Consider the following 472,500-nt stretch of genomic DNA (forward strand, 5'->3'; position numbering starts at 1 on the left):
AAACTTCAACTTGAAACTTAGTTGTCGCAAAATCGAAAACTGTGGAACAATCTGTTGAACAAGAGATACGACAAGAATCTGAATTCCGAAAATGTTTCAAAACGTGAGAACATCTGTCCGTGGACGGGCGAAGAAAAAATAAGGGCTCGTTTCACCAACGTAGCAATCATTACAACTTGCACTTCTTGGTTTTCTTTTCACTGTCGATGTTTACCTGTTTTAACTCCCATTTCTCTGGCGAGGTTATTCTCTGGACTTTGCGCCTCGTGTTTGGTTCATCTTCTTCATATACTGGTACCACAGGGATTCCTGCAGGCCTACGAACACAGTGTACTGATAAGAAAAAACTGTGACAGTTTTGCATTCAAATAATACAATGTGTGCAGTAATAATCGTATACCTTTAGCTAAATGCATTCTAAACAAATGTTCTGAAAGATAATCACATGACAAGATATTCAAATTGACGGGTTCAGTCAGTATACTGACTGGGCGTGAAGCCACAGGGAGCACGTTAGTTGTGAGTTGTATCTTGTATTTTATATCATGCCATAGAAAATACAGCCAATCAGAATGTAGTAAAGCCGTTGCCTATCGACGGTAATACACCCAACCTTCCCATCGTACGCTGAGATCTTACTCTGGCAAGCGGCGAGCGAGCGGCGCCATTTCCAGTCTCTTTCAAGCATTGTTTGAGCCATGTCATTGCCAAATTTCTCCTTCCGCTTTAATTTTGAGATCGAAAGCGCAGCAGAAAATAAAGATTTCAACCAAAAAAAAAACACTGCTAACTGAGCATGGAGATCATCAACAATAGGAAGCCAGTTCAAAGCCACTCAAAATGAAGTTTGCGAATGTATCACATTAATTGTGTTAGCCAATGTATTTTCTATGGTATGGCATAAGCGTGGCATAACTAATATGTATTTGTAACTCGTAAGTTGCGTAAGCAAGACAAGGTTTGTACTGGGATATCAGATTGTGCAAATTAGAAGTTGATCGATCATCTCTTAAATTGTTTCGCAATTCCGCTGCTTTGCGGGCGCATACATTGTTTGACATCTCCAGTACAACTTGTTACGTAACTGGGAGTGTTGCGCTAAAAATGGAACTGTTAGTTCAGGTAACTCATATTAAATGGTTGTTTAAACTTCTGGTAATTTGTTGATCAGGGAAAGCGTTAATGGCAGCTTGTAACAAATAACTCAGATTAATTGCCTGTTATAATTTTCGGCCGGTTCCTTTGTTGGTCGGGGAAAGTTGTAATCTCAATCGTTCAGGCGTAGGTCACACAATGGTGACGTAGAAGCTGCGAAAGGTTCAAGTCAATTCATGACAAGGTTGGCTTAAATCTGTCAGCACTGTGTGAAATAAACTTTCTGCTGCAGGCATGAAGTCTGTAGAAAATATCTTTGTGAGAGTTTACTGTCAGATTCATTATGCTCAGTTAAAGGAGCTTTGGTCGTTGTTTATTGTAATTTATCCTCTTTAAAACATAAGTATTTTTTTATTTTAAGAGTAATTCCATATTACGCAAAGGTTAGCTCACATCAATCATCATCATTCACTACGAAATTCACGAATCTGCTCATAGTGCACTTTGATGTATTATGATTATCTGTGAAATAATCATTTTATAATCTATAATAATCGTTTTAAGAAATTGAAAATGGTGAACAAACACAACAGAAAGTGTGAGAGAATTGGAACAACTGCGTAAATCTAAGGTTTAAACAAATACTTTGATTTCTCCTAAACATTCGTCCTAACCTGGAGAGACTTATTTTTCACTATTTTGTTAGTAGTATGCCGCAGTACCTGTCTGGATTCCTCGCCATCTCGCTGATCTCACCTTCAGGATGCTGTCTAGATCTGGTAGGATTCAAATCTTCTCCAGTCTCCTGATCTACATCCTATGAAAGTTTGGTTCGATCAATACCTAAGCACTCTGTTAAACTGTATCAAGTACGTTCAGAATTAGAACTCGTACCTTCATACTCAAACTGATCTTGTTGCCAGCCATGGAGAGAACTTTGACCATAACCTTTTGACCTCTGTGAGCCACATCGCTTACGTTAGCCACTCGACCTTCACGTCGCAGCTTTACAAATAAAGAAAAAAATTAACCTCCAAGTATACATAGAGCATAACAAGTCAAACTTGCAATTTAAACCACACTCTATCCTAACTTTCCCCATGTTTTTCATTCATTGCATAAATTCATGTTACAGGTAATGACAATCTAAAACTTTACCTGTGAAACATGCACCAAGCCTTCATGTCGTCCTCGTAGGCCCTCCAATTGCACAAAACAGCCAAACTGCATGATAGTGGTGACCTTTCCATTGTAAATCTAAACACAATGTGAAAGAACTGCCAACATTGAACAACTGAAATTTTGTTCACAACTGCACAAAAAAAAAAAACATAGGCACGCAAGGTGTGCAAGAGTTTCTTTTTTTTTGTGAAGCGCCGGAGATAGAAGCATTCATGGAGCTGTTTACAGCAATGATTTGGTAAATTTGACAAGTTTTTTTGGTTGCGATGTACAGCAAGAATGAAACTGGGAATTTATGATGTACATACGATGTTACATCGGTAATGGTGAGATAGCTAAATAGTAAGCCATAAAATGTTTGAACAAACTACAGTAACTCGACACATCTCCAGATTAATGTAGATACCATCTTTTTTTTTCTTTGATTCGTTCTTTGATAAAACCCACACTGTGATTGGTGTGACACGTGCACATGCATAACTCCCTCACTCACCCATCACATAGCCCTTCCAACCCCCAAGAGGAATTTTTGCTCCAAAATACTCAAGTTAAGAGACCTTTTCGCATTTTATACGAGTCGTAAGTTTACCCTTTTTACACAACATAACACAACACAACACTACTTCATCGAAAATAGAAAGAAAGAGAAAAAAAAACCTCTGACATGTTGAAAGTCTGATTTAATTACATTGCACTTTAACTTGGTGCCATGCAGTCTTCAAAGAACATTTGAACAGTTTTCATACCTTTTACCTTTAAAAAGATCGGACTGAAATGAATGTCAACAAATAAAACTATTAAACTGCTACTGCAGAGACGTAAAAACCGTCCAGAAATGAAAGCTTTTTTTTGTTTAATATCCTGGGAACAATAGCCGATAACTTGTCAGCTCTAATTGAATTTACTCCCATACAAAAAACAAAAGTGTTGTTACCATTTGTTACTAAAGATAGCAAACATCTCGTGGGAAAGAGCGGTGACGATTCGTCAGCTCTAATTGAATTTACTCTCTAGTGAAAAACAAGAGTGTCAAATTACACTTTGTAACTAAAAAATAAAAATATCTCGTTATATTTGCATGCAACAAGAACAAAACAATCGTCACCTGTACTTACTATTTTAAACGTTAGAGCTGTTTCAAATCTAAATAGTCTCGTCTCCTCTAAAATATGTCCTAAGAACTAAAAGCGACGATTCGTGACCTCTAATTGAATTTACTCCTTGTGAAAAACAAAAGTATCAAGTTACCTTTGTAACTAAAAACAAAAATATCTCGTTGCATTTGCATACTACTAACTCACGAACTGTTTCAAACCTCAAGGCTCATCTCGTTCGTACCTAAAATCCTCAGCCTAACCCACAGAAAATGTCGAAGTAAGCCCAATATATGAATACTTCCTCCTCTTTTATAGAAGAATAAATATGGCCGTTCTAAACTGTATCGGGATCAACTCTTCTCACATAGCGTTTACCTTTACAACAAGAAATTTGATTGGCTGTTTATAATAGATCCAATCTGATTGGTGTGACATACATACATACATACATATATACATACATCACTCACTCACTCACTCACTCACTCACTCACTCACTCACTCACTCACTCAATCACTCACGCACGCACACACGCACGCACGCACTCACTCACTCACCCACCCACCCAAACTCAAAAACAAACAAATCGAGAGCTTGAAAAGCCCAACACGATTACCTGGTTAACAACTGGAGTGGCAGGTGGAGCTTTTTCCACTCGGCTAGTACCATGTCTGTCTCTTGGACGACCTCTTTCTCTGCTTCTAGACCTGCTTCTGCTTTTCCTATTGCACAAATAATATATACCTGTATGTAGCTTCAGCTAATTTAATTGCTGCCGCAGTGAGCTAGCCTGAAGCGAGCGAAGCAGCGGCAGCAGTCCTAATTTGAGCAATATAAGTAAATGTATTTAAATATATATCATAAACATATAGAATTAGAAAAAAATCTCGATTTGCTGTTTTAATCAGAATCCTTTGCGTATCTCTCAAGGCTTTTAATTTAATTTATCTCTCTAACCACTCCTTTCTGTACGGGTCTTTAATAAGTTAGTTTTGTAATTATGTTCCTATTAAAGTCATGGACTGACACATGAGGTACATGAATGAGTCATATATATAACACGCGATGAAGTTCATCTTTGAAGCCGGCTACTCTTGCAGGTACCAAGATTGTGAATTGAACATAGAATTGGGTGAATAGGTTAAAGTATTGGTAAGCAAAAGCCTTCTTCGGTGCTACATTTTAACAGTAAAGATTGACATTGTTACAAAAGGTAGAAAGAAACTTTTCTAGAGACACTGAACTCAGCCATGCAGTTCCTTGATTTTACCACAGCAGCGAGATTATTAACAGAGAACTATGAAAGACTAAGTTAATAACTGCAACATTTATAACCCTACACAGTACAGTGTTCTAGTGAGTCAATAGTAATTGTTGTCTCAAATTCAAAACTGTAAGCTTCTACGCGTACCTTCTTCTTTCTTGTCTCCTATAACTATCGCTTTCTCTATTTTTATCCATGCTTCGTTGCCTTCTGACTCGGTCTCCTTTTGGGCTTTGTGATCGTGATCTTGGTCGTCTTCTGTAACAAGTGCATGCACTACAGTTTAAGCTTGCTATCATGCTCAAATTCGACAAGTGCAAGTTCCTGGCAGCCTTAAAAAGTTGTGCCCGATATTTTGGCATTTGGGTTACAGCAACGGAAAATAATGCTGGGCAACTGCCTCTTCACAAAAGGCCCTAACACATGTTACAAGCTTGAACGGTGTTTGAAATTGTGTGAGTCACTGCTGCAACAAGCAACAAATATAGTATGTCACAACTGACTAATCACTGCAAGACAGCTTGCACTGCTGTCGTTACTTCTGCACTAGTCCACAAGCATGTCATATAATTGACCAAATACTGCAAGAGATGTAATGCTTTGAAACACAGTTGCACCAGGTAACAAACGTATCAAGTAACTGTAATCAAGCAGTGAGAAAAGTTGCAGCAGTAATGGAAAGTTCTACAAGCTGTTACCGCTGCAGTAATTTCCCTTACATGATGTAAAGGGAGTTTGTTCTTTCCACGGTATGCTACATTTGTACACTTTGCAATGCTTTGTCCAACATCTCGCCAGTTTAAAAGCTATTCTTTAGTTGCTTAAGTCAAATGCGGCATATTTACAATTAAATATGTGTAAGTTGGATAAAGAAAAAGAGTTTACTTCTCCTACCTTCCTCTTTCTTTGCTTCTGCTTCTACTTCGCTGCCGTGTTTGTCTGTGTTCTTTTTTGCTACAAATTTAGATATCTTAATGAGTAATTTCTTAAAAATAAAATCATGCAAAAACTAAGGACAAAAAGTCACAACGTTTCAACCTCTCCGTGGTCATTTTCAAGTGTGAGTGAAAAATACAAAATTAGCATAAGTATGTTTTGACAGTTTCTAACAGTAAAAATGGTTTAAAATGTCACGAATGGTAGAATGCGATGAAATATGTGAGATAACGGATGAGAATATTTGTACAGACCATGACGTCTGAAATCCACCTAAACCTGATTGTGGATCAACTTCTCATAAACTTATATGTACAATGTTTGCTCTGAAGTATCACTTCAACTTTACATGTAATCCTCAGCCTGTTGATCAAAAATTCCTGTTATTGTGCCAATTGGGAAATGGGAAACCATTTCTGCATTTCTTTTGAGCTATAAGATCACAGGTGGAATTTCACGGGAACAGAAATTGCTTTGGGGACTTGGACCTCAGGTGTGTATTTCACCTGACACGTTCACCCTGATTAGAAACGCAGGAAGATTTTTACTATTTCCTTTAAAAGAATGAGGATAAAAATGGAAAAAAAAATTGTTTACCATAAATATCAAATTGTTGCTCTAGTTGTGTGTTTCAAGCATACCTTCTCTCACAGGGCTTGGTAGCATAAGTCTTTGCACCATTATTTGGTTCATCAAGTAACGTTAGTCTCTAGTAAGAGTTCCGAAAGACGGCAGAAGCGTTACATGATGACCCACAAATGGCTGAGAAGGACCAGTTACGATAGCATGTGTAACCATGTTTGTTATATAACTTAGAAAGTTACTTCATTGTGATTGGCTGAGAGCAGGCCACTTTTCTCAGTCATAAAATTAATGAGTAGTCATATGAAACATCCAGCAATTAAGAATTCACACTACTTGTGACATTCGAAAATTCCTTCATATTGCACTCGCTTAAAGGCTCATGTAATTTTGAGAGAATTTTCAAATATCACTCGCAGTGTAAATCCTTCATTGCACTCACATTCATAGGATTGCCTATACTAATTGATGCTTAAGTACTTTACCTATCAGCATCTGATGACGAATGTTTTGCTTTGGACATCAGAGCTTCCAACTGAAAGCCAAAATAACAATCATACAAATGAAGGCACTCTAATGTTTATACTCAAGTACTTCATGAACTGTGAACTAGACAAAGTAGAAAATGGTGCGATAACAACAAGTTGCCAATCAATATGAGTAAAACAAACTTCATGATAATCAAATCCGCGGGAAAATAAGATAAACCAATGAAACTTAACATAAGAAATAGTGACCGTGCCTCCCACTTGATGGAAAAAAAAGAATGTATAAAACACCTAGGAGTCGTAATTGACAAATCTGTAACTTGGAAATATCACAGCTCATATGTCTGTTCTCGTATACAGTCGAACCTGTATATAAGGGCCACCCATTCTTAATACAGAATCACTAAAAATACTCACTGGGCATGGTTCGTGATGTGATACTGTACTTCAGTACCTTGCGGACATCTGGAAAGCGTTAATGATACTAAACAGCCAGTCAGCTTACATACAGCTTTGTACATGTCATTTCTTTACAGTGATGACGGAGCGCATTTTAAACACAATAAAATACCACATACAATGACCTGTGGCTTAGTTTCTGGTTAAGGGTGCCCGCTTAATGCTGGTAAAAATAAACAAAGGAAGACAAACATGGGACTGCTACAGAGTGGCTGCGGCTGCTTAATAGAGGTGGCCGCTTAATACAGGTAACAAATACAGTGTTTGTATGAGCGAAAAATTGGGACTTTGAAAACTGACCGCTTAACAGAAGGTGGCCGCTTAATACAGGGCCATTATATACAGGTTCGACTCTCGAATTACTAAAAACTGGATCATTGGATAATGTAGTTCAAGAGTTTTCACTGGCTTAGCCATCATGGTATATGAGCCATTATACCATGCTCTACAAATATGCTGAGCGTACGTGTAATTTTTTTGGGTGTTTTTATTTTTATTTCATTATTTTTTTTTCTATATCTTGGGAGAATTTTTAATATTAACAATTATTGCACTGACGCTAGTTGGATATGAGATGATTATAGGCAATTCTATGCACCCCATTGGCAAACTGTTATCTCATATCCAACATGCGCTTGTGGAATAATCGTTAAATAGCTGGAAAATATTGGAATTAATGCATTATCTATCTATTCTGCAACTAAAACAAATTTGTTCTCATATTTCTTATCGTATATTAGCCAGACGCAACGTGGACAAGACATATAAAAAAACATTCAAATGAAGAAAGGGTAACGTAAATATATCGTTTTAGATGTTTTGGTGTGTAGTATCGCTGTATATTTTTATGAGTTGTGCCGTATTTTGACTCGCCCTATGGGCTCATCAAAATACAAACAACGAGTAAAAATGTAAAGCGATACTACACACCAAAACATCTAATAAGAGATTTATTATCCAACTGCTGTAGTCAAAAAATATGTCCGTGAAAGAGGGAGGGTGTGACAGTTTTGCATTGTACAAATAACTGTACAATATCGCTGTATATTTGTATTGATATTTGGACGGTATTTGCTACAGTTGGATAATAATGTCTGGATACGAGCCAAGTGGCCCATCGGGCCGTCGCTTATTTCCAGTTTCTGTAGCATGAAGCAACTAAGAGTGACTCAACCGAGTGTCCATCCCAGTGTTACCCGGAAGTCTCCGTTCCTTTCCATGAAGCTCAAGTTTGCATACTGTGAATGCTAGGGGTTCTGTTATTTCATTGGCCCGCGGCTTTTCAAGTTGACACATTCCTCTGTGAAGGCGTGTTATGTTTATAAATCTTTAGAAGGCGAAAACTCGCACTTGTTTTTCGAGAGAATCCCTTCTCTTTAAATGAATTAATAGGGTATGTAGATTTGACGGTTTTCCATGAAATTTGGTCAGAACATCCACTGGTAGATATGGAACAAAAGCGTGTCGGCAATTCCTTTATTTTAAATACTTTCCTCGTGGCAGCCTTTAACGCAACAGGTTACACAAATTTTTCGATAGTCAAACTTGACAGATCTATAAAAAGATAACCAACAGAAATAAAAGAAAATGCTGACACCTGTTTGGAGATTGAGGCTTTGTGATAAACACTGCACAGTTATTTTGCATGAACGATCGCATTTGATACCCGATTAATTCGCTGGAACGTCAGTCGATCATTTTGGAGTTGACGGCCTCTGCCACCTTTGGAAAGCAAAATCCAAAACAAAACATATTTTTATTGAATTTTACATTTTATAACCTTTCTGTTGATATATAGTTTGAGGGGGTTTCCTTAAAAACAGCGCGCGTACGAATTTTTGAGTTATTTTTTTGTGAAAAAAATAACTCTTAGTCGGCGTGTCAGGTATGTTGTGAATGGGTCAATGGGTAAGTGAGTGAGTGAGTGAGTATAGTATAGTATAGTATATCTTTATTGTGCCTTACTCTCCAAAGGAAGGTATTGGTCTGTTTACAATAAAGGTTTAACATTAACTAGTACAATAAGAAATAACATTCACTTGATTCTTTTATAATTAAAATAAAATTAAATAAAAATTATAATGCTCATTTCGTTTGTAAGTTGAGAATCTCTTTTCTTTTTTTAAACATTAAGTTGATATATTTACCTATTATTTTTGATGTAACTCTATTGTCAGCTCTAAGTAAGTACTTAGTTCTCTCGTTATCGCTCAGATTTGCGTAAAGTGCATCTTTGTTTGAAATGTGAGAATGGAGCTCAACTCTTATGGTAGCGTACCCCTGGCAATACATCAAGAAATGCTGTTCGTGTTCTACGCAATTTTCTTTGCATACTAAGCATGTTCTTTCCTCTACTGGGATTGATGCTCCTTTATTTTCATATTTTCCAGTTTGTATTCGTAATGCGTGACATCCTAACCTAAGCCTTGTCAGTGAGTGAGTGAGTGAGTGAGTGAGAGAGAGTGAGTGAGTGAGTGAGTGTGTGCGTGCGTGCGTGAGTGCGTGCGTGAGTGAGTGAGTGAGTGTGAGAGTGAGAGTGAGTGAGGGAGAGAGGGAGCGAGGGAGTGAGTGAGTGAGAGATGTATGTCACACCAGTCAGATTGGATCTACTATAAACAGCCAATCAAATTTCTTGTTGTAAAGGTAAATGGTACGTGAGAAGAAAAGCAAACAATAAAAGTTTCAGTTTTGTGCCAAGTTTGAAAAACACGGCTTTAATATTTCTAGAGATATTCTTGACTGAGTGTTGTACTGTTTTAGTGGCACCACCTATGACGTCATCACTTTCCTCATTTGCATAATTCAAAAATGTAAATATCTCTAAAATGAAAAAAGACATTCCAAAAAGGAAAACGCCATTCTTCTTTACTTTGAAAAGCCTTTCAAATAAGCAGCAATTATTTTTTACTTCATAGGCACTTTAATTATCAAATAGTCACGGAACGTCACGTTCTTAGTCAGTTGCCACCTCAGTGATATCAACTATTATATACAACTGAGAAGCGTTAGCATTTCAACAAGAAATATTGAAGGACTTGAAGGTCACCGCTACTCAGTTGACCGAGATTATATCCTACATCGGTGAACGAGTCCCTTCAAAGACTGATTAAATTAATTTGCGCTTTCATTAGGTGCCACGGAGTCTGCAGCAATATGAACATTTTCCTGGTTTCTTTTGTCACAGATTTACAATTGGAGAAGTTTTGATGCCACTAAATCAGGAAAGTTTAGGTAGATATGAACTTTTTGGTCTCTTTCATAGAGACAACTGAAAGAGAAATAAATAAGGAGTTACGCAAAACGTTTTCATTCTTAGTTTGAACCCTGGCAAACACACTAGTGTAGCAGATTATATTTGTTGAACTGAGCTAGGGGTAATTCTAAAAGATACTCAGTCCACAGTAGCGTTTTTTGCACCAAAACGGGAAAAGTGATGTTACCCGAAAAATAACTGCTGTCCTCAGTCATATCACACGACATATAAACTAGTGAGACAATCTCAGATAGTGCAGAGTAAAATTTACGGTTCTGATACAGTAGTCACATAGGTCCTCACCCATGCCGTTCTCTCCCTTGGTTGTCAACTAGGCCTTCTCCCCTTGCAGAATATGAGCAGACAAAAACTTTATAAGCCGTAACTTAGCAATATGTGTGTTTCATGTTTGTGTTTTCTTTCAAGGTCCAAAAATAACTTACAATAACCATTTGTCAAGACGGCTTTGAATTTTATTGTAGTGTTTTACGCCGAGTTTCAGTCACTTTAGCAGAAGTGGCAAATGTGGCAATTTTACTTTTTACGCCAACGTTTGTAACTTGATACTTTTGTTTTCTTCGCCAAGGTATGCAACATGCTACCCTTGTTTCCTCGAAAATATAAGAAAGATGTGTATTTTTTTACCCACCGCTGGAGATAAATGGAATAAAGCTAAATATCTGATGAAAAATCGAAGAGGAACGATTTTGTTGTATTCCAAACGCAAATTTTCATTTCACTGATAGACAAGAACTAAATAAATCTAATTATCAAACAGTCATGTCCAGTCATGGAATAGCTCATTCTTATTCACGTCAAACTAATATACAATGCTATCGATTAATACAACTAAAGAGCATTTCAACGAGTTGTATCGAAGGTAATAATAGTAACAGAGATCGGTAATAGGTAGAGATCATTACTTGGTCAGAATTATATCCTTCATCAGTGAGAGAGTCACCTCAAAGACTGATGAAATTAACTGGAGGTTTCAGTAAGTGCCACGGAGTCTGCAGAATTTCTTTTGTCACAAATTTACTAGTTGAGTTATTTTTTTGTAAAAAAAATACCTCTTAGTCGGCGCGTCGGGTATGTGACAGGTCAATGGGTGAGTGAGTGAGAGATGTATGTATGTCACACCAGTCAGATTGGATCTACTATAAACAGCCAATCAAATTTCTTGTTGTAAAGGTAAATGGTATGTGAGAAGATCTGATCCCGATAAAGTTCAGAACGGCCATATTCGTTCTTCTATAAAAGAGGAGGAAGTATTCATATATTGGGTTTACTTCGACATTTTCTGTGGATTAGGCTGAGGATTTTAGTTAAATGAACAAGATGAGCCTTGAGCTTTGAACAGTTCGTGAGTTTGTAGTACGCAAATGCAACGAGATATTTTTATTTTCAGTGAAAGGTAACTTGATACTTTTGTTTTTCACAAGGAGTAAATTCAATTAGAGGTCACGAATCGTCGCGTCTAGTTCTTAGGACATGTTTTAGAGGGGACAAGACTTTAGATTTGAAACAGTTCTAACGTTTACAATAGTAAGTGCGGGTAACGATTGTTTTGTTCTTGTTGCATGCAAATATAACGAGATATTTTTATTTTTTAGTTACAAAGTGTAATTTGACACTCTTGTTTATCACAAGGGAGTAAATTCAATTAGAGCGGACGAATCGTCACAACTCTTTCCACAAGATGTTTGCTATCTTTAGTAACAAATGGCAACTTAACACTTTTGTTTTTTATATGGGAGTAAATTCAATTAGAGTTGACAAGTTATCGGCTATTGTTTCCAGGATATTAAACAAAAAAGAAGCTTTCATTTCTGGACGGTTTTTTCGTCTCTGCAGTAGCAGTTTAATAGTTTTATTTGATGACATTCATTTCGGTCCGATATTTTTAAAGGTAAAAAGTATGAAAACTGTTCAAATGTTCTTTGAAGACTGCGCGGCACCAAGTTAAAGTGCAATTTAATTAAATCAGACTTTCAACGTGTCAGAGGTTTTTTCTCTTTCTTTCTATTTTTGGTGAAGTTGTGTTGTGTTGTGTTGTGTGAAAAGGTAAATTTACGTCTCATATAAAATGCAAAAAAGTCCCTAAATTAACTTGAGTATTTTTGAGCAAAAATTCCTCTTGGGGGTTGGAAGGGTTATGTGATCGGTGAGTGAGGGAGTTATGCATGTGCGCGTGTCACATCAATCACAGTGCGGGTTGTATCAAAGAACAAATCAAATTGCCTGTTAGAAAATAAGATGGTATCTACATTAATCTGGAGACATGTCAGATTACTGTAGTTTGTTCAGTCAAACATTTTATGGCTTACTATTTAGCTATCTTACCATGACCGATGTAACATCGCAATCAAAAAAATGTCAAATTAACCAAATCATTACTGTACCATGAATGCTCCTATCTACAACACTTCACACAAAAAAATAACTCTTGCACGCCTTGCGTGCCTATGCTTTTACAATTAACTCATGCGGGAAAGTTTTGGCTGAATATGAACTTTTTGCTCCCTTCATAGAAGAGGAAATAAACAAGCTGCTATGGAGAAGCAATATGTTTCCATTCTTTATTTGAACCCTGGTAAACACACAATAGTTATAAAACAGCAGACGAAATTTCTTGAATCGAGCTAAGGTTGATTCCAGAAGATACACATTCACAGTAGCATTATTTGCATTAAAAAAAGGGAGAACTGATGTTACCTGAAATACAGCTGCTTTCCCCGGTCAAAACAAGTGTTGTGTCACTTGAAAAAACGTGCAGATCTGAACTCCAAAACCGAGTTTTTCACACTAGCAATGCTAGAACGCATGCGTCTTACATGTTGTGTTCTACCACAAGGAAAAAGCACTCTACGTTTGTGAGTGACCCCGAATGAAATGTATCTTTCACCTAACATGTAGTAGACACTGAAGGCTAACCTATCTGCGCTTGCATTTCGAGCAAATTGCTTTTTTTTTTTAAGAGAACAGCACCACAAGGATAGCAAGAGATTTGCGAAAACATATATAAAGTTGTCATGTTTTCAAAAAAACCAACGTAAGTATATCACGTTTTGTGTAGTGTACACCAATACCTATCCCACCTAGCCCCCCTTCCTGCAAGGCTAATTGATTAATTGAAATTAATAAATTAAACAGACATTAAAGTTTACACCTTTTTGTGTTAGTAATTTAGCGAACAGCAGCCCCCTAAACCATCCCTATAGTGCACTCTGCACTAATAAAACAATTTTCTTTAGAAAATGGCCATCCACAGGACACCTGGACACCGATCTGGCTAAAAGCCTGGGCTCAATAAAAGGGGCACCTTTTCTATCAAAATGGTATACAAAGGGGTAAGGAGTTGGACCTCGAGGCAGAGCCTCTTCATACAAAATTTTGAAGAGTACCCCCCTCCCGGATTACATGTAACACTAAAAACAAAAGTGTGCAGCTCACCTCACCAAGAGCTGTTGATGCCACTTTTTCATCGTCTTCAGTGCTCTGAAGTGAAAGTTAAAGTTAATTTACTTAATACTTGAAAAAAACTTACAGGAAAACTAGTGGCTTATGTTTGTTTGTTTGTTGCACAGTCATCTGTTTGCTTGTGAATACAATACAGCTGATGTATACAGTAAAACAACTCTTATCTCTTTTGAACTTTTCCCCTTACTTTACTTGTGTCCTCTGTCAGCTGATCTGGGATGCAAAGCCCAGGAAATGCTGTTCTTTTTTTCTCAACGACTGCGGTAACTTTGTTTTCTTTGTTGTCATCTACAGATGTTCCTGCAAACAAATTGACTCTGTAGTGTTTATTCTACATTATTTGCCTAAAGGTGTATCACTTTTTAACTGTGTGTCCGAACACAATAATATTTTTATTCCCACAGTTTCTAAGTTTTGTCTCCAGTAGTCATTTTACCAAATTAACTGGCAGTAATGAGCTGGTAATGTTTAAATCCTTGCTACACATCTTTGCTTTATGGAATTATCTACAAGATAACTATCATGATATGGAAATCGAAAAATAAAATTGGATATCGCTTCAGCCATCTGAAAACGTGAAATTTCCCTTCCAGTTGGGTCAGAAACCACGAGGGGTTAGGACCTAAGACTAACAAGCCTGTGACGTCAAAACATGAATGCAGGTTTACTCAATTTTTCAACCAAACACATAGAAATGAAAAAACAAATAAATAAATATATGAAATATACTACAAATTAGGTGCTCAAGCAAAATTCTAAACATTCACAAAAGATAAGTAGGCCTACATTCTTGACTAGTCCCAGATCCTAACCCCCCACAGTTTCTGACCCAACCAGAAGTGAAATTTCATGTTTTTGGATGCCTAAAACACACTGAAAAAACACAACTATATCCAATTTTAATTTTCAATTTCCATATCACTGACAATATTGTGTAGATTCCATAAAGCAATAAAACAAAAATCTGCAATGTAAACTTTAATAGTGGTGGGGTCAATTTTTGATAAAAAAGCAAAATAACAGACCAAACTAGTTCAAATTCTGAAATATCAAATGAAAGATTTCCCTCTACGGATTTCATGTTATTTCATCAAGCCATAAAAGACAGCTTTTCTTTTGTTGCATTTGCATTTTATGTCAGGTAGTTTAAGACTCAGAGATCATTTTCCCACATTATCCTGTCATGAAAAGCACATGCCATTTTCATCATATGACGGATGACATCATTACCATGCTATGGTAACTCAGATTTCAATAACGGCATCACCTGAAACTTTCATGTTTCTCTAGTACACCTGTAATGACTGATCTTCTGTTAGATTAATGAACATAATGGTTCTCTAGTTGCTCAAAGGTACAAGTATTGTCAGTCAAAAAGTGATCAAAACACCTATTGCAATTACGATCAATTTCTTATCTCTGAGCCTCTCCAAATTTTCTTTTGGCCCTTTGTTATATCCTGGGACACCATACTGTGCTTGTTAACCCCTACATTATTACTAAGTAGCAAATTGACTTCAGACCTGGTTGATCATCTGATGTGTCTAGCTTAGGTTTCATCTTCTGAATCAGTCGTAACAAGTTGGAGGTAAATGACTCCTAAAGAGAGAAATTTCATCATCAGGTAATTACTGGACTGCAGGTGTATCAGGAGACAGTGTGGCTGAGCGGTTTGATCACTGGACTTGAAATCCAAGCTTGCAGTTTCAGTTCTCATTCTGAAAACTACAATGAGCAACAAAAGTGCAGAGACCCTACATTGTATTTTTGAGCATCTTGGAAACATTATCCCCCCCCCCCCTCCTTCACTACAAACAATGTTGATTTTTCTATTTCTAAGACTGCGCAGACCAAAGCACCTACACGACATTGAATTTGGGGGCCCAGGGGTATCAGAGAATCATTACTAGATACATTTGAAATAGAATAAGCAGTTAAATATGGCCAAGTATCTCAACTACACTTTTGTCACCCCTTCTACATGTAGCTGGGGTTGCAACAGGGTGTCCCCTTGGTCAATTCCACAGCCATTTTTGAAAGATAGACCCACTGGTTGTGACCAGTTGATCACATGTGAACAGTTGTTATATTTAATTTGTAATTTTAAAAAAGGAACATCATTTTTCAATTTACAACACAAGTTTCAACATTCCCACATATTGTCTTCAGTGACAAGTACTTGATGGTTATACATCTGAATTTTCACTGTATAGTAACATGATTATATATTGTAAAATTAAGTCATAAGTACGGATACACCATATTGAATATTTGAAATATACTCGAAACAAAGAACAGCAATTAGCTAAGACAGGATCAAAACCACCAACAGCAAGAAACCAAAATGAAAAAAAACAACAACAACAACAGCAAAAAAATATAACATTAAAAAGAAAGAGGTAAATCTAAGTGCCTAAGCTGGAGTTGGATTTTCCCATTTAATATACTACATGTATGCCTCTAAAAACTTGAGGTAGCAGAATCATACAAACTTGAGGAAGCAGAATCTTAAATCAGGAAAGATGCTGCAGAGCAAGAGTTGTGACAAGTCCTAGATGACTGCAATTACCTGTAAACATGCAAAGCCTTGTCCAACACAAGGTCTCACAGAAACGTGTGCAAATGTAGTGAGTGGTCTCACCAATGTAGCAAGCATTACAGCTGTCAAGTGTGAATTTATAAATAGCACACAAATGGAGACTGCATAGCATTTTAATTGAAGGGGTGAGTGCAAAACCATGCTAAGTGACGATTTGGGTGAAAAAAAAATTTTTGCAAAAGGGCTTGAATTTTTGCATGTGGTCTTCAATGTACATGTAATAGAAAAATGTGGTCCTGTATTTTTGCCACTGGTTTTTACTTCGCTTTATAAAGACGCCGCTAGGAAAACTGAGTGGTTTTTGCATATGCAATATCTCAAAAACAAAGCAAAGTTTAGCAGAAAAACTACGGGACATTGCTAAACATACCTAAACAAAACTGCATGCGAAATTTGGAGCGTTTTTGACAAAGTTCACTTTTGAGAAAAATACCTAACGCGTTTTTTCAGCCAAGCCCTTCAGATAAACGAAGCCAGGGCCTTTGTTATGATAAACCGAGCCAATCCTTTGTTATTATAACCTGAAGCGAGCCTTTGTTATAAGTCAAAGTCTCACGTCAGTTTATTATCACAAGGGATTCATAACAAAGGATTGGCTCGGTTTATTATAACAAAGCCCGGTTTCATTTATGTGAAGGGCTCGGTGGAAAATGGGCATTAGGTATTTTGCTCAAAAGTGAACTTTGTCAAAAAAGCTCCAAATTTTGCGTGCATTATTTTTTTAGGTGTGTTAAACAATGTTCTGTATGTGTTTTTGCTGAAGTTTGCATCGTTTCTGAGAAATTAGGTATGCAAAAAAACTTATATTTGTTGTCACATCAGCATGCGACCACAAAGGTGTTTATTTCACTTCAAATACAGCAAAATGTTGATTTTTCTCGCAACGTGTAACATTAACAAAATATGAATTTCAGGTCAAAAACAGTTAAAAGGTTGATTTCACGTTAACACGTGACGGTAAGGATGTTGATTTCACTTAGAAAACAGCACAATGGTAATTTCACGCAGCGCATAAGCTCAATAATGTTGATTTCAGGTCTAAATAGGTTAAAATGTTGATTTCACTTTAACACGTGATGGCAAGGATATTGATTTCACTTAGAAAACAGCAAAATGTCCATTTCACGCAGTGCATAAGCTCAATAATGTTGATTTCAGGTCTAAATAGGTTTAAAATGTTGATTTCACATAACGCGTGACCGCAAGGATGTTAATTTCACTTAGAAAACAGCAAAATGATAATTTCACGCAACGTATAAGCTCAATGATGTTCATTTCAGGTCTAGGATGTTGGTTTCACTTAGAAAACAGCAAAATGGCAGAAGCCCATGATGGGCTCCTGAAAATGATAGTTTCACGCAACGTATAAGCTCAAAAATGTTGATTTCAGGTCAAAAAGGTGTAAATAAAAACAAAATAAAACAAATAAACATTTCAATAAGCACTTTTCCAAATACAGCAATGTCTTAAATGGCTAAAAATCATGAGATAAATACATGGTTTTCGACAAACGCGATCGAAGCTTTATGTCACGCACCGCCATAACTTCAAAGTTCAAAATGCGCTGGTACCTCTTATGCCTGATGAGGATAACAACTTTGGTGGCTGTTTAGTTTTGGATTTAAGAATTTGATGACTTCACATGAAAACGCTCTATAAATAGACTAACAGCTTAACCCTTCTGCGCAACGTATTGGTCTCCATACATCTACATGTCCGCTGATCCCAGAAGCTCAAAACACTACAAATCATGCCGATTTGAAATAAAATCAACGCAACCTGGATCACAGATCTATGTTACAATTGATCGCTTCTTGTTGGCCATTATTATGTTTAAATGAAAATGCAACAACAACCTAGTTACCAGTTGGAGAAACGTCCGCAGAACGCGATGGCAATGCATGCCAGGAAGGGTCTTTACACCTTGTGTGCGGGAAAACAAGGCGGTCGATCCAAGACAAATTTTATAAGTCTAAAACCAGTTCTCGCTTTCCAAACTTTGACGCTAGCAACGCTTGGCAAATGGGCCACAACTCACCAGAGGGTATTTTTCTTGGGCAAGAACTGCTCTTGGACTTTGCTGCCTGGCTCGATCTGACTTCGAATGCCGATAACAAGATTACGGTATATCAGCTGCCTTCAAAGTTTCAGAACACATTTTGATTCTTTAAAACGTGCTGATGACTTATGGGTTACGGGTTTATCGAGGCTTTATGATGGCTCTCAATCACCAAGCAGGCATACATGTACAAGGTACTTTAAAACATGCTTAAGATATTAGTTGACAGAGCTCTAATGCGGCACATCTCTTTTTTGTTCAATGGTATTTTGTTTGATGCTCGATCGATTCATGTGTTGTGTTCACATCACAATAACCAATGTAAACAATCTGTTCCCAGATTTCCACTCTATATGCTGTGGGATTCGATTTTGACTTCATGCACTATAAACAGTCTGCCTGTTTACTGTTCAACAAATAAACTCCTAAAGACATGGCTAGGAGAAAACCAAGTTTTTTTGCATACGTTTTAACTCAAAAACAAAGCAAAAACCAGTGACAAAAATACAGGACCACGTTTTTCTATTACATTGAAGACCACATGCAAAAATTCAAGCCCTTTCGCAAAATTTTTTTTTTTTTCACCCAAATCGTCACTTAGCATGGTTCTGCACTCACCCCTTCAATTACTTTACTGACAATGTATTTTACTCAAGACAAAAATGTCACTAAGCATATGGTTTTACATACTGGAAATTCAGCACCATTTTCTTCTAAAGCTGCCTGAAACTTGTCAAAGGTGGGGTTTCTTTCTCCAAGCATGATTATAAACTCAGCTACATGGACAAAAACAACAATGTCAACAAGTTATTGAACACCATAGGTGCTATTTAGTTTAATATGACTAATCCATAAGACCCAGAAAAATACTCAAATACCCTGTTACAGTTATTGCTGAGCTACATGTATAATATCTAAAATGTAACTTATGCTGTATTATGATATCACTGTCAGGTTACTTACATGTATTAATCAGAGCTCTACTTATTAATGCAATAACACTGTGAATAGTCAGGACTCGATTGCAACAGTACAAATCAGCTTGAGAGCCCTGCAAGCATGTTCACTAACAACAAGCTAAAAGTCATGATAGTCTGGCAGAAAATCCAAGCAAGCAGATGCTTAACGAAATTAACAAGCAGATGTTCAGTAGTGTAATTAAACTGATTACTGAAAAAGAAATCTGACTGCATTTCACCATTTCTCTAGCTACCGTAGTATTAATTTGCCGCATCCAGATCCACTATGTTTTCTCAATTTTCTATCATTTTGATATCTGTTAAATGCAGATTGCTATCAACACCATAGTTACGGTAAGCCAATCCTTGGAATCACCTGTAAGTAAATCATTAACTCCAACACTTTGTGTGTCATCAATCACTTAGAACAAACCAAATTGGAAAAGCTTTTTTCATCTGTATCTCTAAAACAAAAATGCCATACAGGAATGTGCATGTACATTTTAAGTTCATTTACAGCCACCTTTCAACAGATTTAGCTGAAATTTGGCTGAAATGTTCCCATATAGATGCTTTACAAAAGACAAACTTTTAAAGGGCATGGTGTAACAAATCAAGTCCCATATAAATTACATTGCTGTGATAATCAAGGTGTGTAAACAAACTTGATGAAGACCAAAAGATAAAAATATTACTGCTTTGTTATGCAAAATTTCTAGACCTTTTATAGAGGGTCCCCTATACCTCTTCTGAAAACAGTTTCATGCATAAGCAATTGGCCTTTTCATGTATCACAAAAAATTCAAAGAAACAGCTTCATGTTCAAAGAAAAAAGCAAGCAATCGCGCTTCACATAAAAATGCAAAGGCTAAGTCATCACAGAAAAATACAAATTTAATTCACGTTTCACAAAACATACAAATACAAATACATCTATTTCCACATCTACATGTAGTTTGGTGTAGTTTACGAGCTTTAATGACACTAAAATCTCCCAAAAGTGAAAATTTTTACTGCAAAAGTCGTTGATTCACAAATCACGCGTAAATAAAAGCATATTTCATGGATCACGAAAAAATCGAACACCAGTTTCCCGAGGATGGAAAAATGTAGATTCACTAATCACAGAAAAAATAAATCCTCATAATTTCACGCTTCACGTAAGGCAAAAATGCCCATTCGCACATCACAAAAAAAGTATAGGAGACCCTCTTTATATTTTCAAAAGAAATAAAAAGCATTTTTGAATTTGTCATTTATTAAGCTTTCAGGAAATGTACATGTATACTTTATGGAGGGTTATTTTCAAAGCCTCTGTACAAAAACACACTAATGTAAGATGGTGAATTGAGGTATTCTGATACCTTAAGCCGCTGGAGTTCACAATGTACATCTGTTCACAGAAGTCAAGGCCTTCTGCCCATGTGGAAAGATGAGTCCTTTGCCTATAGGCTTATGACCTTAAGGTTTTTTAAAGACCAGGCAAGACCAACATTGCAGATGTCTTGTCCAGTCTGAATAATTATTGTAGGGTTCAGCATTATGACGGAGTTCATATTGAAACAGCTGCAGAACTTCTAACAGTGTCATTGGTAGAAAGTAGAAAAGTTACACTGTTTTTTTTTAAATTTTTTTTTAAGTGACAAGGGTTTAAAGACAGTTTCCTAACAGATTCTTCAGGCAAAGTGTCAAGATTTTCGATTTTTCTAGCCTGGCCAAGGCAACGATCCTTAATATTCCCAGTCTGGCTCTCTTAAGAAAAAGCTACGCCGCAACCCTTCGAAGGAAGGAAAAAACAACGAAAGAATAAGCTCAAACATCAAATGTAGATGTAAGCTTAACTCACCTAGATCTTTATCATTGATTCCCAAGTGATTGTCCAATTCAGTACAGATCTTAGATACCAGAGAAAGTTGCTCGAGCTGCTGAAGTTCTTCCATGTTTTTAGAAGACTTTAACTACTGATCGTCAGATCGTCAGATGCCGTTTCATAAATACAAACATCAAAAGAACGTAACGTTTGCGTAGCGGTTTTTCACTTAGTTTTGCACTATACGCGCTCCAGAGCACAGGTCTGACATGACAAATGTGGACGAGTGCAGTCCGACAGACTGGTGCTGACCGTGCTAGTCACTTGTTCGTCGTGTAAACCCACACAAAACGTCCCGGATAAATACGACTGTCAAGGGTTGTCATGTGAAATCTGCGAGTGATATTTTTTGACACTTTTGCACTTATTGTCGGTGGTCAGGTTAGTAAGGTCTCAGCTGGTTTTAATCATGCCTTTTTTCATTGTTGCTGGCTTGGTCAAGCTATTTAGCCTAGGCTAGTAAGTCTAAATAAATGAGATGAACATGTTATGTTAATCCACGTGATGTGCTCGACTGCCGTATAAATTTGTTTGAAACTTTTGAAAGCGTTTACTCCACCTTTCATCTGGCCTCCCCTCTGACCACTATTCCAACTTGAAACATTACAGTTCTGTTCTTGAAACAGACAGGAACTAGAATTTCTTGCTATTCAAAGATAAGTTTATACATGGGCCAGGCGTAGTCAATCGATAAAAATCGATATCGGAAATCAATCGATATCAATCGCGATTGTCATCGATTGATATTAACAATCGAAAGCAATCAAACTCACAGAAAAATTCCTTTATTGAGTGCTCTCGATTGGCAAAAATTGTTAACAATTGATAATTCCTTTCTTCAGGAATATTGCTTGCTATCGATTGAAAAAAATATATATATACAATAACCACCCAGACTATTCAAAGATGGTTCAGCATGCTACTAGATTATGTTTTCCTTTTGGCCTACTCTGAGATCTATTCTTACGTTTTTTTCCTAATGCAAATAATTGAAATTACTAGAATACTGACTCTGTTGTTTATTTTGCTTCATCCAAATGCCAATGCTACAATTGGAGGAGGGTTTTACACTGCTACCCTGGCCTGAGCTTCTTCTGGTGTCTTAAACTAGCAAAGAAAGATGTAAAGCCCTAAATGTTTCTGTTAGTTGTTTCTGTTCTTGTTATTTTGTCAATGATTGTAGAAGATACGCAGGCTATGATAAAATGACTCTGTCAATAGAACCATTACAGACACATTTTGTCAAACATTTTATCAGTGTAACTTTTAAAAGGACAAAAATAATTTCCGATAACAATCGATAATAGTCAATACTATTCAATGAGTCAATCATTATCTGTCACTATCAGCTATCAATAACAATCGAACTCGCAACTTTTTTTCATCATTGGTTTTCTTTGATTACTACTGGCAATCGATATCATATCAATTGTTATCGATTAATATCGATAATTTATTGGTTTGTCAATTAACTACGCCTGGTATATACGCACTGAGGAAAGATAGCCAGTTATGAACACCGGGTTGAAAGCTAGCTGTGAATAACTCTTATCAAAAGGGGAGTTTCATGATTTCATGCTGGGCAAGCTTAACAAAATGGATTCCATGTTGCTGTACAGCTGTTCTGTAATATTGATGACAGATGACATCGAAATGTGGTAAGAACAAAAAAGTGGCACATTAGCAGTCAGGTGAGTGTGTCACTGATGTTTTTACAGCTGTCCAGTAGTTTCAATAAAAAAAGTTGTACGATACAAGTCATTTGATTCAAATCGAAGTTGATTTGATACAAATCTAAAGTTGATTTGGTACAAACTGAAGTTGATTTGATACAACAGCCATTTACTTGAAGTTAAGTTTTGCTAGAAAACTCCTTAAGGCATACTCTTACCTTAACGTCCCAGCAGCTTCCTAGATCAAAATTGTACGGCTCCACCACATCTATAAAATAGTCATGACCAAATATGAATGTCTGTATTAAGTAGTTCAAAAAAATTTGTTGCTATTTGTCCATGGGAAGAGTGGGTAATACAATTGTTTTGATGGTTGTCATATATGGAACTACATGCATGAAACATTTCTCATCTGTGCTAAGTGAACAAAGACAAAAACACTTTAATTGGAATTATATTTCCTTGAGTTTACTTTTGCCAACAAAACAACTTCAGTTTGTATCAAATCAACTTTGGATGTGTATCAAATCAACTTTGATTGGTGTCGAAACCACTTGAAGTGAAACAAATTAACTTTGTATCAAAACGACCTACAACCTTCTTATGACATTCTGAAATCTTCTGTGATCTATTATAAGCAATTAGATTATGAGCTCAAGATTTCTATCGTGTGATACATGTAGTTAACTCGGGCTGCCCTCATCAACTAATCACGCATAGAAATCGAGAGTGAATAATTGAATTGTTTTAGTATAAATCTACTAGTCGTTCAAAACTTTATCTAAATCCTATTGACAGACACTTCAAAAATGCAGAGAACAGCATTGGTGATAGAATGCTAGTAGATTGATACTAATACTGAACAGTCACATGCCAACATGAAATCTATCTACCTTATATGATGAAGAAACCAAAAAATTTAATGTTGTATCTGGCATTTTGGTTGTCTTGCAGACCAGATTGACCACTGCTAATTTCAAGTGCTGTTAATCATGCTAACATTACGACAATAATATATTAGTTGCGGAGCTCCAGTGGCCCAAAGGGCTTCCCAGTGAAGCCTCATACTCATATAGGAAAGAAAAGAAAATCCAGAAATTGATTTTTTCATGGTTATCATGGCTAGTGGCATTGCCCATGGGTGTATATGCATGACCGAGGCAGAGTTGCCCAAGATGGCAGCCACACTCCAGGTAATAGGATGCAGGTAATAGACATGCAGCCTTGGTTTATAACGTCCCTCTTTGATATGGGACATCCAACTTATCTCAATTGACACCTGTCAAAACAAGGTATCTGCTGACCAGCAGCACATGTCCATATTGTGGATTCAAGTTTAGAGCTCATCAAGGCCATGTGGTTTTTTTGAAGTTGACCGCTGACCAAGTGCTGGTTTTTTTATTGGATTGCGGGTTCATGTCTGGTTACCTTGTTGTGAACAGGGCTGGGTTGTTCGGAAGCCAGTTAAAGCTAACTCAGGATTAAAAGTTAACAAAAGTATAAATTTTTCTTGTAGACAAATGTTTTTCAGTGCTTTTGTTTTGTGTATTTTGAGATGGTTCAAACTCAAAACAGAAGGCCAAACAATATACAGAAAACCTCACTGCATCAACCCAGCCCAGGAGCTCTGCTTTTAGGCTTGGCTAAATCTATAGATATTAATTCTTTTTTGTTGTGTTCTCCTCAGGTTCAATGTCAGAAACTTTATCATCATTTAGCTTTGATCAAGCAAGTCAGCCAGCTGTTCAATGTTTTCTGGAGCAGGCTTGTCAGTTACTCGCACACCACCATCAAGCCCCTGTTCAAAAAAATGTATGCAGTATCCTCCACCACTTCCTTGTCCACCAGCACAGCCTTCCTTAATTCCTCTGTCAGTTTCACCTGAATGCAAAATTCCTGCTTCCCCAGTACCTCTCCCAGTTGAAGCAAATGACCTTCATTTGTCTATTCTCCCAGTTTCACTCACTGTGCAAGATGCTGCTGTACCTTCTTCCAACAGTTCAGCTTTTTTACCTCCACCACCCCCACCACCTCCCCTGCCTCCACAACTTGGAATGTCACCTTGTCATGGCCCACCTCCTCCACCTCCCCCTCTCCCTGGAATTTTTACCCCTCCACTGTCAGGCCTTGCTGCCCTAAGAAAACCTTCTGCTTCAAGAAAGAAAGCCATCACGCCAGGTATTTTGTGGCATTTTTTAGCTTGTTATGCATATATGTCAACTAAAATATGTAACTGAATGATTATATATGTCAACTGATTAAGTCTGGTTTAGAAATAATTGATATCTATGGGTATATGAAGCTGAAAATGTCTAACAGTGATTTCACTGGTCATTGAATATTTATTCCACTAGTAGCAGAGGTTAACATACCTCTTTGTGCATGTATATGTCAAACAACTTTTTTGTGCTGCAATGATGGGCACGTGTATTTAACATGCTGCAGTAATACAGGCATTATGTTGTTTAGAGTTCAACAATTAACACATTCAGTTATTGCTTGGCTTTCATTATTTCAACAAGGTGTACACAAAATATGTCATGTCAACTATTTCAGAATCATTGTCAGTAATTCTTAGTTTTTCAACGTTATTTTGCATTGCACTGACAATAAACATTTGTCACTGGCCACTACCACAGACTGCTTACTAGCTCAAAAGCTGTTGTTTTGTCAATTTACTGAGAAAAAAATTAAACAAAGCAAACAAAAACTGATGTTGGCTGACAAGAGTTTCCAGCATTTTTCAGCCCTTAATTCTTCTTTGATGAATTAAACCTACCATTCTATTTCAGTTGATGCAACAATGCTGTAATATTAGTGTCATGAAAATGGCCAAACATTGGTGACTAAGTTATGATCATTTTCTTGACATTGCAAGTTCTTATGCCAGTGGTATGACCTATTAAAAACACCCTTAATTTTAGCTTTAAATCCTTAAATCAGTGTTCAATGACAAGAAACTACAGCAACTACATGTATGTAAATTGTGTGCAATATGACAGCTTAATTTACACATGATATGTATTTATTAAGTAAAATTTCACATACACTGACGGTTTTACACACAGGCCACTCATACACAGGAATGTGTTGTTGAAACTGCTCACTGTTGACAATTTTTGAACTCCCAACTATACAGATCAGTGAAACTTTAATGTTATTGCCTGTGTCTAGATACCCAGTTGACAGCAAGTGTTTTAAAACATAGGCACGCAAGGCGTCCAAGAGTTATTTTTTTGTGAATTAAAAGCCCCTGGAGGTACTCAGTGGGGGTAACCTGAAAACACTGACCTCCGGTCTGCAGACCCCCACTACGGACCGGGTCCGTGGACTACCTATGGACTGGTCCACGGTCTACCCCTACGGACCCCCTCTACGGACAACCCCCCAAATTAGAATGAAAAAAAAGAAAGAAATATTTCAGTTATGGGTTGTCTAGTAGATCGTGTCGGTGAAATTTCAAACTTTACATTTTGGAAATGTAACATTCTTGGGGTTCAAGCTCGGGCACAAGTTGTATCATTACACATTGCCATTTCCTTTGCTGTGGCCATACTGTATATGAAAGACAGTGAAAGTCTCCAGGAAGCCTCTGGGAAGCCTTGGAATTTGTGCTTTTTCCTCTCCACCATTTTGTTCAACCCATTTTCACGTGGATTCGTGAAATCGTTCCAGGCTTCATAATTTGCTCAGCGCAATTACAGATACAAACAAGCTTGAACAACCTAAAAACACATCTTCCATAGCCAGATTGAGCCACGAATGCAATGTAACAATAATTATTATTTTCCTGCTTTTTCAGTGCCATCAGCATCTCCTTACGCTGAAAAAAGCTTATAGACTTTTTTGGGGGGGGAGGGTGTTAATTACATTTGCACAGTGTAATACTCAAAAATTCGCCAACTCGAGTAATCTATTAGACAACCCATAAGTGAAGTATTTATTTCTAATTTTTATTATATTTTTGGGGGTGGTCTGTAGAGGGGGTCCATAGGGGAAGTCCGTGGACCGGTCCATAGGTAGTCAGCGGACCGGGGATCAGTGTTTTCGGGTTACCCACTCAGTGGACTCTTAACAGTTATGATAAGGTTAATCCAACAAGTTTGTTTGGTTACAATGTAAAGCCAAAAAAAATTAGAATTTGTTTCACCTTAGGAAATGTACTATCAAGCCTACTTTTATCAAGGTTTGATTTAAACAGTCGATCAGGGGTTTTGTTCATTAGAACTACATGGAACTGTTCCCAGCAAGACAGCTAAACATTATGCAGTCTGTAATAGTCGCTAACAGTAAACAGCAGATTGGTGTTGATTCTGGATAATTTTTCTGACTCATTTTACAACAAGAACCAATTTACTGTACATGTAATTATGACATCGTCACACAATAGTTTTGATATTCCATGCAACCACTTCAAATTAATATTGATTTCAAATCCCATTTAAACAAGAAGAGATCATTGAAGGTAAACAGCGTTACCTAATAAACTTGAGACTTGAAACAACCAGACACAAGAAAAACTCTATAAATTTTATACTACGATTATCAGTTGAGTAAGGCGGGACGAAAGTTTGGTCACCAAGTTTTAACGTAAAAATCGTGTTGTTGTCACGGGCAACTTACCTCGTTTCCGTTGGTAACAATATCAACAGCCGTTGGTCGCCTGTCGCGTCGCCTACAATTTCGCGCGCTTTTCTGCCAATTGACGTCAAAGGCGGACAAGTTGCCAACGGATACGGAGCCAGTTGCTCGTGACAACAAAACGATTTTTACCTTAAAACTTGGTGACCAAACTTTCGTCCCGCCTTACTCAACTGATAATTGTAGTAAGATGCCATGAAATCTGCAGAGTTTGGGAAGTGTCCTTGTCACATTACCCTTCCCAGAGCCTGAGGCCCTTTTTGGTGACAAAACGTCAGTTACAGATTGAAAGAGTTTTGTCACTTAATGGGAGTTGTAAGTTTACCCCTTTGAACCACGCAAGGAATCTCTTTCAAAACAAAAGAACCGCTGTGTCACCCTAAAGTGTAATCTAGTTAATTTGGGGCTTAACTTGCCACCATGAAGTCATCATACCTCTTCATACCTCTTCCTCTCCTATGTTAAGTTAACTTTTTTACCCTAATTATTATTGTCAATTAAACAAGGGCATCTAATTAGCTTGCTATATTTTTGCCCTTTTCCATTTCTCCTCTTACTTGTTTACTTTATATTTATCTTTGTAATTTTAGAATGGAATAAATAAATAAATAAATAAATGATAAATAATAATAATGAAGTCATCAGGAATATTTGAGTTTCCATACCACAAACCTTTAATAAAACCTCTGCTAAAAATTCCAGTTTTTAAGAATTCCCATTAACGCAAGATATTAAAATGCCAAACATTTATATCAAGTCAAAGTTTCTGGACATGCCGCCAGATTGGCTTCTTGTTTGTTTGTTCTGATCGTGTGAACAAGAGTCACTGATTCATCTGTTTTTATTGCAACCGCTTGTGCATGAAAAACAAAAATGTCAAGTTACCATTTGAAACTAACAAATAACAAGATGTTCTAAGAGTGTTTACTCGGGCTTCAAACCACAATATAAAATTGTACTTAACAAGTAAGCTGACTGAATGCAATAGAAACAAAAGAAAGAATCAGGATATTTAAACACAAGAGTTATGCTTAGATATTAATTTACTATTCAAGTTGCCTTGTCAAGTATCCTCTTTATCCAATTGCATGTTGTTTGCCTCATCTTCAAAGTTCTGTTTACGGCAATTCTTGATTCAGAGGTGTTTGTCTGAATATCATAGTTTGTTTTTAAGTCAGTAGTCATAGTTTTTGCCACTGTTTTCATAGTTTGAACTAGTGCATGGCTCAGTTGTTATCTCGCGAGAATGAATATGAACTTTGCTTATTTGACAGGCTATCAAGCAATATAATTTGTGGACCAACAAGTTCCAAAGACAATTGTCATCAGTTGTATGTGAGATGAACATGTAAGGCGTGATTCTTTTCAAAACGTTCTGCACAAAACACAGCATATTTCTGCAAATTATGTTTTTCATGAAGAGCGAGCATATGATAACACAAGCTGTTGCACTCTCATCCCCAGTTTCCACGGTCTACACTAGGAATGCCCAGGACCATGACCCCACTTTTGGTGACCAAGAAGGGCTTGCATTTTACTTGGGCTTTCCTACAGAAGCCCGAGGAAAATATCTTGCTACATTTGCCTACAACAAAAACAAATTTCAAAACTCAGTGGTATTCTCATTCTACAATCTTGGACAAAATAAATGGAACACCTGGACCACCCCTCCGCCCCATTTCAATGATGCCAAAATGGCGCGTTTTTGCTCCTTTGTGCCTTCATCATTGCTTTGGGGGGGAAGGGCGTTAATTGTTCCTTTTTACTCTGTCCAAGATTGTCCGAGATTCATACTGGCGTGACTAGGTGTGTTATTTATAGTAATGGAGGGACTATTGTAGCAGTTGCATGCTTAAAAGATTCACTGTATATCAGAACACAAACCTTGTGGTGAAGGCATACCCAGTCGAGATCGAAAAAGTTTAAGCGTTTTACATACTTTAAACAAAAAATGCATAAATGTGTGCGACATTCAGAGTGAAATTGTCAAGTTCATGCCTTAACTTAGTCGGCTTTCTATTCTGTTTGAAGAATGCTTTTGGAATTATTGCGCAGGAAATTAAAAGTAGCGTAACGGTTCCATATTTCTGCTTATACTTGTCAAAGAAGTTCGTCGGAACATAACGATGGAGTTACTCTCTCATTATGTATGTAGTAGTTCACAGTCCGAAAGTTCCGCTAACGAACTGCAGCCAGCCAAAGTGAGAAGTGTGTACTTAATAACCTACAGCCAAGACGATCTCAGCATTTTCCGGGACCGACAGTCATTCACAGATGGCGTTTGTGAGGCGGTTTTGAATTGCGAGGGACTGAAATCAAAAGTAATTCAATGGACTTGTAGCCAGGTGTTGTAAGATAGCTTTAGATAAGGCTCAAATACTCAACGCAACGTTAAACACTGTCAACACAATGTCCGACATAAGCCAACACACATGTTTGCGAGATGTGGGGCGACCCACGAAAACATAAGGGACTCCACAGAGGGGTACCCACAAGTTAATATTACAACATCTCCCCTCTAACAGGATTCAATGAGTCTCTGGGGCTTTTTAACTTGTCGCCCGGATCTGGTTGTAATAGGTGATCGTTCTGCATTTCTTGGTCCTTCTGCTGATTCCATTGGTTCTGGTGCTGAGTCCTTTATAGAAGGTGATGATGGACATATTGGAGAGTCAGCACACTGGGGACTTGAAGGAGGATCATGCAGCCGTGGTCTCATTGGATGATCATTTGGGACTGAGATTATCTGCCTTCGATTTCTTCTATAGACACACCCTCATTCATCCTGTACTAAGTATGATCGTGGCAACACTTCTGCTTCACGCCATTCTCTATCTCTATTTGGCCAAATTCGCCCCTTGTCCCCAGCTTCAAGTGGAGGCAGATCTCTACTCTGTTTGTCGTAATTCTTCTTAGAGACAAATTGACATAGCCGCAGCGCTTTCACTGCTCTATCAGGATCCACTGCCTGCAGTAATAAGAGACGTCGATGGGTTGGTATCATTGTGCGTGTGCGCCGACTCATCAGCAGCTGTGCAGGTGACACGCCGATATCTTCAAATGGAGTGTTGCGGTACTTCAACAACCCTTCAAAAGGGTCTTTTTGGTCAGCTGCAGCCTTCTTCAAAATGCGCTTTGCTGTCTGCACTGCTCTCTCCGCTGCACCATTTGATTGGGGGTACTCTGGAGAGCTCGTTGTGTGGCAAAAACCCCAATCTTCAGCAAATTGCTTGAACTCATGACTGCTGTCAAATAGATTCCTGGTATTGCTGTATTGGGAACCATTATTGCTCACAACCTTATCTGGGACTCCAAACCTTGCAAATATTTTCTTCAGGTTGTTAATGACACAGGTGGCAGTGTTCTGACGCAGTAATTCAATTTCAAAGTATTTTGAATAGAAGTCAGTGACCAACAAGTATGTTTGGCCTCCATATTCAAACAAGTCAGTCCCGACTACCTGCCAAGGTAATCCAGGGATGTCATGTGGATGCAATGACTCTCTTTGTTGTCGGTTGCGGAAGGCATTACAAATTGAACAGGAGCTGTCTTTGTCTTTGATCTGGGCTGTCATTGAGGGCCAGAAGACGTAATCTCTGGCAAAGCTAAGGCTCTTACTTTCTCCCATATGAGCTTCATGGATTTCATCCAGCACCTCAGCCCTCAGTGGTCTTGGGACGACTATTCGGTCTGATTTAAACAGCAATCCATCCTCCACACTCAGCTCTTCCTTAAAACTCCAGTACTCTCTAGCAAGCTCATCAACCTGTTCTTTCTCAGACGGCCACCCTTTCAAGACATACTCCATCACTACTCTCGAGGTTTCGTCAATGCTGGAGGTCTCCTTAAATCTCTTCAGTGTGCTGCTTTCAAATCCGAGCTCCTCAATAAGATTGATTCCAATTACATCTTCTGGTTCACTGACTGGCTCCGTATCACTGAGAGGTGCTCTGCTAAGACAGTCTGAGATGACTTGCTGTTTTCCAGGGACATATCGCACATCAGGATCATACTTGGTAAGTTTCAGTAGCATCCTTTGTAGCCTGGGGGGAGCATCATTCAGAGACTTGCGGAAGATAGACTCTAAGGGTTTGTGATCTGTCTCTACAATTACTCTGCACCCATATACATAGGTGTGAAATTTCTGTGCGCCCCAGACGATTGCAAGCAGCTCTCTCTCAATGTTTGCATACCTTTTCTCACAGTTAGTTAGTGTTTTGGATCCAAAAACAACCGGCTTGCCGTCCTGTAGGATCACTGCACCAAGGCCTTTACTACTTGCATCTACATTTAGCACGGTTTCCTTGCTGTTGTCAAAATAAGCTAGTGCAGGTGCACTCGTGATGACTGATTTCAGATTGTCGAAGGCCTCTTGTGGCTTTTCCCAAACAAATGCTGCATCTTTTTGGGTAAGTTGCGATATGGGTTCTTGTATGTCAGCCTTGTGCTTGATGAATTTGTCCAGGTAATTCACAGTTCCTAGTATGCGAAGTACACCTTCTTTGTCTTCTGGGGGTGGCATCTCATTAATGGCTCTGATCTTCTCTGGATCTGGTTTCAAACCTTCAGATGAGAAGAGGTGTCCAACATAACTTACTTCTGGTACTCTAAGCTTCACCTTTTTAGGGTTGAACTTCAATCCTACCTCCCTGCTCTTGTCGAGTACTCTTCTCAATTTGTCATCAACTTCAAGCTGATCTTTACCATGTATCAGGAAATCATCCACTATGATTTCAACAGGAACCCCTTCAAACAGTCTGTCCATCTCCCTTTGGTAGATTTCAGGGGCTGGTGAGATACCAAAAGGGAGTCTTGTAAATCGGTATCGCCCCCACGGTGTGTTAAAAGTCAAGAGCTTGGAACTCTCATCTACAGGGAGTTGCCAGTATCCACTGCATGCATCAATTGATGTGAAACTCTTTGCACCTGAAAGTCGGTTTGCAACTTCTTCTACGGTAACCATTGGATAATGGGGTCTTTTCAGGGCCTTGTTAAGATCTCTTGGGTCAATACAAATTCTGACATCATCCTTTGACAGTGGAGTGTCCTTTTATCCTTCACCTTTCTTTTGTCAATAACTAGCATTGATGAAACCCACGACGTAGGCTCATCCTCTTTCACAATAATACCATCTTCTTCCATCTCTTTGAGTTTCTCTCGTGCTGGCTCCAGCATAGCAACTGGAATTTTCCTTGGAGGGTGAACAACTGGGGGTACTGAAGCATCAACTTCCAGATGTACTTTGTTTGGAAGTGTGCCGGGTTTGTCACTGAAACAATCTGGGTACTCCCTCAATATTGGGTCCTTCTGGAAGATGGTCTGGTCTCCACATGCTCTTGGCGTATCCGGCATGGCTGGATTAGGTACTGGTGTATCTATCAGTTGGAGATTCATAAACTGAAGGACTTCTAAATCCAAGCAGGCATCACATCCCAATAAGGGTGTAAAGTTCCTGTCAACAACAAGGTACAACAGGTTCATTTGACGATTCTTGTATTGAGTTTGAAGGCGTACACAGCCTCTTGGATGAATGGGCTTAGTTGCAAGCCAGCCTTTCAAGGGTTGCTGAATCTTTTGGAGAGGTTTTTTGGAGATTTTCTTATACAGATGAAAGGGTATGACGGTAGCCTCTGCATCTGTGTCTGCTTTTACTTCAACATTCTGCCCTTCAATCTTAAGAGTGATAAGGCTCTTTGTTGATTTCCTGGAATCGGAAACACTGTCCAGTTCAATAGATCCAAAATAGGTATGTACCTCCTTATTCATATTCTGAGTGTCTAGGTCTGGTGGACTTTCTTGTAGCACTAAATCAACTTTCGAACCTTCTTTTACATTCCCTGGGCACACTTGGGCAAAATGACCTTCTTTCTTACACTTTAAGCACTGTTTTCCAAATGCAGGACAACGAGATGGTCAAGTAAATGGGTGCTTGTAACCACAAAACTTACAAGAACGAGCAGCTGTCTTGTCAGCTTCTTTTGACTTTCTAACAGGCTGAATTCCTAATGAATGCTCAGTTCCAGCACTCGCTTGAATGTTGAACTTGAACTTTTGTAATTCTGAGGCTTCAAAGGTACGACAATAATCGTGAGCCTTCTGTAGGGTTAGATCAGGTTTCTTTAGCAGTTCCCCTCTCAGCTCATCAGATAATACACCTCCCACAATTCGATCTCTTATTAGCGAATCTCGCAGTTCACCAAATTCACATGTTAGCAACAACCGTTTCAGTTCGCTGACAAAGTTATCGACTCGCTCTCCCTCTTTCTGGTTACACTTATTAAACACTAACCTCTCATAAATGACATTCCTTGCTCCCTCACAGAGTGCCTTAAATTTGCTGCAAACATCCGCATAACATTCTTTGTCTTCTCCAGCATTGTAAACAAAATGACTATATTCTTCAATCGCTTCGGGTCCAGCACAGTGAAGTAACATGTTTACCTTCAATTTGTCCGGTTTGTCATCTTTGCTTTTCGCCACAAGATAAATTTCAAACTGCATTAAAAACTTTCTCCAGTTGTCCGCTGCGTTTGCATCGAGCACCAAAGGACCAGGAGTTCTCGTATCTCGTTCAGCCATCGCGGTTTGTAACTCAGCCAAACCCTGATAAACTCCTTGCAATCTCTAAAAGGTTTTTACTTCTGACACCATGTTGTAAGATAGCTTTAGATAAGGCTCAAATACTCAACGCAACGTTAAACGCTGTCAACACAATGTCCAACATAAGCCAACTCACATGTTCATGAGATGTGGGGTGGCCCACGAAAACGTAAGGGACTCCACAGAGGGGTACCCACAAGTTAATATTACAACACCAGGAAAACCTTAAAAAGCAAGGGAAGCATTATCACATGGTCATTGAACTAAACAAGATTAAGAGGTGGCTGCCGATATGGCAATATTTAAAGAACAAGTGGAATGTTTATGTTCACTTTTTTAACTGGCACACCAACTACTATTCGGCATGGTTGTACACCACCAAAGAAGATGAAGATTTCATCCAGTCTGCTGGCCATCCAGATTTAGGCAACTCAGGTCCACCTAGAACAATGGCCGCAAGTCAAGTGCGGGCAAAGCGACAACAACCAACCGCAGATTTTTACAATTCAGCATCAGATACCACAAGTGGCAGAGAAAGCGAAGGAAGTAATTATAAAGAAAGAAATCAAGAAGATGACCGCTTTCGGACGATGGGGAGAAACGTCAGTAACACATCGGTAAAGCAAAAGCGATCAAGATGCTTAAGTTGCTATGAAGTGTCAAACATAATACTTCAAAAGAAAATCCAAAACCGAACTGAACTACTTGCACTCGCGAGCGCCCAAAAGGCTGAGGGAAAGACCGATCTAGCAGAGTTCGTGATGAACAGAGGAAACAGAGTTGTAGAGGAATGCATTTCAATGGCATGGGGGATGGAGAAGGCAAGTGAGGTGCTACAAAGAAGTAAGCTAACAAGACTTCTGATCTTGGAAAAATGTCTGCAAGACCCTTGCACTGCTGTGTGTTGTGGCCGGTGGACGGAATGCGCTCAACAGCTATGTGGAACCACATGCCAATTGAAGTTTTAACCAAGGCTTTGAAAAGTCTCCTAGAACAGGGGTGGGGAAAATTTTGCAACATTTTAATCAAGGGCCTTCCCAATACAGGCAAGACATTTTTACCTAATCCGTTAAACATTGTTTACAAAAAATGCTTGAGCAATTTGGTCTAGCATAAGATATGTTCTACTTTTAAGGGCTCTAATTGTAGCTTTTGTTTCCTCGGGTATTCTTTTTCTCCCTGACATGTTCTAAGATATTTCTCGGTGATGACAATGCTCTTTCTCACCTCCTCTGCTATTTCCAAAAGTCGCATAACAATTTACCATTATATGTTCTCCTTGTTGCCGAAAATATCCCTCATATAATGCCTTAACTTAGAGTACACACCGTAAACAGATGACGCGCGTGACTGCGTCAGAGAGCTGTGTTCACTCACAATAAACGAGTTGACTGATGGCTTTCTAATTACCCACTGTCACTGTTTCGTGATGTTCACAGCCTGAATACAATCTTGGACAAAATAAATGGAACACCTGAACCATCCCTCCCCCCCCCCCCCCCCCCATTTCAATGATGCCAAAATGGCGCATTTTTGCTCCTTCGTGCCTTCATCATTGCTTTGGGGGGGAAGGGGGTTAACTGTTCCTTTTTATTCTGTCCAAGATTGTAGGCTCGATTTTCAGCCGCTGTTTGGGAAACAAGCCCTTCTCCCCCCCCCCCCCCCCTCCCCCTGTTTCTGTTTGTACAAAAACAAAGATGACAGCTCTAAAATCTTCACACACATGATTCACCTTCATAAGCAGTAATTTGATTGGTTGTTTATAGTAGCCCCAATCTGATTGGCGTCACATAATACATCTCTCACTAACCCACCCATTCGCTCATCCGCTCATAACATAACCCAGACCCATTGTCTAAACTAGTGAGACAATCTCAGATAGTGCAGAGTGTAATTTTGTACATTTTGAACAACTGCTTAACATTGGTCATGGAAATCTCAGAAAGGTCATGGAAAAGGTCATTGAAAGCTGTGGAATTTTAAAAGCTTCAAAGAGTACAAACCCTGTTATTACATCTCTCCTGTGTGTCTTATGGGTTCACGAACAATTTCTATTCACACGGAATGGCTTCAAAACAAAAGGAGTCCTTAGCACGTGTTAATACACAATTTAATGTAAAAGAAAGTTTTAAACTTTTACTTACTATAAAAGTTAAGAACACTTGGTGATAAATCACGAAACATTTTGGCAACAAAAAATTTTAGAAACTTTTTAAAACTTTAAATTTTAGCGGGCCATACATTAGAGTACGGCCTGCTAAATTAGGAAATCAAAGTGCACGTAGTAACTGAGAAATGTAATAAGTGTTGTGATCTATGTTATTTGATACTGACATGTTACAGCATGGTATCACGTATTAGACACGTATTAGACTCATTATATTCTCAGTCTGTGTTTTGTACCTAGTCTGCAGTCTGCATTTTGTACCTAGTCTGCATTTTGTTCCTGGTCTGCAGTCTGCAGACTGCATTTTGTACTGATTGGAGAGAGAACGTACTGCTGGTGTCATACAAGTTGTCAGGAAACACTATCCCAGCTACATATACTTCTTTTGTTTTCTCCCTCCTTCACAAATTTGTGACATCCCTGAACTAGCTATTGCAAGGGGCTATGAGTATTTCAAACAGTGGATTGTTATCAGTTGATTTGTCTGTTGATCATTTTAAACATTGTTTTTGGCACAGCATCCCCAATGAAACCACTGTTTTGGAAGCGTATACAGCTAAATCAAGTGTCAGACTGTAACCCAGAATTAAAAGCAAGTGAAACAGTGTGGGCAACACTTGAAGAACCAGTTATCAATGTTGATCACTTTGCTGAAATGTTTGCGAAAGTGGGGAGAAAGACAGAAGGAAAGCTTCTCTCTTCCAGATGCATGCACAGAACAAAACAGGAGGTTGTTCATTTGCTGGATAACAAGAGATCACAGACTGTGGGAATCTTCCTCAGCAGTCTTCATGTCAACATGGATGAAATAGAAGATTCACTGTATAATGTGAACACCTCTATTTTGGATCAAGAAAACTTGCAATCTCTCTACGAAATTGTGAGTATGTTAATGAAGATTATGATTGTATAACCTACTAATAATAATTGTAAACCTAGACCAATTATTGTAAAACAGTCATGTAACTTGACAAAAATGGGAAAATTAAAACATTTTTGGTGAGGGCTTGCTTCTCGAAATGTTGCAGATAAGGATTTCAAAGCTGTTTTAAAAGATGGGTTTTTTAAGTTTTGCTGCAAACAGCCTACAGGTATATCACTGCTAAATGTGAAAGCAGCACTAGTACTACATGTACATGTATATAATTATTGTCAACTTCTCAGCTGCCAGACAAGCACAATTAATAAACAAGAACACCTAGGACTTAAAAACCTCAATTATCTTGAGGAAAAACACTTTCTTGACCTCTTGAAAAAAAGACCATCTGAAAGAAATGAATTTAATATCCAATGGTATTAAGATCAGTTGAACAATGACTTCACAATGGAATATGTTCTCTTGTAATTAAGTTTCATGCAAAGCAGCATTAACTACATGTACTTTGAGAAAAACAGACACTGAGAGTTTTTTACTGCAAAACTTGTCGACATGTTGGACGTGGTTGTTGTTGCCATGTAAGTTTTTCAAGGGATAACGAAGTAACAACAGCTGGCATGCCTGTTCCAATGTCTGATTACTGAGGTTGTATGGAAGAACTGTATAATTATGGTGTATTGCATACAATGTAGTTGAACACTGTCTCAAGGCTTTTTCAAGCCTCTCTGTCTCAAACCACACCTCGATTCCCTTAGATATACACACCTTTTGGCTTAAAGTGACTATGGGATACCTTATAACTTATTACTCTGCTGGCCACCCAACTATTATAGATTTTTTTCCAACAAGAAGTTCATCTATTTTCTCTAACATGAGCCCACTTCATATGCCAGGGCACGAGTTAATAAGTTATATTTTCCGTGACCTGAGTGACATGCTTGCAAAGTTAACCTTCCTTACACTGTTGCTTAATTTGAACTTGACAAGAGAACTTTAATTTTAGTGTGAGACAATTTAGAGTATAATTTTTGAATGAGTGTAAGGTTTCCTCAGTTTGAACTCAAGGCACTAAACATCATTCAGTTACATTTTAATTGTATGCTTTAGTCTTTACATCTATAAAGAGTGTGTCTATTTTGTTTATATGTCTGTGAGCCTGCTAATTTTAGGCACCTGGATAATACACAGTTTACACAATGTACGCATGTCCCATTGGTGTCTGTAATAACCTGAATACACTCTTTCCCAAACCCACTGTCTTATACAGGGGGTGTCTTAAACATCTTGTACAGCAATATACTTTATTATTTAAGGTGTAAACTACAGATAAAGCCAATAAGAATGATAATTTTGTTGTTGTTGTTGTCAGTTTTGAGTTTTGTAACAGATTAAAAAAATTAATGCAATTCAAGCTAATTGAATATTTCAAATTCCCATGGCTGTGTTGAACAAGATTTCATTTTCCTCAAGAGTCATTTCCTCAAGTCATTATTTTCTTTTTATGTAGAGGCCCACAGAAGAAGAACTTCAAAAGATTGTTTCTTTCAGTCAGAAAAATTCTGATGCAGTACTTGACAGACCAGAGCAATTCCTGATGGATTTATCAAGAATCAGCTGCTATGAGGAACGGCTGTGCTGTATGATGTTAAAAACAACAGTTACTGACAGCCTGTCAGAGATTGGACAGAAGCTCACCAACTTTAGATTGGTTTGTGAGGTATCTACATGTGTACAGTACATGTATTATTTTGTTTAAGAGTAATGCTCACTCATCAACGAATTATTCACAAACTGAACACTACCAAGGGGGATTTGCAACAATGATAGCTTACTTATATTAGCATGGAGTGTGGGGAGTTTCTTTCTACAGTTTCTTTTTCCTTTAATTTCTCCCCCCCCCCCCCCCCCCCACCACCAGTTCCCCCTTTTCCACTAGTGTTTAGCCCACCTTAGGTGTAGCATTTCCACTCTAACGTTCTGGATACGAGCTTGAGTTGTGTGTGGTGATTCAGAGAAGAGTGCTGATCGATCCAGTTACATGTATCTATAAATACTGTCTGAGGGAGCTTTGCCAGCATCATCATCAAGTGTAATTAAGGTGGCAATTCAATGATTTTCAAGCTTGGGTCATCTTATATCCTACATCAAACTTTGGTTGGTCATCACTGAGACTCGTATACATAAAGCAGTCTGTAGGCAGCAGAGAGCTTTGGCCACAGTAATTAAGGCTTAGGGACATTGCTACATAGTGGAGTGATATTTGGCTTGCACTTTACTGTTAAGCTTAAGACTAAACTTAATTGTGAGGGAGAACATTTCCAGCTCTCCCAAATTCTGCTCCATCTAGGGTTTTCGGGCTGGGGAATACTGCAACAAGACAAACTTAGCCATGTGCATTTACATTTATTGCAAACTTTTATGATGTGAGTAGACCGTGTTCTTTTGATGAGTTGGTTGCAAGTAGCGATCAGAGCTCGGCATTTGTTTCTGTGATTTGTCAGCACAGAGTAATTTGATCGCATGGGCTTCCTGATGTTAATTGAGGTAAAAGCATAATGCAATCTTGTAGTTTTTACTAAGCCAGAATTCCATGAAAGTAAAGGGGTCGTTGATGTGAAACATTCTGTTTTAGTTCATCAGTCAAAGTGTATCAAACCTATCGGTGACATGTGAAATTTTTCTGGGCATGTCTTTATTGATCCAGTCAGACAGACTATCTGACTAGATGTGCTTGACAAGATATCAAGTAAAGGCAAATGTAAACCAAAATATAGAGCTGATTTATGGCTTCTGGTTTCCCTCCTCATGTTGCAAGAGTGCCCATTCTAGTGTAAAGTAAAGTTATATATATTGAGATATATTGAGATATATTCATGGTTGTTTATTGTTGGATCATAATGGTAAAGTTATTGTAGGACCTTCTTAATATCTCAGTGACTCTATCTATAATTATTTTATAGATGCTCAAGTCAAGTAAGGAAGTCACCAATGTTCTGGGTCTGGTACTTGCCTTTGGAAATTATATGAATGGTGGCAATATTGCTCGAGGACAAGCAGATGGTTTTGAGTTGGATATCCTTCCTAAACTTAAGGATGTGAAATGCAAAGACAATTCCACTAACCTGCTACATTATCTTGTAAACATTTATATTAGAAAGTTTGATAAGGTAAGACCATATCAATCTGAAGTGTTAGTGAACTGTTTGTCATGGTTAGAAAAGTCCATCTCTTTATTAGGCAATCCTAACACAGCACTGCATTTGGAAATAATAAAAAATTGAATCCAAAAATGGAATATGGAACATTAGGGATCACGCATAGAGCCTGGGCCCCTGGGTATTGCGACTATTTTGTATTAGGCATCGTGCATCATCATCATTTCACCTCTTAAATCATTGATGATAGCTATTGAACCGCTGGGTTATTCAAATTACAAAGAAGGCTCAAGCGAGTTCTGAATACTGAAGTCGTAATGAAGTCAGTGTTGAATTGCATTTACTCGCTAAGTGATTTGTTTTGGTGGCATCATTTCTGGATTTGTTCAAACATTGGGCAGTGATGTTATTTAATTTACAGATGCAATGGACTAGTGCACTTGACCAAACAAAATGTTCATGCCATTTTGGACTCTAGTACTAAGAAATACTCACACTGATCTCTGTGCCACCCACACACTATTATTGAATAATAATCTTGTCAAATTACAACTTTACAAACTTTGTACAACACGTGTTGTGTGTAAATGAATAAAGGACACATGGCTCGAATCCCCCGGGAATAGACCACATGACCAGTGGATTGGAATGAACTCAGTTCAGTGGCCTCTGCACCCTTCCGTGATTCATTTTCTGAGCCACTTGTTCTTGACTAATTTAACAATCTTCCCGAATTAATTTTAAATTATCAATAGAATTGTAGCATTACATTGTTTCTTCTAACATGCTGCTGGACTGATGAAAGTATAACTGACTAAATACAAATTGACTGCTTTGCATATTTTAAGATCACGGTTGCTCAGTTGCAAGACTTGTTACGGTACTTATAAGTTGATGTAGTCAGCTGGGTATAAGGTGAGGGGGATTGTCATTTTATCCCTTTTTCTAGAATGCTGGAACTGTAAATTCCAAGTTTCCGCTGCCAGAACCATCTGACCTCAAAGCAGCATCCCAAGTGACCTTTGAAGACACAGAGGCAGAGATCAACACCCTGAGAAAGCAACTAGATACATGTGATAGAAAGCTCTCAAACGTATTAAAAGAAAGCGAGGAAAAGCTGCACCAGCCATTCAGTGATGTGATGAGTTCCTTTCTGGCGAAGAGTCAAGATGAGATAACAGCACTGGATCAAGCACTAACAGAATGTAAGAAAAGGTGAGATGTTTTACTGTGGGAACTGTAACTTACCATTTAAATTGTTATTATTGAATTATATTTGAAATTTAAGTCCAGGAGGAGATAGGTTTCAAATATACGTTATTTTGAGAGTTAGATTTTTTGCCTACCATCATTTTGGAACATATATGTCACATGGTTGTCACTTCTATCAGAAACAATAGCACGGTTGTTGTACAACTGCTTAAAGGTTGATCACATGACGTCACAAAATCTCGTTAGAGGACGTGTAGGAATCAATTTAGTTCCTGGTTTTGTGTTTAAGGGTACAGTTTTTGCGTCATTAGCTTCTTTTGTTTAGTAGAATGTTTTGTGATATATTTATTTGCATATTCCGTTTAGATCGTTTTCACGTGACATCATAGAGTTCTAAAATCGAAAACCAAAGTTTTTATCCTCATCAGGCATTAGAGGTGCTAGATTTATCTCCTACAACATCACATTTTCTTGACTTCGTCAACTGAATGGTTTTCCGATTTACTTTTTTATCGCGACAGTGAAAATGGTCTATATTCGGATTTACTTCGTCAATACGATTTTTGACCTGCTTTTGTAACGCAAGTTTCTTGACCTGCTCTTTTTCACTTTGTTCCACTAAGCTAGTTTGGTGGAACAATAACAAACCAGCTAATCAGACCGGCGCTATATTACCGTCTATTTTTTTCTAGTTTTGGACTGGGTACTCCACCAAATGATCTTACAGTGTTATTCCTTACTTTTCTCAAAGTTAATAGAATTAACTCACATGTAAAAGATTAGTTTTCTTTTTTTTTTGAAAATGTCATTTGTGCCTGCTAAATCGACTCTTAACAAGGTTTGCGCTTTTGATGTTTATGGTGTCTTTCCAGTCCGTGTTTGTCAGATATTTTCTGAACATTTTCACACGAATCAGATCAGCCCTTGGTCTTTTTATGTACGAGCATCGCTGAATTCGGACCCTCCCGTCAAGACCGCAGGCTTTACCTTACCGTAAAAACTTTGCTGAGTCAGTCAATATTGAAACCTACTGTTGTGAAGTTGTCAGTTATACTTACTGTGGCCTGTGGTGTTCATCGTCAATTCACTTCACAGGTACTCAAGTCTATGGAGATACTTCAGTGTTAAACCCTCAGCTACATGCAGTCCACCACAAGAATTCTTTGAGCATTGGACCCACTTTAGTTCTGACTTCTTGCTATTCTGGAGGAAGGAACAACAAGTTATTGCCAAAGACATTTACGAAGAGACAAAGAGAAAAGTTTATAAAGAAAAAGTGGAGGGATTGGCCGTGAAACCTGCAACTGCGACCGGTTTAAAGCTAAAGTTAGCCTCTTCTAAAAAGTCAAATGCTAACTGATCCCACTAAAATGGGGTTTCTATTCATCTGATTGAGAATTATAGGAAGAGTTTCACGGTTCGGCGTATGTCCAAGCTTTCGCGCACTCAATTTCAACTTTTGGCACTGTTTAAGATTAAGCCTAACTCTAGTATTGCACCATTTGATGATGTCTGCTAAATTGCAGATCAACAGCTCTATAAATACTCAAGCTGCACAAATTATTTGTTTAATTACAGAGCATGTATGGGAACGCTATTACAGAGAATGTATGGGCACATTGCACATATTTGCGAATTTCTCGGCTATTATTTAACCTAACCAAACCAAACCAAAAATGGCAGTTTCTATACCAGGTGTATAAGAATTCATTTCCACCAAATATCAGAAGAAAAGGTCTAATATTCGAGCTATACGAATTATTTAATTTTATATATTTTATGTCTTGTTTGTGTATTCATTTATTTATTTTTTATTCATTCATTTATTTATTTATCTATTTATTTATTTGTTTATTTGTTTATTTATTTATTTATTTATTTATAGGATTCCTCTACTTCAAGTTGAATTACAACAGTTTGTAACAATTACAGTAGGAGGAAATGGAGAATAATAGCAAGATATGGTTACACTAATTATTATAAGCTCTTGAATTAAATTACATTTATTTTAGGATGAAATTTGACGGATCTATAATGTAATCATACAATAGTTGGCAAGTATGTAATTTAACAATGTCAGGAAGCTGAATGGGGCCAAGGTTTATTATGGGTAGTAATATTATCGCGAAGCGGCACGTTGTTGACGATTCAAACAACGTAGTTTTGTAATCTCACCAATTGTAGCTCTAATTGTAATAATGGAGCTTCTTATTACCCCACAGTACGCAAGAATAGCAAATGATATACACCTGCTTGCATAATAAATACTTGTCAGAGATCTCATGTACACTCCTGCTAATCTCACTTTTAATGTAATCATCATGATCATGTCTATTATATATGAGACCTAATTAACACTGAAAGACTGTTCTCAGTAGATAGTGACCTGCTAATTTAAAGATGGGGATATAGATTGTAATTAATTATTTGTCGTGATTGAAAGCCAACAATTTATTTATTTTATTTATTTTTTCTATGACTAGGTTGAAAATAATACTTGACTTTTACGGTTATATAGATTACCTTGCATTAAAAGCGAAAAAACGAAAGAAAAACAACAAGTAGAACAAGGCGTGGGGAGCGAATCAAACCACACAATTTATTTGTCAGGGGTAAATATCCATTTCTTTCAAATAATCCTTATTTATTTTCCTTTCAGTTTCATATTAAATAGCCATTTTGTTCTAATAACCTTGACTTTTAGGGTGCTGATTTGCTTCTGCAACCCCACAAAAACCGCTTTCCAACAATAAAAACGTAATAAATTTAGAAAATTAATTGAAGGGCGTTGCTTAGACATTATACCAAATAAGACGTTTTGCGAGGAAAAAAAACTTAACTGTTGATTTGGTAAAAAGCACCAGTAAGATTCAAAATCGTTCCAAAATACTGATGGTTAACCAGTCTTAAATGTCTTACTGCGCCTTTCAATAACATGCGGACTCTAAAATTCAAAGCTCAACCGACAAATGCATTTTTCGCTACTGTGAATCAAATGTTCGGTGGCTCCACCCAGCTTCCGAGTACTGTTGAGCGCGCGGTAATCAAATCAAATCGTTGAGCACAGCACAGACAACATAGTCAGAAGCTGCGGGGAGCCGCCGAACATTTGATTGACAGTAGCGAAAAACGAGTCTGGGTTTTTGTCGAGGGTCGAGGGTCGAGGGTACTATGTCGAGGGTCGAGGGTACCATGTCGAGGGTATTAAAACATGAAATAAGATAAATAAAAAATAAAAGAAATAAAATAAAATAATAATTAAAAATAATAATTAATTCGGAAATCTTCGGGAATCTCCGGAACATTTTAGAAAATGTTCAGAAAGTTTCGTATGCCCTTCGGACAACACTCTGAAAAACTTCTATAGGCGGTCAGAATTCATCGGAAAATCGAGTTCGTGTTTTCTTTTGAAGCTGACCGCTGACCAAGTTACTTTTTACCGTTGTATCGCGGAAATTTTTTTCATGTTTCGAGTTCAATTAGAAATTAATTTGCACTTGGGAGTTTTTTTTTCAAAGCGGCTCGCGCAATTTTCAGCTTTTTGAAAAACTCACTCGTGCAAATAACTCTATACGGTATGATTACCTATGCAAACAATATTATACATGATGCATGAATTTTTCTCCTCGTGTTAAACAAATAGCTCAAATAGCGAGTGGTAGCAAATGGTATCCCACGGATCTTCCTCGGCAATCTTCGGATATTTTCGAACGTTTTCGGAAATTTTCTCAGAATTCGGAGAGTGTTCGGAAACATTCGTACAATCTTCGGATAATTAGTAAACTGTGTCTCTCCCGTCCCCCTCCGCCCCCCCCCCCCCCCTCCCTCCCAACAAAACAAAAGGATATTAAAGAAAAGTATTCTACAGCATAGTTAAGCGGTTGATTAATTCCGACTGTATGGGAGCCTCGAGCTCCAAGATAACAAAACAAGAAGGTCCTGCTTGCATTACGTGTCACGTGTCAGTGTAATTTCAAAGAAAAGCGCAACCAAAGCATTTCCATTTTGCGGGATAATTTTTTCAATAAGACTTCGAATACGATCACGGACACGATCACAGACAAAACCCACATCAAGAAATCTCGGCATCTAGTTTCTTTTATTGAACTAGCTGCTTACACGAAAAATTCCACGTCTCAGGTGCAAACAAGAACAAAATAGTCGAAAAAATGTGATATGATTTAGTTCACCATCATTATCTATGTTTACTTCGAAACAACATTTAGATCACATGCTTCAAGGACAGCACGCTGGCCAGGTTCCAATGCAGCAAAAAGCTCGTTGGAAATGAAGACAAGGCCGGTAAATACCGGATTTTTGCGTCTTAGATGTGCACACGACGGGTGATAATAAGTGTTAGAATAATCATGGCTAAATACGAGTTGTCCCGTAACTTCGTTTCTTCGAATTACCCTTCTATCCACGTGTTTAACGACAAGGTTAAATGGTGGCTTTCTATACTTGTCCACAAAGTCACTACCGCATCCATAGCACTTTTGTACTTTGGTAGGCAATAAACAAATCTCATAATGATACGGCGACAAGCCGGAATGCCACTGCTCGTGGGGTGTTGCATGATAGGGAGTACGTGCCATTCCCGACGACGAAGGTTGGTACAGCGACCGAGGCTGGTACAGTGACGGAGGTTGGTGCTGCGACGGAGGTTGATACAGCGACGGAGGTTGGTACAGCGACGGAGATTGGTACAGCGACGGAGGTTGATACAGCGACGGGGACTGGTGCAGCGAGGGAGGTTGGTGCTGCGACAGAGATTGTTGCGACAGAGGTTGGTGCTGCGACGGGGGCTGGTACAGCGAGGGAGCACCAGTACAGCTCGGCAAAGGAAACAACGGAAAAGGCTGAGAGGCTGGTACTAAGCTATAATTTGAAGACAGAAGGTCAGGTGCAGGCACATGAGAGCTACTAGATGCAGTGGTGTGAGATGGACGGTCTCGCTTGTCTGTCACAGCAAACGTCCCAGTGGCGGCAGTTTGTTTTGGTCTGTTAACCTTATCTTTTCGGGTGGCCTCCTGTGTGCGTTTTTTCCTTTCTGTCGGGCGAAAAGATGCTGCCGGATCGATTGTCAGACCTTCGGCATCGCTTTGTAACAATTCCTCCCCCATCTTTCTAGCTTTGTTCAGCTCACGCGCATATTCTCGTTTCTTACTTTGTAAGAAAGATGGCCCATCCCCACCTGTAGCTGTTCCCGCAGCATAACCTCTTAATTCCGCGTCTAACAATAAGGAGTCTCTAACGTCTGCTTGGCAGACCTCAAGAAGCGACATGTTTGGGTTATCCCGATGTCCCCAACCGGCATGGATGACCTCTGCTTGGTTCATTCTTGGTCCATTTTTCGGCGCAAAGGCACGGAAAATGAAACCTCTTCTGTCATGCCACCATGATAACCAACTTTGCAAGAACGATCGCTCCTCCTTTGCCGCGATAAACGAATCGAGACGTTTCTTAACAGTGTCGTAATGCTTTTCTGATACACTTTCAAGAAGTTCGTTGCAAAGGCTTTTAAATTCCTCCCCGCTTTGACTGTCGAGTCTATTCGCCTTTTTGTTTCGGTGGTCTTTGAAATGAAATTCGCAGGTTTTGATTCGTGATTTTGTACTTTCACCGAATACAGCACACAGTCCGGCTAAGTTTGCCCCTGCCAAGTCTGTACACCAGCCAATGGGATTGAAAGTTTCATTCTCACTGCCAGAAACTTTCTTTAAGATTTCGTTAAACAATTCCCAAAAGAGTGCGACATTTTGAGAATTTTCCGATTCCGCTTCCATTGTTCCCAGAATTATTTGTTTTCGCAGGAGCGAATGGTAGACGCTGGCAGTTAAGGTGACAAAGCCACGACAACGTTTGTACTTCCCGTCAAAATAACAAAATTCGCTATTGAGATAATGACTGCCATTTCTGTTCATGTTCAACGCTATCTTAGCTTTCTTTCGACTTGATTTAAACACGAAGGACGGCTTGTCTGGGTTTCCGCGCCTGTCATTAACTTTGTAAACATAAAATTCGTCCTTTTCATCACAATATTGCTTAAACGTAACCACTGCCTCGAAGTTGTGCCCGACTGGCTCAATGTCTTTCTTCAATTTTTTCTTTTCGTTGGAAATCCATTGTTTATCCAATGTTGCTTCGGCTTGCTTCTCTACGTCGCGCCAGTCGCACTGCTGGCGGATTGTCGATAATATACACGCAGACTGTAATTCTGCGGGTTTAATGTTAGGATTGTCCTTTAGAATCTGATGCACTTGATCTGTGTTTTTGACCGGTGCCTTTATCACTGGACAGGTGTGCTGTCCACAGTGATAGACTTTGGCTGACTTCTTTCCATAACTTATATATCTACGAGCAGAGCAGGGAACAAACTCAGCCATCAAACCACAACCCTGACAATGAAATTCTTCGCCGGTCTTCTTTTTCTCAAACTGCGTGGTGTTAATCACACCGTATTGCACTCTAAAAGGGCAATCGTTTCTAGTGCACTTGAATGATCCTTTACAGTCCGCGTACCTTACACGAGCATGTCCTCTCCAAGTAGTGGGGCAATTTTTCTTCCACTTTCTCCCATCCTTCAATGCAGCAACTAGTTTCTTTTTATCCAGTTGGCCCTTTATTTCGTAAACTTTGTCCCCGTCGATGTCGTCCGGTAAACGTTCCACTACTTCCTTGTCCACACCGTCCCATAGTTCAACGCTTATTTTCCGTTGCTTCAACCGGCACTCGTCAGCCAATCTTTCATTGTCACTGTCAGAATCGTCTTTGGAACTCTCCTCGCTATCATCTCGATCACTTAGAGCCGTTCTTGCAGCCCCGCTTAAATTCCTAAGGAAAAGCAAACCACTTAATTCAATATTATGCCTTAGTGGAAAATGTTAAACATTGTTTAACATTTCAATTTGCTGATTCTGGGCCAAAAATACAAGATTACTGCTTATTAAATTTTTGGACTTTGAGAGTGAGTCGTGCACGTCAGTTTTTCTAGAGGGGTGGGGTGGGCGCTTATTCGAGGCTGGACGCTCATAACTTTTCCTTCAAGGTTATTCAAGGTTGGGCGCTTAATCGGATAAATACGATATATTTGCCGTGACACCGTCCCTTTAAAAAGACCAACAGTTCTACATATTCTTACCGTTTAGGTTTTTTTCCCTGTTTCGGTTGAAACACTGATTTCATGAGTTCCTGCTCTTCAGGGTCAAAATCGGATAAGTCACCTTTATTATTCATCTTGTCCCATGACCTTTATACAGAAAAACACGAATGGTTAGACATCATTCAAAAACAACATTACTTATTAACAATATAAATATGAAAGATTTTGAGCCCGCGATACAATGGTAAAAAGTAACTTGGTCAGCGGTTAGCTTAAAAAATCACACGACCTCGATGAAGTGTTACACGTTTTTCAGTAGTGTTACTACTGAACTGCACTGCTCTCGGCCAATCAGACTCGAGTAATTTTTTCATGTATATTATTAACAGATTATAATATAGATAGGAGTCTACGCGCGCTCTGAAAAAACCTATGTTTAATCAGAGTATAAAACATAGAAAAATCATGTTTTACTGTTTTTCGTCAGCTTTCCTCGAGTGCTTCGCGCGTCGTTGACTATAACCAGTCGTATCCAACAAGGGCGAATGGAATAATTGGTTTATGAAATTCCCTTTTGAGTATACATGTAAATCCACTGGACATTTCATTTTGATGTAAAGGAAGTGAATTTATTTATCAGGTCGTTTTATCTAGGGAACTCCCTTTTTACTTGTATTTTAAAGTCGTCCCTTCTAGAGTAATGGATTTAAGCAGGAGTTAAGGAGTTAGCACAAGAGTTATGTTTTGGAGTTAACATCAGACGTAAGTCAAGTTTCTACTCGTTTTCCCCTTTGTTTTCCATAGTCGAATTTGTAGTTTTAATCGTTACTTAGCTTACACACTCATGCTTTCTTATTAGTTTTCACGGCAAGTGCTTTCCTAGTCAATATCAGAAACGGAAACAACGATGAACAAGTGTTAATTTACCTTTCTGAGCTTTTGGACTTGACTGGCGCGATTGTCAGGTCAACTTTTTCGATCTTGAGTGGTACCTAGAAATTAAAAGCAAAATGTTGTAAAATTAATTATTGCCAAAATATTTGTAAACTACATTTTTTTTTTTCATTTTGTTCTGTTCCTTTTGCTATTTGCCGTCCACCTCAGCGAAGTAGGGTCTGTGTAGCTTAAGGTACAGTGAATTGGAGTTTAAGCTGGAGAGGACTACCCGGAGAGCGGTAAGGAAAACGGGCGGTCTAGTACCCAGGCGTTCCCTTCCAACTTCGTTTCCAGAACGGCTCTATTCAAAAGCAAATCAGAGGTTATTATAGAAATCCCTGGTAACACGCGGGGGGCCGGAACAAGCTTTTGTGCGCTGATTCGCAGACGGACTATACCGGGGTTTTGTTCCTCTGCAACTGCAAGATACCTTTAGTACAAGCGAAACGACTTTTAGTTCGGACAAATCGAACTGTTGTCTGGGCGAATCGACTCTTAGTCCGGGCGAATGGCCTTTCAGGCATGTAAAATGTAAAGTGTAAAATGGGGTTGACTAGCCTACACGACTCCTACGGTTCGTGACATTTGTACATTTGCCGTTCTCTGTTCGGTCACTCGACCTTTCTTGTCGCTTCACTCGTGTTCATGAAGGGCACTTCATGTTGTGTAACAAGGAGGAATTTTAAGTGAATTTGAGCCGTTAGATCATGCTATGGCAAATTTTTTTTAGGTCATAGGTCTGCATGTTATCTGCGTGTCGACTCGTTGAGTTTGACACCTCTGTAATTTGCCATGTGTTTTTGCATTTTTTAGGCTCATTTCTATTGCAAGATATGCTTTTATGAGTCTCCATGAATTTGCTTTTGAGGGACGAAATATGAAATTTACCGTGACATGTTGCTTACTTGCATTCTATATTGTGAAGCCGGGCCCGGCTGTGATTAGAACTGTTTGCAAGCACAGTAGGTAGATCCTTATCACGGATATCATATTTGTTCTCGTACGATTTCCTTCGGAGACGCCGTAGCTTTACTTTGAGAAAGCTATACGTTTGTCTAGTGACATTCGTATGTTGCTTGCAGCTATCTGCTCGAGCTTATGTTTCTCTTGCTCGATGTATAGGTTTATTCCTCCTTTGGTTGTTCTGGCACCACACGATTCAAATGTAGCTGTTTACGCGCAAGTCCTGTTGACAGTTTTGCGTGTTTGGCCTTTCAGTGCTTCGAGACAATTTTCGACAAAATTTCGAAAACATTTTTGACACAATTTCCTAACATATCTCCTTTGACAAGAGACCTAGAATTTAGGTCTAAAAATTAAAGATTCCAACAAATAAAATCGAAAATAAAACGCAGTCAAAACGGACTCACCCTAACACGCTTGTCCTCCTTTTTAGACATGCCGCTAAATCCTGCTTTTGAATCCGAAGCTCCATCATCACTTGAACTATCCACCTACAAACACAAGGACCACAATTTAAGAACAGTATTATATTGTATTTTGCACACTGCATAAGCCATCCTTAACAAAACAGATTATCCTTCTCGGGATTTGCCCTGAAATAAAGCACATCTTAGCCAGACAACTAGGACGACAGTTACCTTATAAACAATTTCTCTTGATTTTTCCATGGCAATTAACATTGCCTGCTCCTCGTCCTCTTCCTGGTACCTCCTCCACCATGCATTTGAGGCCTGTCCTTTCACGGCCTCTGAGTATGTCTTCGACGGGGAATCCATATTCTCTAAATATCTAAACTTCGAATGAGACTACTGTCCTTGCAACGTGGGAAATCGAATGAAGATATCGACTTATGCTGTTTGAAGCAATTGAGTTGTTCAACAACACCGGAAATCGCGACTAGGTATTCTAACACGCCACTCCCCTATATTTGTTTGGCAATTTGCCGCAGCCAATCACATGTTGTGATATGGCATATGTATGTCAAAGCACTGCTGGCAAGCAGCGTGACTTGTCGACATATTCCGTCGGTAAATCAAATGTAACATTAAAATGTGTCCCAATATGGTCGCAACATTTTATGGTCTTGAGTTCAAACATGTTCCTTGACATTTGGATTACGCCAATAGGCCAGAACAAATACAACGAAATCACGCGTTGACCCCGCGTTGTTCACACTTGACAACGTGTAACTTGTGAAAGGCCTTTGTTTAATTTGAGACCCCATTTGCATGGTTGTCAAGCTTGTACCTTGTACGCGCTTTAAAACACAAAAATATCGCCAGCTACGCAGTGGAGTCGTGGAGTAGTGGAGTAGTGGAGTAGTGGAGCGCTCGTCATCAAGTGTTGAACTCGTCATCAAGTGCTTGCGTTCGCAGCTAAGCTTGCTAAGCTCGCGTAACCCCACTCGGGAGCCTGTTCGCAGGCTAAACTCCATATCTCACGAGTGCGATTAGCGAACTCTTGAGATATCGAGTTGAACACGAGGAGAAAAATTCTTGCATCGTGTATAATTTTGTTCGTTTTATAGACATACCAAGAACGAAGTTTTTGACGATTTTCCGATGAATTCCGACCACCTATAGAAGATTTTCAGAGTGTTGTCCGTCCGAAGGGCATACGAAACTTTCTGAACATTTTCTAAAATGTTCCGAAGATTCCCGAAGACTTCCGAAGATCTTTCGATCAAACATAATATCAAACATAATTAACGTCAACGATATCACCACAAAGTGTTCAATTGTTTTTTATTCTATTTTTAGAAACATATTATTATTTTTTATCTAATTATTATTTTATTTTATTATTAATTATTATTTTATATTTGAGTTAACCATTATTTTATTTTTTATTTATCTTATTTCATGTTTTAATACCCTCGACATGGTACCCTCGACCCTCGACATAGTACCCTCGACCCTCGACCCTCGACAAAAACCCAGACTCGCGAAAAACGCATTTGTCGGTTGAGAGTCTATCTTTTTGTCGAGAGTCGAGGGTCGAGGGTCCCATGTCGAGGGTCGAGGGTAATATTTTTTTCTGGGTTTGTTGTTTTACTCCTTGCTGTAGGCTCGATTTCCGCCGCTCAGTCGAGTCCGGTCTACATGTTCTTCCCCGATTTGGTTAAGTGTAAATATATCACAGACCTGATTATTCATCTATAACCTTTATAACATTCAATGTCCGGTTTTTCATGTGACTTCATCACGCTGGATACTTTGGCCGAATGATGTACTAATGCCATCAACTTTTGAATGGCTATCCGCGCAGAAATAAATCTAAACATTAAGTTTTGCAGTTGTAATTTCTTCAACAAAAAAATAACACATAGGGATAACAGAATGTGGTTCGCGTTAATATTTGTATTGACAGTGACAATGTTGTGTCAAAGTGCCTCACTCGCTTCGAATTTCACATTTTTAGCTTCAATTTTTCACCGTGGAAAACAAATGACAACGCTTTCCCTGGCTTCGTTTGTGTACCTTTTTCTCTATGACGCTTTAGTCGTTTAGGTCGTGTTACTACCGATGCGATTTCGTGGAGTGTTGGCTTCATTGTTTTCCACTGTTACTGACGGGCCGCGATGACAAATATTCCTTTGCAATTTATCAAACAGCAACTGTAGGTGAAAGCTGGAGGCGATGGAAGCTTTGGAAGCAAATTTACGGCTATTTTCTTCCTTCTAGTCAGGGAGCATATGTCTTAAAATAAATTTCCGTGGGATTTTTATGGTGAAAGCAAACCACCTACCTAAATGTGTTAAGGGAAACCTGAGGAACACAAAAAATGTTGTCGGCAATTTTGTAACCTGCACCGGCGGCTGCTATGGGGGGTCTATTTTTAGACCTATATGGCTCAACATGGAATCGAGGCTCGAATATAAAATGGCGTGGAAATACAATTAACTACAATAAATTTCCACAAAATTACCAGAAATATTTAATTTAGTTTATCTAATACATATCCATAGACTTAAGTAGTAAATACTGATCACATGATCAACACTGCACGAAAGCGAGGCTGGTCGTTTGTTGTTTTCAAATAAGCATCAAAGGCATGAAGGCATATATTTTGCTACTGAAAATTGATCAGAGAGTTAAATTTATTAAAGGGATTGTATTCAAATCAATAGCTCACTGAAATCAGGAAAAAACAATGATTTTGGTCAGCGGTCATTTTCATCATTTTAGAGGTCCGCCATGTTGGATTTACAGTCCATCTAGAGCGGCATGTTTTTTGGTGTTTAATAAGATATGGAAACGGATTCTGGTTCAAAAACAAACGAAACTGAGGCCAAAGGGTTGGATTTACACTTATGTATAATTTGTCAAAGAAAAAAACACGAAAATCTAGTTGAAAAGCCCGAAGCTCACGAAAAAGTTCTGGTATCGATCGAGGAATGGAGTAAGTACGGTAATCTTGAGTACACAGAAGCGTGGAGTAAGTTGAGGTTTGCTTCTGTCCAAGAGCTCGAGGATGGGCGGGCACCATGGCATAGATCATGTTATAAAGATGCAGTACATGCTGGGATGCTTAGACGAGCAAGAGAAAGGTATGAGAGGCAGCTCGAAGGCCCCAATGAGTCCAGGCGAAAATCACGACCAGATTCATCAGTAGAAATTCCTCAACTAACCCGTTCGAAAACGTCTCCCTACAATAAGAATGTCTGTTTTTTCTGCGATGGCCCACCCGGTTACCGTAAGAGCCTGCATAATATCAGTACCTTTTCTGCTGGTGAGTCTCTTCGCACTGCCATTGGGATGTCGGGTAATGATAAGCTCTCGGTTAAACTCAACACATCCATTGCTCCAGATGATGCTCATTCCATAGATATAAAGTACCACAAAAACTGTTGGGCAAACCATGTATCGCATGTTTTACGAAGAGAAACATCCGAATCATCATCTGAGAAGTTGGCTGGTGAGATTGCAGCACAAATAGAATTCCTGACAATGACGGAGATGACTTTGAGTAGCGGAAAAGTGGCGACTATGTCTGAATTACAAGATGCGTTTGAAAGCATACTAGAATCTAACAATGTGGAAAATTCGAGGGGCGGACGAAAGGCCTTGAAGCAGTTACTACTTCGAGAGATACCAGAGATAGAGTTTCATGCACCTAAACGTGTCAATGAGTCCGAGCGAGTCAGTATCAAGAAGACAAGAGATCAAGCAATTCAGATGGCTGAGGATCAGACCGCAAACATAGACTCCGATATGAAAACTCTGTTTGATGCTGCTGCAATAATTAGGAAATCTATCACCAAATGTAGGAAGTGGAAGTTTACAGGTTCACTGAAAAACCTGCCTGACGAGAACGTACCAGCAGAGCTTTTTAGTTTTTATAGATGGATTATACAAGGCCCAAAACATGAGCTTTCTGCTGGAAAGAAATGTGACGAAGTGTACAATCGTGCAATGGCTCTATCCCAGACCACTGTATCAATGTGTTTGACTGAGAGGCAGGTCAAAAACAAGAAGTCCGATGTTGTAAGATCCTCGTCGGAGATGCCGCAGCAGTTAGCCGTTGGGATAGCTGTACACCAGGCCGTGAGAAGCAAGCAGCTCATAACCATGCTTCATGGATTCGGAATGTCAGTGGACTACAACAGGATCCTGAGAGTAGAGGCCCAAATCGAAGCTAGTGTTCTAAAGCGCATGGAGCTGAATGATGGTCTATATATACCCCCTGATGTAGTTTTGGGTAGGCACGTCTTTTTTGCAGTCGATTATGTGGATTTCGCTGAGGACACTCCTGATGGCAAGAATACCTTCCACGGCACAGCGATGGCAATCTACCAAAGGCAGGAAGCAGGCGATGTAGCACCAGAGCTGACCGTGGACCCCGGAGATCAGTGTCGTCGGTCAATCAGAGAGCTTCCTGAATCTGTGACAACCTTGCTAGAATGCCCTGCACCACCCGGAAGGCCTGTTGGTCCCACCTTCCCCCAGTTTGGATTGTGTACCGAAGACCAACTTCCATTGTACATCAAAAAGCAAGATTTCACATGGCTTCTCGGACGCAGTATGACTAGAACGATCACCAATGGAGAAGTTGAAGACAATCAGCCCCCTAGTACCAACATCCCAGTATGGTCTGGCTATAACTCCACTATGAGTAGTTCCATGCCGTTGACACGAGTTGGCACCCCTCCCCTGATCGCTGCACCAGCACACGAGTGGCAGACTCTGCTTACCATTCTGATGCAAGCACAGAATATTAACACGGCGGTTGTAGGGCAGAACAGGAGGACTGTGATATCGCTTGATATGGGACTGTATCAACCGGCAAAGAAGTTACAGATGACCCGTCAAGATCTTGGGCATATAATACTTCGTCCTGGTGAGCTACACATCGTGATGGCCCAACTTCGCACAATCGGTGCATTCATCGAGAACAGCGGGCTGGACATGTGCTGGGTAGAGTCGGATCTCTATGGGCCTTCCACTGTGAAGCAGATTCTCGGTGGGAACCACGTAAAGAGAGGAGAGGCAGCGCACATGGTTACATTACAAGCTCTATTCAGCCTCTACCAGGAAGCCTTCTTCGTGAGACACCCAGCTGTACGCACGATTGTGGAGAAGTCGGCTAACCAGTTAAGCGATGCGTGTAAAAAAGGCGAAAACCAAGATATTACAGCAAAGCACGAAGAACTGGCACAGACCATCAATTCAACAGAGCTTGCTGCAAAGATGGAGCAGTTTGATGCAGACCATGAGGATAGTCCACCGTTCAAGTTCACCCGAGGGTACATGGCAATGGTTTTGGAGATGATGACGTTCATCAGAGCCGTGCGGACTGGAGACTGGGATCTTCATCTACAAGCCCTAAAGTTGTTTGTGAAGTACTTCTTTGCGCATGACATGTTAAACTACGCTCGTATGATTCCTGTTTACTTGGCAGAGATGGAGATAATAAAGGAGACCGATCCTGAAATCTACCATGAGTTCCAGAATGGCAACTGGGTGGTGAACAAGAACGCGAACGTAGCATTCTGTGCCGTTGGCGCTGACAACGCGCTTGAACACGTCAACAGATCAATGAAAGTCTCAGGTGGATTGATTGGCATCACGCTGAACCCTACTGCACGCACAAAGTATTTTTTGATTGCACCTGAGTTAGCAAGACTGGCAGAACAAGCCAAGCTGATGGCAGGTACTTCTTCTAAGACACAGACTAGCCATCACAACCTCACCACTGCTGTCAGGTTACGTGAAGAAAGGAACGTCCAGCAGCTGACCACTACTATTCAACGGTTCACCAACCCCTTCACAGTAGAAGGCCCTGATCTGTTCAACCTAGTGACGAAAGTGCGCATGCCCGAGAAAGTGAAGAAAGATCTCTGCGATCAAAGCGTCATTGGTAACAAGCTGTTCGGAACATTCGTTAAGGAACGGATACAGACAGCCGAGAAGAGCATCTGGGACGTGATGAAGAAGCGCAAGCTCCTAACGTGGAAGACTACTGGGAAAACAGTTAGGGTGGCTACAAAGGATAAGATCATCGAGCTAAAGGAAGATCGATGTCTCTTCGCGCGGATGATGGTAATCTGCAAGTCCCGTCCAGAGATAGACATCAAAGAGGCAGTGGGAGCGTACGAGTTCTCGGTAGTTCCACGATCAATGTTTGCCGCCGATGGCAATATGCTGCACTGTTCCGCAAAGAGCGCCTTGATGAGTATTCTAGAGAAGCTGCCAAGTGACAGATCAGTTGCGCAGGCTGAACCCACTGACCAGTTCGCTAATGCAGATGTGCAGATCAAGGTTTCCATTGTAGATGGTATGGCCGAAGTACAAGCACTGGAAAAACCGGATTGGATCAAGACCTGCTCGGATCTGGCCAATCATTTCACTGTGACGATCTTCGACAAGTACAAGGAGGCAGATGAAATTCGTCTTATTTTCGACAGGTTTGTCACTCCCGCTGATATTTACCTTGTAACCTTTGTGTTTATATTAGATATAATTACTTACATTAGTGGGCACGTTATTCTGCTTTTAGGTATGATGTACCATTGTCTTTAAAGACCGCAACTCGCGAATTTCGTCAGGGATGCTTGGAACCTATCAGCTACAAGATTACTGACACCACTCAGATTTCCAAGGTATACTATTAACGGTTTTTCATACAAAAGCAATGATCCTATATATAATGTACTACAAGAAGAATAGGGCCAGATATAGAGGTAAAGACACTAAAACTAGTACACCCTTTCTTATGCAGGTACCGATGAAGAGACGTTTGGCACATGTCAGCACCAAGGATGAACTGACGCAATATCTTGCCAGCAAGACTCTAGAGAAGGGGCGTCAGAATGGTTTGCACGTGGTGGTTGCATGGAGCAGTAAGTGTAGGCAACACACAAGGATATGGCGTACCTCGATAGCGACCAAGAGGAGGCAGATACCAAAATACTGCTACATGCAGTAGATGCCACCACATAAGGAGCTACGAGTATCAAGATCTTTTCACCGGACACTGACGTGTTTGTACTGGCCCTTAGACGTTACCCGGAGCTATGTGCGGACACTTCATTCGTCACTGGAAGAGGACAGCGCCACCGAACTATCCAGCTTTGTCCAATTGTCCGCGCTTTAGGAGCAGCTAGAACGGCAGCACTACCTAGCTTTCATGCCTGGAGCGGAGCTGATGTCACTGGAAACTTTGCATTTAAAGGAAAGCTGGAATGCTGGAAAGCGTTTCTTGAAGCTGATGAAGAATGTGTCACTGCACTTGCAGATCTCGGCTCTACCGTCGTTCCCACAGTGGGCATGTTCTATGCAATAGAGAAGCTAGTGTGCCAACTTTACCTGCCCAAGACAAAGATATCCAGCCTGAAAGATCTAAGGTGGCTCCTCTTTCGAAGAAAACAGGCCGAGTCAGAACGACTACCGCCTACACAAGCTGCTCTCCGAGAGGCCATTAAGCGAGCGCATTACCAAGCCATGATCTGGGCCAATGACAAAGTCCCTAATCCAGACCTTCTATCACCAGAGAACTATGGATGGAAAAAGGACAAAGGTTATTATAAATTAACAGTTGATATAGTAATAGACTCTCAAGTTCGACACTGCAGATCGAGATGACTTTAATGCATTGCCTTATTCTTTTATATTTCAGACAAATGGATGCCGGTGATGACGAAACTGCAGCCGGCACCCGACGCTGTTCTTTATCTTGTCAAGTGTGGCTGTGGGAAGGACAAATGCAGAAACAACAGGTGCAGCTGTCGAAGGGCGGGTCTCACTTGCACAGATCTATGCAGCTGCAGCAATGACGAGACAGGGGAAGCGTGTGACAATGTCGATATGATTGAGAATGATAGCTGTGATGATGAAACATCGGATGAGCAGGACGATGACAACAAGGAAGACGAGGATGATGAATGATTCTTACCTGACATCTATGTTCTGTAGACTGCAATGCATTATGGGCTCAGTTGTGTTATTTTTAAAGCAGTTATTATCGCCAAAAGCGTGACTAGGTTCTGGGTAGTAATAATTATATATACCTGTAAACCTGCTATGGTTAACATTACGCCCTCGGAGCAACCTTAATTATCGCTAACATATCGAATAGCTGATATAAGGCCTGGTCTAAACGTCGAGCCAACGTCGTGCCGAACCTAATTCCATTTGGTTTTATGATAGCGCGACGCTAGCACGGCAGTGGTTCTAAACGCCAATTTGGTTAGTTCTGTTTTCATCTAGTTGTATTTCTTCTTCGCACCGAAAGCCCTAATTTTCGGAAAGGAATTTGGTTCAGCACGACGTTGGCTCGACGCTTAGAACAGGCCTAACAAGTGCCGAGGAGCTCAGCCTCACTTTCATGTCGTCTTACGTGAACAAAACCTATTCAAATGTAGTTTAATTCACGTGAACAAAAAATATCATGTAGTTCACTTGTTGTAGTCATTTTTCTCAACAACTCGAGAAAAAGAAATATGCTTTTAATGCTTATTTGAAGACAACAAACGACCAGCCTCGCTTTCGTGCAGTGTTGATCACGTGATGAGTATTTACTACTTAAGTCTATGAATGTGTATTAGATAGACTATATTAAAGATTCCTGGTAATTTTGTGGAAATTTATTGTAGTTAATTGTATTTACACGCCATTTTATGTTCGAGCCTCGATTCCATGTTGAGCCATATGGGTCTAAAAATAGACCCCCCATAGCAGCCGCCGGTGCGGGTTACAAAATTGCCGACAACAGTTTTTGTGTTCCTTAGGGTCCCCTTAAAACATCTGGGCAGGTGGTTTGCTTTCACCATAAAAATCCCACGGGATTACATATGCTCCCTGACTATTCGGTAAATTCGCTGTTAAAAAAAAAATATCTGTGCGTTTTGCGATCTAAATTACCACTCTCCTTCGGTAAACTTGCAGGGCTTTGCGTTTGGTCGGGATGAAAAATATCTGTGAGATTTGCGAGCTTATTCACCCCGTTTAAAGGGTGTAGCTTGGCTAGAAGACGCTCGGTTTATTTTTCTAATTTGCCATACATTTGTCTGTAAATTTAGCCGGGTGGACGCGGCTCGCGGAAAAAAAAAATATAGACAAATGTATGGAAAATTAGAAAAATTAACTGAGCGTCTTCTAGCTAAGCTACATCCTTCAAACTTGGTGAATACAATCTTCCACCTTGTATTTTATACCTAGTCAGAATGAATGATAGGAAATAAATAGAGGAATTTAAAACATACTAAATGTATTCATGGAGAAACTTTTTAAATTTCCTCTAAGTGTTTATTCAAAGAATAATTTTCACTCGGGAGAAAGCCAGGTCAAATCCAGTTCTATTTTCGCGGCGGCCGTTTCTAATGCTGCTATTTCCCTTTTATTCTCCTGAAAATCCTGTTTTTCATCTGGATGCCAACTCAACTATCGACAGAAAAACGGTAACTCACATTTTGCCATTCGGCAGGTGCGAACTGTGTGATTTCTTTCATGACAATTAAGCTTACATAGCGTTGACCGGTATTTCCAAGCGCGGAAGCTGCGTCTCTTATCTTGGCAGAGGTTTATTCAAGTTCTTATCTTTTAGCGCTTGCTTCCTTAAGGTTACAGTATACCTTCAGATCGGCAATTTTTTTCAAATTTGGATTTTTGGTTCAAAGTAATGGTCGAAGAGTGATCTCTAATTTCTGAAAACAAATATTAATGGAGGTTTTACGTTATGGCCGGAAGTAAAAGTTCCCTCTTGATTGACAGCCCTATAACGTGTATGCAAGGAAAGGGTTATTATTCATCGTGGTAGATGCAATAATAAAGTGTATTATCGTTTGTCTCACGATGCAGTATGGCAAGCCGTTTGTAGCAAAATTAAATCCTTGCAATATATGTTTAATCCTTTAAATAACGGTTTTATTTAAAGATAGAAAAAGGCATTCAATCCAATGGTAAATAAAATTTTTGGTTCAATTCAGTCTTTTAATTTTCACGATTCAATCCAATACCTGGAATATTGATTCAATCCAATACCTAAAATATTGATTCAATCCAATACCTAAAATATTGATTCAATCCAATACCTGGAATATTGATTCAATCCAATACCTAAAATATTGATGCAATCCAATACCTGGAATATTGATTCAATCCAATACCTCAAATATTGATGCAATCTTCCTGGGCCGAGTGCGGCCAACAGGAACGAGAGTAACTGAGCACTAGAGAGCACTGAAAACATGGCGGGCGAAGGAGAACTAGATTTAGAAGTTGAGTTTCCTAAGTTTCTTGCAGACATCTTGGATAAAACGGAAATAATTTTTGAGAATTTTGACTCAGAAGTTGGAGTCATGGAAGACCATTTCTTAAAATTCCTGTTGAGGTGCTCGAGGAACTTTGAGGACTAGGATTCATCTGGACAACGATAACAAAGATGATTGGAGTTTGGAGATGGACAATTCACAGAAGATTGACAGAGTATGGCTGAGAAGATATGAGGGGTTTCAACAGCTTACCTGATAAGGAACCGAAATCATTCAAGAGGATGGATATAATTTCATTGCAGGTTTCTTTAAGTCCATTGGGTTACGGGTTCAACGGAGAAGAATAAGAGAAAGGTTAGCAAAATTAGATCCCCAAAATACTGTCTTGAGATGGGGTGCGTAAATTCGCTTTGGCATCTGGATGGACATCACTCTCTGATCCGATGGAAAATACTAATTCGGCTGTATAGACGGATTTTCTCGGAGAATAATGTTTTTGAAATGTAGTGCCAACAATAAAGCAGCAACAGGTCTTGAATTGTTTCTGGATGCCGTTAAGAGAGACGGAGAATTTTGGCCTTCGAGAGTACAAGTAGATCATGGTGTTGAAAACGTTGGTGTGTGCGATACAATGGAGCAGGTTAGAAGAGAGGAGAGGGGCAGCTTCACTGCAGGGCCATCAACACAACCAACGAATTGAAAGATTGTGGAGGGATGTTTCCGTTGTGCTTCCCACTTGTACTTTTACACTTTTTGTAGTATGGAATTGTCAGGCATCCTGGACACTGATAATTCAGTGCATCTTTCCACCTTACACTTAGTTTTTCAACCAAGGATAAACCTTGCTCTTTGCCAGTTCACTGAAGCTTTCAACCACCAAAATGTAAGAACAGAAAAAAAACTGGTTGCCATACCAAATGTGGCTTAATCATATGATGCATCCTGAAAACCCCCTTTCAAATGGAAAGTCATATGATTTTGAATACTATGGTGATGATCCTGATGGTCCAACTCCATTGGGCAGTGATAACAATGTTGTAGTTGAAGAAATTGACCTGGTACAACATGATTCAGTGCAGTCATTTGTATTGGAAAGGCTAGATCCCTTAAGATAATCAAGTCAAATGGGAGTAGACATCTTCCAGGAGGCTCTAGAACTAGTGACAGTTAAACTTGGGCAACTGACAATTGCATAATACTACATGTGTGTGGGCTGGGTAAAGGAGATTATGGCCCTTAAAGTATTTTTGCAACTCAATTCACAACAGAAAACCTCACCCTGTATCAAATAAATTATTTTCTCATCTTCCTTTTCATTGATATACAAAACTCAGAAACTGCTTGAATTACAGAATGCCTAACTTCTAGCAACACAACTAAACTGAAGAGAAATCAGGGCATTTGATAACTGCCATGTGCACTACTCTGCCTTGTAGATTTTTCAGGTGCTTATCAAAACAGATGTTAAAATGTTGCAAGGTTAATTTGTTATCTTATTTTCAAAAGTACCCAGGACACAAGACTAACCTCTTGGTGCACTGGCATAATGGCTACTAACAGGACTCATGTCACTAGCCAAAACTAACTTTGCACCAGCCAGCCTTTTTCATACACAGCTTCACTGACTTTTTTATAAGAGTGGTCAATCTTGAACATTTCTTGTTGCATCAAAAATGTTAATAATAATCACTAAGAAAATTTCACTCCCACAAACACGAATCCTGCTTTTCTTGAATATGCTTATGTTCAAACTCTGATGTACTTTTATCAGTGTTGCCATTTTCTTTTATCTCCCTTTAATAGTTTAATATTTATCATATGCTTATTAAGGCAATTATTTCCATGAAATCCACTCATAGTTTCCCTGTTTTCATTAGTTTCTACTCTCTTCAGTTTTACTTTGTCAGGATAATTCTCAATTTTGTTTTCATCCAGTAGACCAGTACTCCATTCCATCATGATTGTCACAATGGCTAGTGAAACTGCAAAATCTACTATTCAAAACTTAAATGTGTGGCTAGTTGGCAGTAGTGTTAGCCTTGAGCCCTGGGTACCCGATAATATTCACAACAAATTGGTGCCATGCTTGTCATAGAATATCAAGAAAAACATCGTTTTTAGGAAAGAAGTACCACATGTGGGTTAAATAATGCAAAACATGAGACAACATTGAAAAACTTAAAACACATCCCAATGTTCAATGATTGCTGTCTTGTAAAATGTAAAGGTTCTTATTTCAAAAATAACTTAAAGCCAGGTTTACACAAACAGTTTTTGTGAGAAACATGTTTGACTGTGCACACGGCACAACAAAAATTTTGTTTACAGTTCAAAGTTAAGTGTGCCAGTAATGATTGGACAGCAGAAATATGCACAATACCAAAGACCAATGTGGTAGCAAAATTTGCCACAGTTTATGTTATTTGCCACAAAAAGCTAGCACACACAGCTTTTAATAAACAAATATGTTTATCACATAAAAATTGGTTAACTTACATCTACAAAAGCGGCAGTAATGGAATCTAAATTTTCCGTGTCCCTTGTGTCTCGGTTGTACCAATGTCTCATTTACCTAAGCAGACTAATGGTTTGATCAAGAACTTCGGCGTGTGCTTCTGCAAATTCTGAGTCAAAATTCTCAAAAATTATTTCCGTTTTATCCAAAATGTCTGCAAGAAACTTAGGAAACTCAACTTCTAAATCTAGTTCTCCTTCGCCCGCCATGTTTTCAGTGCTCTCTAGTGCTCAGTTACTCTCGTTCCTGTTGGCCGCACTCGGCCCAGGAAGATTGCATCAATATTTCAGGTATTGGATTGAATCAATATTTCAGGTATTGGATTGCATCAATATTCGAGGTATTGGATTGAATCAATATTCCAGGTATTGGATTGAATCAATATTTTAGGTATTGGATTGAATCAATATTTTAGGTATTGGATTGAATCAATATTTTAGGCATTGGATTGAATCAATATTCCAGGTATTGGATTGAATTGTGAAAATTAAAAGATTGAATTGAACCAAAATTTTATTTACCACTGCATTGAATGCCTTTTTCTATCTTTAAATAAAACCGTTATTTAAAGGATTAAACATATATTGCAAGGATTTAATTTTGCTACAAACGGCTTGCCATAATGCAGTCACTTGAGATGTAGATCGCGATCTACATCTCAAGTGACTGCATCGTGAGACAAACGATAATACACTTTATTATAACGTGTATGTAATCAACCGAGACTACTTTCGCGGGAATATTACCGATATGGATACGACGAATTGGCTGGCTACTGAATTAATCAGCATTGTTAATCCAAGCATTTTTCGTATTAGATGTAATTCTATTACGTTATAAGTAAACATGGACCACGGAAAACTCCGTTGACCAGTTCAAACAAGCGAAGAATGAATGAAAATACATCAATGAGTGAAGAAGCGAAAGTTGGCCTCGCGGATGAAGCTACGGACGTATCAAGCGGGCAAAAAGATCGAGTCAAGAGAAGAGAAAGGTTGTGTAAAATTTGGGAACTCGACAGCGATAACAACGATGTTAACAGTGACTCTTTTGTTGAGTTCGATACCGATGAATCGTCCAACTCATTGAGATCCATTGGAATATTATCCATTAGCCTGCGTAGCAAGCGTTTCTGTGGTGTTGGGGAGCAAAGAATATTACAGCGCGAAAAATGGAGCGAGTAAAAGAGGGGGGATGGGGAGGGGAAGGAAGGAAGGAAACGCTTGCAGACAAACCCCTGGATTTTGAAAACCGCCCACTCGGCCTTTCAGGCCTGAGCGCGCACACTGAGATTTCGTGCTGTCATCGGCTGTCATAAATTAACCAATAAAATCTTCGGCCTTCCGTAGCGGAAGTGAACTTGAACCAAAATAAACTTTACTTGACAAAATATGTCTGAAACAACGAGCGCACGGTGGGAACGGAGAAATCTCGATGAATTAAATTTGGTAATTTTTAATCAAGCTACTCAATCCGTCTAAAAGGAAGGACTGTAAGGGTGAAGTTTTAGCACAAATCTGGCTGAAAGTTAAACTGTGAGAAGTATTCCAGTCGCGTTAGTAATCCTTGTGCTCGCATGATTCGAAATCTTGGATCACTGTATTCATTCGTCCAGGAATCGATACAAAGTAAAATTAGCAAGTCAACTCTCACAAAGGCAATTCCAGTAAAGAAGCGTTTGCTGGAAACGCCAGATCCGCAAATCGGTTCGATTGTTATCGCTCCAACAAAAACAAACAACGGAAAGTCTTCTCGACAAACTTTGGAATTTGAGCAGGAGAGGCTTCAAACATCTGAGAGGAGAAATAACGATAATCTTGACCAGTAACTGAATAAAGATAATCTTCCCCTAGGAGACCTCCAAGTCAAAGTTGTTTATAAAATGTCGTGGTAAGAATTCCCCGCGACAAGACAACTAAATTTTTGGTAAGACAAATATCTGACAAAAACTGGCATGCCGCAGCTAACAGTAACACTGTAACAAATCATTCAGAATTGTACCCAGGTTCTAAATGCTGTCAACAAAAATGCTTCTAATGAAATGTCGCAGTACCTACGACAACATGTTGCCTTGTAACAAGCCAGACGAAATCACTAAGTTTTCCCACGCAGTAGTGCTAATTTTCTGTCCCGTGGTTTGTTATCTTGTCCTTGGCGCATGTGGCATTCAAGAAAGTGATGTTAAAATTAAAGGAACAGCTGCAAATTGTGTCGCGCCTGCTTCTGCAATAATGTGCAGGCTTCGAAAATGAAGTCAACTAAAGCTACTGGCCTCGATGGAATTCCTGCTCGATTACTGAAAGATGCAGCAAATGAAATATCTAGACCAGTCGCCTACCTCATAAATTTAACAATTTCTACCTGTATGATACCATCTGAATGGAAAACTGCGAAGGTAACTCCAATATACAAATCGGGCGATAAGAGCGACCCAAATAATTATCGTCCGATTTCAGTCCTTCCGTTGATTTCTAAAGTAATGGAACGAGCAATTCAATCACAGCTTGTAGCATTTCTAATCAGAAACCATTCCTTGTCAGTGCATCAATCAGGATTCCGTAAGAAACACTCCACTGAAACAGCCACTGTACACTTTGTTGATCACATTTTAGAACAAATGGATAAACAGATGATTACCGGGTCTATTTTTATAGACCTAAAAAAAGCGTTCGATCTCGTTGACCACCTCTGCCTGCTCCACAAACTAGAACATTATGGAATTAGAGGGAAAAGTTTGAAATGGTTCGAAGACTACCTTACAGCTCGATCCCAGAAGGTCAAATACAACCAAGACGAATCATCGAGCTTAACTATTAGTTATGGGGTTCCCCAAGGGTCCATACTGGGCCCGATACTATTTGTGATATACATCAATGATCTCCCGCAAAGTCTACTGAAGTCACAAATAGGCATGTATGCCGACGATACTGTTATATATTTCTCTGATTCCTGTCCAGATATCATCAAGCAGGTTCTTCAAAACGATCTTACCAATGTTGAGAAATGGTTAGTAAGCAACAGGCTGATACTCAATCAGAGTAAAACTAAATGGATGCTGTTTGGAACTAGGCAAAAACTAGAACACTGTCCAGACTATAAAATAGAGCTTCACGGGAAAAACATTGACAGAGTATCAAGCTTCTGTTATTTAGGGGTAACACTAGATGAGAATCTTTCATGGAACGAACATGTAGAATTGATTTGTAAGAGAGTAAGAAAACGTCTCGGCCTGCTGTCACGCATACGACCCTACCTTACTCTAAAAGCTGCTAAATGCGTGTATAATTGTTTAGTTCAGCCGATTTTTGATTACACTAACACGGTATGGGATGGGCTGTCAATCGGTTGCAGTAACAGCTTGCAACGTCTGCAAAACAGAGCAGCACGCATTATACAAAGGAGGGCAACAACCGAAGGATCTTTTAAAATGTTAGGGTGGGTGGATTTGGAAACCCAAAGAAAAGCCCACAAATGCATTTTAGTTTTAAATGTTTAAATAATTTAGCTCCTCCATATTTGTCGGATTATTTTATTAGAAATTGCAACGTTCATTCTTACAACACGAGGAAAAGGAACGACATGCACTTGCCGAAACCCAAGTTAACGCTAGGGAAAAGGACTTTCAGATACTCTGGTGCGCTTCATTTTAATAATTTACCCACTACAATAAAAGAAGCAACATCGCTCCCCATTTTTAAAAATCTTCTTAGACTTTATTTTAGAGAGTAGTTTTTATTTTTAATTTTTTATAATTGTAAACGTAAATCTCTATGTATAGAAATTTAATGTAGTCTTAATTTACGCAGGGCCCCTTTTGATACCAGCCAAGTGCTGATTGGGCCACCCTGCCTAAATAAAGTTGACCTTGACCTTGAAAAACCAAAGCGTCGGCATTGCATTACAGGATTTCTACCGTACTGTCGAAGCTGACGACTAAATCCTCGTTCAGCGAGAAAAGTTAAAGCGTTTTGTAACCAAGCTTCGAACGCGTCTTCCCCTTTCGTCTGGCACTCAAAGGTATTAAAATACCTTTGATCGACACATGTCAATAATATTGGACTAGCCCAGCCAATCACGAGCTCCGTTCGCTGGCGTACGGAGGTTTTCAAAATCCAGGGGTTTGTCTGCAAGCGTTTCCTTCCTTCCCCTCTCCCACCCCGCTCCTTCTTTTTTTTGGTTCTCGCCCCATTTTCCGCGCAGGCAAAACACCGAAAATCCCGTTCCTCGGTCTTTCTTTGCTACCAAACCCCACGGAAACGCTTGCTACGCAGGCTAATTATCCATGCACATTTGCTCTGCCGCGCTTTCTTTAGTTTGTTCTCGTCGCCCAGCTACTCTAGCGTTCGTATCCTTTTTCGTCTTCCTCAATTTGCCAAACCAGCTTCAAGAAGAACCCAGCTGCAGAAATATTATCTCTCCGCCTTGAGTGCATTGCGAAACGCAAGGGTTTTTTGGAGATTCACGCGTGAATTTTACCGCCAGTTAATCCAATGGTAGTAAATTTTCCAAGCGCTGATTGGCGCAGTGATCTGAGAACCCGGTTGAAGGCGTTTCTGGGCGGAGTTTGTTTGCGAAGCAAGATATTTTTCTTAGCGCTGTTTTCTCGAATAAATTTTTTCGCCTGAAGCAGACACTTTAAAGAGTTACAACTCAAAAGGAATTTGTTTGTTTGCCCTCAAATTTGGACAGTAGCTAGATTAACATATAAAAAACAAAAACGTGTCTGCGAATTGTTTATTTCGAAATACTTTTTCTCCGAGATCGATTTTTGTACGATCACTTCACATTTTTTAAATCCTATTTCGAAAATGTTCTGTAACTTTTTATTGCAATTGAATATGGAAAAACGCAGACACGCTTTTTTAGCGCTTTTTGTCTTGAAACCGAGGAAAAAAATAAATTGGCGAAAAACAAAATTCGCTTTGACTTGTAGCTTCCAAAAGGTGATTAGGACGCTTGCATTTAGTGGCCGTGAAAAAATCGGCAATTCATTTTATTTCAAAATTTTTGGTATGGTTTGATAGCCAGCTCTATACGCTTTAATTTGATATAGGGGTTTAGGTATCTACAGCTTAAATCGGACGCGTTACATCGCTTGGACGCGAGACACCCCTGAAGGTATACGGTAACCTTAAATTTAAACTTTAATTCTTGCCTCTTTTCAGGGGCACCCAACACCGTTTTCTCTCAAATGCTTTTAAACGCTGTTTTAGGCTATCTGGAGTACTTTTAAAGCTCTGTAGGTTAACTTTAGGTTGCACTAAAAAAAATTTATCTGTTCAGTTATTCTAGGGGAACTTGAGTATTCTAAAATTTATTAGGGCCTTTTTGTCCATTCCCTGAAAACCTTAGGTCTTATCGCCTTTCCGAAAATGATAGCTGACTTTTTTTCGGTACCCCAAACGACAATTTTTACAATTCGAAAACAACAGACATTAAATTTCTCATATCACGAAAGTTCGAGGTGACAATTCTCTTCAGAAAATCAGTGGGGATTAAAGGCCTTCCGAACAGATAAGTTACCGAAACGATCCGTTGGGTGCCCCTGTCTTTTTCTCAATGAACCTTTCACATTGGCTAAGTAACTGACGCCTGCTTGTCGGAAGAGAAACGTCGCTCGTTTTCGGTACTCGATACTCGTCCGCATCATTGCTCAGTTCAGCCCGACGTGGAGACCTTTTTTCGTGCAGGGGATTTTAAATTTGATTCAGGGCTTTGTAACTGCTGTGTTGACGCTGTATGACGTTTCAAGCTGCTTTTTACTCTCTCAGGCGTTGTTAGCCGAGCAATCATGTTCAAGACTAGTCTTTTGTTACCTTTTGTGGCCTTCAGGGAGAAAATGAAGATCATCTTCAGCTAGATACCGCGCGGACAATGTTGAGGTGAACCCTTTCTTCCTTAATTCCCCTGGATATTGTAAAAGATCACAGTCGATATCCGACAGAAATTCCTCTCTTGATTTCCTATAATTCATTCTGATTTTCAAAACTGCAAAAGACAAAATGCCCGTACGCGTTGCTGACTTTGCTCCTCTTCAAGTGTTTGCGGAGTGGCGCCAAAACGTGCCCAAGTGGGCGGGTAAACTTTGAAGTTTGATTGTCAAAACTTTGAATTTTGATTGACCGCAGTTGCAAACGACGGTAAAACCTTTTTTGAACGTTTTCTCCACTGGGCTATTCCTTTGTAATAGCTAGTAGTTACAGCGTAGTTACGGCATGTATTTCAGAAAATTTATTGAAAAGTTCGACTGATCGTGTGACAGGAAGTCACGCCAACATTTTACCAAATTAGGTTTGATGTTAATGACAAAGCAAACACACTTCAATGTAGTGAATGGATTTGACAAGCCTCCGATTCAAGACTCCTACGATTTGTGACATTTGAAAAAAAAAGCTCAAAAAAAATATTACCCTCGACTCTCGACCTTCGACCCTCGACATGTGACCCTCGACCCTCGACCCTCGACAAAAAGATAGACTCGTCGGTTGAGCTTTGAATTTTAGAGTCCGCATGTTTTTGATAGGCGCAGTAAATAATTATAACTAGCAATTCAGAGTTTATTCTATGAAGTAATTCTTAGCTCCCATTAATCGAGCGGGAGGTCTGTATGTACTTGTATGGAAGAATCTTGACCGAGGTCGTGAGTACAGACTCGGAAACACAATGAGGTCTGTACTTACAAGACCGACCGACCATGATATGGCCAAACAAGAATCTTCAATTCGCTGAAAGTCGGTTCGTAATCTCTGCCATTTTGCCTGCCAATTAGTATGAAAATTTTGGTCAGAAGAGGGTCGAACTCACTGACAGGTATGTTTTCAATTTCTTATTAAGCTGGTTTTTTGATTGCCTGATTTGAACTTTAATTTACCAAAGTTTGCTCCTCTTAGTAACTTCAATCAATCAATCTGTTAATGTCATGCATGGCAAGAGGTTGCCCCCGGAATCCGAGCCAGGGGTTCGTGTATAAAACGCATGACAATGAAATGAGAGACAAAAAATTAGTTCAATATAAGTCAAATAAAATCATAAATAAAAGTCTAATAGTTAAATATAAGTTATGAAATAGTATAAAGTTTTAGATTATGAGCTCGATATTTCTATCGCGTGGTAAATGACGAGGACGCAGCCCGAGTCAACTATCACGCATAGGATTCGAGAGCGAATAATCTAATTGTTTTAGTATAAATCTACTAGCCGTTCAAACCCAGGCGTAGTCATCGATATCAGAAATCAATCGATATCATTCATTGATTACTATCGATATCGATAACAATCGAACTCACAGAAAAATTTATTTATCGATTGCTATCGATTGGCAAAATCGATAACAGTCGATAATTCCTATCTTCAGGAATATCGATTGAAAAAATTGACAATAACCACCTAGACCATTCAAAGATGGCTTTGTTAGTAATAGTAATTGGACGGATTGGAGTACAACTTAGGGAGTAATCGCGCGCTTTTCATAAGTTTTGAGAACTGTAGGAAACATCACGAAGGAAGCCATTGGCGCGCTTAATTGACGGGCGAATCACGCGGATATCCAATAACAGGTATCAAATAGCAGATTTGCACGTTGTCGTCAGTTGACTACAACTACCAGAATTCCTTTCGTTTTTTCTTTGTTATTTAAATTTTGAATTCCCTGTGGGGTTTAAATAACAGTTGCCCTAATTAGCATAAGAAACAGAAAAAGTGAAGGATTCTGGTAGCTGTAGTCAAATGACGCCATCATGCAAATCGCCTATTACAAAAAGTTCAAATTGTGTACCTGTAATTGGACACCCACGTGGTCGCGCAACCGATAACGTGACAAATAGGCGCGCGGAGAACCAATCACTATCGAGAATTGTTTTTTACGATAACTGCAGAAATTCTCGTGCGCTCATTGGCTAATTTTCGTTGTCATTAAGCGGACAGACACATGAATTTATAATTTATGCGATGTGTCAACTAGCGAGAGCGGACAATGTGACAATTTGTTCTCGTAAAAAAACAAACTGACGTCAGTTTTTCATGGGTCTGTCCTGTTATTAACAATGAATTTCGTCATAGCATTGTCAAAGTAGTCTGCGGATCCACTCGGCTATTGCCTATCGCCTCGTATATCCACAGCTACTTTGACAATGTTATGACGAAATTCGAGATCAATAACAGGACACACGCACGAAAAACTGACGTTAATTTGTTAAATAGATACGATGATTGTGTAAAATAACGCCTGGAACAACACGAGACAGGCGTCCATCTGCAGCATTTTTAATGACGTGGCACGAGATGTATTCTTACGTTTGTTTGCTAATGCAAATAATTGAAATCACTCGAACACTGACTCTGTTGATTATTTTGCTTTATCTGCTGGAGACTGGAGATTTAAGGCTGCTACTCTGGCTTGAGCTTCTTCCGGTGTCGTAAATTAGCAAAGAAAAATGCAACGCCCAAAATGTATCTGTTAGTGTTTCTGTTCTTGTTATTTTGTTGCTGATTGTTTAAGATACGCAGGCTATGATAAAATGACTGAATAAAACCATTACAGACAAATTTTGTCAAACGTTTCATCAGTGTAACTTGTAAAAAGACAAAAATAATGTTCGATAACTATCGTTATCGATTACTATCGGCAATCGGTAACAAACACAACTTTTTTTCTTCATTGATTTTCATCGATTGCTATCGGCATTCGAAATCAATCTTAGATTGATATCGATTGCTATCGATTTATATCGATTATCGGTTTATGGATTGACTACGCCTTATTCAAGTTTTTTTCTAAATCTTTGTCACAGTCACCTCGAAAACGCAAAGAAGCAGCTGTCATTTTGCTAACAAGCGCACACTGCTACGCTACTCACTAAAACAATTAGATTATGAGCCCGAGTCAACTATCGCGCGATAGAAATCGAGAGCGAATAATCTAATAGTTTTGATTAGTATAATATACTAGTCGTTCAAAACTTAAAATCTAAATCCTCTTCACAGACACTTCGAAAACGCCAAGAAGCGGCCGTAATTTTGTTAACAAGGGCACACTTCTACGCTACTCACTATCTATCACAGAATAGATAGTGTGTAGCGTAGCCAATTAAACAACGGCATTCGCGATAGAACGCTAGTATATTTATACTAAAACGGAATTATAGAATTCTACTAAAATCCATTGCCTGCTGATAGTTTTAAGAGATAGAGAATAAATGTGATACCAAGTAAATGCTTTCTTGAGTTAGAGCACTGACTGAGCACGTACACCGAATCTGCACTGCCAACAAAATTAAAACCGAGCTCAAGCTAATAAGAAAGTTTTTATCGTGGAACGGTTTTCCTAAACGTGTTGCGAACTTATTAATTGATCGCTTTACTACGAATGCACAGAACAGGGCTCCAGATCATATTACCAACGACACCTCCCACAACAACCAGGTCAACCAGCATTCAACTATCTGCCCTACCATCCCATTCGACGGTGACCTAACAAAACAGTTTGTTAACAAGCTTAATTAAGCGTAAGTTTCGGAGATGTCTCGTCGACCCGAATGTGGACATCCGAATAAAACAGAAAACCACAAAATTATGTTTCTTCACAAGCACTAAAGACAAAACGCGGCCATTAAGCCAATCAAATATTGTATATGAATTCATTTGCCCCGGTTGCAATTCTTCGTACATCGGCAAAACGAACAGAACTCTGCTTGTCTGCACACAAGAACATGTACTCACGGACAAAGAAAGCGCTATATATAAACATCTGCACTATTGTGATCGAATCAAACACATACAAGGTTTATACAGCTTACCGGACATTTTTATCAATGAGAACAACCCACCATCTACTGCAATGAACAAAGAATTTCTCACCCAAACCGTGCGTGTTAACACAAACATAATAGACCGCGATGATAATTGGAATCCATTACTATATAAAGAAGCTTACCATATCAAGTGTTCAGCACCATACTTGAACACTGGTTTAAAAGCCAGTAGGGTAATATGCCTATTTTCTTGATAGTATCGTCTTTGTTTTGTATTTTCACGTGCTAATGTTAATGTACCATCTCGCAGTATTTAAATTTCTGCTACATGTATGGCACCTCAGTCTGAAGATGATGTAGAATTAAATCGAAATATTACAAGTATATCAACGATTCCTTGCATTTTTTGCCAGTATTATAGTCACAATGCATTTACTCGGTATCACATTTATTCTCTAGAATTCTACTAGTATACTAATGCAAATGCTGTTATCTGATTGGCTAAGCCATTGCACACTGTAATCCATGAGTGTGCAGTGGCTTGGTGTGGTCGGCAAAATTGCAACGTTTCCTCATTTCTCCGAAGTTTTGAAAGTACGTTTAGAAATAAGAAGATAATTGAATTTCTTAGAAGACTAAAAGGAGGGTATTCACGGTTTCTTGAATTAACAAAGCTCGAAATTTTTGAAAGAAACTGATAAGCGCGCGTACATGTACACAATGCCAAACTGACAATTCAGTCCGCTCGAATTCTCTAAAGCGAGAAGTTTAATACTAAGACCAGAAATAATTGGAATCGTTATTTGAAGGGAATTTCATCTAGAATTCAATTGAAACAATTAGATTGTTCGCTCTCGATTTCTATGAGGCGATAACTATCACCTCATAGAAATCTCGAGCTCAGAATCTAATTGTTAAAGGAAGTGACGAATGATCATCGCAGTAAATTTTCCATTGGAATTAATTAATTTAATTGGAAAATTTACTGCGCTGATCATTCTTCACTTTCATCTACATCCGCAGCTCAAATATAAATTACTTCATATATACTTTACATAATCTAATTGTTAAATAGATAGTGAGTAGCGCAGCCAATCAGAGAGCGGCATTCGTGATAGAACGCTATTACATTTATCCTAACACTGAACCGACGCACGGCAACAAACTACGGCAACATGGAATCTATTTGTTAAATAGATATATGTACACCAAGCCTAAAACTGTGACATTTCTCAATAGCGCTAATAAAACAATAACACTTTTTTTCCCTCCGCATTAGGCTCTTCCAGTTAGTGTTTACTTTCACGCCCAAATCGGACTACTCTAGTAAGGAGAATGGTAAACTTGTGGTCGTCGTAGTCGTCGTGTATTTGTGAGCCTGTGGTGCCATTAATCCGCTGACCTCATAATGACGAAGCGATCGATCACCAGTTCAATCCAAGATGGCGGGGACAGCGAAAAAGACTGATTTGGGATTATTGGAAGAAGACGACGAGTTTGAGGAGTTTCCCGCCGAAGGTATAACACCTTTGTTCCTGATTGAGAGTTATAGTTTGAAAATACCGCATGGGTCTAGATAACTTATTTTAAAAGTCTTATATATATTAAGAAATATTGTAGCTTGAACTGTCACATGTTTATTGAAGCCAGGAATTTGCAATATTCAGCGAAAGGAATAATTGGTTTTTACATCTGAAAAGAAGACGGATCAAACTAGATGAGGTATCCGTTTAAAACTGTAAGGGTCAAGTTCTTCTTGTACAGCTCAGAAAACAGACCTGGTGTCTAGCTATCTACAGTAAGCTTATATTGGTAGAGGTTTTCTTGTCGGTTTTTTTTTTACAGGCAGACGAATCGTTAATCCAATCACCTTAAACTGAAGCTTTGGCTTATACAACAGCAAAAATTAATGATTAGTGGAGTATGTTTAACCTCTGGAATTAGTTTTAAGTTGGCTGATAGTGTTTTCTGAAATTCAAATTAAAAAAATACAGTAGGAAAAGGCTTTGCTTTCAAGGTGGGAAAAAAATGAGCAAATGAGCAGCATATTGAAGTAATATCATGCTCATCAGGGGCATGTGGGCACTACAGGCAACAGTCAATGTGGGATATGGGTTTCTGTCAGGGTTACCGTTACAATCAAGTCGGTCATATTGCCTTCATATTTAGGCTAACCTGAGTGCTATTTAGGCTAACCAGACCACTATTTAGGCTAACGGTAGTGCCATATATTTCACCATTTTGCGTTTTAAACACGCCGTCTCTTAAGCTCAATATTTGTGTTCTTCCCAGCGGTTTTTCAAGCAAAAGGAACTGCTCACAGGCTATCTATTTTGCTAACAAACATAAACAATAGCCCTCATTTAGCCCAAAAATATGCTTGGATATTTGTCCATGGACAGTATCTGTTTCGAGAAGCAAACGGTTTTCCTCCAGCAATGCTCTCAGAAAACTGTAAGCTTTTAGGAACAGATTATGTGCAAAGTCAAATATCCAAGCACATTTTCGCGCCAAATGGAGGTTATTGTATTTGTTATCCTTCAAATATTTTTCGCAGCACATGCAGATGGGGAATATCACTCAGATATTCAGTCATGTGAGGCATTTAGACCAATCATGCGCAAGCGCAAATATTTGATAGATTATAAACTCAAATATTTTCGTTTATTAAACATGTTATCAAACTGATGGTTTGGTACTAGAATGGACAGCTGTAGATGAAGACCAGGCTGACATGCATGTGTGGGAAGACAACTGGGATGATGATACTGTTGAAGATGATTTCTCTAATCAGTTGAGGTAATTATATGCTCGTTTTAACTATTAACACACTCTTGGAGACATTGGAAACATCTTAGATTGTTATTCAGTTCACACTGAAAATTAAAGTCTGTTGCACCATAGTGTTCACTTATTAGAGACCTTAAGCAAACACTTGAGGCAGTTAGGTGGAGGTGGCAATGGCTGTGCGGGAGTTGGGTTGAGGCCGCCTCCTCTTGGCGTGAAATTAGAATATTAAGCTTTCGTAGAAGCGGCGGAGAGCGATGGCTGTTTTGCTTTCGTTTTCAGTGGTCCAATTTGACTTTGTTTGTGGATTTACGAGCATAATGGCAACTTTTCAAGAAGTCCAAAACCTTCTAGCTGTTGCATGCTTTGAGGACATCGTAGATGAGGGTGAATTTCTGTTGTTGTGGGATCTACACACATCGTAAAATCTTGACTTTCCTTACGAACACTACGGCCGATTTGACCTGGACAAGATGGACGATTCAGAGTGTTTGGCTGAGTTTAGAGTCAAGAAACACGACCTTCCAGACCTAGCTGCTGCCTTGCAAATACCAAATCAGTTTGTGTGCCATCAGCGGTCAGTAGCCGATGGAATGGAGGGACTCTGTATGCTGCTCCGATGACTTTCATACCCCTGCAGATACTCAGATATGATAGTACGCTTTGGTTAGCCGATGTCTGTTATGAGCATGGTCATAAATGCTGTGCTGGATTATATTTTTACCACCCACAGTCACAGAATACTACAATGGAACCAAGCTATTCTGCGACTGGCACAGCTTCAAATATATGCTGATACAGTCTCATTATAGGGAGGAGCATTGAACAATTGCTTCCGTGTTATCAATGGAACTGTCCGGCCAATTTGCAGACCCAGAGATCACCAACGCGTGGTGTATAACAGCCATAAACATGTTCATGCGCTTAAGTTTCAGTCCATTGCTCTTCCAAATGGACTCATCGCTAACATGTATGGCCCTGTTGGTAAGTATATTTGGTAGTCAAGAATCTTGTTTTTGAGAGGGCGAACCCCCCTCTTTGCACAAAAAAAATGCAGTACATATATGGGATAATTGGTAACAAAAAGAGCTCCCTCAAGCAAATCCTAGCTACATCCTTTTTTGAATGTCAGTCAACCAGTCACTACTTTATTGTCATTTTTTGAGTTATTTTTTTGGAAAAAAAATACCTCTTAGTCGGCGCGTCGGGTATGTTATGGACGGGTCAATGGATGAGTGAGTGAGAGATGTATATATGTCACACCAATCAGATTGGATGTACTATGAACAGCCAATTAAATTTATTGTTATAAAGGTAAATGGTATGTGAGAAGATTTGATTCGGACACAGTTTAGAACAGCCATATTTATTCTTCTATAAAAGAGGAGGAGGTATTCATATATTGGGCTTACTTCGACATTTTCTGTGGGTTAGGCTGAGGATTTTAGTTGCGAACGAGATGAGCCTTGGGGTTGGAAACAGTTCGTGAGTTAGTAGTATGCAAATGCAACAAGATATTTTTATTTTTAGTTACAAAGGTAACTTGATACTTTTGTTTTTCACAAGGAATAAATTCAATTAGAGGTCACGAATCGTCACTTCTAGTTCTTAGGACATGTTTTAGAGGAGACGAGACTATTTAGATATGAAACAGTTCAAATGTTTACAATAGTAAGTGCAGGTGACGATTGTTTTGTTCTTGTTGCATGCAAATATAACAAGATATTTTTGTTTTTTAGTTACAGAGGGTAATTTGACACTCTTGTTTTTCACAAGGGAGTAAATTCAATAAGAGCTGACGAATCGTCACCACTCTTTCCCACGAGATGTTTGCTATCTTTAGATATAAATGGTAACTTAACACTTGTTTTTTATATGGGAGTAAATTCAATTAGAGCTGACAAGTTATCAGCTATTGTTCCCAGGATATTAAACAAAAAAAGCTTTCATTTCTGGACGGTTTTTAAGTCTCTGCTGTAGCAGTTTATTTTTATTTGATGGGCATTTTATGACATTCTTTTCAGTCCGATATTTTTATATATATATAAAAAGTATCAAAACTGCTCATATGTTCTTTGAAGACTGCGTGGCACCAAGTTAAAGTGCAATTTAATTAAATCAGACTTTCAATGTGTCAGAAAGGTTTTTTTCTCGGTCTCTCTATTTTCAGTGAAGTAGTGTTGTTGTGTTGTGTTGTGTAAAAAGGGTAAACTTACGACTCATATAAAATGCAAAAAGGTCTCTTAACTTGAGTATTTTTGAGCAAAAAATTCCCCTTGGGAGTTGGAAGGGCTATGTGATCGGTGAGTGAGGGAGTTATGCATGTGCACATGTCACACCAATCACAGTGTGGGTTGTATCAAAGAACGAATCAAAGAAAAAAAATAAGATGGTATCTACATTAATCTGGAGACATGTCAGATTACTGTAGTTTTTTCAGTCAAACATTTTATGGCTTACTATTTAGCTATCTTACCATTACCGATGTAACATCGTATGTACATCATAAATTCCCAGTTTCTTTCTTTCTGTACATCACAACCAAAAAGAAATTGTCAAATTAACCAAATCATTACTGTAAAGAGCTCCATGAATGCTCCTATCTCCGAGACTTCACAAAAAAAAATAACTCTTGCACACCTTGCGTGCCTATGTGTTTTTTTTTCTTGAGTCAGAAAAACACTTTTTGCTCACCACTTTTTATGAAATAGTTAACATCATTAGGGTGTGGGTCATTACTTTTTCACCATGATTACAAACTCAAAACACTGTAAAATGTACTTTTTTGCAGAGGGCAGGCGGCATGATTCTGGGAATTTAGCAGACTCACAATTACTGCCTCTCTTGAATCACCATGTATTCTTACCCGGGGGAGGGGGGCAGCTTATGTGCATCTTTGGGGACCACACCTATCCCATGAGAGCTCATCTGATCCAGCCATTTAGAGACAGGATGTTGACTGCTCAGATGCAAGCATTCAATACGTCCATGAGCAAAGTTAGAGAAGCTGTAGAATGGTTGTTTAACGATGTTGCCACATCCTGGAAGTTTATAGATTTCAAGAAGAATTTAAAGATAGGGCTTAGTAGTGTAGGAAAAATGTACTTGGTATGTGCCATTTTACGAAATGCCTTGACTTGTTTCTACTGAAACATGACATCAGAGTCCTTTGATCTGGACCCACCAGCTCTGCAGGACTATTTTATTTAAACCAAACATGAATAAGAGATGTAATCTGATAAGAGTTGTACTGAAACAGAAATTCAGTAAATGCTTAGATGACTTAGTGTAACAAGAAAAAAAATTCACATCTTGGGACCACTCCCTCATTTTGGCATTTCAGTTTGGTGTTTCAGTTAGCTATTTTTCTCCAACACTGGGATAATCTGTCATGAGTCTGTGATTGTTACAGAACAATCTCTGATCTATACATTTACACTTTCATCACAGGGTGATCATGTATGTAAAGTGAATAAAACATATTTTAACATTACTCTGAAATGATTCGTGGTCCAACTGTTACATTCCAGTGAAGCAGGGAGTGGAAGATTTGATGCATGCAAAATTAAATGACAATTCTGTGGGATAGACAAAATAAACCACTTAAATGTAAGACAATAGGAATCCCTCCGTTTCAAACATATGCATAGATTAAACTTAAAAACATCAACATTAGACCAACCCTAAATGACATTCAAAATAAAATAATTTGGTCAAAGCTTAGTCTTTAACCTGAACAACTGTGATGAAGAAGACAAGAAAAAAAGTATGTGAAAGGATTGTTCAGTTACTTGTCAGCCATTTTGTTCAAAATCTGTAGTATGGCTGCATTCTGGTTTTGCATCATGGTGAGCAATTCTTGTTGCATCTTTGCCTGACGCTCTGCTTCAGCTTGTCGAGCACCCATCTTCTCCCTGAGAAAATCAAGAGTTTCACCTCCACTCCTCCTCGACTTCTTGGCTACAGGCTTGACCTTTTGTCTCGCACTTCGTTTACTCGTTTCTCCAAGCTACTCACAAGCTTTCCGCCTTATTTCTTCACCAATCGCTCAATCTGAATCAGCCTTTTCTTTACTAGTGCAACCAAGGTCACTGGCCTCTACCTCCTCCCATTTTTCTGATATCTCTTCCATCAGAATATCCATCTCGCTATCTTTGATGTCAACTCCACTCAGTTTTGCCTGATGTTTTCGTTTCACCTTGAATTTTGTCCAGTAGTAGTTTGAAATGTTCCTGTACATTTTTCTTCTTCACCTGAAACTTCATGGAGGTTTCGTCATTCAGATGATCCGTGATGGCATTCCATATTTTTCCTCGATCTACAGTCCTTGGTTTGAAGATCCATTGTTCTGAAGCTCTGACTTCTTTCGCTAGGATCAAGTCATGTGCTTCTGTCCATTCCATGATCGAACTAGAAGAGAGAAAACAAAAGCTTATTAAAAACAGGTCAAGTCTATCGATTCACCCTTTGGAAATATTCCAAAGTTTTAGAGACAAATCGGAAGAACAAAATAGCATTTTGTACAAGCAAGTACTTGCAATCTAAAGTTTTAAAGTCTACAAGACATAAACATCGCTGAGAACAATGTGAATCCCAGGAAACTCACCCATTTCTTTTGCTTTTCTCTCCTTCACTTGCCATCTTTCTTCTTTACTCACACCTCCAATGTGAAGTGTGATTTTCGCTGTAAAGCAAAAGAAATATCAAATTTTTGCAAATAAAATACAAATAGAAGCATAAAAAAAAGCATTTTTTGACTTTATCGAGGAGTTTCCGTGTATTTTAGGTGCTACAAATCGGAAAATAAAGTGACCATCTCTCAAGGCGGCTAAACCTACCTTTCTCTCCACTGCCACTGTTGGAAGACGCGGGCAATACTCCATGTGATTATGCTAATTAGCTCGAGAGCGGGAAATTTTACTTCCGGTTGGCGTCCACCTCACTGCCTCCAGTGCTTGCTTAACGTCTCTACTAACTCTTCTGGCCTTCTGACAGGGCGAGGGAAAAAATTGTTTGGTATTAAGGAGGCAAATTGTGGGGGAAAAAACATCAATTGTGCAGGGAATCGTGCAGGATTATCCAATTTTTGGATGAACAAAACTTCAATCTCAAGGGTTCTTGCCAAGTCCTACAGTGAGGAAGTTCTGCATTGATGAAAATTTAGCAAACTTATTTCACTAGTAGTTCAAATACGCCAAGCAATCGCCAATTGTTTTAGCAAACTGTGTCTGACTGAGTCCATCTAAATAAAATCATTTGAAATGACTTAAGTTGTTGCATATGAAACCAAAATAGAATGCCGTAGTTAAAGTATAATATTATCTTGTAAAATACATTAAGATAATTCTACTTGAACACAAATGCAAATGTTGCAATCTGATTGGCTGAGTGATCGTACACTGTCAGCCATTGGTGTGCAGTGACTGGAGGTTGTCTATGAAATGGCAATGTTTTTTTCTGTGTTCCAAAGTTCTGTAAGAACATTTTAATGCAAATGGATAATTAAATTCCTAAGAAGACTAAAAGAAGGACATTAATGTTTTCTTGACTTTAATAAACTTGAAAGTATTGAAAAAATAGTGCGCACTTGCACACAACTTCAATTTAAAGAGACAATTCAGTCAGAGTGGTCTTTCTCATGCACAAAGTTTATTAACAAATCAAGAAGTAATTGGAAACAGTTATTTGAGGTAAATTTCGGTTAGATTTCTACTAAAACAATTAGATTATTTGCTGGAGATTTCCATGAGGTGAAAGTTGATGAGGCGAAAAGCCTCATCAACTATTACCTCATAGAAATCTTGAGTTCACAATCTAATTATTGCCGTGTTTCAATCAGTTAAAATATGTAGCTTGATTAGTTCTTCATAAACTGTGTTAAGGTGCGCAAATTCTCGCAAGTTATCTGTAAAACACACAACCTGAAAGTTTATGCAAATTTTGTGCAAATGTAATTTGATCAGTGCTGTTGTTGTTATTATATTCGCTGGAGCACTTCGGTCAAGATTTCTTATTAATTTTCTCTTGAGAGGTAAATAGCCTGAAAAGTTCATAAGAATCTCTACTACCAACAAGAAAGCTGTTTTATGAAACACACCCCACACCCACACCCCACACCCTGTCAGAAGGCCTGACTCTTTCAGGAAACATATGGGCTTGAAACATTGTTTGGTACATCACTTGGCCTGTGATCCTAAAATTTGACACCTATTAGGTCATGGGTTGTAATTCAAGGATGATTTTTTGAAACCTAAAGCATTAGCTCCTGTCCAGTAACAAACAATTATTGCACCCTGAAAATAGTTGTGTCTGTAGTTTAAAAGTTTAAAACAAATAGCACTTAAAGTTTACCAAAAGAAATACCACTATCAGCCACATTTGGAAAGCAATCCCCTGAGTTGTGCATATGCTTGTGATTGCATAAGTATAGTTTTGTTGTATTGGCTCTTCAGATCCTTCTTTCCATATGGGGCATAAAACATAATTAAGTACTGACTGGAAATTTTAGGCAAAACTTCCTTGCTTTCCTCCAGTGATATTTGACTTCAAAGCTGAGTTTGAATCCCTCTTTCCTGTTATGAATTATCAATTTTGTTTCCATCTGTTAAATGTTTGTTTATGATGATAAACTCTCTACCGAACATTGAACAGGAGGAGGGAGAAATGACAATAGTTTGTAGTCTTAAAATTAAAATTACTGTAAAATTCTGAAAACAAGCCCTGGGGCTTGGTGATTCAGACTTATTATTGGAAGACAGCTGTGCTTCACATTTGTGCCCACAATTTTTCAAATATGTGCAAATGGTAATATTGATGTGTTGACCAGAAATTCTTGACATGCCAACTTCAAACACAATGCCAATAAACTTGAAGGTGGGCACACGCAAGGGGACTATTCCCTGCGACTATTCCCTGCAACTAGTCGTGGGGACAAGTCCCATCATGTGAACTAGCCATTTTTGCCACAAAATCTAGTCACAGGGACCAAAAATTTGGTCCCTGCAACTAGTCCCATGAGTTCAGAATGGGACTTTTTGGGGACAAGTCCCTGCAACTTGTTCCTTGAAATGCTTCATGTGGACTGTTCTTGGGACAAGTCCCTGCGACCAGTCCGTTTGTGTAAACTCTTCAGGGGACTAGTTGCAGGGACTAGTCGCCTCGTGTGTGCTGACCTGTGGTAATCATTAAAGACAATAAATTTTGACAATTTCTGACCACAATGCTTTAGTGCACGGAATCATTCTAAGATAAATAAAAAGGCATCATAATAATAGTATATGTTTGGTTTGCTTTGGTTTATTTTGTATTTGAGGGCAATTTCCAAATATAAGCCCCCAGGAGTTTATATTTGGGGGTCTTATTATAGGAGGCTTTTTTCCGTTTCGATTTTGGGTGGTTATATTTGGAGGGGCTTACTTTCGAATTTGTTTTGTTATCAGTTATCTTTTGTTACTATCTCAATTGAAATTGAATTATTCTTCTTTAAGACGGGTAACAAATCAGAAGATTTTTAAAGCATATAGTTTCGGATTTACAGAAATTAGAAATTTGTTGAAAACTCTGACCAGCATTTTTAGCAGATTCAGAAATTCAGACCAATTTTTTAGCATGTACTATTTGACCATTTTTCAAACTGTTTCAGGCTTTATCCTTTGGGCTGTGACTTCTGGCCTTAAGAAGGGCTGTTCAACGTTTCAATGTCGATGTTTACTTCAGTAATGTGAGATGATTGTTTTCAAAAAAGAAGACTGAAGAATTTTTCTTCTTTGTTTATCAGGGCAGAATTGGAAAAGCATGGACACCAAGTGGACCAACCAGAGCCAATGAAAACATGACCTTTTCTTACACTGGACTCAATCGCTTCTAGTTTCTGAACTTTTCTTTTCCTTGTTAATTCTTTTTACATGTACACAGTGTAAAAGATGTAAGATAAGTATAAGAATTCTTTTAAACAAAATTCTTGTTCTTGGGACATTTAACTAAAATAAAATGTACTTGGTTGGCTAACGTGGTGTTTCTGTTGAATGACAAAATAAAACTTGTGGAAGACAAATATAAAGTAGAGTTTTGACTCATGACCAAGAATAGGTCACATTGCACAGGAATGAAAGTTGATTCAAAATGAAATTGAAACTCTGCAAACAGTGTACCTGAAAACCCTCAATTTTTAACGAGTGATAACGCGGCTAGAGTGAGTTATAGGAAGAAATAATTCGCTCGCTTGGTCAGTCGGTCAGTAAGTCAGTCGATACGTTGTAAACATTTTTTGGGGTGGTTATTTCGCTGACCTGGGTCTTTTGTGAGGGGGCGACATTTGCTTGACCATTGTGAACAAAATGGCCGCCAAAGCGATTACATGTAACTGATCTTTCACTCTCAACAATGGTGGGTGTATAATTCGATCCATCGACCGCTTTGACAGCGGCTTTTAACTGAAAGTTTCATGCTCGAGGAGTGTTTTTGTTCTTCCGCAAATTATTTCAATGGCTTGAACATTTCCCGGTGTATCTAATCGAACGTTCGGTAATCGAACCCAGTTGAACAACGATAATTCGATTGGATTCGGCAATCGAACATATAATCGAACTCACTCTAAAATTTGGTCGATTGAAGAAAATCGAACGTTCGATTGCCGAACGGTTGACAATCAAACAAAATCGAACGTTCGATTACCGAACGGTAAACAGTGGTTCTCAATCAAACATGCGATTACCAAACTCCTGTTTGTTTGATTTTTATGCTTGAATATTAACACTGATAAAAAACGAAGTAATGAAAAAAATGCCTAAATATTACCCTATTATCAAACAAGTGTATATTTTACGTAGATTTTGTACTTTGAACCGTCCCCCTAATCCCCCGAATCCTTTGTTAGAGATTTGATAGGACGATTGTCACACCTACATATAAATAGATCTTTACCTATAAAGTACTGCCTACATGTATAATACACATTCAGTTCTTTGCTAGAACTCGTTACTTTATCAGTAGTAACAATCAGTTTAAAACAACCCAAGTGTTCCACCTATAAATATAAAGTTATAAATCAAAACGGAACTCATTTTTGAATTTTGGAAAAATTGAATCCTCTTTAACTTTATTTAAAGAATAAATCAAGGTGTTCTATGAGCAAACTTGTGAATAGAAAGGTAAATGTAATACATTTCATACTTTGAGTATCGGCAAGCTTCAAAGAAAACCAGTTTTCGGGGCAAGCTGTACCTATGATCTACTAGCCCGAAAGAATTTCATCTTATACAGTACTTCTGTAATTTTGATTTCCTCAGAGCTTCTCCTGTACTCGTTAAGGACCTGGGGACGTGATTGAACGACGTTCGTTTGTACGCAAAGCATTTTTTTAGGTACAAATCCAAAATGGCTTACTGCATTGCATTTGTCGAGTATGTCTGTCCCTTAAAGTTCGAAATGCATAGAATCAACACGTTAGATTCAACTCCCAACGAGGTGCACATCAAGATCTTAAATAAATGTTGGACTGATTCCTAATTGACCGATTGACAGAACGGCCAACCGGCATTATCGGCCGGCTGAATGCTTCTCTGATCGTGTTTGGAGTCCCTCTAATATTGATTCTGACGGGAGAAGAAAACTAGGAAAGGATATCGGTGTTTTTCTGTAAGGCTGATTATTTGATCAAAACCAAGAGATTATCAAGGTAAGAGAGTGAATCCCCCATGTAGGCCTTATACCCAAGGTAATCAGACATTGTACCCAGTTCTTCTGCGGATAAGTTACTCGCGCGTTGCGTGGATGTTTTCGTGGAGGATCTGTTTATGTTTCGTTTCGTTTCGTTTCAAAGCAAAGGAAAACCTCCAACGCGGCCGTCGATAAAACCAGGAACATGGAACATTCCGGAACATCCCGGAACATCGAATAATTATCATAATTGTGCGAAAAATATGTAAAATTAAATTTTTAAAACTAAAATAAACAAAAATAAACTGGTATCAGCTTGAAATATGAGAAGATATTATTGGGTATAGGGGAGTCGGTAGCAGAGGGGTAGGGAGCGTTGGGTATTCATTCAACTGACCACAATGGGTGCAGGCTCCTCTTCTTTCCTGCCAATTGCGTCACGTCGCTTTTCAGCACTCTGTTTTTCAACACAAACATGGACGATTCTGACGATGAATGCCAGGTAATTCATTGCGTCTCCTTTTTGGATCCCTGATTTCTTCAACATCTGAGGTGTTTGTTTGTGCATGATACAGTTGCTTGTTAAATCAGAATTCATAGTTTTGTCCCTACTCCATCTTCATGTTGCTATTTACCATCCCCAGTTTTCGCGCCGCTCCGCTAGAAACGCCTGGAACTATGACCCACTAAGTGCAGACTCGGCCTTTCCGGAAGCCCGAGTAACAAGCAAGTTATCATTAATAAACTAGTGGTAATCAAAGATTTATAGAGCAGCGCGTTCACGCGCGGTTTTCGCGTGTCTGGTTTACTTTGGTGGTGTTCGAATGGCTCGATAGAAAACTAAGTTTGATCGAATGTCAGATAACGATCTGCACGTGAAGTTGAACTAGCGATGAATAGATTATAGCCTGCGGTAAAAGTATTTTTAATTAATTAAGTATTAACTTGTACCAGACAAACATTTTTTAGGAGATGCATTTGAACTGTTGGCGACACTTAGAATTCAATTTCACTTGTAACAAATATTTCTAGAGACAATAAAGTTTTGACCAGCGACCCCGCAAGACAGCGCGCGCGTCGCCAAATGTTTTTAAATTTTGTGTTTGTATTTGTTTAAACTGTCATCAGAGGTCGAGCAGTCTGAAAGAAGAAGAAAGAAAGAAAGAACAAGAAAGTCGATGCCGAAGAGTTTCTATTTTTATCTCATGGAGAAACTATTTTTTCATGAGAAATCGTGAATACGCATATCTTTGTATTGACGTAATGAATTGAATAAAGAAATCACACTCGTGTACCCATACTTTTAGGTCTGATTAAGGAGTTCGAACGCCACCACCTTAATTTTCTGTGAAGAACGAAATCTGGGAATAAAGGACAGTCACGTGATTAAACTGACGGTGACGACTGGAAGGAATTGATTACTCTTCTTAGTTGCTAGCCTTCACTCATTGCAGTCACTTTCATTTTTCTTTCTTTTTTTCCTTTTTTATGTTTTTGTTTTGTTTCTATTTTCCGAACTGATTCCAGTTTATTTTTGTTTGATTTGATTTTTTAAAATTTTATTTTACATATTTTTCGCGTAATTATGATAATTATTCGATGTTCCGGGATGTTCCGGAATGCTCCATGTTCCTGATTTTATCGACGGCCCCTCCAACGCTGTGGAGATATCTTCTTTGATATTTTTATTACAAGCAAACGAGCTTCGGCTCTCGGTATGTTTTAATATAGTTTCGAAACTTTAATAGTCCCCTGCTCAAACAATAACAACTGAATGAGGGCCAGTAAAATGTTTAGACAAACGAGTGGTAAGCAAATAAACGCCCAAACACAAGCTAGTCAACCGAACAAACAGATGGTCGAAAGTGCAGGCAAACGCTGGCTGCCCAAGTAGCAAAAAGAAGTTTAAGTTGCAACGGCAACAACGCCAAAGGCAACGACGATTAAAAAATGAATTAATATTCAACCTACGAATCTCGCGAGAATTTACATTCATTTAGTTTGTCTACACTGATGTTTTTTGACCTTTTGTAAACAAAGGGAAAGAAATGAACAAAAAATTATAACGCACGCTTACACAGCCATTGTACTCGTTGCCGTTACCGTTGAAGTCTGTTTAATTAAACTCCCTAAAACCGAATAAACGGCGAAATAGTGAACAGCCAGACGACCACAAAACAAACGAAAGCCCGGCCGAACAAAAAGGCGGCTGAGAGTGCAGAAAACATCTCTGGTATGAAACGAAACCAAAACATATGAAATGACGTTCCTGCCATTTTGTCTCAGGTAGTTTCGAGAAAGTCGCTTCGGCTGTCCACGCATCGCGCGAATGACATCCTCAGAAGAACTGGGTGCCATGTCTAAACATAGGCACGCAAGGCGTGCAAGAGTTATTTTTTTTGGTGTGAAGTGTCGGAGATAGAAGCATTCATGGTACAGTAATGATTTGGTTAATTTGACAAGTTTTCTTGGTTGCGATGTTACATCGGTCATGATGAGATAGCTAAATAGTAAGCCATAAAATGTTTGAACTGAACAAACTACAGTGATCTGACACGTCTCCAGATTACTGTAGATACCATCCTATTTTCTAACAGGCAATTTGATTCGTTCTTTGATTCAACCCGCACTGTGATTGGTGTGACACGCGCACAAGCATAACTCCCTCACTAACCGATCACATAACCCTTCCAACCCCCAAGAGGAATTTTTGCTCAGAAATACTCAAGTTAATTTAGAGACTTTTTCGCATTTTATACGAGTCGTAAGTTTACCTTTTTACACAACACAACACTAATTCACCGAAAATAGAAAGAAAGATAAAAAAAACCTCTGACATGTTGAAAGTCTGATTTAATTACATTGCACTTTAACTTGGTGCCATGCAGTCTTCAAAGAACATTTGAACAGTTTTCATACCTTTTACCTTTAAAAAGATCGGACTGAAATGAATGTCAACAAATAAAACTATTAAACTGCTACTGCAGAGACGTAAAAACCGTCCAGAAACGAAAGCTTCTTTTTTGTTTAATATCCTAGAAACAATAGCCGATAACTTGGTCAACTCTAATTGAATTTACTCCCATATAAAAAACAAAAGTGTTAAGTTACCATTTGTTACTAAAGATAGCAAACATCTCGTGGGAAAGAGTGGTGACGATTCGTCTACTCTAATTGAATTTACTCCCTTGTGAAAAACAAGAGTGTCAAATTACACTTTGTAACTAAAAAAAAACTCGTTATATTTGCATGCAACAAGAACAAAACAATCGTTACCCACACTTACTATTGTAAACGTTAGAACTGTTTCAAATCTAAAGTCTCGTCCCCTCTAAAACATGTCCTAAGAACTAGACGCGACGATTCGTGACCTCTAATTGAATTTATTCCTTGTGAAAAACAAAAGTATCAAGTTACCTTTGTAACTAAAAATAAAAATATATCGTTGCATTTGCATACTACTAACTCACGAACTGTTTCACACCTCAAGGCTCATCTCGTTCATTTAACTAAAATCCTCAGCCTAACCCACAGAAAATGTCGAAGTAAACCAAATATATGAATACTTCCTCCTCTTTTATAGAGGAATAAATACGGCCGTTCTGAACTCTATCGGGATCAGATCTTCTCGCATACCATTTACCTTTACAACAAGAAATTTGATTGGCTGTTTATAGTAGATCCAATCTGATTGGTGTGACATATATGCATCTCTCACTGACTCACTCGCTGACTCACTGACTCACTGACTCACTGACTCACTGACTCACTCATCCATTGACCCGTCCATAACATACCCGACGCGCCGACTAAGAGGTATTTTTTTACAAAAAAAATAACTCAAAAATAACTCAAGGTGGCTCGTACCAGTTTTCAGGTTTTTGACGGCTCATAACTTTGTAAGAATAGAACAAAAAGGTAGACCAGGGCCACTGTAATATTTTTGTAGGTTTGGATTATATCATTTATACTTGACCTAAATAGGCTTTTTGTCGTCAGCAGTTACCATGGCAACATTCTAAAAGGATTTTTCAGACCTGATTTTTCGCTTATGTCACTAATAACTAAAAAATTAATCCGGTGACCCCGAGTTTTTTTAAATCAATAGCTTTTGGCATCTGAAAATGAAAATGCACAACAATTTTAAAATAAATTTACGGAGCCGATTTCTTGTAAACTTGGAAAAACGGCAATTTGCACAAAGTGCAAATTTCCTTCCGTAGAATTTTTTTATTTTTTTTCTGACGCTTCCTCTCAATAATAATAATATTATATTAAAACAATAAAAGGAAGGGGTCACTGGGCTTGTTTTTATGTAAAAGCCTTCGCGAGTTCCGTTATTCCCACGCGCGTAAACACGCATTCAAAAATCCAGACTTTATAAGATCAGCAGTTGCTCATGAGCTGTTTTGACTACCGCTGACTGCTTCGTGTGCCCGTGCGGGCTAGCGGGCTCCGAGCAGGCGTTTTGTTTTGTTTGCTGCTAAAACTTCATTTACAGTTGTAGTTGCGTAAAGATCACCTCCTGGGCTTACTCTGTAGGATTTTTACACGAATTCTGAGTAGATTTGCTATGTTTTCCGAGTCCTTTATACGCTCCGGGGGGGTACTTTGGGAATTTCTGGGTGGGGATGTGCCGCTGGGACTCTGAAACCCTTAGCCTATACCAGAGCTAGATCAGCTGAATTTTGCTACCCTATACTAGAGTAAACTCCCCAAGTCCCCCCATCTATCAACACTGCTGAGGCTTATCTGCGTAAATTTAAACTTGGCGATTTGTTTTTTTTTTTGAGTGGAATTTCCTGGTTTCCTTAGTCTAGATAAACTCTTCAACCAACTAGTCAGTTCTGTGAAAAATGATACCCTTTTCTAGACCCAAACGCTCTGATTTATATACCCTATCCTAGAGTAAACTGCTTGAAAACCATACCCTTCACAGCGGCACATACCTATATAGCCCATATATGGCAGTGCCCCCCCCCCCTCCCCCGGGATACGCTCCCAGTGGCTGTCACGATCGATCGAGTTTCCTTTGAAATTTGGGAAACATTGAATTCCCGAAACAATTTTTCTTAAATACACAGAATTGACTCAAGTTGTTCTAGCAGGTAAAGCCTCTTTTATATGCGAATTTCGTCTCCAACAGTACAAAAGTGACCTTGCGCGAAAAAAGCCGCGCGCCGCCATATTTGTTTTGGTCTTTCGGGTTTTAAACCTCGCGCCTCTATCGTACGTGTTACTCACGCGTGACGCACGATGGTAATCTACTCCCCGCGCGAGAAAACTGGTACCAACCACCTTAAGAGGGATTCCCTTGGGTAGAAGGCCTACATGGGGGATTCAATCTCTTACCTTGATAATCTCTCGATCAAAATTGAAATCTGTTATCCAGTCTTCCAAGCTTTACAGTAGGAAGATAGTCCCTGGGGTTTGGGTACTCCCATGAAGTACCTGTACGGTGGGTATGGCTGTTCAAGGGGAGTCGTGATTTGGGTGCCCCTGATCTAGAACGGGGTACCATATCCATAATTGAGACATTTTGATTTCGAATGCAGGAAAACTAATTTTTTAGCAGCGACTTTAAGTTACTCGAAGAAGATTTTATATATTAAATTTTTAGAACGGGACATTAAAAAGAGTTTGAAATTTTAGTTACCTCTAATCATAGGTTATAAAATAAAGCAGGAATTGATTTTCTTTGGTCTTGACGGGACTTCTTCTGATCTCTTTTTATGTCGTTTTGCACTGTTAAGCTACAGATTTCTTCACTGTAAAAGGCATGGTTTTTGCTTGAGAGTATTGTTTTGGGTGTCAGAAACATGCCATTATTTGGTGAATAAACAGGAAATTTTCGAAAGTTTAAGGTGGCTCTGAACCCCAGCTACATATTTTTTTAAAAAGTTAACTTAAAACTACGTCTCATCATGCTTATCAAAATTTGATAATATAAGTAAATTTCACCATACCGTTTTTGAATTATAAGCCCCTAAAACTATAATTAAAGGTGTTGTTTTTAGCAGGTTATACTGTTGCTATGGTAACCTATTGTGTCATGAAAATGACACCAACGTGTTCACCAATGATTGGGTAATTTTGTGATACCATGAATATAGCATCAAGTGATAAAGAACGGTTATACTGACCCATCAAAATCAAAGTCTTGGAAAGTGCTGGAAAACTGTTTTGAGCCACCTTAATCGTATAGACTGATTGATTCATCCCTCAAACTCGATGTTAATTCGTTTGTTTTATTCCCCTAAGCCTTAGCCCCTTGTTAGAATTCATTTATTTATTTATTTATTTATTTATTTATTTATTTATTTATTTAAAGTAACAGATCTTTAACAAATTACACGTACCATAAATTAAAAGTTACAAATTACAATAACAAAGTACTCTGCTATGGCTCCTCCGATACTACAATGTACATTTACACCAGGTGTTACTTACTTACATTAGGAAAACGAATGAAATAAAGTAATTAATTAATTCTGACAACACACATTGGCTACAATTACATCAAACAGGATACAAAACAAGAAAGAAAAAAGAGACAGAAAAAAAATAAAAGGAGAGGAAAACTTAACTATACAAAATAAACAAAAAAGCAAACAAACAACTAATAGCGCGGGGAAGGGGGAGGAAGAACGATTTCTAGTCTTGATTCAATACAGTTAAAAGTAGCTCAGTCTGTAAAGTTTGTGAAGAGCATAGTCACGTTACGAGTAGTTTTTCGGTGTTAATTTACAAATTTTCAACTTTGTATTTATAATTGATTCTAGTAATAAATTCGGTTAGTACAAGTGAACTGTTGTTTAGTTTACTTACATACACATAGAATTTCATGAAAAGGAGGGTGTAATTGAATTTTCTCACTAGCTCCATGTATGTTGGGTGCTTAAAGGTGGCGAAAAGCGTTTCTTTTGTACCTGGTTGAAAATTGGAACCATTCTGAGTGTTAAACCAATTAATGACTTTGCATGTGAAGATTTTTGTAAATTCGCAGTCGACAAAGGTGTGATTTATGGAGTCTGGCTCACCACAATAGATGCAGTCACTATCTGTGCATGTATTTGTTCCATATCTGAAGAGTTCTTTCTTTGTAATGACAATCCTATGAATAATTTGAATTGAAATTCTTTCAACTTATTTTCTTTGCATGTTTTTGTAGCCATTTTAAAAACATCTGTCTGATTCTCTGTGTCTATTGAAACATCTCTTTTCCATCTTTCCGGGTCAGTATGAGGTGATTGGTGTTTCTTAACGAGAAGTAGGCGATAATAGTCTCTTGCCCTAAACGTTTCAAAATTGATTTGACTAGTTTCGTTCAGTAAAAAAGATTTCAGTTTTCTCTGTAATGAAGATCGAATTTTGCCCAAGGACTCGCGCTCTGTTCTTCAAGCGCACAGAAATTGCACTCAAGATTTAATAGAACTGGAGAAAGTTTGTGTTACAATGATGTTTAGCTTGAAATTCTTGAAAAGTTAGGTATTGACCGTTTTTATTAAAAAGCTGTGGGATCGTGTGGATACCCTTGATAAACCATTCCCTTATGAATAACGGTTTCCCATCAACTACGATTTCTTTGTTATTAAAGAGAATGGTGTCGGTTCCTTGATCATAATTGTACAGAGTCTTGATTTCGTCAAATGCAATAAGTATGTTGTTAGAATTTTAATATTTCTGAAATTACCTATTTAATTATTTTGGTAGTTAGTAAATCATGGAAAATTCGAATTCCGAAATGACAGCCCATATTATCCAAACAAATGCTCGGTGCAATACATGTCCATATTTGTTTCGAGTTCAGTGAAATTGCTCCCGGCCTTGAGTTACCAAATAAAGAGGCATAAACACCACAACAACAAGCAAGATAACAACAATTCTATTCCGTCACCGCATTGAGGACTTCAGTGAGATAGCATTGCGCCTGCGCGAACTCAGTGTGTTGCCGCCTTTCCGAGTGAACAGAGGATTTTTTTTTTTGTCTCGTGAACATTTTCAGCAATAATTTGCTCTAAAGCACGTTAGAATGCCTGAAAACGACAAGGATACCGGTCAGAGGGAGTAAACATCTGAACAGAAAAAGGAAAGCAGCGATAGCTCTTGAAGTAAAAGTGCCCGAGGACATTGAAGTTCAATGTTGTGGAAAATGGCACCAAGATTGGTGCTTCTCCTTCTCAAGGTGAAGGACCTTCGACAGCTCTCTTAGCTGCCATGCAAGAAGGATTTGCAACACTGCCCGGAAATATGGCTAATGCCATTTCCAAGTCGGCTAAGGCCGACCTAGAGATATCCTATAACGAGGAAATTCAAGAGGAAGAGATTTCCTATGACGGAAGTTCAAGAGGAAGATATCCTTAGCTGCCATGCAAGAAGGATTTGCAAAAGTGTCCGGAAATATGGCTAAAGACATTTCCGAGGCTTTTAAGTCGGTTAAAGCCGACCGAGTAAGTTCAAGTGGAAGATATCCTCAATACGAGGGCAAGCCCCCGCGAAGTAGAAGCGGGAAGAGGCTAATGGCAAAAGCCAATAGTGTATAGTCACTATAGATTTGGCCGCGTCTGTTGGACAGTTGCTTGACACGTCCTATCCTCTCTATAATTTCGGTAAAAGCAAAGTGCTTAGCAGCAACATGATTTGCAAAAGGAGGAAACTGATCCGAAAGTGGACTCAGAACTGGCAAGCGTCATCCTACATTAATGAAAGACCGACTACCAGAGGGAAACCTCTCAGAAAAGATGAACAAATATCATCGCCTTGAGAATTGTGAAAGCCTGACAAAAGTATGTGTAAACCAGGCTGTATGGGATACTTTGAGCCCATCTGTACGTTCACAAGACGTTAAAATGCAAAAGGTACGAGCCTCTTTGTTTAAAGGCATACGTGCCTTGATAAGCTTGTTGAGCAAACAGTACTACTACCTGTGATGTCATGCATTACGTTTCCGTCGGATGATGACAGGTAAAACACCCACAAAGTGCTCGAATTAGGGCAGAATTACTGCACAGAGTAGACGAACGTAATTTACGAAAGATACAGGTTCAAAAATAGTCTACAAGAACCTGACGAGTCGATTGATGCCTATACAACAGCACTTCGCACTCTTGCCGAAACCTGTGAGTTTGACTCGTTAAAGGAAGACCTAATTTGCGATTGTTTAGTTTGTGGTGTCAGGGACAATAGTCTGAGGAAAAAGCTTCTCCAGGAACCGAAATTAACCTTGGATAAATATCTTGATAGCTGCCGAGCAGCCGAGCGACTAAATTGCAAATGAAACCCACGACAAACCAAAACAACGAATCAAGCGACGTCAACGCACTCAAATCGTCTTCTGAAAAGTCAAACGCCCGTATGGTTGACGAGTGCAAATTCTGTGGCAAGTGTCACGAAAGAAATAGAGAAAAGTGCCCCGCTTACGATTAAGTCTGCAAGAAGTGCAAGAAAGAGAATCACCGACGTCGCTAGTAAGTGCCATCTTCATGAGAAGAACACTAAGAAGAAACCAAAGGCTCCGAAGTCAGGCTGGAAGGAAACCTCTCGAAAGAAAGTGTTCCTTGTCGAAACCGATCTCTCATCGGAAGAGGAAATCTTATCTGTAGAGTTCTCCACCGAAGATGCTAATGTGAGTACTTCTGAAGTTATCAATTGTGACTGATTTTCCGAACAAGATCTATGCAGTTTTTGAGATACAAGGGAAACCCCTTAAGAATGCAGATTGGTGCATCGTGTAATGTCCTTCCAAAGAAATATCTTCCAGGAGTAGCAGAGATCCAGAAAACAAACAAGCTACTGACAACTTACAACAAGCAGCAAATCTCAGCATTTGGAACGGCAAGAGTGAGCATGCGTAATCCTAAGACAAGAAAGACGTATAACGCCGAGTTTGTTGTAATGGATAGTAACTACACGCCGTTAATAGGAGCTCACGGAGCACAACAAATGGGTCTTCTTGTGGTCCAACACCACAATATCCAGCTGGTGAGCAACAATGAAGCTCTCACCGTTTCTCAGAGTAGCTCCCTTACTACAGAGCAAGTGTTAACTGACTTTGGGGACATTTTCACTAGAACTTGGGAGAGCACGAGTTTTCTCCAAAGCAGATTTGAAAGATGGCTTTCTCCAGATAGAGTTAGATGACGAGTCCAGCCGACTCACTACCTTTCAGACACCACGGGGCCGACATCGTTGGTTAAGAATACCTTACGGAATCAGCCCTGCGCCTGAATACTTCCAGCAGGAGCTTGATCAAAACTTGCAAGGATTGCCTGGCATCTATAGAATAGCAGATGATCTACTAATTACTGATCAGGGTGACACTAAGGAAGAAGCAGATAAGGATCATGATGCAAACTTTGTACGTTTATTTCAAAGATGTAGAGAGAGGAACATCAAATTAAACATAGCAAAGTTCGACTTCAAATGCCTACAAGTGACATTCATTGGGCATCTGTTAAGCAGTGAAGGAGTCAAACCTGACCCTGGGAAGATTGATGCCATAGTGAACATGGAAACTCCCTTTGATGTCCAGTGTGTGCTCGTCCCATTGGCATGGTGAAGTACCTTTCGAAGTTCCTCAATAACTTGTCTGAGTTATGTCAGCCTCTCCGCAAGCTCACGCACAGGGACGCTGAGTAGCAGTGGACCCAGGAACAAGAACATGCCTTTCAGTTTCTCAAAATGGCCGTTGCACAAGCCCCAGTCCTCAAGTATTTCAGTCCACAAGCCCAAACTGAGGAACAAGGTGATGCATCGCAAAACGGCCTCGGATTTGTTTTATTGCAAGAGAGTCAACCAGTTACATATACAAGCAACAGCTGAAGAAAACCATCATCAGTGGATGGCCTGACACGAAGAAGGAAGTCCCCACGTCTCCATCCGTGTTTCCTAGTTAGAGATGAGCTCTCAGCGCAGGATGGTTCAATCTTTAAAGGTCAGCGCTGTGTCATTCCCTTGAGCCTGCGCACAAAGATTAAAGAGAAGTTGCATGGGGCCCACACAAGAATTCAAAGTTGCCTCCGTCGAGCAAGAGAAACCGTGTATTGGCCAGGAATGAATTCTGACCTAACTGAACACATTTCGAAGTGCGACATCTGTTCATACTATCAGTCACGGCAAACCAAGCAAGGAAGCCTCTCATCTCTCATGAGGTTGCTGATCGACCTTGGCAAAAGATTGGTGCAAATGTTTTCACACTTGATGGCACAGACTACCTCTGTGTTGTTGACTACTATTCAAGTTACTTCCAAGTAGATAGACTAGAAACTAAGACCGCAAAGGGAATAGCTAAGATACTCCGCAAGCAGTTTTCGGTCCACGGAATCCCAAATCTGCTAATCAGCGACATGCCATTCAGTTCTCAAGAATTCAGAGAGTCTGCGGCCAGCTACGAGTTTGAAGTCATTACAAGTTCACCTGGCTATCCTCAAAGCAATGGCAAGGTTGCAAATGCCACCACGACAGCAAAATCGATCATGAAGAAAGGTAAACAAGCAGGCACAGACATCTACTTATCCCTGCTTGGCTGGAGAAACACCCCTTCTGAAGGAATGTCTAGCTCCCCCGCCCAAAGGATGTTTGGACGCAGAACAAGAACACTGCTTCTCACCACCAGTTACCTGTTAAAGCCAAAGGTCCAAGAAGATGCGAAGGAGAAACTTCTCAAGCAGAAGTCCAAACAAGCCAAGTATTACAATCAAAACACCAAGGAGCTCCCGCCTTTACAGACAGGAGAAGTCGTCCGAGTAGCCCCTAAACCAGGGGACAGCCGGAAAGCGGAAATGGTTTAAGGCACGGGTGGAAGACCAGGTTGATATCCGTTCTTACGAAGTCAGAAGAGAAGATGGTAGACTGTACAGAAGAAAACGTAGACACCTCCGCCAGTCTAAGGAACCTTAGCGAGTGTATATTCTGTTGCCTTAGATCAGATTCTGTCAACATCTGAGTGGAGTTCAGCCTCCTCATTTGCTAAGTTTGACAACTAACCTGTTGATGTTGATAACGATCTTGCGGAAAATATTTGAAATCTGTAGACTATGGGATTATTGTCATAGATACTCTGCAGACAAACTGTTGTGTTACAGAATATGGACTCTGTGTTGAAATTGTTACGTGTGTGCAGTGTGCTTTGAAGTCTCATGTAAGCCCTCAATGCGGTGACGGAGTAGAGTTTAAAAATTAAACGAGACTTACCTGTTAGTTGAAGTTTGATTGGAATTGTATCCGTCACCAAACATTGAGGGATTACATGCCCTCCCTTCTCAAGCCCTCACCTTTATTTTGAATAGGAGTTTCTCCACTCCACACATGATAAGTGCTTCAAAAAATGAGTTCGCGCAGGCGCAATGCTATCTTATGTAATCCCTAAATGCTTGGTGACGGATAGAATTCCAATCAAACTTCAACTTACAACTTTAACTTTAAATTCAGGGCCGTAGCCAGAAACCAATCATGACTGAGGCAGCGTCCAAGAAATGAGTATGACTGAGGCAATGTCTATGGTTTAATTCTCTTCCTGGGAATTTATGGTGTTTTTCATGACTGTAAACAATAAAAACGAAAAAAATTACTGAGGCAAGTGCCTCGGTTTGCCTGTTACTAGCTACGGCCTTGAAATTGTACACCAGTAACAATGCACGAGACCGGAGTAGGCTTTTTGTTTTATTATTCTGAGCAAGACATTTTAACTCAATCTCACGTTTACCGAGTCTTTCACTATGTTGCTGCAAAAAATGTGGGACCTTCAAAGGACCTTATCTTACTATTTACAAGTAAACGGACTGATAAAAAGAACTTGATCACATAAAAAAGCTAATTAATTGTTTTCAGAGAAAAAGAGTTCAAACTGGGAACTCGTCGGTCGCGAAACTGAAGTAAATTTAAAAGCAATGAAGCAAAAGTGACCGTAACTGATATACAAGGCCTAAAAGAGGGCTGGTGGAATTGTTGGGATAAAAATTCAACTGCTTTTGAAGTCAGTAATGCGGAAACTTGACAAGAGCAGTCACAGCTGTTACAATTTCATCCATCTCCTGAACTCCTGCAGAGGTAAAACAAACATTACTACAGCATGCTGCTTTACTTGCAAAAGGGCTAAAACAGATCGTTATTTACCACCTATTCCATAAAAAAGCTAACCACTTCAGTACATAGGCAAAGAAAAGAACCAAAAAAAAGTCTCTGGCGCACACGTCACGTTGAAGTGGACATAACCTGTGTTTTTAACTTTGTCACTTAAAATTGCACACATCACCAATTTCCAAAATAAAACTTGACTGAGATTTGTGTGTGATGTTTTCAGTTCTACACTCTGGCTATCCATTGCTGCTGATTGGAAGAGCCGACGGGTTCAGGTATCTAGATTAAGGAACACAGGCTCGTGTTTTGTATACAAAAGAATGGAAAGTAACATGCTGTCGTTAAAAAAAAAAAAATGAAAACGTAAAACGAGCGGTTCCGAACCGAAAGTGCGAAGTTATCAAGCTTCACTTAACGGCACCAATAAGCTAATAACTATAACTCTGCCCAATGATAAATGGGTCAACGGGTCGTGAACGACATAAAGATCGTGTTCATGAAAAATAGTGACTTGGATATAGTCAATAAGCGTTCTCCAAAAATAGGTTTATATTAATTGTGCTATCCAAATGCGTTTTCTTGTCCACCATTGAGAACGCAAAAGTTTATAACACCAAAACAATGGCAAATTCCCTCTATGAGATGTGCCTGTGCCTGTATGAGATGTGCCTGCAATTGAAGTTGTATTCACCATCTTAGACTGGATATTTGTTTTGCTGACTGCTACCATGATTCCCTACTGGCGTGTCATAGGGGGGAATTGGGCCATTCCTCTGGAAGAGAATGTCAATTTAATAAGCGATACATTCGGCCGAACTACCGATATTTCCATACCGCAGGCGACAGGGAGCACACAATCTTTTTGAATAGGATGGGAGTGAATAAAGGAATGAAAAGAATGAAGTTTACCCGTCTCCTGCTGTTGTCATCTTTTACGTGAACTTACAAAACTGCTACCCACTTGTCCTGCAAAACACTCACTCTTTTGATTCCGTTATTCACTCCCATCGTATTCAACAAGATTGTGTGCTTCCTGTGCGTAGATGAGAAAAATTTTAAACTTGTCCGCAGTGTTTTGTAGCGAGGTTTTGTTTCTTGACAAAATATTGTCAAAAATATATACATCTGAAGTGCGCGTTTTTGATCAGCAACTAGCATTTCGCTTACTTGAAGTATTTTTCCTAATATTCTAACCTTAATTGTACTCCGTCCTTCGGACTTTGCACTAAGAATGATAAAAGGCAAGTTATAATGACGATTCAGCCCCAGGGCGGGATCCAAAGTTGAAGAGATGCATCGGAGATGAAGTCTGTCACAAACCTTATGTTATTATTTCTGTGTCAACGTTTTGTTTTGGGACATCCCTTCGTTTGACGATTTTTCGCTCGGCAGTTCAACTTAAAATTTGACTACTTCCAATAAAGTTTGACAGCCATCTTCTATGCGAGCTGCCTGCAATTCAAGCATGTTTTGCTCTCAGCCTTACAAAGCAGAGATTTGCAGTTTCCTTCCGCTTTAAACCACCGCAAGAGATTATCAAGGTAAGGGAGTGAATCCCATATAAACCTTGTACCCAAGGTAATTCCTCTTAAGTTATTTTTAGCCATTGTACCCAGTTCTTCCAAGGATATTACTCGCGTGATACGTGGGCAGCCCAAGTGACTTTCTCGAAACCATCTGAGACGAAATGGCGGGAAATGTGGTGATAAGTTATTTTTTATGTTTCGATTTTCAAAAAGATTTTCAAGAGAGGTTTTCTCCACTCTCAGCCGTCTTTTTGTTCGGCTGGGCCTTCGTTTGCTTTGTCCTCGATTGGCTGTTCATTATTTTGCCGTTTGTTCGGTTTTAGGGAGTTTAATAAGCAAACCTCAATCGCAACGGTAACGAGCACACTGGCTGTTTATGCGTGCTTTGTAATTCTTTGTTAATTTCTTTGCCGTTCTCTACAAAACAACAACGTAAAATACCGCATTCTGCATATTGGAGAGAACGTGAACTACGCCGACCAATATTAAAAATTTCTTTTTCGAATTGTGATGCTGTCTTACATATTCTGTTTGGGATATTTCTGACAGTTTAGACAAACTGAATGAATCTAAATTCTAGCGAGATTCGTAACTTGAATATTAATTCGTTTTTTAATCGACGTTGTCTTTGGCGTTGTTGATGTTGTTGTTGTTGTTGTTTTTCTGCTTCGGCGGCATCTGTCTGCACTTTCAACCATGTTTGTTCGGCTGCGTTGTGTTTGGGCGTTTGCTTGCTTTGCACTCGTTTGTCACCTTGCCGTTCATTCAGTTGTCATTGTTTGTGCAGGGGACATCTGTCTCTTATTTAAACTACTATTAAAGTTTTGAAATGTAGTAAAACATAGCGAGAGCCGAAGCTTCTTTGCTTGTAATTCAGATTAAAATATCAAAGAAGACATCTCCACAGCGTTGGAGGTTTTCCTTCGCTTTGAAACGAAAAGAAACGAAACATAACCAAATCCTTCACGAAAAAATCCACGGAACGCGCGAGTAACATCCTCGGAAGAATTGGGTACCATGTCTAAAAATAACAATATATACTAATAATACTGAATGTGTTGTCCGATTTGCCCTCGAGAGTGCTCAACAGTAATGGAGTTTCGTCTAAAGAAAGTAGACTGAACTAGTTCTCGTTCATTTTATTCGATTGACAGAACTGTTTCGTGGGAGTGCTTCCCACTCGTCAGGATCTAGATGACAACGTTAATTAGTTGGTTTATATAGAGTTCCCTTGAAGTCACACGTTCTTTCACAATACTAGGTGTTTTTCAGTAAGAATTTGTCTGAGAAACACCATTGTTGACAGAAATCGTGAAGGAGCAGGAGGTTGCAGGAGATTGGCAAAGACAACAACTGTAGCACTGTCCACCCTGACTTTCATGTCTGCCTGAGTCATTCAGTTCTGCAGCTGGTAACAAGGGACTCAAGACAGTTTCTATTACTTCGAATGCAGAGATGTGACCAACCTTGAAAGAAAAAAATATAGGAGATTGTCAGTTATAATCGCTGTGTACAAAATATCGTTCATGTATGCTAATAGAAACTGTTTGAAAACTTGTCATTGCTCTATCTTGGGAATTCCCGTTGCCGCGGGCCACGTTCCTCGAATCGTTGAAATGCAAAAAGATAGGCTAGAAAAACCCAGTGATCTCCTCAAGCAAAGAGAAAAAAGAAACGAAAGTATATTCTATATTTATAGTATATTCTACATTTATAAATACCAAACTCATTCATTGTGTGCTGATGTTAAGTTTGGAAGACTTGTGATAGCTTTTTCTTGCGAAAACCTTTGTAAACGCCGTCCCCGTGGACCATGTGCTCAGAGTCATCAGATGGTAAAAATACTGTAAGACTATATGTGTAAATCTAAGAGATGTTCGCGAGAAACACTGAGCTGTTAATGGAATACACAGAATATTGGCCCAAATGACAATTAAAATTAATAATGTAAACAAGCAGACATTCTGCTTACCATGCGTCGGTCTTGCTCAGAATTTCCTTTCCTTCAAATTATGGGAACTGAATTGGGCAAAGTCGCTACCTCCACCTTTCCAGGTGAAAGCCACTTAATCCTCTTGGAAGTGATTAGAGTACCTGTCAAATATTCTATTTGCTTCCCTGTGAGCGTCCACAAATTGAATCCATTGATCACGTTCACTTCTCAACGACTGGCTCGAGAGAATGCAGTGAAATACCTACTGTTAAATTAGATACATCAACATTTCAGTAACTGGGCGCGAGTGCTGTACACATACCTGATCGTACCTTTGCTTCTTCGTATGCTTCGGCGGTATATCAGGCGAGTTTGGTCGAGCCATGGTTTGTACTTTGGCGAAACATAGTCAATGCAAACTGCCAATGGCGACCAAAAACGGTATGATTAAGAATTTACCGTACTCAAATTCGGCCAAGTGACCATGATATCGTGACCATATCAGGTCAGTGACTTGATATAGCAGGATTTCAGGACAGTAATACGGCTTCCAATTAGCTAATTGCGAATATGGATAGGGTAATGTTGAAAATTGACCAGAAGTCGTTTTTGTACTGAACTCGTTACGCTCGGTCTGTACTGCCACGACCTCGGACCAATATTTCCCAGTATGGCTCCAGCAGCCTAGGTTAGTTAGTAGTTTGTTATATGGCACTCCATGGAAGTTGCCAATTTCAAATTTGCCGGCTATCGAAAACAAAACATACACGGCTCAACGGTTCGTATGGCAAAATCCCGACCAAGTAAGAGCAAATCAGAACGCTCGGATTTACTTCAAGACTACCTTGGCATATACTAACATCACATATTGGCTAGTTCGGTGGATTTAACTGTCGACACTAAGATGTTGGCAACATTTATAGATTTGGTATGAGAAAGTGAGACATGTGCACTTGGGTGGTTGAGTATTTGACAAGCCTATTTGAACTTCATGGACGTCTTCGAATAATGGCAGCCGAAAAATTGCAAGAAAAACAGTTGAAAAACACGGTGTTCGTATGCTCGGACAGCAAAATGGTTTGGTCAGCTGAGTATGAGAACCACATACAGATTGAGAAAATGTAAAAAAAATGACACAAACATTTTAATCATAGTGGCACTTTAACTGATAGTTTGATTGTTATGCAACTGCTTGATACAAATCTCAGAAAAGCTACGAGAAAATTGGTGATGTGTCCGTAGAGTATCTGTCAAGTGTTGGTAGACTATCGGTCAAGTGTTGGTAGACAATCGGTTAAGTGTCGCTAGAATATGGGCCAAGTGTCGGAGAATATCGGTCAAGTATCAGTCGAATATTGCCAAGTGTCATGTGGCAAGACAACAATCACAGAACATGCTATCCCTTCTACTAGAAGCATGACACAAGGCGTCTGTTGTACTAAATAAAACAGTCTGTTTGGTCTATGTTACTGCTATGGAAAATACTCACTTAAAAGCCTCTTGAGTTCAGAAACCACTGACTGGAAAGCTGGAAAGAACTCATCATACTGATCGAGGCGTTTTATTATGCTGAAGAAGAAAAAGATGTCACCTAATTAATTACTATTACAGTGGAAGGTCTTGTAAGCGGCCACTAGAGGTGAAAGGGATAGATGGTCACTTACAAACACTGGGAAAGCAAAATATACCACCGTATTGAATGATTTTTTTTTGTTTTATTGCCTTAAGCAATGCCGCGATAATGGCCATAACCGCATACAGTACAGTCAGGCCCCAATTTAGAGTAATGCATTGTAATTCCAGTCACAAGCATACAAGTGGTGTTTCGAAATTTAACCTGTGTGCATGACGACGAAACAAACTCTGAAACATGGCGTTAATACACTTCAGAAAATACCCCAAAGAAAATACGCGCGCTGATTGGTTAAAAATTGTGTTTCTGTCACTCGATAGAAAAACAGAAAAGTTGTTGTAGTCAAGTTGTTCGTTATTTTCTTTGGGCTGTTTCTTAAAAAGATAGAAATCATTTTCTTTTCGTTTCTATCGAGTTATGTACAGGCCCGAAAATGATCCCATAACTGTAAATGATTCATGCAGACGATGCCGCAAAAATGTAGTCTATGGATAATTGTTATGAAACGCCATTAGGGTCAGAATTGGAGTACAAGTTATGTTAAAGCGTTTCGTATTTCATTTCCGGGTTCATTTGGCCACACCTTTGAATTATGTTCCAAAGTTTGGTTGAATTAAGTTCGGTTCTTTTGAATTATCTTCAGAAGTTTGGACTGCCCACTGAATAACATTAGTTTGGTTCGCCTAATCACCCTCATCTTCATCGCCCTTTTGCTGCATTTAATAATAATAATAACAATAACAATAACAATAACAATAACAATAACAATAACAATAACAATAACAATAATAATAGTAATAATAATATAAGTTTATTGGGCTCGTTAAACTTCTTCACTAAAATTTTACAGGATAATTATTTACAGCACAAAACTATGTACAATAACAATTGCATTAAAATTGTTAAAAAAGGAAGCAAAGTGTAGTTTACAGAAATGAATAAAATTGAGAAAACTTGAGAATTGGAATGGCTTGTCATAATAAAAATAAGCAATAAATAGCATGACAAAGTGAGATATTAACAAGACTAATTAGAGATTAAGGTGCGAACCAAATAAAAGAGTAAAAGTATTTAAGCTAAGAAAGGAGACTAATTAGTATGAAAGGGATAAATTTAGATGTTTGACCTGGGAGTTTAAAGACGGCTCCTTTGGGAGCAGCCGTCTTTAAATTCCTCCTCCTCCTCCTCCTCCTTTCTAATCATGGATATGTTGCGCAAGTGGAAGAATGCAGATTTGCACACGGCAGTAATATGAGGAATCATGGACATAGAATCATCAAATACACAACTAACAATCTCCTCACATTTGTGGTCCACCATATTGATCTGAACAGAACACTGGTAATATTTAGACTAAATTATTGATAGGGAGGGGAAATTTAATCGTCCTAGGACTACTCGTGAGTTACCTGCCACGAGGCTCCAGTCCACTTGCCCAACATAATTCGAAGAAGCCGCATTCCGAAACAAATCCAAAAACTTACCAAAGCAATTATAAGCTAGATATTTCGAAGGTAAGTCTTAAGAGCCAAACATAATTTACAAACAGTTTAGTATTATTCAGTGATCAATTCAAACTTCCGACCATAATTCAAATGAGCTGAACATAATGCGACCAAATGTTGAAACATAATTTGTCCTCTTATTATGACCCTAATAACCCTTCATAGAATACTATATATTTTTCATTATCTGAAGTGAATTAACCACTTAGAATTTTTCCCTGGCTATTCACTACTTGCCTACTAGGTAGGCATGGGCTTCCATGGAAGCATACAAGATTTCTGAAATTATGAAGCATTTGCAAATATTAGATAAAATACAGTAAGCGCTTGAATTACTGCAGTGTCCTTAGGTAGATTTATTTACATACCGTAAGTGTAGAGCTATGGCTTTTGCACGTGCAAATTTTTTACTTTCAATCATCTCTGCCTCTTGGCAAAAGCTACACAAAAATGTAGTCAATTTACTCGACAGTTCTCGACAGTTCTCAACAGTTGGCGCCAAATTCGAGAATGTAATTAACATCCTCTGTTACGATACATCTCAGGAGACCCGATAAAAACATGTGAGGAAAAATCAAGCTAAACCACAAATTTCAAACAAAATGGACTCTATACATTTAAATCCACTGTCCAAATTCTAGAAATTCACAAATGAGGTCTTTTAAAGCCCTTAACCAATGCTTGTAGGATCGATTCTGGGTTTGAATAAGAGAATTTCAGAGTACTAATTGGGCAATCTGATTTTCAACGTGATAGACTATTAATGGCAAGACATTCTTTTTTATTGTATATCGTCAGCTTACCCAGGCAGGTCATCGACCTTCAAGAGATGCTTAGCTTTGCTAAGTTTAGCCACTGCATTCACCACATCAGAAGCTTTGCAAGCTGGTTCTGGTAAAGAAGGTAAATACTATAGTGTTAGCCCAGCAGTGGTAGTCAATCGATCGATCGATCTACCCACCCACCCTACCTTTTTGTCTGGCTACGCGGTACGCGGTACGCAGTGAGTAATGAATGTTAGAGCAGATGTTAGCTTACAGCAAGATTCCCAAAAATGCTTTGTTGTGACGGTAGAGGACGGAACAGAGGCTACACTTGGAAAGTTACAACAAACAAAATAAACGGGCAATTGAGGCGAATGAAAGTCAAAATGCCAACACATAGAAGAAAGAAACTACATTACTCCTCACATCTGGTGGAACTTATTTGGCGTTACATCAACCGTGGAAGGTGAGAAAAACAAGTCCCTGTTTCTAGACTTATATGAAAAGCTAAAAGTGTAACAACAAAAGCAAACAGGTTTTGTTATTTGTAGGAAATTATGAAACCAGATTTTCAACACCGGTAAAAAATGATAAGGTACAGAACTTAAGAAAGAACCCAAAGTGAAAAACGTCTTACCTTGAAATTTAAAAGCAGGGGGAAAAATAAAGTGGAAATCTCTATGCCACAAGCAAATGACTGACTTTACTTGACCACTAACTGTGACCCAGTTTTGTCAGTAGACCACGTGACATGCACTTAGCTCTCCTGGACAGATAAATAAATAAATCTTGCAGCTCATGACTAGGTGTGGATTTCAGTTCGTGAAAGCCACACATAAATAACTTGGAAAGGTAGAATAAATGAGGAGAATATTAAATACAACAAAAACCTGCTACCCCAAAATACAAGAACCTATTCTGCCAAAAATATAGGTTCTTACACACGGGTTTTTACCGTACTCCTTTGGTGAGGAGAAAAATGGATTCAGTTTGTAGTACATACTAAAACTTTGAATTATAAAATGTATCATTCAAACTTTATAAACATATTTTTTTTATAGATATTCTTACCTAAACCAAGAAATTCTCGCATGTTATTCATTGCATTGTATGTCTCTCCAAGCCGCATATAAACCTCATTCATTCTTGGAAATACTCCACCAATGCTAGTTATATCAAACAATTTCTGAAAATGAGCAACAATGCTCTTTAGCTGATTTACTGATGGTTCTTCCTCTTGTCTTATTTCGGTTGGGCTGGTTCGATTATCCTGACAAAGAACCTCAACAGTTTCTTTTAGCTTCTGTATTGTTACTGGTGTATGGTCTTCCTGTTCAAGCTCGGCTTCCGTTTTCCATGGCATTAAGTGAGATGACAGTTGATTAATTGATGTTTGCAGATCCTAAATGTGTACAAACAGAGCAATGATATCAATATTAAAGTCAGGTACTCTTTGCACCACATTAACACAATGTTAATGCAACATTGTTTGTATTTCCAACTCCCTACCCTCATAAAGCAAACCAATCTATGGTTTCAACTTTGATCATCACTCTCTAATGTCTTGTCTCCAATGACCCCATTTCTTGAAGCCTGCACTTCCCATCGGAATAATTAAAGAGAGATTCCTTTGAGAAAAACAAATAGTCCAGGTACTTTGTTATCTAAGAATAGTTTTTATAACATAGCCTTAGCGAAGCGCGCGTTCTGATTGGCTAATACGCTTGATCTATTTCCCGGTGGGTCGCACGCTCATGTCAGCTTGTTTATTTGTACTTTTTCTCGGCAATTTTTTCCATCGATGTTGACACTTCGTAAAACATAATTCCTATTTTCCTTCTCCTAAAATATGGAAAAATCTAATAACTCTTCCGGAGATGAGGAATGTTATTCCTGTGAGCTACCAAATTTTGAGCTTAGGTTTTTTGCCAGGCGTCCACCTAAGAGATTTGCAAATTAAAGCGAGAAGGAGTTGAATCGGCTGGTTGAACAAAGGCACTCGGCACTTGGAGACCGACCAAAAAAACAACAAACTGGTCTGTATCAACCTTTCGAGGTTAGTAATGCATTGCGAGCAACTCATTAATTTTAAAATGAAGTGGAAAGGAAAACGTGACCCACAAACCTGCTACTGAATAAGAGCATCTCGACCCTGAAACAGCTCAAAAGCCAGGGATGTTTGTTCGCTTTCTTCTCCGTGACACTCGCTTCTAAGGAATGTCTGGTCCCATATTGTTCTTTTCTTTTGCCAAAGAGGCCGTGAAGGACAGAGAGCTCAGCCGCCAAAAGCTTCAACCATGTGCAGTTTGTTTTCAATTCTTCAGAAAACTGATCCAAATTTAAGCTTAACCAATTTTTGAGGAATGTTTTTATTTATTGCAATTTTCGTTTGTTGTCAGCTTGATATTTGGGTTAACTGAGGTCACTGAGCAGTTTGAAATTGTTTGTTTGCCCGAGAAACTATAGTAACTCCAAGAGAAATTTTGATGTGTCGCTTTGTCAGATTTTTGAATGAACATTTTCGCACCATTTATCGTGCTTTTGACTGCATGTAAGCCGGAAGAGATTCAAATATCTATCTCAAAAGTCTCAATGTTATAAAAGAAATGGTAAACGCGCAGTGTACAACTATCGAATTGTGGATGTACTTGGGAGGTTTGCTAAGCACTCAAGAAGCTAGAGTCGCACGAGGCGATCGCCTCGTGCGACTCTTACGCTTCTTTCGTGCTTAGCAGCCTCCCCCGTGCATCCATAACTTGATAGTTGCACCCTGCACGCTTACCATTTCATAATTCAGTTGTCACTGATCAATGACCAGTTCCCTTTATCAGGCATGCCTTCAGGCAATCATGGTAGTTGTATTCATTATCTTGGACTGGATATTTGTTTTGATGATTCCCTGCAGGCACATCTCATAGAGGGAATTGGCCATTGGAAAATAGCGGTAAATACTTTGAGTGTTGCAATAACTTACTTGAAGTCCAGAAAGTTCGGTGAGCCACAGCTTGAGAGTTGGAATGATATTCTGCCATGCTTTTTCACAGTGAAACTCATGTGAAATTGCACTATGGGACAGAACGTCAGCTGATAATTTGGGGCCATCTTTAGAGGATATCACATCCATGATATCCCTGATTAGCTGTTAAGAGAACAATGAAAGCAATTAAATACATTTCACAAAACAATAAGAATTAAACGGGGAAACATACAACAATCAAAGTGGTTATCAGCCACAGAACTTGCAAATAGATTGTCTGTAAACAGTGGCAATTTTGATGCAACTGCACTGAGCAGTTAATCGATAGGTCATATACCATTTATATCTTGAGCGAGAGATGAGAACAATAAATTCAAAATTCTTGAAGCCTATTATTTACAATCACATCTTAAGTTGTGTTCGCGAATTTCATATTCTTTGCGAAAACCAGTATAGGTATAGGAAAAACCATTCTACTACTCATGCACTTATTGACTCGTGTGACAAAATTTATTCTGCTTTGAATCCCAAAGAGCATGCAGTTGGGAATATTTTAGATCTTTCAAATACCTTCAATACGGTGAATCATGAAATACTTTTTGATAAATTATATCACCATGTATCTGTGGTCTGACATTAGCATGGGTGAAAGACTACTTTTCTGAGAGAAACAATTTGTTGAATATAATGGTTTAGGTTACCCTCTAATAAGATCTGCTGTGGGGTTCCACAAGGGTCAATTCTTGGGCCCTACTTTTATCTCATATATAAATTACTTAAATAATGCTTCAAAACTTGAGTCACTTGTATTCGCAGATGAAAAAGTGTTAAAAACTATGTTCTATCTCAGTGTGTTAACAAAAGTGTTAAAAACTATGTTTTATCTCAGCAATATCAAACGTAAGTTTCCACAATAATTGTGGAAACTTACTTAATTATTCTTACTTAATTATAACTTATATAAATTATAACTTACTTAATTATACTTAATTATTCTTCTACGTCTTTTCTTTACTAATCCGTCCTTCTACTCCCATGTTTTTTTTATGTTCAGTCAAACGAGATGGAGGCTAACTCGATAACCTCGCGGATTTATAAGCCTCCGTACACAAACTATATACCATCGTCACCTTTAATTGTTATATATGTATCTTATTTTCTTCTTTATGCTAATTGTAATTTCAAAATGTAAGTGCAAAATAAAGTGAAGTTGAAGTTGACAAATTTATTTATTTCACACACGGATCCCAATCTCTTAATCAATACTTTAAACTGTGAAATAATTTTTATTAGATAAATTGACATATTGATTTATGGCTAACAAAGTTTCCTTGAATTTACCTAAGACAAAAATTACGGAATTTAACCCTTGGCAAAAAAAAAGCATTCTCCAAACTTTTACATTGTTACCAATGGGAGGCCTATAGCACAGGTCACTGAAACTGTATTTCCTGGGGATAATTTTACATGTTAAGAATGAATCCACCAGAAGTTTGAGTAACAAGTGGACAAAAACTTTGTACCAAAATTATTTGCATCTCATCATATTGCAAACTTCTGTGTGACTGTTTTAAATATCTTCTCAAAAGAAATCATTTCTAACAACACCAAATGTCGAAAATAAATTTCGAAGTACATATGAAACACTTGAAACTACTGGTGAAATGAAACTGAAGATGAAATTTCACCTGTGTTTGCACAATTTCTCTGAACTTTGAAATTCATTTTCTCGAGTTCCTATGGGAAATTGATTTTGGTGTTATTTCAGGCAATTATCTACAGTTTTAGCTTTTAAAAAATCCAAAAAGGACTGTAATATACCTAACATTATTCTGGTACAAGATTTTTGTCCACCAAAAACTGAAATTACTCAAAGTCCTGCTGGATTTCTTCTTAGTTTAACTTAGAAGCTGTATCAATCTAGCTTAGCCCATAAAATAAATGAATCTATAGGTATAACTTTTAGATCCAGTTTTTCCTCTCAAGATCTTCTCTTTGTATGGTCTATAACTCAATGACACTTCCATATAACTTTTTTTGTAATTTAGTTTAGGGATCATGCTAAAACTCAAATCTAAAAAAAAAAGTGTAATTTTGCACAAAACAAAAAAAAGTTAGGATAGTGAATAAGTTCAATTAAGATGCCCATATGGAAACTACGACACGACATTCATTTGATACATTAAGCTCAGTTTATGCTTTTGTTCTAGAACTCTACAAAATGTTATATTCTCCCTCAAAAGTTTGAAAATCTATTGGCGAGGAACAACCAAATCCACTGCTATAACACGAGGCATGCAAAATCCTTCCGTTTACCAAAGCCATGTCCGTCTTCCATCTATCAAAGCCATGTGGACTTCCGGTACAAAAGAGAGCTTATAACAATGCTCAACAAAGCTTACTACCTATCCGCCTCTTGGGAGTACTTCTCCAAAGAACACAAACGCTTGAAAGATCCTTTCCTCAAACTACAGTGTCCTACACATCTTGTTGACTCCACCATTTCATAGTGTCTGACCTCAGTGACAAATACTATTGAAAGCAAAAATCACACTAACAGCCGACACTGTAAGAAGACAACTACGAGATTTGAGCAATAAAATTGGAAAAAACTATACAGCCTGTATTCACGAGTAGAAAAATTGAGGTTGATCTTAAGATGCCCGAGGAAAAGCCTCCGCTAATCAACCAGCAAAGCGTTGTTTATTTATTCAATTGTGGTTTGTGTGATGCAAGCTACATGTATGTCGGGAACACTTGCTGACACCTATTTCAACTTGTTGCCGAACATCAGGCTCAGCTGGGATCGGAAACCACATCAAGAAGGAACACAATATGGAGCTAAGGAACCTCAAAGATCATTTAACCATCTTAAAGAAATGCAGGAGTAAACTTGACTGTCTGATACATGAAATGTTATATATCAGACATCTTAAGGCAGTACGCAATACTCAGTCAGACTCAATCAGAGCAAAACTGTTTGTTTCATTAACATAGTTTCCTAACAGTCACATGTTTTCTTGTCACTTAACGTATTTTGCCACCTTATGCACATAATTGTAGGTTCTTTTATAACGCAAAAACTAAGCTACACATTTACTTGACAATGATATCTGACGATGTCGAAACGTCATATATTTCTTTGGCTAATAGTTGTGTTGAAAATATTAATGGCATTGTTGTTACTTTGTTCATGTTAACCATCTCATTTGTTAGGGAGAAGTATAATATACTTAGGTCGAGCGATTTCAGTGACTTCATAATTCATAGGTTGTCGGATCCATTTCCAGTACAAAGAGTGGGTTTAACGTCGTTTCTTCTTCTCATCAACGCATTTGTTTATATCGTTTTGCAATGTGGGCAGTTGTTTACAGTACCATAATTGTTGTGAAACACAGTTTTGGAATTCTACTCAATTATATTTCTGGTTGATAAATTTCATTCAAGGTTTTAATTATTTGAAACTTCATACAGCTCATAAATTTTGTGAACAGTTTTCAAAGTTTATAATTGTGAGAAAAATCTCTCTCCATTGACCTTGTGAGGCATGTGAAAATAGTAATACCGATATTGAAGAACTGTTTAGTCATTTATGAAAGAGTTTAAGTGGCATATTTTGAGTTTTGAGTTGAGTACCATCGACAAATACGATATCCTCGAGAGGGTGTTTTCGAAACAGCTACAGACAAAAGCTACTTTCCCCTGTTTTGAAAGAAAAAAAAACAAGAAAAGATGGGAGGACGAATATCAGAAACTTTATATCGCTGCAGAGGTGGATGCAAGTTAAGTGTATTGGCTTGTATTCAACGGACATGGCCTTCACACAACATAAACATGATAGATATTCCTTACAAACAAAAGGTAAAAAGGAAGTGGATAAAGAGATTTCCAAAAGGTATATGAAACTTCAAGCTGACCCGCGGTGAATTTGTGGCAGTGCGCATGATATTACGATTTCTATTGGTTAAAAAAATGGCGTCAATCAAGATTGTGCATGCACGTTATCGTGACAATGGCCATTTAAGCCAACACCTTCTGGAAATGCTTTATTAAGGCGTTCGTGTGTCTTGATAGAGACAATTACAATAGTGTCTCGATGGAAAACAATAGTCATTTTAAAACCATTTGAAAAATTTCTGCGCACACTGGTCATGTGACCGATGGCATCAGTAAGACAAGGCTACATAGTGTGTATGTTCACAAAAATACCTATCAACATGCAATTCCTCGTTACCACTTGCTTCAGCCAAGAAAAGATACGCCCTTTGACCTAGTTTCCCACTTTTTCGCTCATGCAGGTAGCCTTGTTAATTTCAAGTGGCAGAAGTCACCTGGCCATTTCCAAACCTACAGCATAACCCTTTCAAATATGTGAAATGCTTTTTTAATTACTTAACACCTGTCCTCACAGGGAGATAAAACACATTTTTAGGCATAGTCACATAAATGATGAGGTCATCATGCCAAGTTTAGGAAAAATGTATACTTCAGGGTAAGTTTCATTCTCATATGATGTAGCATCCTCTCACACTTAAAACTGACAAAGTTATTTGATGTGCAAATTTTTCAGGTACAGAGGATGCTGGGAAGGTTCTTATTGTATTTAGAATATTGTTTCTAATTCTTGCGCAAAGGTTCTGAAGAAAATGATTCTAAAACCACAACTGCAACAGTTGACTCAAGGCATATGAGAAACAACTTCTTGCGACCAAACCTAGCAGCTTTCTTGTGCTTTTTGCAGCTTCAGGTTTATACATTTGCAACTTCTTCTGGTTTCTTACCGCTAGGATTCCTGTTTGCATGTTTTACAGCACAAGAGGTTGTTGCACCACTGTTAAGCTAATACTGTACATTATATACTGTTTATTGTACATTATTTTGGGCTGCACTATATATCACAAGTTTGGAAGATGTTGTATTTGTTGGGTGGTAAATGTGTTGAAGAAAAGCACCTTGTTAAAACGTCATTAACATTCACATACGGCATTCCTCATTACTAGTACAACAAGCCAATAATCCATCAAAATAATGCACATTACACTACAACTGATTGGCCCATGTAACTAAAGTTAGAATTTTTGTTTCCATTCTGCAACATGGTTTAGATGAAAATGAAACAACAAAATGAAAAAAATAAAAAGACAAACCTTTTCCATGGGAGGATAAGACTCTGCCATCATATTCATAGTGTTTATTTTTTTAGGAATATCTCTAAGGTCACTAACATGAAGTCCAACGCACACCGTCTAAAAAATGAGAAACAACAACAGTGGCCAAACATCCAATAACAATACAACCACATGAAAAACAATGAATGATTCAAACTATTAGCCAACAGGTTTTTAAAACACACCAAAGAGGGGACTTGTTGAATTCTCTTATTCATGGAATATATTTTAAAAATGTAGTAATAAGAGAACTTAGGAGAAGGTATGAGTACAGACAGTGGATGCTTTTTTATGACACACATGGCATGGCCTCCTAAAAAACTTACCTTTCTCATGAGTGCAGGTTATCTTTATTTGTGTATTACATACATCGTGATTATTTAATAATTGTACCATTAGGAATTGAAGCCTTTCTACAAGTTGATCCACTTTTATCACTCATACAGAAAAATGATGCAGTACTGTGCAAAAGTCGTGCAAATGAATTTTGTTGAAGTTCACCAAAATTCAACAAATCGCAGGTAAAATATACAATATTTCAAAATAAAAAATTGCGACAGAACATTTCTTAAAAGCATTCTAAGATTTAGAAAGCTAAAAAGCTGAATTAAAATTGACGACATTTTGACGTTACTGCAACGTCACTATCAAGTCAAAAATGTATAAAAACTAGGTTCTATAAATACTACATGTAAGACAAACAATAAGCGATGAAAAAAATCTACAAGTGAAACAAGCCCGACACCTTTTTCAACGTGTTGCTGAACACAAACATTCGGCAATCGGCAAGCGTTTTCATGAAGCGTATGGTAGGAGCGATCTTTTGAATGAGCCATTTCAAGATTCTGAGAAAGTGCCAATGCAAATTCAAACCTAACTTGAACGTCCAAATGGACTCCATACGTGCGAAACTCTTTGTTTAACTTGTGAATTATTTTCATCACTTATTGTTTGTCTTAGTATTTACAGAAGCTAGTGTTTATACATTTTTGACTTGATAATGACGTTACGGTAACGTCGAAACGTCGTCGATTTTAATTCAGCTTTTTAGCTTTTTAAATCTTAGAATGCTTTTAAGAAACTTTCTGTGGCAATTTTTTATTGTCAAATGTTTTTCTAAGTCACTTCTTTTCCGAGTATTTCAAAAGAAACAAAATTCCTGCAAACTTTAAACAAAAGTTTAAGTCAGTTGTGTGAATCAATAGCAAATTTCCAAGTTGCCAATGAACGTTCCAATGAAATATTTGTGATACTGCACAGATTCCGTAAAACATTTTTTAAAGAGTATGAGGGAGTCCGAAGAATCTCTTAACGAGAAGAGAATATATCAACAACAACAATCTTTATTTCGTGCCCAGAAAGATTTTATGCTTTAGTACCATACATGTACATCAAGGGCACTTAGGGGCACCTACAAAGAGCATTTCAGTCACACGAGGTCACACTTGGCTACAAGCCTTTCAATTCTCCGAGATCGTAATTAGTGCATGTTAAGGACAAAACAGAAAACCTTAAAAAGTGCAGAACAGTGTATCACATCCATTCTGAACAATGTGACAAAGAATATTTTGGTGAAACGTCTCGTTTATTAGGAACTAGAGTAAACGAACATCTTTCAAGGAATTCGTCAGCTGTTCATGAACATTGCCAGCTCACGGGACATTCAGTGGATTCCAGCGAAACAAAAGTTCTTGCCACAGAAAGCAAAACGTCCAAATGTCACATAAGGGAGGCAATTGGGATCTGGTTACAAAAGTCCTCTTTGAATAGAGACAGTGCCTTAAAATTAGGTAACATCTATGACATCATTTCAACCTCCTAGCCTCTAGACCCTAAAAAAATATGATACAACTGTGGTTAACATTCACATTTTTCTTGTGGCTGATGAAGTTCGGCTGAGTCAGACAAAAAATTCCACTTAAAAAGAAAATTGTGCTCTGAGCAGAGGAATTATTTATATTTTTATTATTGTATTGTAAGTAGAGTATAGTATTGTTCGTAGCACAAGTAACCCACATTGTAAGTAAGAAATGTAAGTAATGTATTGTAAGTAGAGTATTGTTAGTGGTGCTAGTAATCTTATTGAAAGTAGTGTATTTAATTGTTTGTTTGGCAGTTAAAAGAAACAATAGGAAAAACGATGTTGATTATTTTCAATTCTTGTGATCTTTTTGGCCATTATTTGTGGAATACAAAAACAAAATTCGTGCACATCACTTTTGCACAGTACTGTAATATGACAAACTTGACGATGCAACTGTCTTTCTTTCAGTGTTTGACCCTTGTAAACCCTTATGGGAGACAATTGACTATCTGAATTAGTGAAACCATTCTTTAGCATCGTTCAGCTTGCTTTGCAAGTTGCACGGTTTTGTCTTTGTATCAATAAAACATGTCTCTGACATACATTCTGAGAATCCACTTAACACAGACCCCAGATCATACAGACACTTTGATGTGCATCTAAACTGGGTTCCACTACACATGCCTTTTTTTAAATTTACATAGTAGGGTAATTGGGCATAGTGATTTAGTTGAACTGTTAATATCATATGTATGTTCTTTGGTGATAATAAAATCGACTTTTAAATACTGTTATTACCTTTAAATGTTCTCGGCAAACATCAATGGGTAAAAATTCAATATCTTCAATCTAAAAGGTACAATTATGGTGGCAGCAGTATAAACCATATAATATTTTATTCTATATAATATTTTAATCACATTACAGCGTAGTTACAGTAACCTGGCTCTATTAAATAATAATAATTAAAAAAATACATAATGACAATCAGTTTTCAGGACACTAAGGTTGAATTACAACATAAGTGTTGCAAACAATCATAGGCAGACAAAAACAGAAAATCACAAGCTTTGTCATCAGAACAGAACAGCAAAAGAAAGGAATAAATAAAATGTGGTTACAAACACGGAGGGAAACAGAAAAATACGTCTGCTATGAGCACTTGTGGGCTTAAGCTTAGTCTGATTCCATTCGGTTGGATTGTTTTTAAATGTCAGTATCTGGGAGTTGAATTGCTACAAGTGAGAAGGCAATCACTGGAAAGATAAAGGTGTGATAAAGGTGTGGTAATAGGTGAATTAGGTACCATAGATTTTTTATCAGTGGTATCAACATGGACAAGTCGTTACAAATTTTAAGTGGGAAATTTGTTGTAGAATACTATTTACTTACTTACTCTAACCTCTTATAAGAACTCTTTATTCAGCTCTTAGTCCCTATGGGACTTAAGACAACAACAATCTCTCTTCATTTAGCCCTATTTTATGCAGCATGTTGTGCCTTGTCCCATGCGAGTTTTAACTTTCTGAGCTCAGCACTGTTTACTCATGTCAAGTGAACTTGTACATGTAGTGTCAAGATGGTTTGCTGCAGTTATGACTAAGCCTGTTACATAACAACATCAACAGCTGAGTCCAACATGCACCTTGGTAATGGTGTTGAAGTGTATATTGAAGTTCTAATAAGTTCTTGCCATGACCGTAACAAAAATATTGACAGGCTGAATACTGATAATCAATTTGCATGCACAATAATCAATTTGCATGCATGATACACTTTGTATGCTTCCTATCATTGACTGTTGCAAAGTTACCAGTGCGCACTGCACGATGTATTTTGCATAATATTTCTATAGTAGACTAATAGTAATCAGTAGACTAGTAGAAATCAGTGATAAGAAAATGCATTTGAACAAAAGGGGCAGGGTACCTTTTATGGGTCCAAATCTGTGGTTTGGTAAGGTGAAATCGAATGTGTTATACTGAGTTGTCTCAGTAACTTAAGGCCTATAATCCGGAAAAAATATGAGGAAGTAGTGTAGTTAAACTGGTACCTCTTGTGGGTAAAACGAATTTGAGCTGGGCCCACAAAGGGGGATTGACATTAGTTTCTGGTACCTTTTAGGGATTTTGTTCAAATTTTCCATGACAACTGCTGTCAATTACATGCTTGAGTCCTCCCTTTTGGGGGCTGGGCAAAAGAATATGTGTTGAAATCTTTGTGAAATAGGGTAAGGGAGACAATGAATCATTATCAAACATTACAAACAAAACCTTCACTTCTTTCCAAGACAATTTATTAGTTTGAAACAAAATTGCTAGTCATGTCATAGTTTTTGCTTGATGCCACATGAAATAAAAAGGACATTGGAAAATCTCATTGTTAACACGTCCTCAAATAATAACCAACTGTGAAATGAGAGAAGTGAAACACGAGAACCATGTGACAGCACCCAGACAATGGTGAAAAGCAATACTCACATAAAGGCAGTTATATTGTAGTAATGATCGAAGCCACCTCACAACAACCATATTTTTAACAGAGATCAGCAGAAAGTACATCGCATCACATAATCGTGGGGCTGAATAAAAACTAACAACTGGAGAAAACAACAGGCAAGTTTATTCTACTCTTCTATTTCTGTTTATAAAAGGCTAAGTTACTAAAATTTTAAAAACCAAAACGTTTTCGACCGTACAGTCATCATCAGTGGTACATGATGGAAATTTACATACAACTTGGTTTTGTTCGATTAAGTTATTCTCGAGGGAAACAGTTTCACAATGACAGAATGTGCTTGCTCATTTAGGGTTGGTTTGCAATTAGCTGGCCTTCCATTATTTTCCTCTGAAAATGGTTTTCTCAATGCACGCAATGTTCCACGTGTATGCGTGGGTTGGGTGTTTTGCAAGGTGACAGGCCGGTTCGGAGTTGTTAGACTTGTTCTTGTGTTCTGCCTTTCATACTGCGAAGTTTCTGTTTGCTCCCCCAATGTAGGTTTCGCCACATGTGCACTCGGCATGATAGATGACATTTGATTTGTGCCGGTTTTTATCGCTGAGATTGAATAAACTTTTGATTTTCCTTGTTTGCCACAAGATGATAAACATAAATCGCCTGTCTGTCAGAGTATTCAAGTAGTAGGTGGTGGATTGAATAGATACTGGCAAATTTTGAGGCCTTTTGCACGCTTGCTGACTCCCAAAGCGTCCCCTGCGAGCTGGGCAAAAGGGCTAAAAATTTGCCAGGAGTATTTATTCAATCCACCACCTACTACTGTCACTCCCAACTCCACTTGGGAGATTTTTGTCGGTCACGTGACATGATCATTGGACTTTAGTCGCCATGTGTTCAAGTAAGCGAGTGTTTTGAATCGCAGGAGTTTGTCAAAAGTTGTTATTGTGCCGTTCACTTAGCTCGAAGCAAACAGTTCAGTAAGTTAACATTTCGCCTTTGCTATTCAAAGAAACATTTGGAACTTAATACCTTTTTGTAATTTTCAGAAAACCTCACTCTCATGTATACATTCATACACGTATGCCTTCGATGGAAGCGAAGAGTTTTATTCAAGTTGTTGTGACTTTGTTCCATTGACTGAGGCCGTTCGGTCAATGTGTGCCTTTTGAGCTTGAGCCCATTCTGAACTGTGAGTTTTTGACGTTTGTTTTGAGAAGAAATAAAGACAGGTACTACGGTACTAACAGTTTTCGAACTTAGCGCTTTGTTTTGTTGACCGAAACATTTGTGTAAACATGTCTACCCATTCATGTCCTGAGGCGGGAACAGGAGCTCGATTGAAAATGTATTAAAGAAGGAGAAATGGAGAAGAGGATTGTGCTGAAAGAGCCGAGCAGTTAAAGAATCAAAGGCTGGATTAATTGGAGCATCGAAGAAGCTGAGAGGTGAAATTTGGCCTTTGTTAACTGAAGATGAAAGGAATTTGCCATCGGTGGATTTGGCTGCAAAAACTTGCATCTTATGACGAGATATGGAGGAAATTTGTGAATGCTCACAGGTGTTTTATGGAAATAGTGGAATCAGAACCTGAAAAACGGAGAGCTCAGGTTATGCACGACGAGGAATTAGCGAGGAAAATGGAATTGGATGGCGCCGTAAAACGACTCCGCCGCTTGTCTGGTTCAGAGTCCATATTTAGCCTAACGTCTGTGAGGCAACTCGAGATCGAACCTGGAAGGAAGAGTGCTGGAATCATGAGTACTGCACTGAAATCTAGTCATGTTAGTGGTAGTGGTAGCATTGAGGCTTGAAGAGAGCAGATGGCTTTAGCTAAACTTAATGTGGAGCATTTGAAAAGAAAACAAGAACTTGAGCGCAAATTAACTGAACTTAATTATGCACGAGAATTAATGGAGGGTGTAATGGAAGCCGAGAGAGCCTATGTAAGCTTTAGTGTGCTTGATCAAGAAATCAGGGCTGGAAGGGTTAAGGGAACCAGTTCAATTGTCAAAAAGGAAAAAAACCACCAGCTTTGGAACTAATAGGCCATGAAGAAAATGTTGTAGAGCAGACAGATGTGAAATTGGAAATGAAGTCTCCAAAACAAGATACCAGTCCAGAGCCAGCTTCCTCTGAATCTATGTTGAAATTACCAATTGCAAAAGTGAGTGAGCAACCAGTAGCACCTTTATAAGAAAATATTATCACCTTATCTGAAATTGAAAGGGAACGTGAACTACCACCCCCAACCCAGAGCATTCAGCAAGAGGGAAGGTCAGACCAAGTGCAAATGCCAGCTAATTTGGATACTGGGAAAAAGATAGTTAAGACCTTGTGCCAAGTGATGAACACCCCCAAGATAGAATATATGCACTTTGATGGACACCCAATTAAATATGTATCATTCATGAGGAATTTTGAAACTTGTTTAAAAGATGATGCTGACAATTCTAGAAACCTGCAGTTTCTTATCCAACAATGCACGTGCAAGGCCAGAGATGCCACTGAAAGTTGTGTCAACTTGCCAGTTTATTTATGCTCACGAGTGTTTTATGGAGATAGTGGAGTCAGAACCTGAAAAAGGGAGAGCTCAGGTTATGTACGACAAGGAATTAGCGAGGAAAATGGAATTGGATGGCGTCGTAAAACGACTCTGCCGCTTGTCTGGTTCAGAGTCCATATTGCCAGTTTCAGAGGGTTACAAGTTTGCAAAGAAAACCCTTGAGAAAAACTTTGGTCTGCCTCATGTTATTGCAAAGGCTCATTTAAAGAAATTGGAACATTTACCACTATTAAAGGTCAGCACTGGGTCAACACTGCTAGAGTTTGCCAGGTATCTCGAGATAGCAGACAGGACCCTCAGGGGAATGGGACCCGAATTCGTCAGTGACCTCAACCACACCAACACCCTGATGGAGTTGAACAGGTAGCTACCCTACTTTACGAGAGGAACGTGGGCAGAATGTGCTGGCAGAATTATTGATTCTGAATGATGACCAAAGTTCAGGGATTTTTTGAAGTTTGTTAAGAGCAAAGAGCAAAGCTTGTGAATAATGAGTTTGGAGAAGATCTTGTCCTGAGTTCCTCAAGGGTGAAGAAAAGAGTTAACAAGAGAGGGGGAAGGTCTATACCAAAGACAACCTCATTCACAACCAAAGCTGAGCCTGGCCTGATTGGAAACCAGGATGGTATAAAGAAGCTTGCTCAGGACAGCATGGGCTATGGAAGTGTGAAAGGTTTAAGAAGCTATCCTATGGAGATAGAGAGAAATTGGCATTAAGCAAGAGGCTTTGTTTCAAGTGTCCTAATGGAGGACATTTCAAGGACCGTTGTCCCAAAGAAACCTTCAAGTGTCAGGTGCAAGGTTGTGTTGAAGACCATAATACTCTGTTACATCCCGACCCCAATGAGCAAGTGGAAAGAACAAGTGCCACAAACATTAGCCCCGATGGTTCCCCTTGCAACACAAGAGATGGTCATCAGCAGAATAGTACTCCTACAAGTCAATCACGTGGAGCCCAAAGAATAAGTCAAGAGCAACAGAGTGCTAGTGGAGCTTCTATGACTGCAGCCACTGGGGCCGGCAAGAGGCATGTTTGCTTGGGAGTCCTTCCTGTTAAAGTAAAGGCCAAGGGGGGAACACGAATTGTGGAAACCTATGGGCTGCTGGATAGTGGTAGCGAAGTGACCTTGTGCAAGGAGCAGCTTTTCAGTAAGTTTGGGACACAGGGCTCAAAATGCAGTTATGAACTACAAGGAGTAACAGGATCCAGGAAGGTCGAGGGCCATGTAGAAGATGTTGTTGTGATGTCAGTGGATGGCAAAGTGTCCGAAGAACTATTGAATGTCAGGGCTGTTGAGTAAATACCAGTGGCAGTTGCATTCCGCAAAAAGACATTTCAAACTGTTCCCATTTAAGAGACATTAACTTGCCACAATCAAGTGAGTCTGATGTTGGTCTGATAATTGGCCTTAAAGAGAAGCCTACCTAGTTTGTCCCATTGGAATGCAGATCCGGAGGAAATGGTGAACCAGTGGCAGTACGATATTCACTGGGTTGGACAGTCATGGGTCCATTTAATCAGTGTTAGGGATAGTGAACACTGTTCAGTTAACTTTGTTTGTCTTGGTAACAAGGAGTTTTATATTGATGAGCCAGTTGAAGAGTTCGAAGTGCAGCATTTGGATAGAGGAGACGGTGTTGAGAAGCAGAGTGATGAATGAGGCTGACGAATTAAGGACAAGTGAGGCAGTGGATGGAAAGTTGCCTTGTGAAGATTCGGTAACAAAATGACAAATAGAAGAGATCCTATAGGAGCAACTTGAGAAACTCTGGAAAACTGACTTTAGAGATTCTGTTGTGAGCTCGAGCACAAGCCCTTCAACTGAAGATAAGAAAGCACTAGAGAAGATGGAACGGTCACTGAAAATGGTCGATGGTCATTACCAGGTAGCACTGCCATGGCGTGGTGAGGCACGGTGGCCTCATGGTTAGTGTGCTCGTCTCGGGATTGAGCGGTCCAGGTTCGAGCCCTGGCCAGGGACATTGTGTTGTGTTCTTGGGCAAGACACTTTACTCTCACAGTGCCTCTCTCCACCCAGGTGTATAAATGGGTACCAGCAAACTTGTTTCTGGGGGAACCCTGCGATGGACTAGCATCCCATCCAGGGGGGAGTAGAAATACTCCTAGTCGTTTCATGCTACAGAAACCGGGATAAGCTCCGGCCTGATGGACCACTTGGCTCACATGCAGACTTTACCTTATTGCCATGGCACAGACCTGCCTTATTTGCCGAACAACTGGTCAATGGTTGAGCATTGAGCTGCACTGCTGAGGAAGCGCCTTCTTAGGGAGCAAGACTTATTTTCCAAGTACAACCATAAATGAGTACATCGAGCAGGGCCATGCAGTGAGGGTACCGACCAATGAGCTACGCCCAGTTGACCGCCCACTGTGGTACTTGCCCCACCACCCGGTGATGCATCCCTTAAAGCCTGAAAAAGTTCGGGTTGTTTTTGATTGTGCAGCTCAGTTTGCACAGACCTCTTTAAACCAGCAATTGCTGCAGAGTCCAGACTTGACCAATCGTATTGTAGGAGTGTTGAGCTGTTTTCGCCAAGAGACTGTTGGCCTTATAGTTGACACACAATCAATGTTTCATCAAGTCAGAGTAGAGCCAAGGGACTGTGATGCATTAAGATTTTTGTGGAGGCCAGGGGGAGATTTGTCAGTGGAGCTAGTTGGGTACCGAATGGTGGAGCACATATTTGGAGCGACGTTGTCACCAAGTGTGGTGAACTTCTGTTTGAAGAAAACAGCAATGACGGAGGAACAGCAGAATACAGAAATTGCCAATGTTATTGACAGGAACATGTATGTTGACGATCTCACGAAGTCAACTGAAACAGCAGCAGATGCCACCTCCTTGGCAGACAAAGTTAGTAAACAACTCAACAAGGGTGGTTTTCATCTAACAAAATGGTGCAGCAACGACAGAAAAGTTATAGCTGCTATACCAGAGTCAGAGACAGCTAAATTAGTGGTGAACTTGGAGCTGGAACAGCTACCAATGCAGAGTGCTCTTGGAATGAAGTGGAATATAGAAGATGACAAATTTGTGTGGGAAATCTCGGACAAACTTGAGTGCAATGTCTAAGAAACCAGCAACAAGACGGAGCATACTGTCTATCGTGTATTCCTTGTTTGATCCACTGGGCTTTACTACACCCTATATCATGAAGGCAAAGCTGATACTTCAGATGTTAAGCAGAAAGAAGATTGGATGGGATGAACCACTTGAAGAAAACCAGAATGTGCAGTGGACAAGATGGTTGGATGACCTTGGCAAGTTAAAAGAAGTAACAGTTGACCGCTGTTTCAAACCCAAAGGATTTGGACAGGTTCAAGAAACACAGTTTCTTGTTTTCAGATGCTTCGTGACAAGGCTATTCAGCTGCTGCGTACTTTCGTGTGAAGGATGTCGATGGAAGAGTGCATTGTTCATTCGTCATGGGCAAGGCCCGGTTGGCTCCAATCAGAGAAATTTCCATACCCAGACTTGAGCTGACTGCGGCAGTTATCTCTGTGAAACTCAGCCACGTGATCCGGGATTGGATCTGACTGTGAACAAGGTCATTTACTGGACAGATTTCATCTCAGTACTGAAGTGTATTAACAACGAAACCAAGAGATTTCATACCTTTGATTCAAATCGTTTGACAATCATACATGATGGATCTACACCCCAGCAATGGAGTTATGTAAACAGAGAAGACAACCCGGCACATGATGGATCTAAAGGACTAAAACTGGATGTCTTGATAAAGAATGATCGCTGGCTGACAGGTCCTAAGTTCTTATGGGGAGAGGAAGAATGCTGGCTGGCAATGGTCGAGATCCTGATCCTCAGAGATGAGGATCTGGAAGTTAGAAAGAAGAATCAAATCTATGTAGCATCAGCCAGTCGTGATGTTATGGAAAAGCTTATGATGTACTATTCTTCTTGGTGGAAACTCAAGGTAGCAGTTTCATGGTTGCTGCGCTATAAGCGGTACCTTAAGAACAAAATCCTACAGCGCAGAGAAAGCTCTTTAACCAAACAAAAGTTGCAGGAGAGAAGTAGTCACCTCACACTCGACAAGCTTCGTGAAGCAGAGCATGAAATTCTCCGCTATGTTCAAATGAGAGAATTCCCTGAAGTAATTGCCCTTCAGTCGGAAGATCAAAGGTTGGTGAAGAGGCTAATGAAGAAGATGCGAGCTTCAATAACCAAGTTGAACCCTCAAGTCCATGATGGATTGTTGCGAGTAGGAGGCTGTATTAGACAAGCCCCTTTGTCTTATGACTTGAAGCACCCAGTGATTTTGCCTTACAAGCATCATGTCACAGACCTGATAATCAAAGACCATCACCTGAAAGTGGGGCACATGGGCCAAGAGTCAGTTTTGTCATCATTGAGACACAAGTATTGGATCTTGAAAGGGACATATGCAGTGCGCCAAGAGCTGAACAAATGTTTTGATTGTCAGAAGAGAAAGGTGAAACCCACAGAGCAGTTCATGGCTGAACTTCCAAAGGATCGTGTGACCCCAAGTGAACCACCATTTACATATGTTGGAATTGATTGTTTTGGCCCTATAGGAGTGAAACAGGGACAGTCACCCTAAGAGGTATGGCTGCCTCTTCACATGTTTAATTGTGCGTGCAGTGCACATTGAAATTTTACACTCAGTGAGTGCTGATTCTATGATCAATGCCTTGAGAAGGTTCATCAGCATGTGGGGCTGTCCCAAAGAAATTCGAAGTGACAATGGGACAAATTTCACAGGAGTTGACAAGGAGTTGAGAGATGCTGTTCAACAGTGGAACCACCAAAGGATCAGCGATTTTTGTGCACAAAGGGAAATCAAGTGGACATTTAATCCTCCAGATGCAAGCCACATGGGAGGCATGTGGGAGAGGATGATTCAAACTGCCAAATGAGTGTTGAAGGCTTTATTGAAAGAGCACGTTGTAACAGATGAAGTCCTCTCTACTGTGATGGCAGAAATTGTTAACATCGTCAACAGTCGTCCCTTAACATGCAACAGCAACAGTGTCTCAGATGATGAGCCAATTTCTCCCAACCATTTGCTGCATTTGCGCCCAACACCCAGTTTGCCGCCAGGTGTGTTTGTCAAGGGAGATCTTCATTGCAAGCATGTGTGGAGACAAGCCCAATACTTAACTGGTGTGTTTTGGCAGAGATGGTCCAACAAGTACTTACCAACCCTTATGGAGAGACGGAAGTGGAGAAATGCCTCAGGAGAATATTAAGGCAGGAGATTTAGTTCTACTAGCAGACAAGAATTACCCACGTGGTGAGTGGCCAATTGCACATGTTGTGGAGGCCGTTGTTAGCAGTGATGGATTTGTGTGCTGTGTGAGTCAGGACTGTCTCCACAGTAGCAACTCATGTCAAAAGACAACGCCGCGGAGAGCTGAAAGCCAGTAGTGTCATACTTACACGGCCTATTACAACCTTATGTCCCCTAGACATGGATATATAAGAACTGTGGGAAAGTATCTCATGATGACTGATTCTTCTTAAGAACTATATTGTTAGGAGTCGGTAGCTGTTTAAGTGTTGTAAATGAATTTCGGTAAAAAATTCATTTAGGGGCTGGTGTCATTCCCGACTCCCCTTGGGAGATTTTTGTCGGTCACATGACGTGATCATTGGACTTTAGTCGCCATGTGTTCAAGTAAGTGAGTGTTTTGAATCGCAGGAGTTTGTCAAAAGTTGTTATTGTGCTGTTCACTTAGCTCGAAGCAAACAGTTCAGTAAGTTAACATCTCGCCTTTGCTATTCAAAGAAACATTTGGAACTTAATACCTTTTTGTAATTTTCAGAAAACCTCACTCTCACGTATACATGCATACACGTATGCCTTTGATGGAAGCGAAGAGATTTATTCAAGTTGTTGTGACTTTGTTCATTAACCGAGGCTGTGCGGTCAATGTGTGCCTTTTGAGCTTGAGCCCATTGTGAACTGCGAGTTTTTGACGTTTGTTTTGAGAAGAAATAAAGACAGGTACTACGGTACTGACAACTACTGTCACACGCCCTGTAAAAACCCCACTTGAACATTTGTGTTTACCTCTTATAACCAAAAGAATGTCTGAATCAGACAACCTTAGTGAACCTACGCACCAAGTTAAGCAACGTTTTTGGGACAAAGTGGGCGACAGATGTATTGCAATCAATGCTAAGTCATTAAAAAAATTGTCAAGTGCTTGGTATTTGCGTGATTACCTTTGTGAAGCCTGTGGGAAAACGTTCACGCAATGTCACAGTCTTCACAGACACAGAAAATACCATTGTAAAAGGTTAGAAACAAAAAATTCCAAAAGAAGAATGCTTTGGATGCAGCAAAATGGTAAGAAAAAAGACCCTTTATAGTCATACAAAAAAACAGGTGCCCAAAACCAAAGAATAGGGCAGTCTAAAACCATTTGATTATTTGCGAGCTACCTGTATAAATATGGGGCACAACAGAAATGGACCAATTGATCAAAGCCAAAAGAAGCCCAAAATTTGCACAGACAAAGGAAGAGGAGAAGCGCCGTGGAGGCGTTTTGGTGTGCCGAACGATGATAAAACATTGTTCTTGCCGGAAGATGTTGTTGATGCCATGAAACGAATCCGCATGAGGTTGTCAATATTCTTGACAAAAAATGAGCCTTGCATGACAATGTCTTGTCACAGTTTGGTTACAAGAGTGCTGTTTTTTTTGGTTTCCCATACGTGGGAAAGTAAATGCATATAAAACAATGGATGAATCACGTGAAATACAAGAGTAATTTTCTTTCCGATGGGTGGGAAACTGCTTCTTAGTGATTCTTTAAAACAATGGATAAATCACAAGAGTCATTTGCTTTCCCACAGGTGGGAAACTAATGTATTGAAACAAACAGATGGGAGTTTCCCAACTTTGAAAAGATAAAAAAAGCCTGCACGGCAGCGACGACCTCGCGCGTTATATCACACACATCTCTTTGCCACTCTGGTGTGAAATATTCGTTCATAAGAAAAGCAATCAAGTGAAAACTGACCATCATGTTTTTAGAATATGCAAATTAAATCCTGTGTTTTCAATTCGAACCGGCGGTTACTATTTTTTTCTGAAACTCTTTTTGTACCTGGCTTTGAATATCTTTTTTAATTTTTTCAACATTAGGCCGAGATGGCTGGCGAGTGAGTTTAGCCCTCAAGGCTTCTTTTAGCTCATTATACTGTGAAAATTCAGTCATAATAAGCTGGAACTCCGCTTCAGAGATCTTGTTATCAGCCAACACTTTGGAAAGAAGCCGGTCAACCGTTTCTTTGCGAAAGAAAAAAATAAACCAAGAAAAGAATCTGCAAAAATTCTACACTGACGATAAGTTCAGGCTTCTGATTGATCCGCACTCCATGGCCAGCCAAGCAATGCATGGCAGCGGCACGCTCCTGGTGAATACCACAGACGGCATCCAGCTAGAAATCGAGTGGAATGCCAAAGGCTCAGGCACCGTGAACTGACACATATTCGTGATCTCTGACTCTCAGTTATACATAATGGATAGACGGCTAGAATCTGTGCAGTATTAAATATGGATCCCGGCAATATTCCCTTCCACACACTCATCATGGGGCCTTCCAACTCAGGAAAGACGCAGTTCCTCGTAAATCAGCTCTGCGGTCATTTTTGCGGCAGATCTGATTACATCATGCTCATCTTCCCTACATTTGCTTCCAACAAGACCCTTTACTGCTTTGCTGAGAGAGACCCATGGCTGTTTGTTGTCATATGCTAGCATCTCCTCATAGAACTATGGTTAAAAGCGGTGAGCATGTTTTTTGAAGGCACCAACACTTTCATTGTCCTTAATGACTGTGTAGCCTCAAAAGATGTGAAAGGGTGGACTGCTGAGCTTGTCAAGCTTGGTTTTTTGGCTCGACACACAGGCATTGGCGTGTGGATGCTGGCCTAGCAGCTCTCCAGTATTGCAAAGCCTTTCTGAGAGAATGTGGCCAAGATCGTTTTGTTTTACACGCCGTCGGCCAAGACAACAAAAACCATCTTTGAAGAATACACAGGCGAGCTTGCCCAATATGACCTCAAGCAGCTGATTGCAAAGCTGAAAGAGCGCAAGTTCTTCCACCTTGTATTCTCTCTTCACTACCCTTTTGGCTGCTTCTTTCGAAGCCAGGATTAAATTGTTTTTGAATTGAAAGAAAAAAATTACAATATATCTGTTCTGCGAAGAAGAAAAAATGGCTGACGTTAATAATTTGTTGGAAGCTGAACCGGCAATGGAAGAGGTAATGCAGCTGCTGGAATCTGAGCCTTCAAGCGTGCCAGCTATTGTCATGATGCCAGGCCCTGATATTCCAGCCGTGAACAGCTTGCAATTCTTGTTTCCACAGGCAAATCAAAAAAAGCCATCAGTGTAAAGCTGACATACGAGCAGGTGAAGCGCTTGAGTGACACAGATGTTGAAAAGAACTACAAAAGGTACGAGACTTATGTGGGTGCCAAGACCACTAAAACCTTGATTGAAAGCTTTCTGTCATTAACCATGAAAGTGCTTGGCGTGGTTGTGCAGGTTAAAGACACTGACGCTCTGCAGGATGAGCTCACAAACGATTACATCATCACAAAAGAGCTGTCTGCTGCGGCAGATGGGCTTGCGCTGAGATATGGGCAGTGGCTCACGGTGGCCAATGCGGTGCTGATCACAGCAAAACATATTCATTTCAGTGCTGAGCAGCAAATTGCTTTGGTTGCTTCTTTCGAAGTCGCAGAGAATCCTCAGCAATTGCTGAATAATTATCCCATTAAATATTTTTGTTTACTAAAACCTTTGGCTGACTCTTTGAGTCAACAACCTGCAGAAACACAACCACAACCCGACTCTTTGAGTCAACAGGTGACTTCAAAAATTCCAACCACTAAACCAGCAAAAAACCCAAAATGAGTGGCTGGAGGCAAGGCCATCACTGAGAGAACAAGACTGGCTCGTGAAGCACAGAAAAAAGCTACGTCCAAAGTTGCTGTCATAATCGAAAATCACAAAGAAAAAGAAACTCCAGGGGCTGACACAAACACTGAGAGTGAAAGCACAAGAAATGTTCTCACCACCACTCAGTGGCTTAGTGTCAGCATTTTTGCTTCAATGATTGGGATCTACTACAAACGCGGAGAGATAAAAAGAGTTTTCAGTAACAGAGTCCCACAGACTCCCCTGCCATCACCGATTGTGGATGCAGCACTGCAGGCTGAGCCACATCAAAGAAAAGGCATCTGCCCTATGGATTGAAAAATGCACTAAAATTTTCACTCAGTCATGTATCTATTCTTTGAATCTGCTCAAAGAGCAAGGATGAAACTGAAAGTTGACGTTCAACAAGCTTTTATCAGTACTACTGCTATATTTGGAATAGGGCTGTTTTGGTTCAACTTCAACACAAAGGTTTTCAAAACAGGCCGCCATCTCATTTCTGCACTGTTTACTTGGCCAAAGGAAGAAGAGCATGCCTCTGACTCAGAAGAAGAAGAGCCCAAGTCTGACTCAGAGGAAGAGCACGTATGCGAGGCTTGCTGGGCAGACCACGACTAGAGTTTTATTCTAAAAATTAAAAAAACTCCTATTATATCTGTTCTTCGAAGAAACCATGTCTGACAACAAGCTCATGAAAACAATCACGGATGCCGCTACTCTTACCGACTTGGTAGCCGTCATTAGCTGGATTGTGAAAAAGATGGTGAAAGAGAACTTCACTGCTGACCCCAGCAGCAACGTCATGAACTATGAAAAGTTCACCGCTGTCATGGCTGGCAGCATCGTGCTGAAACAGTATCTTGAAGACCAGAAGATTCTTCCAACAAATTAAAAAAATTTGTCGGGCAGACCTTCTTTTTCTGCCACACAACAAGCGTCCGCATGGCCGCAAAGTTTAGAATACATGCTGACCATTGTTGATGTTGCCAGCCGTTACAAAAAAGCTGAGCCTCTGACCTCGAAAGACTCGCGTGAAGTTGCAAAGGCTTTTCAATTGATTTACAAGCGTGGCCCTTTGACCTGACCTCAGCTGCTGCAGGTTGACCCTGGGCATGAGTTCATGGGAGGCATGACCAAAGAAATGGAAAACCACAAAACATATATTCGTCGTGGGTGCACTGACATTTTCAGAGACAAAACTATTGTTGAACATTTGGGTATCAGTATGCCGTGGAAATGCAACTGCCTTCTGACCAGCGGCCGACTGCGTGGGTCAAAGGGCGTCCCAACGTTATTGCCGTTCTGAACAAAGAAGTCACTTGCCTGACTGGCAAAAAACCTGCTGATGCTGTCAAAGACAAGGCTATTTCAGCACAACCTTCCACTGCTTACTCAAGACCTGTTGGTGTGAATGAAAAAAAGCTCCCCTCTAACGTGAATGTTTGTTTTCTTTACCAGCCCAGTGAACTTGAAGGTGGGACTAAAAGAACAACAGATCCAATCTGGTCTTTGAAAGTCTACAAGCTTGAACGAGCTGTGACCAAACCAGACAAGCCTGTTCTTTACTATTTGCACGATGGCCCGAAATGGGCTTTGTCTGCTAGGAACTGTTGGTTGTCCCGCCAAATAGACAGCTGCCGCCTGCTCATGTCATGTGAAACTTGATCGGTTCGGTGTGAATCCCAGTTGGCAGCACCCAGCGTTTGTCATAATAAGTGCTCACAACTCGGGGCAAACGATGTCCTCAACCTGATCAGCAGAGATGGTGAGGTAGTTGCTGTCCGTGTCCATCTGAAGCACCTCGAAGTCGTGGCGATCGAAATACCGATCAAGAAAGTCATAATAGAACTCGAGCATTCTCTGCTTTGCCAGCTGATACACAGCAGTTCCAATCTGGAAAGGCTGATTGATCATGACAAGTGGCTTCCTGCTTTCCAGCTCATAGGTTTGCTCAAGCTCATCCAGATCGCTGAAGTGCGCACTTTGCAACACTCTGTCCACCACCTTCTCATCCTTTGTGTAGACCACACATGTTTGCCGCTCCAGCGCCTCCATGAGTTTCCTGTAACTGCTATTTCCCAGCAGTTTGAGCGAGCAGAGCTTTGCTCTTGTCTACATACTGGGTGCTGCAGCCACAGGGTTTTAGAAATTTCAATGTCTACTTCAACAAATCCAAACCAAGTTCCAGCTTTTAGGCGTTCTGTAAGCTTAGGTGCCGCGCCTATTGGATTTCAATAGTGCATGACCTCTTCCTTCTGGCAAGGCATGTCTCTCAACATTGTCAACAGATAGAGCGCATTGGCGTCATAGCCCGCCCACAACAACTTCTTTTAACATTGTATAAGCCTCTTTGCAAGGGCTATAAATTTAAGCGCCTCGCTCTATCGTCCCTCTCAGAAGATAATGCAAGCTCACCCCTGGGAGGCTGATCGCATCTTTCAAGATGGCGATACCTTTATCAGTGTAGAACGCCCTCATCTTTTCCAAGGCTTCTAACCCCGGCGCAACATTGAGATCGCTGTAGTAGTGCAGCCAGTCTGTGAATGTTTGCATTCCCTTTTCTTTGAAGATTTTCTTGTACTCTTGGAATTCTGAAAGACTGAGGACATATTCACCCTTTGAATGTGAATACCATGCTGGGTAATCTGGCAGCCCGGGATAATTCAACTTTTCCGCAGTATCAAACCACTCATAAGGAAGCCATGATTTCTGGACAAAATTGCCATATGCTTTCACCCACATTTTGTAGCTGGTGCCTTGGCCTAGATAGTTGATAATGTCAACAAAGCGGAAGCCATTTGTCTTTATCTTCTGGCATGAACTCTGCTTTGACCAAGGCCCAAATGTTTTTCCTGCACCTCTGCAACTCTTCCATGAACTTCCAGATCGGCTCTTTTGGGTTGGGATCATATGTGAGCGATGCTTTGACCTCGTTTTCTTCGTTTTGTCCCGGTACAATTCAAAATCATAGAAGATGGTGTGTGGGTAGGCTCTTGTTTCCTGTTTTGGCAGAACATCTTGGGTGTTTTGGTCTCCACACTCCCATTTCTTGATGATGCAATGGCCTGCTGCGTGGAGAGCTCTATTAATTGAGGGTTGCACACAACAGTAATAACTGAAAAACCAGTGGCCCTCATATATTTACGGGATAAAAAAATGACAAGTCAAAAATTTAAAATATAGAAACTGATTCTCAAATATGCAACAATTATATAAAAAAACTAAGATATGAGATACACTAAAATAAGGATGGATGTGCTTTCTCAGACCTGACTTGTGCGCTCAAGCCAGCGGATCAATGCCACAGAAGTTTGGGCTTTGTTATAGTGGTAGAAGGCTCTCTCATAAGCTGTCTGCCACACTTTGACACGCTTGTTTGGGCATTTGATCACTTTTCTTCCTTGTGCACATGTTTTAGCATGTTTTTGATGGTGACAAGTTTGTGTGAAGCGCGCTTGGCAATCAACGCACGCATAAAGTTTTGCCAGCTTCTCAATATCTTTGATGAGAAAGGCATGCCCATCATAAATTCCAATCATTGCCCCCAGCTTGTCTGAAGGATTCCTTCTGAGATGCCACAGAATTTCACCATTTTCCCGGTGCTCAGCCTCATAGACTCTGATACCAAGCCAATCTGATAGCTCTTTCCCCTGATTGAGATGCCTCTTGACCTTATCCAATTCATCAAGCAAAGTTCTTGAGATATTGTTTGGCATTCTTCTGAGTTTTAAGAAACTCTTTGCAAGCTCTCTTGCAGCTTGTGTGCTCCGATCAGGGCGTTCCCCCTGATGAACAGCCATGCAGCGTCAGAGACGAATTGTTATTAAAAGTATCCAGCGAAGCCATTTTTGACACACCCGCGTGCAAGGTTGCGTAGCCAGTCTGGCAATGGCCCTGTGCCTAACAGTGGCTGTCTGTCAAGCATCACTTTTATTTCAACGTTGAAGAACCTCACTAAAGTCCACTTCATGTTGGACCTCTCGATGTTGTGAAGAGTTGCCTGTTCAGTCTCTTGTTGATTCAACCACATTTCTGCCACAGCAAGGCTGTTTATCCAAGGAGAACCTCTTTTCTGTTTATAGAGAACCATACTCCTTCTGTTGTTGTTGTTCACAATTACATATGAGTACAAATACCTTAGATAAAAAGCTGTGTTTACCCTTTCTCTCAATTTACCTATAATAGGTGTAAGGTTTTGTCCCAATCTCCTACTAAAAATCAGTCTCATGAAATGCTGCCCCTCTTCCTTACTCTCAAGTGCATCATACAGCCTAAGGAGATCATTCTGGTAGTTAGTAATTGTTTGATTTCCATGAGGCTCTTCAAGAAGCACTTGCCTTCTTGTTTCTTGCTCCCTCCTTAGAGGCGCAATTGGTTTGCCTCCTTTACAAATTCTAAGCGGTTTCAGTAACCACTGTTTCACTTTTTCTGGAATTGGCTCATCCAAAATGTTTTGGACCACTTCCTGAAGCCACTGCCTTTTCATTCTTTTGGTTATAACGGGTAACCGCAAATGTTCAAAAGGGGTTTTTAGGGGGCGTATGACAGTAGTAGTGGTGGACTGAATAGATACTGGCAAATTTTCAGCCCCTTTTGCCCGGCTTGCCGGTGAGCATGCAAAAGGGGTGACAAATTTGCCAGTATCTATTTAATCCACCACCTACTACTATTGAGTTTGTTTATAAAACTCTTGTTGAGTTTAAGGTAACTTAATAAATACTTTCCTTCTCTCTTCAATTTATTTCTGTTTTTAGATTACATAATAGAGCATATGCAGCTCACAAATAAGAGTGTGCATTCCCTATGGCAATGGCCACCTTCTCTCAAAAACTCAAAATTACTAGTACCCAGTCTACCTGTCAGACTATTCATGCTCCCAAAGCTCTGTCATGAGATATCACGTCCTCAAACCCACAAGAATTTGTTACCTATATGGGATTATGTAATACATTACATAATCCCACAAAAATACATTATTTTTCTCAGTTACATAAAGTTAAGGTGTGTGTCTCAAAAGGCAATCAAAGGAGACCTATAGCCAAACTTGTGGATTACTTAATCTAGAGATGAAACATACTGGTGAACTTGCAATTACTGGTGTATTATTAAATGCTGTTAAAACAAGCCAGGTTTGTACCATGCAAGGTTGCACTTAACTCACAAAGTGTAGGCTTTTTTCGTTGGCTTTTTATGCACACATATTACAAAGACATACGTCCAGAATAGCTAGGGTGGCAAAATTGCAGCAGAACATGGAGTGGTAAAGGCTAAGGGTTCTTGGGTCACAGAGGACACTCCTACCCAGCAAATCATACAGTGCTCTCCCTCCCCCCTTCCCTCACACCCAGATCTTGATGTTGATCTGCCTGCTGGAAAAACTTGCATGTATTCAAGTCGGACGAGCTCACAAGCTCATTCAAGGCTCTAGGTAAGGTTTCTTATGAGACAACACTTCTTTTCTATTGTGGAACGGCTTGTCTCTATGTATATATTGCACATAAAATACATCAAAATAAGTAGACTCTTTTGCAAGCATTTTCAGTGTTGATCCGAAAAATCTGTTGACACATATATATGTGTTCCAACAATAATAATAACAGCTTTATTGAAGTGTCAATGTATTTAGTGTTAACTACTAATTGGGGACAAGCTCACAGGGTTTCTTTCCCTTTCTTATCTTTTCAATCAGTAAGCAAAAGTGTAAACAAAAGACAGGGTAAAAATCATTTAAGCTTATCAAAATCAAGTATTTGGGAATTTCTTTCCAAGTTTATGTGCATTTCACATCCCACTTAGAGTTCAGATCAATGTACTAAAGTAAACAAGACAAGTATAGAGAACACAACTTTAATCTAAACTTAACTTGACGCTGGTTGAACATGGACAACTCAACTTGAAAAACTTAGGTGTTTAAACTGCGAAGCTGTGAACGAAGGTCCTGCTTGATTGAACACTGTATCTCACTGGAGATCTAATCAGCCAAATTTGGAAAGTAAAATGGTAATACGTCACTACTGCAAGGCTGACACAACGTCGTAGAGTTAAAACAACATTTAGATGTTACTAAATTATAAAAATGAAATTACAATTTTATACAATGGTGCTGATGTTTGTCCTGTTTTCAATAGCTGTTTCATTCATTAAAAGTTGTTCATTTCGCTCATATAAGTTCATTAACGTCGACGAATAAGACACATTCTCATCAAAGCTTACCACATTAGCATGAGATTTAATCATTTTCAGGTCACTTGCCAGCAAACAAATGTACATCTCCTGGTCATTTTGAACACCTGGACGACTCAAATTCAGCCTTCAAGTTGGCCATAGTACTAATTCGAACATTTGAAGTCAACTCCTCTTCAATTTAGCGAAACAACTAATATTAATGGTCATGTAAAAGCCACAAACTCATCAATAATCGGGCTGGCACAATGCACACATTGAGTAGTAGGCTCACACTGACTGCACGGTTACTGTTCCAATATGGTGTCGGGCTTGGTTACTATTCCAATATGGCGTCTTGCTCAGTTGCTATTCCAACATGGTGTTGGAGTCGGGCGCTCTCGTTTGGGCCGACTAATTACAAACAGTGTCTACACCTGAGTGAGTGAGTGAGTGACACATTTGCATATCAGAGTCCCTGCAACAAACACGTTTCTACGCTTCACGTATACACGAGTTTAAAAACCGGGCAATGTAATGGAAAACTATTAGTTTTAGTTTGCCAACAGTCGCAACGTATGCTGCAGTCACTTATTTTTAATTACAGACCTCTAGGGGAAACAATCAAGGTGCTTCATTGGGTTCAAATGGTCACATTCTTGAGTTGTGAAAAGGGAATTTCTATAGGAAAGCATTGTTATACATGGACAACATGTTTGATAGCTTCCTTAATCATTGCTTACATTAATCAGAGGAAAACATCTGTGAATTGTGACTTTTAGCTTGCAAATCTCATGCCTCTGATCTACTGATAGTTGACAAAAAATGTTTGTTTTGTTCACCAATACTGTTAACATTCAGTCAGTTAACTGTTTTCCCCTGATCAAAGATGAGTTAGGTGACAAAAATTGTTGTCAAGTTGCCAAATTAAATTATTTTATTCCAGATTACTTATAATTATTAAGACTTACATGTGTGGGGTGCCTCCGAGTCCTTGAAGCAGGATTGTCACTCACTCTAGATCTTGTTTCTCTGTGCCTCTTACTGGCAGGACTTGAGATACAGACAGAAAGAAAAGAAAACTAGCAGAAATCTTTTGTGCCTTGACATGTACAATGGAACAACAGCATGACATACCAAAAATACACTGTTACAAATGATCTGATTTACCAGAGCAAGCCCACATGGTTGACTTAACAGGCAACATGCCCCTGCTCTGGCACCATCATACTTACCAAATGATTTTATTCAGTGTCCTTCTTCCAATAAGCCACATGATTTTGACCGTAACCCTAGGTGGGTATAGGGCCAGGAAATAAGCCACATCCCCTATCTTTAATAGGGAGAGTGGGTACATTCATGTCATTGGGATGTCTGCAGGAGATACACATGCAAACATTTGAGGGACGTCTGGTTAAAATGACCAAGCATTACTTTGATGGAAATACTAGGTCAGCTAACAATAATGTGATACAAGAAGAGTAGTGGGGGTTGAGGTCTTTGAAGGACAAGGAGGCTGTTATCTGACAGACAAACAAGTCTAGATGGTACTCAGAAGACAAACAGGATATCTATTGTTTAGCATGTGAACATTACATAGAGAGTGACCTAACAGTTGCAGGAGGGACACAAGTCACAACACAGCTAGCAGCCAATTAATGTTTTGGGTGAGAAGTCTCAATGCCAGAAAACACACATGTATAATGAGGGTTCTGGCACAGTGGGTAGCAAGGGGACAACAACCATCCGAAAAAGCCACCCAGCACCTTCTCCTCAGACTAAAGCTTTGGAGAAGGTGCTGGGTGGCTTTTTCAGACGGTTGTTGTCCCTTGCTACCTGCTGCGTCCAGAACCCTCATTATGCATGTGTGTCACGCAAACAGTAGTAAAAATTGTGCAAAATAGCGGGGTCCAGCGAAGCAGCAATGTCCGCGACGTCCGTAATCAATATGCGCGGATGTGCCTCCTCGACTAGTATATACAAAAAATGTGCCAGAATTTTTTTCCTATTGGAGAAGTGTATGCACAGTGTATACGCCGACATGGCTGCCGCAAGATATTCATCCGATGTTCAACTTTCCGAGGCCATCCAAAACCTCCCTCCAGAGCTTCATGAGATGATTCTCAAGGAGTTCATCGCGATAAAAATACAGGAAAAAAAGGAAATGGGGTGGGACAAGGTACACACGAATATTTTTAAACTGCCTTTCTGTCAATACAGGGAGCAGATTGTGCCGGTGGTTATTTGTTTCGAATATCCAGACTGTTATTTCGAGGAGTGTTGTTTCCCCTGTTTCGAAAAGGAGGGAACTGTTCATAAAGCAACACTAAGCCCGCCGATAATACCTCTCGTAGAAGCCAACCCTGAGTACAAGAATTTTTTTAAAGTATGCTCCTGGGACGGTTATGACTGGCACGAGTGGTTCCTTTTTGGCAGGGAGCGTTAGCAAAAAAAGGCGGCGACTAACCTTCTTTCGAAGCAAAGTTTTGTTTTGAAATCTGCGAGTTGTGTGACATTTTTCTCAGAAGACTGGAACCAAATATTCCCCAGGCCCTTGACTGAGCAGTGCTGAAAAACATGGAGGACAACTCAAGATTTTTTTGTTTGGGCCGAAAATAACGAACCAGAACAGAATTTACCAAAAAATATGCTCAGTCAACGTGCTGTAAGTTATTTTTTCACCACAGAAGCTGCCAGAGTGAAGCGAGCAGGAGGAAACGAGAAAATAGCAAGATTTGATCACAGCGTTCGATTGCTCGTAACATGTGATATTCTTGAACAAGGGACTCAATTGAGCCCGTTTAAGTCTCCTCTGCTTCTCGCATGGCTTCAACGACTTGATATGTTATCTGTCTGGCCTCTTTCTGCCAAACGGGTGTAGAAAGTTCCGTGAAAATAAAGCAAATAGCGTGGAAAAGCACAATCATTTTGGCCTTCAGAAGTGCTGTTCTGACATAATTTATTCATCCAATCTCTAAATATATCTCAAGCATGACATCATCTTGCCACCCAAAAGCGCATGCGTATGTGTGTATAGTCACGCGACGTCACACATGGAGGTAATGCGGTGTAACACAATCACCTGTTTTTGATAAGACTAAGAGAAAGTTTTGTGTTTTTTTGCTCAAAATTTAGTTCAAATCTGCGGTTTAATCCGCAAGTTTTTTTCTATATTCTTCCCAAAGCTGGTATTTTTTCAATATCTGGCTGGATTGGATTTGTTTGTATTCGCACAAAGTTCGAGCGCAAAGTCTCTTTAAGCTGGCGATATTTCTGCATTTCACGTGTGATCAGTTGAAACTCCGTGTAGAAACCCGATTATCATTAAGAGCCTGTGAGACGGCGAGGTTTATCGAGTCATGTTTCCCGATAGCCAGAGAATGGATTCTCGAGTGCTTATTGACTCTGTGTTCAAGCTTCTTGTTGACAACGGACAGGCCAGCGGAAACCGCGCCAGATAAAGCTGCTATCCCGGCAACAGGCGTGCCGATAACAATCCCAACACCAGTGAGTGATGTTGCGACAGCCCCAGAAGACAGAGCTACCGTGACGGCGCCAAGGCCAAACAGGGAATAGTGAAGCGCTTTCCGGGCTTTTTTGTATTTTTTCAACACATGCCTGTAATGCTTGACCTAAGCAAATATTTCTTTTTCAATTCTACTTATCTCGGTTAGCCGGAAATTCTCGGCATTTGTCGTTTCAGGAAGGCCTGGATAGAGTCTTCTTTCATTCTAGGCAGGCGGCGCACTTGGTGTCAACAGATTTGTGGAAGACATTGCATATATAGAAATTTAATTTAACTCTAATTCAAAAAGAAGTGGCAGCCCCTTGAAATCAAAGAGTTAACCATTTTCATCTTTGACACTAATGGTGATGCTATTTATGAACTGGCCTGTAGAGCAGTCTCGCAAAACCTGTTGCGGAGAACCCTTGTAGCTTACCTTTTCAAAAGGGTTCCCTTTCACATCAAACGAGGCCAAGACATGACCTTTTGCCATTGAACAGATTCTTTTGTTTGTCAATCAAGTCGCAATGAATGAAATATGTTGCAGGAGAGCCAAGCTTTTTCACGAAAGCAAAGCTATAAGCCGGAAACTTTCGCCCAATACCAAGCATATTGGCTAAATCGCGATCAAATTCAATAGGTTTTGCCCCAGAACCAAAATTTCTGATTACAAGCTGGCAAGGAGGTTGGTTTATTGCTGTTTTCAGCGCTTTATATTGATATTTTTCGAACAGACCCTCAATTTCTTTTGCCATTCTTTCTAAACTGTAGTGCCCTGGGACAATTTTACGGACTGATACGGCTTTGTCTTTGTCTTTATCTCCCAAGGTGGCTGAACCTTCTCTTGTCAAATTGTACCAGCTGTTGTACAAACTGCAAGAAATGAGTTTCGAGAAATCGACTCTCGGTATCGGCTTTTCAAAATTGATAGTCTCTCTGTTCTGCTGTGCAACAATAGTGAGAACAACCATTTTATATTTAACAAACAAAATTGTGTTCAAATAAGATGGCTAATTTGTGGAATGGTCCTGCGTTAAAAAAAGCGGAAGCCGTGAAGAAAAAGGTGTGGAAAAACTTTTTAAACTGCTTCCCCAAAGCGGACAAAAGCCGGTTCGTTTCGCAAGGAAGCGTCGACGAGAAAAATAACGTGACCGCAGAGGTATTTTTCAAAGAAAGCGAAGACTCGTTTCAAAGCGTCTTTGGCTCAGACAGGCGGTATTGGAGTGCAAAAATGAAAGAGGCGCTCGGTTTGGGGGACGGTGGGTGTTTTCCGTACCAATTGGCGCCACTTGGTTCAAAAGTTTCCTTGCCCATCCCTGCGGTACCTTTCGATGGCAAAGCACCAAGCTTGAAGAAAATATTCAACAACGAAATCCAAATCTACGTCGCGCCTGACTAATATTTCACGACAAAATTTTGAGAAATATTCCAAAAAACCAAACTGAGACACACGTCTGGAACTGAATCAAAACACTGGTTAGGAGGGCCTGACATGAAATATTGGCCGCAGCAGCTCAACTTCGCAGTTTTCTGCGCGACACAGGGGTGCGGAGTTTCTCGCGAAATCTTTGACAGTGGGTTGGATCTCCCCCCGCAGATAAGAGCTTTTTATATCTTTCACGTGTACTTCATGGTGAGGCACATTTTGTACCAGCTAGGAGGAATTCAGAGCATGAGCACTTTCCCCGGAGACCCGCCTTTCAACCAATACAATAATCATTACGACGTCGCTTCGTACAAAAGGATATGCAGCGAGTTCGGTGTGGATCCGTCAAGTGATTTCTGCTACATGCACGGGGAAAACCATGGTCTGGGAAGCATCTACGTGTACGTGTCAGGCGTGGGCGCGACCAAAACTGACTATAAATACCCAGGATGGAACAAATTCAGCGATGAAGGCAGCAAAGCTATTCAAGGGCACTTGATTTATTACATCGAGCCGGGGGCCGCTTCTGATACCCAATCTGACTGGTTCGCGCCAAACACAGCATCCGGTTTGACGCAGGCGGGCTTGGTGTGAATCAACCAGTCAATTGAGGCTTTCATTTACTGTGTCCTGGGCACGCAAGTGAACGTCTGCAGCAGCATTCTCGGCTCTGGCGGTCGAGTGAGAGAAGCCCAGAGCAAGTTCGTAGTGTTGGTGGAAGACGCGATCAGACAGCCAGCCCTGGCCAAGAGCGTGCAAAGGTATCTGCTCACAGTGGATCAAGTGAAGGTCAGGCTCAATGTCGCTGTAGCCTCCATGGCCTGGCTCATGCCCGCACAAATGATAATCAACACCGCAAGCACAATCGGCTACAACAACAAGCTTAAACAGGCAGTCTCTGGGATGAAACTGGGAGTGAACAACGAGGTAAACCCGGAGACAAAAAAAGCTGGGCTCAAAATCATGGCAGGTGGTCCGTCAAAGATTAACCCTCCCAACAGCCACCTGTCCAACCCGATACACAAAGCCGCAAGAGCCGAATCAAGGAAACCAGCTTCGACCGAAACTCAGAAAGCGCAGCGAGAGGCTCCAGATAAAACACTGCAACACGAAATTAACAAAAACGGCTGTCATTGTCGGTGTAGTTGGATTATCGGCTTTGCTGTTCATGGCTTGGCGGTAGTTAATGCTGCTTCTTAAAATATTGTTCGAACAAAAAGGCCACCGTGGCAAGAATGAGCAGCCACCTGTGCTCGGCCAGAAACCCGACAACTTGGCCGGCAGCTTTGAAAAGGAAGCTCACAATCGAGCCAATCATCCCGGGGAGCTGAGAACCAAGTTTCGCGGCAATATCTTTGAGGCCATTTCCCAAAGCTTTCAAACCTCTGCTGAGGGCCCCGATGACAGCTCCAATTGTGGTCCCAGCGGCGATAAGAATAGTGGTCAAGGTCACGCCATATTTTTTGAAGATCTCTTTGACCCTTTCCAAGAGAGGCCGCCCCCTTTCCCTTTCCGCGATCTGAGTTTGCAAATGCACGAGCTCCTCGTTTCTTTCTGCCACTCTGCCTTCTGCGGCTTCTTTGTCGGAGGGTGAGGCATTCTCATCTTGGATGATTGCCTGGTCTTCCTCGTTTTGGCGCTGCAGCTCGCTTTCCTGCTCTTTCAGGTTGTCCAGCGGTTTTGTTTGGTCGAGCCTTTCTTCCATGGCCTTTGTTTCGCTTTCTTTTGCTGCGAGGCTGGCCCTGAGTCTGTCAACCTTGGCTTGTTCCTTTTCTGTTTTTTCCTTGTTTTGTAAGCAAATCCAATTCTTTTTTCGAGATCGGTTTTATAGTTCTTTTTCAGTTGTTTCAGCCTGTGAAGCTCTGCTTCACTTTCAATATTCGAACCTCGATCTTCCTGAATGGCCTGAATATCGGCATCAGTTTGCTCGATTTTACGTCTCAGAACTTCGATTTCTTTCTTCTCTTCTTGTCTTTGCGAAGTGAGTGTTTCCGCCTCTTTTAGTTGGATCTCTGCCTCTATCAGTCTTTGGCGTTTTTCTCTGATGGTGTCGCAGTCTTCAGCAATGATGCCTTCAGCTCCAGGCCCAAGTTTGTCTTTAAACGCTTTTGTAAAACTTTTCATTAAGCCTGACTCATCATTGTTTAGAATCTTGTACTCACTCTTTCCTGACGGCCCCACAGCAACAATGTTCCGCACATTTTCTGGTTTTTTGCCTCTTCTAATCAGAATTTTTTCAAATTTTGCTTTTGGGAAATTGTCTTTTATCATATCTACAGCTTTCTTGAGTTTTTGCCGCAAATTGCTTTCTTCTTGAAGATCACTGATTGAAGGTGTTCTTTGAAGCAAAGGGATTTCTTCCTGATAAGAAGTGTCAGGCAGGCCGGACCTCTCGTGAGGAAAAGTACTCATTTCCATTTGTTCACCCCCGTGGTAGGGGTCGCCAGGTTGGTAGGGAGTGGATGTCCCACCTGGCTGAAAAGGATGGGTTGTGTCAACCTCTTGTTTGCCATCATCAGAGTCGTGGTCAAGCCGATTGTCAAGGGCTGGGTCTTCGTGACCAAATTCGCCACCGCCTTCCGCCATAGCGATATATTTCAAGCATGTTATTTTTCAAATTAGAAAAAATTGCCTGCGTATTATACAATGTCAGTGCCAGAGAACCTTCGCCCAACGTACAGCAAAAAGACATTACGCGCCATGCAGGCCGAGCGTGCGATCAACCGAATCACCTTTTCCCACACTGAAGCTAAACCTGGCGATATGCTGTATGTTTCAGTGCCCAAGCTGAACGTGAACGAGGTTCTGGTGCCGGGCTCGCTAGCGCTTGTCTTTAACATCGACCTTTCTGGAGGGCACGCCAACAACTTCCTTGTCCAGAACATCACGCGGTCGCTCGTTGATAGGCTGCACGTGAAGTTTGGAGGCACAACCCTGCAAGACACAGTTGGCTACAGCATCTAAAAAATCTTTGAAGACCTTTTCCTTTCGCAGGAAAAGCGAGACATCATGATCCTCGAAGGGATTCAGAGTGAGGATCTATGCAAGATCCGCTCAGGCGCAGGAGACAAGAAAACCTTGGGCGTCGCCACAGAAAATAAAGCTGAATGAGGTATACGGAAGTACCGGATCAGGTTTGACCATCAGATGCTAACTCACCACGGCGTTTTCTACCCCCAGGCCCTCTATAACGACCTCGTATTCGAAGTAACCCTTGCTGGAGCTGAACATGTGGTCAATGGCTCTGATACAACCCAGCTGAAATACAAGCTGACGAACATCCAGCTCGAGTACGAAATGATCCGCACCAAGACTCTGGCGGACGAGGCTTACAGCGTTTACTCTAGCACCAAAGAGTTCACCTATGACCACGTGATGCGTTCTGAAGTGGTGGTCTTCAAAAAAGGCACCGACACGCAGCTCAACATCAAAGTCGACGCTCAAAAAAGGTCGCTAAAAGCCCTCCTGCTGCTTTTCATAGAGCCTTATACCGACGGAGCCAGAGATTCAGAAAAATACATCTTCCAGGATCTGACAAAAGTCAGCATCACGATCAACAGCTCGCCGAACATGGTTTACAACAACGGCGTCGAAGGCAAGGACATGTGGGAAGCGGCCCAATGCTTCTTTGTGAAGGAAAACAATAAAACCGAGCACATGGACGCGAGAAAGGTTTACACCAGGGACAATTTCGGGCTTGATAGATATGCAGTCCATGGCGGACCATGACATGCACGGAAGTGGGAAGCGCCTTGTGAACAGTACCGATGGTGTCCAGCTGGAAATCGAGAGGAAAGGTGGAGGCTCAGGAAACGTGAACTGCCACATATTCGTCATCTCTGACTCCCAGATCAATATTATGGACAGACAGCTCGAATCTGTACAGAATTAATATGGACCCAAGCAAGATACCCTTCAACACTCTCATTGTGGGGCCGATCAATTCAGGCAAATCAAGGTTCATTGTGGACCAGCTTTACGGCCCTTTCCGCTTCAAGTTCGACTACATCGTGCTCATCTGCCCGACGTTCACACACAACAAGACTTACCACCGACTTGGCGAAAATGATCCAAGAATGGATGTGATAGTCTGCGAGTAGCACGCCGTGGAAAAGTGGTTGAAGCTCATAGATGGCTTTCCGAGGGCACCAACACACTCATAATACTTGATAACTGCGCAGCCTCGAAAGATGTGAAAGGGTGTACAGGCGAGCTCGTGAATCTCGCCTTTTCTGCCCGGCATATGGGCATCAGCATTTGTGCGCTGACCCAGAAGTTGACCGGCATAACATCTTCCTTCCGGGAGAATGTTGCGGCGATCGTCCTCTTTTACACCCCCTCGGCCAAGACCACGAAAGCGATCTTTGATGATTACGCCGGCAAACTCTCCCCGGATGAGTACAAAGGTCTGGTTTCAAAGCTGAAAGAGCGAAAGTTCTCTTATCTTGTGTTCGTGCTTTGCCACCCCTACAGGGTTAAGTTATTTGAATAAAAAAAATGAAGTTGTATATAGCAATGGCTGGAGAAGAGGCCGCATTAGCAGGAGTTATGAACCTTCTTCAAACCGAGCCTGAGCCAAGTGGGCCAGGAGGCGGCCTTGTTCCAACCACCCCCGGACCTGACATTCCTGCTCTTCGTGAGCAGCTGACCATGCTGGTTTCCACAGGCAAAGCCAAAGAGGGCATCGGAGTGCAGCTAACCCACGAGCAGGTGAAGTGCCTGAGTGACAAAGAGGTCGAGAAATACAGCAAACGCTACGAGACGTACGTGGGCTCAAAGACAACAGAAAGCCTGATCGACAGCTTCATTTTTCTTGCAACCAAAGCCGTCGGAATGTCCCTTAACATCAAAGACATTGGCACTTACCAAAAAGATCTCAGAAATGACTACATCATAAACAAAGAGCTCTCCAATCTGGCCGGAAGCCTTGCTTTGAACTGCGGCCAGCTTCTTGCTGTGGCAAATGCAATTCTTATCACCATGAAACATATTGATTTTAGTCCACAGTTGCCGGAGAAGATCCACCCTTCTCGTGATGAACACGGCTATCTGCTTGAGGGTGTTGATGAAGTACCCAGCTCAGCAACTGCAGAATAACCGGTCAACAATCATCAACAACTGCTGAGGGCTTGGTGACAAAAAAATTTATTAATTAAACTTTTTTCATTTTCTTAGAATACGGTTCGCTTCAGAATGTCAACCGAACAATCTGAGAGCGCGCTTCAGGTCGAGACCCAGGCAGCGCCTGCAGTAGATATCACACAGCAAGCGACAACTCCAACTCCAACCACGCAGCGTGAGAGAAACCTAAGCGTGTGGCTGCTGGAAAAGCGACATCTGAAAGAACGTGGCAGGCACGGGAACAACAGAAGAAAGATGCCGAGGCTTATAGGACTCGCGGGGAAAATAAGGTGAATGCCGCCACAGAGCCTCCTGAGCCCGCCCCGACTACAGAAGGCGAAAGCCCAAAGAGCAGCGGCCTCAGCAGCAATCAATGGATTGCTATTGGCGGCATAGGTGTTTCACTGCTCGGGATTTATTACAAACAGGAAGAGCTCAAGGCTATGGCCAAGACCGCATTCGACAAAAAAATGCCTGAGCCCATGCCTGAGCCTGCACATGTTGATACAGAACCTGCTCACGCGACACAGCGAAAAGGATTTAAAAAAAATGATTTAAACTTTTACGTGTAATGAATATCACGATGCCGAAAGTTGACATTCTGCAGGTTCTCATCTCTGCAGCAGCAATTTTTGGTATTGTGTTGGTATGGTACGACTTCAACGTAAAGGTTTTCGAAAGAACCAACGATTTTCTCAACGCAACGCAGTATGAAACGGACGAAGAAATGGAAATAAGAAAAGAAAGCAAAGAAAGAAGAATACCAGAAGAGATGAAAAGACTAGAAGAGAAGAAAAGGATAGAAGAAGAAGCTGTGGGGAAGAATGATTAAATGAACACAGTTTGGAGAAAAGGTTTTTTGAAATATATTCAGATGGAAGTCTACTGCGTGAAAGACGGGCGAGTGACGCCAAACGTCCGAGGAACAGCAAAAATTGTTGCTACAAAAAGCAACCGGTGACCGCTAAAAGTGAAGTGTACTGTGTGCAGAATCACCAAAACAAAGTTTTTGCCTGGAATTCCCAGAAAGGCAGCCAAATTGAAATAAAGAGCAAGCGGAAAAAAAGACAGATAAATTCGTTTGAAACTTTTGTTTTTTACTTATATCAAATGCGCCATGTCCGACAAGCTTGTCAAGACAGTCATTGAGGCCGCAACTCTCACGGGATTAGCTGCGGGCATCAGGTGGGCCGCAAAAAAGGTTGCGAAAGAGAATTTCACTTCTGATCCCAGCAGCAGCACGATGAATTACGTGAAGTTCACAGCCATCATGGCGGGAAGCATTGCGCTCGAAAAGTACCTAGAGGACCAAAAAATCCTTCCCACCAGCGTTTAGAAAAAATTTTTGATTTGAAAAAATATCCTATATACAAATAACATGCAGAGCATCATTGATATGTACAACGGGCCTGCAGCTTTTTGTTTCAAGGTCGACGATATGTTGATGTCCAGCCGTAGTAGCTACAAAGACGCGTTTGAAGAAAGATTGCGCTTTCATAAAGCTTTCGAGGAGCACAGAGACATTTGCATTGGATACCTTGACAACTGCATCAAGCTTATTGGTGATAACGGGCCTGACGATTTTTACATTGCAATGACAAATATGTCATTAGCTGCCTCTATCTACAAAGCTGCGATCCAAGAAAAAAGTGCGCTTTGATAAAGCTTTCGAGGCGTACCAAGCTGATTACATCAAATACTTATGCAACCAGGAAACAGTACCCAAGGACAGTTAAAATTATTTGAAAAAAGGATTCTGCTATATAACACCATGGCGAGCATCGCGATTATGGTTGGCGGGGCTGTGTTGAACGCCACAGCTTTTATCAGTGGCAATTATCTGGCGGGGGGCGAGAAAGCTGCGCTTGAAGAAAAAAGCGCCACGACAAGGCTCTCAAGGCGTACCAAGCGGCTTACGCCAAATACACGCGCGAGTGCACCCATCTTCTTGACTCGATCGTGACCAACGTGCAAACAAAGGAGCAGGCCAAGCAGAACTTCACCAACTCGGACTATGCCTTCAAACTCTACAACCAGGCGCATCCTGACAAACAGATGATACCCCCCAAGGAGCCCAAGTTTTCAGATTTCTATCAGCCAAGCGAGCAGCAGAAAAAGGGTGAACTCATGTTCGTGGGCGCCGGCGCTCTCGCTCTGGGCTACGCAGCCTTCCGGTTCCTTTAAACTTTTTTACACCTTACTTGTATGGACGCCAAACTCACAAAGATATACTACGGCCCAGGGGGCTACTCGAAAGGAATCGCCGCGATAAAAAAATTAGCCGAGGCCGCCAAGGTACCTGAAGAAACCGCAAAAAAGTGGCTGATCAAGCGAAATTTTGTTAAGATGCATGCCGTAGATCTCGTGTCCCTCGCTTCGAAGAATGTTCATTCCATGCCATTGCTGCTTCGCACCGAAAAGCGTTGCCTTGTACTGTTCGTGCGTTATTTGTTTCTTGACAACGCTCTTTTTCACGCCCTTCGCTTTTTTGATATTTTTTCGTCTGACTTCAAGATGGAGTACATTTTCGGTTTCAGACCAACATACTCTGCGATGGGGGTTCCTGCACATTCATCTTTCATTTTGCCCAAGACCTTTTTGTTTGTGTTTGAGTGGAGAGGATGCTCCTTCGGGTAGTCGCTCATGTCGTAAAGGTCCATGTTGTTTTTCATGTCTTCGTAGACGTCTTCTGTTTTGATCAGAATCAGAAGGCTGTCGGTGTCCATGTACAAGAGCTTGCACTTCGAGCCGTACTGCTTTTTAAACAATTCCCGCCATGTCATTTGAAAATAAAACATGCCTTGAGTACAAAGGGCTAGCGATCAATTTCCTTATTTTGTCTGTCTCATTGCTGCGCACTTTTTTTATGTCAACGTGGTTACGCAGGTTTTCCATGGTTTTGCCAAAAACTGAGTTGTTCATGAGCTTGTAAAAGTTCTTTTCAAAGTTGCTATTTGCTTTCTTCCTGAACTCTGTGTTCATCCGGATGTACGGCTCCATCCAGCATTCTTGTTCGAACTCCAACACCCTGTGCATGCGCTTCAGTTTCATGCCCTGCTTCAGATAAAACTGCAAGTTTCTGTAATGCACAACGTAGTTCTTTTTGTCATGAAGCATTAGCAGCAGCTTCTTGCTGTCTGGGGTTTCAGATCCAGGTCTTTCATCAACCCCTTTTGGTAGTCCGACATCCACTCCTTTTTTACGGCCTTTTTCTCTGGCGCCAGGGGATAGCTGTTGTGCTCCTCGTGCAGTTCTGCAGGGTATTCAAGATCGACCTTGAGAATCCACCCATGTTTATTGTTCTCTTTCTTATTCAAGATATCCTCCAATGTGGGCAGGACACGCTTCCATTTAAAATCTCTTATCGGGAGAGGCATGCTCATCGCCCATCCGTAAAGGTTGTTTGCGTTGAGATAGATGATAAATTTTTTTGGCTTGCTTGGGTTGTATCCCGGTACTAGCGGGTTGTTCGCCTTAGTGTACCTATTGCTCACCATGGAGATTCTGCCCCGCATTCCCCTTTCCACGAAGAGATGCATTTCGTAGTCTGTGAAGAGCTCAAGCTCGACCCCCGTCTTTTTCAGGGGCGCATCCCAAGAGAGGCCTGGCGATGTGTAATAATGCGCCGGATCTAACCCATACTGCTCAAGGCACAGGTTTCGGAAGTTCTCAAAAACAAACGCCAGCAGTGCGATGTCCGTTTTCACGTAAAGATCATGATAATCGCCCAGCGTTTCGCATCCAAAAGCCTCCCAGACAGCCTGCGTGTGCGCGTACTCTTTGTCTGTTATGTGCTCGTTGTTCAGCTTGCTGTAAAACTTCTCTTTGTCAGGAAGCCTCGTCTCGCCGAATCTCTCCCATTAGTCCATGTACTTGTAAGGGTAAATCCCTTTTTTGTAAAGCAGGTCGCTGCCTTTCGAAATCGTTGATGTTATTTTCAATGACTCCTTCGGTGTTGCGCTTACAAGTGAATCAAGGCTTCCTTGCAAAAAGTTCAAGCTGTCGATGAAACGCAGACCTCCGACCGAAAATGTGATGTATTTCTCCATGTTGTTGACGACGCATTTCATCTCTTTCTGCAGCTGTGACATCGCTTGCATTAAATGGTGTTCGTCGTAGCCCCTCAGGTTGTGGAATACAACTGTTATTTGGTTCGTCTTGGGGTTTATTTGCAATTTCTTATTGCATTCGCTGTGCGTGGCTTTGCAGTACCTGCTTGTTATGTGGCAATGGTCCTTTACCGCGTCTCTGAAGTTTTTCTGAAGTAAAGGGTTTCCACAGTACTTACAGTTTTCCTGTGATTTTGCTTCCAACTGGTCTTTTTTTTCTTCCAGCCTTTTCAGCCTTTGAACACCCCATTTCTTCTCTTTCTGTGCTTTGTAAAAACATTTTTTGTGGCCTTGTCCCCAATAACTCCATTTTTCACCTTCACCCGCTTCTTCGATGTTCCAAACAGTTAAAGAATCCAAGAATTCGTCTTTTATCAGACTTTTGTTACAAATGTGGCAATCAGTTGCTTTTTTGAATTTCCCCCAGTCTTCGTCCGTCATCACAATCGGCTTTGGGGTGGCCAAACTCTCTTATTTTCTCCTCTTCCTGCAGAATGTCACTTAAAAATTTTTCCACCGCATTTTCACCCCTGTTAACATTTGAACCTACCACTTTACCATCGCTTCTCACAACAATGTAAGAGTAACCGCATGCCTTGTGCCTTTCGGTCTTCTCTGTATAGCTTGCTTGCATTCTCTCACGCTCACAGCCCAGCTAACAATTGCCTCAAAGTCCACGTAAATAACGGCATCTTCATCTGTTTTTTGTAGTTTTGGAAGGAAAGGATGTTTTTCCCCTCTTCTGGCATCTCAATCCTTATCGGCCTGCCATTCACACCGTTGCAATATTTTTTGTGATTCACGAGAAATTCTGCTTTTGAGAAACTGGTTAAGCACAGCATACAAAAGTGCTTTGCGTTTCTGTTCTTGCTCTGATCGAACAACAAAGCGCTTACTCTTTTTACGTAACAATAGTGCTGAATTTCCCGACTCGATTAACATCAGGTTTATCCACGGCACATTCTCTTCTTTTTTGCTTATATGGTGCACAATCACACAATCGTTTTCCCAGCCAAATACGTTTATTGCGAGTTTTTGGTCTTGTGTCTTGAGCTTATCTATCTGTTTTATTGGTGTTGGGAAATCGATGCCTACGTAGTTAATACGGTCGTTGACCAGATATTTGCTTGGTCTTTGCGGGTTCTTTCCATCTTTTGGAGGGAATAAAGCGGCTCTGAGTGCCAACTTCAAACATTCGTTACCCGTTTTTCACGTTGATTATTGCCTTCTTTTTTGCCAGTTTGGTTGGAAGAGGCAAATAGGTCCCTCTGCGAAGTGGCTGGTAGCGCACAACATTCATGTACGCGATCTGTATCTTTTCAACCACCCATCCTGATCCTTTCTGAGACCAGTGCTCTATTTCTCCTTTTGCGGTTTCAATGAATTCATCGAATTTTTGTTTTATCTGTTCCTCATCGTTCCTTTCGAAAACGTGCGGTTTGCCGTCTTCGAAATAGTGCTCCATTACTGTTTAACCTTTGGGTTTCTTGTCCAACCAAATCGGTGATCTTTCGTTTGTTTTCTCTTGTGAACTTTAAAAGATCTTTCTTGTTTGGATTCCTTTCGGATATATCCATTCTCCACACACGGAGCCATTCTTGGAAATTGTTTTGGGATATTTGGAACCTGTCAAATAATGCGGTAAAATCAGGTTTTAACGGTTCGGGAAGGTTAATTTTTTCCTCCCTCGGTATTGGGCCGTAGGACATTTGCAGAACATTGGACGAATATCTTGCGGCAGCCATGTCGGCGTATACACTGTGCATACACTTCTCCAATAGGAAAAAAATTCTGGCACATTTTTTGTATAGACTAGTCGAGGAGGCACATCCGCACATATTGATTATGGACATTGCTGACATTGCTGCTTCACTGGACCCCGCTATTTCGCACAATTTTTACTACTGTTTGCGTGACACACATATGTATAATGAGGGTTCTGGACACAGCAGGTAGCAAGGTACAACAACTGTCCGAAAAAGCGACCCAGCACCTTCTCCGAAGCTTTAGTCTGAGGAGAAGGTTCTGGGTGGCTTTTTCGGACGGTTGTTGTCCCCTTGCTACCCGCTGTGCCAGAACCCTCATTATACATGTGTGTCAGAAAAGGTGCTGGAGGACAAGCAAGACACCAAGAGCACCATGTTAGAGAGCAAATATATATTTGCCTCCTTGTATGCACCTACACTACAAAACCAAAGCTGATCACAGCATAGGCCGATCTGCTTACAAAATGTAGAATGGAAAGTTACTGCATTTGATGAGTATTACACTGATGGAGACATGGAGAGAAGAGAGTGCATGGTTTAACACCAAGCCAATTGTAAGTTGCTATTCAACAGCCAAATCACAAAAGGCATCATCATTGGTTCTGCTGATGTGAAGGCTCTGTATCAAAGTTTGGACATCACATTCCTCACAAACAGTGTACAGGTACTTGGATGAGTTTGAGGTTCTACTTAACATTGAACAGAACTTACACAGAATTAAGGGATATATTTGTGGGGTTGCTGTGATCGGCAATCATCACAGTTGCCGTGAAAGAGAATAGAACTAGGCACTACAACTGTGGCTACCATATGCTGAAGAGCCTGATAAGGTTGCCATCTTAAAGATGTTCATTGAAGCAATGAAATTTGTCCATCTGTTTGTCATGTAAAAACCAGAAGTATGCTGTTGACCATCAGAAAAAGGAGTCCTCGTTGGCCTAGAACCTACTGGGTCCTGGTGCAATTGTTTATGGCGTAAGTAGAACAGCCTGTTCATGAAGAAGGTTGACAGGAACGGGTTGAGATCAGAAGTATTCACGAGATATGTCAATAACCTAAATGTCACATATTACAATGTTGCCTTAGTCTGTAATTAATGAAAGTGAAGAACACCCTTTCCATGAAGCTTCACGAGAACAATACTGCCACGAGAAGTGTCAAGGATCCTTCTCGACTGTAGTAGAGTTCTCATGGAAAACTTTCATTGGTCACATGAACCACACAATAATTTCCCTTTAGTTCTCTGGCTATGAACAGAAGTTAAACGGAATTTCCTGCTGAATGTTAACCTTTATGATTAGTACCCTGGATTCAGTATGGACGGGTCCAGGCTCAAGCCCTAGCCCAGGTCATTTTGTTGTGTTCTTGGACAAAACACTTCGTCAGTGCCTTTCTCCACCCAGGTGTACAAACGGGTACTGGTCTGTGATGGCCTAGCATCCCATCCAGGGGGAATAGAAACACTCCTAGTCACTTCATGCTATGGAAATGAGCAATAGGTGTAGGTCTGATGGGCTCCTAGGATTGGATGCAGACTTTGCCTTCACCGACCAGTTAGTCCCAGAGAGGAAATGGGAGGCCACACACAGTGCAAACAAAAACTCTTACCTCGTAAGGATTAGAACCGACAATCTTCAAATTAGATGACCAATACTCTACTAAATAATCTATAAGGCCAGGCAGGAGCAGGTCATGTATTTGTGGCCAAAAAATAAGAGTACATTTGCAAATACAATATGCAAATAGCTGGGATGTCAAAGAAGAAATTAGTAAGCACTCCAGTAATGTTTTACAGAAAAATGATTTAACTTGAAATTCTTCGGCAAAAATAAATACACATAACCAATGAGGCAAATTTAGTTCAATCATGGTAATTACCTCAGGTTGTTTTCAGCAAGGAGTCTTTCAAGCTGTTTATTATATTTCCTTACTCTCTTCCACTCATCGCGGTTGGGTCTGGAGATAAGATTATGATAAAGCATTGAACAATTAGTCTCCCTACAGATCACATCCATTGTTAAGAGGCTGCCCTTGTAACAACCGACCACTCCGTTTTCTGCCAGAAACAGAATTTCTTCAAATTTTCTGTGTGAGAGAATTAGTCCACATGATAAACAAGAATAGCCATAATTTGGCTTTTAATGCCATTTTTCAATATTTCTGGTGATGATTTTGGAGGACGGTCCAAAACCGTTAAAATCATTCTTTTTCGAGTAAATTTAGGCATTGCGCTAAAGGCGCTGAAAAATTACACTTTTACTCAAGTACAATACAATACAAATTTTCGCGAGGAACATTCTTTGGCCCCTAGAGATCTTACTAATAACTTTTCGATTTTAAAGAAATGTACAACCAAGTTTGACTTTCTTATTTTTGAAATGTTTTTTATTCATGAACTGAGACCAAGTCTCAATGTACAATCTGACTCTATTCGTGCGAAAGTTTTTAAATAATCTTTCTCTCTCTTTTTTTTATTAATTAGTTTTACATGTTTGTTATTGTTCTAAGCACTACTTTGTAAATTCTTTTACATACTTTTACATATTTTTACTTCATTAATAATTTTCACACATTCTTACCTCTTTGTAGCTATATATATCTATGCAAATTTTACTTCTTACATCTTGCTTGATAATGACCGAAGAGCGGTTGAAATGTCGCAAACTTTTACCGTTTATTTTTATTGTCAAATGTTTTAAAAAACCCTTACTGACAATAAAACCTGCAGATCATTTTATTTCATGTTTCATCTTTTGATTAACGTTAAAATATTGGAAATCGAGCCTAAGAAACATTAATTATGATTTTTTGAAAATGCCCCACAAAGAGCCTTCAAAAAATTTAAGTGGACATGCGGCTGGTTGAAGGAGCGTTTCTCAAAAGTATAACATGATCTGGAGCCCTGACCAATATCCATGTTTAGTACTAAGGCTAGTGTGCTGGGAACAGGAAGAAAAACTTTGGGCACTAACCTTTTTGAACCACAGGAGCTCAATCAACATAGCTAAAATTCAGCCACAAAAGGGTGCATGACACAATTTTGCACCACTTACTGTTCCGAAGTTTCCCACATCAATTTTTAAGTTTCCCGTATAAAGTAATCTTACCTTGAAGCAGATATTCTCAAAACGTGCTCTTTGCTTGGGATAAGGCATGAATAGCCTTAAATTTATCAGAGTCCTCCAAAACTGGCAATTAAAAAGCTAAAATGAGTGACTGTGGAGTAAGTTACTGTTATCTTCTGCCTGGCCTATAAGCTGTTTCGGGTGAAATTGGGCTAAATAAGGTTTGGCCTATATGTAAAAGGACTCTCATATTTAAAAATTGGAACCATTAATCATATAACTTACTGCCTAGCTAGAAAGGGAAATAATTTATCGGACATTTATCGCTTGTGTACTTCAGCTGTAGCGATATCTAAAGAAAATGTAGATTTCAGTCGTCTACATTGTACAACGCTAGAATGTCTGAATTGTTTTTAGCTTGTCACGGACATTCTTACTGCATTGTTAAGTCATGTTAAGTTGTAATTGAAGTGACTGCTAGAAAAGTCCTTCTGAATTGTATGCTTTCTATCTTTGGTTTCATTTTGTTTGAAAAAGCATTTATCAAAATTTGGTGCAAGTTTACAAAGTGATGTGTCAATAGAGTTCATATTTCCAGCGAGCAAAAAACAAACAAAAGAAACTGAAGAAAGAAAAGGAATTGTTCTCTGGAATTCAATGTTTATTCTGTTACCCTGAGTTTCCGATGGTGTGGAAGAAGGCAAATAAAGTTGAAAAGGCTACTAATTTAATTCAGCTACACAACATTTTGCGATTCTGCTCAATATAATTAAAATTATTTCATGCTGTTAGTCACAGGTCCCGTAGCAATACATGGCTTGAAAAGCCATTTTCGTTCACTTAGTTCATTAAAAAGAAAAAAAAATGTTACGCCATAATTACCACGCCCAATACATTCTGAACTATACAGTTTGTAAACTTGTTTTCCTAACGGCGACATTCACATCCCTACGAATGTGGATAGGTTCACTACCAAATTTTTTTTTAAACAAAGGGAACTTCAAAATATCTAAGTATCTACTTCAGCATAACTTTACTAAAATTGTCTGTCTGAAACTGTTTTCGTCTCGTGAGAGGTTACACAGGCAGTAGGAATCATAGCAGACTGGATGTCTAGGACTGAGTTGGGCAGTACCCCATATGCCTTTCTTGTTCTTCCTCTTCTGCGTACACATTCTCTATCTGCACCTCTTAGTTCCCCTGCCGTCTACATGTGGCTGCCAATCTTGAGAAACCTTGCACTTGACTCTTTGTTAGCCAGTCTTTTCTTTCAAACATACGCAAACCATCTGGGCTTCTCATGGTGCTCACCAAGATGACCATCAAGGTGACTCTCAAGCTCAGTGAATTTCTTATACACCATCTGACATCCAGGCTCAGAGCAAAAGAAGAGACAGCTGCTTTGTTCGTGATCACTTGACATAGCTTTATGGATTCGAGCCTCCTTGACTGAGAGAAAGTCTACATCTACAAAAGATCTGTTGGACCTTGAGGCTTTATGATGATCTCTTGGTAGGGAAAATAAAGTAAATGATACTTACTGAAACCATCTACTTTATTTACCTCGAGTGTCTTTTGAGTCTCATTTACTGAGCAAACGTAGGCAACTGTGCCTTGAACAGGACATTCGGAGAATGCTGCACACATCCTTTGCAGAGAGAACGTCGTTTCGCTCACTGCAATATCGTTGCATCGTTGATTTCATCTGTCAACTTGGCGACAGGATACTTTCAAAGTATCCTGTCGCATGCATCTTTTCTGTACTGTGGCTCAGAAAAGTCATACTGTGTGACAGTAAGACCAACTTGTTTCCCAATATCTCTTACGGCCACAGTGATGTGCGCATATGATTTCAGCTCAACGTTGCCACTGCTAGCATTCTGTTATGACCATGGATATGTGCCAGCTAAGGCCTCGTTCTCCAAACCAATCGAACTGCTTCTCACGGTATTTCATTTGACGAACTTTCATGGCCCAGTCTATTATTAGAATAGCTGACGTGTCATCAACTGTGATCCTGTTTACCCTCTCAGGCCTGCTTTATCGAACATCTTACTTTCCACAGCAAGATGTCTGACTTTGTGAGGTCTGCAGATCTTCTTGTTGCTCTGAACTTCCTGATCCGTGTTTGTAAAGTATCCAGAATCTGCATCACGATCACATGATTATATACCACGCCCACCAGCCTCGTCCTAAATGGAAAAATAGTGAGCCTTGACCGACCAGCCAGTAGTTGTATTGCTAAGCAACTTTGTAGAAAAACTAGTGAGACAATCTCAGATAGTGCAGACTACAATTGATAGCTCAGGCATGGTAGTCCCATAAGTACTCACCCCTGCTCGGTTAACTTCTGGTTTGTATCTACCTTGGTAGTCTGCCAGGGCTTTTCCCCTTAGCAGTGAGTACATTTCAGGGTTGTATTTTCATTCAAGGTCCGAAAATTATGTACAATTACTGTTTGTCATGACAGCCTTTAAATTTTACTCTGGTGTTTTACGATGATTTTCGTTCATTTTAAATTCAATAATACGTTGAACAAATGTGACAATTTAGCTCTTCACGCCGACTTTGTAACTTGATACTTTTGTTTCCCTCACAAAGGTATGTAACATGAAACTCTTGTTTTCTCCAAAACACAGGGAAGATGAGCTTGTTTTGGGGGATAAATGAAAGAAAGTTAAATATCTGACGAAGAAATGGAAGAGAAACAATTTTGTTTTTTCTCAAAACACAAATTTTTTTATCATAGGTGAACAAGAACTAATTTACCTAACAGAGTCGTGGATTACCACTTTCTTTTTCTGTTGCCACCTTTGTTAACAATAAAACAATTCAAAATTAACACACAACAATTTTGATTGATACCACTGGGAAGCGTTTCAATGAGAAGTATTGAAGGTAAACAACGCTACTTGGCCGATATTATCCTGCATCGATGAATGAGTCTCCTCAAAGACTGATTAAATTAATTTGCGCTTTCATTAGGTGCCAGGGAGTCTGCAGCAATATTTGAGCACTTTCCTTGTTTCTTTTGTCACAAATTTACAATTTGCAGCCACTAACTCAGGAACTTTTTGGTCTCTCTTACAGACGCAGTTAAGGCAAGAAATAAATGAGCCGCTAATGAGAAACTTCACATTTCCGTTCTTTATTTAAACCCTGACAAACATACTATTGTAGTTTGAAAACAGCAGATGATATTTGTTGAACCGACCTGTGGATAATTCTAAAAGATACGTTTAACTTTTACACTAAAAAGGGACAAGTGGCGCTACCTAATACCTGACATTACACAACATACAAAACTGCGTGGAAACATAGTATATAACACTTACGATGCTAGAACGCATGTCTCTTACATGTTGGGTTCTACCATAAGGAAAACTACTCAACAATTGTGTGTTATCCCATATGCAATGTATCCTCCACCTAAGACACGAACGCTAACTAATCTGCGCATGGTTTAGAGCAAATTGGTTTTGTTCTTAAGAGAATAGTACCACAAGGAGAGCAAGGGGTTACTTGAAACAAATATATAGCTTTGAGATGTTTACCCCTAACTGATGTAGATAGAACACGTTTTACGTAGGGTACACGTGTACCTTTCCCAGCTCACCCCCACCATTTCCTTGTCTCTAGACTAATTAATTATTTGAAATAAATTAATTAAACAAACATTAAAATTTACACCTTAGCACCTTAGTTACTTAGTGGCAGGCAGCCCCCAAAACCACCCCAATAGTGCATTCTGCACTAAATAATGACCAATTTTTGTTAAAGTTGTTGTTGTTGTTGCTGCTGCCGCCACTGCTGCTGTTGTTGTTGTTTTAAATTTGGTGTAATATTCAGAACAAACTATCTTTCATTGCAGCAGGGTGCCCGGTAGTCTCTAAATGTTGCACTCCTATAGCGCCCATAGCGCACTTGTGAAATGACTCATGTGAAAATGAAGTCTGTATCAGCTTTCGGGCCTTCAAACATAAACAGTGACAACAATATGCAGTGGTTACAAAATAAAATATTCAAAGATAAAACTTACGCGAACCAACGGTTGTAGCTTCTCCAGAAGATGATTTTAACTTCCCTGACTAACTTGAAATGAATTACATGTGTTCCAGTCACCGCCATTTTCTTGCCATGATGTTTTGGATACTGGCTGGTCTTAAGGGGTTACCAGTACTTTCCCAGGGTAAAATGATGAGCTGGACAAACCGTCGCATTCTTAACCTGTTATTCTGAGAGCTCTACAAAATCTGCTTTTGATAGGATTAGATCCTTTTCACAAACATTTTCCCTTGATAGGTGGTGATTTTGAAGATGCGAGCTGATATCACCATTGCAGCTGTTTAGGGCTACACAATCTGCAAATCTACAACTACTTCCGCACGTATCACCTGTAACTTCTGAGAGGGAACACAAGCCTGCCATTGCAAACATCAAAAACAACGCAAAGTGCAAAAAATAAATTCTTTATCTCTAGCCAAAACTGAGTAAAATACTCTCAACGTCAGCTGTCTACAATTTGCGTAAGTTAAATTGAGCACAAAGGGCCATGCAAAAATAGCAATTCGAAAAAAAATTGAATAAAAAAAGGCAAACCTTGAAAGCCATTTCTAAAATCAAATATCAACAGTAAAATAAGTTGTTTCTCAAGCACCCAGGATTTGGCATCGCTTTTTAATGCGCAATGCAAAATAAACAAAACATGGATAAGGAGAGCTGCCAAAATAACTTTGACATTCCAGCATATCTACATCCTCTTATCTGTACAGCTGAGGCATCTTCGCAGTAAATTAATATTTATTTTTTCTTGGCACTTAATCATATAACAAACGCTTTTACTTGTTAAATATGTTGAATATGGTATTTTTTCACTATTGATTAGTTAAACAAAGAACTGTATGCATAATAAATGTATGGGGTTACACGGAAATCTTGCCAACTTAAGGTTATTCATTGCCTTATACCGAGCAAAGAGCACGTTTTGAGAATATCTGCTTCAAGGTAATATTACTTTTTGCAGGAAACTTAAAATTTTATGTGGGAAACTTAGGAACAATAAGAGGTGCAAAATTGTGTCACTTGCACGCTTTCGCAGCTGAATATTAGCTATGCTGATCGAACTCCTGTAGTTCAAAAAGGTTAGTGCCTAAAGTTTTTTTCCTGTTCCCGGTACAGCGGAACCTTGATTACCTCGTACCTCGATTATCCGGACTTTTTCTCTAGTGCCAATTTTGTCGTGAATATTTATTAGCCATGATCAAGATCTGTAGCAATATTCTTTTTACAACTGCAGCATTGAAACGTGCAGTCAAAAGTGAGTTTGTTTTGTTTTTAAAGAGCAAAAGCAGTGCTCGCACGCGCCGTAACTGATGAAGAACACTCAAATGAGTTCTGATTGGCTCAGAGTTGAGTGGTTCAAGATGTACAGTACACCATATTGTTTTCCAAACGATTTGTAAAAGTGTTGTTTCACGATTAAATGTTGCTTTATTTAAACAGTTTTGTTCTTCACTAATATTCATATTTTCAATTATCCAGACTATTTCGTCTAGTCCCATCGAGTCCGGATAATCGAGGTTCGACTACACACTAGCCTTGGTACTAAACATGGATATTGGTCAGGGCACCAGATCACGTTATACTTTTGAGAAACACTCCTTTAACCAGCAGCATGTCCGCTTAAATTTTTTGAAGGCTCTTTGTGGGGCATTTTCAAAAAATCACAATTAGTTTCTAAAGCCTGATTTCCAATATTTTAAGGTTAATCAAGGGTTTAAACATGAAATAAAACCATCTATAAGTTTTATTGTATTTGAGTTAAAGCGTAATTTTTCAGCGCCTTCAGTGCAACATCTAGATGTGACTCGGAAAAGAATGATTTTAACGGTTTTGGACTGTCCTTGAGACTCGTCGCCAGAAATATTGAAAAATAGCATTAAAAGCCAAATTATTGCTATTATTGTTTATCATGTGGACTAATTGTCTTGCACAGAAAATTTGAAGAAATTCTCTTTTCGGCTGAAAATTGAGTGCTCATTTCTTACTCGGACAGCCTTTTAAAACAGTGCTTCTAGTAGGTTGTGGAAAAGTCAAATTTCGTGGGATTTTCAGTGACAAATCAAAAAACTATTGGTAAAAAACGCCGATTTTGCGGGAGTTTTCTGACAAATTTCCAGGAAAGCGATATGGTACCAGCAAAACTCGATAATGAAAAACAAAATCTTTGTGAAGGTCCGATTACCGCAGAAGAATGCCTCGCTGTGCTTAAAAGTTTTCAGCAAAATAAAACTCTGGGCACGGATGGTTTTATCCACTGAGTTTTATCTTCGTTTTTGGAACGTTATTTCTTGCCCTTTGATCAACTGCCTCAATCACAGTGCCTTAGTCGGTGAACTCTCCATCTCTCAGAGACAGGGAATCATCTCCTTGATCCCAAAAAAGAATAAAGATCCTTTACTGCTTAAAAACTGGCACCCTATCACTCTTTTAAATGTAGATTATAAATTAGCAACCAAATGTATCGCAAGGTGTTTACAGAAGGTTCTTCCTCACTTGATAGAGCGAGATCAGACAGGACACATCAAAGGTAGATATATCACCATAAACATCTGCGCAATTTCAGATATAATTGAACAACATGAAAATAAAGAGGGTATGATACTTTTCTTAGACTTTGAAAAGGCCTTTGACTCCCTAGAGTGGGATTACCTTTTCAAGGTGCTTGACATCATGAACTTTGGCCCGAGTTTCCTCAACTGGATTCACACTTTCTACAAGAACATCTCCAGTTGTTATCAACAATGGCTATTCCTCAAAATTTTTGTTTACAAAGAGGAGTGAGACAGGGATGCCCTCTTTCAGGACTACTCTTGGTTCTTGCGTTAGAACCACTCGCTCATCAGATTAGAATCTCCGAATCAATCAAAGGTCTTGAAAATGGGAACAAGATCACCAAACTCAGCTTATATGCTGACGATACCACCGCTTTTATCTGCGACGATTTATCTGCGGCATCCTTATTTGATCTCCTTGATCAATTTGGCGACCTCTCTGGCTTGAAAATAAATAAGTCAAAAACTAAGGGTTTATGGTTAGGTGCGTGGAAGTGTAGACTAGGCAAAGAAGAGCTTTTCGGTATTTCGTGGCCAAAGGTAGTATGTCACTGCACTCGAAATTGCATTTCCTTACAATGTGTGCGTTGGGAATAAAATAAATTTCGATAAGTGCCTCACCAAACTTAAAAAAGTGCTAAACATTTGGTCAAGCAGACATTCAACGATCATAGGAAGAATTGCCATCTTCAAAAATTTAGCTATCGCCAAACTTGTCTATAGCTGTTTTGTATTAAATACTCCTGTCAAATTTGTAAAAGTTAACAGAAATACCTTCTCTTTCATTTGGAACTTTAAACCAGATAAAGTCAGATGAAAAACAATAGTTGGACCAATCTGCAAAGGTGGTCTTATTATGATGAATTTTGTTGATGTGGTCAACTGGCTAAATATCGCCTGGGTATATTGTTATTGCAAAGCGACTGACAGCCACTGGTGCGCCCTTCTTGACTCCATGTTATGCCCAGTCGGAGGAGCTTTCTTATTTCAGTGTAATTACAAACTAAAATCGCTGGACCTCACAAAGTTACAGGCTTTTTACAAAAATGTTTTAGCAGTTTGCCAAGAACTTAATTCCAAAGATCCTATTGATGCAACAGAAATCCAACATGAGATTTTATGGAACAACCGCTTTATTAGGATAAATGAAAAGTCTATTTATTATAAAACGTGGGTTAATAAAGGCATTTTTAAAGTATGTAATCTACTTGACCCCCATATTTAGCTCACAGAAATGAACAAAGCGTAAATTACAAACTGTGCAAATATGAAATCAAGGCAAGTTTCTTTCTTTCTGTACCGGCCTGTTGAAAATGCTCAATTTTGCATAAATTCCATCGGTCATCTTGGTTGATCAAGTGGTATTTTGAACTTTCCTAGATTTCACCAAAAGGGTCTTTTTGAGGCATGGTGCAGAAGGCGACAAACGTATCAAACCACCAGAGATTTCTTTAATCTTTATTGTAGTTGATTAGCAGATTCTGAAGAGTGGATCTCTGTGGCTTGGAAGAACTAATATGATGAAGCTTGAATACAATTGAATGTTCGCAATAATGACGCTGATCACAACTGAACTCGAAACCTAAAATTCTAGTCCTAAATCGAACTATTCATGAGCTGTCAAATAAAGGAAAACGAACTATTCATGAGCTGTCATATACAGGTAACCGCAATCGCTAAACTAATTAAGACCACACAGAAACAAAAAAATAATCACACATTTCGATAATCACGCATTGTTCAAAGTCACACATTCTTCGTAAATCATGGGCTGTTCGTGTTCATGTTCATAGATCACGCAACGAGTGTAGAGCTGTTCATAACAAGGCAATAAAAGAAAATTTGAATCTTCGCTCCTGTCATCAAGTTCTCCATATTTAGTGGCAGTGGCTCTTAAGAACATTCACGTTCACATTTAATTCTGACAATTTAATTGATAGAATAAAAAGACAAGTACACAATGCATGATCTGTTAAACTAGCCTAGTAAGTAGGGTCAACACTGGTAGTCTTTGGTGATTCAGCTAAAAGTAGCTATAGATCTTGATGCAGCAGAACTTCCAGATGCAAGAGCAACTTCAGGAGTGTCTGTTGTTGACCCTTCTCCTAACTGAGGGGGACATGGGGGTTCTGAACACCGCAAAAAAATTAACAAACGCCGTACTGCTGCCAAAAAAGTGAGCAAAACACCATCACCGCAACACATATTTTTAGCACCATGATTCGTTCAACTACACTTAAAATAATACTTTTATACCTCAACAATTTTCCACAAAATAAACACATCATGCTTTTCATTGCGCATATGTCGATACTACCAATGCCTGTAAATCAGTTTCTTGCTCTTGCCGAAGAAACCTTGTGCGAAGCTAGGAAGCAGACAAAGAAAAAAGAGAGGCTCAAGAGATGACCTTTACCCCAGAGCCCTCTCTTCTTTTACTTCGCTCACTTTTCTTGGTGTATAAATCCACTGACTGAAGCCCTATCTTGACTGAAAGTATTGCTTTAAGGACCTAGCTGTGTTTGCGTTTGATATCGATAATTGTTTGAAAAAATAGAAGGTCAAGAAAATCGCAGGAGTTTGGAGCTGGTATAGACCGGTATCAGAATGACCTATAGACAAGCCAAATAGCAAAAGGGAAAAAATAGCAAACGTAGGTAATTTACAAAGCTTCCTTAGCTTATAGACAGCCTTCTTTCTTCCCTGCTGACGCGACATCTGAACATATTTTATGGCCGGTAATTTTTGCCACCTTTTCCTTTTTAAATACATTTTTTCGTAGAAAAAAGCTGTACAGTCAATAATACATTATATTTGGCCTTGGCTTTTCCAGAATTTCCAGGATTGTTTCTCTCCACCCTCCTCCACGTGTCTACCGAACACTGACCTCCGGTGGCAGAGGGTGAGTTACTTGTCAAGAATTACGTATAAATGAAAACAGCTTCAGATTGGCAGCCTAAACATATTAAAGATTGACTAGAAAGTGATGGTCTGTATTTTGTTACAAACTATTAAACTCAATGGTACGTGTTTCTCATAAATTAGCATGCATTAAAGAAGTTTACATGCTAAATTTAGGTTTGAGAAAGGTAAATCAAAAAACCCCAGCACCACAAAACAATTTCATTTCACCAAACACCGCAGCGTGAAAAACACAAACATCACACCGTAGGGTTTGAGATCACCGCAACACCGCAAGTTGAGATTTTATTCACCGCATAACCACATTAAAAAAACATCAAAACCGCAACACCGCAAATCCTCATGTCCCCCTCCTAACCATGTGAATTAATTAAGCCTGATAAAATAAAAGATTAGTTTCATTATACCCTGGATGGACTGCAATTTATGGACCCATTTGTGGACACAGAAACCAGAGAACAAAGTGACGGATAAATGAAATGTAATTTTGCTTTTTGCTGACCAAAGCGACAAATAAATATTAAAGCGATCTGGCTTAGCTGACCAATGTGACAAACAAATGAAACATTTTTTTAAGATTAGCTGACTAAAAAAAACTCAGGACATACCTGTCTCTTTATGCTGTTGCTTTTGTGGGGGTTGAAAAACCTCCAACAGAGTTGTATGCCTCTTTGCAGCAGACATCTGATGTGTAATTTATTTAAATTTTGACAAAACTCAAACTTCCGGGAAGAAAGTTGAATTTCGGAAGAAGAAATGGAAGAGGAATGATTTGCTTCATTTAACACGCAAATTTTCTTTAAAATACACACTGATATCGATTAATACAACTGAGAAGCGTTTCAATGAGAGGTATTGAAAGTAAACAGCGCTACTTGATTGAGATTATATCTTACATCGGTGAACGAGTCCTGTCAGAGACTGATAAAAATTTATGCTTTCAGTAGATACCATGGAGTCTGCAGCAATATTTGAGCAGTTTCCTGAGTTTTTGTACAATTTGACAAGTTTTAGTGCCAGTTACTCTGGAGAGTTTCGGCTGCAGGTATGAACATTTTGCTCTCCTTGATAGAGACAATTAAAGAATGAAATAAACGCACTAGTGTAGTTTCAAAACAGCAGATGATATTTCTTGAACCAAGTTAGGCGTAATCCCAAAAGAAACGCAGTCACAGTAGCATTCTTGTATCGTGCTAACGATGCTAGAATGCATGCGTATGACTTACTAGGGTTCTACCACATGGAAAAGGGCTCAATGTTAGTGTGTGATCTAGTATGAAATGTATTTCCCATCTGATATGTAGTTGACACTAACGCTTATTAATCTGCACATGCGTTTAGAGCAAATATTGGTTTAGTTCTAAAGAGAAAAGTACCACAAGGAGAGCAAGGGGCTTTGTGAAACATAAATAGCTTTTTGAAGAGCTCAAGGAAGTAACATAGGTACATACACCACCCATTTTATGTAGTGCTCACAAGTACCTACCCCATCCTACCCCCCTTGCTGCAAGCCTAATTATTAATTGAAATTAATTATACAAACATGAAAGTTTACACCTTATGGCTATAGTGCCATAGTGCCATAGTGCTTTAGTGACATCAACCCCCAAACCATCCTAATAGTGCACTCTGCACCAAAAATGGCACTACAGTTAGCTTAAATTCACTAACTTGGCATGGTTTGCTCTCCCTTAGAGACATCTGTATCCCATAGTACCATCCAAAAATAAGGATCATACTGTGTAACCATCCAAAAATAAGGATGGGTACACAGTATGACTGCAGCTGGGTAAGTTTACAAACAGCAAACAGAAAAAGAATTAGCTAATTATTCAAGATGTGCTGTCTATAACTCCTACAACAGGGGTTTCATTAAGGACGGCACCACGCAAATTGACCGGTTGTGAAGGGAACTTTTCCCGGCTGCTTCACCAATAATTTCTATAGTACTGTTGCTGTCCTATGCTATTTCCCTGAGGTTAACAGTCATCTAAAAAATTAAGCTTATATCAAGTTGTACAAAACATGATTTTGCCGGTAAAAGTAGTACTTGTTATCTCCTTTGTATCTTCAAATTGGCCTGCAAATTCACCCCATGATGCATTGTGGAAACATATTTAGGCACGAAAGCCCACTTGCTATGTGTCAAAATTATGCCGCAGACAACTCAATATTTTTCTGCTCTGGCAAAGAAAAGGCCCAGAGGTAAGTGGAGTTTCATGTGAAATTAACCTTGAGTCACAATATATTGAAAGGGTTTTATTTATTTTTTGGGTCAAAGTAGTGCTGTGAAGTGAGGAGTAAAAAGATTTTTGTGGGTAATTTTGCTTAGGGCAAGTGAATTATTTACTTATTTATATAAGAAACTTCAACAAAAGAGCCTGTTTAGATTAGTATTGTCTTCTTGTTGAAAACCTTTTTCTTACAAAATGAAACATTAAATGTACTTCCGCATTTCCCCACAAGACTAAATGATCTGAAATTGACCGTGAAATTGATCTAATTACTGTGGACAGTTCACATTTCGTTGCTATAAATTTGTACTAAAAATAGCAAAATAGTTTCCAAAATATACTTGAGAATGTTCTTTTTTTTCTATTCCTGGCTCTTCGTCTATAAAGTGGGAAAGCCTGGAAAGTGACAAAATTACAGATACAGTGAAACCCTGTTAATCCGGTCACCAATGGGCCACAAAATTCTGGTCATATTATCAGGGTAGCAACATTAAAGAGGTTCTTTAAATAAAGAAATGACTGACTGAACTTTTGTTTGGGCCAGAACAAAGTGGCTGTAATAACGAGGTGGCCGTATTGAGTTAAAAGGTCACTCGCATATCATGTACACTGTTAAGTCTACGCAGAACTCTGCTCACGTGGTTTGACAATGGCACATTTTTCACCATTCACAGTATTTAGAAAAAAGCAGAGAATAAAAGAACTTTTGCGAGTTTGCTTTTGCTAGAAACCTATTGAAGTGTAATTATGGAAGACCAAATAAAATTTTTTGAGATACTGTCTTTTTATGTAATCAGTAAAAGATTGTGAAAATTGATTTATTCCTTCAGTCAATGGCATCAAAATATCATTTAGTTAATCCTGTAGCCAATTTAGTGGTGCTGATTTTGCACTCCAAATTGCAGGAAAATGCATCTGTGTGAGTCTAGGATTCCAAAAATTTCCCCCTTGCCTTTGCAAAGCTGTTTGGGCCTTATATTTTTTTCTGCCCAGTGGTCATAGCCTAATGCCCGCCTGCTGAAAAACTTATTAAAACTTCTGCAATTATAAGCTCAATTCAATGCACCCTAAGATTTACTAAGCAATTCACAACTTAAAATAAATTTCAAATTACCTGGATTCCAATTCCAACTTCAAATGCGTGTTTTCACTCTCAAGAAGCTTAATCAACTTCTTGGTGTCTTTTACCTGCTTTTCTGCAGACTGAAAATATATAATACATTTCAATGACTTTTTCTTTAATGTACGATAGAGACAGCATACCAAAATGCAAATTAATTAAATGAGAAGGTAAAAAAATAAATAATGAGTCATTTCGAAGAAAGTGTTAGATGCATCCTAAGCAAAAAACTACAGTTGCCACAAGGAGAGTATGGCTTCTTGTCCAATCACCAAAGCTACACTCCATCAGGTGGGTTTGGTAATTGGATGTGTGAGCAAATTTAATAATGCTCCTGTATCGTGGGTTTCTTGATTTCTTTTTTTGTACTTCATCTTTCTTGCCAATATCAGACTTTCTTCCCCTTGCATTCACTTTCTGAGGGCTTTTTTGCCTTCAGGTTAACCCATTTCAACTTGCACTTTGACCCTTGACAATCCAAACAACCATGGAAGTAGGTACACATTCTAAGAAATAGTAACTCCCCTTAATTTGATTAACTGACATAAATCCATGAAAGGAAAGAAAAAACATATTTTGTTTTTAATATCCATATCTTATTGACTAATGTGGCCCTGACATGGAATTGGAATAGACGGCATGCAATGCACGCAGAAGCGATGACGTGTATATGCTTTTCTAAAATTGCTCCAAGAAAATTGGAACATAAACAGACAGGCTGATGGTTAAACTTAATTAAAAGTAAAAGTAACATACAACCTGTGTGGGAAGTAGTTGTATTGTAAGTAGCTTTACATAGTTGGGTTTTGAGAGTCCAAGCTTACTTGTTCCCTTTGTTCAGTTGTTCCTCTTTGAACTGAATAATGCATTTAACCTTTTTCCCTTTTGTTTACTTTTCGAAATGACCGGAAGTGAGACTTAAAAATTTTTATGAAATAAAACAATGTAAAAGAATATTGTGATAGATGTCCCCAAGAGATATCCAGTGGTGGATCCAGACTTTCACCAATACAGTTTATTTCACATTTCACAGATAAGTTCAGATATTTCAGTGCGCATACACTGCTCTGACAGTGCCCATTCTATTGAATTCACCTTAAGACAGCAAAAAGTCTGGGCTAAACAGCGCTCACCAATACGTAAATTTATTGTTGACCCTTGACCTATCACGTGTGCAACTTGCTTGTAGATCTAAAGTTGTATGTATACATGATGTGTTCGTATCATCAGTTTGCCGGTGATCGCAAATTTATCCAATATTGCATAAAGCACAATCCACAATGAAAATCTTCTTTTAAACGCTGAAATTAAAGACACTCCGCAGATCCTACAAACTGCAAAACACAGCCGCAAAAGATAAGTTCCTAGTTCCCCGAAACCAAAGATGGTGAATAAACTCTTTCTGCTGATCCTAGAAGCTGCAAAGAAATGAATAAACTTGCATCTCTCCGGATCAAGTGAAACGTGTTGTTTAAAGTACATCAGCATACGCAAACTTGAAAACAACAAACAGCATTTTCACCGTTTCTCTCTGAAATCAACACCTTGTCTTAAAATAACAGACATTTGGAAACACTAATTACCTCACTGGAAATTAATTGGTTGTTTTAACCTTATACCTGTATTTAATGAACCTTCCTATTGATTTACCACTGACAAAACCATTATCGATTGTTTAATCACAACCACTCTTCTGGTGAGAGAAAATTTAAAATACCACATTTGTAAAATGTTACAAAAAACTAAAAGCTGCAAAAAAATTGTAACTTGAATTCATTATCACTACTGTAAACCTTCTGTTTTATTACAAAAATAACCTGTTTTCCATTGTGAATGGATTTCAGCTGAAAATTCTGTGGTTAAATCACGTCTTCTAGACTTTTCTGGTTGTTTTTCAAAAACACACACATGTATAGTGAGGGTTCTGGCGCAGTGCTCACGCACACAGTGCAAGCGTAACGCAACTCCTCATCTGAAGATTCAGAGTTGCGTTACGCTTGCACTGTGTGCGTTCGGCTGCGACCTGAACCCTCACTATACATGTGTGTCTGTAACGCAACAGCAGTTGTCGAAAGTGCGCCAGCCCAATACTAGGGGCGCAGTTGTTGAAACCAAATTTTTGACAACCTATTTTCGACAACGACACAGTGTTGCATGAGTGCTGCACCAGAACCGTGACGCAGCAGTACAATTTGGCGAAATAACGGGTCCAGCAAAGCTGCAACGTCCTTAATCAATATGCGCGGATGTGCCCTTCACTAGTATATACAAATTTGCGCCAGAAAATTTTTCCCATTGGAGAAGTGCATGCTCAGTGTATACGCCGACATGGCTGCCACAAGATATTCGTCCCATGTTTTGCAAATGTTCTATGGCCCAATACCGAGGGAGGAAAGAACAAACCTTCCCGAGCCGTTAAGACCTGATTTTACCGCATTATATGACAGGTTCCAATTATCCCAAAACGATTTCCAAGAATGGCTCTGTGTGTGGAGAATGGCTATATCCGAAAGGAACCCAAACAATAAAGATCTTTTGAAGTTTGCAAGAGAAAACAAAGAAAAGATAACCGATTCGGTTGGACAAGAAGCCCAAAGGTTAAATAGCATTTATAAGAGTGCATTTTTTTTTGGACAACCAATTTTTTGACAACCAAAAATTTCGAAAAAGGGATGTGGCAGACACACAGGAAGAAGAAGCAACAGACAAACTGGAAGAAGAGGCAGCAGACACAGCAGCAGGCATTTTTTCGGTTGTCGAAAGTGCGCACAATTGCACAATAGACACAAAAACAGACCAAACATGGTTTTGCAAGAAAAACTTCTGGATTTCGACAACCAAACAATAGTTCTCCAACCTTCCAATCTTGTAGCTCTATTTTTTCCAAGAGCCAAAGACGCAGCAGAAGCAGTCGAAGGCGACGATGCAGCAGCAGACAAGAGCCCACCAAATACAGCGACAAAACAAGCCTTCGAAAGCAGAGACACAGAAGCTGACAAAGATGCAGCAAAACAAACCTTTGGAAGCGAAGACGCAGCGACAAAACAAACCTTCGGAAGCGCAGACGCGGCAAACATTGCGACAAAACAAACCTTCCAAAGCATGGGCCTCCGGTGCGAAAAATACGTCACAGAGCACCTTCTTCTCAAAAACGCATACCAAAGCAACCTGTTGTCCGACATCTCCAAGGTAGACTATCTGGAAGAGAACCTCGGTAACACGAATTTGCGCCTTCTGGAGGGTCTGACGGCCTTTGTAGACGACATATTTGTCTTTGGCTACGTTTCTCAAGAGGAGTGCGTCTTCCAGAGAGGAAAACTGTGCTGCACAAGTCAGGAGAAGAGGGCGGAAAAACTAGTGGTGGCGAGCATCGCAAACGCTTTGAAAGAGCCCTGGGGAAAGGGGGCTACATGCAGACATCCCTTGTGCACACAGTCGCGGTCGGAGAAGCTGCAACCAGCACAATCCATGCAACAATTGCGAAAATTGGGAAGGACACTCTGCAGGGCGAAAGGAAAATGGAAAGAAATCCACCCGAAAAAAGCGATTGCCGGGTATTTCGTGGCGAAATGCGATGTTTCGGAAATCCCTCTGGAGGATATCCACAGCAGTCTGCATGTTTTCGAAAAATGTCTGGAGGGCTATGGCTACAGAATCTACAGCATCGACTACACGCAGGATTTTTCAGGAGTTCTGGATCGCGAAGCGCTTGTGGCCCACCTTGGTTTTTGAAAGGCAGGGGATTTCTGCACAGCAATCGCCGAAGAACAGCCGACGATTCTAGAAAACACAAAAACCATCGGGAAGCACGTCTCCACCTGGATAGCGGCACCCAAGGAAGGGCACACAGCACGCACAAAAATATACAACAAAGTCGTGTCGAATTTCGAGGCAGGAGAAATCCGCGAACATGTTGGCGGCCATCTGGCAGACTACGCCGACTGCCCGAACCCGCACCTCCGCCAAACCTTCCTAGACCCGGATGTGCAAGCTCGAGGGTGCACACACATCAAAGTCTCTCTGTACGCGCCCCCACAAAACGAACTTTCGAGCAAGAAAGCCACAGACTATGTCGGGAAAGTCTTGGAGCAAGTTTCCCCCGAAGACGAGGAGGACGGCCTCTTTGTGGTCCAACCCCCCAGTAAACAGTGGCAAAACCTTGCCAAAAACCTGGATCGGTGTCTGGTTCTCGCAGACAGACCGCAAGGAAATATCTTTGTTTGCTGGTACGCCCACACAGAGACAGGAGGAATTTCGGGGATCCACGTATGCCCAAAACCCGCGAAAGTGCGAGACGAAGAAAAGTGGCAAAAAGCTGTCTTGTGGGCGGCGGGGGACTTTGGCTTCTGGAATTGCCCAATTTTTCGGGTAGACATCCTGTCCACAGACGAAGAAGGGGTGGAGCTAGGCCCACTCCGTTGCTACACGAAAGATGAAAACGCTCGCACAATACTCGCCGCAAGCAAAAAACCAATACAGCTCCACCCAAACGAGGGCGACCCGTCGAAGCTTCTATCGCCAACAGACAAAGTTGTGTGGAAATGGCGGGACAAAAAATGCCACGCAATCGGCAACGATTCTTCCAAATACGAGCTCCAAGAAATACAAGAAATCGCAGAACAGAGCAAAATATCCGCACTTTCAACAACAAACAGAGAAAAAGTTCTTGCAGAGATTTGGCATGCCTGCACAGCTGAGGAGTGGAGACGAGAGATTTGGCAGAGAAGAAAAACAGCGAAAAAAAGAGGAGGAAGCGGCAAAGGCTCGAGTAGCAGAAATTGCCAACCTGCGAAAGTACACCGAGGCGAAGAAATAAATTCAAGCAAAAAGCTGGGAGATTCGTGTAACAGTGGTTGGTACTCTGTCTGGTGCGACAAAAAAAGTTGTGGAATTGCCAGCAGGCAGAAAATGGGATGTCCTAGGTTTTCGAGGCAAAGAAGACAAAGTCCGTGTTGTATTGCGGCATGGGAAAGAAGCGGCAGTTGCTGTTTGGGTGACAAAAGGTTTGCAAAAATCCCTCTAGAATGTTGACAGGTTCCGTTCAGACGAGAAAGACAGCACTGGTCGGCAGCTTTTCTGGCTAGTGTCTTTCACAGGTGTCGAAAAATTTGGAGGGTTGGTGCTGTGAATCGAACCTTTGAAAACTTTCAAAAACTGGGAAGGAAAAACCATCGTGTGGAACCCCATACAAGTGGTATCCGTGCCAGACAGCGAAAGACTTGCATTCTTGCAGGCTCTAGGATCAAAATGCAAGAAGTACGAAGCCCTTCGTGTGGAATTGGCCCAAAACTGTCTGGAGAAAATCTCCACGCCAGGAAACAAAATGACGAAAAAAACAACAGACTTGCCGGAAGGGGAGTACATATGCAAACGTTTCGCTACCACAACCTTTTGAAACGCCTCGCGGACCATTGTGTTTTTGCTCCCGCTCGGAGAAGATGTGGAACCAGCAACAGGCGAAGAAACACCAACACACGGAGTCTTTCTGGAAAAAGAGATAGCAGCGATGGGCAGCATCGAAGTGCCAGAAAAAAGAAAAACCCCATTGCGTTGCTGGCTTGGCGAGAAGACAACACCGAGCAAGAGAAAGTGCTGCAGAGTTCTGCTAGCGTAGCCGTGGGGCAAGCTCCACACCCCAAACTTCTACACAGGGACAATAGTTCCGCCTTCAAAGCAGAAAGCAAAGTCTCCCTCGAAAGCAACAACAAAGAGTTTGCCAAGATCCCAGTCCAACCATTTTTTCGCTGTCTCCGAGTCGATATGGCCTACAATGTGCACCGATTTGTTTTCCAACGAAGAGACAAACTTGCAAAGAGCAGGCCAATCTTTCCAGCAAACCTGTTCTTCTAGCTGCTGGTATTTTTTATCGCATGCATGGAATTGGTCGAAGCGGAAACGTGGAAGCTGTCCTTCTTTTCGAAGAAGTTCCATGGTGCATATTTTGGAGCCTTGCACCTTTTCAGTTTAGAAATCATCCACTTTGTATGCGGGTTTTTTATTGTTTATTTTTTTTGCAGCTAGCAGGAAAACAAAGCCAAAACCAAAAACTGCAGCCGCTTGCCCAAGAAGATACAAAACAGACGTCGCCGCATTCCCAGCTCGAATTGCTGCATTGCAGTTGTTCTCTATACTCTCCAAGATGCTAGCTTCCTTTTCTTCCACGCCATCTTTCCTTGCCAAATGTGTGGCAATTATTTTCAGGTGTTGGGATATTGCATGCACATCTTGGCAAAGGTATCCAATAACTCAAAAAAGGGGTCTTCTTCTTCTTGGTGTTGTTCTTGGGATTTTTCTTGGTGTTCTTGTTCTGGAGCAGAGTGTTTTGGGTCCATTTGACCGGCTTCTTGCCAAATTCTATACAGCCTTGTTGTTCCAAACCCGAAGCGCTCCCGGATTGATGCGATTGCCTCATCTGTTCCCCGCGTGCCAACAATTTCTCGTTTTTCTTTGGCAGCAAGGTATTTTGCAGGAGGCATGTTTCCATATATTCTAGTTTCTCCAGAATTCAAAAGAAAAGTGGTCCCTTGTTTGCATGCCGCGGTTGTGTTGCAGCAATATTGTCTGTTGGCCACGGTTGTGTCGCAACATTGTTGTCTGTCGGCCACGGTGGTGTTGCTGCTGTGCGAAAAAAACCGTGGGATCAGTGCTAATTATTTTTTCTTTCCCACTCTTATGTGCGCTTATTAAAAACAAGTATTTCTAAGAAATTGTTAAAAAATTTCTTGAGAAAAACTACTTTGAAAAAAGAAATACTGGTTTTTAATAAGCGCGCATAAGAGTGGGCAACAAAAAATAATTCGTACTGATCCCGCGGTTTTTTTTGCACAGCAGCAATACAAGCGTGGCCGACAGACAAAAATGTTGCGACACAACCGCGGCCAAGAGACAACATTGCTGCAACACAACCGCGGCGCGCAAACAAGGCACCACTTTTCTTTTGAATTCTGCAAAAACTAGAATATATGCAAACATGCCTCCTGTAAAAAATCTTTCCGCAAGAGAAAAACGAGAAATTGTTGCGACGCAGGGAACAGATGAGAATATCGCATTGATCCGGGAGCGCTTCGGGATTCGAACAAGGCTGTATAGAATTTGGCAAGAAGCCGGTAAAATGGACCCAAAACACTCTGCTCCAGAACAAGAAGAACACCAAGAACACCAAGAAAAATCCCAAGAAGAACACCAAGAAGAAGAAGACCCCTTTTTTGAGTTGTTTGGATACCTTCGCCAAGATGTGCATGCAATATCCCAACACCTGAAAATAATTGCCACACATTTGCCAAGGAAAGATGGCGTGGAAGAAAAGGAAGCTACCATCTTGGAGAGTATAGAGAACAACTGCAACGCAGCAATTCGAGCTGGCAATGCGGCGACGTCTGTTTTGTATCTTCTTGTGCAAGCGGCTGCACTTTTTGGTTTTGGCTTTCTTTTCCTGCTAGCTGCAAAAAAAATAAACGCTAAATAACCCGCAGACAAAGCGGATGATTTGTAAACTGAAAAGGTGCAAGGCTCCAAAATATGCACCATGGAACTTGTTCGAAAAGAAGGAAACCTCCCATGTTTCCGCTTCGAACAAGTCCGTCCATGCGAGAAAAAATACCAGCAGCTAGAAGAAGAGGTTTGCTGGAAGCATTCACCTGCTCTTTGCAAGTTTGTCTCTTCGTTGGAAAACAAATCGGCGCACATTGTAGGCCATATCGACTCGGAGACAGCGAAAAAATGGTTTGACTGGGATCTTGGTGAACTCTTTGTTGTTGCTTTCGAGGGACACTTTCCTTTCTGCTTCGAAGGCAGAACTATTGTCCCCGTGTAGAAGTTTGGGGTGTGGGGCTTGCCCCACGGCTACGCTATCGCAACTCTGCGGCACTTTCTGTTGCTCGGTGTTGTCTTCTCCTCGCCAAGCCAGCAACGCAATGGGGTTTTTCTTTTTTCTAGCACTTCGATGCCGCCCATCGCCGCTATCTCCTTTTCCAGAAAGACTCCGTGTGTTGGTGTTTCTTCGTCTGTTGCTGGTTCCCATCTTCTCCGAGCGGGAGGAAGAACAGAATGGTCCGCAAGGCGTTTCGAAAGCTTGTGGTAGCGAAACGTTTGCATATGTACTCCCCTTCCGGCAAGTCTGTTGTTTTTTTCGTCGTTTTGTTTCCCGGCGCAGGGATTTTCTGCAGACAGTTTTTGGCTAATTCCACACAAAGGGCTTCCTACTCCTCGCATTTTGATCCTAGAGCCTGCAAGAATGCAAGTCTTCCGCTGTCTGGCACGGATACCACTTGTATGGGGTTCCACACGATGGTTTTTCCTTCCCAGTTTTTGAAAGTTTTCAAAGGTTCGATTCACAGCACCAACCCTCCAAATTTTTCGACACCTGTGAAAGACACTAGCCAGAAAAGCTGCCGACCAGTGCTGTCTTTCTCGTCCGAACGGAAGCTGTCCACACATTCTACAAGGACTTTTTGCAAACCTTTTGTCACCCAAACAGCAACTGCCACTTCTTTCCCATGCCGCAATACAACACGGACTTTGTCTTCTTTGCCTCGAAAACCTAGGACATCCCATTTTCTGCCTGCTGGCAATTCCACAACTTTTTTTGTCGCACCAGACAGAGTACCAACCACTGTTGCACGAATCTCCCAGCTTTTTGCTTCGATTTTTTTCTTCGCCTCGGTGTACTTTCGCAGGTTGGCAATTTCTGCTACTCGAGCCTTTGCCGCTTCCTCCTCTTTTTTTCGCTGTTTTTCTTCTCTTTGCCAAATCTCTCGTCTCCACTCCTCGGCTGTGCAGGCATGCCAAATCTCTGCAAGAACTTTTTCTCTGTTTCTTATTGAAACTGCGGATATTTTGCTCTGTTCTGCAATTTCTTGGAGCTCGTATTTGGAAGAATCGTTGCCGATTGCGTGGCATTTTTTGTCCCACCATTCCCACACAACTTCGATAGGTCGCCCCCGTTTGGGTGGAGCTGTATTGGTTTTTTGCTCGTGGCGAGTATTGTGCGAGAATTTTCGTCTTTCATGTAGCAACAGAGCGGGCCTAGCTCCACCCCTTCTTCGTCTGCGGACAGGATGTCTATCTGAAAAATTGGGTAATTCTGGAAGCCAAAGGCCCCTGTCGCCCACAAGACAGCTTTTTCCCACTTTTCGTTTTGCACTTTCGCTGGTGTGGGGCATATGTGGATCCCCGAAACTCTTCCTCTCTCTGTGTGGGTGTACCAGCTGACAAAGATATTTCCTTGCGGTCATTCCGCGAGAACCAGACACAGATCCAGGTTTTTGGCAAGGTTTTCCCACTGTTTGCTGGGGGGTTGGACCATGAAGAGGCCGTCCTCCTCGTCTTTGGTGGAAACTTGCTCCAAGACTTTCCCGATGTAGTCTGTGGCTTTCTTGCTCGAAAGTTCGTACCGTGGGGGCGCGTACAGAGAGACTTCAATGCGTGTGCACCCCCGGGCTTGCACGTCCGGGTGCAGCAAGGTTTGGCAGAGGTGTGGGTTTGGACAGTTGGCGTAGTCTGCCAGATGGCCGCCAACATGTTCGCGGATTTCTCCTGCCTCGAAATTCGACACGACTTTGTTGTATATTTTTGTGCGCGCTGTGCGCCCTTCCTCGGGTGCCGCTATCCAGGTGCATACGTGCTTCCCGACGGTTTTTGTGTTTTCTAGAATTGTCGGCTGTTCTTCAGCGATTGCTGTGCAGAAATCCCCCGCCTTTCGAAAACCAAGGTGGGCCACAAGCGCTTCACGATCCAGAACTCCTGAAAAATACTGCATGTAGTCGATGCTGTAGATTCCGTAGCCATAGCCCTCCAGACATTTTTCGAAAACATGCAGACTGCTGTGGATATCCTCCAGAGGGATTTCCGAAACATCGCATTTCGCCACGAAATACCCGGCAATCGCTTTTTGCAGGTGGATTTCTTTCCATTTTCCTTTCGCCATGCAGAGTGTGTCCTTCTCGATTTTTGCAATTGTTGCGCGGATTGTGCTGGTTGCAGCTTCTCCGACCGCGACCGTGTGCACGAGGGACGTCTGCATGTAGCCCCTTTTCCCCAGGGCTCTTTCCAAAGCATTTGCGATGCTCGCCACCGCTAGTTTTGCTGCCCCCTTCTCCCACTTGTGCAGCACAGTTTTCCTCTCTGGAAGACGCACTCCTCTCGAGAAACGTAGCCAAAGACAAATATGTCGTCTACGAAGGCCTTCAGACCCTCCAGCGGGTGCAAATTCATGCTACCGAGGTTCCCTTCCAGATAGTCTACCTTGGAAATGTTGGACCACAGGTTGCTTTGATACGCGTCTTCCAGAAGAAGGTGCTCTGCGACGTATTTTTTGCACCGGAGGCCCATGCTTTGGAAGGTTTGTTTTGTCGCAATGTTTGCCGCGTCTGCGCTTCTGAAGGTTTTTTTTGTTGTGTCTTCATCTGCTGCTATGTCTGCGCTTCCGAAGGTTTGTTTTGTCGCTGCGTCTTCGTCTGCTGCTGCATCTTTGCTTCCGAAGGTTTGTTTTGCTGCGTCTTCGCTTCCGAAGGTTTGTTTTGCTGCATCTTCTCTGCTTCTGTGTCTTCGCTTTCGAAGGCTTGGTTTGTCGCTGTATTTGGTGGGCTCTTGTCTGCTGCTGCATCGTCGCCTTCGACTGCTTCTGCTGCGTCTTTGGCTCTTGGGAAAAATAGAGCTACAAGATTGGAAGGTTGGAGAACTATTGTTTGGTTGTCGAAATCCAGAAGTTTTTCTTGCAAAACCATGTTTGGTCTGTTTTTGTGTCTATTGTGCAATTGTGCGCACTTTCGACAACCGAAAAAATGCCTGCTGCTGTGTCTGCTGCCTCTTCTTCTTCCAGTTTGTCTGTTGCTTCTTCTTCTTCTTCCTGTGTGTCTGCCACATCCCTTTTTCGAAATTTTTGGTTGTCAAAAAATTGGTTGTCCAAAAAAAATGCGCTCTTATAGACGCTATTTAACCTTTGGGCTTCTTGTCCAACCAAATCGGTTATCTTTTCTTTGTTTTCTCTTGCGAACTTCAAAAGATCTTTATTGTTTGGGTTCCTTTCGGATATAGCCATTCTCCACACACGGAGCCATTCTTGGAAATCGTTTTGGGATAATTGGAACCTGTCATATAATGCGGTAAAATCAGGTCTTAACGGCTCGGGAAGTTTTGCTCTTTCCTCCCTTGGTATTGGGCCGTAGAACATTTGCAGAACATCGGAAGAATATCTTGCGGCAGCCATGTCGGCGTATACACTGAGCATGCACTTCTCCAATAGGAAAAATTTTCTCGCGCAATTTTGTATATACTAGTGAAGGGCACATCCGCGCATATTGATTACGGACGTTGCAGCTTCGCTGGACCCGTTATTTCGCCAAATTGTACTGCTGCGTCACGGTTCTGGCGCAGCACTCACGCAACACTGTGTCCTTGTCAAAAATAGGTTGTCGAAAATTTGGTTTCGACAACTGCGCCCCTAGTATTGGGCTGGCGCACTTTCGACAACTGCTGTTGCGTTACACACACACATGTATAGTGAGGGTTGAGGTCGCAGCCGAACGCACACAGTGCAAGCGTAACGCAACTCTGAATCTTCAGATGAGGAGTTGCGTTATGCTTGCACTGTGTGAGTGAGCGCTGCCCCAGAACCCTCACTATACATGTGTGTCAAACCAAACCAAATTTGTGTTCTTATCATGCGTGACAGTTATAAGCTGTTTTCATTACAGCGAAAGGATTAGTTCTTCAGCAAATTACTGTTTTTAAAGTTGAAAGATACATTACATATCCTCCAGGTAAAATATAAACAATAGCATAAACCAGAATTTCCCTCTCACATGACTTGAGTATTGTTTGGCTTTCATGTAAATGTTGTGTAACCCAACAGCAGCTCTGTTTTCCATTAGAGACCATAATGTAAGCTACATTAACCAATTCTGATCAAAGCAAAACCTTCAGCTAGCTCACCTTTTCGTTACACTATTCCCCATTGCTTCCTGCTATCTCAACTGGTTTCAAATATAAATGTTGTGTAACCCAACTACCGCTCTGTTTCTACTTAAGACACCATAATCCAAGCTACATTAACCAATTCTGATCAAGAAAAAAACTTCAGCTAGCTCACGTTTTTGTTATGTACACTATTCTCCATTGCTTTCTGCTATCTCAACTGCTTTCACAACGAACTTCTTCAATGCTTTTCTTCAATTCTAGTTCAATTTCACAAATATTTCAGCCCACAAATATGTTTAGTTCAGCCCTAAGCAAAGCTCGCCAATACATAAATTTATGTCCCCGGTTAATGTCCCCAAAAATGAGGAAGATGCAATGAAATGCTGTAATGCAGGAACTTGTTCTGTACATCTGGCGCTGCCGTGTCCTGTCCTGAACTGGAGAATGTAGCAGGACCGAAGGAATGGTAAACCGAAATAATTGAGGACTGTTGAACTTGTCTGCGGCTTTAAGTTCTGTTTCGCAAAACGATCTACGATACGAGCGTCTGGTACATACTATTGCCAGATTCTTTGGCAGGTGTCTGTCATTACGCACAATGTGGTTGGCTGCGGCATTTACCGAGATAAGTTATACCATCTTGTGAGGTAGTATAACCTAGCGTGAATTTCCAGTCATATTGGCGAGATAATCGCTTGTTTTTTCTGGTTAAAACAGCGTGCATTTTAAACTCGCTAAACTCAAGACGAACTGTTTTCACTGCATTTCCGGACTTTTCCAACTTTATCTAGCCAAAACTGTCCTAGTGAAAACACAACCATAATGAAGGTATGAATGTTTGCCAAAGTTGTGGTACAGTGAATGACTACCAAACAGCCAAAGATTTTATTGATTTTTATGAAAACAAATACAAGATTGTGAAGAAATCAATATATGATAGAAAGTATCATTTGGAAAATATAACAGCTGAAAATAAATTCACTGTATCATATCATGAGAAAACCAAAATACATCAGATTTTCGTAGAAATTGATAAAATACTCCCACAAATTAATGGTAATCGTAAAAGAATGATTAACATTAACTTTATCATGGAAAAAATCTTTGAAATAATGAATAAACCTTGTGACAACATACAAATCACAAAGTCAAAAAATACGCTCAAATTTTATGAGCAATATTGGACAAATATACAATTATTAATAGGTGATAAAATAAAATCTCTTATTGAATGAACATCTTGTTGTATTTGTCTTGAAATTTGTCGTATAATGGACACATATCAATGATTATGTCATCGAGAACTTTGACATAGTCAAGAAATTATTTATCATTGAACTCCACTCCTCTCAAAAATGACCGTAAATCTGTCAATATCTTTTTGTATGTTGCGTACGCAAATTTACACATCTCTATTTTTGTTTTGAGATTTTTAGCTTCTGAAAATGTTTTCAAAATAAGACCAGCACCTGATATTGTCCTAAGAACAATAGGATTCAATGTTACACCACCCGCAATTGTCCCTGTTACTACCAATGAAACAGATACAATATTACATGCAAGTTCTACCTTTTTGAAATATTTGTAAGTCATTTTAAAAAGCTGGTATTTTTTATGATAGTATTTGTACAAAGCTTTCAATTCGGATAAATCAGATTCTGTTAAATTTGGATTAATATGATTGAAATTGAATATAGCCTTCGGTGTTGTCATATACATGTATATGGTTTAGATATTATTCAACTGAAATATGTACCTTTTTTTCTCATATTCCGACATCTTATTGAATTCTGTACCACCAATGTCATAAGAATTATAAGAGAAACCGTCGGACTCTTAATACAGAATAGTGGATTTCAAATTTAAAAGTTTTGTTTAGATTGTTGTTGTTATTTATACGATTGAAAACACACACATTAGTTCCATTACAGTATGTTAATTTGAAACTGTTCTGATTTTTACAATCCAAAACATAACTTGTTTGTTGTAGCATTTATTTTCAATATTGATTCTACTCCTTTCTGACAATGATCTAAGAATTTGTAACATATGCACATTGTTTCGCAGATAATAAAATAATGTGTATGTCAAATCAGTAATACCACTATTTGTTTTATGCTTGACACTAATGTAGTTATTATTTTTGGTGGTAAAATTAATCACATAGTATATGGTGTAATGAGCATTTGTTTCAAGATTTGATGAAAGTGTAGCATTAAAATCAATCAATCCATTTGTATTACTTAAATCGAATTTTGTTTCTGTGGTTGTTAGAGTTAACATACCAACTAATGACATTGTGGAACCATCATCTTTGTATTGGATTTGTGATGAGTTTAAAAAATCAGCATATTCTTCCAACCAAATCCCACAATACTCTTTTAGTCATGTGGCATTTTGTAATTTAGTGGTTAGTGTATTGATTTTTGTTTGCATTTGTATTTTAGCTGCATTCACATAACTATATAGTTGTTTGAAATTAACAGCATTGTCATCACCAATTCCTTCCGAAACACCTTTTATCTTATTATTTTTTCATATCAATAGTATGTGCAAATTCAACTTCTGTATTGAATGTCATTTTATTGTTCTCAAAATAATACAGCACATCAAAGACATCTGAGCTCACATAATTCTGTCGCCCCTCGATTCCATAAACAATCAAATGGCTAACACCCTGAGCAGGGCTGCTTCCAATGCCCTGGCATCTCATGTCAACGTAGATGTATTCGAGAGGAGTTACATCCCACTTATGCTAGTGAACGATAGATCGGCTGTATTGGGGAAACAGTTTGGTTGATTGTTGACTGATATTCAATGAAGTAGAAACAACTGATACTGTCACCTGATCCATGGTTGGTGGAAAAAATTCAATCACCAAAGTGTACTCACCCCATGGAAGTAGATACATGTTGAAACTCAGTCGGGATGAATACTCGTTGTTTGACCCCTTTCCCATTCTGAAACTGTAAGCTTTCTTGTTTACGTCATGAGGTGAAGCAGGGAAGTCTTTGATGCCATCAACAATGATGTTACTTTCACCTGTTGACTCGTTGACCTCATCCATGAGGTATCAGAAAACATCTTTTTTACTTGTGGTGCTTCTGATATGTGACTCATTTATCTTTTTGTTGAAACTAGCAGTCAGTGATGCAGTCAAATCTGCTTTGGCTTGGTTTACATACATGACATTGGTGGCTGACAGCACATCTGCTGCATCGGTGGATAATTTGGTTATTTTTTGGTTGTTCATATCAAAATCAGCGACCACTTTATTTGAACCATCAAGTAATAGCATATCATTTTTATCAGCTTTGTTGAAAAGCGATGTATCAACATACTCTTTACTCACAGCATTGTCTTTGGTAATCGGTGTTCCTAAATTGATGATTTTATGATTATTCATATTGATATCACCTTCCATATTTTCTGAACCGTCTTTTGGTAAAGCATTAGATGCTAATGCACCAGCATCATTTATCTCTCTTTGATTCACCTCTTTCTGTGTGAAAGAAACTAAAGTCAATAACATGTCCGACTTGATCTTTATCATCATCTTCTACAAATGGTTTAAGATTGATTACTTCTTTACCATTCATATCTAAATTTCCAGATAAATCATGATTTAATACATCACTCTTGTTAGCTTTATCCCCAATAGCAATATCTTGCTTACTATTTTCCATATCAACATAAACTTTACTGACCAAGTCATTATCATCATATAACCCATCATAAAATGGTTCTGTATTTTTGATGACGTATCGTCTCAAATCAAAATAATTACCATCTTTGTCTTTCTTCAGAAATTTATCATTCAAATATTCTTCGTTAACAATACTCTTGAGATCTCTGATTCTTGTTTCATAATCATCATCGATTTTATGATCATCGGGAGTGTCTAGATTGTATACTGTCTTATTTCGCATTTCATAATCACCAGAAGCTGTTAAATTAAAACCTGATACCTTGTGGTCTAGCTGGACCTCTTGCACCAGTTTTTTTAATATGACCAATATGATCATTGAAAGTATTTCTATTAAATATACCAATTAGATCATTACGTTAGACAATTCAAGTGAAGTTCCTTTTCACTTTCTGTCTGCTTATCAACATAACAGAACGAGTATGGTTTACTTGTGGCTTTGATGTATTTGTCTTTGTCAACACCAAGTTCTTGAGCTATCAAATTTCTTTCTCTTGCACTTGGAAAATCGTACAAACAATAGTGACTGCAGTTTATTGATTGATTTCGAGCATCCATAATAGCTCTGCGTTAAGTAAACGACTGAACAGTTTTTGTGTCGACCTTGAATGCAATAATCAATCCGTGGTTTCTGATTCTTTTCACAAACAAAATCATCAAATATCACTATTCTCTGCAGGTCTGTATTATTCATCTTACCCACAGGTATAATATTGTCATTAGAACAAATAAGAACATCATAACCAACATCTTTGCTTATTTCATTCATATCATCAATCAATGTTTGACACTTGCTTTGATCAAGATTTTTAGCATACAAATGTATCTGATCGTAATATACTAACGGAGATTTAAGAATATGAATCAAAACGTTGCTTTTTCCACTACCACTGTTACCACATATCAACATTCTGAATGTACCCTTTGGCATAAATGGGTATAATTGTTTGAAATCATCATTTGATTTTTCACCTGCATTGTAATTAGGTATTTCCATATATGTAAATACTTTATAAAAAATATGTTGCGATAAGTTTAGATAAGTTTATACAAATATATATAGATAGATATTGAGAGGTATAAAAAACTTATCACATCAGAAAATGAAGCTGGTGATACAACCAAAATCATTTGCAATGCTATAAAAACTGAAAAAATATCAAAACGGGACAAATATAACATCACAGCTGAACGATTAAAACCAACAATTGATGTACAGAAGAGTATTGATGACAAGCAAGACAACATGATCGAACAACTCCGAAAAAATCAAAGTGAATTGGAAAATCTTGTACTTTTGAATCAATTACCTGAAACAACAAAACAATCCACAACTTTACCTGTTGGATATAAACCCAAAATGCTCGAACCAACAAGTCCAACGATGTCTAATTAAGGGCCTCTTCATATGAGCCCAGTAACCGGGCTGGCTCGGTTACCGGGATGAATTTTGCTGTCTGTTCATATGGGAAATTTCAGCCCGGTCGACCGGGATGAAATCCAAGAAACACAATTAAAATGGTGAACCATAAACTTGTATCGTTTGCGGCTGTCGTAGCTTTGTGGACTCTTGTAACTTTACTAATAAAGTTAATTTGCATACTCCTAATGTGGAAATACATACAAGACAAAAATTATGCATTTTGGCTGCTATGTTGTGAAAGGGAAGCTATTTTGTCTAAAAAGTTTCGTCCCGGTTACCCGAGCTGGAGTGTTCATATGGAAAAATTCTCATCCCAGTTACCGAGATCTCGGTCGGAAAAACCAAGATCTTGGTAACTGGACCAGCCCGGCTTCTCATATGAACACATCAAAATTTTTATGGAGGAAAGCGTGGCGAGGCGAGATCTCAGAAACCGAGCCAGCCCAGTTGACCGGGCTCATATGAAGAGGCCCTTAAATAAGGGTTTTAGTAAAAATGATATACGATTTGTTTCCACATTCAGAAGTAATGAAGGGTGTCATTGATGGACAAATTGATATAAATGAATACAAATCTGATGTGGGAAAAAAGATCAAAACCGTTAATTTGAAACTAAATCAGCTAAAAAATATGAACTAGAGAGACAACCTCAGATAGTGCAGAGTGTAATTTACGGCTTTGATGCAGTAGTCACACAGGTCTTCACCCCTACTGTTCTCTCCCTTGGTAGTCAACTAGGCCTTTTCCCCTTTGAAGAATATGAGCGTACAAAAACTTGATAAGACATAATCCCAGCCATGTGTATGTTTCATGTTTGTGTTTTGCCCAAAAATAACTTACAATTACTGTTTGTCAAGACAGTTTTAAATTTATTGTGGTATTTTACATGTATACTCTGGTGATGAGATTCAAGAGTGTGACAGTGTTTTGTGTGGTGATTGAGTTTTGTACTATCTGTTGGAGAGACAAAGAGGAAGATCTATTTGGCAAACTGTACACAATTCTAAATGTCAGACCAGTGTTAATCACAGATTCATCATGAATTATTTTTAAAATATGAACTGATCAGATTGCTTGGCTATAAATATCTAATTTATATATATGAAGGTATATATAAAGGTTACTGAATGTGTTCCAGGAAGTGAACACTATGCAAAACACTATGCAAAAGCTAAAAATGGCAGAACAATGTTAAAATGCACTTGTACTGAATGTGGAATACAGTAATAGCCCACGTATAAGAACCTGAAGTTTTCAATTTACCCTAAATAGGTTCTTATATAAATGGCACTTAAAGCAGATTTAGGCTACCAAGGTTCTTAAAATAGGTTCTTATATTTTCATATGAATTTCATCTGAATATACTATATACATTATAAATATCATCTCATGATACAGTATAAATCATTTATTTGTACCATAGACCAATGCCTATAGGCAGTTCAGTGCCGGTACAGTATATGTCCTTAACAAAACATAACAAAGCAACTCATGTTGAGAAGCTGAGGCATTGCTCATTGGGAGCTTACGTTGTTTTGATATTTTACAATTATTTATTTCATTGGGATATATTTTTATATTCTACATTTAATATTTTGTGATTCTCACAGAGTTGGAGATGGTCAGGAAGCTTTCTTTGATACTGTAGCAGAGTACAGTACTTGCAAATACTTGGGGAATTATTTGAATGGCAAACACAATAGACATACAACATTGTACTTAAGCTTGAAAGAAAAAAAAAGTTATGTCAAGTTACTTTTAAAGAGATGGTGATCTTAATTCAGCAGTTTCTACCTATACACTTTTACAGCAACCCCACTGATAAGAACCTAACTTAAAATGTTAGCCTTAATAGGTTCTTATGTGGAGGGGGCTTAAAATGAAAATTTTAGCCTAACAGGTTCTTAAAACCCAGGTTCTTATACCTGGGCTATTACTGTAACCAAAACCAAATTTGCCAAACAAACTGGGGGAAATTTATTCGAACCACATGATCTTGGAAGATACTTAGCAGAACAAATGAATTTAACCTAAGTAGCCCGTCTGAAGGGGCCGGCATATTGAGTTCTGCAACAGACACTGGAGCTGAATTATTTATCAGTAAGGGTATACCATGGTTAGCCAAAAAAGGTGTTGAAGCTGGAAGATATTACCCTTCTGAATTTATGAGAGACCTGAAATTACAGACTAGGATCTGAAGCATTGGATCAATTATCAACCAAAGTACAGTCGAACCTCGATTATCCGGACTTGTCGGGACCTCGGTAAATAGTCCAGATAATCAAGAGTCTGGATAATCGAAAGCATGTTTATTAATGAGATAGAAATGTAAAGAAAAGGTATACAGCAAAGAAAACATCATGTTAATTGTGAAATCTACACAGCCTGTATGTATTTACAAATAAAAACCTTCTGTTCAGGTATTTACAAAGGTCTGAAATGTTCAAGCATGTTTGTTTGCTTCAAAGACTTGTACATGTATCTTGATCAGGGACTTTCATTTTAATCCTTCGCTTGTCTCGATGCTGTCAGTAAATTTTAGGATCTTGTCTTTGTTCTTCCGTATGTCAGAGATCTGCTGCTTGCTGATGCCAAATTCTTGAGCTAAATTTGTTCCTTTCTCTCCTTTATCCAAATGTGAAATAATTGTCTGCTTATCTTTAATTGATAGAACGGCTCGCTTTCGCTTCGTAGACATGTCTTTGATTTGAGTTTATGATCGATTGCTTGTGTGTCTACATAACCCACGCGGAAGGAACTAATCAAGCATGAAATTCCCTTGGTAACAAAACAATTGAGCCAATCAGATATCAGCTGAACGTATCAGAATATTTCTTTGTCTCGTCGCACTTGCGAATTTTGAAAAGCGCACTGGATAATACGCTGTTTCAACAGTCCTCTGAAAGGATTGTTGGGCTTTTTGCAACTTTGAGTTTTCAAGATCACAACTAATTAATATTCATAAAAAAACTGGGACCAGAGAAAAAAGTCCGGATAATCGAATAGTCCGGATAATCGAGGTTCGACTGTAAGACCAAATTACAAACACAAGACTAACAGAATGGATCTTGATGCAGACATGTACAAAGGTGGTAATATTGATTTTTCTAAAATGTATCCCATGGAAATGTATGTGCCAGGTGCAGTAAATGATCCAACTGACCCTCTTTACAAAGGTGGTAAACTGGATATCCACAAAGCCATTGGCAAACTCCCAAAACCCACGAGGTTGGATGCCTGGAAAATACAAATATATGGGTCCATACAATCCACTGGACAAACAGTTAGCATATGACAAAAACACTGGTGAGGTAACTGAATGGTATGTACAACCATATAACAAAGTAGATGAAATTGCCGCTTATCATGACATTTGTTGCGACATGGGTAAAAACAAAGGTGATTGTGACCGACAAATGGTTCAGTCATTAGACGAAATACGATATGGTGAAATGCCAAAGTGGGGTCAAACAGCATGATTTTTAATTAGCAGGAAACAAAAACTTGGTCTGGGAAACGGAAAAAGCCGTTGAGTTGGTAAGAAAAATTAGCGGATGAATTACATAAACCGATAAAGCATAACTTCACTCGACAGCGTGTAATTGTAAATCATATTAATGAAATATGGTGTTCTGATTTAGTTGAAATGTAACAGTTCAGTAGATGGAATAAAGGCTACAGATATCTTCTCATGATTTTAGATGTAATATATCGAACACAAAAGACCGTGTTTGACCACATTTCCAAACTCTGAGAAGAGAGTTGAAAATACGACGCGCAGCGGAGTATTTTTGACAAACTTTCAGGTGTTTGGAAATGTGGTCAAACACTGTCTTGAGTGTTTGATATATCTTCTCAATTGAGACTAAAATTAAGGAGAAAACGGAGAATTAAAATCGTAAAAATCTATGTTAATTAAGATCAGATATCCAAACACCGTCACCGTCATGATTTCCTTTGTTTAAACTTGATGAATTATTAATGAGTTTGAGAAGTGTTCAGTAAATATGGTTGGATTGTCCCGTTGAAGGATGAAAAAGGTGAAACTGTAACTGAAGCGTTCAAAACCATTTTCAAAGAGGGCAGAAGACCACAACATTTATGGGTTGATAAGGGTAAGGAATTCTATAACAAACATCTGAAAGACCTATTGGATAAAAATTCAACTGAGAATGAAGAAAACTCGTCTGTTTGTGAAAGATAAAAACCAAGATGTGGAAGCAGTTCACTGTTCAAGGTAATACACGGTATTTAAACACACTAATAGAAATATTAAAACAGTACCACAACACCAAACACAGTTCAATAAAAATGACACCAACAGAAGCCAGTAAAAAGAAGAATGAAGGAACAGTATATTTCAATCTTCAGAAACAATCATCATCAAAACCAAAATTCAAAGTAGGTGATAAAGTCAGAATAAGTAAGTACAAGAGAAAAGTATTTGATAAAGGATATACCCTGAACTGGACTGAAGAAGTATTTACAATTGATAAGATCCAATACAAGAATCCAATCACTTATCTTCTAAAAGATCTCAATAATGAAGAGATAAAAGGGAGTTTTTATGCACCGGAATTGTTAAAAGCCAAACAGGATGTATTCGGAATTGAAAAAATCATTCGGAAAGATCATAAGAAAAAACAAACTTTAGTGAAGTGGAGGGGATATAGTGAAGACTTCAACAGTTGGATACCTTTGAAAGATTTGAAAATTATCTAAACTATATATATTAGTACTATGGTATAAATATATACCTGTTTTCACCATTTCTGATAGCCAAAAATATTATTGTTTCTGGCTATTTTCTGGAAATTATCTAACTCTATATTATGGAGCAAGAATATTCTCAATCGTCAGTTTCAGACTGGTCACAATCAAGTTTGGACTGGTCACAATCGGACCCTGAATTCAGAATCAAGTTCAGGCTAAAATTATATAGTATATATATGACATGAGGTAGACCGAAGAAATATTTAACTGAAGAAAAACGAAAAAAAGCTTACAATCCTTGCAAATCTAAATATTATTTTATTGAATTAAGAGTGGTTTTGTGACGTATGCAAAAATAATCATAACTATACATTGGCTGGTAAACAAACATTTGAAAACAGAAAAACACCATATTAATGCTAATAAATAAACAAATATTGTCTATCATTCCTATGATCTGTAAATTTCGGATCATTTAAACGTATTGATTTTTGAAAACGTATGAAAATATATAGTTATTATATAATATGGAGAAAAAATTAGGAAGTTTCACTGAAGAAGAAAAAATCAGATACACTGATTGGTATTGTAATGTATGTAGTAATGGTCATAATTACAAATTGGCTGGTAAACACAATCATTTGAGATCAAAGAAACATCAAAGAAACGTCAACATAACAAACGATTTTCTGAAATGAAAAAATGAAATCGTTGATGATGACTTTTTGAAACCAAAACCAAAAAATGCACATACATGAAATCATTCACAATTTTTATCATGTAGATATTTGTCTGCATTAGTCATCATATTGTTACAATTGGTACATTTATACTCTTTCTTTTTCCATCAGTGATATTTCTCTTTTTGATATTCACTGAACATTTCCGGTGATGAAGTTTTGTGATTAGTTGGTAACTCTTCTTTATTAACATATTCGAATTTATAATTACAACCATCTTTTTTCGAGATACCTGTTTTACAATTATTGATTTTTTTCACACACCATTTTAACAATACCTGCATTTATTTGTAAGTTTTGTTGTGTTGCATACAAACTTCTGTAATAAGTAGCTTCTTTTGTGGTTTAGTTGATAGCCTTCACACATTTTCGATTTTTATTACTGTTTCTTACAAATATGTCATCACATTCATTCATTGATTTCTTACAATTCTGTTGTTGTGTCATCAATTGTAGATTACACAAGTGATTGTCTTTTTGTCATTATTGATATGATCAATTATTTTTCCATCTGGGATCAACCCATTGTGACATTCCCAAACAAAATGATGAACATAGTAACATTTATAACTCTTTTGACCACTTTTACACACATTACACCGCATGTACCCCGTATTATTCAAATATCCAGATATTGGTATTTGTTTTACAATATCAATGATTTTAACATCTTATGAAGCAGCGTATAAATTATAAATTGGATTTAACTTTAATCTTTTTCATTACAATATAGTAGTCTCATGTGTTTAAGTCATATGTGTAAAATGAATTTTCAAACCCCTCAGAAGCACTTGTAAACAGGCACGCAAGGCGTGCAAGAGTTATTTTTTTTGTGAACTGTAAGTCTCGGAGATAGGAGCATTCATGGAACTGTTTACAGTAATGATTTGGTTGATTTGAGAAGTTTTTTTGGTTGCGATGTACAGCAAGAAAGAAACTGGGAGTTTATGATGTACATACGATGTTACATCGGTAATGGTAAGATAACTAAATAGTAAGCCATAAAATGTTTGACTGAACAAACTACAGTAATCTGACACGTCTCCAGATTAATGTAGATACCATCTTATTTTCTAACAGGCAATTTTATTCGTTCTTTGATACAAACCACACTGTGATTGGTCTGACACTCGCACATGCATAAATCCCTCACTCACCGATCACGTAGCCCTTCCCCCGGAGGGGGGGGGGGACTCCCTTATATGGGCTATATAGGTCTGTGCGGCCCCGAAGGGTATGGTTTTTCAGCCGTTTTGGTCATAAATAGGGTATCGATTTTAGCTGATTTTGGTCATTTTGGTCATAAATAGGGTACGGTTTTTGCACTCTAGCCTTGATATGGGTATGCTTTAAGAAGAAGCCACTTTTTCATCATTATCGGAAAGAAAATCAACAAAAGCCCTTCACAAATTTATATGTTTACGGTAATTTAACATTCGTTTGAACTAGGGAGCTAATTATAACGCAGGTCTGAAGCAGGGTTTTGATTTGAGGGTCAGGTCGTAAATAGGGTTTCGAATTTTTGGTCAGGTCATAAATAGGGTAAGGAATATCGCAGATTTTGGTCAGAAATAGGGTAAGGGTTTTGGGAAGCGGGCCGCACACCCCCAACCAATTTTTCTGGGAGTACCCCCTCGGGAGCCCTTCCAGCCCCCCAGAGGAATTTTTGCTCAAAAATACTCGAGTTAAGGGAACTTTTCGCATTTTATACGAGTCGTAAGATTACCCTTTTTACACAACACAACGCAACAACACTACTTCACCGAAAATTGACAGAAAGAGAAAAAACCTCTCTGACACGTTGAAAGTCTGATTTAATTAAATTGCACTTTAACTTGGTGCCACACAGTCTTCAAAGAACATTTGAACAGTTTTCATACTTTTTACCTTTAAAAATATCGGACTGAAAAGAATGTCATAAAATGCCCATCAAATAAAAATATTAAACTGCTACTGCAGAGACGTAAAAACACTCTAGAAATGAAAGCTTCTTTTTTGTTTAATATCCTGGGAACAATAGCCGATAACTTGTAAGCTCTAGGGACCGTTCATTTTTTATAAGGTAGGGGGGGCTGGTGGGATTTGGGGGGGGGCCATGCGAAAAAAAATGGCTTTCGAGGGGGGGCCATCCCAAAAAAATAAGGGAAAAAGGGGGGGTCACGTGAAATATTTTAGTAAAACTTTAAAATGGCATAATGTTTGAATATCAAAAAAATTGCTATAGAATAAACATAGAAGGCAGGATACAAATTTATTACAAACTTTCCTTCTGCTTTAAAAAAACGTTTGGCGACAAAAAGCATTTGTAGCTACTGAAAATTTAAGACTGTTATTTTCGAATGCAACTTTCACTGGCACTCATCTTCATCTCCGCTGTCGTCGAGTTCTTCGTCGCCGCTTGTGCTGCTATGGGAGTCTCTTTCACCAATGCTGCAAGAAGCAGCAATGCTTTCCGTCAGAGTGTACTCTTCAGGGTACATGAAGGTGTAAACATAATATCTGACTTCCCGCTCAAGGTTGGTAGTGATTCTGCTTCTTGCAGCATTGGTGAAATAATTCCCTTCCAAGAGCTGTGCGATGTATGGCCCACCTCTTCTAAATATCGACGTGGCAACATCCTCAACTTTAAGACGCTCTACCGGGACGGCCGTTCTAGGAGGGTACACAAGGCATTGTGGAAGATCATTTCCTAGCGGGTTTCCAACACAGATTCTATAAACTCGTTGGACGTTGTTTTCAGTCCGCTTCCTCTTTCTTTCATTTGACTTTCTGCGGTTTTCTTTTTTCCTTCTCCTTTTGTTGATGTGCTGTTTGAGTATGCCTTTGAATATGCTGTTATAATTGCTCTTCTTATTTTCTAGTGCTTCCATGTCCTGCGTGACCTTCGTCAACTTAGCTTCTGTACATTTGATCTGTTTTACATTAAAACTGTGGGCAAATTCTTCGCCCTGCTTTAAAGCAAGCCCATTGGACTGAAAGAGTGTGGAATCGTGTTCCTTTACATCTTTCAATATGACATTCAACTTTTCCACCATTGCTCTGTGCTCTTTGATGGAGAAGTTCAGTTTTCTTCCATCACTGGGCTTCAACTGGTACCCTTGCATGGAAAACTCACTCGCCCTTCTGAACAGCCATCCGCACCTAGAAAAATTGCTTCTTTTGCTTGTAAGATGTCAAACTGCCTGGATCGTTCAATTGTAAACCTTTTCTTAAACGACTCGTCGCTTTCGCCATTATTGCGCATTTTGAAATGAGCCTCTTTCATGATGCTCATGTAGTAATGCGCTCTTTCCCCGATTGGATTAACAATATAAAGAAGAAAGAGCATGGAAGTGGCAGGCTGGTTTTATCTGACCCAGAGAGTGTTGCTCTATTTGCAGATAAGTTTATTGTCAAATCGAAGTTTGTGGTGGATTATCTTCAGCATCTTGAAGTGCTGGAATTTAAAAGGAAAAAGAGAGCAGAAGAAAAGGCAAAGTTAAGTAGGGAGGAGGATTATCCTTGGACTGAGTTGTGCGAAGATCTAACCAAGCTTAAAAAGCTACGTGTTCCAGAACTAAACAAGTACTCAAACCACCACGGGCTGAAGCAGCATTTGAAAAGCAGCAAGAGTGAGAAAGTAAAGGCAATTGTAAGACATTCATGCTTGCAGCAGAAGAGTCCTCTCAGAGCTGGCCAACCAACACTGAGAAATGCCAGGACATTGACACAAAATGACAACAGGGCAAGTGCTGACAGCAGTGAAACGGATGAAAGTGACACTGATGAGTATGACAGTGATGCCATTGACTCTGGGGGAGAAGATGACTCAAGTGACGTCATTCTTGCATTCATCAATTCAGATGAGGAAGATGCCAATTAGAGGCCAAATGCCACACGCTCAGGGCGAGCCATAACTAGGAGATCCGAAATTGACTTCTCTTTCTTTTGATTTGCTTTTTAAACAACAGCTGTCTGTCGTATAGAGATTGTAAATATTGTCTTCATAGCATAGTGAGCACAATAACGTGAAGTAGGGGGATAAAAGAGAAATATTTAAAAAGTTGAAATCTAAATATTGTTTGTTCAATTTTTTTTTTGGGGGGGGGTCATCCCAAAAAATGTCCGCTATGAGGGAGGGCCATGTGAAAAAATTGGTAAGCTGAGGGGGGGGTCATGCGATTTTTAAATGGTGCTTCCCAAATCCCACCAGCCCCCCCTCCCTCATAAAAAATGAACGGTCCCCTAATTGAATTTACTCCCATATGAAAAACAAAAGTGTCGAGTTACCATTTGTAACTAAAAATAGTAAACATCTCGTGGGAACAAATGGTGACGATTCGTCAGCTCTAATTGAATTTACTACCTTGTGAAAAACAAGAGTGTCAAATTACCCATTGTAACTAAAAAATAAAAATATCTCGTTATATTTGCATGCAATAAGAACAAAACGATCGTTACCTGCACTTACTATTGTAAACGTTAGAACTGCTTCAATCTAAATAGTCTCGTCTCCTCTAAAACATGTCCTTAGAACTAGAAGCGACGATTCGTGACCTCTAATTGAATTAACTCCTTGTGAAAAACAAAAGTATCAAGTTACCCTTTGTAATTAAAAATAAAAATATCTCGTGCCATTTGCCTACTACTCATGAAATGCTTCAAAACTCAAGACTCATCTCGTTCATAACTAGCCACCATTACACTGAAAATTATGCACTCTAAAACAACCCAGTGTACGTATGTAACTGTCACACTCCCCTCCAAACCGGACTAAAAATCACAAACCAGCAACATACACGTCACTCTTTATTTTTCAATTACCAAAGTCCTTGTGTTTAAACATACCTTGTGTTTTTCACGTACCATTTACCTTTACAACAAGAAATTTGATTGGCTGTTCATAGTAGATCCAATCTGATTGGTGTGACATACATACATCTCTCACTCACTCACTCACTCACTCACTCACTCACTCACCCATTGACCCGTCCATAACATACCCGACGCGCCGACTAAGAGGTATTTTTTTTACAAAAAAATAACTCAAAAATCAAAAAAATGGTTATGAAATTAAAATCATAGCATACTTTACTGTTCAAAAATAATGATTACTTCTTTTTATTTGTGAAGAAAAACAAGGAAGAAGAGAAAGAAAAATTATTAATCGTATTAATGCAATATTCGGTATTATTTTATTGTTTATTGAAAATGATGGTCACTAGACTAATCAGGTAACAAACTTTTAGTCTCCCAGATACTTTATAAGTTGCTGTTCTATTAAAAAGCAAGACATCTAGGCAAAGTACTCCAGAGAAGGCTTAGAAATAGGCATTTTAACTCAGCCTCGTTTCCATGTAGGGGCCTAAAAGGCCTTTTTTGACATGTGTGTAGCGTGGTTCTGGGTGTAAATTTGGGATGGCTCCATATCAGAAAATGTTTACCTTATAGAGGTTAGTAATCCTGGGAAGTTTCATGTTTTTACCAAAAAATGAACAATTCTGGTTATTTTTGGCTCTTAACAGCAGGACTATAAGAGGCTATAAGTGTCTCTGAGAGGCTTTTAAAAAATTTTTACCCAAACATGCTTAAAGAGAAACCAATATATATTACTATGGAGGGTGAAAAAATAATATCTTCTAATAGTATCGAAAATCATATAAGAAAATAATATTATCTGATATTATGGATAGAAATAGTCTAGAAAAATTATCAAAACAACAGCTAATTGAGTTGTTATTAAAAATAAGAAAATAAGCCAATTCCGAAACCAAGAAAAAGTGTGAAACAACTGGTCACAGAGTATGAAAATAAAATAATTCAACCGCCGCCTCAATTTGGAGATCCACTGCCAGCACCAAGGAATAAAATAATTCCACCGCCGCCTCAATTTAGAGGACCAGTGCCAGCACCAAGAAGCAAAATAACAAAACTCAACAAAGCTCTCAAGGGTGCTGTTAAGTCATATGAAGTTGACATTAAAAACCAAAAACATCCATTAGGACAGCTTAACGGCGCTAATAAATGGATCAAAACTTATCTCAAATGTTTAAATGAAATGAAAGGACTAAAACTAGTTGAAACATTGAAAACAAGAAGATCTGTTAGATCTTATAACCGCACTTTTAAAATTTAACTGTTTTGTTAATACTACAGTCACAACGCAGTGCACATTCTAAAGCAGTCCTTGATGATTCATTGACACACAAACTGTGTTATAACTTATTGCACCATCACTCTTAGCCTTTGCGAAATCTATGATGACGTAATGGTCTTAATCTGGAAGTTCGCTCAGGATATGCCCATTAATGATACAAAAGGAAACGAGTGTCATGCTAGCTATTAATAACGCTTTTAATAAACAGCTTTCTTCCTGAAAAGTCAAAATTTAATTTGTTTCTGCTTTGAAGCAGTAACGCAAGTCACACAATCAGAGGGTTTACGCTATCCACGGCTAATTTTAGAACGGTTGTGTTTTTTCCCTAAGCACTGACTTAAACGTTGCAAGCTCTGGCAAGCTCTTGTTTATCTCTGCAAATATTTAATTTTTCTTCAAATCTCTTAACTCGCTGTGATGAAACAGCCGAAGAATTCACTTCATTTGCAGAAACCCACAAGAAATACTTGCAAAATCGCAAATAAATTAATGACCGTCCGCTTCTGGCAAAATAAACTTGCAAAGTAAACACGATCTTGTTTGTCACGTAGCGAAAATGAAAGCTGCAACGTCAGCGCATTCCATAGCTGACATAATACCCTTTTTTAGCATTTTTAGCATGTTTATTATTTCTTTTTGAATCCAATGCTTCGATAAAACCAAAAGAAAATATATTTTACACACAAATAAAGAAAACAATATCCGTAACATTGTCCTTGTATTAATGATTCAACAGCTTTTGGTGAATAAACATCACTGGTTGCGTGATTCAAAATTTGGCTGAGAGTTTAGTCACCAAGAAAAAAAAAACACGGGTAAAACATGAACTGCGCTCGGACCATGGCCGCGTGGTTAACAACTTTCAAAAAACCAAAAGATAAAAAATAATACAATATACAAAACAGCTCATTTCAACAGTAAAACTGTAACAATCACAAATGATATTAAAATTGAAGAATTATTAAAATTAGCATCAGAGCAAATGGTCAAGAAGATTGCACAATGGTTGTCAGAAGGATCAGGATGGATAATAGAATCAGTTGACAAACATTATTTGAATATAGTCAAGTATAAACCAATGAAAGGTTCATCATAGATACAACTTCCAAAAGAATTGAGACATTCAGCTAAAGGTTTAGTAAATATGAAAAACAAAGGTAATGAATGCTTCCGATGGTGTCATATCTGGCATTTCAATCCTCAAGAGAAATATCCACAGAGAATCAAAAAATCTGACAAAGAATTTGTTAGAACACTTGACTATGCAGGAATTGAATATCCTGTTAATGTCAAACAGTACAACAAAATAGAAAAGCAATTTTAATAGCATCAAAATAAACGTTTTCGGTTATGAAAATAAACAGACATCCAATATACATCTCGAAAGAACAATTTGACGATTTTATGAATTTTCTTCCTATAACTGAGGGTGAAAACAAGAATTACGTTTGATTAAAGATTTCAATAAATTCATGTATAATAAAACAATCACAAAGAAAGAAAACATTTCTGTATGTATTGTTTACAATGTTTCAGTAAAGAAAGTGTTCTCAACAAACATAAAACAAATTGTATAGTTCTCAATGGTGAACAAGCCATAAAAATGCCAGGAAAAGGTAAAACAATTGTATTCCAAAATCATCATAATCAGTTACCTGTACCATTTGTGATATATGCTGATTTCAAAGCTATAACAGAAAAAGTACAAGGTTGTCGTCCTAATGATGATAAATCGTTTACTGAAGCTTATCAAAATCATAAAGACTGTAGTTATGGTTATAAAGTGGTTTGCTGTTATGATGAGAAATACACAAAACCAGTGCAGGCATACAGAGGTGAAAATGCTGTTTATAATTTCATGGAAAGAATGTTGAATGAAGGGAACTATTGCAAAAAGATCATCAAAAATAACTTCAACAAACCGTTAAAAATGACAGATGAAGATGAAGAAGATCGATAAAGCTGACAAGTGTCACATTTGTGGTAAAAAATACATTGATAAAGATATTCGTGTTAGAGACCATTGTCATATCACTGGTAAGTACAGAGGTTCAGCTCATCAAGATTGCAACCTTAATTTCCAACTAATTGATAAGATTCCAGTAATATTCCAATCTGGGAGGTTGTGACAGTCACTTTATCATGCAACAGATTGGTCAAATAGCTAAAAATCACACATATAAGAACAAAAAAGGTGAAAAGCAACAGATGAATATAAATGCAATTCCCAATAATATGGAGAAATACATGGCTTTCATTTTAGGTAATAATCTAACGTTTATTGACAGTTTCCAATTTATGAGTTTAAGTCTTGATAAGTTAGTCAGCAACTTACCAAAAGAATCATTGAAATATACATCAGAAAGATTTCAAGGTAAAAAATTAGATTTGCTGTCACAAAAAGGTGTATATCCTTATAATTTCGTGGATAGTTTTGAAAAATTTGATAAAACAGAACTGCCAAAAAAGAAGAATTTTATAGCATTTTGAATGATGAGCGCATAACAGATGAAGACTAAGAACACGCTAAAAATGTTTGGAAGAAATTCAAACTGAAAAAAATGGGTTAATATCTGACATCCTACTGTTAACAGATGTGTTTGAGAATTTCAGAAAGACTTGTTTATAATACTACAAATTAGATCCATGTCTCTACTTCACAAGTCCTGGCTTGTCTTGGGATGCAGTGCTGAAAATGACTGATATTAAACTTGAATTGATGAGTGACATTGATATGTTTCAATTTATTGAAAAAGGCATGCGAGGTGGTACATCATATTTTGCAAATAGATATGGTTAAGCTAACAAATATACAGTTGGAGCAAAATTTTGCTGCACGTATTGTATTGGGACTTTGGAAGTACGACCATATCTCACAAGGCATCAAATCCTTGAATTGGCTGCAGGTCAGCGATAGACTCTACATAAATGACGCTGTGATGACTTTCAAATGTATTCATAATCTTGTTCCAGACTACTTGATTGATAAATTCATTTTCCAATCTCAAATCGCTACAAGAAACACCAGACAGAGTAATGACTTAAACATTCCACGTTACCAACTGGCTACCGGACAAAGATCATTTGCATATCGCGGAGCAAAAATCTGGAATGAGCTGAGTGATGATTTGAAAAGTTTACCTTCCGTGAAAGCTTTTAAGGGACACTTGATCAAACATATTTGAAATGTTAATAATGTAAATTCTTAATATTCAATTTTAAACTTTGTAAATTTTTAAATCTTTAATACTGTAATTAATTTTAGACTCCTTTCCCATTTTGTTTATTCATTTTAATTGACGTATTTTTATCTTTTTTATTCCTTTTGTAACTGAAAAGCCCCTTTGGGGAGTTGCAAATAAAGTAAGTATGTATGTATGTATGTATGTATGTGTGTGTGTGTGTGTATGTATGTATGTAACAACAAGTACATGAAGTCTTATGATGACAAAGCACCTTCAAAATACATCATGTATCTTGACGCAAACAATCTGTACAGTAGGGCTGTGAGCCAGTATCTACCAACTGGTAATTTCAGATGGAAGAAAATCGAAAAACTTGATATATCAAAGTATGAAGAAGACGGTAAAAGAAGTTGATCTCGAATATCCAAAAGAGCTGCATGATCTTCATAATGATTATCCTCTTGGACCTGAGCACGTGAATTTAACTGAAAATATGTTGTCAGAGTATTGTCAAAAAATCAAGAACAAATACAACATATCAATCAGACAAGTAAAAAAAACTGATTCCAACCTTGAGCAACAAAAATAAATATGTTCTTCACTATTGAAATTTACAACTGTATATGGATTTAGGATTAAAACTAACCAAAGTACATTGAGCATTAGAATTCAATCAATCTCTATGGCTGAAACAGTATATCGACTTCAATACACAAAAAAGAACTCAAGTGAACAATTCATTTGAAAAAGATTTCTTCAAACTAATGAATAATTCAGTATTTGGAAAGACGATGGAAAACATTCGAAAAAGAGTAGATGTGAGACTTGTAACTGATAAAAATAAACTATTAAAAATGTCATCGAAAACCGACTTATATATCATCAAAAATATTCAACAAAAATCTTATGGCAGTACATTAAAGATCAAAGAAACACTAACCCTAAACAGGCCAGCATATGTAGGTATGTCTATTCTTGATCTCAGCAGGACATTGATGTATAATTTCCATTATAATTATATCAAACAAAAATACAGTAACAAAGCAAAATTATTATTCACAGACACTGACAGTTTAACATATGAAATAGAAACAGAAGATGTGTATGAAGACTTCTGGCAAGACAAAAATAAATTTGACAACAGTGATTATAATAAAGATAGTAAATTCTATGATGAAACAAATAAAAAAGTCATCGGTAAATTCAAGGATGAAGCAGCTGGTGCAGTTATAAAAGAATTTATTGATTTGAGAAGTAAAATATATTCATATATTAAAGACAATAACGAAAACAGGAAGACAGCCAAAGGCATCAAAAAGATTGTTATAAAAAAGGATATTCAATATGACGATTATAAAAACACACTATTCAATACCTAGCAAATGTACCACAAAATGACAGCAATTCGAAGCGATACAGGAAGCTATGAGCTCAACAAAGTATCACTGTCATGCTTCGATGATAAGAGATTCATACATACTTGTAATAATAGAATAACAAGTTATGCGTATGGACATTATAAAACAGAGCAAAAGCCTCTTTACTGTTATATTTTATTTTCTAATGCGTCAGAAAAATTTTCATTGCATGACTCATTTCCGAGGGAAAGTCCCGCTGATATGAGATCATCAACTTCTTGTCTTTCTGAGAATGTCTTCCAGTCTTTCCGAGAAATGTCACGCAATAGTGTAGATGGGTGGTATTGAGATGGGCAGTATCAAGTCATAGTGAAAATGGTCTCATACCCCCATCTCCTATACTACTCCCATTCAAGCTTGAATTTTGCAGGCTTTTCTTCACAGCTCCTTCAGCTGTGCTAATAACTGTGATGATCATTCATGTCTTTACATCTTTCTCTGCAGTTCAAATGGTAATTTTACTTGTAAAATAGAGGTAACAACTTAAAGCGTTGCATGGATATCACACGTGTGTATCATTCCTTTAGTCATACTATACTGCAAATCAATGTTTGACTAGGTTTAACAACTGTCAACACTTGTGGTTAAGTCATGAAAGACATTTACATAAGCAGACATTGCTCTTTGATGTGCGTGAGATAAATATTATTTTGTCCTTAGAACTACAATAACAATTACGTTCAACAAGAATAATTGTGATCTATTCATTTCTTTGCCTTATATGCTTGATCCCGATTTCTGTCGGGATGCAGACAGCCTAAACAAAACTCTGTTATTATGTGTAATGGATACAAGATAAACGATATCAAGTTATCATTTATAATTACTGCTCACCTGTTCTCATACTGAGCAACGCCTGGTGTTGTCATGACTCTCACTAGTGCAAGTAGCTAGTTTGCGATTTGTCTGTATTTTCTCTGCCCATTATCAATAAACAGCTGGACTACAGGGTTGGGTGCACACCTGCCACTTAGCTTCTCACGTAGCAGGCCACCTGAGGCTTATATCTATCCGGGTGTGGCATGCGCCACTTTCGTTGGCTCATCCCTTATTGCCAGGTGTGGCACACGCCACACTTGTTGGCTCATCCATCACTTGCGGGGTGTGTTGCTACCACTCCTATTGTCACGTACCTATTTACAGGGTGTGTTGCCGCCACCCTTAGATTTACCAGGGAGCACCCAACAACCTTAGTCCCATTTACTGCCAAATGGTTGTCAACTTTATTGTGCACTTCTGTAAGTGTCTGAAGTTGTTAATATGGGATATTCCATAATTTATATTCACTTGCAGTTAAGTAATTAAAATGGTTATGTGAACTTCCATCCTGGTCAAAAAGTTCGCTAGAAAATTTGTGCAGTAATGTGTATGAATATCCAATTGAAAACATTCTTTGAAATTGACATGGGATATATGACAAATACCTGTCTTACTAGTAGTTTTTCTTCCATAGCTTGATATCGGCTTTCCCTTGATGTACCAGGTTTTCCATCTTTTAACCACTCCCCTTCAGATCCCTTCAGATTACTTGACAGGACCGCATCACTACTGACGTTAATACTGCTGTTCACAGACTGAGACACTTCTCCACTGTCTGCAGCTCGCTCACTTTGAATATCACCAAAACTACCAACAGAGGAATTGTGGCTTTCTGTTTCTTTCCTCAAACGATCAAGTTCGTGCTTCATTTCACTCAGCTGAGATTCGTAGTTGTCAATCACATCTAGCACTCTGAAAGAATGTTGACGATTATTTCACATATCATGTTATGTAAAATTAATCAAAACTTTCTATTTTTGGATATCCACGTAAAACCTAACTAATATTTTATTTTACACGAGTAAAGTCCATATATACAAGTTGCTAATTCTTTCTTACAAAACAAGATTCAAGGCATTTTATCAAAGGTTTCTTTGGAAAAATAGTTGTTTCTTCGTTGAGGAAATTAAAGCACTCAGAGAACTCAAAGAACAAACACAAGTCACGCTTTCACTGTAGAAAATTCCTTTGTGACCAGTAAAAAAAGGGAGCGAGTTTCATCTTGGCCATTCCTGCAAAATAAATATTCACTTTTTTGGATGGCCTGATTCTTGGGTATTGGAGTACAACCTGTTTCGCACCCAATCCAGTTCACATCCACCAAGTTTGCACCCCTGAACTCATTAGAAACTTTGTATTTCGAGTTTGCCTTCACCTTCAATGCATTGAAGAACAACAAATAAACATGTTTTGCGTGATTTTGTTTCATTGTGCCCCCAGTGTCTTTTTTGCTCAGTAAGAGACAGAGAAATTTTAAGCACTTGATTGTTAGTTGAGTTGATGTGGGTGCTAACTCCATGGGTGTGACATCGCTTGGGTGTGAAACCTCCAGCTACCATTCTCCATATGTTTAGAGCAATTTGGTTATCCTCTAAGGGTAAAAAATTCCATCCATTGGATCCATCCCTTTGAATGTCTAGAAATGGCAAAATCTCTCAGGCGGGAAGTTTCTTAATATATTTGTAAGGAAAATGAACCTTCAAAAAGCCTGTGCATACAAACGTTTGTTGTGGAATATAAATGTACACACAGTAAATCAAAGAGTTAAGACTGGAATCTTTTGAATCTGCCTTGCACTTTCTGTGATTTCAAATAACAATAACAATAATGCCACACCTTGAATTTGCATTAAGTCTGAAACAACTCCATTTTATATTGCAACTGTTGCTATATATACCTACATGAACTGTTGTCTATTTCGAAGCCATAACTCAGCTGATATCTCAGAAATTGACTGAGAAATTTGGATAACAATTCTGACTGAGACACAAGAATTCAAATGAAACTACTGTTGTTGATGTGAGTTGTTTACACAGCATTAACACAAGATCAGGCTTTTGGGTTATGTGACACGCTTTACATTTGACTAAGTCCAATCATTCGCGGTGAATTGTTGAGTCATGTTTCACTTTGACTGCTAGTACCATGATCAATACGCCAGCCAGTTAGTGTAGTTCTGGTTATCAGTTAACATTTTCATTGATTTTCAGCAGTTCACTGCCAACCTTTAAAAAATAATTTTTGCTCCTTCAGCCATTAGTTAACAATTTTACATCAAGTGTTCAGCTGTTCAAGTTTACATTATGAATTATCTTTGCTACCAGCATAATAATTATTATAAACTTCTACCATCTGTCACTTGCACCTGAAAGACAAGGGGATTAAACTGATGGGAATCAAGGTGAGTTTCAAAGTTAATCAGTAATTTCTAGCTACTCTTACAGGGGAAATGGCTTCAAGTAAGCAACAAATTATTTACAATTGAGCGTTTATTTATTTATTTTAAATAATAATGTTGCAGAGCCCAGCCGTTCTGCAGTGTTATACACAGGTTTACACTTTTTTATGTTTGTTTGTTTGTGAAGTGTTACAGTTTGTGGTGATTAGTTTAAAATGTGTAATCGTTGAAATGCTGACCTTCTCTGCCCTTGTGATTATTAACCTCTACTTTCGAAATATCAATGCTCTCTGCCCAAATGGTTTGATCAAATGCTTAATATCTATCCATTTCAAAATTTTACCCAGCCATAGGAACTATTTCTGAACCATTTTGATGCTTCAGTTAGTGCATTTGATTAGACTGCTTAACCATTAATCATTTGCCACATCACCCTAAGCTACATGTTGCCATGTTTGTAGCATTAATCAAAGAAAGCTCTGCATCCTATGAATGGATCTCTGGTTGGTTAGACTATTATCTGTAATAAGACCTACAGATTTGCACATACCTTAATACATTTTTTAACTGTTTTTACATTTCTATACCACAGCAAACCTTAGTAGTGAATGCATTGTCCATCACACACACAAGCAGTGGGGTAGATGTAAGATCTGCTTAAACATATTTGCATCCTTTACCACAGCTTGACACATTAATGAGTCAAGTGCCCCAAGTATGCCCAGTGAAGGTGTTGATGTTTCTACTTGATCGATCCATTACTCATCAATAATTTTATACAGTGGAGGATCCAGAGATGAGCTTGTTTTTAAAGTGTTGTAAAGTTTGATTATTCTTGACCCAAAATTGCGGCTATGGTGTCAGACATTTTCGAAGTTCTGTATCAGAGCTCATCATGTGCAGAACCCCTTCCGCTCACTTAAAAAAGGTCTTAACCAACTTGTAAATGCCCCTCACCATCCTTATTGCTCAAAAGATACAAGGAATGTTAGGACTCACCCGAAAGGTCGACAATTTCCCCAGTTGCTCCCCATGGTGCCCCTTCTCTGGACCGTCACTGTTGTGAAAAGGGTCTTCGAGAGAAGCGTGCTTCATTTGGTGGGTCAAATATGTTAAAATAGCATTTCCAAATCATGCAAATTTCTGTTCTACAAGTGATTTTTTAAACACGACGGAGAAGGGCCATTTGATCACTGAATATGACCCTAGGGTGGGGCATTTGAGCGCCATGTTTGGCCCAGGGGATTGGAATTTGACCAACCAAAATTTCAACATATTCAAGATGTAAAATGCATGTATATGTTGCTCAGATATAAAACTTGTTTTGGTCTAGGTCTATCAACTTTATTGGTCTCATAGGTAAATACGTACATATATAGCAAATCGATAAGAAATAAAATTTAAAGACCAAAAGGGATTGTGCAAACGGGAAAGTATCCCATGCAAGGAGCAGCCCTAAATCTAAAATGAAGAAAAAAAGATAAAAAGATATCAAATTTAATAAAATTAAAATAAATCTAATTAATAACTAATAGTTGTAGTTGTAAAGAATCTAGAGGTTGTTTGTTACTCAAATCTTAAACAACTACAGGGGTAGCACGGTGCGAGATGATAAGTGATTCGAACTGCACTTGGTAGATTCAAACTGATTTAATGACAGATCAAGTCCATACATCTAGTTCACAATAGGTAGCGACTGATGAAATAGCGAAAACCAGTAGATCACAAGTGGTAGCAGACACGAATAGGAGTAGTAGTCGTACAAGTAGGTTTGAACTGAAAAGCGATAGTTAAGAATACGTCCTACTTAGATAAGGCATAAAATACAAATCTAACAGGATAGAACAATCATGATAAAACTAACAAGATCACAGCGTGAAACAAATAGATGTGACAATTGATACTTGAAACTAATAAAACTGAGATGATAACAACTCTGGTTGTAACAAATGAAGATATCAACAGCTATCTTGCAAACTAGCTAAATATAGCGTGAAAGAATCACAATTTGGTAATCGTATGACAATTGGACTAATAAAATATTTGACAATAAGCCTTAGCAATAATAGAGCCTGAGAAAGCAATTTCAACAAAACGTAGATAAACTAAATGAAACCTTTTTGTGATAAAGAAGAGACTAACAATTCACAACTTAGCAAATAACTACAACAATAAGAACTCACGTACTTTGGTTGACGACTTGCACCAAAAGGTTGCAGAGAGACAGCGAAATAGTGGTAACTTGGATCCCCTGATTGTAGCTCAGTAGTGTTGTAACTTCACTAACAATCTCTGACTAAAAGAAGTTGCATGTCGTCTTTTATTGCCTATGCTGCGTGAAAAAACTAGGGCGTTGTGAGAAACGTGACGTCCACAACAAAAACAACTTCCTAGCGGCAAAAATTCTAGAACTATTAGATAGGTGTGAAAATCACAATTTTATGAAAGCTTTGATTTTGAAATCACGTACTTGGCTTAAATAATAACTGATAATAAATCAGTAGGAAGTTGCATAGGAAATTGAAAAACGATCAGCGTCTCAAAACTAACAAAAGTGCACGGTAAAGTGTAAGTAGAATAGGTCAGATAAATTAAGAACGGTGGCAAGGGCAGCTGCGGGAGAGGAACTAAGTGCAGGGCATATCAATATTATAAGTACTGTAAGTAAAATTATAAGTATAAGTAAAATAAGTGGTGCACAGAAAATTTTTAAACGTACTTAGACAAGAAAACTTGTCATGAGGGGCAAGATTACAGATAATGTTCCATGGTTCTACAATTAATTCTATTGAAAAAAGAGGACTGAAAAGTCGTAAGTTAGTGGTAGTAAGCGAAGAATCAGCAGTTGAAGTTTATAGGACATCTTGCCAATTCTAGTTCTTTGTATGCAGCGAGTTGCACACCTTTGGACTCTTTCCAAGATCGCTCTCAGATTGACACTTGCAGGAGACCATACCACTGTCACATAGGAAAGCCGTGATTTCATGAGAGATAGACAGTGTCCTCCTGACTTCAATGTCAGTGATAAGTGGGCAAATTCTCTTTAAGAGACTCAACATTCTAGTGGCCTTAAATACAATGCGCATAACATGCGAGTCCCACGATAGATTGCTAGAAATGGTGACGCCAAGATCTTTTTCTTCCTGAACGCGTTGTTTACATCGTTTACATCACCAAGGTGATATTCGTGGGTTACAGGTGTTTTCTTTCTTTTTGTTGTCTTTCATATTTTGATAATTTTTTTTGACGCAGTATTCGTATGTACACGTTACTTTTTTTTTCACCCTGACGCTTTGTATTTTGAAACAAAATTCTTTCCAATAGTACCCCCAATGAAGATAAACCCATGCAAAACCTTTTGAACTAAAGTAAGTCCAGCAGCATACATTTTTGTGTATTAAGGAAATTCTTGAGAAAACAAGGTTTTCGACAAAAAACCAATCTGGCTCGTCTTAATTCAATTAATTACAAGTGAAATGAACAAGTGAAGCTTTGAAAACAAACGTTGTGTTACCACCACATCGTGGGAAATGAAAGAAGCTCACAAACTTAGAAAAAGTTTTTACACAGAAGCTGATAGATTTTTCCACTTAGGCAAGGAAAAACTATTTGTCCTAGAAAATATATTTAAAAAGAAAGCAATTTAATGTGGTATTCGATCATCCCATCGCAACACAAACTCACCCAGCTAAAGCAATTTGCACATTGACAGGAAGAAAATAAACCACGCAAAATCTTATTTAAAATCCACAATTTGACCTTTAGTGGTGATTATTTTATTTTCAAGCATGTATGGTTCAAGTATATTGGTGAAAAGTGAGACGGCTGCTATCTTAGTTTACCATCAAAATGCCAAATATTTGGCAAATTTGAGGAGTGTTGTACGGCAAGCAGTGGAGAGTGCCCACAAATTTTATTCCATATGTTTTTACATTGGTGTTAATAGTTTTGAGTTATCATAGACTCAATCCTAGGTCAGGTCCCACATTTGAGAAAATTGCTTTTAACTATAGTTATGTCACACTTCACACATTCTGGAATTTGGCAGGACGTATTTCAGAAAATTCATAAATCCATCAAACTTGGACAGAATTTAATTATTGTTAAAATTTTAAAATATCAAAGAAAGGTGAAACTTTTGCATGTAAAACAATCAGCTTGTTGGAATAAAAAACTGCGTTTTGGCAGCATCCGACATTTATAGCTAAGTCTCCTAAGGCAATTTAGCCTGTTTTGAGGTCACCTTGAAAACTGTCTCGCAATAAATGAAAAAAATCGAATTGGTCAAAATAGATGTGACATTTGTACATAGGATATAATGGTTGACTTTCACTAAAAAAATTAATGAGGCCAATAGGTGAATTTGCCTCATCTGTTCTTAGGCAGATGGCCTCTTAAAAGTCCTTGACTTGATTGTTGTGTTCCACATGAAAAGGTAGTTTTCCTTCTGGTTTTATCTTCTCCCCTGAGTAGGTTTTCAAAATAGCTTTTGTGTCTAGTAGTGGTGTGTCTGGGAAATTTTCTTGCACTTGTGCAATGGGAGTGTGGATATTGTTCAGCCTGCGTCAAGTTCAATTTTCATGGTGTGGCCACTGATCTTTGGTGTCACCCAGATGACATCACCACCTGCCACTTATTGACTTCTAGTAATGCAACTAAGCTATCATCATTGTGTTCATCCTCCTCCTCAAAGGAACGCAGATTGGGTTTCTCATCCTTTCTTCGTTGGGTAGAGTTGACACTTTCCCGAGTGACACACTCGTTGGGTGTAGCCCAGTTTCCCTCATTTCTGGCACATTTCATTCCCAAAGTAATACATAGATGATTCATGTTTAGTACCACCACATCTATAGCCATGATCACGGGACTTGGTACACTGTTGCTTCCATTGGTCACTTTGTTAGCTTCTGATTCTTTACTGCTCTGTAACTTTAATGTATCTTTTGCTGCAGCTTCCATGGTTAATGCAATTTCTGTCACTTTCACTTATGTCAACTCTGATTCCAAGGGCAACCATTTCTGGATAAGTTCATTGTGCAGTTCACACACAAATCTATCCCTTAATACGTCATTTAAGCTCACTCCAAAGTCATGATACAGTGTCAACTTCTTTAATTCAGCAAGGTAAGTACTTATGGATTTGATCACCTTCAAGTTGATTTTTCTTGCAAAAGAGGAACCTCTCTGCTATAAGTAGTGGTTTTGGTGACAGATGTTTCTGTGGTGTTTCCACAATAGTTTTAAAGGACAGGTCAGATGGCCTTGCTGGGGCAGACAGACTTTGCAGTATAGCCCATACATTTTGTTTCCCTATTATGCTGAGCATCACTGCCACTTGCTTCTCTTCTTTTATTCCATTGGTGATGAAATATTGCTCTACTTGTTCCTTGTAGGCATTCCAGTCGTTGTTAGTTTCATCAAAGACTTCTCTTTTCATGGCACGTGATCTGAAATCTTGTTGCCCATCTGTTATGATCTAATATGTTCTTATCAACCTTCCAAGTTACAACCATTTTAGTGGCCATGACGACTAGAATTTTGGAGCTGGCAACTAACTTGAAACGGAAGCTGCCATTCCAGCGACTAAAATCAATGTGATAAAATCAAGAGCTTGAGCAGACTATTGTCCAGATTGAAAAAACATTATGAATTCACTTGTAAAAATAAGTTCTGCCATTTTAACCTACCCAAATTGAGACTAAAATAAAACGAAATGTTTTAATAATTCCAAGAGCCAATCATTACTTTAAGCTTTCTATGCGATGATCTTCGTTCCACTTGACTGAAATTTAACACTTGATAATTTTACCTTTGGGAATGAGACAATGCACACATACAGTTTCTGCATCATCGATACACTGATGTCGAGTTTGGTTTTATACTGTGAAACTGGGAAATCCTTGCAAAAAATTGAACAGCACTTTCACAACGTTTTCACATGGCTATTTTTAACTGTGGAAAGAAATTTTATCGGCAGATTTTGATCACGTGCTGGGTAGCCACTTCTGAACTGCGAACATGCGTCACGCAATCAACAAAACGATAATATATAGATTTAGCCGAGGCTTAAAAGTGGAGCTCCTGGGTCAGGTTGTTCAAAGCCTGATCAAGCTTTTCCTTAGTGGCCAATTGGCCACTAAAGAAAAAAGTTAACTTCGAGGGTTGCTTATGATTATTATAGAGCGCAAATTTTCCCACACAAAAAAGGAGTTGTGCAGTAGTTGTGTAGCTCATCAAAAGGCCATGATGTGAGGTCAGAGTGTTTTTTTCATTTCTACTTTAATCTTTTTCATTGTGAAAACAAGATGTAAATTTGAGCAATTTAGATAAATATGACGCAAGAAAGGATTGATAAGATAAATATTTGGTGATGCGCTGTCTGGTGGTAAACTTTGAGATCTTCAATAATAAAATAATTATGATGGTTCAATTTAAGAGAAATGTTTGATTCAGGTCCCTCAGTGTTTCGTATGATTATCCAAATACCTCGCCGCCTGACCCAGATCCACCAGCATTGCATTCTACTTGCGAATACCATTATTAACAAAGAGTTTTTATCATATATTATTTTCTTATATAAAAACAAGATTTTGTTAACCCTAAAGATTATTAATTTTCCAGTTTTCCTTCAGATGTATACACCTTTTGAAATTATGATTTTATCTCATATTTTCTTGTTTTTATGCTTGTGCTTTATTTTATGTACATGTAAAAACATGCTTTTTGCTATTTATCCCCTTAAACATGTCTCTATCATAACTCTGCTGCCACGCCTCTTGCAAAACATTAATTTATTTTTACTTTTTTTTTAAATTCCAAAAGCTTGAAAGTGATAGTGCCATGTTGTCCTGTTTTAGAATTATTTATGCCGAAAATCAATTCAGCTATAGCAATATAATATATGTAGGTTGTCTGTTACATGTATGTTTTTTCTTATGACTTTTCCTTTGTTATGTTGTGACTTGCGGTTGAACAGCACTGCTAGACAACTCATGATATTTGGCTCCTACATGTAGGGCAATCAAGTCAGTTGTGTTTCGCTTAGGTATCAGATTCAAATGTCATAACTCAAGAGCGACAGATCAGAGGCAGGATTAGAGTCAACAACTTTCATACATGCATCTCTTAAATGAACCTTAATAGCTGGTTTCTCACAAAGAAGAACAACTACAGTTTTTAACTTAGTGTGTTTTTGCCTTAAATATGTATCTTATTTTATATATCTTAATAATTCTTAACTTATCGATCATCAATATTCAAAATGGAGGGTAGGTGCCAATTGACAGCAAAGCAGGCAATGAGAAAGTGTGGGCATAATGCAAATAAAGGGGGTAACCATGGCAACCTCCCATGTGTCACCTCCCCCTGGCACCTATCACTGAATTCTCAATGGAGAATAAGCACACTTACCTAGACACAAGGGCACACCATGAACCAAGAGGTTGCTGGGATGGGGCAAACCAAAGGCAAAGCAACAAAGGAAGGCAGAGCAAAACCACGAGGGCGAAACTGCACAGCAATGGCACAACTACGCATGCCCACAGTGATTATCCGCTGGCCAACAGTAGATCTCTCAGTGAACTCTGATTACTGATAATCTCATTTAACTTGTCGATAAGCAATATTCAAAATGGAGGGTAGGTGCCACTTGACAGCAAAGCAGGCAATGAGCAAGTGTGGGCAAAATACAAATAAAGGAGGGTAACCATGGCAACCTCCCACAGGTCACCTCGAATTATAAAGGCACTCCAAGACAGATGCAAGTGCTTGGAGAAAGGAGGACCCAATGGGAGGAGGCAGCCATGGGGGCCGACCCTCCAAATGATGAATCTCCAAGTATGTAACTCCACCAATGATTTGGCTGCGCAAGTTGTAAGATCAGGTGGGGTTCTAATATATTGTTTCTAAGCATTTCTTTTCCACTGGCCTAGGACCTGGATAAGGTGATCTGGAACACCACCCCTTGCTGTGGAAGAGGCTGTCCCAAGTCGAAAACTGTGGCTGGAAAAATCACAAGGGAGACCAGCAGAAAGGAGAATGGCTCTTAACCTGTCTGTGACCAGTGAGCGAGTTAGCGGAAGACCATTTTCTAAAACAAGGGACCAGGACGGTGACCATGACGTACCAAGTAGGAGACCACAGCTTGGACAGCGCACAAAGGCGGTGAACCCAGTCCAATCAAAATGTCACACCTTTTTCAAAACAGGTTGGGTTTAGAAGCTTTAATAAAAACTTGAAGGCGAGATGGATCAAGAGGAACATCCACAGAAACATTGGACATGAACAAATGGACGCTCAGGTTGAAGGCTGATAAGCTGGGGACAGTGAACTTGGCAGACCGCAAAAAACCAAAATAAGTCAAAAGACAGGTGGCCCAAAACATAACATTGTCAAAAGAATTGAGATCAAAGGCTGAGTAAATTACGTGAAAAATGTTACTGGAAACTGGCAGGCATGGCTTGAAACGTAGGGCACCCTGAGAATGCTTGATTCCTCTAACAACTCTTTGAAGCCGAAGGCAGTTCTCCAAGGGGTCAGGGAATCCTTAATCCACATGAAGAGACTGCACCACAGATAGGCACACTTTAATAGAGGAGTGTCGCAGGGAGTCGGCCAGGCATGTGGCAAAAAGGCAGAGGGTCCATTCCGACGCTGGGCATGGAGAACCATAGGGGCTGAGATGTCCAGTCATGACGCAGAAATTTACAAACTTTTCCTGGGCACAAGAATAGGTGCAGCGCGTTGAAGAAGCAAGACCTTGGTACATGAACGCAAGGCAGCGAGCTTCTAAATGACTATGGAAAGCTGGGGTAAGAGCTGAGGAGGGATGAGGATTGGAAACTTCTTGGCATGTGGCACTTGAGAATGAAAGGCCTGAAAATGAAAGCGAGACAAGGCGCCACCTATGCCGTTATTTCTTCCTGGAACATGAATTGCAGCAAATGTAAAACTGAAGCAGGCTGCAGCTTTGAGTAAGCCATGCAACAAACGTATAATGTTTGGGTCTGGAGACATCTGTGAGTTAAGAATGTGAACCACAGCTTCGTTATTGACGTAAAACAAGATGCGCCTGCAGGACCAACCAGGACCCCAAACATGGGCTGCCAAAACAACAGGAAAAAGTTTCTTGTAAGCAATGGACAGCGGAAATTGGAGAGTAGACCAACGACCATTGAACCATTTGGTGTCCATAAAAGCACCATAACCAATAGCACCAGATGCATCAGAACTGACGGAAAAGTCAGGCAAAGGCTCAAGGGTGGGAAGAAGGAAAAAGGATATTCCATTCCACTGACCAAAAAGATTCTACCTACCAGGCCAAGTCCTTTCTAAACTCCACATTAAGACGTATTGGATGAGAATCATTCCGGAAACAGGACAATAAATCAATCATCCGGCGAAGAAAGGTGTGACCTGGTCAAACCACCATGCGGACATGATGCAACCGACCAATCAATGATTGAAGATCTTTTTTAGTACAACATTTGCGGGTTGACCAATGGGTAAGAGCCTCTTCCAAAGTAAAAAATTTATGAAATTTGGAAGGCGTGCAATCTGAGCTGCTGTATCTAATTCAATTCTCAGGACCACCATGCAGGAGGCTGGAGCCAAGCATTTCTGAAGGTGCAAAGGAAGACCCAACCTGGCAACCACTGCTACAGCTACTTGAAGGTTGGAGGCACAGACCACTGAGTTTGCTGGAGCTGCCATAATGAAATCATCTAAATAATGCAACAGGGCCTCAATCCCATTGTTATGGACCAAAATCCACTTGACCAATTCTGCAACTGAGTTGAAAATAGCTGGAGCTGAGTGAAGCCTACATGGTAAGGCGAGATCTACGTAATGAGCACTGCGCCACTTCAGGCCCAATAGATGGCAGTCCAAAGGATGAATAGAAATATTCCGGTATGCAGACTCAATATCAAATTTAGCCGTGAGGGCACCCAGCCCAAATTTAGAAACCATCTTAATAATATCATCCATTTTGATGTGCTGGAGATGCCAGGATTCTGGATCGATTCCATCGTTGATGCTGTGGCCTTGCAGCAAGGATAGGTCCACGATAAGGTGCCATTTGCCCAGCTGCCCTTTCTTAGGAATCACCCCAAAACTGCTTACGTGAAGGTTTTGCACTGGTGGGTCATCAAAAGGACCCACTACATGGCCTAGCCTGACCTCATTAGCTAAATACACATCAATCACCCCGGAATGTTGGTAAGCGGACAATTTATTTCTTCTAGCTGAGTTCAAAGTTACAGGTTTATTGCAACCAAGTCTAAAGCCTTCCTTGATATCCTGAAAGACAAAGTTTGCCATTGCCTTATCGGGATAGAGAGTCAATACAGCTTCAAATAACTCAAAGTTTAGTGAAGAAACTTCCCTAACCGCTGGCAATGTCAAAGAGGAGCCTAGGATGAAAATAGTAATAATAACAAATTCTAGTAGTAAAGAAGACTAGAAATACGACAAAGGATCTGTTCAAAAGGATAGAGACACAAATAGAATCAAACAAGCTAACACAACTAAAGAACGAAAACAATAATTAATTCAACTCAGTATTTAACAGGGGAACAACAAGAGCAAGACAGTTAACGGTGCTTGCTACGCTTTGGCTCCTCAGGATCCAGTGAGCGAGCATGAGATGATTGTAGCACAATTGAAGGGGTGAGTGCAAAACCATGCTAAGTGACGATTTGGGTGAAAAAAAAATTTTCGCAAAAGGGCTTGAATTTTTGCATGTGGTCTTCAATGTAATAGAAAAACGTGGCCCTGTATTTTTGTCGCTGGTTTTTGCTTCGTTTTCGAGTTATAACGTATGCAAAAATACTTGGCTTTTCCTAGCCATGTCTTTACGAGTTTATTTGTTGAACAGCAAACAGGCAGACCGTTTATAGTGTATGAAGTCAAAATCAACTCTCACAGCATATATAGAGCAGAAATCTGGGAACAGACTGTTTACGTCGGGTATTGTGACGAGAGCACAACACGTGAATCGATCAAGAGTCAAACGAAATTCATCGAACAAAAAAGAGATGTACCGCATTAGAGCTCTGCCAAGTAATATCTTAAGCATTGTTTTAAAGTACCTTGTGTGCCTGCCCGGTGGTTGAGAGGCATCATAAAGTCTTGATAAACCCATAAGTCATCAGCACGTTTTAAAGAATCAAAATGTGTTCTTAAACTTTGAAGGCAGCTGATATACCGTAATCGTGTTATCGGTGTTTGAAGTCAGATCGAGCCAGGCAGCAAAGTCCAAGAGCAGTTCTTGCCCGAAAAAACTACCCTCTGGTGAGTCGTGGCCCATTTGCCAAGCGTTGCTAGCGTCAAAGTTTGGAAAGCGAGAACTGGTTTTAGACTTATAAAATTTGTCTTGTATCAACTGCCATGTTTTCCCGCGCACGAGGTGTAAAGACCCTTCCCGACATGCATTGCGATCACGTTCTGCGGACGTCTCTCGAACTGGTAACTAGATTGTTTAAACATAAGAATGGCCAACAAGTAGCGATCGATTGTAACATAGATCTGTGATCCAGGTTGCATTGATTTTATTTCAAATCGGCATGATTTGTAGTGTTTTGAGCTTCTGTGATCAGCGGACATGCAGATGTATGGAGACCCATACGTTGCGGAGAAGGGTTAATCTGTTAATATGTCAGCCCTATTTATAGCGCGTTTTCACGTGAAATCAACATCATTGAGCTTATAAGTTGCGTGAAATTACCATTTTGCTGTTTTCTAAGTGAAACTAGCATCCTTGCCCTCACGCGTTAACGTGAAATCAACATTTTAGCCTATTTAGACCTGAAATCAACATCATTGAGCGTATGCACTGCGTGACATTGACATTTTGCTGGTTTCTAAGTGAAACCAACATCCTTGCCATCATGCGTTAACGTGAAATACACATTTTAACCTATTTAGACCTGAAATCAACATCATTGAGCTTATGCATTGCGTGAAATTGACATTTTGCTCGTTTCCAAGAGAAATCAACCTCCTTGCTGTCATGCGTTAACGTGAAATCAACATTTAAACCTTTTTTGACCTAAAATCAACATTTTTGAGCTTATACGTTGCGTGAAATTGACATTTTGCTGTTTTCTAAGTGAAATCAAAGTCCTTGCGGACGCGGCGGGCCGATCCTTTGTTATGATAAACCGAGGCGAGACTTCGACTTATAACAAAGGCTTGGCTTGGCTATTATAACAAAGGATCGGCTCTGTTTATCATAACAAAGGCCCGACTTCGTTTATTTGAAGACCTCGGCGGGAAAAGGGCACTAGGTATTTTAATCAAAAGTGAACTTTGTCGAAAACGCTCCAAATTTCGCATGCAGTTTTGTTTAGGTATGTTTAACAATGTCCCATAGTTTTTCCACTAAGCTTCGCTTCGTTTTTGAGATATTGCGTATGCAGAAAAACCACTCGGTTTTCCTAGTGGCGTCTTTATAAATGAAGCAAAAACCAGCGACAAAAATACAGGACCACGTTTTTCTATTACATTGAAGACCAGATGCAAGAATTCAAGCCCTTTCGCAAAAATTTTTTTTTCACCCAAATCATCACTTAGCATGGTTTTGCACTCACCCCTTCAATTATTAGCACAATGAAGTAGCACAATGATTGCCCCAGCACCTGCTACATGCATGGTGAAACTCACACTGTGGATTAACTGCAATGCAAGGACCAGCATTCCAAGAATAGCAAATGACTTTACTAGAAGCATTACCAGAGACCTCTGCCTGGGATGAGACAACACTGGATGAGGCTGGGCGAGTGCAAACTTGAGCGCCAGCTGTATGGTAGTTGAAAAGCTGAACATGCATCTTAGACCAGTCGGTGACTTTTTCTGCTGCCGCGTGCTCCCTGAAGGCCCGCTCATAGTCCAGCCAACAAAACCCACTAAATTGATGATATGTTCGGAGTTTTAAAAGCTTGTAGCTTGTCAGATCTCTCCATCGATGAGGGAAAGACGAGCAGATAATGAGATAACAACTGGAAAAGGCTTCCATCCACGAAGCGATGTCCGTAATCAGGAGCTTCCGTTTTTTAGGCGTGTGCGACAACACTAAGTGGCCATTGAATTAAAGTTGCAGCTCCTGCTGAGGAATGGTAATGTTTTCTGCTAATAAATCTTCCAGATTCACGAACTTTCCTGCAGTGATTCAAGAAACAGCCTTGGAAAGGTATTGGTGAGTAGCCAGGGCCAACCACAAAAGGCTGTTGAAAAGGTGAGGCTGTCAGTGAGGGAACCGCCATAGGACTTACAAATAGTTGAGAAGCAAAAACAGAATTAACTGTAGCCAGTAGGCTGTAAACCGCAGAAGAACAAGGTGCCATGGAAGACAAAAAAGCCAAGGAAAATACAGGAATGAAAGATGGGACGACAAGAGACAACAACATACCTGTTGATACATTCGCTCACGAAGCCATTGGTACTGGAGGAGTACTGGACAAAGAAGTCAACAGCAAAAACCCAGCAGGAACTGATGAAGACCAAGATTGATGAAAGCTGCATGCATCCAAGTGTGCCGCACGAGTAGCAAGGGAAGAACCTTGGGCGGCAATGGCGGGAAGGCCTTAAGAAACTGAATAAGAGTCAACCGTGGCAGATAACGACTGCTGTACGATAGCTGAAATTGAAGTTTGGATGGCCTGAATCACAGAGGCTAAAAATTCTTGTGATATGGAAGCACTAGCAGGAGTACCAGATGCTTGCACGGATGTCGACAGGGCATTAGTTGTGACCGAAATGGTGGACGCTGGAGCTGAAGACACTGCCGGCACAGAGCTCTCCAAACCATTTCTAGTACGTCGAGGAGGCATGACAGCCAAAGAGATTGCAAAATGGTGAAGGAAACAGAGCGATAACTGCTGGCCAACAGCAGATCTCCCAGTTAACTCTGATTATTGATAATCTCATTTATTTAATAGTTTTGAATTCTTACTGTAGTTGGCAGGACCCTGTTGATAACAGCACTTTGTACTGAAGGGTTATCCTGGGAAAACATTCAATGAGGAAGAGGAGGAGGAGGAGGATCATTTCCCAAAATTTTTTGTTCCTTTTCCTCTTTGGTTCAAGTATCACTCTTTCAGACCATTTACCGATCAGATTTGCGACCTACTGGCATGCTCTCTTTCAAACTTTGATGCAAAATTGGCAACTGATGATAAGGGCCAAACGACTACAAGTTATTGGGGTTATACTTGCAAACCAAATGGAACAAACCTAACCGGAACTTCTACCGTATAATTTAGAAAGATACTTACAAAAAAAGAGCAGTAATATAATCCGTAAAATCCAACTTTTCCGACCCTCAAGTAAAGAAGTTTTGAAGCCTTGAAACTTGCAGTATGATTTAACAGCAAGGGGAATATATTAAGCCAGGAGGAATTTATTTGAGATGGTGCAAAAGACGGATTTCACGGAAATGTGAATATTAAACAACCATTATTATATTACTTCCCTTTATTCCTGTAAGTATGTTATGTAATATTATTAATATAATATTGTATAAGATACTTACAGAAGGGAAGTAATATAATAATGGTTGTTTAATATTCACATTTCCGTGAAATCCGGAAAATCCGTCTTTTCCACCCCTCAAATACAGAAGTTTGAAGCCAAAGAACTTGCAGTATGATTTAACAGCAAGGGAATATATTAAGCCAGGAGTTCATTTGAGAGGGCAGAAAAGACGGATTTTCCGGACTTCAAAGAAATGTGAATATTAAACACCATTATTATATTACTTCCTTTTATTTCTGTATCTTATATATTATTATAATATTATATAAGATACTTACAGGAATAAAGGGAAGTAATATAATAATGGTTGTTTAATATTCACATTTCCGTGAAATCCGGAAAATCCGTCTTCTCCGCCATCTCAAATGAACTCCTCATGGCTTAATGTATTCCCCTTGCTGTTAAATCATACTGCAAGTTTCAACGCTTCAAACTTCTTTACTTTGGGGGCGGAAAAGTCGGATTTTCCGGACTCCTAAATTTCTCTGCCTGACTGAAATAGCTTCAAATAACTCAGAGATGTTTGTACAACAAATTGAAAGTATGAAACTTCTTGTTATGAGTGCTCATTTCGTTAAATCACTTCAGTCTTTAAAGACTCGTACAAACAGTTTTAAACTTTTTGAAAGCAGTTGTTTACGTAGTGAATTTATAATCTGCTAATTTTTATGTTCGACGTGAATTAGCCTGAATGACTTGAAAACTCTCCAGAAAACACAATCAAGAAATGTGGAAAGACAAATCTATTGTTGACGTAGAAAGGCTCCCTTGATTACAGTGGTGCTGTTAGTGATTTGCATTTGACCTTGGTTCATCGTCAATGGCAAATTAGGATTGATGAGTGGCGTGAAACGTCTTCATCTAGTTGAAGTAACAAGTTCTTTTCATCCTTGACGTGCAGAAAGGGCCCCAAAAACAAGTCCAGGGCTTTTGGGATAATTACACTACTGTTCTTGGTTCCTCGTTAACACATTTCATTAAAAAGATTATACACCAGATGAATTGCGCTTGTTGAAAAGGAAAAAGTCTTGTCATGGTAAAGAAGCCGCTTGGTTTCAGTAACGCTTGAATTATTTACGTTGATCTCGGGTTCAATGGCAAATGACAACGGTGTCAGCTTTTCATGCATAGTAGCGGTCACAAGGTCATCAGTGAGATACCTTAACGTTCCACATATTACATATATGGTAAGGTATGCGCCAGCTGTCAGATTTATTCACAAGTTTCCATCCATGATATTTAAGTGGAAGACTTGTAGCTTTTTTACAACCAGCGATTGACAGAGGAAATGCTGTGAGCAAAGAAACCATGTCGACAGCTTAACAACAAAAAGAGCGAGAGCACTGCAATCTGTTACTTGGCTCCCGTAATCAGTGGAAGGTGCAGTGTTGTAAGTGCAAAATGCATTTGTAACGTGAAAGAAAAGGCTTTGCCAAAGGCTTGGAACTCGATTTGCCAGAAACGTGATATTTGATAGAGCGATTTCAGGTTTGTAAATGTTCAAAGGCTGAAATGACAGAATGACATTGTATAACACATGTTCAATTCTTGACGCACATTATCCTACTTTCTTGCAGGTATATCAAACGTAGCGTTCTTCTTCGGTGCAATTTGCACTCAAGAAAAAAAGAAAGGAAGTATCCAGGAAAGCGAAGATGAAAGTGATAACAGTAACGCAGAATTCGAATCATGCCAAGTACCTAGTTCCACTTCACAGCAGTGGCTCGATGGAAATTTGGCTTCTGTCAACAAAGCCCTTTGCCCTGCGATTTCCTATTGGGTCGCGCTAATGACATTAAACGGTGCTCCTGCAAGTACAATTTCCATGCACAAGGCGTTATTGAATTATGGAGGAGACGTTATTGTGGATCAGGTAAAGCATCTTGTTTAGAATGCAGACTGTTTATTTATGAGTGTACACATTGTAACGTTTTCAAGACACGAAAGCAACACTTATTAACACTCAATTAAATAAGTTTAGTCTTAAGGAAAACAAAATACACGGCACTTAAATAAAGTGCTGGCTGTCTGGAATAACCATAGGGGCTAGAGGAGTCAGACAGCCAGTTAAAATCTTGCAAATTTCCACACAGTTTTTAAAACGCTCTACTTTATGCCTTTTAGGTTCAATTCCAAGAAGGAATGTCCTGCCATGAAAGAGCTTTATAAAGTTTTAAAAGACCACAAAAACCAACATATGCAGGACCTCGTTCTATCATCGCATCGGCATTGCTACAGACAAGAAGCCAGGAAAGTTATTGGCGATGATATCAGCTTGATCAGTACACAAGAATTGGAAGAGTGTGGCAAAGAGAATGTAGTGCTAGTTACCATCATCAACAAGAAGTTTCAATCATCTTTGGCCAGCGTGATAGAACACCTTATCAAGGCAAAGTTACAAATTGACAAGTTCGGATTCACAGCCTCGAACATTGCAGTGCAACCACCCAGCCCTATGGTGCAAAACGACGAGAAGAGGTTCTCAGATAAGTTGACAATCCTGGTAAACGACATTTCCATTGCAATGGAAAAGCTCAGTTATGCCACTTACAGGGGAAAGGTCTACAAAAAGGAAAGCAGGGCAAAGTATATGTTTTCGCACAGATGTGAGGCCCGTGCGTTCGTGAATACTCTTGCCACCAATGAATTCTTCAAGCCTAGACTCGTTCGAGAAATGAGAAAAGTGGTGGAGCTATTAGCCGACCCGTACTGCGAATTGTTTAGACCACTGGTAATTGTCTATGACCTAATCAAAGTCAACCAAGGCGTCTGTTGGTCGCTAAAAGAGAGGTCCTTCGTAAATGATGCTATCCAAGAAGATAAAATTGGAAAAGTATCTCCCAGAGCGTTTCCTCCCTTTGACTCAATGCAAGAACCAGATCCAAACTACTTTCGCCAGATCCTTGAAAACAGCCTAAGTCCAGAAGAACAGTCAAACTTCTGCGAAGATTTCTTGAAGTTGCTTAGTTACAAGAAGAAGCTCAAAGATAAAGTGCCTTGTTTAGTCAGAGACGCTAACAGCGGTAAAACAAGTCTGTTTTTTCCAATCCTGGGCCTTGTGAACCACGGAAACGTTACCACAGTGACTAAACAACGAGCATTCAACAAGTCTATGATCTCTAAGTTCACCAAAGTGATATTCATAGATGAAGCTACAGAATCTACACTTGACATCAACGACTGGAAAACGTTGACATAAGGAGGTTACTCCTTCCGACCAGCCTGCAATGGACAGACGATTGTCCACGTATGAATTCCGTAGCCTGCTAAACCCACAAAAGAGTGCAGCCACATGGCTAAGGAACCACCCCATGGACTGTGTACTCTGGGCCACCAAAAAGGCCAGGACACATAGAGATGATGGTGAAGATCCAATTGAAACAGACAAAGAGCAATCTTTCCTCGAAGATGGAATCTTGCAAGAAAAGGAAAAGGACGAACTACGCGCTTTGTGTTTAGACCAGGGAGCGGACAACACCTGCAATCAGTCTGTAAGGGAAGACGAAACCCCACAAGACGCCGCGCCAGACACTGAAAGTGAGTCAGATTCATGCAGCCAATCAGGCGATATCGTAGATATCTTGGAAAACCAGCTTGGAATGCTGAAGCCAGAGAGTCTTTAACATAGGATAATAACCCACATGCTGGACACAGAGCAGGAAAAGCAACAAAGACAAGTCCTGTTTGAGCAGGAGCGCTACACTCAGCGTAAAGCCTGGTTAAAGGACAGAGGCGTGTCTAGTAAGAATGCAGAGCTTCTTCCCGAGGAATCTGACGAACCAACGCCTTCACCAATCACAAGAGATCTCAAGAGGTTTACATGCGCCCAAACAGTAGCCGAAGACACGCATTGCCAAGCTGCCCGGAAAGCCTTCGAGGGTGCGTGGCTGAAGGAGACGGAAAAAGAGTTGCAGGACTGTGTAAGGCGCTTACACTCTACCCAACATCCCCCGACGAGAAATTAATTGGAGGCATACCAGGAAGTATTGGAAGATAAGCTGAAGAACCACCACAAAAACCTTGGCACGCTTGGCTCTAAAGAGGCCTTGGAGGAGCGGAGGCGCACGTGCGTCTCCCTTGGTCTACTAGACAGGGGACACCAGCATTTGGTGAAATGCATCATTGAGGCCTTACCAACCAAAGAAGAACTTGGACCTTTGCCTACAGGTTCACAACAGGAGACAGGAGGGACACGGGCTGGGAAAGCATCAGAAAGTGACGACGAAAGAAGCTTGTTCATTACGCCGCTTCCCAGGGCTGCTCCAGGGACCTCGCTGTCGCGTGCCAGTTCAAACGCCTATGACCTGGTGGTTTTAGAGGAGTTGATGCACAACAGCACTACAGGTAGTAAGAGAAAGAGGTCAAAGTGTTGTGCTCACAGTCAAGTGAGTGAGAAGAGGCCTCAAAAAACTCTGCTTAATTACTTCAGTCAGAAATAGAAATTACACTAAATAATGAAACGAATATCACTGTACCAAGTTTAGGCGCAGAAAGAGTTAAAGTTGAAGTTACGATTGACTCAACTAATTACCCAGGCAGTGAGGCCTGGGTTTAAATTTCGGCTCTGTTTTTTTTCCACGTTCAGTCACAAATCGCCGTCTGGTCTCTAAAGCACATGCATCACCTGTGCATGCGTACAGCACGTGGAATTTACAGAGGTTGTCATCAAAAAAAGTTAGCACGGATTCCATGATTTCTAGGGCAATGAAATCACATACAAACGAAAACACCGTTCATACATAAATGGTGAATTTTAAGCTTTATTAACTTATCACTACTCACGATGACTTCGATAGCGTTGATCCTAGCAGTATGCAGGACACCTATCATATATGAACTCAGTTAAATGACCTTGCTCTCCATGAGTTCTTGTAGCTCAGTGGATAGAGCGCCCGCCCGGTGTTTGGCAGGTCATGGGTTCAATTCCTGTCGGGGACTCAGAATTTTTCTTTGTCCCACGCTCGTGTCATGTTGATTAATTCACCTTCACAAATTGTGATGTTATAGGAGATTAATAAAGTTGACCCTCCTCGAATTTTTAAGTCTGTGCGTTTTCCCAAGCTCAGATATTCGTCGAAATATTTCGCACAAATTTACAGAGACCAGTATGGAACTGCCATGTTGGTGTACCTCCGCAGTACACCTACATTGCAGCCAGAAAATATTGTAAACATCTGGAACTTACTTTGGCTATCTAGGCGACTGATTATCTGTACTGAACAAACAAGCATTTACATGAGCACTTTTCCTAATACTTTAACTTCTAAATGGGCTAAAAATCACGAGATAAGTATATGATTTCGACAACCGCATTCGTAGGTCTATGTCACTCACTGCCATAACTATGAAATTCAAAATGTCTCGCTTGCTTGAGAAACGCAAATAACAATGACAAAGGCTAAGGAAAATAGACTGAAACATTTATATGTTGATATAAAGACCTTGACTCATTTCACACCCTAAAGACTTGCAAACAAGTAATAAGCTATTAATCGATTCCAAGAAATGCAATCAAAAGCAGAATAGCTTAAGCACATCAATTCAGTTGAATTTCGTACAACTTCAAATGCAGAACATTTAGCTCAGTTGCAGTATAGCTATTGCTTCTCAGTATAATAACTGCCAGGGTACACGGAGCAAAGCGTCTAGTTGTTTAATGACTATGAGTACTTGCACTTGAAAGATGAACAGAGTTTGACGTTAAGACTGACTACTTTTGTACATGTTTGTAGTGTTGTTAAACTAGTGGCATTTTGAGTACAGCCCTTTTCTTGAGAGAATCTGCTGTTCTTCCCTCTTGAAATTTGAAATCGGAATCTCTCAGAATGGCCGTCCATTGTCCATATCCGTGCCTGTTCATTCCTCGCTTGAGAAAATTGTCCTCGTCTGCCATGAATTTCATCACCCGATGAAGTTTCCTCTGATTTCGCAGGTTCTCGGTGGGAATTACAACCTTCCTGGGGGGAGACAGGCTTGCCTTTTGCATAGTTTCAACCGAAAGTGTCAAGCTAGAAGTTGAACCGCCAAACCTTGCCTGTACACCTTCGTCCACCTCTGAACCCTTGCTTCCTTGAAGCTTTTGTAGACACTCGCAAGCCTTCACAGCAACTTTGTGCAATCTCCGCTTTTGATAGTGAACTTTGGCAACAGCAGAACTGTGTTTCTGGTCCTTGCTGGTGAGCTGATTGAGGCTTTCCATCTCAACAATTTGGCGATAACACATAGGATGAATGTACTTTCCAATAGCATCAAAAACCAGTCTTCTCATAATTTCACCCAATTTACTGTGTTGGCCAAGTGTTACTCTGTTGACGAGAACGAAATCACACTTGGGCTTGCGCAGCGGTCTGACGTACGAGATGTAGCCATCGAGAACTTGCATGTCTGCATCGGTCAGAATCAAAGAATCAAATCCTTACTTTCCAGCAGCCTTGAACGTTTTCTGATCAATAAATCCACCCTTTTCCTTAGCTGTAGCAATCATGTCCACCATCAAATATTGATAAGTCATGGGACGCGACCCCTTCACTTTAATGAACAGATACATGGCAACGAATTTCATGGCAAATGTCAAGTCTGAAGGGTTGACTTGAGCTGGACTCGATTTGCAAATCTTCACGGTATTTTCATAACGCAGCAGAGGAAATTTCACCACCTCCAACAACTCCTCCGTTATTGCCCAGTGGCCTCTTGCTTCCAGTGTCTCAATGTCAAAATCTTGCATCCACTACAATGTCATCATTTTTGCAACTGTCTTTCACGCTCTTTTGAGGTACAACTCTGTTGCAGAGAACTTTCGAAGAACTGCCTCCAGCGCGCCATGAAGTTTTCTGAAGTTAATCATTTCAGAAATGGCATCTATGTAGCCTAAACGCTCACATGTCCAAGCTTGCATTTGTCTTGTAAGTAGTCGATAAACTTGAACAACAAATCTGGAGAACACAAACTAAAGTCCACCACGTCAAAAGTCAACTCTTCCTCGTCTTCACAACAAAATCTAAAAAACTTAAAGCACCTTGTCTCTAATTGTTGAGCTGCGCGATCTTTCTTGCAACCGCCACCACTTCCATCTCATGAATACTTCACCAAAGTCACACAACAATGAAAATGAGAGAAGTAACTTTCCGGCATGTTTTGTAGTCTCACTTGTTTGATCTTGAATTGTGTTCACCATTGGAATATTTCTTGCTACCTTTAGCAAATCTGTGATTTCTTTTGAATTGGGCTTTTCGAGATAAAAGAACCAACTGTGCTTGGTATTAACATGTTTTCTGCACCCTCTGAATTTGAAATCCATCATGGTCACACTCTCGTATTGGGCAGTGATACAAGCTGTCGGTTTCATCCTTTTCCAAGTGAAGCCGTTTTGGTTTGGGTAATGCTCCATCGAAATCCGACCAATCGACTTTGCACTTCTTGCTCATTTTGCCTTTTGAAGAGCATTTGGCCAACACGATCTCCTTTAAATCTAAACCATAACCAAGGAGTCGATGACAAATAAAGGAACTGCATATGTTTGTATTTGCCAAGGCATGCCCTTACTTGCCTGCCCTCATTACTATTGTGCAAAATTCATGACAGTAAGATGCAACCAAACTTGCCGAAGCAGGTCTGAGTACACCTCATTGTTCGCCTTATTCACAAATGACACCTTAATTTGGGAACATAATCAAAATGCGTAAAAAATGACCCCAAATCTGTTCCCAAATGACCAATTTGGGGACAATATGTTCCATTTACAGACAGGAACTTGGAACAAAACAGTCCTAAATGTCCAATTGTTTAACAAACTGCTCCATTCATAGATGGGAATTTGGAACAAAGCGGTCCTAAAAATATCGATTTGGGAACGATATGTTCCGTTGGCATATGAGAATTTGGAACAAAACAGTCCTAATTTACCAATTTGGGAACGAATTGTTCTGTTTACAGAGAGGAACTCGGAACAAAACAGTCCTAATTTACCGATTCGGGAACAATGTGTTCCATTTACAGAGGGGACCTTGGAACAAAACAGTCCTAAATGACCAATATGGGAACAATGTGTTCAATTTACAGATAGGAACTTGGAACAAAACAGTCCTAAATGACCAATTTGGGAACAATCTGTTCCATTTACAGAGGGGACCTTGGAACAAAACAGACCTAATTTATCAATTTTGGAACAATGTGTTCCATGCACAGATAGGAACTCAGAACAAAACAGTCCTAATTTATCAATTTGAGAACAATATGTACCATTTACAGTTGGGAACTCAGAACGAAATGTTCCTCTTTTACACCAGAGTGAACGTTTTGTTCCTACCTTGTAAAAAATCTGGTCCTCTTATAGTCAATAGGAACACAAAAACGAGGAACAGTCGATACTAGAGGAACGTTCCTTTTGGAATATAGGAACAGCCAACAAAACTTAAAGTCAGCGAGAAAACGAGGCAAAGACTAAAGAAAAACTCAAAAAAGCGTAGGTCAAGCACTTAGGTGAAATGGAAACAATATTTAAAATCTGGTGAAGTTTGTTTCACTCAAACGTAGCAAAACGCGCAATGATAAATTTTTGGGAAGTGTATAGGAGGAGGAGGACGACGACGACGATGACGACGATAATTATTATTACTAGAACATGTTTGCTGTCTGCAAATACTTAGTTATACTTAGTTAGCTTAGTGTCTGTTGCTTCTTGACTCTGGAGACATTTTCCTTTTTAGTATGCAATGCAGTTTTATTCTGTCACATTCATCACAACAAGATTTATGCCAAATGCTGCCACAATGACTTTCAAATGTCCAAGCAATTCCATTTCCTTCCTCCAAATTTTCCCAGTCAACTGCTAAATGTAATTCTCCTGCCTAATGAAATGATGTAAAGTTGTGTTCTGTAGGGAGATATCCAGCACCAGAGACGTGTCCTTTTGAATCAGCAGGACACAAAGTGTTTTCAGTTGTTTCCTTCTGGAAATAATACATTTTAGCCAGACAACAGCTTCAGGCAATGACAAGCTAACACCTTTCTCTGCATCTCCAAATCAACTCATTTCTTCTTTGTTATGTTGAATCGAATACCAAAGACAAAATTTAGAATAAGATCCTGTTCCTACTATCTGAACAAAGAGGATGTGTTGCAGAAATGTGGAGAAAGGGCAGCAAGAGCAAGTGCAGATTAATTGCAAATTAAGACTGCCAAAAATTTCATATTTTTAGTAGGAAAATTATCTGTATAAGCATAAAAGATGTCGGTAATAGAAATATAACAATTCTAGACCTATGTACATTAATTTTATACAAAATGTTAGGTAAAACGTGCATGATTCATGAGAAAGGACAAGAACAAGAACTTCATGGGGCGGTCTCATGAGTGAAAAACCTTACCACTGTCAACTAGCTGGAATTAGAAAATCGGGCTTTGTGCTATTTATCAGGAATTGATTAGTATGGGAATGCATATAATCCTACTAAGTTTGGTGCTTGTAGCAAAATTTGCGAAATTCAAAAGTTATGCCACCAGATTATTTTGAGAAACTCTTAAAATGCTTTTGATGGTCATTTATTATCTGTTTACCATCTTTTTTCAAAGCCACTTAACAGATATCCATTAGTGTACGCTCTCTTAAAGTGGATATGAAGTAAAATATAATTGCTGCTTATTTGAAAGGCTTTTCAAAGTAAAGAAGAATGGCATTTTCCTTTTTGGAATATCTTTTTTCGTTTTAGAGATATTTACATTCTTGTATTGTGGAAATGGGGAAAGCAATGATGTCATAAATAGTTCCACTTAAACAGTAAAACACTGAATCAAGAATATCTTTAGAAATATTGGAGAGGAGTTCTTCAAACTTGGCACCAGAAATGTACATCACAAAAGAAAACAGAATGACACCTGTGTTGTTGCCATGGCAACACTCTTGGCTTCAGTCTCTTTTGTGAAAAACCAAATATGCCAATTTGCAACCCTTTAAAAAGGGACAGAGGGTCTCGCTCTCAACACACATGGTTCCCATATTGTCTTAACTCTCCCCATTGGATTGTTGGGAGTGGATGATCCTTGTTTAAGATCAAATCTGGGAATTTTAGTCTTAATTAAAACAGGATCAGCGGCATAACTGTTGTCATGGCGATGGCACTCAAGGTGTCATTTTGTTTCTTTTGTGACGTACATTTCTGATGCCAAGTTTAAAGAACACTGCTCTAATATGTAGTGGAGTGATGGAGTGATGGAGTGTTGAACTGTTTTAGTGGAACCACCTATGACATCATCACTTTCCTCATTTGCATAATACAAAAATGTAAATATCTCTAAAACGAAAAAGGATATTCCAAAAAGAAAAATGCCATTCTTCTTTACTTTGAAAAGCCTCTCAAATGAGCAGCAATTATTTTTTACTTCATAGGCACTTTAAATAGGTCACATATATGTCTTCTAGAAATCTCCAAATGAAATGCTGTTATAATCTACTGAGTACATACACAGTTGTTTAATTCAGGCACTGTGTTTTTAGTGCACTAGTCCAGCTCACTGAATGATACTTTGGTGTGCTGAAAAGTGCACCAATCAACCGTTGTACCAGTGCAAGCGATGTGTTGACAGTCTTGGGAGGCTGTACCATACACATGGTCTCTCAAGGACCTGGTGTATGCTTCTAACTATTTAACAGATATCTGTTAGTGTACTTTTTCCCATGTGAGGTCACACATAAGAATTAGAATGTTCCAGAATCTTCTTATAAGTCACGGCTGAATGACTGCTGGTTAAAGACTGTTCTATAGAAAGTTCTGAAAATTTCACTTAGACAATTTTTCGTAACAGCCATAGTCATTGAACACTAATTCATAATTGGCAATAGTCAATAACTAATCAGTTTATTATTCAATGATTATCCATCAATGATGTGCTAATAATATTGATGTCAATGATCATCGATTAATTACATCAAAATGTGTGCATCAGTTAATCTTCATGATTACGAACCATTTCTTCCACTTCCTGGGGGAAAGAGACTTACCATTTACAAGTACATCTAGATAAACAATTATATGGCAAGTCTAGTATTTTCTTACTTTTGATCCATGGTACTCTGTTTTGGAGAACATTTTGAAAAGGTGTTGGCAACTTTCCTTCTTCTTTCAAGCCTCTTTTCCTCCTGCAAAATAATTTGCCACTGACATAAAGACTAGTGAGACAATCTGAACAAGTGCAGAGTGCAATTTACAGCTCTGAAATACAGTAGTCAAGCAGGTCCTCACCCCAGCCAGTCATGATTACTCCCAGTTTCTATTGACTTTGGTAGTCAGCAAGGGCTTTTCCCCTTACAGAATATGAACGGGCAGATGCCATAATGAGACAATATCAGCAGTGTTGTGTCATGTGTGTATCTTCATTCAAGGTCCAAAAATAACTTACAATTACCGTTTGTCGAGAAAGCTTTGAATTTTGCTGTGGTATTTTAGGTTAATTTTTGTCATCTTAAATTCAATAATACATTGAAGTTGCAAAAACAACATTTTTCTTTTCACGCCAACACTTTTAACTTAATTTCCTCACAAAGATACGTAACAAACACCCTTGTGCTAAATCCAATATACTCAGCGACTATCTTGAGGGTTTGAGGACCAAATGTGATGTCACATGACAGATCTTTGAGAGCATTTCTGAGCTGCATGTGCTCATATTACAGTCTTGTGCAAAAGTAATGCAAGTGAATTTCAACGAAATTCCTGGCTTTTCTTGGCTTTTCGAAGAAATTCCACTTGAAACAATATTTCAAGGAAATTTCCCCATATTTTCATGATGCCTGTTGTCCCAGTCCACGCAAATTTTCGAACGATAATTTGCAGTGCGTGATAATTTGCTGGGAATTTTTGAGTGATAATTCGTTCCTCCCGTAAGTTCTCCACAATTTTTTGAACGATAATTTGCTGTTCCCAAAAATTTGCTGCAATTTTTCGGACGATCTTCCATCAATAGGCTAAAAGCTATGAGCGAAATAAATGACTTCTCTGAAGATTGAGTGTGAAAGAAGCTGTTAATCTGCCAAAATAACATCACAACTCCACAAACTGTTAGCTATGAAATTCACCTGGTTATTTCACTAAGAAAACCCGATTATTGACTGATCTAAAGCCCCAAAACACCACAGTTCCAATAAGTAAATGTACTTGATGTAGAATCTCTGCATGGTCTTGCATTGTTTGCTGCCATAGTGACTGTTCGTTACCAGGAATCAGTAGCTGCGAATGAAGAATTTAAAGTGCCCATGTCACCAAATTTTTTACTTTTTCATTCAAAAGTCCACATTAAAAAAGGCACTTCTGCCAAAAACTTTTTTGATTTGAACAAAATGCGAATTTTTTTTCATTTTTTTTAATCCTACTTTTGTTAGGTACATCCCTTCCGCTGATTGACAAAGTAGGGGTTCATCAATGACATCATGTGACATAGTTTCAGGAATGCTTGTTGCCATGGCTCCCTTGTTTACTATAAATGAAAGAGGTCATCAAGGTTGTTTTCACCGAATACAAACTGACTCAGTAATGTCCTCTATAGAGAGTGCTTCTAAAAAGAACGCAACCGATAGCAGTGGAAACGAAGGAATATCAAATCGAAGTTGAAGCGAGTGATTGGGTTTTGGGACTCGACAAGTCGCCAACAAGAGATAATTCGCTAGAACCTTACGTGGATGAACCCTTAGTGGATGAAGAGTGGCTCATAAACTATAAGAAAGAGAAGGAGGAAAAAGATCAGCTAGAAAATGAGTTGAAACAACGCTTGGAAAATGTTGTATGAAAATGCTATGAATTACTGGTTCTGTGGTGGATAAAACGTGCTCGAGAAAACCAGAAAAGCTGTCTACAGATGAAAAAGCATTTATAGATCAGCAGATGCACAAGAACAGCAAGATGAAAAGCCACTAGATCTAGAAGAAGCTTGCAAAGCATGGGATTGCTGTGTGTTCGTCCGCCATGCAAAGTTCTTGCCACTGGCAAGGCTTATCAGGTTAAAAACTCGTAATAACTGTTAAAAACGAATAGTGGTTGTACAATCATGTACTATTGTAATGGAGGTCTTCCAGAATTGTTCAACCCTACAAGTTTAAGGGTCCCAAAGAATACTACAAAGGCAATGAAAATGGAGCAAAATACACCCAGTCCTTTTATAACAAAATAATAACCACGAGGGGGCTGGCATGGAATAAATAACAGCTGAATGGTTTTGTGAGTGTTCAGCATTGACAACATTCTGGTTTTCTATATAAGTAAAGAACCTAGTAACTTTTACATTCAAAGGAGGTTTTGATAACCCTTGTTTATGAAGTTTAGGCTGTATTGGGGTACGATATGTATTGCTGCCACTTTGCAAAACACAGAGATCATTGATTGTAGCGTGTGGCGTTTCCAGCTAGAGAAAGATGTGTTTTGATTGAAAATTCCTCACAACTTGTTGGTGGCTGTTTGCTTTAGTGGCTTAAACAATACCCAGAACTTGAGTTTTTGTTTTGTTTATGGAATGAACTGATCTTGCTGTCTTCATAATAGGGTAAGTACATTCTAATTCTCTGTGTAAAGAGAGTGAACTCAAGAGAACGAACCTACTTGAAAACATTTTGCAAATTTTATACATGTGAGATTCAAGTAACATATGTCATGGATAACACTGTATGTTACTCTCTTATACAGCGATCGATGACTGCATACGTGTGTAACGAGTATGCGTACACGAAGTACAAGTCCAGTTCCCGCCTCGGCGATCACGTGACAGCGGGGCTCATGTGGTCGGCCATGCTGTAGTTTTCGTCATTGCTATTTAGTGCATTAAATAAGTTGTTTTGCGGACACTGTTGTTTATTTACTTGTCGTTACATGGTGTCAGAAGTTTCCCGAATCCACACTACAAGAAAACCAAATGATTTGTGGCAGAAGTCGCCGAATTTATGAGCGAACGCAGTGGTGAAGATAGCGAACAGCTTCCTTCAACAAGTCCGATTTCAAGTTTGACAACAATGGCGAATTTCCAAATACCTCCTCCTGACATACTCGAGTTAAACGATGGTTCGACAGCGTCCAATTGGCGAACTTGGGTCTCGGCTTGGAATAATTACAGGTTGGCTACGAAGCTAGATAAAGAGGAAGAAGCGCGCCAAGTAGCGACCCTTTTGGCAGTAATTGGAAAAGAAGCGAACAAAGTGTTTCATACTTTTACATGGGCCTCGCCAGACAAGGCCAAGAAAATCGCTTCGGTTGTAAGCAAGTTTGAAGAGTATTGCATTCCCAGGGAAAACACTATTTACGAACGTTTCCTTTTCTTTACGCAGGATCAGCGGGAATCTGAAACTGTTGACCAATATTTGATTAAGCTTCGCCAAACTGCAGCAAATTGTGATTTCAAGTCAATCACACCCGATCAGCTTCTCCGGGATCGACTGGTGACAGGTACCAAAACTGCCAAGGTACGTGAAAATTTGCTCAAAGAGAAGAAATTGACCCTTGAGAAAGCTATAGATATCGCTCATGCTGCCGAGAGTACGGCCGTGCAAATGAAAGTTATGTCTCCCGAGTCCGGATTGAGTGCTGTGAAAGAGAAACAGAAAGAGAAAGAGCAGTCAGAAAATCTCCCATCTGTCAGCGGTGGCTGGATCAAGGACTGCAGATTCTGTGGTCGGAACCACGAAAGATGTAGCTGTCCTGCCTTTGGTCAGATATGTGCATATTGTAAAAAGAATCATTTTGTTGTCAAGTATCCAGCAAAAAGCAAGGTGTCTAATGTCCAAGTGCGATTCTATTTAAGTGCTGCAGGCGTTGGTAATGGAGGTCGTGAGATGGTGACCCTCACTGTATTAAAGGAGCCTAAGGCCCTTTCAGGTCATGATGTAACTTTCTTGATGGACACTGGGGCTGAATCCAATCTTTTGCCCTTGGATGTCTACAAGAGGGCGACAGGCGATTTACACTTGAAATTCCTCAATGCATGCGGAAAGTCAGTCCTGGTTTTAGCTAATGGAGATGAGCAACCCATTGAGGGCAAAGCCACAGTGTATGTCTCCTGCAGAGGAAATGCGCACAAAATAGAAGTCAATGTAGTCAGGGGCCATGGGTATGAGCCCATACTGTCCAAGCAGACAATGCTGAAAATGAAGTTGATAAAGATTCTTGACAGCGACCGAGATCCACGCGTCAATGTACTGAAGACAGACACAGAACCATTGCTGGAAGAGTATGACGGTGTATTTGAAGGCCTTGGAAAGTTGGACAGACAATACCACATCGTAAGAGACGAGTCCATCAGACCTATAGTACATCCTCCACGGCGTCTACCTGTTGCGATGACTGGGCGAGTTCAGAGGAAACTTGAAGAAATGGCAGCTGCCAACATAATCGAACAAATCGACCAACCTACTGACTGGGTGTCAAGTATGCTAGTAGTGAGCAAGCCATCCACTGAAGCTGAGGGGGAAACCAAATTACGAATCTGTTTAGATCCCAGAGATCTGAATCTTGCCATAAAGTATGAACACTTCCCGATGCCCACAATTGAAGAAATTGCAACTAGGCTGAATGGGGCGAAACTCTTCAGTGTTTTTGATGCCAGTAATGGTTTCTGGCAAGTAGAACTTGATGATGAGTCTAGGACTTTAACAACATTTAACACCCCGTTCGGGCGTTACCATTGGAAGCGAATGCCATTTGGCATCAATAGTGCACCGGAAGTTTGGCAGCGCAAAATGCGAGAGCACATTGAGGGGCTTAAAGGAGTAAAGGTCATTGCAGATGATTTTGTCATCGTTGGATTTGGCAACACACCTGCTGAGTGGCAGGCAGATCATGACCGGAATGTGTGTGCCTTCCTGGAGCGCTGCCGTGAGAGAAACCTGAAGTTGAACAAGAAGAAAGCTCGACTGAGACAGCAAGAAGTTCCTTTCATTGGACACATTCTAACCCCCGAGGGACTGAAACCAGATCCACTCAAGGTAGAGGCCATTGTGGGAATGCCAAACCCCAGTGATGTTCAGTCCTTACATAGGTTTCTTGGCATGGTGAACTACTTGGCAAAGTTCCTCCCACGTCTATCTGAAGAAACAAAGGTCCCGAGAAGACTCACTGAAAAGGATGCTGAGTGGTGTTGGATGAAAAGTCATGCAGATGCTGTGGCCCGTGTCAAGGAAATGATTGTATCTGCACCTGTACTTGCCTACTAAGACATGAATAAGCCAGTGGTCATTCAATGCGACGCTTCCCAAAGCGGACTTGGCGCAGCTCTGTTACAAGAGGAGGGCCCAGTGGCTTACAGCTCTCGTGTGATGACTCAAACTGAACAAAACTATGCTCAGATTGAAAAAGAGCTACTCGCCATAGTTTATGCATGTGAGAAATTTGATCAGTACATCTTTGGAAGGAGCAATGTAATTGTGCAGTCAGACCACAAGCCGCTGGAAACGATATTCAGGAAGCCATCCACAGTTCGCCAAAATGCCTCCAACGCATGCGCCTCCACCTGCAGAACTATGACATCCAAGTGGAATACAAGAAAGGAGAGACCATGTTCTCGGCTGACACATTAAGTCGTGCATACTTGGAAAATGAGTGTCAGACCCAGACATCCGTTCTACCAGAGAACAACTGTTTGCTTTTGAGTTAGAACAGATTAAACATGATGAAGATCTAAGTGTCTCCCCTACTCGTCTGGAAAAGCTGCGTGAGGAGACTGCCAAGGACGAAGAATTGGAGATTCTATCTGATGTTATCCATGAAGGTTGGCCAGAGACCCTAGCAGAAGCTCACAAATATGACAGGCGTCGGAGGCAAGTAATTGAGCTGTATTGGAACAGCCGTGATGAGCTGACCACAGAAGATGGAATGGTATACAAGGGTCATCGCCTTGTGATACCATTTAAAGAGCGTCCTGGCGTTGTAAAGAGCCTGCATGAATCACATGTTGGAATAGAAGAAACATTGCGTCGTGCCCGCCACACTGTTTACTAGCCTGGGATCACAGCCCAGCTCAAAGATCACCTGTCAAGGTGTGGAATCTGTAACCGTTATTAGCCCGAACAATGTAAAGAACCATTAAAGCCTCATGATGTGCCTAATTTGCCTTGGGAGAAAGTTGGAGTTGATCTATTTGTGCTGGACAGGCAGTCATTTTTGATAGCCGTTGATTACTACTCTGGTTATTTTGAAGTGCAAGATATGAGTAGCACCACCAGCACCCGTGTGATCACTGTTCTAAAGGCGTCGTTTTCCAGGCATCGTATTCCTGTGACCGTCATCAGTGACAATGGGCCTCCCTTCAACAGTGAAGACTTCAAGACTTTCAGTAAGGAATGGGACTTTCACCACGTCACATCAAGCCCTTATCACGCACGAAGTAATGGTCGTGTTGAAAGACCTGCAAATCATTGCTGACCAAAGCCCGAGCTGATAAGCGTGATCCTCTGCTGGCGTTACTTGAGTGGCGCAACACACCAACTGAGGGTATGAATGCTTCTCCTGTTCAGTTACTATATGGTAGGCGAACACGCATCCGTCTCCCAGTAGCCAAGAAATTGTTAACTCCACAGGTGATAACTGATGTCCCCAAAAAGATCAAGATCAGGAAGCAGAAACAGAAACACTACTATGATCGTCACTCGCATGGACTGCCAAAATTGCACGACGGTGATGTCATTAGAATGCGATTACCATGCGAGAAGGAATGGTCACTGGGGCGCGTCATTGGCGAGGAGGGGGCCCGTTCCTACTTGGTTGAGGTGAATGGAAAGCATTATCGTTGGAACCACAAATGGCTCAGAGCAACACCCAAGGAGTTACCAGAGTCAGTGGAGACAAACCTCGAGCTGACGGATCCTACTGAACTGGTTGAGTCAAGCCCAGCTGAGCTGCCACAGCCAATGACACCAGCATCACCAGTAGTTTCTGGGCCACACACTGAAGGTCATCCAGTGCGTGATTGTCGCCCGCCAGTGTGGCTAAAAGATTACAAGTGCTAAAATAAGACACTGACTCTACCTTGTGCTTTTTTACTTTGGCTTTATTATGTACTTGTGCAGAGCATTTCAGTTGGTTACAGTGTTAAATGCACAAGGTTTTCTAAGGCAGATTTGAACATGATGTTATTGTTTTCTTCTATTAGTATCAACGTTCTGTCTGCATTTACTGAACTATTAGACTTAGGAAGGGAGATGTAACAAGTATGCGTACACGAAGTACAAGTCCAGTTCCCGCCTCGGGGATCACGTGACAGCGGGGCTCATGTGGTCGGCCATGTTGTAGTTTTCGTCGTTGCTACTTAGTGCATTAAATAAGTTGTTTTGCGGACACTGTTGTTTATCCACTTGTCGTTACACCGTGTTCTCTGGCAAGATTTTACAAATACATGAATCCCAATTTATCTTGGGTAACTTACATGACAGTTGTTTCGTACAATGGTCAGTCGCAAAACCAAAATTGCATGAACGCTGTCAAACTGCCATTCATTGCCTTGCAAAATTTCATGTATAGGTTGGTGAATAGCCCTCGCAATTTTTCGTTAACTTATCGAAAATTCAAATAAAAATCGTCCTTTGTTCTAGTAAATTATCGCTCCACAAGCCTTGAAATTTCAATCGAGCCTTTGAGCGAACTTTTATCAAAAAATCACGGGAACGAGGAATGAAATTTTGCGCACTTCGCTTGCGATACTTTTGCACAATACTGTATGTAATCTAAAAACAGAAATAAGAGTAGAATAAAGTTGCCTGTTGTCTTCTTGTTAGTTTTCATTCTATGTCACATTTGTCCAATGGGATGTACTTTCCGTTGATCTCCCTTTAAAATATGGTTGTTGAATTGTTGTGACATCGCTTTGATCGTTACTACAATATGCCTTTATGTGGCTATCCCATTTCACCATTGTCTGGGTGCTGTCATGTGGTTCTCGTTTTTTGTGTCTCGCATTTCACCGTTGGTTATTAATTTATTAACAGTTTGAAAGTAACAGAACTGCATGACATCAGCCAGACAATGGTGAAATGTGATAGCCACATAAAGGCAGGCATATTGTAAAAACGATCGAAGTGACATCACCACCACAATATTTTTAAATGCAGATAAACGGAAATTACAATGCATCACAAAATCATGGCACAGAATGAAAACTAACAAGAAGACAACAGACAAGTTTATTCTACTCTTTTATTTCTGTTTTTAGATTATATAGTACCATATCCTCACTGCATACTCATTACCTCATTGCATAAGTTATAAGTGATAAGTTATGGGAAGAGTCCGCGACTGATGAGGCAATAGGCATGCAACAAGGATATGAGCGGATATGAGCTTGGTCAACTGCCACCAGGGGAGGTGGGTGGGTCGCAAAAGACGACTGTCTTTGTGGAGTACAGGACGAAAAGACCACACTTCAAGCGGAGAGACCAAATCTAAACTCCAAATGGCACAAAGTATTACCGACGCTACCAGCACAGGCGAAAACGGGGGAACATGATAGAATAACAGCATGTTTTGCAATGAGCTAATTAATTATGCAGTGAGAATAGTACCATATCCTCACTGCATACTCATTACATCATCACATAAGATTAAGTTATGACAAGAGTCTGCTCCTGCCCTCACCACCACGACAACAGCTCATAAATTGGCGAACAACACAGACACCACACGTTTCCAACATGACTCCCCTTTAATTCTCTCTATTACTCAGATCCTCTTATAACCATAATCCCAAAATGAACTTTAAAACAAAAAGGGGCTGACAAAACATAATGCAAGCGGGAAATAAGACTAATATAATGATTTAAACAATGCATCATAGGTTGCTGGGATGAGACGCCCGTGTCTGGCAAAGGGAATGCAAGGTGGGAATAGGAAAAGAATCAGCTGTACTGGACATCCTAGTACAATGTCAAGCCATACCCTTACTGCGCCATCCCAAGTAACGGGATATATCATCTTGCAAACAACCTAGCATATTAAGACCATTCAAAAGCCGGGCCAGAAGCTGTGACGTGTTTCACCACAATCCAACTCCGCCCCTGTGAGGTGATTACGTAAACGATTATTAACCGCAGAACCCAAGAAAGGTTTTTGGCTAACAACCCTTCCTCGTTCAGAAGCCCTAAAGAAATAACCCCTGTCCAGCACGATATTTAACAAATTACAAACAGACAAATAATATTTGATCCAAGCAACTGGGCAAACTCCAAGGTCTTGAATGGGTTATAAATGAACGGACTGGTTGCACTACCCTGTGTATTCTTAGTCAAGGTCAGTTTTAGCAAAAATCCCTTTTGATCCTTCAACCTGAATACTTGATTGGCCAGCAGACGGCCTAAATCTGAAGCACGATCCCTGGTGAAAAAATGAACAATGAAGAAAACTGTATCCCTAATCAAAATATACTTGTTTACTACAGTTAAGAGTGTACCCTCCCTAACTGAACTCCTAAAAAAATCTATTAACTTGGTAAACTTAGTAAAAAACAACGGGACTGCCTGGGAAGGTAAAATAGCCCTAGCAGCCTGTTCCCCCTGAATAAACTTAAGATACTCTCTAACACAAGGGTGCACCATGGGGTTAGAATCGCACAAACGGCCAATATTGTTGAAAAAAATGGCCCTGAGTTTCCCTAGTAACGAGTCTACCCAGCCAGCAGTCAAACACGAGGGGCAATTACAACCAGCACGTGAACACGATTGAGTATGAACTACAGTTCTGCCTCACTGGTCTCTGCTTATCAAGAACTTAATGATATCATCTGAAGTACAGAAGAAACACACTTCGGAGGGGATAAGGAAGCTAGGAAATCTGACAGTTGCCATTCCAGGCGGACTTCTGTCGCTGATAAGGCTTGTTTCTTGACGCATCAGCGAATTCCTGGAAACGTCTGGATATCCCCACGTGATCTATGTTTATTAGGCTGCCCCATTGGCATAAGACTGGTTCGTGAACCGCACACCTGACAAAAATTGGCATCAAGGTCAGTTGAATACAAACACACAGAACGGTGTTGGGTGGCTTTCCAAATTCTTGCAACCTGGGAATGAATAGCATAAACAAAAGCTGTCAAGTCACTGGCAGACACATTGAAAAGCTCAAAGGTCCCATTGTAGGCTACGCCGGAGCCACTATGGGGAACGTCGAGAAGGAAAAAGAAGCACCAAACTGGAGCCTCTTCTGCCCAAAAACTACGCAGTCAACAATCAGAACTCGAAGGGGTGCCCACCATAAAGGTCGCGTGTGAAAGTCGGGAATGACCAAAGTGAATGTGTTGTGGAAATCTTGACTGAATATGTAATGAAGAAGGGCACCGATGAGGACAAAAGGTGGAAAAACATAAATGTTTTGACGAGCAGGTAAAGGGTTGGCAAAAACGTTTACGCTCGCGGAGCCAGTAGTAGGCCAAGGGGTGAAGTGAGGTAGCGGGATCCCATTCCTAGCCCTCTCTCTGGCAATTACTATCCTGGGACATCAAATCAGATGAAGGAGGGCCGAAAAATCGCTCCAAGTACAACCACGTCTCGGGGGCAAGCATACAATCAAGGTCTGATAAATCCCGCAAAGGTTCCTCTGCTGGGTTATGGCTGGATGGAATGTAGAAAGTCTGGAGGCTGAAATTAAAATCGCAACTATCACCGAAAATATCCTTCACAAGGTCATTAATGCCCGAGTTTTTACAGCCATCACCATCTGCCAAGGGAATACCACCAAGGGAAACAATCCTTCTACTCGTCCAAAAAACAGCAATACAAAATCTTGGCGTGAAGATCTCCATCGATGTAAACAAACAGCCTCGCAGATTGACTAAGCTGAGAAATCGCTTTAATCATCTTGTGGATATAAAGCTTGCATCTACGGACTGCCAGACTGAATGAAATTACCTTCCCCGCAAATCTCTGAAGCATTTTGAGGCCAATGTTGAAGGAAGCCAACATCTGCTCTCTCAAACTGCTTAACTTGAGCATCTTATCATCTGGCAGTAGGAATGCTTGACACAAAGAATCGCACAAGAAACCAAAAAAGCGTACCTTTGTGGACGCAACCCATTGCAACTTTGCAATACCAATAAAATATCCCGCCTCTATAAGCAGATAACACATGATTTAGGCAGCCGCATCAGCAAGGACTTTGCTTGGAACTAAACTGGCAAGAGCAGGGGAACGAAAAAGCTGGCCAACATGGTGATTATCGATGTACTGCGACACAGGAACACCAAGCAAACGAGCTGCACCAGTAACAAACAAACCCAGGTTATAATAGATAAAGGCACTTGCCTTCCAGCCAAACGGTAGAGTATAAAATGTGAAATACACATCATTCCATTCAAGGCCAAAATATGTACGTGACGAGGAACAGAGGAGCACATGTTGATAGCCGCTCTTATTGTCAGAAGACGTCTGAAAATGTCCAGGGAGAACATATCTGGGCAAGTCCAGATGATGATCAAGCCGAAAGGGGAGGTCCCTTATCCAAAGATTCAAATATCACTCGTCATGACAAAGACAGGGCTTTGAAGGCTCCACTGTAAGAGGAAGGACTAGATGAGGTGGGGTCACCTCACCAACCTCACCCTACACATCAAGTACTCCAGCAGTTACCCACTCAAGCACAGTCTCGTGAAATAAAGTCTTGAAATTTTTCACAAATCTTAGAATTGCTGAGCTGTATAGAGGGTGGACGTGGCACGTCATACGAGCAACCCTTGAAATTTCCTTTTAATGGCTTGAAAAAACAGTCAATGTTTACACCCTCCCGGGCGATGTTAATAAAGTTCACTTGAGACAAGCTATGACCACTAAGTAATCTCTCCTACACTGGCAAATGATTATGAATTTTCTCCCCTCTGAAAAATGTAGGATCAAAGAAACGTAACTGCCCGATCTTAGCCAGGTCCAGGGAAGCAACGACCATACTCAGCGAAGGGAGGGGGCCAACGAAAGGGGAAGTCCCCTGCTTTATATCACACACAGGGATATCACCAGAAGGAGGAGCAAGTCCACTAACTTTGAAATAAAATGAAACAGGACCCTATAAGGAAAAGGGAGAAGATTTATAAATGAAAACGTGAAAACAATCCAAAAGCAGGGGAACCACCCCTTCGTTGACCCTGTGCTCCAAACTAGGTCCGAAATTGAGACACAGAGCAGGTCCCCCCAAGGTCAATGAAGAAAGCAGGTAAACTAGGAGAAAAAGGAACACGTAAAACAAGCTAATGCAAAAACAAAAATTCATTGTAAACTGAGGCAGAAGGGACTACTGTCCAACACGACCACGACCAAACTGTTGCCTTGCTGGTGGGGCACGGCACACCCAAGCGATATGTCCCCATCTTAAGCACCTGAAACACTGAACCTGAGCACAGCAAGGGTAGGGAGCTGGCTTGCCCACTGTAGAACCATGACGAACAGGCATGGCAGGTGGAGGCACCTTTCCGACACCCGTACGTGATCCCCCAACAACCCCAGCAAAAGACGGTGAAGCTGTTGGTCATCCACAAAATCCGACCTGGTCTTAATCTCATCCAAAGTAGCAGCGTACTCATTCGCTTTCTGGTTGTTCTCATTTCTCGCCAGACGCAATGATAACAGTAAGAGCTTAACTGCCTCACGCTTGTGAAACATTGCTGCTGGGCGATTTATATACCGATGAAGCACAGCCAAGGCCGACTTGGAACTCTCTAGTGTCCTAAGGCATTCCAAGGAAGCGATCTTTTCCTCTAATACTCTAATGCGATCGACAGCCTATCATGAAAAAAGAATAAACTCGAGGCCATTGCCTTCACCAGTGATATGCCCCAAAGCACTCCAAGAAATAATTAACCCAAAACATCACTGGCGGTACACTGAAACATTCTCCACCAGTGGAGTCCACAATACAAATCAGTGCAAGAAAACAATAAATTCCCCTACATCACAATATTGCCTTCACTTGTGGCAAAGCATAACACTTAAAAAGCTTAGCCATATAAATAAAACTATGCATATACCCCGCAAAACTGTTTTCACTAGTGAAAATCCCCAAGTTATAAGTACATTGATTGCAACACCTACCGAAGATATGCCTTCACTAGTAAAAGCTAGCAGTATACCAAATAAAGTACAAACCCTCCAATAAACTCCTTCACTGGTGGAATACCGATTTAAACTGAATGCAATACTGCCTTCACCGGTGGAAATCCTTAAATCATGTGCAACTTGTAATATCTATACCACAAGCTGCTTTTGCCAGTTCAGTAAAACTAGCATTATCCCAAAGTACAAACATTGTACCAAACTCCTTCACCGTTGGAATACCAAATTAAAATGCACGCAAAACTGACTTCACCGGTGGAAACCCATAATACTCAAACATATACATGCCACAAACTGCCTTCACCAGTAGAAACTATACCAAAGTACAAGTGCTCTATACTAAATTCTTTCACTGGAGACATGACATAAACAAGGCTTTTCTTACTCTAGCCGGCGCTAAATCCGTCCCAAATTAATCATGCCAGAAACCAAGATGAAACCCAAAATACCAAAGGAACAAACAGCTAAAAGAAATTTGTAACTAGGCAAAAACAAGGGCAATAAAGAGGAAAACAAAAAACACATGGGGCATGAGAACATTTCTACGTAAAAAAGTCCAACCAAAGTGTGCAGAATAAACCGAAAAGACATGTGTTGACAAAATGTTTGTATCGCGCACCAAAATAAAACTGCAACCCGTACAAACATTATGCCAGACCGAAGAAAGAACACTAACCAGGCTAAGCAGAAAAAAAGACTAACCCTTCACATAAAAAGAACAAGAAAAACAAATTTACCTCATCCGCAGAGCCAGGTGCCGGGGCAGGCTCTCCTATTGCTTCCAACACTTGAGGAGGATTTTGCACTGGCTCTGCGTCTTGTTGCACTCCAGCAGGAGCCAGCGGGTCAGGAAGAACACTAGGTTCATCAGCCATAGAAATAGCAGGCTGGTGGCGGCTGAGCAAACCGTGAAAAAAATTGCAAAACACGACTGTCTTTGTGAAGTACAGGACGAAAAGACCACACTTCAAGCAGAGACCAAATTTAAACCCCAAAAGGTGCAAAGTATTACTGACGCTACCAGCACAGGCGAAAATGGGGGAATGTGATGGAATAACCCCATGTTTTGCAATGAGCTAATTAATTATGCAGTGAGAATAGTATGAGCATATACAGCTCACAAATACGCATGTGGGTTCCCTATGCCTGGCATAGTCAATTGAACCCAAACCAACTGTATTTCAATCGAACTCAATTGAACTAAATCGAATTCAATTCATGGATTGAGTTCCATTGAGTTTGGCAATTGAACCAAATTGAACTAACACAAAATTAACTGGACAATCAAACTAAATCGAACTTTTGATTTCTGAACTCTTGAGTTTTTGTAAAACCGGTGATGAAAATCAATAACAAGTTTTTTGAGGTTCCAGTTACTGTAGTATAACACGTGCTTTTCGTGTTTTTGAGTCCACATAACATGATCTTTGTTCCAGCGAATTTATTCACCGAACACAATCAAAAGCAATCCATTAGATTGTGTTTGATTGAGTTTGGCTGCTGAACTGAGTCAAACACAATCTTATGGATTGAGTTCAATTTGGTTTGATTGATTTCGACTGGTTGGGAAATTGAACTCACACAAAGTTCGGTGTTTGATTTGGTTCGATTGCCGAATTCAATCCGTGGATTTAGTTCGGCAATCCATGGATTGAGTATAACTCAAATCCACGGATTGAGTTATACTGGGTTTGATTTCCCAGCATTTGATTGACTCTGCCGGGCCTATGCCACTGCTTTATTTGTGGGACGTAATCATTGCCAGCTCTTGCTCTATTGCGTTGTCATTTTACTTCTATGCTCCGCTTTTTGGCTGAATTTGGTTGCAGTTTTCAAGGTAAGTTATTTTCCTTTTTTAATCGCTCTGTCATGCTGCTTTGCTATTAGTTTTTTTAGACAGTGCAATAAAGCTCAGTAATGAGCTATGCAATCTCCTTTCAAAAGGGATATTTCAATTGACAAAATGGGCTTCAAACTCTATAAAGGTTATGGAAACCATGCCTCTTCGCCAACACTTGTGCCGACCACTGAGCCTGAAAAAATGTCACACTCATTAAAAGCACTGAGTACTTCATGGAACACAAAGGATGAAGTTCTGATGTTTACAAATGCTTCCAGTATCTTGACAGAGAAGGACCCTAAGACAAAGAGAAGCTTGATTAGTTTGTACTCAAAAGTCTTCAATCCCATGGGTTTGCTGACTCCATTTCTAATGATTCCAAAGTTGCTGTTTCAAGAATTGTGGACTCCAGGTCTAGACTGGGATCAGCCACTAGACTCAGACATCGCAAACTCTTGGGAGACCGGGAAACACGAACTAGCAAACATTGACCAAATCAAAGTTCCAAGGTGGTTACTACGAAATCTTTCTGCAATTGTCAAAGTTGAGCTCCATGGATTTGGTGACGCCAGCAAAAGAACTTATAGGACAGGGGTTTACATTTGTGCTGAGGATAAGGATGGCCACAGAATCTCCAACTTAGTTATGGCCAAGTCAAGGGCAGTACCGGTGAAACGAATCAGTTTGCCAAGACTGGAGCTTCTTGCAGCATACAACACAGCTAAGCTACTTGACTATGTTATTCAAACTCTCTGAATTGTGGTGGACGCAGTATATGGTTGGTCAGATAGTCAGATTACTCTTGCTTGGATCAGGAGACCAAGTTCCTATTGGAAAGTATTCATTGCAAACAGAGTTCAAGATATTCACCAATGAGTAGCACCAAGCCAGTGGAGATTTTGTCCAGGAAGTCAAAATCCTGCACACCTGGTGACAAGGGGAATTCCTACATCTAAACTCAGAGACTGCAAGCTATGGTGGAAACCTCCACATTCGTTACAATAGCCGTGCAGTCACTGGCCTGTTAGTGAAGTGCTGAAAGCAGTTCCAGAGGAGTGTCTTATGGAAGCAAGGAACGAATTTGTTGGCGTAAATGACATTGTTTGTCTAGCAACGGTTCAAGAAAGCATTCCCTCACTGGCATTAAGATATGAAACATGGCAACGCTTGGTACAAGTAACTGCATGGACCCTAAAGTGGTCACGTTTACATGGGGAGCCAAAGAAAGGAAAGCTGTCTGCAGAGGAATTAAAGGAATCTGAATTCATGTGGCTCAGAAACAGACAAAGAGTTGTTTTCCTCCTGGAAATTGAGGAACTGTGTAACAAGGGACAAGTGAATCAGAAGAGTAGCATCGTTAAGTTGGATCCACAACTTGATCAAACCAAGAAGCTACTGGTGGTTGGTGGATGTCTGCAGTTTGCTCAGATTCCAGAAGAAGCCAAGCATCAAATCATTATACCACATGACGACCCAGTTGTTGAGAAATTGATTATGCACTTTCATGTCAAAGCTTGCCATGCAGGTCCAGAGATGACTCTGGCCATTCTCCGTCAACATTTCTGGCTCACACAAGGACAACGAGAGGTAAAGCGCATTTTGACAAAATGTTGCCGTTACCAACCGAAGGAGTACAGACAACACCACCATTCATGAACACTGGACTGGACTTTACAGATCCACTGTATCTCAAAATAAAAGGAAGTTCCAAGCCAACTACGTCAAAGGCCTATGTGCGCATTTTCATCTGCAAAGATACTTGTGCAGTTCATTTAGAATTGTTGAACAGTATGACGAAAGAAGATTTTCTCCAGGCCTTTTGTCATATCGCTAAGACGTAGGATGGTGAAAGTGATTCACTCAGACAACCAGACCACATTAAATTTTCATAAAACAGCAAAGGTGTTCAAGACATCGACTCAAAGAATGCGGTTGATGATGATAGATCCAACTGTTGTTGAAGATAAATTAGCCAATCAGTGTGAGCTGGAAATTTATAATGAACAGAGCCAGTCATGGTACAGGTCATTGGAAGAGAGTCTGCCAACAATTCAAGGAACCACTCAGGAAGGTGTTGGGGAAAGCTTTTCTCAACTACACAGAAATGATGACTGTCCTGACAGACATAGAAGCCATTAACTCCTGTCCTCTGAGTTATGTTGGTTATGACATACGAGATGGGAGAATCATTACCCTAGCCTTATTAGCTATTGGAAGAGATTTGGGAAGTCCACCTGATGCACCACCAAGGAAAGCAGAAGTTTATTGTCCATGTTATGACTTTTAAAAACAAACTCCAACCGATTGGAATAAAACTAACCATAAGCTCACAAGTACGCATTGCAGACCTATTTTTAAAATAAGCAACCACATGTCTTGCCAACATTAAAAATTTATAGCCGGACTGCAACTCAGAAAATATTACAGAATTTCAACAGAAAGTCTCATTCAAAATAATGTCTAACAGCACTTGACCTTTCTTTAGAAATTATTCACGATTCTGAGCACTGTTTAGGCTACTTACAAAAGTCTCAGCATGATCTACTGTAACCTCCAAGGTGAATGCTATGATCTCAACTGACTAAATGCTTGACAGTGAAAAATTGGTGCAGAATTTCAGCAACAACATAACCTATCTTAATCCGTTGAAATTTTTTTTAAGAATGCCCAGAGATTCCAAGGACTATTGGTTTTGTAGATTTCAAGTTAACAAATTTTCCAGCCAAGTTTCAGCATGCCATAAAACATAGGCATACAAAGCGTGCAACAGTTATTTTTTTGAGTGTGTGAAGTCTTGGAGATAGGAGCATTCATGGAGCTGTTTACAGTAATGATTTGGTTGATTTGTTAAGTTTTTTTGGTTGCAATGTACAGCAAGAAAGAAACTGGGAATTTGTGATGCACATACAATGTTACATCAGTAATGGTAAGATTGCTCAATAGTAAGCCGTAAAATGTTTGACTGAACAAACTACAGTAATCTGACACGTCTCCAGATTAATGTAGATACCATCTTATTTTCTAACAAGCAATTTGATTCGTTCTTTGATACAACCCACGCTGTGATTGGTGTGACACATGCACATGCATAACTCTCTCACTCACCAATCACATAGCCCTTCCAACCCCCAAGAGGAATTTTTGCTCAGAAATACTCAAGTTAAGAGACCTTTTCGCATTTTATACGAGTCATAAGTTGTGACCTTCCATGGGAAAAGATAAATTAACGTGTACCCATTAAAACGGGGAAAAATAACAGCTAACAGACGGCAAAAGAATGGCTCATGAAGGCGTTAAAACGCCTTACTCATCCATTTAAACGGATAACAAGTAATTTCAAACGTTTGAGCATCAGCGTTTTAACGGCAGCACATAGCAGCACATAGCTTCGGCAAGGCCAAAGCATTAAAACGAGTGTTTATCATTTGACTGTAGCCGTTAAAACGGATAGTCCGCACTGTTACAACAGATAAACGTTTGGACAGACAAGGAATGAGCTTCTGAACAAATCAAAGAGAAGAAAACTGGTTGTTTAGTTGTAGTAATGTTTCGAACTTACATATTTTAGAAAAGCTTCCCTCCACTCGTTGTAAGTTGTTGTTGTCTCCGCTCGTCTCAGCCATCCGAAACTTGCAACAGTTCAAACGCGAATGACCAATTCAAAACAAAGCGATTCTCAGCCACACACAGAAGCCTGATTCAACTAAATAATGTGTGTTCATTTGGTGAATTATTATTTTCTTCAAATAAGCTTAAATATACTTCCCTCCTTTTCGTACTTCTCAAACCAAAACACGATTCCATCATGGCATGGAATCAAGGTGTATTGTAGAGCCCTGGGAACGAAACGAAAAAGATGCGGGCATTGGATTAACATAACACCCAGTAGCAGGCGAAGACAGAAAATGATGGACGCTGAAAACTTCAAATTTTGCGAATCGACTTACAGAAAGCTGGACCATTATAAAATTAACATTTTCGTAGGAGGAGATTAGTTACAGTACTACTGGCAAACGTTTGCAATTATCCCGCTATGAGCTTCGATCAATCGTAAGTGATCTTTGTCAAGATTCAAGTTTCATATGTTTGTATTCTCCATCAAACATCAAATAATTCCGAAGAATTAGCATGTCTACTTCTTGCTGTTTGAGTGGTTTGTTGAATGAGTGATGTTTAATCGACATTAGTAGCAAAAAAAAACTTTATGATTGAACGGTTTATAGCGTGATGACATTAGAATTAATGGCCCCTTTTCTGAGCCGTTAAAACATTTTGTGACATAAAATTTAACAACTACTGTTAGCCGTCAAAACGGATGCCTTTCTGAGCCGTTTAAACGTTTTGACATAAAATTAACGCCTATCGTTAACCGTTAAAACGGCTCTTTATAAAACGTTTAACAGATGATTTTTGCCGTTTTAACGGCTTGTGTTAAAATGCAAACGCCATGTTAATGGGTTTTCATACTGTTAAAACGGGTAATGAACGGAATGTTAATGTTTTTAGACGTTTTAACGGGAAGCTGTTAACGTACATTTTCCTGTGGAAGGTCGCAGTTTACCCTTTTTACACAACACAACACAACAACACTACTTCACCGAAAATAGAAAGAAAGAGAGAAAAACCTCTCTGACACATTGAAAGTCTGATTTAATTAAATTGCACTTTAACTTGGTACCGTGCAGTCTTCAAAGAATATTTGAGCAGTTTTCATACTTTTTACCTTTAGAAATATCGGAGTGAAATGAATGTCATCAAATAAAACTATTAAACTGCTACTGCAGAGACGTAAAAACGGTCCAGAAATGAAAGCTTCTTTTTTGTTTAATATCCTGGAAACAATAGCCAATAACTTGTCAGCTCTAATTGAATTTCCTCCCACATAAAAAACAAAAGTGTTAAGTTACCATTTGTAACTAAAGATAGCAAACATCTTGTGGGAAAGAGTGGTGACAATTCATCAGCTCTAATTGAATTTACTCCCTTGTGAAAAACAAGAGTGTCAAATTACCCTTTGTAACTAAAAAATAAAAATATCTCATTATATTTGCATGCAACAAAAACAAAACAATCATCACCTGCACTTACTATTGTCAACATTAGAACTGTTTCAAATCTAAATAGTCTTGTCTCCTCTAAAACATGTCCTAAGAACTAGAAGCGACGATTCGTGACCTCTAATTGAATTTAATCCTTGTGAAAAACAAAAGTATCAAGTTACCTTTGTAACTAAAAATAAAAATATCTCGTTGCATTTGCATACTACTAACTCATGAACTGTTTCAAACCTCAAGGCTCATTTCATTAGCAACTAAAATCCTCAGCCTAACCCACAGAAAATGTCGAAGTAAGCCCAATATATGAATACTTCCTCCTCTTTTATAGAAGAATAAATATGGCCGTTCTAAACTGTGTCGGGATCAAATGTTCTCACATACCATTTACCTTTACAACAAGAAATTTGATTGGCTGTTTATAGTAGATCCAATCTGATTCGTGTGACATACATACATCCCTCACTCTCTCACTCACTCATCCATTGACCCATCCATAGTATACCCGACCTGCCGACTAAGAGGTATTTTTTTTTACAAAAAAATAACGCAAAAATGGCTTAAATTTGCTAGTGAACATAGCAATTTTTTAAATTGTTCAGTTCACATACTGACGGGAGTAATGATACTCCAATTTCCCTACCCTTCCTTATACACTGTACATAAATTTGTGACATCCCTGCCTTTGTATATACCTGGAACCTGAGAAAGGTCCATTTTTCAGGTGGAGCCTGAAAAGTAGAGGTCATTATAGGAAGTACTCTCCCTCGTGGGGGACTTAAGCTAGCGAAATTGCTAGCAAAATTGGTTACGCCTATAAATAGAGTTGATGTGTTCCTGCCATTTGGCAATTGCTGCTTCATAGAACTGTTTTCTGTTTATTCACGGTATTTATCTTTAAATTTCACCGCAAAGTTTTAAGCTTTCCTTACAAGCTTCTTGTTAGTAATAAGACCTTGTGTTGCACAATTCAGAGAAAAATCATTATCGCAACTTCAAATTGGTTTTGTGCTACATGCTTGTCCAATTTTGAAATTACTCCCAGGCCCTATCCTCCAGAATTATACTTCACTTCGTCCACTTACTATTACTAATCTGCTTGCCAAGCAGCTATTGTGACTATTTTGCAATCTACACTGTACATGTAATTAGTTTGTTCAGTCAAAAGGTTATGAGGAGACAAAATTTGGCAACAATGCTAACTTGCAACCCATCTCAAAATAACACCATTGCTTGTAGTATATCTACTTGGTACTTTTCTAGCAACAAATCTACTTCCTAGGACCTATACAGCATTATTTAATTAACAACTGTCTAGAGATCCTTACCGCTTTAACAAGATCTTGACATCTTGTTTTTAGTCTTGAGATTTCTGCTTCCTTTTGAGTGATTTTCTCTTCTAACTGCATATTTGTTGCTACAAGTTCAGATTTGTTCCTCGTCAGCTCTCGTACTTCCTCTCCATGACGTTGAAGTTCTACCAAGCGCAACCCTTCCATTTCCTTGGATTTGAAAAAAGTTTAAAATGCAATCCATACATTCTTAAAAATAAAAGTAGTAACAACTTAAAACTATCCCTCTCTAGAGCAATGCAGGGTTCTCATTAAGAGCTGCCTATGGGCTAAAAAAAAGTGGCTTCTTAGATTTTGAGCTGTTTCCTTTTCGTGACAAGGCTTAATATTACATATCTTTCTCTGACATGATGACAATCTGCTGGTCTACCATGTTTTAATTCATGGCACTGTTACTTTCAATTTCACTCTAGTTTTTGGTTGTGTCAATTTATAGATATGAATGGGAAAAGTCAAATGCAGTCATGAAGACCAAAGGTACAAAGAACAATGATCCCTTTTGTGAACAAAGAAGAAAAGTAAGAGTGAAAAGGAGCATAAAACACCAGCAGTCACAACTGTGGAATCATCATTGGATAGCCACATTTCCAATGGGCAAAAATAAGAATGTGCAATTGTTGGTAATTATGAATAAGGATGTTTACCCACATGTACATTATACTGTAAGGCAATTAATCTGCCATCAAAAGATTTGGAAATTGATATTGACTCTAACACAGTTTTAAGATTCGTCAGGCAGTGTTTCTAATGGGTAGTACTCAATAGAAGACAAAATACTCTAGCTGTATTGAAACACAAGGCAAAATGGCATGGAAGTGACAGCCACGGCTGGCTAAGATGTGGTAGCTAAAAGCAGGAAAACCCAATACAATGTTGCGTATGGCTAAACACATAGTTATTTGACACTGAACCATGTTTTCACTGGAATGACTCTTTCCTGTCTTCAACATCTCTCAGGAGTTATTCAGTTTACAAAAAGAAGCAAAAGTAAACTATGCTGTTTTGAAGTCATCTTGACTCCATTATCATGTAGAGAAAAGAAAATAATGGTCAAGATGTTAATTTCTAAGCTGAAGCATCGCAATAATCTCATTAACTTGACTACTGCCATGTTCCTAAATTCTGCGATCCAAAATGACCAAATTTTGACAAGCAAAACCGTCCAGATCATCTTAACATTCAAAGACCAGAAATCCGCTGACGCAGTTCAAAAACAGCTGATAGATCTTGGCAACAAAATCAGAACAGAGATACAACCACTCTCCAAAAGTCCAAAATTAGTGACAAGCTCTGGCTACAAGAGGGAAAGCCTGCTCTCACAAACCAACAATACATTGTTTATAATTTAAAATGTGATCTGCACAATGCAGATTGTGTTGGCAATACCACTCATCGTCTTTACCACAGCATCAAAGAACATAAACCCTCTGCTATTGGCAAGCACTTAAACTCTTAATTAGACCATGTTACACTTAAATACAAAATCTATATTCTTACACTTTTCACACTATAAAATTAACATCTCAACCATTATTTTCTTTTGTCTAATTGATAATGGAGTCAAGATGACTTTGAAAGCCGTCCTGATATAAATGGTGCCATGTAATCAGTCAACCTCATCACCTGAAGACTAGCAGTAAGCAGTCGAAATGTCACGATCTACATCTCAAGTGACTACATCGTGAGACAAACATTAATACGCTTTATTACGGCATCTCCCACAATGAACAACCACCTTTTCCATAATGTTTGTTCTTCATGACCCAGTGCTGCATTAGTCTTCCGTAACAATATCTTAATGGTTGAGTTTCCAATTTTTTACATTTGACGGAATGTTCCTTTTAATATATCTGATCCTGTTGAAAATGATATCAATTTAAATCAAAGCTAATTCCTAAGTAATGTTCCTGAGTTACTTGATGAAAATTCTACTGGTTTTGTTTTAACACAGCCCAACATTAACTAATGAGGCAGGAACTGACATTTCACAATGCTTCATGGCATAACCGAGGACTTTCACCTGACTACTGACTGGAAAAATAAATAATTTATACTATTTTCGGAGAGCTGGAGAAGGCAAGGGGTGGTTGGTTGTGGTCTTGCCACTTTCAGAGGGCTCGCTACCTTTGGGGGAGGGGGGGTCGCTACTTTGCGGATTATTAGCAGCAACGACTTTACTTTCTGGAGCTCGCTACTTTCAAGGGATCGTTACTTTCGAAAGTTTGCAGTTCAGTGGTACCAAAATGACAATTTTATGGTTTTCACTCTCATTAAAGCAGACACGAAATACTTCTCATACAACATATTTATGTCGATTTTACATCATTATGTAAAATTACAGTCTGTTGTTCATCATTTGTCAAAATACACTTCAAAAGACTTCTGGAAGTTTAGTTTCACATCAATTTTTTTTGTCTGCACAATAGTCCTTGCTTCACAGGCATTGTAGACCTACATTATTTATTGCATGTTAAGGGCACTTTTTATCTCACACCCTGCTATTATGGACTCTCACCATTATAGACACTAAACAACGTTCCCTAGCGTGTCTGCTATAACGATAGTTGACTGCACCGACAAAAGTTTTGAAAACAAAGGTCTTTCTAAAGTACCAAGGGAAGTTTTGAATGGAAACAGGGGTCATACTACTATTTTAATGATGCTATCTCGTGTTTTCTTTTTGGGTATCTGGATATGGGAAATAAAATACCAGCATTCAGTATACTATATACATAGATTACAATCACACTAAATATTTAAGTGTTATATTGTCTTAACTGTGATCAATAGCAAAAATTAATCTCTCTAAAACAATCTCCAATAACTTTGCTTTCTACTTACTCTTTCCGTTTGATTGTAAAAAAAAATTTATGAAATTTAACATGCATGTGTACAGTGTAAAGTTACCAATAATAAGTATCTGTAAAGTGAGGTTTACTTGGTATTCGAACATGTCACTGATCAGAGGAACGTGTCCATTGTCTAGTTTGAGAACATCTAGGGCTCTGGGCTTTTCTTTGAAACAAACAAAAATGTCAATATTAAGTGTGTGTTAACTGGCAGTCATGGAGCTACTGTAAACAGCCGCTTACAAGTCCTGGGCTTATACAATTTTGCAAGGGGTTTTGAATGGGCTTCTAGCCCGAGGGGCTTATATCTGGGGGGATTATAAATGGAATTTACAAAAAAAAAACGTTTTGAAATGAACTACAGCTATATTGATCAAAATACATTTTCATGTACCAGTTCTTAATTAAGGTTCAAAACATCACTAAACATCAAATTCGTTTCATTTTAAACTAGAGGAGGGTGTCGTCGTCGTCGTCGCCTTCATCATGCCACATGTGGTAAAAGAGGTTCAAACAAAGTGGAGAAAATCAATGAACGTGCCCTTCGCTTTGTGACGTGTGACAAATCAACCATGTGCAAGACACTACTTAAACAACTTAACCTGCTGTCTTCACATAATCAAAGAACAGTTGAAATGGCCACCGGTGTTTACAAAATTGTCCATGGGTATAAAGTCCCCAAAGGTATTGCAGAGCTACTGAAAGAGCAATCCACTAATTATAACCTTACAGGAAACTACAATCATATTGGAGCTGTTTAAAGTAACAACTACAACTAATGGACCCAAGTCGTGGCGTTATACTAATGCTAAGATTTGGAATGCTCCTCCTGACCAAATTGCAGTGCTAAAGAAAATCGGAACATTTAAGAACTTGATTTCAAAGATGGATTTTTAAAATCTCACATTTTAATTATGTGAATACACGTCTTTTCTACACAACTTTAATAAGATGACTGTAAATAATTACGTGACCATTTTTATTCTTTATAGAGAATATACTATATATAGATTTTTGTTGCTATTTTTATTTCGTGGCATGTCTGTAAAGTCGCTATTTAGCTAAGTGCATTTGACCATGTTAAATAAAGGCTATTGACTTTTCTTGTTCTGGTCTGTTGAAGATAGCTTCCTTAGGATTGCTGACTGGTTTTACCATCTTGTCCTCTATTTATCATCAACCTTTGACACTCCTTGGAAATTTTTCCATATTTCAGTAGTTTTAACTGAAAAACAGCTAAACAAACAGCTATCACTACTGAATTCACATAGATCCCTAGAATCAAGACCTTGGAATAAACAACTAAGTCTTGTCAGCATGTGGAAGGATGACCTTTCCCTTCAAAAATTTCTGTTTCAAAACAGTTTCTATCAGTCTCAAATTCTTCCTGACATTTTTAGCATTCTTTGGGTCAGAAAAGTCAACCGGAGTAAAACAGCTGATTGCATAACATGACGAAACATCACAAAATGTAAGATTCATGCAGATGTGCGCAGTAGATATGTACTTCAATGTGCATGTGAGTAAAAGCAAAAGGACACTGGGAACAAGAAAGTTTGTGTTACTCAAGTGATGTCATATCAAGAGTTTAATGTTGAAAGTCTACGGCAAAATGTGTCACAAATGTTAAATTAATTCAATTAAATGGAGCTCCCAAATTTGAAGCTATTGCTTAGTGAAAATTCAAGGACTTTCAAGGACCTATATTTATGCCAGCAAATTTCAAGTACTGTCAAACAAACAGCAAGAGCTCATAAGTTTCAAGATTCTTGGAATAAAAGTTTCCAGTGGGTAATCTGTGATACATGTAAAGACGACGACCTAATGTTTTGTTTGTAAGTTGGAATTATCCTGTGCCCGCTGGAATTATCATAATATTCATTTATTACCCTACATGTATCTCCAAGGACAACTAGATTTTAGTTTGGACAAGCAAAACTAAAATTGCACTTGTCCATTGGTTGAAGTCAAAATGTTTGTTGCACCCTGCTTCTGATCTGCAGAGGATATCGATTCTGAATCTGGGAACCAAACTTTTCCAAATCTTACTGAGATGTGCCAATTGTTGCACTGTGTAATAGTAGGCTATTGATTTTCCACTGTATACCTTGTAAATTATCAGCACAGCATTCATGTCAACAAACTAAATGAATTTGACATTGTCTCATATAAGAGCTTATAGAACATATTATTGTAGGGTAACTGGTATGGCCAGAAGGATGTCATCAAATAGTTATGTGTTGATGTATTCACTCCATTTGAAGATATAGCCCAGGAAAACTCTTTTGCCCACCCAGCCACAACTTTTTGACCTGTGACTCTGTGTCACTGAATTTTCCCCAGTGAATTAATTATTGAAGTGTGTAATAGTATCCTGTTGATTCAGATGAAGAGATGTAGTGTCAGTGGTACATACATGCAATAGCAACATGAACCACATGAATTTTCAGTAACCTTACCAGGAGACTTACCTGAGTCTTGAGCTTTTCTTCCTCCAGCTCTTTTTGTAGAGTCCTGATCTATAAGGAAAGCACAACTTACAGTTGCATATCTGACCTCAGTTCAATTTGTTATTAACTAAAACTACAGTAGGAAATTATTTTAAGCCTTGCACTGCCATTCTGTTACATGTATGTAATCTGAAACAAGCTGACAAGAGTTTATTCTGCCAGAACATTGTTCTTTGTTATGTATTCCTGTAAGTCTTGAAAAATGGCCGAAGAAAATATAACATAATTACATTGAATCCTATAAACACACCTCCATTTCAAATCGATAACCTCTTTCCCTTTCTTCATCAGCATCTCTCCTAAGGATAATAAAACACATGTAAGTATCTACTTTTGAACACCTCCTGCATGGAAGACACCTCCCAAAAGTTCCAGGATGGTTGACTGACTGGACCTGAGCAGCCAGAATGTTACGAGACTCTCAGAGGTTACAAATAATTTAAGAAGAATAAACAGAAAACGTTTTGTGTACCTTTTCTTGTGGCAGAACACGAGAGGTAGGATGCATGTGTTCTAGTGCTTCGTTTGATACACTCTGTTATCCTCCCCAGAACCACATGTGTAATATTTTAGGTACTAAACATTTTTTGCATTTAGTGCTATTTTCAAACTTCTATACAATCATGTACATTTGTCAGAGCTCAAATAAAGAGTAAAAACTTTTTGCTTCTCTTCAGTCAGTGCTTTATTTAAGGACAGGACTCGAGACTAACTTTTTTCTTTTTTGAAAACTTTTACGGTGCCTGTTACATTTTTTCCAGTCACCTCCCCTGTAAGTAAAACATTTGCGCCTCTTGCACTTGTTTTGCACACGCACTATGCAATCTGCAGGTACATGTTTATGGTTGGATTTCAGCATAATTTTCAACAGATAACAGCTAGTTTTTCAGCTGAAAGAAGTTAACAGTTAGCAGTTAGTGATACACTGCTATTCTGGTATGTTTTGGTTTTAGTACACGTTCATCAAATTTGATTGGGTCACAGTGGGAAAATTTTGCTTTCATTTCAGTTGCTTACTTGGTAGCATAGTTGATTACATCAATGCCAACCATAGCGCGCACGTGGTGGTTAAAGTATGCTTTGTGTGACGCACAGAATGTGTGCGCACTAACAATAGTAGGCACTGTCCTTAATTCTTTTCTCTCTCTCTGTGGTCAAGCTTTTTCTTAGTGTTTCAAATAACTTGTCAAATTGCTAATTATCGTTACAGCCTCTGTGTCACCTTGTTAAATCCACAATTAAACTACAACAACATTTAAAGGCATTTCAAAGATCATCTTCATTTGGAAATTGTAACAAAGTTTTCTCACAGACAGACTGACAACTGGCAATGCTATCAATCCACTTCAGCAAGCATTTGTTCAGCTATTTACATTCCAATCTGAGAATTGGGAAACTACATATCAGCAGTGAATAATTTAACCACACATCATCATTTTTGGTAATTTTGTCAATATTTGCCTTGTTGCATCTCAATCAGCAGGAACAAACAGACCTGTCAGGAATCCCTTCACATAATTTTGTGATCCCCCTTGTATGCAATAACTTGTAAGAATGAATGCTGCATGTTTCACTTTTGCTATTATTTTTTAGGATTTCAAATTTCCTGCACACCACCATGTTTATTTTTTGAAAGGCTTGATGGGGAAACTATGACGTCACTGCACAGTTGAAGAGATACAAAAATACTTCTAAACATTTATACTTCATATTATGGAAGAATATGCAGTTCCAATGAGAAAATTTCGCGGCACTGACATCATAAATTACCATAAAGTAAACATGACAACCCCAGTTATTTAACCTGAAAACCAAGTACTCTGCAATTGTATTCCAACGACTTACATGTATAGCCTGGCAGTATAGTCTGCATGCAGCCCTTTTCAATTCTAGTTTGCAGGCTTCACATCATATTAAAATACCCATTTCATTCCATGAGCTTCCCTCTCTACCTAAAACCAGCATGAAGAGTGAGGGCTCTGGAAATGTCACTGGTTTGAAATTTGAAAATCGTACTCATACTCAACCTCATACGGTTGGTCCATTATCTAAAGGTCCCTAGTTTCTACTGTACCTGCATTGAATCGCATAGATAAAATTTAGAATGAGATGATGCTCCTAACATCTGAACCAACAGAAATAATATTATTGCAGAAATGTAGAGAAAGGGCAGCAAGAGCAAGTGCAGACTATTGCAAATTAAGGCTCCTTTTCATTTATACTATTAATAGGAAAACTACATTTATTAGCACAAGAACAAGGAAAACTGTAACAATTCTAGTCCTAAGTGCACCAATAATGTAAAAATGTAAGGTAAAAACATACAGTAATTCTCAAAAAGAACAAAAAGAAAAACATTGCAGGGGTCTTATGAGTGAAGCTGATTATTGCTAACTAGCTGGAATTAGAAAATTAAGTGAATAACAAATAACTGATACAATATGCTCATAACTACTGTGCACTTAATTACTGACAATAGCATGGGCATGGATAGTTCATAGTTCATAACAAAATCAACAGGGTATAAAATGTCTCCAAAGTGAGTATTATAAGAAATATTAAACATAGAAATGACATCAACTCGGGAAAAAAATGCAAGTTCCAGATGGGATTTGAACCCATGACCCTCTGTCATCTAGCCGCACACTCTAACTACTGAGCTACTGGAGACTCTATGGTGAGCAAGGGTGAAATGTGGGTCTTTGACTGGAACCGCTTCGTGCTGTCACACAGCTAAACAATGACTTGGCACATATGAACTCATAACTGCATCAAGCGGTCACATTGAAGCATATCAAAGATGCAACCAACCACACTCCAAAGTGAGTATTATAAGAAATATTAAATTAACAAATGACATCAACTTGGAAAAAAATGCAAGTTCCAGATGGGACTTGAACCCACGACCCTCCATGATCCAGCCACTCCATGTTCTAACCACTGAGCTACATGTACAGGAGACTCCACAGAGTCTCCTGAGTAGCACAGTGGTTAGAGCAATTGGCTAGATCATGGAGGGATCCCATCTGAAACATAGATTTTTTTCTGTGTTGATGTGATTTCTACATTTAATATAGAATGTTTATCTTAAATTTTTTTTTTCATTCCAAACAAACCTACATATAAATTTGGTCTTATTTTTAAAACTGGTATGGTTAAATTACTAATAGTCTTTTCAATTTCTTTTTCTTTTTTTAACATTCACTTAACTATTCATTTGTATCTCAGTTTAATTTAATTTAATCCATTTTCACTGCACAAATTGTAAGCCATAAATTAAAAACAGTGAGGAAGGACTAGAAAGGAATATTAGAACCAAACGGGCTAGCCCACCCAAGATACATAAAAACAAAACAAAGAAAAAAGCTGTTTAAATACAGTGTCAATAAACATCAAAGGGCTACTTTGACGCCCAAGTAACATTTGGGCAGTCAGGATCAAAGTTTTCGCATTTATAAAAGTCTCTACATCATCTCTACCCTTCAAGCATGACTGGCTAAGATTATCAGTCCTAAGTCCTTCGGGTAGGTTATTCCATAAATAAGGAATTCTATTTAAAAACATGCCCTTAAAAAGATCAGTTCTTACTAGGTTCAATTTCAGGTTTATTGCTTGAATAGGGCCTTAGTCTTTGATCCGAGCAAAATTCAAAATATGAGTCAAATGCTCAATTGGAGTATCCACATTTGAATTTGTAGAATGTTGTGAGGTCTTTGACCTCTCTTCGGTACACCAGTGGAAGAAGATCTAATTGCTTAAAGAGCTTGCTGTAGGTTAGCTCTGGCAGGAGAACCTGCGTCGCACATCCTTAGACTCCCTCTATTAGTTTTATCAGGATGACAGACTTCGGGCTCCAGATTTTGGAGGCATAATCAAGGTGAAAACGCACAAGCACCATGTAAAGAGACCTCGAAGTTGGTGAAAGTTGGGCACTTAGGCCAATACAGGGTCCGACAAATATTTTTGACAAAACTTGTCCCTGGGCAAGTGGCATGTCAAAATCACTTGCCCAACAGAATGAGCTAGTTGTCCCAGTTAATAATGGTAGAGGACAAGCGATTCCTTGAACTGTAGCAAAATCAATTCACATTATAGTTTAGGAGCCATATTAACAATAACAACTTAAGGACTTACATTAAATACTGATGCATCTGAGTGATGTTATGAATAAACTGCAAACACAGAACTTGAAGCTGTCTTTTATTTCTACTATGAGTCTCAATAAAAGTCACAGAGGATTGTTTAGGGACCACAATGCGAGATTATTGGTGACTTAATTTACAGCTCAACCATTTCAGTTGGAACACTCATCTGCATGTCTTTGCATTGTATTCCTTGTTGTATTCAACACCATTCGCCTTTCGCTTTGTCGTACCCGGAGTACAGTGTCGCAGGATTTCCTGACAAACTTATCCGTGAATTATAACTCATACCTTGAACTTTGATCCACAAAATGGTAGAAAAACATGTTATGAGGGGTGTAGCAGCCAGGCCTTCAGAGGTTTACATTGGAAAGTACTGGGTATGAAACTCATGAAGAGATGTAGAATGGCAATCGAAAAGTAAAAAAAAGTGATATGTATTTATTGCATTTCGAAAGGCTTCGATGGGAATTTCTCAAGGTAAACATTTAATACTTGGATATCTATAATTTATTGCGTGAAATTGCTCATAAGTCAATTGCTACAGCCTGGCAGGCTTTTTCTAGAAATAAAACACTTGCCTGGTATTCTTTTCAACTTGTCCCAGGCGTCTGGGTCTAATATTTGTCGCACCCTGTAATAGTTCGTCAAATGAATCCTAGCGTCCTGTTGGCCCTAGCTTATTCACCTGTGCAAACATGAGCTCACTAAATCATCGCAAGTGATGAGAACTCCAAGGCAATGCTGATTGTCCACTCTCATCAGAATTTTTACTCCCATGATGTACTCGTGGATAACACGATGTAGTCGTGCATATCGAGCATTTATCTGCATTGAAGGCCAGCTTCCAGGTATTACTCCTTTTCAACCAGGTTATCAATATCTCTTTGCAACGATGCACAGTCACAGGTGGATCTTATAGGTCTTGTTTTTTTTTTTTTGGTCTTTGTTTTATTCTTTGTTCTCTTTTGTTTTGTTTGTTCTTGTTTTTTCTTCTCTTTGATTATGCATATCACAACCAAGATGAAGAATACTGATTTTCTTCTATTTACTCAGCTGTTTAGTTTTTAGTGCACAGTGCACTATTAGGATTGTTTAGGGGCCTGCTGTTCAGTAAGGCACTAACCCACCAAGGCGATAACACAATAAGGTGTAAACTTTAATGTTTGTTTAATTAATTAATTTCAATTAATCAATTAGCTTTGTGGGAAGGGGTCTGGGTGGGGTAACTATAGGTACCCGTGCGCATTTTGCAAAACGCATCTTGCTTACGTTGCTGTTTTTGATAACTTGACAAAAATATATATATGGTTTTGCAAATCTAATGCGATCGTTGTGGTGCTATTCTCTTAAGACCAAAAAAAATTTGCTCCAAACGCATGCGTAGATTAGTTAGTGTCAAAGTCGATTATATCTTAGCATTCTCGTCCCCAGAGGCCATGCTCCTTTTAGTCAGCTCCAAGAATCGCAACCTCTGGGAAGGTCCAATTTTTTGAGCATGCACAGAGTAATCGTTTTGTTTTCTCAGCCAATCAGATTTGTCAGTCTTGACTCTGAGCATGTCCAAGGACAAATATCTGAGCATATTTTTGCCCCAAATGGAGGCTATTGTGTTTCTGATCCTTCACATATTTTTCACAACATGCACGGTCATAAAAATTGGGGAATATCACTCAAATATTTCCCAGTTGTAGCTGGGGAATATTCTGTCACGTGACGTGTTTAGACCAATTGCACTTGAGCAAAAATGTTTGATGGATTATTAACACTCGTATTTTTGGACCTCTCTCTTAAACAACACCCGATTAAACTCTACTGTTTTGGCAGCCATGTGGGATGTGAGACCATGTTGGGTTCTGGATAATATTGATGAACCGTGGGACAGTTTGGGTCACTTCGATCATCTCCTGGTGAGAAGGTAGTTTTCATAAAATCGTTCATAATTGCCCCCGTCTGCGACCAATCGCCCGGATAGAACACAGATGTATGGAAGCAATCGCAATCGTCCCAATTGCTACCAGCTTTGATGATCATCTTTGCAATGTTCTCATGTAATCACCCAATCGTAATATCACTTTCTGAAGTGACAGCGGTGACTGAAATGATCAGGGCAATTATATGAGAACCAGTCTTAAGTATTATGCCTCCACAGCAGTTGGCCATTTACTACACTTCAAGCACCCACTGTCTAAGCATGTCTGGAAGGTGTTTCAAACAATTTTAACATGTTCCAAATGCATTTCAAACAAAGATGCCCTTGAAATAATAATAACATAAGCCTTCTCTATATAGAGAGAGTCACATGAAATACTGACTGAATTCTTTGAGAAGAGCTGATCAGTTCCTGGACCATTGATTGTCTCCTATCACAATCAGTCATCAACTTGTCCAATGTGTTCTGCAAATTCTTGGAGGTGAACTCCTCTAGCACAACAGCTCCTTTTAAAAGGAGAAGAAAATATTAAAAAATAATTACAAAATAAGTCTCTGTTTGCTGGGAAACAAATCTGGACATTGTTACTGTGTGAACCACTGAGCCCTGCATTTGTCATTTTAAAACATGCAAGTACAATGTTCCATAAATTAAACCTAAACTTCTAACTTGGTTGGCACCATTTTTTAAAGTGCTCAAAAATAGCTGAATTTTGGCATGTGGGCTTTGTTCCACCTGAGAAACATTACTCTGAAGTTTTTTTCGCTGGGTTGCTCTTCATTCTCGAGAAATAACGTATGCAAAAAAGGCACACAAGTTGGAAAAACCGAGTTGTTTACTGCATACACAATATCTCGAAAACGAAGCGAACTTTAGCGCGAAAACTACGCGACACTGCTTAACATACCTGAACAAAACTGCATGTGAAATTTGGAGCGTTTTCAACAAAGTTCACTTTTGATTAAAATACCTAATGCCCTTTTCCCGCCGAGTCCTTCAAATAAACGAAGCCGGGCCTTTGATATGATAAACCGAGCCGATCCTTTGTTATAATAGCCAAGTCAAGCCTTTGTTATGAGTCGAAGTCTCTCGGTTTATTATAACAAAGGATCGGCCCACCGTGACCGCCAGGACTTGGATTTCACTTAGGAACCAGCAAAATGTCAATTTCACGCAACATACATAAGCTCAATTTTATTGATTTCAGGTCAAAAGTGGTTAAAATACTGACTCATGTTAACGGGTGACAGCAAGGATGTTGATTTCTCTTAAAAAGCAGCAAAATTTCAATTTCACGCAACGTATAAGCTCAAAATTGTTGATTTTACGTCTAGGTAAAGTCTGCATGCGAGCCAAGTGGCCCATCAGGCCGGAGCTTATCCCGGATTCTGTAGCATGAAGCGACTAGGAGTATTTCTACTCCCCCCTGGATGGGATGCTAGTCCATCGCAGGGTTACCCCCAGCATTAAGTTCGCCGCTACCCATTTATACACCTGGGTGGAGAGAGGCACTGTGAGAGTAAAGTGTCTTGCCCAAGAACACAACACAATGTCCCTGCCCAGGGCTCGAACCCGGACTGCTCAATCCGGAGACGAGCGCACTAACCATGAGGCCACCATTTACGTCTAAATAGGTAAAAATGTTGATTTTATGTTAATGCATGACGGAAAGGATGTTGATATCACTTTAAAACAGCAAAATGTTAATTTCATGCAACGTATAAGCTCAAAAATGTTGATTTCAGGTCTAAATAGGTAAAAACGTTGATTTCACATTAACGTGTGACAGCAAGGATGTTCATTTCACTTAGAAAACAGTGAAATGTTGATTTCATCAGAACGTGTGACCACAGATTGGCTCATTTCACATAAGGTCAGTAAAATGCTCAAAGCTCTTGTGGTTAGGGTTTAAGTTAATTAGGATTAGAGATTAGTCCAACATTATTCAGCAGGGTTAGGGCTTCAGTTGTGGTTTGTTTAGGCAACTAGCAACAGTCACCATAGGTTGATTTCCCTACGAAATAGTCAAGTTTGTTAGTTGGACTATAAAAAGAAATAAAAATAATAAAAAATAATTAAATAATAATAATAATAACAATAACTATAACAATAATAATAATAATGATAATAACAATAACAATAACAATAACAACAATAATAATAATAATAATAATAATAATAATAAAAACCAGGACTTGTATGCCATGTTCAGTCAGCTGATAAACATCGCAACTACCTTGTCGAACTAGGATAGTCAAATCAAATACAGCAATATACGTAGATGTCACTACTAAACAGTCAAAGAAGAGGGCCTATAGAGCATTTTTATTGTCATGCAATAAAAAATAATATCAAAAACCATTCAGTAGATAAGGTCAAGAAATTGTGATATTACAGAAGGTAAATAAAGAGGACAGTTCTCCAAGTTTAAGTTGCATGCGTTGTCCCAAAGTTGACACATTCGTCGAAATGTTCTGCACAAATTTACAGAGCCTAGTATGGAGCCGCCATGTTGGTGTTCTTTGGTACACTAATATGGCGGCCGAAAATAGTGTTAACATCTGGAACTTACTTTGGTTATCTGGGAAAATGATTATCTACACTGAACAAATAAACATTAAATAAGCACTTATCCCAATACAGCAACGTCTTAAATGGCTAAAAATGACGAGATAAATACATATTTTTCGACAAACGCAATCATAGCTTTATGTCACGCACCATCATAACTTCGAAATTCAAAATGCACTGGTACCTCTTATGCCTGATGAGGATAACAACTTTTTAGTTTTGGATTTAAGAACGTGATGACTTCACGTGAAAACGCTCTATAAACAGGGCTGACAGATTAACAAATTAACCCTTCTGCACAACATACGGGTCTCCATACATCTGCATGTCCACTGATCCCTGAAGTTCAAAACACGACAAATCATGCCAATATGAAGTAAAATTAACGCAACCTGGATCACAGATCTATGTTACAATTGATTGCTACTTGTTGGCCATTATTATGTTTAAATGAAAAAAGAAAAACGATCTAGTTACCAGTTCGAGAAACATCTGCAGAACATGATTGCAATGAATGCCGGGAAGGGTCTTTACACCTCGTGCGCGGGAAAACATGGCAGTTGATACAAGACAAATTTTATCACTATAAAACCAGTTCTCGCTTTCCAAACTTTGACGCTAGCAACGCTTGGCAAATGGGCCACAACTCACGAGAGGGTATTTTTCTTGGGCAAGAACTGCTCTTGGACTTTGCTGCCTGGATCGATCTGACTTCAAATGCCAATACCTTGATTGTATCAGTTTGTTCAAACATCAGAGAGCACATTTTGATCCTTTAAAACGTGCTGATGACTTACGGGTTTGCTGCCTGGCTCAATCTGACTTCGAAGACCAATAACATGATTACGGTATATCAGCTGCCTTCGAAGTTTCAGAACACATTTTGATTCTTTAAAACGTGCTGATGACTTACGCGTTTATCAAAGCCTTATGATGCCTCTCAACCACCAGGCAGGCATACAAGGTACTTTAAAATTCACCATCTTTATTAACTTATCAATGCTTAAGATATTAGTTGACAGAGCTCTAATGTGGCACATCTCTTTTTTGTTCGATGGAATTTCGTTTGACGCTCAATCGATTCACGTGTTGTGTTCACATCACAATAACCGACGTAAACAATCTGTTCCCAGATTTCCGCTCTATATACTATTTTCCTTTGACTTTGACTAAGATTCTGTGGAATACACTATAAACAGTCTGCCTGTTTGCTGTTCAACAAAATACTAAGAAGGTTTCTTTTATTTTTCATTCAACAAAAGATCTCCAAAAGAGGCCACTTGGAAAACTGAGTTTTTTTGCATACGAAATGTTTCTGAGGTGAAACGAAGCCCACATGCCAAAATTCAGCTATTTTTGAGCACTTTCAAAAATGGGCGAAAAATCCAGGGGACGTTCTTGCCCGTGGCCTTTCAATTATGCTGATGAAATATATACGGTATTACAGTAGTTTCCTTCATTTGATGCCAAAACCACTTCAAATCAATATTGATTTTAAAAGCCCTATACACAAGCAGACATTACTGAAGGTAAACAGAGTTACAGTGGAACTCTGCCTTAGGACCACCCAGTTAACACGGCCACCTTGTTATTATGACCACTTTATTCTGGCCCAAACAAAAGCTCACTCAGTCATGTTCTTATTTAAAGAACCCCTTTAATATGACCACCCCGTTAATACGGCCAGATATTTGTGGCTTGTTGGTGACCAGATTAACAGGGTTTCACTGTACTTGATTTGAGACTTACAATGTACATGTAAAACAACTGGACACCTGAAAGACTGATTAAATCAATTTCAGTTTTCGTTAGGCAAAACAGAGTCCAAAAAAATGTTTATTTAGTTCCTTGGGAAGTTCCCTTGTCACATAGCCATCCCTGGCGCCAAAGGTCAGTTTAAGTAAAAGGTTTGTCACTATAATTATGAGATGTAACTTTACCTTTTTTTACCGTGCAAAGAACCTGTGCTTCTTTTCACCAAATTCATACTAGAAATTGATGGGAATTTATGCTTAGCTAGATATTTCTTGTTGATCTTGAGTTAGGTTAAGACAGAAAAACAGCTTTTGTGTTTTTGTGGATGTTCATGAAATAGCCATAACTCATAAAGTCCTATGTAAATAGTTTGCCGGCGCAGAAAAAATATTGAAGTCCCCAAACATTTTATGGCTTTTTTGAGAACTACCGGTATAGTGATTGCTCTCACTATCTATGCTACAATAAAGTGTATTTGCTGTTGTTCATTGCAGATATTTGCCATCAATTAAAAGCTCTTCATAACACTACGAAATATGCCCCTTACTTAAGGACGTTCGTGCGAAAATTTTCCAATCGATAGAATTTGTTTTAAATTTTGACTGTAGTCATATAATGAGTAACTTGTGTCAGAAATGCAAAACATTGGGTGTCACTGACTTCATTTCACAGATAAAGCATGTGGAAAACTACCCTGATTTTGAAAACTTGGTGCACGTCATTCAGCATGGTCTACAGGGGTTTATAGTTAAAAATACTGAAGGTGAGTCAATGGAGGCAAATGATCTTAGTCATATTTTGTAGAAGTGGGTCTGTTGCAAAAATAATTCCAAATGTTACCAACATTTTCACAAAACTTAACCCTTCAAGCGGCATTTGAAACTGTCACACAGATAAACAGAGCTAAAAAGAATGGAATTTGATGGTGCATTTTGCAAAAAATTCAAACTTCTAATCAATAGATTCTCTTCATTCTTTTGTTAAATGTAGAAAATCGGTAGAGAAAATGATCCATCCAAAGAAAAATAGGGGTCACTGAACATTCAAGATCATTAAATCCAGGTAAAGCTATAGTAATGGCCACCTGCCCTACCATTGTTCATTTCATTACTTAGCACGCTCTCTCATGCATGCATAGTAAGGATGTGCTGAAACAATTAGCACGAATGTCCTCAAGGTGATTCCCTAGAAATAACACTTGACATTAGATTTTTTTCAAATTTTTGTGGTTGTTCCTAATAATGCAGGTATTCGAAATGTGCGATTAAAAACATATAAGAGTCATAACTCATCAAAGGTGCGTCAAAAATCTGTGTAATGGTACTCATTACATGAGTTTTTCCTTTTCTGAATGCCGCTACGTTTTGGGGTATTAGTGGCCAAACACATGGAGTTAATATTAAAAAGTCTCAATAGATACATTGCATCGTCTTAAAGGAACAATTTGGTATGTGTTTCTTAGCAAAAATGTACATCTTGGATCAGAGTTGACAGAAAGTATTTCTAGTGTGTGTCTTCTAGGGGTGGTAAGGTTCAGGTCACAAGTGAAACGGTAAGTAACCATTTTTGGCAGTTACCTGACGTTAACATTTTTTCTTACTCATTCAGTGGAAAGACAATGAATTAAAGACTAATTTAACACAATAAAAAAGGTACCTTACGGTGCTTGTTTAAGAGAAACGTGAGGTAAAGTCTGCATACGAGCCAAGTAGCCCATTAGGCCAGAGCTTATCCCGGCTTCTGTAGCATGAAGCAACTAGGAGTATTTCTACTCCCCTCTGGATGGGACGCTAGTCCATTGCAGGGTTACCCCCCTGCATTAAGTTCGCTGGTACCCATTTATACACCTGGGTAGAGGGGGGCACTGCGAGAGTTAAGTGTCTTGCCCAAGTACACAACACAATGTCCCTGGCCAGGGCTCAAACCCAGACTGCTTGATCCAGAGACAAGCACACTACCATGAGGCCACTGCACCTCCAGTTAAGAGAAAACAAGCATTTATTTCGCTGTCGAGCATAACTTGATGGAAATTTCTGACGTTGTGTGTTGCACACGCTCATGTGCGGCACGCTACCGACGCAAAAATCATGCGCAGTAGGGATGCACAATGCAATACTTAGGAATCACCTTAAGATGTAGTCATGCAGAGGAATCAAATTGCCTAGTTCATATGAATATCTGTGCTTTGAGACTGATACATTATTGTAGAACATGATCCAGTGGATTTCATTTTCACATGGCCTTTCTTGTTGTAGAAATACTAAACCAAAGACAGCTGATAAAAAATGCAGAACTCGGTGTCAAATCATTATTTTTACAGGAGTTCCCCTTAGCTTGAAGGGAATAAAATATTTTTATCTACTTTTTTTGTCATAATCATTCACTCACCCAACCCAACATTTGATCCAAGTTTGAGTGAAATTGATGATTTGAGCTGTATCACCTCCTGCATGGTTTTGTCATGGACACACTCTTAATTACATATGTTTTGCAAAGGGAACAGCAGAAACAATGATGAAATAAAAACAAACCACAAAAAACTAACACTGAAATCAGAAAATCACAGTTTCTTATTTTCATCTGCAGACTAACCTACAGGAATCTGTTGAAGTCGGCTGGAAGGTAACACCATGACAGGTTGATAGCCATGATGTCTCAGTTTGCAGTTGACCTCTTCCCATTCTGCCATCACTCCTGCCTACAAAAGGATATTTTATGTAGTCATTTATTTGCTTCATCATAAATATCTACTCTAGCTTCTTCTATGAACTCTGTCTATGTTCCATGTGCAAAAACAGAGTCCTAATTGATTATTCCTGGGGATGGGTTTCATGTGTTCATGTGTTTCGTAGTTATAAAATTATTGTTGACTTGGTCAGATGGCTGGATCTCATCAGCATTTGTTGTTATCCTCTGTACCAAACTGAACTTACAAGCTAAGAATGCAGGGGTAAAATATCTTGCAATTGGCTTTAGCTGAGTATTTATCACCATTGGGTTGAGTTAGAACAAAGGTGTGACCTTTGCTGAGTAGTGATTTTTCACTCTCAGTAAGATTGAAGTGCTCTGAAATTCACAGTTACAGCAAGTTTGTCACAAGGGGGATCAGAGGTGTTATGGACAAGCATTGTTGAGTTTTCAGTTATTTCCAATCACTTAGTTATTTTTGGACTGAAACCCATTTCCTCTGGATTTGGCCTTTTTTTTTTTCAGTCATTTACTAAGGGCTATTCCAGACTCGGTTATTTCAAACTCCCCCATTATTTCAAATTGATTTCTGTTCCCCTTGGCTTAAAAATTATCGCCCCCATTTATTTCGAACTCTACTGGTAGAGTTACAAAATAAACATCATCATAAAACAGGCTGCAAAGAAAACCCATTTTGGGGTTGCCCTTTGTGCAAGCTGTACCTATCATGTATTAGCCCAAACGTCACTCTCACTAGTCCCAAAGAATTTTATCTTATACAGTACTTCTGTAATTTGAATTCCCTCAAAATTTTGCCAGGAAACTTCACTTGCTCAAAAAGGACAGAATCTACTACTCTGACTGCAAAATCCACTAGCCCCCGGCTATTGACAGAGATCTTGAAAACGATGACCCCCCCTCGAAATTCTATCAGTGAGATGAAAGGTCAATAGCACAACACTCAATGTAAGCCATTGTTTTGTCACGCCACCATTGCATCTTGGTTTTGCAATGAGCTTCAAAAACACAAAACTGTTTAATGCAAATTTCTGAGCTAAAATCCCTTACCAGATGTTTGAATCTTTGCAGCTTTACGCAAGACATGCAAAACAAGGTAAAAAATGTATTTGAAGAACATATTCTTGCATTGTACACTTCCGTCACGCAATATTAGGTCAACAAAGACAGCACCCTGCTGAACTTTATTTGGGCCCCCAAAATATCCCAATTGCTTTATCTATGGGTATATCCACTCCAAACTCGCACTCAGACATACAGTAATGTAAGAAATCATGATATTCACCGTTATAAAACTAGGAATAGTAACGACCTTATTTTAGACAAAGTTAACTTACAATACACCAAGCATGCCTTTTTCTACAAAGGTGCAACTATTTTTAATAATCCCTTTTAATGTGACTTAATTTTATTGTAAGTTTCTTCTAGTTTTACTGATTTTATTTTATTTATTTATTTATTTATTTATCTATTTATTTTTACACAGGACCTGCACTGATAGCAGTTTTTTCCCTAAAGCTGATGCAACCATCCTGTATAAGTATGTTTTAATTATTATCATTATCATTATCATTATCATTATCGTTATCATTATGATTATCATTATTATTATTCATGATATTTTTATTTTCATAAAAATTTTAGTCTATGATACTGGAATGTGTGATTTGTAAATAGGTTTTCTGAGGAGATTTTAATAAAGTTCTTGTTGTAAAAATTATTATTATTATCATTATTATTATTATTATTATTATTATTATTATTAATCACTGTGTAGTACTACTAAATTTAATTCCCATGTAATCAATTTGAAACAATCGGTACATGACCAAACTAAGACTATTGTTGTGCCATCAATCTTTTGTCTCACGGATAGAATACCAAGGAGGTTTTTGTTTTCCACGTCTCCATTTTCTAGGGGGTCTTCGTTTTGGAGGTCTTCATTTTTGAGGGGTCTTTGGTCTTCACTTTCTAGACACCTATATTAATTGTTATTTTCATAGTTAATGCTGACCAGGTTATTTTGATCCCCTGCTATTCCAAACTATTTTTCATTTCCCCTGGCGGGGAATGGCAGGGTTGAACTGTACTTATCTGTTTGTAAAGCGTAGTTCACAATTGCAACATAGCAACATAACAACACAGATAATTTTTTCCTTTTGTCATTATGGTTACGTCATTAAGTTCCTTTTATGTTGTTATTTTGTGTTGTTCGCCTTGGTGACAGAAAACATCAACATAGGGGTCTTCTTGTAATTGCATGACCTTGCTATTGTGTCAGCAAGGGTCTGACCCTGCTGTTGCATGGTAAACATGGTTGTCATCACGAGTCTACAAGAAGCCAGATTAAGCATATTTTGCAAGAAGTGGACTCATTCTGATGGAAGTCTGATATATGGAACTTCAAAAGAAACCTATTGGGGTCAATCCTTGTCAGAGGCACTTTTTGAGAAATACCACATACAGTGAAAAATACTTTTTTGATTACATTTTGCTGCTAGCTATAAACACTGTTTCCATACGCTACTTTCAAGGGGGGGAGGCGCTACTTTCACTGTGTTGTTACTTTCGGAACTTCACAGTTGTATTATTTTCCAGGGAGAAAAATTTACGCTCCAGTGTTAACTGTCTTAAATAATTAAATAGACCATACATACAGCGAAAAACTTCTTTGATAACATTTTACTGCTAACTGTACATACTGTTCTACATGCTACTTTCAGGGGGGGTCACCACTTTCACTGTGTTGTTACTTTTGGAACTTTACAGTAGTATTAATTTCCAGTGAGAAAAATCTACTCTCCAGAGTTAAATAGACCTGGCACTGATAAGCTACATCATTGGAACTGGTGAGACAATCTCAGATAGTGCAGAGTGCAATTGATAGCTCTCACCAGGCTTTTAGCCATCCTGGGGACAGCAACTTTTCAGGGGAAAATAAATAAATAAAACTGAGATCTTGTTGATTTGCAGTCAGTACTTTTATAATAGTTTCAACAAAATGACTTGATTTCTACAGTGATTCTGGAAATGCTTTTGAACACCATTTCACCATCACTTTATTCAACTTAAGTTTTCTTTGGTTACTTCATAGGTGAATACCAGGCACTCTTTTCCCGTTATCATCCGTGTAGAGCAAGACGTGGGTTTCCGAACCGATGTCACCAAAAGGAACTTCATGAAACCGGCAAGAAGCATTCCTTCTGAGGAACGCTTACATGAAGTACTAACTTGTGAACCCGCACTTGTCGTTTCACAATCATCTTTACTGTGACAAATATCAGACAAATGTTAACTGATGTGTTTAGTATGGGCAGAGGCAACTTCAGTTTAAATCTATTTTAGGTTTTTGGTGATGAAAATGAATTACGGTCGTTTTGCCCCAGGTCTGTTTCACCCCAATTCAAAGTTGTTTGGCCCCAACTAAAAGTTGATTCGCCCTGACCAAAAGTTAGTTCACCTGAAGTTTTTTCACGATTCAGAAAGCAATGGTTAACTTGAACAAAAGAAACACTGTTGAGACCCTTTTTAGTCGTGGATACGCGAAGTTGAGAGCGGCCATTTTAGTTCATGCACAGGAAGACCACTCTATGTGTTGGTGGTTAATAATTGTTTATATGAAATGAAGAGAATCTATGAGGATTATGAATAAAGCTCCGAAAATTGCATATCTAAATTACATATTGGTCTGAATATCCCAATGAAGTTAAATGAAACGTTAATCACCTCATTTGTGGTGTTTTTCCATCTTCCTGGGCCGTCTGAACGGTCTTTTTACGAAATTACTTTTGGCCGGAGACCCATAAGACAAGTGGGGAGACAAGGCTAGCAACTTGGCAGCCACTAGCTGCGACCTCTTCCACTTCAAACTGGAATTAATCCCAAAATACTGAAAACCTCACCTGAATGGTGACGGTTGTTGATCAATGAGATTTTTCTCTATCTCTTCACTGAATTTGAGCTCCATCCCTTCAACATTTTCTGAGAAAATCAATGCTGAAATCACAAATACAGCTTTCTCAATAGGATCGATGCCAAACTCAGGGACCAACGGAATTCAAGGTATGCAGGCCATTTCAAATCTACCAATCAGCGCTGATTGGTAGATTTGAAACGCTTTAGCCGGCCCAGCAAGACGAAAAAAGACAACACGAGTCAATTAACATGTCATTTAACTTCATTGGGATATTCAGACCAATATGTAATTTAGATATGCAATTTTCAGAGCTTTATTCATAACCCTCATAGATTCTCTTTGTTTCATGTAAACAATTATTAACTACAAACACATAGAGAGGTCTGCCTGTGGTTCACGTGTTTCACTTTTCAAATATTTAGTATTTTGCCTAGGGCTTTTGATCACTCGTAGATGAAAGCTGAGAGGTATTTATGACTGCGATCATGTATCGGTCAAAGAATTGTTAGTCAAAGCAAGGAAGTGAGATCTTGTTTACCAGACGTGGCTCATAGCTTTTTTCTTGGCTGGAGAATTTCACTCACTTTCTCTCCTTCTAGAGTCCAAGGTAAGCCTAAAGTAGCCTGTTTCTGTATTGTATCTTTTTTATGTACCGGTACACATTGAAATTCTGGCAGCACTTCTATCTTAAATTTGAAACCCATGATTTAGTTATTTTGTATTTTAGAATAAGCTCACTCCAAACAAAAAATTAAAATTGCTTAATCTTTTAATTTCGTTGTTCTTCACACTACATTTCTTCTGTATTCTATGCAGTTCGACCAGAGTGAGAACTTCTTGAAGAATAGTATACAAGTCAGCATCCATGATTGAGTAAATATGCTCTAACATTTGAGTGATGGATAGACAAATTAGCATCCAAGAGACTGTGTAGATCTATTTTTTGCAAGAGATTTACTGTCCAATCATGTCAAACACAAGCCATGTCAAACAGGCATAGTGGCTGGTGATGTATGTATAATCTTATTTTTGTTCTCGAAATGAGATATGTAAACAACTGGAATCAAAACTTGAAATAGATATTAATTGTACCTGTCAACAATCGTTTTGAATATTTCTGCATTGCTAGTGAAATGAACACACACCTTTTCCAAGATAGGAATAAAAATAATGTGATTTCCGTTTCCAAGAAAGAAAACTACTGTTATTTTTATTGTGTACATTACAATCTGTAATACTCTTTTTATATTGTGTTGCATCAAGCTGAGGGGACTCCCTATAGTTGACTCAAGATGCACATTTTATCGGGCAGGAGGTATGACCAAAAGGCAGGGATTTTAAACATGCATTGTGTTGTTCCAGAAAATATCCCTACCCCTCCCACGGAAGGTTTTTTTAGCTTGACCCACCCCCCACCCCTCTGGAAATCCCATTTTAGTGCCATACTTACCTTTAAAAAATTAGGCTTTTAACCCCCCCCCCCCCCCCCATGGAATTTCCGTTAACCTTCCTTAGGGTGGGTATGGATATTTTCTGGAACTACACATTGTTAATTTATCCACAGAAAGAGGGGTTTCAAGCTTGAAGCTACATGTACATGAAAGGGTAACCTTTTCTGGAAAAAACACTATACAAAAGGGAAAGTATAATGACCTTAGGGCAGAGCCTCCTGGTGCAATACATGGTTAGGTCCCTTCTCCCTCCCCCTGGGCATAGCTACATGGAGAAAACTTATATAACTGTAAATAAAAACATCCCCTTCACTTTGGGTTCAAATTCAAAAACAAAATTGAACTTTTTTGGTAAAACATGTAGCAGGGATTTCATGGCAGAGTATCATTTTCAGCCAAGCTTTATAAAGTAGACCTTTCTGGGAGGGATGCTGAAAACTGTTTGAAATGATTCTTATAATATTTGCAGAAATACTTTACTCTCTATTCCCATTTACCAGCTAGCTAAAACCAAATTGTTTATGTTTGAAGTATATTTTATTTTTTTATTCAACTTTGCCTAACTAATTAAAATACTTATATCCATAAAAATTTTTATTACTAGGCAAGGAGACCACTACAGCCTAGCCAATTACAGTGGATACCTCCTAATATCAGTATCCCACTGAAGTAAAATTGTGTAAAATATTTTTGGCATTCTCAAGCTGATTGTCTTAAAATTATGAACGTCAAAACCATGTGACATATTTTCTGCATAGTTGCAATACAGCCTTTTCATAATGCAACACTCAAATGTTAACTGAACAAGCACCACAACCAAATTACCTAGACCCAAAATGCACTGCTGACTGGGTGTTAATCTGGGACTGGTGATTACGGTGAACTCTTATTTAATGGCTTCCTTATGCAACAGACTGTAGAAGTCAATTGACACTACATGTACAAGTCAATATAGTAATAATTATTTTCGAATACCCATCAAAATTAATTAATATCTTTTATTTTAAAATTTATAAGCAGTCTGTATAAACAACCTGTAATTTGATTTTTGTTTACTTGCCTAGCTACACTACACGTGTACTACTTGAGCTTTCAAAGAGGCTTCCAAAAAGTCATTTCAAAAATTATCAACTATAAACATATTTTTTACAATAACTGTCTAATTTCTCACATGCTGATTGGCTCATTTTTATCATCAATAAGAGTACAGACGGATAAAATTTTAATTTACGCAAGCTTTCAAGTTCAACTCTCAGCTGTCAAACTGTCAACTTTTTAACCAATGAGATTTTATGGACTTTTTTAAGTAGCCAATCAAAAGCGAGAAAAGCTATTGACAATGTTTGCGTCATTTTGAATGAAATTCACTTCTCTTTGTTTACGGCAAGTTTACGGTGTCTTTTCCCCTCATTTAATCCTGGCATTTGACCATTTTGGGGTCTTTTTATTGTAAAAAACAAATTGACATCAATTAGAGGACAGACGCATAAAAAACTGACGTCAGTTTGTTAAATAGATCAAGTAAATGTTATCAGGCAATGTTGTATCACCCATAAATGTAATAAAAACCATAAATGTAATACCAACCATAAATGTGATAAAAATTAACCATAAATGTAATACTAACCATAAATGTAATAACTTTTAACCACAAATGTAATAAAACCACTAACCATAAATCTAATAAAATTTGCCCATAAATGTAACAAACTGAACAACCATAAATGTAATAAGGCTTAACCATAAATGTAATAAACTGGCTGTGACTTCCAAATCAAGGGGCTACAAACTTGCCATTCTCATTCTTCGTGAAATTGACTTGAAATTTTCAATAAGACCCCTAAAGGCCTGACTCCTTAAAGAAACAAAAATACTATTTCTTTGTGTGCAGTCCTAAACGAGGCCCATACGGCGTGAAATATCGCGGTTTTTCCCGAGACACCCTAACGAGACCAAACTTACTAAAGAAATTTAGACCCCAAAGTATAGGTCCAGTAAGGTTTTGCTATAAAGAGTGACATAGTGTGTGTGACACCTCTATAATACGGACAACGGACTCTTGAGAGATCAAAGTACACCTTATTCCGGACAAATCCGTCTGTCGTGTGATTTCCGGATGAAGTCCGTTTCGTTCCAGAATTCCAGAATGTATATATAGGAATTAATGAGGCACTCAAGAGTGGGCGTAAATTAAGAGAACCTCAATCTCTTTCAAATGGATGGAATATCATCAACCACCAGCACTTCAAACGCTCTGGTATATAGACTTTCTAATCATACTTGGGTACTTCCTTAATGTTCGCAGACCATAATTATAACTTCTTCGGTTTTGGTCTCTGGGTTAATTAAAATACTAACTTGATGCAAGAGGCCCGTGTCCTGAAGTAAGAAGTGCACAAAGAGAATGACAAGTTTGTAGCCCCTTGATTTGGAAGTCGTAGCCAGTTTATTACATTTACGGTTAAGCCATATTACATTTATGGTTGTTCAGTTTGTTACATTTATGGGCAAATTTTATTACATTTATGGTTAGTGGTTTTATTACATTTGTGGTTAAAAGTTATTACATTTATGGTTAGTATTACATTTATGGTTAATTTTTATTACATTTATGGTTGGTATTACATTTATGGTTTTTATTACATTTATGGGTGATACAAATGTGTCCATGACTTCTTCAGTTTCCTTTGATTCATCTTACCAGCAAGATGATCACTGAATACCACGCATATCTAGCCTGCAAGCAGGGTCACGATGGAGCACAAGCATGCACGGCATAGCCACGTGCGCGAAATCAAGCAGCGAAGCGGCGAGACAAGAAAGCAAGCCTGCTCTGATCTCTGCAAATTTTTTATTTCCACCCCGCAAACCGAAGTAAAGAGTAAGTCAATTAATTTTCACCAGAAGTATGAACTTTCGCTGCTCAGATTTCTCTGGAAAATTGTAAATCTTTTTCATAACAACATGCACACACGATATCCGCGCGATATCCACGCACGATACCCCGAAGAAAAACTGTTAAAGTTTATGTCTTATGTGGTCTGGTCTTTGCCCATTGTGCTGTTGAAATGCTCAGAGACATTAGTTGATAAAGCTACTCGACAATCCAAGGGTAAATAAAGTATACTACTACTACTACTACTACTATGTCTACTAAGGACACACACTTGATTCCCAGTGATCTTGTTTTGGCAGTCTGGTCTTTGATGATGCTGGTAAATGGGCAAACGCCTTCATGTTGTTTCATTACCCGCTTGCAATCACATACGTTTGTAATAATTAATTCTTCCCATATGCAGTCGGCATATGATTCGTTAACATACATTCAATTGCTATTTCCTGCTCCCTCTTTAGTTTGAAATTTAACCAGAAATAGACTGGAACTTTGTTAAAACATCAGCAATACACACACTCCACTCTTCCTCTGATTCCAAATGTGGACACCTTGTTTTTTATTGTGTGGTAAATTACAAACTCCATGGGGATTTAATCGGCTGTCATCAAACACAATCGATTGACAGTTTTCTCACCTTTCCCACTTTTCAACCAATGGTATTTCACTTCGCTCAGACGAAGCAGAAATGAGAAAATTACAGAGATCAGGGCAGGCTCACTTTCTGGGCACCTCTTCACCAGACTCCTTCCTGCTGGATCGCTTTGCTCCTTGCCACTTGCGCATGTGACTCAAAGGTGAGCCTACTTGTAGGCAAGAGTAAACATCTAGTGCCACTTAAAGAGCAAGGCTTGCTTCTTTCACCAGTTAGCTCAAAGGAAGTATTCCAGGCAGTACAGAGGGTAGGGAGTATTGGAGGCCAAATAATGTTTTTTTATGTTTTTTTGACCTTTCAACAGTTGCATCAAGAAACTAATTTCCAACCAAGCCGGACCTGTTTTTAAACGGAACCCAAGCCGACTAAGCCCAAACCTATTTACAACCGTCGCAAGCGGAGGCTTATTTTTAACTGTTTCTGATTAAATGAATCCTAATATGACCTAACTGGTCCACTGAGATGGCTACAAGGTTTGAGTAATTGCTCCACTGATATATCTTTGTATGCATAGTCATCCCATAGCTCAGAAACCTTAGTTCGAAGACCACAGAACGTTTGCCTTTTAATTTGTTGTAGCTTACGACGAGAGACCAGTCTTACTTGTATTGCGAACAGTTTGGCTTCTTTGTGGAGGTCCTGGACCAGGATGTAGAACGGGATATGCACTCTGCTTCCAGCTTTATTGCTATGCGAGTGCAGTAACACTTCTAAGTGCATAATCAAACAAATGTATTCACGCCTAATGGCTCTTTAACTTCAAATGTTTAATTGAAAGGTTTAAAGGGCATTTCATACTCTACAGGTAAAAGATGTGGAAGGTTTATTAAGTTTTCAAATACAATCAGCCATCAATCAACCAGCGCATCATCAACATGGCATGGGGAAAAAGAGATTGGAGAGCATGAAACAAACAATTTCAAAAGACACTAACAACTTATAAAGACCCATGTCATCTTACAAAGGTAACATTTTATCCCTCTGGTAACTTGTAAATACATTTCAGACCTTTTCCAAAAAGCCATGAGTGTTGTGGACATTGGTGAACTGACATATACAAACTTATCCAGGACATTGGTGAATCAACTTCATACCATCGTTGGCGAACCAGTGAACAGGTATATTGAGGAAGGAAATATAGAAAATGAAACATATTTGGGAGCCAGCTACTCCATAATTTGCATTAAAACACTTTGAGTGAATCGACTTTGAGTTGGGGCAAGACGACTTTCAGTTGGGACGAAACGGACTTGGGGCGAAAAGACCTGTTTCCATGAAAACAACACATTATCATTCAAGTCCAATCGACACATTTATCGGCTAAAAAAATCACAAAAAAACCCACCTAAGATGCTTCGATGTTTCAACATTTTCTGGGGGTAGGCATGCCCCCACACACCCCTAATGGAATGGGGCCTTAGGCCCCATATTTGTTACTGAAAGGCCACTCACGGAATCCTGAATAAAAGCCTGGGTCTGGCACAGTAGTCACACAGATTTTCATCCTCAAAACGACGAAATGTTGATTTCACAAGAATGCATAATCTCAAAGATATTGATTTCACATCAAAAACACTAACATGTTGATTTCAGGAGAATGCGTGACCACAGAGATGCTCATTTCACTTTAAAAAAACACATACATGTTGATTTCATGTCCTCTGCTGACCTCAAAGGCACTTTTTTCACTTGGGAAACAGTTAAATGTTGATTTCAGGAGAATGCATGACCACAGAGATGCTCATTTGACTTATGACAGAGCGAAATGTTGATTGCACAAGGCTCTAGAGGTTAGGGTTGAGTCCCCTGATCCCATAAGTTCAAAACACCACAAATCATGCCAATTTGAAATAAAATTGCTGTTATAATCAATTGCTAGTTATTGGCCATTATCTATGGTACTCCCTGTGTCCATAACTTCGTAAAATCCACTTCCTCCCACTTCTAATTTACCAGGCTTCTAAAGCCAGAAAACATCCACTGTGCATGATTGCAATGCATGCCGAAATGGGTTCTCTATAACTCACCCGCAGGAAACATGGCAGTCGTTACAAGAAATATTTTATAAGTCTAAAATCAGTTCTCTCTTTCCAAACTTTGATGATGGCAATGCTGGGCAAATGGGCCACAACTCACGAGAGGATTGTTTTCTTGGGCAAGAACTGCTCTTGGACTTTGCGGCCTGGATCAATCTGACTTCAAATGCCAATACCTTGATTGTATCAGGTTGTTCAAACATCAGAGAGCACATTTTGGTTCTTTAAAACGTGCTGATGACTTACGGGTTTATCAAGGCTTTATGATGCCTCTGCACCACTGGACAGAAGCTACATTTATGTATTGTATTGAGATAAGACACTGCCAATATTTTGTTGGGTACATAATAAAGCATGTTATGGGAAACTGGAAGCGACAAAAACATCATGTCCTATGTACATCTTTACATTTTAAGGTATCATGGTGGGTGGATTTTTACAAAAAATGTGAAAAATCTTTTTTTGCTGTTCCAATTGAGAAAACTGAGATAAATATTTTGCAAAAAGAATGGAGAAAAAAAGCTTTGTTACTTTTTAAGACAAAGAGAAAAACTATTTTTGAATCTCATTAACCTCTTACAGCGCCTTGACACCTCTAAGTAAAATTCATCAACAGTTGTCACGTGTGATGCAATATTTCATTTGCGCATGCAAACTGTTCTCAATCTCGTTGTTTCATCACAAATTAGCTTTTGTTCTTGTCAAATTTTCTTTATGTCAGGACGAAAACGCAAGAAACTTCTTGCCCATTTTCGTCTTCGAAGAAGTTGAAGAGGCAAAAATCTGGTAGAACCCACAGGTTCAGCCTCGAGCAAGATCTTTAGCTCTGAGCGATCATGGGTAGCACTGTAACAAAGAAGAATGGTTGAAGGAACTCAAGGACACTAGTCCCGCCGATGAAGCTAGTGCTAGTCGCACGAAATTGCTGGAGAACAGACATGATTCTGAAACTTCCACAACGAGAGAGTCAAGTGCAGATGTAGATGTAGACAATATAGACCTCGAGATTCCTCTCTTTGGCTTCATGAGGCATAGTTCCAAAAAATGTCTGGAGAACTAAGAAGCCTAAACTCAAGCAACATAATACCAATGCCGCCAACAAAATCTTCTAAGTAAAAGAAGTCTGGCGGTTTAAATACAAACCTGTATAAAGCTCTTGGTAGTTTGTCGCCTCTCGGACGATTTAACTGCAACAGGTTTCCACGCCAGATTTGTAGATGTCTGTTTATTTCAAGTTGTCATAACCCATTGTTGTGGTAAACTGACCCATGCCAACATCTGTCAGTGTGGAGGGGATTTTTAACACCTAATCATACCAATCTCATAAAAGGTTTTTCATCTTTTTCTCAATAAAATAAAATTGCATATAATGATGAACATTTATAGTTCATTTACGTGCATCTTCCGACAGAATTGGCTCAAAATTGGCAGGTATGTTCAAGGGTACCTCCTTCGAAAAAGAGTGTCGGGCTTTGTTTAATTTCACTTCCATTTCAAAGTTATTACCTCTGCACATGTAGTGGAAGGAAACGTCCACATTAAAAACATCAAACTGTAGGAGGGTGTAGAAAAAAAACCAAACCACATCTGGAAAATCGCCAACACCATTTTTGAGGGTGATGTGTGAGAAACATTTGCGATGTTAACTGCGCCGCTCCGATAACTCACGCACGGAAGCGAACCAGTTTAAGCAAAGCAGTGTTTCTGGGTATTTCTTTTAATATCACTGCGACAATAACTTTTCAGAAAATTTCAAAGATATGGTTGTATTCTATAACTATTGTTAGCTTTCAGAAAATGTATAGGTTGATGGGGTTTTCTTTCAAAGTGCCAGCATAAGAGAGTGCAATTTCCAAACACTATCAATCCACCTACTATGATACCTTAAACTTGTGCTCTTGTCAAGAGCTTACTTTGCACGTTATAAAACATGTAGGAACAAAACACAGGTAAATAAAATAAGACACATCTCCACATCTTACTGTTTTGGGTGTCTCTTTACTCTCTTCATCACCTGCATTAAATGTAATTACATTGTTAGTTAGTCAATCTGCAATGCATAACACCTGCAAGGTCACAAGTACATAATTAAACATAAAATCTTGCTCCTAGAGAACATCATGAGAAAAATAAACCCTTTTCCATTACTTATGGGGAATCTGATCATAACTGGGATTTCCTGACGGAAACAAAACTGGTTATCCATGTGTGACCTGTTATTAACTAATTACAAGTTATGATTGTATACATGTAGCAAAACAAAGATGTTAGTAGATCCAACGTGAAAGCAGTCAATATTTACAAGTAACGAGGAATTATAATAATTGTTTTCTCTAAGGTTGCCCAGTCAGAGACTTTTGGCAGGAAGCAGAGCACACACTGTTGAGAAAACACTCTATGTATACCACAAATATAATTGCCCTTGTACAATTAAGACCAGGATCTGGGAGAGATTCTGCCACAACCTTGGTGGGAATAACACTCTGGTATCTCTACAAGATTCTGGCCAACAGGTCTTTTCATTCACAGGAGGAATGCGGGGAGGGGGGGATTTTTGCCAGAAACCAAAGTCTTCGGCAGCCAAAATCCTGCCCTGGTCTTGCCAAAATTCACTTCAGGGAGCAAAATTCCTGGAATCTTGCCAAGATTCAGCAGAAAGCAACATTCCACCGCCAAATGATTGGCAAGATTCACCACAGGAGTCTTGGTCTCCGAGAATTTTTCCTCTGCAAGGTTAATGGGGGGAATCTCCGCAAGATTCATGTCACCACGTATCACCTTTCAAGCATCGCATTTAAAGTGAAAATAAAAGCTTCATAGTGTTTGCATGACTCTAGTGATTGAAGGTAGTAAAAATACTGACAAACTACTAGTAATTGAAAAACATACATAAACTATAATTATAGGATTATGGTGTTTGTATTTATTGCTGCTAATGGTCACAAAACTACAAGAAATTAAAGCAATGTCAATCAAAGATTTAAAACAAATTGTGGAAAACTTTCTGGTAGTTCAATTGATTAAATTCCTTGAAGTGTTTTATGCGTCAATTACCTTTCAGATACCAAGAATAGAAAACACCGAAATAAGACCCTACTGTTTCAAAACAACCTGATTAATTTAAGCACACAGAAAATGTACTCACAATTTGGGAAACAAAAAAATATAAGTACACAACTGTCTACAAGGACACAAGCTCATGCTTAAAGACAAAGTGAATATTCTTCTGTGTACTTTTGAGTAAACTTAAAGTATCTATATTGCCTACAGGGTTTTAACAGAGACATGCCCATCCAAGTTCACTGAGTGTTTGGAGATTGGTACCTAATGATGTCAATTTGGGAAAAAAAAAACACACAAAGGCATTCACTTCCAAATAGCAATTCAAAAAATCAGCCATAGTTGTTCACATTCTCCAAAATTCTTAGAAAGTGGTCACTTCATAATGCTCTCAATTTGTAAAGGACAGCTAAAAAACTGCAAAGCTGTGCTCCAGACTTGCCCAGTCACCTCAGGCGACCCACATATGGTCTCGGGTGACTAAAAAAAATACTAGTCACCCAGCCAGGCACTCAGCTCTCTTGTTTGCCACTCAGCACTGCGGTAAAGCGGGCGACTGATTGTAACATTCAATTTCTGGTTGATCATGAGTGTTACATGGAGAAAAATATCCTTTCACACAACACGCTTTTTATTTTTCAATTTCGAAGTTTTTGCCAAGTTTGTTTCACATGAATTAACATGAAACACAATCTTCCCTCCACGCTTTACTTCGCACATGACAAACCGCACAGATAATGCAAAAATTTGTGTTGAAAATCTCGATTTTCCCCGGAGATTATTTTCTGATATGTTTTAGTGTTTAAAACACATAATTCTTTAAATATAAAACAGAATTCTTCATATAAATGTTTGCAAATTTTTGCCATTTGGCTAAGTCTGCAAATAAACATGTCTTGAGTAAACAAAATTTTAATAGCGAAGATTTGTTAGCAATTTCATTTTATCCATACTTGATACTGTAAGCACTTAACTTGAAACGATTTCACGACTTATTTCTGTGATCTTTGATGAAACTTTTAAGTAGTTCTAAATTTAGCGAGTAGTTTATAAATTAAGTTTTTTCATGAAATCACAAGTTTGCTAATTTTAAAAAAATAAACTGTGGCTGCTAAAAATAGTAACTCACTCCACCACGTGTGTGAAAGTTTGGTTAAAGAACAAGAAAATACTAATACATAGTTATTTGGGCAATTCTGTGGCCTCCTGCAAGTGTAAAAAAAGTAGAAATGAATCCACAGCTTAGTAAAGATTATCATCGGCCAGACTGTCACAAGAATAGCTACACATGTATCAAAGCTTTCATGTACCTTCTGAAAAGTTTAACTCTCCACGTATATTCAGGTACATAAGTTGACTTCTTGGTCAAACTAGATAACCTAGAAAACTTTCAAGTAAATTCTTTAACTGGGTGGATTAATTTTTATTTGGGCCATTTTAGCACGAAACTTGAATGGGTTCATTCTCGTATTGTCACTTCATATGCATACCGCATGACTCGTACCGCATTACAACAGTTTCATAGAATAAATTCTGCTCCTGTTGTCTCTACATGTTTCTATTTTTACACAGCTTTCAGTTGTCATTTATGCAGGCAACCGTGAAATCCACCACACAGTTCTCAGAAATACCATCACGTTCACTGTCTCAGCAGCTTTACATTTTGGAGTTTGGAAAAAATCAAAATTGAAAAACTCGCTGTCAACTGATAATAATAATAACACTTCATTTTATGAGGGTAACATTAATTACTGATGACTCAGTAGTTTAATAATGGCCCTCCCTAAGCTAATCTAAAACCAGAGGGTAAACCTAAAATAATTACTAATAAATCAATCAATATGTGTAGTTAATATTAAAATGTTCATTAACAGAGTTTTCTGATGTTATTTTTCTACAGATTTCCATTAAAAAGCGCAACTGTGAAAGTGTGTCTCTAACAGATTGAGATTCTAATAGACCAAGATTCTAACATACCAGTAATTTTATATGGTGGTATGTTTACTAGGAAAACCAAACTTCTGCATAAGTAAGTAAGTAAGTAAGTAAGTAAGTAAGTAAGTAAAGACTTTATTTAAAGAGGGTAGCACTAAAATAGTATAAAAATACTAACAAACCAGTGGCCAGGAGTAATCTGACAGTGTACGAAATACAACAAAACTAAAAATCTTCAAAATTACTTGAGTGTACAATTTAATTTCATGATTGAATTAATTATTAACTAATTGAACCCTAACTTAATCATAAATCTTAATTAATTAATTAATCAATTGATGAATTAATTGTTTTGGGGCGACCAGCCTGGAAAGCTGGGTACCCTAGCTGGCATTGTTGGGAGCCTGAAGCGCTCCCTGAAAATTTTCTTAGAGCACAGCCTTAATGTAACAACATAGTTACATGATTATGTGCAAAGTTATTGTGATCCACATTCTTGTTACCACTGCTTGCTAGTCTGCATAAGGTCTTTAAAGCTTTTCAGCGAATGACATTTACATGAAGCATACCAGCAAATAAAAAACTTTCTGCTTCGAGATTTGCCATTGATCCAAGGTAACATCACAACCATACTGGAACCTGCACTCTTTTTGCTTAGAAACTTGGTTAACTTGGATGGGCCTGGCTCAAGCTGGAGCTTTAGAGCTCAACTTCAGGGGAAAATAACATCCAAATAAAAAAATTTGGGACATATCTTTGCTCTATAACCATAATGAAACTGTAAAAACCCTGAAGGCCATTGTAATGTATTACATGATGCCACAAGACATAATAATGTACACTGTATGTTGAGTTGCAAATCATGGGATTTAAACAGTGGAGTTGAACACAGGGCTGTCTTCAAGTAGCTGTATGTTTTAATGGCAAATGGCTCCTCCCTTGATTCACTTAATGTGGTGGCAAGGATCTAAATGACAACTTTATTTGGTTGAGTAGATGCATTTGATGAGAAGATGGGAAGCTGGGCGCATTACTTTGATGCAAAAATAAGAATTTGGATGACAACACAAAAAAGAAAGCAGTTCTACTGAGTGTGTGTGGAAGTAAAATTTACAAGCTGACGTAAACTTTTCTAGCCCCAACAAAAACAGGGAGGAAAGTCATACCAGGAAGTTGGTTAAGTTGATTCAGGATCATTTGGCTTCTAAAAAGTCAGAAATTGTGCAAAGGTTTAAGTTCAACAATGATACCCATAATCAAAGGAGAGTCAGTGACAGATTACGTGGTAGTGGTCAGGAATTTGGCCAAACATTGTGAGTACTGGGACACTCTTGACACCATGCTATCAGCGAGCCAGGCCAAACAGAAAAGCTGACATTTGTTTCTTTGACCCACCAAATTGACTCTGGTCTTAAGAGGGGCTACCAAGAGAGAGATATCATGGATGCGATTATACATTCAATTTCACCACACAGTAGTTTAAGGAGTTATGTTGAGACCCTCCCAGACCTGACCCTGGCAAAACTCAGAAAAGTTCTTTGTGTGCACTACCATGAGAAAACGGCCTCAGAGCTTTATCAACAAGTCGCCACCATCTATAAGCAACCAAAGGAAGCGCCCCAGCAGTTCCTCCTTCAGGATGAATATTCAAAACACAGTTAGTTAGTTCACAGTTAGTTAGCCAAGAAGCAGATTGTGAAATCAATTACGATTTTCCCTTGATCCAAAAGACTTTTCTAAAATCTTTTGAAACTGGTCTGAAGGACAACATCTTGGCAACCAACTTGAGGCGCACTCAAGAGGGAAACTGCAATCAGATCAGTGCTTTGGCAGTGCAAGGGATGCATGGCAGTTAAATACTGTAGTAAACTGTTCCAAGAGAAACACTGGAAGGAACACAAAGTACTTTGCAAAGCCATCCAACACCTCGATACCAATAAAAAGGAACAAGAAGTTGTGCATTCCAGTCATTTTGTGACTCACCTTAATCCGAAACAGCGCACGACGCTCATACGACTAGCTGGTATGACTAGTTGGAAATGTAGCGATGCTCACTCCAAGTGGAAGGAGAATTTTCCAATGACCACATTGACTTCAAGTGCCACCATCCAGAAATTGTCATCACAGACAATGGCACCAACTTTGCAAGCAAAGAGTTTGAAGATTTCCTCAAACAGCATGGGATCCATCACTTCAGAACTGCACCCTGTCACCCAGCATCTAATGGAGTGGCTGAGAGAGTGGTACAAACACTCTGGGAGGGAATGAAGATGAATGGAGGAGACATGGAAATCTACGAGTATCAAGATTTCTACCTCATTACAGAATCACCCCTTCAACAAGAGTGTCACCTTCAGTATTGTTTCTAGGAAGGAAACCCAAATCAAGAATAGACCTAGTCTACATGGGAATTGAAAGGGAAGTGTAGCAAAGCCAGGCTTCTCAGAAACTGGCACACTACTGGCATGCTATGGAGCATACCATGCTGGAAGGAGAAGCAGTTTATGATAGTAACAAATTTGATGCTATCTACAAAATGATTCATTTAAAGTTGTAAAACAAAATTTCTTGAACATCAAATCCTGAACTTTCATAGAGCAACCAGACATGAAATAATGTGCTAGTACGTAATGAGTTACATGTGTATAAAATGCAATCCGAAGTTCAAAACTCAATGGTGAAACCAATTTCACTGCTAATTGATAACAGTATTGTTATACCAGAAGACCACTTCCTAAAATATCTGTATTACACTAAACCCACTTTGTAAAATCAGTTCTTTGTTGTTAACTGAGAAAATACTGCATCTACATGTAAGTTAAGACGAGCACTACCCCTAGTTTTTCCATCCTTTGAATCACATACAAGTTTTCGTACAGAGTTAAACCAATGAATGCAGTAGGCAATTTTGTATGCTGACAGCAACGGTCTCAATTGCAAGTGATTCGTAAAGCGGGCTGCTACAAGATTTCCACAACTGGCCAACAAATTTAATTGCCAATTTTCTAAGGACGCAATTCAAGTGAGACAGTTCACTAGTTGCATGAAAGTTAGGGAGGGAGGGGAGGGAGTCCCCTCCTTAATGAAATGCAGTTAGGCTCTTTCCATAGGCTGAAATATTTTAAGTGTCTATAATGACATACAGTTCACCAGTTGCACGAATTGTGAGTTGTACAAGTTGAAAAGGTCCCCTCCTTAAACTTGTGCTGGAACATTCTAAGTGCCTCTATAAGATACAGTTCACAAGTTGCATGGGTTGTACGAGTCATACAAGTTGAAAGGTCCCTTCTTTAAAGTTGCCCTGAAATATTCTAAGTGTCTGTAATGAGATTTCATTTCAGCAGTTGTACTAGTTGTGAGTCTTACGAGTTGGCAAGGCCCCTTCCTAAAACATGTGCTGAAATATTATTAGTGTCTCTGATGAGACACAGTTCACCAGTTGCATGAGTTCTATGAGTTGAAAGGTCCCTAAAATTGCACTGAAATATGCTATTAGTAAGTGTCTGCAATGAGGTCTCCTTTTCAAAAATATAAGGAAGATGTGCTTTTTTCCCACCACTGAAGACAAATGGAAGAAAGTTATAGATCTAATGAAAAAATGGAAGAGAAGCGATTGTCTTTCATTCAGAATGCAAATTTTCATTTCACCAATAAACAACAACTAATTTAATTCTCAAATAGTCACGTCAAATCACAGAACAGAATGTTCTTATTTTGTTATCACCTTTAGGGGAAAAGATCTCAATTAATACAACTGTACTGAGAAGCGTTTCAACAAGAGTACATCCTACATTGGTAAATGAGTCCCCACAAAGACAGATTAAATTAACTTGTGCTTTCAGTACGAAAACTGTGAGCTTTGAACAATAGATGTTCAAGGACGAATATCCGAGCATATTTTTACGCCAAATGGAGGCTACTATGTTTATTATCCTTAAAATATTTTTAGCTGGGAGATATTCAGGCATGGGACAGGTTTAAACCAATTACGTGCGAGCAAAAATATTTGATTTGAAGTGTTATATAATGAAAATAACTGGATCAAGTTCTTGGAGATACAGGCTGTATACGTGTACTTAATGTCTCTATTACTGAATCAACCTCAGCTTAATCCAACAACTGTTTAAAATCGTATTAACTTTAACTCACCATAAGGATATCCATACGGCCCACTTAATGTCAGCATGTCACTTTCTTCTCTCTCCTAATAAATACAATCAACATGAAGTACACGCACTGTTAATAACAACTGTTACAATGAATTATACATGAAAATTACAAAATGAAAACAACAAATCGTTCTTCTACTGGTAAAATACCAGCTTCATAAATAAAATGAATGGGAATTATAGACCAGACTAAACTTAAAGCCAGGTACACTTGCTTTCTCAAAGTCCTTTGCAGTTATATGTGGTCCAGCTGCAAAGGACTTTTAACACCTCAATGCACCAAATTTATTAGTGCGAGGAGAAATTTTCCTCCTGTACTAACTGACCAATCGAAAACATGTGTCAATCAAACTAGAAATGCCAATGTGCAACTTCACTTGACTTTCATTTGACCACAATAGAAATTTGGGAAACAATTCACCAAAACTAAAAGGTAGACTGCACAAGTAAGGAAGTAAAAAGAATTTCACAAGACGTTTTTGAAAACATATTCTTTACCCTTTTTTTGTGATGAAAGAAATCAAACTTTCAATATTCCATTACAAGATTGTTCATAATTCTCTTTACACAAAGTGCATAATATTTTTGTGCAAAATGAAAAGGGGTTCAAAACTCAGATTGTCCCTTTTGCATAAATGCAGACCAAACAGTCAGTCACTTATTCCTATCGTGTCCTATCACAATTTCTTTCTGGTCTGATGTTAACCGTCTAACCCTAACCCTAACCCTAACCCATTAACAAAAAAAGTGAATACCCTATAACCAATAACAAAGACCCAGGACCTAAAGCCCACTGGACTAAAATGAAGACCCTTGGAGTACCAAAGCGATACCCACTGGACTAAAATGAAGACCCTTGGACTAAAATGAAGACCCACTGGACTAAAACGAAGCCTCATTACTTGCATTTATGCGTCATACATTTGTGATTTAATAGTACATGCGCAGTTGTAGCTGGAGAGGATTAAACATGGCTGTTGAGTGTGGTGTATTTTGTATTCCCGCCTTACAAGAGTCTGGGTAGATCCACAGCCTCATTTACGTTCTGTTGCATCAGATCTACCTGATCTTGGATCAGGTCCGCCATGTGCTCAACGTAGCTCTGTATTTGTGAATGAAGTATTGTATTTGTAAAATGAAGACCCTTGGACTAAAATGAAGATCCACTGGACTAAAACGAAGACCCATTGTGTTGTGTTATTTAACTGTTAACCTTGCATTTATGAGTCACACATTTGTGATTTAATAGCACATGTGCAGTTGTAGCTGGAGAGGACTAAACATGTCTGTTGAGTGTGGTGTATTTTGTACTCCCGCCTTTTAAGAGTCTGGGTACATCAGTAGCCTCATTTATGTTCTGTTGCATCAGATCTACCTGATCTTGGATCAGGTCCGCCATGTGCTTAATGTAGCTTTGTATTTGTTGTGTTCATTAAAGCTTCAGTACTTAACAGTGGCTATGAGAATTCTGGAAAGTTAATGTTGGCTTCAGAAACAGCTGTAGTGAGCACGTAGTAATTCAAAATACATACGGGAAGCCCGAAACGAACCGAATAAACAAAGGAAATTATGGTAGGTAGACCACCTTATGACCAGTTCAATGCTAAATCAGAGGACATCAAAAGTTACCTAGGAAGACTTCATGAGTATTTTACCGATTATGACATCAAGGATAACAAAGACAATGCTGCTAAATGACAAGCGATTTTATTGACATCAATTGGAAGCAATTCCTTTCAAGTAATCTGAAAACATTTGCTCAGTTGGCGACTCTGCTACACGAGCAATTCAAGCTGACACATTTGAAGATCACCGAGAGATACCATTTCCATTCTGCTGTTCAGAAGCAAGGGCAGTCCATCGCTGACTTTGTACACGAACTGAAGAAACTAGCTGGTACATGTACATGTGAGTTCATGAATGAATAGTTGCATGATAATTTATGCGATTATTTTATTTGTGGACTGTGTTCACAACATGTCAAGCAGAAACTCTTGTCACCAATCTTTACATTCCAAGAATGTAAGGCAATCACGCAAGAAGCTGCACACAAAGATTCCCATGGGGGAGAAGCCGGTGCCAGTGGTGGTGTGAATGAAATGAAGTGTGACAACTGAAAGTCACGTGGTCGCTTTCAAAAGCGAGGTAAAGGTCATGCAAGAGACGGAAAATCAGGTCAGCCCACTGGAGACAACGAGCAGTGCCACAGCTGTGGTCTCACAAATCACACCCAGGATAACTGCAGATACAAAGGCACAGAGTGTTTCAAGTTTCACAAAACAGGTCATTTGCAATCTAAATGTCCTCACAGGAAGCCCTCTCCTAAGCTATGGAAAGAGAGAGAACATGTCCGTCTCGCTGAAGGTTCCGAGGAACTAGGAGCAAGCGACTCGGAAGACTGTTTCCATACGTCAATTTTCATTTCAGAGTCCGAGTCACATGACTCAAAGATATCTGCACCTGCAGTTAAGGTTCCTGACTGTGTGGATTGAAGATGTTGATTTTCAAATGGAAGTCGATACTGGAGTAGCAACATCTACCATGTGTGGCAAGGATTTACAAACAATATTTGTTGCTCTTTTGCCCAACATAAAAGAAACATTCACCAACAAAAGGCAGGAGACACATGTATGCATTGTGTACCTATTTTTTTTTCATCTAATCCCTGGGTAGCCAGGAATAATACAGCAGATGTAACATTAACAGTTTACTGCTGCCCCTGAAATTCAAAAGATAAAAAAGGTTAAGATAAAAATATAAATAATTTGGAAGTTACCAGAAAATAGGGCACATCCCTTTTTAGTTGACCCAGGCCCAGAAAGACAGGATTCTAAAGAAAGCAAACACACTGCAGATAACTCTCATCAACTCTATTTCCAACAATCTAAGATATAGGCATTGAATTGATTATTTACCTGCATTTTGATCCCATTTGGGTGACAGTAATGGTTGCCAAATGTCACACAGCTTATAAGATCATCAGTTTGTGTCTCATGGGTAGATTCATTAATTTGCATGATTGATCCGAGCCTATGTGTGTAACACACGACGATGATAATCAGCAAGGAAGCACAGTTTCCTCTCTATGAAATTCAGGACATCATCTGTTACTGAATTTATCATTCGACTTAGGGCCATTATTATAAAGTATCATATGGCATTTCATTTCATAGATTTGTATTAAATGGAGCTTTATAGCAATTGTCACACAATGATCGTAAACCAGGCCGAATTCTGGGCTCTAAGGCCTGAACAGGCTTTAGTTTAGTTCTGGGTCATTTCGATTTGATGTGTGGGCTGTATGTTTTGCTTGAAGCAAATTCAAAATAAACATTTACTCACCAGAAATCGCTAAAGCACAAAGACAAAATCCACAATGGCTCCCTTGGGCTGAAGAGCTTACACTCATTGAGCCTGTAATGACCATAGTGGAGGAATATCTCGAAAATAGTTTGTGCTCCACCAATTCTAAAAGTTTTCAATATTTCCAGGCAAATTCACTCTGTATATCAACAACTTATACAGTATACATCCCATCTGGCATTGATGGAACAACATCCGTAAAACAAGCGCTGAGATGGCATTTTCAGATGGCCAACGATAACACCCCAGCTATATTGAGCATTTCTTGGTGTAGATTAGTGCGGGAATGTTGAGATGGCCAAGTGAATGACAAGTTTGCCTTGAAATCCAGCGACTGAAATCAGGCCGAGGTTCAAGCCCTAGTCAGCACGCTTCGCTTTCTTTCTTCTCGCACCATAATTTCCGGTTAACATCAGCATAAATTAATCAACATTTAATTTTCACCTACACTAATTACAAAGTCTACGTGGATTAAATGTCCATGCAGATTCCCAGATAAAGGCCAGCATCGCTAAAACTCATTCATTGCGCATGCACACATGAATGAGTCAAAAACTAGCTGGATATATTTGGATACAGCAATGTTTCAGGACTTCAAGGTTTCCCTCCTCTTGCCACACGCTTGAGGGGATTATTTTGACCAAAAAGTGAAAAAAAAATTTGAGTTCGCCTCAATTATAAGCAATGCTTCATGTTTCATCAAGGGCCAATAAGTTTATGTCTGTAGATACTGCTCAGTTTTGCTTGTGTAAAAATCCAATAAACTGTCAGTTACTGATGAATAAGAGCGCCCACCGATGCTTCTTTTGCACAGTCAGTAAACATGGCAAATTGGACTTTCGCATATTCGTGTGAAAACATACATCAAACTCATACTATATCTCTAGTTTTTAAATGTTTAAAGTTGATTAATGTTTAAAGGGGCAGTATCACAAGAGGTCTTCTAAGTTTTTGTGCAGACTATGCTAAAATTATAAAGCCGCAGTCACTGATCAACAAAATAACCTTAAAACAACAAAAATGGCACACAGCCTGTAAATTCAATCTTTACTGAAGAGATCAATGATTTTTAGAGATTTTCCTCCAAGAAACATTGTCAAACTTGAAAACGTCGGACCGACGTTTTAGACCACTTCTTTCCTACTTGTCCATAGCTACAGCAGTTGTAAACAACTTTCATGACCAGTACCGTGCATTTTAGCAAGGTTAGGCAACTACTAGTGGATTTCCAATTAATACCAACACCTTCATTGGATTTTCAAGTAGCACTAAATCTTGGTGAGACTGCCCCTTTAAGAGCATATTAAAAGCTTAGCTGAAAATGGGTGAATACAGCAGAAATAATCAGCAAAGTTATGATGACGCTTTCTTTAATCAACTCAAAACGATTTTAATTTTGTTGGTTGACATCACTTGAGTTATCAAAACTCCTTGTCTATTTTATTTTCGCAGTGTAAAATTTCACTACGTTGAAGAAACACACATGATGTTAGTAGCCTTTTAGCTAGTTGAAAATTGTTGCAGCATCTCAGCACAAAAGATAATGAAAGAAATCTTTGTCAAGATTTGTTGAAAACACCTACTCGGACTTGAAAGTGCACATGCTGCACTATGAAAATGAGCTACTTGTACATGTCAGACTTTCCTTTCAAAAACTTTTGCAAACTCGCCAAACAAACAGAAACAATAAGAAACTATCAAAAACAGGTTTTTGGAAACTCACAAATTAACTCAATACCAGAGTACAGAGTTTTCTTACATAAACTTTATTCATAAGTCAGAACAAATGCAAACGTTTACAGGTACAACTAGCACAAGCAGATATTATTCATTCACCACGCAAAATAATTATTGAAGTCTTATATAAGTGCCCTGTCCTCATTCCCTGCCTTATTCCCTGACATCGCTGTGAAAAATCTGCGAGAGAATCTCACAACTCTCACCATTTAATTATGCAACATGACAACATGCGCGTGAGAACCAATAACGTCCATGGATCCACACGGATATATGTCGTTAGAGTGCCGCAATTTGTTCTAAAAATAGCAAAATATTATTGTCCCATATCATAGGTGCACATGGATCCCAAGAATTGTGGTCTCCATTCCCAATTATGGCTCCTGTGCAAGACAAAATAGAAGGTAAGTTACAGCTGTTCATCCAAAGACTTGACAAGCCCATGGACACCTCTCCCAAGTTCCAGGTAGAACCAAGCTTTGTGAGTGTTAAACTGCATAACTTAATAGCATAACATCCAGTAGTATAGTTCTTGTCTCATTTAAGTCGTCACGCAATGATCCTGTCCTGATGAGTGTTGCGTGTGACTCAACTCTCATCAACAAACAAACAAGTCTTTTTAAGTGGCAGTATTCAATTGATTTCTCCCCAAGTATCACTTAAGCAGATTGCCGATAATTTCTACAATTTCTACATTAAAAACGTGCTCTCACCTTAGCAATAGCAGAAGCTACCACATTGTCGAGAGGTACAGATGTCAAACTCGAATCGTGTCACTGTATGTTGTTCGTTGCACAATATCGCCAAACGCTTCTCTCAGGCAGGCCTTCCACCCCTGGATATCCTTGCCTTAATATCTCACTTACTTCTTTGTGTGTGTTTGCTTGTTTTTCGACAAGCTCCTTCATGTAACTAGCAGTCACTGCTTTCTCAATCTCCGCCATCTTTCGAAGGTCCCGCCAAGATCTCACTAGTGCATTCCAAGTCCCTGGACGCTGCTTGCACGCCAACCACCATTAATAGCTACATAGACATTTCAATAAATCGTGTACATTGAACAGTATCCCTGACAAGATCGAAGACATTCCTCCAATTTACCAAAAAATGGAGAACATAACAAGAAATAGACACAAGTACTATTTTTCCATTTTTTGACAAACATGGAAAAATAGAAAATTCAGTGGAAGAGATTTCAATATCCTGTTTTTTCATTTTTGATTAAAAAAGAAAAAAAAACAGAAAAATAGAAAATGCCCACAAGTATATAAAATGAAAATTGACAAAAATATTGTTTATAGCCATAAACAAGATTTTTCTAGTTTTTGCATGTACAGTGTAGATCCATCTTAAGATTAGATCAAAGGAGACCTATGGCCAAACTCGTGGATTAAGAAATCTAGAGATGAAACATATTGGTGAACTTACAATTATTGTTGTATTATTAAATGCTGTTAAAACAAGCCGGGTTTGTACCATGTAAGGTCGCACTTAACTCACAAAGTGTAGGCTTTTTTCGTTGGCTTTTTTTGCACACATATTACAAAGACATATGTCCAGAATAGCTAAGGTGGCAAAATTGCAGCAGAACATGGGGTGGTACAGGCTAAGGGTTCTTGGGTCACACAGGACGCTCCTGCCCAACAAATCATAGAGTACTCTCCCCCCTCCCCCTTCCCTCACACCTAGATCTTGATCTTGATCTGCCTGCTGGAAAAATTCGCATGTATTCAAGTTGTACGAGCTCACAAACGTTTTTCATTGCATTTCATTCAAGGCTATAGGTAAGGTTTCTTATGAGACAGCACTTCTTTTCCAATGTGGAACCACTTATCTCTATATATATTGCACATAAAATACATCAAAATAAGTAGACTCTTTTGCAAGCATTTTCAGGTGATGATCCGAAAAATCTGTCGACCCATAAATATGTGTTCCAACAATAATAATAACAGCTTTATTGAAGTGTCAATGTATTTAGTATTAACTACTAATTGGGGACAAGCTCACAGGGGGTTTCTTTCCCTTTGTTATCTTTTCAATCAGGAGGCAAAAGTGTAAACAGGGTAAAATCATTTAAGCTTATCAAAATCAAGTATTTGTGAATTTCTTTCAAAGTTTATGTGCATTTCACACCCCACTTAGAGTTCAGATCAATGTACTAAAATAGACAAGACAAGTATAGAGAACACAACTTTAATCTAAACCTAACTCGATGCCGGTTGAACGTGGACTACTCAACATGAAAAACTTAAGTGTTTAAACTGCAAAGCTGTGAACGAAGGTCCTGCTTGATTGAACGTTGGATCTCACAGGAGATCTAATCAGCCAAACTTGAAAAGTAAAATGATAATGCGTCACTACTGCAAGGCTGACACAACGTCGTAGAGTTGGCCTCAGGTTTAGATGTTACTAAATTATAAAAATGAAATTACAATATTATACAATAGTGCCGATGTTTGTTCTGTTTTCAATAGCTGTTTCGTTCATTAAAAGTTGTTCGTTTCGCTCATATAAGTTCATTATGGTCAAGGAATAAGACACATTCTCATCAAAGCTCACCACATTAGCATGAGAATTAATCATTTTCAGGTCACTTTCCAGCAAACAAATGCACATCTCCTGGTCATTTTGAACGCCTGGACAACTTACATGCTCATGAAATTCAGCCTTCAAGTTGGCCATAGTACTAATTCGAACATTTGAAGTCAACTCCACTTCAATTTAACGAAACACCTAATATTAATGGTCGTGTAAAAGCTACAAAATCATCAATATTCAGGCTGGCACGATGCACACATTGAGTAGTAGACTCGCACTGACTGCATGGTTACTATTTCAATATGGCGTCAGGCTTGGTTACTATTCCAACATAGCATCGGGCTCGGTTACTATTCCAACATGGCGTCGAACTCGGGCGCTCTTGTTCAGGCCGACTAATTACGAACAGTGTCTACACCTGAGTGAGTGAGTGAGTGAGTGAGTGAATGACACATTTGCATATCGGAGTCCCCACAACAAACACATTTCTACACTTCACATATCCACAAGTTTAAAAAATGAAAAAATTATGAATTGTTACTGACCCTTTCCTAATTTAACATTTTTTTTTGGTCAGCTGAAAATGAACACAAACAGTTTAGCTGAGTAATATCTGCTTATTCCATATTTCAAGAAGATCGCAAAATTGGATTGGCCGAACTGTGCATGGACCCGCTTCTATCTGATCACCAAAGCTAACTTAACTAAGTAAGTACTAGATGTATGACCAAGTAATATACAGTTGAACCCTGCTATTTCAAACTCTCAGGGGAAACGAAAAATAGTTTGAAATAGTGGAGGTTCAAAACAGCTGATAGTAAATGACTGAAGGGCAAATCCAAGGGAAGTGGTATTGATTTCGAAATAACAGGGATTTCGAAATAACCAAGTTCGAATTAGCAGGCTCCAACTGTAAATATAAACCAATAATTCAGACTGCAAGATCTCTCTGTAATTACATTTGACTGAAACTCCAAATCGATACATGGAATATACACTGGGAACCCACTCTTGGCAGTTCAATAAAGAATTCAGGAGAACGGAACTCAAAAACCCAATTTTTAAAAAGTCATTCTTATGAAAGCACATGATATGTTGTAATCAAATCAATATGTTTTAGGATGTGAACTTACCTTTTAACCTGATTGTAACAGGAAAAAGCTCCGTACCAGAACAATTTGAACGTCTGCCATTTTGGAATCCATGTTGTAGGCTTCCAGAGTGCATAGCATGATGTCAATGCGCATATGGGAAAAATGTGCAAATTTCAAGTACTACATTTTAACTGAGATTGTAGTCAAATCGAGTTATATATAGCACTGTTTGTAAAGCTTGAAATGTTATGTTTGTGTATAATTGAATCTTATGTTGGAGGATTAACTGAGCTCAACGAAACATTCAGAAAAAATCTCACAGCTGGTAAATTATTTGTGACTATTTGTGGACATAAGCTTACATGCTATTTAGTTCTCTTGGTGCTCTCATTCCGCACACTTGACACAATCCACGATAGCGATCTCTACAACTTCCCCTTGTAAACAAATCATTTGAAAGAGAGGGTGCTGTGTTATACATCTAGGAGTCGGTTGATCTGCCTCAATGTCTTAACCAAAACAATATAAACAGGTTATATCGTAACCATTTCGCTGCCATTTGAGCCTGCCACGCACACCACAACACAATAAATGAAATAAATCAAACAATACTTTCTTCCCACGGAGTCTATGGCTGTTTATTAGCTTCCTACTGCCAAAATAATTAACATCCGCTGAATGCAAAAGTATTATTCAACTGAAATTTTAGTTATGGCTTCCTTGATCTCCTTGCAGCATAAACATTCTTTCTCTTGTTGCACTTTCCAGTTCGCACAACACTTGCATACACACCACGATGTATTTCCTCTTCGGCACTCATCTTGACTCTTGTGAACATCATCTTCCTCTCATTCCGAACTGTCTCACATAGGTTCAAAAGAATAAGGCTCGATCTCAACCTTAATTCAAGCTAAATGCAGTTTCAACACAAGATTCTTCTTAAATTTTGTTGACATGAAAAAATGCACGTGCGCAGTAACGTCACAACATGGTGGCAGGCATTCCTTTTATGGAGGTAACCGGAATGAAAGATGTCCAAAATGGCAGACGTTCAGTTTTGAAAAATGACCACAGGTTTTGGACTCTTTTCATCACTTTCAAAGGGCAAAATTCACTTTTTCTCGCTTTTTACTACAAATCCAAGCTATTTCAAAAGTTGTAAGCTCCCATGTAAAATACAACTCCTGGCCCTTTGTTCTCCTTCAAAGCTATGAGTCAATTGTTTGCAGTTTTTTTACATACCAAGAACACACCTGGAGTGTCTACACATGCGAGGCTTGTTTCTGTGGTTAATCGCTTTTGTGACTTTTTCCTTTTGTTTTTTGAGTACTTGTTTAGAACATTTGGGTCACCGATTGATATTTTACTTGTGCTTTTAACAATTTGAATTTCTGGTGAATTAGCGCATATTTAGTTTTCTTTTTAGTTTTTTTTTTTTTGCACTTTTACTCAATAGCTAACGAAGGCTGCTGAAATCAATTTGATTAGGGTAATGGCAGGAAAAAAATACCTGCCGCTATTGCACTAGCCTATTGTTGTTTTGCCCAGTTCTTGCATGGTCCATTACTTAAAACATCATAATCACTTGAATTCATTTCATTTTAAACTAGAGGGGGGCTTGAGGGATATCTGGGTGGGCTTGTAATCAGAAGTAAAATTTGCTCACAGGTAGACAGGCCTATAACCAGGGGGAAAGCGGGAGGGCTTATAAGTGGCAGTTAACGGTATTTCAGCTCCTATTCTCCTTGCAAACTCTTATTAACTACACAGCCATGGGCCAAGTGCAGTTCTTGCTCTGCACGGGGCTTACTTTTTTGTTTTGTCGCTGACCAGACGCAAACCTCTGATTGGCCAAAATTTGGAATCATGCAACTTATAATGTTTGTTCACCAAGAGCTGTTAAAACATTACTGTACTGAAAATTTTATGAATATTCTACTCTTTATTTAGTAAAGAATATATTGCCTTTTTGTGTTATTGAAGCGCTTGATTTGAAGCAAGTACTGAATACTTAAAAAGTAATTACGTCATTCATGGAATGTGTCGACGTTGCAACTCTCTCTTGGGCAGCATGTTGAACAAGATCATGCTTGTTTTGGAACTTTTATTTCGCCAGGAGCGATAGTCATTGATCTAACTGTAATTTTCTGAGTATTTTCCGTATTTTTAGACAAGAAGTGAATCGTTGTGCTGTTTTATTGAAGCGAGTTCAGAGATCAGAAGGAAAATGTAATATTTGCAAGCCAAGCAAAGAACATGTCAGAATGTGCAAGGATTACGTCATTGGTATCTATTCTATCTGGCTAGCCCTCGATAACATAATTCTTGAATTATGTGACTCGTGTGACTACTTTGCTAACCCTTTACTTATTGAAAAACCAATTAAATTTACACTGTGTCTCTATGTCCAGCAGCCGGACAGGTTTTTCAAAATACTTCATGTTTGGCAGTCAAAATTATTTTTTAAAAATTTCAGCTAATAATGTCAAATCCTTGTTTATATGGCTGAATACTAATTTTGGTGAGCCCAGCACCTGGAATATTGGGATTTATAACATAGACTATTATAAAGTGACAGGCAGTCAAAACCTTTGAATAGCCATCTGGTTAGCCTAAAAAGCACTCCGGTTAGCCTGAATAGCACTCCAGTTAGCCTAAATAGCTCTCTGATCAGCTTGTTTACGGTTAGCTTTCAATAATGCTAATGGTAACTCTATAAATACTTAAAAAATTCCGAAAGCAGCCGGCCAGTTGCTGCGGCGCAGTGATCATGGGTATTGCTTGCCATGCTGACGACCCAGGTTTGATTCCTCTTGGGGTCGCCTGTCATACAGTTCTTTTTACGTTGCTTTACTTTATAAAAAAAATTTATAAAAAAAAGTCTCACGGCTGGACACAGAGTATTTTAAAAACCTGTCCGGCTGCCAAACATGTAGCCACAGTGTTAAATTTAATCATGACTTTTAAGAAAGAAAGCTGTTGTTAATAGTGTTATTATCGCAACGTTCGTATCCTTCATGCCCATACATATCCCAAAGAAAGTTTCAGATTAAGACCATTACGTCATCGAAGATTTCACAAAGTCTAAGAGCGATGGTGCAATAATACAGTTTGTGTCGATCAAGTCATGTGGTGTCTACAGTAATCAATGAATCATCAAGGACTGCTTTGGAATTTGCAATGCATTGCATCTGTAGTGCTAAGAAAACAGTTATATTTTAAAAGCGCGGTTATCAGATCTCAAAGATCTTCATGTTTTACGCTTAGGAGCCCCTTATGGGGTTATGCATGCATTGGGTTGTGATATCAAATTGGAGAAAGTCCGACTACTGTCATCGTGTCTTGGAAACAAAGCCAAAAAGTTATTAAAATTTCCTCTTCCCTCAACAGTTCACTTGGACCTTTGAGATCTAGGTGCATATCGTCCACGAGAGAATGTAACCTATATAACTCAGTCGTAATTTTAGCACTGTTTTGACTGAAAAGGCAAAAAATCCCCGTCACAGAGTCCTTGAAACGAGCTTAATTGCGACATTTTCCTTGGGTTAACAAAAGCTGTGAGAAATAAAGATAGTTTTAATTACACAGACCTACCGTCGCCATTGTTGTACTCATCGAAATTTTCTTGTTTTCCAAATTCAGTAGGCCCACATCATTCTCGATACGAGAGTAGCACCCATGGACGCAGCCATATTTATTTTTTTGCAAATACCAAGCAATTAGTCATACCAAATATGGAGATGAAAAATAAATGGCGGGAACTTTTCCGGGGGTCCACGGAGGTCTCTGTGAATTGCGGATGAACAGGCGGGGGATAGGGTACTCTTTTATATGGGCTATATAGGTATGGTTTTTCAGCCATTTTGGTCATATATAAATAGGGCATGGTTTTTGCACTCTAGTCTTGAATTTAGTATATTTCTTAGAAGAAGCTACTTTTTCACCATTATCGATAAGACCGTCAACAAAAGCCTTCACAGAACCTTTAACATCGCGGTCTGGACTAGGTAACTATTTATAAGGCAGGTCTGAAACAGAGTATTGATTAAAGGGTCAGGTCATAGATAGGGTGTCGAATTTTCCTGTCAGGTCATAACTAGAGTCAGGAGAAAATCGCAGATTTCGGTTATAAATTGGATACAGGCCTTGGGGGGAAGGGAGCGGGCTGCATACCGCCAGCCAATTTTTTTCTTTTTCTCGTATCTCTTGGTTTAGAGCGCCGAGAAATCCACTGCTAAGCAAAAAAAAAAAATGGAAAATGAAGGCGTAACACTACATAAAGTAAACAGAAGCGCATTTTCATTTCCGGTTTTTTTTGGAACACTATTCGATCTGACTCGATCTGGCCCGATCTGGATCAAGCAGTTTTCCTGTCAAAAAAATATTACGTGTGCGTTGGTTGTCATTGCATTTTAGCTTTCAGTTATTGGCCAATATATAGATTTAGCCAAGCCTAAAACCGGAGCTCCTGGGCCGGGTTGTTCAAAGTCCGATCAGTAAGCTAACTCAGGATAAGCGAGAATTTTGATTTGAGTTTTGTAACATTGCGGCGAGGTTTTCTGTTTATATTATTTGGCCTTCTGTTTTGAGTTTCAATAATCTCAAACTACACAAAACAAAAGCAGTGAAAAATATTTGTATACCTCCCAAGCAACCAGACCTTCAGTATGTAAACCAAGGCTGTATGTCTCGGTCGACCTATTAGTGGGTGTCTGGAAAACCCGAATAGCGAATAGCGAATAGTCGCGAATAGCGAACAGCGAATAGTACGAATAGTGCGAAGGGTCGAGTCTATCTTTTTGTCGAGGGTCGAGGGTCGAGGGTAATATTTTTTTCTGGGTTTGTTGTCTTACTCCTTGCTGTAGAATCGATTTCCGCCACTCAGTCGAGTCCGGTCTACATGTTCTTCCCCGATTTGGTTAAATGTAGTCTCCTCGATTCAGATAGCTTTTTGGGTCCCATGTCGAGAGTTTAACAATATATCACAGACCTGATTATTTATCTATAACCTTCTATAACATTCAAAGTCCGGTTTTTCATGTGACTTCATCACGCTGGATGCTTTGGCCGATGTACTAATGCCATCAACTTTTGAATGGTTATCCGCGTAGAAATAAATCTAAACATTAAATTTTGCAGTTTTAATTTCTTCAACAAAAAGATAACACATAGGGATAACAGAATGTGGTTCGCGTTAATAATTGTATTGATAGTGACAATGTTGTGTCAAAGTGCCTCACTCGCTTCGAATTTCACATTTTTAGCTTCAAATTTTTCACTGTGGAAAACAAATAACAACGCCTTCCCTGACTTCGTTCGTGTACCTTTTTGAGTTATTTTTTTGTAAAAAAATACCTCTTAGTCGGCGTGTCGGGTATGTTATGGACGGGTCAATGGGTGAGTGAGTGAGTGAGTGAGTGAGTGAGTGAGAGATGTATGTCTGTCAAACCAATCAGATTGGATCTACTATGAACAGCCAATCAAATTTCTTGTTGTAAAGGTAAATGGTACGTGAGAAACACAAGGTATGTATAAACACAAGGACTTTGGTAATTGAAAAATAAACAGTGACGTGTATGTTGCTGGTTTGTGATTTTTAGTCCGGTTTGGAGGGGAGTGTGACAGTTACATACGTACATTGGGTTGTTTGAGAGTGTATAATTTTCAGTGTAATGGTGGCTAGTTATGAACGAGATGAGTCTTGAGCTTTGAAGCAGTTCGTGAGTAGTAGGCAAATGGCACGAGATATTTTTATTTTTAATTACAAAGGGTAACTTGATACTTTTGTTTTTCACAAGGAGTTAATTCAATTAGAGGTCACGAATCGTCGGTTCTAGTTCTTAGGACATGTTTTAGAGGAGACGAGACTATTTAGATTTGAAGCAGTTCTAACGTTTACAATAGTAAGTGCAGGTAACGATTGGTTTGTTCTTATTGCATGCAAATATAACGAGATATTTTTATTTTTTAGTTACAATGGGTAATTTGACACTCTTGTTTTTCACAAGGTAGTAAATTCAATTAGAGCTGACGAATCGTCGCGACTTGTTCCCACGAGATGTTTGCTATTTTTAGTTACAAATGGTAACTCGACACTTTTGTTTTTCATATGGGAGTAAATTCAATTAGAGCTTACAAGTTATCGGCTATTGTTCCCAGGATATTAGACAAAAAAGAAGCTTTCCTTTCTAGAGTGTTTTTACGTCTCTGCAGTAGCAGTTTAATATTTTTATTTGATGGGCATTTTATGACATTCTTTTCAGTCCGATATTTTTAAAGGTAAAAAGTATAAAAACTGTTCAAAAGTTCTTTGAAGACTGTGTGGCACCAAGTTAAAGTGCAATTTAATTAAATCAGACTTTCAACGTATCAGAGAGGTTTTTTTCTCTTTCTTTAAATTTTCGGTGAAGTAGTGTTGTTGCGTTGTGTCGTGTAAAAAGGGTAAACTTACTACTCGTATAAAATGCGAAAAGTTCTCTTAACTTGAGTATTTTTGAGCAAAAATTCCTCTTGGTGGCTGGAAGGGCTCCCGAGGGGGTACTCCCAGAAAAATTGGTTGGGGGTGTGCGGCCCGCTTCCCAAAACCCTTAACCCTATTTATGACCAAAATCTGCGATATTCCTTACCCTATTTCTGACCTGACCAAAAATTCGAAACCCTATTTACGACCTGACCCTCAAATCAAAACCCTGTTTCAGACCTGCGTTATAATTAGCTCCCTAGTTCAAACCAATGTTAAATTACCGTAAACATATAAATTTGTGAAGGGCTTTTGTTGATTTTCTTTTCGATAATGATGAAAAAGTGGCTTCTTCTTAAGGTGGTATGGTACCCTCAATATGGACCAAAAAGTTTGTTTAAATATGGTAAAGAAAGATCAATTGTGTGCTATTGCACTCAAGAAGAAAAATTAAATTTCTAGAGTTTTACTCAAAATGACTGCTATGGAAACCAGCCACAGCCTTTTGAAGTAGTGTTTTATAGTATTGACGCCAACACTTCCTGCTCTTTTACAAAACAAGAATTGACTGTCAAATAAGCATATCATGTAAGTTTCTGTTTTGTTCTGTGATATGAACCTAAGTTTTGACAGTTAACTCTTATTTTCAGTGCTTTTTACAGCTTTATTTGGAAATAACCTTATTTTTTACCAGTGGACAAATCATCTCATGTCACGTGAAAGACCTTAAAATGTTACGATTTTTTTGGTTTATATCATCACGACACTATTGGTCTTTGATGAGCCCAAGTTTCAGAAATTCTACTTAAAAACCTTGCAAAGTAGAAATGTTGGCGCGAAGTCAGTCGGTACAAAGGTAAACTTTTGAGAAAAATGCACTTTAAGTTTCTTACACGAAGTATTAAGCATTTAACGAACCACAAATAGTGGGGGGGGGGTGCAGATTGGATCTCGGGGGAGGGGGTGCAATGGTTGTTCTATTTTGTAAAAAGTTACCGCAGTTGTGGGAAATATTCCTTGTCATAAGGGAAATGAATGAGCCTGTGATGGCAATTTGAGGCAAATCTTTTCACAAATAATTATACCAATCGAGTTGTGCATGTCTTAAAAGTTTTTTCTAAATAGTTTCGTTCATATAAGTTAAAAATAATCTATATTTTTGGTCACGTTCTTATGGTAAACAGTCGTTGCTATGGCCGTTGCCACGTGAAAAAACTTATACCACTGTGTACTTTCCTTACATTTCACACTCATCTGGAAGGAAATTCGGCAAGATCGTTTCAAAATGTTTTTGACAAGTCCTCAAGGGTCTTAAGTCTTGTATTTCCAAGAAATTGAATTTTTCATGAACATCGCCATATTTTGGGGTACCATACCACCTTAAAGCATACCCATATCAAGGCTAGAGTGCAAAACCGTACCCTATTTATGACCAAAATGGCCAAAATTAGCTAAAATCGATACCCTATTTATGACCAAAACGGCTGGAAAACCATGCCCTTCGGGGCCGCACAGACCTATATAGCCCATATAAGGGAGTCGCCCCCCCCCCCCGGGGGAAGGGCTACGTGATCGGTGAGTGAGGGAGTTATGCATGTGCGCGTGTCAGACCAATCACAGTGTGGGTTGTATCAAAGAAAGAATAAAATTGCCTGTTAGAAAATAAGATGGTATCTACATTAATCTGGAGACGTGTCAGATTACTACAGTTTGTTCAGTCAAACATTTTATGGCTTACTATTTAGTTATCTTACCATTACCGATGTAACATCGTATGTACATCATAAACTCCCAGTTTCTTTCTTGCTGTACATCGCAACCAAAAAAACTTGTCAAATCAACCAAATCAGTACTGTAAACAGTTCCATGAATGCTCCTATCTCCGAGACTTATAGTTCACAAAAAAATAACTCTTGCACGCCTTGCGTGCCTATGTTTTTCTATGTCGCTGTAGTAGTTTAGGTCGCGTTACTACCAATGCGATTTCGTGGAGTGTTGACTTCATTGTTTTCCAGTGTTATTGACGGGCCGTGATGAGAAATATTCCTTTGCCGTCTATCAAACAGGAACCGTAGGTGAAATCTGGAGGCGATGGAAGCTTCGGAAGCAAATTTACGGCTATTTTCTTCCTTCGGTAAATTCGTTGTCAAAAAAAATATCTCTGAGTTTTGCGATCTGAATTACCACTAACCTTCGGTAAACTTGCAGGGCTTTGCGATTGGTCGCGATGAAAAATATCTGTGAGATTTGCGAGCTTATTCACCACTTTTAAAGGATGTAGCTTGGCTAGAAGACGCTCGGTTTATTTTTCTAATTTTCCATACATTTGTCTGTAAATTTGGCCGGGTGGACGCGGTTCGCGGGGAAGAAAATACAGACAAATGTATAGAAAATTAGAAAAATTAACTGTGCGTCCTCTGGCTAAGCTACATCCTTCGAACTTGGTGAATACAATCTTCCACCTAGAATTTTATACCTAGTCAGAATGAATGATAGGAAATAAATAGAGGAATTTGAAACATATTAAACGTATTCATGGAGAAACATTTTTTAAGCAAAATTTCCTCTACGTGTTTATTCAAAGAACTACTTTCACTCAGGAGAAAGCCAGTTCAAATCCAGTTCTATTTTCGCTTTCTTCAATTCGTTTTATTCCCAAATAAATATTTCTTCAACTTGCATCTGCTAACTTTATTGTTGCCTTTTCTGTCCGACTAGTTAAGTGATACTAAAACAATTAGACCCTTCGCCCTCAAGGGCTGTGGGTCAATAGCCCTTTCCGCTCTAAATCAGGACGAAATAAGGATTGTTAAGGATGGCAAAGATTAACGAGGACTGCAAATGACGAACTTGAAAAACTAGTTATAAGCTAGTTTTTTCAAGATGCGCAAATCGTGACGTAGCTCCTTTAAAGCAAGTCATGTCCTTAAGCTTTTCTAATTGACTGTAACACCCACTGTAACGCTCACATCTGACACAAAAATGTAGCCGAGAATTAGCTACTGATACTAAAAACAATTTCAAAAACGAGAATGGAAGGTTCACGCAAGCTTCGAACCAACTAACATTCAAAATATATAACTACATCTGCCTGTTCATTATAATTTAAATTTGTCGTAAATTAGGCGCTTATGTGGCTTTTCAAATGATCTCTTGTCATTCTGTGTAATTAGCATGTCATTGCGTCAAATTCGGGATTCTTATTTTCATTTAACATATTTTAGTTTTCAACTTTTACTTTTTATTTATTATTATCTTATAAACGATTTGATTTTTTTTGGGGGGAATTTTTTTCTTTAAAACTTTGGTTTTGTTTTTCCGTGATCCGATCCGTGATCCGGTATGTGATCCGGTCCGCGATCCGATCCGCGATTCGGTCCGATCCGATCCTGGTTTTGTCGACGGAATCTTTACGTGTCCTACTACGTTGTTGTCAATGTAAAACATAGGCACGCAAGGCGTGCAAGAGTTATTTTTTGTGTGAAGTGTTGGAGATAGAAGCATTCATGGTACAGTAATGATTTGGTTAATTTTACAAGTTTTTTTGGTTGCGATGTTACATTGGTAACATAGCTAAATAGTAAGCCATAAAATGTTTGACTGAACAAACTACAGTAATCTGACACGTCTCCAGATTAATGTAGATACCATCTTATTTTCTAACAGGCAATTTGATTCGTTCTTTGATACAACCCGCACTGTGATTGGTGTGACACGCGCACATGCATAACTCCCTCACTCACCGATCACATAACCCTTCCAACCCCCAAGAGGAATTTTTGCTCAAAAATACTCAAGTTAATTTAGAGACTTTTTCGCATTTTATACGAGTCGTAAGTTTACCTTTTTACACAACACAACACAACTCAACTTCACCGAAAACAGAAAAAAAAAGAAAAAACCTCTGACACGTTGAAAGTCTGATTTAATTAAATTGCACTTTAACTTGGTGCCACACAGTCTTCAAAGAACATTTGAACAGTTTTCATACTTTTTACCTTTAAAAATATCGGACTGAAATAAATGTCATCAAATAAAACTATTAAACTGCTACTGCAGAGACGTAAAAACCGTCCAGAAACGAAAGCTTCTTTTTTTTTAATATCCTGGAAACAATAGCCGATAGCTTGTCAGCTCTAATTGAATTTACTCCCATATAAAAAACAAAAGTGTTAAGTTACCATTTGTTACTAAAGATAGCAAACATCTCGTGGGAAAGAGTGGTGACGATTCGTCCGCTCTAATTGAATTTACTCCCTTGTCAAAAACAAGAGTGTCAAATTACACTTTGTAGCTAAAAAACAAAAATATCTCGTTATATTTGCATGCAACAAGAACAAAACAATCGTTACCCGCACTTACTATTGTAAACGTTAGAACTGTTTCAAATCTGAAGTCTCGTCCCCTCTAAAACATGTCCTAAGAATTAGACGCGACGATTCGTGACCTCTAATTGAATTTACTCCTTGTGAAAAACAAAAGTATCAAGTTACCTTTGTAACTAAAAACAAAAATATCTCGTTGTATTTGCATACTACTAACTCACGAACTGTTTCAAACCTCAAGGCTCATCTCGTTCATTTAACTAAAATCCTCAGCCTAACCCACAGAAAATGTCGAAGTAAACCCAATATATGAATACTTCTTCCTCTTTTATAGAAGAATAAATATGGCCGTTCTGAACTCTATCGGGATCAAATCTTCTCACATACCATTTACCTTTACAACAAGAATTTTGATTGGCTGTTTACAGTAGATCCAATCTGATTGGTGTGACATACATACATCTCTCACTCACTCACTCACTCACTCACTCACCCATTGACCCGTCCATAACATACCCGACGCGCCGACTAAGAGGTATTTTTTTACAAAAAAATAACTCAATAAATTGTCTTGAATACGTTTACCGTTTTGTCGTCTACGATCAATGTTACATCGTCCTGAACAGTGACATTGTTGCATGTCCGAACTGGAAATATCAAAGATTTCTTCGATCGAACAGGATCCAAATTTTCAAAAGCACAATTTTGGTCTCCAAAAATTACACCGTTGCTGATTTAGTTTAGTTTAATGAGTTCGTCAAACTCGAATTAAAGCAAATATAGTTTCGAATAAAAGCAAATCCAGGTCTTAGTTTTTGAGATTGTAGGGGGTCTTAGGTCTTAGCTTTTGAGATTCTGAGGGGGTCTTAGGTCTTAGCTTTTGAGATTGGAGGGGGGTCTTAGATCTTAGCTTTTGAGATTCTGAGGGGGTCTTAGGTCTTAGCTTTTGAGATTCAGAGGGGGTCTTAGGTCTTAACTTTTGAGATTCATAGGGGGTATTAGGTCTTAACTTTTGAGATTCAGAGGGGGTCTTAGGTCTTAGTTTTTGAGATTCTGAGGGGGTCTTGGGTCTTAGCTTTTGAGATTGGAGGGGGTCTTAGGTCTTAGCTTTTGAGATTCTGAGGGGGTCTTAGGTCTTAGCTTTTGAGATTCAGAGGGGGTCTTAGGTCTTAGATTTGAGATTCAGAGGGGGTCTTAGGTCTTAACTTTTGAGATTCAGAGGGGGCATTAGGTCTTAACTTTTGAGATTCAGAGGGGGTATTAGGTCTTAGCTTTTGAGATTCAGAGGGGGTATTAGGTCTTAGTTTTTGAGATTTAGAGGGGCTCTTAGGTCTTAGCTTTTGAGATTCAGAGGGGGTATTAGGTCTTAGTTTTTGAGATTCAGAGGGACTCTTAGGTCTTAGCTTTTGAGATTCAGAGGGGGTCTAAGGTTTTAGTTTTTGAGATTCAGAGGGGCTTTTAGGTCTTAGCTTTTGAGATTCAGAGGGGCTTTTAGGTCTTAGCTTTTGAGATTCAGAGGGGGTCTTAGGTCTTAGTTTTTGAGATTCAGAGGGAATATTAGGTCTTAGCTTTTGAGATTCAGAGGGGGTATAAGGTCTTAGTTTTTGAGATTCAACGGGGGTCTTAGGTCTTAGTTTTTGAGATTCAACGCGGGTCTTAGGTCTTAGTTATTAAGATTCAGAGGAGGTCTTAGGTCTTAGTTTTTGAGACACCCCTCATCTTTCGTCACAGTATATGGTTATATTTCGACCAACATTCTCGAAAAGTTCAACAAGCGTTCAAAGCAGTTTGCAGATCGTTCACATTCATGAAGGCCATTTCCACGATTTATAACGTTTCGAATAAACCAAAGCTCGAGAAAATGTTTTCTTCTAGCAAGTGTATTGCAATGAGTGACTTGGCTAGATCATGGAAGCACGTTTGTATTTTGAAAACACACTAGCTTCCTATTCTGTCAAGTGGCCCGCGATCAACGCAAGACGCATGTGAGCTCCCAGAGAAAACACAACTAAAAAGTGGCGTTTATGGCGCTTTTGGCTGTCTTTTCTGGTTGAAAATAAAGATAAATTTCGCTTTTCGAACAGTCTTTATCTACTTGGTTTTGAAGCCTACTTACTGGCCCAAATACGTTCCCTATAAATTAATAAGAAGTTTCCCGCGCATTTTACTCATGAGCGACATTGGCCTTTATAACACAAACAATAGACTGCAAGGCTGATACTACGTGAAAAACGTTTCGAGACACCAACATGACAGGAACCGATAAAGTAGGATCGGAACAATGGACAGCTGTTTCGCCCTTCTTGGGGCTCGTCAGCACTGTGTAGCGAAGATATGTAACGCCAGCCCAACAGCCAACGCACATAAATTGCAAAGTGACCCGTTCACTATATCAAGTTCCGTACTTTGAACTCACTTGCGCCCCGAAACACGCGTTGCCACATCACGTGTTTCGGGGCGCAAGGAGACAAAGTGTCAAGATTGGTGTCTCGAAAAGCAAAAGAATAAATGTGGCTGGACAAGGCCAGCCTAAACATTTAAACATTCAACCGCATGGCCAGTACCATGCTTAAAAAACGCAGCGTATCGGATCTAAAAAGATCTACGGCCCGAAAATACGAATGAGAAACCAGAAACTGCAAGGGTCCGCATACGATAAACGCTGCCAACGTAGGATCTACAAGAGATCTCTTGCAGATCCTACGTTGGCAGCGTTTATCGTTTGCGGTCCCTTGCAGTTTCTGGTTTCTCATTTATAACACAGCGCGCGCGCTAGTCCTAACTAATTCCTATTGAGCCATCATGAACGAAATCTCTTTTATACCACAGTTGCTACTACTCTCGCAATCTGATTGGCTAATTTGACGGTGTCGATAAGAGTCTAGACTACGAGTAGTCCTTCTTTCGCTTAGTCTGTCGTGCGTGACGCCAGAGAAAACCGCGAGAAAAAAATGGCCGCGCCAAATTCTCGCGGTTTTCTTTCGCGTCAGTCACGACGGACTAAGCGAAAGAGGGACTGCTCGTGGTCTAGGCAACGCTGCTCGCATCAATGTGTCACGCAATGCTTTTTTTAACTCCCGTTCTGAAAAAACCATATTCTTTGACGTTGATTGTGGTAAAATTAACAAATTGACGTCAGTTTTTTATGCGTCTGTTCTCTTATTGATGATAAATTGCGTCATAACATTGTCAAAGTGACTGTGGAACCACGAGCCGCAGACAAATCAAATCTTTAAAATCCCCATACCACTTGAATTGTTCCTTCGTGTTCAAGTAGTTGAGTTGACTGGCCAAAGATGCCATTGATGATGAATTCTTGTTTGCAAGCCAACCATGATTTTTAACGAATTGAAAACCGATTAAAAAAATGGCGCTGCGCGATAAAATACGTGTGAACTCTCTGAGAGTAGACAAGGGAACAGCGCCTGATCTCCAAAGATTACAAAAGAAATAAGTTAACCGTCACTAGAGCACATCCTCCGATATCCATTTTCTGTAATCTTATTGTTCTAAATCTAACGAATATTGCATGTTACATGTATCAAGAGAATAGCCGGCTCTGTTCCACATGAACTGATAACAACCAGGAGAATATCAAGGTAAGCGAGTGAATCCTCTGTATATGTCAGAAATGTAAAAAAATGGGGGGGGGGGGGGGAGGGGGTTCACCGACTTCGTTTTGGAGAGAACATGCTCTGAAGAACATCCTAAATCTCAACTAGTGAGACAATCTCAGATAGTGCAGAGTGTAATGCATAGCTATGACTCAGTACTCTTGACACAGTTCCTATATAACCCCTGCCATTCACTCCTGGTTTGTACTGACCTGGCTAGTCAGCTAGGGATTTTGATGAGACATAATCTCAGCAGTGTGTATGTTTGATGTGTTTATTTTCATTAACAGTCCAAGAATAACTTACAATTAATTACCGTTTGTCAAGACAGCTCTCGAATTTTACTGTAGTGTTTTACGTTGATTTTTGCTCATTTTAAATTAAATAATACATTTAAGTTGCGAACGTGACAATTTTACTCTTCACGAAAACGTTTGTAACTTGATACTTTTGTTTTCCTCGCAGAGGTATGTAACCTAAAACTCTTGTTTTCTCGAAAACACACAGAAGATGTGCTAGTATTCTTTTCACAGCTGGAGATAAATGGAAGAAAGTTGAATGTCGGATGAAGAAATGGAAGAGGAACGATTTGCTTTATTTAAAACGCAAATTTTCTTTTGACCGATAAACAGGAACTAATCTAATTATCAAATTGTCACGGAACAGCAGGTTCTGTTTCCACCTTTGGCGTTAACAATAAAACCGTTTAAATTTAAAATACACACTGATATCGATTAATACAACTGAGGAGCGTTTCAACGAGAGGTATTGAAAGTAAACAACGCTACTTGACCGAGATTACATCCTTCATCGGTGATCGATTCCCCTGAAAGACTGATAAAATTTATGCTTTCAGTAGGTGCCACGGAGTCTGCAGCAATATTTGAGCAGTTTCCTGGGTTTTTTGTTCAATTTGCCGACAAGTTTTAAAACCACTTACTCGGGAGAGTTTCGGCTGCGGGTATGAACATTTTGGTCTCTTTGATGGAGACAATTAAAGGATGAAATAAACGCACTAGTGTAGTTTGGAAACAATAGATGATACTTCTTGAACCAAGTTAGGCGTAATTCCAAAAGACACGCAGTCGCAGTAACATCCTTGTATCGTGCTAATGATGCTAGAACGCATGCATATGACTTATTAGGGTTCTACCACATGGAAAAGCGCTCAACGCTAGTGTGTGATCTTGTATGAAATGTATCTTCCACCTGATATATGTAGTTGACACTAACGTTTATTAATCTGCGCATGCGTTTAGAGCAAATATTGGTTTTGTTCTGAAGAGAAAAGTACCAGAAGGAGAGCAAGGGGCTTTCTGAAACAAATACATAGCTTTTTGAAGTGATTATAAAGGTAAGTTAGCATACCTGCCGACCCCCAGGGTATACACGTATGCCCTCTTTGAGGCCGGCAACGGGGCCAAATTAAATATGGACAAGTGCAAGGCCCTTTGGCTTGTAATCCATGACCGTTCCAAGGGTGGCTTTAACATGGTCTCTATTGCTCTTAAAGTTAATGCTCTCTTGGTGCAATGGATCCGCCGTTATCTGTGCTCCCCGAACAGCTGGGTCTCTCTAATGACCTTCTGGTTTTTTGACCGGTTTGGTATAGACACCATGAGTGTCTTCTCGGCACCTTCGGCTTTCTCTCCTGCCGGGCTTCCTCCCTTTTATGCTGCCATGCTGAATGCGTGGAAAGCTCTGAATGGCTTAGCCTCTCCAAATGGCTTGGTTGTACGCTCTTTGGTCGAAAATGTAGACCTCCCGGCATCTTCCTTTTCTTGCAAATTGTACTACCAGTTGAGTCTCCTTAATCATCCTTGTCGGCCTCATTGTGTTACCAAATTCAGACCTTCCTTTGTGACCTCGACTGGCCTTCAACCTGGAAGTCTCTGTTTTTCTTGCCCTTGGACAGGCAAGTCATTGATCTGAATTGGAAAGTAGCTCATGGGGTCTTGTACACCGCTGAACGGCTATCCTCCTTTGGTTATAACCTGCCCACCAATTGCTTTTGCGGTTATCACATGGAGTCCTCTGAACATCTCTTCTTTTCGTGTCCTCTCATCCAGAGTGGCATTGGCTTTGTTCAATCTCTGCTCTTTCGGGCCTCCGCCTTGGCTCCCTCCTTAACTGTGCGGCACATGCTCTTTGGTTTTAGCAGCGATGAGCTTCTTTGTGTTCCTCGTGTCCTCTCCTACTTACTGAATCTCTGTAAGTTTTTAGTCTGGTGCCAGCGGAACGACTATCGCTTCCGTTCAGTACCACCCAGTGCTCTCAGGCTCCTGGCCTGTCTCAAGTCCAGGGCAAATTTCTATTTGCCTCTGTACTTCAAGCGTTTCCTCTCCCAGCGGCGTCGTCGCCTCTTCCATCGTCAATGGGGTGCTAATGGCGTCGTTGGCCGTGTCTCTGGCGGTTCCTTTAAACTAAGTTTTTAAGTGCCTGGTTTTATCTAGAACTTTTTGTTTCTTCGTTTTTATCACATCTATTGAAGTCTTTGGTCTCTTTCCCTAGTCCTGGTCGCCTTTGTTGGATGTACTGAACTAGTATATTTTTAACTAGTCTTTCATTTATTCGCTTTTATTGCATGTTTTAAACCGTGTCTATTGCCTTTTGTCTCTTTATGGTGGGGCGGGGTTCGACTCCCCGGCGAAGTTGGCGAGCCGGCCTCTTATGAGGGTGCTCCCTCTCCTTGGCGGTACTTGTATTGTCCTTTCATCTACGCCTCTATGGTCGATGGACATTGCACTGCGTTCATCGTACCGCCTTACATACAAAAAGACAAATCTGGAGACGTCTAGAAATCTTTGCACTATAAGAATGTCATTTTCAACGATGCCCGAATACTCTCCGAAAATCACCCGAAGGTCTTCCGAATGTTCCCAACTTATCTCGGTTAGAACAGCATTTATTTTTCAAAATCTTAAATGTTACGTTGCTCAATAATTCTAAAGTTTTACATCTTCTTTCAACATCTCAGTGCCATCGTTATGATCTACGTTGAAAAGTCCACATATTGCATTACAATATCTGCTGTAAAGCAGGGTTTTTACTAACAGGGTCCTTCGTATCAATATAACTCGATCATAATATACTTTTCCCCTTGGGCGTAATAAACGTGCATTGAAATAGTTGTACTGTAAACAAAATCGATCAGTGTTCAACGGTACTTTCTGGAATGCGTTTATCAGACACACCTTCTTACGACAATGAATATTCTTCGCTAACAACAACGCGATCATAATAGACCTTTTTCACTTGGGCGTAATGGTTTCCCATTTCAAATCACGTGGGATGTTTGTGTAAATTCTTCTTTTTATTTTTTTGTTTTCGCCACCCACCGACAGATATATGGAAACAAAGAAATATTGTGTACATGTGATAAATGACACACGATTCGAAAAGGGAAAACATCATCCCCGAACGAAAAAAGTGTATTAAACTAAGCAGTTAAATTTGATAATCACGAATGGGCCTTGTTGTACAGCCTCGTAGCGCTCTTTGCTGCTTTTAGTACATTGGGTGGAAGCCCGATTTTTCCAGGGCTGTTAAGGGACTCCATCTTAATCGTCATGATGCTGCCCAGGGTTTCCTCTTGATCTAAGCAGGATCTTAAAGACGTCAAATTTTTCTTTATCATAGAGAAGACCCTTTCTTCACCAGCATTCGAGTGCGGTATGGTAAGGACAAGCATAGCAATCTTGGAGAGCCGAGGGAAACGCTTATGGCCGTCCAGGGTGGTCAGCTCTTGCAGATGGCCCCAAACAATGTCGGGTCTTAGCCGGCTGCCACCTTCATTGGCATTGGCCAACTCCCTGACTGACTTTGGAAGTTCCTCTTCGTCCATTGTGGCAAAGTCGTGGACCTTCTGAGTCAGTTCTTCCAGGTCTTTCGCTGATGTAAACGGCAGAAGGTTTGGGTACCTACAAAGGAAACTAGTCATTGAGAAGCGCTTGATAACTGCTTTACTGAGACAGCCGTAGCCGCAGTGCCACCTGTGCAGAGCAAAGTGCGCACAGCTTTATCTACAAGGTGAAAATGAAGACGAGGAAATTCCCATTGCAAACAATTGGCCCCTAGGGAATTTTTAACTCAAACAATTTTTTGAGCTCCTGGAATTAAGGGTTTTATAGACTTTTTCCAAACAATCATTTGTCGATTTAAGTACTTTTACTTTAGTACTGTACCTCTGTACAAAGTACTGCACCATGGAGGGCTCAAGCTTTTCCCTTTCCTCAAAGTACACCATCTCAGCACTGACGAGAAGCTCATCATTTACTGCCATATGGCTGACAGCATACTCGAAAACTTCTATGAAGAAAGACCTTGCCTCCTCATAGAACCGCTTCTCATCCTCAGCGCCAATGTCACCGGAACTGACAAGGTTGTTCAGTGCAGTCCTTGTCACAAAGCCAACGTCGATCAAGGAATCTGAATCAAAAAAAATATTAATCTGCACACAGACCTCTAAGTGAGTCAAACAATATTAAGAAAAAGAAAAAAGACGCAACATACCTGGCAAATATTGCTCAACATCAAGGAGCTGCTTAAAGGATGAGGACGCCTTAACGATCCCAGGAGAGATGAGCTTGCAGGCAAGAAGCTTTAGGAATTTCGTCAGGGATGAATTGATGGCACTGATTGGAGGTTCCTCTTTTTGTAGAAAGAGGTTGAGATTAACAAAGATCTGCAACGCCGACTGCAGAAATAGCAGATAAACCTCTGTCATGGGGTTGTTGAAGGCAGTCTCGAGCCTCTTGAATCGAGCAGCGGACTCATCTTCCGAAAGAAAATAAGTTTTCAGCGACTGATACTGCAGCAGGGTTCGCGTGATCACATTCTCCAAGCTAAGCCATCTCGTGCTGACGTGTTTGGTGATCTTGCGGTATCCTTGATCGCAGAAATCAGCATATTCTGCCAGCTTGCATTTTCGCTTCGTAGAATGGACAAACCAGAAGTAAATGTCGACTAGGAGGTCTTCCACGTCAAATCCGGTCTCAGCATTGAATGCTTTGGCTGCAGCCGAGGAGGTATTGTGCACAACATGGCACTGGCATCCATTGAAGTATACTGATGGGTTCTACTGCTTGACGCGCGTCAAGATGGAGTTGTTTTTCCCCAGGTTAACATTAGTGTTGTCCATGGAAAATGCAACGCGGTTTTCCCATGGGATTTTGTGGCGGGCCAAACACTCATCGATTCCTTGGAAAAGCATCTCAGCCGTGCTGCCACTAGATAAGCACATGTCCAACAAGCTGGTCTTTACCCGCTTTAGGTTCACATCGTATATTTGCACCGTCAGGGGATTCATCTTTTTGAGACCATTATCGTTAGAACCATCAGTCGCCAGCGAATACGGGGCATTTTTCATAACCTCCACCAGTAAATTTCTGTGTAGAAAACAAATAATGATAAAAAATATGCACTGAACCCTTAGCCCTAATGATGTGACTTACAGTAATAACCACAAGTGAAAATGTTTTTTTTTTTTTATACCGGAAATATGGCTTCAGCGCCCCGTTCACAACGCATGACGTCTTTGTCCTTCCTGATGCGTACTCTTTGGCGATTTTAGAGATGGGGAAAAATATCTTTGAACAGGGAGTTAAATGTATCCGCTGCTGCAAAGGGGATGTTATTGTTGACCATTGCCATGGCCACCTTTACTTCTGCCGAAGTTACCTTGGAAAGAAAAAAACATGTATTTAGTCGTTTAAGAGTGATTTTCTGAGTGTCGAGAATAGGAAGACAGTCACGAAAAATCGATTTTTCTTTTATTTCGCCAAAACATACCTTTGGGTGAACTTATTCATGGAAAAATAGTTTAAAGTTCCAACGATTTATTTTACGGCCAAAATTTAAGAAAGTTCGAAATTTGCATACAATGGCGCTTTTCGCGGCTTAAAATGTTCAGAATTTCACGCTTCTTTACGAAATCAGCGGGGGCGTAAAAACAATCCTACGAGTACAAAACTTGGCACAAATATTATTTCATTCTTATACTTTAAAATCGTGAAATAAGTTTCTTGAAGTTTTGTTTGTAGCTTTTTAACGAAGGGTATTTGTACAGCCGCCATTTGTGTCTCTTGGCAAGGAACAAATAAAGGCCAACTTTGACTAGTATAAATGGCCTCTGGTATATATCATTTGGTCAAAATATCTACATTTTAGGAAACCTCGGTTATTGTTTTTTTCATCCAAAACGTTATAGCTCTGGGAATTAAACTGTTCTCCGTCAGTAAAATAAAATGTTACGGCATGTAAGCGACTTCAGTTTTATGCAAATCACAAGGTTATTCTTTGGAAGTCAACGGTTTAAAACCGGAAACAACGACTCACCGTTACTTACGTTCCTTCTCCTGCTATAGAAACGATTTTAACTTCCCAGTGTCCTTGTGAGCTGTTTTGTAAAATATTTCCAGTAAAACAGCGAGCATAAACGGCCATAAAATTCGACAAGGTCGACAATGTTTATATTTGAGATGAGACACTGAGTGGCACACACAGTCCTGGCTGTTTTCATCGTCTTGCTCAGTCGAGAGTCCTTTAAAAATATGATAGGATATACGCTTCAAACCGTAGTAAATTAGTTTCTCATATCCATATGCCTCATGTCGACTCATGGGCAAATAAATCAGTCCCCGTACACTGAATAAACGACTCGAATGACCTCTGAGGTCAGGAGGTCACCTGATATGTCGTTATGCTACTTTTCCCCAGTTTCACATTACACGCGTAACGCCGTACTTAATGACGTTCGCGCGAAAATTTTCCAGTGGATAGATTTTGTCTTAATTTTTACAGCAGTCAGATAATGAGTTTCTTGTGTCAGAAATGCAAAAAAGAAAAAAAAAAAAAATGGGAGTCATCGACTTCGTTTTAGAGATAAAGCGTGTAGAAAACTACCTGATTTTGAAAATTCAGCATGCTCTACAGGGGTTCATAGTTAAAAATATCGAATGTGAGTCAAAGGAGGCAAACGATCTTACTGGATAGCACTACTGCCTGTGGTTTTTAAAGCAGCGACTATCCGGGTCAGATCTCCAGACATCGTCAGTTACACGGACTATAAGCGGAGATAAATAATGCCCTTGGCAGCTGTGAATGCGTGATTTAGAGGCACGAAAGGAACGAGCTGAAACGCGAATCTCACGCGAAAAAATAAGTTTTGCTCTCGCTGCTCGTATATTACCAGCTTTTGCTAACTAGTAAAACGGCACAGCCTGTTTCTGTGTTTTAGTCATTTCAGTCACTTATGACGCTCAATTTTGCTGTTATGGTTAGGTTTTAGAAGTAGCGCTAATCCACCCCCACCCCACTCCCAGGAAAAGTAATTTCAAAAGTCGTGACGGCCAATACTCCCGAAAGCAGAATGCAATCTGCATTTGTATTGAGAGGCAATAGGCTGCGAGCAGGCATATATTGGTGAAGAGAAAGTAGGAAAGGAAAAAGGGAATTAGAAGTGTCACTTTTTTATTTATTTATTTATTTATTTATTTATTTATTTTGAACACCCAAACCCGTTGGCCGTAAAAGAATCTACCTGGACATACTTTAATTAACAAGAAGATCTGTTAGATCTTATAACCGCGCTTTAAAAATTTAACTGTTCGCTTAGCACTACCGTCGGAACGCAGTGCACATTCCAAAGCAGTCATTGATGATTCTTTTCTTACTGTAGACATCACATCACTTGATCAACACAAACTGTATTATTGCACCATCAGTGGTAGCCGTTGACAAATCTCCGATGACTTAATGGTCTTAATCTAGAACTTTCTTCGGGATATGTATGGGCATGAACGATATCAACGACACAATAATAACACTATTAACAACAGCTTTCTTTCTTAAAAGTCATGATTAAATTTAATTGGTGTTTTCCACGAGTAAAGGGCTAGCAAAGTAGTCACACAAGTCATAAAAAAACCCTATCCCGACCGATGTATCGATTTTGGTCACTCCAGTGACCACAGATTGAAAACGTGACAGAAAATTGGCGTTACTTTTGATTCTCACCAAATTTGTCGTATCCCCCCCTCGGGAGAATTTTGTTAAGTTAGCTAATTTAGTATGCAAGCCACCGTAATGGCGGTCGCCGCCGGCGAAATGTTTATTTGCTCAAAATTGGGGCAAAATCTTTCCGAGATGGAAATCAGGACATTTGTAAGGATACAGAAAGTAATTTGGGACCCGTTGCTGGCTTCTAAGGCTGAATTTATCCAGAAGTAAGCTGTATTTTCGTTTTCGTGTCGAAAGCCATGCGATGAAATATTATCGGTTTGTTCTGCTGTCTTGTTCTGTTTTTTCTCTTTGTCGTTTTTGTAGCCCGCCGAGGCCAGTCTTTCGTCTAAATCAGTTGAAAAAGGTTCGAAAAAGATGTTCCCATTCAAGTTTAAACTCTCAGGCGATAATTGTGGAGTTTTTTGGCCGAAACGTCGGCTTTGTTATGTTGGTGTTTTTCGGTTGCTATGGGCGACCGTTGCTTCCTTTGTTAGGACAAGTCTGGGAAGTGAGGTCACAAAAAACTTCTAATTAATTCTGGTTTTGTTCGATTTCGCTGAAATTTTAACACGATAAAGCTGGATTGTTAAGGAATAGATTTACCGCCTGCCGATGTGCGGTAGCTATTAACGCTGAAGTGTTATATCGCTTCGAAGTCAGGGTTTTGAAGAGATTTTTTTGCAACATGTGGGTTCGGCGTGATTTTGTAATCTGAGGTTTCGGTTGACCCCGAAGGAAAAAATATCCGGAAAAGGTCATTTCATCGACGATTCAAACAAATATAAATATGTATATGTTCCGAGCTAAATTTCTGGTGAAAAACTATAATTTTTGACGAGCGCTGGGTTTTTAATTTATTCCCGCGAAAGATGAGATTTATTGTTTCAACAGCTTTTGGCGAGTAAACATCACAGGTTGCGTGACTCAAAATTTGGCCGAGTGGAAGCTTGGGTCTGCTCGCACCGAAGTCGAAAAAAACAAGAAGATCTGTTAGATCTTATAACCGCGCTTTAAAAATTTAACGGTTCGCTTAGCACTACCGTCGGTACGCAGTGCACCTTCCAAAGCAGTCATTGATGATTCTTTTCTTACTGTAGACATCACATCACTTGATCAACACAAACTGTATTACTGCACCATCAGTGGTAGCCGTTGACAAATCTCCGATGACGTAATGGTCTTAATCTAGAACTCTCTTCGGGATATGTATGGGCATGAACAATATGAACTACGCAATAATAACACTATTAACAACAGCTTTCTTTCTTTAAAGTCATGATTAAATTTAATCGGTGTTTTCCACGAGTAAAGGGCTAGCAAAGTAGTCACACAAGTCATATAATTTAACAAGAAGATCTGTTAGATCTTATAACCGCGCTTTTAAAATTTAACTGTTTGCTTAGCACTACCGTCGGAACGCAGTGCACATTCCAAAGCAGTCATTGATGATTCTTTTCTTACTGTAGACATCACATCACTTGATCAACACAAATTGTATTATTGCACCATCAGTGGTAGCCATTGACAAATCTCCGATGACATAATGGTCTTAATCTTTGTAGAACTTTCTTCGGGATATGTATGGGCATGAACGATATAAATGACACGATAATAACACTATTAACAACAGCTTTCTTTCTTAAAATTCATGATTAAATTTAATTGGTGTTTTCCACGAGTAAAGGGCTAGCAAAGTAGTCACACAAGTCATATAATTTAATAATAAAACTCTATCCCGACCGATGTATCGATTTTGGTCACTCCAGTGACCACAGATTGAAAACGTGACAGAAAATTGCCGTTACTTTCGATTCTGACCAAATTTAGACAGTGGGATGATCTCATCCTTAGCCAATTACAGGCCATTTTTCAGCTCTTTTCGTCATATCCCCCCCTCGGGAGAATTTTGTCAAGTTAGCTAATTTAGTATGCAAGCCACCGTAATGGCGGTCACCCTCGACGAAGTGTTTATTTGCTCAAAATTGGGGCAAAATCTTTCGGAGATGGAAATCAGGACATTTGTGAGGATACAGAAAGTAATTTGGGGCCGGTTGCTGGCTTCTAAGGCTGAATTTATCCAGAAGTAAGCTGTATTTTCGTTTTCGTGCCGAAAGCCATGCGATGAAATATTATCGGCTTGTTCTGCTGTCTTGTTCTGTTTTTCTCTTGGTCTTTTTTGTAGCCCGCCGAGGCCAGTCTTTCGTCTAAATCAGTTGAAAAAAGTTCGAAAAAGATGTTCCCAGTCAAGTTTAAGCTCGCAGGCGATAATTCTGAAGTTTTTTGGCCGAAACGTCGGCTTTGTTATGTTGGTGTTTTTCGGTTGCTATGGGCGACCGTTGCTTCCTTTGTTAGGTCAAGTCTGGGGAGTGAGGTCACAAAAAAATTCTAATTAATTCTGGTTTTGTTCGATTTCGCTGAAATTTTAACACGATAAAGCTGGATTGGTAAGGAATAGATTTACCGCCTGCCGATGTGTGGTAGCTATTGACGCTGAAGTGATATATCGCTTCGAAGTCAGGGTTTTGAAGAGATTTTTTTGCAACGTGTAGGTTCGGCGTGATTTTGTAATCGGAGGTTTTTGTTGACCCCGAAGGAAAAAATATCCGAAAAAGGTCATTTCATCGATGATTCAAACGAATATAAATATGTATTTGTTCCGAGCGAAATTTCTGGTGAAAAAAATATAATTTTTGACGAACGCTGGGTTTTTAATTTTTTTCCCGCGAAAGTCAGTATCGGAGATCAGATTTATTAATGTTTCAACAGCTTTTGGCGAGTAAACATCACAGGTTGCGTGACTCAAAATTTGGCCGAGTGGAAGCTTGGGTCTGCTCGCACCGAAGTCGAAAAAAACAAGAAGATCTGTTAGATCTTATAACCGCGCTTTTAAAATTTAACTGTTCGCTTAGCACTACCGTCGGAACGCAGTGCACATTCCAAAGCAGTCATTGATGATTCTTTTCTTACTGTAGACATCACATCACTTGATCGACACAAACTGTATTATTGCACCATCAGTGGTAGCCGTTGACAAATCTCCGTTGACTTAATGGTCTTAATCTAGAACTTTCTTCGGGATATGTATGGGCATGAACGATATCAACGACACAGTAATAACACTATTAACAACAGCTTTCTTTCTTAAAAGTCATGATTAAATTTAATTGGTGTTTTCCACGAGTAAAGGGCTAGCAAAGTAGTCACACAAGTCATAAAAAAACCCTATCCCGACCGATGTATCGATTTTGGTCACTCCAGTGACCACAGATTGAAAACGTGACAGAAAATTGGCGTTACTTTTGATTCTCACCAAATTTGTCGTATCCCCCCCCTCGGGAGAATTTTGTTAAGTTAGCTAATTTAGTATGCAAGCCACCGTAATGGCGGTCGCCGCCGGCGAAATGTTTATTTGCTCAAAATTGGGGCAAAATCTTTCGGAGATGGAAATCAGGACATTTGTAAGGATACAGAAAGTAATTTGGGACCCGTTGCTGGCTTCTAAGGCTGAATTTATCCAGAAGTAAGCTGTATTTTCGTTTTCGTGTCGAAAGCCACGCGATGAAATATTATCGTCTTGTTCTGCTGTCTTGTTCTGTTTTTTCTCTTTGTCGTTTTTGTAGCCCGCCGAGGCCAGTCTTTCGTCTAAATCAGTTGAAAAAGGTTCGAAAAAGATGTTCCCATTCACGTTTAAACTCTCAGGCGATAATTGTGGAGTTTTTTGGCCGAAACGTCGGCTTTGTTATGTTCGTGTCTTTCGGTTGCTATGGGCGACCGTTGCTTCCTTTGTTAGGACAAGTCTGGGAACTGAGGTCACAAAAAAATTCGAATTAATTCTGGTTTTGTTCGATTTCGCTGAAATTTTAACACGATAAAGCTGGATTGTTAAGGAATAGATTTACCGCCTGCCGATGTGTGGTAGCTATTAACGCTGAAGTGTTATATCGCTTCGAAGTCAGGGTTTTGAAGAGATTTTTTTGCAACATGTGGGTTCGGCGTGATTTTGTAATCTGAGGTTTCGGTTGACCCCGAAGGAAAAAATATCCGGAAAAGGTCATTTCATCGACGATTCAAACAAATATAAATATGTATATGTTCCGAGCTAAATTTCTGGTGAAAAAATATAATTTTTGACGAGCGCTGGGTTTTTAATTTATTCCCGCGAAAGATGAGATTTATTGTTTCAACAGCTTTTGGCGAGTAAACATCACAGGTTGCGTGACTCCAAATTTGGCCGAGTGGAAGCTTGGGTCTGCTCGCACCAAGTCGAAAAAAAACAAGAAGATCTGTTAGATCTTATAACCGCGCTTTTAAAATTTAACTGTTCGCTTAGCACTACCGTCGGAACGCAGTGCACATTCCAAAGCAGTCATTGATGATTCTTTTCTTACTGTAGACATCACATCACTTGATCAACACAAACTGTATTATTGCACCATCAGTGGTAGCCGTTGACAAATCTCCGATGACTTAATGGTCTTAATCTAGAACTTTCTTCGGGATATGTATGGGCATGAACGATATCAACGACACAATAATAACACTATTAACAACAGCTTTCTTTCTTAAAAGTCATGATTAAATTTAATTGGTGTTTTCCACGAGTAAAGGGCTAGCAAAGTAGTCACACAAGTCATAAAAAAACCCTATCCCGACCGATGTATCGATTTTGGTCACTCCAGTGACCACAGATTGAAAACGTGACAGAAAATTGGCGTTACTTTTGATTCTCACCAAATTTGTCGTATCCCCCCCCCTCGGGAGAATTTTGTTAAGTTAGCTAATTTAGTATGCAAGCCATCGTAATGGCGGTCGCCGCCGGCGAAATGTTTATTTGCTCAAAATTGGGGCAAAATCTTTCGGAGATGGAAATCAGGACATTTGTAAGGATACAGAAAGTAATTTGGGACCCGTTGCTGGCTTCTAAGGCTGAATTTATCCAGAAGTAAGCTGTATTTTCGTTTTCGTGTCGAAAGCCACGCGATGAAATATTATCGTCTTGTTCTGCTGTCTTGTTCTGTTTTTTCTCTTTGTCGTTTTTGTAGCCCGCCGAGGCCAGTCTTTCGTCTAAATCAGTTGAAAAAGGTTCGAAAAAGATGTTCCCATTCACGTTTAAACTCTCAGGCGATAATTGTGGAGTTTTTTGGCCGAAACGTCGGCTTTGTTATGTTGGTGTTTTTCGGTTGCTATGGGCGACCGTTGCTTCCTTTGTTAGGACAAGTCTGGGAAGTGTGGTCACAAAAAAATTCTAATTAATTCTGGTTTTGTTCGATTTCGCTGAAATTTTAACACGATAAAGCTGGATTGTTAAGGAATAGATTTACCGCCTGCCGATGTGTGGTAGCTATTAACGCTGAAGTGTTATATCGCTTCGAAGTCAGGGTTTTGAAGAGATTTTTTTGCAACATGTGGGTTCGGCGTGATTTTGTAATCTGAGGTTTCGGTTGACCCCGAAGGAAAAAATGTCCGGAAAAGATCATTTCATCGACGATTCAAACAAATATAAATATGTATATGTTCCGAGCTAAATTTCTGGTGAAAAAATATAATTTTTGACGAGCGCTGGGTTTTTAATTTATTCCCGCGAAAGATGAGATTTATTGTTTCAACAGCTTTTGGCGAGTAAACATCACAGGTTGCGTGACTCCAAATTTGGCCGAGTGGAAGCTTGGGTCTGCTCGCACCGAAGTCGAAAAAAACAAGATCTGTTAGATCTTATAACCGCGCTTTAAAAATGAAACGGTTCGCTTAGCACTACCGTCGGAACGCAGTGCACATTCCAAAGCAGTCATTGATGATTCTTTTCTTACTGTAGACATCACATCACTTGATCAACACAAACTGTATTATTGCACCATCAGTGGTAGCCGTTGACAAATCTCCGATGACGTAATAGTCTTAATCTAGAACTTTCTTTGGGATATGTATGGGCATTTAACGATATGAACGACACAATAATAACACTGTTAACAACAGCTTTCTTTCTTAAAAGTCGTGATTAAATTTAATTGGTGTTTTCCACGAGTAAAGGGCTAGCAAAGTAGTCACACAAGTCATATGAAAAAAACCCTATCCCAACCGATGTATCGATTTTGGTCACTTCAGTGACCACAGATTGTAAACGTGACAGAAAATTGGCGTTACTTTTGATTCTCACCAAATTTGTCATATCCCCCCTCGGGAGAATTTTGTCAAGTTAGCTAATTTAGTATGCAAGCCACCGTAATGGCGGTCACCGTCGACGAAATGTTTATTTGCTCAAAATTGGGGCAAAATCTTTCGGAGATGGAAATCAGGACATTTGTAAGGATACAGAAAGTAATTTGGGGTCGGTTGCTGGCTTCTAAGGCTGAATTTATCCAGAAGTAAGCTGTATTTTCGTTTTCGTGCCGAAAGCCGTGCGATGAAATGTTATCGGCTTGTTCTCCTGTCTTGTTCTGTTTTTCTCTTGGTCTTTGTTGTAGCCCGCCGAGGCCAGTCTTTCGTCTAAATCAGTTGAAAAAAGTTCGAAAAAGATGTTCCCATTCAAGTTTAAGCTCTCAGGCGATAATTCTGGAGATTTTTGGCCGAAACGTTCGGCTTTGTTATGTTGGTGTTTTTCGGTTGCTATGGGCGACCGTTGCTTCCTTTGTTAGGTCAAGTCTGGGGAGTGAGGTCACAAAAAAATTCTAAATAATTCTGGTTTTGTTCGATTTCGCTGAAATTTTAACACGATAAGGCTGGATTGTTAACGAATAGATTTACCGCCTGCCGATGTGTGGTAGCTATTAACGCTGAAGTGTTATATCGCTTCGAAGTCAGGGTTTTGAAGAGATTTTTTTGCAACATGTGGGTTCGGCGTGATTTTGTAATCTGAGGTTTCGGTTGACCCCGAAGGAAAAATATCCGGAAAAGGTCATTTCATCGACGATTCAAACAAATATAAATATGTATATGTTCCGAACTAAATTTCTGGTGAAAAAATATAATTTTTGACGAGCGCTGGGTTTTTAATTTTTTCCCGCGAAAGATGAGATTTATTGTTTCAACAGCTTTTGGCGAGTAAACATCACAGGTTGCGTGACTCCAAATTTGGCCGAGTGGAAGCTTGGGTCTGCTCGCACCGAAGTCGAAAAAAACAAGAAGATCTGTTAGATCTTATAACCGCGCTTTTAAAATTTAACTGTTCGCTTAGCACTACCGTCGGAACGCAGTGCACATTCCAAAGCAGTCATTGATGATTCTTTTCTTACTGTAGACATCACATCACTTGATCAACACAAACTGTATTATTGCACCATCAGTGGTAGCCGTTGACAAATCTCCGATGACTGAATGGTCTTAATCTAGAACTTTCTTCGGGATATGTATGGGCATGAACGATATCAACGACACAATAATAACACTATTAACAACAGCTTTCTTTCTTAAAAGTCATGATTAAATTTAATTGGTGTTTTCCACGAGTAAAGGGCTAGCAAAGTAGTCACACAAGTCATAAAAAAACCCTATCCCGACCGATGTATCGATTTTGGTCCCTCCAGTGACCACAGATTGAAAACGTGACAGAAAATTGGCGTTACTTTTGATTCTCACCAAATTTGTCGTATCCCCCCCCTCGGGAGAATTTTGTTAAGTTAGCTAATTTAGTATGCAAGCCAACGTAATGGCGGTCGCCGCCGGCGAAATGTTTATTTGCTCAAAATCGGGGCAAAATCTTTCGGAGATGGAAATCAGGACATTTGAAAGGATACAGAAAGTAATTTGGGGCCGGTTGCTGGCTTCTAAGGCTGAATTTATCCAGAAGTAAGCTGTATTTTCGTTTTCGTGTCGAAAGCCACGCGATGAAATATTATCGGCTTGTTCTGCTGTCTTGTTCTATTTTTTCTCTTTGTCGTTTTTGTAGCCCGCCGAGGCCAGTCTTTCGTCTAAATCAGTTGAAAAAGGTTCGAAAAAGATGTTCCCATTCAAGTTTAAGCTCTCAGGCGATAATTCTGGAGTTTTTTGGCCGAAACGTCGGCTTTGTTATGTTCGTGTCTTTCGGTTGCTATGGGCGACCGTTGCTTCCTTTGTTAGGACAAGTCTGGGAAGTGAGGTCACAAAAAAATTCTAATTAATTCTGGTTTTGTTCGATTTCGCTGAAATTTTAACACGATAAAGCTGGATTGTTAAGGAATAGATTTACCGCCTGCCGATGTGTGGTAGCTATTAACGCTGAAGTGTTATATCGCTTCGAAGTCAGGGTTTTGAAGAGATTTTTTTGCAACATGTGGGTTCGGCGTGATTTTGTAATCTGAGGTTTCGGTTGACCCCGAAGGAAAAAATATCCGGAAAAGGTCATTTCATCGACGATTCAAACAAATATAAATATGTATATGTTCCGAGCTAAATTTCTGGTGAAAAAATATAATTTTTGACGAGCGCTGGGTTTTTAATTTATTCCCGCGAAAGATGAGATTTATTGTTTCAACAGCTTTTGGCGAGTAAACATCACAGGTTGCGTGACTCAAAATTTGGCCGAGTGGAAGCTTGGGTCTGCTCGCACCGAAGTCGAAAAAAAAAAAACCACGGGTAAACCATGAACCGCGCTCGGCCCATGGCCGCGCGGTTAAAAAAACCACGGGTAAACCATGAACCGCGCTCGGCCCATGGCCGCGCGGTTAAAAAAAACCACGGGTAAACCATGAACCGCGCTCGGCCCATGGCCGCGCGGTTAACAAATAAAGAAGCCTCGACTGTGCTCTGTTCTGTTGTAAAGCACGCAGGAAGCGGTAGAGCACGAAAGAAGTGTAGGGGAAAAGAGACAGTGTGAAAAGTGTTTTTCCCTACTTCTTGAGCGGTCTACCGCTTCTTAAGTGCTTTGCAACAGAACAGAGCACAATCGAGGCTTCTTTATTTGTTTTATGATAAAGAATCCGATAATTTCCCCACGCATTTGGCTAAATTTTCAAACCAAACTTTATCAGTCCGGAATATCCCGATAAATTAGGACAGTCATGACGTCATGAAGCTATTGTAAGCAGGGAAAATGGCGGACCTTTTCTGCGGACCAAGAAAATATGTTGTTTCCAGTCTCGCATAGAGTCTGGCCGGCATTATCCAGGACTTTTTGCGACCAAACGTTGAGAAGGAGAATAAGCGGCCATTTTGGTGGTGGGAGAACGTTGACTGTCTTCTAATCATTGAGTTTTTTTGGTGTCAAGCGACGATGTAGACGCGATTTTGTGGCCAAATATTGAGGTTAGTAAAGTGTACGCGTTATTTTCTAGTATTCACGTATTTTTCATTGAGCTGTGTATATTTTTTACTGGTTCTAGTGTTGTTAAAGTTTCATCATGCCAAATTACACGGTTGTAAACAAAGTCGATATTTTGTAAACTCTCTTTGAATTTGAGGCGTTACAAGTGTACCTGAACCGCTGTTGTTATAAGGCTTGAGTAATGCATCGTTCCTTCATTTTTATGACAGTTGTTCTCAATTTCTCTCTCTTAAGTACATGGAAGAGCATACTCGACTGCTCGAGGCACTTTGCCGAATTTTTGGGGAAAAAACAAAGGGAAAAGAGAGGAAATAAGACGTCGTTAAGTACGCGGACGAAATTAAACAAATTTGGGAGGTCTCTGTTTTGGTGGATTCATCGAATGTGCACCCCAGTTTTATCACTGGAGAGCCAGTAGCCTGTTGAAAACCACCTAGAGCACAGAAGTGGCAGCGAAACAGACAGGCCAGGGGTTGTGCAGTGATTCCCTGTAAATGGATGCTGTGAGTATCCCAAGGAATGGCACAAAAGGTAGAGAGATTGTTTGTGCTCATTTACCAGACGTTGAGGGCCATGCAAACATGTAAGTTAAGGTTTGTAGGGGGCATTGTACTCTTTTTTTTTTTTGGCATTTTTTGAAAACTATACACACTGCAGCCGTTCCTAGTAGATGATGATTCTTTTCACCTCCCCATGAAGCTTGAATGTACCAGAAAGTAATGTTTTTGCAAAATAATTTTTATGAACGCAAAGACTGAAAAGGTACGCGAGTTTATAATGTAGTGTCGAGTGTTGAACATTACTAATTGTGAAACTAATGCAATACATTAATTGGTTGTGAACAGGAAACATATCAGTTTGGTTAAGAATATGTAATAAAAAATAGAAAACATAAGAGTTATCAGACCACTTGAGGGCAATCTCTTATTTAGTGAGACTAATGTGGTGACTACATTCAAAATAAATTCATATGTTAAAACGAAAATTACATCTGTAATAATATTGGCATCTGTAAGCAATGTAATAATCTTCTAAGCGCTTGTGATTTGTTTCAGGTCCTGCATTCTGCTAAGAGGCAAATTCAAGGTCGAGAGTACCTAAAGAGTGAATAAAATAAAATGGATTTCACTTTCAAGACTGAATTTGTTTTGTATACTTTAAATAAATATATAATAAAACCTTGGGACATGTGGATGGATTGTGAATGCTCCCTTGTCAACCTGTCCAGGAATTATATTTTGATATTTTTGGGTAAATAACTTGTGAAAGTCAGCAATTATATGTAAGTTCTCATAATTTCCATGTGGAAATCAGACATGATATCTTTTAGCACAGTAACAAATAGATACAGGAAATATTTAAAATAAATACCAAAATGGAGAAATTTCAGAGTTACAAAGAATATATTAACCGAATTTTTGACTATCCCTGCATCTGACAACCCTAAAATTTTGGATACATTTTTTCTAGCTTAGTTTATTTTGTATAAAAGAACAAGAATTTCTCACTCGTATGCGTTATTGAAAATTCTGTTTTAATGATAATTTCATTTCCTCGATTAAGCCAAAACGTATAACATTTTGGACATCTACAATTTATCTTTGCTGGCATAGAAGAACACGCGCGTGCTGTCGATTTCGGCCCGATAATCCCTAGATAAGAGGAAAGTCTCAATTCTTATATCGATCATTTCTGTGCTTAGAGAAATGCAGAGTACAGATGCTTACCGATTGTACGGTCTCTTTCCAAAGAATGATAACAGCAGCTCGTCAAACGTGGCCCGCATTGCGTTCTCTGGTGCTTCCTTCGGTCCGAGGATAATCGTTATATGGGCAGAATTGTCTGTGACATGGAACGCGAACACAAACTGCCCTTTTATTTTATAGTTTGGACAGTATTTAACTCAATTCGAGATAAACATATACCTCCTGAAGGCCCACATTCATGGCATTGGAAATTATTCGCGACTCTCTTTGTCCGCCATCTTGAATCTCTTGGTTTGTTGTGAAACACAACACTCCAATCAAAACACGCATTCTCATTGGTTGAAACGTGGTTTCATGACATCACAGATGTCCTAATTTACCGGAAATTTACCGGGATATTCCGGACTGTTTATTTTACAAACGATCAAAAATGGCGTCAGACTTGTACTGTTCTCTGATAAAACACGCTAAAATAAGCCAATCACAATCCTTGTTAGAATTGTTCAAATAATTTGATTGGCTAAAGAAGCGACAGCTGTCAATCACAAACTGGACTTCGGCCAAGCTTTCAGTTTCGAGTAGTTTGAGCGGCTTTTGAGGGAAGAACGATGCCTTCGAAGTTCGCTTTTAAGTTGATTTTTAAATACGGATCTAAAGGCAGGTGAAGGTTTATAGTCCAGAGGAATCCAGCCGTATTGTGGCCCATGAAAACGTGTACTTTTCCAGTGGGAATTACGAAACCAGGAGCTCAAAGCTTGCGGATGAAAATGCGAAATGCTGAGTTGAATTTGAAAGGAGCTACAGCTATTTACGGCTTGTAGCCGCATGCAGCAAGATTGCCCGAACTAGCGTAAAAGTTAGAAAGACTAAACGGCTCCCACTGGTGCTACTCCGAGTACAGAAGAGAATATCAGAGCAAGCTTTGCACTGACCACTCGTCGGTTCACTTCACTGAGATGACCGGAGAACGAGCGCTACTACACTGCATGTAAGTGTTGTTTGAGCAAGTGAACATTTTTACAAAAATAAAGCTTCTCATCATAAACAGAGACTGTTCAATTGTTGTTTTCTGTCGTTGTTTTACTTCTTAAGTATAATTTCTGCCTTCGTAACAAATATAATGTCTTTTATCGAAGCACTGTTTAGGTTGAGAATTTGTTTATTCGCCACGTGTTTTGTCGGCGGGAATGTAGCAAAACTTGTTATTTTAGTACAGTTATAACACTACTGTTGCTAACAATGGTCTCTGTGAGCCATATTTACTACACACAAATAGCTCGTTTCCATTGCGTTTGTCTGAATCACAGGGAATGTTTAATTTGGGGCAAATTTGTCAAAATTCCGAAGCAAAAATTTGAAAGCAAACTTACCGTCATCAACCCGTGCTCTGTTCTCTGATAAAGCACGCTCTTTCAGCCAATCAGAGCGCGCGTTATATGGAAACTTTATTAGCCATATTAGCATTAAAACGGATGAACTCTGTGCTGCAGTAACTGAGGATCATGTATTGAATGTTTGTTTAACTTTTCACACAAAATGTCATGCTGCTCTTGACAGATATCGCAATAACTTTATAAGGAAGTGAACATGTTTGATTTGTATTAACAAGCACATCTTAAAACTATTAAGAGTGCAACTTCAACAAGTAAATAATAAATGTTTGACACTTTTTTGACGCCTTCAACGACACAGGCAAATATTGAACTTCCTCAAGATATGTGATTGCAAAGTTTTACAGTAATCAAATGAGAAGGAATGTCTTCAAATATGGCCGGGACAAGAAATTGAACGGTAAATTTGGAAAGAAAATCTTAAGCCTATATAACAGAAATTTCACACTAGAAAAATAAAAGAATGAAAAAAGTGTAACTAAGCCTTTATTTACATAGAGTACGTTTGTCACTTTTGGTAAGCAACACGAAGCGTTACTGAAAGCAGGTAGCTTGCGTTACTTGAATAAATAATATGCACAATTTATAACATTGTTATCTTCGGTGATCCAGCTTTTCCTGCAGATAAACGGTTTTTTATTTTTGAGTATTTATCTTTGCGCACGGTTAGATGTGTGCCAAATGTTACTAAGCGCAAAACCCTGACTATGAATCACGTTGACATCAAAGAGATCAATCCAGTGTTGAAATTATGTCAGGGCATCATGCATCTATGAACGATATCTTAGAAGCTAACAATTATGTCAAAATGTTGCTTTTTCAATTTTCTGTTTAAATCGAAATGTCTCGTTAAAAAGATTTTGAATACCGTAACTCAACTAAATGCCGTGATGTTCAATACGGCGTTACGCGTGTAATGTGAAACCGGGGAAAAGTAACATAACGACATATCAGGTGACCTCCTGACCTAAGACGTCATTCGAGTCGTTTACTCAGTGTACGGGGTCTGAATTATTTAACCATGAGTCGACATGAGGCATATGGATATGAGAAACTAATTTACTACGGTTTGAAGCGTATATCCTATCATATTTTTAAAGGACTCTCGACTGAGCAAGACGATGAAAACAGCCAGGACTGTGTGTGCCACTCAGTATCTCATCTCAAACATAAACGTTATCGACCTTGTCGAATTTTATGGCCGTTTATGCTCGCTGTTTTACTGGAAATATTTTACAAAACAGCTCACAAGGACACTGGGAAGTTAAAATCGTTTCTATAGCAGGAGAAGGAACGTAAGTAACGGTGAGTCGTTGTTTCCTGTTTTAAACGTCGGCTTCCAAAGAATAACCTTGTGATTTGCATAAAATTGAACTCGCTTACATGGCGTAACATTTTGTTTTACTGACGGAGAACGTTTTAATTCCCAGAGCTATAACGTTTTGGGTGAAAAAAACAATAACCGAGGTTTCCTAAAATGTAGATATTTTGACCAAATGATATATACCAGAGGCCATTTATACTAGTCAAAGTTGGCCTTTATTTGTTCCTTGCCAAGAGACACAAATGGCGGCTGTACAAATACCCTTCGTTAAAAAGCTACAAACAAAACTTCAAGAAACTTATTACACGATTTTAAAATATAAGAATGAAATAATATTTGCGCCAAGTTTTGTACTCGTAGGATTGTTTTTACGCCCCCGCTGATTTCGTAAGGAAGCGTGAAATTCTGAACATTTTAAGCCGCGGAAAGCGCCATTATATGCAAATTTCGAACTTTCTTAAATTTTGGCCGTAAAATAAATCGTTGGAACTTTAAACTATTTTTCCATGAATAAGTTCACCCAGAGGTATGTTTTGGCGAAATAAAAGAAAAATCGATTTTTCGTGACTGTCTTCCGATTCTCGACACTCTCAGAAAATCACTCTTAATAATAGTAACAATGACTTAATTGTTGTGTCCAATTACATCTAGTGCTAATAGGGGACACCTAATGAATATAAAAAAAGTGTTAATTAATAAATAGCATAATTAACACACACTAGGTACTGTGTTTTATTGTCCCATCGCGGATCTGTCTAGCCTTAAACCAAAATGAAAAGGCAAAGTAAAACGGAACAACAAACGCGCATAAATCGTGAATGACATACTACATATACATATTATACATATAAGTGTAGCGATACCTTGTCAATGTCATTTTGGGTAGAAGCACAGGTCTGGAACAGAGTGGGTTGTTTTTGTAGCTGTTTTGCGTGATTTTGATGTGCCTTGGTGTCCAAGTGGTCCTTTACATCCTTGATCCCTTGTTTTGCACAGGATAAGGTCCGGTTGCATGCTGTACAAGAAACTTGGTTGGCATTCCATGTACTGCGACGGTGCATGGCCACTGCTGGGTCCATGTGTTGGAGAAGTGTGTTTTATACAAAAACGATCCCGTGTACTTCGATTTCTTGGGAGTAGCAGGTGGTACAGAGGGTGGACTTTGAGCTCTTTTCTTTGATGCTTTGGGTACTCAGGTAAGGAGAGGAGCTGATGGTTTCGCTTGAGCAGCGCCCACTGCTGGTGGTACTGGTATCAATGGAACAAAATGGTTTGGGGTCCAACCATGAAGGTCGACATTACTTGTGTGTGTCCACATTATATATGCTACGGTCGGATGCTGTATCTGCGAAGGCGTGATAAGGACATTCACATAATTCCGATTGATGAGAGAGCCTTTAACTTCCAGGTAAACGGGTTGAATAGGAAAACCCAGGATGTTGCTGAATGCAAAAATATGGCACATGCTTGAATATGAGCCAGGCTTGATGGTTTCGACAATTCCAGCCTCAAAGCCCTCTCGTTGACGTTCAGCATTCGGTTTTCTCTTGGTTTTGGACGATAAGTCAAAGCTACTCCCCAGTAAGTTTTGCACATAGTCATCTAAACCAGTCAACTCTTTTAAATAGCCGTCGTTTAAATACTTCTCCTTGTTCATGCAAAGTTCTATAAATGTTCTCGTGCGCAGTTCTACGAGTCTGTCCTCCTTACCAAATATGATCCTTGACATGGCCCTATATAGACAATTTCCATCGCCATAAGTTTGCTTCGGTTCTACACATTTTGGGCCATCACTTGGGAAGAGCTTTTCTCCACTCACATCCTTAAAACCTTTTGAAAGAGAAAGTTTTTATTTTTAAGACAAACATCGTTTCTTCACAGCTTCCTTTCACATAAACAACATATAAAGAATTGTGGTCGTTTCGCCCGAAAGCCCGAAAGCCCGGAGTCGTTTCGCTAGGACTAAGAGTCGATTCACCCGGACTAAAAGTCGATTCGCCCGATATAAGAGTCGATTTGCCCGGACTAAAGATATCTTGGTTGATCGGAATGTTTTGGTGGCCAAGCTTAAACAAACACACAGCATTTTAAAACGTTTCCTGATCTTTGGCGGTACGAGTTGATCGTTGAATTCAATAGGCCTCTCTTTTTTTATTGGAAAAGTTGGAACGAACAAAAACCAACAGAGGTAAGTACAACTGAAAATTTTGTAAGACGTGGCTTTTGTCTGCGTTTTAACACAAACTCAGGCCAAAATTTTAAAGCCTTGATACGCTAGGGCCGTACTGGATAGCTAAATTACCTTGCAGGATTTATTTTGCAAGTTCGCTTGTGGAGAATTTGACGATGGTGAATAATAACAAAAAATAGGCCCGCAAAGCGTGCGTGTAGCTACTGCGTGTTTTTAAAATGGTATGAAATATATCTTCACTGAATAACGGAATGGTAGGGGGGAGAGGGGTGTCCTATAAGATGACTAGAATAACAAGCTTGGACATAAATAAATTGAACATTTGTATTGACGTTTTCACAAACAAACATGTAACAAATTGGCAGCCGAGGCTGCATACAGCTTCGAAACTAATGTAAGGCGTTATTTTGATGACAGACTGTAAATAAAAGGTTTTCAGACTGTAAATAAACTTAGGTCAGTTTTAATTCTTTGGCGAGACTAAAGTAAGGGAGCATAAAACAGAACGGTTGTTTAACTTTGTTGACATTAATGATAATAAACGTGTTTTTTATATAGTACATTGTCATTGGATATCATACCCTCCTCTACCAGCATGTAGCGCACTATTTAATACAAAATCCCTAACGAGTTCCTCCTGCACACTGGTAGTTAAGGGACGTGTGCGCTTATGGCTGTAATGGTCGATTGAAGTGGTTAAATAAATAGCTTGTGGTATAATTTTCGATGAAACACATTGCGCGTTTCTTAATTTAGGGGCCAAATGAGAAATTTTTAAGTTGGCGTCATTTGACTAAAATACCAAAATGCTATTCCCACTTTTTGGTAACATAATAGTGCTGATTGTTGTATTATTTTTAAAACAGGCAATAAAACTCTGAATAAAACAGTTTGTTCATGAAAATGAATGTTGTCAGTAATCCAGATACTTCAATTAATACAAAATTAAATCAAATACTGGAAGAAAACGCTCCGCCGTCACGTGACTAAGTCACCGAAGAAGACCAATGGTTTTGGTTGAAAAGTCTACTTCACAGTAAGATCTTTTCTTCCAATATTTGACTTAATTTTGTATTAAAACAGTTATTTGTTTTTCATCATGCATTCTGGTAGTTCCAGTAAAGTCAAATAGCACCATCACGCAAATGTTATTGCCGTGTGTTTTCACTAGTCATATCACATGATGTCTTACAACCAAAGAGGAATTTCCATAAACTGTTACTATTTGTTCAATGGGTTTAAGGAAATATCTCCAGTTCTTTAACAATAACAATGTGAGTGCCAGTGTCAACTTGATTTGTTTCTCTGGATTATGGGACGTTAACTGAGTTGACAGTGTCAAGGATGCAATGTCCACTCTAACAACTGTAACTCTAACAATGTCAACAGAACAAAGTCAACAGTACTTGTTTTGGTGCTGAAATATAGGCCTTGGTTTAAGCAATGTCACGATGGGTTTAAGGTCTGACCTTTCACAATAGTCTTATGGGACTGTCCCTTCATTTAAACCGGAGTTGACTGCAGTGGAAAAAATTGAGCAATAACTTGGGTTGACTTATCTGCCAATATTTCCTTTGGGTCTGATTTAAGGATCAACTTCTTAAGTTCGTCCAATGGTATGTCACACAAAGGTCGGGGAGTGTGTGTAGTATTTACAAGGATCTGAAGAGCCAACCTCGTTCCCAGGGTCTCTCATCTTACCCCCCCTGGAGCGAGCGAAGAGAGACCCTGGTTGGGTCTGGTCACGTGCCACTTTGATAATTGAGAACATCAGGGAGGGGTCCTCTGTAATCAGCAGTTTGTCGCGTTGAGCTTTGTCGCGCGCTGCGACCGCCACATCACCCGCGGCGTTTATCAATACTTAGCTTTCAGGCTGAAATTTCGAATAATATCTGTTCCAACGTTTAGCTAAGGGTTAAGCAAGTCTGTCTCGAGGCAATTTAGTGGTCGTGATTTTCAGTGTTGCCGTCTTACCCACTGGATTTATGGAAAGTCATTCATATTTCAACTGTGGACGTCGAGCAGCGCAATTTCGTCCCGTAGTAATTGTTGTTTCTCCTTTGAATGCACTCGATCAAATTGATGCAAAAAAACATAAGAACGTCTCTAGGAAAACGTATAGCTTTCTCAAAGTAAAGCTACGGCAGTCTCTGAGGAAAAGCTGGACGAAGATAAATATGATATTCGTGCAACGCACTGTGCTTGCAAACAGTTCTAATCAAATAGCCGGGCCCGTCGTCACCTGCGGCGTCACAATATAGAATGCAAGTAAGCAATATGTTCACGGAATATTTTAATCTTTGTCCCTGGAGAGCCAATACTTAGAGCCTTAAAACATATCTTGCAATAGAAACGAACCTAAACAAAGTATAAGCACGGCATGGCAAATTACAGAGGTGTCAAACTCTGAGAAGCGACGTGCAGTTAACAGCGGAAACCATACAGACTTACGACCTCTAAAAATATGCTGTAACATAATCAAACGACTCCGCTCTACTTATAATTTCCATTTCTTCTAATAACACGGCACAAAAAATGCCCCTCAGAAACACGCTTGAAGCAAAGAAAGGTCGAGAGATCGATAATTAAATGAAAATGTGCACAATTCTCTCGAACCGTTGGTGTCACGTACACTAATTTATTAACGACACAATAAAAACTATATTTTTCTTTTTCTAGCCTCGTTTCGTTCGAAGATAAATCCATTTTATCAGCAACGACGGCGAAATGTATACCGTGACGAGTTCGCTGTATTTATATCCTTCGCGCTCGGCAAAGTTCGGGGCGCCGACGGCGCGGTGAAACTTCAATAAATCTTTTCACCCTTTCGCTCCTTTCGACGTGACTTTGGCTTTCAGTGATCATTTCAAAGGCCCTTAATTCTCTAGAATTATTTAATCGCCGGTAACAAGACCTACACTTCATTCTGAGATAAAGATGAGCCAAACATCTTCCATACACAGCCTCGGCTGCGGTGTGTAATTCTCCATTCGCCTTCGTGAGGAGATTTTTACAATATGTAATGTCCTTCACTGAACCATGCAACCATCAGCGACATGGATTTCCGCTATCAGATGATGGATAAGTTTTCCTTGGCGTTTGCAGAATATTACCGCCGGACATTGCCGCAGAACATCATATCGTTCTTGGTTTACTTTGGTGACAACACTTCCCGAACTCCCGTAGGCTAAGTATAGACAAAATTCCTGCTAGGCCGCCCATCCCTTCAATAATTTAATTGTCATCTCCCAGATTCTGGGAGGCACGTGACCAGACCCAACCAGGGTCTCTCTTCGCTCGCTCCAGGGGGCGGTAAGATGAGAGACCCTGGGAACGAGGTTGCTGAAGAGCATCGTTGAAGCATGTGAACTGCATGGGTTTTTGCTCAGAAGTTTTTACAGTTATGTGGGCTACAAGCTTCGTGTTCACCATTTCCAGTATTTTACACACGTGATCATTTCATTTCTAGCTGTTGAACTGCAGGAATCACTCGACAGCCATGTTCATGAACAAAAGCTTGGCGACTGCTCGGGAATGTTTTTGAAGTCCAAATTTTGTTTGGACCTTCAAAACACCTGAAAAAAACTTTACGAGAGAACACTGGACATAACAATTGAATGCTATGCCTAATAATAGGCAGAAAATAACAAGAAAACACGGCAAATCTTACCTGTTGTCTGGGTAGTTACAGCTCCATGAGGAGAAAGGCCGACGTTGCCACAACGTTGTTCACTGTCGATATTTTCACGGAAAGAGATCGCACTTTTATGGAAACTGGTCGGAAAATCCACTGGTTACTCTACTTTTCATTTGTTTTCGAAAAAAGACGTACTACCGCATTCCAAGTAATAAAAGCTCTAAATAAGCAGGTTTTAATTGCAAAACCTGTAAAGTCCATCGACATCCGATATTTATCAAATTGACTACGCGAAGGAAGTCGAACAAGACCCGAAGCAAATCCGGAAAGTGGACACTCGGACAGTCAAAAGCGATAGCATTGTAGCTACTCGCGCACGCGCAGTAGCTACAGAAAAAGCGCCCGCCCGCTCGCTTTTCTATGAAAATCCGGACGAGAAACATTTCTCTTTTTTTTACTTGGCCTTATACGGCAAACGGGCAGATTTTGCAAACCCCGTGCGCCTGTTTTCTTTGTATTAAATTTCACCGTGTATTACCGCCACTATAAATCCTAGATCGAACAAATTTAGCAAATCATTGACACAATGAACTTCACACGTTCGTACTTAGACAGCAAGCAGTCGGTTTCTGTTCCTGAAATCCTTTGGATTCTCTTTAACTTTCCATCGGGAAAAATAAGAAGGAAAACAGGTCTAAAAATAACAAAGTTTATATGGAAATCTGATTTTAAATAATATTCATAAACTGTGCGTCTGCAGAATTCATGAATTGGAAACATTAGGCCCTCAAATCCTTTGCCTAGTGCCTAAAGTTTCCAATTCATGAATTTTTCAGAAGTGAAGTTTTATTAATTTAAAACTGTTTGACATCGCGACTTTCAGCTCTGACCCGCTCACATTTCAAAGCGCTTGAATTTTCAAAAAACCGCAAAAGTAGCTTACCTCGAGTGTTTACTGATGGCTGGACGTCAACTAGGGGAATCTCCTTCACTTTCTGCGAAGCAAGTCTCTTCACTCCCTCAAAGCCCGAGGGAAGGGCACCTAAGAATTCTTTTTGCAGCGAACCGAAATCCACGCCGGCAATCTTCGCTTCGAGTGTAAACAGCGTGCGAAAACCGCGCCAACTTTCTTCCATGTATTGTGCGATTGGATTGGTTGATTTCTGACCAATTACGATTCTCGTTAAATATATCGATTTGATCGCTCTGTTTCCCATTTTCCGATGTTTTCCGATTAAGAACAGCTCAAATAAGAGCACTAAATCCACTTCTTGTTTTATTTTCCTTTTTGGATTCTCGAAAAAAACGAAATTGATGAAAAAAAATTGAAAAAAGCCACGTTAGGTATTTCCCGGGAGATTTGGTGCTCTAACCGGGAGACCGGGAGATTTGATGAAAAACTTGGAGACTCCCGGGAAAACCGGGAGAGTTGGCAGGTATGCACCACATGCACGACCCATTTTCCATAATACCATAGTGCCATAGTACTTTAGCGACGTCAACCCCCAAACCATCCCGATAGTGCACTCTGCACTAAAAATCGGGCGTCGTTAGCGAATAAGGCCACAGAGTCTGTAAGCCCAAAAATATTGCAGTTAGATCTCTGAAGTGAAATGCTCTCTGCCAAATATTGTTTAAGTGGACCTATTGATCATGAGTGAATTTAGACAACTGGTGAGGTTCCTTAAAGAGTAACTTCGCATTTAGCGACCATAGTTTCACGCGCCTTGCAGCCGTAAGATGGCAGGATTCGATGTCCCGTGGACAGAAATCTTGAAATTTTTTTCACTTTCCACATTGATTTTCTGTTCATTTTTGTGTTATTTTTTTGTAAAAAAAATTACCTCTTGGTGGGCGCGTCAGGGTATGTTATGGACGGGTCAAAGGATGAGTAAGTGAGTGAGTGAGTGAGTGAGTGAGTGAGTGAGTGAGTGAGTGAGTGAGTGAGTGAGAGATGTATGCATGTCACACCAATCAGATTGGATCTACTATAAACAGCCAATCAAATTTCTTGTTGTAAAGGTAAATGGTATGTGAAAAGATTTGATCCCGATACAGATCAGAACGGCCACATTTATTCTATAAAAGAGTAGGAAGTATTCATACATTGGGCTTACTTCGACATTTTCTGTGGGTTAGGCTGAGGATTTTGTGGGCGGGTTTGATAATCATTTGCAACTGGATAATCAGTCAGTGTTTGGCATATAACTACGAGCATGCGATGAAGGGTGGGCTTTTCCCATTAGATAAGTTTTTGAATTGAGTGTTTGAGCCGCTCTACTACTAGGTTTAACATGTGAATGAAAAACAAGTTGATGTGGTTTTTTTGATAGGATCAATTGTATTTTAGGGGGGCGGAATGCACTATTGGGAATGTGAAGAGGTTGTGACCAGGTTCAAATCGTTTGCGTGTTGTATTGAAACCTAGATATTGCTGCAGAGTTCGTAATGAGTGTTCCGGGCATGTCGTTAATTTCAGCATCCATTGATAAGTTTCAATGTGAAAAGCGAAGAGACTACGATTAATTTGGTCAACAGAACTAAAAGATATTATTCTGTGACGATTTCACAATTATAATGGTTATTGTTTACTACTGGAATGAGAAGATACGTCTTAATGAAACTAAATCTTTTCTCTTCAATGTTATCAGGGTTTTCGCTTATTCACATTAATAACCAGCACGAATTGTAGTTGAAGAAAAAGGAAATTATTTGTTCAAGATACCTTAAGTGAGGTATATGAAGTCTTGAGCGTTTTGGTGTATTAAACACAAGGACTTTGGTAATTGAAAAACTAGTGAGACAATCTCAGATAGTGCAGAGTGCAATTGATAGCTCTGGCACAGTAGTCCCATAAGTATTCACGCCTGCTCGGTTCACTTCCGGTTTGTATCTACCTTGGTAGTCTGCTAGGGCTTTTCCCCTTAGCAGTGTGTACGTTTCAAGGTTGTATTTTCATTCAAGGTCCAAAAATTACGTACAATTACTTTTTGTCACGACAGCTTTTAAATTTTACTCTGGTGTGTTAAATTTTTGTTCATTTTAAATTCAATAACACGTTGGAGAAACGTGACAATTTAGCTCTTTGCGCCAACTTTGTAACTTGATACTTTTTTTTCCTCGCAAAGGTATGTAACATGAAACTCTTGTTTTCTCCAAAACACAGGGAAGATGAGCTTGTTTTTAGGGGATAAATGAAAGAAAGTTAAATATCTGACGAACAAATGGAAGATAAACGATTTTGTTTTTTCTCAAAGCGCAAATTTTCTTATCACGGATGAACAAGAACTAATTTAATTATCAGATAGTCACGGAATACTACTGGCTTTTTCTGTTGCCACCTTTGTTGTTAACAATAAAACAATTCAAAATTAATATATAGATTTAGCCAAGCCTAAAAGCACAGCTCCTGATTGCAATAACTGACGATAAAGGAAAAAGAGAATTATTTTTTCTGGGATCAGAAACTCAAAAACTGATCAGTTGTGAACATGTAATTGTTCAGCGTGTGGTTTTGCTATTTTTTCCAGTTAAATTTTAACAAACTATACCTAACAAGCCTAACCAAGATTGTAGAAATTACGGACGCAATATATCAGGGACTTTCCAAGAGACGATTGTACAAGGAATATGTCAGAGGAAAAGTCAACAACGCGCCAGGGGTTAATTTGCGCCGCAATTTTGCCTTTGCGAGTACTTCTTCCTTGTCCCCAGAGAAATAACGCGACTTGAGCCCGCGATCCAATCGGTAAACCAGTGTCTGGTCAGCGGTCAACTTTGAAAAAGCACGCAACTTCGATGAGCTCTAAATCTGAGCCCGCGATATAGTCACGTGGTACTGGTCAGAGGATAGCATCTTGTGCCAGCTGTTACTTAACGATAGCGTGGACGTCCAAAATCAAAGATGTAGCTTTGGTAATGTGCTACTCTCTTAGTTTTCAAGGTATTGGCGTACGGACGGATGTACGTACGGACGGATGTACATACGTACGAAGGTACGTACGTACGGACAGTCACGTGACAACCAAAATTTTCAGATCGATGGGTTATCAAATTTTCTAAGGTATGGGGCTCCGCTCGCACGCCTTCGGCACGCAGGAGCTCCTCTATAACACTTACGATGCCAGAACGCATGCCTCTTACATGCTGGGTTCTGCCATAAGGAAAACCACTCAGCATTTGTGTGTTATCCCGTATGGAATGTATCCTCCACCTAATGTATAGACGACACGGACGCTAACTAATTTGTGCACGCGTTTAGATCAGCAAATTGGTTTTGTTCTAAAGAGAATAGCACCACAAGGTGAGCAAGAGGTTACTTGACACATATATATTGAGCTTGATGATGTTTACTCCTAACTGACGTAGATGTACATGTTTTACGTAGGGTACACGTGTACCTTCCCACCTCAACACCACCATCTCCTTGTCTCTAGACTAATTGATTAATTGAAATTTAAAATTAATTAAACAAACATTAAAGTTTACACCTTAGCGCATAGCGAAATAGTGTCTTAGTGGCAGGCAGAATCCCAAACCATCCCAACTAATAAAGACTGACGTGCATGTTGCCGGTTTGTGATTTTTAGTCCGGTTTGGAGCAGTGTGTGACAGTTACATACACACATTGGGTTGTTTTAGAGTGCATAATGTTCAGTGTAATGGTGACTAGTAATGAACGAGGTGAGCCTTACGTTGTGAAACAGTTCATGAGTTAGTAGTATGCAAATGGTTTGAGATATTTTTATTTTTAGTTACAAAGATAGCTTGATACTTTTGTTTTTCAGAAGGAGCAAATTCAATTAGAGGTCATGAATCGTCGCTTCTAGTTCTAAGAACATGTTTTAGGGGAGGCGACACTATTTAGATTTGAAACAGTTCTAAGGTTTACAATAGTAAGTGCACTGGTAACGATTGTTTTGTTCTTGTTGCATGCAAATATAACGAGATATTTTTATTTTTTAGTTACAAAGGGTAATTTGACACTCTTGTTTTTCACAAGGGAGTAAATTCAATTAGAGCTGAAGAATCGTCACCACTTATTCCCACGAGATGTTTGCTATCTTAAGTTACAAATAGTAACTTGACACGTTTGTTTTTTAAAACATAGGCACGCAAGGCGTGCAAGAGTTATTTTTTTGTGAACTATAAGTCTCGGAGATTGGAGCATTCATGGAACTGTTTACAGTAATGATTTGGTTGATTTGACAAGTTTTTTTGGTTGCGATGTACAGCAAGAAAGAAACTGGGAGTTTATGATGTACATACGATGTTACATCGGTAATGGTAAGATAACTAAATAGTAAGCCCTAAAATGTTTGACTGAACAAACTACAGTAATCTGACACGTCTCCAGATTAATGTAGACACCATCTTATTTTCTAACAGGCAATTTTATTCGTTCTTTGATACAACCCACACTGTGATTGGTCTGACACGCGCACATGCGTAACTCCCTCACTCACTGATCACGTAGCCCTTCCCCCCGGGGGGGGGGGACTTCCTTATATGGGCTATATAGGTCTGTGCGGCCCCGAAGGGTATGGTTTTCCAGCCGTTTTGGTCATAAATAGGGTATCGATTTTAGCTCATTTTGGTCATTTTGGTCATAAATAGGGTACGGTTTTTGCACTCTAGCCTTGATATGGGTATGCTTTAAGAAGAAGCCACTTTTTCATCATTATCGAAAAGAAAATCAACAAAAGCCCTTCACAAATTTATATGTTTACGTTAATTTAACATTGGTTTGAACTAGGGAGCTAATTATAACGCAGGTCTGAAACAGGGTTTTGATTTGAGGGTCAGGTCGTAAATAGGGTTTCGAATTTTTGGTCAGGTCATAAATAGGGTAAGGAATATCGCAGATTTTGGTCATAAATAGGGTAAGGGTTTTGTGAAGCGGACCGCACACCCCCAACCAATTTTTCTGGGAGTACCCCCTCGGGAGCCCTTCCAGCCACCAAGAGGAATTTTCGCTCAAAAATACTCAAGTTAAGAGAACTTTTCGCATTTTATACGAGTCGTAAGTTTACCCTTTTTACACAACACAACGTAACAACACTACTTCACCGAAAATTGAAAGAAAGAGAAAAAACCTCTCTGATTTAATTAAATTGCACCTTAACTTGGTGCCAAACAGTCTTCAAAGAACATTTGAACAGTTTTCATACTTTTTACCTTCAAAAATATCGGACTGAAAAGAATGTCAAAAAATGCCCATCAAATAAAAATATTAAACTGCTACTGCAGAGACGTAAAAACACCCTAGAAATGAAAGCTTCTTTTTTGTTTAATATCCTGGGAACAATAGCCGATAACTTGTAAGCTCTAATTGAATTTACTCCCACATGAAAAACAAAAGTGTCGAGTTACCATTTGTAACTAAAAATAGCAAACATCTCGTGGGAACAAATGGTGACGATTCGTCAGTTCTAATTGAATTTACTACATTGTGAAAAACAAGAGTGTCAAATTACCCATTGTAACTAAAAAATTAAACTATCTCGTTATATTTGCATGCAATAAGAACAAAACAATCGTTACCTGCACTTACTATCGTAAACGTTAGAACTGCTTCAAACCTAAATAGTCTCGTCTCCTCTAAAACATGTCCTAAGAACTAGAAACGACGATTCGTGACCTCTAATTGAATTAACTCCTTGTGAAAAACAAAAGTATCAAGTTACCCTTTGTAATTAAAAATAAAAATATCTCGTGCCATTTGCCTACTACCCATGAACTGCTTCAAAACTCAAGACTCATCTCTTTCATAACTAGCCACCATTACACTGAAAATTATGCACTCTAAAACAACCCAATGTACGTATGTAACTGTCACACTCCCCTCCAAACCGGACTAAAAATCACAAACCGGCAACATACAGGTCACTCTTTATTTTTCAATTACCAAAGTCCATGTGTTTATACATACCTTGTGTTTCTCACGTACCATTTACCTTTACAACAAGAAATTTGATTGGCTGTTCATAGTAGATCCAATCTGATTGGTGTGACATACATACATCTCTCACTCACTCACTCACTCACTCTCTCACTTACTCACTCACCCATTGACCCGTCCATAACATACCCGACGCGCCGACTAAGAGGTATTTTTTTTACAAAAAAATAACTCAAAAATTGAGTAACACTTTAGTTTTTTATATGGGAATAAATTCAATTAGAGCTGACAAGTTATCAACTATTGTTCCCAGGATATTAAACATAGACTATGTCCTAATAGCATCTGTAATATTTTTAACGAGCATATTTCCGCATACAACCTGGGACAATCAGATTTTTCTACTCCTAGATACAACACTGTTACTTATGGGAAGCACTCTCTGCGTTATGTAGGACCCAAATTATGGGGCCAACTGTCTATGGCTGACAGATCAGCCAAGACACTCAGGCTATTAGAAACTATATTCGCAAAAGGGATATAACTCGCTTAATGGACACCGGCTGTAAGGGATGCATCCTATGTTGCACATAATGCCCTTCAAGTCATTTATTTTTTTTATTGTATTAATATTAGTATTAGTATAGTTTTTTAGCAGTGTCCCCTAATTAGTATGGTGTATTATTTCCAGGCTATAAGGTTTTTGACACTTTAATAAAGTTCTCACTCACTCACAAACAAAAAAGAAGCTCTCATTTCTGGACGGTTTTACGTCTCTTCAGTAGCAGTTTAATATTTTTATTTGATGGGCATTTTATGACATTTTTTACAGTTGGATATTTTTAAAGGTAAATTTAGTATGAAAACTGTTCAAATGTTCTTTGAAGTTAAAGTGCAATTTAATTATATCAGACTTTCAACGTGTTAGAGAGGTTTTTTCCCTTTCTTTCTATTGTCGGTGAAGTAGTGTTGTTGTGTTGTGTAAAAAGGGTAAACGTACGACTCATGTAAAAGGGGAAAGGTTCTCTTCACTTGAGTATTTTTGAGCAAAAATTCCTCTATCTTGGGGGCTGGAAGGGCTATGTGATCGATGAGTGAGGGAGTTATGCATGTGCGCGTATCACACCAATCACAGTGTGGGTTGTATCAAAGAACGAATTAAATTGCCTGTTAGAAAATAGGATGGTATCCACATTAATCTGGAGACGTGTCAGATTACACCATTTGCTGTTCATTTACAGAAAATATCCATTCGTGTCCAAATTTGTTTCATTATCGTCAAGATACTCTCAGTAACACCAATATGACCTTCATTTGCGCTAAGGAATGTTGAAGAATAACACTTGCATATGTATTAACATTCAAAATCATCAAAAGATAAACAATACCTTCCTTTGACATTCATTGGCTGTAAATGTATTTTCATTTTTGTCGAAATAAAATTCGTTGTCACGAAACGACAATCATGTACACTTTTGGACAATCCTTTTTCAACAAAAGACTTTCAATAACAGAATTAACATGAGCACTCACAATCAATTGCATTATTGTACAACCATATCCGTGAAGGTGACAATCTTAAGTACGTTGAGACAGGCATTACCGTGTTTTCACTTAACGTTAAGAGAAAACAATAGCTCATTAACGTAATTCTTTTGAACGGAGATATCGCGCTCAATTTTCCCCGAAAATTTTATTACAGAACTAGGGACCGTATGTACCTTTTTTTAATGGTACTTTCACAATCCTCCCCTTGCAGATATAAATTCAGCCTCTTACGAACCTTTTGCGTGCAACTCAGAGGGCGCACTACAGTATACATGTGATACACCTTTTGCTGTTCATTTACAGAAAATAAACAGTCATTTGTGTCCAAATTTCTTTCTTTATGGTCAATAAACTCTCATTAACACCAAAATGACCTTCATTTGCGCGTAAGGAACGTTCAAGAATAACATTTACATATGCATTAACATTCAAAATCATCAAAAGAAAAACAATACCTTCATTTGACATTCATTGACTGTAAATGTATTTTCATTTTGGTCGAAAAAAAATTCGTTGTCGCGAAACGACAATTATTTACACTTTAGGACATTCAGTTTTCAACAAAAGACTTTCAATGACACAATTTGCATGAGAACTAACATTCAATTGCATCATTAGGCAACCATATCCATGAAGGTAACAATCTTTAAAGCGGCGAGACAAACATTACAGCCATAATAACATTTATTTTTGAAAGATAGAATATCAAATTCGCTGAACGATTTATCCTTCAATTGCCTCACTATTGAGGCATCGTGGCAAATACGTTTGCATGAAACGAAACCACTGTCCACATTTAGCTGCCGTAATGGTACCAGTACATATTTCGTTGTAGAGCTTGCTGCAACAGCTGCGTGCGATAATTTCACAGAGCAATTCCCTGGCGTCTTGCTTCGTCTCTTTTGACATCTTCAAAGGCCCTGACTATCCTTTCGCGGTGTTCAAATGGGATTCTACAGTATTTCTTCATGGCATTTCTGGAGGAATCTAACTGTCACTATGACACACGTATACTGTAGTGCGCCCTCTGAGTTGTACGCAAAAAGTTTCATAAGTGGCCGAATTTACATATATCTGGAAGGGGAGGATTGTGACAATATGTTTAAAAAAAAAGTACATATGGTCCCTTGTTCTATAATCAAAATTTCGAGGAAAATTGGGCGAGATATCTCTGTTCGTGCAAACATATTTGCCACGATGCCTCAAAAGTGAGGCAATTGAAGGATAAAATGTTCAGCAAATTTGATTTTCTCTCTTCCAAAAATAAATGTTATTATGGCTGTAATGTTTGTCTCACCGCACTGAAGATTGTCACCTTCATGGATATGGTTGTATAATAATACAATTGATTGTGAGTGCTCATGCAAATTCTGTTATTGAAAGTCTTTTGTTGAAAAAGGATTGAAACAAATTTGGACACAAATGAATGGATATTTTCTGTAAATGAACAGCAAAAGGTGTACTGTAGTTCATTCAGTCAAACATTTTATAACTTGCTATTTAGTTATTTTACCATTACCGATGTAACATCGTATGTACATCATAAATTCCCAGTTTCGTTCTTGCTGTACATCGCAACCAAAAAAACACAAACACTTGTCAAATTAACCAAATCATTAGTGTAAACAGTTCCTTGAATGCTTCTATCTCCAAGACTTTTAGTTCACAAAAAAATAACTCTTGCATGCCTTGCGTGCCTATGTTAGTAAAATTGGCGATGTACTTACTTCTTTTTACGTGATGTGTGATTGATGAAAAAATTCTCCGTTATGCGTGATTTAATAGAAAAATTCTTATAACTAAGCATCTAAAATTTTGTGTAAATTGTTTCTACTCTTTTTTTTTAACATTAAAATATCAAAGTTCAAAGAACCCGGCGCATCAAATCCTTCTTTCCATACAAGGACCGTCTCAACCGATCACAATTATCCAAAGTCATCTATAAAGCTAGTTGCTGGGAGTGCAATGATTTTTATATTGGGAAAACAAAGCGAATACTTCACGACTGGAAACGGAACATTTCAAGGCCCTTTCGAAACATGGGGTGCTTATCATTTGTCAGAATAAACCGGTTGGGATGACCGTTGTATAATGGTAAGGGTTTTTCCAAAATCAGCAAACCAACCGAACGAGATGGCGCTTACCATTTGCAATTCGAATTTTCGTAATTGTTTTCGGCTGATCAGAGACTGGAAACTGGAAAATTTACCAAATGGTAAGGAAATTTCCGCCGTTCCGTTCCGAACGGAAAAAGAGAAGAGGACTACCTCTGAAGGTAGTCTACAATTTCCGAACGGATTTTCCGGAAAATTACTGTTCCATTTGACTTTCAACCGAAATTTCCGGATTTTTTTGCTAAATGTTAAGCACCCATGATCACTCTTCTGCTATTGCTGATCACAAACAACTGGTCACGACATCAAATGGGACCATTTCGACATTTTGGCTGGCTACGCTCTCGGAAAACTGTTCGCTTCTCGGAACAGATAATGTCCGCGGACAAATATCGTAGCTTATAATCCATCAAATATTTGCGCTCGCGCGCGATTGGTCTAAACTCGTCACGTGACAGAATATTCCCCAGCTATACCTGATGAATATCCTAGAATATTTCCCAATTTTCAAAACTGCGCGCGTTGCGAAAAAGATTTGAAGGATAATAAACACAATAGCCTCCATTTGGCGCGAAAATATGGTTAGATACTTGTCCTTGGACATTATCTGTTCCTCAAAGCGCACAGTTTTCCTCGAGCTACGCTCTCGGAAAACTGTTCGCTTCTCGGAACGGATATAAATGTCCGCGGACAAATATCTTAACATATTTTCGCGTCAAATGGAGGCTGTTTTTTTCTCGACAAATGGAGGCTATTGTTTACGGATCGATCCGGATCATGTGACCCGAAAACGATTGACCGCGGTGAAACATCTAGGCCTAGGGACTAGGTAACTGATTACACACGTTTTGCAAGACGAGATGGCGTCTTCTCAAGCGGGAGATTTAGGTTAGTGGTTTAAGTTAACAATTTTTTCACCGATTCCGTTAAATATTTGATTACCAAAGTATTAGGAGTTTACACCCAGCTCTTTGGTGGTACGACCTCTTTGATAAAGCAGTTTAATTTTGCCTCCAGCCGAACTAAGCTGTTAGCTCAAGATTTCTAGAAAGAGGAATTATAATCACTTGCAGCTTTTGCATGGGAACGATTCACATTTGCCTCAAGGGATTTGTACTGCAGGACTGCAGGTTGCGTTGGCACTTGTCTTCCTATTGTGTGGCTTAGAGGGCACTATGTCAGGATCCACAGCACTTTTGTTAGAACATAACGAGCTCATTCCCAGGGTCCTCTTTTCTCCCCATGATTGTACAGTAACAAGTTTTCACCTAACAGTCCTAGGGCCCGTTTCTCGAAAGCCCTGGAAACTTTTCGGGCCCGTAAAGCCATAGCAAAATCTCGAACCTTACGATTACACAGCTGTTTTATTCACATATTCTTAATATGAAGAGAAGTTCCCTTCATACAAGAAGTTTCAGGCGCATACACTTCTCTGTTTTTAGATACAGATGGACTAAAAATGGCTTTACGGGCCCGAAAAGTTTCTGGGGCTTTTGAGAAACGGGCCCCAGTGGACTTCAGGGCACGACTTGTTTTCTGACTACTTAGTTTTGCTTTACTTGCTAAAGCCAGTCACTACCATGTCATCAGGCATCAGTCATTTTGACTAAACTAGTGAAGAAATAATTATTTTAATTGTTGTGTGTTTGAAACTTTTCTCAAGCTATCTTCGTGGCCGTAAAGTAAGCACAGGCATCATAATGTGCTTTACACACAATTTGAGCATCTAAGGCAGCCACAAATGGATATCTTTCTTGTAGTACGTAGAGACCTCCGTATATGCTCTTTTTTTTGGTAACAGGCTCTCCAACCCTCTGTGTTAGTATGATCCTCATGTCCCTTTCCTTTTTAACCCAGGTTTTGCACTTCCTCTGAATATGAAATTTATGTTGCTTTGATTTGCACATCTTTAGGATAAAGTAGTTGCTTGCCCTCTAGAATGGGTTTAGTGGATTTTGGTACCATAATGTCTTCCATTTCTTGGACAATGACACGGTAGTGTAGCTGCTTTTGTAAGCTTGTAATTCTACTTGCTGTCATTGCAGCAGCTGTTACTGTTTTGGGCAAGGGCGCATTGTTTCTGTTGTTTCTTCTAGTGTCCTCTCAAAGGCTTTCAAGCCATTCATGTGAGGCCTTATGAGAGCTGCAACGGCCCCAATCACTCTTTTAGCTCTGTCCCTTGTGCCTTAGAAGCCCTGAAATGCTGGAGGGAGTGTGACTACTACTGACTGTTTACTTGTCAATATTGTTGCTTGCTAGTGCTGGCAAAACACTGCACAATAGTAAACATTTTACAAAGAAGAAACCGCTATGAAATGCAGGATGCTCTTTATTTAAACATTCTCATTTGAGGGCTGTCCCACTCCTGATTGGAGTGGAAAAAAATCCTGCATTGGATAATCTCAAAAACAATTATTGCACTGCTTTTTGACTTAAAAAAAAAAATCTGCCTTGTTGCCACCAAGAAATCTTCCAACCCCCCTCCCTCAAAAGTCAAATGGTTTGTCCCTTAGTGACGTGGCTGTCCTAAACGAAAAAGTCACATTTTGAGCATTTTGTCTTTGGTGAGACAATGGGTCTCGCGAAAGTTTCCCTCATACACTGCTGTTCCCCTCCTGAGCTTCCAGTCCCCCTAATGTTGCGCACAATGATGCAGAAAACATGTGTCAAGCACTCAAATTTTGCAATAAAGCTAAAACTCTGCAACTCTTTTTTGCACCACTGTAGTTTTGCACTGTCTAGTAACCACATGTCCTCTCAGGGGGCTTTTGTTTAATGATGAATTTACTTCCTATTTCCTCAGCAATTCTTAGTGTCTCCAACAAACAAGGACTTGTGGAATTTGCCAAAAAGCTTCATGACTTAGGATTCAAATTGATTGCATCCGGAGGAACAGCAAACCAAATCCGTGTGGCAGAAATTCCTGTCAGGTACTTGTTTATAAACAGCAATAAATGAGTAATTAATTTATATTTATTTTCAACAACAACAGCAAATAACATATTCACATTTTCATTCTTAGGGGTTCCATTAAATGTTTTCAGCAGAAGGCCAGGGCAACTGGTTTTCACAGGCAGTCCATGTTAGTAATCTCCTAGGGATAATGGGCTTGTCATAAATGACAATTATATTTTCATTACAGGTTTATTATTATTATTATTATTATTATTATTATTATTATTATTATTATTATTATTATTATTCAGAATTTGGGCACTGATACAGTAACGCCTGAAAGTATTGACCCATTTTCTGCGTTCTTGCCGCGGGGCCTCCATGCGTCATTGTCGCTGTATTCCTGCACTCAGCCTCGTCTTTACCTAGGTAAAGCCCAGGACAGCATTTGTCCTGCCGCGACAGCTTTGGACGAGGTATTACCTTGGTAAAGAAGATGTGTCACGTTTTCATCGTTAAGAAGCATTCAATAAAGCCGATCATCTATGTCAGTTACAAGGTTCATAACACGAAGAAAATTTGGTGGCTATGTTTTATGAACTTCACCTAAAAATATCTGTAACTTGGTAAAATATAGTGGCATGTATGTCTCAATTCTTAGACGTTGTGTTAAGCATTCCCTTTTGCCAAGAAGAACGTGACAGAACATATGTGAAATCATAGGTTCGCTATATGATTTCATGTCCATGCATCATGCAAACAACTGGGAAACAATTAAATGCGAAAGGTCGGAATGGCTCTGAAATTCACTTTGATTATGGAAAGAAACTTAGGTAATACATTTGTAATACATTTAAATTCAAATCCGATTTAGTTTGTTGCCATAATATCATCCGTACTTCTCTGTTTGTATGCGCTGCACTTTGTAGTGTGCAGTTACAAAACTGGGTCAACCCCAATCGCTGATTTTAATAAAAACGGCAATTGCTGTTTATGCCTTGTTCTTGTATAGTTGTCATTAAATCAGCGATCCGAGTTTTTCTGGTCCAAGGATTGTCTCTGCTTCCTTGTAGCCGATCGAGATGTAAGCTTATTACATGCAAGAATACACTGTTATTCATGGAACCTGCTTCAAGTTCAAGCATTTTCTCTGGAGACCAAACCACGAATAAGAGAAACCTTCATTGGCTTTTTTACATCTACCTGTTTAACAACAGCACTCCAAACGTAACATAACTTAGCACAAAGTGAAAGCAAGAACAGAATGGAACACAAAAACAAGCCAGCAGTTATTGGAAACAAGAATCACAGCTCAACTCGTTTTGCTTGAGTGCGTCTGTGACATGTCGGTGACCTGACATCGTCAGACAATGATAACGATCAGTCTGTTTTCATGTCAAACAGAATGTTAGCTCTTTTTAGACTAAATTCCTAACTACACACTCCAGTTTTTAACCCTTGAGTTTGTGTAGACGACTCAAATTCATTTAGATAAATTATATAAACTCGTGAGTGTTTTGCAAATCGGAAACCTATTGGTTGATCAAATATTATTGGTTAGCTGCTTTGTAAATTGTCAAATTACTTTGTGGCAACCAATGAAATTCGCCTGGTCCCATGGTATATTTACCGTGAATTCTAGGGGATGGAGAATTGGCCGAATCGCGAACGAGATGCTTCGTAAACAATGGTTAAAATAGCTTTCGAGTTTAAAGGAAATTCGTCTTCATTGAGAGCTCAGTGAGAAAGTAAACAACTTTCATGAGTGGTCATGATAAGGCTTGTTATTTGGCTTGTTATTTAGCTTGTTACAATTCTGATCAAAATGTTGGAAAAAGCTCACCGGTCCCATGAAAGATTGCTTTGCCTCTAGTTTCCTTTTGAGACTCAAAATTCTGAAAAGCCTCAAAAGACATGCCGCTATTTTCATGTTGCATTCCAGGGTTTTTGGGAAGTAATGGTTATGGTATATTAATCGACGCATTTTTGGGTCTCAACTGTTATCTTTTTTTTTTTATCTGTGCCTCTAGATGCTAGAATCATACCCGTTTAATTTCCACTGATTCCAACAAAGAATTAAAAAGCGTTTCTTAGAGCGGTGACCGCTCTTTATTCCTGACAGCATTCAACACATGTAATCTTCCTTTAAGCCAAGATTCCAACAGGGATTTATATCATTCGCCTTTATGCACTTGATCAAAAGGAGAATCGAAACCTTTCACCACTTTAGGCAAGAAGATTTTTTTTACATTTCGCATGACCTTTCGCAGAAATCAAAAGATGCTGCCCACTCAGTTGTTTCCAGTACAAAAACACGGAGTTGTGTTACTAGATTCAATGCATCGATTTTAAAATAATAAAAAAAGACGAACTGGATGACGAACAGTTACCTTTTTTACCTGAAACTGGTAACGGTTAGCGTGTGTTGTCGATATTATGGATCAACAGATGTACTTTAATGGCATTGTATCAATGCGTTGTTGATTATGGCAGTAATAGACAGCTCCATCCTGTTGCTGTTTTAATCAAGTGACCTTCAACACCCTGGGAACCCTTAATTAAACGGCTACGAATAGTGTAGTCAGAGTTCGTAAAAGGGTTTACCAAAAGTCAGCACATGTAGATTTCGAAAGTAGAGGATAGACTTTTACATGTAAAAAGTTTGACTTTCCATAGAGCGTGTTTCTTGATTCCGAATTATGAGTTTACATGCAACATTGATGAAAAAATGCCACTCTACTCGGTAGACATACATTACTTTCGTGAGGTATTACCTCGTCTGTTGTGCCGTGGTATTTATTCCATTGCATTCGCACTCGTCTTTACCGCGGTGCTATATATTTTCCCCCGTGGTGGATGCGAGGTGGGAGCATGCGGCAAAGATGAGGTTTTGACACAACCTGAGGGTCCATACTTTCAGGCAGTACTGTATGTTCTCACTCTAAATATAATCTCTCATGAAAAGTGCAATAATTTACCTAATTGTAATTATTTAACAATTATTCACCAAAGGCGAAGTGAATATTGTCGAATAATCCCCGAGATGAAGTGGAGGGGATTATTTGACAATATTCACTGAGCCTGAGACAAATAATTTCAGAGCTGAACAACAGTGAATAACAGACTAAAACATAAAAACTAGGACGCAATTGTTTGTTTCCATACACATATGCAGCCGTAGTTTTAATAAAATAAGCTTACATGTACATCGATTGTGAATCAATTTACTCATCAAGTTCGGCAGTAAAACAAACAAGTGAAACACTATGAAAAGTAAATTTATCTGGTACCTTTGTGTCATCGTTGTTGACTTCATTCACAGGTGTCATAATCATCTAAAAATGAGTAGCTTTAGTTTGAAGAAAAATAAAATTTCGGTCAATCCAGCTGACCTGCTGGCGATCAATGAAACCACTATGTTTATGATTGCTTAAATGCCTTGAATATGAGTTGTTGAAAGGGTTTTGGTCCAAGAGTGATGGCAGTCATTCTGAAAATTCTCCATCTTTTCACATAACCTGGACTTGGATTGATGTCCTCTGAATAAATGAAAAATTCATTCAGCAACTGTGCACCATGTTTACTTGGCGAGATGGCAGAGGTGGTGAGCTCAGTGACCAGGCCTTGAAAATGTTATATTCACCAGTCGGTGTAGTGAATATAGCGTCATATAAGGAATGTCTCAACCAACTAGATTGGTGGAAACTCTTTGTTCAGCTCTGAAATTATACTAAACATTATTAGTATAATTTCAGAGGTGAACAAAGAGTTTCCAGCAATCTGATCGGTCAAGCAATTCCTTATATGACACTATATTCACCGCTCCAGGCAGTGAATATAAAATTTTCAAGGCCTGGTTACTAAGTTTGCCACCTTTGCCATCTCGGCAAGTAAACATGGCAGGATATTTAATTGGAAGGATGGAGAATTTTGAAAATGACTGCTGTCACCCTTGGACAAAAAATCCTTTCAAGAACTTGTATTCAAGGAATTTAAGAATCGCAAATGCAGTGGTTTATACGTTGATTGCCTGCAGGTAAGATTGATTGACCAAAATTTATTTTTCTTCAAACTAAAGCTACTCATTTTTAGTGCAGAGTGCACTATTGGGATGGTTTAGGGGGCTGCTGTTTGCTAAAGTACTAAGGCACTAATGCACTAATGCCATAACACCATAATGCCATAAGGTGTAAACTTTAATGTTTGTTTAATTAATTAATTTCAATTAATCAATTAGCTATGCCGGAAGGGGGGCTGGGTGGGTTAGGTATCCGAGTGCATTATGCAAAACATGTCATATTTTTGTTGCTTTCCTTGATAACATGACAAAAATATATATATGGTTTTGCAAATCTCATGCTATCCTTGTGGTGCCATTCTCTTAAGAACAAAAGCAATTTCCTCCAAACGTATGCGCAGATTAGTTAGCGTCGAAGTCGACTATATGTTAGGTGAAAGATACATTTTATACGGGACAACCCACAAACATTGAGTGCTTTCCCTTGTGGTAGAGCATAACATGTAAGACGCATGTGTTCAAGCATTGCTAGTGTGAGTAACTCTGTTCTCAAGTTCAGATGCACGCTTGTTTTATTTTTTGTAGTGAGTGATATCACACCCTTGTTTTGGCTGAGGATAGCAGTTATATTTCTGTTAATGTCAGTTCTCCTTTTTTAGTGCAAAGAACACTACTGTGACTGCGTATCTTCTGGAATCTTCCCTTGCTCGATTCAAGAAATGTCGTCGGCTGTTTTATAACTATTGTGTGTTTGCCAGGGTTGAAATAGAGAATGGGAACATATTGCTTCTCCTTAGCAGCTTGTTTGTTTCCTCTTCTATGAAAGAGAGCCCAAAGTTCATATTCAGCCGAAACTTTCCTGCGTTAGTTACATGTAAAACTAGTAAATTTGTGACAAAGAAACTTAGTTATTATTGCCGCAGACTCCATGTCACTCACTGAAACCTCAAATTAATTTCATCAGTTGATGAGGTGACTCGCTCACCGATGTGGGATATAATTTCGGTCAAGTAAAGATCTCTACCATCGATACTTCTTGTTGAAATGTTCCTTAGTTGTATTACTCGATAGCGTTGTGTATTAGTTTGATGTGGTTTTATTGTGCACACCAACTCGGCTGGCAACAGAATTAGAATGCACTATTCCGTGATTTGACATGACTATTCGATAAAATTTAATAGATTAGTTCTTGTTTATTGGTGAAATGAAAATTTACATTTTGAATAAAATCAAATCGTTCCTCTTCGACTTTTCAGCAGAAATTTAACTTTTATATTCCATTTATCTCCAGCAGTGAGTTAGAAGAATACACATCTTTCTTATATTTTCGTGGAAACAAAGGTATCTTGTTGCATACATTGGCGAGGAAAACAAAAGTATCAAATTACAAATGTTGGCATGAAAAGTAGTGCTACAAAATGAATGAAACTCAAGACAAAATAGGACAATGAATTTAAAACCGTCTTGCCAAACGGTAATTGTAAGTTATTTTTGGGCAAAACACAAACATGAAACACACACACTGCTAAGATTATGTCTTATCAAGTTTTTGTGCACTCATATTCTGCAAAGGGGAAAAGGCCTAGTTGACTACCAAGAGGGAGAACAGCAGGGGTGAGGACCTGTGTGGCTACTGTATGGGAGCTGTAAATTACACTCTGCACTATCTGAGATTGTCTCACTAGTTAGTGCAGAGTGCACTACTGGGATGGTTTTAGGGGGCTGCTGTTCGCTAAGGCACTAATGCACTAATTCCACAATGCCATAACGCCATAAGGTGTAAACTTTAATGCTTGTTGAATTAACTAATTTCAATTGGCCTTGTGGGAAGGGGGCTGGGTAGGGTAGGGAACTGATTGCATTATGCAAAAGGTGTCATACTTATTGTGCTTTCTTTGATAACATGACAAAAATGTAAATATGGTTTTGCAAATCTCATGCTATCCTTGTGGTGCCATTCTCTTAAGAACAAAAGCAATTTGCTCCAAACGCATGTGCAGATTAGTTAGTGTCAAAGTCGACTATATGTTAGGTGAAAGATACATTTCATACGGGACTACCCACGAATGTCGAGTGCTCTCCCTTAATTGTGGTACAACATAACTTGTAAGAGACATGCGTTCTAGCATTGCTAGAGTGATAAACTTCGTTCTCGAGTTCAGATGCACGCTTTTTTTTATTTTTTGTGATGAGTGATATCACACTCTTGTTTTGGCTGGGGATAGCAGTTATATTTTAAGTAACCTCAGTTCTTCTTTTTTAGTGCAAAAAATGCTACTGTGACTGCGTATATTCTGGAATCTTCCCTAGCTTGATTCAAGAAATGTGGTCTCCTGTTTTTTAACTATTGTGTGTTTGCCAGGGTTGAAATAGAGAATGAGAACATATTGCTTCTTCTTAGCAGCTTGTTTGTTTCCTCTTCTGTGAAAGAGAGCCCAAAGGTTATATTCAGCTGAAACTTTCCTGCATTAGGTACATGTAAAACTAGTAAATTTGTGACAAAGAAACCTTGTTATTATTGCCGCAGACTCCGTGGCACTTACTGAAACCTCAAATTAATTTCATCAGTCGATGAGGTGACTCGCTCACCGATGTGGAATATAATTTCAGTCAAGTAAAGATCTCTACCTTCAATACTTCTCAATACTTTCTCTGTGTTATTTTGATGTGGTTTTATTGTTTACACCAACTCGGCTGGCAACAGAATTAGAACGCACTATTCTGTGATTCAACGTGACTATTTGATGATTAGATTAGTTATTGTTTATCGTTGAATTGAAAATTTACATTTTGAATAAAACAAAATTGTTCCTCTTCGACACTGTAGCGGACATTTAACTTTTATATTCCATTTATCTCCAGCAGTGAGTTAAAAAAATACACATCTTTCTTATATTTTCGTGGAAACAAAGATATCTTGTTACATACATTGGCAAGGAAAAAAAAGTATCACATTACAAATGTTGGCGTGAAAAGTAATGCTACAAAATGAACGAAACTCAAGATAAAATACCACAATAAATTTAAAACCGTCTTGCCAAACGGTAATTGTAAGTTATTTTTGGGCAAAACACAAACATGAAACACACACACTGCTAAGATTATGTCTTGTCCGCTCGTATTCTGCAAAGGGGAAAAGGTCAGTTGACTACCAAGGGGGAGAGCAGCAGGGGTGAGGACCTGTGTGACTAGTGTATCAGAGCTGTAAATTACACTCTGCACTATCTGAGATTGTCTCACTAGTTAGACGATGATGACAGCTGTGAGTGAGGTCAACAACGATAAAACAAAGGTACAGGATGTTTTTTTTTCTCATAGTGTTTCGCTTGTTTGTTTTACTGCTGAACTTGATGTGTAAATTGATTCACAATCAATGTAAGCTTACATGTAAGGTTATTATTAACACTACGGCTGCATGTGTGTATGCAAACGAACAGTCTGTTTTAGTCATTATTCTGTGTTTTACCTCTGAAAATTATACTTAAACAGTTATTTGCCTTAGGCTCGGTGAACATTGGTGAATAATTGTTGAATATAGATCAGAAACAAAGAAATACCACTATTAGAATTACAGTAAACTAAACCTGAGAAATCTAGAAAAAACAACAAGCTGAGAGACAAGGTACAATTAATTGAAAGCTTTTGTTCAAAAAGGGCATATATAGCTTTTTGGGGCCGATTTTTGTTCTTTGCAGGATTGAGCTAATTATTGGCAGACTGACTTGTTTTGACATGAAAAGCATCGATGCGTAATTGTTTTTGTTGATTTGTGCTTCGTTTTTGAGAAATAACGTATGCAAAAAAACTCAGTTTTCCAAGCGGCATCTTTTGGAGCTACAGTACCGATCAAAAATAAGTTACCGCCTCTTGTCTCATTTCTCGCGAGACGAATCTCGTTTCTCTCGAGTCGTTTCTCGTTTCTCGCAAGACACGTCTTGTTTCTCTTGAGAATCACTGAAGCGTTTAGTATGGCATATATTATGTGTAAGAAACCGGTAACGTGTATAATAATAATATGATAATAATAATAATCACTTTATTTAAGTGTCGATGTATTTAGCACTAATGTGCTAATTGGGGACACTGTAAATAAATAAACAAACATTTCTAATATAACATAAACTATTAAGAATCCCAACTGGTGGGAGGCTGACCCGTTGGCTATTTACACAACGCGGTCGAGGAGGTGAACTCAGGGCTACTGAGAACAAATCCAGATAGCGGTAGGGCGGAGGATTTGATGTGTAACGATTGCTGCTCTGCAGTTTGTTGTCAAATCGATGGGACCATCCAACATAAGATATGCGTTGATTGTTTGCTCGATTCATATCGAACAAAGGTAATATTGAACATTGAACGTAACTACAAGTAGAGTTACATGCATTTCAATTCATGCGATCATGGGGGCAGAGAGTTGATTTTGTGAATCTTGCTCACTGTGAATGATTCAGTTACCTACATTTGCTCGCTCTTCAATAACCGCTAACTCCAACAAACATTTAATTTTGTGTAGGAGAAAAATGTTCCAGCTTTCAGCATGCGCTGGTGGGCGAGTCAATTGTTTATAAATGGGAGGTCATTAAAGCATCATGGAAATTGTTGAAATTGTTGCTCAACAGCGAAGATTTTGCTCGATATGTGAGTACACGTTTTATATATCGGTTGATACTGTGGTTGAGTTATAATTAGTCAATGTTTCATGATCAAAGCGTGGTTTCGCATGTTCACAAGTTTGAATAAAATGTTCTTCGAGGTTTCATGATCAAAGCGTGGTGTCGCATGTTTACAAGTGTGAATAAAAAGTTAGACAAGATTTCATGTGCAAAGCGAGCATTCACAAGTTTGAATAAATAAGTTATTCAAATGTGAAGGAAAGTGATTTATGATCAAAGCGTGGTTTCGCATGTTCACAACCTTTGAATAAAAAGTTAATCAAGGCTTCATGTGCAAAGTGTGTTCATTAGTTTGAATATTAAGGTATTTGACGGATCACTTAGCGTCGTTTCGCATGGTCACAATCTTTGGATAAAAAGTTAGTCGAGTTTCGCAACAAATCAGTTGGACTAGTTGGGAGTGATAGTTAACAAAACATAGGCGGCGCTGCTGTGTTCACTTTAGTGATCGCGATCACGGTTTTAACTTGCAACATGTAGATCAGGTGACAAAACTCTTCATGTTGTTTCATGAGAACTACATTTTGATTATCAACTGTATGAATCACGTTTACAGTTGCAATCAAACCTTCTTTTAAGATCTACACAATAAGAGAATTGATACAACTGTAAAACATATTTGTAAACATGAGTGACTGTCACCAACAATTCAGATACCTTCAACTTTTATCGTGCATGTATTTACAAAAACTAAACGTTAAGCAAGTCTGGCTGGAATAAAAAAAGTTTGGCCGATGTATATGAAACAATATTGGACGCTTGAGAATTTATAATACACACATGGTACACATGCATTGCTGATGAGAACGAAAATCATGTCTACCGCGCTAATCGATATGATACGATACAATACACAAAACAGGTTTCGAATACTGATGAATGCGAAGTATTGGTACTTCCAGTGCACTCGCGAGAAATGAGACACGTCTTGTTTCTCTCGACACTCGTCCCGCGAGACCGTGGTAACTTACTTTTTTGCGGCACTGTGGAACCTTGATTTAACGAACCTCTATTTAATGAAGTCCTCGATATAAAGAACGATATTCTATGTCCCGGCCAAAGTTACAGTAAAATGTATGGAATAGAACCTTGATATAACGAACCTCGATATAACAAATTCTTCGATATAACGAACATAATCTGGAAGCCCAGACGTAAAATCTACCTCGATATAACGAATTACAATGTCAACAACTGATGGAAGATAAACGCCAAACATATCAACAGTCAACAAATCCTTGTAATTCTTATGGTAAAGAGACAGCAACCTTTCAGTCAACGGCTTATTATATGTCATAGGCATTGGCACTATAGTATTTCGACATCAATTAACTTCTGCTCTATCTTCTTTGAAATCCGGAAATGTTGGGTTGTGCAACATAACAACACTAAAGCCTGTTTCCTTGTTTACAAAGACAATTTTCTGTGTAACCTCTAGGTTGCAACATTTTTTAATCGCTACTCTTTGTAAACAAAAGCTGTGCATCTGCTCAAAAGTGAAAGTAATTGATACTGAAAGCTGCCATGCTTAATGGATTGCATCTCAAAACACGGCACTTCTGGCTGACGAAAATTGCATTGAATTACGTGACAGAAGTCACCTGTGTTACAAATCAATCATTAACTATGACCTCGATATAATGAACATTTTGGTCGTTTCCCCTCAAATTCGTTATATCAAGGTTTTCGATATAACAAACCCTCGATTTAATGAACAAATTTGGCCGGTCCCCAGCAACTTTGTTAAATCGAGGTTCCACTGTACTGTAATCCTTCGAAGGTGGATTTTGACGCCACGTGAACTTAAACGGTTACTTTTAGTAGCTTCGACAGCACGGTTTTTTTAACCCATTGACTCCTGTGCCTACCGTAACTGCCCGTGCAAAAAACCCCTCCAATTTCCCTTCCTGCCCGTAACCACCCGAAAAAAAAGCAAGTGGGGACAATAACCTTTCTTACCCTCCCTCAAGACTTTTTGGTTGTCTTATTGTTCTTGAGGACAAATAAACCAATCAGAATCGACTCACCGAGAATATTCTTAGCGGACTTTAGGGGTCCTACAAAGACGGTTTTTCTTCTTAAATTCATGCGCTCATAAAGTGCAGGTTATCATGGCGTGCTGCGGGCCAAATCTGCAAACTTCAAAGGCCTTGTTTTCATTCCTAACATGGATAAATTACTCCTTTGGGATTTAAAATAGAAAAGAAAAATACGAATTAATGTTTAGGTGGCTTCAGAATGGAAGATCAAGGAGTACAGATTCCTCAAACCTTTTCGGTGAAGAATTTTCCTTCCTTCAACCGCCACGAAAACATGACGATTGGTGTGCTTTCAAGTGAGTTTTGAATACAGATCATGGACTTAAAGCAGCTTCCTGGACTTTAGAAAACAAAAGTGGTAATGTACATTATTGCTTCAAAGTTAAATTCAACTTTTGGAATGACTGGTAACGCCATGGCTGATAAAATGACTGCAAAAGTGGTTGGGAGAAACTCAGAGCTTTCGCTTTAGCATGAAGAATTAATTTCAACATGCGGTCATGCAGCAAAGCATGTCTGCAAAATTATGAACATTTTTTTGCTTTTAAATAGATTTCTTCGCCTCAGCTTGAATGAAAATTTATTGTTATTGAACTTCTTTCATATTTCTTTCATTTGGTGCCCTGTTTTGGGGAATTTTAGGTTTTAAAGTGAACGGTATTTTTGCATGCTGGATTTCTGCATATTTAATTTACAGCGAACTCCGTGGTTTTTTTTATTAGTTTATTCACTTCATTCAAATGTATAATTTGGAGTCTTCTTCAGCTACTACAGAACTGCAGAGAAAGAACTAAGTGGCCACTAATTTAGCACAGTTGAAATACGATTGATCTCAAAATAATTAGCTTGTTTTTTGTTGTCTTTTCAACTTTAATCTTTCTTTCGCAGTGCTGTAATATTTCGTTGTGCAGCAAAGAAATTATTTGATTTCTTATTTTCAAATTGGTTTTTACATGTGTCTTTCGCGTATATTTTGCGTTGTTTTCTCAAATGCTAGCCGTTATTGTACAAGAATGGAAGTTCTGTTGTATTTGGTTTCAATTTGTCCTCCGAAGTCAATAATAACTCATTTTTTCATATTCAATTTTCTCGGCTTCTGTTAGGCATTTTTTCGCACAGCAAAGAAATAAGATAATTTCTTGTTTTCTCATCAGTTTTAAACATCAAGTTAAATACTTGTTGATATTTTTTAATATTTTGGCCCTTCATTTATTCAACTTAAAATAAATGATGTCTTGAAACGTTATCTTGTGTGTGTGGTTACTGCGCATATGGTTTATTTTTAGTGCTCGTGCTCATTCTGAAATATTAAAAAATCGCTGGTAATTTAGGGGTGGGTTGCGTGCAATTTCATGCAGGTGTCAATGGGTTAAATAGATGTTTTTATTTTTGAAAGAAGTAGAGAAATGTACCAGGAAAAAAATCGACTGACCTCGTATCGAACCGGTGTCATGACAAAACAAACTTGAATCCAGTCCATTCAGCGCCTTATTGACTTGCGCTAACAAAGCAACAGTAAGAGAATAACTTAATTGTATGAATAATAAAACTAGCGGCAAATGCCACGCTTCGGTGACTTCATTGTTTAGCAAAATAAAAGGTTTCTTTTGTTTTTCGTTCAACAAAAGATCTCCAAAAGATACCCTTGGAAAACTGAGTTTTTTTGCATATGTTATTTCTCGAAAATGAAGTGCAAATCAACAAAAACAATTATGCAACGATGCTTTTCGTGTCAAAACAGGTCAGTCTGCCAAAAATTAGCTCAATCCTGCAAAAAATAAAAATCAGCCCAAAAAGCTATATATGCCCTTTTTGCATGAAAGCCTTCAATTATGGTGTATTCTTTAAAGGTGCAGCACTAGCAGGGTTCGAAAAATATTTGAATTCCACCTTGCCTGTTGGGCAAGTAACTCTCAAATTTTGCTTGCCCAGGGCACTTCCCCACTTGCCCAAGTTTTCAAACTCATTAATAATTCATGACCCCAAAATGGAAGTCAAACTACAGGGCTGGCGTGTTTAAATGTAATAAACCCATCTCGACTGTAGTCCTCTTAGTGTTGATCACTTTCATGTTTACGCCATTATATTGTAATACTTCCTCAACTTTAAACTTCTTCATTCCGCTTTTATGAAGTTGTACGGTTTGTAATAATTAACATGGATGAACACTGTTATAATCACATTGAAGTAGTGTGTACCCTACATTGTCAGATACTCTATCATGATTATCAACTTTCCCAATACAATGTCACTGAGCTTTTTTAACTGACTGCTTTCTTATGGCACCCTAATGTTTTTGTTCAATAATTCTCTACAACCTTGAAGAAAAATGAGGAGTATGATTATACTGATGCACTTGGCGTTTTACAAAAAAGCCTACCTTAAATCGGCTTACAGTTATAAAGCAAACTAAAAAACTCAACAAGTATACATTCTTTTGAACAAGAGCATATGGCACAATGATGTCATCATGTGACCTGTTACAGTAATAAGAATTCCATAGTGATAGTCAGTCAGGACTTTGCATGCTAACGATGGTTAACAGAGTTTAAAGGTGCACTGTCTCTTGGTTTTTGCTTTACTCATCCAGCGTTGAATTGCAGAAGTAGCACAAAGTAGATCACATTGAGATTTGAAGATTGGACCGTCATTAAGGCTGTCAAGGTATCTTGATTCATCAATGTGCGCATTGAATTCTTTAACTGATTCATGGTTGAGAATCCACGTTCACACTTTGCTGTGCTTGGTGACAGAGTGACAAGGAGATCAATCAAAACAATGCAATCTTTAACATCATCAGGAGGTGACATTAGTATATTGGAAAAGACATCTAGGGTCTTGTGCATCTTCTGCCTTGCAAGTCGATGTAGAATGGGCCATTGCTCGATGATCCTTTGCTTTTCATCATCTGAGAGGAAATGGTGAAAGTAATCTACCAGAGGATGGACTTCTTTATTGCTATAGGTAGCGAGGTCTGCTTGATCTTGAGGCATCTCCCTAGGATCAAAGACTGCCAAATAACTGTGCGGCTCTTCATGAAGGCTTAAGAACTGCTGGTTGATATAGGCTATCACTTCTGAGATGAAAGAAGGAAAGAAACCCTCTACCGAGGTGCCTGGTTTTAACAGCTTCAATTTGTGGTTGTTTTTGACGCCACTCTCGAGTACCCCAGTTTGCCCATTGTACCTCTTTTCAAAAGCTTGATACTTAGGACCTCTTTGAAGCCTCAAAACATCCAGCTGTGAAAGCCAGCTTCCAGGTGCACAAGAAGTTCGGTCATACAGAACTCGTTTCTCTGGATGGGCTGGCTACCCACCTTGTCTTCTGTAATCCACTGTAGTAAACATGATCTTGGTTGAGTATAGCTGCAATTTCATTAACTTCACGGCGACGTTTTGGAGAGTAGAAGTAGAATTTAAATACTGACTACAGTTTCTTCAAATATGGCCAAGTAGGTCGTTTGCTTTATTGCATCTAGCACAGCCAACTCGAGTTTGTGTGCCACACAGTGTACGATACAAACTGGATGCTGGCCTATATCTTGAAGCTGTTTTGCAACTCCGCTTTTCTTCCCCATCATGACACTAGTTCCATCAAAGTTACAGCAGGCCAATTTTTTCTTCAAGACAGTTTCATCTATACTTAAAGTTTGAAGACCTTTGTGAATAGCAGCAGTAACCCCAGGGGCATCAGCAGATGTAACAGGAACAAGGTCTGCAAAGTGAGTGGAGGGCCGCCCGTTGGTTCCTGTGCAGCGAACATAGACCAACTCCTACTCAGCAATGCTCTTGTCAGTCGAGCCATCTGGCAGAACACACAAGAGTCTAGCATTTTCAATTTCCCCCTGGGATCGCTCCTTCTCAACAGCTGCGATGTTTTCCACAAAGTCCCTATATACCTTATTGTTCTTGTACTGGCTTCCAAAATCAAGACCATTCTTTTCCTGCAAATCGCAGAGTCCTTTAAACTTGCTGAAGGCTAAGTTCTCACTTGCAATATAGAAGGCAGTATTAAACAGCTTGTTCAATCTGGCTTTCGTTTCTTGATCACATTTACTGAAAGCAGCTTTAAATAGTTTGGAGAGTGGCTCATTGGCTTTTCCTTGATCCATTTGACTTCTGTTGATGCACTTAAGGTGGTTTGCTGATCCATTGTGGGAGTTCAGAGTTTCAAGTCCTACTTGTCAAAGCCACCAGTACAGTCGAACCTCGATTATCTGGACTCGTTGGGACTAGATGAAATAGTCTGGATAATCGAGGGTCCGGATAATCGAAAATGGGAATATTAATGAAGAACAAAACTGTTTAAATAAAGCAACATTTAATCATGAAACAACACTTTCACAAATTGTTTGGAAAACAATATGGTCTACTGTATATCTTGAACCACTCAACTCTAAGCTAATCAGAACTCATTCGAGTGTTCTTCATTAGTTACAATGCGTGCGAGTGCTGCTTTTGCTCTTAAAAGCAAAACAAGCTCGCTCTTGACTGCACTTTGTAATGCTATAGTTTTAAAAAAGAATATTGCTACGGATCTTGATCATGACTAATAAATATTCATGACAAAATTGGGACTAGAGAAAAAGTTCAGATAATTGAGGTACGGATAATCGAAGTTCGACTGTACCTTTGTAAAGGGGACTTGTAATGTCCGCCAGTTTTGGATAATTTCGGCAAACCATGCAATACACTACATCATTAGAAGTTTCATGTTCAAGCCAGGGATACATTTCTTTCCAGTACCCTTTGAACTCTCTTTTCCTCTTTTTTTCGGAATTCTTTTTTGTGGTTCTTTTTGTATTTTCTTCTTTGGGAAGAGTTGTTTCAGGTAGGGTTTTAGACAGGTGACCATTCAGGGGCTGGCTTTTGCTGGGCGTGGCTGTTGAGGGTTTGCTTTTTACAAAGGACTGTTCTTGTCACAATTTCCAAATTTAGGTTCTGTTGAACTTCTTCCCTGTGGTTCTTGGCAATTCTTTTTAGGCACTGAGCCATGGAAAAAATCGCTGATGTTCCTTTTGGGCTATTTCTTCACTTCATCCTTGTGATTTTTCTTGTTATCTGATGATGACGATGATGTAGTCGTTTCTGAATCTGCTGGATTGGCATGGAAAGAACATTCTTGGGTGATGATTTCGTCATGGAAAAATGGCCTTGTTTTTGAGCAATCTTTGGGAAATGCTGAAAAAAATTGATCTTCCTATCACGGTTACAAGTGCCATCAGGTGTACCGTGACACTCCACTTGGATACTCTACAGCCTGTTGCTGCTTCCCTTTTAATAACATCTTCTCTGCATTTTGTGCATTCCTACATCTTCATTCCAGTGTCAGAGAGGCACAGTGTAAACATGATATCTTCTGGAACATCAGCAGAGGGCGATTTCATACAAGAGAGAAATTTTGGATGCCTTGTGTAGTAAGATGTGTGTAAAAACAGCTCGACTGCATTGAGAAGCCTTAACAAATGGAGATCTTTGTTCCCAACAAGTATAAGGGAAGCAGAGCTGTAGAGGTGGTTACCATCACCAGATGTTTTTATGGTGTCAAATTCAACTTTCCTTGGAATTTTCGAACACGATAAAAAATGTCATCAGGAATTAAATTTAGTCCCACAGCATCTTTTGCCAGTGCCTCCCAGCTGAAGAAACAAAGTTTGTGAAGTTGTTGTTGCTCGTTCATGTACTTACTTCCTAGTTCCTGTATTACATGCTGGGTATCTTGGTTATTGTACAGCCTTGAATCAATCAATTCGTTGAAGATCTTGTTTGACTCCATGAATGTTCACCTGCATCTCGTCTAGCGCCACAAAATCATTGTGAAGAGAAGCACGAGAAATTTATAGCATGCAGAATTAACAACAAGTCGCCTTCCCACTTCAGTTTTGACACAGGCACAGTGTCAAATTCGAAAAGCTGGTGAGAGCATATTTTTTCATTTGGGTGAATAAACAATAGTTTCAGTCGAGGGAAAACGCCTTTCTTTGAAAGAAACACTATTTTAAGTCATCTTCCAGGAACTCTGAAAGTATTTTGATGACTTACTTATCCATTTCTTTTTAATAATATAATACTTTTCATTTTGCGCAGCAGCGCCCAAGTATGTTATCAGTAGCAAACTTGCATGTTTCACCGGAAACGGAGATTTACCTGGATTTTAGCATAAAAAATGCTGGCTTTGTTTTCGCAGTAGAAATATGCAGCTTCTTTTCACGTACAATTTCTACAGCCTTACTATATCATTGTTGAGTTAAGTTTTGTACAGAGAAACTGGAAAATGCTCCAGAAAATTGCTCAAATTTTAAGAAATAAACACAGCGTTGGCGTGCCCAACGCTGCTATTTTTAATCCTGGAAAGAAATTTGATCAGGGCAGATTTTGATCCCATGCTAGGCAACCACTTCTGAGCTGTGAGCGCGGGTCACACAATCAATAAAACAATGCTATAAATTGTAATTTTTGTCAAGCTTCATCTAAACACTTGATTACCCTTGAGCCTAAAATTTACCTTTTCTTCTCAAAATCGTTACCAAAACTTTAGTTGGCGAACGGCTTGACTGGGTCCTTGCCTGTGGGGCAAGTAAGAAGAGAAAGTTACTTGCCCAAAGGGAAAATCTACTTGTCTTGGACGAGCGGACGGGTTTTTTTTCGAGCCCTGACTAGTGCAAGGTGTATATTGACAGGCTGTAATATGTAAAAGGATGTAAGTGAGCATTTAGGATAAAAAGGCTACCATGTGGGTGTCTTGAAAACAAACACCCCCTAAGACCCCAAAGACCCCTAAGACCCCCTAAGACCCCAAAACTTGAAAACAAAGACCCCCCATTTTTTTTACTTGTTTTTTGGGGGTACTCCTCTCCCTAGTACCCTGGAAAAAATCCCTTCCCTGGAAAAATTACCTTTTTCTGAGGGAGGGAAAGGGCAGGCCATTGTAATTTTTCGTGTGTACAAGTCTTCTGTTTGTACGCTCTCTTCTTTTTGGCCCTTCCCCCCAAAATTGTCTTTTCATTGAACTGGTATGTATTCGGGAGTTTAATCCTACATGGAAGGAACATGGCTGCCATGCTGGACGACATGTGTATGGATGCAGTCCAGGCTTCCGCAGCCATAGAATACCGCGTGGATACTATGACATTCATAAGACAAGTTTTTTAGGGCAGGTGGAAGGAAACTGGGGTGAGGGGGAGTACAGTACAGTTGTCAATTTATGAACCTTGTGCTCTCCACAGGAGATTAAAGAGCGGAGGGGTACATATTTTAAAACTCCACCCCTTCCCCGCAGAAAAAGACCCACTTTTTACACCTTAATTGAAGCAATCTGCCAAGTCTGTTAGTGAACTCAAGCTTTCTGTTGAAAAGAATGTGTTTTCTGGGAAAAATAATATACTTTTTACCCTTTCTCGTGCCACTCTAATGTAAGCGGAGGTATCTCTATACTCTAGAACCGAAAAAACTATAAAAATCTCTCACAAACTCGGTGACAAAAGGTTATTCAATCTTCCATGTGACAGAATCCTCGATCCCATGTGACAAACTGTTGTGACTGACACACAACTGGCGCCTGTTTTATGAAGCTCGATTTGGCATAGAAATTTTTGTAGAGACTCTATGCTTTCATCACCAGTCTGCTACGTGTTGGAAAGATAAATTACCTCCTACTTCGTAGCTTTTACTGTAGTTGTGTGTTGTTACTATGGTTACCTGCCTGTTTCATAACATTTTATTTCAATTTGTAACATATTCCTTGCATATATCTCACATATATTAAAGTGATATTAAAGTTTTATTATGGTTTACAGTGTTTTAATCGTTTTCAATTTAAAATTCTGTATTGAGTTTACCCTCTACCATCTGTGCTCTACGCTCTACGGTTCTCTGTATGGGCGTAGAGGCTTACAGTTATTGTACCAAATATTAAAGCGCATGGGGAACGTTTAGTGTTATTATGGTTTACAGTATTTTAATAATCTTCAATGCACAATTCTTTATTGAGTTTACCCTCTACGCTCTACGCTGTTCTACCATCTACATTCTACTCTCTACGTTCTACCAGCTACTCTCTTCAATGTACGCTCTTTGATCTTCCATCTACCCTTTAAGCCCATCTATGCTTTATTCTCTACGTTCTACCAGCTACTTGCTCTACGCTCTACGATCTGCCATCTACTCTCTAAGCCCATCTACGCTCTACTCTCTACATTCTACCAGCTACTCGCTCTATGCTCTACGATCTACCATCTACCCTCAAAGCCCATCTATGGTCTACTCTCTACGTTCTACCAGCTACTTGCTCTACACTGTACCATCTACCCTCTCAGCCCATCTACACTCTACTATCTATGTTCTACCAGCTACTCTCTTTGATCTATGCACTACGCTCTACAGTCTAGGATCTACCCTCTAAGCCCATCTGTTTGGAAGGTTATTAGCATTTTTTAATTTTTTAAAAAATTTTTTAACAAAGCCTAGTGAGCAGCACAAAGGAAGACTTCTTGTAGTTGTAAGCTTTTTTGTTTACTTCCGACACGCTTCGTCTCTATCCGAGAGTTCTTCAGGGAAGACTTCCCATGGAAGTGAATAACTGCTGACACATGCTGTAAATGGACATAACAAGAAACGCTTTAATGCACATGTTGTTGCGTGTTGTTATATTTTGGGGGCCATATGATTGGTGCTAAAAAATAAAAAATTAAAAAAAAAAATTAAAACGGTAAAAAAAGACATCCTATTAGAGTTTCTTAGTTGTCTCTATGGCAAGAATGATCGTATCAAACTTACGTGAAGTGAAGTGAAGTGAAAGACTTTATTTGAAGTGAAGTGAAGTGAAGTGAAGTGAAAGACTTTATTTAATGAGGGTGACCCGTGACAGTAACTTAAGTTACTGATAAACTTGGGGCCCTCAGCTTAAAATAATTAGAGTGCTAAAAATATATTATTTACAATAATTTACAATATTATTTACAGTTACGTACTATGTTGTTGATGAAAGCAGTATTTCGTTTCTCAATTTAGTTCTTTACAAAGATGCTAATTTTATCACTCTGCAGTTTTCTACCTATCAAAAACCACTAAATAAGTATCTGTACATTCCCTTTGAGTCATTTCATCCTGTGAGGAACTAGAGGGCCTTTGTTAAAGGCAAGCTTATGCTAGAAATAGCTCCACGTTAAAGGCCTTTAGCAAGAATTGGGATATCACCCTCAAGTAGACCATTCCATTGTTTCTTGTGGAGGGACATAGATCAGTCAAGACCACCAGATGTTTATCAGATCATTAGTCTTGTCTCTGGAGTTAGCTCGTGCCCTTATCAAGCATAATTTCTCAGAAGCATGCAAGAGAAAACCAAGAGTACTACCCAAAAGCTGTGGAGACAATCTTGGAGTCTACATACATGAATGACAGCATGGACTCTTCCCCTAGCAAAGAGGAGTGCATAAAACTTTACGAGGAACTATCAGCACTGTGGGGGTCCGCTGGTATGCATGTCAGAAAGTGACTTTCCAACTCAGAGCAAGTACTTAAGAAGATACCTGAAGAAGACAGGGCTGCAGAAGTGGACTTAAACAAAGGAAATTTGCTGTCAATGAAGATTCTTGGTGTGTTGTGGTTGATTATGGAAAATGTTTTCACTTACAGAGTGAATCCGCCAGATGAGATGTTCCAGTTGACCAACCAAAATTTCCTGTGTAAGATAGCCATGCTGTTTGACCCTATGGGGTTTCTGGCACCATACATGATCCAGGCAAAGATTCTACTGCAAGAGATGTGGACCTCAGGATTAGATTCGGAAGACCCAAATGGGATGACCAAATCCAAGCTAGACAGGCCAAGAAGTTGTTTGAAGAGCACACAGAGTTGTCAGAAGTGCAAGTCCCACATTGCCTGCAGTTAAACTCGGATGTTGAAACAGTTACCTTGCACACCTTCACAGATGCATCAGCGGATGCGTATGGTGCAGCAACCTATGTTAGGTACAAGTACAAGGGTGGTACAGTATCTAGCAGCCCAGTGGCCTCCAAGACAGGAGTGGCACTGCTATCAGCTACAAGCATTCCAAGACTCAAACTTATGGGACCTGTTTTGGGATTAAGATTGGCCCTGTCCATAGCCAAGGTTCTTAAGATTGACCAGAACCTACTTGCATTCTGGAGTGACAGCATGAATGTGCTGTGGTGGATACAAATACCCAGTCACAGTTTCAGACCATTGATAGCGAATCGGATAGGATAAATACATGACTCAAGCCGTCCTACTCAGTGGCGTCATGTTAGCGCACACCAGAACCCTGCTGACCTGCTAACCATGGGAATGTCTGTGACTGAGCAAAAAGAAATGAAATGTGGTGGAAGGGTGGGAAGTTCCTGAGCATGCCAGAAGACACGTGGCCAAAAACAGAGATTGATGTAACTCCTGAAGCAACACTAGAGGTCTGTAAGAAAGTGAGGACAACATTCAATGTGCCAGACAAAGAATCAGTACTGTTCTCACTGACCCCGCGAGTGACTTGGCATTTACACCCCAGCAGATATTCAAGCTGGACCAGATTATTGAGAGTTAGAGCATGGGTACATCAATTCATGAACAACTGCTGAATGCTGCCAGAAGAGAGGAGTTCTGGAAAATGTACCAGTCAAGAGATCTCAGATGCAGAGACTGACGTCATCGAAGAGGCGCAGCAAGAAGTCTTTCAAGAAGAATACAAGGCACTGGTTAATTTCAAGTCTGTTCTGCAAAACAGCAAGTTATGTTTGAACCCCATCCTAGAAGAAGGTGGTCTGCTTCGATCAGATGGGAGATTGCACTATGCGGACTACCTGCCTTTCGATGCTAGATATCCAGTTATTCTGCCGAGGAAGAGTGGGGTGAAGTCCTATCACGAAAGAAGTAACCATGCAGCAGGAACCAATCACACATTGTCTTTGCTGTCCGCCAGATTCTGGATCATGCAAGGTAGAGAGGAGATTCGTGACTGGGAAAGAGAGTGCTGTGAATGTCGGAAGAGAAAGGTGAAGGCTGCTAAACAGATAATGGCTCCCCTACCAAAGATTCGACCAAAGTTGCCGTTATGAGCTTTCGCACGAGCAGTGGTTGACTTCGTGGGACCATTTGTAACTATCCAGGGGAGGGGCAAGAAGAGAGCTTAAAGACACCTTTGTTTATTTACATGCCTTACATCAAGGGCTATTCACCTAGAGATGGCCTATGGGCTAGACACAGATTTCTTCCTGAACGCATTCTATTGCATGGCCAATTGGAGATAGCCTGTGAACGCAGGCGTATTTCCGGCTGTCACTTGGTTCTGGCGAAAAATAATGTTTCCGAACCTAAGCCAGGAATCGATTTCTGTGACATAATGACTTTTGTTTCTCCTTGGCCAATCAGATTCCATGATAGAATGAAACTTGAGTGCTTCTCACAGTGAATACCTAAACTGTGATTGGCTTAGAATTCCTATGAAATCAGCAGCTAACAAAGGAATCAAGTGGAGTGTCAATCCACCATGGGCACCTCACTTAGGTGGGGTGCATGAGACAATGATCAAATCAGTAAAGAGATCAACCTATGCGATATTGGGAACTGCAGATGTGACCAATGAAGAACTGATGACAGCATTTATGGATGCAGAGGCACTCATAAATTCCAGGCCTTTAACATGTCGGTCTGCCAATCCCTCAGATGACACACCCATCGCCCCAAATCATTTCCTGATTGGACAAGTAGGAGGCCCGTTCGCTCCTGGATCAGTTGATAGTGGCCAGTTCAGTCCCAAGAGATGGAGACGGGTGTGAGAACTAGTGCAACATTTTTGGCACCGGTGGCTGTGAGAGTGGTTACCAACTTTGAATCGTAGGTCCAAGTGGTGGAAAAAAAAGATGTCCAAGTTAATGATGTAGTCTTGTTAGTGGCACCAGTCACACTGCATGGGCAGTGGCTGTAGCAGTCTTTCCAGGAAAGGACAAGTGTGTTGAGAGCTGTCAAAGTCAGAGTTGGCAGTGAGGAATTGTGATTACCAGAATCTGAGCCCATTAGAACTCCTTACAGAAGATGACACAAGAATAGAACAATAGCGAACTTAAAGAGAACTAGAACTATAGTGAACCTTTAAGCTAGAAACACACGAAACTCCTTTTGATGTGGATGAGCCACTGGCCCATCGAGAAGGGGGAGTATGATTTTATTGTATTCGAAGTGCAAATACTTAGGTCACGTGACTTTGAACGCTTAGTGGGTGTTTTGTGACCACATGGAGATGTTGTTTACTAGTTTTTAGGGTCATAATTCATTGTAGAGATTGCTGTTCATTTCAAGTTCGAACAAGAAGATCTTTCAGATCTTATAACCGCACTTTTAAAATTTACCTGTTTTCTTAGCACTACAGTTGCAGTGCAGTGCACATTCCAAAGCAGTCCTTGATGATTCATTGATTACTGTAGACACCACATCACTTGATCAACACAAACTGTATTATTGCACCATCAGTTGTAGTCGTTGTGAAATCTGCGATGTTGTAGTGGTCTTAATCTGCAACTGTCCGCCCGAAATGTATGGGCATGAACGATATGAACGATACGATAATACTATTAAATTTAATTGTTTTTTTTTCCATGAGTAAAGAGCTAGCAAGGTAGTCACACGAGTCACATAATTCAAGAATTATGTTATCCATGGCTATCTTTAGTACGGTGGTTATTTTCCTACCAGTGATGTAATCCTTGTACATTCTGGCACGTTCTTTGCTTGGCTTCCAAATATTTAATTTTCCTTCTGATCTCTGAATTCACTGCAATGAAACAGCCAAAGAATTCACTTGATTTGCCTAAACCCACAAGAAATACTCGCAGAATTGCAAATAAGTTAACGACGGTTGCTTCTGGCGAAATAAATAAATTATTTTGCAAAGTAAACAAGATCTTATTTGTCATGTAGCGAAAATGAAAGCTGCAACATCAGTGCATTCCTTGGCTGACGTAGTACCCTTTTTAAGCGTTTTTAGCGTATTTATTATTTCCCTTCAAATCCAACGCTTCAATAAAACCAAAAGAGAATATATTTTACACACAAATAAAGAAAACATATCCGTAACATTGTCCTTGTATTAATGTTTCAACAGCTTTTGGCGAATAAACATCACAGGTTGCGTTATTCAAAATTTGGCCGAGAGGAAGTTTGGGTCTGGTTGCCAACAAAAAAAAAATAAACCACAGGTAGAACACGAACCGCGCTCGGCCCATGGCCGCACAGTTAATAAATGGTTTAACTCAGAACCACTAACATCAAGCTGGTTATCCAGAGACATTTACCAGACTGTATTGTCGATTAGCGCTAATTGTATGTCCCCCAAAATATAACAACATGCAATAACATGTGCATTAAGGCATTTCTTGTAACGTCTGTTTACAGCATGTTTCAGCAGTTATTGACTTCCATGGGAAGTTAAACTTAGGCACGTTTAAGTGCTATATATGCTGTTCAATGTAAGTGGTAATCATTCCCTGAAGAAGTCTCAGACAGAGAGAAAATGCATTGGAAATACACGAAAAGGATTACAACTACAAGAAGTCTTCTTTTGTGCTGGTCATTAATCTTCGTTAAAAAATTAAAAAAATTGAAAAAAATTAAAAAATTCCAATACCCTTCCAAGGAGATGGGCTCAGAGGGTAGATCGTAGAGTGTAGGTCAAGGTGAGAAGCTGGTAGAACATAGAGAGTAGAGCGTAGATGGGCTTAGAGGATACATGGTAGATGGTACAGTTATATATCTACAACTACTTTAGCACATCTGTGTAAATAGTATGTATTTTGGGGGCCATACGATTAGCGTTAATCGTATGCCCCCCGAAATATACGAAAAGGAAATACACAAAATTTTGTTCCTTTAATGAAATCTACTGGTTTTCCCAATTGCTTCAGTGATAAAATTATCGCAATTGAATAAGTCCCTGACTTTCTACAGGCGTTTTAAGTTGTATTTCTGTGGCCACGACCGAGCAAAGTGGGATCAGGATTAGGCTTCTAGTGACATCATTGGAGGAACTGAGCTGAAACACTCAAAAGACGTTTATCTGGGCTTTCAGTGCTGTCAAAACATGTTTAGAGTATTTGTGCTTCATATTTGATCCAATGTGGCAATACAATTTGGAGTCTAGCTACAATTAGGATGGTTACGATGTTTTTTTTTTCCACTTTGAAGTACGGGCTGTCAGTCATGCCCGCCACGCTGCAAGTCAGGATTGACAATTTGCTGGCCCATTCAGCTTGTAAAGGTTAAAACAATGGCTGAAGAGCTGAAGTTACAGCTGAAGTTACAGCTACAGTGTATTGAAGAGTTATAAAGAATTTTTGTCAATAAACACAAAGAGTAGTAATATGACTTTGACTTAACATGCAGATTTTGTAGTGTTAGAACATTTCAGTCTAGATTCAAATATTTCCCTGATTCCCCTCATTTTCCCGGCAATGCAAGCTTCAAATGTGATGGAGTTAAAGTCCAGTCCTGCCCACTGTTACAGATCTACCGATGGTTGAAAATAAAAGATATGCAGGTAAACTCCCAGGGCAAAGTGAAACTCTCGTCTAAATTCCCTAACACCACTAAACCCTTGTGAAACAACAACAGAAAACATGTCACAGTATTTGCTATTGTGCGCTAAACTGGAGGCTGCATGGCGAGAACACCAAGATTACTAATCTACATACATCACTTCTTTAAATACTCTTACTGAACCCTTGATAGTTCATATCGATGAGAGCATATTTTTCTGCTAATCATTCAAAAACATGGAAAAAATTTGTCTCTTCACTTTGTTTCACAAATTTGCATTTTTCGTATTAGTAATGAAAAATCCTTCGACAAGATTTTGGCAGAAGGTTCAATATGGGATCAGTTATATGAATACATTTCTCCTGCACTGCTCTTTTGTTTTAAAAGTCCTTTTTTATGTACGCTAATCACCCGAGTGTTGTGTTTTAGTTGAAGAGTTGGAGGCTGCATGGTGAGAACACCAAGATGACTAATCTACATACAACACTTCTTTAAATACTCTAACTGAACCCTTGATAGTTCGTATTGATGAGAGCATATTTTTCTGCTAATCATTCAAAAACATGGGAAAATTTGTCTCTTCACTTCGTTTCACAAATTTGCATTTTTTGTACTAGGAATGAAAAATCCTTCGACAAGATTTTGGTAGAAGGTTCAATATGGTATCAGTTAAATGAATACATTTCTCCTGCACTGTTCTTTTGTTTTAAAAGTCTTTTTTTTATGTATGCTAATCACCCGAGTGTTGTGTTTTAGTTGAAAACAAGCGCAATCTCCTTTCAGTGCTACAATTTCTGTTGGTAAAGGCGAATCTAAATGGTTTGTTTTACTTTCCTTGTATACTTATCAATACTTGATAAACTTGATAAGCTTGCTGTATTGCTACTCCCTGCAATAACACATCTTGCATTCTGCAATGATTTTGAATCACATTATCGCATGTTCACACATATTCTTCTCAGGAGCCAAACATTGTTACTTCTTTGATGATGTCACGGGCCAACTTGTCCCATTCTTCGTGCTTCCTTGGTTGTGGTCGTGGAAAAGGCCAATTTTACACACTTTTAAAATTTATAGAAAATTTATGAAAATAGCTACAACAATAATTTTTGCAGTGATGATCAAAAAACAAGGATATTTATAAAACTGAAAAACAATTTTGGGGTTAGCTGCACTTGAAAATAATTTAATGTTCTTTTTGTTCTATTTGATTGATATTTTTATTTATTTACTATTGTTAGTGGTTGAAGTACATGCATGTGATTTCCTAATGTGTATGTTGCAAAAATAAATATTTCCTCTCAGAACTGTAGTAGTTGGCCATAAATTTAACAATAGTCACCAGAAATCCTTCAATAACAGCTTGATTATAGTTTTGTGGCTATATGTACATGAATGCATACTTTTATTTATTTGTTTCACTTACATACATTCCTCTCGGTACTTTTTCTTCCATGAACAGGAGTCAGAATACTCTTAATACTCACACAAAATCTAATTAATTTACTGATTGTAATCACTTAATATTACTGATGATCATAAAACATGCCATTATCATAAACAATTTTGTTTAGGACCATTTCCTTTGTTTGTAATAACTGCTCAACCATTAAATTGTAACCAGTATTGAAAATGATGCATAGGTCTCAATTTAATATCAATAAATGTTTTCCTACCTTTTAAAAATACAAATATGTTTTCCTTGCTAGGGATGTGTCAGATGTGACAGGTGCTCCTGAGATGTTAGGAGGAAGGGTGAAGACCCTCCATCCTGCTGTTCACGGAGGTACAAGTTATGATAAGAGAAGGCACACAGACAAATGTACTGACTGATAGACAGACACATACACAGCTGAATAACTTTGCATGCATGTAGATCATCTTATTTATGTTTTTTTTGCTACCATATTGCAAACAAACAGGTCCTCAAGCAAGTGAGCAATATGGTATTAATGAGCAGTTCCGAATGGAAAGTACAAAGTCAGCAAGCTTCACTTAATGGCAGCAATAAGGCTAATACCTATAGTGCTGCATGATAATAAATAGGTGAATGGCATAAAGATTGTGTTCATGAAAAATATTGACTTGGATATAAACGTTCTCCAAAAGTACATAATTTTGTGCTATCCAACTGTTTTGTCGATTTGTTGAGAACTCAAAAGTCAGTTGAATAGCTTATATAAGTAACACTATTAAAACAATTCCTCTAGAAGAGAATGCTGATTTTAATAAGCAATACGTTTGGTTGAACTAGCAATATTTCCATACCGTAGACGAGAAAGTCCATTTTATACTTGTTCACAGTGTTCCGTAGCCTTGTTTTGGGAAGGCCTTTGATTCAGACCTTCTTGCAACCTGAAAGACGATATCATTGCTTCTAAGTCATTATCACCCTCTTTTTTTCTTTAGTACTTCTTCAAACTGTGCTAAGAACCTGATGCATTTTGCCAAAAAATCCAAAGAAAACTTAAGTGTTATTTCTGGTGTTTCCAGTTATGAATGCAATACCCAGGATGTAATAGAAAGTTTTAAATGGAAACAAGGGTCTTAGCAATATACTAACTTACTGAGGAAAGTTTGAATAACAACAAGGGCTTTCTTAAGTACCAAGGAAAGTTTTGAATAGAAACAAGGGTTGTATTAACGTACTAAGGATAGTTTTGAATTGAAATAAGGGTCATACTATCGTACTATCTTAAAGAAGAAAGAAAGCTTTGAAGCAGGGGTTGTATTTTTGTACTAACATAGTAAGGAAAGCTTTGAGCAGAAAGAAGGGTTGAAGTAAAGTACTAACGCACTAAGGAACCGAGAAGTAAATTTGGTGAAATATGCAGCCATCCTAATGTACTAACATACAGAGGAGAGTGAATTTGATGAAATGAGCAGTCGTGCTTAGGTACTTACTCAAGGAAAGTAAATTTGGTGATGCGATCATACTAAAGTACTGTAATAAGGAAAGTATTGAATTCCCTATTACTAGCATTCTAAGGAAAGTGGGAATATTGGTACACACCATTTTTGTGTAGCTTGCTTGATATGGTGGTGAGAATTAAATTTTGCTGATTGCTAATTTTTTTTTTTTGGTTGGCTTCAAGTTTTTGCTGATTGTAGCAGCTCTGTTCGGAATCTAACTGTGTGTGCGTTTTATGTGGAATCTCAAAATAAGTGTTACAGACTTTTCTGTTATCATTAAATTTTAATGATTCTAACTCATGTTTTGGGTGTGTGGATATGGGAAATTATATACCGGCATTCAGTATACTACAGATACAGATTACGATCACACTAAATATTTAAGAGTGTTATATTGTTTTAAACGTGATCAATAGCAGAAATTTATCTGTCTAAAATAGTCTCAGATAACTTTGCTTTCTACTTACTCTTTCTGTTTGATTGTAAAAAATGAAAATTTAACATGTACAGTGTACAGTTACAGATAATAATTATCTGTATAGTGCTCAGGTTTACTTGGTATTGGAGCATTTCATTGATTAGAGGCAAGTGTCAGTTGTCCCAATTGAAAATATATACTGGGCTTTTCGTCAAAACAAACAAACCTGTCAATATTAAGTGTGTGTTAACCGGAAGTTATGGAGCTACTGTAAACAGCCAGTTAAAAGCCCTGGGCTTATATGATTTCGTAAGAGGTTTTGATTTGGCTTGTATCCAGGGGAGCTTATAAGCAGAACTTAAAATAACAGCATTTCAAAATGAGCCATAGCAACGTAGATCGAACTATGTTTTCATGTACTGGTTTTTAATTATTTTAAACTTAAAAACATCATTATCAATCAAATTCATTTTATTTAAAACTAGGGGGGAAGGGGTCTTATATCAGGGAGGCCTTATACCGGAAGTAATATTTTGTTTACAGGTAGATGGACCCATAACTGGAGGGGCAGTTTAGCGGCAAAACAATTAATTTATTCAAGATGGCCACCACATCAGTAAAAAAGGTCTATTTAGTGTTGTGAAGTTTAACTGTTTTGTTTTCATTACAGGTATCCTTGCAAGAGTAACAGAAGGAGATAAATCTGATATGCAAAAGTTAGGCTATGAGTATATCAGGTTAGTAATTAAGGACTTGAGCATCCATTATTTAAAGCATCAAAGTGGCTACGAGGCACTAAACTTGGAAAATGATTTGCGAAAGACTGAGAACTGATCTTTCCTGTAAATCCATACAAGTACAGCTGTAGGCCATTGGGTTCACTTCCAGGTAATTTTATTTGTAAGATGCTCATTTTTTACTTTTTGGGAGAACATGCTAATGTCTGAGCTATGTAACTGCAAAGCATGGTGGTCCTCAGGCAGGCAGGCTGGCTGGCTGGTCAAGTTATGTAAAATGTTCTGTTAAGGGGAGTGGGGAGGGGTAATTGTAATGAAAAAAAATCATGGAAGCTGCTTCTAGCCAAAAAAGAAATTTTAAAATTTAATTATAAATTTTTAATTCAAAAATACCAATATAACAAGAAAAGAAGATCATACAGAACTGACAAAGTTATATCTTGAGCATTCCGAGTCCAGAAGTAAATAAAATTCATGCTTTCTGACAGCTTCTTCATCTTTGGGGTAGCCCATCCATTGCCCTGTGTGGTAAAGTTTGACTGCTCCATCAATATAAAGTTGCGTATAATTTATAGCTGAGCTCTAAAAGGGCCGCCGAGCAGGGCCCCATACTCATGTAGACTGCAGATTGGGTACAAAATGCAGACTAAGGACAAAATGCAGACTAGGTACAAAATGCAGACTGAGAATATAGAGTTTTTTTGTCAAATACATGATAGCATGACATTTTATAACTTGCTGAGTATCGTGCAGTCGCTTTTCCGTGGTTATCTTTAACAAAAATTTGTATTTTGGGGGATTATCTTTGGCCTGTTTCTTCATATATTTTGTTTTTAACAAAGCGTCAAGGTCATGTTAGTTCTGAAATAGAATTTGAAGCTGTCTTCTCGCATCGCATGTAAAGTCAGTAGTAATCCTAAATAACATGCAATATTCTAACCTGCAATCAGGCATTCTTTCTTTTTCGCAGCTAGGGAAAGGAGAAAAAAGAACGCCTGTTACAATTACAATGTACTTAACAAGTCCAGTGTTTATGCAAGAGCGCACCATTGCAGGTATCCCGCATTTAAATCAGAGATGGCCCCCAGAAAAACAAAAAAGGGCCAATTTGGCCCTTTCGTTTTACAAGACTGCAGGCTTAACACAGGCATAATATTTCAAAAGCCACCTCAGGGATTGAAATTGTGATCGATATGGTCGCCAATGCAACAAGCATTTCATCCTTGGCGACCAAAACTTCTGGTTTAGTCGCCATAATACGGCGTAATGGCAACTACATTTCTCTGTGTTGGCGATCAGTAATGGTTATTTTGTCACACATTATGTCCTTTTAGAAAATCATATTGAAAGATCTTTGCTTCTAAAACATTCAGCATAAGAAAAGAAGTCAATCTGTCCTTTTACTTTGCTTTATTATATGGCTGTGTCTCACAAGGACGGGGAACTACTGAATTCACGAATTTGATTGGCTGAAATCGATATTGACTGCGATCTAGATTTTCCCATTTAGACCGGCATCTAGACCGGTTTCATTTTGTGTTGAAAAAGTAGCAAACTAAAATACAAAAATGTTCACCACTTTCTTTTATTTTCTTCAGAATCATTTATGTAAGTGCCAAAAAGCCTGATGACAAAAAAAGTAAAGAGGACAAGCAAATTTTGGCAGGTTTAAGTTAAGCTCATCGCTGTTCGCAAGCAAAATGTCAGCAAACCAGTTACATTAACGAATTAAAGTTTTCTTCTTTGCCAGATAATAAACATCTTATTAACTGAACTAAGTCGCTCTGTATGGGAGAATCTTGACCTCAGTTGTGTGTACAGACTGAATGCAGTGAGGTCTGTACTCATAACCTGGGTCAAGATTCTCCCAGACAGACCTCCTGCTCAGTTAATAAGAGCTAAGTATTGATTCTCTCACCGTGGAAAACTTCCAAATGGTTGACTGTATTTGAAATCGCCCTATAATGCATTGCAAACCCTTGATCATTGACTATGTCATGTATGCCTAAGGATTGTTCTCTTGTAATGCATGGATCCTTCATACTAGTATCTGATTCAAAAGCAACTTTATTGAGTAGAAACACTTCAAAAAGCACTTACTATTAAATTTTAGTGTAGATCCTAATGAACTGCTTTATTTTTCTTGGTATCCTGATGCATTTTTTCCTTCTGTGGCTTTCAATTTATTGGCCCCTTTCCTAAAAAATTGGCTCCTAAAAAAGATCTTCAGGGGCCACCTTGACCCTCAAGTAGAATTTTCTGGCAAGCAAGAGTCTTTAGCCCAACTTCCCATTGGTTACGTAATTTCTGGTATAATTTCGAGCACGAAGCCTGATGGCTGCAGGCTAGGACTTCACAGCCTGGAGGCTGTGATCTTGAGTGGCTGTAACTTCGTCTCTTTAACATTTTATTCACAAATCGTTAAAGAGAGAGCAGATGAAATGTATCTGGATGATCTTCTGCTTAAAAGAAATAGTTTTAGCCATGCTTCCAATACGATTGAGCGTCATTTATCAATGGATTTGGAAAGTGTCAAAAAGATCTGCAGTTGATGCAGTTGTATGGAGGTCTCTCAAATATATCTGTTGTAATAGTTATTCCTGCACTTTTAAGACTTTTGTCACTTCCATTAAAAAGATTCTGATGTTCACCAAACGATGGACAGCAGCGCGCATTAGCAATATAAGCTTGCTTTGGGAGAACACCTATTGAATATTAATATATCCAAGTCACTATTTTTCATGAACACAATCTTTACAATGTTCACCTATTAATAAGGCTAAGAGCAATAAGGCTAACATCTATAATGCTGCGTAATACTATATTTTATTATTTTGTAGCGTTATAGATGTTAGCCTTATTGCTGCCGTTAAGTGAAGCTATTGTAGCTGACTTCGCACTTTCCGTTTGGAACTGCTGGTTGTTTCTTGACGGAAACAGAGACATTTCAACTTGCTGGAAAGTAAACACGTACATTGTACTTTGTCACTGTGGCGCTTCCAACCACCACATGAATTTCTGACAAAATCTGATTGGACATTTATAGCATGACACAATATAGCTGGGATGGTTCTGGGGGGTTGGACAAACCCACCCCGCTGCCAGAAAAGGTCCACTTAAATAAGCCAGCTTATACAGATTTCAAAGTTTACTTATCTCATCTGTAGCTAACTCAAACTATGTATATTTTCCAATACTTTTCTTTTTTTAATCTGCTTTTGATTAACCTATTTTTATAGCATGGTCTTACATATGTAATACATTTTCATTATGTAAATGAAATGGTTTTCTCAACGGTCATGCCTGGCCCTGCCTGGATCCGACCTTGACCCGCTGCAGGATATGGGGTACTAATGCTGAAATGCCCCAGATATCTTTGATGCAGTGTAATCACCCTAATGCTGAGAAGCAAACTCCCAAAGAGTGTTTTAAACGGAATGTTGTGAAAAAATTCCTGGTCGACTTCAGGTTACTAAGGTAATAATTAATACAACTAGTAAGAGCTATTTGGTCCATTTAAAGATAAAAAGAACCTACCTGTATCAAAACCAGTGTACAGACCTAACCATATGACAGGGAAGCAATGAAGGGGCTACAGGCGACTTGAGAGGTAAATGTATCAGTTGTTCTGTTTTTCCCTTCCCTCTTTCACCCCCCCACCCCCCCCCCCCCAAAAATTCCTGAATGCAGGTTAGCAATATCAAAGAAACATGATCAATCAGTGTTCCTTTTGTAGCCAAATGCAGATTTATAGCCTGGAAACAGGCTCTTCATAGGGTCAAGAAATTAGGAAAGGAAAATGAAAAGACTTAAAGCAACACTGTTCCTTTTTCTTGATATCTTTTCAATCTTCAAGGGTGAACACACACTGATTGTTACATATTATTTAATAACTGTGTAGTTTCTAGTTACCAAATAGCGACAAGAAAAGTAAACAAACGACCAGTCATGAAAATGATGCTTCGCTTTTTCCCGTAAGAATTTGTCGATTGTTCTTCATTTGTATTTAAGATGTATTATATTACATGTGTAGGAATTTTAACTTACTTAATCCTCTTCATTCCCTGTGGGACAACAACAATCCCTCTCCATTTATCCCTATTTTTGACGTTCTTTAATTCTTTAATTTGCTACAAGATTCTTATTCACTTGATCGTAGATAACATTTCCATCATATTTATACACGCTATTTAATACTAGTATCTCTCACACGCAAAGTGTGAAGGCTTCAAAGGCTGTAAGGTTACTGTATACCTTCAGATCAGCAATTTTCTTCAAATTTGGATTTTTGGGTCAAAGTAATGGTCAAAGAGTAATCTCTTATTTCTGAAAAAAAAAAAGAGAAAAACTAAACATTGGCAGAGAAATGCAGGTTTTAAGTTATGGTCGGAAGTAAAAGTTCCCTCTTGATTAACAGCCCTACAACGTGTATGCAATCAACTGAGATAACTTTGTGGGAATATTACCTATGTGGATACCACAAATTGGCTGGGTACTCAGTTGATCAGCATTGTTAATCCAAGCATTTTACATATGAGGTGTAATTCTATTAAGTTATAAGTAAGCATGAACCACGGAAAACTTGTGAACCAGTTCGAAAAAATGAAAACAGTGAAGAACGAATGAAAATACATCAATGAGTGAAGAAGCGAAAGTTGACCTTGCGGATGAAGCTATAGCTATTGTATCAAGCGGACAAAAAGATTGAGTCAAGAGAAGAGAAAGGTTCTGTAAACATTTAGGAATTTGACAGCAATAACAGCGATGTTTACAGTGACTCTTCTGTTGAGTCTGATACTGATGAATTGTTGGACTCTGTGAGATCCATTGGAGTATTATCCGAGCAGATTTGCCCCACCTCGCTTTCTTTTGTTTGTTTCTTCGCCCAGCCACTCTAGCGTTTGTATCCTTTTTGGTCTTCCCCATTTTGCCAGACCAGCTTCAAGAAAAACTGAGCTACAGAAAAATCCTCCCTCCACCTTGGGCACATTGTGAAACACAAGGGTTTTTTGGAGATTCGCACGTAAATTTCACCGTGAGGTTTATGGTAGTGAACTTTCCAAGCACTGATTGGCTCAAATTTGGACAGTAGCTAGATTAATATATAAAAATAAAAAACGTGTTCTGTGAATTGTTTATTTCAAATCATTTTTTCTCCGAGAACAGTTTTTGCTCAATCACTTCCCATTTTTTAAATCCTATTTCAAAAATGTTCTGTAACTTTTTACCACAATTGAATATGGCAAAACGTGGATACGCTTTTTTGGCGCTTTTTGTCCTGGAAGCGAGGAAAAAAAAATAAATACGCAAAAAACAAAATTCACTTTGACTTGTAGCTTCCAAAATGTGAATAGGGTGCTCGCATTTAGTGGTCATGAAAAAATCGGCAATTCATTTTGTTTCAAAATTCTTGGTATAGTTTGATAGCCAGCTCTATAAGCTTTAATTTGATATGAGGTTCACAGGGTCAACTATCTTCAGCTTAAACTGTACACGCTACATCGCTTTGAGGCGAGACACCCCTGAAGGTATGCGGTAACCTTAAATTCTATTAAAGAAAGAATATGGCCAAGAATAATACCCAATGTGGAATGTGACTGCGGAAAACACTTGGTAAGTTCTGTGTTGGAAACTAAATTTTGACAGCACTCGCCATGGGCGAGTGAGTATTAAAATGCACTCGCCAGGTGTATGTAATTTTCATTCACCTAGAAAGATGCCTCCACTCTTCCCAACAAATCTCTGCAATGATTTTGGATTCACCAAAAATGTGTTTTTTTCAGTATCTTGTAATCATGGACGTCCAGCTTGCCATTTCATGTTGAACCTTCATGTCACCTGGTCCATTTATGAGACTCCTCTTTAGGATCGCAGTGGAAGGCGCGGTGGCCTCATGGTTAGTGCGCTCGTCTCCGGATTGAGTGGTCCGGGTTCGAGCCCTGGCCGGGGACATTGTGTTGTGTTCTTGGGCAAGACACTTTACTCTCACAGTGGCTCTCTCCACCCAGGTGTATAAATGGGTACCGGCGAACTTAATGCTGGGGGTAACCCTGCGATGGACTAGCATCCCATCCAGGGGGGAGTAGAAATACTCCTAGTCACTTCATGCTACAGAAATCGGGATAAGCTCCAGCCTGATGGGCCACTTGGCTCGCATGCAGATTTTACCTCCTTAGGATTGCAGCTAGATTCAATAGTTTAATCCTTATTTTAATCATCAATTTTTGACACTCCTTGGAAAATATTTCCACATTTCTGTAGTTTTAACTGAAAAACAGGTAATCAAAGGTTAGTGAAATCACCTGATTATCATGATGTCATCGTTTTTGAAAAGCTTTGTTTTAAAGACAAAATTTGAAAACGCCTGCACTAATTGCCGGTCATGTTGGATTTGTGCTTAAGGAAAGCTTGGGTAGGGAAATCACATGATTGTCACCACGTGGTCGTTTTCGAAAAGCTCCTGTTTTAAAATGTTTTTTGTCCGCAGTGAAACACAAAGCTGTTGTTTTCAAATTCCTTTGGATTGAAAAGTATTTTCGAAAAGCTCTGTTTTCCTGACGGATTTGTGTGGATGGTAGGCTTAACCATAGAAATAAAGCTGCATTATAAATTTCTCTGTCGCAGTGTGGACGGAAAACATTTGATGCATTTTCAGAATGACAGGGCCTAAGGCAGTGTCCACTCCGCACCAGAGGAATTTAAAAATGCGGCTTTATTTCAAAGGCTAGGCCTTCTGACTGTCCACAATAATCCATCAAGAAAAGGGAGCTTTCAAACTGGACAAATTTACAAATGCAGCTTTCCATTTTCGTGTGGAGGGAAAACAATTTGAAAATTAACAGAGCTTTTCGCAAACTATGGCATCACAATAATCATGTGATTTCCCTGAATTTGTGCGTTTTTCTCAAACTGAAACACAAATCCAAAATGACCAGTGATTGTTGTGTTTTTAAATTCCTCCGGTGAAATGTAGACAGAAACAATTTAATGCGTTTTCAGAGTGAAACCTCCATTTTTAAATTCCTCTGGAGTAGAGTGCATGGGGCCAAAATTATCACAGCTGGGAAGCCGTATTTCATTTTGTCTATTTATGAAACACTAAGTTGTGTATTATTGGCACATCTTGGAAGATTAAAAAAGGTCAAAAAATCACTGGTAAGTTTATGTTGAGAGATATATTGTTGCCAAAATCAAAAATAAAAGGGAGTGTGTTCAAAAATATTAGTAAGGTTAAATAATTTCCAAAAATGAAAATTGTACTTGCCAAACGGGCAAGTATTCGATGATTTGTAGTCACACAATGCTCTTCATACTTGCATTGGCAAGCGAGCGAGCGCTAATTTCCAACACTGTAAGTTATAAAATGACATGTTACAGCATGTTATCAATTATGAGACAAAAACAACAGCCTTTACTCTCAGTCTGCATTTTGTACCTAGTCTGCAGTCTGTATAGTATGCATTTTGTACCTAGTCAGCATTTCGCACCCAGTAGGCATTTTGTTCCCGGTCTGCAGTCTGCATTTTTTACTGACTGATTCTAGTTTATTGACTGTAACTAATTTAACATACATTAATGTAACGTTTTTTGGGAAAGAAAAATCAGGTTACAGAAATTAGAACTACACAGGAGGAACTAACCTTTTCTCTCAAGCAAAGAACTCTTGCAACATGATCTACCAAACTATTTATTGAAGCTGTGAAGAAGCAAATTCACTTTCCCACTTTTGGTTAATGATATTTACAGCCCAACTAAATCAAAAGTTGGTAATAATCACTGACAAAAAAAGCACAACTTTACCTCAGCATGATTGGTCTTTATTAAAATGTTTATCCCCACCCAGTATTAAAATTTACTTCCGACAAGTTTTGAAGGTTACGCATGTAGTATGGCAATACAGATTGTATACATGTGTTTGCATCAGCAAAAGTGTTTTGATTTACAAGTTCTTTTTAAAGGGGGCCAAATTTCTTTGATAAAAACACGCACCACTTGAGGTCTTGCTATTCTTGTGTTAGTCCTGTTAAAGCTGCATGCACACTGCTTTTACTCTCATATTAAAGTATGCTGTTTAAACCAGTGAGATTGCTTGTTATATTGGCACTGTATAATAATTGACATGCTTAGTGCAAAGCCATGCTAAGTTATGATTTTCTCAAAAGTGCCTGAATTTTTGCATGTGGTCTTCAATTAAATAGGAAAACACTGTTGTTTAGTTTTTGTCGCTGGTTTTTTCTTCCTTTTTGAGATATAACCTATGCAAAAAAAAAGTGACTTTTCCTGGCTGTGTCTTTAGGAGTTATTTGTTGAACGGGAATTGGACAGACTATCTCAAATGAAGGGCCTCGTTCTCGCATAAGTGACTGCAAATTATATTTTAAATACTGACCTGGACTTTTTTCATTTGTTTGCACATTGTTGGAAGCAAATCTTCCTGGGTTAAGCTAGCTTTTTCTGAAGCACCAATGATGGTGTCTTATACCAATATGATGCACAAATGTAGCTTCTGTTTATAGTATTTGAAGTCGAAATCAAATCCCTCAGAATCTTAGCTGTCTTCCTTGTAAGTCAGTAGAATAGCATATAGAGTGGGAATATTGGAAACAGATTGTTTACGTTGGTTATTGTGACATGGAATACAACACATGAAATTGATGGAGTATCAAAGGAAATATCATCAAACAGAAAAGAGATGTGATGCTTTAGAGCTCTGTCAACTAATATTGTGAAGTGTTGTTTTAATGAACCTTGCATGCCTGCTTAGTGGTTGAGAGGCATCATAAAGCCTTGATAAACCGGTAAGTCATCAAAATGTTTTAAAGAAGCAAAATGCGCTCTGATGTTTGATGTTCCAGGTAGAAAGTCCAAGAGCAGTTCTTGCCCAAGGAAAAAACCCTTATGTGAGTTGTGGCCCATTTGCCAAGCACTGCCGGCATCAAAGTTTGGAAAGTGAAAACTGATTTTTTACAATTACTGTCTAATTTTCTGCACGTTGATTGGCTCATTTTTATCGTCAATAAGAGTACAGACAGATAAAATTTTAATTTATGCAAGTTTTCAAGTTCAACTTTCAGCTATTAAATTGTCAACTTTTCAACCAATGAGATTTTATGGACTTTTTTAAGTAGCCAATCAAAAAGCGAGAATAGCTATTGACAATGTTTGCGTCATTTTAAATAAAATTCACTTATCTTTGTTTACGGCAAGTTTACGGTCAGTGCCCAGGTCAGTGCAGTTCTGGCAATTTTATCGCCGTCTCTCTGCAGGACTTGCCCAATCCATCTCCATATCCTTATCTTCACTGACAGTGGCAGTGTATTGGTCCACCTGTACAGATCCTCATTTGAAATTTGGTGTGGCCAGAAAACTCTCTGTATTTTTCTCATGCATTTCCTGTGAAAAGCATCCAGTTTGTTCATGTATTCTCCACATCTCTGCCCCATTCAGTAAGATGGCCACTACATTGGTGCTGAAAGTACGCAGCTTAGTTTTAGAGCTGTACTTTGATGATTTCCATAGGGGTTGTAGTGTGGCAAAAGCACTCCTTGCACTCCTTGCTAGTCTTCGTTTGATGTCTGCCTCCCTGCTGTCTTGCTTATCTAACACTGCGCCGAGGTTGCCGCCAACAGTGATCAGGTCGTTCTTTTTGCAGTTCAGGCGCATGGTCTTGGTTTTGCTGTGGTTGATATTAAGACCCACTGCTTTGCCTATGTCATGAAGGTAGGACGTCGTGTCCTAGATGTCATTGTGTCTGCTTGCTAAGAGTGCAATATCATCCACATAGTCCAGCTCTTCTAAGACAGCTGTGAGATCCCAACGCAGTCCTCTTCTTTTGTCAAGTGTTTTTCTCATGACCCAGTCAGTCACAGTAACAAAGATGAAGCCAGACATAACACAACCCTGTTTCGCACCGCTTCTCACCTTGAACCCGCAGTCTCATGTTCTTCTACCCTCGAGGATGCAGCTTAAGTTCTGATCATACAGGTCTCTGAGGATGTTGATGTACATACTAGGGATGCTGTACTCTTGCATGATGACCCATAACCTCTCTGATAACACTATCAAATGCTTTCCTGAGGTCAACAAAGTTCACTTAGATGGGGGCCTGCCATTCCATACTTTGCTCAAGGATGTTTCTGAGTGTGAATATGTGACCTTCCACGGGAAAACATAATATATTAACACTTTTCGGTTTAACGGTTAAGAGTGCCTGCCTGTAAAAATCAGACAAATTCTTAATTTCGCGGCAAGGGTTGAAAATTCGATTTCGCGCATATTCCTATGGTAGATAGGCTAGGGCATGACAAAAACTACTGGATAGTTTTTTTGGCAAAATATCCTTTTATTTCAAAGAAATATGCAAATTACCAAATTCGGTTAAAGTTGTCATTTGACGCACCATTTTATTAAACAAGTTTGAGAGCCTCGCATGCAAAACCAGATCAAATTTCTGTCTTTAAAACACTCAAATATTTTTGTGCAATGTTTAATTGTGTACTGGGTTGATTTTAGGGAATGTTGCAGTTTTTGTTGGCTGCAAAATAATTAAATTTCGAAGACATGTATTTCGTTCGCCTAAAAGTACTTCGTAAAAATAATTGATTTTCACCATGTGCGAAACCTTCAAATGGATTAAGCTTCTGGGGGTTGAATCGCAGAAGGATGGTCTACAGATTCCTGTAAAAATTTCTTTGGATAAATGATTGTGAGCGACGTGAGAGCTTTTCAAAGTACATTAAAAATGCAGATATTTGACCATCCATTGTCAAATTTCAATTTATAGGTTAGACATATATTTTAGCACGCGCCACATGCCTTGCGCTATATTAAGTTGAAATAGACACAGAGCTGATAACTTTGAAATGTTCTAACCTTATTTGCTGCAAAAGGCAGGTCCAAAAGCCGATTTGATGTGTTTCTGTCACCATTTGTCACACGTTAAGCAGAAGTTTGCTTTTGTTTACACAACGTCCGATGTACATCGCCAACTGTCAACTTATTTAATGGTCGAATACCATGAATCTATGACCCCCTTTCGACACATATGAGCACCACTGCATCTAAGTCAAAAATGGCTAAGTGATTTGTAGATAGTTGCTTGCTTTGCACTACACCAAAATGTTACGTTTCATCATCGTTTGATCTATTGCTGCTTGAATCCTTGCTTGCAGCAGTTCCTTGTTTGTTCGTCACACAATGCTGTCATCCCATTTTAGAGGGTAGGGGTAGGACAATTTCTATCCTAATAAGTAGGGCTCCATAAGGTTTGGAACCACAGGGAGCACATAATCTTGTTGAGTAGGAAGAGATTACATTAAGCAATGAAGAGATTGAATAGTTAACCATTGCCTGTGTTGTCGTCTTTTACTAGACCACCGCTACCTACGTGCCCTGCATAAGTAGTGTAACGCTAAACTTTGTACCTAGGTTTTTTCGCGCTGTGCAATTATTTTTGGTTTACATATAATACAGTGGGCTACCCTTGGGGAAATGGGGGGTGGTCACTTAATAGGGGTTGGCAGCTTAATAGAGGTTGGTGTACCTTGAATATCTTTTCACTATCGCGTTATAAATTTAGCTAAATTTCTTAGTAAACATGGAGTCAATTCAAGACAATCATGCTAGACGTCATTCTTGGAGACCTGGGGGCAGTTAGTGGGGGTGGTGAAAGAGTCTAAATGGGTCTTCGGCCGAACTTTTTTCTCACCCGTTTAGACTTTTCCCCGCTCCCACTAAGTGCTCCTGGGTCTCCCAGGATGACGTCTATAATGATTGTCTTGAATTGACTCCATGTTCGCTAGGAAATTTATAACCTGATAGTGAAAAGATATTTAAGGTACACCAACCTCTATTAAGCGGCTCACCCCTATTAAGTGGCCACCTCCCATCTCCCCGAGGGTAGCCCACTGTATTATATGTAAACCAAAAATAATTGCATGGCGCGAAAAAGCCTAGGTACGAGTTAAGCGTTACAGTATTTACGCAGGGCGTGTAGGTAGCAGTGGTCTAGTAAAAGATGACAACATAGGCAATGGTTAACTATTCATTCTTTTCATTGCTTAATTTAATCTCTTCCTACTCAACAAGATTATGTGCTCCCTGTGGTTCCAAGCCTTACGGAGCCTTACTTATTAGGATAGAAATTGCCCTATCCCTACTTCCTAAAATGGGATGACGGCATTGCGTGATGAACAAACGAGGAACCGCTGCAAGCAAGGATTCAAGCAGCAATAGATCAAATGATGATGAAATGTAATATTTGGGTGTAGTGCAAAGCAAGCAACTATCTACAAATCACTTAGCCATTTTTGACTTAGATGCAGTGGTGATCATAATTATGTGTCGAAATGGAGTCATAGATTCATGGTATTCGACCATTAAATAAGTTGACGGTTGGATTTGGAAACCTTTAAAGATGGAAGAATGATATGATTTTGCATGCGAGGCTCTCAAACTTGTTGAATAAAATGGTGTGTCAAATGACAATTTTAACCGAATTTGGTAATTTTCATATTTCTTTGTAATAAAAGGATATTTTGCCAAAAAAACTATCCAGTAGTTTTTGTCATGCCCTAGCCTATCTACCGTAAAAACACAAGCGAAATAGAATTTTCGACCCTTGCCGAGTTATTTTCCATATTTATGGACAGGGACTCTTAAAAGTGTTTGTTAGTCATTTGTTTACCATTAAAACGGTTTAGAAAATCATTAGAAGCGTTAGAATGTCCATTAAAATTTTCGCACTAGCCGTTTATAACGTTGGAAAAGTTGTTAAAAGCGTTTTCACCGTCTGTTAAAAGCGTTAGTAAAAACCGTTCAAATTTCCCTTCAGTGGCGTTAAAAGATCTTGAAAGCATTCGAAAAGTCGTTAAATTGAAACGTTGACTGTGAAAGTTAAATGCTCATCAACTGGTTAAGTGTTGAATTCAACGTAAAACAATTGTGACTAAGTTATGTTTTTCATTCATGCGGCGTAGTTTATCTACGAGGCGAGATGTGAAATATCTGATCTTTCGAAAGAAGAGTTTCTATAAAATTGATAACATACAATTCAGAGTTTCAAGGTATTCTGAGCAAGCAAACAAGCAGACAGCACTTCATGAATTGTTTTTGTTCAGATCCAGTTTATTTTTGATGAATAATTACAAACATACCTTGTTTTCCCTGGAATGGCCGTTCGCCGAAACTTCTCCCACGTTTTTACTCGAGCTACTCGCACATGGATGGAAAATCATTCATAAGAAACAAAAGTCACATTGCGTAATTCCCTTTCGTGCATTTTATCAGCATTTCAGGAAACAAACACATGTTTTTCCTCTCAGCATTGGAGAATTTTGTTCCAATGTGGAAATTATATCTTAGTGTGAACGGCCGAATGAAAATAATCTGAATAATGCTCGCATGTTTTCCATCGATGGCAGCGAAACACCCATCCCCAGGTCTAGCTGTGTGATATGTCATTATAGCAACGACCGCTTGTTGTTACATTTCATTGTAACCCTGACAAGAATGGCAGAAGAAGTAGAAATAGATATCGAGCAGTGTGGAAGAGAAACACAAATGATGGAGGACGATAAAGAATTCTTAGAAGGTGGTTGCAAATGCTCCAGAGGTCCAAAGGATAGTCCCTGCTCATCTCAGTTTACGGAGGAAGAGATCATTGCAAACTTGAACAATATTCATGAACTTTCTTCAAGAGAACTGGACCTCATAATTTTGGCTAACATACAGGCAGTCACCGGCGTTGAGGCGGTTGGACAGAAAAGAAACAAATGCTCGCTGCAATTTTCTGTTCCAGTCAAAGCCCATTTGCAGTGATATGTTTCTTTTCATGTATGGGATAAGTGACTCCCGCCTCCGCTGCTTACGAGAACATTTCGAGAACAGTGGCCTTTCGTCAGGACACATGGTAACACTAGAAGACTTCCAAAGAATACACTTCCTTTTGCGGTAGTCGAGGGTGTCAAGCTATTTCTAGCAAACTATGCAGAGGAACATGCCGTTTCCCTTCCGGGTAGGATTCTTGGCTACAAAGGCGAAGATATCAAACTTCTGTCCTTGCACGAAACAAAGATCGGCGTTTGGCGCTCTTTTGAAGTTGCACATGAAGCCACAAGAGAGCAGGCTGTCAGCTACTCAAAGTTTGTTGAACTCTGGGAGCAATTCCATCCAACACTAGTGGTTGCAAAACCAATGACTGACCTCTGCCAGATGTGTCAGCAGAACACAACGAAGCTGCTATGAGCTGCAAATTTTCTGGATAATGAAAAATTGGATTGCATACGTGAACAACAAGAACAATTGAACTTAGCGTTGACTGAGAAACATTTACAAAGACACGTGTAAAGAGGAGACAGACAATTTTCAAACAATCAAGGACACTATAGATCTAAATGAAAGCCATGCACCGTGTTTTACTGAAGGAACAATGCATTATTCCTTTGATTATGCTCAGCAGGTACATCATCCAAGCAACCCAATGCAGCCTGGCCCCATCTATTTTAAAACTCCTTGCAAATGCGGGATTTTTGGTGTTATGTGTGAGGCTATTCTGAGGCAGGTAAATTATTTGATCAACGAAGCGACCAGTGTCGGAAAAGGAGCGAATTCGACCATCAGCATGGTTCATCATTATTTTACCCATCACGGACTTGGTGAAACACGCGCTCACCTTCATGCAGACAATTGTTCAGGACAGAACAAGAATAACTTTTTCTTATGGTACTTAACTTGGCAAATAATGAATGAACTTCACCAGCATATTACTTATTCATTTTTAAGCGCGGGTCATACTAAATTTGCTCCCGATCGCTCATTTGGGATCATAGAGAAAGTTTACTAGGTGAATTTTATTTCTTCAATTTACAAACTTGCTAGAGTGATTGAGGAATCCAGTTCTGTGGGAGTGAATAAAGCTCAGTTAGTCAGAACTCATGACGGCAGAGTCATTGTACCAACCTGCAACTGGGCATCCTTTGTTGGGAGATATTTTAACAAACTGTCAAACATTAAGAAGTACCACACTTTCGTTTTGCAAGGGATGAACCTGGTAGAGTTTACTACAAAGAGAACAGCTCTTCTGCTGAAAAATCATTCGTGTTGCTGAAAGATCCATCAGTTTATCCACCACCAGCTGTTCTTCCAACAACAATCCCTCCAGAAGGACTAAGTAATGAGAGAAAAAATTATATGTACCATGAAATTAGGCAATTTTGTAAACACGGGACGGAAGATCTTGTGGCGCAGAACACCATAGACTGACTGATAATTTGTAATTAGCTTCAATAAAAATAGATTCGTTTTCATTCTGTAAAAGTTCTCTATCAATACTTGTAATAAAGGTATAATATAGCGGAAATTGTTAAATGATTAATTGTGTCTTACATAAGTTTACACCGTGGTATAAAAGGTAACCACTGTTTTACTCAACACAACAGTTTTAGAAGCGCTGCGTGCTCTGAATTTACTTTGTAGAGGATACGTTATTTTTTTCGTCATTAAGAATGCGCAATTTCAAGTTACAAGCAGCTTTTCCTTTAATTCTCACAAAAGCACCTGCGACATGATTGAAAGAACAGCAAAATGTAAGGTCACATTTTTCATGCGCGGCAAAAATGCGAAAAGTTCTGCCCGCATTTGACTTACCTCGGAGAGAAAACACAGAATTAAACCTAAGAAATTACTTTTCTTGCGTGCCAAAAATCGTTAAGCTACCTGTTAAACGCATTCAGAAAAAGCGTTGAGAAAATTCAAGCTAGTTGTTTGAATGCTTGTGGAAATGGTTAGAAATTTTCACTTGCCCGTTCAAAGTGTTAACCAAGTCGTTCAAATGCTCTGAAAAGTCATTTGCTCTCCGTTCATTAGGTGTTAGTTTTTAGCCGTTTAATGGAAAAGCGTTAATGTACGTTTTCCTGTGGAAGGTCACATATCTGTTCCAAAGTTTCCCTTCCTTGTCTGAAGCCAGCCTGCTCCTGGCGCAGCCTGTCATCTACACCCTTCTTGATTCTTCTTAGGGATTTTCATAATGAGCGATCTTCTCCAGTCTGATGGAACTTTCTGCTCAGCCATAATCTTATTATTACAGCTATTTATTAAAGTGCACCTAACCCCCCAAGTTTTTTTTGCTAAAATGAATCTATTTGTTATTTGAAATAGTTCTGTGAAAAAATGTTTGGATTCCGTTAAATCCTCGATTTTCTGTGCCCCGACGAAATCTCGAAAATAGCTCCAAAACACCACCATTTTGTTTCATGACCGAGTTTGAGGAGAATGGGTCCAGCGGCTCTTGTGACGTCTACCCAGGAAGGTTGGATATCACGTCCTCTCATTTCCTACAGGATGGTGCAATACACATTCGAAAAGTGCGCAGAAACGCCTTCCAGAGGTGCTATCGGCTGTTGCAGCAATATTCCAGACTTAAAGAAAGATATACTGTACAATTTACTGACGATGATCGGCTAATGGTGCAATAAAGACTTAAACGATGGTTGATTTTGTCGAACCGAAACAAGCGAACTGAATCTGTGAGAACCATTGAAGAACTCTCACTGGAATTTGTTCCGCAGACTTTCGAACGCTATTTTCATAAATTTTCTGCTTAAAGCTAACCAGCAATTTGTAGAAATACTACCAACAAGCTATATCTTCCAATCCAGCAGTATTTATAACATTACCGGCAAAGTTGTGTGATCTGATCATGATCAAGAAACGTCATACTGATATGTAAATAGATCGCAGCTGTATGCCGCTAACCAACACTTATTTCTCTTTTGATTAGATGAAAGTCGAGGATTAATCCTGTAGAATTACATGATAACAAAATTGTTAGACTCACAGAGTTTTTCGAAGGTTTGGAAATCAGCAGTGCGACAAAGATTCTGTGCAATAGCGTCGAAAATATGACCGCATAACATTATCTGCAGACCGCTTAGGGAACACATCCTTTTCGCTTATCCGACGAATTTCACTGCAAACTTTGAGAACAATTTACATTGGTTATTTGGAGTTACGACTTAAAACGTGTGACAATGTGAAATCGGTAATTGTATGAAATGTTTCCTTCCACCTTGCTTCCCACAGCTTCAAAACTACAGGTCCAAACAATACGATTTTCAATCGATCGAAGCCAATGTTTTGGAGGTCAAGTCTCGAAAACTGCAACACGTATGTCACTCTTATAAACATGAAGCATTCAACTGAAAGTAAAACACAAACTGGATTTAACAGAACAATCACACCTTGACAAAATACATTCTCGCTAAGGACAAATGTAAACGGGCTATAAACACGCGTGGGGATCTTATGTTTAGTTGACGAAATTACCATCCAGAGCAGTCCTTGAGTTTTCTTTCCTGCTTTTCGTTTGCCTGCTCCTCCACTTCGTATCTAGCTTTCCATTCCTAATATACAAGCAGCTCGTCTGCAAAGAAGTCTTCCCCTTCGTCACTTGAAATATTGTAAATTGCTCTCAAAGCTCTAAGCAGTGAGTTCACAGTTGTTGAACGTGCTTGATCGTAGTTTATTTCGGAGTCTTCCGAATCGAAACTTAACTCTGACTTCGTTGACGAGAAAGAAATGATTTTGAGACAAAACTTGGATGTTTTAGTCCCAAAATACATTGGAACGATTAGTTTTGTGTTCCATTTTCTCAAGCAAATACAGAGAGTTGACTGAGGCGCTATTGTGTTTGGTTCCTGGGTAGACGTCATCGGGTACCGCTGCCCCAGACTCCCTAAAACGCGGTCGTGAAACACTTCAAGCGCGACTTTGAAAGGGCATAGAAAATCGAGGATTCCACCAAATTCAAAACTTTTTTTGCCCAAATGCTTCAAATAAAGTCTGGATTCGTTTTAGCGAAATAAATTTTTGGGGCTAGGTGCACTTTAAGGCTATTTATTATACATTTTTGATGTGAAATCAACATCTCTGCTGGCCCGCATTCTCGTGTAATCAACGTTTTACTGTTTTTGAAGTGAAATCAACATCTTTGCGCTCACTTTTTGACGTGAAATCAATATTTTGCTGTTCGTTAAGTGAAAAAAAATTTTTGCAATAGCACGCTGATATTACAACAACTAATTACCTAAAGATGCTACCAGGAAAAGCAGAGTTTTTTGCATGCATTACAAAGTGAAAACCAGCGACAAAAATACAGGGCCATATTTTTCTATCTTATTGAAAACCACATGCAAAAATTCAGGAACTTGTGAGAAAAAAGAAAATTCATACAAAATCATCACTTACCATGGTTTTGCACCAAGCCCTTCAATTGAAGGCTTTCGTGCAAAAAGGGCGTATGTAGCATTTTGGGTCGATTTTTATTTTTTGTAGGATTGAGCTAATTTTTGGCAGACTGACTTGTTTTGACATGACAAGCATCGTTGCATAATTGTTTGTGTTGATTTGCACTTCGTTTTCGAGAAATAACATATGCAAAAAAACTCAGTTTTCCGAGCGGCATCTTTTGGAGCGAATCCTTCGAAGGTGGATTTTGATGCAGCGCGAACTTAAACGGTTATGTTTAGCAGCTTCGACAGCACAATTTTTTTTAAATAGATGTTTTGATTTTTGAAAGAAGTAGAGAAATAGACCGGAAAAAAAAAATTGACCAACCTCGTATCGAACTGGTGTTACGACAAAACAAACTCGGATGCGGGCTGTTCAGCGCCTTATCTGCTTGTGCTAACGAAGCAACAGTAAAAGAATTGCATAATTATATAAATAATAAAACTAGCAGCAAATACCATGCTTCAGTGACTTCATCGTGTAGCAAAACAAAGGTTTCTTTTGTTTTTCGCTCAACAAAAGATCAACAAAAGATCTCCAAAAGATACCCTTGGAAAACTGAGTTTTTTGCATACGTTATTTCTTGAAAACAAAGCGCAAATCAACAAAAACAATTACACAACAATGCTTTTCATGTCAAAACAAGTCAGTCTGCCATAAATTAGCTCAATCCTGCAAAAAAAAAAATCGACCCAAAATGCTACATACGCCCTTTTTGCATGAAAACCTTCAATTATAAATGTTGGTGCTTAAAATACCCCAATTCCAAATTTTGCAATGTCTTGAATGATATGACCTACATTTTGTAGTGCTAGTTTGTCTCAAAAAAGGTCAATTGGGTCAAGTTTGTAGGGAAATTCCATTTTCTGGCTATATTTTTTAAAGAAATGTTTATTAACAAACAATTTATTTCTCCTTGTGTCGCAGACTTGTAGTGTGTAATTTGTATCCTTTTGTGAAAACTATCGCCAAAGAAGACTGCACTGTGGCAGATGCTGTCGAAGAAATTGACATTGGTAATTAAGATGTGATCCTAACATTTTTTGCCAGTTGCTTTAACTGTCCCATGCACTGGTCTCCACCAAACCTGATACTCTTTCTAGATGCACGAAGTTCTGCCCTGCTTTATTTTAGCCCATTCATTAATTATTCTTCTCCTGTCAGCCTCTCCTTTTTTTTCTGGGACCAAATCATAGATTTTGAATGGACGGTGTGTAATGCCAATGCTATCTCTCTGAGTAAAAACTTTGATTTTACAAGTTAATAACATAATGCCAACTGTACTGAACCCTCACTTACAAAGTACATTACTGCACAATACCCCTGCGTATTTGCATTAACACAATAATTATATGTGTGATCAGCAATTAATTTTAATTTAACCCCCTCCCTCCCCTCTGACTTTGCTTAGAGACAACTCTTAGTACAAGACCCTCATGCTGACAAGTATTTTATTCCCAAGGAGGTCATACATAAATGTAACTGTTACTACTTGCAGAAAGCAATGATCTGTTTTGTAACAGTCAAACCATTTGCTTTTTGCCAGCTCAGACAATTCAAAGATGATGAAGTTCTCTTTATACTTCCATGAAAGCAGAGGGGCTTCTTCATTTCTCATTCCCTCTTAACCCCCTCTTCCAACATTTTCCTTGCATAGCTTTCGTGTACTCTCTTAATAACTTTGAGCAATCCTTTTCATGCAATTTGACAAATTTAGATACATTTTCTCAATATCACCCACTAAGGCCATGTGTTTTCCTTCAAATCAGATGAAGATGCTTTACAACAATAGCAATAATTTGAGCCCCATACAGACACAATTGTTGTGCAACACACCCCCTTTCCCTTCTTTTTTACAATGCATGATGAACAACTTTTACCTTCTGGGTTTTGGTGTCATTGCATAGAGTTGAATACACATAATTATACAGAACTGACTTCTTTTTTAACAGACTTGCACAAAATGCTACTTTAACTGCTTTTTTGTTATTTCTTTTGTATCAGGTGGTGTTACCCTTTTGAGAGCTGCAGCTAAGAACCATGCACGTGTCACTGTAATCTGTGATCCTTCTGATTATGAAAGGTAACAGAAATAAAGACCATTTAATTGGTGAATTATGCTATTGACACAATCCTGGGGAAGGTGACCTTGTTGTGGTCACAGGTCTACCACATCAGACTTGAGATCCAATGGTCTGCTGGTTATAGACGTGATCTTGCTATACTTTAAAGGAGCTACTTCACGTTTGCTGTATCTCGAAAAGTTTAGCTTTAGTTTTTCAAGTTCGTCATTTGTAATCCGTGTCAGTCTTCTCCACCTTGTTCCTTTATGGATTGCTGCTTTCTCTTTGGTTTTTATCTATTTTAGTAAATTATTATTTTCAGGTTTCCTTCAATTTAAAGCCAATTTCGCATGTGGCCAAACTAACTCAAAATGCTGTGACTGAGATCCTTTAACTACTCTGCTTCTCCTGTCAAAAATATCAGTTGTCAGTTGATGGGTTGTAAACTTTTTCTTGGTGGTAACCCCATTGACCAGGAAATTTTGCGAGAAGGGTGACATTTTGCCCAACCACTGTGAACAGAATGGTTGCCAAAGTGATGAACTGGTCTTTCACATTTTAAGTTGAACAAGTACTCCCAAATTGAGGGCCATCTGGGATACAACAAAGGTGGGTGTTAAATTCAATCCATCGATAAATATACCGAACTGTTGCCAAAAGTCATGTGCCAGGGCTTCCCACTCAACAAGTAATTTTTTCTTCCAGGAATTATTTCAAATTTCCGTACCATCTCATTTTTTTCTAATTTTTAATTACATTACTTGTGTGGTTGAGCATTGTTATTTTTGCATACCTTTATAAACGCAAACCATCTGTAGTACATGTAGCTCGGAGTACACCAGGATTCAAACTTGTGAACTTTAAATCCACCACCTCCAGATTACCCGGCTGAAATCTTAGCCACTTTGTGAACCTGCAAGTGATGAATTGTTAATGAAGAAAAACATTTTAAAATTCACAGTTAGCTGTAAGCCACTGATTGATTGATCAATGACCTTTGGGCTAAAATGATTTGCACAGCTATCTTACAGCAATCGACTAGTGCAGTTAAATGGCAGATGTTTTCTGCTCACCAAAATTAATGACCTGTCTTACTGCCTTGTTATCTATTTATGGATATTTTTGATGCTGGGTGGGTTTTTTTTCTTTCTCACTTTCTGCTGACATCAGGAGAATGGGTGTACTTGTAAAAGTCATCTGACAAAGCATGTGGTTTGGAGTTCTAAAACCTAAGCGATTTGCCATTTTGGTCAGTTTGGGTTCTGCTCTTGTTTGAGTGATTTCTTTCCTCTGATTTAGGGTCTTTTTAGTACAATGAAAGAATGAAGATGTTTGTAACAACTCAAGTCCTAAGGATAGAAACATAGATATCAGAATAGCCCTTGGCTTGCTAGGGTAATTCTAAGGCAAAGGACGTAAGATAAAAAGTGGATTTTGTCTTATTTGATAGAAATTAATTTGATTATAGTTATTTGCCTATAAAGTGCTGTGTACATAACACATTTACTTTTTTGTTAGACTTCTTTGCTTTATCAGTAGTAAAAATCAAAACAGCTCAAGTCCTCCACCTGATTAAGGTTAATGATTATTTGTCAATGAATGATTCTTGTAATATTTATGTTGTGTCACACAACATATAAACTCCTGAAAATCTTTTTGACCACTCGTCAAATGTACTACTCAAAAAATGTACTTTTCAAACATCAGGAGTTGGCGTCAAAAGCCTTTTGATTAACTCGTACATTTTGATAGCATGTTATATGTAAGAGTTGTGGGTGGATCTGTATCCTTTAGTTCTGTCTTCACACTTATGAACTCATGTATGTTCATCATTCATTAACTTCCATCCTGGTGTCTGTAGACATGGTTTGTCTGCCTTCTGAACTAGCTTCACCAAGCAGTTTATCGCAGTACTGATTCCCTTGGTTACTAATGGATCTGATATTTTCTTTAAATTGTTTCTTTCCACTTTGCAGTCACTGATGAACCTTAACACCCATGCTGTTACTCTTATGGTCTGCCAGTAGGCACTTCTCTCCAGCAATGCATCCCACTTGTCCAACTTGAGCTCTTGTGAGCAAAGGACTGTTTCTTGGGTGGCCTTACACCCATTATCTGTGCATTTGGTGTTGTTTAGCCTTGGCTGCTGTGGTCACAGCCTCTCATCCAAGAACCCATCTGGACCAATCTTCATAATGGTTACCCCTCTATTTCCAAGGTCTGCAAGATTCACATCTTATGGGCAGTACTTCCAAGTGGTGTTGACTGGTTCAGTGGTCTCTGTTATCTTCTTCACTCTATTAGCCACAAACAGTTTCCATCCCTTCCTAGGATTGGTTATCTAATATAATGCTACCATATGCTGTCAATCCAAATGGTGATAGACTTGATGGACCATCACTGGAAAGTAGTGCAAAGGTTCTTTGCCATGTTCGCTGCCATATGATCACTCACAATCTCCAGTCTGGCTATGGAAGTATTTCTCTTTGATATTCATGTCTTTGTTGTTAAAATCCCTTTGGCCACACCTGTCTCATGTTCTACAATGGCAACAGCCATTGCAGAGCATGCTAGGATGTTCGTGTCTGTGAAAAAAATGTAAATTGACTGCATCCATCTCTCTAATAGAGGTACATGTGGCAACACTTTTAGGTACCCATCTTTAAGTTGCTTTGTCTACTTGAGCCATTGGCTCCTCAAATGAGTGGAGACTTCTGCGTTTCAGCCCTTCTTTTCATCATGGGCTTCTTGATGGATGTTCTTTCCCTCAGCCATTGTGGGGGAGATTATCCCGCTTGGGTCATACACAGTTCCTAAGTAACTGAGGATAGTACGCTTAGTCACTGGCTGTTTTGGTGGAAAGTGGAAAGAACTTTGCAGGCAGCTCCATTGTATCATCCTCTTTGTTTCATGTACATCCTAGAATCTCGCCAGGGTTTGGGATGCTTTCACTCTCAAGAGATTTTACATTTCATTCTCTTTTGTGAACTGGAAATGTAGTGCACTTAATTACGACAGTGCTCTCTTCTTTGCAGTCTGAGCTTCTCATTATCTCTTGCCGTTTGCATAAGATTGTCAACGAAGTAACAAGGAAACACCACTCTATTTCACTCTGAAACTGTGAACATTAGAGGAAAAGTCCAAATAACAATAATGTGAGGATGTAGGTCCCAGTAGTCCTGGCTGACCAGACCAACTCGTCATTTATACCACACCTAAACAACAAGGAGAAGAACAACATTAAAACCAAGACCTAAGGTTCATGAGCCTGGAAAATATGGGAAGGGTTGGACCATGGTCAATCTTGCCTCCTTTATCTCTATGTAATTCATATTGTACCTTAGCCGCATAGCGACCCTTGCATAATCTGTTATTAAACTTCAGAATAGTCGTCTCATAATAAAATAATTTGTAAGTTTGAAGAGCCCTCATGAACCTTTGCCAACTGAGACCTGAGACTTGAGTCCTGAGACCAGTCAGCTAGATTAAGAATGTCTGTCAGGGAAACCCCTGCATTCATGGCTGCTGAGGAGGCTGCATCCCTGACATGATCAACCTTAAATATACCAGTAACCACCCCAGCTTCAGACAAGAATGCTACAGTCATTCAAGGTTTCTGAGGAAATACAGGTGTAGGCTTATGGGGATGAATATAAAAAAGCAATAATATGTTTGGTTTGGAGTTGTCTGAGCAAGGCCTTAGTTCAATTCTCATATTCCTGTAGACAATTCACCACATATGTGACCTCTTACGCGAAAATGTCACTAGGGGATATCCATTAAACGGTCAAAATGAACGGCTGGCGAACAGCTAATGAACAGATGAGAAACGGATGTTCCATCCCTTCAAAACAGTTTTAAATACCATTCGAACGGCCACGGAAAAATTTTGAACGGATGCTGTAAACGTTCGAACAGCACTGGAAAATTTTCAAATGGATGATGCCAGCCGTTCAAATGGTGCAGGAAAAATTCAAACGGGTGACACCAGCCATTCGAATGGCGAGCGAAAAATTTTGAACAGGCGATGCCAGCCATTCAAACGGCTAACAAAGAATTTCGAACGGATTCATTATTCTTTTATCCATTTTTAGCAATGCATGACGAAATCCTATCAAGAAACCATTGCGTGACAGACAAATTAAGTCGACATTGGATGCCATATTTACATTTCAGCATGCAGTATGAGCGAGGAGAACAGCACATAAGTATTTTGCTTTAGCAAGCAAGGGACTGATGCTGGAAGGCTTCCCTACTTTTATGGATTGCTGTTTAAGAAGAAGGAATAGGAATTTGGTGGATTATCTTGGAGTCATTGATTGAATGTCAATAAGAAGATGATGTACTTTGCCGAACTCCACCCATCGCAATGGTTATCATGTAGGATTCTGAATACACATACCAGTACTTAACAATTGAATGCAATATCTTACAGAAGGTGAGCTAAACAAAATCCAAACACCGAGCAAATCAAATGCAAGAAGACATTTTCACGTTGCTTTTGATAATCTCGTCACTGGCACTTGCTTATTGTTTTCGTTTCTAGCAGGTTGGTGTTGTGATCATCATGATTTTGAGAGGGTCAGTGCTCAGAGCTGATGAAAAGCCTGAAAGTAATTTTTATACCAGGTTTTACTCTAACATTTCATCTTTCAAAATGTCAGAATTTTAGGTGTTTTGGTGTTTTACCGGGTAGCAAATTTGGCGATTGAAAAAGTGTGCAAAATTAAGAATTTTGAGGAATCAAATTTTAGTGCTTTTAAGCAGCTTGTTGCGAACTTGAAAATTAACACACAGAAGTATAATTGGCCTCAAAAGACTTGTAAACCACTCAACAATACATTTCTAGGCTCAAATTGGAGTGTTATTGTGATGCGGAGTGAACAGAGCGAAGCTTATGATCAAGTATGAGTCACTAAATTTTACGTGTTTTTGAGCAGACGTGGGACCGTAACGAATTTGTGATTTTTTGGTGGGTTAAAAAAACGTTTCAAGAAAAAAAATCCCACTACATCTCTATGCTATCTCTGGGAGGAATATGAAAAATTTTGATTTTTCATCATGTGCCACACCTGGCGATATGTTAGTGGACATTCCCTCTTAAGATCTTTGCTTTCGACCATGGCAAATCATCTCTTCTAGCATTGCTGGACCCTTATCCCTCTGCACTATTGTTTTCGTTCATTGGTTTAGATTTTGGTTTATTTTGATTTTAATTTTTTCCTGACCAAAGGCTGGCATTAGGTCAAAGTTGGAGAAATTTTTGGTGCTCTCTTTCGCCATTACGGGAACAGTGACGTAACCACTTTTCTGTGTGTTTACCGGTACAATAGAACATAAGTTTGGCAACTCTGAGTTTTTACAAAGATAAGGGCCGTATATTTAATCACGTGAAGAATATCGACCCTGAGTTAAAGATCGGTGTCGCAGATGACTATCCCAAGGAAATAGATGAAATGAGGAAGGCGCTACTACCAGTGCTAAGAAAGGCCAATAGGGAAAAGGCTTCAGCCTCGTTCAACGTGGACAGACTTGTAATTAATGGTCAAATTTACCGTGGACCTGAAACTGAGAAGTTTCCTTTCTATGCAAAAGTTTTGTCTTCGTAAAATCGCTATCTGATCTTATTTAAATCACAAGACAGCTTCGGGAATCCATCTTGCATGGTAAGCTGTTACATTTTCAAGGGAGTTGTTTACATTTAGGTCATATGCATACTTGAGACTCCCTTGCCTCCTTTGCTAATTGTTAGTAAAGTAGTCAAAAGTGCCAGATTCTAACTTTGCCGTCGTTGATTGCTTTGCCCTAGAATTTCCTAAATTTTCGTGGCTTTAACTGTGCAAATTCGATAAATTTATGCTGGCACCTTTTCATTTATTTGTGTTTAGGTTGGTTTTATTTTTCAGTGTCGATTTTCGTTTACATATCAAGAATGAGTACCCAATTACGTTTAAAAGATTCCTTCTTACAGCCAACTACAGAAGATTTTATAATAATTTATACACCCAAATTCTAATGCTAGTTACACCGGTGGCTTTGTCATCACCACAAAAATTCTCCAGTTTTATTCAAACCAATTTACTAATATTTGAATATGACAACCCCGTTTAAAGCATCTTTTTGCTCACTTAATGCCAGAGGTTTAAACCAAGCACGAAAAAGAAAACAGTTGTTTAGGGGGCTTCATAATTATAAATTTGATGTAATATTCCTACAAGAAACTTACTCAACACAAAATGTTGAAGCGATATGGAAATCTGAATGGGGAGGGAACATCATTTACAGTCACGGAACAAGTCATTCAAAAGGTGTTGCAATTCTCTTTAACCCCAGACTGGATGTACGCATAGGGAGCTCTGAAGCTGACAAAAACGGGAGATACTTACTACTAGAAGCTTCCATATTTGAGTCTACATTTTTGTTTTGTAACATTTACAGCTCAAATGACAATAACAGTCAAATTACATTCTTCTCAAAGCTCAGTGACAGTCTCAGGAGGCACGCTGATATGCAAATTGTTCTAGGAGGCGATTTCAATTGCGCTTTAGCATCTTTGGATAAAATTGGCGGAACTTCAACTGAGAGAAAAAAGACAGTAATTAGCAAAATCAAAAACTTGTGCACGAATTTTGACCTCCAAGATGTGTGGAGATCACAACACCCCAGAACATCACAATACACATGGCGCAATAACTCGTTGAAAGTGCGATGCAGGCTAGATTATTGGCTGGTTTCAAAAGAATTGTCAGCGCTTGCGACAGATTCTGGAATTGTCACCTCAACAATATCAGATCATTCTGCAATAACTCTTCACCTGCAATCAGAAGAGTATGTTCAACGAGGTCCAGGTTTTTGGAAGATAAATAACTCTCTTTTAAGTGATGAAAGGTTTGTACAGGATCTATCGAGTAAGATACCGAAGTTCAAAACAAAACACGATTATTTGGATGACAAAGGCCTATACTGGGACATGATTAAAATGGAGGTGAGAGGTTTCTGTGTTCAATATACAAAACGAAAAAACAGGGAATGCCGCAATACTGAAAAGCACCTCCAACAACAAATTGATCATTTGATGAACCAGCTTAAGACTGACAGAACAAAAGAAAACATATCAAAATTTTACTGTCTCAGAGCAGAATATAATGTGATAGCTGAATACAGAACAAAAGGTGCTACAATAAGAAGCAGAACACGTTGGCATGAAAATGGCGAAAAAAACACTAAATATTTTCTGAATATGGAAAAAAGACAACATTGTAAATCTCACATTTCAAAGCTTAAAACAAAGGACGATAAGGAGATCAACGATCCTAAAACAATCTTAGAACAAGGAAAAATGTTCTATAAAAACCTATATACTGTGGCGCACGGTAACGACTCAAATTATGAACTATTCTTTGAAAATTCAAATATTGCTAAACTTGATGCAACTCAACAAGAGGAACTTGAGCGTCCACTTCTCAACGAGGAGTGCTTTCTCATATTAAAACAGTGTTCCAAAAATAAAACCCCAGGAACAGATGGCCTTTCTGTAGAATTTTATTTGCGGTTCTGGTCTTTGCAAGGAGAAGAAATGGTACAAAGTCTCAACTACGCATATGAACATGGACAACTGAACATAACGCAAAAACAGGGCATTATCAAGGTGATACCAAAAAAAAGGAAAGACAAGTCATTCCTTGGAAACTGGAGACCCTTAAGCTTACTCAATGTTGATTACAAAATCGCTACCAAAGTTATAGCACACAGGATTTCAAGTGTTCTTCCAATCATTGTCAATGAAGACCAAACCGGATGTGTCAAAGGCCGGTACATCGGTCAAAATATAAGGCTAATCACAGACATCATGAAGGTAACAGAACTAGAAAGTATACCTGGTTTGGCCATTTTTATTGATTTTAAAAGAGCATTTGATACGGTGGATTGGAACTTCCTCTTCAGGGCGCTGCAAGTTTTTAACTTTGGCCCATGCATTCAAAAGTGGATTAGAACTTTTTACACCGATTGCTCCAGCTGTTTTATTAACAATGGATTCGCATCTGAGTTTTTCAAACTGGAAAGGGGTGTCCATCAAGGTTGTCCGCTCTCAGGCTCTCTCTTTGTTCTATGCGCGGAAATTTTAGCTAACGCCATTAGAAAGGACAACACCATCAAAGAATAAAAATTCATGACAAAGAATTTAAATTATCCCAGTATGCTGATGATACAACTGCCTTTGTTTCTGACACGAAATCTGCAACAAATTTATTCAAACTTTTGTCAAACTTTCAAGAATGTTCTGGCCTAGAAATAAATAAAAGTAAAACTGAAGGAATGTGGTTAGGCGCAAGCCGCAAAAACACAGCAAAACCCCTGGGAATTGCTTGGCCAGCTAACTCTATACTCACACTGGGAATTAATTTCTCGTATAATGATGAAATTGTTTACAATAAGAATTTTGAACAGAAACTAATCAAAATGAAAAGCCTGCTTAACTTGTGGTATCCTAGAAACCTCACACTTTATGGTCACATAACGATTCTAAAATCCTTAGTGATTTCCAAACTCATTTATAATACATCTGTCCTAACTTTTCCAACAAAATTCATCGCCATGGTAAATCAAGCAATTACGCAATTTGTATGGAATAAGAAAGCTAAAATTAAATACAGAACAATGATAGGGCCAAAAGAGTAGGGAAGGCTAGACATGCCGGATTTTCAAATAATCAATGAAGCGCTTAAAGCTGTTTGGGTAAGAAGATTAAGTGAGAGCAATGGAACCGCAAGCTGGAGTCATATCCCTCTTTCCTATCTACAACCAGTTGGTGGTCTGTTTCTTCTGCAGTGTAATTTTGACTTAAAGCTACTTAAAGTTGATATACCGATTGATTTCTACAAAGAAGCTCTGTACGCCTGGCAAAAAATTAACTGCAGTACTCCTAATACCAAAAAGCAGGTACTAAATGAAATAGTTTGGAACAATCATCACATAAAGATAGAAGGATATTCCATTTATTACAAAAAATGGCACGATGCTGGATTAACTAAAATTGAAGACTTTTTTCAAGGTAACAGATTCCTAACTTTTGAGGAATTCTGTAGCATGTTCAAAATTAACACAAACTTCTTAAACTATTTCGGTCTATGCCACGCAGTCCCTCAAAAATGGATCAATATTCTCAAAGGAAATGTTACTGAACCCTTGGAAAAACGTTCTGAGAAGGATAAGATATCTTTAGATAAACTCTCTTACAGATCAGCAACTAAATTCTTTGTTATGAGTAAATTCGCTACGCCTACAGCTGAACGAAGGATGAAAGAAGCCAGTCTAAAAGAACATACAATACAACTCATTTATAGCCTTCCCTTTAATGTTACAAAAGACACTAGACTCGCCATTTTCCAATACAAAATAATTCATCACATTCTACCCAGAAATTCGACACTTTTTAGAGATTCAATCAAGGAACATGATAAATGTCGCCTCTGTGGAGAAAGACAAACATTAACCCACCTTTTTGTTACCTGTTCTGAAGCTCAGCATTTTTGGTCTCTCTTTACTAATTGGTGGAGCTCCAAAAACGGGGATAGGATCACTCTCGATAAAAATGAAATAATACATGGTGTGACAGATAACTTCGCTCGTCATCTTGGCTTAAACCTCTGCATTATTATAGCCAAATATTATTTATATACTGCCCCAAGAAAAGAAGAAGAGTTTTATTTCAATGCTTTCTTAGCGATGTTGACAGACAAAATTAAAATTGCGAAACATAAATCCAAGTCACAAATTAATATGTGAGAAAGCCTCCTATTGTAGCTAACCCCTCAGTTACATGAAAGATATTAACAAATTGTAATGTAAGATATTATTGTAATGTAAGTTATTAAAAAAATCGTAAATAATGTTAGTATTGTAAGTTTTGTTATTATCGTTAAATTGTAAGTTACGTTGACATTGTAAGTACAGTGAAACCTCGATTTACCGAAGTTGCTGGGGACCAGCCAAATTTGTTTGTTAAATCGAGGGTTCGTTATATCGAAAACCTTGATATAACGAATTTGAGGGGAAACGACCAAAATGTTCGTTATATCGAGGTCATAGTTAATGATTGATTCGTAACACAGGTGACTTCTGTCACCCAATTTAATGTAATTTTCGTCACCCAGAAGTGCCGCGTTTTGAGATGCAATTCATTTAGCATGGTGGCTATCAGTATCAATTATTTTCACTTTTGAGTAGACGCGCAGCTTTTGTTTACAAAAGAACGACACTTTCAGAGTAGCGATTTAAAAATGTTGCAACATAGAGGTTCAGTACAGAAAATTGTCTATGTAAACAAGGAAACGGCTACGTATTCGTTTTATCACAAGAAGCCATCGAAAGTGAAGAAGTCAATAGGACTAATAAGAGACAAAGAAGATAGAGCAGAAGTTAACTGATGTCGAAATACTAGTGCCGATGTCTATGACATAATAAGCCATTGACTGAAAGGTTACTGTCTCTTTACCATAAGGATTACAAGGATATGTTGACTGTTGATCATTTCAGCGTTTATCTTTTGTCGCGTGTTGACATTGTAATTCATTATATCGAGGTAGATTTTACGTTTGGGCTTCCAGATTATGTTCGTTATATCGAAGAATTCGTTATATTGAGGTTCGTTATATCGAGGTTCTATTCCATACATTTTACTGTAACTTTGGCCGGGACATTGAATATCGTTCGTTATATCGAGGACTTCATTAAATAGAGGTTCGTTAAATCGAGGTTCCACTGTAGTAGGTAATTTTTGTATGTAATGTAATGTAAGATATTGCAATAAAAAAATAAAAAAGTTTGGCAACTCTATTAACCAATTAGAGTGCACATAGTATCTCAGTTATTTTGTAAACAGTTATATTCAGACAACTGTTCTGAAGTATAATCCAGTTTATGTTTACACTCTTGGGTGCTTCATGTTTATAAGAGCGGCGTCAGCTGTTGAAGTTTTCAGACTTATGACCTCCACGTGTAGGTACTCTTGTGGCATATTTCTTTGAGCAGCTCTTTGTTCTAAAATTTGATCCTTTTGAAGAAGTGTGGTCAATTCACAAGTTGGCTTAAAAGTACCTTCGATTTAAGTTGAAAAGGTGTGGATATTGGGAGGGGGAAAGGCAAGATTCACTTTTTCACTCCTTCCTCCATTCCTCTGCTTCCTGTTAACTTTTTAGTGAATCGACCAACTATGAGGCTTTCACAGTTCCTTGTGCACAGAAGTCATATAAAAAGTCAATTATTTGAGAAGTATATGTAGAAGGTGGAATGATTTCCCTGCCAAGTGTTTTTTTTTTATTGGCAATGTTTGTCATTTGTTAATTGCATTTCTGATGCAAGTACTCAATATCTGACGGCATAAATAATCCACATGAAATTAATTATAATAGAGCATTTTCCTAATGTGACTGACTTGGCTGCTGAATAAGAGGACATTGAGAATCACAAAATTGATGAACTGTAGGAATTTCCTATTGACTAAAACTTTTACATGTATTGAAATTATTAGACGAGAAAGAGACAGAAGAATTGAGGAGAATGTGAACACTGCATACTGCTACATTTAGCTTATGGTATTGTAAATAAATATGGATATGGCAAATTAAAATGATTTAAACAAATGCAGGGGAGGGGCGTGGCCTCATGGTTAGAACACTCCAACCTGGAGCAAGCTGTCCAGGTTTGAGTCCTAGCTGGGGACATTGTGTTGTGTTTTTGGGCAAGACACTTAACTCTCACAGTGCCTCTCTCCATCCAGGTGTATAAATGGGTACCGGTGAATTTAATGCTGGGGGGTAGCCCTGCGATGGACTAGCATCCCATCCAGGGGAGGGGAAATACTCCTAGTCACTTCATGCTACTGAAAGCGGGATAAGCTCTGGCCTGATGGGCCACTTGGCTCGGATGAAGACTTTTAAACAAATGCATTGATATGAGGAAGAAGACAACACTCACTCTTATTGAGGATGGATTTTACAACCTATTAATTGCAAACAGTTAACCCCATCCAACCAAGTCACCAAGCTGGTGGAATGACAAGTCTGCCTGGGTATGAATTGGATGCCTTCATTATTAAAGACCAACAGCTCACGCAAGAGCCAGGAGTTTTGCAGTCACTGATATTAGCTTCGAAAAAGGAAGGAAAAAAGAAATCACAAGAAATCTTATGAAACAGTATTTTTAGTGGGACACCCATCCATTTACTAACCCTGCCAAAAAGGGCTTAACTTTGGTGATCAGATGAGATGCATGGGTGTCTAGAAAACAAAGACCGAAGACCAAAGACCAAAGACCCCCTAGAAAACGAAGACCTTATAAACAAAGACCCCCTAGAAAACAAAGACCCCCTTAAAAAATGAAGACCTCAAAAACAAAGACCCCCTTGAAATTATATCTGTGAGCGACAAATTGATGGCACAACGCTTCATTCAGTCACGTACTGATTGTTTCAAGTTGATCGCATGGTAAATTAAACTTAGCAGAAACTCCAATTGAAGCACACAACGCATGCTTATGTCAATTCTTTTGTCACTTGTCAGTCATCACCAGCTGAAACAAGAAATAGAAACTAGAAATCTCGCAGTTGATAGAACAAGGAATGACCTACAATGACCTAACATGACTTTGACTGATCTCGAAAATGACCTAAAATAACCCAGGTTTATGACTAAAATAACCTAAAGTGATTGAAAATAACCTAGACTGATGTCTATAATGATGAAAAATGAAGTTTAAACTTAACTGGAACAATTCAAAATAGTAATTGCCATCAATATACAACAGAAGCAAGTGCTCAGTCAGCCTTCTCAAAATGTTTCTGAGGAGGAGGTTATATTAAAGTTAGAGGCGGTTTGGTTGCCAAAGGCAACCTTTAGAGCGTCCATAGGGCGCAAGCATGTAGGGGGGTCCGGGGCACCTCCCCCCCCCCCCCCCAGGGAAGTTTTTGAAATTTAGATGTTCAATGGTGTGATTTGGTGCAATCTGGGGGACCTGAAGGGTGAGAATTGTATCTCATTTTAACCAACTTGATTTACTATCATTTGCAATAACATGTCAAAAGATACAAATTATTCCAGGTTTGTCAAGATAAGATGGCAAAGATTTAAGCTTTGACTGCCTTCTGAGTTAATGTGATTGATATTGTACTGTCAATAATTATAGAAATTAACCTATAAGCTGTTCAGGAACAATGGTAAATACTTCATATACTAATAACAGGCTATAGTTTGTATATCAATAACTATAATATGTACATTGGCTGTCATAGCTAATTAGGTTACATAACTTATCATGTTATAAAGCTTCCAAATTTCAAAAACAATAATTGTCATCAAATTATATCTGAGCTTTCTAGAAATCAGTGTCACATTCAAATGCACTGTCATAATCATCACTGTCTGGCAGTACAGGTGAGATGTCTAACAGAGTTGACACTTCCTCAACTTCATGCTCAATTTCTTGAATGGTATTTTCCTCAACCATATCTGTCTGGACAGAAGCATCAGCTACCTCCTTTGGATTGTTTACAGGAAGAGGAGCTTCTGTGGCAGTGTGAAGTGGACCTTGCCTGCTTGGGAGCTTCTTTCTATTCTTTTTGTCCAGCCATGACTGAACTGCTCGTGTCACAAGAAACGCCATCTTTGGACTGCCCAATGCTGGCCCATTGATCTTTACATGAAGCATTGCCTCAAGCATGCCATTTTGGAGACGACTTCTACATTGGTTCTTTACAATTTTGAGAGCACTTGCACCTCTTTCAGGCCATGCATTGCTCACTGGCAGGGTGATTGCAGCTTCTGCTATGAGGAGGAGCTCTCCAAAAAAGGATTGATACTCGGACTTTGCTTTCATAAGCTGACTCAGAAACCACTGTGTGTTGGTGGTACTGCTTTTTCCCGTCTTGATTTCAATGGGAATGCTGGGCTTGATGTTGTCATTGATGTTAAATTTTATTTGATGCCACTCTGCAAGTAGTTTGCTACTTTTGGTCTTCTGGGAAGTATCATCATCACCCTGGTAAAAGTGCTGAGCAAGAGTAGAAATCTCCCTGTTCCCATAGACATTGAAACCCAACTCACTGCTTTCTGGCACAGCCAAAGGGTCAAAAATCTTGAGTGCTGTAAGTAGAGGAGAACTGCTAGCAAATCGAGCTTCAACATTTGCAATCATACTGGGATATATTGCTCCTGTAAGCGGTGCAGCTGTTGTTGCTGTGCAGTAGACACCTTGAGATCTTCGCAGATGTTGGTATATGAATCAAGAGCAGCTAAAAACTTCTGCAATGGAGAGTTGGTTTCCAGTAGCTCCTCAAGACTGGCTTTGGTTTCATTAATCAGGGGAACAATTTGAGAGAAGGCCGCTGATCCACCTTGAAATGCCTTTGACAGATTGGACAGGACTGGCAGGACATCTTTCAAAATGAAGAGCACTCCAACAAATTTTCCCTTTTTCAGCCTCTTGAGCAGGCCATGAGCTGTAGCACAGCCGCCTTCATCCAAAACTTGAAGGGTATGAAGGACAGCCTTGTATTCTTGATACAGGGCAGCAACAGACTTGTCAAAACTCAGCCACGTTGTGGAACAAGCCTTCTTCATCCTCGTTACAAGGATCTGTTTACTCTTCTCTCTTAGCTGTAAGCTGCATTTCTTGATGTTAATTTGCATCTTCAACAGAACTGCTAGACGTTTTGGTGAGTTCTCAAAATATGTCCAGAGTTGACGCAGTGTGTCCTCCACTCACTTGATGTAGGCAATCTCCTTGTTAGTATCAGTGCAAGCTAAGGCCAATTTGTGACAAATACAGTGAACATTGATAATGACTGGGTTTAGCTCTTTAAGCTGTGCTGCTACACCATTCTTTTTGCCAATCATCACTGCAGCCCCATCTGTTGCGAGGCCTTTCAGATTTTTAAGACTTAAACCACACTGCTGTACCAACTCATCCTTGATAAGGAATGTCAGGGCATCAGCATTAGCGCTTGAAAATGCGACAGATGTGACAGGGCTTACAAACTGGATGAATGTAAGCATTTGACATTGGACGGAGATGTCGGTTACCTCATCCACCATGAGTCCATAACTTTGGACCTTCTGTACACTGGTAACTATTTCTTCCTTGATTGTTTCTCCCAAGATGAGGAAGATTTCTCGGATTGATCCTTCAGACCTGTGGCTGAAGTACTTGAGTTGATTCATGTCAAGGGAATCCACAGCAAATTTGATCAAGTTGAGAAACTTTCTGTTTGCAAAGTGCTCCTTTGCCAGAAAGTAAGCAACTGAAAAAGCTCTCTCCAAGATGTCTTTGGCAATTTCTTTTCTTTCCACCACTTCTTTGTGGAATACAGACATGTGCTGTAAGAGCTCTTGACTGACTGCTTTATGATGCCGATCAGAATCACAATGTACCTTAAGGGCGTCATACTTTAATCTCATACTTGCTGTTTGAGTGAAGGCTGATTCTTCTTTATTTTACACTGTTTTTAGTGCATGCTTCTTGCATAATAGGTAGAAAATCCCTTCACTCTCTACAAAACAAAGCCACCAATTTTCCTTCTCTTGGTGCCAAGTATGAATGTACTTCTTCTTCTGTTGCTAAAGTCTTGCTATCTCTTCCTCTCTTAAGCTACTGCACAGTTTGGAAGGACATGTGTAATAGCTGTGCTGTGCTGTGCTATGTGTAATAGCTGCAACTTTGTCAGTACCAAAGAACTGACCTATTAGATCTTGACATTCTTTTGCACTCAAGAGAACTTCACTTGAACAAGAAGGTTGTGAGGCCACTGATTTAGCTTGGGTGGATGAACTTGGTGTAGAACTAAAGGGCATCTGATGAGGGGTGGAAACTGGTGAATCATCTCCCATGCCTGTTCAGCTTTCTACTTGCTGGGTGGTGGAAGCACCTGCAGTAACGTTATTGCCATCCCTTCTTTGTTCATCGCCTAAGACCAGATTGATGTATATTTTCATTGAAATTGTGTCTTTTTCTTTCTTGTCTTTATAGTAATTAAATAGCCGTGAAATGCGGAGCATGGATTGAATGTGATTAAAAAAATCATCATTGAAATATATTACTTCCAGTTATTAATGAGTTATTTGTTGCCAGAATGTAAATTGCATAGATTGCCGTCATTTGCAAATTCATGCAGGCGCAATTTTTGACACAGGTTTGTTTTGACAAAGTTTGTTTGTTTGTTTTTGACAAAGGAGGTGAGTCGCCCAGGTCGCCCTAAATCCTCAACTATTGTATTGCCGCGTGGCCTTTATTTCACAGTCATTTTAATGCATTGTTTGAGGGTTGGGGAAATTACACTGAAGACTGTAGTCGTGTGCACGTGACCCGACCTGTTTTTTACTGGTGAAACCTTTTGCAAGGTTTTGGGAATTTAGAAACAATAAAAACCTTTTCAGATATCTTGAAACCACTTTTTACGTGTTATGTCAATATCATGTTATGCAATACTGTTCATTCTAATTAAATTATAACGGCTGTTTAATTTTGTTTGCAATATTTTTGACTCTTTGGTTCATGACTTCACGTGAGTGTCTCAAGAAGTTGCTCTTTTTATTTTCCAAACTTGTTATGTACATTGTGTTAATGTTTTAAAGGATTATTTCAGTGTTTGAACAAGCGGAGTTTCATTTATAAATCCATAGAGAAACGCAAATCCGGGTGGTCAAATAAACAAAACAATCTTTCTGAGACAGTGTTGCGCTGCAATTCCCACGAGTTTAATCAAGTGAAAAATTCAGCAAAGCATTAATTTCAAAAAAGAGACACTAAAAACAAAAATAAACGCTTCGCTGAGCCTTTTGTAAAGTCCAGATGCCATTTGCTGTTTGTGTTAAAGATGGCTCTGATTATGTTAAGATATATAGTGTACATTTTAACATTTTTAACAACCATTTCTATTTTATACAACTAATTTATTCATTCGCTACCACCAGCAGGTGCAAAATCGGTGCGAAAGATTGCTGTATTATTCTACTGAAAGAAGTACTTACCATCCTTCCTTTGCTCTTTGGCAAAGTAGGAAGTTATCCATGAACCGGGTGCGGGTTTTTGTTTTCGATTCTCTGCCATAAGTTTTTAATGCTTTAAAATACTCTCCTCCCGTTGCACGACACAACTGTAAATGACACAGTAAAACCCAGATAAATTACTTTCTGACTGTGAGCAGTGCTTGATGTGAAATTGACATGGCTTTATCTGATTTGAAGTCTCGCTGACTCGATTTGAAGTCTTGTTGAAGCGATGAATACTTCCACTTTCTTTATCGAAGATCGAAGAAAGATCAGAATGTTTGTGTTTAAAATAATGGATGTAAATATGCAGGCTAAACAAGCGCTTTTAACCCTTTTGAATAATGTTTGGGGACTTTCCTTTCGGGCTTAAAAGTTCTTTCTGTTTTCTTTTTTTTCTTTTTTCTTTTCTCCTTGTTGTTAGTAAAAATAACACATTTTCTGACGGCAAGGAGACGGTCAAATTCCCAGAGGAGGCGGTTTGTTGAGCTGGCTGCTGGCCCATTTTGAGAAGGCTGGCTGAGTGCTTGCCTTAAAGGTTGAAACATAACCAAGTATCAGTGTTGAAAATGGTACATGTAAATATATATATATTGCTGTTGCCTAAAATGGCTCTGTATTGCAGTTTTCATTGGATGTTTAGGGAAATATGAATTTTATTGAGTGGCTGTCCATGAACAAATATGGGGCCAAAGGCCTCATTGCGCTAGGGGGTTCTGGGGGCATGCCTCCCTCCAATACAGGATTAGTTGTGTTTTAATGCCTGTTTCTAAATGCCATGCTCTCAGGCCTCTGTTTTCCACATCACTTCTAAGGGAAAATAGTTTTAATTTTTCCTTTCCTTGTGCAACTAGAGTTGAATAGGGTTTAGTTTTTTCATTTGAATTATTTCAAAATTTCCTGCTTTGACAGTTCCAAGGACAGTTTCTAATGTAATAAAATACCACTTTTTGATTCTGTTTGTGAACCGAATGTGAGAGAGTCTGGTGCTCTAAACTGGTAATTTAGCACATGTATAGCTACATTTAGATCTTTTTCTTGTCTAGATCTCTTAGCTTATCATTGTTCTTACAGGGTTTTTAGCTTGTTATGTTACTCAGTGCTGTTACACTTTTACATACCTCGTACTAACCGAGTTCAAGGTCTGTACTGTTAGTTATGGACTGAGTTTTTTCTCCTTCGATTTATGGCCCAAGTGTGAAGCTCACAGGCCATAGATCAAAAGGGAAAAATGAGGATCTGTATCTAACAGTATGGACCCAGAAGACAAGGTTAGTAAGATATTTTGTTATATCTTTACTGTGTGTCTGACTGGTTCTGGAATGATTTTTATTCAAGCAGACGCACATCAAAAGCAAAACGAGTCAATTTGAAATCGTTGTTAAGTTGTTAACACATTTCAATATGCAATTTAAAGTGAAAGAAAGTTTTTAAATTTTACTTGAAATGAAAGTTGAGATCACTTGGCGATGAATCACGAAACATCTCAACAACAAAAACAGCTTCAAATTTTAGCAGGCTGTCCAGTGAGTATGGCCCACTAAATTGACTAATCACAACTCCATGGTAACTGAAAGATAATAATGAAGTGTACTACTGTCTTTTGTCACTTCTTGCTGTATTGTTTTGGTTAGTAAAACTGCAAATAGAATATTTGTTTCATTTACTTACTACCACATTAAACCATGATTGCATACATACATACATACATACATACATGTGCCAAAAAAAAAATTTAGCTGAAAGGAAACACCCCTCTACTAATTGGGGACCCTTAATGTAATTAAGGACCTACTAACTATATGAATTACAAAGAATGGAGTGAAGGATAAAGCATGGTATGTTGCATGTGTTAATGGTTTTTATCAGATTTTGATTGCAGTCAAGTATCAGTACACCAGTAATTACAAGCCAATGGCCAGTAGACTACAGTATAATCAAACATTTTTACAATTCTCACTGTCCCATTTGGTCCACAGAGTGGTGCATGAAATGACCTCCAATGCAAACCATGATACCTTACTAGACACAAGAAAAATGCTTGCATTGAAGGTGAGGAAAAAGAACTCTTACGTTTGTAATTCTGGTTAAGAGCCTAGCTAGAGTCCATTTCTTTTGAGAAAATTCATTGTTTGATCTCAAGCTATTGCAGTAAAAAGCCACTGTTTTCACTGCTACGCAACCTTCTTTACAATAGACTTCCTTCAGTCAAACAGCAGTTACCTTAAAGAGAATACTGGTCTAGAGAAATGATTCCACAATCAGGGCAAAAATGTCGGGAACGGCAGGCTTATTGTACTTTGCAAAATGGTACTTTGCAAAACGAAATGAAACGAAATCTGTACTTTGCGAAATGAAAATCTGTACTTCGCAAAATGAAAATCTGTACTTTCAATCTTACTAAAGAATTTGCTAAGAGTATTTTGATTTCAAAGGTCTCATAGCAGTGAAAACAGGGGTAAAGACCAAGTTGTAAAACTGCGAATAACTAGTAGTTTTATGCTGCATTCTATGAATGCTTCTTTTACACATGCATGTACAAAAAGAAGTGTTTCCTGTGTTTTATCTGTAATTTGAATTCAGTTACTTCAACAATGCCAATAAGTTATCTTTTTCTCTTTAAGGCCTTCAGTCATACAGCAAAGTATGATGAAGCCATTTCAGATTACTTCAGGAAACAGTACAGTCATGGAGTATCACACATTCCTCTTCGTTATGGTATGAATCCTCATCAAAAACCAGCCCAGCTTTTCACAACAGAACCCAAGCTTCCAGTCAATGTCCTGAATGGATCCCCAGGGTTTATCAACCTCTGTGATGCTTTTAATTCGTGGCAACTTGTCAGGGTTAGTTTGCAAGTAACATAATTTACAAATAGAAGACAACTTATTTTTATTGAGTTATTTTTTTGTAAAAAAAACCTCTTAGTCGGCATGTTGAGTATGTTATGGACAGGTCAATGGATGAGTGAGTGAGTGAGTGAGAGATGTATTTCACACCAATCAGATTGGATCTACTATAAACAGCCAATCAAATTTCTTGATGTAAAGGTAAATGGTATGTGAGAAGATTTGATCCCAATAGAGTTCAGAATGGCCATATTTATTCTTCTATAAAAGAGGAGGAAGTATTCAGATATAGGGGTTTACTTGGACATTTTCTGTGGGTTAGGCTGAGGATTTTAGATATGAATGAGATGAGCCTTGAGGTTTGAAACAGTTCGTGAGTCAGTAGTATGCAAATGGAATGAGATATTTTCATTTTTGGTTATAAAGGTAACTTGATACTTTTGTTTTTCACAAGGAGTAAATTCAATTAGAGGTCACGAATTGTAGCTTCTAGTTCTTAGGACATGTTTTAGAGAAGGCGAGACTATTTAGATTTGAAACAATGCTAATGTTTACAATAGTAAGTGCAGGTAATGATTGTTTTGTTCTTGATGCATGCAAATATAACAAGATATTTTTATTTTTTAGTTACAAAGGGTAATTTGACACTCTTGTTTTTCACAAGGGAGTAAATTCAATTAGAGCTGACAAGTTATCGGCTATTGTTTCCAGGATATTAAACAAAAAAGAAGCTTTCATTTCTGGACGGTTTTTACATCTCTGCAGTAGCAGTTTAATAGTTTTATTTGATGACATTCATTTCAGTCTGATATTTTTATAGGTAAAAAGTATGAAAACTGCTCAAATGTTCTTTGAAGACTGCGTGGTATCAAGTTAAAGTGCAATTTAAGTAAATCAGACTTTCAATGTGTCAGAGAGGTTTTTTTCTCTTTCTTTCTATTTTCGTCGGTGAAGTAGTGTTGTTTTGTGTAAAAAGAGTAAACTTTTGACTCGTAGGAAATGCGTAAAGGTCTCCTAATTAACTGGAGTATTTTTGAGCAAAAATTCCTCTGGGGGGTTGGAAGGGCTATGTGATTGGTGAGTGAGGGAGTTATGCATGTGCGCATGTCACACCAATCACAGTGTGGGTTGTGTCAAAGAACGAATCAAATTGCTTGTTACAAAGTAAGATGGTATCTACATTAATCTGGAGACGTGCCAGGTTACTGTAGTTTGTTCAGTCAAACATTTTATGGCTTACTATTTAGCTATCCTATCATGACCGATGTAACATCGCATATACATCATAAATTCCCAGTTTCTTTCTTGCTGTACATCACAACCAAAAACACTTGTCAAATTAACCAAATCATTACTGTAAACAGCTACATGAATGCACCTATCTCCGACACTTCACAAAAAGAAATAACTCTTGCACGCCTTGCATGCTCATGTTTGTGTTATAGTGATAACGATAATGTGTGGTTGCAAAAAATCCTTTCAGTACCGACTTAAAGTATTTGCCCGTTTGCCGTGGTTTTGCCTTGGCCAATCCAAAAAAAAGGATTCTATCAATAATTCAATAAATATATTTGGTCAAATCTGATTACTATGAGTTTGTTAGCAGACAAGTACACTGTAATTTGCGCACACATTAGCGGTTTAGTAGATGACAGCCCCCTAAACCATCCCAACAATGCACTCTGCACCAAAAAGCACTCTGCTAATAAATTACATGCTGAATAAATAATAATGTGGAATGCATACATGTCAAAGTGTAGTTCTCACTGGTACAAATTCACAGGCTGCCATTTATTTGTTTGTTTGGGAAACAGTTCATGGTCAAGTGATATCTATGAAGAAGGTAGAGAAGCCAGCAACGTGCTTGTAACACAATTGTGCAGCAATCAGAAGTTGTGTAAGCTTAAATCTGACAGTTTTTTTTCTTCTATAGAATTGCGTAGCACATTGAGCTTAGTTCATGCCCTTACACATTGTTTAGTAACTGATCTGAGTTGAAATTCCACCTTTTTCCGACACATAAAGTAACACTATACTATGAGCATAAACAGTTTCTGAAAGCTTGTGTAGCTTACTAAAAGTGTAAGGGAAAATCTTATCAGCTTAACGAGCTGTGCAATGTCAAATTCCAATTTGTTAAAACAATGGACTCTTTAGAAAGAAAATGCCCCTTAGCTCTGTTTCCCACAGAATGACAACAACATAGCTGAAGACTATACTGTTGTTGACAAATTCCTTTGTCACCCTTTCTCTGCTAAACACATCACCTGCACCATGAAGTCTTAGTGGCATGACACGTGGATGCTGCTGCCTACAACTCACATCAAGTCTCTCCCTATCAAGCTGACCCAGTCTCTAATGGTTAAGAAAAATTACATTTATGTAAGCCACCAAGGACTTTAATGAGAGGAAAACTGTCGATGCTAATAAAAAGAGCATTAATATTCAAACCTCCCGTCAAGTTTTCCTCTTATTTTTCTTATAAAAATGCTGTGGAATGGGAACTTTTTGACTTCAATTTTCACTGGCATAAGTATTTTGTAAAAGAAATTAATATAGAAGTGGCCTTACTAAATTTAACTTAAAAGGTATCTGACAAATGATATCATAATTGTCAAAGCACTTCAGGCTTTTTCACATTCTGCCCTTCCCACTCTTGTGCATCCTTGAAGAGACATGTGAATGCATTTTAATTTTAATTTTAGTTTTAAGGGGGGAAAGGGAGTGTTGACAAGAATTTATGTTTTGTGGCAAATTATTATCACGATAATATTATTTTAATTATGTGTGTGTGTTTCAACTAAACATGACAAAGATATTGTGGGGTTTTACTGTATTTGACATTGATGAGTACAGGGAACACAGGCTAAAACTATTCCGGAACACACGAAAAGAATCTGGAATGAACTAATAAGTATACAATAAGCCAATCACAGATCGCTAACTCATTAAGGTTACTTCAAACCTTTGTGGGCTATATTGGTTGATTTTTTTTGGTCAAGAAAATTAATGTCCATGAAGCACAAGTTTGCATACTGTGAATGCTAGGGGTTCTGTTATTTCATTGACTTGTGGCTTTCAAGTTGACACATCTCTGTGAGGGTGTGATATGTTTATAAATCTTTAGAAGGCGAAAACTCCTTCTTGTTTTTCGAGAGAATCCCTTCTCTTTAAATGAATTAATAGGGTATGCATATTTGACGGTTTTCCATGAAATTTGGTCAGAACATTCACTGATAGATATGGAACAAAAGCATGTCGGTGAATTCCTTTATTTTAAATATTTTCCTCGTGGCGGCCTTTAACGTAACAGGTTATGTGAATTTTTTGATAGTCGAACTTGACAGATCTGTAAAAAGATAACCAATAGAAATAAAAGAAAATGCTCACACGTTTTTGGAGATTGAGGCTTTATGATTAACACTGCACAGTTATTTTGCATGAACGATTGCATTTGATACCCGATTAATTTGCTGGAACGTCAATCGGTCATTTTGGAGTTGACGGCCTCTGCCGCTTTTGGAAAGCAAAATCCAAAACAAAACATAATTTTATCGAATTCTACATTTTATAACCTTTCTGTTGATATATAGTTTGTGGGGGTTTTGTTGAAAACAGCGCGTATACGAATTTTTTTCTGGAAGACTCCTGCGAAGGTTTGAAGTAACCTTAAGTTGACTTCACGGTACTGAATAAGTATTTACCAACCAATCAGGATGTAGGATGAAGACAGGTCACTAAAATTGGAACTCAATGAGTAGAAGTACAACTTCTTTAGTACAAAATAAAACCGATCAGTATGATTGTGAACTTAAAAAGTCTGTCGACAGCAAATCAAAAGCTAACATTCAGAATGAAGCGTTTGTGTTCCCCTTTACTTACCAAAATACGGCAAAGAAGGTATTAGTTGTCAAACCGTTTCCCGTAATAAAAGCCCATTGATAAATTGTAGCGCAAAAAGTTGTCCTGAATATTAATTCCTAAAATGTCGCATATGTCAAGAAATTAAATAGTACAGCATTTAAGTTGTATTGATGGCAGCATTTTCGGCGAAAATTGTGCTGTCCGTTGATGTATTTTTAACTTAGTATAAATGCGGCCTTGATTGCTGTGTGTTGTCAACAACCTCCCGGGACAACCTACAATCCGGCAAAAACCAATATCTGTATGGAAACCCATCATTTCTAGCTTAGTTTAACCTCGCATTTAAGTCAAAATTTACAACCAGTAAATAAATTACGGTATGAGGTAGCAATTGAGTTAATGTTAAATATTTGTTTTGATGATTTATTTGATAGGAGTTACGCCAATCCCTTAACTTGCCAGCTGCAGCATCCTTTAAACATGTGAGTCCTGCTGGGGCAGCTGTAGGTGTTCCACTTACTGTGGAAGAGGCCAAACTTTGTATGGTGGAGGATATGATTGATAGTTTGACACCGTTGGCCACAGCTTATGCCAGAGCCAGAGGAGCAGATAGGATGTCATCATTTGGTGACTGGGTGGCACTTTCTGACATCTGTGACCTTCCTACAGCAAAAATTATTTCAAGAGAGGTGAGGTTTGGCATTCAATCCTACTACATGCACAATATCCTTTATGATTTTCCAAAATCACACGTTTAATAGAGTCATCTTTGAATATTGCATTTGAATTAAACAAGTTTTACTTTACAATGATGCCATATTCTCAAACTCATTAATAATCCATCAAGTTTAAACAACCGTGACAGTATTTGTATATCTGGTCTTAATTAGCATAGATTTTTAGGGTTTTAATTCTCTGTTTTCTCCTTAGTTTTAGTTTCAATTGAGAAGATATATCAAGCACTCGAGACAATGTTTGACTACATTTCCAAACACGGCGAAGTTCGTGAAAAATACTCTGCTATGCGTCATATTTTCAACTCTCCTCTCAGTGTTTGGAAATGTGGTCAAACACTGTCTTTCGTTTTTGATATATTACTTGAAACACAATAAGAAGTAATAATTTGTTAGACTTCAAGAGTATACACGTATGACAGGTATCTTTTTTTGCTTGATGGCAGTGTGGCAGCTATTGTGTACAAGATCAGTAACACAATACATTTATTTTACTCTCTTTGCTAGCTAAATTTATTCACAATTTGGCAAGAGAGATAATTAAGCCCCAGATTCATATTGTTTTGGTATCTACTTTAATTTTAGCTAATCCAATAATTATTGTTTCGACGATACTAAATCTTATGAATTACTATTTTAGCTATGAAACAAAATACTTGAGTCTGAATTCTACATTACAACTCAACAAAAACTGAGATTGACATGACCGATAGAATATTAAGTAATGAAGGCAAAAATATAAGCATGCATTCGAACAGAATAGTTCACAATTGAGTCTTTTGTTCTGACGTCCCAATGGACGGCATTAGAGTTAAAGAATGTTCATGGGAACTTCGTCCCCCTCAAACCGGACTGTGTTCTGTTCCTTCTGTACTTCTCTTAATTCCAGTGGACACAACTTTGTGATTGGCCGAACGTAATCCTTCTGTCTGTCCTAACACGCACAACTCTGATCTTCCCATCAGGACCAGGAAATACCTCTTGAATTCAACCCAGAGGCCAATGCTCTCATAGGTTTGGCTTCTTCAGGAGGTTTTTTTTTAAAGAGAACAAACGTCTCTGCTTCTTCTCTGCAGTCAGATAATGAGAACTCTTTCTCCCACAGAATGACTACTTTGTAATGGCCCTCGATCCATCGTCTTGACTTTTCAACATTTGACACAGCTAAGATCTCCTCCTGGTTCAACTGATTGTTGTCTGAACTTCTAACTCCAAGAGAGTCCAACTCCCACATTTCTCTTGATAATTTGCTCATCAAGATGTGACTTGTATGACGTCTGGATTCAAAAGGTTCTGGCGTATATAATCCTTTTAGCTGAAAGAAAAAGGGCTGGTAAACGTCCAACACAGGTCCACCCCAGTGGTGTTTTCCTCACTACTGGTGCTCTGATTGGCCCCTAACACGCTGTTAAAGCTAGTGTATGTTCAAGTTGGTCTGATCCAATCAGAGTGTCATTCGTTTTCCTTCCAGGGGCTTTAGAAAATGGAATGTTCTTAAGGTGATCCCATTTGACCTTGTGTTGATTCCAGTCTGGGATAGACAAGCCTTGACACATTTCATTGAGTGTCCATGCTCATGCCAGTGTCAAGGCTCTTCATCGTCAGTGATACTTTCTCGCTTTTTAGAGGAATTATCAGTCTCAAGGCCAAGGGCTGTTGCGATGTCATCTCGGACATATTCTTTAAGTTGAATCTGACCCATGGTTGACTAGGACGCTTTGACCTTCTGAGCCCATAAGCCAAACGGGAACTGTCTGCAATACAACTTCCCCTGCAAACTCAGGGTCACCAAAAGTGCTTCGTGTTTCTGCTGCAGTGTTCATATATTCAGGTGGATTAGGTCAACGTCTAGAGGGCAGATAGAAGGGATGGGTGCCTCTACAATTGTTGATACCACAGCAATTGTTTTCTGGACAATTCTTCCTTTGATGGCCTGATATTAAACAATGACAACAAAGTTCATTCTTTCTCACAATTTCCTATCTATTCGCAATGGATGTTTCACCCCAGTTTTTGCATGAGGTTACTTGGTGAGGTCCATGGTAGACAACACACTTGGGTGCAGGCTCTCTAGTAACATTGTGAACTGCTCCTTTCTCAGGCTTGTGTTTCTTTGACTCTATATTATCATTTTTTTCTTTTTGGTTGTTCTCTCCTTCACTTCTTTGACGTCCATACAATAAACAACTTGCTTCTGCAACCATTTTGAAAATATGGACAGTGCATCTCTTCTGGCCTTCCTGTGCAACCACTCTTGGTATGCAATAAGGAGAAACTCTGGTAACTTTTCTTGGACAGCAATGTAGAGTGTAGATATTCCTGCTACCTCTTAATGCTGGTCGCTATCCTCAAGCTTAACGATAACGTGAGTTAAACGATCCACAAAAATATCCAACTCATTTAAAGGGGCTAGGTCACACTGTTTTAGGTAATTTTGTTTGATTTTGTTAATAATTATGAGCTCTAAACGTCAAATTGGCAGAGCAAGAGTCTTTCATTTGCAAAATCACGGCCACATAACAACGGAGAATGATTTTCCAGCTGTGTAAATGACATTTTGATATAAACTGATATAAATTTGTAAAAAGGGGGGCTGACGTTTTTCAAATTTACCCGAATACAACCCATTTTAATCCTCTCCAGTTTTGTCCATCCATGTCCCTTCTTGGCTTTCCTGTGTTTTGTTTGAGATCTTCTATAGTTTTGAGCCGTTTTTTTGATATTTTATTTAATTCTATGACCATTTGATTAGTGCTGAAATTGCCTAAAATTGCATGACCTAGCCCTTTAAGTAAGTCTCCTTGACAGGCGACGCATGCAAAATGGCTTCAATGTTATGTTGCAAAAGTCGCTTTTCACCTCTGTGTTTCTGGTCAAGTTTCTCCTGGGCAGTTTGGTACTGTCTAGATGTGTAGCCTAGCCACTCAACAACTCGTAATGGCTTGCCAGATGGAGAATTTTTTAAGCATGAAAAGCATGGTAAAGTTCCTTTGACGTCCTATGTTTCAGCTTATGATTTCTGTACTGGACTGTATCTCTTCTTGTGTGCTTCCTTCTGGGATTTCTCCCTGAAGTTTTGAAGGGACAAATTGTCCCTTTGGTCGTTTTTAACTTGGAAAATTTTCTAAGTTGTAGTGGTGGGATGATTTCACTCCTTCACTCCTTCACTCCTTCACTCCTTCACTCCTTCATTGGGTCACTTCCTGTTAGACATTTGGAATCCTGGAGGGGAACTCCAATATCAGAAGGTTAGGATGCTCGTTGGAAAATTTGAATTTAACTCCTAAAGAAGACTAATGCGGGTGCTGTTTGAGCTTCATTAGACACCAAGTGGGAACCCCACTGAACTGGGTTTAACTTTGTTGAGCGGACGAGACGCAGTGCTGTCCGTGTGGTACTATGACTCTGTGTTGATAATGTTTCTTTGTTATTGTTATTGTTATTGTTATTGTTATTGTCACTGCTATTGCTATTGCTATTGCGATTGTTATTGTTATTGTTATTGCTATTGTTATTGTTAGAGCAGTTTTCATTTGAGTGTCGAAAGTAATTAGACAATTACTTTGGTTTTGGTTTTGGTTTTACTACGGTTGGAGATTGGCTGAGTAGTCTAATTGGTAAGAAATTGGTTTGGTTTTCGTTTTATGACACTCAATTTAAAACTGCTCTATTGTTATTGCCATTGCTATTGCTATTGTTATTGTTATTGCTATTGCTATTGCTATTCCTATTGCTATAGCTATTGCTATTGCTATTGTTGTTATTGCTATTGCTATTGTTATTACTATTGCTATTGCTATTGCTATTGTTGTTATTGCTATTGCTATTGTTATTGCTATTGCTATTGCTATTGCTATTGTTGTTATTGCTATTGCTATTGCTATTGCTATTGTTATTGCTATTGCACTGCTACTGCTATTGTTGTTATTGCTATTGCTATTGCTACTGCTATTGCTATTGCTATTGTTGTTATTGCTATTGTTATTGTTATTGTTATTGTTAAGATCTCTCAAAAGGTGACAAAGAATGAAAAAAATAGGAATGAAAATTAGAATCCAATTATACTGGCTTTTCTGATCGGACAAGAAGCCATATACTTGTAATTGTCTTGGACAAGGATCACCAATAACTTAATGAATGTTTTCAGTGGTATAACATCTCCTTGTGTGTTCTCTTAATGTCGCGTTTTGCCAGTAGACTTAAACGTTAACTTAAACTTAACCTACGGATTAAAACCTCAAGTCAGTGGCATCATAATTTTCACTGTTTACAGACGATCCATTTTCCAAGTTGAGTGGCTCATAGCCACTTTGATTTTATAAGGGACAATTTTTAATTACAGTGGAGGACTGTTTGTGCATCTTACTGTTGAATAAGCATATGTTTGTTGAGTAATTGATCTAAAAAATTAGGGCTTAAAAAGAAACTATGGGAAAGAAACATGTCTTTTGAAAAGGTATGACATGTCCATTACAACATCATATAACAGCCTTTTGCACCTTCAAAGGTTTCCTTTGCTTCCTAAATAAATGTAATCATGCAAAGTATTGACCACCATCCACACTTTTCATATTATTTTCTTCAGTTTAGCTAGTAAAAATAATGTTGGTGAAATTATTGTCTACCGTAACACTCTATCTTTCCCAAAATGCAGATAGCGCTGAACATTGCTTAAAAACAACGGTAAAGAAGGGCAGCATTAATTGTAAAGCCTGTAAAAATTTGCCTCCCCATTACAAAGCTGATATGCAGGTACTACATGCTGCTTTTTATTTGACAGTCCTTTCAACTGACCAAAGTGGTGGTTCCAAAAGAGAATACTGAATTTAACATGAATGGTTTCATTTTCTTTTCCCAGTACCAAGTCTTTTTTATACAAGCCCAGTTATTTTCAGGACCGAATATTTTTTGCATACAAAATAATTGATTTGCAATCTCTTTTAGGTTTCAGATGGTATCATTGCTCCAGGTTTTGATCCAAGTGCACTAGAGGTTTTGAAAAAGAAAAAAGGAGGGAAATACTGTATTCTTGAGGTATAGTTCATCTATTATAAAGTGAAAAACCATCAGCTTGTTAACTTAACGTGGCTGGCAAAAGTCTCCAGCACCTTCCAGCAGTTAACATTACGAAAATGGCCGAGCAACCAGGGTTAAACATATCAAAACAATTCTCTGGTTGAAAATTTAGGTTTAAAGGAGCTTTTGGCTGCCGACCTACAGCCTTTGACGAATGATCAAAAAGACGTGAATGAACGAATATTTCCAGAAAAAGTGTGAAAAAATAAAAGAATAAAAATGCATAATTAATGTGGTGATAACAAACAGGAATTTGGATAAGGAAAAGAGACTTATTTAAAAGAATAGCATACTGTCTTGGTAGTGGTCTAGAATTATTGTTCGCTTCATTAAATTTGGCAGTGTGCCGTGACTCGAGAGTTTTTTTGCACATAATAATCACCTCTGTCAATTGTGACCGTGAACGGGAAAACGTACCTTAACGCTTATCCGTTAAATGGGCGCTAATGGACGGATAGTTAACGGTCTTCACAGCATTCTAACGTTTTGTCCTAACGGTCTAACGGTTATCTAAGTGTGCCTAATGGATGATCAAAGTGTTCTAACGCTCTCTCTTAACGTTCTAACGGCTAACTAAGTATGCCTAACGGATGAAGAAACCGTTCTAATGGTTGCGCAATTTGTTCTAACAGATGACTGGAGCCGTTTAACGGTTGTCTAATGGTCTACATCTAAAGAGGTTTAATGGTTGTCTAACGGTTTACATCTAAGGACTTCTAACGAACGAATAGCGTAGCTTTTAGTCCGATGTTAGAAACACATAATCGTGCCAAACCATTATTAGTCTTACACTCATGATTTTTAGAAAAAACGAATCACAAAGTGCCGATTTCATCAGTCGTTGACGAGACAAACATTAATAAAATTATTTCCACGGTGAGCATTGAAAACAAAACTCAGTGATGTAAACTATCACTTCCTTATCGAGACAGAATAACTCAGAATTCGAGTCTGACATTATCATGTGGGACGCGAACCTAACGTCGCTAGACCCGTGTGTAAACAATTTAACTCGCCAGTCGGGATGAACATTTTTTGTTTTACTCAAATGAATTTGTCGCTTGTACTAATTTTTACGTAATGACTTTGCCTAGAGTTTTGTAAAAGTAACTGTTTTATCCAGTTGTGGATTCGCGAGAGATTAGGCTTTCTTGACAGAGCATGCATGCGAAAAGCGGTACCTTTTGAGGTCACGAAGCTAGTCTCAAAGCAACAGGCATTTTCTTGGCGCTGGTTCCATCCGATAAAGTTGTTTTTGTCCCATACATGTAGTTTAAAATTGGTTTCTTCTGATTCAGAGTCAGACAACAGTCTATCAAAATATTCATCAAACTTTCCGCCGGAATATGGCCGTTTCTCACATCTTAAAATATGTAAACAACTTTATGCAAATTTTTGAACCCGCGCACTTTGTGAATTGACACGTGATCAGTGTTTACTTCGTAGAACATCTTTATCCATCGCATGGCCATTTTGGTCGAGTTTTCTCCGTGTTTGTTTCGTCCGTTTATGGCATTTGTTAAGTATTTTTAACTTTCGTTTGTTCACAAATTACAGTAACAAATTACAAGCTCTCGAAACAACCGGACTTTGCCGAATAAATAAAACAGTTCATATAATGACGATCGTAGTTAGGATTTTACATGTCGTCAGGCTGTTTGTGGAAGTAGCAAACGTGTTTTGTTTTGGATCGTGTATAACAATTGAATGGCTTAGTGCAAGACTGACGTAAGTGACTTTTTCGGGTGAAAAATGATTTTTTCATTCAAAAGCGCCCAAATTTTTGCATGTGGTCTCCAACGTAATAGGAAAACATTGCCCTGTGTTTGTATTCCTTGTTTTTTTCGCCTGGTGTACAAAACAAAGTGGAAAGTTTACTCGCTCAAAGACGGGATCTGGAAATGAATTTCTTCAACTACGTTGTGACGTAAGCTTGCGTTTGCATTATTTTGGCGCGCAAGACAACGTCAAGCTTTCGATCAGACAAGTTGAAACCTCACCTGTTGCATGAAGTCCGCTTATTTGACTCATATTTGCGCCCGCCTGGCGGTGAAAGGACTTCATTAAGTCCGGAAACCCGTAAGTCACTAGCATATCTCAAAGAAGCGAGATGTGTTGCTGTTCCAAGATCGCTAAGCGGTCGAAGGCACACTGAAGCCAGGCGAGGAGTTTGAAAGCACTTCTCATGCCAAAAAAATGAGTCGATGGCGAGAAGTGGCCCATTTGCCAAATGTTGCTGTGCAGAACGTTTGGAAATAAAGAAGTGCTTTTAGACTCTAAAAAAATCTGTTTAGTCGGCCCGTAGGCCTTGCCGTGTTGAAGTTGCTCAGGGATATCCCATAATAATCTTTAATGCATCTCGATAGGTCTTGTCAGTCGATCTCAGTCGGCAATGGAAAACGTGACAAACTTACATTTCGCTCAGCCAACCGAATATTAATTGAAACAGAATCGACGGAAAAGATTTTTTTCACTGAGAAAAGTAATGTATTACTTCATTTAGACAAAAATAGCCCTAAGCCCCGATTCTTTCCAGGAATAAATGGCCAATGTTTTCATGTAAGAGAAATGATTGATCCAAAGTCGCGATTGTTGACCATTGTTGTGTTACAGTGTGACAGTTGACCTTTTGGGAACTGGGGCAAACAAACGCCAATCATATTATGGACTAGCGGCTTTCGATCGCTTGCCTTTATTATCATGGAATCCCAATGGAATGATTCGTTTGTGAGGTTAGAAGATGGCGAGAGAAAGAGACAACAGTGTAAGTCTTTTGTCTTTAAATATGCCATTCCTTTTGCTATATATTTTCCGTTTGTTTTCGGTTTTCCCGCTTAGATTCAGTTCAGTGTTTTCACAAATATACAGGGTATTTAATTATCGCAGAGATGGAGCAATTTCAGATTGACTCAGCCGTTCAAGTACTGTAATTCGGAAAAATCGTCTCTCTTCGAATGTCAAGCGTTAATTCCTTGTGGCAACATTTCACGAAATATGTTTTATAAGGTATTTGTTGTTCGTCACGCAGTCAAAGTAATGGCAAGCTGCGCTGTTATAGCTCATTGAATTTCAAAACGTTTTACATCGCAGTAGCACCTATGAAATGCCGCATTTCGCCAGTGATTTTCACTATTTTTTTTTTTTTGAAAGAATGCAAAGCAAACTCTTTTTAGTTCTTAAGGAGTTTCATGTTTTCACTGATTGCAAAACGTTTCACGAAATATGTTTTATAAGGTATTTGTTGTTCGTCACGCAGTCAAAGTAATGGCAAGCATCGCTGTTATAGCACATTGCATTTCAAAACGTTTTACATCATCGCAGTAGCACCTATGAAATGTCGCATTTCGCTAGTGATTTTCACTTTTTTTTTTCGAAAGAATGCAAACCGAACTCTTTTTTGTTCTAAACGAGTTTCATGTTTTCACTGATGGCAAAACGTTTCACTCTCAGAAGATAGGTAACCACCGCTAATAGACACTGGTCGTTGACTTTATTTACATTCCCGATCATGCATGCTGTGTTTCTGAAATGAAGCGTTTTCTTGTTTTATTATTTTCCCTGGGCTAGCACCAAAATAGAACTAACCCTACCACAAAGTGTTTAGAGACTCTAACCCTAAGCCCTAGCCCTAGCCCTAGCCCTAGCCCTAGCCTTAACCCTAAACCCTAGCCCTAGCCCTAGCCCTAGCCTTAACCCTAAACCCTAGCCCTAGCCCTAGCCCTAGCTCTAGCCCTAGCCCTAGCCCTAGCTCTAGCCCTAGCCCTAGCCCTAGCTCTAGCCCTAGCCCTAGCCCTAGCCCTAACCCTAGCCCTAGCCCTAGCCCTAGCCTTAACCCTAAACCCTAGCACTAAAACGGTAACCCTAACACTAAATGCTAAACCTAGGCCAAGGGTTAGGGTTTGCTTTTAGGTCTAACGCTAGCCGTGGGGTTATGTTACCTTTACCGTAACTGTCAAGCTATAGGCTCATCTTTCTCTAAGGCCCATGTTCATCCATTTCGTTTTGCGGCCCTGTATTATTGTTTTGAAGTCACCGTTGTCCTAATGTTTCTTTCTTTTTTTCCGAAGACAAAGCGCAAACCAGCTAAAAATATATACAGGGCTATGCTCTTCTACTCAATTGAAGACGACACGCAAAAATTCGGGCGCTTTTGAACAAAAAAATCATTTTTCACCCGAAAAAGTCACTTACGTCAGTCTTGCACCAAGCCATTCAAGACTACTATTATGATAATTATTATGATAATAAAGACCATTATTATGATAATTATTATGATCGTCAATTGAATGGCTTAGTGCAAGACTGACGTAAGTGACTTTTTCGGGTGAAAAATGATTTTTTCGTTCAAAAGCGCCCAAATTTTTGCATGTGGTCTCCAACGTAATAGGAAAACATTGCCCTGTGTTTGTATTCCTTGTTTTTTTCACCTGGTGTACAAAACAAAGTGGAAAGTTTACTCGCTCAAAGACGGGATCTGGAAATGAATTTCTTCAACTACGTTGTGACGTAAGCTTGCGTTTGCATTATTTTGGCGCGCAAGACAACGTCAAGCTTTCGATCAGACAAGTTGAAACCTCACCTGTTGCATGAAGTCCGCTTATTTGACTCATATTTGCGCCCGCCTGGCGGTGAAAGGACTTCATTAAGTCCGGAAACCCGTAAGTCACTAGCATATCTCAAAGAAGCGAGATGTGTTGCTGTTCCAAGATCGCTAAGCGGTCGAAGGCACACTGAAGCCAGGCGAGGAGTTTGAAAGCACTTCTCATGCCAAAAAAATGAGTCGATGGCGAGAAGTGGCCCATTTGCCAAATGTTGCTGTGCAGAACGTTTGGAAATAAAGAAGTGCTTTTAGACTCTAAAAAAATCTGTTTAGTCGGCCCGTAGGCCTTGCCGTGTTGAAGTTGCTCAGGGATATCCCATAATAATCTTTAATGCATCTCGATAGGTCTTGTCAGTCGATCTCAGTCGGCAATGGAAAACGTGACAAACTTACATTTCGCTCAGCCAACCGAATATTAATTGAAACAGAATCGACGGAAAAGATTTTTTTCACTGAGAAAAGTAATGTATTACTTCATTTAGACAAAAATAGCCCTAAGCCCCGATTCTTTCCAGGAATAAATGGCCAATGTTTTCATGTAAGAGAAATGATTGATCCAAAGTCGCGATTGTTGACCATTGTTGTGTTACAGTGTGACAGTTGACCTTTTGGGAACTGGGGCAAACAAACGCCAATCATATTATGGACTAGTGGCTTTCGATCGCTTGCCTTTATTATCATGGAATCCCAATGGAATGATTCGTTTGTGAGGTTAGAAGATGGTGAGAGAAAGAGACAACAGTGTAAGTCTTTTGTCTTTAAATATGCCATTCCTTTTGCTATATATTTTCCGTTTGTTTTCGGTTTTCCCGCTTAGATTCAGTTCAGTGTTTTCACAAATATACAGGGTATTTAATTATCGCAGAGACGGAGCAATTTCAGATTGACTCAGCCGTTCAAGTACTGTAATTCGGAAAAATCGTCTCTCTTCGAATGTCAAGCGTTAATTCCTTGTGGCAACATTTCACGAAATATGTTTTATAAGGTATTTGTTGTTCGTCACGCAGTCAAAGTAATGGCAAGCTGCGCTGTTATAGCTCATTGAATTTCAAAACGTTTTACATCGCAGTAGCACCTATGAAATGCCGCATTTCGCCAGTGATTTTCACTATTTTTTTTTTTTTGAAAGAATGCAAAGCAAACTCTTTTTAGTTCTTAAGGAGTTTCATGTTTTCACTGATTGCAAAACGTTTCACGAAATATGTTTTATAAGGTATTTGTTGTTCGTCACGCAGTCAAAGTAATGGCAAGCATCGCTGTTATAGCACATTGCATTTCAAAACGTTTTACATCATCGCAGTAGCACCTATGAAATGTCGCATTTCGCTAGTGATTTTCACTTTTTTTTTTCGAAAGAATGCAAACCGAACTCTTTTTTGTTCTAAACGAGTTTCATGTTTTCACTGATGGCAAAACGTTTCACTCCCAGAAGATAGGTAACCACCACTAATAGACACTGGTCGTTGACTTTATTTACATTCCCGATCATGCATGCTGTGTTTCTGAAATGAAGCGTTTTCTTGTTTTATTATTTTCCCTAGGCTAGCACCAAAATAGAACTAACCCTACCACAAAGTGTTTAGAGACTCTAACCCTAAGCCCTAGCCCTAGCCCTAGCCCTAGCCCTAGCCCTAGCCTTAACCCTAAACCCTAGCCCTAGCCCTAGCCCTAGCCTTAACCCTAAACCCTAGCCCTAGCCCTAGCCCTAGCTCTAGCCCTAGCCCTAGCCCTAACCCTAGCCCTAGCCTTAGCCCTAGCCTTAACCCTAAACCCTAGCACTAAAACGGTAACCCTAACACTAAATGCTAAACCTAGGCCAAGGGTTAGGGTTTGCTTTTAGGTCTAACGCTAGCCGTGGGGTTATGTTACCTTTACCGTAACTGTCAAGCTATAGGCTCATCTTTCTCTAAGGCCCATGTTCATCCATTTCGTTTTGCGGCCCTGTATTATTGTTTTGAAGTCACCGTTGTCCTAATGTTTCTTTTTTTCCGAAGACAAAGCGCAAACCAGCTAAAAATATATACGGGGCTATGCTCTTCTACTCAATTGAAGACGACACGCAAAAATTCGGGCGCTTTTGAACAAAAAAATCATTTTTCACCCGAAAAAGTCACTTACGTCAGTCTTGCACCAAGCCATTCAATTATAGCATGAAGGCTTTATTGAATTTCATTCGAGTTGTATTTAACAATCAGGGCATCAAAAAATAATAATCGCCAAACTTCTCGTCGAAAGATAGTTATCTCTCATGATTGTTTTGAACTAAATGGAAGCCAAGAGCTGCTGTCGTTTCACACTATGTTAGGCTACCACATTCTACTTCAATGCATGTCATGCCATTCTAATGGAATCGTTACCGTGCAGGTCCACTGCAGGTCTCAAGTGACCTAGCAGGCCATTCCAAAATGTCAGTGCACAAATGGAAAAGGATCTGTTGCCATACTTAGAATTGGACCAATATCCATAGACAAAGATTATAATGACCATGATGGCACATCTATACAGCAGATAAGTGATACACATTAGTAATCTATTCCCAGTGGACACTAGTTCCCAAAGGCCTGAAGACTCGAGTGTTAAGTTACTACAGCTTATTCAAGTCTGCAGGCGAGGAAGCATAGGACAAGTCAGACTGGAGTACAGTATGCTGGACAAAGCTGTTATAACTTGTCGTTTGACAAGAGAAATTAAAACAAGCAAAGCAGTGCAAATAATTTTGTGATTGTTTTAAACCTTATTAAATTCCACACATGGAAAGTTATTTTCATAGATCACGCAAGGAAGACTTGCGTTGCAGCTTATCTAAATTTGCAGACTTAAGAGTCCCTGTCAATAAAAATGGAAAATAACTCGGCAACGGTAGAAAATTCGATTTCGCTCATATTTTCATGGTAGATAGGCTAGGGCATGACCAAAACTACTGGATAGTTTTCTTGGCAAAATATCCTTTTATTTCAAAGAAATATGCAAATTACCAAATTCCGTTAAAATCGTCATTTGACGCACCATTTTATTAAACAAGTTTGAGAGCCTCACATGCAAAACCACATCATTTTCCGTCTTAAAAATACTCAAATATTTTTGTGCAATGTTTAAATGTGTACTGGGTTGATTTTTGAGAATGTTGCGTTGTCTTTTTGGGTGCAAAATAATTAAATTTCGAAGACATGTATTTCATTCAGTTAAAAGTACTTTGTGAAAATAATTAATTTTCACTATGTGCGAAACCTTCAAATAGAATAAGCTTCTGGTGGTTGAATCGCCGAAGGATGGTCTACAGATTCCTGTAAAAATTTCTTTGGGCAAATGATTGTGAGCGACGCGAGAGCTTTTCAAAGTACGTTAAAAATGCAAATATTTGACCATCCGTCGTCAAATTTCAATTTACGGGTTAGACATATATTTTAGCATGCGCCACATGACTTGACCTATGTTAAGTTGAAATAGACACATAGCTGATAATTTCGAAATGTTCTAACCTCATTTGCTGTAAAAGGCAGGTCCAAAGCCGATTTGACGTGTTTCCTTCACCATTCGTCACATGTAAAGCAGAAGTTTGCTTTTGTTTACATAACGTCCGATGTACATCGCCAACTGTCAACTTATTTAATGGTCGAATGCCATGAATCTGTGACGCTCTTTCGACACATGACCATCACTGCATCTAAGTCAAAAACGGCTAAGTCATTTGTAGATAGTTGCTTGCTTTGCACTACACCAAAATATTACGTTTAATCATCATAGTTTGAATCCTCGCTTGCAGCGGTTCCTTGTTCGTCACGTAATGCTGTCATCCCATTTTAGGGGGTAGGGGTAGGACAATTTCTATCCTAATACTAATCCTAAGGCTCTGTAAGGCTTGGAACCAGTGGGAGCGCACAATCGTGTTGAGTAGGAAGAGATTAAATTAAGAAATGAAAAGAATGAATAGTTTACCATTGCCCCTGTTGTTATCTTTTACTCGACCACTGCTACTTATATGCCCTACGAAATACTGTAATGCTAAACTCATACCTAGGTCTTTTCGTGCTGTGCAATTATTTTTGGTTTACATGTAATACAGTGGACTTCCCTCGGGGAAATGGGTGGTGACTGCTTAATGGGGCTAGCCGCTTAAATAGAGGTTGGAGTACCTTAAATATTTAATTTTTCACTATCGGGTTATAAATTTCTTGGTGAACATGGAGTCAATTCAAGACAATCATGATAGACGTGTGTTTGAATTATCACTCGTCATGCACCTTCAATTTCAGACTCTTATCTGCCATCGCCCTTTCCAAAATAAATTTTTTGAATTTTAGGTGGCCGCTTAATAGGGGTAAAGACAATAATGAAACCCTTATCGGAACGCCCAAATGGTGGCCGCGGAGGTAACCGGTCAATAGGTGTTTTATTTACAATATTTTACTGACAATAAGTTTGGACTGTATTGACAACAGTCCTCTATTTTCTTTTACAAACATACCAATGTCCCCACTAAGCAAACAAAATACGCCAAATAAAATAGCATGGCCAGGGCTATTTACTCACGTAATTACTAATTAAATTTAGTCTGTTTTTTCTCACGAATTAGACTTGTTGTGATTTCCTATTTTTATTTCAGCTAGTTCTTGCTTCATTGGTCTATAATTTGTTTATGACGATTTTTTTTAAAATTCTAGTGAGTACAGCCACTAGCTTTAGCAGCTGTTGTCTGAAACATCAGAATGTACAACAAACATGATTTGGACCGAGGCCACATACAATATAGAATACAATTCTTTAAATATACACATATTATTACATATATGAACAAACAGATGAACAATGACTAAATTGTTTCACTTATCCTGAGAGTGCTCTATACAAAATAGATCAAAATATGCAGCATATGCTGTGACAGCATTGCGTGACGAACAAATAACGGCTGTAAGATTGTGCTGCGCCGACACGCTTATTGGCAATGGTCAGCGATGCGATCGATCAAACGTAATATTTTGGCGCAGTGCAAAGCAAGCAGCTATCTACAAATGACTCAGCCGTTTTTGACTTAGATGCAGTGATGTTCATATGCGCAGAAAGATGGTCACAGACTCGTGGTATTCGACCAATAATAGGTTGACCGTAAGCAATGTACATCGGATGTTAACCTTGTGTAAACAAAAGCGAACTTCTGCTTTGTGAACGACAAATGGTGAGAGATCGACTAGAAACACGTCAAATCGGCTTTGGACCTGCCTTTTACAACAAATAAGGTTAGAACATTATCGAAATTATCAGCTCTGTGTCTATTTCAACTTATTATAGGTCAAGTCATGTGGCGCATGCTAAAATATATGTCTAACCCGTAAATTGAAATTTGATGACGGATGGTCAAATATGTGCGTTTTTGACGGACTTTGAAAAGCTCTCGCGTCGCTCACAACCATTTGCCCAAAGAAATTTTTACAGGAATCTGTAGACCATCCTTTTGCGAACCAACCACCAGAAGCTTAATCTATTTGAAGGTTTCGCACATGGTGAAAATTAATTATATTTACGAAGTACTTTTAAGTAAATGAAATACATTTCTTCGAAATTTAATTATTTTGCACCCAAAAAGACAACGCAACATTCCCTAAAATCAACCCAGTACCTTTTAAACACTGCACAAAAATATTTGAGTGTTTTTAAGATGCAAGAATGATGTGGTTTTACATGCAAGGCTCTTAAACTTGCTTAATAAAATGGTGTGTCAAATGACGATTTTAACGGAATTTGGTAATTTGCATATTTCTTTGAAATAAAAGGATATTTTGCCAAAAAAACTATCCAGTAGTTTTTGTCATGCCTTAGCCTATCTACCATAAGAATATGAGCAAAATCGAATTTTCAACCCTTGCCGCGAAATTAAGAATTTGTCTGATTCTTACAGGCAGGCACTCTTAATCACAAAAGTATGGAAAATTGCAAGATTTCTAGGGAAAAAATGGTTATGGCTTACATCAACAGTGTTGATGTTAGACCAGTGTTGTTGAGCGAAGAACATCGTTATGTGTTTGTGGGTTTTTTTTTTCATGAATTTGAGGAGATAATCCCTAAACAGCACTATAATCCTGTGATGCATCAGCAGTTTAGGGAATCAAAGATTCAAGTTGTGGTGCTACCACTGAAGGGCCATAAGGCAAACCAAACAAAGTTATTTCAAGCTGTTATGCAAGAAAATGTGAGAAAATGGAAAACTCCTGGTAGATGAGCCCAGAAACAGGTGTGGAAATGTTTCTAAAAGCACAGATAGCAGTGTCTGAGGTTCTTGGCCGACAACGCTTTAAATTTTTTTTGCAATTGTGGCTTGTATGAAGCACAAGCTAAAGGCAGCCATCTTCAAAACAGGTGAAAGACCAAACTTGTGGCAGTTTAAAGACTTCAAAGAAGATCAGTTTCTAAAGACAGTACCATATTTCAGTGCCAAATAAGTCGTAAGTCGCATGCTTTCTTGTCAAAATCTTGACAAAAAAATCCACCAGCACATAAAAAGTTTCTTTGCAAACACTCAAAATGTGACTCTTTTTTCTCAAAAATCACATGATTTTGCATACGTTTGTGACTCAGTTACCAAATTTGGACAAGGTGTAATGCAAGCCTTTCTTGGGTGATCCATATAAGACTTTTGATGTGTGGAATTTAGTAAAGTTTAAGACAATCACAAAATCATTTGTGTCACTTTGTGTTAATTTTTTGTTGTAAAATGTCAATCCAGAACAGTTTTGTCCAGCATACTAATAAAAGAATGAGGGGTGGGTGGGGGAAAACTGCCAGCAAACTAACCTTCCTGCAGAACTCCAACTTTAAGCCATGGAAGCTACATGTAAGTCCTTTGGCCCCTAACCCCTTTTGAGGAAGAAACGACTCTGAAAGTTCCTAAATCTTTTGGGATTGATGCTAAACTGGGCAGTTAAAATATGCCCATGCTAGTCAATTATTCAAGCACACACTAGACAACATCAAGTCTTGTTTAATAATTGGATGAGGTTTAGTCTTTGTTATGTGCACTGTGAATATTATTCTAATCCCAGTGGATGCTGCTTCACAAAGGCCTGAAGACTCAAGAGTTAAGCTATGGGACATGTGAGTCCTTGGCTTGGAGGCAAAATGACTCGCCTAACTTCCAGGCAATAACAACAACTGGAGTCCCCAACCCAATACCTTTAACTAAACTACCAAACCCTAAACAAAACAAACATTGTATTACCTTAAACTAAACTTCCACAACCTCAAAACTTAAACAATGAATAGGAACGGAGACAAAGGAGACAAAAACCATGATAAAGCAAATGGAATGTAGAATAAATAGAGGAGATAACAGATTACACAAAAGCAGCTGTGAAACCAGACCCACGATACAATCATGTGACTGAAAGTCAACAAGGCAATAATTTTATTACAAAAATTCATCGGTCACAAAGTGCTGACAAATCTCTACTGAGCTAGAACAAAGCTCCTCCTACGGAACAAGAGTACAATCGACGCGGATCTTTGTCAATGAAAACTTAACTTCCCATCGTCGCTGCATCATGTCTAGAGCTGACAAGAAATGTAGAGATGGCAAACTATTGAGCATGTGGACAAGGGAGGGAACAATTTACCTGAAAACTTCGCCAGATGGAGACCCATCAAAATCATCGAATTAGAGGACCTCAAGAGTCCGTAGCCTGCCATGAAGTATTTTGAGAGAGTGGAATGGACATCTGTCCATTTGGAACTGTGACTTGTCTCTTTACCCTCCTTGCAAAAAGGTTTAGTTGGTCTCTCTTGTGTTGTTGTGTGTTTTTTTTTCTGTGTCAGTTAGTTTGGATCATTTATGCAGTAACTTTAGTGAGGTTTACTAACTAACTTAATTCTTTTTTTTCTTTTCTATCAAATAATATGAATACAGCTTGTTTGTCTAAATTTGACGCTTATCATTGAATGTTGGGGGAACCCAAGGTCAAATCAAGAGGAAGGGTATATTTTCACACCTAAGAGATCAAAAAGCAAACATTTATTTTTTACAAGATACATATTCAGAATGAGCGGCGTAAATATTTGGAGAAAAGAATGGGGTGGAGAGCTATTTTTCTCACATGGCACCACCAGTAGTAAAGGTGTGTGTATTTTAATTAATCCCATTGTACAACCAAAAGTTGATTATTCTTATGCCAATGCCTCAGGCAGAAAAGTGCTTATTACAGTCACTCTTAATGGACAAAAACTATTCACTGTGCAAAATTTACACACCTAATGATCAGGTCAATCAACTCCCCATTCACGCAAGAGCTCAACAATATTGCATAATCGATAAATCAGAGCTCACCTCACTAATTGTTGGGGGAGACTGGAATTGTACGTTATCAAAAAAAATAAGATCAGAAGTACAAACCATCTAGTTACTGTATCCCGTATTAGTTACCGTAAAATCTTTAGAAATGGCCTTGAAAATTGTTGGGGATTTCAGAAGAATTGCTGTGAAGAAAACAAAGGCACTTTGGTTGGAGAATGGAAAAGCATTATAATTAAGCCTCTAGATTTAAGATGGTTCCACAGCCCTGTTAAGATATTAGGGATATAGTTTTCATAATTATGATATTAAGGAGAATAACAAGCTCAACTTTGACAGAAAGATCCAAAAGTTGGAAACTAAGCTGGATATTTGGAGTTCACGGGATTTGACGATATTTGGAAAAGCAGTGTTAATTTAAACCTTGGGTATATTGCAACTTGTCTATTTGGCCTCTAATCTGGATACTCCCAAAGGAATTGTGGACATTGTAAGAACAAAATCTTTTAAGTTCCTTTCGAAAAACAAAAAAGATAGAACAAAAAGATCAGGCCTCTACCAAGTTTTAAACAACGGTGGAATACACATGACCAATTTTGATACTATGTGAAAAGCCCTAAAACTCACCTGGATCCCAGGACTGTTATGGACTTCAGACAATAGTAATTGGTGTATTATTCCAAAACATTATTTCAAAAGGAAGGGAGGGTTAAACTTTCTACTAAGGTGCAACTACGACACTAAGTACTTTACCGACCTCCCGCTCTTCTACAAGAAGATACTTGACTTCTTCAATGAATTAAAAACTCTTTACTCATATAACCAAATGCAGGAGTTAATATTGTTTAAGAGCAAAGATATATGAGTGGATAGGAAACCTATCTTCCTCATTGAATGGTCCAAAAAGGGTGTTCTATCTATCAATGACCTATTCAATGAAAGTGGCAATTTTTGAGTTACTTTTTGTAAAAAAAATACCTCTTAGTCGGCGCGTCGGTTATCTTATGAACGGTCCAATGGATGAGTGAGTGAGTGAGTAGTAAAGTATAGTATAGTATAGTATAGTATAGTATATCTTTATTGCACCTTACTCTCCAAAGGGAGGTATTGGTCTGTTTACAATAAAGGTTTAACATTAACTAGTACAATAAGAAATAACATTCACTTGATTCTTTTATAATTCAAATAAAATTAAATAAAAATTATACTGCTCATTTCGTTTGTAAGTTGAGAATCTCTTTCCTTTTTTTAAACATTAACTTGATATATTTACCTATTATTTTTGATGTAACTCTATTGTCAGCTCTAAGTAAGTACTTAGTTCTCTCGTTATCGCTCAGATTTGCATAAAGTGCATCTTTGTTTGAAATGTGAGAATGGAGCTCAACTCTTATGGTAGCGTACCCCTGGCAATACATCAAGAAATGCTGTTCGTGTTCTATGCAATTTTCTTTGCATACTAAGCATGTTCTTTCCTCTACTGGGATTGATGCTCCTTTATTTTCATATTTTCCAGTTTGTATTCGTAATGCGTGACATCCTAACCTAAGCCTTGTCAGGCTAATTCTGTGTGCTGAGTTTGTAACCGTTTTCAGGTAATTTTCAAATTGATAACTCTTTTTAACTTCCTTGTGCAAAAATGTTTCCCTTGAAGTTGTTGATGAACTGTTCTTAGTCTCAAGCCAGTTTTGTGAATACTGATTCCCAAGATTTTTGTTTATTTTTAATCGACCGTTCTTGATGTGTTGCCATGTTACTGGTTCTGTTGATTCTGTTACTTGATACCCCCTAATGATCTCTTCATTAATTGTAACATCAAAGAAAGGTGTAGAAGTTGTTGCATATTGAAATGCTTCACGTAACAAAACGTTGCTACAAGAATGCTTCAATCTTTGCCAATAGCTAAAGATTGAGGCTTTTATATCAATGCTTAAAGGGTTCCTCTCAAGCTCTGTCCTGCAGGCAATTTTTTCTGTATACCATGGGATGTTTAGTGTTTGTTTACAGAACTTAATGTGGACTTGCTCAATTGTGCTTTTATCAAAATGCGTTCTGTATGACAATAGTTCTGGTCCCCAAATTTCACATGCATAAAGTAACACGGGTTTAACAAGGGCATTGAAAAGTTTGTTCTTAATCGCAATAGTTGCTGAATCTGAGTTAGAAAAGGATCTTTTTATTATCGAGAGAACTTTTGTTGCTTTTTTGCTGAGAATTTCTCTTGCATAGGAGTAACGACCGGATGAAGTCATTTCTACACCTAAATATGTTTGTTTATCGACAATTTGTAAAGTTTCATTATTGTATTTGAAATTTGTATTGTTTTTGTTTTGCCCGTTACCACTAAATATGATTATGTTCGACTTTTTAGTGTTGACTTTGAGCTTCCATTGCTGAGCGTGCTGATGAATTACATTGAGCGATTGTTGCAGCCCTTCCGGAGAAGGACTGATTACTAATAAATCATCTGCAACATTAAGCAGTTTATAGAGTGATTCCCTAACATCACACCTGGAGATTTGTTCTGTTTAAAATATTGCGGTAGATCATTCATAAATAACGAAAATAAAACTGGACTTAGGCCATCACCTTGTCTTATCCCTTTGTTGCATGAAAAAAGTTCGGTAAGCGTGTTTTGATTAATTTTAACACAACTCCTAATTGATGAATACATAGACTTAATAACATTCAAGAATTTTCCTTGAATTCCATATTTGTGTGATTTATGGATCATACCGGATTGCCATACGCTATCGAAGGCTTTCTCGTAGTCAATGAAACCAACATAAAGTTTCTTGTGATGTTTGGTGTATTTATGGAGTAATTGCTCGAAAATGAATAAACTATCCGTGGTTCTAGAGTTTGGGCTAAATCCAAATTGTTCTGGATTTAGAACATTATGTTGCTCGATGAACTTATTTGATCTGTTTTGCAAAATTGATGTGAATAGTTTCCATAAGCAGCTGGTTAAAGTAATTCCTCTATAATTGGCTGGAGATTTCTTATCGCCTTTTTGTTTGTATATTGGTTTTATAACACCAATGTTCCATTCAGTTGGGAAGGTGCCGTTTTCAATGATGTCGTTGAATATTCTTTCTAGAGAAGGCATGAGATAATACCGTCCATGTTTGATCATTTCATTCAGGGTGGTGTCCATACCAGATGCCTTTTTATTTTTGAGTTTAGATATTTGATCATGAATTTCTTTTGCAATGATAGGCGTGTCTAAAATTTCATCGGTCATAGTTGTTGTTTGGTCAGGATTGTTTGGAAATATGACGTTTGCGTTCATTTCTTGTGATTCATCATATGAAAGGTTTTGAAAATGTTTTATCCAATCTTCTGATGAAGTATCACAACTTTCTTAGACTGTCTCATTTTTATGAATTTTGTTTATTAGTTTCCAGAATTTGCCGCTTCGGTTGGAATTCAAATTGTTTATTTCATTTAAAAGTTGATTTTGATATGTTTTGTACATCTTTTTTACTAGCGTTTTGTATTTCTTTTTGAGGGTAAAGTATTCTTGTCGCAGTGATCGAGGAGCTGTGGAATTTATTTCCTTCGCCAGTTTCTACAGCTTTTTCTTTAGTTGTCTGCAAGTATTATCGTACCATGGTTTGTGTTTCATCGTACATTTTCGCGTTTTACATGATGTCTCCAGGCTTAGTTTTGCAACTGATTTTAGTATTTGATTGAACTGTGAAATCTCATCATCTATTGAGCTGTGGTGTGCTGCATTAAAGGATTGAAGCCTGTCTTGAATATCAATACTCGATAATGCACTTATGAATTTATCTTTGCATTCTGACTTCCAAAGAAACTTGGTGAAGTTGTTTTGTGGAAGCACCCCCTTTCTTCGAGTATTTTTTGAGGCGTTGTAGTTCATGATATCACGATTACTGGAGGCTAATTTGAGAACGATTGGACAGTGATCAGAATAAGGTGTCAAATGCTGTATTTGAAATCCTAGCACTGTGTTTTGAAGATCTTCACTGACTATTCCGTAATCAACAGTGCTTGCTCCATTGGATTGATATGATGTTAGCTTGCCGTCTAGATCACTTGTAGCTCTACTGTTCAATATTCTCAATTTGTTTCCTATACATAATCGTAATACTTCGCCTCCTAGTTTGTTAACGGTATAATCTCCATTGTTTTGTTTTGGCCAATTTTTATTGAGATTATGTGCGTCATCATCTGGCAGGAAATCGCAACAATCATTTTCAATAAAGTCATTTAAAGTTCCAGTCCTAGCATTTAAATCACCAAGCAAAATGATTTTACCTTGTTTGGAATACTTGTGTATTTCTTGTTCTAAAACGCTTGGGACGTCCTCACCTGCTTTTCGCTGAGACTGAAGTGGGGGTAAATAAACCGCCGCGAGATATATGTCTGAATTTATACCAAAAAGCTGTCGTTTTAGGTGACACCAAATTATGTTTGGAGAGGCACTCTTTATATGAAAAACAAGGTCTGAATGTTTATTCTTTATCAAGACAGATACTCCACCTTGACCTCGTTTACTTTTCGTGCTCCGTACAGTCGAGTGGACTATGTAATCCTGTAACATTAATGACTCATCTTTTGCCCTTGTTTCTTGTAAGCAAATAATATCGAATTTTGATAGATTAGATTTAATTGATTTGATATTTAATTTTGTATTTGAAATGGTTTGATTGGTTGGTTTTAGCCTGGTTTTGAGTCCTTGAATATTCCATGAAATGATATTGAAAACATTATTTTGATTTAACCATGAAGAGTTCATTTGAAAGAAAGAAAATATATATTTATTTATACAGTCAACAAAACCCGGAAAAAATAAATGTAAGCTTCGATAATACTAATAAGGAAATATAGTACTTACTGATTATCGGGGAAATATAAAACTATGTCTCACAAAAGTGTCTCAGTGTCATGATAAGGCTTACAGCTGCTTAACGTTTGCCAAGGCTTCTCAGCAGTAAGTTGATTAACTGTTGCGCTGGACCTGTATTCCTCCACTGTGAATTTCGTTTTTTTCTGCAGTTCTGTTGGTTCCACAGGAATGGCTTTTCCTGAAAATGGCGCTGTTTTAAGTGGTCTGAAGTGGCGTCGAATGAGTGTCCATTTTCTCTTGCCCATTTTTTCATAGAGCCAGACGTCCAAGGCCTTGTTTGTTGTAATGGATTTCGTCTCGTGTGAAGAAACCGGGGTCTTTCGCGTCTACCTCGAGGAATACTGTATCCATCGACTTTATGTATTCATTAACTTCAGTTATTCTCGGACTGGGTGCATGGTGGTTGGGAGGAATTTCACAGAAGCATATTTTGGCGTTTGGAAATTTATCTGCAGACTTGATCTTTAAGGTGTTAAGTTTGGTTTTAATTTCATCGGTTGTGTTATCTCTAATGTTGTTTGTGCCTAAATGGTAGATGACGCGTTTGACAGCTTCATTTGGTGTGGGCTCGTTGTTGATGTACGCAATGACTGAATCAAGTGTCACGCCACTAAGAGATCCAATGCCCATAGCTAACCTTCTTCTATTTAGACCTCGAGTGTTTGAATCACCAAAGACGATCGTATCTCCAACAAGCTTAACGTCTCTAAAAACTTTCTTTGTTTGTTCATTTTGGCCTGTAGTTTGAATATTTGCATCTTCTTGTGGTGGCTACGAATACTGTGATTTCCGGTCTGGATTATGAATAATGCCTTGAGTTACAAGCTCGCCTTCAAATAAATTTTCTTGTATAACATTCGTTTCTTTTTCTAAATCCTTGACACGTTGCAGGATAGCTTCATTTTCCTTTAATAGCGTGCTGTTGTTTTGGCGAAGCTCGTCATTTTTGCTCTTGACTTTCTTGAGGTTTTCTTCCGATTCCCGAACACGTGCATACACTTGCACCATGTCTTCTGTCATTTTCTTCTTTAACTCCTGATACTGATTTACCTGATGTTGCAACTGATCTTCCAAAGATTTACAGTGTTTGTTCTCTTTTAATGTTCTCCTGACAGCTTTCAACTTCGATTTTGTAACTGTTGAGTTCAGCTGTTAAAGATTTCATGCGATCATGGACGTGATCAAAATCTTGGAGCTTTAATCTCATGCTGTGCAATGTCTCCTTGATTGTAATATTTTCCTCAATAACCTTTTCTATTGAAGATTTCAGTGTTTCAAAAACTCTGTGGTCCTGATGACCAGGTGGAGTACTTGGGAGGCTTCGCTGTCGAGTTTGGGGGCACAGTTGCTGTAGTTGAAGGTTTGGTGTGGTGGTTGTATGAGTGGTAGAGTTGTCACCGGCGACATCTTCGACATCATCAGAGCCATTTGAAGCATTTAACTCTGCTAAAAGGTCATCTGCTGTCTGGTGTGAATCGCCAGAACCTCCAGTTTGCCTTGCCGTTTCCACGCGCGCCTTTATGCATGGAAACACCTCTCGACACCATTCACCGCACTGGTTTCCTTGGATTAGAATACGGCATGTTGTCAAATAAAAGGAAATTGTTATGTTTCCTATCTTGTCTGCCTTCTTGTTCGTGGCGCCACGTGTATTATCTGCATGTTGTATTTGCGCCATCATCTTGGCTTGATAATCACATTTGCTCCACTTTATATCATGAGGAAGACTTGTAATGTTGTAATGTAGTGAGTGAGTGAGTGAGTAAGAGATGTATGTATGTCACACCAATCAGATTGGACCTACTGTAAACAGCCAATCAAATTTCTTGTTGCAAAGGTAAATGGTATGTGAGAAAATTTGATCCCAATAGAGTTCAGAACAGCCATATTTATTTTTCTATAAAAGAGGAGGAAGTATTCATATATTGGGTTTACTTCAACATTTTCTGTGGGTTAGGCTGAGGATTTTAGTTAAATGAACGAGATGAGCCTTGAGGTTTGAAACAGTTCGTGAGTTAGTAGTATGCCAATGGAACGGGATATTTTCATTTTCAGTTGCAAAGGTAACTTGATACTTTTGTTTTTCATGAGGAGTAAATTCAATTAGGGGTCACAAATCGTCGCCTCTAGTTCTTAGGACATGTTTTAGAGGGGATGAGACTTCAGATTTGAAACAGTTCTAACGTTTACAATAGTAAGTGCGGGTATGGATTGTTTTGTTCTTGTTGCATGCAAATATAATGAGATATTTTTGTTTTTTAGTTAAAGTGTAATTTGACTCTCTTGTTTTTCACAAGGGAGTAAATTCAATAAAAGCAGACAAATCGTCACCACTCTTTCCCACGAGATGTTTGCTATCTTTAGTAACAAATGGTAACTTAACACTTTTGTTTTTGGTATGGGAGTAAATTCAGTTAGAGCTGACAAGTTATCGGCTATTGTTCCCAGGATATTAAACCAAAAAAAACTTTCATTTCTGGATGGTTTTTACGTCTCTGCAGTAGCAGTTTAATAGTTTTATTTGATGACATTCATTTCAGTCTGATATTTTTAAAGGTAAAAAGTATGAAAACTGTTCAAATGTTCTTTGAAGACTGCGCAGCACCAAGTTAAAGTGCAATTTAATTAAATCAGACTTTCAACGTGTCAGAGGTTTTTTTCTCTTTCTTTTTATTTTCGGTGAAGTTGTGTTGTGTTATGTTGTGTAAAAAGGGTAAACTTACGACTCACATAAAATGCGACAAGAAGATCTGTTAGATCTTATAACCACACTTTTAGAATTTAACTGTTTGCTTAGCACTACCGTCGGAACGCAGTGCACATTCCAAAGCAGTCATTAATGATTCTTTTCTTACTGTAGACATCACATCACTTGATCAACACAAACTGTGTCATTGCACCATCAGTGGTAGCCGTTGACAAATCTCCGATGATGTAATGGTCTTAATCTAGAACTTTCTTCGGGATATGTATGGGCATGAACGATATGAACGACACGATAATAACACTATTAACAACAGCTTTCTTTCTTAAAAGTCATGATTAAATTTAATTGGTGTTTTCCACGCCTAAAGGGCTAGCAAAGTAGTCACACAAGTCATATAATTTAATAATAAAACTCTCCCGACCGATGTATCGATTTTGGTCACTCCAGTGACCACAGATTGAAAATGTGACAGAAAATTGGCGTTACTTTCGATTCTCACCAAATTTGGACAGTGGGATGATCTCATCATTAGCCAATTACAGGCCATTTTTCAGCTCTTTTCGTCACATCACCCCCTCGGGAAAATTTTGGCAAGTTAGCTAATGTAGTATGCAAGCCACCACAATGGCGGTCGCCGTTGGCGAAATGTTCATTTGCTCAAAATTGGGGCAAAATCTTTCAGAGATGGAAGTCAGGACATTTGCAAGGATACAGAAAGTAATTTGGGACCAGTAACTGGCTTCTAAGGCTGAATTTATCCAGAAGTAAGCTGTATTTTCGTTTTCGTCCCAAAAGCCACGCGATGAAATATTATTGGCTTGTTCTGCTGTCTTGTTCTGTTTTTTCTCTTGGTCTTTTTTGTAGCCCGCTGAGGCCAGTCTTTCATCTAAATCAGTTGAAAAAAGTTCGAAAAAGATGTTCCCATTCAAGTTTAAGCTCTCAGGCAATAATTCTGGAGTTTTTGGCTGGAATGTCGGCTTTGTTATGTTCGTATTTTTCGGTTGCTATGGGCGACCGTTGCTTCCTTTGTTAGGTCAAGTCTGGGGAGTGAGGTCACAAAAAAATTCTAATTAATTCTGGTTGTGTTTGATTTTGCTGAAATTTTAACATGATAAAGCTGGATTGTTAAGGAATAGATTTACCGTCTGCCGATGTGTGGTAGCTATTAACGCTAAAGTGATATATCGCTTCGAAATCAGGGTTTTGAAGAGATTTTTTTGCAACATGTGGGTTCAGCATGATTTTGTAATCGGAGGGTTTTGTTGACCCTGAAGGAAAAAATATCCGGAAAAGGTCATTTCATCGACGATTCAAACGAATATAAATATGTATATGTTCCGAGCTAAATTTCTGGTGAAAAAATATAATTTTTGACGAGCCCTGGGTTTTTAATTTTTTCCCGCGAAAGTCAGTATCGGAGATGAGATTTATTAATGTTTCAACAGCTTCTGGCGAGCAAACATCACAGGTTGCGTGACTCAAAATTTGGCTGCGTGGAAGCTTGGGTCTGGTCGCCGACAAATCTACAAAAAAAAAAACCACGGGTAAACCATGAACCGCGCTTGGCCCATGGCCGCACGGTTAAAAAAGTCTCTAAATTAACTTGAGTATTTTTCAGCAAAAATTCCTCTTGGGGGTTGGAAGGGCTATGTGATCGGTGAGTGAGGGAGTTATGCATGTGCTCATGTCACACCAATCACAGTGCGGGTTGTATCAAAGAATGAATCAAATTGCCTGTTAGAAAATAAGATGGTATCTACATTAATCTGGAGACATTTCAGACTACTGTAGTTTGTTCAGTCAAGCATTTTATGGCTTGCTATTTAGCTATCTTACCATGACTGATGCAACATCGCATGTACATCATAAATTCCCAGTTTGTTTCATGCTGTACATCGCAACCAAAAAAACTTGTCAAAGTAACCAAATCGTTACTGTAAACAGCTCCATGAATGCTCCTATCTCCGACACTTCACACAAAAAAATAACTCTTGCATGCCTTGCATGCCTGTGTTTTTAACATTCCACGGGTTCCGAGATAACTATTCCTGTGAATCCAACTTTTTACATTATTATCAAGTTTTTAGCACTATTCTGAAATGCTTATGGTCTCTAGCCAAATGCTCCAACACCATCAACAAATCATTCTTTACCCGAAATGATATCTTTTTCCTGAACAAATCAACCCAAATTAATCTGTATAAGGTTAAGTCAAGGGACTTTTACAATTTTGCTGAACATCAAGATTCACACTGAAGAACAAACGGGCCCTAGACGTTGGAGCAAAAAACTTCCATTGAAGAAAAATGAATGGACTTAGATCTTTAAATCACTGAAAAACGTTTGTAAGGAAAGTAAACTAAAAGAGTTTCAATTTAAATTAATCCATAGAACGATAGTGACCAAGGAAGAACTATTCAGATTTGGTATTAAGGCAGACGATGAATGTCTATACTGCAGAGATAAAGATTCAATTAGAGCACTGTTTTATTGAAAATTATGTACGTTTACCTAATGTTAATTTGAATGTTAATTTTCATTTAAATAGTAATGAGCATCTTTTTTGGGACAAGAATTTCCATGTTTTTAAACATCTTAATGCAGCTAAGAATTGTCAAGATAAGTGTGATGTTCCTAGTTTTAAAATTCTAGATCGTGGCAACACATATTCTCAAATTAAAATAAGGGAGAGTATATTGAACAGTTGAAACCTGACATTGACAAACAAGGCGACCTTATTAGTTTATCGTTACATTTCTAAATTTATTTGCTGTACTTTACAGTTGATATCTTGCTCTTTGCTTTTGTTTGTTCCTTTAATTTAATTGATTAGTTTAAATATGACTTAGTTAGCAGTTAACGAATAATTATTTGAATTTATAATGTTTCATTGTATAGGAGTAGTTATATATACTGATCATTTTGTAAACTTTATCTACATGTTTATAACTGCTGATGATGATGTTTGAAACATCGAAACATGTTCCAAAAATTTAAAAGCTATGTTGTGTTTTTAAAGATATTTGTTTGCCAAATTGTTTACGCAAAAAGTCTTGAACTGGTTCAACCAAGTGAATGAATGCCATTATATTTATTCAAGCAAGTCAAACAGTCTGACCATCTCCATTCAGGAGTTTATCAGTAAGCTACTCATTGAATACTATCTTGAAAATTTGTCTTAATTAAATGTTTCATTGAGAAGTACGCACCCCTCCTCAGAGTCAATATATGGCATTTCCTACCCCCCCCCCAAACAAAGAAATAAAAATGAAAAAATAATGGAAAAATAGTATTATACAACCTGCAATGTATTTCTAATACGATAACTTTTATTATCAGCTGTAAATAATATTTTTTAGGCAGTAAGGACGTCATTCTTTTGATCATATTTGTAGGACATGATAGAATTTTATTTCAACTGGAATATTGTACTGTGAGTAATCTAGCTACTTTGTATAACATATTGTAAGTACTGTAAGTAACTATATGTTCAGCAAGTAATGTAAGGACTTATTGTAAGTAGAGTATTGTATTGTTAATAGTGTAAGTGACCCATATTGCAACGGTGTATTTTTGTGCAAGTAATGTATTCAGTATTGTATTGCCAGCGTAACTAACTCATATTGTAAGTAACAAAAGTGTTGCTCTGTAAGTAGAGTATTGTAATGAGACCTACATTGTAAGCTATGTATGTAGTAATTGCATTTTGTAAATTAAAATTATTGAAAGAAAAGGTAAGGTTGAGAGGCTAAAAAAGAACTACAATTCCAACCAAGGCTAAACATAAGCATTATCCAAGGAAAGAGGAGTTTGGGTGAAGACATTAATTCTGGCAGAATCCTGGGTAGGCAAAGAGTAGGACAAGGGCAGAGTCCCTGGGCATAAACAGGGGCATTACAATCTAGGGCCTTTAAATCGGCTGAGTGAGGGACCCAACGTACTTTCAATTTCCTCCAAATGCAAAGAGAAAGCATATGCAATCAATTGAAGAGAGGGTCCTAGATGAAGCATCTGCAATGTTGTCTTTTGAAGGGACTTACACAAAGGACAAGGCAATATTAGAGGACAAAGTTTCTTAGATAGCTTGAAAGATGTCAGAAAGGGTTTTGCAGAGGCAAAATGCCCAGCATTCAAAACAGGCAAAGCATTGTTCACTTCAAATCACTGAAACAATTTTGCACAAACACCAACTTGCGATGTGGAAGAAAACTGTTTTTTTAGCCAAGATTCCTTTAGCGGTAAAATTTGGTGCTTGGCACAAAATTGTAATGCTGTCAATAGTAACTCAGTCTTATCAGAGTTCAGCTTTAACTTGTTGGAGGACTTCCAGTCACGGACATTTTTAACAAATCCCTGTAACCTTTTTTTGTGTAACAACAACAAGGACAACAACAACTTTATTTGTACTCAACTAGAAATTAGAAATTAGAAGAACAAAAAATAAGTGAAAATAAAAAGAGTGCATGGCTCCCCAAAATAACCTCGGTGGGCTAATAAGATTGGGCAGTCATCCTTAGTATGTAATCATTTTTTGCTTTCAATTACAAATACAGCAAATACAGCTTAAAAATTAATACCATTAACCTTGAAGTAGTAACCAACTCAGGAGTAGTGGAGTTGAACGAAATCATCAGGGTACAAATGAAACATTATTCCATGTTTTCAAATGATGCCCAAGCAAGAAAGCTTACACAGAACTTCCAAAAGTTTTACTTAAATTTAAATTTAGAGCAACACAAGCTTGACTTTCAAGACTGCAGGCCAATTATATGTAAGGAATCTACAATGAACGGGCCAGTCGGTAGACTGGTTCCTGTTTCTGGCTTTCCTTTGAAGTGAATCAATATCACTTTTGCAGTGAAAAGCGAAATATCATACAGATAGTTCTAGCTAGATCTCACATAGGATGATGGCAGTCCCATTTTTGCTTTAAAATAAAGGCTGGTACAAAAGTCAGACCAGATCAACTCAAGACCTCTTTTCTGGGTTTGATCAACTCAGACCAACTTGGATCATTGAAAAAAACTAAATTCAGAGGAAAATGAAACTTTACCTATTTGAAGGTTGAAATTGCTCTCAAGAATAGGCCAAATTAAGAAAGACTTACTACTTTTCTCAATGTTATCAAGCTGCCATTTTGTATTTTTAGTGGCAGCCAGAGGGTTATACTTAACTATTATCATGTTATGCATACAGGTATGAGCTTGCTTGCATACAGGTAAGATCCTCAGCTTGTACACTTCCAGCCCATTCAACCTCTTAATCTGCAGCAAGGGTTATTGAGTGAACTCTAGGGGTTCATTTGTTTGCTTGTTCTTTTTCCCAGATGGATCCTGCGTTTGAACCTCACAATGTGGAGACCAGAACCCTTTTTGGGCTTAAACTTGAACAACAGAGAAACAATGCTAGGATTGATGAGAGTGTCTTCAAAAACATTGTGACCAAGAGACAAGATGTAAGTGACATGAATTCCAGTTTACAGTACCACTCTTATTTTTGCACACTTTCAGCTTTCCTCTGTTAATGAACATTGATAAAGTATCTGTCACAGTGATGAATACTCTATCTCCATAACATTTTCTGTTGGTTTTATGACATTGAGGAGAAAATCATGGTTATAAATTTACTGAACAATATCCTGTCTGATATTCATAACAACATGAACAAGATAATGATGTCAACATCAGAAGAATAAACTGCAACTGGCTTTTGTTCATAGAGGAGAAAAGTGGGAAAAATTATTCAATTGTTTTAGCTGGAGAGTGACAGTGGGAGTTTTGGATACAGACCAAGTCTCCTGGTCTCTCATACAGGTCCCTAAATCCCCCAGATACTATAAAGGATAGTGCTTAACCCATTGACTCCTGTGCTGGCTGTAACCGGCCATGATGAGCCTTGGCCTTTCTTCCACTTTTGACGTCATTACCTTTGACCAAAATTGGCATCATCTATGCTCAACTTCTGCAGGAGGAAAAGATCTTTCCAGTGATACCCAGATCAGAGTGGTCGGCCCAATGGAGCCTGAGATATGCACAAAATGCTCAAAAAGTTGAGTGAAAAACTCAGAGCAAAATTCCCTGCCACTACAGGTGGCTACTCCTTGGCAAAAATCGCCTGTCTCGACGATGCTTTCTCAGAATGTTTTAAACTGGAAGCAAGCCCAGTAGAAGGTCAATCACTGCAGCAAAAAGAAAAGAAAAGGAGAAAAAGCAGAGGCCAAAAAAAAAAATTAAAAAATCGAAAAGCCTAAAAACGTAGGTCACTTTCTCGTCCAATCTCAAAATTTTGATTTCTGCGCATGCCCAAGCAAAAATGTCATAAAATGAGATGCTAGTAGAAAGAAAGGCATGCTGTCATGTTGCAAATGCCTTTTTGAGTAGGTTGGAGCTAATTTGGCCCATATCCAGCCTGAAAATCTCCAAAATGTCCAAAAAAATGCATTTTTGGCAAAAAGCTCCAGGAGTCAATGGGTTAAAGTACGCTTTTCACACCTATTTTGGTCACTTTTAGGCATTTTTCAGAGTATATGTTTGGATGTTTCATTCAGAAGCATTTGGATCTATATGGACCTTAAGCAACAGTTACTGGGGGATTGAAAAATGGAAGTTTTGGTGATCTCCTTGTTTTCAATTTTTTTATTCATATACTCAGGGAATTTATGCCATATTAGGTGGAGAAAATGGGAATTATTTCAAAATAGAAGAATGAAAAACTAGACTAAAATGAGCCTTAACTTAATCAATCAACGTGTCATTATTTTCACACATTTTGTGTAATTATCTCATTACACCGGAAGAACGCCCCAAAGAATATTTTCCTTCATATCTCAAATCTCAATTTTCAGCAAGTGAAGTGCACATTTTGGGTTTGTTTCCTGTGAGTTTCCACACATAAGTGTGCATATCCCAAGGGAATGGCACAAGCTTGAAAATAACTCAAAATAATAATATCGTGCGGAAATCTGATTGACATTACTTTTTGCATGGGTAGAGTAGGCTTTAGACAATGCCCAAGTGTATTATAGGCATACCCAGCATTATACTCCTATTCTGCATTGTTTGGCACCATTCAAAGCCCACACCTGCAATTTAGCCTTGAACCTACAGATTGTAAATACATGCACTAACTGAAGATCAGTTTTTAGATCTTATTAAAGATATACAACCTTTATATCAATGGAGCATATGAACTCTCCCATGTCAAATTAGGCAATTAAATAGGCCAAGCCAAAGATGAAGAAGCCATCAGAAAATAAATGCAAGTGGAGGAAACTCACAGATACTGGCATGGAATATGAAGAACAAAAAGAGAAAATGAGAAACTCATAATACGGGGGTATTATTTTTTGATCATGCATCCAAGTACTGACCTTGCCCAACAAGGTGATTAGATGAGAAGCAGTACTTCCTTGGTAGTCCACCTATGATAGGGTTAGACCTTCAACAAATTGCAACAAAACATATTTTTTGTGCCTAATAACTCTTCAAGTGCCCCTAGTCAACAGATCAAAAAGGACAAAAATATACAAAGGATAAAACAGTCAAATATTAAAATTAATCTTAACTTATTTGCTAAATTTCTAAATGGCAGTGTATGTGTTTGTATTTTTTTTGAATTGCTATAGTTGGTAACTAAAGTATGTCTGTGCTAAATAACTATAGCAAAAGATGCATTAAGGAAATTGGTTAATTTCTTTATTGCCCATACCGCAGAAAATTTCTGTAAATTAAATGGCACTTTTGGGTCTTCCTCCTATATTAATTTTTTCTTACTTACAGGTGCGCCTGAAGATTTTTTCGCTTAACTTAGAAAATTGGTGGAGAAAATGATCCATGAAAAGGAAAACAGGGGTCACCAAATGTCCAAGATTGTTAAATCCAGGCAAAGCTATAGCAATGGCCATCTGCCCTGTCATTGTTCATTTTATTAGTTAGCACGTGCTTGATGCATGACGTGGCATGTGAATTTGCTTGCGCAGTAAGGATGCGCAGAAACAATTGAAGAGCCGTATGCATATCCGTCTTATGCCAAATCTTAGGCCTTTTTTCTCTGTCCAATTTTTAGCTCTCCTCTAGTAAGCCAAAGGAAAATAGGAAATTAAGTGGGAACCAGGTTGTTTACATCAGTTATTGCGACGTGAAACACAACACGTGAGTTGCACCGAGCGCCAAAGGAAATACTATTGAACAGAAAAGAGATATGAAGCTTTTAAGTGCTCTTACAAAATACCTTGCATGCCTGCCTGGTGGTTGAGAGGCATCATAAACCTTGATAAACCCGTAAGTCATCGGCACATTTTAAAGAACCAAAATGTGCTTTCTCATGTTCAAACAAACTGATACAATCAAGGTATTTGCGTTTGAAGTCAGATCGATCCAGGCAGCAAAGTCCAAGAGCAGTTCTTTCCTAAGAAAACAATCCTCTTGTGAGTTGTGGCCCATTGACCAAGCGTTGCTATTGTCAAACTTTGGAAAGCGAGAACTCATTTTAGAGTGATAAAATACATCTTGTATCGACCACCATATTTCCTGCGTATGAGTTGTAGAGAACCTTCCCGGCATGCATTGCGATCATGCGCAGTGGATCTTTGGTGGCTTTGGAAGCCTGGTGAACAACAATTTAAGTAATAGGAAATGGGTTTCTTGCCGGCTGAGCGTGTGAAAGGCGAGAAATGAGGTTCTCACACACTGAAGTGGGGGCTGGGCCCGAGTTAGGATATCACATGTCATGCTAGGTCTCATGACTCAGTTTTCTGTTTCTTGCCATACGAGCAGCAGCTTTTTTCCTTTAATCTTTAATCTTTAATCTTTAATACAAATTCCAAATTACATTACATTGAACAAGTCAATCCAATGAATCTGAGGACAGCTTAAAACAGAACGTCTCACTCTCAGTTTCAAGATCTTTGTTTGTCGCTAACATGCCTCCAAAATCCAGAGCAGCTCAGCGATTACCTCCTCACAACCACAGTTTCGAAAAATCTGGCAGAAAATGATCGAGAAAGAAGCTGGATGCCACGGAGAATCGATAAACCGAAGATCATTCTGAAAGCTTGGGGAGTTCCTGCCATCAATCTCAGTCTCCTTCTGGGAAACGCCGCTCGCATTGAGTCATTCCAGAATAACCCAAAGCTGAGCACACTCTGGCTTGGGCCCAAGAGCTCTTGAAGGCACATAATAAGAGCAAAGGGCAGCTTCACCATCTAGAAAATGAACTGAAATCTCACCCACACAGTGATAAGCCTGACAGAGCAAAAAGATCCTCAGCTGGAGTTAAAATACACGCGGAACAAAGTTCAGTGCAGGCTGAATGCTGAAGTCCTCAGAAAACTGGAAGAGGCCACTGCTGCTACCGACGAAAAACTGAAAAGTCTGGTTGGGAGGACGTGGATTGTTACATCCAGGAGCCCCTTGCATGTGACTCAGATGATGTGTTAAAATCGGAGAATAAGCCCACAAAACCCCACTTACAGCAAGCTCACCCTCAGCAGCTGTATAACTCTTAGCAGAATTCCACCTTGACTAGTTAATTAGTTAGTTTGGCTATTACGTTCCGGGTGCAACAAAGGGCAGTTACAATGCTGCGCCAGCGGACTCTGTTCACGGCTGTTCTTTTTGCCATAGTTCAGGTGATGTTGGCTTGTTTGAGCTTCTCTTCCACTGACCTCCTCCAGGTTTTCACTGGTCTTCCTAACTTCCTTTTACCCTGCGGATCCCATTCTAGGGCCTGTCTGGTTGTATCCGATGTTGGTTTCCACAGTGTGTGGCCAATCCAATTCCATTTGCGCCCGGCGATCTCTGCTGGAATACATTCTTGCTCTGTTCTTGCCCAAAGTTCCCTGTTGCTGATTTTCTCTGGCCAGTTTATCTTTAGGATCTTTCTCAGACATTGATTAGTGAAGGTTTGCAGCTTGTTTGACATGGATCTTGTGACTCTCCAGGTCTCGGAACTGTGTAGAAGAACTGACTTCACATTGGTGGTGAAGATTCGTAGCTTGGTTTTTATGGATATTGATGTTGAGTTCCACACTGGTCTTAAGGTATTAAAGGCCTGCCTGGCTTTGCCTATCCTGCCTTTTACATCTTCATCCGCTACTTCCTAAATACGTAAGGCTATGGACATACTCCAGTTCCATATCTTTCAGCTTGATCTTCTCCCACTGTTTGCTGTTAGCTCTCATGACTTTGGTCTCTTCTTTGCTCATCCTGAGGCCAGTTTTCTCTGCAACCAGTGCCAGAGGGTCGGTCTTGGTTTGCATATCTTGCAGTTTCTTAGATAGAAGACATATGCCATCTGCATAATCCAGGCCATGGAGTTGAGATGTAAGTGTCCATTGTATACCTGTTTTACCCTGACTCTACCTCTCTCATAATCCAGTCCACAACCATTATGAAGATCACTGGTGACAGCAAGAAGCCTTGACGGACTCCCGCATTCATCTCAAATGGCTCTGACAATTTCCCTTTGTGAATGACTTGACAGGATGAGGCTTCACATAACTCCTGAATCAACCTAATAAACTTTGGTGGAACTCCATAATGACCCATGAGTTGCCAGATGACGTTCCTGTCAACAATGTCGAAAGCTTTTTCGAAGTCAATAAAGTTCATGTATAGCAGAGTCTGCCATGACTAGGCAAGTGGTAATTCCCGCCTTAAGGCCAAAGGCCGAGTCGGGGCCAACACATTCGTGTTTATGATGCAGGAGATTCGGACATTTTGCTTGGAATTGCCGGGCAACCATCCCCTTGTCCTCATCCAGAAAGACATTTTGATCAAGCATCTCGAGGGTGTTCAGTTTTGCAATCTGATCAGAACTGTGGTTACCATGATCCTCTGCCTTTGGCCGGCAGTTTATTTGATATGTACAGTAAATTAGGCATTACAGAGCATGAAAATAAAGGTGATGTTTACAATAGTGCTGTGGACTTCACCATTGTTGGAAGCCCAGTTGTTGCAAGTTGTTGTTTGCCTGTTAACAGTTGTACACAGGAGCCTGTCCATGTAAAAGGTCATTTGAAGGTCCATTTAGATTTTTGCATCGGATTAAGGCGAACCAGTGGGTTATATCAGTTATAAGAGATGGCTATGCTCTCCCATTTGTTGAGTTACCACCTAGGAACAAAGTGAAAAACCACAAGTCTGGTTTGGAAGAAGCAAGTTTTGTTTTGGAGCAAATCATAGAATTGCTTTGCTCAGGTTGTGTGATAGAGGTCAGCCAGTCAGAGGTTCAAGTAATCAGTCCGTTGGGGGTAGTTAAGAACAGTAGCAAGAAACGGTCGATCCTGGATCTCCGATATGTTAATAAGTATTTGCGAATCTCCAAATATGAGGGCATCCGAACAATGCTCGATATTTTCTTTTTGGGTGATTGGTTTTTCAAGATCAACTATAAATTAGGGTATCGTCATGTGGACATTTTTCCATCCCACCAAAAATTTATGGGGTTCAGTTGGACTGTGCAAGGGCAAAAGAAGTGGTTTGTTTTCTCAGTTTTCCCATTTGGTCTGACATCTGCCCCCTTTGTTCACACAAAAATCCAATAAGCCCTCATTAAACACTGGCAGGAACAGGGAGTCAGAATTTTCACAAACTTGGACAATGGGCAGGGGCAGGAAGGAGCCATGCCCACAGCATTAGCAGCACCCAACATGGTCAAGGGGGGCATAGCTGCTAGTGGTTTCATAGCCCACCCGGAGAAATGTTGCTGGGAACCTACCCAAATGGGTGACTTGCTGGGGTTTTCCCTCAACTTGAGCAGAGTACTCCTGGAACACATTGTCTGTCTGTAGGAGAGAATTACATGTGTGTCTAATGGTACCCCCACTTTGAGACAAGTGGCAGGCTTGGTGGGGACAGTGTTTTCAATGGGACTGGCCCTCAGTCCAGTCAGTCCTTTGTGGACCAGGGCCTTGTACCGGGATATTTTGTCAACAGAGTTCTAGTCACAGCCATCACTTTCTTCCCAGAGGCAGTTAGGGAGGTCCAGTTTTGGAAAGATAGTTTTCCTCAGTGCAATAAGTGTCCAATTTGGGAGGCAGATCCAAAGATTGATGTGATCTCCTATTCAGATGCTGGCAACTCAGGATGGGGGAGAGGGTTACTGTGTGGACATCACAGGCACTGAAGTGTCCAGCTGCTGGTCTGAGGTGGAAAGCAGGGAGAGTTCCACAGGGATGGAACTTAGAGGTACAAGGCTAGTACTCCTGTCAAATGCGGAGAACCTATCAGGGAAAACAGTACGTCACAGAACTGACAACATGAATGTGGAAAATATCCTTAAGGTGGGAAGCCCATGCCCAAAGCTACATGCTGAGGCCATTGCTATCCACAATCCCTCTGGGCAGCACAATATTTGTCTAGAACCAGAGTGGATCCCCAGGGAATTAAACATCGCAGCTGATGCACTTTCCAGACAGGTGGAATATGATGACTATATGCTTAACCCAGGTATTGTGGCCTTGGACATCCTGTGGGGTCCTCATGCTGTCGATCAGTTCTCAACATTCAGGAGGTGCCAAATCCCTCAATTTTTGCAGTCACTTGCTTAACCCCTGCACTGAAGGAATCAATACATTTACTCTTTCTTGGACAGGGGGCAATAATTGGTTGTTTCCCCCACTTTATTTGACAACAAGGAGTATGGGATGCTCATTATCCCCCTGTGGACATCTGCTCCATGGTGGCCGCTCATCACCAGGGATGGAAGGCACCCTGACTCATTTGTGCTCAACTGGCTGGACATTCCTCAGGAAGCTGATAAGTTTATCCCATCAAAACCAGGCACCTGTATTTTTTGTGGAAGGCTGAATTACCACGTGCTGGTACTCAAGGTCTCTTTTACCAGTTCTCTTTACCAGTTCTCACCACCAAGTTTCCCATACTTACTGAATCCCATTCTGGTGAAATCGGACTGGCCTGATTTCTCAGGATCCACTACAGTACAAAGTTGCAGTTCGTGGAGGCCTAGCGGCCAGCATCCCCTAATTCTAATAGCAACCCGAGTGCAGACTTGAGCTGATCTGAGAGCAGCATACAATGAGTTTCACGGGCCAACGAGGGCCTTACATGTATGGTAGCCTGTGAGAGGCATAACTGACCTGTGATAGGTGAAAGGTGCATACTTGGGCACAGTACAGTAGGCTGTGAGAGGCATCATTGGCCTGCAAGTGGGCTTGTTGGCCAGTGCGAAGCATTACTTGCCTGTGAGAGGTGCTTATTAATAGTCTGCTATTAATAGAGGCATCACTGGCCTGTCAGAGGCAGGTGTTGGCCAGCCTAGTCCTGTGAGAGGCATTATTGGCCCATGCAAGTTATATGTTGGCCTGTGAAATACCATACACTAAAAGGTGTGCCATCTGCAGTAACTGTTTCTAAGACTACTACCTAACCTGAAATGGAATGTTTGTGGGATCAAAAGTTTTTTCTTTTTACCTGGCCATGCCTAGCCAAAGAGCAGTGGAATTCGGGGAGCAAGCTGCATTTGGATCGGTAGTACCAAAAACAGGAAAATGCCCATCACAGCAGACCAAGTCAAGGAAGTGGCACTTAAGTTTGGCCATGGAAATCTCAGTGAGCTCCAGATTACAAGCCTGATTTCCATTGGTTTACCGGCATTTCTTCACTGGGATGATCTTAAAGATCTTAATAGCGTAAATCTGAAAATATCAAGAATCGGCCAACAGAAGAACGAATTTTTTCTTATTTGACCGAAAGAACCTTCTTGGCTAACTATTTTTGGAAATGACATCAAAAGGTACGATGTCCTTTTCCTTTCTTTGAAATTTGCAAAACTTGAAAATTCGGCCACAGGGCCTTCAGCGGCAGCCATGAGGCTTGAAATTCGGCACATGTTCAACATGTTCATATAGGCGTACCAAACGTTGTCTTAATATGTCCTTTACACAGTTTGTGGAGCATCTCTTAAACTTTATTCGGGGCTAAATTTTGTGTAAAAATGTTGTTTTTGACAAAATAGTTAACCCTTGGAAGCTGAACCATTTTGTGAACCTAAATTGATAAGGCTAATATTAGCAAACTTTGAACTTGTCAAATGCCATCTGCTATATTTCAGTCAAGTAAATAAATATAACCAAATAAAAGCAGGTTCTTTATTCTACTTGCCTGGAAAAAATTACAGGTGGCCCGTAAAAACTGTCTCGTTGGGAGAATTTTCTGTAAGGTCACTTTGACGTATATCTCACTTTTAATTTTTTATTGTGCAATTGCTATTAATTCCGACTTTTTTTATTTTATACATTCCCACTAAATCTTTTAAGGTGAAGAATTGAAATAAATCCAAGATAAGAAGTTCAAACAAGTTTTTACAACTCAGCTTAACAATAGACCAATTCAATCTCTTTAATGGTTTTTCAATAGCACTGATACTTTATCCTGAGTCGCGCAAACTATTTCACACGGTAGCGAACGTGACCAGGTGCATGTGGTTGAAAAAAAAGGCAAAAATATACATGGCTAGATTGATCCTTTTTGTCACAGATTTTATGCAGTATGACTAAAGGGTCTGTCTACTTTCCGTCTAGAAAATAACACTGGTGGACCGTAAAAGTAGTTCCGTTGAGAGAATTTTTCAGTAAGGCTCCTTTACAGCGCATCATATCAGAGTTCACTTACTTAATTAAATCTCCCAGCTGCGGTAATAAAACGGAATTAAAATAAAATTAAACATGGAAAGAACTTAGCTGAAAGGTTTCTGAGGGTAAGTTAGTATTTCCATCTATATTCTGCCTTTAAAGGTTTACTATTAAACGGTTACTGTTCTGCTCAAAGTTGTTTACTTTACTTTACTTTACAAATATTTGGTTGTCTTTGATCATATTCCCGATCATATTGATCATATAATCGCCTAGTGTGATGTATGTTCTGGTAACACAACGTATTTATTATGGCTTCACAGCTTTACACAGCACTTTGTTTTCACAGCTTTCGACATACATCGTTTTACAACTCTTGCAAAGAAACATGAAGGAACAACGCGAGTCACGTGACACTACAAATACTATCGCGGAGTACCCACGGGGTACCATTACAAGTCAAGTCTGTTCGGTTTCTTACTTAGTCTACCCGTGGGAGTGTAACGGGCTGTAACAATTTAATCTACCCACAATTCAACATAAATTGCTTATAGGATGTACTTATGTTGTTTCCAGTTTTCCCTTATTAAATTGTCGGCAATACGGAATTACTTTAACATCGTATGGTCCTGTACTGGAATGTAAGCATTTGTGTAGATGTTTACTTAGACCTCTTTATTGACAGACAGTAATGCTTAAGCAACAACCAAACTTTAACTCAATAAATATTTACTACTTTGAGTGGCATACTCAGTTTTAAACTTGATGCATTCAACCCTGATTTGCTTTTAGTGTGTGTAACACTTCCTTTGCATACTGCTACTTTTCTACCGAAATTGATGAGTTTATTGTAGATCTAAAACCTACATAAACGACGATTCTCATTTGAAGACGGTTTAGCTTGCTAAGTAAAGTTCTGCATTCTACAAAGCTAATGCAAAAAGGTCAACCTATAATTATTGTGAACCGTCAAACAGTTTTGCCATTTCAGGGTTGTTACGTGACAATAGATACGCACGTATACTCATCAACGACAGGAAACTAATAAAAGAAAAATTTGGAATTGAGAGGCACTAAAGCATCACTACCTGTCTTATTTCCTTCGTCCTTTCTCCCAGCAGATTTTTGAGGTCACGCAAAGCAAGAGTGCCCTGTAACACAACAAACTATTTTCTCAGTACCAACGCCGTATCCTCACAAAAAACAAATATAGCAGAAAGCAGCGGACTGCAGGTTAAAGGAAAGATTGAAAGAACATAAAAAAAAATTGGCATCTAATAGAACAGGCCTCTTAATATTTTAAGATAGGCAATGATATCTCAGGCAAATCAATGGCTGATCACATTGTGACGCAACACAACTTAGGGGTGTGATTGAGGAACAAGTATTTTCACTGGCCTGAAAATCGTATCTTCATCAAGGTAAAATTTTTGAAAAAAAGTAGCAATGCGATGAAGATCCAGAGTGACCGGGCTATTGAGAATTCCAAAGCTGGGAATGAATCTGTTAATTTATGTTTTCAAGGATTTCCGCTTAATTTAATGATGTCTACTCAGTTTATTCCGAAGCTCGAGCGAAATATTTAATCATAAAGTAAGAAACATAAATAGTGTCTTACTAATATACACGGATTCTGGAATATACCATATTGCAAACTTTTTCATGAATGGAAATTTTGCATATGAAAATACTACAGCAAAGCAGGCAAGTGTTTGCTAGTGGTAGTGATACTGTAAAGTTTAACGCGACATTCCTTGTTTAATTTAATTATAGTTGTTGTCTATGTTTCAAAGATATCCCTTTCATGTTTCACAAATTTTGTATTTTCATTGCTTGAGTGGCTATCTGTACTCGTTATAACAAAAGTATTAGCTATATTGCATAAGATCCATGTCAAAAAGGATCCATTGAAGCCATAGTCAAGTTTACTACTGTGTGAAATAGTTTGCGTGACTCTTGATAAAGTACTAGTGCTATTGAAAAAACAAACAGATTGGTGTATTGATGAGCTGAGTTGTAAAAACTTGTTTAAACTTCTTTACCTTAGAAGATTTAGTGGAAATGTATAAAATGAAAAAAATAGTCAGAACAATAGCAATTGCACAATAATTAACAATTGAATAATTGAGTCAGATATGCGTCAAAGCAACCTCACGGAAAATTCTCTCAACGGGACAGTTTTTACGGGCCACCTGCAATTTTTTCCAGGCAAGTAGCAAAATTTAGCCCCGAATAAAGTTTAAGAGATGCTCCACAAACTGTAAAGGATATGTTAAGACAACGTTTGGTACGCCTATACAAGCATGTTGAACATGTGCCAAATTTCAAGCCTCATGGCTGCCGCTGAAGGCCCTGTGGTCGAATTTTCAAGTTTTGCAAATTTCGAAGAAAAGAAAAGGAAATCGAACCTTTTGAGGTCATTTCCGAAAATAGTTAGCCAAATGGGTTCTTTTGGTCAAATAAGAAAAAATTCGTTATTTCGCTTCTGTCAGCCAATTCTCGATATCTTTGGATTTACACTCTTAAGCATGTAAACCTGCAACCAGCAACCACATGTCCATCTCCTTGATCAAGAGAAAGAACGACCAGTTCAGGGAGGGGTCTTCGATCCTGGTTGTACGCACTGGCTCTTCTTCCTGTCCCATAGCAATTACAGAAAGGTTCCTACTTGCTGACCGGCACCAGCAAACTGACTACTGATTCAGAAAGATATCCCACACCAAATGTGGTTTTTTCCCTCCGCCCGCAGCCACTAACTTATTCAAGAGCTGGTGAGCTGGTCAAGAAGCATTTGAAAGCCATTGGGCTTAATCCCAAGCAGTATACACCTTATTCCAAAATGGCAGCCAGTTTATTATTATTTTGTTTACATGGTAATTAGCCCTCTTTGTCTCATCAACATGTACAAAATACGAAAGAATTTTGAAGTGAAAATGAGGCAAAGAGGGCTAATTAACATGCAAACAAAAGAATAATAAATTCGCTGCCGTTTTGGAATAAGGTGTATGGTGTACACAGCCTCAGATCCGGTGGGGCTTCTGTAGCAGCCAGGGCTGCTATCTTAGGCAAGTTGCTCATGCGCCATGGCAGTTGGCGTTCGGAGTCAGCTAAGAACATGTACATCCAGGAAATGGAAGAAACCCTCCTTGGGGTTTCCCGAGAACTCCACCTAGAAGATCCGTTTGTGACAGCTTTTCTTTGTTTTTCTTTGGGTTTTTTTGTTTTTTTGCATTGGGACTGTGTTTTTCAGAGGAAACATTTTTTAAGTTTATCCAAACTAGGCTCTTTGCGGGAACATATTCAGTCTTGTTCTCCTGTCCCAACCAGTGCGCTGCTGCAGAGCATGGTGTAGTTTTTGTTTTGTTTTACCTTATTATAGGAAATTAACGCTCGTGTTAATTAACGTATTGGAAATTAACGCGACTTAAATTAACGCGATTTGAAGGTAAATTCGCATCCAAAGAAAGGAAATTAACGCGAAAGAAGGGGTAAAATTTTTAAATGAAGGAAATTAACGCGTCTGCTGCACCCCAAAAAACTAAATGATAAATAGTAAACAGAATTATTGAGAACAGGAACAAATTTATTTGAGCAATGTAACAGGAATGTAATGTAAAGAAATGTACACATTTAGAATATAAACAAAGGATCGTTTGTTTACAAGTCCCTAAAGATATGGATCCAGAGAGGACATCTCGCCACTTCGCGCTTTTCTAACTGTGCCCGTAATTAAGGAGGACTTCCAACCCGAAAGAATTATGCTTTTTCCTTTGTCTGATAAAAGCC

The 472,500-nt window shown here is 39.0% G+C and overlaps 12 protein-coding genes, 3 long non-coding RNA genes and 12 pseudogenes across 25 annotated transcripts in view; 15 read left to right on the forward strand and 12 right to left on the reverse strand.

Annotated features, from left to right (window-relative positions):
• The window catches only part of LOC110058850 (ATP-dependent RNA helicase DHX8-like), a 43,230-nt gene extending 21,676 nt beyond the window's left edge, over positions 1 to 21,554 (reverse strand). Inside the window, exons 1-13 of the mRNA XM_020765513.2 lie at positions 21,301 to 21,554; positions 19,186 to 19,271; positions 15,361 to 15,436; positions 14,025 to 14,137; positions 13,811 to 13,855; positions 6,643 to 6,692; positions 5,534 to 5,593; positions 4,787 to 4,897; positions 3,992 to 4,097; positions 2,254 to 2,352; positions 1,990 to 2,100; positions 1,818 to 1,912; positions 215 to 317 (exon numbers count right to left, since the gene is read on the reverse strand). Coding sequence (XP_020621172.2) covers positions 215 to 317; positions 1,818 to 1,912; positions 1,990 to 2,100; positions 2,254 to 2,352; positions 3,992 to 4,097; positions 4,787 to 4,897; positions 5,534 to 5,593; positions 6,643 to 6,692; positions 13,811 to 13,855; positions 14,025 to 14,137; positions 15,361 to 15,436; positions 19,186 to 19,271; positions 21,301 to 21,394 — 1,149 coding nt within the window. The 5' untranslated portion in view covers positions 21,395 to 21,554. The remainder of the gene's footprint in view (positions 1 to 214; positions 318 to 1,817; positions 1,913 to 1,989; positions 2,101 to 2,253; positions 2,353 to 3,991; positions 4,098 to 4,786; positions 4,898 to 5,533; positions 5,594 to 6,642; positions 6,693 to 13,810; positions 13,856 to 14,024; positions 14,138 to 15,360; positions 15,437 to 19,185; positions 19,272 to 21,300) is intronic.
• A 50-nt stretch (positions 21,555 to 21,604) lies between these two features.
• LOC110058851 (formin-2-like) lies at positions 21,605 to 44,427 on the forward strand. Of its 2 annotated transcripts, XM_020765514.2 has the most exons (8): positions 21,605 to 21,705; positions 24,685 to 25,175; positions 36,924 to 37,285; positions 38,790 to 38,999; positions 40,243 to 40,449; positions 41,387 to 41,652; positions 42,745 to 42,975; positions 43,535 to 44,427. In XM_020765514.2, exons 2-8 carry the CDS (start codon positions 24,746 to 24,748, stop codon positions 43,599 to 43,601), a joined length of 1,773 nt encoding a protein of 590 aa, XP_020621173.1. In that variant the 5' UTR covers positions 21,605 to 21,705; positions 24,685 to 24,745; the 3' UTR covers positions 43,602 to 44,427. The 2 variants fall into 2 exon arrangements, with proteins under 2 accessions (XP_020621173.1, XP_089141055.1); XM_089284929.1 differs by having other exon boundaries at positions 42,745 to 44,427.
• On the reverse strand, positions 33,547 to 34,217 carry LOC149115428 (uncharacterized). The gene has a single exon (XM_089284930.1). The coding sequence runs from the start codon at positions 34,215 to 34,217 to the stop codon at positions 33,552 to 33,554; it is 666 nt and encodes a 221-aa protein (XP_089141056.1). The 3' UTR covers positions 33,547 to 33,551.
• LOC110058852 (uncharacterized) lies at positions 34,178 to 35,731 on the forward strand. Its single transcript, XM_020765515.2, has one exon. The coding sequence runs from the start codon at positions 34,490 to 34,492 to the stop codon at positions 35,204 to 35,206; it is 717 nt and encodes a 238-aa protein (XP_020621174.2). The 5' UTR covers positions 34,178 to 34,489; the 3' UTR covers positions 35,207 to 35,731.
• Positions 44,428 to 45,729: 1,302 nt separating the features above from the next.
• LOC110052208 (uncharacterized) lies at positions 45,730 to 51,628 on the reverse strand. The gene is made up of 4 exons (XM_089284924.1): positions 51,058 to 51,628; positions 49,679 to 49,743; positions 48,791 to 48,898; positions 45,730 to 48,483 (listed from the first exon to the last, which is right to left on the reverse strand). The coding sequence occupies exons 1-4, from the start codon at positions 51,085 to 51,087 to the stop codon at positions 45,855 to 45,857; spliced, it is 2,832 nt and encodes a 943-aa protein (XP_089141050.1). The 5' UTR covers positions 51,088 to 51,628; the 3' UTR covers positions 45,730 to 45,854.
• A 6,683-nt stretch (positions 51,629 to 58,311) lies between these two features.
• Positions 58,312 to 59,547, forward strand: LOC149115429 (uncharacterized). Its single transcript, XM_089284931.1, has 2 exons — positions 58,312 to 58,669; positions 58,769 to 59,547. Exons 1-2 carry the CDS (start codon positions 58,420 to 58,422, stop codon positions 59,035 to 59,037), a joined length of 519 nt encoding a protein of 172 aa, XP_089141057.1. The 5' UTR covers positions 58,312 to 58,419; the 3' UTR covers positions 59,038 to 59,547.
• A 15,455-nt stretch (positions 59,548 to 75,002) lies between these two features.
• LOC110058861 (26S proteasome complex subunit SEM1-like) lies at positions 75,003 to 84,419 on the forward strand. Its single transcript, XM_020765523.2, has 3 exons — positions 75,003 to 75,143; positions 76,328 to 76,424; positions 84,190 to 84,419. The coding sequence occupies exons 1-3, from the start codon at positions 75,068 to 75,070 to the stop codon at positions 84,245 to 84,247; spliced, it is 231 nt and encodes a 76-aa protein (XP_020621182.1). The 5' UTR covers positions 75,003 to 75,067; the 3' UTR covers positions 84,248 to 84,419.
• On the forward strand, positions 76,431 to 84,158 carry LOC149115430 (uncharacterized; annotated as a pseudogene).
• LOC149115431 (uncharacterized) lies at positions 80,200 to 80,849 on the reverse strand (annotated as a pseudogene).
• A 14,297-nt stretch (positions 84,420 to 98,716) lies between the features above and the next one.
• Positions 98,717 to 302,806, reverse strand: LOC110048315 (centrosomal protein of 70 kDa-like). 7 transcript variants are annotated; one of them, XM_020754113.2, is made up of 20 exons: positions 302,671 to 302,806; positions 290,325 to 290,379; positions 283,163 to 283,194; positions 270,116 to 270,221; positions 263,580 to 263,703; positions 257,373 to 257,421; positions 257,084 to 257,131; positions 251,740 to 251,913; positions 230,520 to 230,602; positions 203,153 to 203,450; positions 168,477 to 168,565; positions 154,406 to 154,483; positions 137,572 to 137,653; positions 117,255 to 117,305; positions 114,632 to 114,730; positions 109,482 to 109,646; positions 107,579 to 107,909; positions 106,547 to 106,634; positions 104,095 to 104,174; positions 98,717 to 99,108 (listed from the first exon to the last, which is right to left on the reverse strand). In XM_020754113.2, the coding sequence occupies exons 1-20, from the start codon at positions 302,689 to 302,691 to the stop codon at positions 99,044 to 99,046; spliced, it is 2,118 nt and encodes a 705-aa protein (XP_020609772.2). In that variant the 5' UTR covers positions 302,692 to 302,806; the 3' UTR covers positions 98,717 to 99,043. The 7 variants fall into 7 exon arrangements, 6 of the variants coding, with proteins under 6 accessions (XP_020609772.2, XP_020609766.2, XP_089141053.1 ...); XM_020754107.2 differs by having other exon boundaries at positions 203,144 to 203,450; XM_089284927.1 differs by lacking the exon at positions 270,116 to 270,221 and having other exon boundaries at positions 203,144 to 203,450.
• On the forward strand, positions 106,771 to 113,215 carry LOC149115432 (uncharacterized). Its single transcript, XM_089284932.1, has 2 exons — positions 106,771 to 106,973; positions 111,695 to 113,215. The coding sequence occupies exons 1-2, from the start codon at positions 106,798 to 106,800 to the stop codon at positions 111,864 to 111,866; spliced, it is 348 nt and encodes a 115-aa protein (XP_089141058.1). The 5' UTR covers positions 106,771 to 106,797; the 3' UTR covers positions 111,867 to 113,215.
• Positions 149,229 to 152,779, reverse strand: LOC149115433 (uncharacterized; annotated as a pseudogene).
• On the forward strand, positions 201,200 to 202,007 carry LOC149115434 (uncharacterized; annotated as a pseudogene).
• LOC110048233 (uncharacterized) lies at positions 218,626 to 223,907 on the forward strand (annotated as a pseudogene).
• Positions 240,490 to 244,392, reverse strand: LOC110048294 (uncharacterized; annotated as a pseudogene).
• Positions 302,807 to 314,717: 11,911 nt separating the features above from the next.
• LOC149115435 (uncharacterized) lies at positions 314,718 to 315,910 on the forward strand (annotated as a pseudogene).
• Positions 315,911 to 316,359: 449 nt separating this feature from the next.
• Positions 316,360 to 320,325, reverse strand: LOC110048305 (uncharacterized; annotated as a pseudogene). The gene is made up of 5 exons (XR_016206042.1): positions 319,812 to 320,325; positions 318,969 to 319,154; positions 317,988 to 318,862; positions 317,660 to 317,903; positions 316,360 to 317,395 (listed from the first exon to the last, which is right to left on the reverse strand). The product of XR_016206042.1 is annotated as an uncharacterized LOC110048305 (transcript).
• Positions 320,326 to 327,398: 7,073 nt separating this feature from the next.
• On the forward strand, positions 327,399 to 331,903 carry LOC149115436 (uncharacterized). Of its 2 annotated transcripts, XR_016206046.1 has the most exons (3): positions 327,399 to 330,692; positions 330,946 to 331,294; positions 331,767 to 331,903. It is a non-coding gene; the product is annotated as an uncharacterized LOC149115436 (long non-coding RNA). The 2 variants fall into 2 exon arrangements; XR_016206045.1 differs by lacking the exon at positions 327,399 to 330,692 and having other exon boundaries at positions 330,699 to 331,294.
• On the reverse strand, positions 331,569 to 332,794 carry LOC149115437 (uncharacterized). 2 transcript variants are annotated; one of them, XR_016206044.1, is made up of 3 exons: positions 332,637 to 332,768; positions 332,439 to 332,553; positions 331,569 to 331,808 (listed from the first exon to the last, which is right to left on the reverse strand). It is a non-coding gene; the product is annotated as an uncharacterized LOC149115437 (long non-coding RNA). The 2 variants fall into 2 exon arrangements; XR_016206043.1 differs by having other exon boundaries at positions 332,439 to 332,794.
• Positions 332,795 to 334,446: 1,652 nt separating this feature from the next.
• On the forward strand, positions 334,447 to 338,227 carry LOC149115438 (uncharacterized). Its single transcript, XR_016206047.1, has 2 exons — positions 334,447 to 335,113; positions 336,129 to 338,227. It is a non-coding gene; the product is annotated as an uncharacterized LOC149115438 (long non-coding RNA).
• Positions 338,228 to 352,344: 14,117 nt separating this feature from the next.
• The window catches only part of LOC110059633 (bifunctional purine biosynthesis protein ATIC-like), a 199,426-nt gene continuing 79,270 nt past the window's right edge, over positions 352,345 to 472,500 (forward strand). The window contains exons 1-11 of the mRNA XM_089284933.1: positions 352,345 to 352,411; positions 354,327 to 354,453; positions 381,395 to 381,471; positions 383,687 to 383,753; positions 402,966 to 403,054; positions 404,043 to 404,121; positions 423,120 to 423,192; positions 423,765 to 423,986; positions 428,288 to 428,542; positions 433,532 to 433,621; positions 459,448 to 459,576. Of these exons, the coding sequence (XP_089141059.1) occupies positions 352,384 to 352,411; positions 354,327 to 354,453; positions 381,395 to 381,471; positions 383,687 to 383,753; positions 402,966 to 403,054; positions 404,043 to 404,121; positions 423,120 to 423,192; positions 423,765 to 423,986; positions 428,288 to 428,542; positions 433,532 to 433,621; positions 459,448 to 459,576 (1,236 nt within the window). The 5' untranslated portion in view covers positions 352,345 to 352,383. The remainder of the gene's footprint in view (positions 352,412 to 354,326; positions 354,454 to 381,394; positions 381,472 to 383,686; positions 383,754 to 402,965; positions 403,055 to 404,042; positions 404,122 to 423,119; positions 423,193 to 423,764; positions 423,987 to 428,287; positions 428,543 to 433,531; positions 433,622 to 459,447; positions 459,577 to 472,500) is intronic.
• LOC149115439 (uncharacterized) lies at positions 365,709 to 378,343 on the forward strand (annotated as a pseudogene).
• On the forward strand, positions 396,289 to 399,489 carry LOC149115440 (uncharacterized; annotated as a pseudogene).
• LOC149115441 (zinc finger protein 862-like) lies at positions 418,288 to 419,975 on the reverse strand (annotated as a pseudogene).
• Positions 447,699 to 448,765, reverse strand: LOC149115442 (uncharacterized; annotated as a pseudogene).
• LOC149115443 (uncharacterized) lies at positions 450,110 to 451,303 on the reverse strand. Its single transcript, XM_089284934.1, has one exon. It carries the CDS (start codon positions 451,301 to 451,303, stop codon positions 450,110 to 450,112), a length of 1,194 nt encoding a protein of 397 aa, XP_089141060.1.
• LOC149115444 (uncharacterized) lies at positions 459,597 to 467,891 on the forward strand. The gene has a single exon (XM_089284935.1). The coding sequence runs from the start codon at positions 466,192 to 466,194 to the stop codon at positions 466,669 to 466,671; it is 480 nt and encodes a 159-aa protein (XP_089141061.1). The 5' UTR covers positions 459,597 to 466,191; the 3' UTR covers positions 466,672 to 467,891.

Source organism: Orbicella faveolata, unplaced genomic scaffold (genome assembly GCF_042242905.1).
Source record: "Orbicella faveolata isolate gen_17 unplaced genomic scaffold, um_ofav_v1 contig_13, whole genome shotgun sequence".
Classification (NCBI taxonomy): domain Eukaryota; kingdom Metazoa; phylum Cnidaria; class Anthozoa; order Scleractinia; family Merulinidae; genus Orbicella; species Orbicella faveolata.

What these genes read in the sequence shown, in the direction of transcription:
- LOC110058851 (XM_020765514.2), top strand. Translation starts at nt 24,746, where the DNA reads ATGTTTTCTGGAGCAGGCTTGTCAGTTACTCGCACACCACCATCAAGC. An exon ending in AAAGAAAGCCATCACGCCAG is followed by an intron (nt 25,176 to 36,923) that starts GTATTTTGTGGC and finishes TTTTTGGCACAG; the next exon opens with CATCCCCAATGAAACCACTG. An exon ending in ACTTTAGATTGGTTTGTGAG is followed by an intron (nt 39,000 to 40,242) that starts GTATCTACATGT and finishes ATTATTTTATAG; the next exon opens with ATGCTCAAGTCAAGTAAGGA.
- LOC149115428 (XM_089284930.1), bottom strand. Translation starts at nt 34,217, where the DNA reads ATGGCTGAACGAGATACGAGAACTCCTGGTCCTTTGGTGCTCGATGCA.
- LOC110058852 (XM_020765515.2), top strand. Translation starts at nt 34,490, where the DNA reads ATGGTCATTGAACTAAACAAGATTAAGAGGTGGCTGCCGATATGGCAA.
- LOC110052208 (XM_089284924.1), bottom strand. Translation starts at nt 51,087, where the DNA reads ATGTCTAAAAAGGAGGACAAGCGTGTTAGG. An exon ending in AGGAGGACAAGCGTGTTAGG is followed by an intron (nt 49,744 to 51,057) that starts GTGAGTCCGTTT and finishes TTTAATTTCTAG; the next exon opens with GTACCACTCAAGATCGAAAA. An exon ending in CAGGGAAAAAAACCTAAACG is followed by an intron (nt 48,484 to 48,790) that starts GTAAGAATATGT and finishes GCTTTTCCTTAG; the next exon opens with GAATTTAAGCGGGGCTGCAA.
- LOC149115429 (XM_089284931.1), top strand. Translation starts at nt 58,420, where the DNA reads ATGTTCTATGCAATAGAGAAGCTAGTGTGCCAACTTTACCTGCCCAAG. An exon ending in TGGATGGAAAAAGGACAAAG is followed by an intron (nt 58,670 to 58,768) that starts GTTATTATAAAT and finishes TTTATATTTCAG; the next exon opens with ACAAATGGATGCCGGTGATG.
- LOC110058861 (XM_020765523.2), top strand. Translation starts at nt 75,068, where the DNA reads ATGGCGGGGACAGCGAAAAAGACTGATTTGGGATTATTGGAAGAAGAC. An exon ending in TGAGGAGTTTCCCGCCGAAG is followed by an intron (nt 75,144 to 76,327) that starts GTATAACACCTT and finishes GTTTGGTACTAG; the next exon opens with AATGGACAGCTGTAGATGAA. An exon ending in GATTTCTCTAATCAGTTGAG is followed by an intron (nt 76,425 to 84,189) that starts GTAATTATATGC and finishes TTTGTTTATCAG; the next exon opens with GGCAGAATTGGAAAAGCATG.
- LOC149115432 (XM_089284932.1), top strand. Translation starts at nt 106,798, where the DNA reads ATGCTTTGTTGTGACGGTAGAGGACGGAACAGAGGCTACACTTGGAAA. An exon ending in CGTTACATCAACCGTGGAAG is followed by an intron (nt 106,974 to 111,694) that starts GTGAGAAAAACA and finishes CTTTTGTTCTAG; the next exon opens with AACTCTACAAAATGTTATAT.
- LOC110048315 (XM_020754107.2), bottom strand. Translation starts at nt 302,691, where the DNA reads ATGAGTACAACAATGGCGACG. An exon ending in ACTTCAACAGATTCCTGTAG is followed by an intron (nt 263,704 to 270,115) that starts GTTAGTCTGCAG and finishes TCCTTTTAAAAG; the next exon opens with GAGCTGTTGTGCTAGAGGAG. An exon ending in AAGTTGGAATTGGAATCCAG is followed by an intron (nt 154,484 to 168,476) that starts GTAATTTGAAAT and finishes TCTTATCTCCAG; the next exon opens with ACCCAACCGCGATGAGTGGA.
- LOC149115443 (XM_089284934.1), bottom strand. Translation starts at nt 451,303, where the DNA reads ATGAACTCTTCATGGTTAAATCAAAATAATGTTTTCAATATCATTTCA.
- LOC149115444 (XM_089284935.1), top strand. Translation starts at nt 466,192, where the DNA reads ATGCTGGCAACTCAGGATGGGGGAGAGGGTTACTGTGTGGACATCACA.